This window comes from Zonotrichia leucophrys, chromosome 6 (assembly GCF_028769735.1).
Source record: "Zonotrichia leucophrys gambelii isolate GWCS_2022_RI chromosome 6, RI_Zleu_2.0, whole genome shotgun sequence".
NCBI classification, from domain to species: Eukaryota; Metazoa; Chordata; class Aves; order Passeriformes; family Passerellidae; genus Zonotrichia; species Zonotrichia leucophrys.
Window position 1 is genome coordinate 10,481,950 of NC_088176.1, and position 576,716 is coordinate 11,058,665.

Here is a 576,716-nt window from a genome sequence, read left to right on the forward strand (position 1 = left end):
ATGGGAAAGAAGCTGGCACAGGGATCAGAAAGGGACCAGAATTATCTTCTATCACCTCCCCATCCTGAATCATCAGGAAGCTACACTCCCAGTTTGTACCCAAGTTTACTTTTTATTCAGACACAGCTAGGATTTCTCAAAATTAATCCTTGAAAGTTTTGTTATAAACCATTAATTTTGAACAGAATCCAGTCATGATCACATGCACCAGTTTAATCATGCAATGGCTACATCTAAAATCCGCAAAGACCTCAGCCTTCAAGTCTAAGTCTTCTATAAAGACATCAAAGTTGAGCACTATTTACATTGTACAGCTTGCTCTTTCTCCACATTAGAGCTGGACTACTCCCTCCAGAAATGTGCTAAATGCTCTTTGCAATAAAAAGCAGCTTCTGGCCAGAACATGTTCCTTTTTAACACTCAGGTCATAAAGTGCCTATTAAAAGGACATTAAAGCCAAAGAAAATCTATCCAAAGCACTGGATAAGGCCCACGCTGGAGAATATGCTATATAAGCATGCTCATAAATCATTAAAATTAAGATTGGATCTATCATTAATAAGTAAAGTTCAAGGACAGCCTTTATCTTGTTAAATTATCCAAATTTTGCTGTCTATTAGCATACCATTTAGAATGTAAGAATGGCTGTAGGGTTTTTTTCACCCTTCTTGGTAATGACACATTATGCAGAATAAAAAGCCTTAGCAACTGTTCTAAGATGCAATAATAATGCTGGAATTATTCTTTGGGGGAGGTTGTTGTATTAAGCAGCAAGTAATTAATGGTAAATTGCACTGGAAATTCTTGGAAAAAAGACAAATTACACATGCTTTTGTACTCATACCCAGCAAGTCCCATGTAATTAACAATATTAAGATAAATACGAGAAGAATTATTAATGATGAGATTAACTTCACACTGTAGTGCAAACAGATGTATTTCATCCATGTATGTGGTAGGAATTGAGATTTAGTTGTAATTACTAAAAATATTTGGCATTATTTCTTGGTGGAAATTCACCACAGAGCTATCGATTATTATTCAGTCCCTGACATTTGTGCTGTGACTTCTGTCCCCACAGATCAGCTTTGCTGAGTGGATTGAGGGGTATTTTGTTGGAGTTGAAACTGCTTGAGAATATGAAACGCTCACTCCAGATGATGGGGGTCAGACCCTCAGTAAGCACCAAGCTGCAGGGACCAGGCAATATATCATAAATTACTGTCAGAGAAGGGGCTCACCCACTTAGCACTCTATTCATTTCAGGTTCATGAGTTAACTCACCATTAAAAAATGAGAACAAGGAGGGAATTGCCAGAAATGAAAAGGCAGCACACAACAACAGAAGGCAACTATTTCAGCCAGGAAGGGAAGGTTGGTGTACCCAGACAAAATTAAGGCAAGAGGTGTAATTAGCTGAATAATTTAATTAGTCTTCAATAGTGGAAGTAATTTTTCTATGCATCCTGGATCTTCTAGACATAGGAGGCAAACTAAAGACTACTTTGAGATTCAGAAACAAAGTCTTCCATTTCTTGCTTTAGTTCAGTGTCTTTGTACCTCAGTTTCCCTACCTATATCAACTTGCTATGGGTTCTCAGGCATTCCAAAGTATGTTGACAGTATGAACTAAGTGAGGGCAGTTTTGCTCTCATTTCCAGAGAGAATCATGTCAGCTAATATCAGCTGAAGGGTCATTGCCTTGAGGGAAGGTCCACAAGTCTCAAACCACTAAGACCATTTCTTCTATGACTTCCCCAACCACTGATTTTCCTTCCTCCCTAAGGAGCTCCTTGAATTCTGTTTAATTCTGGGATGTGACCAGCTATTACAATAGACTTTACCTATGTTCACCTTGATGCAGGTCCTTCACATAGCTGCTTTGAATTTGGGGATGAGCAGAACATCACTTTGATGCCAACTGTGAGCATTTTGCTCAATGAAACCACGACCAGGAAGAAAGAGCGTTGTGTTTACATGAGCACAGAGGCGTAGGGACAACTTACAAACCCTGCCTCATTCAACCTCACTGACAGAGGAGCAAACACTGGAGCTTTGAGTGCCTTTAATCAGGGCGCTCAGAAATGCACATCCTTGTGGCTTCAGGTGCTTTTCACCTTTCTTGTAGGTCCTGGTTGGAACCCACCTCAAGCTGGCAGGGTGGAGGGAAGTGAGTGACTTCTGCCTGCTGTGCTCAGCAGTGGCAGGACCTGGGACCTCAGCTGAGCCTCTGTTTCTTTAGACACCGACAGGAGTTCTGTCAGAGCAGCAATTGGCCATCCCAGTGGGCAGGCTCAGGCTGAGTGTGTGTGTGAACACAGATATGGGCTGGAGCCTGGTCAGGGCATGCTGCCCCATGCTCAGCTGGACACTGCAGTGTCACCATGTGCTTGGTACCTGCTCTCATCCTCACAAATTCCCTTTGAAAGGTGAATTAAAGGATTTCGTTTTCCCTGCCAATCAAGTACAGTGGTGGCTCTCATGAGTCTCACTCAAAGTCATTCAGCTTTTTGCTAGCCATAGGAATAAAAGAAAATTTTTCTGCTCTTGAATTGTTTCCCTTTATTTTTTTTTAGATATAAAGATACTTCTGTGGCTTTTTCAAGGTAAAATAATTATCCTCTGAATGTAGAGGTGGCAGACTGTGTGTCTCTTCAGGGACTTTTAAAGCTTTGCTATGGGGTCTGTATTTTCTGATATATCTGTGCAGTGTCTGGCACAAAAGGATTCTACTTTTGGTTAGGGTCTGCAAATTGGTCCTTGAAGGGAACATGAGGGTACTGTATCATTATTAATACAATTTTATGTATTTTCATATGAGTGCACTGCAGTTCTGACAAACTACATCCCTTTTTTAGGATTTAAAAAATCTTTGTGCAGCCTGAGCCAAGGCAGACATAGAGGTAGGCGACTGTTATAAGAAACAGTGAAGGCCACTGGAGACAGGAGGAAGCACAACTATTACAGAAGGGAGGACCTCTGGGATACATTTTCTGTTATTCTTCTTTTACAGCACTGAATTAAGTTTTTTAAACCTATAATTTGAAGGGTATGTTGAGGAAAGCATGCTTCCTGAGATTGGTTAATGCACTTTTTAACCTGTTTTTTGTGGTAACAAGACGATTTTTTAGCTGTCTCTGGTGGTTACATCTCACATTTCTTTTCTGCCAAGATGATGCTTCATTTTTTGTTAAACTGTGGGATTTCCACAGGTCTTTTTAGTTTCTAATGTGCCTGACAACACAAAAATGAAAGTACTTGGGAACCTACACATAAATAATCGACCCTTTGCATTTTTTGAGGAATACAAAAGGTTTACACTTAAAAGCCCTCAGGAAATGAAACATTACTCATGTATGACCTCCACAGTATGCTGCTCTCTTGACTGAGCACATCCCTCAAGCCTGGCCTCATGTCCTCAGCAGTAATAATGACTGAGAAGACACCAAGACTAATGATTTTTTACTCTGCCCACAAAAGTGCTGCTTTAGCAACTGTAACTTCTATTTTAAATGAGGATGTCATCAATGCAAAGGGCAGCTCTGTATTTTTCTGTGACTACAGCAGTACCATTACAGGTCAGAAAAATGACAGAGGAATGGATTTACTGTTTCAAGGGCTCCTCAATCAGTCACTGGATTCAGTGGAGAAGTGTTTGCCTAATTTATTGAGGAAGCCATCAGTCACCAGAAAATACATCCCATCCATTAAAGTAAGTCTTTGGGCCTCTGCCCAGTTCAACCAACTGACCTGACAGGTCTCTGTGAGGGTAGCCCAGACTGCCAGTCCCTGACATTTGGTGGTTTGGGGTTTTTTTTGGCTAGTGGCCTTGGAAGTAGTGTGGAAATGATAGCAGGGAGGACACAAATTTTGAGACATATCTGGGAGATGCACAGAGAAAGGGTGTAGGGGGATACAGAATGGGTAAATGAAGATGGCATAGAATGTAATCTTATCCCCCAACGAAAATGAAGATGGCATAGAATGTAATCTTATCCCCCAACGAGTTGCTGCTGGACCAATTACTAAAAATTAGGAGCAGGCCTAATGTTGACAGGCCACACCTGTAGCCAATAAGAACAAATGGGACAAAAGAGTGGATTGGTGGGATCAGGAGTCAGATGATGACTACTGCAAGGACCAAGAAGAGTCAGTGCTTAGAAGAGCAGCTTACAGAAAACATTGAGGAGGCACAAAACTCCAGCAGTATGGAATCCTTGCACTATAATGATAATAGAACTCTTGATATATATAAGACAACAAAAGGAGCTTGATCTTTGTTTGCTGTGGAGAGGACAAGGACTTGTGGGCTTACATTCCTGAGACAGACATCCAGGTGAGGCTTTAGAAAAGAAACGTCTAACAGGAAGGATCACTACAGGTTTTGAAGGTATTATCTAAGCATACTAAGTACAGTTGAGTCAGTCAGTTTTCAGACCAGGCAGGGTGTGGGATTCCTCTGGGCCATTATGGTAGCTCGAGATGGATTTCACTGTGCCAAGATTTTTATGCACCTTGAAAGAAATGTTCAGAAAGCAGGAGGATGTTGAGGTTTACAAGTCTCATAATCAGCTCATGCTGGAGCCATCCCAGCCTTTGTGGCTTCAGGCCACTTGCCCAGCTGGGGGATAGAAGGGAAGGCAGCCCACAGCCAGAACCCCACATCCCTGGTCTCTACCAGGTGTCATCCTTCACAGTTAAGGCCACACAGGGCATCCTGTGATCCCTGCAGGACTTGTTACTGAGGCTTAATTGCCTCTCACAACCACTTTGCAGATCCCTCTTCTCAGTGTCAGCATCTCTCCATCCTTCATTTGCCATTAAGGGTCAGTTCCAGGAACCAGAAGTGGTCTGTGCCATTTCCAATCTCTTCTGGAGGCCAGGATTTGGTTATAGGTAATAGACAGTGAATTTAACCACAGGAAATGAAGAAAGCCAATGCACACTGACCGGATCCTCCTCTGCTGCTCTTTCCCAGTGATACATCAGACCATCATAGAAATGTTGTCCTTGCCCATGGCTTGAGGGGAGTAAACCCAAGAGCTCTTAGCAGTGTCTGGTGAAAAGCACTGACCTCCAATCCCACAGCATCTCCAGGAATAAATATATTTTACTGCAAACTGATCTGCTCCACAGTGATCATTTTGTAGGTGACTGCTTTGCTTTGGAGAGTCATTTACTTCTCCTTCAAAAAAGGGCTAACAGCAGCAGAATAAATAATAGGTTAAATAGCCATATAAGCTATAATAACAGTTTAATGAAAACAATTTCCAAGGTTGAACACTACTCTTTCATATGTGCCTTTTTGATTGAATGTCCTGAATTTGTACTCTCATGGACAATAGTGAAAGAGGAAAGAATGGAGTAACAGATATTTGGTATTGCAAACCTAACGTATTTCACTTCACTGATTTTATTTTTCTTAACAGTCATCCCTGAAATAGTGTTATGACTAACATCAACTTTCATTAAAAGGAAAAGTTAGTTTTGACCCCTCCTAGTCACATAAAAAAGTGAACTTGTGAGATGTGAGCAAAAAGCTGCAAGGCACATTCTTCTCTAAAAAAAAAAAAAAGAAACAAAATAGAAACCACCAATACCCAAAATGCGCCTGAAATGCCAAAGCGCGAAACATATTTTTCTTCAACTTTTCTCCTTTTAAACTCATGTCATGATTTTGAGGCACATGACTCTTGGTAGCTGAAATCATTAGATTAAAAATACCGTGGATGTCAGCAGGCAAAGAGAGATCACTTCTAACAGGCAGGTCCGTTCTGCAGCGCTGTTGTCATACTATTGATTTCTTTTGAAGTCTGCATCTTCACTATTGACTTTCCCAGCAGTGGAGATATTTCCTGTATTTTTTTGTATCAGTCCTGCTGGGATCTAGAGCTCAAGCACAGTCCTTGCCCTTTTTATTTGTATTTCAAGTGTTCTATATAGCTGATAGCTGTTCCATATAGCTGATCAAAAGATTCCTGTAAAAACTTTAAAAAAAAACTGTAAAAAAAAAGAGGTCATTTCTAAACTAAATCCTCAGTTTTGAGTTAAATTCAACATTCATGTCATAAAATGTCTGTTGAGAAATATTTTTTTTCTTTTCAAAACATTTAAAGTTCAAAATCTTACATAGTTACACCAGGAAACTTTTGCCCTGAGTGAAGAACATCCAGCCTTTTTCCTCTGGGGTACATCTCCAACACTTACTGCATCTCCAGAGACTGTTTCTACTCTCATAAGCCCCATATATATAATTTTCTTTTCCCAAAAGCACTGGAGGTGCATCCTGTAATGTGTTATTCTCAAGATGCTTCTTTTACAAAGGTATTTGAGGCATTTCAGCTACAGGTCTCATGAGGTACAGTGAAAGAGCTCAATATCCTCCCCAGTACTTGCTGTCATGGTTCCACTGTGTACACTAATCCTTCCAAGTAGGTGACTTCAGTCCTGGGATTTTCTTTCTCATTCTATTGATCTGACAAAGTTATTTTTTAAGCTCCTTGACATATTGTAAACCTTCTCTACTCATTCAGGCTTTTGCTGGAGGCCAGGAGTTGGAGAAGGTTGAATTTGATTTTGCAGGTGTGAGGGAATTCATTTGAGCCGGTTCGTAGTCAATTATGTGTCTTTTTAATTGATGCTTTATCAGTCTTGTACATGCACCCAGAAGGAACCTGCACTGGGTCATTTTTTTATGGTGTGAGAAATAAATAAAATTGCACAGTTTCCCTTCATCCCATGCACACCTTTCACCTGTGGAGTCTTTTGTAAAAATAGCGTGGATTCTTCTGGGGTCACTAATTGTTCCAGAGGTCAATTGGGACACTAATCGTCCCAGAAGAGAGTTCACCTCCCTAGCTACGTCAGGTGTTAGTCTGCCCCATGGCACATCTCTTTGTATAGAGATCAGCTTGCCATATTTTACATTTTCTGATGCCATCTCAGGTGTGCAGATGCAGAACTGTGAGGGAGAGTCCAAAACCATTTTTCTTGAAAATGGAATGATGTCATTTCACATGATGGATTCTGTGGGACCTTTTTAGAGAAACTTATTGTTTTCCTTCAAAAAAAAAAATAGTGAAAGGGAGCATAAAGTTGGTTAAAGAGCATATGCTTAGCCATATTTGAAATTTCTGTTCGTGAATGGTGGCAGTAGTGCTGCAAAGCTATAGGTTTGCTATAGCCAGATAGTTTAATTAGCAGGACTTTATTGCGAGCTGAATCTAGCAATCATAAAAAGAGACAGGGCTCCATAAAAGTGTTTTAAAAAACTAACCAACTTCTTGATAGAAGCAAGTATCTGCCAGACACAATCTCCACCCTCCTTTCAGCTCATATCATGTATGTCACTCTTGAGATACCTCTCGAGGATTTTAAGGGCAAAGAGACCATTACAATCAATGATTTATTGTGTCAGCAAGTGTATGTATTTCAGGAGGCTCACCACATCCTTTCAGAAACATTTCAGATAATTGCTCCTTATTATGGGTTATTTTTACTGTTACTGAGCCATTTAAAATGTGGGGGTGAGTAGGAACTTAGTACAGACCTTTTCCTTGAAAGCTTTTCCTAAGGTATCACTCACAGTGTGTGCACACGGAATCATTTGGTAAAGGATCAGTTAAAGTTGATGTTAAACTCCAGGACTGTTTCTAACTAGCTGATTGAGGAAGAAGTTTTACATTAATTATGCAGGTGGCTGGGATTTTTATTTCTGCTGAATGTTTTCTCCATTTTCAACTTTTTTCTGGTTTATTTACCAAAATATATTGGTCTAGACAAATCCCAGTCTGGGAATGGAAGACTCTTGCTGAATTTCCAAAGAGCTGATTGGTGTGAAGATGATGTTTGAATAAGCACTATATGTAAAATCAAAACTTTCATTTGTACTTTTTCCTTTGTGATTCCAGTTTATATGACCAGCACGGCCTCATATCGTGCACGTTGTGAATATTTCTGAGAATTTTTGCAAAAATACCCTGAATGTATCCAGGGCTCATCATTTTTTGATCTATTTCTCATTTCCCTCTAACTTGTTTCTGTCTTCTTATTTCACTCTTCAAGTTCTGTGCTTTCTTTCCCATGTTGATAAAGGCTCTTTATGAATTTCTATTTCTTTTACATTCCTTCCTTTCCCCTGAGTTCCTTTTTTCTTCTTTAGTTCTTTGATTGCTGCTGGGGGCTAAGGTTATAATTTAGTCAGCCTGTTCTGCTCTGCTGCATAAAAAAATCCTCTCTTTTCCTGGACAGTAAACAATCCTTGAGCCTGCCTGTCTTTTCGCTTACTCTTTTTTAAAATTATTATTATTCTGGAGTCTTGTTCTGCTGCTCCAGTGTCCTCTCATCATTCAGTGGAAGTGCCATCCTTCCTCTGACCTCCCGCTTCATGCCTTACACTGGTGGGCTGCGTGTGACACAATAGAGTGGGAAGTCTATTGTTAGAGATTGTGAAGAGATGATCAACCCCAGGGCCATCTCTTCAACAGCCATACAGGCAGGGATAGCTGCTCCTCTTTCCCTTTGCCTCTAGCTGGAATTTGAAAGTCTGAATCCTCATTTGGAAACTCCAGCCCTTGCAGAAGGACAGCTGCAGTGGAGCAGATGTCAGTTTGTTTCAGTGAAATGTGAATGAGAAGCAGCAAACACAGGAGCCAGAGTGAGCATCAGCAGTGAAGGACCATCTGAGCAGGGGGCCTGGGCCACCCAAAACACTTCTGCAGTTACAGGCTCATTAAGCCTGCAGTCATGTACCTTAATGAATGTTTTTATGGTGAATCACCACTCATTAACTTGGTTTCCAGGATGGCTGTCAAAGAGAGATTTTGAACTTTTGCAACCAAGGGTAACAGATCAGTGATCAAATCCTGACTTGTTGATGCTCAGCAACTCATTTAAAATCTTTAGAACCTTAATTCTGTAAAGTGGCAATGGCAATAACCTTTTAGCTGACCTTGCTAATTTAATATTATGAAGTTTAGGAGCTGTCTGACTGAACAGACACTGGACCTCATGATGCAGAAACCACACAAAAACTTGAATTCACAGTCCAATGATTGTCCAGGTTTGTGACTTCATAGGGTAATGTACCAATGCTTCTAGTTCAACACCAGAGGTCTTCAAACTCTGTAGTTTAGCAGGCACTCAGATTAGGATTTTAATCTTGAAATTGAGACTCATCTGAAGTCCTCATGGCACAAGTAACTTCACTGATATACACAAGAAAACATTGTGGAACAAATACTTTAGAGCAAGTGGGAAAAATTGGGATATGAAAACCAGGAAGCACTTTGCACTCTTACAATTCAGACACACTTTCTATCCCCATTTTTTATAGAGAAAAAAAATCAATTTGTGCCTCTATACCTTTGCTTACTGTCCTAAGCAGAGACACTGCTCCTGCATTAATGAAAGTACCTTAGCCTGGAAGAAAGAAGGAAACTAAAATGGAAAGAAAAGATAATTGCACATCACAGCGAGCACATTAAGATTCAGCAACTCATAAGTCACACAATTTGCAGAAAGAGTAGATATTAATTAGGAGGGGGCAATGTTTCCCTCTTAAAAACAAGTTTGGGGGGTTCAGGAGCACTTTTGATATCAAGAGACCCCTGTTTGCAGAAGGGTGCCTGGCACTGGATGGATGGCTGGTTGCCAAAACTGCAAGAACAAACTCCAGAAGTGTGAAGTACAAATACAGGCATAGCCTGGGGAAACAGATTGACTTGAACAATGTAGACAGTCTGGTCCTCTCTCACATTTTACTTTATTTGACCTAATTACAGCTGCATTTCATTCAAGGATGTGCAGCAGAAGTGCAAAGGATTTTTTCAACCAAGCTTACAGCAAAAAATCTGTACCTTCTCTAACTTCAGGGAATAAAAAACATTGTATAATTCCCAATTTTTAGTGAGGGTAAGTACCACCTCTAGCTATCACTCTTTATTCTTTATGCAGCTAAAAATTACCAATTCACTGTAGTAATCCCAACCTTATTAGGACATCAGCCTCACTCCTTGTCTGCTGATATTTAGGAAAAACTATCTTACTCTTGCAAATCTCTGGGACAGAATTCTAGTATTTACTAACTAACTTTCAAGCCTTTGTATGAGGAAATCTGGACTCATACAGAAATAAAATATCTTTCCCACATTTATGTAACCCACTGACAATGTGTGTGAGATTTATCCTGATATTGCCTGTTCTTATAGTACTGAGTTCAGTGTCTGGCTTTGCTATTGAGTTCTGTGCTTCTGGATCTTGAGGGTGTTTGATTTTTTTTTTTTTTTTTCATCTGCACCAGGTGGTTCCATCACAGATTTGTGCATACACATTTCTATTTGCATGCATGTACATAACTTTTTATCTTGCATAAGGTACACCAGTGAATAAGGAATATATTAAGGAGTATGCCCTCCTTTTGCATACATACTCAGTCACAGCCTCACACATCTACACTCTCCTATTGTTAATGTGTGTGAGAAAGCATCTTTGTGCTATTCATTATTATTTAGTACCTCTTGACAGTTTTTAGTCTTTAGAAAAATCTCAGATCCTCAAATACAAAAAAGAGCTCCCATGAAAAAGTGTAGAGATAAAAGTTTTTCTTTTAAGATGATAATAAAAAGTAGAAGGGACTGGAAAAATGTACCATTACTATTTCTTATTTCTTCATCTCCTTTTATTTGCAAGATTCATTCAAAACTGAATAGTTGATGGGTAAGTTAACATGGGTAGAAATAGATTTTAAAATGGATTAAATACCAATTTGAAGTTAACAACCTAAGAATAGGCCAAATCCACAGAGAATACTGAAACAAACATCAAAAGACACATTTCAGGGCAGACAGTGCTAGGAATTAAAAAGGAAATTTGCTATTGATTCTGGGCTGCCTTCTGTGGCAGTCCTATTATTGCTCAAGTCCAAGCAGTTTGAAATTTTCCTCCTACCACTTTCCTTGTGTGTTGTTGTGTCTTCATGGTCCCCTTACTGCTCCTGCCTACCTTTTTAAAAAAAACTGTTGCTGTTTTCCAGTGCTAGACTTGAGTGGAGAATTTCTATGAGCCCTTCAGAGAAGCTCTAATCACCATAAACAGCCTAAATTTACCTGCAAAAAATATAAATCCAAGTCAATAGTGTTTAGGAATATTTCTTAGATAAGATAGGAAAGAATTCCACTTGATGGAATATGGAAACCAAGGTGTTCATGATCTTGTCTTCAATGCAAACAGAATAAGTTCAACATAATTTGTATTTATACCTCATGATTTAAAAAGGTCAGATTTTCAGAGACAGAAAAAATTATGAGCTAATTTTGCAAAGATAAAACATTATAAATTGGAAAATGTAAAATATAATTGGGACTTGTTTACGAACATTTCAATAACTGTGCCAAAATGTCACAATCACATACCTCAAGGAAAACACTACTCTGCTTAAAAAACCACCCAACTCTACCCTGAATGAAAAAGACAGTAGCCAAATTTGAATTTATATATATACAAATGCATATACAGGTTAAATGGAAACAAAGAGACACATGTAGAAATTTGTAGTCAGCAGACATAAATTTAACACTAAAATTATTTTTTAAAATTATGTCAAAATCATGAGAAACATAATAGCATATTAAATTGCTGGGAATTCTCAAAATGACTGAAATAAAATTTTCTCCATATTACTAAAGCAAAGTTTTCTGCCCCAGATTTCAGAGTCCATGAATATTAACATCAGATGTGTGCTGGTTTTGGTCAGGGCTGAATCAATTTTCTTCACAGTGGCTGGTATGGGGCTGGGTTTAGGCTGGGGTTACACCATGATCATGATGAAGAAATCATTGCAAGTACAGCCTGGGATAGTGTCAAAGAGAACCTTTAAAATCAGCAGATTTTAAGAGAGCTTACAGCTAAGAAAAAGAAAAGTAGTGATCAACAACAATCAATACTGATTGATTCTAGGAAGGCAGAGAATATCCCACAGAACTTGAACAGAATCACAACAGTACCAATACTTCAAAAAAGACAACAGGCTGATTTAGGTAATTACAAGTTTGTCAGCCCACCATCAGTTCTGGAAAAGTAACAGCACGTTTGACATATAACTATAGTAATAAGAGTTAATGAGGGGGGAATAACAAATGCCAATCAACACGTTTTTATGAAAAGGGTATTGTTTAACTGAATTTATGCTATTATTTAAAATGAGTTTTTATATCTGTTTTATCAGTGTCATATTGTTGCTGTAATAGACTTTCAGACATCTGGAATGATACATGGTGTATTTGTAAGCCAGAGTGATATAAAATCAATGGGGCACACATTGAATGCATTGAGACCTAGTTCTCAAAATCTAATTACAAAAAGAGATTTTTTTTCAAATGTCTGTGTTTCCCACAAGAATCTGCTCAGAGAAACACTATTCAACAAATACATCCACAACTTGGAAATAAAAACCAGAATGTAATTATGGATTAAGTCTATAAATAACATGAGCTTGGGGGAGCATGGAAGGGAACAGATTGCTGAGTGATCTGGCTGTTTGAAGATATCCAGCAAATAGCATGTGCTTCAGCTGAGCCAAATCGAAGTTTATATGTCTGAAAAATAATAATAGAGGTTATACACAGAGCATGGATGACTTTTGAAGGCAGTGTCAGGAAAGAAGTCATGGGGACCATAGTCTTCATGCTTACTGAGCATGGTTCAAAAAGCTCGTGTAACCTTTGAGCATTTGAATGTGAGAGAAGTCAGCAGGGATAGTGAGGTTAAATTAACTCCACATTTGGCACTGGTGAGATTGCTACTGGAATACTATTTGGTTCTGGTGTCTAAACTTCAGATGGATATTGATGAATTGGAAGGGATTCAGAGAAGAAGCACATGAATGCTTACAGGCTTGGGAAACGTGCCTTGTTGTGAAAAACTCAAGCAACTCTATTTAGTTATCAAAGAAGGCTTAGAGAATGGCCTGATTGCAGTCTAAATATATCCCCAGGGGGAAGGGAAGGGGCAGAAGGAATAAATTTGATGAGGCTCTGCAGTGTAACAAACTAAGGTGAAACAATGACTGGTAGTTCAAACAAAATAAATTCCAACTAAAAACAAAGTGTGAATTTGCATAGTGAGAAAACTAACCTCTGGAACAACTTGCTAAAGGCTGCAGTAGATTTCCCATCATTGGAAGTTTTAAATTCAAGATTTATCTCTTCTAAAAGGAAAAAAAAAAAAAGACAAGAAAAAACATTATGGTTCTTGGATACGGAATCAAAATGAGTAGTGTGAATGCCTTGTGTTAGACATGTCATGCTAGACAATCACTGAGGTCCTTTCTGCCCTTAAAAAATCCATGAATCTTTTTCTCCACACTGACTTCAGGGAATGAAATTGAGCCAAGAGAAATAGAGCCAGAATATAAAGTAAAACCCTCTAGCAGTGACTTCCATTTATTTCTGGGATGATGTCCCAAGATGAGAAGGGGGGAGGCCTTACTCGCTTATTTAAAAGAAAGGTAGTAAATATAAAGGGAGAAATATCTCAACATTGAGATGGCAACCAGGGAAAAAAAATCTCAGACACCTTTTGTTATCCTGGTTTTTCATACTGAGGATTTAATGGAGCCACAGCTGGAAATCAAACAACACATCTTCAAAATATTGTTTATTCCCCAAAGCTGTCAGTCCCAGATATTTGTCTGCTAGGAAAAAGGTAATCCACCTTGCCAGTGGTGACCGCTGTTCCCATCACTATTTTATAGATTAAACTGAGAACTGAAAGGTGGAGTTGGCCAAATACCTCCCCAGCAGATACATGGAAGAGACATGAGGGCACTGAGAGTGTTTCTCTACCTTGTGTTGACTGGAGGTTTGTTTGAAACTTGTCCCTCTCATTATTCTCCCAGTAATTATTCATCTCCCACCCTGCCCCAACCTGTTTCTTTAGCATCCTTTCACCATGAGCTGACATCTGCTTTCTGAGGACAGTCTATCTTTTTAGTGGGACATGAAAGCAATGTATCAAAAATCAAGGTTTACCCTTGATGAACGTCTGGAATGCATTGCTGTCAGTTTACATCTTAGTGGGTAAACATGGAGGAAGACAGGCTATTTCAGCTAAAAGTAAATATTCCCACAAAAAGAAATGGGTTTAAATTTTCTACAGCCAGCTTTCTGCAGTGTTCTAGGGAAAAGCCTAAATAGCTTAAAGATAGATTCTGATATTCTTACTGTGATTACCTGCAGCATCAAAGGACTGATGTGGCTGAGGTTCTTTCAGGTTGTGTTTCTGTGAGACAGACTTCCATTTCTAACTTTACATTACATATTCCTCTACTTTGGGAGGTCTCTGGTGGCTGTGTAGTTCTTATGCAGTATAAATCCATATGCCTAATGCAGTCTGTCGTATTCAGAAACTCGCTGCTCCTGTATTCATGACATGCAAGCATCTGTCACTCAAACCTGCTCATAAATCTAAATTCACTAATAGGGCTTCTACATGTCCCTATTTATCAAGGAGTAGAGTGGTGACCCTGGAATAAATGGCAGCAATGATGTAGTTGCAGCTTATAAAGTGGCAAAAATTCTGTTGCACCAGAAAGCTGAAAAATCAAATTAATATAAAACTCCCCAAACCCTGCATGTTAGCAGTCATTTTCAATGAGAGGAAAATTAATTGAAAAAGGAAAAAAAAAAAAGCAAATATATCACTTTTTCACTTTTTCCAAACCCAGATTGTGACCACCAAGCCTGAAAACATGTTCCGTTTTTATAATTCCCACAATATAAATTGTCAGACCTTTCTGTTTCTGTCTGCCTGATTTTCTCGTGGAGGAGAAAGAAAAAACAGAACAAAATTATGTGCTAGACTAAAATGTTATTTTTCTCTAAAAAGAAAATAAAGTAAAAATAGTGTTGTTATGATCCATACTAAGGCTGTGACAGTTGTTGTCTGAATTTTAGGGATTCTGAGTGTTGGTGGCTCTCTCCAAAAGCAATGGGCCACTGGTGAGCAGTGGGATTTTACCTGGGACTGAGATTTCTTAAAGGAGAGTATTTGAGGAAGTGCTGAGCAATATTCACACGTACTGGTATCCTTTAACCCGGCTCTCTTGAGCTCGCTGGGCTCTGCTGGCTTGTGCTCCAGGCAAAGTTACAGAGGTTTTGGTTGTGCAGCTAATTGACTGAGGCTACAGCATTAACTTGCTGTTGATGAGGTCTAATTGCAAGAGCAGAGTTTGCTGCATTAACATCATTTTCTGAGATGAGCTGAGTACTCACCACAGCTGACTGCACCGTGGGCTAACGCCAGCTCCTCTTCCATCCCAAGTAAAGTAACATGAAACTGCAAGAAAACTTTTGTCTTTGTGTGTGCGAATGATTTTTGTTCTTGCTTTCAGAACATGCTGAAGACACTTCAGTGTGGCAGTTTGGTGGGTCACCTTGTCCAGTAGATCCCAGCATTAGGACTGGATTTAACCCCAGCTGAGCATCAGTGTAACTCAATACCCATCCGACACTGGTGGCACTTAGGTGTGGCCTTGAATATTTTCTCGTCTTTTCTGGCCAAGAGTGAGGATTTAGATGCCAACACGTCTGTAACCATCAGCCAGGTGCATGGCTGGTGTCAGGCTCCCTGTGCAGGAGTTCTGTTCTGGGGGCATGGCCTGGGTTTGCTGCATGGTAGCTCAGGAGCTTTTTCCCATGCACTTAAATGGTATGTGTTTTACATCATCTCCCCGAGGGCTGGGGCTCCTCAGGGAGTAGGATGTTGCAATGTGAAGTGCAGCAATGCTAAAATATTTTAAATGTCTGAGCTTTAGCCAATTAATTTTCAAGGACAGGGTATTCTCAACTGGATCCCGGTGTCTCTGCAGCACGCACACCTCTGACTCATCAAAATCTTCCCAAACCCAAATTGATTTCTTCTTTCTTGCTTTTTTTTCTTTCACTTTGGCCACCAAAGTCAACAGAACAACCATGATTTCCCCTCTCAGGAGGGAGCTTATGATGGCTCTGTGGCAGCATTATTGTTTGGGAGGGGAGCTTTCCTCTAAGGTGGATTTCTCCAAATGCCAGGGAGCAGCTTTGTAGAGCTTCCCCAGGGCACCAGGACAGTGAGAGCAGAACCAGGGAGGATTCCCTTTAATCACTCACCTCAGGTGAGTATTGCTAGTGTTGCACCACAAGAGTATTGCTAAATCTTTTGTGCAATGCATAATCCTCCTGAGTCTTGGTCCTTGTGTCCTGGCATCTCTGGTGATGTTTTGGGTCTGGATTTAAATGTTGCCCTCTCAGCCTTAATCCTCATGTTTTGTGGAGTGATACAGTGAAAAACTGACAGCTGCTGGTAAGCTGTACTCTATTTTTCCACTCTACTGCAAAGAACAGGAAATTAAGCAGTTGTCACATCAGAATTCCCCAAAGCTTGGGGAATTCTCTTGGTCCTTTTTTTCCTCACAGGGTATCCCACCAGTTTCCTCAGAAACAGAGAACCATCCCTGAAGATAAGTGATGCTTGCAACAAGTGCAGAAAACTGTGTCCTTTTGGTATTAATGTTTTGGAAGTTATTCTATGGTTCTGACTGAACCTTGAGTGTGGTTAGAGCAGGAGCCTATCCAGCAAAGCTTAGAAGCAGTGCTGGAGTCTAAAGCTTGTACATAAAAAATATGTCTCTGTATGAGCCCAGTTCCAAGGATGCAGGACACTTTCAAAGCCTGGATTACATTTTGATTCATATTTAAAATACCCCAAAATGTTAGTTTACTAAATATTTTCCTTTACACTTAGTCTCTATGTGCTAAAAATAGTAAAAAGGCTGATTAATATTTTACAATTCTATTTTTAGCTCAGGAAACCTTATGCTTCTATTTTCCTGATTATGCCAGCACTGATCACAAATCTGCTTAAAGTGAAATGTGCTCCAGTTTCTGGACAGTAAGAAAATGCTTACAACTTCAATGCTTCAGAGAGCAAAACATGGGAAGGATTGTGGAGACAAAGATGGGAAAATAAATATAGGGATAGGTAGAGTATAAAGTAAACCTTTTTTATGGTAGTCCTAAAGAGCATGTCCTTCTAAACAAGAGGGAAGGAACCTGGTGGAACCTGTTCTCCCTTCTTCTGTTTCCCAGACAGAGGATTGATAGAGATTTGCATTCTCCAGATGCAAATCTGAAGTCATGTCCTAGTGCATGCTCAGACAAAAATCACTTAAAAAGAAAATAATAATCCTATTTGCTGGATAATTAACAGTGAGCAATATCATTCTGTGCTTTATATTTTCATTGAATTTTTTATCTCATAGAAATATGGACAAAATATATTTCAATTATACAGCTATGCATGTCTTTATATTAGGTGGAAATGTTTTAATAGATGTTTCAGTTATCCATTTATTGATCTTAATGTATTTTTAATATGCAGGCACCGGTCTCAGCTAACTGAGCTATATCTGCTTCTCCCTAGTTGAGTTTCACAAATTAAAAATAATTCTTTCTGTCTTTCAATAAATAGTGTATGGTGGGCTTCTGTCTTGTGCGCAATATGTGCTGTGAGCTGCCTTTCAATTTATGAGATTAATCTGTGCTCACAAGAGGAGATCTGAATGTGAGCAGCAAAAGTTGGCTATAGACTGCAAGAGAAACAAGATCAGAGAGATATGTTGACCTAGGACTTTTTTTTTTTCTATTTCACACACCATTTGAGCCCTTCTTTTGGCAGAAAGAAGTCCAAAGCTGAAAACCATCTGTTTAAATAACTGTTTAAATAACAGTGTTGTTCCTTACTTCTGCCTCAAAAAAGAGATTTCCCAGAAATTTTTAAGAAAGAACAAACTAAAAAACTACTGAATTTGGCTTTGAGAATCTGGGCTGGACATCCTCTCTTGTGACCTATATAGGAGGTCACCATTCTCTATAGGATCTCTAAGGCTCTACCTGAAGATTGTCACTTGAGAAATGTGGCATCCTATGGGCTATTGTGCATAAGATAACATTTTTCAGTGTTTGCAATTACTCATATTTAGTTTAGGCAGATGAATGTGGGAGGATTTGTTTTCATCCATTCCAGCTGTGTTTTTGCCAGCCTCGGGGCTCACTGGTTCCTGATTACAAGTGTTTTGCATCCCAGCAATTACACAGGGATGACCTCTGTACCAAATTGCACTTCCCACAAAGCTGAGCAGGCTACAAGCATTTCTTTTTCCTTGTTTGATTCAAAAGTTGAGTGAATTTCTAGTCCCTTGATTCAAAATCAGTGAGGAACTTTCTCTTAGCCTTTTGATGTGGGTGAAGGGTGGCAAGCACTACATTCTGAGTTATTTTTCAATGCACTTGTTCTGGTCATTTGAACACAGGGATAACTGTGAACCTTTATCCTGTGATGATATGGCTTACTCCAGCAGTTGCCTTTGCATGTTGTGTCTTGCTCTTTGTTGGTCAAAGGGGGCAATAATTCCTATTTTGTAGAAAGGGGTATGGATTGATTGTGGTTATTTCCAATGCTAGGGGTCTCAAAGGAAATATCCCTTGTCTTGGTGAAGCTAGGATCTGATTGTGTTGAAATATCTTTGAAAATATAATCTCTTATAGTAAGGGCAAGGACATATTGCCAAGAGTCCCAATATGGGATATCAGCAATGAAAACAAAAATGTTATGAGATTTGATGTACAAAGGCAAAATACAACCAAAAAAGCCCCCAAAAAAGGTATTAAATCATACATGAGGCAGGAATCCAAGAAGAAGTAGCAGTAAAGTGAAAGGAAAATGGCTGTGTGTCATTGGCAGACAGTGAACAATGAGGAGAAAAAAGGAAGAAATTAAACTTGTAAGTGTAAATGACAAAGTCAGTATCAGAAAAAATACTGAATATACTAGAAGTGCTGAGCATGAAGCTGGGGTGATAAAACCTGACCCTGAGATTAGCTCAGCTGGTTAAAACATGGTGTTAATAACACCAATACTATGGGTTCAATGCCTGGATGGGCCATTTACTGAAGAATTGGACTCAATGATCCTTGCAGGTGTCTTGCAACTCAGAATGATCTGTGGCTCTGTGAAAAGACATGAAAAGTTAGCAGCAACCAACCCAGTAGTAAATGTGACAGATTCTTTACTGCAGTGAATTTGATTAGGTAGATGAAGATGCCATTTCTTGTTATTATTTTTCGACCCCTTCTCTTCACTTTCCAGAATAATGAGGAGAAAAAAATTGGGAAGAAAAAAAAAAAACTTTTTGTCACGGAGAAAAGAATGTCCCTCGTGCAACATCTTTTACCTGCTCAGCTGTAGCCTGGAGGTTATGTCAAGTATTTTTGGTCTCTAGTCATGCATCTTTAAGCAGGTGATTCATCAGGGGAGCAGGGTGGCTGCACACCCTGTATCAGTCCAGTGGAAGCCACCCTGCCCTGGGAGCTGGGAGTGCATCCTCAGGGGCAGCTGCCTCCCCAGAGGGGCTCCAGGGAAGTGAGGAACATCTTCCACCTGCAACCCAAAGCAGAACTGCATGCTTTTCACTCCCACCAACTCACTTCTGTTGAGTTGATGCACCTGTCATCTATCCTAGCAGGAATATGCTGCAGCCAGCTTTTTCCTTAAGCCTGTCCTGGTTTGTTGCAGTTGTATGCTGAGAATTATGTAGGGCAGAGTTTATTCTTCCCCATGCTGAGGTAGCTCTCAGAGCATTGCTGCCCACAAGACAGAAGCCCACCCTCTGCTATTTATTGTAAGGAGAGTATTTCGTCATATATTACAGAACATTGATATGCCTTTCCACCTCAGTGGCTCATGAGGTAGGGAGCTAATATTTTCATTCATACTTGTATGAAGTTGAGGATACATTTCTCTTCATAGAAATATGCCAGCAGTCTGTAAAAAGAGGAGTTTTCCTACACAATATAAAAATGACCTTTCATTGTTCTCTGAACTTGGGGTTTTCCATGCAGAATGCATGAGTGTATTCCTGAAAATTGAAAAAAACCAAAAAAACAAACCCAGGCTTTCATCTCAAACTAGAGAGAATTAAGAGCCTGTGCCCTCTGTATAATTAGTTGACCTATGCATGGAAGACAAAAGGTGGGAGACCAGAACATGCATCTACAAAATATACTGTTTTATTAGTGAACTTTCATAGGAGTGGTCATAAAGATGCTTAAAGAAGGGAAACGAGATATTGCACTTGGTGCTACACTAAATGAAAAATTGAGAAACATGAAATCCATTCCAAGATTTTTCAATTTGTGTCTCTTTGGCAAATTTGCTTCCTTTTTTTTAACCTGTGTCCTTCTGCCTCGGCAAGTTCCTTTATAATCTCCAGGTTCACTAAACACATCACAAAAAATATGCAATTCCATGGATGAACTCTACATTATGCTATTCTATATGTAAAAATGCAATTGAAAGGATAATTGTGCCTTTGTGTTAATCCACTTGTAAGAAAACCCTGTAATCTGCCAGAACAGAATGTATAGGTTATTAACTTGTGTCTACACCAGACTTTTGACAGCAGGCCATGAAGCATTAATAAATAGATATATTTCTCATGGGTTTGTAATTCATTTTCCCAAACTTATTAAAAAACATGTATCTGCAGGAGCAGAGGTGAAAGTTTGAAAACAATAAAACTTTCAGATCTATAAAAATGACATAGTTATAATAGAATATTTCTAGGGCACTTCTCCTTTATTATGTAGGTATTATAAAGATGACATGACATAATGTCTGTAGATAGTGGGAGAAGCATTTGTGTGTGTGAGGGTGGCAACACTGTGCCATTAGCTCTCCAGCAATTAGCAAGAGAAGGGGCCCGTAAGTTTATGGCAGTGATTCACACAGAGATGCAAAATCAGGAGAATTTAGAATTTTTGTCATTTTTTTATGAGCTCTTCAGGGAGAAAAGAAATAAATACGAGTGAGAACACTTCACCTTCTGCAAAGTTATGGACTTGCTTTGTATTTTGACAATACTATTAATGTCATTCTCTTTGTTTTGACTATCAGTCATTCGCTGTGAGTTCATCTTAACATCATTTCCACTTCTGCCAGCATCTCCTCACCATTGGGAGAGTCCTGGGATCCAAATTGCTACTGTTAGCACTTCTTTCAGAAGACTAGACTCTTCCCCTTGAATAGGAAATAAGTGTCTGAATACCCCTTTCCAAGACAGATGTATGCCACACTGCAACCTAAGAAAGAAATCCATCAGATTCCTACCTAAATCCATGCATTTGCAGCTAATGATGTTTGGGAGAATGTCACCTTGCTAGAATCGGTGCTGTGTTGACTTTTTCCTTTCTTTCAGGAATGGGCTGCATTCTAATTTAACAATCTCTATAATTTCGTAAGCTGTCTTCTCAAATGGTCTCTTTTAAATGCTACAATCAATGTGACCCTCCTATTTTCAATAAGGGATGTTCTGAACTCAGGTATGCTGGCTAGAATGGATGAGGAGGAAATCACAAAGCACTGAAAAAAACCCCAAACAAGTACACAAAGCAAAAAGCAAAGGTAAAGCCCATGTTGTTATACAGCTGCAGTAATCCATGGCATGTGTGGTCTCTTCTAATTACTGAGAAGCTGGTTTATGGATGGACTGGAGACAGCAATTGCTTGCTGTCAATGCCTTAGCAATTGTAAAACTAATTATAGCCCGTCTTAAATGCAAATAATTAACAACAAGTGTCTTTTCAGCCTTTTATTCCTCTGTTTATCATTTTGGAAATGCTTTATCTGGGAATGGGCACATCTGAGCAGGAAAAACAGGCAATAATTACAGAAATCACAGATGTTCCAGACAGTCTGCACCAGTGGAATTTCTCTCCAGAAGTCTGCAGAGGTTTTGCCCCTATTTTTCACAGCATCTGTTAGAACAGTTGGATTAATGATGCCTATTTACAGGCATAATGCCCGTTGTAACATCTCTGGAAGTATTCTGCTCCTGGAACAGGATTCAGTTCCACAGTAAGAGAAATTCCTTTATGTGTCTGCATCCAGTCCCTGGGTGCCTCTGCAGCTGGCAGATGTGGTCACAGCAGAGAGTGGAGTCCAGAGAGCCTCTCAGTTCGGTGGGTACAGGGAGCTGAGCAGTTCCCATGCTCACAGGAATTCACAGCTGCACACTCCTAGGGCAGGGGGAGGTATGGGTGGTTGCAGATGAGCAATTTGCCATAGTGGGAAAGTCCTTCAGTGATCTCAGCAATGTTTGAGCCACTAACCATTAACACCTCAGTCAGAGTACCAATTCCAACACTAGTCTGGAACGGAGCATCTCATCCAGGGTTTTACCTCCCTGGCCTTGGTGATGGTCCTTATCTCAAAACACTTTAAATAGTCATCCTAAATATGTACACTGTAGGAATATAGGCAGCCTCCTAAAGTGGATATCCTCTGCTCCCTCTGGAATCCAGGGACACAACACTTTGTGTTTTATACATCCTATGGTGAAGAAATATTTTAGAATTAAATAAATCATAATCTGTAAGTACCTGCTTCACTCTAGACTTTATAAACAGTATCCGTTTGAAACTCAAGATGATTTTCATTGCACTAGCTTAACGAAGCATTAATAACTGCACCCAGAGTCCAGGCTGCCATTAAATCAGAGTCACTCCTCTAAGACCAGTCAGTCATGTGTGATTCATCAATTAATCCACAAATTAAGAGAGGTATCCACTCAGGATACAGCAAAAAATTTCCCAAACTCCAGGGGTGATAGGTTTCATTGGTTACAAAAGGAGGAGAAGGTTTCCCCTATTGTACAAATTGTGCTGAGTCTTACGAATTTTGTTATACACATCCTCTTGAGCAATTAATTTAGTTTCAGGTAATAGGAAGCTTTAATGCTCTGAAGCAGGTGTTAGGGGCCTAAAATACTCTGTACTGTGGAGAGTTGAAGGCTGCTTCTCTGGTCTCTGTCCTTAATCAACCCTTAAGCCTTAAAATGCTAAAGCTTAGAGAATGAAACCCATAACTTAAATAAGAAACTGGGGCTTATATTTGGTATGAGGAAAATGTTCAGGTCTCTGTCTATCCAGTAAAATGTATATAACGTTTTCTTTCCTTCCTTTGTGTTTAGATTTTTACTTTTGGGTTTTTTGTTTGTTTGTGGGTTTTGCTTGTTTTTTTCATTGTGGGGGTTTTTAGTGAGTTTGTTTATTTGGTCTTTGGAGCAGTTTTGAATTTTTCAGATCAAATACTCTTTGGAATCAGAGGCTTCAGGCAGGCACCAAATTGAAAAACCACAGTTCTTTAACCTTTTACTCAAGTCACCTAGATTGCAAGAGATTTCCACCGTGCATTTTCTTGTGGAGGAACAAACAAACAAACAAACATACATTTGTGGAAGCATTTTTTGTGCTTCATCAGGCTGAGCACTGTTGGATGATTAGGTTTGCATTTCAAGGAGTAATGCCTGCCTGAGTGGGTCATTACAAGCAGCTCATACAGGAGCATAGGGAGGATTTTTTAAAGAGGGAGGGCTGTCTGTGCTGCTTGTGAACAAAAAGGGAAGGGTTGGATGAGAAGGCTCTGCTGGATCTCTCCTGTAGCTTTTGGATTGCATGGAGGATTTTCCAGTTTGTTGAGAGGCAGTCCACACCTGACTGGGATCACCAAAGACAGAATCCTGCAGTGGGAAACCGCATGGGATGCCTCTGGAGAGGCTCCAAGGTGCTGGCAGCTGCAGGAGCTCTTGGAGAATCCCCTCAAGTCAGAGAGTTTCTCTCTCTTTCTGTCCCCACACTGCTTTTGCCTACTGAAACAAACAAGCCCAGGAGTATGGGCCAGGGAGCAGCAGGAATGTCACCATCCGCCATGTAGGACCTCTGGAAGGGAGCAAGAATGGCTTGGAAAGCTTTCCTAACAGGACACTGGGGACAGAGACAGCACTGTAAAAACCACTGGGTTTTAATGGCAGTTTTGGGAGGGGAATGGAAAAATAACTGCTTTTTTTTTTATTTTCAAGAGCTGACTACTTGTCCCATGAAAAAAATCTGATCTTTATTTTCTAAACACACGCTCCAACTGGGGACATGTGCTTGGACAATTTGTTCTGAAAAGCAGGAAGTATCATGTGCAATAGTAAATTGTAATCTTGATCCTTGCAAATTAAAGTGACTCAGAATTCATCAGGTGGCCCTCAGTGATAGGTACCAATTCCATCCAGTCCTGGAGACAGTGTTGTGTCATTTTTTTCTTGTGCTGTTAATTTAGATTAATGGTTTTTATTGTTGGTTGTCATATTTGACTGATTGAACAGTAAAGTTACATTTCATTTCCTCTCTTTCATTATGACACTTGATGAGGAAAAATACAAATGAATTCACATTTAATTGTAGCATAGAATTTTTTTCCCCCTCTAGTTTCAAGAACAAGCACAAAGAGCTGTGCAAAAGCAATGTCTAGGTTGGTGATTGCATTCGTGTAAATTCTCTAAATGTTTGTTCTTTCTGTCTGTGGTGAGTAGTTGAGACAGAAGTTGTTTTTCATTGCCAGTTAATCACTTTCTGTGATTCTGAAAATGTCTACAGAAAGAACTGTCATAGCACTGCAAAAAGATTTTTTTCACTGCTTCACTTCTCTCCCCAGATTAATTTCCCCCTTCTGTATAATCTTAATCTCACTCTCTCTGACCTACCCACAGAGAAGGGAAGAAAACTTAGAAAGAGGGCAGGTGTTAGAAGTCAGTGCATGTACAAATTTAATTGGATACACAGAAAAATGTCAGTACTGGAAGCTGATCAATCAATCAGTGCTAGCAACTACCCTCATGGACTCTTACAAAAGATGAAAAATGGAAAGAACAGAAATGTCCTTACTGGGCTTTTTCTGAGCAGGAAAATTGTTTCATTCTTCTCTCCTGTATCCCAAAATATGTTGTCCAATGTTCCAATGCTGAAGGACTCCAGTGGAGTGGCTTTGAGCTGGTCAGTCACAGGCTCCTGGATGTTATGGGGAGCTGAGTTCAGTGGAAAAGCCACTTAAACTGCTTGAAGCAGGGAAGGAGCTTCAAACCCTGAAACCACCACCCATGACATTGGGCTGTAGGTAAAGCAGAATGAATTAATTGAAGTGTATGTTCTGCAGAGAAAGTGGAGGAGATATTTCAGATCTGCAGGCTGTAGGGCTTGGGAAAACAGGAAAGCTAAGAGGAGGACTAGTGAGGGGATAGTAATAAGAAACTTGTGAAATAAAACCATGAAGTGACAGAATTTCTGATTCCTGTCAGTGATTTTTGTCCAAGGACATTACTTATTTTGGTTTATTGCTGCACTGCTCAGGAAAAACAGGGCCTGGGTATGTGAGTTTTAAACACAGAAGAGTATACACTGAAGGGATTATCAGTCTCATATCACTGGTGATTTTGTTTTTCTCACAGTGTAAATGAGCTTCCAGGACAATAGATAATGGATCACAGTCTAAAACACAAGGAAAATAGATCTTCTAAGTTAGGTAGATTCTTTAAAAGTAAAGCTATTTTTTCAATGTCAAACATTTTCAAAAGGAGCCAATTCCCTGATCTTCTTGTGCTACTTAAGGCCAGGTTTTATTACTTAAGGTCAGGTTTTATACCTCTTCTGAACTAACCTAAGCAATCCTAAATCACATTTTTAAAAGTCTTTTTTGTTTAAAGAAAAACATATTGTGTATATATATAATTTTCAAACAACTCACTGGACATTGTGTCCAACAGTAGCACCTGATCAGATCTGGAGACATTTCTGATCACTGACTACTCTACCCTCCTTGAAAGCCTCAGGTTAGCAGGCACTACCCCTGCCTGAAATGCTGAGTGATCACACTCTCTCATTTCATGGTAACCTGCTTTCTCTGAAGTCCTTATATTTGTTTCATTTTTCCCTGCAATAAATTCAGTGCTGGTAAACATGGCCGTAACAGACCAAATGACAAAATGCAGATGTCTTGTTGTGCCTATGAGAGGTTCTGCTGTGCAGAGATTGTATAAACAGGTGTAAGGGCAGGATTAAAGGTTGTTGGGTGTGCAAACAAGGGAAGTGATGAGCCAGTGAGTGCTGTCCAACAGGGCAGGTAACAGGACATGTAATGGTGTGGGATATGCTCCTTCCTCTTCCAAGGTCTGAAGAGCTAAGGGTGAATTCAAGGAGTTAAAATTTCTTCTTTCCTTGCTCTAAAAGTGCAGAAAAATCTATGGCAGCCCTTAAAGGAAAAGCAACATACTTGCATCTACTTCTAACAATGGATGAGGAGTATGCAAGACAGAGAGGGGTATGTCCAGGGGGAGTTAATAGTCCTAGCTACTTTCTCCACTGCATTTTTAAAATGTCTTTAGAAGAAAGTTTCTTAGTTGCTCTGGAATGTTTTTCTGTGCAATCAGGTCATTTTTGTCCCTGGTCAATGAGTTTTGTCACTGGAATGTAAGCCATCAGGCCTGTCTGGTCTCTTTTTTTCCATAAAAAGTGAGCCTGTGGTTTTCAAAGTGCAAACCATCAGCCTTAAATCAGTACTTTGCTAAAAAGCCACTGGCAAGAGCATTCTGGAAAGTTTAGGGGTGAAAATAGCACTTACCTGTAAAGTAATTTTGTGAACTCAAGTTGATAAAAGGCAAATAATTCAGGAAAGGATTAGGCACTTGCATGAATATGAATAACACCAGCAGTTGCACAGGGAAAGAGAAAATTTACAAGGGTTATCAATCCTTACACTTCAGAGCATGGGACCATTTCTGGGAAGAAATATTTTGCTGCCTATACAGCCCTTAATCCTCAGAGGCCTCAGTGTTTGACACCAGCCTTTAAAGCATCTCTGAGTGACTTGGAATGAGGGTCACAACAAAACTCAGGGCAAGGTGTGTGAGTTTCTTTAGGAGGTTAGAAAGGCAGAAGGGCTGGCAAATCCCACGGATCCCCGCTAGTCCTGACGTAGGGGCTGAACAATTCAGATGTTTTTCTAGGAAACTATTTCTGTTTCCAACTGGAGGACAATAATTCTTTAAGTATGTTGAGGGTCACTGACATGTTTCCCTCAGAGTTAAATAGAGTGAGACCTTCCCCACCTTTGGCCGGGCGAGAATTTTACTGAGTTACCACTAAATCATAAAGCATTGGGAGAAAAGATCTTCCTTGACCCCACAGTACACACTGCCACCTGAATTATGAGTTCCACATTCCAGATGTGGAAAGCTCATGCTGTCCTTACTTTCCCCCTCAAATTCACACTCCCTGGGGACACAGAGAGTCACTAACAGTTTGCACAGCTGCAGTGCTAAATTGCTACAGCAAAATTTATGGAAAGACCAAGAGAAGTAAGTTGGTGCTGTAATGACACTCTAAATAGTCATTTTCTGCTGCCTTTCACAGAAAGGAGAGAGAGGAGAGATTAATCATGAGTGTAACTCTGCCAAACTGTGTAGAACTGCACGGGGGGAGTTGTCCCTTGTGACATTGTCTTGACTGAGGGGAGAGGGTCTTACCTTGAATTGCTTCAAGTGCTTGTTCCCCAGCCCAGATGATAAAATGGAGCTTGAGGCTCTGGATGTCCTCCAGGGTTTCCAGTAGGAGTATTTCATTGCCAAAAAAACACCACGACCTCATGCTTGCCAGCCCTCATTTGCCTTGATGTCTCAAATGCAATATCCTGGATTTCATCAGGAGATACTGATCCGATATAGGGAGACAGTGAAGCCAAGGGAATTATTTTGAATTCAAACCCTCTTAAGCACAGCATCATGTCATGGTGAAACCACCAGCTGAAATGAAGACTGACAGTTTAATTTCTTGAAGTACTGGAAAAGAAAAGACATCTGCCATGATGGCTACTGGCTTCCACAAGCGGATGGTAATAGACTGTGAGGTCCTTTTCAGCTGAAGAAATTAATCCTTTTTTGCCCCCTAATATACCTGTCATTTTCTATGAGTAGGTATGTTTTTTAGAATCTACAGCATGGCTATTTTCTCTCCCTATTCCTTCTCTGTCTGCCTGTAACCTCTGCTCTGCATGGACTTTACAAATTTGCCAATGTAGACTACCTTGCAATGAGACAGAAGTGAGTTTGGTCAACAACAAAGATTGGAAAAGATTTGCTCAAAAATGTGGGGTTTTTTTTGTTTTGTTTTCTTTTAAATAACCATATCAGTTGAAAATGAACAGGAGACTTCTAAATAATAAAGTATTACTACTACTAGTAATACTAGTAAAACCCAAACAGTAAGAGTCCTTCTCCACACGGCATGGCATTTAGTAAATTGCTATCTTCTTCCCTGATTCAATAAAAATTTCCAGTATCTTGAATCTATGAAAAGAAAATTACTTCAAAGGAGAAAAAAAATAAGATAAAATTGGAGATCAGGAGAATTAACAGTGAATTTCCCAAGCAGCAGGGGCAGAGCAGTCAGGCTGTGCGTGCGCTCGCAGCTGTTGCAGCTCCCTTTACTCAGCCCAGCCCTCTGTGTGCCTGTGGCTGCCTTGGATCCCTGCCCGGGCTGGTGTGCAGCAGCTGAGGCTCTGTGCCCCTCGCTGGTGGATCCAGCCCTTCCTGGCTCACTCCTTTATCCTGGCAGTTCAGTGAGACTTGCTAGACGTCACCGTTCCTGGGACTTATCTCCCTTTCAAATGTGTTTGAAATTGGCAAGTGTGTTCAAAAGTAATTAAGGGAGGAATGACAGACAGTTTGACAAAGTATCCTATTTCCTTAGGAAATCAGGCTAAATAAAGGGGATTGTCATGCAAAATCATAAATTTTCCCCAAACAAAAACTTCTTTTGTTCCCTTGGGCATCAAAGATTAGCAAAACCTGGAAGAATTTTAAACTCCAATTTAAACTTCAGAGCTTGCACTAGCAGTTTACTATTGGATTGTCAATTATCTTGGTCTTTTTAATTAACTCTGCTTTTAGGCTCTGGTACAATATTTATTTATTCTCTTTTTAAAGCAAAAAAAATAAAAATGGAGCACCAAACTTAATGGAAACAAAACTAGCTTTCCATGGAGGGCAAAAACCCGTAAACATAATTTCAACCAACATTTGAAGATTTTCTTTAAGGTTTTCCATGAGTGTGGTCTAACAAATGGTGAGAAAGTGATTATTTTCTAACATATGCTCTGGTTCCTTCCTGATCAATGCTTTGTTTGTGGGCTTTTCTACTGGGCTCGTTTATAGGGTGTTTTTGGTGGAGAACTGAAGGTGCTGTGAGGCACCCATGGTGTGTGTGTGTAATTCCTCAGCGTGATGTAGCACTTGAAAGTAAAGTCACAACTGACCTCAAACAAAGGGAAGTAAAAGAGGCTTTTCTGCCCAAAGCTGTGACCACAGGCCAGAAGACGTGAGGATCACAGTGCATCAAGTGTAACAAACACAGGAATCCCCACATACCCTGCCTGAGTAAATGCAGAAGTTGGAGGCTGCAGTTTGGTCATGAAGATCAATTGAGAGCAAGAGAAACGGGATAAAGGAGCTCTCTCCTTTGGCTTGAGCCTCAGTTTTCAGGATCATCTTTCCTGCAGCACTTCTGTAACTCAGAGTGTTGGCACCTGCCTTCCATGCTGGGAATTGCCTGGAGAGCTCCACGTCCACAGGCTGAGCTGAGGCAGAGCAGCCGCATATTGAGGCTGTAACCTCTTGTGCTCTTTATGGCTTGAGAGATGAGAATTTTCATGGAGGCTCTTTACTGCAGAATGCTTAAGCAGAGGCAGAGTGAGACCAGTACTGCCTGGAATTTGCACAGATAAAATTGGACTTTATGTAGGAACCTGTGTGCCTGAGGTTTTCCTCCCCCATGCAAAACAGGTGAAGGTTTTCCTGGAGAAAAAGAATCTCCCTCAGGAATTCCTCATGATCTTTCTGACATACTAAGACAGAATTTCCTAAAAACTAGTGCTGATATGAGATCTTTTCAGAATCAGAGCCAACAAAACCAATCTTTTTTTTTTTTTTTGGTATAGCACAGGACCTTTGAGATGTTTTATTTAATAATTCAGTGAAACTGGATGTCCAAGATATATTTATTTACCCCTCTCTCTCTCTCTCTGTATGAGTTTCAAAACTTTTGACCACTTCTTAATTTTAGGACTATTTTTTGAATATTGTTCATTTTAAAGTTCCCAGGGATGACAAAATAGCAAACAGCTTGAACTATTTTAATAATGTCTGATTGATGACTAGACACATAGATAATTTTGTAGCTCTTTAATAGAATTTTTTTTCTTAATTAGACCATGTCTTCGAACAAGATCCCAAATTACAGTTTTAATCTTTACCAAGAGACAATTTCCTTTCCTTGCACTGTGTTGGTGCCTCACTGTTACTAGCAATAAATAAATAAATAGCAGCAACCTGATTTTTTATTATGTTGCAGTGGTACTCTGAAATCAGAACCTTCTAGGAGCATGAAGATAACTGAGTTAATCAATGGACATTTGCAGAGGGCAGACAGGTTCCAGCATTTTCCTCTGTGTTTCTTTCCTTCCATATGGAAATTTACTTATAATCAAGCTGATTCCAACATAGTTTTGTGAGGAAACAGGTAAATCAAACTCATGTCTGCAAGACAGAAAATATGATGTGTCTGCTGGGACTCCTGTTACAGAGAAGGAGGAAGGAGAAACTCTTATATTTTTTTTTCATAATGAATCCTTATTGGATCAGAAGCAAAATTGAATTAAAGATCTTCAACTACAGAATTAGAGGAATCATTACTAAAGTGCAAACAACTGTACATTCACACATATGTCTTTTATAGAGTAATATTTGGGAAGGTAAAATGCCTTATATTCAAAAATATCCATTTTCACTGCTCCTTATTGCTGTTATCAGAAAAAAGAGAGATAACATTGAAAAATCAGAGAAGCAGGGGAGCCAATAGCATATACTTATATATCAACATGCACCGTGTGTGTGTACTTCCATCTATACATATCATAAATGTGTGGGGTTTATATGCATATATATATCCATATATATATGCACACACAATGCTCAAAAAAGTAATGTAGATGTTCTGCTATGGAAATGTAGGATGCTGGGAGTGATTTATAACTTCACATGAACCTAAAGTATTTTCCTGTTTATTCTACATCTGTAGAACTGGGCTGATGCTGGATTGCATCAAAATGTGTTTTCTTATGGGGTGGTGAAAAATTGTGACCTCTGTGGAAATGCTAACAGCACATATGTGATGCACAGCACTGGAGATCAAATCAGGGCAGAGAGGACCTTAAAAGCCAGGGTGGAATAGGGTGAGGAAGAGGAAACACAATAGATTTCAGAGTTGAAATATCTTTGAAAGGTGAAACAGGGAGAGAGAACAGGGTCACCAGAGTGAATCATGAAAGGATCTGTGCTTTTCATTGCATCCACAGATGCTCCTTCAGTTTATATCTGAAATCTTCACCCACTCTGAGATGAGTGGTAAAACAAAGTTAATTGCTCAAGCCTCCTTGCAGAACAGTAAAAAGCCTGAGAGTGTTTCTGTCCTCAGTAAGTGAGGAGTAGAAATGTCTTAGAATTGCTTGCAGTCAGTGGAGTTTGATGTTGAGCTGCAATAATTGCAAAAGCTTTCATGGGAACAGCTGGGTGTTAAGTATTTGTGCTGCTTTCAGAGGCTCTTTTGACCATCTTTGGAACTAAATGCCTACATATTGGCTTCAAGTGCTTTGGTAGCCATTTGGGACTGGATCCAGCTACCCTGCTTCAGGATGACCAAACTCATCTTTTAGATAGAAAGAACATCTATTACAGTGATTTTCAACATGTTCCTTGAGAAAACTATTTTCTTGTCCATACTCAGAATTGCTGAGCTTCCAAGCCTCCCCATGTTCACCCCATCAAGCTGGGAGCAATATGACATTGCTGCAGCTGTTTCTGGCCACTGTCAATGAACCAAAGACCAAGCAAACTTCATCTTCCTTACAGCTGCTTTTACTGTCTCCATTTTCAGATAAATAGCAGTGATGGAAGGGACTGCAGTGGCAGGAGAAGGATGGTTTTGAGAAGCAGTTGACTAAGGGTTTAAATATTTGCCTGCTCCATGTCCCAGGATATGATCTGTACACTTTCTCCCTGTCCTTACTCAGATTTGCAATGTTCTTGTGGCAGGTGAAGTGCTGCTTTGTGGGCTGCCAGTCCCTGCAACGGCTAAATCAAAGTGCTCTGCTGCATTGAATTCTGGCATTATTATTCAGTAAATTGCGTCTCTTCCCCTCATCTGCTCCCTCTTGATACTTCTTGTTATTTACCAGCCACTGCCTCTGACTCCAGAGGAATGCAGCCCTGATATCCAAGCGGAGAGAAGCACGCTGGGGGACAAAGGTGACTCCTGAGGCATCCCTCACCCAGCACATCTCCAGACACATTAACAATGCTGCATCCAGAGCTGTTTATCAAGTGCCACAAGCAGCTCCTCAAGTGCTGTTGGATGTACTTGTAACTCTGCTAGACTGTAAAGTAGAGAAGGAGTCAAATCCCAGCAGCTGTAGTGGGCTGGGAGAGCAAAGGCAGCACAGGCTAGAGATTAAATCCAGTAGCTATAAACCCAGCCAAAATCCCCTTAGCTTTCCCGTGAATAATCCTCTGGTCTGCAATATTAATTCACCAGTTTGGAGATATTTCCCCAACCAACAAAGTTCATTCAATCTACTTGCATGTTTCTCCAAAGCTTGGATCTGATTTGGGGTTGGGGCATTGCTAGCTTCCCGTAACAAATCCATGGTATTTATACAACGATTTCATTTCAACTGGGTCAACCTCTGCTATACCCTGAGAGGTCCCCTTAGCTGGCAGAAAAAATACTTCATTCTTTAATATTTTTCAGAAAGGAAGGACCTAGTCTGAACCCAAAGGCAGGTCAGTCAGTTTGGGCACTTTTACTCTATTTCTTTTGATAGTTAACTCAGTTCTGCAATGTCTTTTTGCTCTGCAACCCAAAAGATGATTAGCTTAAGAGTTGTGGCTGTATTACCCTTTCAGGGCAAGCTATGATCCTTGTAAAAGCTTTTCAATCATGCTCCAAAGTCCTCTAGGACAGGTAATGTGTTTATTTAACACTTTTCTCAGAATTACTTGATTTTTACACATTTGTGACTAGGAACACACTTTGATGAGCCTGATATTGGAGTTACTGGGGAAAGGCCTGTACTCAGTGACTGCATTCAGTGATTATCTGACAACACAGCTCTTTGAGAGCTATTAATTCTCTGTCAATATTTTTGACATTGCAACCTTCTGGCTGCCTTCCCTTTTAGCCTGGTCAGTCACCTCAGCCTAGGTGAGGTGGATTTGGAAAACCCTTCCCCTGACAGAAAAAAAAAAAAAAAACTTTAAAAAGGGAGGAGGGGAGAAAAGGGAGGAAGGGAGAAGAATGCAGACAAAAATGGATGAATATTTAACCTGAAATCAGGATTTTAAAATAATCTCCTAACTTTCCATCTTGGGATGCTGAGCACCAAGTGGACACTTACTGGCATATCCCTGTGAAGGGCTGAGGGTTAAGTGTCTGTTCCAGAGCTCACAGAAAACCCTGTGCAGAAACTCCCTCTGACTTGACTAAGCTAAGAATTATGCCTCTGCTGGGATAACTGTATTACAGCAATTTGCCTGCTGGCACTTGGGGAATGTGGAGCCAGGACAATTTGGCCAATTTTAAAAATAAAAAGTCTGTTTGTTGTTTTGCGATTGCTTCTGGCAAACGTGGACTAGTTGATGGGATTAGTGGGATGGTTCTGGCAAGGTAGCTTGTTTCTTCAGGTTCTCCCACCCCTCATCTGTCCATTTTAGCAAGTTTTGCTAAATTGGCAGCATCTAAAAAATAATTAAAATTGGGGGGAATCACATATTTAGAGGCAATGAAGCCAAAAGCTCAAATGCAGTGGCTTTTACTTCTTTGTCAAATTTAACAGCTACTATCAAGAGTAAAAACTGCAGAAAATTACTGCAACAAAAAAGGGAAGAAAAATAAACAGAAGAAGTTTTCCTCATCTTAAGTGTATCTGTGTCAGTCTTCTAACCTGCAAAACCAAAGATTAAACTGTGGCTTGGGAACAGAAAAACAGGCCATTGAAAGAGAAATTATTTGAAAAACGTTTTGCATTGATTCAGAAGGATAAGGCATTGATTCAGAAAGATGCAGTGATATAGGAGATGCTGCTTTAAGGCATATGGGCAATTTCCTGGTCAGTGTCTCCAGGTGCTGTAAGGCTGAGTGGTCTGTGGCCTCCCTTTGCCTCTCCAGTGTCTCTTGGAATAAAAGCAGGGAGGTTTTGCTCAGAAGCCTCGTGCTATGTTTAACTGGTGTACAACCCTAAAAGGGATTTTGTGAGGCGTGCAGCCCACCCTCCCCTCCTGCAGCTGCAGCAGGCTGTGTTTGACACAGGTGCTGCTCTGGAGCAGTGAGATCTGATGGAATTGGGGCTGAAATAAGTGATGGATCCAATATCAAGTCCTGTAGTCAAAGCCAGCAATGCGCAGTGTGAGTATGACCCTAGCCCAAAAGTGGCTTTGGGGTCATATTCAGAAGAACCAACTTGCAGATAAACAGGTGAGGGACATAATTCAGCCTGATGGTGCAGGTTCACAGGGGAACTGGGTGCCACCAGTGTAAAACTTGGGCTTTAGTGTAAAACTCCAGCCTGATTTCACTGCGTCGTTTCTCGTTCCATCCTGATACCTGGCATATATTCAATTTCTTTACAATAATAGACAGTTTCTTCATCTGCTGCCCTTTCTGTGTGTGACGGCTATAAACCACTGGTTACAAAGCTTGAGTGTTTCAGAATCTACTGACATTTAAGGAAAAAGATTACCAAGCCCTTGAAAGGAGCACAGCACTGAAATACACAAAGAAGCAAGTGCAACTTCCTTGCTGTTAAAGCGATAAAGAAATTAATGGCACACCGAGTTCCAAAATCCCACTGCTGTTTGGAGATATCGCCTTTTTCCTCTCTTTTTTTTTTTTTTAAACTCTTTTCTCCCTCCACAATGTATGAAGGCAGCTGCAGTTAAAGGGATGGCAAGGCACAGAAAAGATATTGCTTCCCGTGAGTTTTATGAAGCTGATATCAATCTTTTTTTTTTTCATAAACTTCAGTTCTGTTATTACCCTAAAAGCGTGTTCCACAGCATTTAATGTGACACTGATGAGAATACAAATAAGGGGAGGTGAGGGAGATGGAGGACAGAGAGAGAAGAATCAAATGATGTTAAATGCAAGGACCTGAACAGCACTTCCACACCCGTTGCCAGTGAGGAGAGTTTAAAGGGGCCAGGAAAGCGTGGAGCATCTGAATTGTGTTTGGGGCAGTAAATCAATTTGAGCTTCAACAGTGAGGTAAGAAATATCATCTGAGGAAGGTGAGAGAAGAAATTTAGGTTATGGAGGCATGAAGGCTTGCATGTGAGCTAATGAGGCATGCTTTAGCTAAGTGTTGTGTAGAAAGACCGGGTATAGATGTCCTTGAAATTGGGATGATATGGGGTGGAAAACAAATGCTGTGGATTTTCTAAACTTTCACCTGGAAGTGTATGAAATGCTTATTAATTTGACATCACATTTAGCCAGTGCTTGGCTAGATTCTAGTAGATGTGAATAACTTTTCATAGAGAAATTATCTTGTTCCTGAATAGTAAGACAAGGTTGGGCCACTTGTTCTGTTCCTTATCTGATACATGAATTGTCAGAAACTGGCATGTCCAAAAGAAGAGGTAATTTTTCATACAGGGTGCAGCAATGAAATTCCTTGCTTCAGGACATTGGGGATATGTAGTTTGCAGATTCAAGCAGAGGCTGGACAAATTAATGGAGTAAAATGTACACAGAATTACTGTACATCCACAAATAATCCAATAATCTTTGGTTTGGGCACTCCTTGAGCTGCAAAGTGCTGGAGATTAGAGAGTGTTCTGAAGAATTACTGCATGACTGTCCAAAGCTTATCTTCCTTCCTTGGCATCTGCAATGCCACAGGGTAACCAACAAGGGGAGCATCCATCCAGCTCATCAAGTCCCTTCTTTGCCCAGACCACACCCTCAAACTTTATTGCTGTGAGGAAGTGGACAGGACAGTAGAGAACAGAAGAAAGTAACAAATACAGTCTTGGAAACGAATCTGGAGAAGTAGTGGAGTGTGAGCTGGACACGAACTTGAGTGCAGTCAGAGCAGTGACATCTTTCTGTTCATCACCTTTCTCCAGTGTGATGCACTCTCAGCCCCTGGGGCAGCAGCTGAGGAACCCAAGAAGGCAGACAGCAGAATTTTTGAGAATTCTGTGTTAGCACTTTCAAGGAGCATTGCTGTGAACAGGATGTAAATGAAGAGGTGACAAATTACCTGATATGGTCATAGCAACAGTGCAGGCGTTCTCTTGACAGCTTTTTCAGGCTCTCTAAATTCTCCATAAATATATTAATATTTTGAATGACTTCTACCATATGTGATATATATTGTCAGTTCATAATTTCAGTTCAGGTGCTCTGTGCCTAATTTGCATACATGAGTAAATGAGGGAAATTTATCTCATTTTCTGGTTATTATTCCAACTGAGGATTCAGAGTGTGCACATGAAGATTGTGTGTAATTTTCTACAAGCATGAAACTTTTCCTCAATATAACTCAATATGTATTTTGAGTAAAGAAAAAAACTATTTTAACGTCTCAATGTTTGTCAAAACCACTATAATACTGTTAAGAAATAATAAAATAGTGAGACAGATTGCAGCAGTCAGAGTATCTGTCCTCTGAGTTTTGATGAGATGTAAAATCGGTTGAAGTTATTTCAGATTTCTGCAAAAGAAGTCTGCTTTGAAATGTCACTATTTCATGAGAGTTTTCAATGGCTCTTCAAGTGACACAAAGTACTCTCATGTCACTGTTAGAAACCCTAACCTGTGCAGCTGTTCTTACATAAGAAATTTACTTTGCATTGGTAATTCATAGGACCAAATCAGTTCTTCAGGGCTTATAGAAAGAGAACAAGCTCCAGGAGAGAGTGCAAATCCAAAAAGCAGCACCTTTCTCAGGTGTTTTACTGTCTAAATGCTCAGTGGAGGAAGAGGGGATGGCTGCTGACACGTTTTGAAGGCAACCAACACTAACAATGTAATCTGTAGGCCTAATCCTGCAATTTTTTGGTGTGAAGATTTGTTCCAGCCATGTAATTTGCACTGATTTAGTGTTGAACAGCTTTCAACTCCTCTGTGTACAAGCTAAATTCTCTTAACACTTGGATAACTTGGACTGTAACTTTTTATAGGAAGGGACTGTGGTCTTTGCTCAATATTCTGTTTGGGATTCCTTAGGAATTTCAAGAAGTACAATAATAAATTGAAAAAAAAAAAGGTACTTCATGATGCTCAGGCACACAGTTAGTTTTATGGGGATCTATCCCTGAGAAGTGGAATAGTTGGTGCCAAAGTTCTGTGTGGGCAGCTAATGAGTTTCTTACAGATGCATGATTATTTGTGGCTTTGATATATCACACACAAAAGAAAAATCTTCCTATATGTCTATGTACTCATATTTAATTCTGTTCTTACAGTGTCAGGATTTTGACAGCAAAAGTCATAAATCCCTGAACAAAAAGAACCACCTCCCACCCTAACACCATCAAATTATTTCCCAAATACCTCAGGTTTTTGGGGTTTTTTTTTGTTTGTTTGGGTTTTTGTTTTGTTTTTGTTTGTTTGTTTGTTTTGGTTTTGGTTTTTTGTGTGGTTTTTTTTTTTTTTTTTTTTTTTTTTTTTTTTGTTTGGTTTGGTTTGTGGTTTTTTTCCTCCAGAAAAAGCACTCCAATAATGGAAAAGCACCAAAGAATTCCCTCTTTTTTTCCTCTTCAAAGTCAGGAAGAAATCATCCTGAAATCCTCTACAAAAGCAGGGGTTTTGTCCATTTCAGGCAAGGCAGGAGGATCACAGAAGCGTCCTGGCTGTATAAAGACAAGCTCTAATGCTGGTGTCACCAGGTCACTGCGTGTCTTTCTGTAATGGCCCCATGGGACCCTGGTGCCATCAAACCCCCCAGCCTTTGTCACAAGTCTTTTTTCCCGAGCTTCTTGTGACTATTTTCAGCACTTTATGAACAGAGGGAGTCTGTGCTCTGCTTCTCTCTCCTGTTGTGGATGATGTTTCTATTTGCCTGATGAATTTCCCCCTCTTCTTATCTAGACTTTGTCCCCTTGTGTAGTAATGAGGAGCAGACCTATTTTCCTTAGAGGTGATGATGAACTGCAAGCAGGACAGGAGGAAACAGACCAGGTCATGATGTGATTACACCTGTACTCATAAGAGCAGGGGCTGATTATGCCTTCAAAGCTAATAAAAAAACCCCTACTTACTTGTGGGACGATTCTGCTGGCACCCAACAAGTGGAAAAGCAATTTTCACCCAATTGAAATTTTATGTTTAAAAAAGATTCTTCAGGAAACAGAAACTAATTTTTTTTTTTATTTTATCTCTTAAAACTGGATTCTGCCAAATATTAAGAGACCTATCTAATAGCAACACATTTTTAAAGTAATGAAATATTTACAGCTGGAGCCTTCAACAGAGGAACAGTAGAGTGTGTTTATTTTGCAGCTCAGTAAATTATATATACACACCAAGAATCAAATGGATGCTTTTGGTTGATCATGCTAATCCAAACAAGCTTTCTTTATGGTTTTTAATCTGGAGAATTTGTTTTCCACTCCCATGCAAGTAATTATCAAAGCATCTATTAAACACTATAAATAAATCCAGGCCCTAAAATTTGTCTCCAGACTCTGAGCATACAGTATGGCTGCGGGGCAAATCATCCCTCAGCAAAAGCTGGTGGTTTTGTCGCTCTCCCTGGGCCCTTCCTAGACCCTTAAAGGAAAACTGCAGTGATAGCTAAATAAACATTTGCTAAATAAGAACATATATATATATTGAAATTTATGCAAAACTGTTCAGAAATATCTGGCAAAATTTCTGTCTCACTATAGTAGTAATGTGTGCTTGTAGTTTTTCCAAATGCTTTGCCAAATCCAAGATGAATTCTGTTTCAGCACTTATTTCCACAACTTGTTTACCAGGTAAAGTCCCAATATGAACTGTCTGCAGCCAGAGTCCCTGGAGCATTTGGGGGAAAAGGAACAAATTACATGGAAATACAGCATATGCTGTTGGCCAGATGACCTCTGCTGTTGCTTAAACTCAGTAGAATTCACCCCTGCAAAAGTTAATAATTTGAAAAGGGCAACCTGCAAGAGAGCAAGATAAAAATTCAGGAGGCATAGAAAACTTGAAAACTCAGATAGAACCTCAGAAACCTGTTTAAAAAGTAAGGATCTCAATTTATGCAGATGTATGTTGACCTGCGTGTGCACGTGTTTACTCAGAAAGTGGTAATTTCCCTGCTTCCAGTCTGCTTCCCTGTTATCACTGCTCATTGCTTTGGGTGCATAACTTGAGTTGCAGCATCCAGTGGAGAGCCAGTGGTGTGGCCCTGAGCTGCTGCTGGGTTGGTGGTGGAGGCTGCTCCTGGTCACAGCATTCAGCTGCACTCAATGGCATTAAAGGGGACTTAAGGGGCTGGATGTGATAATGTCATTTTTACTCATTGTTTACTATTGACTCTGGTGAGCCTTGAGTAGGCTAAGCCATAAGAAGGAAGAGCCATGCACACTATACGAGACAGAATAAAACAGAGAAGTGGAAATAAAAGGGTGACAGCCAAAATCAGACTAGAACTCATCACCAGTCTCACCCGAAACCCAGACCTGCTCTGAGTTTCACAGAAAAGCTTCCTTATCATGAATACTGCATTCAGATGGTTTGTCTCACACTTTTCTCCAGTACTGGAGCAGGGTCAGCCTTTATTAGATGAACATGCCTTCTGATTCAGCAGGAACAGTTGGATTTGTACCATAGTTATCCCATAGCCATGCCACTGGAGCCCACAAAAAGTTAATCCCCATTAGCCAAAGAAATGGCCTAAATTGTTATTAGGGTTTTTCTTTTTTAAGAAGTTAAATGAGAAAAATATCACTAGAAAAAGTGCAGAAAGCAAAAAGCTTGGAATTGCTTAGCTGGTTCTTTCCAGCTGGATTGTTCTCTAATGCTGAACGTTAATTGGAAAATAACAGCATTCCTGCCTGCTTTTAGAAAATCAATATGCGTGGCTTTTTGTCCCCCTCCCCCTGTTCAGGTTAATTCATTACCAGGATATTTTTAGATTACTGAATAAATAAAAAACAGCCCTTTTCCAGTCAAAAGCTAATAACTACAACCAGAGCCAGAAAGATCTCCTGAGTGCAGCCCTCTCCCTGCCTCCAGTGCTGCTCACTGATGTCCGTGCCAACCGCCTGCCCCAAATCACTTGTCAGCCCTTCCACAAGGCTGGATATGCATCCCGTGCTCCTTTGAACTGGCACAAGCTGGAGGATCAATGGCTCTGTTTGGCAGGGGCTGGACATTTTCTAGCAGCAGTAGCTTGGCAGGACTGGCTCAGTGTAAGGATGTTAATGCCAGTTCACCACTCCCTGTGAACCAAGGGAAAGAGCAAGGCAGGAGAAGAGAGTGGCAGAACTGGAAATGCAAAGAGGCAACATCGTATTTTACAGAGGATGACTCACAACATAAAAAACAATAATTCTAGCAACGTTGTTTTGCATTTTTTTTAATACATAGTCCTGCTCAAATCCCCCTGGATCTAATTAAAACTTTGTTGGCCACCCACCAATCATGATAATTATGTTGTCTGGCAAAAACAACAACAAAGACGCAATAAGATTGTGCAGAATGATGCACCTACCTGACAAAACAAAACAAAACAAAACAAAAAAAAAAACAATCCAGGGCCCATGTCTTGTTTTTTAACTTTTACCTCTTTTGGAAAATGAAAAAAGAACCAAACTATAAAAGATGCAGTTTGAACCTCTAAGAGTCAACAGATGCTGAAAACACCAAAATACCCAGTGTGTCAATGAGTATTTGAAATCATGAGAAGGAAATCTTGCAGAAGACAGAGGCTTCATAAAAAAATACTAAAATGAGCTGACTACCGGGAGAGCCTGAGTGAGAAAAGAAGCTTTTATTGCAGTTAAAGGGCAGACACTCAAGATGTGTTATTTAGGGCAGTCACCACTAATAAACCAGGACTTGCTTAGGTTCCTCCCAAGCAAGATCAGAGACTCTGAATTTATTCCTTGTTCTCTCAAGTTCCCTGGATGCTGCTTCCCTGAGATCTGGCTTATTTCATGACAGCAAACATATCTGTTATTCTGCAAACGAACTTGATCCCAATTCCATGGAAATGAATGACGAGGCTCCCACTGATTGCAATCAGGCATAAAGGAACAAAAATGCACACGGAGACTTGGTCAGACTGGAAAATTGAAGCCATTTTAAAGCAGAATATCCAGGAGTCTGGATAAAAATGTTCAAATCTAGTCTGGATTGAATGAAGACAAAAGAGAAGCACACTTCATATCTTTTGAACAAACATTGTTTCAAACAGAGGGGGAAATCAGAGTGATTCAGACTTGGACTAATATACACTGCAAACACTGGCAAGCACAGTTTTGGCATAAGAAAGGCACAAATCCTGAATTATTATTAATTACATGAAAGTAAATGCAAATGGAGTCTTTCCCCTAAGGTTTCTCGATGTGAGAATAGATATTAAACACACAGAGCTTTCCAAGCAACAATACTCACAAAAATAAATGTAATCTCAGGAAATGCTTGCAATGAAATCAGCAGAAGCATTGCTTATGAGTTCCTTCCATTACTTGGGCTATTTATTGACCTTTGTGTGTGTATACATGTATTAAACTGACAGAGTTATTGTTTTTTCGTCATCCTTATTTAATAAGTCTCATTTTTCTAGATGAAAGGGTTTTTACTGATGAAGAGGGGATTTCTTTTTCTTTTTTGTTCAAGGTTTTGATAAAAATCTGACATAATTTTTAACTATTTTGAAATTATTTTATAGAGTTCTTTTATACCTAATATTAAGTTTAACCCTAAAATTACATTATCAGTGTCCTGTTTACCAGAAACAAATATTTGTATATGAGCTTTAATATTTCAGGTGCTGCACCCACAGATGTCCCAGACAAATTGCTAAGCCCTGTGAGCAAAAAAGAATCTATCCAAACATATGGAAATAAATTATTTTTATATTGCAAGGTGTTCTGGAAAATATCTCAATTAAGTTAAATCACACAAATAACTGATTTTTTTAAATTCTATGCCAAATGGAGTTTAAAAAAGGGACCAAAGAGATTCAGAAAACTAATATTAATTTCAAGGTGATTGTAACAGATTGTCCAGATAGAAAAAAAAATTTGTTTCCCTTTTACATATCTATCTATATGTATGTAACATAAACTTATTTGTTTTAAATACACATATTAAAAAAAAACCAAAAAAACACCAGATTTGTGGCTGGCAAAAATAGCTCCAGAGACTATTTTTAAAGGGGAATAAAAAGAAAGAGAAACCCTTTTTGAAATGCTCAAGTGGAATATTTTAATTTTACTGCTTTGGCTTTGTTTTTGTGTTGGAACACTTCAGATTAGATTTAGAGCTTTGTCTTTGCAATGTTCTCCACAGTTAAGACGACTAGTTATTTTTTCTTATTTCTTTTAAAGAAATTAAAGAAAATGAAGGATGTTTCTAATATTACATAAACCCATGACATCAAGAGCCTGAAATTCACTTCACGATTCTTGATGAAAAGATTGACAACAAGGAAATACAGATTTTCTTTGCATTTTCTCCTGATTTTCCCCTACACATTCCAATTCCTTCCTTCTGGAAGTTTCTCACCAAGGTAGGAGGACAAGCTGTCTCTCATGACTGTTTCCTCTTCCCTCCTTAGAGGGTGCATCTCTCCCTGTCCCACCAAGCTACAGAATCACAGCTGGGTGCCACAGATCTGAGAAGCTGCTGAAGGAGCTGCCAGGCTGGAGGGGGAAAAGGTGAGAGGAAGATTCGCTTTCTTCCTCTGCCTTGGTTTCTGGTCAGATAGATCCTATGCAAACATTAACTCTCCAAACAAATGCCCCAGTTGGGAAGGTGTCTCTGACTGTGCACTGCTGCTCAGGTGTGGATATCTGCCCTGGTTATCACCTAGCAGCAAAATTCATGTGAATATCCCACACCTTGTTTTAGGCAGAAATGGCAGAGTAAATGAGGACAGGTTTAACTGATGAGCAGATCCTTCTCTCCTGATTGTGCACCATGGGAGTGTGTGTATGGAAAGCTCTGCTGGTTGACCTGTGAGTGATGCAACTGTCTCCAGAAAAGGATTTCTGACCATGACTTAAGAAACAATGCATCAGTGAAGCAGGACAGAGTTGCCTCACAGAAATTTTTTTCTGGTCATTTTTTTCAGTTCTGAAATAAAATACTGTCAATGAGCAAGCTCACATCTTCCATCAGCCTCAAGGGTTCTCATTTTTTTCTTCTATTTTTTACTTTTCTTGCAGTAAAAAGGTAGTTTAAAGTAAAAAGGTTTCTTTCTTCTATTAGGAATTTTATCTTTAGTTGTACTTTGAACTTCTACTTCATCAACACTTCTGGCTAAGCGAAATCAAGCAAGGTGCACAAGCAAGAAAACACCATCTGTAACGATGACAAACTATAAACACCATTCACAGGCCATTAAGTTTGTAATCTTTTTCTCTTCATCATTATTCTCTTACCTCCATTAAATTCTTCCACAACCAAGTGCAGAAGCCAAGGGTGATGGCATTAGAGTGATAGACAAGAACTTTTATTGTCCTGTCAATGCAGATAAACCCAGAGCTGAGAGAATGTCAGGTGAACTTCCCCAGTGACAACTGAAGTTCAGTATTCTCTGAAAAAGGAAGAAAACACAAATGATTTTTATGCCTTTTAGGCTTTTAAGATTTATGTTACAGAAGTATCCTGACTCTGTGGAAGGCTGGTCAGGCTCTGACTGATATTTATTGTTCACAGGAAACTATTATCTGCACTTGATCAGTCTGCTTCAAATTGCAGATTTGCAAGGCTGCAAAGACAATCAGAGGCATCCAGCAGCCATGATTCTCCTGAGGAACTGGAAAGGAATAGAAGATGATGGAATGAAAATGACTCAGTGGATGCAGGTAAGCCACTTGCAAATTATTGTGAATAGCTGCAAAGACCCTCTGTTGGTCAGGGAAAGGAAAGTTTGCAGTTTGTATCTCCACACAACAAAAAGAAGAGAAAGGAACTTGCTCAGAGTCAGATATAGAAAAGATACATTCCCACAGGAATAACAGAGTCAGGTAATGGCCAGTTTTTTCTAGTATGGCCAAATGTAGGATGTTAGAGCACAACAGTCTCCAATTTTTGTTTGGCAGTGTGTACCACCACTGGTAGTAACATTACATTAGAATATGCAGTTTGCCTTATTTGCAAAGAGAAACCCCAATGCAAACCCCACACATTTTCTAGTCAGTTGATTCTCAGTCGCTGACACTTGCAATGCAACCAACTTCCACAGCTCTGTCAATTGCCAAAACCTGCCATAATCCTCAGTTTACCATGAGACTTTGCTGGAGCCAGTGTTAAAATAGTCAGTGTTAAAATAGTCAGCTGCTTAGTAGCTGAAGACCTTCAGGTTGGTCAAGCATGACTTGCTAAATTAATTCTCATTTTTCCTTGTTGCATTCTTGCCTTTCATGTGGTTGAAAGTGTTCACAGCATACATTTTAGTTATTGATGGCAAAAACCTTCTGGGTATTATGGGGTTGCTTTAAAACAGTCAGGATGAAATGCGACAATTGCTGGGTCATCCCTGTGGTTATCATTCATATTGGCAGTGGTGAATGAGTTGACTACAAGATACACCTCAGGCTTCCTCCTTTTGCCAATGTTTACTAGTTTCAAAGTTGTTGTAATACAGCCCATTCTATCTGTGAGCTCCAGCTCAGCTTTCACCTCAGCTGCAAGCTCAGAGCACCAGCTGAGTGCGTGCAGTCCTGATATAAGTGCAGCTCTTGCAATTCTACTTTACACTCAACCAACTATGAAACCCAGCAGAATCTAAGACCAGCTCTTCAGGGCAGCTTTCCAGGTTTCTCAGGCTGCAAAAACTGATCACGAGAGAATGTCAGCTGGGAATTTCAAGCAGCAGATTTTCTCATCCACAGTCTTCTGTGGCCTGTGGGGTTTTTTTTGCTCCTAAATCCCATGGTAATTCCTGATAGACAAGCAAAACTCAGGAGCACAGGGTGGTAATGGATTGATGTGTCCAGATCACAAGGGGAGAAGATCATTGCAACACTGAAATTCAAGATCAGCACAGAGGAGCAGATATCAGAAGAGAGGAACCAGTATTCAGTCCCAGGATTGTGGCAGAGTGCTGGATTCCACACCAGCACAGATATGGTAGCTGTGCAGCCACATGAGTATTGCTTCAGCACCTGACTGGGAGTAGGAGCTTCTCTGGAGAGGGTAACTCCCTTCCAATGCTCCCTTCCTCCCATGGCAAATCCACCCTTGTTTTATCACCTGGCACAGCTGGTCCAGGGAGTATCTGCCTGCAGCTGTAAGAGCAGGAAGGAGGCCTGAACCCAGAAAGTAAAAACAGACCCTGTACCATGAGTGTGGGGTTTGCTGTCCCATTTGTGGTTAGTTGGATGGTGTGAAAACGCTCTGGATCCAGAAATGGAAGTGAAACAGAGGAATTACATAAGAGAATTTCCAGAGGAGAAAATCCAGACAAGTCTTACTGTCCTCAGAGAGAGCTGCTGGCTAATAAGCACGACTAGATATTTCAATATAAACAGGATTTGATGAAAACTGCAACCAGGTATTGGTGCTGAGCACCTTCCTGTACTTGGAGGCAATCCCACTGAATGAATCTGCTCAGCCCCCAGCCTCATTGCCAGATACATGGACGTCTGAATTCCCCATCTGAGGATTTAGCAAAGCAAAATGGCTCAAAGTTATAAAATATCAAATTCTTGCCCTTTTCTTGAGATAACTTTAAACCTCAGTCTTTGCAACAGGCTGCAGCAAGAGGGAGTACAAGAACAAAAAGCCCTCGCTGTTAATATTTATGACAACTAAAGCAAAATTGCAACGCATTTGCAGATGAATAGGAGCCCTTGTTAAAAGCTGCACCAGCCTAATTTTAGGACAGCACTGGTTTGGCATTTGATTGTGTGGAATAACAAAGGAGAGATTTCATGTTAATTAATTTAGAGGAATTATTAGTGTCAAAAATAAATAGTTCAATCACCTTTCCAAAAATAGTCTGAAGAAGGGAAATGAATCTCAGTGGAAAGAAGATAGAGGTTTTCTTTCAGTTACAGATTTTTGTCAAATATTTTGGTCACTTATTGTCAAACGCAATGCTCCAATAGAAGTAACAGGATTTATTTATAATAACACCTATTTAACAAATATTTACCTATTGCTACAAAACAAGCTATATGGCTAAATAATTTCCATTTGTTCAGTGAAATAAAGAAGCATTAGGAAGTAGTTGGTTTGATATATATATATATATATATATATATATAATTAGTCCCTATTTTATTTAAAGTATGGAGCATCCAAACCTTATTTAGAAAACAAAACAAAACAAAACAAGCACTCAAGTTTTTGTGATATTTACAGCTGAAAGTCATTTTTTCCCCCCCAAGGGAAACTGCAACAAGACCTGTTGTATCCTGATTTGTTTGTTTGTTTTAACAGAGATTCTGTTTGGGGGAATTATGTGCAATGTCAAACTACAGTATTCATCACTCACCATGGCTTGATAGGAATCAATGGAGCAGTGTTCTTCTTGGTCTCCCTTCATTACACAGTCTTCTCTGAGAAAAGTCATTATTTAAAATGAGTGTAGATTCAAAAAATCCTGATGATACAAATATTTACTAGGGAAAGATTATACTCATTTGTCTAAAAGCATTCAGATTCACAAAAGGCCAGGCTATATTATGCCCCTGCCTTATACTAAAAACTCAGCTGGTTAAGCCCATCCAGTTCTGTTTTGTTCTCCATATCCTCTCTCATTCCTTTTTCTCCCTTCCTTCCATCACAGGACAGGCAGGGTTGGCAGAGTCCCTGAGGTGCTCCCATCACACAGGGTGCATAGCCTAGCATGTTTCAGGAGACAGAAATGCTGTGGAGCCAGGAAGTCTCTCAGGAGCACATTTTTCACAAAGGTAGTCTCTGATTGCGAATATGAAACACTCCAGGGGAAAGAATTCCTGCAGATGGCAGATTATTGCAATCACTGTCATAAGGATTTATGTCCTTGACCAAGCCCATATTTCCACCTGTCTCAGAACCTGCCCAGTCCCAAGTGAAGATTTGTGTACTCATCCACGTTTCAAGCTGCTCCTGCTTCTCTTCTCAGGGCTGGGATATAAATCCTGAGGAAGATGCTTGCTCCACTGCAACATATACCTAGAAATGGCATCTGCTCCCCTCCCTAGATTCCAGCTTATTCTTCCTGAACCCAGAAGCAAGAAACTCCCCAACACTCTTGTGCATGTGCAGATCTATGGCTTTGAGATAGTTCCTCCTGGTGCAGTTGAAAACCCCCAGCCACTGCTCATCCTGGCAAAGGCAGAGGCTGAAGAGGCCAGCTAAAACCTGCAATTTTAACTTGCTCTCATGGTATCATGTTTTATACCTGCCTCTTCTTCCATGGTTCCTATGGCTTGTTCATATCCCCTCTCCCCAGGCAATACTGGACACGTGGAACAGAACAGTCTCCTGACCAGGTAGTGTAGCAGCTCTCATGGAAAACACCTTCTCACCAGATGCTGGAGCTGCACATGGGGTACTGAAATATCAGATCAGGTGGTGCCTCAGGTCTGGGTACCAATGAAAGCAGTCTTTCCCTTCTCTGGGCACAGCCATGGAGCTCAGTCACATCACAGCAGCTTCTTTTTGTCTGAGTACAGGAACTCGGTGCCTGCTCCCAACCGAGAAAGCTATCCCTTACATCAAAGGACAGCAGATTATTCTTTTGTGCCAAAGACTCCGCTTTCTTATCTCTGACGGCTCAATCATCACATCATCTGTGGCAAAAGATGGCTGGCAGCAAGATTAGATTACAGCGATTTAAAATGTCTCTCTCAGATAAGAGCAGACCACGAGTATTCAAAAGTACACATAATCAGATTGTAAGCTTGACTATCACAGCTTGCCTCAGACACCAAGAGTATAAATACAGATTAGACAAATTTTGGGAAGACAGGTCCATTAAAAGTCCTACTACATTATTACTTATTAAAAGTAAGGGATCAGGTGCAGTTTCTGCTGTTGTTAGAATCTCCTAAACTGGTAATTCCCGAAAACAGGGCTCAGGGGAAGGCTCATACTGTATGTGTCTCCTGTGTCCACCCACAACAAGGTCTAAGCTGGAAAATGTGTCTGTGGTCCTTGGATGGATCCAGTGTTTTCTCTCCATGACTGATTGTTGTGCATTTGCTGAAGAGCTCTGCAGGTGTAGTGTGTGCACACTGCATAAGATGTGCTCAGGGCACATCCCTATCACTCGATGGCCACTCATCACAATGCAGAGATAATCATCTGCCTAAATGAGACAACTATATTGTTTCTCTCCTTAGCCTTAGCCACTCATTGACATGCAAACCTCTATAACAATCCCAAGAGAAATTTCCTCTGACCTCTTACTAATTTCCTTCTTCCAAGTTCTTTTTCTGTCTCACCTACTCATCCCTGAAATTCATTCCTTCAGATTAAAGCCTCCTTAAGAGACTTGTGCTGAGAAGGTGACACTTCTTAGTTGATCCTCTGGGATAGATCCACCTGCTCAATCTGTTGAACAGAAAATAAAGGATTGGGCTGATAACAAGGTAGCTCCACCTCCAATCATTACTACTCTGCTGATCATACTTTGACTCAGTTTCCCCCAAAAGTGGCCTTTGTGAGGAGTTTGGGGCTTAGTAAAGGAAAGGAGCTGTTTAAGCGTGAGTGTTAATTATTGTTATTACCCGACAGGCTGTAACTAATAGTAACCATTTAGCTGGGAGATGTGGAAACAGGTATGCAGTTAATTGCTAGATTTAGCTGAGGTCAGGTGGTTACACTGCAGACAATCCATCATTGTTGTAAGCAGCATGAAGTTATGCCCAGCCTGAATTACTGTGAGTCTCCCTTCACCTCTGGTGCTGTGCTAATATCCCAAGACGTGTCACCAGTGAGCATTTGAGTGAAATCTCTAGAAGAATGTGGAACAAATCTGTAAATCGTTTTCTGAAATGCCCTGCCAAAAAAAAAGAAAAAAGAAAAAAAGAAAATCAATAAGGTCTTCCGTGTCAGGAAGGAAATGTTAAAAATATTAATTAAAAAATAAACTCTCCCGTAAATCAAATGGGAATGAGTGGGAGCAGGCAGACGGGGATGGAATAATTTCAGTGGAACAGCTTTCAATTCCCTCCAGTTTTCATGGGCATTGGGAAGTGCCTGTCACAGCTCAGGGCCCTGTCCTGCTGTGTAGGCAGTAACCAGCAGTGCTGTTTGTAGTCAGGACCAGCAGCTCCCGTGGCCAGCAGGCACCAGGGTCTGCAGCAGCCCCTGGTATCTCCTCCGGCCACCACTGTGACTGCTCCCCCTGCGGGGAGGACATCCACGGAGAGAGGAGCGCAGCTCCTGCGGGGGAAACTGCTGGTCCTGAAAGCCGGAGAGACAGCTAAACCAACAAGGGTTGTTTTTTGGAGGTTTTTTTTTTTTTTTTTTTTTTTTCCTGCTGATAAACCGCTGGAAGGGAATCTCCCTCTCCACCAAGTGCTGTCATTTCATTTCCAAAAACTTGTCCCTGTCTCCATCAGCATTTATGTGGGTACATCTCTGCCGTGCATGAGTGATTTATTTAAGCATCAGCAGCTACTGTACGCGACAGTACAGTGAAGCATAAGCGGGGGAGGGAACAGAGGGCAGAAATGCCACTTTCCCTCTGTAAAAGCAAGCACAGGTGCCTATTCTGAGCAACTCCCGTGCACTTACACCAATCACGGGAAGAGGGAGAAAGAAAGGGTTATTTCAGAGCCTGCTCAGACCTTTAAGAGCACTTAATTATTCGAATTAAAATATTTCCTCTGGGAAGACTATATACCCACACGCATGTACTGTTCCTTCACTTTGCACATCTGCTTCCAGTCGCTGCGCGGAGGTTTCAGTATGCTGCGGAGCTGAGGGGTTTGAGCTGACGGGAAGCACAGGGGAGGAAGGGATGGGATGACACGAGTTTGAAAGTTGGGGTAAGTCCGTCGTTGGAGTGTGAGCGAGAGAGGGGGAGTGAATAAACAGCCACTCCCGGCACACGGGGCGGCCTGGCTGCGGGAGGAGTGTGATGCACAAGCGGCGAAGGGAGAGGGGGCAGAGAGAGAGCGAGCGGGAGAGGAGCGAGCTGAGACTTCCACAGACGCAGCCGGGAGAAATCACCAGCCAGGATTCGCTCCTCTCTCTCTCCCTCTCTCTCTGATTTCAAATCAGCTCCTCCCCCGTGTGGTTGTGGCTTTGCCTTCCATCACAAGCCTCATCAGCAACACCAGTCTTGGGAAAAAAAAAAAAAAAAAAAAAAAAAAGAAAAGAAAAGAAAAGAAAGAGAAGGGAAAAAGACACGAAAGGAAAAAGTGCAAAAGAAGATAAAGGAAGCAAGAGGGGGAAAAAAGAGGTGGGAAGAAAGTAATCTCCTCTACCCCTCGGCTGCATCTAGCACAGAAGAGTCTGAAACTTTACGTGGAGTTCTCGCCGTGTTTACTCCGCGGCGGCGGAATCGGCAGCGCCCGGCTCTCTCGCTCTGCCCTCTCCTTCTTGCTCCTTCTCCTCGCACTCATCAGCAGTCGGCAGCGATGGAAAAAGTTGCTGGCTGGTACCCAGCCTGGCACGTTGCTCTCCTGTACTGGACATGGCTTTTCCTCTTCACTTATGGCTTTACCGGCGCAGAAATAACTTGCAGATCCTGCCGTTCCCAGGTGCAGCCGCAGCAGCAGCCGCAGCAGGGATTACTGATGCACTTGAGGACCGACAGAGGAGAAAAGGAGCAAAGGAGCTTCCTCGGGGAGAAGGGAGGTGAGAGAGGGCAAGAGGCCGGCACGGAGGATGCCGGGCTGCAGGCGACCCTCGCCCCTGCTCCCGCGGGGATGCAATTCAGCGGCTGGGAGACACGGCGAGTGCCGAGGGACCCAGAGAAAGTGGCCGGGGAGCGCCGTCCCCGAGCGGCAGCGGCGGCTTCGGCCGAGGACCGAGCGCTCCAGGGCCCCCCCAGGCCGGGCGGCCCCGGGCCGGGCTCGGTGCGGCGGCGCTGGGGCCGCAGCCCGCGGGGCTCGGTGGGGCCGGGGCCGGGCGGCGCCGCGGGGCGGGAGCCGGGGGACGGCGGCGCCGCCCGCTTCGGGCTGGAGGAGCTGCGGCTGGCCAGCACCACCTTCGCCCTGGCCGGAGACTCGGCGCACAACCAGGCCATGGTGCACTGGTCCGGCCACAACAGCAGCGTGAGTACCGCGGGCAGGGGCGGCTCCTCCGTGCTTCACTTATTTCCCCCTTCTCCCCTTCTTTTTCTTCCCTCCCCGCTCCCCCGTGTGTGTGTAATCGGGGGTGGGGGGTGCTGGGTTTTCTTTTTCGAAGGGGATTTTGCGCCTCCGGGCGCCGGGGATTGGCTTCGCTTAGCAGTGTGCAGTGGGGCAGAAGGGCTTCAAAAGGGCCATTCTTGTGGAGTAGGAAAAGTTTCCGCTGCCCGCCCGCCCGCTGAGCGCATCCGCCTCCCGGCCCCCGTGTCCCCCGCCCCGCAGCGGGGCGCGATCCAGCGCTGCCCCCGCCCGCGGCACGGGAAGGGTCTCCTCAGAGGGATGGATGCTCCTTCGCATCCAGCTTCTCCCCAGGATAACCCTCACGGGCAGGCTCAGCTGGAAGGATGCCCAGGGAAAGCCCCTCTGCTGCTGCTTCTCCTCCTGCCGGCTGTGGGGGCCCACGTCAGCCCAAGGGCTCATCCCCAGGCCCTGCTGATGTGGAGATGCTGGAGGGCTTCAGGACTTTGCCTCCGAGGTGCCTCTGTGTAGGGGATAAAGCTGCTTTTTGCCTCTTGCCACCAAGGTGTTAAGCAGGAGAGTTTTGTTTCTTCCTCATAACCTGCATGTGTCTCAGGAATAGCATCAGAACAGCTCTGACTTGAGCCAAGCAGAACAAAACTGGCCACAAAAGTAGGCAACTGATTGCCAGGCTGGAGCCATAGTCATGACATCAAAGTTCCCAACCCTCCAGCCTCTGCTGCCGTGGTACCTGGAGCTGGGGCTGAGGTCCAGGGAAGGCAAGGGTAAATTGCTTGGAGTGCTCTCTGCCTGCCCTTAACCCTGCTTGTGGAGCAGCAGAAGTGGAGGGATCTGTCTGTCCTGACTCTCCAACTTTGGCTCTTAGGGACACCAAGCAGAATGCTAATGAGAGAGAAGGGGATGCCACCACTCTGTGACTGCTGCCTGTGCAAGTTCCCAGGAGAAACAGGGACTCAGGCTCTCCTCTAAGGTGTCTGCAGCTGTAATGCCAGAAGGTTTCTGGCTGCTTGGCAGAAATCTTTGGCCTCCCTCTCAGCTTTCAGTACTAGGAGACTGATAACTTTTTGAAATAATAGTCTAGTCATTATGAATTGCTTTTGGTGTAGATTGTACTGAGCTACTCAATTTAAATTGCAGCGGATGTCGTAAGGACTTCACTGTGGGGTTCAGCCCTAGTTAATTGGGACATGGTTTTATGGTCTCATCAGGAAGTTTTTAATCAATTAATTGACAAGGGAATAGATGTAATTTCCATTTTGAAGGACTTTCTCCTTTCTTCACAACTCAGCTAGACTATTCTTAAATAGTTGTGTGAACAGAAGCTGCCTTGTAGGAAGTCAGGTCTGTTCATACAAATTGTATTGAGACTGACACTGGTTTCAAGTGACCCATTTGCTAAAGAAAAAAGATTCTGATATAAAAAGCCATCCAGCAGGCAGCAGTTTCTCTGCTCTATCACTGCCATTATGTTTCACCTGTACATTTTCCAAGACACATCTATTGTTATATATGTGTTTAGGTACACATATATTTGTGTATGTGTTTCTGCCCACTGTGGTAGTAGTGTAGGCTGCTGTTGTCAGGGACTGATTTACTTTCTGAGTGTGTTGGTGTACAGATGTTTTCAGGGGGAAATATTTTGTGACTGTCCTTCCCAAAGAGCTGCAGGTTGCATCGTGTACAGGGATATTTTGCTCCCCCCTTCACTGTGGGGGCCCTGGCAGTGCTGTTCTGTTTTGTGTTCTGCTTGCAGCCCCCTCACAACACAGACTGAAGCTGGGTGCCAGCAGCACTTGGATGCACAGCAGGCTTGTCAATGCTGTGCGTTTAGAGGTCAATGGTGTGTGTTTAGAGGGAGTCCAAAGTGGCACTGACCCATTGTCACTGTGTGGAGGTTCTGGGTTCCCATCAGTGCTGGAATTGGGAGTGGGATGGGCTTGGGGGGAAAGGCTTCCTTTAGGGCACAGAATATGTAGTTTTGCCTGCCTGGAAGTTGCAGAGGGTCCCAATGTGCTGTTTGTGAGGATGTTGTGTAAGCCCAGTGCCCTGCACTCCAACAGCAGCAGCTGCTGGCTTCCTGCTGGAGTTTCCATGCTGTGGCACAGGGATGCAACACACCTCTGCTCGTTTTCATTCTTGTGTGCTCTGGAAGTGCTGCTGTCAAACAATTTTTGCCTTTGCCAGGCAGAGGGGCAGTGTGAAGAAGATCATAGTTTGCAGTGTCTCTGTGAGGACAGGAAAAACAAAAATAAAGCTCAAAACATTTGAAATCCTGTTAGCTGGAAAAACTGGAAAATTAAAGCATTGTCCCCATCAAGTTTTTTGTATTGCAGTGTACCTTATCCTGTCAGCCTCACTGTGGTTTCTTGTATCCTTATTTTGGTAGCGATGTGGATATAATTGCAATGCTGCTGTGGAGGAGAATGAACTCCTGAATTCTGTATGGGATTCTTCTGGGCATTTGCAGCTTCTCTCAGGCTTGGCTGTGATTTTATATTGAGTGTGTGCACCACTGAACTGATGGCATTTTGCTCTGATTTCACTGTATGCTAAGCCACAAGTATAGTAAGAATAATAAATTATAGTACAAGTTGTCCAGGTCTCCATCAATATAAATTGTTTTAGATCAGTGCTTATTTTGGATCATCAATGATTTTAGGTACTCCTTGGACAGCTTGCTCTCCAGATCCACATTTACATCCAGACACTTGGAGCATGCTTTGCTCATCTCTAGTGACACAGTTCACATATTCTCTAATCTCTCCTCTGTACCTTGTTTCACTGATGGAGGCAGCAGAAGTTCCCCAGAGGAGAGCATAGGTGTAGCAAGACTGGCTTGTCAGATGATTGATGAGGATGAAATCAGGAGTGTATCCAGTGTTATGTTAAAATACAGTGAGGCCTTGGGCTTTTTCTGACTCCAGTGCAGGTGAGTGAGGGCACACAAAGCTGTCCTGCATCTCCACAATCCTGAGCTCTTTCAGTCTGCAAGACAGAGAAGAGCAGCTGCAGCAAAAGGTGGTGCTGAAAAGGTCTGTGGTTGCACTGTGTGCTGGACTGGCCAGGATGGTCCAAGGAGGTGTTAACTGGCCCAAGCCAGCACCTTGCCTGAAATCATTCTGACAATATAATAAGAGCCTAGACTGCTGAATCTGTAAAGGGGTCCTGGCAGTACTTACCTGCATTGATAGATCCTGAGCATCTTTCCACTGGCCCCTATAAAACTGGAGTAAAAGTTCATGTGACCTGAAACCTTTGTCAAATCTCTTCTGCAAGATACACAGGTGAGATCTCCTGCCTTATTGCACCACTGAGAAATGTCATCAGTGGTGTGGAAGTTGGCAGGTTTCCTAGCTCATGGAGATCCCAAGTGTGTTGCTAATGCATGATGTCCTGACACTGTAGGTTTGGAGTCCCTTAATGCCATGCTATAGACTAGGGGAAAAGAGCTAGCAGATATTTGTGTGTGGAGCTAAAAGAGAGACCTGGTTTTAATGGAGAGAAGCAAGTCTCTAGGTGATGTCCATAATGAGCTTTTGGGATAGAGATGCTTTGCAGGGCTTACAAAAAATGAAGATTGCTTCTGTCCTAAGCTGGCTTGGAGCAAGATCAGTGCCTTATCTGTTAATTTGAAAGTATTCTGGAGAAAGAAAAAAAAAAACTGGAGGAGGTTGAAAGGTGAAGGAGATTGAGTGAGTGCCTTGGTGCCACAGCTGGTGCTATAATGTGGTGCTGTGAAAGAAAGCAGCATGGGTTTCACAGTCAGTTATTATCATAGCAGTTTACTGTTGCCTTGCACTGCACAATGTGCTTTACTGGGCTGGATGTTTGTGTAGATCTCAAATTGTGTGGCAGAGAATTTGAGCATGCACTTGGCCTTGTACCTGGGGATTGGCTTTTACGTGTGCATGATACCTTTAAACAGCTGGTTCAAGCTTCTGTGATTAACATGGTGGCAAAGACAAAGCTGAGCTTTCATAGGTCCTCTGCAGCAGCAGATCCTCATCAGACTGATAGAGACACAGAGGTGTCTCAAAACAAAACAGGTTTTGTATTCCATCCACAGCAGAAGATTGATACAGCTGAAGGGTCCAGTGCAGGATGAAGCCTGCAAGGTCATCATTGCTCTTGTCAGGTGATTACAACAGACAGCGGGGGAAGAGTTAGGTCTCTTATAGGAGAGCTTTTAGGCAAGATGAAACTGCATTAGGTGTTGCTTGCAAGGTGGTACTTAATGTTACTGACAGGACAAAGTGGGCACAGGTAAGGCAGAATAATGACACACCTGTGTATTTCCAATGCATTGTATTTTGTCCTGGACAAAGTAATTGTGAATAAACTCTTGTTAGATTTTTAGCTTAAGTGTTCAAACCCACTTTGTAAAAATGAGGAGTTTCAAGAATGGCACATCCTACTGCATCCAACAGCCATGACTGATCAAACTAAAACATCTACATGTACATCCTTCTATTCTTCACCCTTCTATTTCCTTCTTCTTTTTTGGGTAGCTGTTCCAAGCCTTTTTTCTGACTGTTGGAAACTACTCTGATTTCTGTTCTAATGTTGCCATTGGGCAATTTAGATTATTTTTTTTTTTCATTTGTATGCATTCCTTTTAATTGAAGTTATTTTCCCTCCCTGGCACTTACATTCCCTGGAATTATTTTACAGGCAGTGATGATATTCCCTTTCAGCCTCTGGTTTAAACAGCTTCAGATCTAAATCTGCTAAATCAAGCAAGCATTCTTTTTGTATCTGCTTGTACAACAGGTTTTGGACAGTGAACTCTGAATTTCTAGGAGTCAGGTTCCCAAGAACTTGAATTTGAATCTGAATTTTGCTTTTGATGATTGAAGATGATAAAAAATATTGTTTTATGCAAGTGAGGCAGTAAAGGCATGGCTAGTACCTTAAATTGCCAGTGTTCTGTTCAGTCCAGAATGGGGGACCATAATACAAATTTTTGTTTTACATCTCACTTGGAGCCTTTGCCCAAATGTCATGTTCATGCAAGAGGACATAGTTGATAGCCTCTGCCTTTCTCTTGTTGGCAGAGCTGTGGCTCCAAAGTAAAACTCTCAGGGGTGCCAGCATCATCCCATGAGTGACCAGCATTTTATTGCCTGATGCTGTGATAGCCCATGACAATTGAATCATTATAAAGAAGGAATTTTAAGGTAATGAGTGTGGATGTGGAGCCCAGAGCCAGATGCTCAGTGAGACCCACAGTGAGGAATGACCCCAGTGTCAGTTTCTTTGTATTGAGATTGATTCCTAGGGTGCTGGAAACAGCTGCCAGAAAAGATTCATGCAAGGAGGATGTTGGCATTAGTATAATTCAGTGAGATGGAGTCTGTATTATGTACAAATTAGAAGAATATATAATAGTATTAAGAGTATAATGCACCGGATGCTGAGACTGTTTCAGGCTAATCTCTTGCTAGAGCTACTGAGAATATATTTTGGAAGGGCTGAATAAATTGTGAGGAAACAAAAATGGGAATTTAAACCAGAAAAAAAAATAAAATCAAATTAAAATATTGCTAAAAGTCCCTTGTTTCAAATTTTTGTCTTTATTATATTTAGTACTGTTGGATAATAAAATACTTCACATGCAGTCTAGATATGAAACCTCTAAATTTCCTGTAACTGAGTAGGACTTTATTCCTTTAACCAGAGGTCCTGAGGATTTTTTTTGTATTTATTTTGTTGTGTGTGTGTTTTGATTTTTCAAAAAAATGACTCAACAGGCATAGTATTTCTTTCTTCTGTGTTGCAATCCATCTCTAGATATAGTTCCTGACTGGATAAAACATAGGCTTTTCATATACAGAATATGAAATAGGATACATGGGAAATTGTTAATAAGAAGAGCTGTGCTCTGAGAGAAAGCAGTAAGTGAAAGAGAATCTGTGAGGATTGGAAGAAAGGCTTGTCATTGTGTGATGCTGGTCTCTGTGAAAGAGTTTGGGAGATGGTGAGGAGCTCCTGCCTCTGACAGGTGGGATATGCAAATCCCATCACAAGGGGAGATTAAGGAGAATAATGGAAGAGCTCTGACAGTTGCAACTGGCATTCATGCAATATCGAGAGGCTATAAACTGTGTAAAGCAATCAGGTTATAGCTTTCAATCTTCCTAATACACTACTTTATAATAGAAAATGGGTTTCTCCCTTTCCTCCTGGCTTCAGATATGACGTTTGTATTTCCCTAACCTGGCGACCATGGTGAAGCCAGTCCAGAGGGGGAAGCCAGGAGGTCAGAAGTCCTTAATTCATTCTGGAGGGGTTAGGGACCCATTCAGCTGTGACACAGCTTTACATGGGAAGGGCTGCAAGGTCAGCACTGGCCTTGGACAGTCTCACATCCTTTGGGCCTTTCATACCATGTCAGAGTGAATACAGCCCTCACGTTGTGCAGAGCTCCAGCCAGGGGAACGAAACTGCCCCATTAAAGACTTCTTTCTCTGGAAAATGCTCTTGTAGCTTGGCCAGAGCATTTTGTACGTTCACATTGATTTTCCTTTGATTCCAAGGCTCCTGAGAAATAGCCCTCAACAAGCCCAAGTCGTGAAAGTTTAAATGCAACATTTTTTTGTTTTGAATCAGGCAGCATTTTTGGAACGGATTTCCAGTTCTTATGTTCTGCATTTTATAATGATCCAGTGATACAAAAACCTTGATTCAGTGTGCTGGACACCTGAGATGGCATTACCTCTGACTGCTGCTTCACAGAGTAAGGGCATCCTGTGGGAACTGTGTCCTTCCTGATGTCCAGGTATGGGAATTGCACAGCATCTCAAACTGGTTTTACCTATATTTAGGTAACTGCTGTTATCTTAAAAGATCTGTGTACTAGATCCTGTTCATCCACATGCAAAGCTGCATTCAGGTTTACATTTCCAAGAAGGAAAAAAAATAAAGACTGACACAAGGTGCTTTTTTTCCTCAATTATTTTTTTATACCTGGCCAGCAAACCAAAAAATCAATGACTCCCAGAGCTCTAATTGACATTTCTGTGTTAAATGAAAATGGACCTTGATTCCAATTCAAATGGCAGCACTGGGTGATAAAGTAATTATTTTGGAATTTTAAATGCATATAAAAGTTGATGCAGTAAAATGATTTTTGTGCCACTTGGAATTTTTTTGGCTGTATCTTAAATCAAACAACAGTTAATGTAAGAGCCCTTAATCCCTAATTCTCAGCGCTAGTAACACAATAACACTTTTACTTAGTACTGTACTTTCTCTCCTTGGGGAGCATAAAAGTATTTTCAGAAGGAGCAGGATATTTTAGGATATGTCCTAAAATGTAATTCCTTCCTTTTAGAGGGTCTGTAAGAACTTAATTTAACCTCCCGTCGAGTCCCTCAGTGGAGGAGTGTTCTCTTGTGGCTGCACGCCGGCTGCTGGAGCTGCCATGGCGGGCACAAGCCCAGGGCAGCTGTGCCCAGCTGCCCCTGATGGGGGTGATGGGGAGCAGGAGATTGAGGAAACAGGTGGAGATTTAGATGGAAGAAGGAGGGAAGATGCAGCTCTTGCAGCATCTCAATGCCAAGCATCCCCAACGGGAGCAGCCCAAACCAGGACAGGGCCTCTCCCAGTGCTGTGTTTGTGGCAGAACTGCTTCTGCTGGGGCAGGAAGGTCAAGGACCTTGTGATTCCTCTTGTCCTGTTGGGAAAACTCCAGAGATAACCCCTCATCTCATCGGGGCTTTTGAGGTGGAAGCTGTTTACCTACAAATGGGAAGCTTTTGATGATTTACACCACCATGTCACAGCCCAGTGCCAGTGTTCACATCCCAGTTGTATGAGGTTGAGGTCACCTTTGCTGGTGATTGTGTAAGGACATCAGTGCCATGAGCTCTTGCAGATAATTTTCATGCACTTCATCAGGAGGAAGTGATAAACTCCTTAAAAAAAATATCTTAGGCTATATAGGTAACCCAACAGAGAAATCCCATGTCATTTCTCAACTGTTTCTCTTTTTCCCCCCATTCTCACCTCCCCCACTAAATTTAAGGTGGGGGAAAAAATAATTCAAGGGAAATATTTTATATAACAAATGTAGGCATGCTTTTATCTCCATAAATTTTCCCTGCTCAATATGTGATTTTCTCAGGTGCGCTTTTTTTATGGGAGGGGTAAAGTAATCATAAAGTTCCTAATTCAGAAAGCACTGAGAAATTCCTCACTAATGTGGAAATGGACACCGTTTAATCATTTGGACTTTGTCTGGAAAATCTTTCTTCTAACTACAAAGTATAATTTCAGTAGATGAAAGAGGTCATATGCTCCCTTTCTGTGCGTGTCACTGGGTCAGTTTAAATCTTTAGAAACACCTTAATGTGCCCTGTCTTGGTCAAAAATTGTGCCAGTATCTTTCACCTGATATTCTCTGAAAACAAATGTAGGAAAAGTGAATTCCATTGACTATTCAAGTGAATATTTGAGGACCTTACTAATTATTTACTTATAGGTAAGTGTAAATATATTTTTCTGATGTAAAAAGAATACTTATGCTGAAAATCAAGCTCTGTATGCCAAAGAACATGATATAGAAAATTAGTTTGCTTTCCATTGCTTTCAATTCAGTTTTCCAAGAAAAAAATACATTCCTGTAAGAGAAAGATAAAATCCTTAAATTAATCATTATTGGAATCATATCAAATCAAATTTTGGAAATGGTTATCTGCAAATAAAAGTGAGATCTTACTTTGATAGAAACTTTAGAATAGTTTATAATTTTTTTTATAGGACAGGTTAAACACCTTATTAAGAGACACAGCAGCAAAGCAGGAGATACATTAAACCTAATTTCAATATGCACAGGTCCTTGGTAAAATGCCACCATATTAGAGAAGTTTGGGAAGTGATTATTCCCTGAGGTGTTACTCTGGCTGAGGATTGCACCACGGGGAGAGACTGCACTACACCTTCTCCACTTCATTAGTGTTCATGTTTCCACACACCCCCTCAGTATACTGAGAGTGACAGAGCCTGGGCTAGAGATGAGATGAGAAGAGAATAGATCTGGCCTACATAGATCTGGACTTAGCCTGGATCCAGTGACCTCGTGTCACTGCAGAAGAGCTGATGAAGTTTAGTAGTAAATATTTAGGTTATTGTAACAGAAGGATGCTTTGATCCTGTGTGCTTGTTTCAATAACAAATGACTGTTTAATTGTGTATCCTTGAAAACAACAAAAATAAACAAAAATATTCTCCAGCTCATCTTTTGGACAAAAAGCTTCCAGTTTGGTGTTGCCTTCAATTTTATTTTCAACTTTTGTAAGATGACATGTGATCTTTCTTTTTTCTCCAGAAACTTGTCATCCACTCCAAAATTTTAAAGTTGTTAAAGGAGTGAGTGTGGTTGATTTTAGCTGTCTGATACCCCAGTCTGTGCCCGTGGCTGTGGCCAGAGCATGAAAGCAGGGCCCTGCTATCCTGCCTGTGATTGAGGGAGTTGGAACACAGGCCCCTATGAGAGCTGAGGAGACCCAGCTCTGCACTCCTGTGCCATGCACCAGGCTCTTGGCATCTTTTTTTCCCTCCCAAATACTGGGTTCAGCAATGGCTGAAATCCCTGTTACTTTGATGATGCTGCAGGCTGGGATCCCATCAGATAGAGGGAGGCTCAGCAGCTCCCACAGCTCCCTCTCCCATGGGAACGTGAGCTCTTCCTCCCTGCCAATGTGTGCTGCATCCTCCTCCTCCTCCTCATCAGCCACCCACAGCCCTGTCTGTTGATGCTGTTGCCTGGCGACCACCCTGTGATGGGCAGCTTGGAGGGGAGTGATGATTAAACAACCTGAACTGGCTTCTGAAAGCAGAGATCTCATTGTAATGTGACAGGCAGTGACAGTTCAGACAGCAACACGTTCTGAGCGTGATTCCTGAAAAAAAAAAAAAAGGATAAACAGTAAACACACAAGGAGAGAGCCACACACACCTGTGTGTAGGTGTGTGAGTGCTGATGCCTTCCCTTGATGCAGAAGGGCTGGGAAGGCAAATGTTTCTGTATTAATGGAGGGTGAACATAACCCTAATAAGTGTCATGATGAGCAGGTCAGCCTGTGGGCCAGGGCAGCCTGCACTGATGCTGTCAAACAGGAGCTCCTTGGGCAGCAATTAAACGGGATCCTGCAGGTGCTGGCAGCAGGGGGCTGCAGGGCCAGCAGGAATAGCAATCCTTCCAGAGGGGAGCACCTGGAGCCTTCAGCATGAGGGTGGTGCTGCTGCTATGGCCGCCTGCCACATCCCTTCCTGCCTGCCAGCTGCACAAGTACAGGCACAAGGATGCAGGCTGTCATTGCAGTGGAAAAGTTTGTCTGTACACAAGGTATAGATACACACAGAATGCAGTGAAGCAATTAACGCTCATACTGATGGTTTGTCTGATCTGTGCGTGGATTCAGAGAGAAAATGAATGTTTCTGGTGCTTTCCACTTGCTTCTCAAGCTCTCCTTTTAGTTTTGTCCCATGTAGAATTGCTTTGTGCTGCTGTTCTGTCCTGTTTGGGTGTTGCTCTTTACCAGCCCTCCTTGGGAAGCAGCTCTGTCTTGGCAGTTTTATTGTACCTGTGTTTTCACCACGGCAAACAGTGGAGGTGAAATACTGCTGTAGTGCAAATGAACATCACATTTCTCTTAAAGCAGAGTTAACCAAAGAGATTCTCATGTTTCCTAGAACTTCTAAGGTGATGTTAAGTGTAACAAGTATTTCCAGGAAATGTTTGTGCTCTGGATTATCTGCCTGTGTTTTGATGGCTGTGCATGTACTTTTTAAATTGCTGTCAGTGTCTGTCCTGGGTACAGCAGCACCAATTTTCTTCAGTGCTATTCAGTTCCTAAGGCAGGCTTATCAGTGAGGCATCTGAGGGATGGCTGTGAAGTGAAATAAGGAAACAAACCCCAAACTAGTTTCCAAAGGTCCTTCCAAAAAGAGTTAAGAGATCACCAGTGTTCCTGTCAGACTGAAAGAGAAATGCACACACAAAGAGAAGAAAATTTCATTGCCTGCCTTTCTCTATCCTTCCCATATCTCCTATCTCCATTGCATCTGGCACCCTCTCAGGATGAAGTAGTTGAGGAGAAATGTGGAGTCTGTGCCTTTTCCACTCACATAAATCAGAATTCATCTAAGCCAAGAACTGCTTTGAGGCAAGCAGAAGAAGAATCCATCTCTATTCCTTTCTGACACTGAGGTATTGAAAGGCCAGGCAGAAAGAGTAATTTCTGAGAAATCTTGCATTTGGCAAGGTGAATTTTGGTGTGAAACAAACCTCTATGAGCAAGTAGGGGAAAGAAATACTTTGAGAAATTTTATGAGGAGCAGAGAATATTGTACAAAAGAATCAGCATCTCATTAAAAAATGTTACTCAGGAAACCTGCACTTAATCCTTCATATAGAGATCATTTTGTTTAAATAAGGACATATGTGGAGATGGTTGCTGGAGAGAGTTCAAAGAAGAGAAAAGATGTCTGTAATTTTGGGCTTCTGCTTAAATATATGGCATTGTGTGGTTGATGTCTGAACTGGGATGACACAAGACAAATTAAATTTTAACTCATTAGTAAATTTTCCTCCTAACAAGCTACTCAGATGATCCAGAAATACATTATGCAGTAGCAGCTGCTAGGAGATGAAAATATTTCATTGTAGCAATACATGGTATAATGAAGGATGGGGAATGAATGCAGTATTGCAATAAGGACAGAAGAAGAAGGATGACACATAGTCTTAAATATTCACCCTCTGTGTTGAGTTTACATAGGACAGATGACGTCAGTAAATTGAAAACACCACTGAGACACATAACTCATTAAATATTAATATTAGAGCCACTTGGGGAAAGAAAGTTGTCAGGGGGAAGAAAGTTGTCAGAAGAATTTTCAGTTAGAAAATACAGTTAGTCAAAATCAGAAAATTTCTTGGAGGTATGTCATTTTCAGTGACATTTTCTACACTAAAATATCAACCAAAATTGTCTGCATTCTGAAAGTGTCAAAGGCTGTGATGGGAACCTTGCCAATTGACTTGCTTTGGCACCAAGACAATGACAGCATGGTGGACACATATTTCACACCAAATATAAAAAAGTGTTAAAGTGCCTTGTTCCTCTGTCCTCTTTGACCCTCACTTCTGGTAATGGGCTCTGTGTATTCTTGGGCCCTGTGTGTTAAAAACTGTATTTTTATGTCCTGGAGTGATTTGGGCTCCATCTTTCTCCTCTTTGCTGAGTCTCCTCAGATGCATGGAAGGCATCACCATAGGATTTTTGCTGAAGTTCTTTGGGTACTGAAGGTGCTGCAGGGAGGCAACTCAGAGGGTAGTCTCAAAGGCTCAAATGTTTTCCTTTCAGAACCAATTATGGGGATTTTATCACTGATAATCATTGAAGTGTCCAGAACCACATTTCTATATGTGTTTGAAATTAATCTTTGATGTTCTGATATTATAGAGAGGAAATGCTTTGGTGTTATTGACTATCAGGTGAAAAATATTTACTGATACTTATGGGAAATTTAATGATCTTGCCTTTCCCTCTTGGGACTGAAACCAAGCATTAGCCTGAATTCCTCAGAACAGAAATGCTGGCTCCTGACACATTCAGATGGAGAATGTAGCTAGGAAGGTGGTTTTAAAATTAATCTTGGCAATATTTTGCCATGAGATGATCTTTATTGGCTGCTATAAAGTTACGGTGAAGGGAACTTGAATATCAGATATTGCTTTTTGTTCCTGAAACTGTCTTAGCTTTTACTGAGGACAGCTCAGTGGAAAATCAGAAGTGTGGCAGCTTCACCACTTGTTAACTAGAACGGAAACTCAAGGGGAGAATGAATTGCAAGAGAAACATTTTTGAAAGCCCAAATACTGTTTTTTCAGCGTTCTGACCCCTTCCCCTGCTGAGCAGATTGACAGCGGAGATCCCAAGGTGCGCAATTTCCACTCAAGCAGGAGCCTCCTGAAGGTGTTAATCACTGACAGCGTTTCGTGTGGAACAAGGAGGTGTCTCCTCCCTGTTAATTGCCATTGATGTACGATGTTTCTCTTTCAAGCACTGAAATCCTTTAAAGACAAATGTTTGATTCCTGGTTTAGAGAGCTGTTCCAGCCCAGCCATGGTCTGGGAGGCAGATGCAGATGCCTCAGTGCAGAAGGTGTCCCAAAAAATGCCCTGGAGTGCTTTATGTAGGAGTCAGGAACTCCATTGCAGTGGTCCCACTCAGGGATGAGGTAGGGTGGATGTTTCTGCTGCTTTACACGTTTGAACAGGAGCGCAGAAGCAGGGGTTTTACAGATCCATTGATTTTGCCATCACTCCGTTCAGCCAAGTAAAATTTTTTGTGATTTAGACAATTAACTTCTGAAAGGGAAAAAAAAGAACGATGAAGAAGATACAGATGGGCACAGCACAGGAGATGAGCATTGATTTTAGGGTATGGGGAGAAGCAGAAGAAGGCAATTTGTAGGAAGATGAGGGAAGCTCTCAGGGTGTCAACAGGCCCTTGAAAAGGATCCATCTGTCTGCAATTTCCTGCCTTCTCAGGTGGAAGGAGTGATTAACTTCCAGGAAGGGATATGAGGGATAAATGTAGAGTTTAGGGTCTTTTGTAGAAGTTTGTGAAGCTATAAGTACCCTGTTGAGGAAGAGTTTCCTCTAGCAGAGAAACTGAGCTATGGTTGTTGGTAAGCTTTGAAAAGCTGATGTTGAGTTATTTCAATTGAAAGAAAACCCACTGTGGTCTGGAATGTTTTCTGCCACTGAAGAGCCAGTGCTGGGGGGGAAATGTGCTCTAACCAGGTAGGAAACCTTTCTGTTTTGGGGCAATGTGAAGTGGAGAATGACAGAAGACCTAGTAAAACTGGGGGAGGATAAGGCTGGAAAATTGTGTGCTGAGATGTTGCTTGGAAAATACAGGGATGGGGCAGCAAATGGAAGATGCTGTTGGAGCAGAATAATGTGATTGTGTTAGAAAGCTAAGTTTTTGGGATGTGGCCTAGAGAAATGAAAGAGCAGGCAGGGGAAAATTAGGGAGATGGCGAGGTTTGTGCATTGGGATAATGTAATTAGAATAATAGGTTTTAACAGTGGTTTAAGCTCCAGAACTGGCTAAAAAGACACTCTAGAAGGAAAAGAACATTTCACTGTTTTAGATGCAGATAGCTGAATTGATGCAAAGAGAAAAGCGTGAGCTTTTTGAGAAAGAATAAGGGGGTTTTTTTCTATTGGGAATTTTGGACTTAGGTGATGTAGAAGCACTGGCTGGTAACAAAAGACACAGACAGAGGATAAGAGGTAGGATAAAAGTAAAAAAGCCTGATTATGTCTTGGTAAAAGAGCTTGGTGGAGGTGATAAAGGAACACACTGGCAGATATTAACATTGTTAGACAAAATTTTGTACTCAATGGGCAGAGATGTTGCTGGAGGGTGAGGTACAGATGAAAGAATTTACCTTTAGTTTTCCATGCTGTGACTTTCCCTGCATACACTGTACTATTTTTTCTCAGCATGTCTGAATGAGAGTCACCTTTCTTAGCCACCACCTGTGGAGGTTTGACAGAAACCAGCCAGTCAGTTGTGTCTGATGCATCTGGCATAATTGTATTTCAAGGCTTAGAGTCAGAGCTGTATGCACACGAGGCCCTCTTCAGAGACGTGGGCAATTACACAAATTGGTGTGGAGACATTTTGCCAGAAGAGATGTATTTTGTTTACCTTCTTGAATTTGGCAGGAAATTACTTTGCTACTTGGAGAGGTACAAGCTCTTACAGCAGGAGAGATGCTGTCTCTGGGCTCAGAAAGAAGTGAAATACTTGGGGACAACAAAAGTGGTAGATGCAGCTCTTTTTTTCAGAAGGATGACGTTGGGAAAGCCAAAAGCCTTTAGGCCCTCCTGTATCTTTGTGATAAAAGTTAATATGGATAAGGGACCGCTCTGTGCAGAGTGCGGAAATCCACTAGTGCATTTTTTTCCTTTTGAGCCTTGGAAAGAGCTCTCCTGTGGCTGACACTGCAATCACAGCACAATGTTTCCAGCCTGGCTTGGGTTTGGGACTCAGAGGTGCATTGGGCTGTCACTGTTGAGCTAAGGAGGAGCAATGTCTTACCTGCTCTTGGTTTGCAGAAGGTTACCTGAAGTACTTGTGGTTGCCCTACCTCAGCTTATGCATTTTAAGTGGATTTTCTACTTCAGGATGAAGAGCACTCAAGTGTACAGTTACTATAGGTGGGCTGATGTTTGCTACCTCTTTAAATTAGGTTAGTGTGAGATGTTTCACTTAAAATCATCAGATTTTTTTTTCCAGCTGAAGCTTTTGCATCCCTGCCCTGCAGAATCTTGCACAATGGCATTGCTTCTTTGTTGGGTTTTCTTCTTTTTTTTTTTTTTTAAGCTGGTGTTGGCAGCTGGTGCAAAGGGATGATTTTTAAATAGGCTGATGTGTTATAAAAGGCATAAAGAAGCAGCTTCTAGCACCTCATATCCTGCACTTATCATCTGAAGGGAGCTGGGAGTCTCTGGGATGACCAAGAATTACAACAGCACTTATCAGTGGCTGACTCTTGGCTTCTTTCAGAGGTGATTTCTCCCATTCCAATTGATTTTTTTAATGTTCCTCCCCCTCCTTTCCCCCATTCATTCCAACTTCTTTAACTTGTGAAAGTGAAACACAGCTTGGCTTGCTTCTTGTGAAGATCTGCCAACACCCACATTAACCCACAAGTACCTTCTTTCTACCCAGTATTTTGGCAGGAGACCTTCTGTCTTCATGGTGCGTGGTTCCCTCTGTAGAGCAGAACTTGCTCTGCTGTTTAAAGTTGTACTTGAAAGATTTTCAAATGTGTGCCTTGAGGTCAGAAGGGCTTTTTGGATTTTCTGCACGATTTGCTGTGAGATGTGAAAGGAAATCTGCCCTCAGAGCCACTACTCTTTTTGGCAATTTCACCAAGGATGTGTTTGGCTCTCCCTGGTTATGAGTGAGATCCAGTCCTGGTTTGTGACCAGTGCAGCAGTGAGGGTGGCCCTGCTGTTGGGAATGATGGGAGAGCATCCCAGCTGCCCCTTGCCCTCCTGTAGGTGCCACAGGACAAAGGATAACACCAACCTGTGTGTAAGGAAAGGCCAGATAGAGCCTTCCCAGAAGGTGAAGGTGCTGGAGCTGTCACTAGCAAGGTTAAAGCATAGCAGCTTCATGGGATGGCATCTTCTGCTGCATTCCTGCTGAGATACCAGCTTTCCTTGTGATTCTCCTCAGGTTGGGTGCTGTCTTGCTCAAGACAGGGCTTGGAACTTGTCCTGCCTTTTAATCCACTTCAGCATCCCCCTAACTTTCTAAATTAATTGGAAGTGTTCACTTTGGAATAGAAAAACAATATTTTAAGGTATGTGGGAGAAGTGCTTATTCTCAGCTCAGCCTTATCAGAAACAAAATGTTCCATCATTCCCATCCATTATGTAAAGGGGAAGCATGAGGAGAACAATGTGGAAATCTTGACAGGAATTTTCCAGTTGATGGTATCCATTGCCCCTGAATGGTGTTTGCCTTGGTGTGTCGTTGAGCAGAATGTGGGTCTGTCCACACAGCCACAGCTACCTGCAACCTGCTTTTGACACCACTCCTCTTCCCTCACACAGAAGGTAAATTGTTGGCAGGATGAAATATTTTTGCTAATTATAAAACATTAAATGATCCTCATCTGCCTTTTCCCCAATGAACAATGCAATTGAATTATCATTAGAGCTTGTACAGAAACTTTGATAACAATGGAGCCATTTGTATTAAATTCAGGCTTAGTTTTCTTATTCCACAAAGTCCCATCACTGTGTTGATTGTACTTTGAAGTCATAGCAGGCTTCCCTCTCCTGCTATTCACCTAATTTATTTCAGCCCCAACACACAGCTCCTAAATTCTTGTTAAATTTGTTTCTGAACAAAAGGACTAAAACTCAGCGTGTCTTAAATGAAAGACATGAGGCAGTTACTCTTCCATTCATTTCCTCATATCTGTTTGCTGCATCTAGAGAGCTATTGTCATGTGTGCTCTACTGGGAAATAATAATACTAATAAAAAATAATAATTCTCCTAGGATTTGCTGTCAATAGAAACAATCTGTAGAGAATGTAAACCTAGAGAGTGAGTGATTAAAGTTTAGCAGCAGAACTGAGAAATACTTTTTGAATGCAGAAAGAAGCTAAAAGAGGACAGGAGCTGGAGGGATCTGCTTGGTGTCTGAAGGCAGTGTGAGTTAAAATGCTGCTGTGAAGGGGTGGGAGCTTATGTGAGAACTCTGCCTCCTCATGGCTCTCCTGTCTTTCTCCTCTTTCCCCAGGAAACCTTTTCTGGCTTGGGGGCATGCAACAGTTGAAATTTTGTCTCTTCCTTAAGCAGGGCTGGAGGAGCAATTTAAGAGCGTAGAGAGAAGTTTGGGTGAACTTATTGTGAAAGGATTTATAAAGCTGCTTGCCTGTGACTCTGGTGTGGATGATACTGAGTGTACAGCAGGTTGTTACTGCTGCCTTTATTCTTCACAGATTTAACTGGCTTCTGAGAACTGACCTTCCCCAAAGGAAAAAAATTAAAAGTCTTGTAGGCACCCAATTTGAGACAGATCAGAGTCAGCACTGTACTTGGCCTTGTAGGAATTGTGCTTGTCTGGGTGAAGTGGGAAAATTTTTTTCAACACAGATGAGTGAAAACCTACAGAATCCCAGGTTCACCAAAGAAGCCTGGTTATTTAAATAGTTCTGTCTCTGTTGGTCTCCTCTCAGAGTGCAAAAGAGCTGGTAAAGTGGGATTAGTTTCCTTTCTCTGATAAAAGCAGATTAATTTTAACACTGGCTAAAATTGCACCCATTTTCTCTTGGTAAATGAACCATAAGACACACTGTCAAAAGAGAGCCTTCCATAATGACTGTGGTTAATATTTCAGAGCTTAAATTCAAGCATGAGAGAATCAGCAATATATGCTGTACATTAGCTTGATTTCTATTCACTTGCTGCTCAAGAGTATTCTTCTCTTCCCTCATGCTAATTTCAGAGTTCTGTAGAGCAAGGGATTTGCATCTGATTTTGCACTCAGGTATGTATGTATTTCTTATTGGGAAAGCTGCACTGTAGGCAGAAGTGAGGCAGGATAGTTCATGTGCTTGTGGTTCTAAGCTGGGGCTCAGTTACCTGCTCTCCTGCAGAGTTCCTGTGCTTAGCAGAGAATCCCTGTGCCTTGTGGCAATTCAGTTCCTTGAATCATAGAGTGAACGTAAAAATCCTTTCCTTGCCTCTCATGGAATCCACAAGTTCTTGGGTTCTGCAGAGATTGTGATGCCCTCTTAAGATCCAAAGTTAGATGGGGAAGGTCTGGGGCTCACAGGTTGAGCTGTGCAAATCCAGATTCCTGTGTTCTGAGGAGTACCACTTATACCAAGGCACTTGCCCTGTCTGGGTCTGCTGGTCTTCCTTTTTTCCCTTTGCTATATTTGTGCTCAGCACATTCATGTGGGGCAGTGAAGATTTGCTGCCTGTCAATCTCCAGACTGCTCCTTCCTGAGGTTTCAGGCAGAGGGGTGACTTTGGTCTCCCCTTTTGCTCCCTTGCTGTCTGTTTTCTGCAGAGGCTCTGGCCAGGTTGTTGGGTGCTGTCTGGGAGTGCTGCTTCCCCTGCACAGAACGTGCTGGGCTGGATGCAGTTTTCATTTGCTTTGTGCTCCACAGGGATGTTTTCTGCCTGATTCCTGCTCTCACTTTTCCTGGAAGAAAACATTAAATTTCAGACCATGGCACTTCTGGTGTTAAAACCACATCCATGCCTGAGTCTCTCATTACTTTCTAGTCCTATTTGCATAAACCAGTGCAGCCAAGTAAACTACATAGTGCTTAAAAATTACTTGACCCTGTCTTTTTTCCTTATCATCTGCTTCAGCACTGCTTGGGATCTGGAACATCTGAGTAGCCCTTTTGGCTGACAACGCCAGAAGTGAGAAAATACAGCAGGACTGTTATGGTTTTAGGACAAACACTTGGGAATGTAGGTTGGGACGAATTATACAGGGAATGTAGGATAATGGTCTAGCCTAGGATGAGAAGTTGTAGGACAAATGCAACAGCTCTGGCGTGCTAATAACAAAAACAAGATGGTTGTATGCAGCCAAGGTGATAGTTTTCCTAAGAGCTCTTGAAACAACTGAAATTGTTAACATTGCAATTATTCTCAATAATTTTATATAATAATAATAATTTTAATTATTCTCAGTAATTTTATTCTACTTGCAAATTCTGTTTTCTCGCTTTTTATATTTTTTTGTGCTAATTACAGGAGTGAATTTCTTTCTTAATTACCCAATTCTCAAGCCCTGATGTAGATTTCTAACACTTTGAGGGATATTTAAGCAGATCTTTGTTTATGCATTTGGGGGAAAAACAAACAAGGGAATTTGGAAAGTGGTTTTAGCATCAACAGTCCTTTGTGAAAACATGCTGTTGATTGATAACTGTAATGCTGAGCAACTGTTGTTTCTAGAACTTTGGTGTTGCATTCATTCCAGAGGAGTGACAGAAGATGGAAGCTGCTATTCCCACTGTTTTGCCTTGATAAGCCAAGTTCACTTTTCCTCAAAAGTCTTTACCAGTTTCACACTTTTCCTTACTCACATGAGGAAAAGGTTGCTGCAAATACGCAGGAAAGGTTTCAGGAACTTAACACTTACAGAAAAGAGATTAGAAAGCAGGAGTAGCACTGCTGGGGTGAGCCAGGATTCTCATTTCACATCTTTATTATGGGAATCCCTAGGGGTTCTTCTGGGACTCTGTGCTTTGCTTTCTCTGCCCCATTTCACAGCTTTCACTGCAGCATTGCCACGGAAGAAACTCACCTTTTTTATTTATGAATATCTGAGAGAGAAATTATTAGCACCATCTATTGGAGAAATAGAGATACTGGTTTCTTCACAGGTTTGAATATGCACTGAGAATGTGCCTAGGCAACCTGCTTGTCTTCTAACTTACAGCAGCCTGGAGTCTCTGCTTGGGAGATTGTGCCTTGTTTCAAAATGTACCTTAAAGAAATGCAGTGAACCATTTAAAAGAGGGCAAGCAGACAAAGATTCAAATGTCAGAATGGTACCTTGGCTGTGGCAGGTTCTGTCACATCAATAGGACAAAGGCAATAGCTGAGAAACAATTTGCAGCTGAGGAGGTAGGGCTGTCTGGAGCCTAGAGTCAATCTGGGCTAGCATGTCTGAGAAATTTGGGTGAAGAATGGGATATTTGACCTTCTTGATCTTTATAGGACGAGGAAGACTCATGTCACTTGAAGAAAAAGCAGAGGAAGTACTGTTATTAGCAGAAGACTGGCTTCAAGGCACATCTCCAAGTTGGAGAGTATTCTCGATGGGGTGTAGTTTCAGGACAAGCATGGTGTGATGACTGACTCCTGACCAGAGTAGTGTCCTCTGTCACATGTTTCTGGTCATTTGCACATCTGGAGCCTATTGAACTCCTACCTTTCACTCTGCTGTATTATGGACCTCTCTCTGTTTCTCGAGTGCTCTTGCCTGTTGAATTTTTGTGCTGTTCCTGTAGCTTTGGTCTTCCCTGGCTCCTCCTTGAGTAGCCACTGATGTCTTGACGGGAGCACCATGCTGGCAGGCCGAGGCTCAAATCCCACTGTTGGTAAGAAATGACACCGCAAGAACAGAGCAGGTAATGGTCTCTTAAGTCAGAAATGTCTGATGTGTGCTGCTGTGAGAAACATGTACTCCTGCACTGATAGACCAAGATCTGGCACACAGCTGCTTCTAAATTGTTTGTCCTACCATATTTGTTGGAGAGTACTTAAAGTCTCTGACGTCTCTGTTGAGAAATGTTTCCTTAATACTCAGCGTAATTATATTAAGATCTTGTTTATCCATTTGCTGTTCTCACAGCACAATCTTTTAATTTTCACTCCGTGGTATTTGCACAGTAGAAACAAAAGCCCCATTGTTTTGTATCCTCTGTTCTGCTTGGTAAACAAGCAAAGGTATTTTATATCACGTTCACATGATTAAAGCTAATAATGTTGATGTTTTTAAGAAGCTGTGGTCTAGCAGGTAACTCAGTAAAAGTTTAGCTTTCAAAGACTTGGACAATTATTATTTCTGACTCTCTGGATAGCTGTTGGAGAGACCTCAGTACTTTCTATCAAAAATTCCTATTTCACTAGCTCCTTCTATCAGTGCTAGCTGATAAGATAGCTAGATTTCAGATAATTAAGACCCGAAAATTCAATGAGTTAGCTAAATGAATGCCATTCTGAGAGTATGGGAGGATTAAATACAAGAGAAGGGGAGAGAGAGCTCTGAAAGGGTTGTTACACTTCGGGAGGTGGTGTAAGCTGGGCAGTTTCAGCCTTGATCCCGTTGGCCACAGGGAATTGCAGTGCTCCTGAAACGCAAACTGCAGAATTGCTTATACAGTGACAACCTTAGAGCTCCTTCACTCCAGTTTTCAGTGATCCTAGTGACAGGTTTCCCTGCATGCTTCCCTTGAGAGCTGTGTGCTTGGTCTAATTGATTGACCCATTAGCAAAGCAAATTTCTCTTGCTATTCAGCCAGAATTTTCCTTCTGCTTAATTTCAGCCCATCACTCCTAGTTATGCCCCTGCAAAACCTGCCTGAACTGCCTTTGCCACACTATAGCTTTATTGATCCTGGTTCTATGTAAGTAATTCTTAACTGACTGAACTTATTATTGGCAGTACCAGGGCAGTGAAAGCACTGGTGAGAGCCTATTTTCTTATCTGTGAGGCTGGAAGAGAGGATGCAGGGAAGGAGTTTGGTGGTGTTCACTGAACTTTCTAATGGCTGCCTGGAGTGGTGAAAAATGGTTTCTGAGTTTTCCCCAAGTTTTCAAGTATTTGAGTTTGCACATCTGTGTGTGTGTGATATGTGTGGATATCCAGGCCACTGGATGTCACAGCAGGCAGTCCTGAAATCAGGAATTAACTCATGGTATTTGGCCTCTGAGAGGTTTTTCAAGGGTAATTTTTGTATTCCTGTCAAGCAATGTGTGAATGTGTGTTGTGGGGACAGGAGATGGATGATGTCTGAGGGAAATTCTTTACTGAAAGTGTTTGGCTGAAGAAACCTGTTGTGTGATAGGCATCATGAGAGCTGACTCCCAAACTCATATCCTATGAACCTTCCATTTCTATGTCTCTTCTAGGTTATACACTCCAGAAGCATTGAGCATGCTAAAATAGCCACAAATCGAAGGGGATAATCACCCTGTGTGACTTGCTCACACTCTGTTTAGAGCTACCTAGATAGATAGGTGTCTCAACATGAGCTTTGTGCTGTTGAGTTTATTCAGTCTCTAGGGTGTTTCTCATATGAGTGGTCAAGCAGGAAAATTCTCCTTGATTCTCAAATTTCCATGCCCTTACCCCTTCTGTGCCCCTGTTTACTCCTGGATGCAGCAAGATCTCTTTCCCTGGGGTACTAGAGTGGAAAGGTGGAGAATGGTATCTCTTTTGTTGGGATTTAATTTGAAGACCATTTGCAAGAGATTTTGGGCAGCCTGCTCATGCTGTTGTGGAAGCTGTTGGTATGTGCTTCTCTGAGCTTACAGATCAACAGGATAGTTAGAGGGGCACTATTAATAAGAATTTTAAAGCCACTGATCATTTCCTGTATAGGGGAAAGTAGAGGCATGTGTGGGGCAGCAGGTGGTGGGAACACAGCCAGACTGTGGATAAAACAGCAAGTGCTCAACTGTACTGGTCCTGCTCCCATAGAGTTGAACACAAGCACAAAACTGTAGTTACCAAGCCTTAGGCACTACACAATATTTACAAGCTGAGGTATCAAGCTCCTTGTTTTAGGCTACTGGGCCCCTGTTAGTGCAAGAAGAGCTAGGCACAGGAAATTGCTGCAGCCCGCTGCTGAGAGGCCAGCGGACACTGAGCCTCCCACGTTCTGCCGTGTGTTCCTGCTTCTGCAAAAGTGATTAATACATGGGAGCTGTGCACCTTTCTGCTGTGGCTGCAGAAGCAAACCCAAGCCAATTATTTGCCCATCAGAGCTGGGTTACGGTGTTCCTCCTCCCATCTTCTCTATCCACTCTCTTGTTTTTGTATTGTTTTGCTGAGAGTGTAAATGCAGAGATGATTAATTGCCTTGCTGACCTGATTCTGTCGCTACATGGGATCTGCTTATATCAAAATGCTCCAGCCCAAATGACTAGAGTATGCCAAAGTTAGGTGATTAAAGAATTATAAAATACTTTCTGAACGTCCCATTCTCAACTCATTGTAACTTTGGACAGAAGCCCAGACAAGAGGGGGAGAGAAGGGTGAAAAGTAAATAATAAAAAGATAGAAAATAAAAATAGTAAATTTAGTGAGAGAGACTTCTGCAATATTTTGCTCTCATTTTATTGAGAAGATTGATAACAAACATTAGTGAGGCAAAATTACAGTGATTTGTATAGATTCCCAGGTGAACAAGTTTAACATTAATAAAATATTATAGCCTTTTCTATCACGGAACTGTTGTACTGATCATAAAATGAAAGGGCTTTATATATATATATAGGCAGGGGAGTGTGTGTGCTCTTACAGCATGGATGGAAGCATCTCATTTTCAACTAATAGACTAAAATCTGTGCTGGGCTGGAATAGCGAAGTGTTTAACTCTGCTAATGCTATGGATGATTACAGCTCTGGGAGAGGATGCACCTGGCAAACTCTTACTTCAGATGGCAAAGCAAACCCAGTGGATCTTGCTGAAATGCCCCCTAAGCCACCAGTGCCTTAAACCCAGCTCAGGTGCCCTGTTAGTTTCTGTTGGGGTTGGCAGCAAGCTGAGCACCGTGGCTCTCGTAGGTGTGAGTGTGGCGCAGCACATTGGGGATGACAGTTTAAGTGCTTTCTCCCTGCTGCTCTAGAGTTTGTGGCAGGAGCTGAGCAATTCTGAAAGACATCTAAATAGAAATAAACACTTGAGGATGAGCATGTTTTATGTGGTGTTTTTGAGATAAGTGGTTTTGGAGTTTCTGTATTGCTTTGTTTTGTTTTATTACAGAGGATGCTGAGGGATAGGCTGGGTAGCACTGCCTGGTTCTCACCAGCAGTCACTGGTTTCAGCTGTGGTGGAGGAAGGAGCTGATGTTCCCTCCCAGTCCTGGGGCATTTTTCTGGTGATTGCTCTAGCTTACAACAAATACCTCCTGATTTTGTGGGCCTAAAATGGTAGGGAAACTGGAGATGAATTTCACCATGATGCAACACCATCACCTGCCATTCCGAGGTGAATCTACTTCCATGCCCTCCAGTATGCTCTTTAAATATACTAAGTTGAGGAGATTAACTTACTACCAAGGTGTAAGAGGACAATAATTTGTGGTGATAATACTTATACAATAAATTCCTATTTGCTTCATGTTTCACTTTTCAATGTGATAAACTAATGTGGCATAGTGGACATCTGCTTTCCTTTAAACCATGCAGAGCTGATGAATTGTTGTTTTAATTATTTCTAGGGTTTTAGAGAAGATGGAATTATTTTTTTCTTCAGTGTAAAACATTTCAAATGCTAATGTTCTTTGGCAGTGAAGATAACATCTATTGCAAAAATGTGTTTGCTTTTTCAGCATTGTTTGTTATAGCCAAATAAAATGAAGGAAATAGTTTTTAACTGTTTTTTTCATTTCACAAGACTAAAACTCCTGGTTACAATAAGCTCTCCACCTATGCTTTTAATGTTGTTTGAAATGAAGTGTAAATAAACCTTATTTTTACAAACAAGGTCAAAGCAAAACTCGGTATCAAAAGCAAATCAAAATTCAATCCAGAAATTCTGCTATTTTCAGAGAGGATTCTTTTTTCTCTGATGTGTTTTCTTGCAAAAGAAAGCCGTAGGTTTTCTGAACAACTCTTTTTACTAATACCAAAGGAGTTATCAGAAAGATAACTTGTCTCTTAAACTAGACTTTACAGTTCACTGTGTTCTCTTATGCTTTGAATTCACTTTAATGGGTGCATTTTGTCATGTAACAGAGAAGGTCAGCTGAGAAAGAACATTGGAGGATTGTGTGTATGTGTACACTTGCAGCTTTTCCTGAGCATGAGCTGTGGGTTGCAGTTTGCTGAGTGGGAAGGGATGTTCTGTCCTGCCCATGCCCAGGGTTGGACGGGATCTAAGAAACTACTGAAGAAAACCTCCGTAGCAGGAGAAAATCTACATGACATTCGGATTGAAAACAATCTGAATGACACCTTTCATGTTTTTTTATCTACCAGGTAATTTATGATGAAGTGATTGTGGTTTTCAGATGCCTGTATGCTGGGGAGCTGATCCATCTTGAATAGAATTGGGGCACCTGCTTGGGTTCATAGTTTACTAACCCTGATGAGCAGCCTTTAACCAATTGCTTCACTGGTGTCTATTTGCAGTGCCAGTTCTTTGAGGCAGCAGTGTCCATGGGATGAGTAGGTTTCTGTCAGAGCCTCTGAGTCAGTGTTGTGCATGCCCTGCTGATCAGTAGGTAAAGATGCAGAGCACATAATTCTCTGATTTGGTGAGTCTTTGCCTTCCTCCCAAGGAATGCATAACAGCTTCATGTACCCTTAGTCTGGCATACCGGTCTCCAGGAACTATAAGCTGGGTACCACTGCTTTAGATGCTGCTGTTAGACATCTGTCATTCCCAGTTTTAAGACCACTCTCTGTGTACTTTCTTTAAGAAGAGGGGCTGTGGGGGGAGATGAGCTCTGTAAAGTCATAATTTCCCACTGGAAGTAAAGATGATTGTTTCTGCATAGCCTGTGTTGTTATTTAGCCAGTTTTAGAACAGCTGTGCTGAAAGTGAAGCAGTGGGTTGTCACTTCTAAACTGCTGGTGCTGTAAAGACAAGGACAGAAAGGAATGGCAGATGTTTATCTCCATGTTTATACCAAGTTTTAGTGCATCAATCACTCAGTGCTATCTAAGACTTGTTGAGGAGAGATAATAAGATTTATTGGTGGCTGTTGGGATAAACCACATAGTGCATAAATATGTTAGTAAAACTCCAGGGAGTCTTGGTCTATCAAACTGAAATAGGCAGGGAGGAGCATGGGCCTCCCAGCTATGGAGCAGCTGAGCTCTTGGTGGGAGGTCAGTTCTTCACAATCAACATGAATTGCACAAAGCTTCTGATGGTTTTTTGTCCTTTGTTTTGGTTGTTTATTTATTTTGCCTCACAACATTCAGTGAAAGACTGAGAAATGGAAATCAGGAGAGCAGACACTTGCAGTGGAGAAGGAGTAAAGGCAAGGAATAAGATAGTTTTCCATCCTCCTGCATGAAGTCATCAGTGTGACCATGATGGTTGGACTTGCCACAGGCTGCTGTGCTTGTGACACAGAAAATACTCAAATGAAGAACTGTATTAATTAATGAGCAGTTAAATTAGAAGAAAAAAATGTGACTTTGATTATTTATTACTCTAATGCTTACTCCTGCCCTCCAGTACGCATGGGGTACCTGCCCTAGTGCCAGCTACACTGAAATGGGAAAAAGGCATCAATGGAATAGCTTCCCCTCCTGCTGTGTGGGTACAAATGCATGCATGCCACATGTTCAGGCAAATGAAACTGCATCCCAGAAATCCATGAGTTAAACCACCAGTCTGCATATAGAGTTCTGAGAGAAACCCCTGGGGTTTTGTATTTGTGCTCACACATTTGAATGTGGACACCCTGAATGGGAGAGAGCTCAGGGCATCTCCATTACGATCTCCTACTCAAAGCAGTGATAGTTTGAGGTCTAGTCAGGTGAATAAGAGCTATTTGAGTATTCCCTCTTGGATCACTTCCTCAGATGGAGGCTGTGTGCTCTCTCTGGCAGCCTGTCCCACTGCTGACTTTCTCAGGGGAAATGTTTTCACTTGCATCCATGCTGAGGCCCTTGTGGTTCAACTTGCACCTGTTCTCTCATTCCCCACTGTGACAAGCCTGCCTCTTCTTGATGGGCTCCTGTTGGCAGCTCTGGAGCCCCTCAAAGCCATCTCCTCTTGGGGCTGAGCAGAGACTGCTGGTGCTGGCTTTCTGCAGAGGTGTTCCCCACTGTCCCCACTGCTGCCCTGAGCCAGCTCCACTTTATTCAAGACTCTCTGCACTGAGAGTGCAGAAAACTGTAGATGATGTCTAACAAGTGCTGAGGAGAGGGAATAATCCCTTCCCTCAGTCACTGGTTGGGTTCGTGTTCCTGCTCCCTTTGTTGCCAGAGTGCAGGGCTGGCTTGTGCTCTGCTCACTGCCTGCCAGGACCCCTGTGCTCCTCAGAGAGCTGTTCCCTGCCAGGCAGACCCTGCCCCTGATGAGAATTTTGGTTTTTGTTTAAAGAAGCAGAACATAAGCAGGGAATAGCTCCTGCACTTGCCTGTGCTACACTTGTTGGAAGATGAGTTTGCCTTCAGGTATCCTGATGAAGATGATGATTTTTTCTGAGCACTTAGCAGCTTGCCACTGTTTGAAGTATAAACATGGTTCAATAAAAACCAAAAGACATCCCTTAAAGCATTTTACTCAGGGCGATTATGCTCTAAGTAAGTTCCCGTCTAGGGAGTTTTCTATTTACCCCTTTTCCTCCCCTTGAACAGGATGCCTTTTAGATCATGTTTGATAATCCAGGAGATGTCTCAGTTCTAAACAGCAGCTGCACAATGTGGTTGTGTGTTTCCTTCAGCATAATAAGAAATTCTCCTTTGCATCCACCAGTTACTGACATTGCTTGGAAGTAACACAGTGTGTGCTTCCTTCCTTTTATCAGTGAGACTTTTACAGTCTTGGAGAAGTTACAAAACAATCTTCCATTTAACTTCTGAATGACTGAGCTAGATAAGGATTAGCTGCAGAGAAATCAGCATTCCTTAAGTTTAATTGAACTGGTGTGTCAGACTGAACAAATTTCACTTCAGAAATGTTTAAGTGTCATGGGTGTGTTAACTAGTGCTTATCCAACTGGGGGTTTATTACTTTGCAATTAAATGTTAGTAATGCTTTAATTAAAATAAATAACCATACAAAGCTGAGAATGAGTTTAATGTGTTTTGGGTTTTTTTTAACACTGGCACACCGCAGTTGCCCTGCTGCATCATTAGTGATGGGTTTTTCCCATCAGAAGAGTCCTGCAGACTGTCACAGGACCAGATAATGAATCTGTTGTGCTTTATCTTTGGGTGAGTGGGAAAATCTCTAGCTCCAGGTCTGTGTGCAGGGTGGGAGCCCAGCAGTTAATTTCTCTGTGGGGTGTAGGGGCTGTATGGCCTCACAGAGCACAAGTATGTAAATAGCTCAACAAGAGCCTGTTTTCTGCTGTCAGTTATCCCATAGTTTGCCTGGTCCAACTGTGGATGATTCTGTTTTTAGTGACAAATTAATGCAGCCTAATAGAATCAAAATATATTTCTCCACTTGTGTTTTTTGTTCTGTTTAATCTTTATAATTTGTCATTCTCAAATATTTACTCCATACACACAGACTCTTTCTTTTCTTTGATTTAATCCCTTTGCTATTTGTATCCCATGCTGTTTTATTTGCTAAAATCATATTTAGCAATAATGATGTTACAATGGTAGTGTTTTAATGAATGATAGATTTCATAGCTGGAGTTTGTCATTCCACGGCTCTGATTTCTCATGGGAACTGAAATTATTCCATGCAAGATATTTCTGATTTCTTTAGTCACCAAAATCCAGCTCTCCAGCTGTTGTAAGAAGCAGATTGTGATGAACGTTTAACATGTTTTATAGAAATGGGAGATGTAAAGTCGGGAATGTAAGGATCTGTTTTATTTTTTCATACTCTTATATTTTAATTTTTGGTCCCAGAGGGGCTATCTGCCTACCTCTAGCCAGCTGGGAAGCAGTGCTCTGGCTTTGGGTAAATCTCAGCTTTGAGTGCTTTGGCCCTCAAGAAAATCCCAAGGTTAAAAGCTGGGGAAAAAAACCCCAACCCCCAATTTGGCAATAAACAGACCTGATATGATGGAATTACTTAAAGCAAAAATTAAATCTTAATTATTATTGACAGCTGATGGAAACATGGACAAGCTTTTCTTCCCACTGTCCTGGGCCTCTGCCGGAGGAGCTCTATCTGCTCTGAGTTTTGGGAGTGCATCCAAGGCCAGGCTGGCAGCCCATGGGCACAGGGAGTGGGGAAGTTTCCAGAGCCTGTGCCCAGGATGGCTGAAAGCCCCCTGTAAGGCTGTAGGGGGATAGAATATAAGAAAATAAAGATCGTGTAGAAAGTAATCTTTCCCCCAAGGAGTTGCAGCTGGGCCAATTATCAAAGATTAGGAGCAGGCCTGACTTTAACGGGCCACAGCTGTAACCAATGAGAAGAAGATGCTATAAAAGAGTGGGTTTGGCTGGTTGAGAGGGGAACTGGAGTTGTTTGGCTGCTTTGTGAAGAAGAGTGAGTTAATGCTCTGAGGAGATGCCCACAAGAAACACTAAGAAGGTATGAAACTTTTGAGATAAAGACAGTGTGGAACCCCTGCAATAAGATGACAACACCAGGCAGAGGTTTCACAGGCTCAGGTAGGAGTTGCTTCTTGCTGAGCATTCACAGCTGCTGTAAGGCATCTCCTAGACGTGGCTGTGGTTCGTTGTGCTAAATCAGAGCAGAGGTACAGCTGAGCAAATCTGCTAAGAGCCGTGGCAGTCTTTAGGCTGGGCTGAGTGGGAAGAGGCTCAGGAGAAGTCAGGATTTGCAGTTCATGGCAGTGTTCAGGCCTCCTGTGCAGGAGGGCCTGCCTGGGTCTTGTGCTGTGGGACTGCTGCAAAGACCTGCAAATGTGAATCATGTTGAGTGCCTTTATAAGTTGGAGAAAAAGACCAGAAAGGCAGGACTCATGGGTTCCTGTGTGGTCAGGGGGAACTCAATTAACTGCTCTGTGCTTCAGTGCAAGCTATTGGTAACATAAGCATCATGACACTTACCTGCCTCTGCAGGCCATTTACTTAATTAAATTGCTGAGATCTTCAAATAAGAGATGCTTTAAGTAAGTAGTTCTGTGTGGGGTAGAAGTAATGGAGCTTGGTTTCCAATGGCTTTGTCTTGTGGTTCATTGCCAGCTCTGATTGAAACTTTCCCCTGGGCCAAGACTTCATCAGGTTGGCTTTTTTTCTTTTTTTTTTCCCCTAATTCACTCTCCAGGCTTCACAGGTGTTCAGTGAGATGTAATCCTGGCCTTTCCTGTAGAATGGGCATTCCCAGGGAACGTTTCTTGGATATCTCTTTTCTGTCCAGCTGCCTGGCTTGTTTCTAGGTTTTTCTGTGTCACAGCAGATGTAAACCTTGGTCCAGGTCAGCCAGGAGTTTCAGGCAGTGCAGCAGGAGGTGAGGCCTGCAGACATCCTCCTGCAGCACACAGGGCAGCTTGCAAGAGCCTGGCTTGCTCTGGAAATTGTGTAGAAACCAGAGCACGACAGTGTGAACCTACTGCTGAGAAATGATGGAGGAACTGAAGGAGGAAGTGGGGTTCAAGTGTTTTACTTGGGCACTGTAGAAAGAGGAGTTATGGTCAGTGCTCCTAAATCACTTGGACACTTTGCTTACCTGCTCCAGTGTGATGCTATTCTATGGATGTCCATATCCCTTTTTTCTTTTTAATTGTTTCTTTTGTAAGGAAAGTGTGGTTTATGGATTTTCCTCAGTGCTTAAGGCCAAGGAGAGCCTGTCAAAATCAGTTAGCTGGTCCCCAATCTCCTGTGTTGATAGCTCTGTGGCAGCTCCCCTTGCTGTAATTCATTCCTGCTGACAGGCTGTCCAGCTGGGGAGAATTTTTTAGGGTTTTTCAGCTGTTGCAGTTTTTGTGCACCCTGCCTTCTTGGTCTCCCACAAACAGACCAGGGATAAGGCAGGTGCACCTTGGCACCCCACTTTGAATTAGACTGGTGAATACATTGCAAGTTTAGGAGAGGAGATGGGCAATTGCTCATGACAAAAAAGGGTACCTGAAGAAAGGGCTGATTTTGGGATTCAGGGAATGGGGCATGCAGCTGGTGACCTCTGTTTGAATGTGGATGTGTGTGAGTATATGTGATACATCTGCACCTCCTAGGCAGTGCTCCTGCTGGGGTTGTAACCAAGTCAGCTCAGGAGTTCACGCTTCCTCCCTGTTATTCTGGGTGAAGTACAGAGAGAAATTTCTCTGAGCTGCCTTTTGCTTCCTTGGGTTCTGCTTGGCTGGAGCTGGGAATGAAGTGGCTGAATGGAGGGTGTAAAGGCAGAGAAATGTCACTCACTGGTGGAGGAATCTGTGGGTGCAGGAATTGCACTGCAGACAAAGTCAGGCTCTTGGGCCTGCAGCTGCAGAGAAAATGAGCAGTGAATAGGCACTTAATTGGAAGCTAAAGTAGCTGTTTACTGACAGTGTAGTCTTGCCTTTTCTCCTCTGTTTAATTTGTGTGGGATCACTCAAAATTAGTGTCTTTGACCCAACTTGTTTTGAGTATTTATTTGTTTTCCCTTTTCCAGCTGAATTTATATGCCAAGCTTTTTATCCTTTCTTCCTCTTTTGTTTTTTTTTTTTTTTTTTGTGAAGCCAGCATGTTGCATTGTTGATCCTCACTGTTAAAGTGCTGCTATGCATCAGTTGAAAAACTGATTCTCTCACTGAGCCAGTTAAATTCTGCTGATCTTCACTCAGCAAGTAATTGGAACTTTGGAGAATAGGGATGCAAGAAGGACTCCTTGGATGAAGAAGGGTTTACGGGTCTAGGAAAAAGGAGTTTTAAGATTCTTTTGGGATGCATAGAGTAAACGTTGAGTCAGGGAAAGAGGTAAATATTTGTGGGTTCTCATTGATTGAATGAGGCTGTTTAAGTCTGGCTTAAATTCTTTGCAGGGCTGAGGGATTCATTCCTTGAAAGAATAATGTGGTTAATAATAATGCTCCTACTGGGCGAGTTGCTGACTGGTAGTTTGTACCTGCTCAGCTTTTTCCTGTTTAAATACACTGTCTCATGAATATGTACTGTCAATACTTTAATTTAGAAAATCACATTGGTCAAAAGTGTAGAACAGTAAAGCATTTTACTGAGAAGATTAGGTTTTCTCATGTGGGAGATTATAGAAAATAGCACAATAACACTTCAGTATCCTGATGTTATAGCTGCTGATGGTCTGTGACTCTAAGAGCTCCCTATAAGCTAATGTAAAATGTGGTTACCAAGCACAATCCCTGGCAGTTGGTTGGTTTGGGGATGCGGTAGTGACAATATTCTAAACAAAGCCAGATAGGAGCTGCTTGGGATTAGTTGTCATTAGAGCTGGCTGGCATTGTTTTTGTTAATATTAAAATAAATAGGAGTATATGAAAATGTTTGGGTTTTTGGTTTTTTTTTTTCCAAAGGGTTTAAAAAACTTGGGGAGAACTGCAGTGGAATACAGCTGTCTTGCTGCTTACTTAGATGCTTCATGCCCCATTCCCAATCTGTTTACAGACAGAAATGTGAGGCCAGGAACAGCTTTCCAGCCCAGTTGCCAGAAATGGAGGCAGTCAGGGCCATCTCCACAGAGATCCATGAGTACACTTAAAGGAGTTGTATAGCTGAGAAGGAGAAATTGGGGCATTCCACTTCCATCAGTCTGCTTGGATGTCACTTGTCAGATTCAGTAGGCAGGTATTGGTTTGATTTTTTTTTTTTTTTCCCCCCTCCCCTCTCCACTGGTACAAAATCCCTTTTAGATGCAGAAGGGAGAGAAGAAAGAGGATCTGAAAATAATCTATAGAAAATTCATTTTAAGAATCTTTCTACCTGCAAATTATTCTGACAAAAATTTCCCAGTTAGTCATTTTCTTCAAATATTTGAAGAGCAGTCAATCACAAAAAGTGTCTTATGAAAGGATTTGGCTTTATTATATTTAATGAACCTGAAAGTACACTACTTAATATCTGGGCACCGTGCTAATGAACACTTAGAAATGCCAAAAGCACAGACAGGCATTGGTATTTATATTGAAGAAGTGTCCAGGACTTAGCACAAGGGCCAGTGTCGGAGGTGCTGGACAAGGGATTTTACTTGGAAGGTGCACCTGAGTAAAGCCATGAAGGGAAGTGAACTGGGAGCTAATGTAGGCAGGATGATCAAGATGTGCTGGGAGCAGGGACCTGGCTGGTGAGCCTCAGGAATCCTGAGTGATGCAGGGTAAAATCCCAAGGTAAGGGGAGTGGTGAGGCAGTGTTAAAATGCTCACAAAATCAGTGGAAACCTGACAGCAAACCAAGACAGAGATGGGCTCTTTAGAGTAGTTCTAAAAGTGGATCCAGGGATGTTTATGGCAGCAATTTCATTGCTTGGAAACACTGGTTTTTAATACCTTAGCTTTGTGTAATATATGCAGTTATGTCTCCAGGGAATTAAAGCAGCAAGAATTATTTGAATTGTCTGCATATATTTGTTCAGAAGCTGAATCTCCTTTTGTTTGTGTTTCCATTAGTTTCCTGGATTGAAGCTGCACATGGAAAATGCTTCAAACCATTTATGGGGCAGGATTTTATTTGGTTGGGAGTATTTTGCAAGTGGTTATTAAATCCCTTTGCAGTCTTAGAACTGGGCCTCCCTTTGGCTCTGCAGGCTGAGCAGCTGGCTTGGAGAGTGCCAGGCTGCCCATTAGTGTTGCCCATCAGATATTCACCTACAGAGATGGTCCTTGCAAGGAGGGCAGAAGGAAAAGCAGTTTCAGGAAGCATTGTATTGGACCATCAGGGCAGGATGCAGAGACCTCACACTGTGGGGAGCTCTGCTGGGAGGAGGCTGTGGGAAACATCACTGGGTAGGAAATGCTGCTTCATTTGTGCCTCTCTGGGAAGCAAGGTTAATAGGAGTACTGACCAGCCCTAGCCTAAGAACTACAATTTGCTGGTTTGGCTTGAAAATCTGCCCATATCTTCTTCAGTTCCAATTTTTCCAAATCAAAACCTTACTTATTTAAACTAAACCTTCAAATTGTAGGTTCTAAGCTGCTACAAATTCTCCCTTTACTGATGGGGGGGATCTGGCTTGGCTCTGGTGGGTTTGACCTTAGTTTTGGATTCTGTTCACATATGTGCAGCATTAACAGATTCAATCAATGGAGTAGCTGAGAGCAAAGGTTACCATTTCAGCTGCCTTGCAAATCCCATATCCAAAGCATGAAATGTGGTGTTACAGCAGCTTTTGTGCATGGTTGAGTTTTTCACCTGGAAAGCACAGCTTACTTCACAAAATGTTACCGACAAAACAGCTGCTTGGAAAATTGGCCTTTAAGTACCACCTACTGAGTGTGACAAGGGACGTCTGGGTCCTGTCTGCCATATCTGCACTTCTGCAAAAAATGGGGCCTCAGCTGGCTGCAGGTGAGCTGCTGTAGTCCTTTTAGAGGGAACAATGGCTGTGTTCCCACTGTACAGACAATTCCTGCTCTGACGATCTCCACTGGTACAGCTGCTCACAAAGAACCACCGGAATAAAGTTTGGAGCTGAAGGGATATCTGCCCCAGCTCTATGCAGGAGACAAAGGGATTGCCACAGGGACATGTCCAGGGGGCATTCAGAAGGGGGAAGAGGATATTTGGGCAGAGGTCTGGAAGAATGAGGAAAATGGGTGAAATCTCAAATAAAATGAGGGATCGAAACAATGGAATTTCTATGGATTAATAAAAGATAGTTTGTGCTGTACTTCAAGGATTTGCTTTGAACTCCTTGGGGGGAGCCAGAGCAGACAACTGGAACATTTCCGTTAGGTGATAAAAATCCACAGACCAGACAATGTGTCTCAGAGGGGTTATATCCAGCTGAGATCAAGAGCAGTGCAGTGTGGGGCGAGTGATGCACCCAGCTCACCAGTGGAGATGGGAACAGTCCCTTCCTCCCTGGATCTCTCATTCTGCACACAGTCCAGACAATTGTTTGAATTCACCACTTCACTGAATGCTCTCCCTGAACTTTGGCAAAACAAAGGTAAAAATAAAAAAAAAGTCTATTTTGCCATTTAAAAAGAAAATAACAATCATGCTTCTGAGTGTCTTCACATTTATTTTCCGAAATACCAGTGGCCTGTCTGTTTGAAAACAGAATGATCCCCCTCCCCTCCCCTCCCCATTTTCTTTTTTAAAGGCAAACCAAATGCAGTGCAATACAATCCAGGAGCTGTTCGCAGTAAGGAAAGGCAGCTCAGCATGAGGTGCTGAATAACACAAAAACTGCAAATAAGTGAACTGACAACAGTAAACCCAGAGAATGCATTGCACGTTGGACTCTCATACTGGAGAAGGAGTGATTATGTGGGGAAATGTGCAAAAAAGATATTTGTGCCTGTTTCAGGAGTGCCACTCACATCTGCTCAATATTGGAACTGGAGGGAACTAAGTACAGTGATGAAGGGACCCTGAATGGATATTTGACAAAGCAATTTTAAACTCTGTTTTGTTCTTCTAGTATGTGTGAAAAGCACTAACTTTCCAGAGGAAAAATGTAGTGCTTAATAAAAGAATCCAAGAAAACAAAGGAGGGGGAAAGCCCCAAAACATAACTATGAATAAATGTCATCAACATTCTACTTTCTTAACCTTTTTTTTCAACTAAAGACCACCAATATGTCCTGTGATATTTGTTCTTATGCTTAATGTCCCTTTATTTTGCCATCCCCCAATGGGGTATGGCAAAATAAAGGGACATTAAGCACAAGATTGGCCCTTCATTAGTTTAAGAGGGTGAAGGAAACATTGCTGTCTGCTTTTCAATTGAAACTCTGTTTTGAAATACAACAGAAAGTTCCTTAAACTTCTATTAAAAAGATAAACCCAATGCAGGCAAGTTCCTGAAATTCATCACTGGAATTGCATGCTAAGTTCTTGGTGGAACAGCTAAATTACCTTTAGTTACAGTAAAGTTTTTTTCATATTTAATTAAATATAAATGGAAGGTGTTTCTTTTGTAATTATTCCTGGGGAAAATTATTTTTGAGCAGATACATTTAATAAAAAGTTTCTAAGGAGATCAGTCTTGGCAGAGACAGGAGGTATGAGAGCAAAGTGGCACAAAAAGTAATTTTATCACTTGATAATAAAAAATTGTGTCTAATTTTTAGAGTTAAGCTTACTTGTTACTATCTGCTGCTGAACTTAGTCATGCTGAATGAAATATTCAGATAAAGGTTTTGGGTTTTGGAAGTTTTGTAAATTCTACTACACAACTTTCTAGTTGGTATCGCTATGCAGTTATGTGCTGAAGTAAAAGTTTACCTTGTAAGAGAAGTTTTGTGCTAAAATCAGTGGGAATTGGGAATTCTTCTTTCACTTAGCTTCTGTATGTTGACATTTCATTGGCAGTACACTTGCTGCAGTGTTGATAGTGCTGACTTGGCTATGGCTTGACTTGTCCATGAGAAAGGCAAGGTGAGAATCAAATCTAGCAGAGTTTGTTTTTGTGTCTTGTGCTGGCATCTTGCTCTTTCATGGGCTAAAAAAGTTTTATTGATCTTCAGGTTCTGTACTAGGCCAAGTTGTATATTTAAGCTGCTGTCTTCCTCTGCTGTGCATCTGGTTTTGAGTTTCAGTCAGTGTGGGCAATGCTGGCTGAAGTTGTATTTCTACAATACAGAAACCTGTCAAGCGTTAACTATTAGGTTACATATCCAGCAATGGCTCTGCAATGCAAGAGGGCTGATGTTTTTTGTTCAGAAGTATTTCATTCCAGTCTGTATTTAACTGTGGATGTCAGTTTTGGCTAGCTGCAGGTTGGATGGGGAGTCTGTTCCCAACCCTATGCCAGCAGAAGCGCCTGATCCCCCTCTGGAGCTGCTTGTCTTCTTAAACCAGGAATAACGGGGGTCTGTGAGCTCAGCCTGGACAATGAGCATTAGAAAACTAGAATGATCTCAAATTCTGTCTTAAGTAACAAGTAGCATCTACTGTGGAAAATGAACAATGATTTCTGTGCTCCAAGTGACCCAGGATTCCTTGGAGACTGTATCCACAGAAATCTTCCCTGAACTGCCGAAACAGCCCTTGGCGACAGACCATCACTAGTGACTATGTTAACCCTGAGTTTTTATATCCTCCTTTTTTAAACTTGTTCCTGAATTTAAAGGGTCGGGAAGACTTCTTTCTTCAAATCTGCAGGTACAATTTCCCTCATGCAGATAGTATTTTTCTGTGCAGCAGTTTGATCTGGAATCCGATGATAACGTTTTCATGCTTGCACAAAGTGCTCATGAACACTTAAAAGCCAGTGCAGTCTGCAGACCTATTCTTGCCACATCTTTCTTGACAGGTGAGATGTACTTCCTTTTGGACCAGCTGTTTCAAAGGCTTTTATTCATGTGGTGGATAGCTGAGGAACATCAGCTGCTTAAAAGACAGAGTTTGACTTCCCTCTTTGATCAGGAAGAGAAAGGGCCATTCAATCACCATCTTATCCAGATCTTAGGAGATCTTTCTGTATTACAGTCAAACTTAAATCACTCACTTGTGAGCATAGTTGGAGGAAGAGGGGTCATCAGAGATCTACCACATTACTGAGGTTTTCTGCTCTGTCTCTCATTATTGAGGTTGAGAGCAGTCCAAAAGCAGGCTATACATCTTCAGAGTAAGGATGCTACTTTTCCATCATCTCACAATATTACTACATAAAGGTAAATATTAGGATGTTTAAAGTAGACCTGGTACTATTATGACTAATCAGTTCAGCTATTTTTTTAAAAGCAAATCCATGTTTGACCTGACCTCTGGTAGACTTATTTGATACGGAACAAAAACATTTCTTCCACCTGATAAGCTAAAACTGTCCTGAACCTTGCCACAAGTGTCAAAGACTTAGAAGTCACAAACTTGCTGCAGTAACCTTGCTGATTACGCTGATAATTGCTATGTGAAACATGTAAATGTATACTTGTAAAAATGAACTTATCAATGCCATCTTCTCTTTAAATATCTGTTTATTTAAATCAACCCTGCAGTTGCTGCCTGAAATAAAAATACTGTATCTGCTAATTAAGATTTACATGGTAAATTAAAACTGGCATTGAGTGAAAAACACCATCCTGGACTGGTAAATATTTCAAATTAAAGTTCTTTATTTCTAAATAGAATAATAAGGCGGCATCTGTTCTAGGGTAACATAGCGTAGAATGAGTTGTACAAGTAAAATATATCATTATGCTGAGTTGTAATGATATCCATGGGGAGTTTTTTGCTTTTAGTTTTATTGATTTGTAAGCAGAATTATAAAGAAATAAGGTGTGTAGAGGAGACTGTGGGGTAATGTTTCTGCAGCTCTGGACACATACCACAGGACACACCTGTCTAGTCAAAACAACTCGGGCTGATTATTTTATATAAATCACATGGCTGCAATTTTCAGATGAAGGACATGTGACCACTTGGTGAATGCATTGCAAACTCTCTGAAAAGCTAGTCAGCTGAAATTGTGGGTGGAGGTCACCTTGGGGAAGGCACATGGCAAGTGTTTTGCCTGGAAATACTTGATGTGCCGACTGGGTGCTCTTGTCTCTGGCATTGCTCTTTCTCCTGAGCTCCAAAGCAGAGAGATGAGTACCATGGAAGAGCTTTCAGCAGTGGCAGGGGAACTGTTTTAAGCAAAGCATTATCTTTTTCAATTCAGTTTGAGTACTTTGAAGAACGAATTAAATTCCCCCTTGCTAAATTCTCCTTTTGTAGTAAGGGTCAGTAAGAGTTTGGGGGCCTCGTGTGTTTGTGTGCATTGCCACAAGGTGTTCTGTGCAAATCTGGCTGTGGGAGGTAGGGAGAAAGTGAAGCAGGTGGTAATGTCCCTGTCAATTGAGGCCCACAGTGTCACTTGTATTGTCACAGCCAAAAGTTTTATGAAAAACTCATCATCACCTATGTGCTATTTCAACTTAAAGAATTTTCTGAATCTTCAGACTTTCTCTGATATATGGAAGACTACCTCCTTTTCTCTGCTGCTGTGAAAACATGATTGTGCAAAACTAGATGTCTTTGCATTGTGCTCCCAAATGTGTGTCTTTTCATCTGAGTGTTGAGAACTGGTAGTTTTCCTGCTCTTCTTGTACCAGGAATAGCACAGCTTTTCCTCCTCTATTGACCTCAGAGTAATTGCTTTGGTTAAGAAATTCTCTTTAATGTACAAAAAGAGGGCTTGGGGAAAGGGGCATTGTTTTGAGAAATTGTAGCTGTTCTTTTTCAAGGTATCACCAAAACAGGGAAGTTGATGTTTGTAATTCCTACTGAAAATGTTCTCTTAAGTTGCCAAGAGGGTTTGTTTTCGTACATGTTTTTAACAGACTTCTCTGAACCCTCTGCTGCTGGTTTAGCCCCTGCTCCAAAGCCTTGTTTGCTGAGGTGGCAGGGCAATAGGAAATCACATGGATTATGTGAGGAGTGTTTCAGGGCATTCTCAGTTGGAGATAAGGAGGAAATATATCTGGAGTATGCTTCACATTTTCATTGATTAGTTTTGTTGGTCTCAGAAGCAGGTAGGAACAGAAAAGAATTGCTGTATATTAAAATGCCTGTAGCAGTATTGCACTTTTTGTCAGTAGTGAGGCACAGCCTTTGTTTTGTAGGCTGGATTAGAATATCTTCTGCAAAATGCCTTGTGCCAACAGAATGTTTACCAGCCACAGAAATGCTGGGGGAAATAATTTTTCATTATGATTTAAATTTTTTTAGCTGCAATTTAATTTTTTAAAGGCCAAGACTGGATGCAGAGAAGCAAATATCTTGAAGCCATGTGACTTTGAGGGAGTAAGAGCACCTGCCCTATGCAAGCCTAGTTCTTTTCAGGACTTAATGAGGTGGGTAACCAGAATCACTAAGGACTTAAGAATCCTAAATCTGTGAGTCTTGAAGTGGGAAAATGTGGATCCTATGGTACTGAGGACTTTAGGTGACCACTCCAGCACCTGGGTTGTTGTTTTTTTTTTGTTTTGTTTTGTTTTTAGTAGAAGTTAAAAGGTTACATCAGTTCTGCTCATCTGAAATGAGGCAATGGTGCTAAAGACAGTTCAGAGGATGCTCTCTTCTTGGAGTACAGGGTCTGAATTCATGCCAGATAGCAGCAGTATCTTTTTGATTACATGAAGCTAGACCCTAGAGCTCTCGAGATTCCAAAGGTTTGACCAGAAGAGTTGAAGGGGGAAGGGATAATGTGTCTGATATACATGGAGTTGAATCAAAGTTCTTTATAATTAGAATTTCCAGCCTGAAACATAAAAAGGTTTTCATAAAGGTAATAGATTCCAATGTATTTGTTATAAGAGGCAAGCTACAATATATCACTCTTTTTGTGAGATCCTGTTAGTCAGATCTTAGTGTGTCTGTGTCTTTTTTTCCAATCATCTTTGTCTCTCCCTGGTTTTTTTCTCAGCTGACAGTTCTGTCCACCAATTCAGTAATTACTGTCTATCATTTTAAGTGATGTGCTAAGGGCCAGTATTTAAGGTCAGGGCCATGAGCATCTGACTTCCCTTGAGAGTAGAACTGGTTGAGTAGGAAGAATATTGATTCACTGAATAGATCAACCGAAAAGAAGGAAATTTTTCAAATGCTTTTGACCTAATAGCATTCAGCCTTCTCTACTTGAGGCAAGTTAATGAAGGGGTAAATCAAATATTGTATGAATCATGCATCAAAATACAAAATGAGAAACACTGAAAAAAAGCAGCCCAGAGGCTTGCTGCTGATAGCTGGGAATGTGTAATAGGCAGGGTTTAGAACAGGGTTCTAAATTTCTAGGTTTATAGAAAATGCATAAATGGGTGAATCTGACCCCTAACTGAGGGTGCAAACTAATTTACCTCTGTGGCTACTTCAGTGGATTTGCATCTTAAATAGGAACAGGGAAGCAATAGCAGGTTTCACTGTTTTACCTAAAAATGTATGAGGTAATTCACAGAAAGGGCAAACCCGTAACTTACTGTTCCCTCAAATGGTATTTTTTTAATTTAGTAAGAAAGTTGTCCTAGTTCAATTCCAATTATTTCTTCCTTTCCCCCATATGTGTAACCCTGAGCAATTATACTTCTTAATATTGGGTAATGGCATCAATTACAGAGCATTAAGAACTTCCCAGGCTACTCAATGAGCACTGCAGATGATGGAAGAACATCTCTAAAATGCAAACCCAGAGACAGTTCCATCATGGCTTGTATGACTGGCATTGAAAGAAGGTTCTGAGTTCAGGTGCCCATTTCCCATTAGGTGCAAGTCATGGTTTGGAATCTGTAGTGGTTGATAATCTGAAACCCCTGAATTCTGTATTTTGTGCCTCTGGTCTGAATTAATGATGTGGAAATATCAAAGAAGCTTTTTGTATGATGAACAGTAATAGGGAGAGAAGCAAAATAGTGATCCAAAAAGACCTTTAGATGTTTTGGCTGAGTTTAACTTTCTTGGCAGAATTGAGCTACAAATAACAGAAACAGCTTGTCCTGCAGAAGGAGAAAAGTGCCATGCAAGAAATGTCCTAATCTTCTGGGTTAACCACTCCAATACTTTTATCCTTGAACATGAATAATTTATGCTCAGGAAGTTGGTTTCACTGTGACAGACAAGCATTTGTTGAGAAATCTCAGTGTTGGTCTTTCAGAGCTATCCGTGTGCTTCCTGTTGCCCTTTTAGAGGAGGCATAGATGGAAAATGGAGAAAAGATCAGGCTTTTCTTGGAAGGGAGTCTAACAGAAGTGCTCGTACTTTCCTTGTTTTATTTTAAACTCTGTTAGGAAGCTCATGAAATGCTGCTGAGTAGCAGAACATCATTGCTGTCCATGATTAACCATTGCAAGACTGGTGATCAAAAAAGTGTTAATCGTGGAAGGGTTAGAAATAAACACTGGTCTTGTTAATTGCATAAACGGAGTGTTTTTATCACTTTCAGTTTTATCTCTTAGCAGCTCTTTATCTGTTTCTTACATTCACAGAACACCAACTCTTTAATGAGCTCACTTGGAGCAGGCAGAGGGGCCCAAGGCCTTCATCTTGGTTGGAAAAGGGAATAATTAAATCCTGAAAGGGTGAAGCAGTCAGGTACACTGTAAATAAGGGCAAACAGCTAAGGAACCAAAGTGAGGGCCCTTTTGACAAACCTCCTCAGAAGCTTCTGACAGCCAAAACCACTTTTCAATGTGGCATGGCCTGGCTGTGCTTTTACCCACCACAAACTGAGGGGAATGCTCAAGAAAATCTTGAGTGAGGCCATATCCAAATTTCTTTATCAGTTCAGGTTGGATGGTGCATGGAGAGAAAGGGACTCTTAAAGGCCATGTATAAAATACTGGTTTTCTGCCTCATGAAGGCAGAAGTGTTAATGAATTTTGTAGTTTATTTCACTCATGATCCTGGAGGATGTGAGTGACACATAATATTTGAACAGTCAATGGCTTCCTTTATATGGCCATACAGTACAGGAAACCATGATCAGGTGGAGTTTTCAGCAGCTGTGTGTAGGGGAAAACAGAAGTGAGATGTGACAAAAAACTGTTGGAGATAACACTTCCCAAATGATACCAGATTTGGAGTTCTAGTCAGTAAACAGCTCACGGGCAGGGCTGCCATTCAGAAGGACCTAAACAGGTGAAATAAACCCCGGGGAACAGCCTGAGTTGGGGAGCAGGTCTGCAGAGGGAGCACCTTGGTGGGCTGCAGGTAAAGCAAATGTGCTTGGCAGTGAGGATGGCTCACAGTATCCTGGGCTGTACTAACAGGAGCAGCTCCAGGGAGTTAGGTCCCCTCATCTATTCAGAAACCAGATACTGAAGTCAGATGGGCTTCTCGGAGGGAAGGACCCAGAGGAAGAGCTCACAAGTGATATATATTTTTAAACATTCAGCCTTGATCTGCATGAAGCGCTATCTCAAAGTAGTTTGGTAGTGGAAATGGAGATGAAGAATAGGTGTAAGATTGGATGCAGCTGGCAAAGAGCATCCTAGATCCTCAGGCTGAACGATAAACTGCTGGCTGTGATGTGAGCCATCAAGGGGAAGAGGAGCTGTAATAGGAGGATCAGGCACTTGAATTAAGAGAATCAATCAGTGGCTGGTAACTGGCCATGGTGGACACCTGGCAGTGTGGCTGTACAGCTGTGACCCTTGCATCTGGATATGCAGAGATGGACCCCTGCAGTATCCACACTGGAGACAGTTACATGGGTTTGTGTCCAAAGCAGAAGTTCCAGCAGAAATCTGAATTCAAGTGCAAAGTCATGGCTCACTGATTGATGTGTGCACAGGGAGTCCAGGGTGCACTAGAGCAGAGCCACCCCCTTGCTGTCTGTTCTGGCAGTTTTAGGACCACACTGGCCAAGGGAGTAAGCCTGAGGATGCCATCAAGCTGGGGATGCATCTGGCCTGGTGGAGGTGGATTCAGCTCTAGACCTGACACCTGTCCCCACTCCTTGGTGATGAGCAGTGACACAGCCATGGCTTTGCCTGTGGACATTAGATTTGTGGCTTTCCAACCTTTCTTTGCTTGCCCTTAGAGGAGAGACATGAGATGATTCTTGTTCTAAAGTTAAATAGCTTTGTTCCATTGCCAGTGAAGGAAAAAGCAAGAGTTCATTTTTTTCATCTCCCTTAAAGGATGTCAAATGTGGACTGAATTCCTCAGGGCTTCTGTAGCATTACCACTCTGTCTTCTTGTTACTCTGACCATCTTCATCATCACATTTGATGTGCAAATATGGGAGAGTAAGGCTTGGTTTGTAATGACTATTTGCTGACTCTTTTTAACTGCTCTGCTCTATTGGAAAGGGGAAAACATGTTGGTGAGTTGTTTTTCCTTCCTGAGCTGCTCACAAAGTGGAGTCAGACAGACACCTCCTGGTCATACAACTCACAGAAATGATTGAGCAAATGTAAAAAGATCTGTACATACTGACTAGGGCAAAGAAAATCAGCTGGAGCTGCTTCTTGGGCCTGTCCTTGTTAGTTTGAGGTTTGTCTGGGCTCCAGTGCTAATGGTGCACAATGTTTTGGGCAGAAGAGAGGCTGCTTAGAAGAAAGGACACAATCATACACATACTTGATGGAGCCTGTATCTTTAGGAGAGTTCAGGAGAGCTGTTGAATGGAGATGCCCAACTTCTGAAAGAATGGAAGAGTTTAGACCAGCTGGATTAAGGCATGTCAGTGCTCCCAACCAACCAAAGGACCCCAGTCTTGCTGGCACTTGCTAACCAGTTATTTCTGATTCAGTGGGATGAAAAAAATCAGGTTATAGGGAAACCTATGGGTTAGCTTTTGTCATAACTAGTATGAAGTAAAATTAACCTCCTTTGATCAAAAGAAAGATGATGTAACAACCCATTTTGCATCATAGTATACCCATTAACAACCATTTTGTGTCATCCATGTGAATGTAAGTAAGCCAAAGACCCAGTGGCATAGGTCTTAAAAAAATTAATCTTTAACAACAAAGTGGAGAAGTAGCAATAAACATGGGAATTTATTTTTTGAGGAGGATTTGCAGTTTGCCAGCTTCAATTTTTATAGACATGACTCTGGTAGAAGCACAACTGTCCAGCTTTCCAGGTCTGCAGCAGCAGGCAGAGGGACCTGCAGGTAATGTGCCCTTTGTAGCAAGGGACTCAAATTACACTAATTACTCCGGTTTCTTGAAAGGGCTAATTAGCTCAAGAGCAGAGTCATGCAGAAGGGCTACCTGCCTTCCAGGGGCCTCCTCAGTCACCTTGGCTTCACCTGAGGCCAGTTGGACATAATGGCTAATTCAAGCAGAGTGGGTTCAGATACTTGTGCTTTGCCCTTAGCAATTGTCAACTTTCAGAAAAAGAACAAACAACAAGTAATTGGCTTCACTTTTTTACAAATTGATTTTACTGGCACTGGCTGTTTTTTCTAAGGGACCTAAGCAGAGTGATTTCTTTAAATTCAGGATGGACAGCTGCATCTGCCAGTTACTTCTTACCTAGAAAAAGTATCCAGCAAGCACTTGTCTTTGCTCATATTGCATATTTCTTAGTGATCAATTATGCATTAATTTTTTTGGTGGTTGTATTCTGCATACTGGTATATGTTTTCTTGGGAAAAGCAAAAAACATTGCCCATTTAGGTGGTTAAATCAGAAAGTTTAACAGTATGGCTGAGGAAGAATTGTTGTGGTGGACTCCTCCTTGTGGCTAACTCTTCTTGAGCCTACTGCTGTTGCTGTCTACATCATTGTCATGATATTGCAGTTTGATAATGTGTGTGATTGTGAAAGTGGAAAAATGTGACCTTGAGAAGGATGCAGTAAGATAGGGAAAGAAATATGGAGTTGAGGGGAGGATAAAGAATTGTGAGTAACTCTGAATCTTCAAAATGATACATTTTCTGCCTTCAGATTCTGTATGTACTTGCACTGTACATCTAGCTGCTCTTTTTTGGTTTGTTTTTTTGCTTGTTTGGGATTTTTTTTTTTTTTTTGCTGTCTTATGGGCTTCAGATAGTGTTTCTCAAGATAAATAACTGGTTGGAGCCAAATTGCTGGTCTTTGAGCTTCTGGATATATGAGTAGTGAATGGTTATTTCATTCCATATTTTTGTTACATGGTTTTTAATCTCTTAAAACCTTACTTTGTGCTTTAAATGACAGGGGGAAAAAATCAGTTATTTGGGCTGATGTTTTCCTGTAGCTTCTGATTTGGTGTATTAACCAGAGGCAAAAATGTTATGTTGTGCAAAACACTAAAAAAACAAAAAAGATGAACCTATTTCTTATGTATAGTTGAACTAGGACAAGTACAAATATTTTCATGAATGGAAACAGTGAAGAGCTCAGTCCTTTGAAGAAGATATGCTAATTTGAAACTTTTAAATTTCTGATATTAAAATTATTATTAACATTTTTAAAAAATACAGTTGTAGAAAAGTAGAGCTGGAAGACATGGGAGCTTATGTAGCTCATTTCTTCCCTGTGGCAAGAGCAACTCAACCTGAACTATTTTGGACAGAAATGTATCCAGTCAGTGCTTCAGAAGGTCTGGGCTACTGAGAATAGAAAATTTCAGTAACCTATTCTCATACGTCATTGCTGTTGCTGTCAGGAAATTTTTTTTTAATACTCAGTTTGCATTTTCTTTGTAGGTATTGCAGGTTTTGATTCCTCTCCTGCCTATGACAAACCTGAAAAGAAATTTGTTCCCTTTTTGGACAGCCCTGCTCAAAAACCTGTCCTAGATTAGGATAATATATTAGGATGATTTTAGTCATTTGAAGCAATTTTAAATTCCTTTTTTTTTGTCATCTTTTTTTTGAGGGCTGAATTCTCTTTAAGAAGCTTTAAGAAGATACAGTGTGGGAAAGGAAAGAGAAACGCCAAGAACTGAGCAGGCTTATATAGCTCAACAAAGCCAAAAGCAGAGAAGAGCCTTCTTAACTCCAGATTTGATTCCTGGTTTGTTACAGAGACCATCTTCCTTACCTAAAAAGTACTGAGATTCACACAAGGGACATCTGTCATTTAAAGCAGCATATTTTAGGGACATTGGTCACTTTTGAATCCAGCTGCTTGTGGTTCTGTGTGAGACAATTTCCGTGAGATTGGATCAAGGCTCTTTGCAGTGTCTCTGGTAGATGGGATATGCAAAGGGGCACATGGTTTATATATGGTGAAGAGAAGCCCTGAAAAGAGATGCTGCTAAAACCCTAAAAGCTGTCTCTGAAATTCCGTCTTTTTTTTTTACTGCATAATTAAGCACTATTGCTGACACATCCTCCCTTATGATTCCCTTTAAGTTGGAGCATCTGGCCGGGTGTTGCACAAGAGCCCAGTTTTCTTCTCCCTATACAACGGAGTTTTGATTAATTAATCATTGCTTCTGTTTGAATAATACATTAAAGATGCACTTGAATGTTCTAGGAAAAAAGTAAAATAAAAAAAACTGCACACAAAGGGAAATACTGCTCTGGCTTGTGAAATGACACGTTGTCTTCAAATGGCAGGACTGTTCTAAATGTGTTACTGGTCCATCTGTATTTCTTTTCCTGCTTGTTTATTTTCATGTCCATTTCACATGGTGATAGTCACTTGGCTCTGCAGGCTTTTAAGTCACAAAAATGTTGGATTTAAACATGATATGGAAGAATGATACAGTTATGATGAATGTGCTTTTTGAGCCAGTGTTTTGCTATATTAAAAAACAAGAAATTATGAGGCTTTCATATTGTTGGCTGCTGTCCATTTTTATTTGTGACTTCACAATAGCAGCTTCGTGCTGATATGACCAGAGCAAGTTCAGTAGCTGTACTTCTACAAATTTTGCTATGGTTTCAGAAGTGCAGGGTTTGTGTTTGCTCAGCACTGAACCTGCCACTTCACAGGAGCTATTGCTGCTCCTGGGTTTGTGTAAGGACCTTAATTCTACTTTGTGCATGTCCTCCACAGTCTGGAAGCAGTGAGAAAAGATCCAAAACCCCAAGAAAAATCTGTTTTGTATCCAAAGGCCAGGCTGTCCTGGTGCTGTGCTTTTCCCAGTGTTGTCAGGATCTCCAAAGGAGGACATCACTCTGCAGTTGCTCTCGTTCTGAATGCAGTCTTGAACATTGTGAATACTTATTTCCTGAAAACTAGATGTCAGCTCTTGGTCTGAGATTTAAAAAAAAAATACTGCGGGTTGGACTAAGCTTGCCTTCATATAATTTGAGCTTTTTGGAGTTGCTCAGTGTTTTCTGTGCATGCTGATAAATTGGCATGCTGATGTTGGATCATGCATGTTCAGTGTGTCTGGTAAATAGAACTCTTTGCAATGCTGTTCTATTGAAACTTTTAAAAGAGGTCTTAGTAGCACTGACAGAAGATGTAACATGGTGCTGTGTGCTGAAATGAGAGTGAGTGCCTGGGTAATTCTTACTGCTGAAGAGCTGGGGTGTGAGAGGAGCTCGCTGCTTGAATCCTGGCTATGCAAAGCTAAGGCAGCTTTTGTCCCGGGCCTGAAGAGACAAAGTGCTGCCTTTTCCCTAAACAAACCATGGGGAAATCAAGATTTGATGCAAAATTAATGCAATTGTTTCTGTGTCTCTCAAGTGATGATAGCAGTAAGGTACAGGGTGCACCTGCATCCTCATTTGGGTCTGCCTTCCCAGGTGACTGAGCAGGAGAGCATTCCACTCTTTGTATGGTGTCAGATGTGGCACTTGGCCAAAAGCCCCTACTCTGAAAACTTAAAGTGAAGCACAAGTGGCTGCTGAGATCTCACTATATGGAGGCACTGCTGGATTTTACCCATGCAGCCTCTTGTAAGAGCTTTTCTCCCCCTCTGCCCCCTTTAATCCATTTTCAAGCCTAGCAATGCCTCATGTTTACCCAGCAGGCCCACATGAAAAGGTCAGTTCTATTTCTTTGACCTTTTTCAGCTCAGTAAACATTGGCAGCTGGAAATCCTTTCTGTAGACATGTCAGCTGCAGTGAAATGGTGTTGCAGGTAATGACATGCATACAGAGCATCTCTGACCTCTGATGTTGTTTTCCCATCAACACAGAAGTCACAGAAGTCTGAAATTCCCAAAATCTTAGTCCCTGTGACACCATTGCTCTCAGGGAACTTGTGGATGGATTTTCTTTCCCTTTTCCCTTGGCATTGTTTGGGCACTCCCCTTATTTTGAGATATTAAATATTTTTAGATGTGCTGATTATCACTAATGTGTGGTCTGGGGGTTTTATATCGCTCAGGTGTTAGTATCAGTTTGTTGGGATAGGAGGAAAATTTTTTCCTGACAATTTCTTTCGTAAATTTTTCTCTGAACTGTGAGACCATGTAGAAGACCTGGATGAACTAGTTTTGGTGAGGATGAAGGGAAAGGAGAGCATCAACCTATGGGCTGAATCTTGGATTGTGACCAACATCCACCACAACCAATAACTGAAATTAATGCCCCTGCTGTGGAAATACAGACACAGTGTGAGCAGCATCAGTAGTAGAGCTTTTTCCTGTTTTGGTTTAAGGAGTTAGTCCAGCTAACTTCTCTAGATATCTCTAGTCCAGCTTTAGACATTCTTTCTAAAATAGGAGTTAAACTATGAGACGTGTCTCCAATGCCAACCTTAAGCCATGGCCAGGTATTACCATCAGTCTCTGCTGCAGATGCTGTAGTCTCATCAGCCAGAAGGCTCATGGGAAGTGATGAAAAGCAAGTTGTCATGTTGTGTTCAAATTATAAGTGCTTTTAGGTGGAGTGATAGCTACGCAATTCCCATTAGACAGGTGATGTTTTTCTGCACATTCTGTGCAAAGCTGAACCTTGTTTAATACCTTTGATTTCTGATGAACATGACTGTCTTTACTGACTGAATTATACCCAGCATTCCATCTGCAGAGTGTTTTTCATCTTGTGGAATATAGTAAAGAATTTGTTTTCATAAATTTTGATAAATTTTGACGAATTGTATAGCTAGATTAGTGCCAGTCAAAAACTAGAACTGTTTTTGGGTGGAAGTTTCTGCTCTGTGTCAAATTAATGATCTGTTACAAAAGTTTCAAAAAGCACAATAACTATAAAAACAATTTCTGGGTAATGATAGGAACACCACTGGGTATTCTCTAAGTCCTTTTGTCCCTTGCTAATACCTCATTTTGATTGTTGCATTTTTAATACTTGGATTAAGACAGTGACATGTTCTGATCATTTCTGTTGAATGCATGAACATCTGTTTTTTGTTGTGTTTTAGTGTTGTTTGCTGTTGGCTAGGGATGAAAGGAGAGATCAGATGGTTTGAAGTTGACTTTTTTTGTTTTTCAAAGTTGCCTTTGTTCATAAGCAGCGATCCAGGAGCAGAGCAACGATTCTAATTGTGACTGACAAGCAATGATGGGAAGGAGCAAGATGGGAGTGATGATATATTGGCTGTGCTAGCTCAGCAGTGAGAGAAAAAATCTGAGAATTGCTCCTTAAAATTGTCCATGCTTTGCCTAAAGGAGAGATGAGGTTGCAAAATGAAGGTAGTGTATTATGCATTGAGGAGTCTTGAGTATGCCATGTGCAGATTCAAAACCTGCTGCTTGCCCAGAAAATAAAAAGTATTTGGCACCTGTAGCCTGGTGACCCAAGAAGGAGAGTGTGGACTCTCTGACCTGTGCCAGCTTAAAGGGGTAAGAAGTGAACCCCCTGTGCCCATGGATTATCGGAACCTGAACAGAAGCCAACGCCCCATTAGCAGGTCGCAGTTTATAGGTTTACCCCTTTGTCCCTTCCCTCTGTTTTGAATATTTTGGGATTTCATGCAGTAACTTGATGGCTATTACCTTGTGTCATTAAACAATAATGTCAAAGAAAGGATGTTCCATGATGTGTATTTAACGATATATAATTCATGAGAGGAGTGATGTATAATGATGGTAGCAATATTGTTTCATGCAGTGTGCTGTATGCAGCTGGTTAAGGGTTTCTTTAAATAGTTCCCACATCTCTCATGTTTGTTGGAGAGACTGTGCTGTCAGCTCTGAAGAATGGAGAGATTAATTTCTGCTACACTTGCTCTGGACAAATACATTTTAAATTAAAACACCTCTTCTGTGTTTAAAGTAAGGCAAGAAAAAATCTGCTCTACTGTAAAAACTAGTGCCTGAGCTCCTGCTAGGAGATGATGCAACTTGCAGAGGATGAGCCAGAAAATGTCTTTAATGTTTCTTTAAAGACTTTTCCCTCTAGGAGTGCCTCACCATTGTCCTGGTCATGTCAACATGACCAGTTTTAATCCCTGGAGTTTAGCTTAATTTCCAAGAGGTGAAATCGACCTTAGTGAATAACAACCTTCCTGAACATAAAATAATTTCAATTAAAAATGAGGCTGAAGGAGGTGAGATATAAAGGTACCATCTCCCTGAATCCTGAAGCTGGGGTTTGGTGCCAGAGTCCTGGATGGTGCAGTGTGGTGTCTGCACACTCCAGTGCCACTCACTCCTCAACAAGGATTTGTTGTCTGTGCTCTCTCTGCTAAAAGTCACATTGGTCTCAGGGTTGGGTTTTTTTCCTTCTTGTGCTTGGGGAGATTCTGACTTAACATTGAATAATGTGTGTTTGCTTCAGCTTACTTAGGAAATTCTTAGCACTTGGAGGATATTCAGTCTAGTGTTGACAAAACTCCTCTTTCCACTCTGCATGTGGCATTACACCGTCCCCTACTGAAATGACACCGTGTAATGCTGCTGCTGCTAAAAGAGACATGAGCACACCACGTTCCCAATACAGCAAGCACAGAACCTGGGGAAAAACAGGATAAACATGCTGCTGGTGTTACAGAGGGATGATTTTTGTCTGCTTAGACCCTGTTGAAACAAAGGGAGGAATTTGCAGAGGCAAACAGCAGTTATCTCGGTGGGAATATGGCCAGGGCATCAGGATTAACATTAATGAAAAAATGCTGTAGAAGTGATCTTTAATGGTTCTTGGGATTAGGACATTGGCTTGGCTTTGCATCTGATCTGAAAGGGAACAATTCCTGAAGCATAGCACAAGATGGCTTGGTTCAGTATTGGATGAAAAAAATGGTGTCCTGTTATTTTGTAAATAAAAATTTTAAAAATTCTGCTGGCTGTCCTTACACTGCAGAGTACTGGAAGGAAACACCAAGTGAAGTACTGCTGTGTCTTTTTTGACGCGTTCCATCCCAGCTGGCAGCTGGACATGCCCGCTGCCTTTGCTCTGTCTTGCTCTTGCAGTTGCGCTGTGTTCTTATGGACATGTTTCTAAATATCATGACAGATCTGGAGCTGGTCACACTTGTCCTTGCAGGTGTGCCCAGTGGCTGTAGTGGTGACTTTCCTGTCATCTTTGTAAATACAAATTTGCTCCTCCTATCCGTGGGTTAGGCATGTACCAGTTACGTGATACTGTAGTATACTGGAATCATGCTACTCAAAGTTTGCAGCCCTCTCTGTGAACTTTGCTTTGGTTTTTTGGGGAAAACCAAACCTGCTGAGCAGCTTATTTTCACACAGGGAAGTTCCCAGTTAACATCCTTAAGGTAATGTTTAGAAGAGCCTCAGCATCTCTCAGTATTGGGCTGCAAAATCTCAAACCTCATCCATTGAAAGCTTCCTTGGACTCGATCAATTCATTTGTAACCACTCTAAGCATGAATATAAATGTTGCTCACCTGATTAGCCTGTTTTATAGCACTTCAAAAGCCTTGATAAAACTGGTCAATGTAATAAATACCTAATGAGTGCTGAGCCTCCTTCCTTGCAAATAAATAAATAAAGTATAGCACAAACTCTAGGTAATGCTTTCAATCAATCAGCATAAATCCTTCGTTGGCTGCAAAGATGAAGCCTGGGATGATAAAACGTAGTTGCTTTGGATGTGCTACATTGATTATATTATTTTTTTTCTCCCTCACAGTAATAAGGACAAACACAAGTCCCTTTTCTCTTCCAGCTTAAATGCAGTTTGCTGGTAGTTTCACATCCTCTTTGAGTCTGTAGTACTTGCAGCATTGCTATTTTAATATCTTAAAGGAGTGTGGCTTGCTGGTACTGAGTTTACTGGTGTATATTGCTTTTACAAGATACAGTCAGTAGTGGATATGTTAAGACTCCAGAATGGAAAGCTTTTCTTTCCAGGTGATCCTGTTGTCATTCCTTAACTCTCACACCCCCACAACCACTCACTCACAGGAAGATCTTGTTGGTACTAGCGGGTTTGTTTTTGAAATGCATATTTAGAGCTGTGATAAAGCATGACAGCAGAGGATGCTGTCTTGATAATTGCTGTAGGAAAATACTTGGGAGAGTGCTGGAGCTCATAAAGGACACTTCAATATTCATCCCTCTGATCTCTTCTTATTATGGCTGAGAAAGACCAGCATGGTGCAGGTACTCTAGAAGTAAAAAAAATTGTTGTCAGCATGGTTCATGATGGCTGGTGGTCCACACTGCCTTTAGTTCCTCATTTTGACCTTTCCTGGGCACTCCACTGTGCATTGGCACATCTGGTTCTTTCTTGGCAGCTCAAGTTTAAGGGGGATCTACTGGAATCCTGTGCATGTTACAATTAAACCACACAAAAAGTGGCTGTGACCATTCCTGCTGGGGGTCTGAAAGATTTGCTGAATTGATCTAGGACTCTAACAGTGAGAATAAAATTAAAGTACTTGTTTTTAAGCAGAGTGATTTATAGCCCATGCTTAATTTGATTCTGTTTCTCTAAACTCTTATTTTAGTAGCACTGTAACACGCTGGCTCAATCCAGTTTTAACAATAACAAAATGGGGAAGATTTTGAACAAATCTCATGTCAGAGTGCAGCCTCAGCCTGTTCCTCTGTAGCCACCCAGAGTGGCACAGGCAGCAGTAAAAACACTGCATTTGTACTGAACGTGATTGAACCATATCTTTGTGAAATACCTGGATTTTTTGATGCCTGATAATGACTGTGAACTGCTTGTTTTTCATAAGCACAGAGTTTGGCCCTTTTCTCTCATCTTCAGATCTTACTGAAAATTTGCTTTCAACATCCTTCTTCCTTGGCTAGGTTTAGCATAAATTAACATTCTTTTTTCTCCTGTTTCAGGTATAGGAGCCTCTTAAAGTAGCAGGTATTGTCTTGAGTTTACTCAGCTTCATAATATATGAGATCTGAATGTCAGATTCTTCAAATCTTAGAACCTATGTGTAATTTCAGTAGTAAAATTGCAAGTCTTTTTATGACAGCTTTTAGGTGATTCCATGAGTAATCCAACATTCTGCAATATGACTAATTAAAAAATGAAGCAGCAGACTTCCAAGCTGGAAGAAAGCATTCATTTTTTCCTGGCTTTTTCTACCAAGAATAGTTTTTGTCTGGCAACTCCCATGGTTTCTCAAGTTAATTAAGGTTTCAACAAATTGTTATAAATCTCTCCACACCAGCAAAACAAAAAAGTTTTATCTTTAAAACTCCAAAAAAGAATTATCACTGCAATGCTGGCAGGGAAGTGAATTGTTTCAAATGGGCAAATTAATTTTTTTTTCCATGAACATTCTGCCTCAGTAAAATAGATTAAAAACATAGGAGGAATGTCAGTGGAGTTTGCATTGATTTAACAAGTCTTTTTTTCACACACAAGTACAGATTTATATAAAATGTTTTTGCATGCATGCACACATGTGCACAAGTGTGTAAAAAAGTTAGCAATTTTGCAGGTCAAGAGTCAAGCGTATCTGTCTCTAAGAAAGTGATTTTTGCATGGCTTGGCTTGGGTTATTCATTGCACTGAAACTAGTAGTAGGGAAACTGTTCTTAAAAAAAGAAAAAAGTGTTTGTTTGTTTGTGTGCTTTGCCCTTTTCCTGGGAAACCATCCTGGTTAATAGCCTGCCTTTAGGTGGGATGAAACTTAAGCACAGAAATGTTCTCTGGCTAAGGGAGAATGTAAAGGGAAAACAAACCCCTGTCACATTGGTTGTGATCTAACGCTGAGGTTGATTCTATTTACAGTGCAACAGCTGCTCTCTCTTCTGGCAGAAGCTGCACCTTTAGGCAACCTTTCCTGTAACTGGGACAATCTGCTTGTCTGGGTGCAAAGACTGTCACTGTTTGTCCTGACTGTTCTCATGCTATCCTTAAAATGCTTTGAAATTAGCATCCCAATCTTTAAGACAGCAGTAGAGATAGAAAACTTTGTTTTGAAGAATTTCTTTTTATGCATTGGTGTCTTTTTGTTTAGTTTTGTCCTGAAATGGTTTATCTGAATCCTCTGGCATAGGTTCAGGGATGTTTACAGATATTTATTTCTAGCAAACAAGCAGGTCACCAGAAGATGTTGTGGTCTGCCCTTGCCAGCTGATCCCCAGCAGCCCAGCGTGGGCAGCTGATCTGACAACAGCAAAGCAGGGCTGCTCCTACAGTAGTTAGGAACTGAAATGTTTGTAAACACATAGGGATAATTTGTATCAAAGGTCTGAAGAATTGAACATCTCGGGGGCAGGGTAAGTAAGGAAAAAGCCAACCTGATGGAAGCCTCCCTGCTGTGGCTCTGTCTGATGTCTAACAGAAGGCAGTGAGGGTGTCTGCACTGTGGCACTCACTGAAAGAGTTAATGAACTGCAGGATTTGCTGCTGGAGGATGAGCTGATAACTTAAGGACTGGTGTACCTGTGATGTCCACGCTAATAAATCAGGTTTGAGCTGCCATTGCAGTTTTCTATGCTGTCCTTGGAAGAGGCTGTCATACAGATGCTTAGGAGGGGGTGTAATGTTTTGTGACTTCAACACCTGCAGTCCTCTCATGGAAGGAGTCCCCAGGAGATCCTCATCACACAAAGCTAATATTGCTTAGCCACTGATAACAGCAAGCTGCCAAGCTGAGTTACATGGGCTGCTGTGGCAAGTGCCTGGCTGATTAATTTTAATTTAATGTAAATAGAAATGGTGTCAAGGATATGTTATGTAAACAAGAGATGTCTTTACACATAGAGGCATTAGTGGTGGCCTGATGAGCTGGGATGGCGTGACCATCACGTCCCTTGGTCACATCTGACACAACTGCTGAGGTAAGGAAATGGAAAGCAGTGATAACAGGGTGTGAGGTGGGGTTCCTGAGGCTGATGGAAAAAAACTTGGTGGCAGAGTCAGCACTGCAGGCTCTGACTTCTAGTGGTTCTGGAAAGTTCTGTGGGCTGTTTTTATTCCACCCAGCCCTATAAAAGAAAATTTAGTGCCCTCTGCTTTAACCCATGGGGGAGTTGAGACAGGCTGAAGGGAAGTTGAGACTGTGAAGGGACCAGGGTGGGAAGCATGGTATAGAACTTAGATGATCTTTAAGATCCCTTCTAACCAAACCATTCTTTGTGTTTATGGGAGTTAATTCTCCTACTGAATTAACCCATCAGCTAACTTACTTTCTTTAAGCCCAGGGTGCAGAGAGAAACAATTAGGTGTAGGTTTATATTGCTGATAAAATCAGCTAACAAAGTGCTTCTATTGCTGTGGCAAGGAAACTGGGCTTATTTATGATGTACCCTGTCCCTCCCTCTGCCCCCCTGAAAAGCAAAAAATCCAAATATATATGTAAATTAGGTGAATCTTAAGCTCCTGTCAGGTTGCCAGTTCAAACCTACTTACTGCAGGCAGATCTCTCTTTATCATCAGAACCTGCTCTTTGGACCCAGTCCACAAACTTTGCTTTTTGCCTTTTAGGCTACGCATACACAGTTAATCACCTTACAGCCAATAAATGACTCCAAGCTGCAGTAGGTCATTAGGCATATATTTTTTTAAGTAGGTCGTTACTCTTTTTTTCTTTCTCCAGAGCATTCTGAGGGGAAACTCTGGTGTGAATATTCATGAGAATACTAAAAGTAGGCAAGTGGGGAGATGGACATGTTATTTATGTTTGAGGAAGAAACTGTAGCCTTGCTTTCATCATATTGACTTCTAATAATTTGCATACTGGACTGCAAGAATTTAATTAGGTGGGTTATACGGAGCAAAGGATGGCTTGCTTGCTGGAGTTATGAGTGCTCTGTTCTGTGCCATACACCTTGTTTGACCTGGGCAAATCATTCTCCTTTAGTTTTCCCACTTGTGCTAAATGGGGGTGGTAATTACCCACTTCACTGAGGAGGGCATGTGGCTGAAATTAATTAATGTTTATAATGTACTTGGTTTTCCTGATGAGGTTTGTAGCTGTGTTGCTGAGTACAGTCATTTCTGGGTTTTGGCTTGTGTGTGTGCATGTGTGGCTCCAGCAGAAAGGGTAGTAAAATACAGTCTTAAGAATAAAATTTCTTGGCACTTATATAAATGCAATTAATTCCTAAAGATTTTAAAGCATGAATGCAGCTGGTACTGGCTTTTCTACTGAAATCTAACTGCTTTGTGGAAAGCAAGAAGGTAAATAACAAGGTAGAAAGCTTATGGTGGTTTTTAATGGGAGCCATAAAAATACTGGACCTCAAGGATAACCCTTGGAGAAAAGAGTTCTTCAGGACACTGAACATAGCTCACCTGAAATCTTGTGGGCTTGTGAAAAATCTAATCACTGTAACTTCTGGGAAGAAACTGAAATCTTGTTTGAGCCTGAAATGCTTTTTTTACAGTATGGTAGTAAGTGGAAGATGTTATAAATCAGATCAATAAATAGGGAACAAATACTTAACACGTATGTAATGGTCCAAGGAATTTATTTTTTTGTTTGATGGATTTCTGTATGATCTGGAATCTCTACCATGCTAGTTTCTATTGATTATATAAATCCAGTGGTACCAAATAAAATCTCCAGCCTTCCAAATGTTTGCTAGAAAGCAAATTTATGCAAATCTGTTCAAGTGAGAGATCTTGGTGAAGAACATATTGCAGTGAATGAGTTGCTCCATGATGTTAACAAAAATTCTCAGTATGAGGGGCCCACAAGCTGCAGATGCTGTTGGGCGTTGAAACCAGCAGTACTGAGATTTAGCAGCAGGTCAGGTTAAGCAGAGGCTTAATGCAAGGGAAATCATCCTTGGAATTAAGAATATTTTTATGCAGTTCTTTGGATTGGGATGATATCAAGGTGATGTTCATTGTAAAGGATGTGCTTAAGTGCTTTGCTGAATCCAGGCCATAATGGCCAAGCTCTTCACCTTTCTTTGATATGATGGGTAGCATCTAATGGGTGAATCACTCCTCTGCTTGAAACACAGCTTTTGAGCCAGCCTTAACTGTAGCAGAGATTTTCAGATGGGTTCTGCAGCCCTTCCAGAGTCCCTTTGATGCTGTCAGTGAATCTTGAGTAATTCATCAACCCAAGGAGGGCTCCACAGAACCCTTGTTTTGTCATCCTGGAGTGGGTCTTTATTTTGTAATAACTTCTCCCTGCATTTTGACTCTGATTAGCAGTGTGCCTGCATTTTAATAAATTATCTCCAAGAGCTCCCTTCCGTCTTCCCCCAGCACTTAATTAGGATGTGTAAATATGCACACAGCCCCATTACTGGTGTTAATCCCAGCGCTGATAAAGAGAGTAGGAGCGAATAGAAATGAATTGGAATAGGGATAAGCACAGGTCTTTCATTAGCCCAACTAAAGTAATCACAGATCTCTTGCTGGTAATATACATCTTCCAGATAGAGTACTAATTACTTCTGGCAGTGCTGTGCTCTATCTCAGAGATAGCTTTATTGTAATCCTGCAGTGATCTAATGCTTTCACATACCAGTTACTGCTTTTCCCCTCCTTCTCTCCTTGATAAAGTGACCTTACAGATTTTGAACATTCAAACTGCACCTTGTAGTGTCAGGGCTGAGTAAATCTGATGAGGTTTTTTATTTGGTTTTTTTTTGAGTGGGAGTGCTTGATTTGTCTCTTTTTTTTCTTTTTCCTTTCCAAGTTTTCCTCTAGTGCTTGCCATAAAGTACAGTTGTACAGAATTCAGGGAAATAAACTTGTACATTACATGTGCCCAGGGTAATGTTTTATGCAGCATCCAGTGTGGTTGCAAATGTGCCACTGATAGATAAATCAACTGCTTCTTTCTGCTCCAGCAACCTGAAGTGCTTCCACATACGTTTTGTGTTATCTGTATATTATGGGCAGTCTTTCCAAACCTAAAACTAAGTTGTTCATTGTTAGGGTCAGACTTGCATCCTCAGAGTTCTTTTTAAAGGATACTAAATTCCGTAAATAAAATGTATTATGTACTTTTAATTAGTGTATTAAATTTCTTGAAATGATTGAGAAGCTTGCTGGGGCATGGCCCATGGGAATATATGGAAGTTGTGTGGGTTTTTTGGTGCATTGGTGTTTTTTTTAGTGTTTCTTTCGTTGTTTGTTTGGTTTTGTAGGTGTGTTTGTTTTTGTTTATTGTTTGGTTTCTTTTAAATCAGTGGGAGCTCTACCTAAAAGTGCAGCTGCATGGAAAACTGATGTTTTTGTTTAGTCACTTTAAAGGCAAACAGCAGGGAAAAGAGGTTTGTATGGGTTGACTGAAAAGACCTTTAGGGACATTAAAAGTCTGCAATGTCCTTCCCTCAGTGTGATTGCTATCCAGTCTGAATTGGACCACCAGATTCAGCATGAAGTTAACATTATTAACATGTTAATTAGTCAAACTAAAAGAGCTTTCAGGCCAAAGAAGTAATTTTTATTGCAAAACCCCATTCAATTTATACCATTTACACTGAATCTCACCTGGTTTTTTTTGGTACTTTATTGAATCCAAAAAGAGGAAACAGTGCAACTGACAATGGATAAATTACATAACTTCTTGTCACTTCATGTTTAGTCAAAAAACATTGCCAATGACAGATTTACCAGCTTGTACTCATCCAGCTCAGAGTTCTTTAGAATAGATTTCTTGGGCAGCACTAGTTTAGAAATGCCAGAGGTGACCAGGTGAACAAGTGGAGCTGTGTGATGCTCTCATCCTGGCACTGTGTTGTGGTTGTCTCCATCCCCCTCCCCCAGCTGCTCACCTTCACACCACCCCAGTTTCTGACTAAGTAAGGAAGTTTTTTGGCCTTGGAGAATCCGAATGGTCCTTTTGGCTTTGAGCATGTTGTGCTGTGTGATGTGCCAAATCCCGTCAGCTCAGTTTTGCCGCCTTCCTCCTGGGGAATACTTGAGATCATATCACTTATCCCTCTCAAGATGTTCATTCCCACCTCTGCTGCTGCTGCTGTGCTGTTGCTGAGGAATGCTGTCATTTAGAGGAACATATTTTTGCCTGCAGACTCAAGTCCTTCCTGTGAATTTGTGTGAATGATTTCTGTAAGTACTTGTGTGTGTGAAGATGAAGAAGGTTGCCAGAACAGGAGGCTGAAGAATCTGTGCTGGGACATTGTGTATGAAAAATCTCCCAGAGATTGACAAGTCTGGAGATGTGGCCCCTCCATACTGACATACTTAGATGTTAGTGAAAGACATTGAAATAGATGCTGATTGTGATTTGATGCCGTAGCTTGATGCTGTATTGGGAGAAAAACAATTTTATTTACAAACCAATTAATTTGTTTATAAACTTTTTTTTTAAATGTCCACAACCTGTTTTGCATTTCTTCCCAAAAGTTTTCTTGTGTGTGCTTGCTTTAGGCCCCTACTGTTTTGTGGACCTGTCTTCCTTTCCTGGCTGCAACAAAAAAAAAATCTTTCTTGGGATTTCCTGAAAGCACAGCAGGGCTTGGTTGTATGGCTGCTCCTTCAGCACAGCATCACACTGAGACTTGGCTGCTTGCTTTAAAGAAAATAGTGCCAGATATTTCATTCTTGCTCCAAATAAATATTTTGAAGGAATTGGTGTTTAGTTTGTAAACAGTTTACTTCAATTACAGTTTATAACATGATTTACAAAACATGCACACTGGAATGCAGTTTGCTGAATTATTAAAGACATCAGTCTTACTCTATGATAAATGTGAACCTGTAAGTATCAAGAATTGTAAATAAAATAAGAGAGGATGATTTGTGTTTTAAATAATACCAGAAATTTTGTCCATGCAGTTGGGTTTGGTAGAGTGGTTGTAGACTCAGTCCAGAGGAAACATTTCTGAAATTATATGAGATTTTGAACTAGCTTATTTACATATTAAAATTTCTGGAAATTGTCCATTTCAATTCTTATGCAAAACTTCTGGAGTTTTTGGATAGACCACTTGAAAATTGTTGCTTCTTTTTGGCAAGGGCAGCAATAATAACATCAGTAGGAAAGGTGTGAGGTTGTGAAGAAACAGATGTGCAGAAAATAAAAACCTGGTTACTAAGATACACCTGTTCAACAGAGCTGTGTAATTACAGAAATGTTTCTGCTGTGAGACCTGTGGATGATTTGTCTGTGATGCAGTGGGGGCTGGAACATCTGGTCTGAGATTTGCAGTTCACAGTGAAGCTTCTGATCTCCTTGTTACGGGCGCGTCAGTTGTGCCCAGTGACTCAGGGCAGTTTGATGCTGTTCTGCCTTGCACTGTGGGGTCTGAAATAAACCCAGGAGCAGATGGCAGATGCACATCTGTCTTGCAAGCACTGGGCTGGTTATGCGGCTCTGTGACATCCCATCCTGCATTTTTTCATGGCAGGTAGCACCCCAAACCAGCACAGCTTCCACACCCCTTTTACGTGAAATAGCTCAAGGTTGTAGGAGATTTCCTGCTGCTCAGAGGAGGTAAAACCACAGCTCAGGAAGCAGAGCCCAAGGTAAAAGCATGTGAAAATGTCTGTATCAATGGTACTGACATGTCTGTCTGTCTTCAAGGCTGTTTAAGTACAAGGCCTCTTCTGAGAGCCGTAGGCTTGGTTCTTAACCACTGCTGCATTTCAAATTAAGGATTCAGCAGAATCTCCCCCATGAGACTTGTAATGCTTTCCTGGCTAATGGAAATAATTCATCTTATCCAACTTAATGTGCAAATGATGAGGCTCAGGTAATGACAACATCCTATTAAAGGAGGATGATAGAAACTGGGGATTTGAAATGCAAGCTTATGGTGCTGGCAATTGATTTTGTATTGCTGATTTTTATTTCCATTGCTTAGATTTTTAGACTATATGGCTGCCTAAATTTGGCATTCTTGTGTTAATCTAATGATGAATGATTCTGCAAGTCTGAGGATAACTTGCTTCCTACTGCATTCAGCTCTGTTCTCAAAACTCGCTTTTGGAAAAAGAGGAGCTCTAGCACTGCTACTTAGATTCTGAGGTGATTTCAGTCTAAACCGAGGAGAAAAATTACTTTTGATATCTGATTTTAGGGCAGTGATAAGTCTTGTGTCTGCTTTACAAGCCAAGAGCTAATAAATGTCAGTGTTCTAGCCAGTGAAAATACCATTGCATGAAACACAAAGAAACAGTCCACAAATACAGTTAAATTTTCTGTTTGATGTTGCTGCCCCCTGTTTTCCTTGAACACCAGCATTCAGAAGCTCCTCCTCTTGCCTTCTCTTTTGCATGTTGCTTGAAGAACTCAAAATCACCTAAAGAAATAAGGGCTGTGAGTTCTTTAAAGAACTCGCATACTGAGTTCTTTAAATTTTTACATGGGCATCTCCATCCTTTTCTTTACTGGTACCTAAACTATATTCCTTCAAAAAAAGGGAGAGAGGAAAGACTGCTTGGCTACATTATTTTTTTTTTCAAAACAGATTTCTGGGACATCATTCTTTCATTCCCTGAGAAAGACAGAGAGCAGCTGCCGATAGAAGGTGACTCATAAGTACAAATGGCAAGCTTGCAGAAGCTAGATTTGAACAGAAAAAAAATTACACGATCTAATAGTCAGAATGAAAGGTGAATCTATTTTTTTTTCATGTAGCTCCCTTTATTCCTTTAGCACCCTGCGTAAAATGAGATGATTTTTTCTCTAAGTGGAAAGCAAAGGAGAATTGTGTCATTTCTGATTTAAGGTGTTAGGGAGAGCTGGAAAGCCTCAGTTCTTCAGTCACGAATGTTTTTAGTTGCCTAATTCACTCGTGAGAATGAGGGACTGAAATCCTGCCGAGGGACTGAATCTGTGTTGCTCTGGTGTCTGGAATAACTGGCACCACCTTGGAACAGATGACTGTTTGAAATGCTAAGAATTAGACATCTCACAGTAGAACTGATTGTGAGCCCCTTGCTGCAGGGGATTTTGCTGTGTGTTTTCATGTTTTGTTGGTTTGGGGTTTTATCTGGAGGCAGGGGAGGGAAGGATATAATAGTTCTAAAGAAAACGGCTAAGTGGAGAAAACAGCTGTTTGGAGATTTTTTTTTTTTAATCTATTGAATAATTCAATTTGATTTTCTTTGGGAGTAGTGAACAAGACTCTGCTTTTTTAATATAAAAATAGACAAGTTCAGTTGAGAATGAACAGTGCAATTGTAGGGTGTTTAGATTGCTTTTTTCTATTCTAGCTAAATCACCAGCATTTAAAAGCAATTTAAGAACCTGAAGTCATAATAGTCTATTTACATAAGAAGAAGAAAAATAAAAAAAGAAATTAAATATGACGTTTTGTTTAGTAAGTGGAAAGTATTTTATTTAATTGCAGAGCAGTTGCCCTCAATCTAGAGACTACTGATAATGCACTCACATAACTGAGGCTGTAAGTATGTGCTAAAAGTGCTTTGCATATGTAGAGATGTTTATGTATTGTGCTGGTAAGGTGCTCTCTAAACACATTTGGCTGTGTTGGGGTAAGAGGGATTTGTACTGCTGTGCTGGAGGCAGCCTTGCTGTCCTTTGACCAGGTTTGACCACCACAGCCAGTGTAGCTGTTCAGTGCTTCCTTGGGGGCATCTGCCCATGCAGGGTCACATCCCAGGTTAGTATGGGCAGCCGAGCAGAAAGATAAACATACCTGACACCCTGGGTTGGATCTTAAAACAAATGGAGAAAAATAATGTGGGTTTTTTCATTACTATTTTTTTCTATCAAAATTCAAAAGATATAAGGCTTGATTTTTGAAAGCTTTTCTCCTGCCTTTTGTAGGCACTTGGCAGTATGTGGTTTTTTATTCCATTTTATTCTGTCTTCTTTTCTACCAAGTAAGACAGGAAAGGGTTTTAGAATTACAAAGCATAGTGCATAGCATTTTTCTGTTACCTGTAAGTGGTGAGACTCATTTGATACCAAATACAGATTTTTGTTTCATTTCATCTTGACCTTCCTGACCCATCCCTTCCAAGAGGAACAAAAAACCCAAGACCCAAACAATCTTTACTGCGAATAGTTGGTTGTACATTATGAAGGGAGGGACTGAATTAGTCAGCTTTGCTACTCATCTAGAATTGAAGCAGTAATTTGCTTCTGCACTAATGCTAACTGCTTGTCACCATAATGCTGTATCCCCTTCATCCCCTTGCTATATATACATACCTTTTTTTTTTTCTTTCAAAATACTTAAAGGCATAAAGCAGTTCCTCAGGAAGTGGAAAAGAAGAAAGGGAATTTTTTATTCAGCAAAACAGAAGTGTCTCTATGAAATGAATATACATCTGTAGAAAAAATATGTTGTCTACTACTCTTCCTGCTTGCTAGTGTCACAATATCAGCCACTAAAAGCTTTAGGGTCAATTTAGAAAAACAGTAATAATTGGAAATGCAGATTACTGCATAAACAATGTGCTCATGCAGTGCTGTGTCTAATTTGTGCAGGGAATTAGTGTAATTGCCAGTGCAAGCTGGGTAATTGGGTGTGGAAATGATGACCCTGATTTCCGCATCCGCACAAGCTGCAGTTGTGCTTTATTTACCGAGTGGCCTTTTCCAAATTAGCTCATCCTTTGGTGAGGATGAACTTGGTGGGATGGATCACTCTTCCCTCTGGTAGTATGCAATTTCATAAGGATAGTGAGCACAATGGGTGTGGAAAAGACAACTGGGTGTGAGAGTTTTGTCCTAAACAGTCAGTGCTGTTTGACCAGGAGCTGCATTATTCCCTCCTGAGTTTTTGCACACATCCTCACAACTGAGAGAAAGTAGCCCCAGCTTGTGTAACTTCTCACTTGTGAATGATGTTGGAATTTAAATCACAGAATCACAAAATATGCTGAGTTGGAAGGGACACATGAGGATCATTGAGTCCAGCTCTTGGTTCTTTACAGGACTGTCCCCAGGGCAGTGTGTACTCTCACACCCTGTGCTCGAGAGTATATCAAACACTTCCTGAACTCTGTCAGGCTTGATGATGTGACCGCTGCCCTAGGGAGCCTGTTCCAGTGCTCAGCCACCCTCTGGGGGACAAACCTTTTTCTAATGTCCAACCTGAACCTCCCCTGATGCAAATTCCTTCTTATTCCCTCGTGTCCTGTCACTGTCACCGCAGAGCAGAGATCAGTGTCTGCCCCTGCTCTTCCCCTCACAAGGAAGTTGTACCTGCAGTGAGGTCTCCCCTCTGTCTCATCTCCACTCTGAACAGACTCAGATGTTCCTCATAGGACTTCCCCTCAGGGCCCTTCACCATTTTTGTTGCCCCCCTTTGGACACTCAAATGCTTTGAGGACAGGCACTGGTGTGGTGCAGCTCTTGCCTGTCAGTTCTCACAGGAGCTGATCCTCTGGGCAGCACAGCAGTGGTCTGGATGGGCTCTGGGGGTGGTACTGGCGGGTTTCTGGGTGCAGCTCTACAGTTATACTTGAGACAACTTCAAAGTCAGCATCAGGCTTCTGCTCGTGCCATCCTGTGTTTCAGTGCTGCTGCATCCAGCTGGGCTGAGCTGTGCTTTGTGCAGCTGATGGCAAGGAATGCATTCACTTTGTGCTTTTCTCTCTTCCAGGCACAGTTTCTTGTCACTGTACTGGTGTGACACGAGCAATCACTTTGCTTTCTGCATACAGAGGGAGGAAGGAATAGGAAAGCTGGGAGGAAACAACAAAAAACACTTTAGCTCTGTCTCTGACTCCAAGTTGCCTGCCTTTCCCTAGCAAGATTGGTGTTGGTGAATCAGAATTACTGCCTCTTCATCTGTTTCTTTTCCAGCAAAATGTTCTGGTTCATTCTGTGCTGATATTTGCAGCACCTTTTCAAATTTAACATGGTGATAACACTAAATAACATATTTTTTCTGTGTAGGAAATTTAAACCAGAGGACCTGAGTTCTTTCTTTGGGAAACAATATGTGACATTGCCATTTCTCAACTTGGTTTTGCTTTAATCATCTTCTAAAATGCTTAACATTCTTTTTCCTATTGAAGAAGAAACTGGCTTAAAAAGGAAAAGACAGTTTTTATGGAAAGATTTTACTGGTTTAATGACATGTCAGTGAGTTTCAGCTGAGTAGTCTTTAATCTTTAGATGCATTTGTACAGTGATAAACCTTTTAAAGTGATGGGAAGCTCATTACTCAGAACTGAATTTTGGTTTTGGTTGTCACAACTAAATCTGTAGAGCTGATACCTTTTCACACTGGTTGTAACTTGCCCCATTAAAAAGAGAAGCCACTGTCTGATAATGCTGTGTCTTGGTATTACATCTTCACTGTTGAAGAAAATCATGACAGCTTATGATGAAACTTTTTCCAGATGGAAGGTGTACATGCTTTTCTTGTAATACTTTCCACTTTTTTTAAACAAAAAATGGGAAAGTAAGTTTTTGTTATTTCATAAAATTGTACATAACCCCTCCTGTAGCATCAGGTACATCTCTAGTACAGCAGATGTTGCAAGGCCAGTGATAAAACTGAGGGAGCTTTTTCACAGTGAAGGGTAACGTGCAGCATTGCTGACCCAGGCACCCTCTGCTCTCAGGTCTGTTTTTTTTTTTTTTTTGTGAGCATGGTGCAAATAGCATCAGGGTTGTCCTTTTCAAATTGGGAAGTGGCTTTCATTAGTTTTCTTGAAAGGTTTAATTGTACTAAGTTGAGTACTAACAATGTGTTTCAGTTTGGGGGATAGCCTTCAAATGTATGCATGAAAGTGTCTCTCTGCAGTGGAAAAAGTACAAGGCAAAGCCCTTGGAGAGCTGAGCTTCCTGCAGCTTATAAGTTCTTTTTCAGGGCTCCTGAGCTTAGTGCAGGCAGGGGTAAGAATTGCAGCCCTGGCTTGCTCACATCATTTTTGGTTTGGGTTTTCCCAGCTGTGTTTATTTCCTAGTGAAGCAAATCTTTCATTGAAGGAAGTTGGAGGCAGTAATTCCTCATGTGCTTCTGCTTTCCTCTGGCTGAAGAGCTGGTCCTTGGAGTGCACTATTCCCATTGTAAGAATTCCTGAGAATATCTTGTCTTCCCTGAATGGTATCCCCCAACTGACTGAAATTACTTGGTGCTCTACTGGCAACACATTGAGTGATACCAGGTTATTTCTTCCCTCTTTAATCTTTTTGGGGACTATAAACTGCTAGTGGTGCTCATGGTGCAACACTGAGCTGCTTGATTAATGGCAAGCCAAGGGTAAAGGCTAATAATCTACTTTCTTTACTGATGTGCATGGAACAAGCAGCTGAGGATAAAGGTGGTAGGTGAAATTATGAGAATATTTTTCTTATATAAGGCCTGTTCATTCAGTTGCTTGTGTGGCTTAAAGGCAGAAATACAGAAATATCATTCTCCTTGAGGACAGGTGTTGAACAAGCAGAAGAGATGGTGGGGAAAAAATGGTATGTGCTCCCCTGGAGGCACATGTGTCAAAAGTAAAATATAAGTCAAAGGGAATGGTATATAAAGCTTCATTTCCTTGATAAATGGCTGACTGTAAGTGTAAGACAAATTTGGATGGGTCAGTGAACTGGTGACAGGGCTGAAAGTTTCCTTTAGAAATAATTTAGGGGAAGTCTCTGCTATAACAAATGAATCCATGCTATTTCTCTAGTGTGTTTTGGGAGTAATAGCATGCAGGTGGGAGAGATATGGAAGCAATGTCCAGCTTTGGGGCAAAATTCAGGCCTTGAAAACCCTTCTTCATCAGGGGCAAGAGCAGATTGGCTTGCTGTTGGAGGAAGCCAAGTAGGACTGAGTGAAAAGATCAGTGAACTAAAATTTGGAAATGCAATGCTGAAAGAGCAGAAATGTGTAAGTGGGAGAGATGCTTATTTTGCTGCAGGTTTGCGCTCAGAAATGAAGTGGGATTTTTTTGAAGAAAAGGAGTACCTGAGAGTAGAAATATAACATTCAAGCTGTTGAGTGCTTCTGGAATTAAGTTTCTAAGCCACTGCTCTCTAGCACTTCCAGATTGTCTGGGACTTGCCAGAGCTTCCAGTGTTTGAATCCCTTGTTAGACTTTCAGGGATGACTCTTGCCTATGGAGTCTGGGAATCACTACTTCTGTATCTGTAGGATGTTATTTGTGTAATGTTAACAAGCTGTGGAAAAATACCCAGAAATCCTGAAACACTAACATTTTCAGTCTGAAAGGTTTTTATTAGAGTCTGAAATTCTGAGAAGAGCTCAAAATATGTTTCCTCCAGCTTTCACTTTTGTATTGATACAGCTGATAAAAGAATACCTTTCTCTGCAGTGTGTTGAGAGGAATGGACCATTTTTCTGTGCTACACACTTCAGGCAGGGTGGTTAGTTTTGTTGGCAGGCACTAATGGAAATTTTCCTCAAGTTATAGGAATTTTGAAAATGACAGTCAATACATTGCTTTCCATTCTTAACAAGCTTAAATAAGGGGTATATGGCAAAACCATCAGGGAGATTGGGGCATGTGTGGGTAAGTTAAGATGATACCTGATAAAGAAATCCGCTGCTCCCATGTGTTGGTATGCTTTTGTTTAATGTAAGAGAGTTTGGGGTTTTTTTAGACATCAAAGATACTCTCACTAGAGAGGATGACCCAGCCAGTGCTGTTTTCTTGCAATGGCTGAAGTCTAAAGGACATACGCTTCCACAGGATGATTTTAATCATCACTGTTGAATGTGGATGACAGCGCTGGTCAGATGTTATAAAACATGGTCAGTGGTTTGGGTGTTGCAGTTGTGATAATGGGCTTCTACTCAGTAGCTTTTTGACCTTTGTTTTTTTGCCCTGTGCTGAGAGAGGAAGTCAGAAAGTGACTTGGCTTTTTCATTCCCAAAATACCACATGAAAATCCTGAATTTCGGTAGTTTATATATAGAAAAATAAGAATATCTCCTCCTACATCTCACTTGACATTGAGTGAGGAGGAGGAGGAAAAATGAAGTTCACCAGTCACTTGGGATGTGCCTTTCCTGTGTGTTCTGCCAAAGCCTTGAGGATATAGTCAGAAGGCAGCTTAAGTTTTTTCATCCTTCAGATAATAGGATCTTAGTCACACACCTTAGTGGGTTAATAAGACTTTGTGTGTTGGCTTGTAATATCCTTTGACTTTCCCCTCCTTTTGAGGTAGCTTCTTGATAAAATATGTAGGGGAAAGAGGAGATGTGAGGTGCAAGTTACTGTCCTGCCCCCTAACTTTTAAGAGATGAACCCTCTGCAGCAGAAAGACATGTACCTTTCTTTTTATTTTATCAGTAAGAGGCAGTGAACATGCTTAAAAACTATAGCAAAGGAAAAGATTCAATTTTGAAGGGGAGGAGAAGATGTAGAGAGAAATAAAGGACTATGTATTATATATATATTAGTTATAAATAGTATGGCAGATTGCAAGATGGAATAATTAACTTCTGTTGGACAATGTCATGACAGCCACAATTTCAGTTTTTCTGTGGGAATGTGAACGTGCAGCTTGAAGGTTTGTGTGATCTCCTTCCTGAGGAACTTTTATCAGTGCTGCAGGTCAGTAGACATTCCCAGTTTCTCAAAGTCTTGTTTTGCCACAATAAATTCCATGGGATCCTAGGTGGGAATGCTGCAGCAGATGGGTGCAGCTTTCCAACGTGAAAACCTCTTGCACTGTTGTTATATTAATGCTTGTGCTTGTTGGTAGCCCTGCCCTGGCTTGCTGTCAGAGTTGATGACACCCGTGGGAGTCATAAATTAATAACCTGTAATTCATGTTTTGATGACAGGATTTTGTGTGTCTGGTTGTTTTGTTTGTTTTTATCCCCCAAAAGAACTGGGGAATCTTTCTTTGTATATATCTTCATTTAACAAGTTGTTTTGACTAAATCCTCTTCTCTTTGCTAAAATGCAACAGTTTTCATTCTGACAGCATCAACCTGTTTTACAGAATATAGAGCCCCAGTGAGAATAGACCTTTAACAGCAATTTATATCCCAAGTCTGAAATGTGCACTTTATGTCTGTTATGATCCCTGGGTGCCTGTTATGGGATTACTCACATCTTACCATTCTAAGTTTCTTTCCATAAACTAATGGAAACCCTTGAGTCTTAGGTTCAAGAAATACACTCTGATGAAGCATGGTTTAACAGCTCCTTGGAGAGAAAGAAATAAGGTGGGAAAGTGAAGAATTGATGATCTATTAACTGTTTAAATTTCCCACCTTGAATTATTGACAACATGCGACATTACAGCTTTACAAATTACTGTCTATAAACAGCTTGGAAAATATGACCTTTGCCTTATAATTGGTCTCAAGATGCCTTCCAGCTTCACATAAACAGCTGCTGATGGCATATTTTGTTGCAGCTGGAGTGGGTGGAAAAATGCAGGAAGAATTTTCTTGTCTAATCAGGCATATATTATAATTTGTCAAATGACAAAATGTACTCTGTGATGGTTGAAATGTCTCTGTTTGAGACTGGGCTCATTCCTCTGGAGTTTTGGAGTGATCTAATTTTCAGTAACAAAGACATCTAATTAGTTAAGGTTAGCTGTCTTATACCTTCTGCCCTGTCTCTCTAGAGCAAGGAGATGCTAGAAGGGCCTGTGCTACTCTGATTCCTCCTGTTTCCTGGCCTGTGGAGACCAGTGAGTCCAAACTGAATGGGTGGTTTGTCCTGTTTGTTCATGGCTAACCAAGTGCACTAAATTCCTGCTTTGTGGGGTTGTCCATGTGATTAACACACAAAGTAAGTATTGTGCTGAATTTGGCCCTGAGATTTCTGCTGATTTGGGAGAATCTGAGAACACAAGGACTTGATTTTTTGTCTTCTCTTATCACTATTTAGGAGTAACAAGTCACCAGGTTAGTATTGGCAGACAGCTCATAAGGCACTTTCTGAACCTCAGGCCTGAGCCAAATTAATTTCTAATTTTACTCCATTCATATGGGGTTGCTCTAAGATAAGACCTACCAAGTTTGTCAATGAACTGATGCATTTTGTTAGTGTAAGATACATAGGGAATCACAGAGAGTATTTTTGGATGAAAAGGTGTTTGGAAGAATAGATGCCCCCAACAACAGTGCAACAAAAGACTGTGCAAAATAAAAATCATCTCTACACCAGACCTGCTTGTTTTCTCAGTTTCTGGGAAACATACCTTGTGTCTTTTAGTGTGGTGTTGTTCATCACTGACTGAATATCAGTCCAAAAAGTCTATGTTCCCATCTGTGTGGATGCAAAATCCAGTAGGATTGCAAGAAGGAAAATAGAAAGCTTTGGCTCAGGTCCTTTTATAGCTAGACAAGGGTGGAAGTTGTGACTCAACAGAGTGGGTCAGGACCTTGTAAAGACGCCTGTTCCTCTGTTAGAGGACAGGGAAGATTAATTTCAAGAGTGAAGGTTCATCAGGATAAATGTTTCCATCTTGTCTCCTGCAACAAATTTTCCTGAACTCTGCATGCTTGATGTTTGTAATAAAACCAACTTACATAACAGAGCTCTTGTGAGGAGTGATCAATTAATGTTTTCAGGGCACTTTTGGGACCCAAAGGCAAAAGGCACCTTATGGTCTTAAATTTCACTACCCCTGCTGCCCCAGGATGAAAGTTTTATGCTAAAGATCCAATTTCTTCCCTGGAGTGGGAGGGAGGCAGTCTATTATTCAAGGATATCATCCTTATCTTTGTTGTAGTTGCCTTGTGGCCATGCAACATCACTCAATAATACTGTCAAGTATTATCTTTTGCTTGTGCCAGAGTGCTAAGCAGTGATTTATTGCTTGAATACACATTGCTTTCATGAAAGTGATTTGTTGAAACAATAGTAAAGTGCTAAATAAATTATTCATTGCATGCTAATTTTTCACTTTTATATTCTGTAGTGAGCTGCAGAATAAACAATCTGGGTGTTGTTTACAAAGCCCAGGTTTTTGATTGTGTGTATCCCCCACCCCCAGTCTTTCCCCCAGGACATGGAACTTTTCCCAAGGATATCTTCAGCCTTTCTCACCTTGGTTGCCCTTTGGGCTACTTTTCCTCTTCATGCTTTCTTCAGGTAGAGTTGGGTGAATTATGTTCAAGTAGAGGCTTGGATTACTGGTTTGGGAAAAGCTGTGTGACTGGAGTTCATGGGTATTTCTAAATCCTTTAGAAACTTCTGGATCTTAACCAGAAAGGCACCACCATAAATGGAGCTCACAAAGCAGGATCCTAGTGGCTGACTGGCATGTTTTCAGAAGTCTTTTCTGGCATATTCCCTCTTTCTCTGAGTGTTGTATGCTGATGTATTTAGCTGCCACTGGCTATGGTTAAGTCCTAGTTTGCACATGAGATCAGGTGTCTGAGAAACTCCTCAGAAGCAAATTTTTACTTGTAGATCTGCTGGCTTCTCTACTTTCCTTCAGAAATGGTTTCTCAGCACTTGAAATCTTTGTCCCTTGGCAAAGCCCAGAGCCTCTGGAATGTGTCTGAGTGTTTCAGTAGTGAGCCAGGAGCAGGTCAGGCAGAGAACAGCAAAGTGCTTTTCTCCACTTGACCCTTCCACCCTTTCTGGGTGTCCACACCAAATCACTGCCAGTGACTGCATGTTTAAGCACAAGCTGCTGACTGCCAGTGAATATAATGGGGTGTAAGAGAGGAATTTTCTTTCCAAGTAGTTTAGGGCTTTTCCCTCCTCTGGTCTTAATTCTGAAATAATCCCCTAAAGACCTATGTGGGTATTTGGTGAAATGAATAAACAGAAGGCTACATTTCCCTTTTGAAACATGCACAGAGCTCTCATGCTAATGGCTTTTAAGCATCAATGCAATTATAGTGTGTAATCGATTCTCTCTATACCAGCTTTTGTCTTCTGAAATGAAACCCTGTCTCTTTCCTAATTATTTGCCTTTGTATTAAAACTTTTCAAGATGACAGGATGTCTATTCCATTGTTTTCGTCCTCCTTCCCATCTTTCTTGCCTGATTCTGCCACTGGAAGAAATTTGGTTATTATATTTTCTTAGAAACCTGAGTATCTCTGGGTTTTTCCATACAATAATTTACTTGCTAGATTTTCCTTTTGCTCCTTTTAATTTATTGGGTTTGTGTTTGGTTCTTTGGTTTAGTTAATCATGTTTGGAGCTGCTAAGAAATATTTCCATGAAGCAGATTGTTATTGAATGAAAGAGGAATTAGTGAAAAGGGATTTCAGTGTGGGGAAAAAAGGACTCAGAGCAGGGAATTAATTCTACTTTAGAAGTTAATCAGCATGTCAATGGCCAAGGTGTTTTTCTGGAATGTGATAGGCCTAGGTTTGGATCCTTTTCAAAGCCAGGAAAAGCAGTAACTCAGTGTCTTGACCTTTGGGCTTTAGCTATTACAGTGTCCTTCTCTCAGCTTTCGTGGTAATATTTTTAATTCTTTCCAGACTATGACAAATTTCTTTTTTGTCCTGATGACAAGCATGAAGACTGGGGCTATCTTTAGAATGTTTGAGGGAGAAAGATGCTGCATTTAGCCTCTCTTTATAATAATTTGTGTTGCTGTCTATACTAAAAGTTGTCACCATGCCAGGGACCCCTGCAAGCTGAGTGTAATAGAAACTGCCAAACATCTTGCTCTACTGATCGAATTACACAAGATTAAGAAAGGAAATACTGGTATCTGTATTTGGCAAACATTGAATTTCTGGCCTACAGGTGGTTTTTGTAGATGCCAAAAGTAGGAATAACTATGACAAATTTATCTAAGTTCATGAGTCCTAAAGCTACCTATGATAGCTATAAGAGCAAAAGAATTTGCCATGTTCTCTCTTTAAATGTGGCTAAAATTGTATACCTGGGAAAACTTGCGCAAATATTGCTGCGTATAGTTCTGTTCAATTGACCTCAATTTTTTTCCCCCTAAAATTCTGTCTCCCCTTGAGCTTATAGTAAATTTTGGTGTCCACAAAATCTAATGGGAAGGAACTTCCCTACTTATATATACATAGTATTTTTAACCTTCCAAGTTTGCTTGGTCCTGTATGCTGAAAAGTTGTGAATAATAAATTCAGTACACTTGTGACTTTACAGATGTCTTTCATATCTCCTCTGTCTCTTTCTTGGATTGATAGTTGGAGTAATTTCTCACTAAAAAAAGGTCATTCCACATCTTTGATCATCCTTGATTGCTCTCTCTGATCCTTTTATTATTAGGCACAATAGTCACAATAGTTTTTGAATTAGGAAGAGTTTAATCTGCTGACTTATGGAAGTTATTAAAGGGAAGAGCCACCCTCTACATGGACAATTTTTAATGCTTTCCCTCTAAACTTCTATCTCTTGTGCCACAGGTGGGATAGTGGCCAATATCAGACCTTTTTTTCTGTTCATGGATGGCTGCAGAAAAATGAAGGAATTTTACCTTATGGGTTCTTTTTAATAGAGGTTGGTGAAATGGAGATTTGGTGGTTTAGCTGTATAACTCTGTGGTTGTCCTCCTCTGTCACTCCACCCATGTTGATCTGCAGTCCATGTGGAAAGCAAATCACAAAAGTCTTCATGACTCCATAGTTCTTGCTACTTGGGTGTTTGGTAGAGGCCCTGATACTGCTGGCTGGTGTAAAATTGCTAAAAATAATATGAAGAACAAGATTGGTATAAGTGATTTGCCCCAAATAATAAGTTCTCTCAAATTTGTCTTTTTAATTAATTCAGGAGCAGCCAGTAAAATTCTCAGTGAATTATTCAGGTTTATTTGTGACTTTATTTGGAAAAATTTCTTCACCAAACATGTCTCACCAAACAGCTCATTGAGAATATTCCTGTGTTCTTGTTGTGTTATTTACATTCCCAGGGTTCTGGGTGATATTGGGGAAGTAGAGATGAAGGGAACAGATAGGTGCCCAATTATTTCCAATTTTTGAATGTGCAAACTCTCAAACATGACAGCCTGAGAATGATGGTTTATTGACTCATAATGCATAGAAAAAGCTTCAAGTCCTTTAGTTTCCCACTCAATTACAGCAGACCAGCAAGCTCGTGAAAACTTAATTTAGTGCTTCTTTGTTATTGACTTACGTTCCTGTTAAGCAGGCGATGGAAGGGATCTCTGGAGTTTAATAAGGGATTCATGGATCACTGCACATTGAGGTGTACTTAAACTGTCTTGATTGTGCCTGGATATGTGTTTCTCTCTCCCCAATTAGAAGGCAGCGTGACTGTTCTATCAGGAGAGTCATGCAAATATAGTTACACCATTAAATCCAGCTGCCATTTTTTACACAGCTGTGTGTGAAATGTTACAATGCTTTATTAACCATTAGTCACACTGCAGGCTGCCTGTGTCTGTGTGAGGCAGAGCCTGTGACTGAACCTTTTCAGCTGGTACCAGCAGAGCAGCCCAAATGCAGGTGGGCTCTGTTGGGGTCCAGCAGCTCTGCATGTGCTGCATGCTCCTTGCATGGGTGGAAAGCACCGCAGGAGAAGAAAACTGTGGCAGCTGCTCTTTCCTCAGGCCGTGGCACATCCTGAAGATCAGTTCATAGTCCAGAGTGTGGAGCTGGCACATGGCTGAGAGTAGATGCTTTCTGTAGATGCTGTGTTACTAGTTGTGTTACAGAATCAAAAGTGGAGTTCATGAAGACCCAGCTCAATTCTCTTGTGCTGGAAATTAAAATGCTCTCAAGATTGATTAACAAAATATGGGGTTTTTTGAAAATGTTCTTATGGTTTGAGGAAAACCATGATGGTGTCCAAGGTGTGAATGCCTTGTCTTTCCCAGAATAGCCACTGGGAATTGATTTCCTTTGGGAGATGGTGAGCCAGGTTCAAGCACCTCTTCTGTCAGTCTGTCTTCCCGGGTGTCTGTTTCTTGCACTTTGTCTGAGTAACTGAACCCATCTTTAGTGCTCTATCTTTTGGTAGGTGCGCTCACTTTGGGATGTAGTAAACCCAGGATCAGGTATCTTTTGCTCTGAGCTGTCAGTGCAGAAGTGATAAAGTTTTGTTTCTCTTTCCCTTTCCCGCCTGCTGTGGCAGAATAATCCACTTCAAGTGCTGATCCTAATGAATAACAGACTTTCTGAAGCCTTGTATTTCTGTGCAAGAGGAAGGGTTATCTGTATTCACAGCAGAGCTGGAATAAGGCTGGATTTTTAGTTCCTTTTCATTCTATTTCTAGTTTGCTTGTTTTTGTTTGTTTTTTTTTTTTTTTTTTTCTTCTTGCTCTTGTTAGCTTGCATTGATTGGTAAGTGGTGAAAAAAGGAGAAAAACACACAGCCCCAGAAAGCAAAAACGAAGAAAAGGCAAGAGACTATTTTCATTTCATTACTGTGCTTCTTCACAGCTCCTATTCTGACATTTAGAACAACATAATATGCATGTCTCTGTTCATTAGGTTCCTCAGTACTACACAGTGACAGCCACAGAGGGTGGGGGAAAAAAAGAAGCAATCTTAAACATGAACTAACCTTTGCAGGCTAAATAACAAAGAAATAAGAACAGCAAAGAAGAAAAATGATTTCTGAAAAAGTAAATAAATCTGGAATCATGGCCTTGCATAGGTTACTCAACTATCATTACAAAGGGGGAAAAAGAATAGTGACCTCTAGGGCAGAAATAACTAATTTTCTGCCCAGTGATTTGTTTGCTTTGCACATATATGTTTGAACAGATCTATTACTGGTATTTGAACCACAGTAAATGACACAAGGAGACTGCTGAAACCGTGGATAATCTTAAAGACATTTGGAAGCTGATACAGATTCCCAAAAATTAAAAAGCTTTTAATAGAAAAAGCTCTTATGTATTTTTGAAATAGGGTACCTATTCAAAGGATAATAGTTCCTGCACGAAGTGGAGATATCAAAGCTGTTAATCCAGAACCTGGTGCTTGTGCCTGCCACAGCGTGGTGTCAAATACAAATCTTGGGAATGTTAAATGCTAGGATTTTCTCCTAAATATACTAGGAAGTCAGGATATAGCAATATTGCTTAGGGTTCTTGGTGTAGCTAGTCAGGAACTGACATGCATGTTTGGATGGGTAAGGGATGCCTCTGCAGAAGGATTGTTAGAGCTGTATCAAAAAGGATTGTGATGGAATGCAGCTGGCTTTCTTCCTCCATCAGTTCCAGGACAACTGCAGAACTTTAAGATTGTGTGGGTTTTACTGAAATTTATCGAGGGAGGAAAAAGAACAAAAGAGACATTCCAGGCCTCTGGAGGGGAAATATTTTGATTTCTTCTACTGGCACTTTTAATTTTTTTTTCATTTCATATTCATTTTGGGATGTCAATTACAATTTTTCTCCCCTCAAATGATGAAATTAAAATTCTCAATGGAGTTTTCTTTCATGGCTGTTTTAAGATTTGTAAATTTTCCTCACTTGGGAAAAAGGAAAAATCTGAGTATTTTATGAAAAATAATTCTCAGTCTGTTTAGCACTGGTAATTACACAGTCCTGATCTTAGTATTCCATAAAATTAGCCTGATTCTAATTCTGGGATTTTACAGTTTCTTGACTCTTGTATGATCTTCCCCAAGAGTAGATCAGCCAGTGGCAAGGAACAGGGATAAAATCTCTCTGTTTTTCTTGTTTATTCTTCCCAATTTCTATGCCTGCTCTCTTCTGGTCTGCTTCTAAAACTACCAGATGTCAAGATATTAATTGGGGGAAACATTCATTAGTCATTTATGTCCCTGGTACCTCTGGCAAGCAGAGCAGGAGAGGGCCAAGGGGAGAAAGCAGGACTTGGATGGAGATATGAGGAGCTGTGCAGCTGCTTTGCAGGTCCAGGGAGGCTCAAAGCTGAGGATGTGTGCAGCTCCCACATGATGTCCCCAAACAGGAGGGGAGTTCACAGCTGCCTTTCATTGCGTTGGGATTCAGAAAAGCTTTATGTGCACATCCCATCCCCTGCTGCGGTCTTCCCCCCTTGGTTTTTATTTACTTGATAAGGAGGGGATTTGCAGACCTGTCCCGAGGGTGCTGTGAGGGGTGGCAGTGGGACACTCTGGATCTCAGCTCCCTGCTGTCATTGATAAGCATTCCTGGAAGGGTGGGGATGTAAATACAGCATTTACAAAGCCCTGATTGGAGTCAGCCTTGGTGATGAATTTGTGCCCACCCCAGCTCTGGCTTCTGCCTTGGCTGGGGCTTCCCACCTTGGCTCCATCTGCAAAGAGGGACACGCCAGGAGAGAGGGCAGCTCCTCCCTTCCTGCGCTGGGGTTTGGGGAGCACAGGGGGATGATGTGCATGTCAGGGTGTCCTGGGGAGCACAGGGGGATTGTGGCTGAGTCTGAGTTTCCCCGTGAGCTGCACTGCAGCCATGATACTTTCTGAAAAATCCTTTCCTTAGGATTTTTTCTCCTGAGAAGCCAAGAGGCCTCAGGAACAAAATGTAAACAATGGTTATCTGCTGGTGTGGAATGCAACAGGTGGATCTGTGATTGGCTTCATGTGGTTGTTTCTAATTAATGGGCAATCACAGTCCAGCCGTGCAGACTGTCTCAGTCACAAGCCTTTGTTATCATTCTTTGCTATTATGTTCTTAGCTAGCCTTCTGATGAAATCCTTTTTTCTATTCTTTTAGTATAGTTTTAATATAACATATATATAATAAAATAATAAATCAAGCCTTCTGAAACATGGAGTCAGGTCCTCATCTCTTCCCTCATCCTCAGACCCCTGTGAACACAGTCACACTGCACATGACTTGTGTTCATGCAGACAGGAAATGCTTTGGGCAGCCTTTCTACATGCTGGGAGTGATTTAGGAGTTGTGCTGTAGAAAGAGATGTCAGGGGTGTGTTCTCTACCCCTGTACTGCTCTTTCTGCTGTCTCCTGTGCTCTGTGTGTATTGGAAGGGGATAATTACTATGGTGCAGTTTCAGGGTGTGTAAGAGGTAGATGGATGAGGTCTGTTCCTCCCCATGTGCAATTCTGTGCCAAGCTGGTGCCAGCTGGCTTTGGGCTGATGGGCGCTGAACTTCCTGCAGTCCTTTGCTGCTCTGCCAAATTGGTTGAAGTTAACAATTTTATCAAGGGACCAGGGGGATTGTGTGTCTGTGAGCCTCATTTCTTAGGAACCCAGGCTGAAAATAAGAGGTATATAGATCAGAGGTTTTGTCAGATAAGAGTTGGATCTCTAATTTACAGTGGTTTTAACGGGCTAGGGAGGAGGATAAGATATACGGTGAGCTGGCAGGGAGACATGCAAAATAAATTAGTAGCAATAATAATGGTCTGGTAGTTTGTCCCAAATGTAGATCTTGTTAAAGAAGCCCATCATCTTAAAAGTCAGAAATAAGTTCTTAAAGACACTAACAAAAGAGCAGGCTGAAATCTTTTGCTGCAAATTCTTTTTGCTAAAATTACTTTCTTCCCCCTGGTAAGATAATTTTATTCTAGAAGTGCCTGCTTTGGCAGGAGGGAAAAACTCTTTGTCAAAAGAGCTAATAAAAGTCATAAACTTGGAAACCCTTCCATTCTGGCTAAACCTAAAACTTTTCAGTGAAGTTATAGAAACATTGATTGTTAGAGATATTTGAAGGTCCTCAGTTCAAGCTCTGACTCAAAGCAGTGTTATCACCAGCTGTAGATGAGGTCAGCCATGACTTTGTCTAGCCAGGTGTTAAAAAACTCCAAGGAGGGAGGTTTACAGATGTTCTGGGTAGTCTGCCCAGGTGTTGAACTAATACCCTTATTGAGATTTTTCCTGTTGTCCAGCCAGTGCAGTGGTGATCATTTGCTTGTGTCAAATCATTTGCTGCAACCAGAAAGTGTTTGACTGGAGACAGGCCAGTGGGTTATCTGTGCACCACAGCTATGAAAAGGATCAGCAGCTTCAGTGTCTGTGAAACAGAGCAGAAAATAGTCACTATTTCCACTGCATGCAAGATCTCATCTCGTATCCTGAAACTCTGTCCAGAACTGAACTCATTCCCACTGCACTCTGCCTCCTGGGGTTAAGGGAAGAACCTCTTGGTGATGTCATGCAGAGGAACTGAACAAAAGAAAGGGCCAAAAAAGGGCCCAACATATATCTCTGCAAATTCTTTCCATGTCAGTTTAGGCAATTGCTTTTAACAATTCATTTAATTATGCTAAGCACCCATTAAAGGAATCCTAAGCCCTCCCTGGGGTCATTTCAGTTCTGTGAGATTGTAATTGTTTGAGACTAACCATGATTTCTTCTTTTGCCTTTAGGTGATACTAATTCTGACAAAGCTGTATGACTACAACCTGGGAAGCATCACAGAGAGCTCTCTTTGGAGGTATGGAGATAAATTGAGTTAATAATTACCACCTTACGTAAATAGGAAAAGCCTGATACAATTCTTTTATTGAATTTAATTAGATTTCTTTAAAAGTGCTGGAAGGTTTCTAGCTAAACTTTCTCTCACTCCTGTCCTTTCATCCTCAAGGACAAAAAGGCTGAAGTCTCATTGTCTTGTTTCAGCCAGATAAGGTACTTCTAAGATACTCTGTCTTTTGATTTCCCCTTTCCCATCTTACTCAGATTGAAATCAACCAATTGGTTTACTTTTGGGACAACTGGACAGCCCAAAGTCTTTGTTAATAATGAAGGATCTCGAGGCTGGTCTGCCCAAAATGATCCCTGTGAAAAGCCAGAATTGCTGAGGCTGGGGAAACACCTATGAGAGAGTGTTCAACGTCTGTTGATTAGAACTGATGGGATTAGTACTAGATAATTGATTTCTACTGTGTGAACTTGACTGCTGGACCAATCTATAGGGAGTGTTTTGAGACTTTCATGATTTAAAAGCATATTATGCACTGTGTGAACCAAAGGGAAGAGCTGGGCCATGAACAATTTCTTCAGGCAGATATTTGGGTTCAATGTAAGCACATGGTGCCTGGATTTCTTTCTCTGAAAAATTAACCCAGGAGCTGTTTCCTCTTTCCTGTGTCCCTGGTACTACTTCCATGAGCTGAAAGGGTGGTTTTCTCATAGTTTCATCTGTGAAACTCTGGTGGGAAGCTTAGGAGTCTTGTTGGCAGGTTACTGATGAAGGTGGATAGGCTGCTAGCAGCATAGAAGAAAACTTTGGGTATTTAAAACTAAAATCTCTTGTTAGAATGAACTTGTTTTAATAAACTTATGAAGGAAAGGGGTTTTCTTTTGTAAGGGAGAGTTTTGGGACAGAAGTAGAACAAATAAACTTTTTGCTTAGGAGTTAAGTGGATTTTAATAAAATGAGAGGAGGGAATTGGCATGAAGTACATTCTGAACTCGGGCTATTGCTTCACCCACTGGTCTGAAAAAATAAAACTAAAACCAAACAGACTAAAACCTGAAGAAACACAGCTTCTAGGATTTATTCTGAGCAGTAACAGGAATGCTCAAAAATATTAGTATTTTGTGGGGTTGAATAAATGGTTTTTCATACTGTTATGGGGGGTTAATCAGTCTTTTCTTTTCATACACCTTGCTGCCATGGCTTTCTATTCCTTTGTCTTTACTATGATGTGTGCACACCTAAAGGGTCTTTCAGGACTATGGCTCTGGCAGTGTTTTTCTGCAGGGAGTATGTGCTAGATTGTTTAATTTTTCAGTGGTTTTGAAAAAGAATATTCAAAAATATGAAAAACATTTTCATTTTCTCTGACTACCCTAAGTGATTTCACCATGAGAAGTACTCATCTCTCTTTGTCAGTCACTGAATTTCAGAATGCACAGGCACCTCCTTCCCCATTGCTGACAGTGCTGAAGATCTGCTTCTGTCATGCAGGATTGTGTTGAGGAACTATTTTCTGACTGAAACTAGGACAGCCACATCAGAGTGGAAGGCACAGCTCCTGATGAGATGTATGAATGCAGCAAAAACTGTGCTGATGGCCTTATGCTCTTTTCTGTTTCTGGTTTCTGTGGAGCATTCCACAATGGCACAAAATTTTGCCCTGATTAAGGAGGGAGGGGCTGTGTGGCTGTCCCTGGAGGATGTAACAGAGAGCTGGGACCCCAGCAGTGTTGTAGTCCCAGAGTGAGTGCAGGGCACTTTTCCTGACCTCAGTCGTAATCTCAGAATGTGATTAACAACATAAAAATAGCATGATGGTTTCCTCTGCTCTGGAATTCTGTTACTAAAAACTGTCTGATGCAAAGTAAAAATCAGAGTATTTTATGAAAAATAATTCTCAATGTGTTTAGCACCAGAAATTACACACTCCTGATCTTAGTATTCCATAAAATTAGCTTGATTCTAATTCTGGGATTTTACAGTTTCTTGACTCTTGTATGATCTTCCTCAAGAGTAGATCAGCCAGTGGCAAGGAACAGGGATAAAATCTCTCTGCTTTTCCTGTTTATTCTTCCCAATTTCTATGCCTGCTCTCTTCTGGTCTGCTTCTAAGACTACCAGATGTCAAAATATTAATTGGGGAAAACATTCATTAGTCATTTATGTCCCTGGTACCTCTGGCAAGCAGAGCAGGAGAGGGCCAAGGGGAGAAAGCAGGACTTGGAAGGAGATATGAGGAGCTGTGCAGCTGCTTTGCAGGTCCAGGGAGGCTCAAAGCTGAGGATGTGTGCAGCTCCCACATGATGTCCAAAGCTCACGCATGTGCCAAACAGGCTGGCACCAAGACTATAGAAGCTGATTATCATAACTGACCTTCCTTCTAGTATTATACTAGCATTCTTTCTTAAGGTTTAAGTCACCCACAGCCTGCAGGGTAAGGTGTATGAGGAGCTGAATAATTTTCTTTTTGTTTTAGTATATACCAGAGGATTAATATTCCATGAGCTGACCTTCTCAATATCTTTTGGAGTGTGTTAAAATTTTTAGTACCTGTGACATCTTAGAACAAGGAACTCCATAAATTATTTGAGGAATCACTTGTCTTACTTGGAACCCCTCAGCTTCACTTGGCACATGTCACTTAGCAGGATTAGACTGCATTTGTATGGCCAGCCATCCAGAATCCCTGGGAAATGCTTTGAACTGGGAAATGCTGGAGAACCACAAACAATCCACTTGTCTTTGCAGTGCTCCATTATTTGTGGTTGGCCCTTAAGTGCTCATAGCTGCTCTGGAAGCTGCCAGTTCACTTCCTTGGATTTTCCTCTCTCCTGTTATCTTAAGTAAGCCCCTGCTGGTTCATTATGCTCTGTCTTGAGTCTGGCTCTGCTGTTAAAACCCCCCTCACCGTGCAGCCATGCCTTCAGATCACTGGTAAATACACCTATGAAGATCCCAGGACAGCTTCTCTGTTCCTAATGTGATGGAAAGAAATGGCAAGGTGGGCATATCTTATTATTCTGTGTACCTCAAAGAGATTATTAGCTGTTGCTCCTCCTGGCTGCTTAAGTGACATGTTAATTTAAATCTCCCAGTTTCTTTGAAAAGGATAGAACAAAAATAGGTTTGAGAGAAGGGGTGAAACATATCTTGCAATTTATTTCATGCCTCTGGGTTTCATTCTGGGGAATGGAAGAGAACATCATCTCATGTCTGGTTTGCTATCTGATATCAAGAATTCTGATTCTGAAGGATAGAGGGAAAAGATATTTCTGCAGGTACCCTCAACTGAAGAGGAATCTGTCTTGAATACATGGCAAGGAAACCCCACTTCTGCCTCCTGTGCTGAGTGCACTCTCCAAAGGTTGATGAGTGATGAGGGGCAGTAGAAGCATGTTACTGACACGAGTAATCTGTGCAATAGCTGGTTATAAGCACATCTGTCATTCCAAAGTGTGTTTGGGTGATTTAAGCACTCTTACTGATGGGACTGTAACCACCTATAACCCAACTATGCCATTGCCTACAGGATATGAATCCATCCTCTTTATAAACACTTTCCTTCCTGCTAGGATTGCATTTTTTTATTTCTCAGCAAGTTTACTGTAGCTGGCTGCAGCACTAATGGGTGGAGATCATCCTTCTAAAACTACTGATGAGTTAAAAGGCTACTGGTGACAGACATGAAGGGATGAAATACAGTAAGAGAAAAGAGACAGGAAGAATCTGTACAATCTTCTAGATTGTTAAGGCTCTGTGCACTGAGCTTTGGATGGCAAGTGAGCGGCTGCTGCTGTACTTGATAAATGAAATTTTGCATCAGGCTGGGCCTGACTTTAATTATACCGTTATCCTCTCAGCAGACTTTCCCCACAATTTTAGTTGAGAACTTTTTATTTACTTTTGGTTCTTCTTTTTATAAAAGAGAAAGAAAATGGAGAAGGAAAGATTGTCTGTCACTGAGCAATTAACTGAGTGTATTGGATTTATTTCTCTTCCTCTCATAGATATCTCTCATATCAAAAAGAGGATTAAGCTGTGAGAGTTAGGAGAAGATGTTTTTACCAGTGGAGTAAGATAAGCTTGCATTTCAAATAAATAAAAATGTCAGAATTGTGTGCACGGTATCCATGAGCTGTAGACAGCTGTGGGAGGACTAATCTTTTCCTGTTTGTGTAAATATGATGCTCTGGAAAGATGTGCATGAGTGACACTTTCCCTCAGGATCTTGAGAGGCTCTCAAGGCATGAGTGCTGCCATTCACCTCTTTGCCTTCTTACTGCTCTGTATTTAGTCAGAAATGAGACATTTCCTGGAACGTTGTATAAAAATAACAATAATTAAACTTTCCTTTTCAGACAGAAATTAGGAATATGTAGAGTTTGCTTGGTGTGAGAATATTTTAAATCATAATCTGTTGCTGTGTTAGTTCTGAAAGCTACTGATGATAAACTTGGCACTCCAACATTTTGCCTGAGCTCTGAACTCCCCAGTTCAGGAGTGATTATCACTTCCAACCTGCCCTTCACTGCTTCTAGTTTCTGCATTAAGGAAGCTTCAGCACAAATGCCATAAAGAAATCTCAAGGATACTGAAAAATACTTATGTCTCATGTAGATCTAGATTTAATTTTCCATATGTAAAGCGGGGGTTGTTTATAGTTGCTATTTTTCTTTTTTATTCTTGGAAAGCTAAAAATGGATCTGTTTCTAGCTCTGTTTCTAGCTTTTACATGGCCTTTTTATTTCACCTCGAGCTGCTATTTTAACTCCTCCATCAATTTACTTATCCATTCCTTCCACCACCACCACTGCACACCATGCTGCAACTCTGTCCTTTTAAGAAGGGAACTTGGATTGTAATCCAGAGAAGAGTCAGAGTTGACCCCAGCCCTGTGGCTAGAAATACTACAGGTGTGTGGATGTTCCTGCATTCAGTTTCCTGGCTCCTTTCCCTCTCTGCAGATGAAAATTATAACAGCCACCCAGAACTGGCAGTGTGTTTGTGGATATTTTCTTCTCTGGACTAGAGAGTTTTTGGAACAGGAGACTTGAAAGCTTGTCTGTATTTGCTTTATAGGGAATTTCTAGGTTATGTCTGGTATTGTATCCTTCCTCCTGGTCCTTTCATTCAGGTTCTTTACTTCTGTTTTGCAGATTGACTGTTTTCAACTCGCATTTATTTTCTACCTGCTAAGCCACGCTAATAAGGTCACAATGTGTGGCTTAGTGACACCGTGTGCTCTGCAACAGCAGATTAGGGTCTTTTAGCTGAAGTAGGAGGTAGGAGAAGAAAATACATATGAGAGGAACTGAAAAAGCAAGGGGAAGGAAAGTCTCATTAAGCACATTTTAGCCAGCAGTTTTGTGGGAAAAAGGAACTTGAAAAGGACTATTTGAAAGGCTTTTATCTATAAATACGGTGTCCCAGCTGCCCAGTGTAAGTCACTTTTCTTAAATGAATATCAGAGCTTGATAAATGCTGCTACATTATCTCCCATGGGCCTTTAGTGACATTGTAACAATGACATTTCCTTGTGTCTTTGGTTTAATCCTTTTTTCATTTTCTCCCCTGCAAACGTAGGAGCCTCTGGCTGGTCTGTGTAGGGATGCTGGAGGGTTTTTGGGAGAGGGAAGAATGGGTTTGCACACTCAGCTGTTCATGTAGGAAGCAGTAGCTTTTTGTGGTTTGATCACAGTGGGAGATCTGCCTGCACTGCAAGGGAGCTGGGAACGTGGGTCTTTGTGCCCTGAGTGTGGAGCTCGGTGCAGCCTCTCTCCTGTGTGTGGGAACACTGTTCAGCCATCAGGACCCCATGGGACCCAACACTTTATAGAGCGACCAATTTTTGTACCTAAGAGGGCTCATTTTACCCTAATAAAAACTTCTAGCACAGTCAACTCTTCTGCTTGGCGGCCAAAGTTTCCTTGGGTGTTCTTTTTGTTATCAAAACCAGCTCCAATAAAGGTGAAGGGTGGAGAGGGGCAACTACCAACCAATAAAAAAAAAAAGCATGCACCCAAAACCCCCCCAAAAGACCTACCTAGGAAACAACCCACAGCAGATGTTTAGTTTAGCAGGAAACATAAGGGTTTTTTTTTTAATTTTACCAATTTTGCATTCCCTAAAGAATAAGGGCCAGTAAAACCATTGCATTTTGTGGTGGCGTATCATGTGTATCTAATCAATCTCATGTAAATTCTGCCTTGGTTTATCTTGAAGAGTCATATCCTGATATTATGAAGGATCAGATTCAGTTGAGGATTTAGTGATGTGCTTCTCACTCCCTGGTTTGTGAGGATAAAGTATTCAGCACTAATGATGATGTAAATTTATTAAGCCTATTAAAAATTTGTTCTCTGTTGCAGCCAGTCATGAAATGTAGGAGTGTTATCAAGTAAATCAGAAGGAATCCAAATCCATTTTCTGCATGAAAGAAACATGTAAATCAAGATAATGAATATTAATGCTGACATATATTAGCAATATACTGTAAATAACAAATGCACCACATTCATGCCACTTAAAAGGCATACAGTGTTTCCACGTACCTTGTCATTTTTACTCTGCAAATTAGATGATGAACTTCCATATCTGTTTCCTAGGCTGTACCTGTTTGCTCAAATGATGTTGGTAAAACATAACAGAAGTATCTCTGGTTCTGGTCCACAGACTTCATCAGTTTGCTGTGGCTGTGTAATAACTGCAGACAAGCTAGACTGGAGCTGATGTCTAGGGGGAAAGACAAACCACACAGTACTCACCAGTTCATAAACAGAAAGTAAAACACCCTTTGTGTTCTGGTATTTCCATGTGTCATAGCTCCATGCAGTCATTTTGCAGAGCTGGGTGGGTAAAATTGTACTCATCTCTTCAGAGGAGTATATCCACTTCTAATCACCAAAATAAAAGAATATATTTGGGGCTGAGCTTGAGTTAACAGGGAGATACTTCAGTTGAAAGCATTTTACAAGCTTGAGATCTGACTCTAAGGTTTTCAGATCCAGGTGCCAAATATTTTTGCATCTGAACCTCAGGAATTATCCAGGCAAACAGTCAAAGCTTATTGTTACTGCAGAAAGAGCCAGGCAGATGTCATTAGGTCTTTCTTGGAGGACTTAGTGAAGCGTCTGGGAAAGATGTGCTGTAAAATTGTATATTTAAATATGTATCAATTGTATGTTTGTTGTGCGGCATAAACTGACTGTCATTTACCCTGAAACATAGTGGCTTGCTTGGAACTATCTTTTTTTTTTCTGATTTCTCTAACTTACCAAAAAATAATCGGTCAAAACGGAAAAGGACAAATAAAGCTCACAATTAATCAATTAGTGCCTTCAATAATGGTAGCAAAGTAGATCACACTTTTGAGTGTGATCCTGCCAGTGGTTCCTGTGCCAGTGGCTGCTGTTCTTGTGGAGTGGGGTTTGTGTCAAAGTAGGACATCAAGGCATGAGCTGTTTGGTTCATGGAAGGAAGGCACTGAGTCCTTGAGGAAGGCTGAAGCTGCTGGTTGAGACTGAGATCTGTGCGTGCACAGAATTGTTGGTGGATGTTGTGCAGGTCACTGGGCCAGCTAGGGCAGGGAAGGGTCACTTTGCCCTTGTCATTAGGGAGGTACCATTTGAGGGCCTGTGTGTACTCAGCACTGGGAAAGTTTGTCCTTGTGTGACAGGAACAACCTGGGGGAGACTAAATTCCTGGTGAGCAAGGAATTAATTTGCAGCTCGAGTTCCCCTTATGTAGGAGGAGGCATGGGGGAATTCAGGAACTTCTCTCTCCTGGCTGGCAGCTCCCTGCTGCTATTATGCCAAGTCATTTCACTGGTGAGATGCATTAAGAGGCAGAGGAAGATGTATCCTCCTGATTATGAACATCACTTGTAATGTGCTCTGAACTGATACTGTGCTTTGCCAGTGGGAGGTAAAAAGCCATTTATTTTCACCCATTTTCCCCTATCCCCCAAATGAGTTTCTTATGCAAGGAAGTTGTGTGAATTTCCCTAGCATCCATTGTGGTATGTGCTGTGTAGTTGGGTGTGAAGATAAAATCTCTTTTCAATGATTCTGCAGTCTAGATAGGTGGGAGTATCTATAAGAGTTGCTGAGTTGAAAAGGAATCGAAATTCAGAAACACCACATATATTGTGCATTAAATGACTTCATGAGGAGATAGATCAGATATCAGTCTCTTTCTCCAAGGCAAATTTTTTTGTAGAAAGAGTGTTGTTCATTCTACTAATGTACTTCTACTGCTGTGTTTTATGGCTATGTACATATCTGTGTAGGTGTTCCCATTAATTTTCTTCTGGTTTTCCTTCAAGCCTGAGCTGCTGGAGTTGGGTGGTTGCTCAGAATCTCAGCTTTTCTGTGGTAGGAGAAAGCCCCACTCTCTGGTTTTCACACAGTGAAGAGAGAGTTGAATAGCTTCAGTTGCTGTACAGATGGGAAAGCCCAAACACAGACTCTTCACACTTAGTTCCTTAGAGCTTCTTTCTTAATTGCTTGAAGTATCTTAGCTGTAAAGCTAAATCAGGATAGGATGGAAGTGGTGTAAAAATGCAGTGGATTCCTCAATGAACTGAGCCTGTAGGTACCTCTGTCATACCAAAGGCTCTGGGTCAAGCCAAGCAGAACCTTGGACCCATTTTCCTGAAAACCAGCTGAATGCTGGCCATTGGCTTGTATGATTATTTGTCCAGCATTAGAAAGAAACCCCAAATAGTTCTTTTAGTGAACTTCTGTTAGTGCTTACTTTTGATAAAATTAGAGGGTTTTTCCTCTTCCACAGTTGTAATGCTACAAAGATGCTCTCTATTCTATGGCAGAACAGGAACAAATGAGACACCCCCTCAGAGTTAATGGGGAACTGTGTATTTCCTATATATTTAGGGAGAAAAAAATCTGGGTGGAAAGGACACAGAGACTGAAGAGATGGCAGATTCCTTGTCACTTATTAATAGTCAGGCCCAGCAGGCCCTGACTGCCTGTCTTGAGCTGCGGAGAGATTTTTGTTAAGCTGCTGGCTTTATAATCTGCACAGCACTCAGCTGCCAGTCTGATGGGCCCTGTAACCTCTGGGGTAAAAGGGATGCAGTCAAAATCACGCCAACATTGGCTTTTTGTATTTGAATAGAAAACCTTTTTCAAATAACCTGAAAGGGAAATAGGAGGCCAGAACAACTGTCTAATTACCCTTCTGTAATACGGCAAGATAAAAGGAATTTTTAGGCAGCTGTAAGCTCCCATTCTGCTTTACCAACAAGTCACTGTTTTCTTACTGATAGTTCAAGTGTTTACATTGTCAGCTCCAAAAGATCAATTTAGGAGGCTGAAAATCATACAGTTTTAGTGTCCTTTATTTCTCCAGTGTTTAGAGCTGTGGAATGAGAAGGACAGCTCTGGGTCCTGGCCTTCCTACATCCAGCTTTAGGCCAGCTCCTTCAACACTTCATGTGGGTAATGAGGTTATGTTACCTGCCCACATACATGAGCTGAAGGTTTGGATTAAACTGGTTAATAAAATCCAGTCTTGGAAGAGTGAGAGTGGAGAAATGTACATAAACCTACAGTCTCTATCCAAGGCTGAAGCCTGAGATTTGATCAATGCTTTACTAAGCCAGATGTCTCATATCTTCTCTTCCCCTGCCTAAGAGATCCATGAGAAACTCTTGTATGCCTTTGCAGGCAGGGTGGATTGTCATCTTTGGGTCAATGTGTGATATTGTTAATTTGGATTTTGCCTGAACAGAGGCAAATCCCTGAAAAAGAATAAGAAATGAGAACCAAACCCATTCCTTTTAAACTCCTTCCAAGGGGTTTAAACACCACAGATGTTTTATGATCTCAGACTGTATGCCAATGGTGGGAAAAGCACTAGAGGTAGCAGCAACATTAATTTTTTTTTTCTTTATGAAGGTATGAAAAGAGCTTTTTTTTCCTAATTGTGTTTGTAACTGTTCAGTTCCTCTGTTCTTCTGTTTTCTGTGAGGTGAGGGAGGCAGAACTAGAGCCTTTCTTTTCCTCCATGGCGGGGCTGCCTAAGTGAAAGCAATGCCATTCTGTGGAGTAGGTAAGAATGTGAAGGTTTTGCACAGTTCTTCCTCAAAATGAATTTTCCTTGCTAGAGTTTTCAAGAGGGACTCTGATTTTTTCCCTAGCCTGCCTCCAGCAATGCCCAATAAATGACAGCTATTAGCAGTGTTAAACTTCCAATAAGAAACCTAATACCTTTGAGATAACTTTTCCTTCTTGCACTACTGCAGCAATCAGCTTGTGCCCCAAAACATGAGCTTTGATGACTTGCCATGTGACATTATTATCTACTTAAAAATGTAAGTTATCTCAATTATAGACTGTTGGCCCTTTCCAGTGAGCACATCTGTGGCTTGCAGGGACTCTGGCCTCCTTTGGCTGTGAGCAGTGTGCACTGACTACAGGCATTGTGGAAATATAATTTCTCTTCACTTCCTTGCCAGTGCTCGATGTGCTCCCTTGTTATAAGGCAGCATAAAATTTAGAGGCTAGTCACGGGGAAGGTAGTAAGAAAGAAACCCAGAGACCTCAGTAAATTTTCCTTCTAAGTGTTCCCTTTTCAAAGGTAAATGGTCTTATTCTTTGTAATCTCTCCCTGTATGTTAACAGCTTTCACAATGCTAACTCTTTTGTAAGAAAAGCACATTACAATCCCAGTCGACTTTATCTCTGGTAAGGGAGCCAAAGAAGGAAGAAGCCAATACTCTTTTAAAAAATTTTTTCTTTACACTCCACCAGCTACTCAGCACACATGTATTGTAAATTTAAGATGTGGATGTTACTCAAAGAAGCAACTGTGATGTCACAAGTGTTTTAATAGCCTATGATTTATTTCCCTAAGTGCTTTATTAAGATGATGCACAACAGCATTTGGAAGCCAAATGCTGCCTTAAGAGAGACTTGAAGGAGTTATTTTCAATCTCCTGACTTTTCTTCCTCGACACAGTAATTTGTTTGATTGGAGCAAAAGGGCCCTGGATTCAGAACAGGGATTCTACTTCTTATTTAGTGTTTCTTTGTGCGTTAATCAGCCCAGTTTGTGATCTGAGAGAGCAGGAGTATGAATGAACTTACTGTGATATGAGAGAGCTGCATGATTCAGGGAACAGGATACTGGCTGGGCTTTGGAGATTGGAGTTCTGTCTCTGTATGGGTTTGTGGCTGTTTGATAGTGAAACATTTGGCTAGGCATAATCAAGAATCAGCAAATTCATGAGAACCAGAAGTCATGTGCAAGGAATCCTCTCCTGGCAAGGTATTTCTAAGGACATTCAGGAAGGTTAGCTGTAGGTGCAGTGATGTAGGGCCTCTTTGCCATTAGTCTGGTGATAAATCTGGTATAATTTCCAAGTTTTGAGACAGGTAAGGCAGTGAATCAAAATGAGACCCAAGGTAGTCACAGTGGGCAAATGGATGGCTTAGTGAGCTGAGATCACTTGAAAAAATGTATTTCAGCTTAACAAAGAATAATAGTAGGACAGGGGCTGAAGGCTGAACTTACAGGACTATGAAATATCTACTTAGAGCATGGAGAAGGACTGGACAGTGTGTAATAGGCTACAAACTGGGCTTCATGTCCCACTGTGAAAAGACTGAAATGCATTGATCTGATCAATGGCTCTATAAGGAGACAGGAGCTGAAATTTTGAAGAAATTAGAACTTTGAAATGTTTAAGATACTGACTTGGCATGTAAAGATTTTTAAGACAGCATACAAATTTCAATAAAACTCTTCCCAAAATGGGATTTCTGGGCAAAAATTAAAGTGACTGACTGAAATGTCGATTTGAATTAAAGAATAGGCATAAAATTAAACAGACCAAAAACATTCTTCTTAGGTCATGGATACAGCAAATGCATAAAATTGCAACTGAACCAAGTTTGGTGTCTGTTTATTAGAATAGTGAGTTGGGGAAGTCACTATTAGAATAGTAACAAAGGGAAGATGATGTGAATGGTGGATTAAGGTGGCCATATGATTACACAGGATAGGTAAAGGATGACAAATACCTGTAAGAGATGGGGTAGAAATCTGATTTTTGGAGCAAAGAGGATTAGACATGGTTAAGATGAGAAGGGTTGTGTGAGGACTCAGCCCGTCTGCTTGCAGAAGCTGGTGTTAATTGACTGAGCTGAGTCAAACAGCAGCACTTCCCACAAGCTCCAGAAATTATTTCTGTCCAGTGATATAAAAGCAGCATCACCCTCCTCGTTAGGCTTTTCCCCTTACTATTGACATTACTTTGATGGCTACTATTACCACTTAGCTTTTTAACATCATTAAAACACAAAATAAACAGAAAAGGTGGGTGGAAATGGAGTTAATGTAGCTGTAAAATCTATTCAATCTATGTCCCGTTAGAAAATAATGGTCAATATTGTAATAAGTATAAATTCATTCCTCAGGCCCTCTATTAGTGTAATTATGAAAACACTGGGCTTGGCAGTTGGCTTCTCCTACATTCAGTTGCTATTTTTTGTTTCAAAAGAAACATGCTGAGTGAATTGGTTTAGAAAGAAGATGTAATAAAGCTCTGAGTAAACAGAGCTTGTTAATTTGCAGAATTTCTATTGAAATTGCATGAACAGAACATGTATAGGGATATAATAGCCTCATTTATATTTGTGGATTATCTCTAATGCATAGTAACTTCTGAAATGCTGATCAGTGCTCTACAAAAAAGGGGAAAAAATGTGGTTTTCAGTTTGGTTTTGAAGAAAATGAAAGATCTAGGGTTTTTATGCAGAGAAGCTGCATGTTACAATTTGCCCCCAAACCAAATTCATAATCCAAGTGTGTTTCATTTAACTGAGGGAATGCGTGAGGCTATTTACTCCTGTTATAATGACTATTGCTCTGGCCTTTTTTATTATAAATAATTCCATCAAGTCATTAAGAATTGATCTCTGAACAAGGGAGATCCACTGCAGTTGTACTGAGAGGTGTTTTGGATTGAACCAAGGATCCACTTGATCCAGGATCTTCACTGTGAACCTGCAGCAGGTGAAGATGACAAGGGTGTAAGAACGAGGCCAAGCCATGTGTGTTACTGTTTTGATGCAGCCTTTCAGCTTATACTGACTTCTGCCTCCACCACTATTTAAAATACCAGAAGTGTTTAGGGGAGGTATTTAGTAGCCCTTGGTGGGTGTATCTGTGAGGTTAATTTGTATTTCTCAGAATGTATCCACCATTTGAAGTGATACAATCTTTTAGTGTCCCGGAGGATGGGCAAAGCACCTGGTGGTTGTTGGCCTCTCTCAGCTTCAGAGACCTGAATAAATGCTTGAGAAGGAAGAGGTTTTTCTGTGCCTTTAGCCATCCAGTTTCTTTCTCCTACACCTCTTTATATTTTGATATCTAACTGTTTGATGAAGTCAAACTCACCGAGCTCTTTTTTATCTTCTAAATGAACTGGCCATTCTGCATGTTGGAGAGTGAAAGTGGCAAAGTAGTAAATGACATAAAATTTCACTTGTGTGTAGCCTTTAGGGCAAGGAGCTTCATATAGCAGCTGGAGAACAGTGTTCTTGAGTTCTATTGATTGCTCTTTAAACATTGCTTTATCCTTTCAATGAATAAAGAAAGTAAAAGGGGAAACTTCAGAAAGCTCCGTTGTGTAGTCAAGAAAAAAATCTGGCCCCTGCATAAACTTGTCCTGTTGTGCGTTTGTATCGCGCTGTGTACTAGAGAATGGAAGAATGGAAAACTAAAGGAGTGATGGTTTTGGATGATCTTCACCTCTGCATTGCTTGCAGGCTGAACAGATTGTCTCTACCACCTCTGAAATACTTTTCAGAGAAGTGGCAACAACCTTGACTCTTAAGACCCAGGTGCTTAGAATGTGATGAAAAACATCAGTTACTCCTATTTAAGTTGTGGGCCTGAACCCACAGTGGGGCATTATTGGCTTCTTAGTTGAATTTTCTGAAAGAATTTCATGGCTTCTCTGCCTTCTTCTGGTTGAACATGATGTAGAGAATTGAATCTAGCTTCACGATAGAACGAGCCACTCCAAAAGTACCTGTCAAAATCTTGGTCAGAAAGGAAAAAAGCAGAGGAAAGGAAAGTTCTAGTAAGCTATGTCTTCTCTGTTGTGAGAGTGAAATCTGAAAGGCAGCATTAGCTTCTCTAAGGTCTGGAAGTTCACTGTCTGATGGGATGAGTAAGCCTCTACTGGCTGCAAAATAGTTTTTCACTGATGGAAAGTTGGGGAGAAGGGGAATCATGGTTATTGCCAGCATTGTTGTCAGTGGCTGCAGGTGATGCCTTGCATGGGATGGTACCAACCCTACCCTGTCCATCTGCCCTTATGCAGAAATTCCCCCTATTGACCACTGACACCTGTGTTAGCAACTCTGGGGCTCTGATTTTGGTGATGGGCTTTTTCTTAATTTGGAAAACTTTATAAAGAGGCCATACCTCAGTTTGGCAGGTACACACGTGGTCTAAATCTGCCTGCATAATTCCTTTCATTTTGGCACCCAATTTATTTCTCATAGGAGCTGATCTCTTCCAGCTGCACCTAATGAGCTCAAATTCATCCAGGAAGGGGTAGAGGATGCTGAGTGAATCAGCAACATCTCAGATTCCTCAGAGCCTTAATTTACGTGTGTATTTGGCCTGCACTTGACAGTGATCATGTGCATGCCTTGATATCCCACTGGGCATTTTCATCCTGTTCTCCCACATCCTGTCCCTTCCTAAAATGTTACTTCTCTGGCCTCCCTGCTTCTGATGTTTTCTTTGTTAGTTTTAAGAAGCTTTAAAGATGCTCTGAAAGCTAAGTAATATATTTATATTTTTTTCTGGGATGTCACACAGCAGTCCAGAACTTTCCTGAATGCAGATGTCATAAACATTTGTCCTCTCAATCACTAAAGTTCTAGCAGACTTTTATGTAATTGTATAGGGTAATTACACAGACTCTCCTGTAAACTATTATCAAGTCTCTGTAAAGGCTTCTGCAGATTTCAGTAAGCTTTAGGGCAGCTCATTACCTGTCCAAAAAGACAGAATTTTTCTTGTCTGGTTTGTTTTGTCTTTATTGTCCATAAGAACACAAAGTTCTTTTGAAACAGTATTTGTAAAATGGCTCCTGTCTGTTTCTCTGGGCACCAACCAGTAATGTCCCCCTCTTGAACACAGACCTTGCACTGTGGCTGCTCCATCTGAATATCCTGGGATTTGGGTGAACACAGCACATGGGTGAGCCCAATGCAGTGGGGAAGGAAGTGCTTCCAGCACATCAGGCCGTGGCTCTCAGGTTGCTGCCCTAATTCTTGGAGGAATTTACACCTTCTGGTGTGGCATCCTATTCCTAGGAGAGATTTGCAGTGTGAGTTGGTGCTAAAGTTAATAACAGAGATCAGTGAACTTAGAGGGTGCTATGAAGAGTCAAACTCAGTTGCCCCAGCAGTATGAACAGGGTTATCATCCATGGAATCAGAGATGTTAAGGCAGAGGTAAATTTTAAGGAAGAATTTGTCTGAGGATCAAATAGGTGGGGGTAGATAAGTTTGATCAATGACCAGCTAAGGCTGTTGTCCTTGTTACGTGTCACTGTGCTCTCTCTGGGATACAAAACAGGAAAGAAAAATTGTTAGGCATCCCACAGGAGCTGTTAGAGTTTCCTGGCCAAGCTCAGCCCGTTTCTCTGCAGCAGGGTGCCACAGCCTCTGTGGCTCTGTGGAGTGGGTGCAGGTGGTTGCCCTGTTTTGCAGGCACCAGCTGTGCCCAGTGTGTGCCTCTGACAGTGCTGTACAGCTGTGGCAGACAAATCTCATCTGCTCACATCATGAGCTGGCAGTAGCCCTGCCAGAAGGCCCAAGCTTGCCGCTCCTGATTTACAGAGCTCACAGGACAGTCTGTTCAGAACCTCAGCTATATCTGAAAATATCACTCTGTAATCTCTAAATGCCAAAGGGAAAACAAAAAAAAGGATAAATTGCCAGGAGGCCCAGATTCTTTGAAGGAGCAGGGCTGGCAGCATAACTCTTCTACAGACAGAGTCCTGCAAAAATGAGGTGGTTGCACTCAAGGAGCTGAACTTGCCAGCCTGTGAATCGGACAGGACTTGTCAGCACTGTCAGCTGAGTTAATGCCCAGTGGTACAGTAAGGAAGATCCACTGTTACTGTTGCCTTTCTGTCAAGAGTCATGGAGTAGATAAGTTATAATGTCTTCATTCAGTATAAAAAGACTGTTCCATTAATTGAAATAATAGACTAGGACTGGGTTTGTCTGGAGGTAGAGAACAGAGATCTAGACCCAGTCCTCAGGCAGGGGCAGATGTGATTTACTTACTGTTTGTGTTCCAGTGCTGTCATTTGCTGCACTCTAGGTTTGACTGGCTGGGATTAATTTATGATACTTTCTTACTAGTGCTTCCCCTAAAGTAGACTACTGCTCCCTTGCCCACCAGCACTGCAGATCAGATGATCTATCAATTGCCACAAGAATCACTTCTTGTGTGTTTTACCTGATTTCACTCCTGATTCTCCAAAGCAAACTTTACTTTTAGCTGCTGCTTCATCTCCTGCATATTTTTTGCTTTGTCAGCCAAAGACTTCTCTTCCTGCAGGTCCCAAAGGTGTGCTTCCTTAATTCCCTGGTAAATTTTGAAATGATTCCCAGCTGGTACCAATCACTGGGCTGAATGTAGGTGTGCTGATTAGCTGCTGTGACAACTCTGTCTAATTAGCTGAGTTGGTTTCTCCTTCTCAGAGTACCCAAAGGAGATGTTTGGTTCAAGGTTTTATTAAGGTGAGCTAGGAGTTAATAATTATGCACAAGGGGTTGAAGACTGATCAGCTTCTGATCTATCTCAATAGCCTTAATTAATGGAGGCAGTAGAGGCCTCATGTTTCAGGAATGGCAGTACAATCACTAGAGTTGTCCACTTGTCCCTCTCTGTTTCCCTGTAAAATAAGATTCCTTTACCTGCTCACCTTTGCACAGCCCTCAGAAAATACATTTGTGCTTGATCAGTTCATGCTCAGGCAAAAAAAGTGACAACAGGCATTTGATTTACCTTGGCTGTCCATTTTCTTGTGTAGTTGAGCAACATCATATTTGGGAATAGAGGCTTCAGTTAAATATCTCCTTCCTTGGGAAGAGAAACTCAATAAATAACTGAGATCTAATCCACAGAAAATTCCCAAAGAACTGTAAATACCTGGAATGTGAAAGTGGGGACTGCAAGTGTTTCACAGTGCCAAGATTAGCCTTATCTCCACTTCCTGGCCAACAAGAACTCCCAGCATTGGTGGTTCCATCTGTTCTGCAGGATTTGGTTATGCTCCTGAGCCAGGGCCTGAATGCAGTTGGTGTTCTTCCATGCTTTTCAACAGGGCTGAAGAAATTTGGTAACATATGCTCTTTTCTTTTGGTGTCTCTACACCACTGGGATGAAAAGTGTCTCTGGCATGTGCAAAGGCAGAAGAGTTCAGGGTGATTTTCTTCTTTTGGTAGCAAGGGGTTCAGTGTCTGGTATTGCCACAAGGAATTTTGGAGTGTGCAATTTCTCTCCCACCCTCAATCCCTCTTCTACTGTCCTGCATCAGTGACCAAGCATTCAAGCCAGTCTTGGAACACCAGCACCTTCTTTTCTGGTTACCTGTTTACAGGGTTTGGGATTGTTTGTCCCACTTGGATGCCTTACTGATGGATTTTCTGGGTGGTTTGAACTAGCCTGGGTTGTAACAATTTCTTCTGCAGACACGATTGCTTCCCCCCTGCAGGTTAAAGCCCTTCCTCTACCTCATTCTGTCAATGTCCCTTAATGGTCCTCAAGGGCCTTTTAAGAGGCAGCTTTTCCTGAGCCAAGTTTTCTTGTTTCCTCCATTCTCTTCAGGAGCAGCTTCTCCCATCTATCTCATCTTTTACACCATTTTGAAATGTCCTGTATAAAAACTGTCAGCAGCTCAGGAATCTAATAAGACGTAGTTTTTTAACTGTTAATAACTTCAGGATTTTTCCCATTAAGTTTTAACATGAAGTAAGATGCTAAATAAAATCAAAGGAGTTTTATTTCATTCTCTTCAACAGTTCTGCTCTACTCTCATAAATAAAACATTCTCAAAAAAGACACTTATTTTAATATATTCTCACACTGCCACCCAGGCTGAGTTCCTTGACTCTCAGCAACCTCACACAGTGTTGATAACTTCATGGACCACTGCTGTGCTGTGTGTGGATGAGTCAGCTTTCCATTTTCACAGTAGCTTTAGTTTTTCTTGCAAACACGCATTTCTCCTAAAAAACTCTGGCTTGCTTTCTGAGGTTTGTCATGGTCCTCCCTCACAGTTGTCTCCATTGCTGTGAGAATCCCTGTCACATTCAAACACTGTTTACAGTCACCTGACATAACTGGTTCTAGGTGCAAGGGCTTTCCTTGCACAACCTCCTCTTTGCACATTTTCTTTGCTCATTGTCTGTAATGAAGTTAAAGGAGCCAAGTTTCAGCTGCACCCTATACCTGATTTTTCTTGCTGATAGTTGAGATTATCCACGTTATTCCTTTTTCTTCCCTCTTTTGAACCAGTAAATTTTGCTACACTGGAAATGTGCAGAATTTCATTTTTGTTTTAATGAACTGCTGCTGGGAGAGTCTTTCCCTTTTTGAACCCAATCACTTTGTCAGCTTGATTAGTCAAATTGCTGGTGAATCTATTACTCTTCTCCATAATCATGAGTGTGGTTGCATTATTAAACATCTTTCTCTGTCCTACACAGAAGCAAGAGTTCAAAGGGGTGAAGGAGAGCACTACCCCACAATAATTAGTAGTACAGTGGCTGAGAGAGCTCTCTTCAGATGGAGGATGCTCCTAAATTGAAATTTTGAATTATTTGAGAAAGGCTGCATCTCAATGTTTGCCTTGCTGTAAAGGAGGATTTGCTTGGAAGTAATTTCAGGGTATTGGTGGTTGCTGCAGTAACAGCCCCAGCTGTTGTTCCAATGCTTAGACAGCTACAGATGCATCAGTGCTTTTGCTGACTGTTCTGCTGAGTGCTGTCCTCTCTTCCCAACAAAATCTGGACCTCTCACATCTGAGAACTAAAAAAAAAATCTACTCCTTCTGATGTTCTGCAAGGAAATTCCATTCAGGAAAAGGTTTGCTTTGGCAGGTTGGCATTTTCTAAAGTGAAAATGTATTTGAAGCATTTTCAAGTGACCCTACAAATGACTGATTTAAATTTCAGTTTTATCCCTGAATTTTCAAACACTGTGCTTGTGTGTATGTGGCTTTGTATTTTTGTTTTATTGTGGTTTTATTGGTTTTTGTTTGGTTTGTTTGTTTGTTTGTTTTTTTCCAACCACTCTTTCTAGGCAGAAGCACAAACCTGTGAAGTAATGAAAATTGTTCAGGAAATGTCACAGCACAAATGTCAAAAATACTCTTGAAGGCTTCTCCAGGACTCCTGAAGAACTTGGGATTTGTCAGGGGAAATTTACACCATGATGAACTTACTTAGCTGTCTGGACAAACTTACTTGGCTGTCTAGACAAACAGAATTTCTGTTTTATGAGGAATTTTGTGTTTTTTAGTAAAAAACTTTTTTTTGTGTTTTAGTAAAACCTGATAGTAAAATAGACAGTGAAACCTGTCAGTAAATGGATGATGTCATTCAGCCAGGTACTAGAAAGGTTGGACAGGTCCCTGGAGGATATTGTGATTTTATTCAGAAACTGTCACCTGATGGAGAACATCCTTAGGGAAAATTTATTTTAAATGAGAAAGCTATTCTAGGACATGTTACATTCTTGTATGGGTGCCACAGGAACAAGAGTTTACAAACTGTGCTTTACTGTTGACAGTGAAAGGCTCATCAGCAATGTGGGGGTACCACAGGATCTCATGTCACTGTGTTCTCTAGAAGTTCTGGTTCAGGGATTCACATGCTACAAGCACAGGCTTATTTCTTGGCTTTCATGTGTGCTGATTCCAGCTGTCACCAGCTGCAGTGTGCATGGAATTGGGCTACTGCTGAGAGTGCCACTGGGACAGCATGACAGGTATTGCCTCTCTGCTCATTGTGCTGCTCCTCTGGAAAGCCCAAATGTCTCTGGCAGGCACAGGAACAATAACAAATCCTCGTGGGATGCACACCCAGTAACCTCTCTCTCACACAGAAAGCTGCTCTCACTGCATTCCTGTTGCTGCAGCAATTAGAAATAAGAAATCTGACTTCTCAGGGGCTTGGCCAAACTGTCCCAGCTCTGCCTTCCCTACTTTCTGTGGGATTTTCTGCCCCAGATCTTGAGCACTGGGGCAGGAATGTTTCAGTTTTGCCCATGTGTCTGAGCAGTTCTTGGGCTGGATGAACCTTCTCTCTTGGGTGCCTGACACTTTTCTCTTTTGCTTGTCATGCCTCTCTTGAAGCCAGCCTGGAAAGTGTTTGCACTTGAAGCAAGTGGAGCAAATTCTAATTTGTCTGGAATGGGCCCTCCTGTTAAATGTTAAACTGACCTTTTCAAGAGAAATTTACTTGATAGTTCTAAGTGAAGGCCTGCTTTAAGCTAAACCTGTCACTACACCATGATTAAAATCACTTAAATGTACATCAGTTGCACATATTATTAATGGAAATTGAAATCAGCCTAAATGGTAACCATAAATTTTAAAACAGGGGGAAGAGGATGGAGACAGAAAAACCCACACATGATATGAAGGTTAAGGTTGCCTTATTCACCCAAAAATTAGATGAGCTGAACAGGGAACTTTATTCTGAAGCAGTGAAAAATCACAAGTGCTTTTTTGATGTATTTACAGTCCTCCAATTCTCATCTATTGAAAAGGGAAATTCAGTGCGTTTTTGGCAGGAATTTGACCTGTGAAGACATAGAAGGATTGGTCACAGTTGTCTGGTCCTGTTTCACCTGCCACAGGACCTTTACCCAACACATGATGAGATTTCTGGGGCTGTGACAGGTGGTGAAGGTGTGTGTGTGTGTGTGTGTGTAAATGGTGGTGGAAGGGGGCTCGTGATCCATGAATGTCTGCTCCCACTTGAAGTGCACATTTAAAATCCTGCACCTGTTCTTGCCTCCTTCCTTTCCCCTCCACCCCAGGGCACAGCTCCAGTCTTTGGCTACCACAGCAACTGCTCCTTAAAGTGTCTGCTCTAATTGGGCACTAATAAATCAAAACTGCATTGAAGACCTTCCACTTAAAGTCATTTTTCAGTGACTTTCTATCACACAGCAGGATAGGACTTGGCAACCATCTCCCAGAGAAATGTCCAGGGACTTATGAAGGTCCTTTTTGAGGGTATAATCTTTATGTAGCTGTGTGACCTTTGCCACTCCAAGTGCAAATTGAACCTTTTGTAATTGATATCTCTTTTCTAACAGCCTTGGCTTTCACACAGGTGAAATAAGCATGGCTTTTTCCAGCTGTTTTGGGACATTGGGGGTTTGTAGGGCTTTTGTGGTCAAGTGTGGAATAAGTGTGGAATTTGGTTAGCAAAGCTGTAATTTTTTGAGCATGTTAGAAGACACACCTTTATTAAGGGCGTTGGTGGTGGCTGAGGATGACAGCTCTGTTATAAGAAGGTGGAAAGAATTTTCAGGTACTTGGCTGAGCTCCTGTTGGTAACATTATTTTAATGACTAGATTGTATAATTAATGCCTTTATACACCCACATCTTTGGAAAAACCTTCCTTATCATTTTAATTCCAAATAAATTAAAACAGATGGCTTTTGGGGTAAATAAGTCTTCTGGTCCATTTTTTAGGATGTTTGGGAATGTGGGTTGTGAGTAGTGGATGAATATGGCCCATCAGTAAGGATTTTATTGTCAGGGACTCTTTAAAGATGTTTCAATCCTTATATTTTCACAAACAGAAAACTTATTTAAAATAAGATGTTGTTGCAATGCAGGGCAAAATAGTAACCTGATCTTGTGCTAAATGTTTCCTATATGGAATTTACAGCCAAGCTTTAACTTACTTTTATCTTTTACCACTAACATAAAAGCAAATCCCATTTTATCTGTAGCTGGTGCTGACTTAAAGATGACTTTCAAAATCAAAGAACCCGAAGAGCTGAGCTCATTTCTGGACTGTCAGCCTGCAGTTCCTCCCTGCCCAGATGCCAGTGTATCAGTTTGCTAATAGACTGTTTGAACACCTCACCTTGACCACAGCTTGCTCTATTCTTAACACACAGCACAAGCTCCTGACCATTTTTCCTGCAGAGTGATAGGGAGCATGCATTCTCTGCAGGCCTGGAAAACAGTATTAATCTTCTGCTGTGTACTTTCATTTCATTTCCTGTAAAAATCCATCTTCTGCTACTGGAGCTGACCTAAGGTTAGATGTCAGAGGAACAAATTGCTGTCACCTGCTCCATACCCCAAGAGTAGCTATAAATAGCATGCTTTATAACCCCACTGATCCTTGAGATACATGGTGGTAAATACTCTTCTACCAACCAAGAGGAAAAAAAGTAAAGCTGTGTGGCTCTGGATGTTGTCTATTATTTGCAGCTGACAAAAATGGTAGAGCTGCATCACTCAAATTGCTTTAAAATGAAAAACAGTAACACTCGTTGTATGTATCTGCTTAAAAGCATTAATTAGTGATTTTTGAGTAGAGTAGTCCAGTAGCACGGCTTTTACATCCAGCAACAACAAATTGTTTCTTAGGTCCAGTGGTGTGCTAAGAGTCGAGCTGGCAGCTCAGTGTGTTCACTGCTTGGACTCAGAGAATGAATTGAAAACCTTTCCAGTAGAACAATTTTCTTCTGGGAAATGCAGCATTATTCAGATAAATCTTCTGCAATATTTTAAAAATGAAATTTTGACAGGAAATGTAGGAATAATCTGAAACTGGAAGTGTTTTCCATTTGGATTTTTCTCCTTGTTTCACTGGAGCTTTTTTTCCTGTAGGGTGACAGCCAGACTGCTATAAAATATTCAGTTGAATGGATAATGATAACGCTGGTACATGTGAAATGAAACACTCTGAATTACTATTTTTTAAATTTAATCTCTTTCCCTTCTGTATTCTTACTCCATCCAGTTTTTGGGAATAATGATATTTTAAAGCAAGGCAAAAAAAAAAAATTAGTATTGGCTAAGGGATTGCATCTTCCCACTAACTTTAGTATGAATTAATGCATGAAGCACATTTTTAGCTGGCTTTAAAATGCTACTGGTCCTTGGGAGTTACTCCATTATAACAACTAAGGGGCTTGGACAGTGATTTTGACAATAATGTCTTTGGCTGTCTGGATCTTTTAAGCTTTCTAGCTGTTGATTTGCACTGGCAGGATAGAATGAAGATTGCATATTGTGTTGCAAATGCCTGGATGGTGCTAGCCAGAAAATCTTTTCTCTGGCTTTTAGTACATACCCTGCAGAAGACCTGCAATGCATTTATGGCACAGTAAAACTGCTCCTTACTCTTAATTGGAGGTGGGATAAAGTGGCTTTCTGGATGTATAATGTGGCTGTGGATGCTAAGGCAGCTCTGCTGATCGAGTGTATCAAACTTTCTAACTGAGCTCAGCCTGCTGAGAGGGTTTTTTTAGCGAAGCTGCAGTGACCTCAGTGTTATGATGCGGTGGGAAGTGTAGGACATGTATGGTTGTCTCATCTCCCTGATTAATGGAAAGGCTTCCTGTTGCTCTGCCCTCAAGCTACAAAATCCATTAACCACCCCTTGGGGTGCCTGAAATTTATTCTGGCCATTACCATCAATTAGAAAGTTAATAGCGTGATGATTGCTGGGCTCCAGTCCCTGCTATTTGTGTGATTTACACCAGATTGGGGTGAAAATGGGAAGAATCAACACTCAAGGAATTACTTTATGAGCAAGAATTTGGCATTAAGGGTGTGCTGATGTCAGTATGCCCCTGTAAACATATGGCAAGAAGAATCATAAGTCATTCTCAATCCTAATTTAAAAGGCAGCTTTTGATTTAAACATATGGAAAAATGGCTTTAATATCTGGCACAGCTAGGCTGAGATTTGTTTTGTTGATGACCATAAGCCTTGAGAGAGGCTGGGCCTGTGGGAATGGCTGCATTCTGAGTTGCAGTGTTGCAGAGTGTTCACCCCCCTGATGAAGGAAGGAAGGGCAGCAGTTTGCATCCTACCCTGCTTGTTTGTTTTGACAAATGAGTCAAGTGGACAAGATCTTGCAGACTGGTGCTCTTCCACGTATATTCCACTGATACCCCAGAATTCCCTTAAGGTGGCAAGGAAAAAGCCTGTTGTCAGTAAACTTTCATTCCTTTTTTTGGGGTCTCTCACTGAAAATAATGTTGTAATGGCAAATGGAAAAGTGTTGAAAACCACTACTATGGACTTAGGGACAGAGAAAACGCTTGCATCACACACACCATCAGATGAGTGAGCATCAATAACCTGTCAGCTTTTGGTCTGTTTGGTATTATATTTGTGGTATATATTGATTAGCTGCCAAAAATTAGTGGAGTTACTGGTCCTTCCCAATGCATCCAGATGCTGTGGCACAAAATGACTCCTAAGAAGAGCGGAGAGATGGCTCTAATGTTTCAGCCAGAGCACCACTTGAGCCAGCTCTTGAGCCTTTCACTGAGAGGGTCAAGTGGAGGTCTTGCTTTGATGGCTGCTCCTTTGTTTCTCACTGCTGGCTTTCACCCAGCCCTGGATTAGAGCAGCTAAAGGGGCTGTGACTGCCAGCCTCCCTACCCTGCTCTTGACTTGTGCTGCTTCACTCACTGAGGGACTGGAGATGAGTCTTTGAGGCCACACGGAGGTGAGAAGCTGAAAGAGAATTTGAGGGGAAAGTTCTGGAAAGTGACCCTCTCTGCTGCTCAGGCAATGGAGAGGGAACACCCAGTTCCTTCCCCTTACTGGCAAACACCAGCCTTGCTGGGAGTGTGGTGATGAGGCAAAATAGGTGGTAGCTCCACAGTTATTTTAACAAAGTCCTCTGCTCTTGACATCCCATCCCCTTTTCCAGAGCTAGTCATGCCAGTGGTCACTTAACACAGCAGAGAGGGGTTCCAGAATGTAGCTGACCCCCAAAATTCACTATTTGCCCATTGCAAATAGTGAATTTACAGTCCACTCCTGTGAAACAGTGCCTTGGAAACACTTCCAGAACAGAGTCCAGTCAAATCTCAGTGCATTATTTTTCAAACAAAAGCTCGGTAATTGTACACTTGAAATAAAAATCTTCATGTCTTGCATTCTGACAGCAGAGATCCTTCTGATTCCCTGGAAGCAACTGCTTCCAAGCAAGGGTAGATTGATCATTGAAGCTATCCAGTTCCATGTTTGTGATGGTGCACCCACACAGTAAATAGTTTGGATTTACATGAGAGTGTGATCAGGATCTGATCTCTGATCAGCAGGCAGAGGAGTGGGGAATGTGAATATGGGTTTTATCAACTGCCAGAATCTTCTGTTCTCGTCCTGCTGACATGAGAAACCATTGCACTGTGCAGTGAAAGGGGGTTTACTGATCTAACAAGATGAGACAGACATCTAAAATTAGAGAAGCTGTAAAAGGGAGGAGGGGAAAAGTGCATGATTCCCATCTAATCCAAATTTGATCTTTTTTCAGGCTAAAATATTTGATGTTACTCTTTTCTTTGGGTATCCAACCTTTATGCAGCAGTGTCTCTGAAGCCTGAAGATAAAAAGCCCATCTCCACAATACAGTGGAATGTTACTTCTGCTATAAAAGGCAGTGGCATCAGAAACTGATGTTTAAAAAGTCGTTTAATGACATCTTACAAGCATAGAAACCTCTGTATTATTTCATATGGAAGTTTGTTCTGACTTATGCTGTTCCATGGCTAGTTTGGTAAGATAGGAGGATCTGAAGAGGAATTTTGCAATGGAATACACATGTCACCAGAGTTAAAACAGATACATCTACATTGGTGTTTTAGCCTTACCTCATTATATTTTTTATTCTGTACTATTGATTTTGTGTACCACAGACTATTTCCTCTCTAGGCTTTATTTTCCAGGGAATTTACCAGGTGTCTCTGAGAAGAAGCTGAGTGAACAACATGGATTAGTTTGTTCTAAGGGTTGTTCACTATGGCTTGTACAGCTGTGATTGATCTCTGCAAAGAATGCTATGCTTTAGCAGAACAGATATCAGCCAGTCTTTAGCAGTTCAGAGACACAAGGTTTGCATCACAGCAAGAGCAGTGCAGATCAATTCAGGTGGATAATTCTGATCTCAGGACAAGAGTACTTAAGCCTATTCAGCACCATTGTCCAAGCTTTCAGGTGATAAAAAAGCACTTACAAGACTTAGAGCCTCATGCTTGGGCAATTGCAGAGACTTTATGTCAACTTTGAGTCCTGCCAGCCAGGTGGTGTGCCTTAACCCCAGCTGCTCTCTCACTCACCCCCACCCCAGTAGGATATGGAGGAGAATCAGAAATAAAACTCCCAAACTCATCCCTTGAGACAAGAAAAGTTATTGAAACAAAGTAAAATATAACAATTAAAGGGAGAGAGGGGAGGGGAGGGGGGAGAGAGGTAACCCCCAAGAAAAACAAGTGATGCTCAATACCATTGATCACCACCTGCCAACAAACACCAAATTGTTCCCAAACTGAGATCTGCCTTTCATCCAGGTAACTCCCTCAGTTTATGTAAACCTGGAATGATGGTTAAAATATCTCTTTGGACAGTTTGGGTCAGCTGTCCTGGCTGTGCTTCCTCCCAGATTTTTTGTGCACTTTCTTACTGACACTAACTAGTCCGTGACTTACTTAGCATAGACCCCACTCAACCACAGCCAAAATGTTTTTCTGTTACCAACATTATTCTCATGTTGGTAACAGAAAAATCCAAACCAGAACACTGGACCAGCTGCTGAGGAGAAAAAGACCTTTGTTCCAGCCAAACCAGGATAATGGTTCTGATTTGTGTGCTGCCCTGATTATTAGGAGAATTCCTCTTTTCCCTGTCCTTGCATTTAACAGTCATAAGTCTTGCTGCTGTCTAATGCTGTGTATTATGTTATGAGTGGATTTGCTCTTCTGCCTTGTCCAGCTGGGAATTCTTGCATGTTCCTCATAACTGACCATTTCCTTTACCTTTCATCTGACACAGATAAGAGTAAGAAATAACCTCACCCTGATTGCACAATTTCCTTTCATCCCATAGAACCTGTCTTGTCTCCTGTTGGAATATTCCCACTGTCATCATCCCAGGACTTCTTGACCAAATTCTTGTTGACCTTGACAGAGGAACAAATATTCTCTGCTTCCCTGAGTTGGTAACCGGAGTTACCGACTCTCCACCAGAACAGCATGGAAGGCAGATTTGGCAAATATATTTTTCTTGAACCATTACTTGAAGGAGAGACAAGCAGCTCATCTGTATCACCTACAAATGACAACTCATGGCCCTCTCACTCCTCTAGATTCTTTCTTTCTGAATTGTGGCACATTTTGAAAAATTATCCAATGCAATAGTTAGAATAGAGATTGTATGATAAAATATGAGCTGCTTCTCCTGCTTGTCACATCTTAAATTATTTATAGCAATAATCAGCTGAACTATATTAAGCCAAAAATTACAAGAAATTTGAATGTGTAGGTTTCTGTTCATTTACATTACTCCAAATAAAAGTTGATTGAAAATGAAAAGAAGAAAATTGAATTACTTTAACTGATTATGCAGAGGAATGTCAATTTAATAGTTTCCTATTGTTTCTTTGTAATTTTTTTACTCCCTCTCCAAGTCTTTTTGGTGGCTTCTGCAGGTGGGAAATTTTATGAGAAAATTCTTCCCATGAGTGGAGAAAAAATACACATTTCATTAAACTCATACAAATTTATGACTTAATTTCGAGTAAAACCTACACCACAGGTCAGACTGGAAGAAAATATTTTCAAAATGGAGTTTTGAGTCTGTTCTAAAATGCCTATTTAAACTGTTATTAATTTTGTACTTCTTCGGTTTGCCATTGATAGCAAGGCTTCTTCCAGTCCTTATTTGCACTCACAAAACCCCAGAAAATTTTAAACTGTCAGGATGGAATGGGAAGATGGTGGAGCCTGAGGGGACTTGAATTTGGCTCTGTCACAGCCTTCCTTCAAATGCAGGATTAGTTATCTAGTCTTTCCCTCTGTTTGCCCACCTAGGCAGGGGGAACAGTATTATTTGCCAGCCTGCTGAGAGCCTCATGAGAAAAAAGTAATCAGAAATGTGTTCACTTAGGGAGTGAGGCATGTGGGTCCCTTGGGTTTTGAAATACCTTATTTTTCTTTATGCTGGAGATGTCAAAAATTTTAATTTCAACCTGCCTGGATAAATTTGAAGTGTTTTAATGTTGTGACATGTGAAGTGCTGTTACAGATGTTTAAAGAAATGCTGACCAATTGTTTGGCTTGGCACTGCTGTCAGACCATTGCCCCCTTGAACCAAAGTCTTACAATACTCTTATGAAGCTCTTTTCTACATGGAAATTTTATCCAAGGACAGAGGACTTACTGTGTTTATATCTTGCAATTGCTTTTCCAGGTGGAATTGTATAACTCTATTCAAAATGTGTCAGTCTCCATGAGCTAAGCAAACAGATCCCATTAGAAATGTGAAAAGCCTTGGGGAGTTATTTATACAACGAATTAAAATGACAGACAGTGGTGAGAAGTGTCTGGGTGAAGCAAGGTAATTTGCAAAGCACAAGTAACTTTCTATGAAAATAAATAATTACTTTTGAAAAAAAAGTTTCACCCTGAGAAACTGAGATCAGGCATTATTACTTTCTGGAAAAAAAATAGCAGGGTTGCACAAGAAGGAGTTAGATCAAAAGATGCATTAAACCAGAAGTGATATCTATCAATGCCTTGTGAAGGGCTTAACAGGAGGAACATGTGAACATAAATGGCCAGCTGTTGAAGAAGACTTTGACATTACTAGCTTTTGTGAAACATGGTGGTGTGGCAAAAATCAATGGGAAGCTTTACTACCTGGCTATGAAACCAAAGTAAAGAGTTTCAATTTAAGGGATGAAGGAATAGCACCTCAACCTCAAAGTCTCCCCAGAAAACAAGAGTGCAAAAGTCAACAACTCTACAGCAGAGATTACAAACAGACCTGAAACACTGCATACAGGAATACAAATTTGCTCCAGAATTACCAGTTCCCGTATTTTTTGCTTTCAGACATGAAAGCTAATTTTTAATGTCTTAATTATTCCTTTATTAAAAAACTTGTTCATTTGAAAGCCTTTTATTAGTGTAGCCTGTGGCTCTGCAGTTCTGCCTTCTGCAATATGAAAGGCTCTTTTCCAAAAATCTGCTCTTGCAGAGATTAATACGATAGCAACTGGCAAATCTTGTGCTCACCTGGCCATTCCCTTTGGAGGCAAACCAGGTGGCAAACTCAGTTATGTGTCAGGTTGGAACACAAGATCTAATAGTCTTTGCTTAACTTAGAAATGCCTGGCTTGTGCCAGGGGTGGATTCATGTGCAGAAGGGGCAAAAGGCCAGAGCCCATCTCTGCCACTGCTCCTGGTCAGGACAGGCTGCCCTGCCCTGCCCTGCTGCTCACTGACTACACCACAGGTGATGCTGGTCCTGGCTGCCACTTGGACCACAGTTAGAGCAGCAAATTGAACTGTGGAGGAAGGAGAGGGATAAGGACATGAAATGCAGTGTTCTCTTGGTGGAGCTGGGGGAAGCAGTCAAGTTAATATGTGAAAACCAGGAGTAACTGGTGGGAAAAGAAAAAAAAAAACCTGCCAATTAAAGTGATTGCTTCTTAATGATGTGTGTTATAACAAGTAACTTAATCTGTTAACATGGGAAGAAAGCTGTACTCAATAAGCAGGAGACATGAGACAGCTTAAAGTCTGCAAGCAATGGCTTTCTTTTTTTCTCACTAGGTGTTCCAGAAAGATCTTGATGCAAAAAAAAAAAAAGGCCTCCTGACCAAATGATCAACTTTTCAGTTCTTCCAGTCTTCAGCATCTAATGTAAAATAACTATGGGCAACCTTAAATTTGTAACAAAGGAGAAAACAGCAACTTGCTAGGGAATTTATTGAATCTGTATATTCAAACTGACAGTACTCTGAATGTCAGTCTGTGCTCCTTGGCAAAGAAGAAAATTTCCATAGGGTTCATGTTGCTGGTTGATTCAGAATGCCTGTTATAATTGTGAAATATTGGTAGGAATGGATTGAGATATATTCATGACAGTAGGTGGACTAATGGAATTCAGTGACTTTATTTAAAATGTGCAGGAGTTTATTATAATACTGTAATAGAAATGTCATTTACCCTGACGGGAGGAGAGGGAAAAGCCCTGTCAATGAATAATAATGAAGTTATTTAAATGTCAGCTTTCTTGCAAATAGTTTGCAAAACAGAAATTATTCTGTATGTTTCTAGTTTTGTTTTAATTTATTACTGGGAAGGCCAGAGCTTCAATCCCACAATTCTGGTGCATTTTTATACTGTGGAATGAGCTAGTAATCATGAAAATGTTTATCTTCTTGAATTGTCTTCCGCTTTACTGGAAAAATAGGGACTTGGATTTTAAACAGCTACTGGTAAAATTTGGGATTTAATGATAGCAATTGCAACTAATATGGTGGGACAGGTGTGAAGTTCAGAATTGAATCTAAATACTTTTATTTTCTGAATGTTATTCTTCTACTGTCATCTGCCTTTCAGTGACATCCACAATGTACCACTCACATCCCCCTTCTCCCCACAAACGATTTGAGGCACCATTGCAACACACGTGTCTGCTCAAGACACAATAAAGTAAGGTTTACTGTTCACTCATTTACATATAGTTATTCCATTAGCTGTAGCTATTTAGAGGGCATAGTTTATTTTTGTGTTTTCAGCTCTGCAAGTCCTGGGTTTAGTGCTTTACAATGATTTCTCCAGGCATTTGCTTGCTCATGTTATACAAATGGACTAAAACTGATTTCTCTCTGCAGAACTTCAGAGGAGCAGCCTTCCACACAAAATGTGGAGATGTTGGTTGCTGCATATCCTTTCCCCTTCAGATAACTGGGATTGAATTTGTTGATCCTATTCTGTCATTAATGCCTGCACCCTGCTGAGGTGCATCTGTTTTTTGCAGCTCCTCCAGGTTAAGCGGGCTTCCTGGGCTATCCAATGGCTGATGTGTTTTTATGGGTTAGGAGTCTCATGCTGCTTTATACACCCATTTAATAAGATAAAGAAAGCTTGTTATCTAGGCTGCTAATCAGTGCCTGCTTGTATACACATATACATATATATTTATATAAGAAATAAGACAAATGCTGGTTGGTGTTATGCCTGGGTTAGATACCAACAGAGGCTTCCCATGTATGCAGGGATATTCCCATGTAATGGTTCCTTTGATATAACTCCTTTTTCCCATTGCTCTGCAAATGTTTATATTACCATTTCTTTGTGTTAAAACACTTATGGATGCCTATATATATATGTATATATATAACATTTTCTTCCTCCCCCACCTTGCCCCTGTTAAAATTAAGGGTAATTCTAAAGTGGGACAAAAGAAAAAACTGGTAAATGGGAAGGTAGAAGGACTAGCTAGCTATTGTCAGTTTAGAACACAATAATGAGAGTAAGATCTAATAGTAGCTCGTTTGATTGCTTGTGAATTTGTTCATCTGGAAAAAAAAAAAATATGTTTTTCTAAGCTTTTAAATCTTTTGGTTTCTTTTATGGATGTTGACAGAAGCACACACTTCCATCTGTATAGAGTGTTACCTGTAAATAAAGCTGTGAATGCAAAACAATTGCCTAGAGACTTGAGGTAAGAAGTGGCTGGCAATTCTGAGATTACTATTTGCAATAGGCTGTTGACATATTTTTGCTGTGTTGTGGCAGGGGTACTGGCTGCCTTTCTTGAACAATTTCAAAGCAAGCTTTATGTCTCAGATTTTCTTTGCTCCTATCCCCTTTTGAAGGATCCTATTTTGAATTCATTGTCACTGGTATACGAAAAAGCAGCATTATTTCATTAATATATTTTTCCTAACTCAGCGGGTCAGATTTAGTCCTTACTCTCTTTGCATGTCTTTGTCAGCTGAGACCTCACAAAGGGGGTAGCTTTTGGGGGGTTTAGGCAGAGAGCAGCAGAAATACTCATTTCTGATAAGACTGGGTGGTGAGGTGGGGTGAGGCAGCAAAGGGAAGCTGCAGTCCTTGGCCAGGCTGTGCTCAGCACCCTGCTGCAGATCCCCTCACCTGGATTCTGGAGCATCTCTGAAATATTCAGTAACAGAAACAGCCAGCACGGAATCCTACTCCTCAGTCCTCTGAGGAAATAGCTCAGTTAGTTTATATGTGCTCCTGAGAGAGATGACCTTATAAAGGGAAAGATCAGTCAGCAGCTGAGAATTTGACGTAAATGCTCTAAACACCAAAGGTCATACATGCACACAGGAGGGCCTGTGTTTATTGGAGGGAAGGAGAAATCTATAGACATAAATCATAGGGCAGTTGGTATATGAGCAGGCAGATATGTGCAAAGGCTTCTATAAAGTTCCTGAATAGAAAGACTCAGCTTTAATGCAGATTCACGTTTTAGTGCAATTCATCTTTCATGGATAAAACTCTAAGCTGCTGCTTTCTTGTTTTATTCATGCACTGATTGCAAAATCTGAAATCCCAGAAGCTATAATATGAATGTAGGAATGATACTTGATTCAGAAATGTTTCACCCTCCATATTCCACCAAAAAAAAAAAAAAAAAAGAGTAAGCATTAAAGGTCTTAAATACCTTTGTGAATTTAGTCACTGTTGCCCTGATAGGAGAGAACCTGCAAATAATGAGTGGCAAGATTTTACTTCAAAATGTCTGGTTTTGGAGTGCTTAGCAAAAGGGAAAATTCATGTTACTGCTTGCACGTGAAGCTCTACATAGGCTCATTTGTACATGTTACAGATGAGATACAGGAATATGTTGTGCTTTTGAATGTCTGTTACCCAGATACATGTCCCTTCTGCAATTTATGGATGCCAACTCTACTGGACTGGGCGGATTATCTAAATCCCTGGGATTCTGGGATGGAATTCAGGCAAGCATGAGCTTTACAATGAATAAAAGCTCTGCTGATGATTGATCTTGGTTCCAGTCACATGTTAAGAGTAATTCCTACAGGAATACTGGACAGTCTTATTTATTCACAGTTTTTGTTCTTCTCCATGTCATGTAGTCAATGTTTTTATGGGCAACCTTAATTTCATAAATATTTTATTTTCTCTACTGAATGGTGGCTTTTAAGGCAAGAATAAAGCCCATGTGTCCATCCTTTCTGCTAGTCACTGTTAGAGAAGCTGCTTTGGAATATGCTGAGATGAACCATCTTAACAAAATCAGTCCAAGCTTGGAGTTTATGATGAACTGATAACCTTAGTCTCTTGCTGTCTGCTATTTGGCATATCTGACAATCATTATCTTCTGTATGCAGAATGTAGCATTTCTTATTGTGCATGTTTAAAATGCTTTGGGAAGATGCTGGTTGAATTTTTCCTAATCTAATTTAAATGCAAATGATAAACATGCACATGATGCTATGTGTATATAATTAAGTATCATTATATACTACATGAATCATTGAAAAAGCTCTGGAGAGCCATTCTGCTATTTAAAGCATGACTTATATTGAAAAGCTGCCAAGTGACTTGTGGTTTTGTGATTAAGTGTTTGTACTTACAAGAATCTCTTTTGAATTGTAGGTCAACAGATTATGGGACAACATATGAGAAACTGAATGATAAAGTTGGTCTGAAGACTATTTTGAGCTACTTGTATGTTTGCCCAACAAACAAACGTAAGGTAGGTGACGATGTGTTGGCTCATTTTACCTTTATGATGCGATTTCTGCCCTGCAGGTCTCTCCTAATTTCCTCAATATCTGTTACTGTCTAAGTAGCAGGAATCTCTCTGTCACTCTTGCCTTGAAAAAAATGTCTTTACAAAAATGTCTTTATCAAAATATAAGCCAAATTGTACCACCTATCCCACTTACCAGTAGTACTTGAGGGAAGATGGCTATTAAATGGACAGTACCCTGAATGTGATTGTTTGCTTACCTTCTGGATGGTGTTGATTTTGTTCTCTGGAAGAGAGAGAGACTTGTTAAAATGGCAGAAATGCAGCTAACAGTGACCAGATTGTATGTAACATTATTTGTCTTCTAAGTGCTCCCAAAGGTGAACTGAACAGGATTTGACAAATTCCTGCAGAGAAAATGCCTTCGAAGCCCAGAAGGTTTTAATCATTCAGACACCCTAGTGACTAACACTTTACTATGAATTTATAATGATGACATATTCATGAAAGGAATCTGGATGCCTTCTTTGAGATAAGTTTTTGATAAAATTTTTTGTTTTCTACTCCTTGTTTCTTAGTCTACAGGCAAAGCTGAATTGCATTGGCAGAAAATATTAGTAGTCTCACCTCTAAAGGAGTCTGGGTGTATTTGAGCAGCTGAGGTCACTCTCATGCTGTTCTCACTATACTGAAACAATTATGTGTCTTTAAGGCAGACAGTGAAAGGAAGAGGGAGCTGTCCTAATGAGAAAGGACAATGCTTAGCAGTTTAAATTGCAATTAAATGGCCCCAAATTGGTGGAGAGATGTCATCTCATTGATGCTGACCCTGAAGGACATATGAAGCTCCTTTCTAGGAGCTGAAGAATGAATTGATCATATCACTTAAATGGCCTTCAGCAAGCCAACCAACGTGCAGGCTGGCATTGAAAAACTTTCATCACCTCTGGCTGCATCTTGCTCCCTCCCACTCCCTGCCCTTCTCTGCCACCCTTGTTTGTGTAGCCATCTGGTGAGCTGGATCCAGGACTGACCTGCCTGAAAACTAATCCCTTTCCAGCTCAAAAACTAAGTAGATGGAAGGAAAAAGCTTCCAGGCAGAAGTGTGGAACTATCTTTTCTGGCAGAAGTCTGCTGTAAAGTTGGCCTGTAGTCAATATGATCCAGTGCCAGAAGAAATCTGCAACACCTGGGATGAGAGGATCTAGGTAATGGTCTGGTGGAAAGATTGAATTTTTCAATGCTTATTTTAGCAGTAGCAGAGTTAGGCTTGCAAGGAGAACTTCTGGAGGCCCTTCTTGTGCTGTTTTTGTAGAACATCAGGCCATTCTGTCAATAAACATTTGATTTTAGACACCCAAATAGTCCCCTGAGGCTAAGAGGGCATGGCATGTGTCCACGCTCAGAATTCTTCTACAGGGAAAGCAAAAATACTGAAGGTTAAAGTCTTTATTATACCTGCTGTGGAATGAAAAGCTGAAGGAAACACATTAAAAAATTTTGCCACCAAGGAAGAATCTATGGCTTCTAAGACCTGATCCCCTCTCCTCCCCTGAAACTCTGATAACACTTTCAGAAACTCTGATCAATTTGAAAGTTGCATTTTGTCTCACTAATGAGGGCTGGGTGTATAACTGCAGAAATCCTTTCAAAATCTAGGACTCAACTCCTCTAAACTCCATGAGTTTTATAAAATTTGTGCCCTTCATGTGAAGGGTTTATGCACTGCTGCAGTTAGTGTTGGGCAAATGCTAGGAGTGTGTATTCCCTAAATGTGAGTTGTATGTGGTGATTTCTCAGACTACAGCTGCAGCCTTCAATGTCCTTTGTTCCACAAGGCCTTCCGTGGCAGAGAGAAAAGGCTTCTTCAGTAGTGGAAAAGAAAATGGTGCATTTTTCATCTTGAAGTTATTAGATGAGAGACCTTGCTACAGCAGTGATCCGTAAGGGGGGTCAGCATGTACTTAACTTACTGAAGTTGCCTTGTTTAGGAAAAAAAAAATAATTCTTTTAGCACATATTTGACTTTTAGGAGCTGTTCCATTGAAACAGAAGGTAAATTTTGAACTTAGCTGACTCAGGACTGATTGCTTGTGATGAAAGAAAGCAAGTGTACCATTTATGTAAGTCTTGTCTCTTTGCAAAGCAGAGCACTTAGCACAGTGAACGGTAGAATGCATGTAATTTGATTTATTAAAATAATTGATAGATTTGTTCATGAATTTCTGATTATTTTCACATTCTGGAAATGAACAAACAACATCATGTTGAATAAATTGTTTGTTGTAATTTATTTGCTCTTCTCCATCTAGAAAAAAAAAGGGTCTATAAATACCCAGTATTTGCAGAGCTTCCCACAGCCTATGCATGCCAATTTCTTTCTAAAAGCTTTTGACTTCCAATTCGTGTCTCTTTATTGAACAAAATTAAATCCTTTAACCAGACATCACAGGCAATGTCATATTCCAAAAGGATGCTTGGAAAAAAAGATTAGAACAAAGTCAATCATTATTTACAATTTAAACTGACGACCTATTGCTGTTGCTTGACATTTTTCTGAATTACAATATTTTCCAAAGGAAATGACAGAAAATTGTAACTAACATAGTGATGTATAAGTCCTGGCAAAGAGAAGTGGAAACATTTTTAAGTTTTCTTTCCTTTTACTGAATTACTGTGCTACCTGGTCGTATGACAGATGACACAGATTGGGGGTAAAAAATGTCCCACATGGATCTTGCCAAAGACACAGAGCCTGTTTGAGTATTTGTCAACAAGTCTGCAGAAGAGACATGTGCAATGTGCAATAAATCCCTAGGCTTAGGTATGTCAACATTGGTTTATTTGTTAGGTTCTTGGAGACTTCTATGATGAGAAAGAAAATTATTTGAATGCTTCTCCATGAAGAAATACTGTTTGGGAATAATGCTGATGGGTTACAAACTAAACTAAAATAAAAATCCTAGTAGATACCTTGAAATTCTGTTTTCACAGAAGTGTGTCGTTCATTTTCCTAGAAATTCACAAGCACTAAGCTTTGCAGTCTTTCTCTATAAAAGCTTTTCAGACAGGGTGTTTTTACTCATTGCATGGAAAATCATAGGCATACACATGCAAAAAGTGAATGGGTTGTGGTGGTGACTCCAGAATTTAACTGGAGGTTTCCTCTGACTCAGGCAGTGCTGCTGGCTGGTTTAGATGCTGTATCCTTGTAGGAAGCACAGTGCTCTCTGCAAAGAGCCAGTTTGTGCGGCCCATTTGTTCTTTGCACTTTCAAGCCCCCTGTATCTGTGTATCTTCAGTTAATTAACAAATGCTGGGTGATAGTATCTGCCAGTGACTTTAATGCTATTAATAGGACTAGTACATCTGATATTTCCTGTGGGTTTGTGTTTTTGTGGTAGTGTGTGTTTGTTTGCTTGTTTTATTTTACTCTCTCCTTTTCCACAGGCCTGCCTTGATTTTTTTTTTTTTTTGCTTTATTCCTCCAACTGTTCAGATTTTAATTGCTGTGTGGAACAGTGTTACCTTTTTTTTTTTCTCTTTAAAGATGAATGGATTACCGATGCCTTCCTCTTCATTGATATTCACTGCTTGTGTTTATCACCTTTATCACAGTGTGTTAAGCATTGTCCTGGTGAGTGTGTAGCACCAAGATAGCAGATATTTATTGTAAATAAAATTGCTTGGGCTTCAATGCTGGCTAGATCCCCAACTACTTCAAATTTATTTATATTAATGAGTTTTAAATGAAAGGAAATGAAAGGAATGGCAGCCTAGCCTTCTGTTCTTTCTAGCATTGGCTGGTGGTTCGCACAGAGTAAGTGGCAGAAGTTTCTATTTGTCAAGACAGTAGAAAATTTACTCTTATTAGCTGAAATGGGAATGATTGAGTGCTACTTTCTATCCTGTGGTATTGGGCAAGTTGATTTGCCTTAGGGAAGTTCTGTTTATGAAATGTAAACTGCCCCCTTGTATAAAGGGTAAGACCCGGAGCTGTGTGCTTTACACTTTTCTAAGGGCTGTGGAAAGTGTCCACAGAGGTGAACAGTTCCACCTGGCATTGCTGGTCCTCAGGAGTCTGCTTTTCTTCAGTTGCTAAAATCACTTTGGGAACTCTTCTAAAATTTCTATTTCTGACCTGCCTTGCTATGGAAACTTTCAGAGCTCTGATGTGAGGGCAGGTGTTGATTTTTTCAGTCAAGGAAAAACAGTTTTTTTCGGCCGTGTCCTCCTTGTAGCCTCTGTAAATCTTGATGTGAAGGCTTTCAGTTTGTGTTGGAGAGGTTAGAGCTCAGCAGAGCTCTGAGCACACCTCACTGTGGACTGAGTCAATCCTGTCGTGGTCAGGGGATGGCATCCTTAGCAAATTAGGCACAATGGGAAACCAGCCTCTGTCAGTCATGCACATTGTGTGATTGCAGTCCACTCTTGCTGAGGTAAAAGCAATTATTTTCTTGCTCTTCTCTTTTTGTTTGGAATGAAAGGTCCTTGTTAGCTGCAGGCTGTGAGTCAAGCTTTCAAAGAGACAGTCATAAGAGACCAAAAAGGCATTTGTGAATGGTTGGAATTGTTTGGGGTTTTTTGGTTGGTGGGGGTTTTTTTGCATTTGGGTTTTTTTTCATTGTGTGTTTGTTTGTTTTGTGGGTTTTTTTAATGTTTTTTTGTGGGATTTTTTGTTTGTGTTTGTTTGTTTGGGGTTTTTTTTTGAAATGTTGTAGTGAACAGAAGATTTCAAGATGTTCTCTGAGAATGTTTTCATACCTTTTTAAAGGGAGGAGCCACTTTGTCCTGCACCATTTTGGAGATCAAAACATAAATTTGTTCAAATGGAAACTTCTGTTTGGATTAAGTGCTCTATAACATAGGATGGTGAATGAAATGTCTCCTATGCTATGACCACAATTAATGATTCTTTATAGCCTCATCATTTGTTTCAGAGAGAGTATTTTTTCTCTAAATACAGTGGCCTAAATCTGTTTCATTCAGCAGTTTGAGCTAAAGATTCCACCTCATCTGAAGAGGGTTGAAAACCCACAAGAGATTATCTTGGGCTACAGGGGTGGTTCAATGGATAGACTGTACACATGCAAACAGTTCCCTACCCCTGGGAACAGGGATGTGTCACACTGAGAATTAAGAAGTCTTTAATTTTCTGCAATTCCGCAATAATGATGGATTAAGTCAACTGCTTTACAAGCCTCTGGTGGTGGTAACTGGAAAATCTGATAATCTTGGGATGTCCTTGGGTTAATGCAATTACAGTTTTCACTTTTGCTTGTAATACCTTTAGATTCAAGAGTAATTCTGACTGTGAACCAGATAAACAAGTATAGACTTTATTTCCATTTCAGAAGACTGTCTTTTCTGCCTCCCATCTCACACACAAACAAGGATAACTTTTTACTAGTTTAGGAAGGTGGATTGTTGCTCACATCTGCTGGATGTGATCTGGCAGTTGGGTAGTTTCTCCGGAGACACTGAAGATGTGTCACTGTAAAGCTGGTTCTGTCTTTAATACTGAGTTTGTGGGGAAACAAATAATTAACAATCATTTGGTCCATATTAACAAGCTGAAGGCAGAACCTCATCTTTCAAAGTGAATATTTTTACTTTTGAAGTGTCTGGCAGCATCTGCTACCAAACTTTCTGATTCATGGCTGCAGTACATGACAGCTCTCACAAATAGCCATTACACACAAAGCCCTTGCCATTACTCTACATCCATATCTCTTCTTGGATATGAAGTGAAATCAAAGCCCATTTATTCCACTTCTGCTCTTGTAAGCCTATCAAACATAGTGGCAGTTCTGACATTTCCTCACTCAAAGTAGCACTACAGTCTGCCTTTGTATCTCACAGAAGTCTCCAAGGGCACACTGGGCATTGAAACTAATGATAGGGAGCTACAAGCCATGGAATCCAACTTCATAGTTTCAAAAGTGTTCTTTCCCTTCTGAGTCTGTTCCCTGTTTTCTGCAAACTGGACAATTAAAATTTATGCAAGATAATCTCTTGTTGAATGTCCTTCAATTCTTTTATCCCTTTTTAATTCCTCTGTGATTTACCAAATACTCTGGAACAGATGATATCCCTTTTGGCAAGGAAGGATACATGCCAGCAGCTTAGAGAGCACTGGAGCAGTGTTAGTTGCAGGCCATAAGCAGGCAGCTGGGATTGATGGCAGAGCAAGAACAGACCTGTCATAGCTTCAAACTTGTAGCTCCATCCATTTCAATAAGTAAGACAGGCTGTTCAAACCAGGAAGAAATCCAGTTGCCATAATATTGATTTTTTTTTTCCTATGAAAAACTGGTCCCAAGCAGTTGAAAATCAGTTTGTTCAGTGTCCCATAAAGTTGGGCTAAAAATATGTACAGCAGGGTTTTTTTCAGTTAACTTCTGGATTTTGAGGGATTAAAGATACATAACTAAATCTCTTTTATCTCCTTTCCCTGTTGTGCTGTGGTAGGAACATTACTTTTTGGTCATGAAATTTGGAAGTTGTCTTCATACTATATATCTTTGGAAGTTCACCTTCAAGGGAAAAAGAACATGATACTGTGACACATAACCATACAATGACTGTTTTGTGGCACATTGGAAATGATAATGTAAAAAAACCCGAAATATTGTTTGAATATTGACCACTCAACCCTCCCTTGCTGGGCTTGCAGGAAAGTGCTGTCTGTTCATTAGCAGATTGTGTGATCTGTAGGGCATGTCTGCCAGCAGATTGCAACTGCTCAATCCTTCTGCAGTCTAGATATGTTGCTATGCAAAAATGAATGATGAAATTAAAGGATATTCGAGGGTTTTGCCTTCTGTCTAGCTGTACCTGGAGTACAGGGAGACTAAAGTGAAGAAAATAAACAAGAAAAATATTCTAGATTAGTAAACTTCTGATTGATAAGAGCTAGTAAATGCAGAGAGAGGGGAGTGATGGCAAAGATTAACAGATGCAATTAGAAAGCCATCTACTGCTAAGAAAATGTGGAATTTGACTTGTATGCTAATAGCATGAGAACTAGAGACCAACAAGTGATGACTCAGGTTTCAAATTGAGAGTAAGAGATCCTTGAGGAGGCAGCCAAGCTTGGTGGAGAAAATGGGAATAATTAAGTGTCTGGTATGAAAAAGATGTTGTGAAAACCATGAATGGTCTTTCCCTTTTAGTGCTACTAAGTGAAAGGCTTAGATTTCTTGTTGGAAGGACAGATAGAGGTTTTCCAGAGCCTGAATAATAATGATAAAAAAAAAGAGTCAAATTTAACACCAAACAGAGAATTCAAGGGTCAGAACTGACTGAAAATAAGCACTGTAATCTGTATCTTTTCTCTTGTATTTTTTGATTCCCTTCTCTCCACCTCTTTCTCAATAGCAGTCAAAAAAGGAATTAAAACATCTAGGAAAGGCATATAACTTGGGGAGCAAGGAAAATGCAATGCTTATCACACAGCTGTGAGAGCAATGGCATAGGGAGGTTGTGGGTGGGAATAAACAGGATTAATTCTATTTCCGTCTGCCACAACATGGCTTTCAGATGGGCATGGGTCTCCCACAAATTTGCACAAACTCAAGTTTTTCTGTGGAGGAATCTCTTCCACCATGTTCAGAAGGACTGAAATGTGGTCAGTGTTTCTGTAAAGGTAAATATTTTAGGGATAAGTGAGAGCAAAGGAGGGAAAGCTGTTGAGGAGCAGAGCAATGACAATGGCAATTGTTGGAGGCAGTGCTGAGGATGGTGTTGAGGTTGACATTAACCAAATACATTCACAAAGAACTATCGGAGGAGTGCTTGCTATGTATTCTGATTCAATGGATCAAACCCTAGACCACTGTTTCATAAACATTTTTTCATGGATAGGGGAGTGAAATCATACCATGGTGAATGCTTCAGGTCACACTTGTACCTTCACAGTGTTTCTGTGCACATTTGCTAAGAAGAACATGTGGGGATTTGAGAGAAATACTTGGTAGTAAATTTTGAGTGTGGCCAACTGTTACCATAAATCTGTCAGCCAACACACTTTTCTTGCTTTTTCTTAAACTGACACTGCAGTTAAAAAGCTGGTGAAATATTTTCAAAAGATAATGTTTCACAGAAACATTTAAATTAGCACAGTATTTGACAAGCAAAAATCAAATTTGCAGTTTTGTATTGCATATAGAATGTTACGAATAATGGATTTTGTTATTTAGAGAAAGAAAAAAGATCATATTAATTGAAAGCACTTATTCCTAGTCAAAACACTATTTTTTTCTGCTGAGGTCATCTAAGATTTTTCTGTCTTGAAGAGATTGATGTTAGAATAACAATGTTTTGGGTGCAAAAAGCTAAGGCCATTTTGTTTTGAAATGTTTCCTTTTAAAATTCTTTAGAGATTTACCAAGATAAATTCTACTGAAAACAGTAGAACATAATGGTTCTTAAATTACATTTTTAATCACTTTGCTGATTCTGTTGTTGTTAAAACTCTGCCCTGAACAGCTTCAATTCAAAACACTGAATTCTCCACTACACATAAGCATTTAGGTCTCTCTGCCTCTGTGTAAATATAAAATCTCTTCAGTCTGCAGTCCCATGTACCTAATTCCTTCATTAGAGATAATAAGGAGAATTAGAAGGGAACTGTGGTCTGGTCCTTGCATTACAAATTCTTTGTGTGCAGGCATTTCTCAGGGTTTTGTCTCTCTTGTGGAGTGATGAGATGTTTATGTGTTTGTTCAGTATCTTTTTCCACACAGACCAAAGACAGACAGAAAGCTGTGGAATAAGTTCTCCATGCAAATGCATAGTTACCAACAAAACCTTAACTTGTGATGCCTAATCACAGTGCAGAATTAGAAGATGTAACTTCATCAGATATGGTTAAAAAAAAAAAATCACCTTTCCCTGGTTTAGGGCTCCTTTGCACACCCCATTACATAGAGTTTGAATATTATTTTTCTGTGGTTTTTTTTTTTTCCAGACAGAAAATGTTTTAGAGGATTTAGCCTTGTGTTGCTGGTCTCTTTGTTTCCTCGTAGGCAATTTCTGTGGACTCTACTCTTGAGCACGTTGTGTGCTCTGGATGTAGCTTTCTGGTGAAGACAATCCATTAGAAGTAATTCCTTGATAATAAGCATGGCAATGGCCTCACAGCTGTTCCTGGACATTATGCAGCCCTAAAAACACAAAATCATATTATTGTGACTCACCCTTCTGCGTCAAGACCAAGATTCATCTGTCCTATTTATAAGTTAAGAATTTATAGGAAGAGATTTTTTTTTTCTCTGTGTTTGAACAGAATCTGTTCCTTTGGGTCCTGATGTACAACTTGTCTTCCATTTATTACTAATGGTAAACAATCAGTGTAATAGCTTAGCAAATCTGAATGACAGCAGTTTGTGCTTAGCTTTTGGCAGTGAGGGGAGAAACACAAACACATCCATATGTCCTCCCTAATGCCATGTTGCTCAGCTCCCAGAAAGTAAAGAACAATTGCAGATGAACCCAGGTATTATCTGCTGGGAAAGAAAGTGTGGCAGTTTCTCTATTTCTTTGCTTCTGCTTGAGTCCTTTGTTCATTTATGGGTCTGGTTTGTTGGGGTTTTTTTTGTTTTGTTTTGTTGTTGTTAATAGGTAGTTCAGGAGAAATATTGTCCATCCTAGTTTATGAATGAGATCAAATCTGTGTTTTTCTAAGGTCAAAAAACAATCAGCTGCTGAGAGAAACTGAACACAGGATTTTGGTTGAAATCCTAGCCACAAATTCATCTTTTCTCCTAATTCTTCTGATTCTGGAAGATCAAAAAAAAAAAGTGCAGAAAGGAAAACATCAATCATTTGAGCCTGTTTGGCAGAGTGGCACTAGGTTATAGAGGAATAGAGGAAGCTTAAGTCAGCATTCAGTGATCCAGTGTAGCAGTGGACAAATCATTGCTGCTCCAAACTCCTGGCATGGCAATATTTGCTTTTAAACGGAAATAAATTCCTCTAATGAAAATACGTCTTGACATTTCAAACCTTGGAGCTGAGAGCTGTCTCCCAAGTCACATTCCTTGTTAAAGTGCTTCACTGTTGTCTTTCTGTACTACCTCTACCAGCAAAACTTTTCCATGTGCTCCAGGATGCCAAACCGTTTCTGATGCTGCTGTTTCGAGTGTGTTGCTGCCATTTGCAAGCTCTCACAGGAGCATTCAGTCAATTACCACCAAAGGCTCCAATTGTTGCAGAGAGACTGACCTTCCCCCCTTGGGCACCAATTAAAATCTATTACTCTTTTCCCATCCTACTTGCTGTAATTGGAGCTCTGGCTCTTTGCCTGGTTGAACTTCTTGGGTTTTCCTCTCCTATTCATTATGACTGAAACTTTTCTAAAGATGGCAGGAGTGACAATTCCAAACCACATCTGTATGTACCTTGGGGACAACAACATTTTAATGAGACTTCTAGTTTAATCTCTCACTTGTCATCAGGAATATAAGAAAAATCCAAGTGAAAAATATATATGTTTTATATGATGATATGGCTTATCTTAACTCTCTTAAGCCTCAGAGCCTATCCTTTCTTGTAGGCCAATACACTGGATAGGGGTTCCTTTTTTCCTAGAGAGTATGTCTGCAGTTCCTCTCTAAATAAACAGTAAAATAATATTGATAAAAGCATTTTTCTCTCCTGGATAATGTTCAAGTGGTCTATCTTAACTGGCTAGCAGCAAGTGCTGTGCTTGTCACAGCATTCCTGTGATGTTGGAGCCACTAAAATCATGCCATGTACAGCTGCTCTTATGTAAGTGTGGCTGCCGCCTCAGTGTCTTTCAAGAGTGAATTGAAGCCTAGCCTGAAGGTGAGATTTGCAAACATGCCAAGCCTGTGCTAAAAGGAAATTCAGGGAGGGAATAAAAAACCCAAACCCACACTTCTTGGTGCTTTGGGATTCCCTTGCTTTCAGTGAGGATAATCTAAGCTAAATTATGTGATTGATACTCACCAAATGGTTAATGTGGATCAGAAAAGTCAGCCATGAAGTGGCTCTTTGAGGGTGTTTCTGGTTTTTGCAGCCAGGCAGGACCTGCAGGCAGTCTGAATTTAGTTGGTTTTTCCACCATTTGGACAACAGATGTACCGTAACAAGTTTGCATGTTTAGCAATGTAGCCTTGTGGGGCTAAGTCAGGATAAATTGAAGTTTAAATTCTTTCTTTAGCTAGGTCCCTGAAGGCACTGTAGATACAGCCAAATCTGTATATAGTTTTATTTTGTTTGGGCACCTCCATGACTAAACCACGCCTGGGTTGATGAGCAGGATCCCAGAGTGACTAAAGCTAGGCTGGCACAACCCAGGGTATCCTTCAGCTAATTCAGCCACCACCAAAAGGGGCACACACTCCAATGCAGGTCACAACAGCCTGTCAGGAACTTGGAGTGCTCCCTGTGTGACCACAGCCTGTGTCACTGTGTCTCCACAGATGTCAGTACTCAAGTTAACAGAGTTATTTTCATATCTGTAGGAGTGGAGAGGTGACTTTAACAAATGTAAAAAAATTATTAATCTATAACTTTTTATTTTTTTACCTGCTTTCTCATTTAACACATAACTTTGAAAAAGCTGCATTGAAGCTTTGCTCTTGGAGGTGGTAGCTTCTGACTTGAGCAAAACAGAAATGTATTTCACTGAGAAAATCTCACTGAGTTTTTTGGGGTGAGGTGCTGTATAAGTGCAAACAGTTTTCATTAATAGTCAATTCATGTGCATAATAAAAAGTATGTTCCCACTATAAAGAAGGTTAATATTGTTCAATATATCTACATTACAGCCATACTAAAGCTGTGTGCATATGTTCTGTTTGGAATTATATGAATAGGTGCTACATTATACTATACACATTTTTGTATTATTGCTGCGTGAGAGATATATGGTCTCTACCACTTGAGATAGAAAAAACATGTATTTCAGTAAAAAGATATTTCCTATGCTTGCTGCACCGGTATTTAATGAAATTGTAAATAAGTGAAGCAGATTCATCAAAAGAAAACATTATTTTTGTTGGGAAGGGAGAGAGTTTAAAAATCAAAACCCTCTCTCTCTCTCTTACTCTCAAAGTTTGTCTGCATTCAAAGTCCAGGCAGTGGAAAAGCTGTTCTCTCCTTAAAATGCAGAACCTCAGAAGAAATAAATGCCTCATCCTTCTGAAAAATCCATCCCTAAATGTCATAAAATATTACTCGGTAATCTGTCAAATCATTCACACTGCAGGCTGCTGTGGTCCAGCTTGAGTTTAATCTAAGGTGAAATTAGTCCATGTTTCTCCCTCCTGGGTCTGACTTTGGTACCAGATGGGTTCTTTGCTGGGGCTCTCCAGGGTGGCTGTGACCGCAGGCAGAGTTAATGGTGGTGGAAGGAGGGATTCTCACAGAGGGTCAGGCAGGTACCCAGCTCTCAGCTTGCACCTTCACTGAATATTCTTTACATGAAAGTCTCCTTCTTAATGTGTTCCAGTCCAGAAAAAAAATATTCCACCTCACTGATTTGTGGAGAGTAGGAAAAAAGTTTTTCCCTTCTTTGAATATGTGGAAGGGCTCTGCAAACAAAAACACACAAATGCAAAAACACCTGGTAGCCTGTCTCAGCTGGCGTAAGCTAACATTTCTAAGAAGCAGTGAAATAAAAAAAACTCCATTTCCTTTCTCTATTGTACCTGAAATCCCTCTTCTTCTAGGTCAGAATGTATTTGGACCTCTCTAACAGCAGGTGGTGAAGCTGCAGAAAGTATTTGTATGGAAAGGAAGAAGGAAAGCATCTCTTTCCTAAGCTGCAGGGGAAATTTAGGCAGAGAGAATGTAATTAGCCAACCTAAAAAATGCCTGAGAGAACAGAAATTGCCAGCATTGTTCCTGCACAGAGTTTTGAGAACTTTAATAAATGCAACTGATCAGCAAAGTAATTTTAAGTGTAGTCTGGAGGTCTGCAGTAAAAAAACCACAACAAGCAGACCCAATAACTACAGCAAAATTAGAGGTATTTTTTTCAAGAGGATACTTAACTTAGTTATGTTAATATTTGTCATAAATGTGTAATCCACAGCAAGGATATTTGGAAAGGGTATTATATTTTCTGGTCATTAAAAGGCAAATTTGCTTACACTTCAGTGTTCAGTTAGTAAAAGCATTTATTGACTCTTAAAAGCTGCACTTAGACAGGACTTTACAGTTGAGAGAGAAATTACTTTCATGTGCTCACCAATGTTCTAGATTCAAGAATATAAAGGAAGGAGGGATTTCATCTCTGCTACCCCACCACCCTGAGGTGACATTGCTTCTTGCAGTGTTGAGAATATGCCTATTTAAAACCTGCTGCATGTCTCTGAAATGTGCCTGTTCTGTGTAGTAGTATAAGTTAAAACAGCTACAATAAATGATAGTAAAGCAGAAACCCAAAAGTTTTCTATGCAATAAAATCTGATTATTAGACTGTAGCCGTATTAAACTGAGTCATAATCAGAATAATTAATATGTTTTGCTCTGATTTTAGTTGTGATTATAGCTGGAATAATTTGAAAAATAAATGTTTAATTATTATGTTAAACAAGATTTTTTTACCCTTTTTAAATCGCAGTTACTAATGTAGTACATTATTGTAGTCTTTGGTGAAAATAAGAACATGGTCCATTATAAATTAAAAATATGGATGCACAGAGAAGATTACTAAGTGAATTAGAGGGAAAACTTGGGAAAAAAGAACCCTAGCCTGTCTTGGGAATGGTTTACAAGCTTTTAAATGCAAATTTATCAAAGCTTTTTGTAAGTCATGGATCTCATTTTTAATCGGTATTCCACGGTTTGAAAATCAGCCACACAGGCTCTCACTTGGTTAACATTCATTTTACTAGTCTCAGATCTTGATCCAAAATCCACTGAAGTCAATAAAAAGACTCATTTTGAATGCAAAATTAAATTATTCTTCTTAGCATGTCAGAAGAGCTTCCTCTGGCAATCTCCCGCCATTGCAGCAGAGGAAACCAGAGTGAAATATTTGGCAAGAAGGAAGAAGTTTCTTTCTGAGCTTGTGGATTGAGCCTGGGCTCACAGGCAACATACTGGACTTCAGTAATGTATCTTTTGTATCTAATGACTTTTTCTAATGTATAATTTCAGTAAATGCTAGGACCTGTATACCTTTGAGATGTTACAGAGGTTACCCTGATAAATATAATTGTTTGTATTTCATACATATTTGTACTCAAGCCCCATATATAACCCCACATATTTAACATTTATTAGTTTCATATGCTACTCAGATGTCATTAGGGTTTCCCTACATACACTACTGGTATATGTTCTGCTATATTCAAGACAATCAAAGGAAATAGATACAAAATCTTATTGGAAGTTTTGTAGACAGCTTTGTACATACATTGGGAAACCAGTACTTCAAGACCAGACAACTGATGGGAAGACAAAAAAGGTCTAAAACCATTAAATAATTTGTCTACATCTCTACAACCTCTGGCGAAATGGGAATCTGAATCCCAGTGTAAATTCTACCATTTTGTCCTGTGCTTTTTCCTCAGAAGGTTCCAAATTTAGTTAAAATGCTGCTGAGAACATGTGCACTTGCTAAATCAGTGGAAGGTCAGCAGAATATACAAGATGTATGAGGGCCAGATAAAGCAGAGAATCACTTGTGATAACATTGAATTGCATGTGACTGTGATTCCAGGTGCTTGATTTTTCAATCATTAAAAATTATCAATTATCCTTTATCAAACTCAGCTGGAGGGAGTATTTGTGAATGATATCTTTGAACAGTTATTGGCATGACTTGCAACAATGGTAACATGAGTTTTTAACATAAATAATTTGGTCAGTGCATTCTAGAGATGTAGGTGCAGTGTCATACTGATGGAATACACACACAGGTGTGTAGTCATACATACTACAGATGGAGATAGACCAGAGAAGGAAGGGTGGACTTGTAGAGACCAACTATCCCTGGAGTGTTCATCCCACAGACATTGCACAACAGAGGACAGGGAAGCTCTGAGACGGTGTATCAGCTGGGAGTTTGGACATGGCTCCCCAGCATTGCAAGGTAGAGCTGACAGCCTCTATAACAGGACAGATTTGGTTTTAGAGAAGTCTCTTCTTGCTTATTTCCTCCTAGTCAGGGTTTAGGCTGCCCACTGGACCATGAAGCAGTATAACATCATTTTTGGCTGGGTGCTGCAGGATTTCTTGCAGTTGAATTTTATGTCAGAGTTTGGGTATCACAGGTTTACTGGGTGATGAAGAGATCCAGCTGTCTGATCCTGCCCAATGCTGCTTTACTTTATCATTGACTTCAGCTGGGCTTTTTCCGAAGTCCCTGGTGTCAGGATCTGTGAAGGTTTATACATGTCTAACTTCCCTAGCTTCTCAAGAGTTAAACAGGAGATGGATTCCTTCTTTACTAACTGAGCAAGGTCTTCTGGCCTAAATTTTTGACAAGTGGGGAGACACAGATGGTGGATGCACTGATGGTCTCCTCATTTCTTTTCGCTCGTCAGGGTTTGGGAACTGTAACTTTTCTCATCAGAGCTGTGTAACTAAGTATAGCTACACACTACAGCTACAGCAGTTACTCAGGTACTGCTGCAATGAATAGATCCATTTATAGATCCTCTATTCTTTACTATAAATTTAGTAGTGGTTTGCCTGAACTCACCCACACTTAGGTATGCACTGCATTCTGCTCCCTTCTAGCTTTTCCTTCATTGCTGTGGAGTGAAACACATCCCTGATGTTCTGAACCAGCAAAACTCAGTGTCTGCAGTGCTCACTTCCAAATAACTCACTGCATGAGCCTGTCTGTGGGGACATTGAGTCCTTTTCTGTGAATCAGGATTTATTTGCTTTTGAAATGTTAATGCTAGAGATGAGGAGCAGGAGATGTCTTCCTGAGCTGCCTTAAAGATGCTATTTTAGTGTGTTGCTGTGGATTAAGAGGACTACTGAAGGGCAGCATGGGAACTCCTCTTTGATCCAGATGACTGGCTCTGTAGGTGGTGGCCATTAGGAAGGAGGAACAGCTCCATCCATCCCATGGCTCCAGCTGTAGGGAGCCATAAAGCTGCTTTGCATCAGGCCAGGTTTTCTGTGCAAGTTGTGTCAAAGCCCAGTGATTTTTTTTTGCGCTCCTGTTTCCAACTTACCACCTTTCCCAGATGGCTGCGGGGCTAATGCTCCTGTTCAGGCCTTCAGCCCCTCCTGTCTCAGCTGTTACAATGTCCTGACCCCACAAATGTGGCCATCTCTGATTCACACAGAATGCAGCTGCAGAAATCAGATGCCTTGATTTGGAATGCTCCCCCGCTTTTACACTAAAAGTAGAGCTGCAGATCCTCACTTCCCAGACTTTGCTGTCTTTGCCATACCTCAGTGCTTGTTAGGAGGTCAGCTGCTGCCTCCTATTAACCTGTGGCTCTAGTCCCCACTTCTGCTTGCAGCCTTTTCAATTAAGTGCCTGTGTATCTTTCTCAGTGTTCCCATCGTGCATGTCCACTGCTCCACTGCCATATGCCAATACTTAAATAATTCAAGGATTTTTCTGTTTTTCTCCTTTTTTCTCTCATTCTGTATTTTTTCTTTTCTTTTTTTTTTTTTTCTTCTGTCATTTATGACAAAAAAACCTTGGGCATAGTTTGGTTTCAGCTTATTTTGTTTGCCTTTAGTTTATGCCTTTGCAGGTACTGTACTTTGTAGTTCTCTGCAGCAACTACTTTATTATATTTGTGTAAATGGGAGCACCAGACTCCTGGACTGTGATTGGACTGTTGTGATGCTGAGTTCCCACAAGTAATAATTAAGTAGTTGGAAAGAGGTGTGAAAAATAATGAACCAGAGGAGGAGCAAGCAGTCATCTGCCTCCTGGAATAGAAAGAAAGGAGAGAAAAAAACAAAAGAGGTGGAATCAGAGATAAAAGAAAGGTTGGAGTCAAGGTGGGGAGGAATTGAGAGGATTAAGAGGGACTTTACAGACTCATAGGTAGAGAATTCAGTAATCAAGTTGATTATTTTCTTTGTTTGATGGGTGCACAATGCATTAAAACATTTGCATAGCATTCCCAGGCCCTCCAGCTTAGATTTACAGTTCTGAATCATCTTTTGTTTGAGGGGGATTAAACTCGCTGAAGAATTCAGGGCCAAGTCTACAAGGAGGGTTAGTACCCATTCTTTTCCTCTTTTCACTATGCTCGGAGGTGCACACCTAATTAGGACTTAAGTATTTAGCGTTCTGTATAGTAGGACTTTGTTATTTTTTATTTTATTTATGAAAGATTGATATTTCATTTTTCTGAAATAAGAGAGGAATGTTTCCTCCTGTTAACTTAGGGTCAAAAATTTGTTTGATTTCCTCTGATGTGATAGTTCTGTTGAGACTTAAATGTGTGATCATCAATTTTTATTATATTTCCAAAATTTTAAAAACAAAGCAATGTTTTGTGACACATCTTTAAACATGTTATTTTGAAGTAGATAAAACATTCAGGCTTTCCTCATCTTTTTTTTTCTTTTTTTTTTTTTTCCCTGAAGATATTTCTGATTAAACTGGTTTTTATGAGATTTCAAAGATACATGATTTTACAGTGGTTCTCTTGAAACACCAGGTTTTTGAAAGACACAAAATAATTGTGACAAAAATACATATTTCTGCTTGTTAGAAACTGGAAGTGTTTATCAGCCAGCATAGTCATGAAATGTGGGCTTTTCCTTGGTTGTTCTGAACAAACTGTGCCCTGCATGTGACTTTTTAAGAATCTGTCGCTTCACTTGTTTTCTTCCTGTTTTTGATTTAGATATGTGGCATTATCCCCGTTCTCTGAGCAATTTTTACAGCAAGAAAACAGGGAATTTACTATAAAACTAGTAAGTCAGGAGGCCGGTCTGAATAAAATCTCTCTTACCACTGTAGTATTTAAATTTTTTGTTTGTTTTCCAGCTGTCCTTGTTTGTATACCTGTTGTTATCTGTAGGAGCAGTCAGGGCCTTGCTGTAGGTGAGGCCCATATCTGGCTCATCATGTCAAGTGACACAGGAATTTTCTTGTCTCAGGAGATCTGTGCACTCTCAGCTTCTCATCCCCTGTGTATCCATGTCGGTTTCATCCACATCCAGCTGGTTTTTGTGTGAAAAGATAAGAAAAGCAAACACAAACAAAACTTGCAACTCCCTCCAATGTTCTTAAAGGGAACTCCAGGGAAAATCCAATGAAACATTATCTCCTAAGCCAAAGCAGCTCTAAATTCTGTCTGAGAGCTGATTATTGCTGGGTCTTTCAAATCCTGTCTGTGTAATCCTTCCTCTACTCTGGATTCTCTGCTAATCCTGCACCTGCTCTTCCTAACTCCAGCCTATTTAGGGATATAGGCAATAAATTCTGTTTACTGGTTCATTAATATGTTTGGACATGGGCTTCCAAACCTGTACAGGGTGTGTAGGATTTCTCTGAGGATACAGATGAAATCTGCTGAAGTTGTATTGGAGGAAAAACAAATTAAAATCAACTTCTAAAATGCAGCTTCATCATTCAAAGGTCTGTATAGTGCTGGCCTTGCTCATTTTTAGGCAGTGTTGGAAGAATTTGTCAGAGGAATTTTATTTCTTGCCTTTGAATATTACTTGTAACGATTAACTGTTTCTTCAGTGGCTGAGTCCTCAGGGCAGTGGCTTGGTGCTGCAAATAGTGCCTGTTTTTGGAGGGTTTCTTTCCATTAACAAATACATGTATTTTCCATGAAAATCATGTATTTTTACCCTTAAAAAAAAAAAAGGAAAAAGAAAAAGTGCATGTGCCCTGAAGCCATTTATACTGATTGGAAATTTACTCAAGTGAATCAAGTAAGACCATCTGACATATTAAAATGTTGACCAATTTGTCAAACAAACCTTTCCTTCTTAAAATGTTGTGTTTGCACACAAATATTTATGTGTGTATTTGCACACACACTTAGTTCTAAATATGGGAATATCTCTTATGTGAAACTTCTCCCAGTGTAATCAAGATCAAAACTCGGTGATGATTCTTAAAAACACCATGAAAATGTGACTAGATTTTGTGAAGTATTGATTTTTAATGTAACTAGTTATCCTTGAGAATGAACCACTAAAATGAGATAGAGTATAAAATTTCCTGCCATTTCAGGATAGCAGAATTTGAGGATCTTGTATCTCATGATTTGTAGGGGATGGGGTGGAAACTGAAGCTGGATGAGAAATAGCAAGCAAGAGGCCTGAATATAATATTAAGAGTATGTAACAGAATATCTGAAAGTTTGTCACTTCTGCAGTCTTGACTCTTGCATAGCATCATCGGTCTTTTTGTTGTTGTCTCTTGTTGTAGAAATAATTTAAGATCTCTGGGACAAGCACTTCCCATTTTATTTGTAACTGCAGTGCCTCTGAGGCTGTATAAATAGTGCTCTGATTGGAAAGTAAGAGAATTCCATGCTTTCAAAGATATAAAATGTACTTGTAGACTGGATGCCCTTTGAGGTATCAAGTCCCATATCTGCCACTAGCCCTTTGATCAGCTCTTCTTTTTTGGCACTCTTCAAGAGCTTAATTTCTGGGGCTTTCTGATATTAAAGACTCTCATCTTTGGTGTCAAAGAAAGAGTTTGAGTGGAAAAGGAAAAGGTTAGATTGTAAAGCCTCAAATTCTGATCTGCAGAAGAGCTAATTCTTCTGGGTCTGAAAAAGAATTTGGGGAGATTAGGCAGTATTGACGCAACCTGGCATGATGGTTTGCTTCCAAATAAAACCTTATTCTGACACAAATCAAGCCAGCCATTAACCTTCCAAGTGAGGGACAAAACAGTTTTGCAGAGTGTTCACCTTGTCTTGTTATTAAGAATGCAAAGCCTGTTATTAAGAGTGCAAAGCCATGAGGTTATCATTCTTCACCCGTTCTTGCCATCATCAGGAGGAGAGTCCAGCAGTCAAACAAAAAACAAGTCAAACTGGTTCCACTGCAGCAGTCTGTGTCAGGATTCAGTCTCCCTTCACACCCTACGCAGTAGTTATGTTTCCCAGTTGATTTAGGGCTGTGTTTTCTGCAATGGTCAGGTCACTGAAGCAGTTGGCAGATTGAGCTCAGTGAGTGCCAATGATAACACAAGAAGAAGGGCAAGAAAATCTGCAGCTAGAAGGGAAGGAGACAGGAGGATCTCAACACCTGTGACCTGGGATCCTGATTTCTGCTGTGGAACTTGATTTTCTGAAGCAGTATCTTTAAAAACCTGTTTTTCTCTGCTGGCCCAGAGGGTCCAGAGCTGTGTGTATGACATGTCTGATGAGAGGCAATGTTCTCTTCTCTCCATCATCTCCCATCTGAGAAACAGGTGATGAAGCTATAATAAACTCAGAACTCAAGATTCTTTATTCTTTCTGTTTTGTCCTGTTGATGTCAGTGCTGTGAGGGAAGCAGTGTGTCAATATGGACAGGATACACTGAGCTGTAGTCTCCTTAATTAGCTTTCTGCCAGCTGCATGAAGGACCCTGAAGGGAAGAACATGTCTAGTGACTATGTTCACAGAGTCCAGTGCTGTTTTTCAGTGCCTCTTAGAAAATTCACAACTAATTGTGAAAACTGGCACCATGCTTGTGCTTGGATTTTGATCTAGCTCTTCTCAAATTATGGAAGTATGTACTACTCAGAGTACAGGAAGGTTGTTTGCAGAGTATAAGAAGGTTGAAATCAGTGAATTTTCTGGAGCTCTGCCATTTTACTTGCTATCTGAATTGTTTCAGTGACTTTATTAGGCAGGAGAACATGGACAAGGCAGATCTTAAGCATAATGAAAAGGGGAAAGCTGTGCCAAATCAGCACCTGAATCAATGAATTTAGTCATCTGACATCTGTTTCGCTTGTCAGGTAAAAAAAATGTATGCAATTAGCTGAGATACGTGCCTGTAAAAAATTGCAAATGTTTTTGTAGGATTGCAAAGCTGGAAAGTTATAAGCTTTGCATTTTTCTGTGCAAGTGCTCTGCAGCTAGGGGGGAATGTACATGCTCACAACTGCTGAACAAATGTTTATAACTTAAATATTTGTTTGAGAGAGGGTATGTAATCACATAGCAAACTTCCTAGAGAGCTGGTTAGCACACAAATTGGACTTTCTTTAGAAAGGTTTTTAAAATTCATTTTAATGGGCGAGAAAAGCTGGCTGACGTTTCAGAACTGAGTGCTGATATAAAAACTCTCTCATTCACGGCCCATGGGAATGTGAACATTCACTGGAGTTTAAATCTCTGGTGAATTTTCTGCTATAGCTATCTAGCAGCCTAATATTCCTGTCAGAACAGATTTGCAAATGACCCATAAACCAAAGAAGAAACTAAAGCTGAAAGGATGCTCTGGGCAATATAATTTTCTTTACTGACTTCTTGTCTCAGTCTGAGTCATTGATAACAGTTTCTGAATGTAACTTCTGTTCAAGGTTAATAAAGAAGTTGGGATATGTGGAGAAGAAAATGTTGGCTTATTAAAAAAAGCAGTTAATTGTTATCACATAGTAATGAGATTTCATTGGTTTCCATGATATCTGGTCTAGGCTGTGGAGGGAATCTCACTAAAGAAGAAGGATGTTCAGTTTACCATGAATAAGATATACTCTGTGTTGCTTCCTGGCTATGCAGAGTAAGCCAGCCAGCTCTAGAGGGACAAATGTCATTATTCATAAGAGTTTACATGCATTGGTCAGTGGTCTTAGCTTAAAATTATAGAATCATCTTGGTTGGAAAAGACCTTTAAGTTCCTTAAGTTCAACTGTTGACTAGTCCAAGTCAGCAGAAGCCTTGTCCCTAGGGGCCACATCTGTGTTCTTTAGATATCTCCAGGGGTGGTGGTTCAGCCACTTGCTCAGCCTCCTGTTCCAATGCTTGACAACCCTGCTGGTGGTGAAATTTGTCTGAGTATTAGTCCTCTCTCCTGGGGAGGTGGGGCAGTCATGGGGGAGATTCATGAGCTGTGTGGAGCAGGAACTTGTCCCAGTTGCCCCTGTCCCTTAACTGTCTCTCTGCACTCCCTTCAGGTCCCCCCAGTTTGGGAAATCTCCCTGTGCCTGATTGTGCCAGCACTGGAGCTGCTCACTTCAGTGTCCAGGGGTTACACTGGCTGAAAACTGCATGCATGGCTGAAATTCACTCTGTCTGTGTCCATACTTCAGGCACTTGAACTGAGGCAAGGGGATACCCATTTACTGCTTTGCGTTCTGTGAGTTAATAAAAAACTTCAGGCTGCCAGCAGCTTGAATCCTCAGGAGAGGCTTCTCTTGACTCCAGGGAGCTTTGGAACAAACATCAGAGAAGGTGCAGCATTGTTTGGCAGTTTTTCATAAACCAGTTGAGAAAGACTTTGTGCCAGTCAGTTTAGAAAGGCATTTCTCAGTGACAGTGCATGAAAAGTTGCAGTAAACATCCCTCTTATTCGGGAACTTTGGAAGTTAATGAAAAAAGTATACAAAATATATTAAATATTCTTAAAAAACTTAGCAGCGCAGCTGGTGACCTGGAAGGAACTCTTCCACCTCCAGCTTCCAGTAATGTAATCTCTGCCTCAGATATTTTCTCAGACTGAGTCATTCAGCTGGATGGATTTTAACTTTATTTCTAAAAGGAGAGAATCACTGTATTCAAAGCTATTCAGAGACTGGGACTGAAATGTCACAAAGTTCGTGTTTGACAACAACACTTTTCTTTGTTGACAGTGTGTCTATAGCCTGATTGTCTCCCAGAGAGGAAGCTTGGCCCAGAAATATGTGATAGGAAGAAGGAAACTCTTCTGTTAGAGATATTGCACTTGGGCGTTTGAGCCTTGGCACAGGCTTTCTTAAGTCTTCTAATGAATGTGCTGTTTAATTGCTTTGTGCCTTATCTTTCCATGATTAAAAGTGAAGGTGACAATTTCTGCTGTACTCTTGATATCAAAGGATAACTCAGTGAATACATGTGAGGTGATCAAATTTTCTGAGGATCATTTGCCCCACAGAAATCAATGTTAGATAAATGTAATTATCATTATGAGATTGATGTAAATTTGATGCCAATTATTTCTAAAGTAAAAACCCCTAAAATTCACAAATAATTTATACAAATGTTAAGAATTTCTCTGCTTTTGAATGTTAACAATTGAGTACATCATTATCCATTAGAATTTGGGAAAATGAGGAAAAAGACATCTCTGACATTTTTTTGATGGAACAGGTACAATAGAATAATATAATGAGAACTTATTAAGGAAATACTTTCCAAATAATTTTTCAATAAAAAGTCCTAGCAAAGTCTGCTATTTGTCATGTTCCTAGCTCTAATTCAATGAATTCTGTTTTATAAAGTGACAGTTCAGCTGATGAGAATGGCAAATACCTTGAAAGACTCAAGAAGATTAAGTAATTATGTGAAAAAGGATGTCTTCACCATATTCAGTAATTATTATAAAATCACACCACTTGTAATCCTGAGCACCATTTAATGACCCACTGTAGTCAGGAAGAACATATTTAAGTTTATTGACATGGCAATATCAATCTGTCCTCTCTTCCTTGGGCCTGGCTGTTAAGCGTACACTACTGGATCCTCAAGGATTTTATTCCCTTAGAACATATGAGGCCTCAAGAGGAGGTTTCTCCTGCTGCTAGACTGAGGGAAGCAGAAAATTCAGCATGAACTCTGTCTCTCTGTGTGATTTGGTCTTATTCACAGCCAAAGTATTCTTTTAGCAGGGTTAGTGCATCATCTAGAGAAGGATACATTTTTGTTTTGAATGCTCCATTTATCTGTAATGACTAGGCTTAGTAACATATTCATAAGCAGGGGTTATGGTTAGGATTCGTTGCCAAGACCATGAACACTCTTGATTTTTTGCCTCTGTTTTTTTCTGACTGCCAGTCCTTGATTGTTTTCTGCTTCTGGTTATGTCTCCATGACAAATGACTGTCCAGCACCTTGGGCTGTCAATTTCAAGCATGTTAACTACTGCCTGGTAACTGTCCACATGCTCCCTCCAACAGTGTGATAAATTTGGTGGTGCTTAAGCCTTAGTGAGAGTGAGGGGCACCTAATGTACAATAAATAAGACAGTGATATTGCCTGTGGGAATTGACTTGTATAGCCATAGGTTTTTTGTTTCTTTTCTAGCCTTCTCATTGCATACAGTTTTTTCATTCACCCACACACATGCAGTGAAATTAAACGGGTGTCTTTCACTGGTGTGATCCCTATGTTTTGGGGTTGTTAATACTTGCAGTACACAGACGAAATATAATTGACTTTTATGACTCCAGCTGACTATGACAGCAAAGATCCAGAATAGTAGGGACTTCACAGTGTTCTTTGGCTTCACCTCTGTTCTCTCTGTTTTTCATACCAATTATATTTGTTGTGAAAGTTTTTATAATTCTGCATATAATTCTGATGCATTTGTCTTAACTGAGAATGTTCTTAAATTTCACTTCAAAATGCAGTCCTCCTCTCCAGCTCCTGACTTAACCTAAATCCTTTCTGTAGTCAAGTTGTTAGAATCCCTTTCCTCAGCTTTCCACTTTTTGTCATGCTTGTGTGATTTCTCTGCAATGTGTCTAGAGCGTGTTCTTTCAATCACTAACTTACCAAATCTTGGTTTCTTTATGAAATTAACTGCCACCTGAAATTATACGTTGGGGGCACTGTTTAAACTTACGTACAAAAGAGCTTAGAGAAGTCAGTTGCACTGTATTATGCAGTTCCCCCTATAGCAGTGGGGACAGTTTTCCAGGGGCCAAAATGGTCTGTTATTTGGTTTTTGCTTGTGAGGTGAATGTGGCTGGAGAGAAAGCTTAAACCAGAGATGTTGAGTGCAGATGTAGAAATACTGCTGGGAGCATCCAATCAAACACCCTCATCTGTATCACTGAGCAGCAGACAGACCTGGACATTAATATCTGTATATGGAGTGCACCCTCCAGGAAGTTGTGTGAGAAAATGCTGGTAATGGATGATCCGTTTGACACTGCCTGAATGGTAAAAAATGGTAGCTTTGTTCTCACCTTGTATCCACTAGGCATTAATAGAAAAAACAAACCATTAGTAGGTAACTCAGGAGTTCTACCGCGTAGTAGCTATGAACACCTAGGCATTGTGATCCTTGGAGTCTTTAATTAGGGGTTGGATAATGCAGAAACAACTGGAATTGCAAATTAAGCAGCATGTGGAATAGCAAGAAACAAGCAGCACTGGAATTTGCCGTGGCTGACAATATGATCATTCCTAACTTATTTTCCTTTTCATCAGAAGGAGCCCCATTACCGTTGAAATTGCATCATTATAAATACTATTGATCAAGTTCTCATTAGCAGTCATTGGCACTCAACAGCCATTGTTGTATGTGTTATCAGTGCTGCTGAAGCTGATACTGATCACTGGCTCCTGATAAAGAAATACAACTCTGTCTTTGAAGCCAGCTAGTTGATTGAGTTAAATTGCTTCCATACTCTCTGTAATTAGGAGTGAGTTATCAAACGGTTTAACATCCAGCTCTGAGAAGCCATTAAAGCATTACAGGCTTAGTCCAAGTTTCCTTTGTCATCTCGTGAGTAATAGCACTGCTGGAAGTCGTTAGTGCCTCGGCCTCTCAAACATTCATTGAAGTTTGGTGAGCAGACACCCAAATACCTGACATGAAGTATGACCCAGAAGGACAGTTCATGCTCCCACAGAACATTGCTAAGGGGAGAAGCACATCTTTGACTCCATGGCATCAAGTCACTAAAAATACCATAAATTCTATAGTCTTAAAACTGCTGCTAAGTATGATTCCTCTCTTTCTTCACTAGAGGAATACTTCTGTGCAGTTTTGGCAATTAGTCTAATAATGACTAGGATTCTGATTTGGCAAGAGCAGCTACACAGCTAGGAAGGTCACTTTAAAGTACCCAACATCTTTCATTCCTTTAAAAAAAAAACCTAAAATGAGAGTAGGTTTTAATGCTCCTCCTTTTATGCTCCATTTTAAGCAGAAAGATAAGTTCTGTTGTAGCAATATTCATTAAAAAATCCAGCAATGCTTTGTCCTGGTTTGGTTTTAATAACTAAAATGTCTATTGTGCAAGAAAGCCTTCTTGCAAGTTCTACCGCTGTGTGACTGCTAAAAGCTTTAATCACCTTATTAAAAAGCCAAGGAAGGGTTATGGATTGAACTTCCCATCAGCATGTCACAGACAGGTGGCATTCAGCCATAAAGAAGGCTCTATTTGGAGATGAAAACATGAAAACATACACTTTGCTGTAGTATTTTTGAAAACCTGTGTTCTTGAAAAAAGTGGATTTCTCTTGGTGATTTAGTTGGTGAAATTATGCACTGGGTGATGAAGACAGAAAGGTGTAGTTTCAGTTGGTTCAACCTTTAATAATGCCATTAACTGCTAATCATGCTCTGTTAACTTCAATAGGCTTTTGCACCAACTGAGGTTCTGTTTTAAAAATTGGTTTTCTGTGTGTATTGAACTAACTGATCATGCCTGCTGTGATGGTATATGAAGACAAACCAAGAATGCTGATCTTTTACTTTAGACATTGTAAAGGTAGATTAGATCATGAACTGAAGGTGGAGTAGTAACAAAATCTGAGCAGATTAATGTATAGTTCTCTTTTTGCTACCCTTATTTTAAAATTTGGGGGAAATGACTGATTTTAGAAGAAGGAAAGTTGCGTGGAAAGAAAGGGAAGAATGAGAGGTCAAGGAGAAGCAGCATTGACAACTCTGAAATGGAGTAGTAAAAGGGTAAGAGCACTGAATTTTCTGCATTGCCATCCTCCTCAGATATACCATGGTATGTGCAAGGAGGGAAATGAGGCATGGGGCATCATTTCTTCATTAATATTTTAGCCCTCATGCTCTCGTAATATCTCAGTGTGGCCCAGAACAGCTTGCGTGTCCCTGTGTCTGAATAGGCTCAGGAGGTCACCTCTGTGAAAAAAGGCTGTGCTGGGTCTGAGCAGCTCTGCCCTTGCTTCATGTGAGCTCAGTGCTCTCTTTGAACTTGCTTGGATGCCAGGGGTGCTCTGTGACACTGTGGTTCCATCTGAGAGCCTGAATTGTGGCAACCACAGAATGATAATAGAATTGAAACATTCAGCACAGTAGCATCTAGGAGTATCTGTGAGACACTGTGACAGTGACTCTACGTGGGAATCAACTGTTACACCCAAACTGATAAGGAAAAACACTGTTTTATTCTGTTGCATATCTGCACTGAATTCCCTTAACAAGAACCAATGCAGAAAGTAAAGAGAATTATTTATTGTTAGAGGTGGAATTCTTTTCAGGCACGTTCAGTATGGATAATTTGAGTTCATCAACTGCAACAACAAAAATGAAAAGCCAAGCTAACAATTTGCAAGCAGATGCTAATTCCCCAATTGTTCATGCAACATGGAACATAATTTGAAGTGATTATGAAATTAATGCATTAATACAAAAAATGCTTTGGAGAGAAGCAAATCAGATAAATGTACATAAAAAGAATTAGCTGTAGACATAATTAGTGAAGCTGTGCTTTATTCACAGTCAGAAGGAAAAATTAAAACTAAACTAAGTGGAAATTTTAGAGAACATTTGAGAATTAGCATGTAAGAAGCCAAAATGAAATAAAACATGGAGCTTCAGCAAAGCTAACACATGGACACATGCTTTGGAATTAAAAGGTACAAAAAGTGTCATGTCATCTATTTGGGAAAGGCACAGTTACTTGTGTGAGGGAGAATTTCCAGCTGTATGAGCATGGATCCTGGTTACAGATGACTCAAAGCCTGGAAAAAGGGCGATGGTAGAACAGAACTGTGTGCCATGAATCTGAAGAGACTTTATACTGTATGGTGAGAAGTGCAAAATTAACAGACCAGGCCAGAAGATTCTGTGCTGTGTTTGCCGCTTTCTCCTCTAAGTCCATGCTTGTTTTCATGACCGTCATAGGGTAGGAAAATTGACCTCATTCTCACCTGCAAGAAAGAGACTTCCTTCATGTTCTGTTCTGGTCCCTGAACTAATTTTTTTTCCCATCTTCATGTCTAAAAATCAAGAAGTAGCAGAACTAGGTGCACCATGACAAAGTTGATATTGATCCAGTGATGTATGCTCAGCTGTTAACCATCATCTGTTGTGTAGATGTGTGGTGGTAGGTAATTACTTGAGAGTGATTCCATTTAAATCTAACAAAAAAAAATCACAAAGAACTATGAGATTGCATAGCGATCTCCCAAGAAAAAATAATTGTAACTCAGTGCAGAAATTGTGGTGCCAACTCTGACGATTATGTTGGGAGCCTTATAATATGTATCTTTCCTAAAGTTGTTAGCTGGTAGAATCAGTTTTAATTGGATAGAATTTAAATCTTTGTTGAAATATTAAAATAAAGCTTCTAGACTTGAGATGTCCACAGAAAAGCTTTTAAAGGAGTAAACAGTAACTAATCATCTCCTTTCCTCATCCTAAAACCAGCAAAAAGATAAACAAAAATCCTACATTAAATGCGGATCCTGCATTAATGACTCTTTGAAACCAGATCCTTATTCTTCAGGTAGTTAAATTTTAAAATAACAAGTCTTTAGAAAACATGTAAGCAAAGTAAATGGAAAAAATTCTTCCACTATGTGAAAAATAGGCTGTATTATTGCAGACAATTTAGTAAACTTCCTGCTCTTTTTTTTTTTTTTTTTTTTTTTTTTTTTTTTTTTTTGCTGTGTATAAGTGTTCATTTTCTTTCACATGGATTCTATATAGTTTCAAGAAAAAAGAAAAGTCTGGAATGTGAATTACTCTTTTTCCAAACTTTGATAATTATCCTTAAAAACTGTACTTTTACTTTTTCTCCTATTTCTACCTCCCAGAACATTTATTTAGGATAGCAACTGAATACTTTGATTTCTGTCTTGTTGCACTTTCAATTAAGATTCTCACTTTCAGAACACAAAAGCAGCAGATGCTAAAGAATCTGATATTTGCCTCAGACAGGTACAGGGCCACCAGCTGCAATGAAGTCAGTCCCAGGCATTTTGCCAGTAAAGGAAAAACAGATGAAGGAAAATTAGCAGTTTCTTACTAACCCTACCTGGTTTAAGCAGCTTCTATTCCAAGTTATTACTGGGTTCCGGGGGGTTGATAAGGACTCTTCTTGCTGGAAGCACCAGTCCCCACCTGAGAACTGATGGACTAGTTTAAGCACTTTGGATAAAATCAACCATGCTCATTGAATAGTTTCAGCTGGTGGGTTTTAGTGAAATAAGATGAGAACATCTGTACGACATGGAGGGATAAAAACATGGTGCAGAGAGATGGAAGTACGCAGGTATGGATATTAATGTCCTTGCTACCAGCAGGACACCTCTGCCCAGTCTCAGGTGCATTTGCTTTGTGATGTTCCCTTCCCTTTGTTTCTTCCCTTTGGGTGTGCTGTAGAACATAGGCAAGCGTAAGAACCCTGAAATATTAAGCAGCACAGTGGCACACAGGTGCCAGGGCTGGCCAGAGGCAAGTGGCATGGCTTGAAACAGTTGGCTGTGAAACCGAGTGTTCAGTGAATTGACCATCTGCCCAGGCATAGCTGTCGTACAGAATCACAGAACGGGTTGGATTGGAAGGGACCTTAATGATCTTCTCATTCCAGCTCCCCTGCCATGGCCTGGGACACCTTCCACCAGACCAGGTAGCTCAGCACCCATCCAGCCTGGACTGGAGCCCTGCCAGGGCTCAGCATGTGAATTGTGCATCTATCATTTACCCTCCAGGCAAAAATTGCTCCCTTGGTGCCCCTGTTTTCCCTGTCCCTTTTGTCACTCTGCTTGGGATACCACACTTTTAGGCCACAAGTTTCCTCTTGCTTTCATTAGGATTAACAAGCCTTAGGGCCCAGTATTTGGGGCTGGGAAATGCTATTGTTTATAATACGCTTACAGTGCAAGTGGCTTCTTTCTTTTTGTGCCATTGATTGATTAGTGGAGTTTGTCCAAGTAATTTTCCCTCTTGATACGTGCGCTTTACTTCTCTAGCACAAAGTTGGTGTGAAGATTAACTAATTAATCTCATGAGATTCTTTACTGAAAGGAATGCCTTACTGAGCAACAGAACAAAGTAGGGACAATATGTATGAACGCAGCTCATTCCAGATGTCTACAAAGCTGAGAATCTTTTTCTCCCCTAAGCAAGTAAGACTGTAAGAATGTCTCGGCTTAATTTTTTTTTTCTCTGTTCAGTACAATGCAGAACATCTGTTGCAAAAGAATGGATAATTAATAATTGAAACTAGATTGCACTGTCCAAAATAAAGTGCCTATAGTACTTGTAGATTTCCTGAGTTTTTTTGCCTTTGTCTCTTTATTTCTTCTCAGAGTATAATAATCAGTCATTGTTAATAATTAGATTTTATTTCAGAATGGAAGTTTCTACTGTATTTTACTTATGTTTTGAGTAATATATTTTCAAGTGGGTTGTGGTGATAAAGCTTTTTATGTCAAATGTAAAGGAAGAGAAGGCAGAGTATGGTAATAAAGAAACAGAAAAAAGAAATTTTCATTTCATGTCAGCTTACTAAATTAGACCCATTCTGTGGAATGAAGAGATAAAAATCTAGAATTTGATTTGAGGGAGATTTGGAAAACCAAGAAGCTTAATATTTCCATGTTCCTTCCCCAAGAACTGATTGCTCCAGAGCTCCTGTTTATGCCTGTGATTAGGAGCTGAGCCTGACGAGTTCTATTTTCAGCACTGCTATGGGATCCCAGCGGCGAAAATAACCTTGGTGCTTTGGGCTCAAACAGCACTTCCAGCTTCCACAGCTCTTGCTAAGTTAAGATAGACGTCTAAGATAAAAGGAATGTAAAATTGAAGGTGTTTTGTTTATTCTAGAACTGACATAATATAATCCTAGGTATTTAAAATTAACACTGAATGAAAACTAAACAGCACTAGATTAGATAGGCCCAAAGAGTTTGTGGAATCTCCATCCTTGAAAGTATTTAAATATTGACAGGACAAGGTCCTGAGAACTTAACTCTACCTTTGAAACTGGCTTAGTGTGAAGCAGGAGTTTGATATAAATGACCTCTAGATATCTTTACGTACCCGAATGAAATAATTTAAATTATAAATCACTGTATAGTTCTAGATAAGGCAAAAGTAACTCAGAAACATCCTGCAGTAATCTATTAAGTTACATTAATGAATGGATTTCTTTTTTAGCATTACATTTCAATTTTTTGGTAAGGATGATGCAAAGAAGAGCTTGTGTCCTTTTTTACAGTCCTCATTAAAACACTAGGTGCCGTAAGTCAGGTAAGGACAAAATGTAGAATCTTTGTTTTCATTTAATTCTGGCTTAATGGAAATAGAAGCTGGAATTTAAAAACCTGAGATTTAAAAAGTGACACTAATCTTCAGTGACTCTTTTCTCCCCCATCTCATCTTTTTTCATCCTTTGATTAATTATTACCTCAAAGCAGAAGTATATATTTTGGTAATTCACCCTGGCTGCTGGGATTGCAGGTTACTCTTGAGAAGGTGAAGGTCGGTGTTTGTGCACAGCCCAGCCCACAAGCAGTGACTCAGCAGCTCTCAAAAACCCTGAGATGCTGCAGCGTCTTCAGCTTTAATGGAGAAAAAGAAGTAGCTGAATCTATTCGTGTCTGGTCCAAGGTGAGGCACTTTTGAAAACGGGGCTCCTGCCAGAGCTCAGCTCCCAAGAGAAGAGGCTGTGGGTGGGAACCTGTCCCCTGGATGGACATCCCGATCTGAGTGAGGAGAAGGGCTGGTGGGGGTGCACTGCCCTCTCTTGGATTTCGGTGGGAACAGGAGCAGTCCCATCCCGAGGGTGCTCTCAGAGGTGTGCTGAGGTGACGTTCCGAGTAAGGAGGGATTGGTTTTGTACGCTGCTGTCTCTTAGGAAAACTCTTCTCCCTATTACTCTGGATTTTCTGTGTACCCCCATTCACATCAAGTAGGATTAATGGAGAAAACAACTGAATCACGTCTCCACAGGTGTCTGAGCCTCATGTTTGCTTTTCTTGAGTCTTTATTGCACTGACCCAACCTTATACCTGGGACTTTGGTGATATACCGTACACACCACCACATAAAATATTTGCAAGTTATTGTTCATACATACACTCACTCTTTCCATCTAGTAAAGCAACCACAGATGATACTCACAGATAATAAAAAATATAGCTTTTATGGCTGCTTTATTCTGCAGTCACTTTTGTCCTGTTATGAACATCTTGAATAATACAGAACAGATAAATGGATTTTTTTTTTTCATCCACTAGCCAGCTTTTTATGTCAAACAACATTCATCAAGATGCCAAATGCAATTCTCAACAATTCTTTTATTAGGAATACTGTGCAATCTCAGCTTTCAAAAATATTGGCAGATGATAATTTTTCTCTCTTAAAAGATAGTCCTTTGTCATCTAGTATTCTGGTGACAAGAGATTGTCTTATCACTCAATGAGCACTGAATCTTTCATGAGTGCAAACAGGATGAATTCACTGTCTGAACCTTTTGCCACATCATTTCTCTTACATTTAAACAGCCAAGACTTGAGGAAGATGATTGCATCCTACCAGTTATGGACCTCCTGTGGGTTCTTGGGAGAAGTGAGGATAGTTTCCCTTCTCTGGATCCGGATTCAGTCTGAATCCGAATTGCACTGTCTAGTCATCATGATTATGGTTTTCCTTTGGGGTAGTTTGAAGTGTGTTACCCTTAATGTCAGCAAAGTGCAAGCTGATTGAATCAGTTTGGGTTATGCATCTTTGCATGAATAAGAACTTCTTTCTTCTTAAGTCACTGAGTAACACTTGCAAAACAACTTGTTCCAGGCCTTTTCCTTGCATTAAAGAGGTCATTTCTACTTACTTCTGATCCAGGTCATCATTCAAAGGCAATATTCTTCTTTTTTTCTTCAATGTTAGAAGTGTAATTCTGTCACTGAAGTCTTTTCTTTCCTTACCAAATTGCTGCACTTTCTGAGTTAACAAGAACTTTTGGCAATGAAATACTCCACAGTGCCTCAATTGAATTATTGGTGTATTATTTTAATGGTGTCTTAATGAAATTGCTTAGCAACTAACCTTGTCTTTTAGCTGGCATTAGAGACAGCTTCAAAACTGTCAGCTCTAGCCCATTTCATGTTTTCGTCTAGGTGCTCATATTGGTACCCAATTTATTTGAAGCAGAAACTTGGGCCAAATTTTAGTAGCATTACTCATGTGCATAGTTCTACAGCAGCTGATGTTACCTGATGTTCCTATGATGAAAGATTTTTAAAATTTCACAGAGGCTTTAGTCTCCTCTTTTCCTATTAATATCCAACTAAATGCTTATTTTATTTCTTCTGTAGCTTTGTCTTTAATTTGTTTGCTCTTGTAAACATATACTGCTTCCAGCACCTCAGTCCTGTAAAAGAAATAGATGTAATTTGCTTTACAGTAGCGGTGCATTTATTTCAAAATTTCACTACCAAAGCAGTTCCTTCCTTTGGATTGTTTCACTTTATATCTTATTCTAGGTCTTAAGAAAGCTTACGCAATGAATGAGTTCAATTAATTAAAATCAGAGTACGTTTCTTTGAATGCATGTGTGGAGTACTGAATCTGGAGGAGCAGATTCTCTCTTTACTCACACTCACTCACAGTTATACAGACAAACTTTCACACTCACACACTCTTGCAAACGTTTACTCACTTGAAAAAGGCAATCCAAATTCAGAAGTGATCTGTAAAGTGGCAGAAATGACATTTCACTATGTTGGGATTCCACAGCACTGATTCTCTTGCTATCAGTCACCATGTGAAAAAAAACCAAACCCCACAACCCTCTAAAGTCATGCAAGTGACAAGCAGAGAAGAGGGGGAAAATTGAGCTCTTTAGAGAATTTAAGTAGGGAATGCCCTGCTTTTGTTAGGAGTAGGACATTTCTGGTTTCTGTTGCTGATTTCCTCCTTTGCTGTGTCTTGTGAGAAATATTACTTGTTCTGTGTGGGTCACCAGGCTTGAGGCTGTGCATGAAGCTTGTGATAGGTAAGGAAAGTGAACGATTTGACCCGATTTGCATTTTAGCTCCATTTCTGGTCAGTTGATGCATCAGAAGGGAATGTAAAACGTGTGACTCCATGAAATAGATTTGTTGGGGTTTTTTTCATGCTGTACTATTTCACTTGTACTATGTTCTTTCCTAAGATGTATTAGCAAAAAGCTGGTCCAAGGGGAGATATGAGTGGCCAAAATAAAAGCCTGAGAGCAATTCTGGACTTTTTTAACTAAGCCACTAAATCTAGAATTCACAGCAGATGTACAGGTCTCACAATTCCATCTCTAGATGCAAAACTAGAGTCCCCTTGCTAAGAATTCCTGGGTTTCTTTGTGATGGCAGCAATAACACATGTAATTATCAAAGGCAATGTCATCAGCAGAGTTACACTGAAAAAGGAGTGAAAAAAGTGTGGACTGTCTTAAGGTCTATAAATTATGTTTGGTTTCCATTTGTCAATTCTATGAAAAGCAAATCACGTTTCTCCCTTTTTAGAGGGGGATGATTAATGGATGCCTTGCATTTGGTTGCAAAAGCTTGTGTCAACTGTATTGGCTTTTTTTTTAACAGAGGAAAAAACCCCATCCATCTGCAGCAATAGGAAGTGCAGAGTGTGCTTGCTCTGCCTGGTGTGAATAAGCAGATTCTGATCATTGCTGACCACTGATCTGAGCAGAGAGTAATTACTCTTGCTGTGGAGAAGTAGTCTTTGCTCCTATTCACTCTTCACTTTTGTTTAAGACAACAATAAACCAGACCAGAGGCACTCCAAGGTTGGTCTCCCACCTCAAAGGGCTTTTGCTGGAAGTGAGAGGCAGATGAATACAGCTCTTCTTACTCCTGTGTTAATAACTTAATTTTGTGCTGGTGGAATCAGAGGTAGTTTAAAAACTGTTAACGTGAAAATCATGGGCCCAAGTCTTCACATACAGCCCAAGCAAATTGATAACGTTATTGTTGGGAATGTAGGTGGTGTTGGTAATTTCTGTCAGGTAACGAGCAATAGGATGAGGGAAAATGGCCTCAAGTTGCACCAGAGGAGGCTTTGATTATATGCTAGGAAAAATTTCTTCATTGAAAGGGTGGTCAAACACTGGAACAGGTTGCCCAGGGAAGTGGTGGAGTCACCATCTCTGGAAATGTTTGAAAAGTGTGTAGATGTGGTGATTAGGGATGTGGTTTAGGAGTGGACTTGGTGGTGTTAACCTAAAGGTTGGACTTTATGATTTTTTTATGATTTTTTTTATGATTTTAAAAGTACTTTTCAGCCTTTTATCCCATCGCAATTTCCCTTTGGTGAGGGAACACCTCAAAAATCTTCTTTGACTTCATGAGCTAGGTTGCCTTTTCCTACAGGCTCTAAGGACCTGGATAAATTTAATGTGTGATTTTCACATGCAAAAGTCATGTTGATTTTTCTGTGATGTTTGGAATAAACTCATCCAAAAAACAGTGTTAGCTGGGAAAGCAGCAATCTGCTGTATTAGGCACTGTAGAAGTAGAGCAAGATGTTTGATGTAGTTTGATTCTGGAAATCCAGCATGCTTTCTACAGTGAAGCCCAAAATGATAAAAACAGTTTTTTTCTAATCTCTTTATCTTAGGTATTCTTAGCTATTAAAGTTTGTGGCATCTAAACTTAGATTAATATTTGTTATTGTTTCTGGTTTTGGTTTTCATGCTTTTCTTGTTCAGCACATTTGTGTCCGGTTGTATTTTCTGTATAATCAGCTGCATAAAGCCAATGGGTAATAGACTACTTCAATGCAGAAATTGGGTTAATTTATTTAAAAGGAAATTCTAAAGAGTACTTACTCTGTATTTCATATGCTGCAACAAAAAAAAAAGCATTAAAATGAATTGTACTTTCCCTCCTTTTTCATTTGTATTCCAGGCAACTTAGGCAATAAAACAAAATTAATATGACTGAAACTACATTAACATGTAATGCAGCTCAGTGGAAGTATGTTTGTAGAATGAAATGGTTGATGTTGAGATGACATCTGCACTATGGGCATTTTGGAGGTTGAGGGTCTGACTTCAGAATAGTGCTAAGGTGGTAGTGTGATCTGAATGCCCAGAACAGTGGTTGGAAAACATTAGATGCACTCCTGAGGTGTATCACAGTCATCTAATGGTTTGTGTTGGAAGGAACCTTTAAAATCATTTATTTCCAGCTCCCTGCCATGGGCAGGGGCTGTTCTGGTTTAGTTTCCTGGAAAAGAAATGCATTTCCTGTGCTCTGAGATCACTGTGGCCTGAGTCAGAACACAAGGATTTGTTACAGAGGTTTCCCCAAAATTTTGGAGAGCTAATTTCAGAAGCACACTTCTGGTGTGCTCTGAAAGGTTTATATAAAATTCACACAGCCTTCTCCTCTTGTTTTGACTTACTTTTAATATAGGTATCAATTTATTCTGCTTATCCAATAAATGCTATCTTTTGGGCTTGTAACTCTGATTCTTTACACACAGATATGTTGTAATGAAGTTTGCTTTTCTTATCTTATGAAAAACCTGGTGCTGCAGCTGTGATGCGAGTAGTGACTGATGGTTGGCTCTAACTTGTTTTGCTTTATGACACCTGTGCAGAGTGATTAACAATACAGGGTACAACAGTGCAGCAGATAATGCTGAAAGCTGGTCTCATAGTTAGTAATCTGACTGGTGGATGGAGTCATCCATCAGCTCCCTGCTCTGTCTCCCACTCTCTGTGCCCTCGCATAAATTCACAGCAGTGGCACAGCTCTGCCACATCTGAGGTGCCGTTGGCATACAAACAAAACTGGTGTGTCACTTTTACCTACAGAATGGCTGGGTATCACAATGCAAAGCCAAGGCTTTTGGAGAGCAGAGAAAACAAAGTGCTCATAGCCCAGGGTGGTAGTTAGCAGATTAAAGCCAAAGTCAGCAGTGTCTGAAAATCTGTTTAGGCACTTAACTTTTATTGATTGGGTGAAGTATTAAGTGCTTCAGTGCCTCAACAGTCTCTCCCTCCATTCCCTTTTTAAGAAATGCAGATGAGAGCACTTTCACACTTCAGAGGAGTGGCCTAACACAAAATGTGTTAAGGCAGTGATGTGACAGTGATGAGGTCAGATGAGTTCCTTGCCCAGGTAGAAGGAAGTATGTGAGCCTAGAGTGGCTCTTGATTAACAGCTTGCCTTGGAGGCACAATCCAAAGGCAGTGACAAGACTCTTATTAACTTCAGGGAGCTCGGATCAAGCCCATTGATTTGTGCTTATTTCTGCTCTAGTTGCTCTAGTCCAAATTAATGCTGTGCTGTGATATTTCCAAATACCAACATAAACAAAATCCACTCAAGAAGGTAGTCATAAAAATAGGAAAATCATAATGCCTGAATCACAGTACTGAATCCATAAACATTAAACATAGGGACCTGGCCCCAGAAATTAGTGTGATAAGAAAAAGGAGCCAACTGATAAACATCATGATTTTTGGCTTCAGAAGCTGGATAGGCTCCTTAGTGACAATATCTTATCTTTTTAGATATTGATATTTTGATTATTAATCCTTTCTCTCATCTCTCAGTCTTTATTTTGGAAATCACATTTGGAATATTTGAAAGTGTTAAATGAAAATACAAATGTTTAAAAATGCTCATTTTCATTACTATTTTCTAAAGTAAATCAGATATAATAGGAGATTCTACCTTTATGCTACTATGGAAAAATTACTCCGATTTTATGTTAGAGATACAGTAGGGCTGGGTAACTGGTCTGAGATTATTCAGGATCTGAAAGTTCAGGGGTTTTGCAGAACCCCCAACTTTTAAGTCAAAGGCCAAATAGTTATGCTACCAAGGAGGTTTCTAGAGACAGAAAAAAAGTTTTGGCAGCTGCTCAATTACAAAAGACATATTCTGCGTAGATTATATGTGTATTTACACCTTCACATACAACAGCTCTTTAGCATCTGGTGTCTCACAGACACCAGATGCTATGCTTCCTTATAATTCCTAGGTAGCAAGTTAAGTTGTGTCTAACTCTGCCTACTTAAATGAAAGAAGATAAGGAAATGAAGTGTGCAGTACTCAAACCCAGACAGAAATTTTTTTCTGAGAAATGCCAGGTGTGGATATTTTCATTTCAGGCTTGTCTAAAAACAGATCAGTGTTTGCCATTTGCAAAGCAACTTAGAAAAAATAAAATAAAAATGCTAATGATTCAAGCCTTTAATACCTTTCAAAGGCAAATATTCTTTAAAACTTCTCACGTTTTTCAGTCGTGATGCCTTATTCCCATTCCTTAGGGGTATTACTCTGTTGCCTGCTGAAATACTGGAACAATCTCTATTTACTGCTCAGACCTGTATATTCCCTCATGCAGAGACACATGAGAGGAGTACCTCATTATTGCCACTGGTTCATCAGCAATGCAGATCAATTAATACCACAGCTAATGGGGTGAAGTAGCTGCTACAACTCTCAGTCGTGTATCTTTTGTCACTCCTAAACTAGCACGCCTGGACAAAGCTAGAAAGCAAATTTCCTATGCAGAGATTATTTTTGATACACTACCAAATCTATAATTCAAAGCACCGTAGAAGCTGGAGGTGGAAAGAACCCAGCACATTATCAAACGAGTTCTCATGCCAAAGCAAGGCTGCTTGTTGCAGACAGCCAGGTAATATTTTAGGTAGTCAAGCTGCCTTCTCTGAAATTTCTGCCAGAATCTAACAAAACCCACCATTAGAGATCAGCCTCTCTCCTCTCTCTGTGTTTTGGGTTTCTTTTCTCAACACCTGACTTTTTGTCTGCCACTCCAATAAATCATTCTTGAAAACCCTAGCAGACTACTGTGCCTGCCTAGTAACTTCTGTGCTTTAGTGTTAAAAATTTCAGGTTTAATTTTTCAAATTAGCTAAGCACATCTTCATTTAGGTCTGGTTGAACTAGTGGCAAAGTCATTCTGCCTATTTGATCATATGTTATGTGTTTATACACATAGCTGAAGCATACTGTTTTCGTTACTGAACATTGGCTATAGTCATTTTGACATTACATTGAAGCATTTTGTAATGGTCATATATAATAAGCTTCTCTGAAGTTCCTAGCTGCTTGCTTAGTTTTCCATTTGACTCCTCTTAACCACTGTATTTTCACTCTCCTTTCCATATAGATTATGCTGCTGACTGATCCAGAAGTTGAAAGCAGCTTATTAATCAGTTCTGATGAAGGAGCCACCTATCAAAAATACCGTCTGAACTTCTACATCCACAGTCTGCTCTTCCATCCCAAACAGGAGGATTGGATCTTAGCCTACAGCCAGGATCAGAAGGTAAGAGCTGTGGCTTGGTTTGCTTGGGGGGAACCCAGATCTTCCCCACCTCTCTGTGCAACTGCTGCAGAGCGTTCAGGGCAGGCTTCAGGGTGACCCCAGGACAGTCTCTGGAAATTCCAGTTTGGTATTTCCAAGCAGGAAACATTGACCAAGCCTCAGTGTAAAGGTCAAAGCAAAGGACGTGGGCATCTGCTGTGTTCCTGGGGCCTAGCCCTCTATTACTGATCTGGCAGTCTGTGTTTATTCATCCATCCTTTTGGCAACATTGTGTGACAGGCAATGGGCAGAGAAGACAGCTAGGATCCTTCACAAACCTCTAATGAGACTTTTGGCCTCTTATTCAACAATTCTTTTCCTCCAGTTTAGTATCAGCTCCAAGAACAGTATAAGACACTCCTTGTTCCTCTCTGGTTGGCGTATTTTCAAGTAGTTTTTGATTTTCTGAGAGGAAAAAGTAACACTGAATCAATTTCCTTTGGAGCCCAGTTCCCTCAATGTGGATAATCCATCAGCCAAATAAATATGCTGTGAGATTTGCCTTCATTTTTTGCTGCCTAACCTAACACAACAACACAGGACTTTTTTGTGGAGAACTCATTGTTGGAATTTTTTGAAAATCAGACACATCAATACAAGTCCGTTTTCTTACAGCAAAGGATTTGATAGACCTCAATCTGTTTAGTTCAACAAAAAAGCACATTGAAGGAAAACTATATTGTTGCACATAAATGTTTCTATGGGGAAAGACAAATCATAGAAGAAACCATTTCAATTTAGTGATAAAAACTTCTAACAAAAATTGATGGTTAGGAGTCAGTGGCAGATAAACTCAGCTGTAAAATAACTAGCCTTTGGAGCAAACTGCTCAGAGAAATTGCTGATTTCACATCCTGACGTTTTAAAGTTTTATGAATAAACTTGGAAAAAGACCAAAAGAGTTTGTTGAGCTCCCAGCAAGGGTAAAAAGAGTAAAATATCTTGACATTTAGCATGTAGGCTTTTACACAAAACTGGTCTCCTTTTTGTTTTGTGTATGATGTAAGAATAGAATCTGTGAATATAATTGATAAGTTAACTACTGGCTGAATTGTTCAGGTTATACATTAATGTAAGGATCAACATAAAACATAAAAGTTTGAAATCTGTGATGTTTTCTATCTGTGTAGTTAAATTAATTGTAAAATAATTAAACTACTAATTTTCATTTTGCATAAATTAGGCTTGGTATTACAGTAAGCCTGAGAAAACAAAGGCATAAGGAAACTGAGCAAGTAGGTAAGGTTGCAAAATGATTGTATTGAAATTTTTGGAATATTTTCATCCTTCACTTTACACTCAAGCCCAGAGTCCTTCCAGGACTGTAGCTTAATGCCCTTTGCAACTGAGAAATGCATCTTGCCTCCTAATTCTTTCTGTACAGTCAGTTGCATGCGTTACTTTTCACTCACCCCTCTCTCAGTGTTTTGTAGAGTGTACCATGGTTGTACTCTGTTCAGAGGAATGTGCAGATTAAATTATTTCTCTGTGTTCAGTGTGTAATTAGACAAGGCCAAAATGTTTCCTTTCCCTTGTAGCTCTTGAGTTCTCTGGACTGATATGAAACAGAACAGAAGCTGGTCTCTGATGTCTTTTTAGGACCATTGGAATGAAACTTACAGTGTTTAATAACAGGAAATTTATTACATGAAAATCAATGAAACTTTCAGAGGGAGCTTTGTCAAATAAAAGTAGCATATAGTAGAAAATTCATTTCAGTTGCTAGGGTATTCAGTCTGGTCAGGAAATAATTCTGAGTTAGAGACCATAGAGCTAAGGCTTATTTAATTTATGATTAATGGCTACCAAGCAGTATATCATCACTATTTCATAGGAAATGCCCACTCTTCCACAGAATCCTTGAAGACAATCTGGATATAAGAACACAGGGTCTGTTTGTGCTAACATGAATTTATGGGGGTGGTGTTGGAGTTGTGTGTATGGGGATGTGTGTGAGGTGTTTGGGGAGAAGGGATGTAGGCTGTATTATAAATTTTTTTTGTTATGGAATTGATTAGCAAATTGAATAACTGTTGGTAATTCAATACTGTAGTTACAAGACAAAAATCAGGTAGCACAAAGTCTGTAGATCTGTACCAATTAAGTCCAAAATAGAATTTAAAAGTACACTGAATGGGTATGAGTCACAGACCTGGTTTCTGCTTTAAAGCCTAATGAACACATTTTCTGGCTTCGACAGGCTTTGCCCAAGAACTGTAGAGGGTAACCAGCAGGCAAAGAGCATTAATCAGCCTGGACTAAATTAAATGTAACTTGAACTAAGGGTCAAGTTCGGCCTATGGCTAAGTGTAAATGACTCCCATTGGTTTTGTGTTTGTGTATCCAAAGGCAGAATTTTCTCAGAGTAATTAAGATGTCCTGTAGGTATTTAGATAATTGCAATGGGAGCTGAGGGGTGCTTTGCAACAAATGACACTGCTGGTAGCTATTTCCTGATCCTGTGCTAAGGCTGTATTTAAGGGAAGAGAGTCCATTACTGCTTGGATTCCAGGCACTGTGTACCTACTGACTTGAGAGTCACCCAAGGAGCAAGGGAAACGTATCTGCATGGTAAGGAATTTACATTTTGGTGCCACTAGCTTGGATGCTACTGACTGAAGAGGTTGTGACGGTTTTCTTGATGAGGACTTGGAAGAGTAAATTGTATTTTGACCAGTTAGGATTGGTGCAGTCATTTAATTTTGCTGTTGACAGGAGGGAGCTGATAATCAACTAGAAAACACTTTTACATACTTCTAGCAAGCCACTTGATTGTTGTCATCCATTTGCATTGTGTCCTTGCAGCAAATTGGATGGGGAAGATCAGGTGGTGAATAGAGCAAGAGCTGGAGAGGCAGGAATCACATTGGATCTGGACTGTTTTGGTTCTCAGGAGTTGTCCATCCAATTAAGGATTGATGAGGGCCAAGCCAACAGTAGTGGAGGCCTCTCATTGCTCAGTTGTAATAAACAGTTAGTGGGTCACACAGAATCATCTCTCAATCTCTTCACAGCCCACTGAGTCTATCACTGTGATCAGACCTTTTCTTGTTGGTTTGAATAGGAGTTTGCTCAATGGCAGGGAAATCTGTTTTAGCTGAAGTAATTTTATGTCCCAGTTTCTTGGGTGTTGATTGTGAGGGAATGTGGTTAATTACTGGGGTTCAGCTGATGAACAATAACTCATTAAGCTTCAGTGGCTCAGTTGCTTTTGTTCACATATCTTTTGCCTGTGTCTCTGCCTTGGGCAGTGGACTTGAATTACCACTGCTGACAGACCAGTCCCTAATTCAGTCCTGGCTTTTTCCTGCCAGTCTTGAGAAGAAAAAAGAGCAGCAAGCCATCTGCTGCCTGCACTAATTGCTTCATGATTGCATTAATTGTTCTGGCTGAAAGTACAGTTGTTACTTGGCTGATTCTTAGCACATAATTGCAGAACTGCTGCATGCTTCTCCATTTTCTGCATAAAGGAGTTACAAATCAGAAGGAAACTCCAGACACAGAAAAGCAGTGCTTGTGAGGCAAAGGCTTTTTGGAGGTCTTGTACATGTAAGCTCTCATGGGTTTAATCAGCTTGCTTGTAGAATGAGGGGCTGTATTTTATGGGAATATTACTTATGTATTACTGTGTAATCTTCAAAAGTGGTTTGCTGTGTAATCAGACCGTGGAATAGAAGAGCCTCTAGTTCATGTGGAGACATCTTCTGCTATTCAGATGGGTCAGGCACACAGAGGAGTGCTTAGTAATCACCCAGGAATAACAGAGCTATTTGAAGAGATGAAATAAAGGTGAAATTGGGAAACACAAGTCAGACAGGCAAAATGCAGAGTCGTAATTGCCCAACTCGGGAATAAATGCACAGAGGCAGTCATGTACTGAAAGGCAGCAACAGAGGCTGAAAACCAGATTTAAAACTGAGTTATTGTTGTTGCTTCTTCACTCCCATTTTAAAGTAACTCTTGAAAAGTTAGGCACCCCAAATTAAAGGAGCCCTGTCAGCATAGCACTAGTAAATGAAGAGGTTTATGTTTTGGGATTTTTTTCTTTATTCATTTTGGTCTTTTCCAAATGTCTGGTTCCGCCTGCCTACCTTTATTTATTCTGTGTATCATGCTGAAGATGAATATTAGGGACTGATACTTATCTGTGTTTCTAAAGTGCTGAAATTTGGCAAATCAGGATTCTGATACTTTTGGGAAAACATGTCTTCTGACATCAAACCCCATATCATCTTCATTTTCCTACATTAAGGGATGTCCACTCCTCATGCATGCAAGTGGGAGAAAGGTATTGTTGTATCTGGGATGACAGAGAAACCACTTAGAGAAGAGATACAGATTCATATGGCCACAGGATGTCTGTGAGAGAGCAGACCAGCACTTAAAAGTACCTTCAGCCCCATCTCTCCCTGTGTTTTGGTCTAATACTTGTGTCTGACAGTAGAGTATCTGCCATAGACATAGCCAGAATTCACTCTTCAAGATGTGATGGGCTACTCTGATTGCACTCCGTAATTTTAAGACCTTTCATTTCACTGCATTAGGATCTTTTTAGAGTGTATCTGCTTGGAAAAGGATCACACAGAGAACCTCTAGGAGTTCCTTTCAACATAAATTATTCTTTTTTTATTTGCACACTCTCCGTTTCAACAGTAACAGTAATTTCTTACTTAGACTAGAGAAGGGACAATAAAATCCAGATTTTTTTTCTCAGAAATTGCATCATAGGTAAAAAACAAAAGAAAAAAATCCCCAAACAAAACAACAAACAAAAACCCCAAAAACAAAACAAACAAACCAAATGAACCAACAAAGCAACAACAAACAATGAAAAACCCCCCCAAAACAAACACCAAAAAAACCAAACAAACCAACAAAACAAAACCAAACAAAAAAAAAAACCACCCCAAAAACCCAACAAAAAACCCCAAAAGCCTGTTACCATCAAGTGACCTCCTTTTGGTGTGGTGTTTTGGTTTTTTTGTTTGCTACACTGCTGACAGCAGTAGTGACAACAATTCAGAGGACTATTCACTTGGGCTAATGTTAGCTGAGGGAGGCTAATCCCATCTAAAATTAATGGAGAGGAAAGAAGCTTCTCTAGAGTGGTAAGCATTAGCCACTTCGAATCATCCTCTGGAAAAGCCTATCTCTTTTGACAGACTGTGGACACAACCAGGGAGCTAGTTTGCATAAAGCTAACATTAGCCTGTGTGAACAACTCCCCCTTTCCCTGTGGCATCACTCCTGCCACAGTCTGCACTTTCTGTGTTTATGTTTGGGGCACCACTAATAATCCAAGCCAGTTTTCCAGCAGACCTGGTACTCTTTAATGCACATTGTTGAAGATGGGAAAAGTAACAAGTAATTTCCATATTAAAAGTTGTTTGCCCCAGCTTTTGCAGAGTTGCACTTCCTGCGTGATCTTAGATATCCCTTCTGGGTTACTTGTGCCAGGGATGCATAGGGCTTTCCTCAGGAAAGAAAGCCTTGTGACTGCTGCTCCCTGGTTTTAAGGCATTCAATATGGTTATGTTTTTAAGCAAGTGATGCACACAAATCCCCTCATGTGTAGCTCAAGCTGTGTGTGAGGACTCGAGGCACAGATACCTGTTGGGCATCGTGGGTGGTAACACATCTTACACACAACCCTTTGCAAATATCCCTTGCTATCTCTAAGGAAATTGAAAAGTTTGGTGGCAGCCAGTATTCTGAAAATAAGCAAGGGAGGGACATCAAAATAAGAATAAAGATGCCAGGTTGTATCTTCTTTTTTTTTTTTCCCTTTCCTTTTTAAATTGGCCATAAGCCAGCGTAGAAAGTGTGTTGAAAAATATACGTAGAAAGTCTGAAAAAATACACGTAGAAAGTGTGTTTCTTAGAGTACCCATCAGTCTTTTACAGACCTCACTAAGCATAACGTGCTGGGGTAACAATTTAAAATAAAGAATGGAATTAAAAGTGATAGGAGTCTCTAATGTTGTTTCCTACACTAATAATAATAAAAAAATCAACTAGCAGAGCCCAGTGGAAGATAGATTTCTGGGCCAGGAGTGTGATCAGTGAATCAGAAGGAAAGACTTTCAAGCAGTAATCACTGTGCTCTTCACCACTGACTCACTCATCTTTAGGCAAATCAATATATCCTTGCTTATCCATCTGTATAAACATCAGCCCTCTGTACCCTTATAGAACTTGTTCTTTTTCTGGTTTTAGATCCTGGATACATACTTTTAGTTAAGGATAGATCTGTTATTTTTCTGCAAGATTTTCTGTGTTCTATATAACTGCACTTTTCCTACTTCCATAAAAAAAAAAAGACTTTTCACATTCCATCAGAGTTGGATGGTTCACTGGATTAGGAATAAAGACATGTACCCCATTTTGCTGGATGTGCTACTGAACTCTGTGGTGTTGAGCAACTTCCATCGCTTTTCTGTACATGACTCACCTCTGTTTTCTCTGTCTCTGTCATTTGGTTGAGTGCAATCTCCAAAATGTCTCCAGTTTCTTATTATACAAAGTGCCTGTCAACACTACATTCACTGGAAGCCGTAGGTTTTAATATAATGCAAATGATGAACAATAATTTATTTTTAAATTTAAAGCTGTGCATGTGTGCATGAAAATTCTGACACTTTGCCCTAAATTCTGCTGTAGTAAGCCTTTTCTCTTGTGTTCTCATTCAAATACGGTGCACTTTTAAAACAAAAATGTGCTTATTTATTGCAGTTATCTAAGCAATTATGAATCTACTTAGTAAATTTACAACACAGCAGAAAGCAACTGCTGGGTACCCTGTTGTCTGTCACAGAGATAGTATTTCTTAGCAGAGAAGGGATTTAACCTTGAGGACAACATACTAAGTGGAGTGGTAAATTCATCATCCCTTGGACTTGAGATTGAGTGTCTTTCCAAATGATAAAATCTAGTTCAGCCATCAGTTGTTGGCCTGAATAATTCTCTCTACTGCTTGAGTTACTGGTAAAGATGGTGCAGCATCTGTTAGGAGGAGAACACACTGATGATATTAGAGACTCCTTCTGTCTTTAAAATATATATGCCAGTTAGAGTCCTTTAAATACCTCCTGGTGAAAAATATGTTTCCTGTCGCTTTTTTAACATGTGAGCTGAATGAACTGGGGACATCATCCTAATGCAGTTGCTTGCTTGCAAACTGCCACAAAACCAGAATACTGGCTGATGTGGCTCATAGCTGACAGTGTGTGAGGAGTTATTGAGAAACAGGTGGGAAGAAAGCTGAGGGTCATCTTCAGGGTACTTTGATGTGCTGAACATTCACAAAAGCAATTGCTGTGTTAGGACCAAACCAGACATCTCTGCATGACAGCAGCCTGTGGTTCATCAACAAAAGCAGCTGCAGAGCTGCAGCTATCACTGGTGTTTGAAGGGGCTGTGAAGCAGGTATCTGACAGCTTTATCACTCTGATGTGTTTCCATCAGCATTCAATAAGCACCAATTATTGGGTAACCTTATTGATGGTTCTGCGTGTGTGATTAATGCATTGCCTGCAACTTAAAATGTTCAAAGTCTATGCAGCATCCTGTGAACTTTATTGCTTCAAGGGTATTTATGCTTCTTAACAGTGGAACTTACAAATAGATCAGAGATCTAGGGAAGTAAATGAGTATCAGCCCTGTAGCACATTTCTGTATGTTTTATTTTAGGAAAGAAATACCATGCACAATTTTAGGTTCTTTTTTATACAAAGCATACTGTTCTTTTAAATGCAGTTTAGAAAAGAAAAACCTGGTCCATAGTCTGGTTCAGGGAATAGCAGCATGCCTCCTAACCTTTGGCTGCTGCATTTCTGAAGAAGAAATGCCCTGTGCAGTAATTTCTTTAAATGCAATGTACTTTGTTTGATACCCAAGTAAGCTGCACTGGATGCATGTGGGGAGCATGTGTCCATCCAAATCCCTATTCATTCAATTTCATTCCTGTTTTGAGATATCGCTTTTGCCACTCTGGAAACTTCTCTCCCACTGTGATAATTTTTCATCCAACAGATAGAGTCAGGGGCAAAGGGGTGTGAAGGACCATAAAGGACTGTGCCTATATAAACATGTTCAATCTGAAATCCTTCTCTGATGCACTAACCCCATTTTTTTCTGCAGACTGTATAGAAAGCAAACGAAATGCAAGAGAGATTTAAATTGGAGAAGTGCATCACCAAATTGCAGCAATCCACATGATGCCTTCCCTACTGCTCTTTGCTTTCCTGAAATTTTCGATCAATTCAAAATATGGTCTTTCACAGTTTAATAATACTTGAAAAATGCTCTTATGAACAATGAGAATGATGACTGAAACCTTGTAGAATACTAGAATTTCTTCAAATGCACCTGCATTTGTAGTAGTAGTAAAAGTAGTAGTGGTAAAGTACAATTTAACAGCAATATAAAATTTATTCTGCATAAATGAATGAGAAGGATTGCTGGCATGGATATCAAATTGTGTTGTTGCATCTTCAGAAAAAAAAATTGTCTTTATCCAGCTGGATTCTTATGTTTATAGTTAAAGCTAAACTGCTTTTGGGATGTTGCATTCCCTGGTGAATTTGAAATTTGAGGAAAATAAAGATCTCTCGAAATATTTATATGGTTCACCAGTGCAAAATCTGTGGCTAAGGTGCACTGGTGTTTGGAGTATTTTTGTGTGTGAACAAATGGTGTATGAAGGGGTAAGGGGGAAACAGCATGAATAGCATTAGTTTTAATCATCTCATAGAAACACGAGGAAGTGTAAGAGTCAAGAAGTCAGTATAGGTGAAGAAAGTACCAGGAGCTGTGGCTAGTAGAAACCTTCTCATGGAATTAGAGGTGAATTTGAATCAAACCCAGTGCTTTCAAAGCTGTTCTGAGCTAGTTTTCCATTTGCATCTGGTTTTTTTTGGGTCAATAATGTAGTGTAGATTGATATTTTTTGGTCTGATCTGTGTCCAGGGAGAATGAGTTGAGAGTGCACAGAAACTAGAGGTGAGAGAAAGAGCCTTTTCTTTTTTGAATGTTAAACCAAAGTTGGTAAACCCAGTCAACTCAGACTCCATGTTATATTCCATTATAAAATGTTTAGGGGGAATCTCTGAAGTAAAAGAGAAATAATAGAAACTACTGACTTTCTCAAAGTATTTCCCTAATGTCACTTCCAACAGACAATTTAAATCACCCTTTATTTAACCAGGTTTTGAATTTCTATGTGCATATTTTTTCTTGCATGAGATTAAATCATTGTCTAAAATTTAATATCCTCATCAGCATAGGAAGCACATGGAACTGCCACATGATTCATGATCTGTATGTGGAGGAGCATCAGAATCAAATATTTAATCCAATTATTTTAAATGCTGAATGATGAAACATGATGGTTCCGTTGTATCTGCATCAGTCTGTAAAGACACTAAAGTGAAGATGTAGGCACAAGACATTCCTCACATAACAGCTTTGGCTAGGAAAAGTAATCTGTTGAAAACATTAAGGGTGATGACAGGTCTTGACTGGCATAATGACCCTTTAGATGGTGTTATATCAGAATAGGTGGGTCTAATAAAACCCAGTGATTCTTAATGGAAAATTTTGGAAACAAAACACATTTTCTTCTTTTATTTTATGGAATTTACTTGGGTTTTTTATACTGTGAAATGCAAAAGAAAAAATTAGTCAAGTCTGAAGTTGGTGCTGGAAAGATTGGGAAATTAGAAGGGGAAAAGAATAATTAATACATGGCAACTGTATGCTGCTGTTACCTGGATATCCCAGAGCATTTCAAGGTGAAGCTTACACTATCCCTCTGAAATACATGAGCAGCTCTTGGGCTTCTCATACAGGCTGGGAAACAAAAAAGAGGGAGGGGGAGTATCATATCATGCCTGGTGTAGATAAGGAAAGAAGTTCAGTTGTCAGATGTCAGCTTTCCCTGCTCCCAGAGACAGTGGTGTCATGTTGTGAGAGGGCTGGGGAATTCTCTCACCATTCAAAGGGTTTATTTGAATCCCTGCTCAGCCTCAGAAGGTATTTGTAATCTCAGAACAGCCTTTTCTTTTCTTTTCCTTTGCATTTCTTTTCTCTTATATAAATGAGGTAGGTGGTAGGTTTCTACTTCACAGAATATTAAGATTTAAAAAAGCAAAACAAAGCAAACCCAGACTATTTAATGGTTGTTACACAATCTGCAAATTACACAGAAAACTAAATGTAGAAGAGAAGAAGAAAGAACAGAATTATTCCCTGATGAACAAGGGTCAAATCTGAGAGATCAATACAAGATTTGTACTTCATAACGGCTTTGTCTCCATGAAAACAGAAATGTCAGCTTAGCCCTCAGATGAAAACATACAATAAAATTGTAATAGGTTTGTTTCTATCTGTGCTTGAAAAATAAGTGCAGCAAAGAACATTCTCTGACTTCATTCTAATAATGCAAATTGTCATCAGACAGCAGTGCTTGCCAAAGAAAACAAAATGTCATCTTTGAAGGGACTGCATGCACAAGGCTATCACAAGAAGTCCCAGGAGAGAGAGGGATTTTGTAACAAGAGCAAAATGCCATGCTGGGTTTAAAAAATATCCATTCAAGCACCACAGTTGCTAAAAGGGGAAAAATAATCCCAGCTGGATCATAACCGATACTTGACAGAAACATAGCCTTCAAAGACTTCTTTTTTTTCAGTCCAACTGAATTAACTAGGTTTAAAAATTAATGATACTTTGAATAAAATATCTGAAAAAATCCTTACTGCATTTTTTTTATGGAGGAGGTGGGGTGGTCATCCATAAGGTGGGGAATTCCCTCTTTGCTAAAGATATATTAGTACTGCATGTTCTGCTGTGAGTCAGGGAAGGCCAAAGCTGGTGCTGAGATAATGGCAGAGGATGAAAAACCTTCTAATGTCTGGTTATAAAAGTGTCTTATCAAAGACAATGAGAGCTTTGGATATGGGCTCCCAGGGAGCTGGTGTTTCCCTTTGAGAGCTGTTGCCTTTTCTCACATGCTGTCTCCAGCTCACTGGGCACTGGCTTCTAATTTAAACAGTCCAGCCCTGACAGTAGAATTGCTGGATCCATTTCCTACCTTTGAAACAGAAACTCTTGCATTTCTCCACTTTTTTTACCTGAATTACATCTTCCTCAGGGCACAATCAGGAGAAAGCAGGGCTGTGTGTGTGCTGTGCAGCATCACAGCCTCTGTTGTCATGGGGGAGTTGAAGGATGCTCCAGGTCAGGGCCCCTCTGCAGGAAGAGCTGTGCTGGAGAGCCAGAGGGAAGCTGTGGCACCCGGGCTGCCAAACACCTGGCACTGCAGTGGGACTGCAGGAGGGGAGGAGGGTGCTACACCAGCACAGAGAAAGCTTTTGCAGGCTGTGATTAATTCATTCTGAGCACCGTTACTGTCACCGGCAAATTCAGAGAGGGAATAACCAGCTTATTAGGGAATAGCGAGTTACTAGTTGTGTTCAGGGAAACCAGAGAGGGATAAGAGTGAGAGATAAAAAGTGGGAAAACAGGATTCAATATGATGACTTCAGCTGTGGGAACATCAGTGTCCCTGGAAAGCTTGCATGCTGTTTATCCCTGGTCTGGAAATACAGAGGTATTTGCTGAGTTTGGATTGCTCCCTGTTCTTTATTAAAGGATCACATGAGCTTTATTGAAACTTAAATTACTGTATGTCAAAGACAGTACTTAGCGCAAAAGAAACTACTTTACCATGAAAAGAAAAACTTTTACATCAGTGAGATAATAGATAATAGCAGTAGCTTATTGTTGTCATGCTTATATTTGCTGCAATTATAAAAAAAGGTCTAGAAATGGATTTTGAGTGTGAGGGAGGGAAAATACTTCCTGTAGTGGTAAAGTTCTTGAATAGGTGACCTTAAATCACTTCAAAAAGTGGTTGTTCAATGTTCTAAAAGATTTTATATGATTTCCAAAAAGAAAAGTGTTCCTTTGTTATAGTTAGTGTTTCCTAAAGTTTCAATTAAAAATGGATCTATAATCTTCTACTTAAGGAAAAATAAGACTCACTGAAATTTTAAAATTGGATGCTCTTCTAGCCACAGAACGAAACTGTTTTTCCCTCTCCTTACTCTTGTTATCTTCTGTCCCTTCCACCTCTTCCCTCTCTCTTCTTTGACAGTGTTCAAGAGGAGGGGAGATGAAAGAGGTGAATTTTTAGCTTTAATATTTCAAAGTAAATTTTAACACATGCCAGTCCACTCTTTACCAAAAAGCTATTTAAATTAGTTTCTCCATGTTCTTAAAAGTTTTTAACATAGGAAAGGTATGGATATTGGGTTTTGCATTTGGAATCAATATCCAAATAAGGAGACCTCAAAGCTTTTTTACATCCCAGTCTCATAATTCTTAAAATACATTCAAATCCTCTTTTTTGATGAGCACAAAGCTTTTAAATAATCATTTTTTTTTTCTTGTGGTAGTCTCAAAGATATCCATCTTTCCTACCAATGCAGAGCCACTTCATGTTCCAAAAAAATTTGCCATGGTTTGCGCATAAAAATTCAGGTCATCTGCATTTAATGCAAAATCCTTTAAGAGATGTCATGAAAAGAGAGATAATAGTTCAAAAAACAATGTCCAACATCTGCCTTGTCAGAAAAGGGGAGTGACCAAGTCTACCAGGCAAAGAAAGGAAGAGAAACGGGATGAATCTGCAATAAAAGGGTAGGGCAGACTGCCTCTCAGTCCTTCCACATGATGAATTTGAAGCTAAATTAAGCAAAAGGAGTAACAGAACCCAAGTGATCCTTCCCTCTACTGACCTTCTGGGAATTGTTTGATGGCAGCACTTAGGGAGAGCAGCTGTTGGTAAGTGCTCTGTAATAGTAACATTTGTATATCATTCCACAAAGGCATGACAGAGGATTTATAATACCTGAAACGTGCCTTTTTGCTGACCTTTCTCAGGCTGGTTTGGTATTTATCATTGGAAGATTTTCTGAAATGATTGATGTATTTGAATATTGTTTGCGTAACCAGATGAGGAGAGTGTCACGTTATTGGTAGGAGAAGGACAAGAGCAGAGGGAGAACCACACATTGTTTCTTTGGAACAAGTAACTTGTGCTCAACTTTCAACTCATCCAGTCCTGCGAGGGAGGTCCAGACATGTTAGAACATTTTTTGGTGCTAGATTGACAAAAGTTCCTAAGGATTGCACTGCTAATGGAACAACAATGTTCTTCTGAACACAATACTGAGGAAGGCAACTGGATGGTGAATTTTCATTCAGAGTGGGTTGCTGGGTTTATCCGTAAAGTGATCCCTCAGGTAATGCCAGTTGTGTTCCAAATCACACATCTCAGCATTCTCTATGCCAATAAAAGGTACCACAGACCTGTTTCAGCTGCCTCAGGTGTGTCTCTTCGAGACTGGGATAAATGACAGTCCAAGTCACTGTCTCAGAAGTGGTAGAGGGTTTTTCAGGTTAATTTCTCTGGTATCTTTGTGTTTCACTGTGATTCATGACTGTTTGTTTTGTCCACAGTTATTCAGTTCTGTGGAGTTTGGCAGAAGATGGCTGCTTCTTCATGAGGGAGTTACACCCAACAGGTTCTACTGGTAAGAGCAAAACCCTCTCCCTAATTTCCTTGACACAACTTCCCCACACTACAGAGGAGCTGGAATGAAGTCTTGAAGATAATGTGGCTGAATACAGTCTGCACTGCTGATTTGTTGAGATTAATTTAGAACTGGTATGAAAGGGGCATTATATGTTTATACAACATTGGAATAGTGGGCCTTTGATCTAAGGGTCGTGCAGAACTGAAATATGCTGAATAATAGTCTGAACAAAGCATTGATTTGGGATGGGAGAATGAGCTCAGTTCTCCCATCTAAAATCAGTTCAGTCTGGTCCTGCTATAGTTAAGGGACAAAGCCTGAAGTCTTGGAGGACACCAGCATTTCTGCCACAGACAGACATCCTCTAATGGTCGCTGTGCTTTTAATTACTGTTAGACCTGCTTAGCCCTTGAAAGTGAGCATGTTTCCACCAGACAGAAATCTGCGTAACTTTGACTTACATGGAAAAGAAGACTGAGAGATGAAAAGGACACTGGACTTTTTATTTCCCTGCAAACATGGTGGTATAGTCCAAATCAAATATAAGGTTCTCTTGTATGTTGGTGTAAATATGTGGGACTTCTCATCAATTCCTTATGGAGGCATTAGTCTGCCTGTGAGCAGAAGTGGGCTTGTGTCCTGTGAATGTGCCTTTAGAAGAGAAGCTTTTGGTAAAATAGTAATCTTGAAATTGGGAGGAGCTGAACCAATGATTAAAATGAGACAGGGATGGTAGTTTCTAAACCATAAATTTATGTCAAACACACAGGTTTTGAACATAGCAAGATTCATGAGTAGTTCAGTCAAATATTTTCTTTTAATTTATAAAAGAAGGAAGAGCTCTAGGTCAAATTTACTTCTAAAGTTGAATTTATATTTGGTCTGCAAAGAATAGACCAGAGATTTTGTTTGCTGCTTCTGCTTTTTAATCCTTTCTCAGAACCTGTGTTAGCTGAAGCTAATGCAATCTAAATTCCATTTCTAACTTAAATTCATTGCTGTGGGAGTGTCTGTATGGACAGTCACATGTGTGTTTATATCACTATTTATTTCCTGCAGGATTCCTAACAGGGTCTCAAAATATCAGATGCAAACACAGAGCTCAGTACATCTTCTGTTTTTTTCTGGGCTAATAAAAGCAGAAAGTCATAGAAATCTGGGTGCCCTGTCATTGAGACATCCAACAAAATTGTAATTGCTGAAGGGGCTCAGAGGGTTGAAAGGACTGTACCTGGACACCCATGTCCTGTATGGTACTCCAAGCCTTTTGAAGCTTCCTGTCATTGCTTACAGTTCTTGTTTATTGTGAAATGAGCTGATGGATGCCTGTAATAAGAAAAATGATGAAGTTGTAATTTTCCTTTTCTGTGGAGCTCAAATTTGAAGGCCTCTTAGAACCTAACAAATAAGAGAACTCAGGCTTGGAGCTTCAAAGACAAACAGCAAGTTAAAAGATGAAGAAATGTCCCAACCACCCATCCAATTTCCCTACAGCCATTCACAAAGCATGAAAATGCAAGCCTGTATTTTCACCTTGAACAGAATGCCCCTTGCATAACACACCTCAGTGTAAGCTAGACTGTACTTTTGCTGTCAAAAGTGAGAATAATACAACTTGTGGGGACACCATTGCATCTCGTACTGGCATATTTATAATGATTCTAGGACAAAAAATAATTTTAGCTGCAATTCTATGGACAATGTCAGTCTTCAAGCACATCCACAGCAGAAAGCAGCTGTGCCTGTGTGATTGAGAGCACCACAGAGAGCAGTACTTTAAAATGCATTTCCATTCTGTGCAGGCAGGTACTTGAGGATCCAGCAGCACTGAAATGCTGAATCAGAAGGGAAGCCCTTTGCACTCCAGGCGTGGTCACAGTTGGCAAAAGGGAAGTGGGGCCTAAGAGGGTGCAGAAGTACAGCTGAAATCCAGATTTCTGCAGCACCATCTCTGTATCCAGTGCTGGTGTACAAGTTGGGTAAAGCCTTGCTCAGAGCTCCATGATTTGTTGTTGATTGGGCTTTTAAAATTTATTCTTGTGTGTTTTGGCTTGTATCCAGAGTGTAATCAGCCTGAAAAGTGAGAAGACTGACTTCACTTATTCTTAAGAACAGAAATAAATAGTGAAGTAAAATGTCCTGAAGTCACAACTTAAAGCAGAATGTGGGGATACTCTCTCCTGTTCCTGGTGCTTTCTCTAAATCAAATGGCTTTGAATGGATTAACCAGGACACAGCTGTACTGGGCAAAGAATGAGGGAAATATTTGGTATCTAAGGGAGGCTGAGGAGTTTCGTTAGTACAAATTGCTTCCAGTAGTCTCTAAACTAGGACTTCTCCAAAACTGGAAGACACAAAGCAAGGCCTCTGGCATCAGGTCTTCCTGAGGCTGCGTTTAGTTACACTGCTTGTTTTGACAGGGAAGGTGCACCTGGAAGGCCTTTTTTCTTTCATCAACCATTCAAACCTTTTACATGGGTTTGAATGGTTGATGAAAGAAAAAATGCATTTTCCTGATTGCTCACTGATATTTTCATTGCCATTTTAGCTTGTCATGTTGTCTTGTAAATAGCTTTTGGGTCACTCAAAAGTGTTGTGAATAAACTCCACTGAGCTTGCTAGTTTTAGTCTTAAGAAGGCTCTATCAGCAAACACTGCCAGAGAAGCTGTAGTGTCTTTTACAGCTGCATTTCTTGTATCTGTTGCCAAGAGAATTTTCTTCTTTATTTGCTTATTTTTGGTTGGTTTGTGAAACACCTCTTCCTCCTACCACTCCAGAGAAATTTAATCCCCTGAAGAAAAACAGTCTGATGATGCTTACTACATAACTCTGAGCAAACACTCTGTGGACACAACTAAGTTACTTGTAGGCCACATGTACTTTTTATTCTTTCATCCTCTGTTACATAAAGAGGAGACATTAATATGGAAACAAAATATTTTTTATTCAAAGCTCTTCTGTTCCCCCTTTTCACTCTTGCACCTGGAGCTCCAAGTGATGCCCTGACATCCACATGTGTGATGAAAGAAGTGTAGTGTCACTCTGTGAAAGGAAATGTCAGGTGGGAGATGAGCAGATGAAGTCAAACCTTTAAAATGGGAGGTGACTGGAGACTTCTTGGCTTACAAACGCCCATCAAAAACCAAAACAAAACAAATGTTGGAAAAAGAGATCTGTAATTTTCTACCTCATTAAAACATTGTTAGGACACTTGTGGCTGGGCAGGTTTTAGTTATGGGCTGCTCTGACTGACACCTCATTAAATTTCTGTAAATTGAGTATCTCACATATCTGTTTGCATAATCTAGGGATGTGGAAGAGGTGTACTGAAGAAAATGTACTCCCCTCAGAAAGCCAACCACATATTTATTGTGTGTCTGGTGGAGGCTTGGAAGAATCCACGCTGCGTACAGGCAGCATATGCAGTGACACAGCAGTTCTGTACTCTATCAACAATTTTCATGTTTGTTATTATTTTTCCAGTAGCTTCTTGAGATTTTGCTGTTCAATGTACTGTGACAGAAAAATGCATAAAAGTTATCAAAGTACTTTGTAATTCTGAAACTGTGTACTCTGTGAAAATAACCTAATTACTAGGAAGGAGTATTCTAAGCAATATTAATTCAGCAGTGTAATACAGAAACAAGTTGATATACATGGATTATTGCTGATAGCACAGTGTTTACTAATGTATTTGGCATTAGGGAAAGAGAATGCAGTATATCCTGGTTAAAAGAGTTGGCTAAAAATGCTTTATTTAAATACTTCTGAGTTTATTTTTGTGATGCTTGGTGATTTTTGGTCAACACTCCTATTGCGGTATTTTGCTGGTGTAGGTGCTGGTTTGTAGTGAATACTAATGTGAACACTATTGGTGAACCAGTTGCACTGGGAATTATGTTGCTTTTTTCTTCCTTTTTTAGAGTGGTTCAGTCATCTAGTCAAAGTTCAATAGTGATACTTTGTGACTTGCAAATCCAAACATCCATGGCCTGTAGTTGCAGAAAAGCTGCTCAAAGAGCATATAGTCCTATATGGCCAAAATATAAATTTGTTGGTCATTAAAAACCAGGGTTTTTTTCTGGTCCTCAGATCAAGTCATGCCTTCCACCAGAAATTATTTCCTTAAAGTCAGTAAGTCATTAGAGCTGGCCCTAAAAAATAAAAGTTAAAAATATCATTAAAATTTGTCAAAACATAGTAGTTTTTAATCAAAATGAGATGTTTTACTGAAAAGATTCTCATCTAATTTTAACCAAAACTTAACCTTGAGAAACTTGGAGGGGGAGGAAAGGAAAGAAATAAAATTGAATAATAAAAGTGTCTTAAAAACTAACATAAAATGGACAATAGAAAAGCCCAACCAGTAAATTAGGTCATCAGATTACAATCATTATCTCTACCAGTGGTATTGATTTTATTTTCTACTTGAGTATTGCACCCAGACAAGCAAGTAGGAGAAATACAAAAATAATAGCACTCCATACTTCAAGAAGATTGGAAGGCTGTAATAACAGGAGGGCTAGAGCACCTCTCCTGTGAGGCTGAGAGACCTGGAGATGTGGAGATGTTCAGTCTGGAGAAGAGAAGGCTCTGGGGAGACCTTAGAGCACCTTCCAGTGCCTGAAAAAGGCTACAAGAGAGCTGGAGAGGGTCTTTTGCCAGGGGCATGGAGTGATAAGACCAGGGGTAGTGGCTTCAAGCTGAAAAAGAGCAGGTCTAGGTTAGATATTGGAGGAAATTCTTTACTTTTCGGGTGGTGGGGCATTGGCACAGGTTGCCCAGAGACGCTGTGGAAGTTGGAAGTGCTGAAGGCCAAGTGGGATGGGGCTTTGAGCAGCCTGAGGGTGTCCCTGCCCGTGGCAGGAGAACTGGAGCTAGAGATGATCTTTAGGATCCACTCCAACCCACATGATTTGTGATTTCCAGTAGCATCACGTGTCCACAATGTTAATGATTCCCTGAAGAAATGAAAGGAGATATGTCAGTTTGGTAAGAGGTGTTGCTAAGTCTCCTCTTATGTTTTTCTGAGTATGAGCAGAAGAAAATGGAGGCAAACACTGTAAAATAGTAAGCTATCCAAACTCTTCCATCAAATAATACAAAAATATGCACACACTGAAGGGGAGAAAAGCCTGTAAGCAGCTGGGAGGACAGATAAGTAGATAGGGCTAAATTTGTGTTTCTTTTATGAGTCGTAGCAAAGAAAGTTAATCTTCACAGTATAATTATAGAGTATATATATTTTCTGTTTCAGAGGAGGCTGGAGACTGTATTTTAAAGGCTCTGACAGTGTTCACTGGAGCAGCTGAAAGAGCTGAAAATCAAGGGGATGAGGTGTCAAAGCCCTGTTAAAAACTTCATTATATTCAAGCACTTGGAGCAAGCTGGGTGCACTGTCCCAGTGTTTCTGTCAGGTCTTGGCTTGGTGAGATTTGCACGCCCACCCAGGTGGGCTGAGGCAATTTAAATGCCTCAGTGCCTGGGCTGTTTACAAATGATGCTGTGTATGGCTGAACAAGACCTTTTAATCACTGCAGGGCAACTACTGGAAGCTGATGGGAAAGATGCCAATCAAAGTGCATTGTGACAGCCTGTCCAGGAAATCATCCACTTGATCTAACACACAAGCCTTTTTTAGTGAGTTGAAGGGAGGAAATTTAATTTAAAATGTTTTTTCATAGCTTAAATATGGTGGTTATGGGTACATGCCAGAGAAACCCACGACAGTTTTCAGCAGGTGTGAATGAAGTAAATGCTCATCTGGTTAAGCCTTTTGGGACCCAGTCTGGTTGATGCATAAGTTGGTGTGTTTTAGTTTTCCCAATTCAGCAGCTATTTCTTAAAAAATCATCCAGAGATACTTTAGAAAGGAGTACAGACTCCCATGAGCTTCAGCTTTTCTACATCACCCACTTTCCCTCATTAAAGTTCTGCAGAAGTAGGCAGGCATCCATTCACCATGTTCAGAATCTTGATTTGGGGGCTGATCAGTAACAGGAGCCTGCAGTGCTGTGCAGGACCCTGGAAGGTGTCAGTCTCCAGCAGGCATTGGAATTAGGAGCTGCCTTCTCTGTAAAGGACAGACCTTGAGAAGGTGAAGCAGTGCACAGGTAAATCACCTGTGGATTTGGCTGGGTCTGTGTCAGGGAGGTTGCACTGCTCTGTTCTCTTGTGTGTTTAATGAGCAGCACACTGTGCTACTTTCCTCTCCTGCTCTACATGACTTGCTGGCCTCCTCCAGAGCTGCCTGGCTGGGCCACAGCACTGCAAGGTGGGAGAGACATTCCTTAACACAGTGGGAAATTGTGATCCTATTAGCTGTACCAGCAGAGAAGCTGTAAATCAGGTAGGTTTGGTTCATGATACCAAGGAGGGGAGCTCAGAGGCTGTAACTAGAGGGTACTTTCCTCCTCCTTTCTCTTCAAGCCAGCTTGAAGTCTTAAGTTTCCTACAATATATGTAAAAGAGATATAAGGCTATCTTAAAATCAGGATCTAGTCCTGGTTAACTGAATTTTATCCACTTAGTTTAGATCCTCATTTTAAGACATTCCTCCCACCCTGTGTTACCAGCAATAGGCAGCTGCCTCCTGAGAATTTGCATCCATCTATTTCAGAGTTTTAGCTAAGTTTCCACTCTGAAGCATCCCACAGAGAGCTGTCACAGGGGAGAAGGCTTCCTTTGCTGCTGCCCTTAAATCTGTGGGGTATATAGACAACAGAGTGTGGAAGGGTATGGGTCATTATGCACTGGGGCTCTGAAAAGTGGTGGGATGGTGAGAGTGAAAATAACTCGCCACAGCCTGAAAGTCTCACCACTACCCCCAGTTACCGACTCACCTATTTCAGTGTCAGCAGCAACAACCACCTGCTTTTCTGGGTTAGTGCTGTGAGGTGGCACAATTAGGAGAAGTTGGGCTTTACTCACTGAACTTCTGTTTTCTATCAGTTCTAAAGAAAGGGTGATAAACTGACTCAAGCAAACCATAGCATGGATTTAGCCCAGTGGCTGCCTGTTGAATTGCACCAAATTGTATCATTTCATGTGATTGCACCATGTGGGAAAGAGTAGTGCCGAGTTGTAGCAGGGAAAAACTAATTAAATTATGGTCAGGGGAGATTTATTAGCCAGATGTAAAGAAATGAATTGCTGATTTATGGCTATCTGGAATCTGTCCGTGTTTCTAAAACATGTCAGGAGTATGTGGTTAGGAGATGTTAGAGCTGGAAAGCAGTCTTTAAAGTATGTTCCAGGAATAGTAAAATCGGTGAAACTTCACATAATAGGGAGTGAACTGAAGAAACCACAAGAATTGCCTCCCACACTCAGCTCCCTGGGGCAGATTCACTGACCTCTGCAAGCAAAAAAAGGAACAGAGAGTATCTGCAAAGTCCTCATGGAGTCAATATAGTAGTAAAAGAAAAAGGAGCCTGGAGGACTCTCAGCTCTATTTTTGTCTCTGCCACATAGCAACTGTGTGATCTTGGTCAAATCAATGAGGCCCCTGTGCTCTTGACTAATCAGTGAAGTTTATCTGTAAAGCTGAGAACAAAAATTTTCCTCAGCCCCTATTTCTAACTTGGTCTTCTTGTCTTGTACTTTTCCATAGGTCTTGAACAAATCAGTACCATGCAGGGAAGGTTACTTAAAGGTTGATTGTCAAGTGCTTTTGTATCTTTGGACAAAAAGCTCCCTGTTCGTTGCTACATGTTACTATTTTTGTGAATGGAAATTAGAATTTAGTGTTATAGAAACATCAGTGGGACCAAAAAATTGATGCTGCCGTGGACAACATGAGCATCATCCACTGTGTTTGTTGTTTTCATTCTGTCCTTTAAAACAAAACCAGTAATCTGCCATTCACTGAGCTGGAGGAAGGTGCCAATTTTTTAACATGAAGTGACAGGATATGTCCAGAGGCAGTGGAGGAGCTGGTTTTGCATTGGCAAGATTTACGATAAGGGATTCGCATGAGTGCTGAGGCTAAAGGAAGATAAATCCCTAAAGGCAAATTCTACCAATAATTGAATTACAAAGCCATTATCATGTGCTGAACAAAGCAACTTTATAGCTTTATTGTGACAGGATAAAGCTTGTTAGAATATTTATGCTCATAGGACAACTTTGGCATAAGGATCTCTAGGAGTACATTCCCTCTTCCACATGACTGTTGCAGCTAGTTAGTCTTTCTGTGTAATGCAGTGTATGTGGAGATGGGGATTTGCTCAAATTGGGACTAGGAAGAGGGATTGCTGAGGTCAGGAAGCATCTTAGATATACAGCTTGTTAAGAACAAAGCCATCTGTGGAATGCAGCTGAGGCACATAAGCATTTCTCATGCTGAGTAGTCAAACTGGATTTTCCAAGCAATGTCACTTTTCTGTTTGGCATTGCGCTGCAGCCACATCTGAGCTACTCCCACTCAGTGCTGATACTCTCAAAATGGCCAGAATGGTGTAGATCTCATTCCATCCACTTTAGTGGAAACAGTCTGTTATGTCATTTTTCTGCCAGCCTTTGCTGCATGAACAGGTCATACCTGTTTATCCCCAAAGCAGGTGAGGTGTGGGCACAGGAGTCCTAATTGTGCATTTGGTCACTTCCTCTGAGACATAGAAAAGCTGCATAAATCCTCTGTGTCCATATAATGAATGAGGGACATTCACACTGGTTTTGTCTGTGAAAAGGGCATGGTAGGATTTGGCATTCTGGGCCATTTGCATCAAAGATCCTGTAAAATAACAATGTCAGCTACTGCCTGTCTTAAAAGATGTTTGATCTTGGCTGCTGTGAGCATGTATGATACAAGAAATACATATGAAAGGATTGCCATTGAGTTTCTTGTGTATATAGTCCCAGATACAGTGTGTCTGTGTCTGAAGTCAAGCATCCAGAACCAAAGACACCCAAAGCTGCTTTCCAGAATGCACAAATCCTTGAGACGCAGCCCTTATTGTCTGGTGTTTTGAGTTCATTGTTTATGAAAAAATGGTAGTTTGAAATTAGGTGCAGCAAGTAGAAGCTTTTGCTTTCTTCACAATGATGCCTTTTTGCAGTTCTGAGTGGTCTGACTGCATTGCAAGCCTCATCAGTTCCCAGCATCCATAAACAATTGCTTTTGTCCCTAGAAGTGAAAAAAGATAGAAGAGGTGGAAACCCCAGGATAACAGGGTCTCTATTGAATTTTCTTGGCTCAGAGGAGCTGACGGGCCAAGGAAGCCAAGGTTTTAGAAATGTTTCAGACAGAGAAGATGGCAAGGGGTTGGTCACTACAGAAATATGCCAACTAGCATTTACTGTGCAACGGGCAGTGCCAGGCTGCTTTTGTTTAGTTCAGCCTAGTTCCAAACCAGGGGATGATTTGGGGTCTTTTCCCTGTGCTGCTTCTCACGGTGGATGTGGAATCTGCATTCAGAGCAATTACTGTGCTGCAGCCAGTGCTATCGATTTGTGAGGCTCTCAAGTGCAGATAACTACTTAGCAGGCTTCATAGTGATTAAAATTTTAGGAAGCAACTTTGTAATAGGACCGTGGGGGTCCTAAATTTTTCAAAATGTAAGCATCTTCAGTGTAAAGGCAGTGGGGTCACTGCCTTGCACTCTCTTTGGCTTTTCTAAATCCTCCTTTTCCCAAAAGATTTTTTTTTCTTTTTCTTTTCCTTTTTATGTTTTTAAAACATCCAGACAATTATACCAACAAAACACTTGAAGTTAATCACAAAAATACAATAAGCACCATTCAACAGTAAGCCTTGCAAGGATATCCCTGGTGTCCTTAAGTTTCTGGGAGTATTACAGAAAGCCTGAGATTAAAGGGACGGACAAAGGACATGCTGGCATTTTACCACAAAGTGAAAACATAGACTGAGGCAAGAAGAAAAGTTTGTGGGTATATGAGTGTTTGGTCTTTGAGAGCAGATGCTGAAAGGGAAGAATGGGTTTGAGAAATATGAGAAGAAAGCACTGCCAGCATAGAGAACAGAAGTTGCTCAGAACAGGGAATGGCTAATTTGGGACTATTGTTTGTTTTTAGAGAGATTTCTGAGAGAAGTCAGTAGAGGGGGTCCCAGAATGTTGTTGATGTGTTTCCCTGTTCTTTGTAGGGTGCTTGGTTTATCAGCTGTTGAGCACACAGCACTGTTCCTCATCTACCTTGGGAAGCAGTGCATTGCCCATGTTGCACTGACCATGTGCACACAAGATAATTAGGTACAGTGGGCACTTGCTTTAAGTTACAAACACTGAGTTGGAGGCTTTGGTGCTCTCCTGGGCCCATCCAGCATGCAGTTTCCTTCTTCCACATGTGAAGCTTGTTTTTTTTTTTTTTTTTTTGATCATTCTAGCTTCGGTTCAAGAACCTTCCAGTCTGGTCAGAAATGGAATTTCTTTGTAATCTGTTATTCATTCTTTTTCATATGGACACCATGGGTTTAAAACTGTTACTTAATATTCAGTCTTGTAGAAGTACATTGACTTTTTCAGCTTCTAAGGATAACGCCTTTGGTTTTTTCCCCAGCCATGAAGGAGACAAGAAGACCCTCTGATAGACTAGCTGGATGCTTGGTAGTGTTGTGATTGATTTGGTTGACATACTAAAAATTCAAGAATTCTGATATACATCCTACAGTTCCTAGCACCTTTTTTCCAGTAGATGCTTTAGGAACAGATTGTCCTATGCATGTGAAAGGATATGTCTGTCTTCCTAGAGAGAGCATATTCTCAGGGGCTGTACAACCAAAAGCACAATATTTATCTCCTGTATATGCTCACTGTGGTCAATATTAAATTTCTGAATGTCTCCTAGGCTTTTATATGTCCTAGAGCAAATAATAAGGCTGATGTAAGCTATATAAAACATTTCTCAGAAAAAGGACTGCTCGGGACATTCAATTACCCCTTTAATTGCAATCCATATTTCATCTGTAATTTGTGTTTTTAAAATTAGATATTAAACATATTTCAGGTCTGTTGTGTTTCCTACTTTGGGACCTTTATGTGATCACATGTGGGTGTCTGTAGTGTGGGTGTCCAGACATCTTAAATTCAATGGAGAGAAACAGGCCGTTCTAGGATAAATTGTCACAAAGTCATATCTAACACTGTTCAGCTGATCCAGAGTGCAAAACTGCCTGTTTCATCTCTCTGCCTGCAAAGAGAGCTGAGTGTGATTAGTTAAAGCTGTACATCTGTGATGTACAGCTGGGTAAGATGAATATTACTTTATGTGGCTTTTCAGGTGGTATGGAGAGATGTATAAAGAAATAGCCTAAGGCTACCATGGAGCAAGACAGCATGATCCAAAAAAATGTGACATTACAAAAATGCTGGTCAGTAAGCTCTCAGCAGAATCCAGATGGAACTGATATGTTTCTGGCTGTCAGCTCTGTTCAGTTAATAATGATTTGAGCAGATGTGTATTTGTATTTTTCTTGTTCTTTACAACTGATTTTTCATGTTGGCATTTAATATTATGGGCCTGACCATGACCTTGTGCTGTCACAAATCAAGCCAGTTGTATATCAAAGCAATGAAATGTGTACTTTCTAATGTAGGGAGAAAGATCTGGCAGATAGGAAGTCATGGATATGGCTCTTGACTATACCCCAGATGCTCTCTTTGACTTTAGGAATTTCCTCCGCTGGACCTTTTCATCTTTGTCATCACATTCCTAGGTTGCAGGGGTTAGGAGACATCAGAAGAAAGGAAGTCCTGGAGGTTTGTCACCAGCTTGTTTCAGCTGGCCTTGTTCTGTGCCCCCTTGGGACAACTGATGTTTTAATTCTACCTTGAACTGAAGCTCCTACAGTCCCTATACTGGCTGAGACTAAGTAATATGTATTTCAGGGCTTGAGGGATCCAGATTTTTATATGCTGCTCTTAAGGCACCTAAAAGTTTGATGTAAATTACGGCTCATAAAATTGACTCTTTGCCTGAGAAGATGCAAAAGGTGCTTCTCTTGGGGTTAGAATAACATTGTGAGGAGGAAATTCACAAAACACCCAAGTAGACTCTCATTCTTTGCTGGATGAGCACCATTGTTGCACTCTTAAGAGGCGAAATATTCAAATTTGTGGAATCTATTCCTTGTTTCTTTGGAGAGTTCACATCCCCTGGAGGTGTGTGAGGTCAGGAGGAGGAATGGACTGACAAAGCTGAACTATGTCTTCTGCAACAGCCCAGTTCCAGGTGGGCTACTCCAATATTCCAGTTCCAGCGTTTAAATCCCACTTAAATAAACAAGAATAAAGAGGAGATATGCTAGCTTTGTCCTTGTGCAGTTTTTTTAGAGCTGTTTGTCACTGGAATCTGTCTATCTTGAACTGAATTGTAATGAGCAGGCCCCACATTTTGGCCCTAAATCTGCTGATCATAGCAGGCCTAATAAAAATGCCCTAGGAAAGTGTTTCCTTCCCCCCTCACTTGGTGTCAATTATCAGGAAGCAGAGATTTTAAGTGGAAGTTGAATGTTTAAGGAAATAACACCTTGCCATAAACTTTATTAAAAATGGAGAAGAGGTAAAAGCAATGCTGGTTCTCAGAGTATTTTCTGAACTTCAGTCCCCAACAAAGGAGAACGGAACCTTTTCCAGCTAGTGAATTGCTATATATTTTGTCAAGCAAAGGTAAGGATTAATCAGGACACAGTCTTGTTAACATTTTTATAATAGTTATTAGTTAATGCACATGATGATTAAGTACTGGAGGTGCCTCTGATTGCAGTCAGTGGGAACTGAATTAAGGTCTAAATCACTGTTTGAATCTCTCTTCTGATTTCCTGAAAAATAATGAGGGTTTGAGGAGAACATCTAATTTTTCTATCACTGGAAATGAATGTGTGTCTTCCCTCATGCTTCTATTAACTCGGAGGTCAGGCAGCTGACAAGAAACTGGTTGTTTAACCCTCAGCTTTAATCCAGGATTGTGACTTGGGTGATAGGATCAAGACCAGAAACAAGGCAGGTTGTCAGAGATGCTGCTGAGGCAGCTCTACAGTGGGATTGGCACCGAGAGCATCATTCAGGCTCTCCATCAAACCACTGCCCATTTGGAATCTTCCAGGGAATTGATGAGGCCACCAGTGCCAGTCCAGGGGAACCTCAGCAATGGAAGTGAAGTTTAATTCCATAAACTCCTTATTTGCAGTGCTCAATGCCTTTACTTTGTTACTTGTTAATTCAGAGGGAACAAACAGTGATTTCCAATGTGACACTTTTATTAATGGAATACTGTTTTTATTAGATCAGAAGTGATAAAATGTCTCAGGATAAAATGAGGTTTTAAAACTTCTTAATTAATGAGGGAACATTGATCATTAAGAGTGTCAATTAAGCAAATGTGCATAAAATGTCCAATATAAAGGAACAGCTATAATTAGTATGCTGGCAAATACTATTATCCCATAAATTAAAGTCTTCTGCATGCCACCATGAACTGAAACGCATCCTTCCGACCAAACAAGGAGAAACATCAAAATTTCATGTGCCAACAAGAACAGGAATGGGTCTCCAGGTGGAAAGAAGCTATGTAAAGGGGTTAGAAATAAAGAACTCATAAGTACAATGGCATTTATTAGATTAAATAGTAGAATTTCTTTAAAATATTCAAGTTCATATTAGGAAAAAACTCCAAAATTATTTCAAAATTATCAGTTCTGATTTGTGAGTATGATTTTATGTCCAGCTAAACAGTATCTCCTTTGAAAGCAAAATCTCAGAAATTCATGGTATATGTTGTTTTTAATACTCTTGTCTCAATTTGCCTTTTACAGGTCTATGATGGGGAATGGAAGAGAGCCTGACCTCGTGCACCTGGAGGCCAGGACAGTGGATGGCTGTAAGTACATCAGCTTCCAAAACTGTGGCATTCTGGGCTCTCCTCATATGCTTGTAACCATACAACACAACAGTAGAAATCTCACTTCTTTTAGTGATTCACTCATGTAGTACAAGGAGTTTGGCTGTTCCAATTTAGGTCTGTCAGAAGAGAAGCCTTTCCAGCAAGACAAAAAGTTGGGTTAACCAGGCTGTGAACATGGTAAGGAGGAATAGGTGATGAGCAGTAACTCGGGTTACTACACACAACACTTTTATTTCTTCTTACATGGTTGGTTTTTATTGATGGGAACATGACACTGAAGAGAAGTTCCTGGGTCATGAAGTCTAGCTGCTGTTTGTTCACACAGTACATAGCATTACCTTGTTCATAGCTTCATAGTTTTAGCTGACCTGGGATACTCTGCCTTAGGTGCTACCTTTGAAAATACCCAATTAGAAACCTTTTAATGACCAGTCTGAGTGTGCTCTTTACTGATACTGCATGTCCTGCCATTGTCCTTCACTTTCATCAGCTCCTTTCCCTCCCTGCTTTGCCTCTTGAGGTGTTTTTTGGTTTTTTTCCCTATTCTAGGAGCCTCCTTTACCTGCAACTCCAAAATATTTTCCTAATTGGCAGTAAATTCTCTCAGGCACACTCAGCCCCCTGCTGGCCTTTTCTCCTCCCATCCAGGCTTTCTCACGGTTTATCTTTGAGCTCCACTGCCTTTGCAGATATTTCTCCATGGATTTCTTTTCCACAACATTGAATTGCCTCAGGCAGGCATCACAGTGAATGCCCAGCTGCCAGAGATCCAGTCATTTTAATTCCATATTGTTTCCTCAGTAAATAGCAGTTTTCCTGCAACATAACAGGAAGGTTTTTACCATTTGCAGTACAGAAGTATTAATAGTGCCTTAAATTAATTATTTTTTAAATTATAAAGTTCCCCCTTGAAATGTACCCTCAAATACAGTGGTGCTACTTAAAATGTGATTTTGTCATTGGAAAATTAAAAAATATCTGAAAATTTAATTGTAAGGTATTCTGATTTTTAACTTAGGAAATTTAACTTGAAAGAGAACTTTTTTGGAATATGAATTTTGATAGTAGCGATAGAAATCATAAAGTTTTAAAGGTCTTTTCATTTCAAGATATGTAGGATTAGTGACAGTGAAAAAATGTATTATCTCTACTTCTTATCATTTGTGATCTATGATTATTATTTCTCCTCTCAATTTCACTTACTTGATGTGGCAGCAAGGCTGGGAACATGAGGCTTTCCACTTCTTGGGGCATGCTAAAAGGAAATATTCTAACAGGGCAGCATCTATTTCAGCACAAAACACTGCTGTTAGAAGTCATTAAACTTGAGGTCATTGAGATGAAGCACTACACATGATGTTTAGAGAGTTGTATTCTGGTGATGCATTTGAGGGACATTCATCTCCCAGTGGGCAGAGAACAACCTTAGTGCTGGGCTCTCCTTGCTAGAACACCAGTAACTCTCTGTCTCTGCTCTCTGATTATGGTCTGTCTGTGCACTTAATTTATTGTGCTTATGTACATGATGTAAAATGTTTGCAAGGACCAAAACAAGAGTTCCACAGCAGGCATAAACCAGTACAGCTTCAGTGGCATTGATTTACACCTGCTGAGGATCTGGCTAGCAATCTTCTTCTTGCGCTCTCCCAACTTTTTTCTTTTGTTTCCCCCCTTGGGATCCAGAAAAAATGTGGACTGCTGAACACACTGTGTCTCATCAAAGTAGGGTGCAGGTAATGATGAGCAAGCTGAGTACAGCCTGCTCAATTTATTTCTGTTGGTGGAAACATATTTGCAGGGCTGATCGCTGCCTTTTATGGTTTTCATCCTGTTGTGTAAGTTTTGGAGAGCACCATGCAAAATTTCATCTTGTGGAATGTGATGCTTTTGTTTGTTTTTCAAAGGCTTCAGGCCTAATCCATATCAATCTGGGGCTGAGAGCATGGTGGTAAAACTGATTTTTCTGGTTGGAAGAAGTTCATGTGAATGTTATCTCACATTTCCATTGGGTGTCCCTGGTGTTCTGCTTTGATTTTGGAACAGGATCAAAGGCAAGCCAGCAAAGTCAGCAGGAACTGTGGGTTTTTGTTTTTTTTTTTTATTTGGTCTGGGTTCAGGGCAACACCCCAGTAAGACAATTAATCCCCTCTGGTTCTTAATCACACGATAAGCTTCTCTTTGTTACATTCACCACCACAAACATCAGGCAGGGTGATGGTGGAAGTTAAATCTGGATTTGCTCAAATGCATCCTAAAGTGCTTTCAGAAGGTATAAACTTAATGACACATAGGGGTTCAGGTTTGTGAAGAAAACACAAGATCCTAAAATTAACAGGCTTATCTGATTTGAGCTTGGTAGGGTTATTCCAGTAAGGCCTGATTCAAGTTAATTAAATGGGAGGTAATTTTTATTCAGGTGATGCCTACTGAGAAATCCAGACTGTTGGTGCAAATTAGAAAGATGGATTCCTACAAGGCACTTGGAAACTAACTGGGTACCCAGTGGCCCTCCAGAGAATGGCAAAACTGACTCAGGGGATGTCTGAATGACAGTTTCTATAGACAGTAAAACAGTAAAACAACTACTACATTTATGAGCCATGCCTTTGCTTTTGTAGATAAGAGACCAATTTATTTAGAGTAAAGTTTTTAATTTTTTTTTAAGTGTGGATGAAAGAAGCTAAGGGGTTTTCTAATGTGCTGGCAAAGATTTAGAGAGCTCCTGATATTTAAAAAGTAGTTTTGTTTCCTTTGCTTTTCTTCTGCTGTCCTGATTTACATAGCAGCTTTTCCTACTGAAAGATAATTTAGGAGCTGCTGTGATGCAGGTTAAGACCAAAGTCTCACCTGGGGCCAGCAGACATGTTCTGCTTGCTGATCCACAGGGATTGAGCATCTGGCCAAAAGTGCCTGAATCACAAAGTTGCACTAGTACCTTAATTTCTGTTTTCACAGGAAATTGCTGGGAAGAATAAAACAATCACTGTTGTGGAAAAAATGAGTAGGCAGCCTAGCCTGGCAGTCTTTTCCTAATGTAGCTACAGTGTTGAATTAATTCCTGTAGTGCCCTAAACCTGTGCAGTGATTTTTTTTTTCTTTTCCTGGTTGTGATTAGTTTTTTTCCTGATCATGATTAGTATTTGTCCTGGAGAAGGACATCTGTTAGTTTCTCTCATTATAGCTTTATGCCAGAAATGGTGGAGGATATACTTCCCTGTGTAAAGAAAGATTTTTGATGCTGACATGCAATGAAGAAAGAGTAGCAGCAGGATAAAACCAGATTTGTGGGTAGTTAGTAAATGGGATGGTTTCGTTTCACTGATCTTCATTACTGGTTAATTGCTTTGCAGTTGCTGAGTCCTGGAGAGTTGTGAGCATATTCCCATAACATGCATGTTTCAAAAATCAATGTTCAGACCAGATGGAAATGGATAAAGAACAGTCATTTCTTGTGTTTCTCAAAAAAAAAAAAAAATAGATTAAAGTATGGGAGAACATTTATTTATTATTTAAACTGTGGAATTCATTGCCATGGGAGGTTGTGAATGCTGAAGATGTACCTGCCCTGCTAATGCAACCTAGACATGTTTTATTAGTCACTGAGGGAGAGGGGTTGCAGGCCTGGGTCTTTCAGTGACATATGTCACTACCATGTTCTTATGGGTCATTAGTTACAAGATGCCAGTCATGCTTCAAAACAGAAACTGTCCCTGATGTGTGAGTTGCTCAGTAATGAGCTGGGATGCTCCACAGAAAATCTGTGAGAGAAACAGATCATTTACTACATTGTGTAAAACTCTTGATTTGTCCCCAGTGGATTAATTGATAGAGGAAAAAACACATTCCTCTGTGAACTAAAGACAAGAAAAATATAAATTATGCATTTGCAGAGTAGAGTGACCATTTTCTCTGACTCTCCCTGTGATCTTATAAGGTTTTGAGAAGACATAACTGCAAGCTTACACTAGGAAGCAGTGGATGTCAGGGTTTGATATTTAATCCAAAAAAAGCACTTGTCAACAAAATATCCTGAAGAAAGTGCCACTGCTTTAGGAAGGGATCTAAAACTCTCCTGTTTACTTTTTCAGAGGCCAACCAGCCTCCAGTAACCACCAATAACCTTCCTTCTCCACCAGCTGAGCCAAGAAATGTCTCTGGCACAGGTTGGATCCATTTGCATTGAAAACATACAAGCATGGTGCTCAAGATAAATGGAAAAAACTAAAATATTTCATGGCACAGGGTTCCCCTGGCTCTTAACATTTTCTGTGTTAGCTTTTGCAGTTCTCTTTCACCACTGAAACAGATTAATTTTGTCAGAGATTTCCCTTACAAGATGTCTCCATCGCTATGTTCTGTGACTTTTCTTGCTTCCTCTTTAGAAATAGCTGCTGTTCCCTGAGAAGATTCCTACTCTGGGTGTCTAAACTTGTCAAAAATGAATGCATCTGGGGGTGTAAGAGCTGGGAGTTGCTATGTTCTTCTCTCCAGGCACAGTGTGACTTTGTTGTTGTATATTAAAAACAGCAGCTGTTGTTGGAGGTGAGGGTTCTGGAAATGAAAAGCATAATGTCCTAATTACCTATGGCAGGGAAAACATCTGTGCGAGAAAACTAATGAAATTAATTCCAGAGCTTAGCAACTGAATACATTAATTGACATTAATTAATGCTAAATTACAAACCTCTGCCAATGAAGTCACATGAAATGTCCGCGAGAATGAAATGGAAAAAATCCTTGAGTTAATGTGAACACAGAAAATCTTCCCCTAGGAAAAAAGTGAGAACCAGGCACTGCAAGAAGTCTGCTTCTCCTTCTTTCTGTCTCCTGTAGCAAAAGGAGTTTTTCCTGTTGTGCACATCTCAGTGTTTGGCTCTTTGGGAGATTAGCTTAAGCAATTTCAGTGGTCTGCCCTTTAGTAGTTATTACTGGCATTTTAGAATTGAAGCCATGGAGAATTGCACTGTAAAAGTTCACAGGAATCGCCTTAGTAAATCTTCATCAATGATACAATCACTGCTGCACAGACTCCTGTGATCACAGCAGAAATAGGGATAGTCCCCATTCCTCCATTAAAGCACAATCCAAAAAAACCTCAGTCTCCTCTAATGGATGTCAACCTGGCCTGCTCTTTAAAATCTCTTGTGGAGGAGATTCCTTAATCCCCCAGACTTTTTACAGCTCAGGTGGCAGTAGGACCGTTTCAACTGAGGCTGCTTTGCTGAACTCAGGATTGGCACATACTTCACTCGGGAGCTGTGTTGTGGCAGAGTGGGCGACCCCTCCTGGAGTTCTGTGTGCAGCTCTGGAGCCCTCAGCACAGGAGAGCTGTGGACCTGTTAGAGAAAGTCCAGAGGAGGCCACAAAGATGATCAAGGGCTGAAACTCATCTGCATGTGAGGCTGACACAGCTGGGCTTGCTCAGCCTGGAGAAGAGAAAGTTCTGAGGAGACCTTATAGTGACCATTCAGCACTGTTAGGACAAGGAGGGGACATGCTGACATACAGCCCTGTTGGGTGGTGGAGAGACTGTGTCCCCCTGTCCCCCTTTTCCTGGCTGCAGAGGGCTGAAAGGCTCTGAAAGGGAACTTTCCTGAGCTCACAGGAACGAGCAGGCTGGGAATTATGTCGTTCCCTGCCCTCTTGTGGCTAATGTGGAAAAAATCATGTCCCTCTGAAGGGAAATGCATTTCGATCATGCTGCCCAGGCTGTGCTCATTAATGCTTTGCAGTGAGCTGCGAAAGCATAAAATGTTATAAACAGCAGCAACTAATAATACATAGCACTTTATATATTCCAAGAACCCTGCAAATGCTGGAGAAAAAAAATCATCCTTCATTGAACTTCCCTGAAGGTTCGTTACCCTGCATGTCTTTTTCCAGCAGAAGTCAACAGCCCTTAGAAGCAAGGAAAGAAATGTCAAATGATAGATTTTAATAAACCAAGATTAAATACAAGATGGTAAAATTCCAGCCATTTCTATTTCAGTGTAAAATGCTATTTCTCTGATCTCAAGGTGGTAATTATATCAAAGAAGGGGCTGTGTCTCTCCAAGGAAAATGATTAGAAGTACTTCTAACAATAAATGCAATGTAGTGTTTCTATCATGTAAGTACGAATGTTAAAAAGCCAAAATTGTTCCTTGTGTGGATCAGGTTTGTCATAAAACAAAGTACAAATTCTTAATGAATCTGGAAGAGTCCAAACAGAGTACTGAGAATCTAGTTCTGTATTCTAGGACAAATTGTCCCCATGAAGAAATTCAAATTGTTTTTCTTCAGGTGACAGATTATGAGATTGGCACCTTGCAGTGCTTCAGAATAGGAGGTGGGGACATCCCACGTAGTGACAGTGGATGAGATGTCTGTATTTAGCCATTTAATTTGAAACTGCTAAGACTTCTAGTTACAAGAGAGTGTGACATGATTGCCCAGGTCTGCCAGAGTGCATCTCCCTATGCTGTCAACAGCAGAGTAGGTAGAACCCCTGAACAGGAATTGGTCTGAGGTACTTTCCAAGTTGATCTGAATTACTGTATAGAGTGTAAGTGCTGTAGGAAATACAGAGGTGCATCACAGAAGGTTCTCCCTTGGTAAAAATGTATAGTTCTGATATCTGATCTAGGGCAGAATGAAAGAAATAATGAGAGGCTGAGGCAGGTAAAGAAGGAGGGATATTAAAGGAAGAAAGTAATCAAGAATTTATGAAGGATGTAGGGGAAAGAAATGTTGTGTGGTGTTGAATGGATGGTGTCAATTCACTTCACATGGATCTGGGAAGCAAAAATGCCACCTCAGCAAACAGGTTTATGACAGTAGGAAGAATCTGCACTCAGGATCTCAAGTGTATTGTTTTTGTTCTTTTCCTTTCAGATGCCCAATACATCACTTGCAAGATGCAGAACTGCAGTGAAGCCACTCGCAGCAAACCCTTTCCAGGCTACATTGACCATAACTCCCTGATCGTCCAGGGTGATTATGTCTTTGTTCAGGTGCAGAACACCCTCCTCTCTTATGTATTCTACTACTTTATATTACATTATTTTGTCTTCTATTATTTTTCCTTGCATTCCTTTGCTTGTGTGTGCATGTGTGTCAGTTTGCAACTGCTTAGACAACACTGGATCCATAAAGGCCCTGAGTGGGTTGTAGCAGTTTGTTACAATGCTAACTGTGTTCCTTTAAGCTCTAGTTTCCTGTTGCTGTAGGGCCATAGAGTTCCTGCCTGAAGTATGTTCTCTGTGTGCTGGAGTGCTCTGTGCCACTCCTTGCAATCTCATCAGCACTCTGGAATTACTGCTTTTACCCCCCAGCTGGAAGTGTGTGTTACTCATCTGCTATTACAAGGGAGTAGACCAAAGCTTTTTTCAGTATAAGAGGGAAATAAGAAAGAAGGGAGGGAGTCAGGGAAAGCACCAAAGGAGTAATCAGGCTTTATTGTTATGCCTCAGTTGTGATTATAGTGAAATGGCAGAAGATGGGATGTGCTCAGCCAGGCTGTGTTCCAGGTGAGAGCTGGTGAATAGATTTGAACCACTGTGGGTTTCATTAGGCTGCTGCCAGTGTCCATTTAATATCAGCTGAAGAGGAGAAAAATAACAACAGAATTGTAGGGAATGTGGAGGTGAGCTGGAGATCACTAGCACTAAACTGAGCTTCCAGACAGTTTATATTTTAGCATGCTTGTGAGTGGAATTTATATTTTACATTGAGTTAGTTGATTACTAATGGGCTTCAGTTAATGAACTCAGTCTTAAACACCAGTCTAAATAATCCACAAATAAATCTGGCACGTATGCTTCAAAACAGCTTTTGTGCCTAGTGTGTCTGAGGCAAAAGGGAAATGTTTATGAGGCAGGGAAAACAGGGGTGTGTGTCACTGTTCAGCCACACTCACTCCAGAGTGGCTCTGTGTTTGTGCCTCGACTGACACAGGAGATGGAGTGTTTCTCTTTAGCCATCCTGCCTGATGCTGGAGCTGGTGTTACCCCTCTGTTCTTCAAAGGAGGAATGACCCTGTGCCAGGCTGTGTGTGCTTGGAGGAATGGATGAACACCCTCCTTCTAGCCTTCCCTTCTTTCCTTGATCTCCATCTGGCTTTTCTGCAACTAAGCCATTTGGAATTAATTAGTAGGCTTAAAAGCAGTAGGATAAAGGAATGGGAGTTTATTTTGCCACTAAACTTGTTTTATTTACAAACCCACACTCTCTCATTAAAAAATATTTCTGGCCTTCCTTCCCCTAACTTTTGCCCAGTTCCCTTAAAAAAAAGTTGAAGAGCTTTAAAATGAGAAATAGTGCTTATTTTACTTAATCTGGTATGAACCTGGCCTCTGTGTATCTTGCATTTCCAACTACTGCAGTGCATTTTAAAACACTTACTACTAAAGGAAAGTCTTGATAAGCTCAGGTATCAAGCAATTAAAGCAAAGTTCTGCACTGAGAATCCGTTGGAATATTTGTTCTTCAGTATCTTTCATCCAAGGATTTCAAAGTACTTTACAAACATTGATTATACTTCAGCAGCACTGGAAGCCAGAAAAAATTGACAGCTTTTTTCTTTCTTTTTCCCCTCCTTTAATAGGTGGTAGAAAATGATATCTCCCATTGCTCTAACCCAGCATTTTCAAGATCTGCCATCAGTATTTATGCACTTATAAATATATGACCAGATTCACAATAATACCAAATCGACCGAGCTTCTCCTGCCCTCCCTATCTGTGAATATTTAGCTGATCCCATAGCAGATACCTATGATGGCTTGTCCAGGGCCACACAGGAACCAAAGCTGGAAGTAGAAATAAAAATCAAGCCTCATGTCTGCCAGTGTGCTGGTGCAATGAACAGCCTACAGACAGCAAAGAGCAGAGAGTGTTCTGTAAGGCACAGGAGAGCTGTACTCTCAGGAGGTGACATAATGGCCCAACTGAAGTCAAGACTTCACTATTCACAAGTTTTCACACGAGATTCTAGCCTTTGTCTCTCTTTGCTGAAAATGGGATTCCTCTTGTTTTCTTTTTCAGCCACTGTCAGTTGGATCAATGTTTATTCCTCAGCTGTAACAGCGCTGCAGTTTAAGCTATTGCCACCACACTGTGGTATTTCTCTTAATAGCTTTTGTTTGATATTCTTTCTGGTAATAAAAAAAAAAAAGAGAAAAATAAAGAAAAACCTAATGATAACTTTCCTGCTTCTCTCATAGCTGACATCAGGAGGAAGACCACATTATTACGTTTCTTATAGGAGGAGCCCATTTGCACAGATGAAGCTGCCAAAGTACTCCCTGCCCAAGGTAGGTTGCTGCTGCTAGAATCCCCATATGAACCTACAGATATTTGGGTTGCACAGAAGATCCTGAGTCCAACACAAGTAACTGCAAGATGGCATGCAGTGAGTGAAAACACTATTCTTCCTTAACAGAACTTTTGCAAACAAGAAAGGACCAAAACCAAAAGTCAGCGCTTTGGCTAGTCAAGGACATGAGCATGAAATGTTGACAGATACCACAGCCCACGTTAATTACCATTTCTTTATGCTTAATTAATTAAGTTTTGGAGGGAACTCTCTCTTTTTTTTTTTTTTTTTTTTGTCTTAAAACTCCCCTCTCCTCTCACTGTCTTGTATGGGTTGCTTTTTGTGCTTTGCCTTATTAGTAGATTTTAATGGGAACCAAGCAGAAAGATCCCTCTGTGTGCCTGCTCTGTCTCCAGCCTAATTAACAACGGTGAATTAGCATTGGAGATTGAAAGGATATGTCTGCCTTCTGAAGCTGAATTTTTTTGAAAGACCAGTATAAAATGTTAGCTTCATTTTGAAGAAACCACCAATTTGCAGCTGGTATCCTAATGGGTTCTTAACAAAGAAAGAAGACTTTTTTTTGGCCTTTTCATTCTTGATATAGTCTGTCTTAAATGAGATTTAAGCTGAAAGGTAGTAAATGATCTTATGGATTCTATATGAGGTCTAACATCAGAAGACAAATGCATTCCCAGAAACCAAGCAGGGATTCTCAAAAGAAAAAAGAAAAAAAAAGAAAGAGCAAGGTCAGATTTTGTGGTAGAAATGTTCAAAGGGATAACTTTGCTAATTTCACAACTGGCTGTCTTTGACTCCTCAGCCCAACAGACCTGTTTATAGTGGATTGACTGGGTGACCTTCATGTAAACAGACTGCAGTTCAAACCCAGCCCTCTGGTGCCTCAGCTTCCCTAGGCTGCTGTTGGAGCCTTTACTGCTGTCCACAGCACTGGAAACCAGCTTGCAGCACAGTGAGGACCTCACCAGAAGCCATGAGGTTTTAGCTCTTACACAGGAGACCTGTGGTCTGCCTCAAAATTTTCAGCCACATTTTAAGATACTTTGAAACTTCCTTCCGAAGCAAGTGAAAATACTCTGTAAATCCACATCAGATTTAAATAGGTGTTATTTGAAAGAGCCCTTAGCAACAGAGCTGCATTTTAGCATGATTATTGGAAAAGCCAAATAAGAATTATGATTTACAGCCAATTCAGACCATCTGTAGAGACGCTGTTTGCTTTAAACTTATTGTTTCCTTTAGCCCACACTTATTTTTTGTCCACCTTCTCAAAGAATTCACTGAAAAACCAGGGAAAATGTGCTAGAGTTATATTACAATGTGTTCTGGAGAACAGGAATTGGAGCAATATATTCATGTTATTTGACCCAAAGAAAGATGCTTTGTCACAACCTCAGAATATCTTCAAAGTCTGGAGAGCTGCATTTGGCTTGGAAGGAGCTGCAGTGGAGCTGTGGCTGTCTAGGAGGCTGCCATCAAAGCAAAATAGTCACTTTTATGAAAAATGCACAGAGAGTTATATTATTCAAGGAATTGGAACATACAGCTTCTTTTATGCCCAAATTCTCTTTCATCTCCTTCAGCCTAAGAAAGAGGGGCCAAATATGGTAAACAGTACTAAGTGACTTCTGGAATTGGAGATGGAAATACCAAGCTTTTTGTCTCTGTGTGTCACTCCTCCTGAGCTGGAGGCGTGTGATGGCAGGCAGCCTTGGCAGGTGATGCTACTGCTCAGGCAGGATGGCCTACAGCAAATCAAACTAAAATATTATTCTTGTTGACATTAGCAGCCTTGTAGCTACTTTGATTAAAAGCCTAAATAAATAAACTTGAAACTCTATTCCATTCAAGCAGATGCCTGCATATGTGCATACAGGTTGTGTTAACCCTGTAAATAGCCTTTATTGAGATCTCTTAATTGTTGCAGTGATGTTGATCTGGGGGTTGATGCTGCCTATTCCATACCATAGCACTACAATATGGGCTGTGCCACACACTATAGTGCACACAGGGTGCATTAATTCCAGTTTAGACTAATGCACTGGGCAGACATTTGAGAATATTGAAGCAAGTCAAACAATTTCTCTTTTAAAAGCACCTGTCTTAACTCGTATTGGGTTGAATAGGGATGGCATGGGTGCATCTGGTACCTCTGTTTTAAATTCACCACCTGCTTTCAACCTCAGGATGTACATCCTGATGGAAGAAGAAATAACAAAAATAAATAAATAAGAATACAGACCTTAAAAGAGCTGACAGCCCCAGTAATTTCACAGAAGGCAAAGGCAAGAGCCAGCATCTTCACAGACATTTCACAGAATATTCTGAGTTGGAAGGGACCCACAAGGATCATCAAGTCCAGCTCTTAAGTAAAGAGCCCACTGGGGAGTGATCCCACAACCTTGTTGTTATTAGCCCCATGCTCTGACCAGCCAAGCTGGCAGAATAAAACTGGCATTACACATCCCTACCACTTACCTTGCCAGGAAAAATGTTCCCTGACCAAATGCAAAAGGGGCAATTGTTCAGTAATTCAGAAAGCCTTGGCTTTCCTGATCAAACCCATGTACAGCATTGTGTTACTTTTGTCTTTGAAAAGGCAAAAGGGACAGATAGTAGAACTGCATATTAATGTACTTCCAGTATGTTCTGGAACAGAGAGAAAAAAGCTCAGGCTCTCAGTAGAAAAATGCAAGGGGAGCCCCTAAAGGTGATGATGACTGTTTGAGACAGGTGCTTTGCTTCACATTCCTGTCCTTTTCCATCTCTGTAAGGAGCTTGTGCTATATGAAGATGAAGGCTGTCTTTTTGTATTATTCCTCCCCCCAAGAAATTAATCCCCATCCTGAAAAAACATACGTAATATGATATGCTGATTAATTTTAATTTTCCCAGTGTGGAAATGAAGAAATTCCAGATGCTGGTCCAAGATGTGTTTGATGCCCATTTACTAATCCTTTTCTATCAAAGCTGTGCATCATTGCTGCATCTGTTGGACAAGGCCATATTAAGAGGAATAGTTAATTTATCCCCAAAGGCACACAGTTGGAATGCTATCTTTTTTGACTTTCTGCGTTACTTATATTATGCCAATTCCATCTCAGTCTCTGCTTCCCTAGGATTAAATTCCTTCAGCCTTACTGGAATCTTCTTTAGACTTCCATCTTACAGCATGCTCTGATCAAATGCAGGAAGCATCTAGTGAATAAATTTACTCATTTGCTTCTTCAGCATTTGTGAAATTGTCTTTAGTTTTCTCTGGTGTTGATCAAAATATCTTTTTGCCTCTCTCCTCCAGTTTTTACAAAACTGTTAAATGAAATGGTAAGGTAATGAAGAAGTACCTTCACCAGGCAAAGCAAGTTTTAGTTTCTGCCTATGTTTAAATGCAGAAGCCTGCCCATGTGTGCCCATATGCAGAAATTAACACTTGTGATTAGAGCTGTGCTAGCCAATGTTGCCTGGAGCACACTGGAACACCTGCGGGTGTAGATCTACCAGCAGGCTGAACCAGGGTGACAGTCTGAAGGAGGAGCCGCAGACAAACAGCTGTGGCTGTAACTCCTCCTGGCACAGCTGGAGCTAAGAGAGGATGTCTGTTCACTACCAAAATTAGTAGGACTCAGTGGGACTTACATTACTTTTCCTATTGCCTCGGGAATTAAGCCAATCTGTTCCTTCACAAATCGAGCCCATCTTCTGGGACATGATTTTCTCCAGTGCAAAGAAGAAAGTAAATCCAAGTGCATATTCATCCACTCTGTGTTCAGATCTGGATCTGGATGAACAAGCAACTGTTCTGAATCTTAACTCCATGGTGAATCCACTTTCAAATTTATAGATCAAATTTCTTCATTATATTACTTTTTTATTTTTACATTACAAGACTTCATCTGGAAGTATTAATCCTCCCTAAAAAGCCACCAGGCACTGAATTTTCAAAGACTATTATTAGCAGAAGGGAGAAGTAGCATCTGCTTCCAAAGAGTATATTTTCTGATAAAGTTCTCAGTTTTGCATATAGAAAGTCCTGGCTGAGATTCATGGAAGCATAATAACTTTGGGATATCTGCCCAAAACAGACTGAACAGCTGAGTCTTCTGGGAATCACCTGGTGCTAAGAAATCTTCATTTCTTTTCCTACCTCCACAGATTTTTATGGCACCAAAGAACTCAGGGTGCCTGTGCTGGGCAGATAGTGCCTGGGAATTTCATTATAACAATCTCTCTCTTGGTGGCTTTTTCCATTGTAATGGAAAATAAAATAAAATGGGTAATAATTTCTCCAGGCATTGAAAGATGAGATCAGGTTCAATAGTTCCTGTTTTTTCTACACTTATGCAACCTTATCATTGCTTCCTGCCTGCTGTAACACAGAGAAGCAGAGTAGAACAAAACCTCACTCATGTTGCTAGTGACCTAACTGCATATCTGTTCTTTATATCAAGTGAGGATCAAGGTTGTTTTTCTTGGGGTGAGCTGTTTAGTATAGTGGTCCAGGGCCTTGGCTCCAGCCCACATTGTCATTAGAAACAGTAGATAGCAGCAGATGTTCCCTCATTAATTCCTACTTGTATCAGGTCCTGAGCATATTTGGCTTCTGAATGCTGGGCAAGAAGCAGATGTTTCAGATGGTCTTTTTTTTTTTTCTTCTTTTTCTTTTTTTTTAAACTCCTACACTATTAATATCTGTGATTCCATAGTCATGAGTGGAATCACTCAAATGCTAAACAGAAAAAAACCCAACAAATAAACAACCCTTCCTATTCCCCAGACAAAATATTCATTAACATGAAGGTGTTGGTAAGGGGAGTGTAAGTGCTGCTGTTTAATGCTGTAGTGCCAATGTAAATGTTCAATTAACACTTCATCAGTTAATTACTACTTTGAAAATTGGCAAAAGAGAGCCGGTGTAAAATATTCATGGATTAAATACTTGCTTACAGTGGCTGTGGACAATAAAATAGTAAAATGCCACAGTATTGTCTACTGAGTTCCCCATTAAACTCCTGCCTAAATATATCCCTTGCTCCTCCCCCATTACTTTGGTGCCATTGGAAATGGCAGCACAGAGCTCCCCCAAGTAACCTGCCTCTTTTCTTTCCCCAGGACATGCATGTTATCAGCACAGATGAGAATCAGGTGTTTGCAGCTGTTCAAGAGTGGAACCAGAACGACACGTACAATCTGTACATCTCCGACACCCGAGGGGTCTACTTCACCCTGGCCTTGGAAAATGTCAAGAGTAGTCAAGGGCTGGAGGGGAATGTGATGATTGACCTCTATGAGGTATGTCATAACTCCAAATATCTCACTGCTGTTTCAGGAGCTCACATGATGCCAGTTCCCTCCTTGCACATCAGTCTCATAAAATGCATGTGAACAGCAAAGTCAACAAATGACTAAATACAGAGTTTTACCCTACCTAGATTGACTGCTATATTCACCAGTAAGTTCTCAGGTGAGAAACAGCTCATGGCTCTTTGATGCATAAGAAAAAATTGTGGAATTCAGTTCCACAGTAGCTAAGAGGAACTCGGTCAGCCAAAATGCTGCGTGGACCCATGTTGGCTCTATGGCTGTGAAAGCTCCCAGCAGTCTCAGTAGTATCATTCTCCAATATATGCTGCATTTCTGGCAACCTAATATCTTGTTTTAGAAGAGACTGCCATTTTCAGATGTCCTTGTCACCTTTCCCAGCTTGGACTATTCTGGGAACTGAAGTGGTTGTCGATATGCCCTCTTGGGGTATCCCATGTGCATGGAAACTCTCATACTTCATTTTGATGCCCTTTTTACCCTGAGCCTTTTTCTGAACAATTGTGCTCTGCTTAAGCTCATGGTACAAATGCCAGTTTGCATTGGCTTCTATCACAATTGATCCTAACAGTAGGACTTCTAATGTGCCCTTGTCCATCTCTTGCTCTCCTGCCTGTTTTCCCTCTGGAACAAACATTTAGCTGAGGAGAAATTCAATCCTCAGCTGCTGTTCTGAGGGTCAGGTTCTGTTTTCAGGTCTCCTCCAGGGTATTTTTCAGACCATTTAGAATAAAGGTCATAAAGTAGATCTGAGTGCCTTTGAGGATGAAGATGCTTCCCGTACTTCCCCATCACTGTCTCAATATTAGCTCTGTTCTGTAGTTTTCCTTCAGCTGCCCTCTACTTGGAAACCACCTTGAATTGTCCAGAGATCTCAAGAGTTATACATCAGTGCAGATGGACTGGAGGAGGATGGGCACTGCCATTTCAGTCATTTGGACATTTTTTACCATTAATCTCTCTGCAGTGCTGGCAGCCCATGGAAAAACTGTTGCCTCTTATTACTGTCAGCTGGGGAAGCAGCTTTACTGCATTATGTAAAGGTGTCCTACATCCCAGGGGGTAAAGAAAATCTTTTGTTTTGTTTTATTCATCTGACACCACACAGCAACCTGGATTGAAATTGATGGAATCAGACTTAGAGCATCATATCTGCTGAGTATCTAGATAGAAGGAATATTGGCTGACACAGAACCTGGCACAAACCTTCCTTTCAGTTTGATGTTCTTGCTGGAAGAGAACAGAGCCAGCCAGCATGGTTCTCTGAGTCAGATTGTTATAGTGATCTAGGGGAAAATGGAGAGGAAGGCAAGAGAAGGAGAAAAATCCATAGATAAATTAAAAGTAAGTGGAGAGATTGCCAAATGAGTCCTTCTCTGGCAGCAGCAGTATATTTAAAAAAGCATCATCATTACAGAAGATGTCAGAGAAAGGCCTGTTTAATGTGCAGGTGTCTGTTTGAATGTTTGTCAGGTGTTAGAAGTAAGTTCTTCTGGTTGCAGTGAACATGTTTGTGTGTTTAATTCCTAACTTGATTCTAAATCAAGAATAAATCTGCTCAATGCTGTGAAGCAGGGCATCGGACTGGGTACAAAGAAATAAAAATTCTTTCATGGTGTCTCCTTGAGTTCACAAAGAGGCTGTCCTAATGACCACCTCCTAAAGTGAGGGAAGAGCTAAATCACTGACCACTGTGTCTGAGTGCCCTTTCTAGTTCCTGTGTCTGCCCAGGCTGTGTTGGAATGGTCCACAGCAAGACAGTCCCACCTGTGACAATCCATGACTGAGCTGATAACAGACTGTGAGGAGGTGTGTCTATAGCTATGGTATATGTCCTGTCACTCTGGAAATTACTTTTTCCTAGAAGTATGTATGTTGGCTGAGGAGAATGTTCAATGTATGAAGGTGGTAATGGGGAGTGAAAAATGTCTTAAGAGTTGTGTGCTCAAGTGTCTTGTATGGATCTTTCTGAAGCTGTGGAGCAGTATTAGTATCTGCAGGAAATCATCCAGAAAATTCAGGGTGGTGATGATTCTACAATTCCTGTGGGGGAGCTGATGGAGTGCTTTCCTCTTTGACCACTGGTAGTCATGCACTCTCTTGCCTGGGCCTTTCTCTGCAATCACTGTGTGAGCAGCAAGGCTGAACAGCTCCCTGTGTGTGTCAGGGTTGTGTATGTGCAATTGGTCTCTTCCCTCTGAGAGTACACAAGCATGTCTGTGCAGTCTTTTTTTTAAGATAAAGCTGTCGAAGACTGACAGAATAACTTTGCTTTCTCAGGAAAGGATTCTGAATCCCAGCCCATGACTAGAATCATAAAAAGAAAAAAAAAATCAGGATTTCAGAGCACTTTTATTGCTCAATATATAAAGTGCTCTTTAATCATTTATGGCCAGCGTTTCACAGGGACTATACAATAGAACAATTTTGGGACAGCACAAAGCAAAGTACAACTGCAACTATAGGCTGTAGCCTCTGGTAGTAAAGGCAGAAATATGGGGTTTTTTTCCATCCCTGTCTATTCATGCACTGTCACTGTGAGACAGGAGTACCCTTGTCTTTTCAGGGTGCGTTTCTACTAAAACAAAGAAATCCTGAATACTTAGTTGGATAGGGTCTAACAATCTAGCTGGGAAATTGAAAAGGTTATCTTTTTTCTGCTTATATCAACAATGAATTAGTTAAATATTTAATTTAAATACTATTGCCCTTTATAGCAAGCTATGTCAAAGTCTTTATGAACTTCAAGTGAAATTCAGGATGGTGCTATTTGAATGACTAAGTACATCACTGTGCTATACCAAAGCACTGTACATAAGTAGTTTCACAGCATGTGATTTAAAGTGCAATAAGGTCCTGTTCACTGGTAGCTGTAGCATCCAAATCCAGCCACATAATTAAATGGGTTGAGCTGTAAAAAGCTCTAAATCTGCTGTGTAACTGTTTGCCATGCCATGTCATTTAATCTCTGTGAATAAAAACCCTTGATGAATGATTCTCTCTGCTAATTCTACATCATGAGCAGAGGTGAGGTGGATGACTGAACAGACTTGCTGGAAACCAAAAAGTTTCTCATTTACCCCCTCCTTTTCCTGATTTCACTTCCCTTTTTATTGCAGCACTCAGATTGCAGAATGACAGCCTAACAAATTCATTCTCAAGCTGCAGCAGCTATTGGGCTATTGATTTTCAGTGTGCTGAGAAGATGGGAACATTCTGCAGTGTGAGTTGTGGTTTGAGGTTGACTCTTTTTTTCTCCTCACTGAGATACTTTTAGGCTTGGTTCCAGTGTGCAACTGTTAGTGTCATCTCTTTGCAAAATCCTCCTGCAGGTCTGTGGATTTAAACTGTTGGGTAAAACACCAGGAAAAAATTAAAGAATGAAGACCTCATTGCCAGCTCTGTAACTGCATTCTGTGTGGCCTTGCTTGAGTCACCAGTGCTTTGGTTTCCTCAAAATACAAAACTAACAAAAATACCTCTGTGCCCCAAGTTATCCCATTGAAACACTGATAATTATTGTTTCAAAACACATTGAGATCCTTAGATGAAATGTCTGAAGAAGGCTGGATGAGAATAGAAACACTGAAATGCAAGTTTATGTGTGTGTGTTGCTGTTTTTTTCACAAGCCCAAAATTGCTGCTGTTTCCTGCTGCAGCTGTGCAAGAGAAAAATAATTGCTTGTGCATGTTTCATCTTTCAGGGGGAAGGATGCCTACACAGTTGAGAGGTTGTCACTTTACAGATAATGCTACTGACATCTTGCCATGTTCCCATGATGATTCTGAAATACAATATTTCTTTCCCATTTGTCATCTTTGCGCCTATGATGGCTCTGTCTCTTCCCCAGCACTCCAGCTTGCCTTTGATGTACATTGGCAATTCTGGCCCTGACACTGACCACACTGACAGAGCCATCAGAGCCCTGGTGGGTTTGACAGAGAAAAAAGGAAATGCACAGAACCTGCATGGACTTGATCTATTTTTCAGCCATGTCAATTTTTCCTAGGTAGCAGGGATAAAGGGAATGTTCTTGGCTAACAAGAAGATTGACAACCAAGTGAAAACTTTCATCACCTACAATAAAGGCAGAGACTGGAGTTTGTTGCAGGCTCCGCACACGGATCTGAGGGGAAATCCCATTCACTGTCTCCTAGTAAGTACCTGAGGGGGGAATTTGGGGGGTGATAATACCCCAGAACAATCTTTTTTCTACCAGGTAACATAACAAAAAGAGGGCAGCTCCCCTCTCCATGCAGTGTGTCTCATGGAGTGCAGTACTTCAGGCTTGGGCTGCCAGGCATTTGTACATTGTAATTTACGTTAATTTCATTTATTTCTGGAGCAAATAGTGGATCAGCTGCCTTCTGCAGAAGTGCTGTGTTCACTGGAAGAGCAGGGGAAGCTGGATGCTGTATCTGGCAGTCAGTTCTCTGGACACTAGATGGGAGGCGAGAGCTGCTGTAGCTCAGAACTCAGAGGCACAGTAACTGGAAACAGGCTGAAAGGAAAAGAGAGCTGGGATTGCTTTCAGGCTGCTCTCTTGGCATTAATATTTATTAACATTCATCATTTTCTCTTTGAGCTCATAAGTGAGAATCGACACATTCATCCAAATATATGTGCAGCTTTGTGTTGGTGTAAATTGTATCCATCTCTTTACTTACTGATATAGATCCACACATAGCTACGTCTTTAATCATCATTATATGCAAACAGCTTCCAAGAGGGAGAGTGAAATATAAGTAATGTGAATAGAATTGGAGACCTCTGTGAAGTTAAGAGAACCTAAACTGATCTTGACATATTTTTCAGCTGATGCAATCTATTCACAGTAGTGGAATAATACTCAGAACCCCTGTATTTGGGATTCTCAATAGCTTTCATATTATACTAATTCTAATATGGTTCTAGGCAGAATCAGGGACACTATTTAGATTGCTCTTACTGCTCCTGTCCTGTACTTGCATGTCATTTTGCATCTTAAAAAAAAATAAATTCTCATTTTGAGGCATTAGAATCTGAATCAGCATTATATTTTGTAGCTGAATGCTACACTAATCTCTTAACTGAATGTCATGCACTATTGAAAGAGCAAAGAATAAATATTTGAAGCTGCTCAAATAATTGATTTTTTGATTGAGCCAAAATGCAAGTCCTTCATTTCCTCTCCAGTTTGGACAAAATGAATAGGAAAGACTGGGGGTAAGACAGAAGAGTTCGTTATATCAAAGCATGACTAAATTCTTTTGGGTTTGTTTTCTTCTTTCAAATTTTTAAAATTTGTAACTAAGTAAATTTTTTATTAGATACTTCTATGTGGTGAAAACCAAAAAAGATGGCATGCAAAAAACTTTGCAGGCATAAAGCAGTTCAGTTCTTTGGAAGGGACTATGTAAAGAAGCCTTTGTGCTTCAAATAGATAGTATAATCTAGTTTTAACTGAAGTGAACATATTCAGTAAAAAAACGCCGACATTTTGACCTCAAATTATAACCAATTTAATCAGAAACTCAAGATTTTTATTATATGATATGATAGTATAATATCCTAGGGGACTGGCAAGGCAGAGGAACAAGAAAAACACATCGGCAAGTACAATAATAAAAGTAGACTTTTTTTTTTTCCCCATAAATTTGAAGTTAGTGTTCTGAAACTGCTTTCCTGGTATTTTTGTGCAGGGATCATGCAAATTCTGACTTGCCACTCTGGTTATAAGTGAGCCTAGAAGTGGAGGAATTGGTTATTTTATATACAGGCTATAGCTGCCACTGTAGTTGCCCATTATATAATGGAAAGGGTTAAATATCTGTGTGTGAAATAGAAATGGACAGTTTTTATGAAGGGAGAGAGAGTTATGGTCCCTTTAAGCCTTACTTTCCATACTGTATCTGCTACTATATCCATGGGCACCAGAAGATACAATAAACTTCATTTAAAATTAGACCAGATATGCCTGAACAAGCTGGGTTCCCTTGGGGATGATAAATTTGAACAAGCCAGACAAAGGGTCAGGAGGAGGAGCAGAAAGTGTGGGCACTTGTAGGGACACAGTGAGAACTGACCTGGAAAAGCACATGGTTCTCTGGGGATTGCATTTCCATCCTTGGAGCTCCACTGTACATAAGCCACTATTTAAACATTAGTTTGTTTTTATTTTGCACTCTATGCAACCATGTACTTGCTCTGAGAATTACTTCCACCTGGGCAAGCTCAGTAGATGTTTGTCATGCTGTTTACATTTCTTAAGTGCTCTGTGACTTGAGCTGGAGTGCAGGAATTGTTCTGTGATTTCAGGGTGCTGAGGGACAAATCCTCAATGGACTTAAACCTTATATCTCAGTCTTTGTCCTTCCAGGAGAATGGAAAATATTTTATCAGCCCTGCCCTGTGATAAGGCCAGAAGAATATTTAGCCATGTTGATTTTTCCTCTTCTCCAACATTGGGTAAAACAGACAAGAGGCCTTCTTTCATTCACTCCTCCATGGTTAGGTTTTCACCAGCTTTTGGAATGGCATAGGGGCAGGAAACCTCAGCTGAGCATGCAGAATCTCAGGTGGTCAACTTGCAGATTTGAAAGAAAGCAAGTAGCTGAAATCTGAACTAAACTTACTCTTTAGGTTTTACAGGAGCAAACAGTCTGGCTGCCAAGGAAAGGGACTGATAGAAGTACATAAAATATACCAAACCACAAAGTGAAATAGCAATTCTGAAAGAGAGACAAGCTATTTAAAAATCCCATCTGAGGTTCACGCCTAATGGTGGGGAAGATGAAGGCAGAATGTGGAATGAAAGAATTCTAGAAATTATAGAGAATAAACCGCAGAAGTTGGGAGTGGTAGGAAAGTTTTTGAAGCAGAAGCACTCTAAGTTTACATTCCTGGAAATGACTCAGGGATCCATAAGGGTTTTCTGCTGAGGAAAAATGCAGAGAAAAAGAATTTTCCCCTGCTCTGAGGCAATTCTGTTCCTTGTCAGTGTGACATAGCTTAGCATTTAAAACACTTCACAAACTCCACTCACCTCTTCAGCCACCCCTGCATCACTAGTTTTACCTCCTTATGTCAATTGCTCCTTTTCCTTCTAGACACAACTGTTCCTGACATGATCCTGCTTTTCCTTATGGCGCAGATAAGTGAATTCTTCATAGTCCATTGTACATGTGGTGTAGCTCCCATCCTTGCTGCTTTCCCACTGCTGCTTTTCAGCATAATTGTCTCCAGCAGTAGCTCAGGACTCACAATGACATATGTTCCAGCTCATTGGCAAAATGGGATCTGCCATTTCCCAGAGCGACAGCACAGTCCCCAGCCTGTGAGTGCAGTGCTGTGTGCTCTGTGCATTGGGTCTTTAAACCTAAACTAAGTGAGAATTAAAACAGAAGTAAGTACATAGCAGCTAAGTTGGCTAAGGAGGTTAGGAAGGAATCTGGTTGAAGCACAGGGTGAGCCAGACAAAACCATGCCTGTATTGACAGTACACTCCAGGTGTTTTTTCAGAAGGACTCAGAATTTCTTCACATTTTTTTGTGAGACAACTCTAAATAATGAGAAGGAGGAAAGCAATGAAATTCCATCTGATCCCAGGGTTTTGTTTTTCTTGTGTATACCACTTGTATTCTAAGATGAATATACTTAATCTTCATGAAATAGCTGCCAAGGTATTTCATTCCAAAGATGCTGGTTTAGTTCAGTACTTGCCATGTGTTGTGAAGTGGTTAACTGAGGAGTAGTTGTGTCCGGCAAGAGATGAGCCTGGGAGAGTTAATCAATTAGCTTTCAGGGATGGACTTGTGGTTCAAACACAGGGTTGAATCTCAGGAGAATCTTGATTCAATTTTTGGGTCTATCTCAAATTTCCTATGTGACCCTGGGCAAGTCATATATTTTCTCTGTGCCTTGCTTCCCCAGACATCTGTTTATTCCCTCCAACATTTTTTTGTCTTTTCCATAGGAATTTAAAAGGATTTCAGGATAAAGACTCTCTTCTCATAAAGGGGGACCTTTATGCCATCTGCTACAGGGTATTTTAAGCATCTAAGTGAGGTGTTTTGAATATCTCTCTTGGAAGTGTTTATCTCTTTTCATTGTTCCTTGCTATTGCAGGTGAGCAAATACTGTGACTACCCCTAGGTTTGTGAATGGTGACCAGCATCATCTTTGTGTTATATATAATATTTTCTCTCACTTCTGATGAGGGACAGCCACTAATATATTTGGTTTGTATTGTGTCCTGCCATTGGAGATAGTTCGGGTGGGCTGTGCAGAACAGCCAAAAGTGGATTTGTGGATGTTTATGAGAAATTTTACTAAGAACTCAAGAGTTTCCTGAGTGGGGGCCCATAAGAGTGTTGGCTTGAAAATATTAGGAAGCAAGTAATGAACTCCAGCATAATTGTAAAAACTGTGGCAGTGGGCAGAGAAAGGGGCTTTATCACCTGTGCTTTATCTTCTATCTAGAGTTTAAATGCTCCATGATGTGGTTGCCTTTCCCTTGGTGGCTGTGCAACAGTTAGCACAGATGGAAACAAGGCAAGACAAGGAAACCCAAACCTGTGATTCTGGTGATAATAATGTTTTTAGTAGCCTGTTGGTAATGACAAAAAGGACAGAGAAAATTGATGAAAATTCTGAAAACCAGTGAGATGTCTGTATGTGAATTAAGCTATGGGAGCTGGAGGAGGAACACAGAAGGACCAGAAGAACACAAAACAACTGGAAAAATACCTGTTGATGAACTGTATAAGGACAGAGATGGAGAAGGTGTACAGGGGAATGAGGAAGAGAATGCTAACACAGTCAGGATGTGGGATGGCCATGGGCAGTAACTTCAGGTGTTTGGCTAAGAGTGGAAAGGTTGGCTTTCACACCGTAGCCAGTTGACACTACAGACTCTAAGCATTACTGCACTCCAACCAGTAAGAAGTCATGCCACTAAAAAGACCATCTGTCTGCTTAGACAGATGGCCTGGCTTTTAATATTGGAGAGATATATTCCATTTCTATACACTATATCTGTGAAATGAGATAAATTTGAAAGGAAGCCTCCAGTAGCACAAAGATTGAATCTTAACAAGGTCTCATCTGAGTTGGGAATTGGCTGAGTTGCCATTAGGTTCTGTCTTCAAAATGCTGAAGTGAGCTTGCAGTATGTTAGTTTTAAAAATATGTTTTCTATTTAGTCTTCTCACAACCTACCCAAATGTAAAAGGAAAGAGTCCGTGCTCTTGCAGTGCTTTTCCACTTCCTGCATTCGTGTCAGCTCAATTTGTTTTCCAGTCCCTCCCGGCGCCCCGGGCTGCTCCTGTGGCTGCCCTCGCAAGGCTGTCACTTGGAGTTAGGCTGCTCAGTACTTCCACTTGGCAGCTTGTGCTCCCTGCTGCACACCCACGTCCCCCTTTCCTGTCTCACATAAGTGAGAGCTCCCATCTCTTCTCAGCACCCTCGTTTGCCTTTGCCAGAAGAGCCCTGCCTTTCTCCACAGGAATTGCCATTTCAGTCACATTCACCTGCTTTGAGATGGGATGGGTAAGTGGCCCTCCTCCAGTGACCTTTGGGACTAGGTCTCCTATAGAGGAGGTCTGCCAGGGTCTTGGGGTCACAGCTGTAGCCTTTAGGCAGCTGGTGTTATTCAGGAAAACCTGCCTCCTTTGAGCCTGAAGATTCCTCTGCACAGCCCCTGTTACACAGCTGGGCAAGGTGAAGAATGGGCTTTGCTCCACTTCTGCTCCTGTGTGATGTCCACTTGGAATGAGTCAGTTTGCTTCAGGTTTTCTTGCCAGTATTTTTCCCCTGCTCCTCCCTTAGCCTGTTTCATGAAGGGCTCTTCATGAGGTTTGAAAGAAAAAAAATTCTGGAAATAAAACCCAAGTGAAGAAGATAGCATTCAGAAATTTTCAGAAAATATCACATTACAGATTTGGAGGGAATTGTAATGGCAGCCTTGAAAACCTGCCCATCTGTCTTACTTTCTAGCTCAGCTGATTAATTCTGTACCACTTGAGTCTTACCTGAGTACCCAGCACACAAAATCAATAGCAAGTAGATAAGGTTTCCATGGATGTATTTGTATTGAAAACTTAAAGGTCACATCCAGATGGGCAATGAAGCTTTCCTTTAAACTTGAAACTAACACTTTCTAGTCGTGGTAGTTCTTTGTATTTATTGCAGTGCATTTCAGAGCAGTCATATGTCAAAAAGAGTTAAGAAATGGTATGAAATAAGGTTTTTTTTCTTGGCTAATCAGTGGTGATTCAACACCACATCAGTAGGGTTAAACTGCTTCTTTTTTCAGAGATAGCTTGGGCAGTGCTGCTCAGAGTCATTTCATGTCTGCACCAGTGTGCATGATTGCTTCTCACAGAGTAGGAGCCAGGAGCCTCAGGTAGTCCTTACATCATCTGCCTCTGCAAGCCTGGTCCTCTCCTTTCAGGTACAGCCTCAAAGATGTGGTCCTTGGAAGGGGGTTTCAGCCTGGTGCATCAGATTCCCACTGGGAATGGGTTGTGTCAGAAAACGATGGCAAAGTGGCTGTGCCCATCTAAGGGATTAGGAGGAAATACAGAAAAACACTGTATGTTTCTAGGCCTGTAGAAACAGGAGCATACATTGTTGTTTCTGCTTTTTACTTTTATTTCCCCTTTCTCCATAGCCCTATTGCTCCCTTCATCTTCACCTGAAGGTCTCAGACAACCCCTATACCTCAGGAAACATCGCCAGCCGAGACACTGCCCCCAGTATTATTGTAGCTTCAGGTATGAAACATCTAAAAATTGCCTTGTTTGATGTGCAAACCTGGATAAATTCTGGAGTTTGTGGAGGGTGTTGGGTGGCTCTGGGGTGTCACACCACCAGTATTGGGAAAGGAGGCAGGCTGTCAAATGAAAATCCTTATGGGCCTTCAGCTTGTCATATGCTTTTTATGGAAACTGGCCTTCAAGACACAGGAGATCATGTCTAGCCCTCTACTCCTGTGAGCATAAGATCAAATTAGGGCATTTCCTTTGCATGTAGAGGAGTTGTATATATTGGGTCTTTTATATATTTTTTTCAAACTGAAACACCTTCCCTCTTCCCCCTTCCCTCTCATTTTCCTCCCAAACCCAGAAGTTCCTACAGCTGCAAAATAAATAAATACAGTTACTCCCCTGATTTGCTTATTGTTTCTGAGAGGGTTCCTTCACTAACCAGTGCTCATCTTACAGGTAATATAGGCACTGAGCTATCAGACAATGACATCAGCATGTTTGTTACTTCTGATGCTGGGAACACTTGGAGGCAGGTAAATAGCACAGAATCACTGGTTTAAATACAAATCAGGAAATATCATAAAAGTAGATTCAATCTGTCACTTACTTTATGTTTCATTTGGTTTGGGGTAGCTTTTTCTCAAAGGTACCGAGATGTTCAAAGAGAAAAACTGAATATGCTGTTAGACTTCATATAACAGAAAATTATTTTTATTATTCTACTCAGTTTGACTTCAGTTTAACCCCACAGAAAAGACAACAGAATAAATTATGAACAATAAGGGGAGAGAAAGTGTTACTTTTTACTGTTGTAAATCCCTCATGCCAACCAAACTATTTTTCTTTTTGTCCATGACTGTACTTACCCAAAAATCAGCAGTTTCACTGTTCTATTTTTTCTCACTTCAGCTGAGACTCGCTTCACCTAAGCTGAGATGACCAAAGTTTGTTGTCCATATAAATGGATTATTTTGCAGAAAAAGTCAAAATTCAGAAAAAGGCAAAATTCAGTTTGCCTTGTTCAAAGCTGCCTACCTGTGGAAAGAGACTGGATGATGAAATTATATCCAGGTCCTAATATTTAGTGGAGTCTCACCTCCTCTAATGTGTTTATCTTCAGATCAGGAAATTCTGTTTACTCCTATTTTCTGAATGGGATATCAAGTCATGGAGAGAAAGAGTAACTTTCTCAGACTAACAAATGCAGCTGTAGAGACTGTAGAGCAGATGTTTGCAGAAAGTTAATATAAAAAAGACACAGGGAGAGAAAATATTTTCCAATATTTGATAATCCAAGAATCTAATTATTTTGCAGTGTTTGACCAGCCTCATTTTTCTGCCTAAATCAATTATTTGAGATGGGGCCAGACATGTGCAAACACATGAAATTCTTCTTTAAACAAAAATTTTTCATCGGAAGTATGGAAATTGTTGATCCTTGCAAAAAGATCATATTTCTAACTTTCTGTCAAGCAAGGGAAGAATGAATTTTCCATGGACATGGAAAAATTGTGGGAAACAAAACCCAAAAAAAAAAAAATATATCTATAGTTTCCTATACTTTATTATTTTCCTAGCATATAACTGTCCTGTGTCATGATCCTGCTTAAAGAACTGTGACAATTTCTTGATTCTTATGATAATAGGTTTGAATAAATACCTTTTTTTTTTTCTTTTTTCAGATCTTTGAGGAAGAGCACAGTGTTCTGTACCTGGATCAAGGTGGAGTACTTGTTGCCATGAAACATACATCTCTGCCTATCAGACACCTCTGGTAATGACTCCATTTGTGCTAAATGGCTGCTGTCCCTCTTTCCAGATGCCAGGAAGTAGGCACTTAGTATGCATCCAGTCTTCTGAAGGTCTAGAAAGTATTAGTTAAGATACTGGTAAACATTAGGTCAGCTATAGCTAAGAAATCCTGGAAATTACGGTTTTTATAATTTTGGCTTCGCCAGATCTGAGATATCATCTGTGTAATTCCACAACACTCCTGATTTAGTACATCTTGGCTTTTTGGATTTGTTTATTTATTACATATGTGTGCGTGTGTGTGTGTATTGTTTATGCTTTTGTCTCATTAAGTTACCAAAGTAGTCCTAATTTTCAAAATTATTGATGAACTTGCCTTCTGTGTAGCAGGCAGCACTCACGAACCAGAATTTTGTTGAATACATTCAGGGTTATGTAACTGATAATGCAAAAGTGCCGTTAGCACTCATGAGTGAGGAGGCAGAGTATACTTTGTGCTGTTCTGAATAATTTATTTCCACCACAGTCAATGTGATATCAAAATCTGAACCACCCAGACCCAAGTCTTAAAAAATGATGAGTGGTTCTAAGCTTTCACTTACACTCCCCACAGGGGGGACTGCTGATCTGAAGAAACTCATCCTCCTGAAAACTAACCTCAAAATGTTTTATACTGGGGACTCAAAAGCCAGATGTTCAAAATCTCTTGTTTATTTTTTTTAAAATCTTATGCTAGACTGCATTTTGCCCTTTGAGCATCAATCTTTAACATAAATTCTAGTTTCTACCACTTAAATATTGGCCATGGATTAGTGGTATGATGCCAGACAAGCTTGATCAATGCTCTGATTTATGATGCTTCCCCAAAAAATAGTTATTTAAAGGACAACAAAAATCAGAATCCAATAAGAGAAGCTGTTTTCTGCTTCTCCATGGCAGCTGCAGTTAACTAGAGAATCCCTTTGAGTAAAATAGGAGAGTAAGGAAAGAAGACACTAATTCTGCTTTCTCCTCCAGGTTAAGTTTTGATGAAGGGAGATCTTGGAGCAAGTACAGTTTCACATCCCTCCCACTGTTTGTAGATGGAGTTTTAGGGGAGCCTGGAGAGGAAACCCTCATCATGACGTAAGTGAGCATGCCACAATGATGCTGTGCAGGTGAACCCCACGAGGTATTTTGGAACAGTGGCATTTCAGGTTGGGGACCAAACCAAGTACAATCTGCAGCCAAGAGTTTGCAGTCTTCTGTTGCTAAATCATCAGTTTATTTGTGATATAACTGAAGGATTAGCAACATGGTTCCTTGCAAGCTGCAAACACATTATCACTTAGCTTATCAGCATGAAACCTGACTCCTCAAATTGAATGTGATATAAAGCAGAGTTCCTGTTAACAGATTAATATTTGAAAGAAAAATTGTGAAGTGTTTTTTATAACTGTGTTTTTGCTGCTGCAGTCTTTTTTTGAAATGAGACACAGAGAAGTGAAGACATTCTTTTATAAAAATGAATGACAAAATGTTGCCTTGAGGCTGACTCATGAAAAATTATGTTTAGTTTCAATGTGGTATGCTGAGTTATGCATGATGCATAAATCTGGACTCAGTATGCCAGAAACTGTGATATTTTATCTGAAATCAGATTGTAAAAACAAGAAGTATTTCTGACTGACCTGTAATAAGCAGAATATGTGGCTTGGAAACTAACCTGAGCTAATAAAGATGTATGAAAAATGTTCCTTCAGGTTCTGATTTTAATTTGCATGCAAGGGATTCCCAAAGCTTAAAACTCAGATAAAACTCTTGAAGGTATTACTGTCTCCAGCCCCACATCAAATCTTCTCTTGACTCTTCAAGTTGAGTCATTTTGGAGATTGTCATAAATGGGAGGGTCTTAGTGAACAGAATGAAAGCTCCATACAATTTTGCAGTTTCTAATAGGATTACAGAATTTAGCAGGCTAAGTTTCACCTTGTCAGTCCAGTGAAAACGAGTAGGACTCTCACTCTTAAGGCAATTTATCTCTGTTGGAAATTGTGGTGACTGTACCTCTTGTAACTACCAGACTCCTTTTACTGTGTGTTCCTCCTGCTGCATTCTGCAGGGTGTTTGGACACTTCAGCCACCGCTCTGAGTGGCAGCTGGTGAAAGTTGACTACAAATCCATCTTTGATCGGAGATGTGAGGAAGAGGACTACAGGCCTTGGCAACTCCATAGCCAGGTGAGAAGTGAGGATGCTGGGATGTGACCTGAAGTAGCTAATGATCCTACAGTTCAAGTTCAGCACAATCCAGTATTCTTATACTGTTTGGTTTCAGCTCATCCCTTACTGGGTGGGTCTGTTCTCTTGCACTGGTGTGTTGGCCTTAGGCTGAGACTCTGTGATCTCTGAAGGATGAACAGCTGCATTTTGGGTGTCATCCTGCACACAGACAATTACCTCAGGCTTATGCAGACTAGAACAATACAACAAGAGCAGAAAACCTGCCACTGAAGCCTGAGCTCCTTCACTCTTACATATCCCATCCAATTTCCCCATCCTTACCTCCTTTCTCTCCTTCATCATCATTCTGTGTCCTCAGAGCCAGTATCTTAAGACCAGTCTAGTTGTTTTGCATTTGTTTCTCCCATTTCTGGCCCTCTTAGCCTCATTTCTTGCTCACTTGATTTCATTCCTGTTCTGTGTCTCTCTGCTGTGAGTATTGGGCATTTTAATCCCCAATTCATTGGCCCCCATGCCCTGCCCTGTGCATCCTGCATCACTCTCTGAACCATGGAATTCATGCCCAGCAAGGTGAGCTGCTCTGCACTTGAGGCATCTTCCCAGCTCTGCCAAGACACAACAGCCTATGTTTCATCAGGTTAGAATAAAATATGGCCCAAATTCTGTGGTTACATAAACACCACAGGCTCCACTGAAGTATGGAGCAAAGCACACATTTATATCATCAAAGGTTGTCTTTCTGTATATATCTTGCTGGGCAAGAATTTATTAATGAATATGAAATGAAAGTAGCTTGACTCAGACTAGCTGCTCACACAAGGCACAACTCTACACTAAAAATACCAGTTATTACTTACATCTTTAGATGCTAAAAATCAGTGCAGCATTGAATTTCAAGGAAGCACAGCATTCTGGACCAGTTGCTATTCAGGCCCTTCTGTTTCATGCCATCAAATCATCAAATCAAAGCTATGAAAAAATTTTCCCCAACAATTTTAACAGCATAAAAGGTAATAAGTGAGACTCCACTGTATTTTGTTCTTTGCTTTCTTGTGCTTGCATAAGCAAAAATACCAAGGATTTTGCAGTATTTTTTTGAGAATATTGGCTTTGGAGCTTGCAGAACTATTTTCAGAAAGGCTTCTGTGTACTTTGCCTTTTGAATTCCTTTCCACTGAGATTGCAAGGCTGAGCCTTGTTCCCTAGATAAAAATATTAAGCAGGGTGCTGAAGATGGGAAGTTTTAGCATCTACATAACATGTCAAACCCCCTAAAACCAAACTCATCCATGGGGAGTATTTACATAAACACCCATTACAAGTTTCTGCTGAATGAAAATATTCCCAGAGAGGTCAGACCAAAGAAGTAAACCTTCTGTGTGCCTCAGATTGTAGAGGAATCAGACCATGTTTTCAGTTGCTGTGAAATGGGCCTGTATCAAATGTTTATGGGCTTTGGAACAAATTCAGAGCTGAGTAAGATATATAAGTAATCTCAGATAATTTCTTAGTGTGGGTTGGAAAAGTTGATTTAGTTTCAGTTAGAGCTCCAGTAGCTTTAATTAACTGCAGTGTACTGAGATGGCATTTGGCTCCCCATCCTCTTCCCTTGAGTAGCAAGCGCAGGCTTGGAAACACCAGGTGACACAAATAGCCTGGTGGGCATCCAAGAAATGTTTCTGGCTTTGTTTCCAGGGAGAAGCCTGCATCATGGGAGCAAAAAGGATCTACAGGAAGCGCAAGTCAGAGAAGAAATGCATGCAAGGGAAATATGCTGGGGCCATGACCTCGGAGCCCTGCGTGTGCACAGAGGCAGACTTTGACTGGTGAGCACTGGGCAGGACTGGGTGCTCTCACACAGCACCATGGGGATCCCTAGAGAGGCTATAGACTCACAGAGAGCAGAAATTAATAAATGTGTAGGTATTGAAATGGGCTGCTCCCTGATCATGCAGGTGTGGTAAAAGAAGGAAAGGTGGAATAGGGATCTGTAATTTCATAAAGCTCCCCCAAAATCAGTGCTGAGCATTTTCCAGGTCACAGCTCTGTGCAGTAAGGCAACAGGTCAATTTAGCCCATCTAACCTTAGCAATGAACAAGGGTGGCTGACAGTAGTCTGAAGACATATAACAGCATTGTGTAAAAAAGAAAATAAATTCTTAACACATACATCCATATGTATATATGAGTAAAAGTAAATATGTGCATATGCAAAGTATGCCTTCAGCTTCTAGAATCAGGTATCTAGGAGATAAATTCCTGGGCCGTTTGTTGCATCTGGACCATCATGTTTGACAGTATCCAGCAGATACTGCCTTCATGATTTGAGTTAATCTCCTTCTGAAGCCTTTTCTTCTCTGATGTTTGCTGTAGGAAATAGAGTCCATTGGTGAGTTATGCACGATGTGATAAAATCTTCAGCTGCTGGTTTCATTCCAGTATTACTGCTGACTCACAGCAATTTGCACAAAAAAGGCGGGGAACCACATTATTGAAATCTCTTTCTTACCTTTTTTCTCCAAGTCTGCAAGTTCCTTAGTATCTTGGGTGAGAGAAATGTTGGCTGCTTGGCAGTGCTGATAAACTCCCTTTGTGCCTCACCCACCCAGATCTATGTCGTGTTACTAATTAAACCCAGAATCTGCTGTGTGACTGCTGAAAAGATTCATCCCATCAATATTTTATATGGAAGTTTATAGTGTTTCCCTTCTCACTCGTACCTAAACATAGAATGTTTTTTCTGTATAAAATCAGAGAATCACAGGAGGCCTTTATATTTTGTCAAAAAAAAAGTCCATTCTCTTTCTACAAACAATACAATTATGAGCATATTTTGGCACAGATTCTGTCAATATGGTTCCTTTTTTCGTCATATTCCATTTAGTTCTTTTCTAGGGAGGTCTGTGTGTAGTTCATCATTTAGGTGTCCAAAGCTCCTGGTTTTTAATCATTTAATATTTCTCTAGTAATGTAAAAAAGGTAAGAACCAAACCAAAAGACCCCAAACCATCATTAAAATCAAGGAAATTCCCTAAAGATTTTGATCCTCTTACAGGGCATGCAGTACAATGCTGAGCCAACCTCATGGTCTTATAAAATAGTTGATGCAATTGATTCACAGTCAGTCCATTAGTGTTTAAATCCCTGGCACTTGTAAGGGACACACATACCTGAAACTTCTGATAAAAATATGCTTTCCTTCCAGCACTTCTCTCTGAGAATGAATATATTTATTTCATTAAAATTGATTTTGTGCCTTACCACTATAAAACTTTGCTGCTAGGTACAGAACAAAAGTACCACAGTGACATTTGCTGGTGGAAATTTTTATTTCTTTAATGTTCACCTCAAGGAAACTTTCTCCAAAGGCTCTGCTGGGCTGTGGGAGAATCTCTAAGCGAAAGCTTGGATGGTTGGGCATGTACAACAGGCACTCACAGTTCACATGCATGAGCAAGACTCCTCAAATATGTTGGAAGCGGCAGAATTGATCTTTCTGATTAAGAAAGACATTTCTTCTTCTCATGGAATCAATTTTGGTTTAGACCAGACTGTCATGATCTCCTCCAGTTCTCACTGAACTCAAGTTATTCCTACAGTCCTCAGACTTGGATTTCTACTTCATCCATTTCAGCTTCCTTCCCTACTGCCTCTGATGAAAAAAGATTGAAATACTACTTTAAGCATCCAGTTCAGAAACATTTACCAAAAACAGTCATCAGGGGCATAATTTTACATAGATATGACAGAGCAGGACAGAAAAGGAGACAAGAAAATGGTGAGGAAAAAAGCAATTCTGTCTGCTAAGAAAGGCAAAGCTGCTGCTGCACCACTGTAACTTCCAGTGCCTGCCTTGTTGAACTCTGCACGAGGCTTCACTGCCAATTCAACCTGCAAAAGCTGGAGGGATGTTTGGAAGAAGTCAGGGTATGAATTCTCACTGTGGAAGGGTGCCCTCTGTGGAGTTCTTTCCTTTTCAGGAAGAAAAAAAGCACTTTAATCATCCTCACTCATGACATTTCAGTACTTTTGAATTATATTTTTTCTTTCTTTTTTTTTTTTTTTTTTTTTTTTTTTTTTTTTTTTTTTTTTTTTTGCTGGGCAGGGCTCTTAATTGAAGGAGATTAAAAGGGACATGTATCCCCCAAAAAGGGAGAAGTTCCTCAGCTGCCCACACTTGATTTTTGAATCTTGAAATAATTTGGACAGCTTTTTTTATTGTCAGTGTTTGCAGAACCCATGTTTGTGTACAGAGTTGAAGAAAATAACAGTCCCTGTCATTGTGCTGTCATTGCTGTTTAAACACTAAATTTATATGGAGAAAATTTTATTATCTCAGCTTGTCAGAGATTGGAGTAAAAATTGTATCCCTCTGGTCAGGTGAAGTGAGAAAAAGTGTTATTGCTGTTAATCCTGCAAGTCCTTTTTATCAGTTCAGGGGAAAAAATACCAGGTATAAAAGACAACTTTTTTTATGTTTTTTTTTTTTCTTGTAACGTCACAGAACTCCAGATTAATTTCAAATCTGTATGCAGCCCATTGGTGCTCCTTTCTCGGGGAAAAGGGCATGTTTGTTTATTGTTTTGTGCAGCGGCAAAACCGAGTGACATTAGAAGCGAATGTGGTTCCTCAAACCTTGGAACCAGAGACTCCTCTACCAGCAGAGAGCTTTTATTTATCTTTTATTTGTTCTGGGCTGGGAGCCGGAGGGGCTGGGCCAGGCTGGGCCATCCCTGGCTCCCCGTGCAGGGAATGAGGCTCACCCAGGCCATTCCTGGTTCTCCATGCCGGGAATGAGGTTCAGCCAGGCCAGGCTCAGCCATCCCTGGCTCTCCATGCAGGGAATGGGGCTCAGCTGGGCCATTTCTGGCTCTCCGTGTGGGGAATGAGGCTCAGCCGGGCCAGGCTCAGCCATTCCTGGCTCTCCGTGCAGGGAATGAGGCTCGGCCAGGCTCAGCTATCCCTGGCTCCCTGTGCAGGGAATAGGGATCACCCGGGCCAGGCTCAGCCATTCCTGGCTCTCCATGCGGGGAATGGGGCTCGGCTGGGCCAGGCTGAGCCATTCCTGGCTCCCTGTGCAGGGAATGGGGCTCAGCCGGAGCCATTCCTGGCTCCCCGTGCAGGGAATGGGGATCACCCGGGCCAGGCTCAGCCATTCCTGGCTCCCTGTGCAGGGAATGGGGCTCGCAGCCAGAGGGCAACAGCGCCTCAGGAATGGGGACCTGGATGCTCTGGCGCCCTCGGCAAGTCTGTCCTAGCAACAGCCTAGAAACGAGAATCTCCCTCTTCCTTTGATTTGGGTAAATGGATGGCACCGTTACTTGGGTGTTATTAAAGCATTAATTTACCCGATTTCCTCACATTGTGTTCCTTCCTGCCTTCTGAGCATTATTGCAGCAGTATCTTTTCAGCAGAAACACCTCCTAGACACAGATGGAAACCTTTGGTGGAGTTCATCCTTCAGCCACCTGTCTCTCAGGTCCTTTAATAGGAACTTTGAGTGGAGTGTCCCACTGTCAGTCCTTCCACTGAACCTGCTGTCAGTAATACTGACTGCTTCTTCTGTCAGGATTCCCATCTCTCACACCTTCCTGGGAAGTATGAGCGTGTTGATAGAGGTGCTAGTGATTTTGGAAAGCCAGAGAGGCACAAAGATGCCTTGGTACAACTGGGAATCAGGTCTGCTTATTTATTTCACAGATTATGTCAGCAAGGATCTGGCTGGTTCTTTTTATTTTCTCTGGCATGTAAATTACAGCCCTGCCTGCTGGGGTGAGTTGCTATGCTAAAACATCAGGGTCCTGCATCAGGAGAAAATGTTCTGACAAACAGGGAGGCAGGGGACAGACACTGAGTGGGGTTAGATTCTGCTAGCTTTGTGTGTCACCAGCCATCACTTCAGTTCATGCAGGTGCCAGCTCTGAAATACACCTACATTTGCCCCCTTTTGGTATGGGCTTGGTTAGCTAACAAATAGTAATTTAGAATCAAAATTTAGTTCATTTTGAGTGCTTGTGGAAAATGCAGATTTACTATGCAAAATCTGTGGTGCATCTCTGCATCTTTAAGGGCCTGGATACCTACTGGGCATGGATTTACTGGAAAGGTTCTGGGGATTTTAGGCTCCATATTAACATAAGCTCGTATAGCTCGACTCCAAATACTGCAATGCAATTATAATTGTACACCTTTGTAGATCCACTGTTCAGGCTGTAGCTGAATTCATCCTTCTCTGAATTAAATCCCATGTCAGGTCCTGTAGAACTGGGGAACAAGCACAGCTCCACTTTAATACACATCTACATTTGAATCATGGTTAAATATCAGAAAATGGTATTAAGTGAATAAAAAGCTAGTGAGACTTTTCCAGTGCTATGGCCACAGTTATTTCTTCCCACCAGGGCTTTTGGAAATGGCAGGAAAAAAGGTGACTCTTTTCAGAGATAGCTCAGTTCCATCCCATATAATGTCCAGAATGTTTGGAAATCTCAGTATGCAAAAGCACAGGGAGCATCGTCAGCTTCTGGCATAGCTGACCTTAAGGTGAAGCTGTTAATCTTAAGGAATTTCTATGATTACATGCTAAGTCATATATTGATTTTTAGAAGCTGTAAACATGGAAATCACTCATCTGAATTAACTGGTTATTTCTATATCTTAGAGGAGTAGAATTTTAATAATTCCATGTGAATTAAGGGTTCTACCAAACAGTATGTTTGTCAGGTCTCTTTTCAAATTACAAACTTTCTTAGGGGATTTCTTTTCTTTGATTATTACCTGTGGTGAAAATAACATTAGATAAAGGAATTTATTGTGAGCATTGCATAGAGATACAAAATGTCTGGAATTAATTTGTATCTAATTACAGAAAAGAACTTGCAGTTCTACTTTACTAAGACAAATAGGATTCCAGTTTAAACCAGTAAAAGGGTAAAACCATAATCAATGAGAGCCACAAGACAGGCTGCTTCCTACTGATAAAGCAATCCCTGATGGCAAACGCTCCACTCCTTTTTAGGAGATACATTATCTGTGTCATCCGAGTTTCTTTCAGGCAGGCACAAAATATCATCAATATATGCAAATTCCAATTCCCAGCTCCCAGGCAATGACTCAGGGAGCTGATTGCAGCTGAGGCTGATGCCTTCCCCATCTCCAGACTTTGCTGTACTGGCTCATGCTATGGACATCCAATTGATGGTAATGCTTCTTGATTGCTACAAAGCCTGTTGTGCCAAATTGTAGGCAGCAATTTGTTGTCAGCATCAGTGTTGTGCGTGCACCAGCCTGTAGCCAAGGAATTCATTAGATTCCAAGACTGCGGAGGTGAACGGGTGGCTGCTGCATCTGTGGAGGGATGGATATGGAGCAGCAATTCATGTCATTTGCTGGGATGATATTTCTGTAGGGCCTTAATGAGCCAGATGATTTGCAAGCCTGAAAACAACACTGTGAAACTTCTGTGCGTATAGCTATTTCTGTTGTGGAAAATCCTGGGATTTCTTTCTCTTGACTTTGAGAAATATGATCCACATACAGTCTAAACTAGTTAAGTCCAGCTTGGCTTGCCCAGATTTACAGGTAGGAATAGGAAGCAAAATAGGGCCTTGAATCGAGACATGTGCATAGTAAGAAAGCCCAGACTGCTGCATCAAATTGGATTGTGAGTACTGATCCCCTCTGAGGCAGATTTCACTGTATTAGTTTGTTTTGTTTTCACCTGATTACAGAACACTGAGTGTACAGTGTTACAGCTTTTTAATTAGAGTCACACACGATAACTTAGGAATACAGTGCTGCAGAGTATTTACAAATGAATTACAAAAATACAGGAGTCCCATTTGTATGTAAATATTTGTTTTCTCCAAGCAAATCAGAATGGTGTTATTCTTCATTACAAAGTGTATTCCGCAGCTATAGTGTTCTTATTCCAACAAGGATGATTATAGAAGCACATGGCAGTGGAGAATTGGCTGGCTGATGCTTCCAAAGCAATTAAGCAGCACTGAGTTGGAACCATCTGAGTAAATAGATTGATGAAAATTCAGTCAAAAAAAAATGAGGAAAAGACCGTTTAGGTCATCTACTTTATTGCTGTTTCCTAAAGTATGTTCTCAATTACTTGTTGTAGATACCCCAAGCACCACAGCTGCCAAAATGTTCCTTTGGAATAGTCATGCAGTCCAGTGTATGTTTAGGAGTTTTCTTAAGTGATAAGCAGCATTAATTTCCTTTTGCTAATGTCATCTTTTTAATATTGCTGTTTTAAGATTGCCTCAAAACCTTTTTTTTCTTTATCCAAAAGAAACAAGTTGAAGCAGAATTAAAATGTGGTGACTGAATTATTTTTGATGTCTTTTCTTGATAACACTACAAAAAACTTAACAAAGATAAATAAAAACATTGTCTCCATTTTTCTTCTTTGCCTTATATCTTAGATCAGTAACAAGCTTCTTAACATTGTTTACTGGTCACTCACTACATTTTATTTTTAAGTCATCGTGCCTTTTCAAGACACTTGAACAAAGTCTTCATTAAGTTAAACACTCCTTGTTGTTAATATTTTTCTATAAATATCTCTTTTGTTGATGATCTCGTAGTCTCACCCTGGCCATGGGCTGATGGCTGTCTTGTGGCAGCTCTGGGAGAAGCTGGAGCAGGGGCTCCACTAACTCTGATCAGGTTGTTGGAGATTCTTCCATCTCCTGTTTTTTCTCTCTGCTTCTTTACATACATATACAAAGATGAGCCCTTAACCACATAATCTAACACTGCCCTACTCCTCTTCTCTTGGAAAATCAGGCTACTTGATACCAAGGCATTAAAGATAATAAGTAAAAAATACTTTGCAGAAAAGTGCCATTTTAAGATCAAGGATTGTGTTGCAACTGGAATATTGGAATGGATTTGCTGGACTCTGTATAGCAGTTCCCAGAAACAACATCCCATTACTGCTCCATTATGAACTATGGAGAAGGCTTAGTAAAAGAAATAAGAATGATTATCCAACCAAGCAGTCCTCATTACTCAACAGCTGGAAAGTAAATCCACATGTGAATGGAATACTGATTAAAGAGGTTTTCTGTTAGCTGGATTTTTTTTCCCTGCAATAACATTTTTTATAGAGTCTTTGTTTATTTGGAATCAGGAGCAAGTTGAAATGTTTTTAGTGAAACCAAAGCAAATTTAGTCATAGCTAAGCTCAAATTGTGACAAAAGATTAAAGTTTGTCTCGTTGTTTCTAACGTGATTTTTGGTAGCATTTCCTCGTCCAAACAAAAAGAGAGTTGAAGATCACAGAATTCTTTCCCATTACCAAAGATGCTGTTAATGTCTTCAGGCGAGAGCTCTCTCAGGGCTGTAAATTTTCTTCTGCATCCTGTGTGATATCGTTTCCAAATGCAATTAGCTTTTTAGCCCTTCACTTTTTTAAGACATGACTGAGACAGTGGTGATTTAACTTAGCTTGGATTTCTGGGTTTTTTTGGGGGTTTTTTGTGTGATTTTTTTTGGGGAGGGGGGGTTGTTTGTTTGTTTGTTGGGAGTTTGTTTGTCTGGTTTGGTTTTGTATTTGTGTATTTGAGCCTGGATTTGATCCTGAGAGGTAATGTTAGACTGTGGAGAGAGAACAATTGATGCAATACTCTAAAAGGTTCTTCTTTTTTATACTGGGATTTATGCAAGATAACCACCCCAATTAAAAAACTGAAGTGGAATGAAGAGTCTGCTCTGTCAGTGAAAATAAAATCAGAAATCCTAGTAAAAAGACAGAGGAAAATCAAAACTTGTATTAACAGTAGAGAGCATGAGCTAATACCATGTTTGTTCTTTTGGGGCTTTATGTGATGGTTTCTTTTAATGTCACAACAGTGATTATGGATATGAACGCCACAGCAATGGGCAGTGTTTACCTGCATTTTGGTATAACCCATCCTCCCTGTCTAAAGACTGCAGCCTTGGACAGAGTTACCTCAACAGCACTGGGTAAGTGGCTCACCAGCCTTCACTTAGCTAGAGCACCCATATGGATTTAACCCAATGACAACTACAGATTACACCTGCTGTAGATGTGTGAGAGCTGGCTGAAGCCCTTGGGACACTTTCATCACCACCTTTGTTGGGTTGCACATCTGTCACTCCAGATCTCCATCATGTATGGCCCAGGCTTTTCTCTGGAAGATGAAGCCTTAAAAAAAAAATTGGGGGGAAACTATAAGGTCAAATCATTGGTCTTTTGGCTGAAGCAGTTTCTTAGAGCATAGGTTTTTTGTGAGAACTGGGAGTCAGACCAAACAGCTATGTTTGCAAGCCCCAGACTTAATTCAAAGATGTACGTTTCACCTAAATCAAAATGGATTTCCACTCTGGAAAATTTCCACTCTGTTGTCAGGGTACCTGTTGCCAATTCCCCGACTTCTGGGACTCTGGCTGGGCCTTCCCAGGGGGCTCCCCTGTTGGGGGAGACCCTCTTGGAGTGGTCTTGTGTCAGGAAAGAGAGATGCACTGGGTGTTTTTGGTCTTTGGGTACTTGTTTATTATTATCTTATCTAGAGTTTTGCACACCGTCCACATAAGGCTCAGCACACTGGAAAAGCACCACAAAAATGGTTAAGAATCTTTTGCTACAAGGTTTTTTAAAGCTAAGATATCCAATTGAGAACTAACACCTTATTTCGCCTTTTAACCCAATAACTGATCCCCAAAAACCCACAATGCAGATTTTTCCACCCAATAACAAAATGCCACCCAAACCCATGAAGAAGGAGGAAGAAGAAGCATGAAGAAGAAGCTCAGGATGACACCCTGTGCCCTCCATCTTGCTTCCATCTACATACTAAAAATAACTAGCATACTAAAAATCCCAAAACCCAAATTTCCCACCTAAGTGATACACCTACACAATCTATTTCAGACTAGTGGATTCTAGTCTATCTTAAAGTGTAGGAAGCTTTCTCCATGAATGAGGGTCAAACTCAGTGCTCCCCTGGGGATCAGGGCACCACAGAGCAGACAGGGAAACATTCCCTGTGTTCCCACACTCTGTCTCCCTTGACAGGTACAGGAAGGTTGTTTCCAACAACTGCACGGACGGGGTGCGCGAGCGCTACACGGCCAAGCCCCAGCAGTGCCCGGGCAAACCTCCGCAGGGGCTGCGCATCCTCACGGCCGACGGGCGCCTCACAGCCCAGCAGGGCCACAATGTCACCTTCCTGGTGCAGCTGGAGGAGGTAGGACATTCACCGTGGGACATTCACCCCGCGTGTCTCTGAGTGGGAATCACACCAGGAGAAGTTTGCAAAGAGGGTGGTATAAAAATGTTTGCAAGACAGGGCGGTATGAAATCAGTCACATCCAGGATGTAGCTGGGTGTAGCTGTCTCCATACACTGCTCCAAAATGTATGGAGATGAAAGGGCTGTCATTGTGGTGCCCAGGGTAATGTCTGGGAGAAGTTGATAAAAACTGGGAATGGGTTTAATTTGGGAATTTCACAGGAGAGCTGAAGACCGCAGGTTTGAATTATGATCCCCCATCCTTAATTGTATTTTTTGCTTCCTGCTGGTTTTTGAAACTGAATTTACATATTTGTTTTCCACTGGCTTTAAACCAAAGATGACAAATAGTACATGTGCAGCTGGGTCCCCATCACACAAATCGATACATATGGTTTAGGCATTTATGGATGAAATCTCAAAATGTCCTCAGCAGGTTTAACTCTGAAATTCGTTGCTATTGTGAAGCTGATTCGGGCTCTGATCTGTGTTTTTATTATATCTGTAACTTAACTTGGTATTTCATTGTTCTGCTCCCTCCATTCCTGAATCCGTAGAAAAAAGTATTTAAATCTTTTCACCTCTTTCTTCTTTTCAGCACTTCTCTATCTGTGTTTAATTGCAGGTGCACAAGCAGGAACATTCACAAAGAAGTTTTTTCTTTTTCTCTAATCTAATTTGATTTCTTTAAACTTCTATCCATTTTCCTCTCTTACTGGCCAATAAATCCTAAAACAAGTATGCTTTAACACCAAGGGACAATGTACATCCCTTTATAGTTTAGAGTATTCAAGGGACGATGTACATCCCTTTTTAGTTTAGAGTATAATTTTGAGTATTCAAGGAAATTACTTCTCACCCTCTCCCTAGTAAATGTCATCTCTGAGGAAAGAATTTTTTTACATCTCTTATTGATGCTTTCCCCAGCAAACTGGTGTCCTGATTTGTAAGAGCAATACCATATGATACATCGTATCTAACCCAAAGCAGTTTTTGACCTGAATGTTTGTTTTCTCCAAAATATGGTCACTTTTTTTCAGTACTGACAGTCATACAGCATTGCTACTATGGTGCTGTAATAGCAGTGTGAACATATAATTTCATCTGGTTAAGTTATTGATTTCTGTGTTGAAAGATGAAAAGGTCCAAAACAAGAGTCAGTCTCCAGGCTTTAAAAAAAGAAGGGTAAAAAAAGTGCACTTTCCATCACCCTTCTCTTCTGAGCAAAGTTTTAAAACAGACTGGGAGAAGGAGATGAATAATCTGTATAGCCTGTCACAAAACTATCAAAGAATTATGCCAATAGTCAGAGGGAGAGACAATCACCCACAGTGTGGGAGACTCAGGACAAATGTCCTGCTCTTCCTTCTGTGAGTGCTTCAGCTCTCATACCATGTGAGAGAGCCCTGACCACTCTCTCATACAGGGAGCTGCTGTGCATTGTTCTCTCTCTTTTGTTCATTCTGATCTTTTCTGGCAGCTCTGCTTCAGTGTGCACCAGAGTCTGGAAGGAACACCTTCTCCAGTATGAGATGGTGCCTCTCTCATGCTGGGTGTCAAGGAGTACAGAACAGATGTTTTGATGAGTGGGTGAGTCAGTTCTGAGGAGATCTAAAGGGAGCTCTTCTTCCAGTGTATCTGATAAGGAATAGGTTAGGAATTGCTCTGAGGGCTGAAGCAGTATTGATCAGCCTCCAGCCCTTCCAATTACTCTCCCTGTTAGATGAATCTTGACCTCCTGCTCCAAGATTTTTCAACTTAAAGAGCAACCAACAAAACCTTTGGGCAAATTTTCCCCAGTCTGGCAATGACTATTGTGTGGGTGTTGCAATGAAAGAAATATTCAACAAACAGGAACATTTTCCCAGTTATATGCAAGCTATAGGGGAATAAAATGTAGTTGAAGCAGCAGAGCTGTGTGTAGACTAAACCATTTACCAATTTAACTGTTTCAGTGACAAAAAATCCACCACTTACTAGGAAAGTTAAACAACCCATCAAAAGAACAAGTATCCTTTTATAAAATGGATATTGATTTCACAGAATAATTGAGGTTGAAAGGGATTCTCTGGAGATTGTTTAATCCAACCCTGCTTCTCAAAGGGAAGTTCCTTTCCCTTGCATACAAGGCAGAAGTATCACAAGACAAGATTTGGCCAATTTCTATTCAGTTCTGCCCTGCACAGGTGTATAACACAGTACAATCCAGGATGATCAGTATCCAAAGAATCTGTGCCACTCCATTTTTACTGAGGGGAAGAGATCAGGAAAGTTAAAAAGGGCTGGGTATGTCACCCTGCACATCTTTTTCTGCAACAGCATTTGAAAAAAGTGTGTCCTATTCAATCCTTGCCCCCTGGAATGGTGGACAGTATTTTAGAGTGCTACACCCTGGTGAGGACTCCTCCTTCAGTGTGAGTGACAGCTGATATCTTTCAGGGTGTGAAAAAGCAATGGCCTTTCCTTTTGCATCTTAACATCTCTTGTATCCCTCTGAGACAGTTTGTTTGAAGCCTTCAAATCTGCAGAGCTGTTTCATACACTGCAGCCTCCTGGCTCTCTCTTTTCATGCCCATGTTCCACTTGATCTGCAGGAAAAGGGGAAAAAAAAGAGAGAAGCTGGTGAGCCAAGGTACAAGAGTCTGTTTGAGATTTGTACTCCTGTTATCTTTCTAGGGCTTTCTGCTCCATCTAGGAATCCACCTGGGTTTGAAAAGAGGAACAAACTACAGAAGCAGGTTCACTGGAGGCCCTGAAAATTCACTGTGTCTCTGTGGTGGAGCAGATTGCTAAGAGGGCAGGGAGAGACAAATGGCAGCAGTAAAAATCTGATGTTTTCACTCTGGTGTGGGATTCAGGGACAGGAACCACAGCACAGTGGTTCCTTGTAGAGCATGGTTGTGCCTGTAGTGATGCTGAGAGCCACGACTGTGCATTCTGACAAAAACACAATGTGAGCAAAGATGCCTCAAGAGAAGCAAGGACAAGGCGTTCAGAAGTGTTCTGCTATTGAAGAAGACACAAAAGAAAATCATCACTGAAGTCTGTGCAAGTGAAGGGAGGGCAGGAACCAAACCCAGGAGCACAGTGAGCATTGCTGATTTCTGAGAGCTGGGATTCTGGCCCAGTTTCTCTAATTCTGACTCACATGACATTTTCCTGTGAAGCATTTATATCTGGCAGCATATAAATAACATTAAAAGCAAACCCAACCAACAGGTCATATTTAAATCATCTAAAGATGATTTAAAGAATTCTTTCAAAAGTGATCTAAGTCACCTGTCACCTTTTAGAATGACTAAATTGCTTGCAAGGTCACCTTGCCCCTAATATTTATGGCCCAATTTTGGAAAGGTTTGGCCAAGTTATTTGTCCAATTAATCTGGGTACAATTATCATGGTTTTTTTATTGGTTGACAATAGAGAGGAATCATCAATATTGCCTTTATGAACTATCATGTGTTGCATTTTATGAAGCATTTTGGAAGTGTTTAATCAGCAAGGCATCATTCTTAAGCTGGGAATTTTGCTCTTAAATTTCCATGAGATAAGCAGAATACCAGCAGCATTTTTGTCATTGCGTGACAGCACATGAGACAATTAGCAGTGCTTAAATGCAAATTTTTCATTGCCTAAACAAGCTGCCAGTTTAAAGGTAAATCCTTTTCCCTGGCCTGGGCTACATGCAGAGGCTCAGGGCTGGTACCTCTCAGGCTGCAGCATTCAACAAGAGTTGTTTATCAGCCTAAAAACCTGAATCCTTGCTTTGTTTTTGGACAGCAACAAAAGAAATCTAAAATGCAAAGTTACAAAGGCACTTTTCCTACTTAAGTTGTTCAACCCAACGTCCTTGACATGTTCTGCTTCTCTGTTGTGGAAAACGGAGGGATTTTATTAAGTGTGTGTTGTTTCTGTGTGCCTTCCTGATCACATGGTGACGTAGGTCTCTTGCCTGTCACAACCGCAGTTGTTATTTGTGTGTTGGAGTTATTTGTATGAACATCAGACACTTGTGCTGCTGTACTGCTTCAGCAGAGACCCTGAAAGCAATGCTGCTCAGCACAATGCCTTTCAAACTTGTTTCATCCCATTGCTCACACATCTTTGCTGAGGAAATGGATGGTAAAGGCATTCAGGGCAGGAAGGTTCAGGGCTTTGACTGTTTCATTACAGATAATGCACAGAGAAACTGCCTCCTCTAATTTATTTTTTATCTTGATAAAATGACAGCCAAAAATCTTTGACATTCCAGGTCTGCCTCAGTTCTCACTTTGCAAAGTCACTCCACTGGGAGTAGATTTTGGCTTGCTTTTAACTGCTTGCTGCTGCTGTGTGATGTTTGGATTAGACTAATGTGTGGGGAAAGCTAATTTGTTCCTACACATCAGGCCACAGGCTACAATTCAGGCAATCTGAACTCATTCCTGAACCACACTCTGAGCTCCTTCTGCATGACCTTGAGCAAGAAACTTAAACTTTCTGATGTTTTATTCCCTTCTGCCTCATACCCCCCATGCCTTGCATTTGTATAGTGATTGCTCATGAATCCAGAGGACTCTCTCTTACCATGTGAACATACAAATGAAGTTTTGAATTTCCTAAAGGCTGCCATGGCTCTCTGTAATGACAATGTTGATACATGGCTGTACAAGGCACACTGTGTCTTGGGTACATTTAATGAGCTTGGGGACCCTGCTGGGGCCACAGTGCCATTAACATTTCCCACCTCAGCACTATTGTTAGGTGCAATTCAGTATTCAGCTCAGCTGAAGTTCCTGGAGATGAGCTTAGCATTAGGATTGTTTTGATTGTTGATGTACTGAAATTAAAGATGCAAAGCTAGTAGTAATTAAAAGCACAGTCTGTATTTTTTTTTATGATATCCCACTGTGTTCCCTCTTTTGATATCACAAGTTTGTTAGCAATGATTACAGAAATATGAAACTTTCATCCTAACTTTCCATGCACATGCTGAATCACGGCTGTTTATCTTACTAGCAGCACTACACTCCTGTAATAAAACACAAATAACACAGAATGTACCCTCCCCTGTACCACTGTCACCTGAATTATAATTGCATTTTCTGATGAGGACAGGCTGGTTGGGAGAAATCAGAGCCTTTCATGCATTTTTAAATTCATTGTTGAAATTCCATGAAAATGTATGAAAGTGGACCTTGCCTTCCGAATGACACACAGCATTACAGTCTTGTAATGCACTTCCAGTCACACAAGTTGAATTATTCTGCATAATCCTGAGAGGCTGTTATTGATTCCTGTGGGGCACAGAAGATCTAGTACTGTAAAAAGAGCTCATAGCTGAGTTGAGCTGCCACAACTGGCAGTCAGGATGAATGATGTGATCAGTACAATTCACTATTTGGTATTGAAAAAGTACATGTGAAAAGTATCAAGCTATTTGCCCTTCTAAAAGGCACCTTTCTATTCAGTTTCTGATTAAAAAAATTAAAGCCATCTCTCTGAAAGCAGGGATTTGCACAGGAAAGCATGTTTTTAAGTTCTTGATCAAATTGGTAAAAATTAGGAATATACTTTAAACAGATCTAGATTAAATGTATGCCATGTGTAGATATTCAGTTCCAGTAAAAATATCTTTGATGAATTATTTCTTTTGGTGACAGGAAAATGCCAAAGAGGGAAAGGGGTTAATCTAAAAAAAGCACAATGAATTAATCCATGAAACCCCTCCAACAGCAGCTGTATCTGTTTCTTGCAAAGGATAATTAAATTTGTCAACATCTCCAAGGAAGACACAGAAGTCAGTGCATAATTAAAGACTTAAAAATTAAATCTGAAACATGGGAACCAAAATTATAAATATTGAGCTGTGTTTATTCCATTTTTAAATATTTAGATACAAATACTCAAAGTCAATAAGGAAAATGCATTATTACAACTTTCAGGGCAAGATTACAGGGGTGTGTTTGAGAGAATCCTGCTAGGTGGGTCTCACATTTCACATCCACCAAAATATTGAGAGATGCATAAAAGTTATTAAAATATAAAAATATTACTGCAAACTTTATGGGATGTTTCTTGATATACCCTGAGGCAGGAAGCTTCCCAAAGCTTTTTGGTAATGTCCAGGTCTTGTGTGCACTCAAAATGCAGGAAGAAGGTGCACTTGGCTTAGGAGGCAGGACCTGGAAGGAGGGAGAGAGGAATATTTTGTATATGCTTGAAAAAAACCTGGACATTTAATGAGAAAATACCTTAGAAAGTAGTAAATTTCTGATTTACATTTTAGTAACTAATGTTGTCTAGGTAGGTAAAGGGTTTAATATGGGGCCTTGGCAAACTTGGTTTTAGTTTTGAGGGCTTCTTTTCAGGCTAAAAGTTCTTAAGGCTCAGCATATGTTCAAGCCTTTAGCTGCACAAAAGCCTTTATCAAGATTGCAGAGAAAGGGGTTAATCTAAAGAAGACACAATTAATTAATCCATGAAAACACTCCAGCAGCAGCAGTGTCTGGCTCCTGCAAGTAATGCAGGGAATTCTGCATCTGCCTAATTTGGGCTAAAAGCTTCAGAAAAATTCTGTTGTGGAGTATTGAACTTGACAAAATAAAAAGGAGAAGCTGGGAAAAGCAACAGGAGGGGGGTTTGCAAGATGTATGGATTGACATCAAATTGTTGCAGAACAAAACTTCTCTTGGTAAAATAACCTCTTGCCAATGGCTGTGGAGAGATGCTGGAGACAAGAGATAGTGACAGCTGTGTTGGTTTAAATCAGGTGTGGGCTGTGTGGGAAATGTTTGGATTTAGGCTCATCTGCTTTCTCTTCCTGTCTTACTCTGCCCATGTTCTTACCTGGCACAGATAAAATATTAGAGCAAGTCAAAACACAGTCTCTTTGTTTTCCTGACTTTACTCTCCCACTTCCTAAGCTAGAATTTTTAATGTCAGATTTCCAAAATGTTCCATTTTCAGGGGAATGTTGCAGCCTGGATCTTACTGAGTGGAAAATGTGTTTCCAGTTCAAAGGGTTTTAAAACAGTAAAGGCCAAAACAAATTAAAAAAGACTGGGGAAACAGCAGCTGAACCTCTTCTCTAATTAGATTTTCAGTTGTTTCTGTCAGCATCTTCTCTACCTAGGAATTGAAATCTAAATCTTGCATGCCTTAGAAATGGCTCCTTTCCCTGGCTACACCTGTAGACAGCATGAGTTTCATGGCTATGGACAAAATGAAAACAAGAGGAGAAAAAGGTTCATTAGAACACAAATTTTGACAGTTGCAGAAATGAGGTTTTCTGTCACTCTTCATCTTCTGCTGCTACCTCAGATATGTGGAGGAATATTCCCTGACCTGAACCAAACTTCAGCTGCATGGCCTTGAATGTCCTCAGAGCTGGTAAATCCAGCAGGGTCGCTATGGTGGCGCAGTTTTAACCATGTGAAAAGCTCTTCAAAGACTTGTTCAAAGACATCATCTCCTTTTGAGTAAGAAAAGACAACTAAAACCCTAATAATGAGGACCTGGAGGAACTGGGAGATCATCAAAGGGCACTTTAGAGACCTCTTTATTTGGTCTGAGTCGTGCACTGGACTTGAGATAAGAATAGTCTTCCTCTGAAAGATGTTCAGAGGTCATGTGTGTTCACTTCTGGCTGTGGAAGCAAATCCCATTTGGTGGCTTCTGTTGGCTCAGTCAAACAGACACGAGTGCCCAAAGCACTGCATCATGTTTGAATCTGCACATCTTTCTAATAACTGAGCTCAACAAAGGACAGAACTCTGTTCTTCAGACCATTTCCCCTGCCACAGCTTCAGTTTGGATTCTCCACAACAGAGCAACACAGTTATTTTTGTCTCATCTATTTGGAAGCAACAGAGCTTCCAGCAGGGTGCTATGGCAGTGTAAAAACAATTTTAGTCTATTAAAAGAAAGCATCTGGGAAAATTTGTTGCTGTTGCCACCATCAGGTATAGCTCTGCTCTTTTTGCTTTCCATTCAGGCAAGCCTCCACTATTTCTGCCTTCACAACAAGTTATAAAAAGACTGAGGGAACATGAGGAATATAAAAGTTCTGTTACAATTTCCTCTTATAGTCACATACATTCACATCTCTTTCTGGTGTGGATACCTGCCTGATGCCATCCATTCAGTCAGGTACCTTTCATCCCAGAATGGAAACTGGGCATCCAGAGGACTGTCTCTCTGTCAAAGGAAAAAAGGGAGAAAAAAGGGAGAAAGAAAAGGAAGAGGAAACAAACCCAAAGTAAATGAAATGTCCTTTCAGCCAATTTTTGAAAGGTTATTAATGATCAGCTATTAATTTTCCATCATTCCAGGTAGTCCCCATTGCTTCAAGTGCACCAGGCTGGGGAGTGCTCCACAGCAGTAGCCAGCAAATGTGAGCACAGGCAGCATGAGCACCATGCAGAGCCAGAGGGGGATTTCCTGGGGGGTGAGGATGTTCAAAGGTAAGGCAAGACGCTGCATCTCACATGAAAGGGAGGGATCTTCAGCAGCCATGGCTGTTTGACAGGTCAGTGCAGGCTGTTCCTCTGGGACATCAGACCTCGTTACTCTTTTCTGGTTGGTCTCGCTTACCCCACTGACCCCATCTGTCAAAAGCAACACAGAGTCTGTTTTGATCCTTTCTCTTCCACCACAGGGAGACCTCCAGAGATCCCTCATCCAGGTGGATTTTGGAGATGGCATCGCTGTGTCATATGCCAACCTCAGCTCTACAGAGGATGGGATCAAGCACATCTACCAGAACGTGGGCATATTCCGGGTGACGGTGCTGGTGGAAAACAGCCTGGGCTCTGACAGCGCTGTTCTCTACCTGCATGTAACATGTATGTATCTTCATACCCCCTGTTAGCTGCTGGTTTTCTTATAGAATTGTTACTTGGAGCTAGAGATGATGTTTGGAAATTGGCAGCTGGGTCCAGAGTGGTGGGAAATGATGAGTGCTCACCTGTCCTCCAGACAGACTGCTGATTCCAGACTGAGAGGAAACATTGATTCATTAAGGTTGGAAAAGACCTCTAAGATTATTGAGTCTAATCAATAACTTTTGCTTTTTTAATCATGTTTTACCTCTAGTTTTGGATAGTCTAATTTGGGACACCTCAAAGGACTGTCCAGCCCTTTCTGAAATGCACTTTCATTATCAAGCTTACACTTCCAAAACAACAAAGACACCCAGGGATCTTTAATGACTTTTAAAAGCTTTGAATTTTACCTTGTGCATGTTTTGTTCTCTAATGAAACACACCCACCTCTGGGATGGAAACCAGTGCTTTTCAGTGTTTCTGTTGTCATAGGAACCAAAATCTTTGTATTAAATAGTACTGCCAAAAAAAAAATTATCCTCATGTTGCTTTTCTGCTATTCTTTTTAACCTTTTCATACTTCATATGTGTCTGATTTACAACTGAAATGTATCCCAAGTTCTTGGATAAAAGGAACATTGTATCCTTTCGTATTTATTCCTGCACATGGTAATGAACTCAAAGGGTCAATCTATTTATCAAAATTTTGTAACATTCCTAACAGATTTTATTTGGGGCCATAATTTTCTTTATATAGTGGGGTTTTTTGTTTGTTATTTATGTTTTCACTGTGTGCGTCTGTGCCAGATTAACTGAGAAAAAAGGAAATTCCAAAACCTGAAGTTATGTTTACAGAAATATTATTTACCGTCTACCAAACTTACTCCACGTATTGTGTAGATGATTTGGCACATTCCCTACACCTCACCTCTAGTGTTGGGGTTAGTTCATGCAGCATGAAAGCAGCTACCTTTTCACAATAGGAGAGCAGCTCTTTAATGGAGAACCATTGTGTCAACAGATGGGGACAGTGGGAGGCAGGAGAGTGGGAGATGGGATTTTTATGAAGGAGGACTAGAGCAGGAGCAAATATCCACCTGAAGGTCCCCCTTCAAAAACACCTTTGGTTGGCAGGGTTGCCACCCTTCACTCACTCATAGTGTCTTTATGGTCTGCAGCTGCTCTAAATCATTCTCTTGAGATACTGAAGGCATAGGAACCATTTTGATTGTTTAAGCTGTACAAGAAATAAACAATATTTATATTTGTTTGTGTAACTTAGCAGCTGATAGTGTACATTTCTGTATTTTACATAGATAATGTCAGCGCAGGATTTAAACACTGAGTGATCATGCAGCCAGGCCCAGATTATGTGTGCCAGACTCCCTGGAGAAGTGGCAGCTTTAAGGGATATGTCTCACCTTTCTCTACATGACAGGAATTAGGGACTGAAAAACAGGTTACAAATGAGCATGGTGCCATTCAGACTAGCAAGAGACTTGCTGAGGACAGGGATGTACAGTAGATCCAGCCCCTCCAGAGTCTAACAGCCTGATCCACAAAAGCTTCTAAATCCTATTTGAAAGCTTGCATTGTCACTCAGCCCTCTGCTGAATATTCTTCTTGGGTGTTTGAACTTGGTCTTTGGGGAGTTTTGAAAAAATACCTGTCCTTAAAATAGACATACATGCTGTATTGTAAGATCCACGAACAAGCAATGTGCAGCCTGAACATCCAGAGTTTTAGGAAGGGCTACAAACTGGCTGATCCCTGGGTACAGGGTTAATACATGAGTGTCTGCAGCCAGGTCTGGGCCTTCCAGCACCTTCCCTACCTGTGGCCAGCACTCTTCCTGCTGGAAAAACCAGAAGGCACTGAACCTTGGTGCTTGTGGTCTCAAAGATAAAAGTAAAGCCTTCGTCCCATGCTCTCCTCATCCTGGTGCAGCCAGTGCACAGGAGCAGTGCCTTTCCTGCTTGCTCCAGGGATCCAGAAATGCAGGTTACTGTGAGGCAGGAGCATTTTGAGTTGGATGGACAGTAGAAACTGTTGTACTGTTGTAAACTGCTCAAGCCAACAGCCTGTCTCTTAGCTGTCATGTCAAAATTTTCTCTTGGAAAGTTAGTTATGGATTTGCCTTGATGCTTCAGAACAACATCACCTGTGCAAGTGAGCCTTTTGAGAAGTTTCTGTCTTTCAGTTTTCTGGAGCTTGTACAGTACTTTTTCCCTAGAACAGATGAAGGCCAATGCCTCCATAGCCCTGCATGAAGCTCAGAAATTGATGTTCTTGAATCCTCTTCAAGCTTACCTGGGAGAAAGAGTCTCCTACCAGGAGGGCCTATCCAGAGTGAGCTATCCCCACCTGCTGGCCAGATACTAGCTCAGCTTTTCAGCCTCCTTGCCCCAGCTGTGCTGGAAAATGCTCAGGCAGAATTGGGTTGCTTGAGCCATTCTTTCATATCCCTTCCTAGCCATTGTGTAGGGAAGGTCCAAGGAGGTGCTGGGCACTCTCTGCCATGCAGGATCATCTGAGATCTGTTCAGAGCAGTGATGCAGTAATGTTGGAGAGGATCAGACTCTTCATGGCTCCATCATTACAGTTGTCACTGCATTTAGCTGGGGAAATTGCTGTTTTTCAGGTCTTAGGGTCTTGCTGAAAACAGGAACAGCATGGTGATGGAAATGGATCTGAGAAGGAGGATGCCATTAAAATCACAAGGGTGAAATTGTGGCATCTCATGAATTTCCAAGAGTATTGACTTTTGCTTATAAAAGGCAAAACAAGCCATGGTCTCATGTATAGCAGCCTTTAGTTAATCTGATCATGGATAACTCTTAATTGGGCTGCTTCAGCTTAAGCAGTGTCTGTGTCTACAACCCAGGGAAAGATGCATTTCAGTCATAAATCAGGAACACTGGTCCTTATTCTGGCATTGTTTATTCAGTCTGACTTGGGAGATTTTTTTCCCTCACTCTGCCTATTGTGTTATACAGGATGCTTTCTTCAGAGTATGGTGTTCATTTAGGCTGAAAAGCAAGGTTTAAGTGGTGATTCATGCATGGGGTATATCCTGAAAGATCCTCCCTGGAAATACATCTAGCAATGCATCTCATCTCCATATGAACAATGCAAGGCTGTGCTTCTTATCACTGGGAGCTCACAGACAGAGAATGTGTAGATGTGGCCTTAATTTTTTTAAGGAACCCATGTCCTCATGTGACCTGAGGTGTCTTTATTTTTCCTTCCCTGTCACTCAGGACAATGGCTTTGTTCTCTTAGTGAACAGTCAGAACACATTTTAAAAATAATCTATAGAACAAGATGTAACAACAAAGGCCCATCTGTTTCCAGAAGATGGGAAATGTGTAACCCTGGGCATAATGTCACTTGTCGAATGAATTATGTTCTGTTTATACTGAAGAAAGAAAAGAGTTTATTGATGAAAAGGAGGGAGTATAAGGTAACAATAAAATGCAGGCACTCAGTGAATAGCTGCCTTCAGAAAGAGTTTCTGCTGAAGTTCACCAAATCATAGCAGCTTTCCAGCAAAGATGCTTCACATCTGCTGAAGCCCTTTGTCCTGCACCTTCTTATGTCTACCCAGTGAAGGCCACACTAACACAACAGGGCTCTGTCCCTAATGTAAAAGTCATATAAGCTCCCAGTTTTATGACATTCATGCTGTAGAGAGTACCAGGTTTTTCAGCTCCAGGTACAGGGGTGGATCCTGTTCTCTGAGGAACAGATTTAAGCCTTCCTCTCTAGAGGAAAACAAAGCCAAAACATTCTGCCATGTCCATTAGTGATTTGGGGACGACTTTTCTTCCCTAAACCAATGGATATCCCACCTAGGTTGACTTTTCAAATGGAGAGAGGACTCACCTGTTGATTCTGTTTCTGCAGGCCCCTTGGAACATGTTCACTTATCTCTGCCCTTTGTCACCACGAAGAACAAGGAGATCAATGCCACAGCAGTGCTGTGGCCAAGCCAAGTGGGAACACTCACTTATGTCTGGTGGTTTGGGAACAACACAGAGGTTTGTATTCCTGATGGACTGAGGCCAAAATAACCCTGGAGGAGCTCTCTGACAGCAGGGGGAGAGAGAGAGGGATCTAGCAATGCTTCTATGTAGTCACATATGCAAGAAAATTATAAATCAAATACCAAGATATTAATGGGCCTTGGAGGTAACGACATGGAAATGTAAGTAGTGCTTTGTGTTTGTGGCTGTGACTTAGCTGCAGGCTTAATTGCTGTTTCATGCAAGCTGTCAGTAGCTTTCTTCCTTAATTCCATCCAAGGTGAACATAGTTAACCAAAATCTGGAAGAGTTTCCACTGTTTCTCTTCACCCTCCTTTCTTCAGTAACAAGAAGAAAAAAGAAAGTAGGGCTTTGGAAGTTTTTTTTAAGGAAACAACCTTTCAAGCTGAAGCTGTTTTTATATCTGCAACTGACCTATGCTGAGCCCAAGCACCCTATGCTAAACCACATGTGCAAAAGGACCTTATTATCATGTGCTACAGGTGGATGAAATTGTTCCCAACACACCTCCCTGCCCCAGGGCTCTGCTCAGATATGAGAGTATCATCATCGCGTTCTGCTGCCTGTGTGCTTGCAGTCTTGGTAAATCTGCACAGACATTTGAACTGTTACTTCACATATAATTGTGGCTAAAGTATCCAGAAACCCTAATTAGTTTCTGAGGGGAGAGGTGGTAATGGATTTTGTAGAGCCAAGAGGGACCTTCATAATCACACATTGTTCTCTTCTGTGTAATGCAGATTGTAGAGTTTGATCAGTACCTTCTGCTTTATTTAACTTTGTGTGACCAGGGCAGGACCTGACTTGTTGTTGTTGTTGTTGTTGTTGTTTTGCATTAATAATTCTCCTCAGATGATGGAAGATGCACTGCTTGTCCTTCTGACCATCTCCTTCAACTATTTCCCCACAGCTAATTATTCTGAGCTTTGAATTCATGCACCGTGTTTGTAGTCTGAATTTATCTAGTCTGGGATTCAAGCTGTTGGATCTTGTTATGCCTTTTTGTGTAGATTAAAGAACTCTCTGTTCTATCAGCAATCATCTCCCCTTAGAGGTACTTGCAGGCTGTGATTGTCACCTTTTAACCTTCTCTCTGATCTCCTAAGCTCCTAAGTGATCAGGGTTGGTCTAATTCTGTTCTCATTGAAGTGTGAGTTTTACTATAGACTACAATGGCAACAGTTTGACTTAATACTGGGTGCTTTGAAGATCTCATCCAGAGTTCATTAACAAGTGCAAAGAGAAGTTAAGGCAGATCTGCTGGAGGACACAACTCATTGATGAACTTGTTCACAGCTGAAGGGATCTCTGTCCTCTCAAGCATCAGCAATTAACAAAAACAATGTGTCTCTATCTAAGAATAACATGGAACAGCAAATGTGAAATCTTAATTTGGCTGGTTTTGTGACAATCCCCTTGAGGCACCTTACATAAAGCACTTAGAGTAGATTTAGGAAAGGAGGGTGCTACCTGAGCAGTGAGTGTTGCAGGATCTGGGCCCCTCTGGGGAGTGAGCGAAGGTGGGCATTTTAACACAGGATCCAGAAAAACCAACATGCCAAGTGGAAAGGAAGCACTGGAATCTTATGTAGCTCCTGTGGAAATTATAGGTATCTAACTCTGAGCTTCATGAGGGCATCCCTGTCTGGGATTTGTGTGCCCTCTCTAGGAAATTAGCTGCCATGTCACAGGGCCCCTCCTGAGTCTGAAATTTCCAGTCTGGTACTAACTCCTCAAACCATTCCAATAGGCTAGTGAGCCAAACTCATTTTTGCTTTTCCTTTCCAGCCAAATTAACTGATTTTTTCCTTTTATGATGTATTTGCAGCCACTGATCACATTGGAAGGGAGCATCACATTCACATTTTCTGTGGAAGGGATGAATACCATCACTGTTCAGGTCTCAGCAGGAAACACCATTCTTCAGGACACAAAGACTATTGCAGTGTATGGTGAGTTCTTCCCCTTTTATTTCACACGGGATTCTCCATAGTCAACATTTAGAGAGCCAGGATAGCTGGCAGCAACAAGAGGTCTTTATTCCAGAATGCTTTGAGTGAGATTGTAAATTGAATTCCAGTGTTACCAGTCCAGTGTAGTATCTCTAAGGGCCACTGACTGACGTTAGTGCAGACTGACATGATTGCAGAACATTGATCTCCTTCCCAGAGCCCTCTGCATGTGCTCCATCACTCTTTGATCATCCTACATGATTGTCAAAATGTTAGTTTATTTTGTAAGCTGTTTTTCCCCCTTTTTGGCCAGCAGAGGCCTCTTAACTCACACAAAAGCTGCTCAGCTTGAAAGATAAATCAATGCTGTGTGCTGCAGTTCTGCACAGAAATCTGCACTGATTTGACATTGTTCTCATGTGTCAGAAGCACTTAGGGCACACAAATACCATAGAGTGTAGATGGAGCCTAAAACCCACTGGGAATCCCAGTTTTAGCTGATAGTGATTAATGTGAGCAGCTCTGTTAACAGCAACAGAGATAAGGTACATTTTCCAAGGCTTGTCCTCTCCCCATATTTATCCCTCTTCCCTTCCAATTGGGATCTCTAAGGTTTGGGCACATTTGTGAGAGTCCAGTCACAGCTTCCTGCACAGGGTGTGCCTGCTCCAGAAGTCAAATTGAAGGTAACATTTAATTTACATTCCCATCACAGCTCCCTTTGCAGTGCTATTCATCCACTCAGGTGAGGAATGATCACTTTTCCCCTTCCAAGGCACTCAAGTGATGAATCTCCCAGATTCTCCACATCTCTCACTGAGTCTCTCAGGTGAACTGCTGGATTTCCTCACAGTCTGTGCACCATCTGCAAATTGATTAAGCAAAACATGAGTTGCACCAGGTTTTACAAGGTTCTGCTCCTTCATTTGGCACTAAGGCATTTCAGACTGTACTCACCACTCTGCCATTGTATCTGCAGAGAAATTTCAGTCCCTGAGGTTATCATTCTCTCCAAACCTTGATGACTACAACCCAGATATCCCAGAGTGGAGAAGGGACATCAGCAGAGTAGTCAAGAGAGCTCTGGTGGAGGTAAGCTCTGTGCATAGCCTGTTTTACAAGGGTAAAACAGGCTATGGTTCCTGATTTGTCCCTTCATTAGGTCTGGATTAACTGTTATCTTAAGATGTCTCTTTGTTTCCATCACCCAGAAATGGAGAATTGATAGTGTTTGAGGCCAACATCCTAAATTCTAGACAGATGAAATAATTCCATCCTGTGACAATCTGGTGCCCGGAGTCAGCTTTCAGTGTAAAGCAACACTGTTCTAATGGAATTGCAAATATTCTGTAGAAAACTTGTGAAACCAAGAATTAAACAATTTTTGCTACACAGAAGAGCACCACAGCAAGTACTTTAAGTCCTTCATAAAGCATGAGTCTCACAGGGCAGGATTGGATGCTGGTTTTCTCTGAAGTTCCTTCTTTAACCATGGAACACAATGTCACAAAAATATTCCGGTCTAGCTGAAGATTTGCATTTGAAATTGGGGATGTAAGAAGAGTTAGAAGAGATAGCTGGGGTTTCTCAGCTCAGTAGAAAAATAGTGCAAGGAATTGTTTGAAATAGTGTTTCTGGTTTTTTTTTTTTTTAATAAAAATTCTCAGATTTTGAAAGGACAAAAGGCTTGTTGATGTTAGTAGCAAGCTTAAGTGTTATTTGTGGCATCATCTGTGCAAAAACTCTACAAAAACTGTACTAATCAGGTGCACAAAACTGTCTGGATTGTTTCTGAGATTTTTTTCTGAAATTTTGTTAAAAGACATGAGGAAAGGGAAAAAAAGAGCATTTTTCTGGAGCTTTATCTTCTGACGTATTTATGTCTATCAAGTATTCAAGGATTCATTTGTCTTCAGGATGAATTTTCAGAATATAAAACATCTCAATAAAGCAAAACCAAACCATAAAAAAAGAAGAATTGTAAAACCACAGTACCAAGGCTGCATTCCAAAAGCAGAGCAGTGAAAACACAGAGTCTTTTTGTTATTTGATTGAAAAAATAAAAATTGATAGCTAATTATCCATCTTTATATAGCTAAATGATTCATCTTAAACCAGCCTTTGTGAGAAGTTCCTGTAAAAATTAAAGATAAACCCAGTAGATTTCTACAGCAATTAAGTAAAAGGTATAAAAATGAGTCAAATAACTAAATAATTCAATAGGAAATTATTGCTGTGCTATAGATTTTTTATGAACTTTTATTAAAGTATTTTATTCTTATTACAGAATTCTATCCGACCAGGATAAAATTCTGCCTACAAAATTATAGTTCTGTACTAAAATCTGATCTTCACTCTGAGTAGGGATAATTTCATATTATCATAAAATATCCTATTTCTTGTTTTGATCGTAATTATTTGCTTGCGTCATTGATTTTCTGATTACTGTCTCCCACTTCTGAAAAAAAAAAAAATTGTTCCCAGCCTCTGAAAATAAAGGCAATACTATGTCTTTCTTGACACCTTAAAGCAACCTGTTAGGCAAGCACAAATAATGTAAGCCCTGGCTTCACAGAATACTTGTAAAGAACGTAAGAAACCTTTCTATATTTATAAGGGTTTTTCCTAAATCCACTTTACAAAACAAAGCAAAATAAAAAAAAGGGAGCAAAGACAGATGCTTTTCCTTGCTGTGTGGTGGAGGGGACTCCACAGGGTTTTCCCCACATTGTCAGCAGTCACACTCGGGTTATCCACAGGACACGCTCAGAAAATGGTGATTTATGATCAGTTTTGCTGATCCTTTGTCCTGCATCCACCATTTCCACCAATGAGCAACTCCTCCATGTCTCTGCTCCTGGAGTACCATGGAGAAGAATTCCTGAGATTTAGGTCCAGTTAATGTCTGAGAGGCTTCCAAGTCCTTACTGCAAGGGAATCTCTGTGGTGCCTCTGTGATCTGTCCTTGTATCTGAAGGCACCTTTTTTCCACCACTTTAAAAGTGACTGACTAAATTCAGCACTTGAAAACTTCAGGTTAAATCAAAACCTTGAGATTTAAGTGCCTTTGGTGGATAATTCACAACAGAAGGGCAATGGAGGAAGATTCACCAAATTATGTTTCTCCTTTCTTTGGCTAACAAAACTTCCCAAGGGCCAAAGTAGATCCTTTTCTGGATAATAACTCAGCAATCTGATTGTGTAGCATCAGCTGAAACATGAGATTGGAGATGACCCTGGTAGTAGTACCTTTAGGGTACTTTTTTCTGAATTTTGTCTAATGTGTCAAAATTAGGGATATTAAAGTCCTAACTTAAAAATTTCAGCCAACAAGATGTACAAGATACACCATACATGGTGAAAGTACTGTGATGCTTTAATGAAGAGGCTCTCAGCATTCAGTGCCATCCACACTGCTGCTGTCTCCATTATTTCTCTGTATCAGGCTACAGGTATTTCCAGCAAGCACGTTCTGGTTGCAGTGCTCCCTGGCCTGCCCACGTCTGCTGAACTCTTCATTTTACCATATCAGGATGCCACAGGAGAAAAAAAAAGAACAGCAGCAAACCTAGAGCAGGTATTGTGTCCATTACTTGGAAAAGTGTGTGTTTATGCACTTCTGTGTTTGTGTATGTATATGAGACATATATCTCTGTATCAATATGGGATTTGTGTATGGTCAAAACTGACAATTACAGTAGGAATGCAGCTGATTCATTGGGGTGCATGTTACATCCTCTTTAGGGGTTTTTTTATGTTTCTGTTTTTTGTGGGGGGTTGGTTGGTTGTTTTGGATGGGTTTTTTGTTTGGTTGTTTTTTTTTTTTCCTCCAGCATTGGAAACAGGCTTTGGAGCTGTCTTTAGGAGTTTAGATTCCCATTTATGCTCCCTTAGAAGTCCTGTTTGCTACATGGAAGCAGGAAGAAAGAAGGAAGGATTTAGGGGATGACTTCTGCCAGCAGGAACTGTGGAGCAAAGTTTATGACACTGTCAAGAGTTCAGAAAGCACTGGAGGACAGAGCTGGGTGGTAAACCTGGGCAGTTCATTAGTTTAGGGACTGGGATGGGATTGGACAATCTGCCTGCCTTCTTCATGGTGCTGGAAGTGTGGCTGAGCCACTGTGGATTGTTTTCTCTGTGAACAGCTGAAATAGGTTATGATGACTGAAGGACTCTGTCTCTCTGCAGACCCAAAAGGTCCTGCCAACCAGATGGGCCTAGCAGGATTGTAATTAAAAGATAAAACACACTACTGGGCAAAAATCCTGAAATGACACAGAATTGTAGAGTTGTTAAGGTTGGAAAACATCTCTAATGCCATCGAGTTCAATTGATAACCTAACACTGCCATGTGCACCACTGAACTGTGTTCTCTTGTTCCATAGCTCCTTTGCTGTCTCTCAGCTTATTAGTTCAGATTCCAGGGGCAAAGATAACTTTGGCCCTGAGAGAAGCTCCACTGTAGCTCTGCCTTCCATACTCCATGTCCATGGCTCAAGCCATGTTAACTTAGCTGTGAGCCTCACACCTCCAGGTCCCTCCTATTCTGAAGCTTTCCCTCGCTCAGCATTTATAGCTGTCATCCCTTCTTTTGACAAATGACATTCTTAAATTTTCACCACCCATGTAATAAACAAAAAATAATGGAGATTTACTGCTCTGCAAAATCTTTCCTTCCTTTCTCCTTCATTTCCCCTTCTCCTCACTTCCTTCATAACTTGGCAAGGAGGCCAGTCCATAAACTTTCAAATTTACATCTGACCCAGCTCCCTTCGGGCATTCAGCAGCTTCTCTTTCTCCCTCTTTTTATGCCTCTCTTCTTCTCTCTTGTAAAAACAGAGTCTTTGTGACTGTGGAGAAAGGAAGCCCTGGCAGTGCTCTCATGGCCCTTTTTATGGACAGGAAGAAATGTCATTTTCAGTGTAACTCCATCAAGATCTCTGGCATCCTGCAGGGTCCAAATGGTAATCTTTGGGGAAGAGAGAAGCTGTTTGCCATTTGCAGCCAGCTCTTTTCTTTGAAAAAACCCAGGATGGTCAGAATGTTTTTCTTTCTGGACTGTGGGTGCTGCATTCCTCTCCCTAGTAACTCTAGTAGAAAAAGGTGGGGTTTTCTGTGAGAAATGCCCAAGGGCCACAAAGGGAGTCTCTGCCCTCTGCTCTGAAGCATATTCTGATACTGCTCCTGTTTTGTTATCTGTTTTGCCTGTGATCCTTCTCTATGTCCTGCCCAAAGTGTCTCAGAGCTCATTCCACAGCCTCTCCCTGTGCTTGAAGTTGCTGGGATGAGTATTGGGAGCAGATGTTTTTGATGGCTACAGCTTAAGAAGCCTAAGTTGCTTCTGAGGTACTTCTAATGCATTTGCTCTTTTCTGATAGGAACAGAAGTCTGTTTTGTAGTCATGGGCAAGGAATAAGCTATTCAAAGGCACGTATGTGAGCTTGCCAGTTTGCAGGTGCAGACCCAAAGGAGTCACAGTTCTGAATTATGTTTTCTAATTTAGAAGAGAAACTTCCAAGTGTGCAGGGAATAAAATGGGAATAGTTTACACAAGTACTGCAATGGAAAAAGGTTCCTTAAATAAGCACTTCATTACAGAGGTTCCTTTCTTCATCACCTGAGCTAGACGACTGCTCTGCCATGGGTAACCATGAGGGGTGTATGTGGTTTCATGGACTTTGACATTTACCAGTAATTCTCATTCATATTTAATAACCATGGGAGGCTTACATTTTGCTGTTTCCCCTTGAGGTGGATTAAGCTGTTCTGTTTTTATCTAATACATACTTATTTGGCTTTGTAAACATACTTTTAGGTCCCTCTGTCCAGCCACTCATCTCTAGGTACATAATTCCCATTGATTTCAGAGGCACTTAGATGTCCACTATGCCATAACAGTCTAGGTCTTGGTTTCCCATTTATCAAAGTCAATAACACTCCTTTGTGCCACTCACGTTTTATGAGTCTGAACACAGTAGGCCAGTAGTAGTGGGACTGCAGTAGTGTCTCACTTGACAAATGTGCATTTCCATGCAGTTTTCCATGAGGGCAGTGCATTTATGTCTCATCTGTCTTTGAGACTGTGGTTAGATGGTAAATATAATTTTCTTCCTCACTTGATGCACCACTTTCATACAATTGTCCCGTATTATTTTTTTATGTATCCACAATTATTGTCATATCTGTTTGCTTTTAGAAATGTGAACTCTGCATTCCTAATATTTTCCATTGGAGACTAAAGTACCTTTAAAAAGTTTGACTGCTGTTGACAGCCAAAAAATTCTGCTGCATGTGAGTCTGGGGAAGTTTCTCTATGTGCACCATAGGACAATTCCACCTAATACATAAATACAAAAAAAGTGCTTGATCCACTCCGCTTTCTGTGCAAAGTCATTCTTCACAGTTTCCTAAAAATCAAAAAGCCTTTTCATCCTGCAGAATCCCAAAATACATTTGCAAAATCTTGTATTTATGACAGGAATGTTGTGTCCTTTTTTTTCCCCCTTCTTTTTCTTTTTTAATTGAGTAATTTGATTGCTCTGCTTCACTTAACAGTAGATGAAGGCAGACTACCACCCTGCTTAAAAATGTAGAAATAATTGGCAGTTGTCAAACACTGTTCTTTGATTTGCATGCTATGACTGCAACAACACTGAAATATCCCAAATCTTGCAAAAACAGCCACCCAGAATTGCCACTTGGGCTGGAATGCAGGTGTCACACCATCGTCATGGATGGGCTTGGTGAATTTGATGATTACAAAATTCAGATCTGCTAAATCTGAAATAAACACAAATTTCTTCAGTGAAGGGCAAATCTCTAATAGTAACATTTCAATGAATTATTTTTAGCACAAATACAGTTCAAAATGAATTTTCAGTAGGAAAATATTGTAATCAACTTCAGTGGAGGGCAGTTGTGATTACTCTTTATTTCAGTGTATGATTTTACTCACTAGAAGGATTCTGAGGAGTTACCTTTTATTTATGCATTTCACAAATTATCTTCTTTCCATGTTGTTTCCTAGTGGGGGCTTTTTCTCAAACATAAAAACTGCATTTTATTTTAGTAAAATGAAATGTAAGCAGAAGGTACATGATAATTCTGAAGTGATGTTTTCATATCAAGAAAAAGTTTCAGTGTTATCCTGAATTTCTCTTTACTTCTCCATTTGGATGCTTTTCACTGACCTATTCAAAATTACTGTAAAAGGATGCAAAACAGGGCTAGGAGCAAATAGTTAATGACATTTGAAACCATTAATCTTTTCTCTGAGAAGAGCTCTCAGCAATATAGCACGATGGAGACTTTGGCAAATGGTAACATCAGCTGGTTGGTAGCCAACTGTACTCAATATGTTGCAGCTGTGGCCAGTATCTGTAGCCAGCCAAAGAGATGGGAAGTGACATGGATGACTGATTATCAAATGGACAGTGATGAACTGCAGAGATTAAATACCTCTTGTGAATTTTAAACATTGAGAGTGGCATTCAGGAAGGCTGTAAGGATATACCTCTTGGGATTCTTTCCTTAAAGCAGATTTAGTTTTGCATCTGCTTCTTTGCAGATGATGGAGCTTCTATCTTATTTTAGAGTTTGGGGTTTTCTTTTCCCACCCTCCTAAGCTTTAGTGTTTCAGTGTACTTGCTTTCAGTGCTTTTCTTTCCTCTAATGTATTTCAGGTGTGCCAATCACCAAAATACTTTTAGCAACAAGATCATGACAGTGAGCACCTTCAAATCTTACAGAAAATTGTGCCAATCAGTCCTGAAAATTAAATTCCAGGTAGATATTGATATGTGTGGTAAATCATCTAATAGAAGAGATTTTTTTCAACATCTGTGCCTTTAATTGAAGATCAAGTCTTCCACTGGTACTTAGGGGAGATTGGACCAGTATTAAGAACTAAAGGCAGATGAGGAGAGGATGGAATAATGTGAACCAAAAGACCTTGTACCAGGGGCTTTTTTTCTTCAGCCAGCTTTTTTGTGTGCTGTAGGAGAGGCTGTGTAAATCTCTTGTCTTAATACCTTTGAGTTAACTCCTGCCACGTGACTACCAGCCCTCTCTCCCTCATCTTTTGCTCAGTGTACAGAGCAGCCCTTGATTTTCAAGGCTGTTTCTGGTTGCCTTTGTTCATCAAAAGTGGATCCTGGCTTTTATGTCCAGGTCTCTGGGTTCATATCTGCTGTTCCGTTCTTGTCCCAGAGTAACCACAGGAATATCCTCTGCCTCATGCTCTCACAGTGTCCCTGGATACTCCCAGCAGCTTGAATTTAGCATCTTCCATTAAAGATCTGCAGAAATTCCTGCTGGAGCCAGGAAGTCAGTGCCTGTGCTCTTTTCAGTGCTAAGGCAAACAAGCTTTAGAGGCCCCATGTGAAGTGTCCAAGGTTATCCAGGGCAAGTGGCACAGTTTAAAGTAATCCACATTGGCCCTGACTCCCACTTCACTTTCCCAATGTTGGTTCAAGTTTCTTCCTACTAAATCAATGTGCCTAATTCTTTCCTTAGTTGTTTATTGATTTGCTCAATGAATTGAATAGAAGTGTAACACTCATTAGTTGAGATCTTTACACAGTATCTATAAAATTATCAAGATTCTTAGCCAGTGCATACTGGCACAGTTGAATCACATTCAATTAGTCTAAAATAATTTACACCAGGGGTTTCAAAAGTCAATAAAGGTATGGGAAAATGCCCTTCTCAGTGATAATTCTGCTTCTTGGTTCACATAGTTCTTTTAGAGTCCTAAATCTGACAAAATGCTAAGAACAGCCAAATTAATTTTTGTTTTGTTCCATTTTTAAATTGGAATCTCTTTTTTTTTTTTTCATTCACAAATTGTCTGTTATTATTCATTATGTGTCCTTTGATGAAAAATGATACATGAAGAATAGTTCCTATTACTGAATTATTTTTGCACATCATGCTTAATTCTGCAAATGAAGCAGATAAAGTCAATGAGGCTCAGTTAAGGACCAAAACTAATTTTGAAAGCTAATTATTTTCACAAGAGAGACTCTTGAAGACTATAAATTAAGTGGTTGCTATTCTAAGAAGTTTTGTCTTCAGCTAAGTTAGTTGCATCTCCGGGAGGGAGAGATGAAGAGGGGGAGGCCTGAGGCCAACCTGTCCCCCTGATGAAGGTCTGGCTGTTCAACTGGAGTTGCATTGCTATTTTTGAAACAGGTCAAAGTACTTTGATCTTTCCTTTTCTGCTTTTTAAACCAAAACGCATCCATGGTATCTCTTTGAGTGCAGAAATAAAGGGAAGCACAAACCCCAAAATGTTCACCATTGAAACCTTTTTATTACCTCAACAACTGAGATCAGTCTTTGTGTGGAAATTTAATTCAGAGACACTGTATTAATACTGCAAACAAGTCAGAACCATTCCTAGATTAAAGTCTGATAACTGAGCTAGAAATAGGCTTGAAGGCAGAGTCTGTTCTGGAATCTCAAAGCAAATGTCCTGACTGACCTCTCAGTGCACCCTTGGGACCATATGAGGACCACAAACATTGCCAGGTCCAGCTTTGAAGGGCAGTGTCCAATTCCAGTGTAAACTTTGGCCCTTGAGGTTTATGCAAGCTGCTCACTGACCTCAAATACTGCCTTTTTTTTAGGCCATTATGTATGGTTTCTATTTCACATCATTTTTAGGAGTACAGAAATGCATTTTCACTCTGTATGTCTGTTTTGAAGAGAATCTTGTTTTCTACATAAAGAAAAATGAAAATATTGTACCAAACAAGCAAACATTTTAAAAACACATCTGAAAGCATCTGTTCTTCCCTCAGATGTGTGTGTCAGGAATCTCCAGAGCTGCCTGAGGAAGCTGATGTCTGATTCTCACTAGAATTCCTGGAACTTTTGAAGATCTTAGGCTGCTACTCACTTTTTTCACTTGTTCAGATTCCATAAAGACCAAGGCAAAAAAAAAAAAAAAAAGCTGTACACAAAAAGCCACTGGGAGAACATGTAATTAATCGTGCCGAGGAAATATGCTTTATACTCTGCACAGAATGAACAGTGTTGCTGCCAGTTTTGACACTTTGTGTGTAGTCCTGGAACAGTTACTGCTGTTTCAAGTCTCTGCTGAGACACTGATGGTCTCAGGCAAAAATTATTTTAGTCTGAGATGAATTTGTACAGGATGTTACACAATGAAGTCCTCATTCATAATCAAGTAAGAAAGCAATACAGTAATAATAAATTTCAGCTGTGACTCTTTCTTTCTGTCTTTCTTCCTTTTCCTTGCTGCTTTACCCTTCCTGTTTTTCCTTTCCCTTGGCCCTCCACAGAGGAATACCTGTTGAGTTTTCTCTCACATATCAGCCACAGCACCTCTCAGCTGCAGTTTTGCCTCTTCACTCAGTGCCCCGGAGCCCGCCGGGAGGCCAGGGGAGATCTCACAGTCCCTACAGTCACCAGTGCCCAACCAAATCTCTTGTACTTTCTCATGCTGACTATCTCCAGATTCTCTCATTCTTCCATTTTTTGCACAGATCCTTGAGGAAGCCATTCTCCAGTGCCACACACATTTGCTAGCTGTAGACTCAGTTACATTTCACAGTAAGCCTCTGCTGTATATAAGGCATCATGTATGGTTTTTACCTCTGCTCTTTCCCTGTCATTTTGTGCAGGTATCACAATGTGTTGAAGAGGAATGACACACAATGTGGTTGTCTCCTTTCTTTAGTTTACTGACTTGTATTTGCCTTTTTTTTTTCCTCCCAGAGGCTCAGCTGCCCCGGCAGCATCAGGATCTCAGAGCAGAAAGGAAAATTCCTGTTAGGTTTTATGTAGAACTGGATACAGCCAGGATGATACTTTCCCCATTAGTTCCATGAGCCATTAAGGTACCTGGCTTACACCATATCAATCTGCATCTGTTGCTCTAGTTTTAGAGATGAAAAACTTTCTATAGTTGCCAATCTTGGTTATTAATATGCTCAAATCCTTAAAGAGGGCTATAATTTGCTTCCCAGGCATTCTTCATGTACTGCACATCTTTGTGTCACCATCCCTGCTGCTCTGAGCTCAACAGATGGCTCTTTGAATGCAGGTGGTATTTTTTTCTTGCTATTGGAAGAAATATATTTATTGCTCATTCTGGCACCCATGAAATAAATTGTAACTTTAAAGAGATATATTTAAAAATATAAATAAATGCCTGTAAGAGTTATTGCCAAATTGATATTGGACCAAAGGCACATATTCAAGTGATCAGCAGCCAGAAATGAAGTGTATGAGCCAAGAGTATTGAAAGAACCATTAAGAATGTTAAAAAAATAAAAGAAGCATATAAATCTCATACTGTGATGAATGATAGCCAAGGAACATCTAATCATATCTGGGTAGAATTTACTGAAATAGCTCAACCAGGCAAAAATGAAGAACATGAAAAAGATGGTGTAAAAATTATTGGAATGTTCTTTTTTCTGACAATTTTTCATTAATCTTCAAGAAGGAATAAGGATTTATTTAAAACAAATTGAATTAAGTGGTGAGCACTAGAATATGATTCCACTTGATCCTGGTATGGTTATAAAAACACATTCTCATCAACTGCTTATTATGGGTTATGGGGGATGTTGTGTTTCCAGTTTTCCAACCACCTCTCCCTCAATAAGCCAACCTGGAGAACTGTAACTGTTCAATTGGAAAATTGATCTCTGCTGTAAGAAAATGTGAAATACATGAAATGTCAGACAAATGAACATACAAAAGACGCACAACAAACTGTCAACACCATGTCTGTAAGCTTCCATTCCTTGATTAATCTATCTGGATTTTATGTTTTTAATGGCAACATGCCTGAGACTTCTTGATGTAATGAAGCGTGGTGTGGAAAAAGTGGATCTGTGCATATTGGGACAAACTGATTTAAAAAAAGGCATGTTTGCCTACAGATTGGACCACAGTTTGGCTCCTTTACTGTACAAATACAGATTTCATGGGGTCTTATTTCAGCAAATGCTCATCTTTTCTGTTGTGTCCTTAAAGGAGGAATAATCTGCTTCATTTCTGCTAGGGCTCTGTTGATGTCACCAGTTATGGAAAGATAATCTGGTGATCTGAAAGCTCTGTGGAATATCTCCCCTGTGAAAGAGAGTGGGTTATGAATGCAACCCAGAAGAAGAGATGGAACATGCATTTTGTTTAAGCCACATTCTGTAGTCAGTAAACACTTGCAGATTCAAGCTGGTTCTGGTACATATTTTAGGATTAGGGAGCAGCTGTCTTAAATCTCAGAGCTGAATGAAATGAAATTTGCTTTTAGAACTTGAAAATTAACTGCCAGCTGTGGCAAGGATCTAAACCATTCATTTTTATTCAGGTATATCACATGTTATGAACATCCTCTAAGAGCATGGAACTGGCCACTCAACAAGCAAGCAGTTATTTATTAGGAGCAATAGTTCATTAACAACTGAAAAGTTCCTTTTCCCTTGAAACAGTGAATGAGTTCACTGATGTGATGCTGGTCCTGTGGCCACTTTCACATGAGGGTAGAATGTTCCTTTGGGGCCCAATTCCCTTTTGCTGCTGGGCTGCTCTCACAGAGGTGTGACTGGACACCTTGCTGCTCAGCCAGTGCTGACCATACACAAACCACTCTGTCCAAAATCCTTCCTTGTGCTCGGAAAGTCTGCAAAATCTGTGCTTTGCCAGCAGAAACAAATTAACAAATGCCTGTTTGTTTGTTGTCTTTTTTCCTTCCCAGATTTCAGAAACACTGATCCAGAAACTGAACCAAAACCTGGTCCATTTTGAGCTGAAGCCAGGAGTTCGAATCCTTGTCCATGCTGCCCATTTAACAGCAGGTGAGTATCCTCTCTCTGTGTGTGCCTTCTGTGTTCCTCTATAGCACAGCAAGAAATATATCAATGGTAGTAGTGTGCTATCAGCTGTATTTTAAACATTCCTTATTTTTATATCACTATAACAACACAGTATATGAGCAGACATTAAAATGTCTTCTCTACCTCACCTTTCTATATCATCCTAAAAAGATATAGTGGCTTCTGCATTTACAGCTAATCCTTTTGTTTTCCTAGGTGCAAGAATTTACTGGTTTTTTGGAAACGTGGTATAAGTATCAGCAGAAGTGTGTATTTCTTGGTATCTCTGAAATATTCAATAGCTAAGCAGCACCATGGCATTTTCAGCCTGGGTCCCACAGTGCAAAGGTTACCTGCTAGCCTTGGATATGTTAAGATATTCTAGAGTCAGTAAACTAAAAGCAACTAAACACTGCTCAAAAGTTGTTCAGCAGTATGAATGACTAGAATGAATATAGATATGCACAATAATAAAATCAGGTAGTTTGGGCCTTAACTAATCCTTTTTCAAAATAAGTCATCTCCAAAGTCCTGATATTTAATTACATATGTCACTGTCTATTCTGCATGCTAAAACCTCATTTCACAGCACAGGTCCTACTTAATAAGAGATGGACACCCCAATCCACACTCATAGGAGTTCATTTTCCTCAGGTACTGCTGATAGTTCTGATCAGTTGGTAGCAGCTTCTTTGGATAACTTGCAAACTTAAACCCTCAGTTCATTTGTACCAGCAAACTGCTCTCCAAAACATTTTTTGTGGTATAAATGGATTTTCCCAACCAGGTGTCAGTCCACGTGCTGCCTTGTAAGCAGTAAGAAAAGAGAGACTATTAAGAAAGGTTGTAATGTGACTGCATTTAAATTCTCCCAAAAGAAAGGCCTGGGGTTTCCAATATTTCATTTTTCCTAAGCAGAGCTTCCTAATATCTGTCCTGAGAATACTGGTGTATGTTTCTGCTTTCCAATAGCTGTGGAGCAGATGGCCAGATGCTTATTTTTAGACAAGTTAGAACCAAAAGCATATAATGTCAGCTTCAAAAATGGAGGTACATTCAATTGTTCATTATTTTTACAAAAAATGCATGTTTTTATTTGTATTTACACACAGACACTAGGAAGGAGTACTTTTTGTCCATAACAGATGCAAACACTATTTTCTTCTGTAAGGCAAGCTTTGTTGTACTCTCTCAAAGCCACTGGTGAGTGATTGCTGTAACTGGACTCACAATGTCCTATAGGAACCCTGTAGGATTTTGTCTCTTGCAGAAACAGGATTCAGTAAGAATGCAAAATGAGCTTGGATGGCCAAACTATGTATTAAAAACCCAGAGAACATCCACTATGAGGTCTTTGAGGGATTATGTCTCCTTAACAAGCTGCAGAGGTCATGTTCTCCATCTAAGCAAAAGGCCCAATTTCATGACACCAAAACTTGTGAATAGTTCAAAATTTGACACAGAGCCATGAGAGACTACTTCTCTGCTGAAAGCTATTGTTTGGTTGTTAGAAAATGAGAAGAATTGGCCTTTGTAAATCCAAGCTTTTATAAAAAATTAAATAAAATGAACCAGGGAAACCTGGAACAGCACAATGCCAGAAGCAGCCCTTGGAAAACTCAGTCCCAGGGGATGCATGTGCCCAAAGGTGCTGCTCTGGGCTATGTTATCCCTTCTTTCCCAGCCTTTTCACTGATTTTGTGTTGGACTCTGGTAGCTATGGGCTGAACCACAAAGCTCAATGTGTTTTTGGAAGGGTACACACAGATATCTGTGTACACCTACATTTATGATGCATGCCTAGGTGCACATTTATGTTCCCCTCTGTGTGTGCCTGCCCATGCACAGCAGCATTTTCTGCAGCAGAGGACCTGCAGGGAGCAAAAGTGCAGGTATCTAAAGTAGCTTGGAGTGGACATTCCAGCAGAGCCTGTAGAAATGAGTCTCTGTCTGTGTGTGTGTTGTGTGTGAGTGAGTGCATTCCCTGGAGCACAGAAGAATGACAAGCATTGGCCTCAGCACATTCCAGACTTCTTTCTTCTTTGTTCAGACCACACTGGAGGAAGGATTAATTTATGGCAATTATAGACAACAGATTGTGATTCATTCATCATGTTCATTCCTTCTTCTCATGAGATAAGAAAACAAACCAATGTCCCCAACCCAAAAGACAACAACTTCAACTCTAAGGCAGAGGAAAACATGCCAATATTCCTCACAAAGCAGTTAAATAGCTGTTTATTACTAGGCTCTCAGTGCAGCATTAGAGAGGAACATTGAGTGATGCTGAATCTGAATAGGCTGGAGAGCCACTTTGTCATCCCACAGAGCTGCAGAGACCCACAAAACACAGATGGAGAGGGGACAGAGTGGAGATGTATGAGGAATTCATAATAATGGATCCTTTCGTTCTGGATTCTGCTAGATGTGGGAAGAGGAAGATTTTTCACTTCTCTTTGTAAATTTTGGATTTATCAGTCTGGGTGTGAAGCTGAAAATCCATGTGCATGTGATGTGTGTGCCTTTGCTTGTGTGAGCCTGTTTCCTTGTGTCTTCTGGCTGTGGTTTAGGAGGGGTCTGTTCAGTGCATGTGAAGAGGTGCAAGAGGGGGAGGATGTGTTTGGCAGCAGTTCAAGTTGAGTTTGACTGCCTTGCAGAGGAGGGCACTACCTGGGCCATGTTCTGTGTGTGGATGTGTTTGCTCCTTGTTGGGGCACAGCTGGAGCTCTGTGTCTGCAGCAACAACTGACTCCTCTGCTCCTCCATGTGAAACTGCTTGGAAGCTCACTGCCTTCCTGTATATGTGTGTGAGAGTGATGGAAGCTCTGTTTAATACCATTCACTTTGTATTTCTGGGAAATCCATGTTTCTGGATGGGTTGGGTGTCCTTGTTTTGGGAGGGGTTGTGGCAAGATGGTAAGCAGAATTCTGAGGAGAAATACAGAGAGGCTCTTTAATTAAGATTGGTTTTGATGTGTTCTGGGTTTTTTTCTTGAATCTGAAAGAAAGTCCTCTAAACGGAAAGCTGTGGAACTTCACATCAAGGGGTATGTTGAGCACCACAGGTGATCTGAAGTTGGGTTTCCTCCCAGGTGGATTAAAAAGGGAGAGAAACCCAGGAGATGTGCAGACTTGCTACAAGTGCAGTAAGAGGGGAGAATGAACTGTATTTCTGGAGGGAGCAGCTTTCACTTCAGGCTGAGGTGGCTCTAACCTTCTCCTCTCTTGCAGCTCCCCTGGTGGACCTCACTCCCAGTCACAGTGGCTCAGCCATGCTGATGCTCCTCTCTGTTGTTTTTGTGGGACTAGCTGTGTTCATCATCTACAAGTTCAAAAGGTATGACCTTCCCTGAGCCACTTCCTTCTCTCCCTTGCTGCCTTTCACTGACGTGTTTGGGGTTTGTTTGCTGGGTTTTCTTTTTCTGAGAGAGTTGGTTTTGGGTTTGTAAAAGCTGATACTACATCATCTGCCAGAGTACCACACAATGATGGTTTCTGTTAATGTTTTAGGAAGATTCCTGGCCTTAATATATATGCACAGATGCAGAATGAAAAAGATCAAGAGATGGTCAGTCCAGTCAGTCAGAGGGAAAACATACCTAATGTCCCTCAAAGGGAGCTGATGAGCCCTGAGCAACTAGTAGATGAGAAGTTGGAAGTCCACCCCATAGGTAAATAACTTGCAGCATCCTGCAGCTGGTCAGACTCCGACTTATAATTAGCTAACCTTTTTCTCAGCCTCCCCTCTTCCCATATTCCTGCACAATCCTCCTCCCGTTCTCTTCTGCTGCAACATTAGTTTTGCTACAGGAAACGTTCTAACTCTTCCCTCTCCCTCACTGCCATGAGGGAGGGGAACAACTTTAGGCTTTTCCTCTCTCCTAGTTGCTCTACGTAGATCCCCTCCCCTTCTCAAAAAAATCCTGCTGGCAATGTAATTTATTTTGCTGGGGCTGATATAGTTGTGGGGCTAAGCCCCATAGCCAGAAGAACTGATGAAGCTCACCTGGACCATGGAGGTGAGCAGGTGATTCGGTAAGTAATATCTAAAAGCTAAATATCTGCTGATGTTTTGACTGCTGGGGTCTTTGTGCTGTGCCAGACCCTGTTGCCAGCAGCAATGTTAGTCTGGCTGATTCCCAAATAAACTGAGTAAAACCTGGAATCTCAGTATTGGACAGCTGGGTTTATCCTCAGGCTGACTTCTCCCACAGGCCTGTGTGTTTGATTATTTCCAAAAGCAGGGTTTTTTAGGACCTAAAGTGAATAGATTTGGGCAGGGCAGGCATTCGGGGATCAGTCTGTTTTCTGTTACCCTGGCTATAGTAGAAGAACTGGGACAGAGCAGGGAGGTTTCAGTCTGGAGAGATGTTCTGCTAAAGCCAGGACTGCTTAGGCAATGCTCAGCTTCATTCATGAGGTGACAGTTCTGCAGGTCCAGACTGGAGGTACCCCTGCAAATAAGGACATGCACTTATTTTAGAGGAATTAAAGAGAAAAGGCTGCCCAAGGATGTTGTCCTTCTCTGGAGATACTCAGAACTCTCCTGGACATGATCCTGTGGAACCTGCTCTGGGTGAAATTGTTTTAGCAGGGGGGTTGGACTAGATGTTCTCCAGAGGTCCCTTCCAACCCCAACTGTTTTGTGATTCTGCAGCTTAGGCAGGAGTGAAGCACAGGTGCAGCTGAGATTCCTTATTTGCACAGTGTCATCAGCCTAAACAAACCTTAGATCTCACCTGAGGATGTTCCTAAAATATACTGGAGTGTTTGCTAAAGCAGGCTTGCAGTCATGGCTGCTGCAGAGAGGGAACAAGGAAAAGGACAATTACAGGGAGAGTGTGATGTGCTAAAATTGCACCCTGTGAAATAACCTGGGAGGAAAAAGGAGAAAGGCTCTGATGAAACTGATGTCTAAGCTGGAAGCTCCACTGCAGTCAATGCTGATCTCTCCTAACCTGTTCATTAGGGAGATTGTTTTAGCTATTAAAAGCTTTTAAGCTATTCATCAGCAGAACCTGGACAGCCCTGCTTAGCAGAACACAGGATGGAGTGAGGAGACCAACCTTCCCATGTGGTATTCCCCATACAGAGCAACCTCAGGCCACAGTCCAGAGCCCAAGGAAAGGAAATGCAACCAAGGTAGTCTGGACAGAGGACTTCCAAAAAGCCTGTGGATCACCAAGAGATTTCAAGCCAAGACCCAGAGCGGTGGGTCCTAAACTTTAACAATTTTTTTTATGTTTGGTTTTCTTCTTCTTGTTGTTTTTTCACCCCTAGAAACCTCCAAGGCAAAATTGCTGTAAGATGCTAAGAGAGAAACACCCAGTTTCCAGTCAGGAACTCTCTTTCTGGAATTGGGTGAGCTTTGGGCTTTGAGCTTACCCTTTCTAAAAGAACACAGTGGTGGTGGTTCATGTTTTCACAGGTGCAAACTGCAGTTTCAGACTGCAATGGCAAGGGTCTGTCACTGCTAGCTTTGTGCAAGGTACCTTCAAAACTGCTCTTGCTGGTGATGGAAACTTAAACCCTAGAAGGCTCCAGGATAAGAGAAATGAAAAGTAAATTTTAGGGGGAGGTTGTCATTTGGTGCATCTATAGCATTTTTGTCTTTCTATAACAGACAGAATTTTATATATTTTTCAGCTGTGCTACTGAACACTGCATTACACCAGAAACTGGCCCTTTACAACTCCTTGGTTTGCACCTGTGACTGCACGATCAGTTAAATGTGTGAGATACACAGACTCAATTATGTATCAAAAGGAATCAGTCCAACAAACTTCCAAAGAGTGTTTTTCCATCCTGTCAGTGAGATGAATGAGAAAACTGAATCAGAGCTCATTGACAAAATGAGGAGGTCTGGACCTAGATGTGAACTGAATAGAAAGTGCAAAGGTACTCTCCTATACAACCACCTCATCTGTTTCTGGAAATCAGCAATTTCTTTTTTAATGAGTTTTCTTTCTTTTGGGAAAACAAAGCAAGACTGTAATTGGGTGTTTCTCTTTTGTATGCTTGTTCAGAAACCATTTTTTTTTCATCACCTTTGACTAACATTCAGGGATCCTGCCTTGGAGGAATCAGAATTAATGTCCCTGCATCATTTAATTTTCTCTCCAAACTCTGGCAACAAAACCTCACTTTCCTATTTTCTGGATGAGTGTGGTTTAGACACTTCTTTTGCAAATGCAAAGGTTAAGGTTATTTATGAAATCTCCAACACCTTTTCATTGCAAATGAGTTACACATTTCCTCTGAGGACCTCCACCCCTCCTTCCCTCCACCCCTGTGCTCCTGCTTTTCCCTCTACCGTGGGTGAATCATCTTCATTAGCAAAAGAACAGGACATCATCTTCAGTGTTTGAATGACAAGAAAATATTTCTGGAAAGAATGTGTCAGTCTGGAATAGCTGAATCCCAAAGGCAAACAAGGTGATACCTGCAAGCGCCTTCCTTGACTAAATATGCATGTTATTTACTGACTTTTATTTTGTTCTTTGCCACAGGAAGTATTTCCACAACTGCTGAGTCCCAGAGCACAAAAGAAATCCCTACCTATGTAAATGGTTGAATTGAGGACACCAACATCTGTATCTAAAAAAATGAGGAGATCTCACTGCATTTGGACTTTTTAATTCTTCAGATGACAAAGGGTTTTTAGCTTTAAGCCTGTGCATGTGGACATTATACTGAGACCATAGTGGAACTGCATTGTACAGGTGTTCAATTTTAGTGGGGGGTGGGGGGAGAGGAATTGGTACCACTATTCACCCCTGCGGCCCTTCCCCTCACCCTTTCACTCTAGTTTTTCTGATCTGTCTCTAATTTGTAGAAAATTCATAACGATATAGGCCAAGAATATGCATGGGGGGGTCTCTTCTTTAGGGAGAGGGGTGGGCTGGGATGTGTGGGGAGAAGGGCTGGGGCAGTGGGAGGTGGGAGGGAGTGTTTAGGGTTCTTGGCTTTAGGTTTAACTGCTCCTTTAGCACTTTGGGCTGCGGGAGGGGTAACTGCTCCAGCAGACTTCCGTAGGACACACAGACACACAAAAATCACACTGGAGTTTTAAGGCACTGAAAATATTCTTGGTCAGTCTGGTTCATCTTTCGGTTTGGACTCTGCCCTTCGTTCCTCTAGCTGCAGCTGCTGCCCGTGCCCCGCTCTGCGAGGAGGCTGAGTGTGAGTGTGGGTGATGCCAATGCGAGGCCAGGCTCCCTCTGGAAGAGCTTCCTTAGCCTGCTCACACCAGGGCAGTGCCATGGGAGGGCAATGTTCCCTCCTAACCCTGAACAGAACAGAACAAGCATGCATTACAGGCAGGAGGTTATTGCCAGCAAGAACTCACTGTACTTTGTGCCAGCCTTACACCTTCAGTTTTGGCTGAGAGAAAGCAACACCCTCAGCTCTGTGTAGTGCTGATGGCTGAATTTGTCTGGGGAAGCCCCAGAAGATCTCTGCCTTTTCAGAGTCACCCAAAGGCCTGTCTGTTTTTTGAAATGCACCTTCTCCATAGAATAGGAGGCAGGGAAAGGTCTGTGCAGAGTTTTCCAATGGCTCTCTTTGGCACCCTCATTGGTTGCAGATCTGCAAGCTCCTGCCACTGTGGGCAGAGAAGGGAGAATTTGGCTTGGGACTGTTGCCATGCAGTTTGAGCCTCAGTACCACAGGACCACTCTTACACAAGATTTGATTTCTTATCAGTAACTTTTAAGCTTGTATCTTACCCTGCATGTGGAAATGAGGCTGTAGGACATGTTCACACAGACTGTGCAAGGGGACAGCAGGAAAGTAGGATTAGCACATCTCAAACAAGTCCTCCAAAGACACTGGATAGCTGTGTGAAGCCTAGCCTGTGGTCAGTACAACTGTTGATTTCCAACCCAACTCAGGTAATTAAACCTAGCACCAGGATTTTGGTTTGGAGTGTAAAGACAGAAATACTGTAACCAGTGTAAACTTGCCTAACTGTGTTAGGTGGAGAAAAGTGCCTCATAATCACTGAGGCACCTGTAGGAGACACTCTGATTGCTGACATAGGTGGGTTTTGTTCAGTAGACATTGCCCATGGCAACCTGAGTCAAGACCAGGAGAAATCAGCATGGTAAGTGTGGCCCAGAGTCCCAGGGCAGGGATTTGGTGGTGGTGGCTTTGAATTTCTCAGTCACAAACTGGGCACAAACCTAAATCAACCCACTTGCTGGCAAAACAAAAATGATACCAAGGACACTAGGCCTGTAGTAATTAAAGGATAATCACAGTACAGAGTCCTCTGTCTCCTTCTGCAGTTTCTCTGAGGCCTGGTAGAAACACAGCAGTTTGTATGGCTTTGCTATTATGTTTGCAACTACAGCTTTAAGAAAGATGGGAAAGTTTTGGCTGCAACTGTATAATAGTCCCCACTGAAGTCCAACATTAGCCAACTTATTTTTATAGTAAGCCAATCAAAAAGTTTTCTTATAGTGTTGGAACTATTTCTAATTTTAAAATTACTTTTTTTGATGTACTTTTTCATCTTCTTTTTCCCTTTCGTTAAATACAATGTAGCGTAATGTATAATTGCTATTGTTTATTGCTTTTACAGTCATATTTATTAAACAGATTATGTCTCTAAATCAAGGCCTGTGGTTTTTTTGCTCATTTTAGCCTCCATCTCTGATGGGTATCAATAACAATATTAAAACAGGAGGTAGTTGATAACCTAAAGAAGATGTAGATATTCACAAATGGGGGAAAATAAAGTTCCTAAAAGGAAGATGCCAATATAAAGGTGACTTTCTCAGTCCCCAGGTTTTCTGCTTTACAAACAAGCAATGGCTCTGAGCAGTTCCCTGGAACTCCAGCTTTATTCCCTGTCCATGCTTATCTTTCCCCATACAATCTCTGTTAAATGTTCCTTTAAAATATATTTTTTTGGCTCTGCTTCTGCCAGCACTTATGAAGGAAAGTCTGAATTATTAGCATTACTGATTAATTTACATGTGAATAAAATGAAGCCTAGGAAGATTCTGTCAGCTTGCCATATGGCACTGCATGCTTGTTGCTGAGAAAAAAAAAGGAAGAAAACAGAACTCAGGATGCAGCCACCTCTTATAACAGGTTCAGTGCTCTTTTTTGTACCTCAGGATTTGAGTTTATATGTGCACGTAAGTGGGGTTTGGGTTTCCTCAACAATCAAGGCTGTGGTATGACACAATACCAGTCCAGGAGTCCTGGGATTTCTCATTGCAGGAGGGAGCAGTTTTCAGTCCTGGGCACACGCCAGTGTAATTAACAACTATTAGCCTAGAATGTTCAAGTGGACACTGCAGCCTCCTCCACTCAGGCTGGAATGGCCACAGTGCAGGTGACTCACTGAGGTGTGTGAAGCCATAATCTGCTTTAATAGTTTAAGTACCCACCTGAATTAGCAGGCATCTGTTCTGGCCATAAACAGTAAGTCTGGTTTGGCAAGCATCTCTCAACAGCATTTTCAGATCATTCTCTTCAGCTTGTTGTGTGTCCTGAGGCAGAGACTGATTGTTATTTGTAGTTGTTTTCTGGTTTGTGTAACAACACAGTAATTCACTGCTAATGGATGAACACTGTGAGAGTAAACAAAGAATACAAAATACTTACAAAATCCAATATGAATTTTCTCTGAGGATGTTGTCTTCCCTTGAGCAAACAAAAAAAGTTCATCATTCTTTGTCAGAAGGAGTAGAGAGTTAAAATATGATTAAAAAGTCAAATAAAGTATTTTCCTAATTTGATGTTGATTCTTCACTGTCATCTTAGCATACAGATGAGACAGACATAGTGACTTCAGAGAAATTTATACTTCTCCACCTAGAAGGACATTTGAGCAAAGATGCGGGATTGCTTTTCCTGAAAATCAGTAGTTATTGGTGTTCAAATACTTTTGGGGATTTGGGTCTCAAACAATTGCTTGCTCTTAATATGTGACTATTTGATTGCTTAAACTCTTTCTGAAGAGCAGGACTCTTGAAGTACTTGCTAAAGTGCTAATGCAAATGAAGCAGGAATTTCCAGTGACCCTGAATGAACCCTGTCTTGGTCCTGTCAACTTCTGCTAAGAATTTCTGACAATTGCATTTAGTGTGGTACCCAGAGCTGATAACAAGGGATTAGTATTTTATCTGTGTGCTGTCACCTCTCATTGAATGCATGACAAGTTTCCTTGTCACATTATATCTCTAGGTACATTCAGTGTTTTAAACATTACCCCTGATTGCAGAGCTACCATGTTCATGGCGTTGAAAAAGAAAACTTTATTTTCCTTCAGTTAATGAGATGCTGTCCCTGCATTTCTCCATGAAACAGAATCATAAAGCATGAGAATAAATAATACTTGAGCTAAAACAGATCCTTTTATTTTGAGTGTTGCTATGATCTTGGCCACAATACCCAGAAGAAAAGACTGAAGTCAGATTGTTTTCTAATTGATAAGATCAAAGTGCTATCATGTACCAACTCATTAGCCTAAGAGATATATTTCATCTGCAGTTTTAACTTTAGCTTTTTCCTTTCCCTTTTTTCCTACTGGAGAATATGGCTTTCTCTTGCTGTGCTGAAAGAGGGATGTAAAGGAAATCTGTGTTGTCTTTTTCTCAGTGTGAGGATTTCAAGATGTATTTCTTCTTGTTTGCATCCACCCTGTGCTAGGTGCTGTGTGCACCTTGGCAACAATTGCAGGTTGGGTCTCACATTGTCATTTTGGGCCATTTTGTTGAGTGGACCTCAACCAGACCTTCTCTGCACTAGAGAAAATAAACCAGAATCTCAACGTTTTGACTTTTTTATGGAGAAGCCCTGAGAGACAAAGGTGCAAGAGAAGGACTGTAGCAAAACCCTTGAGAAGAGAGGCAGGATTGCCTGTCTTTCATACAGCACAGATGCAAGAAAAAACCCTCCCTTCATGAAACAAATTCCTCCTCCAGCCTTTCCTAACCAAAGCTTGCTGTGGTGACATTTCTGGGGCTGCAGCTGCCCTTGCAAATAATTGCTCCCCAGCCCAGGAGCGTGGGCCACTGGTCCCATGGACCTCGTCATTCCTTCTTGTGCCCCCCATGAGGCAGCTGTAGGGCAGAGCTCTGAAACAAGAATTGGACTGACAGCTGCCCCTGCTCTGGCTGCTTGCTGCTAAGGGATGAATAATGCATGCAGCGCATTTAAATGTAATGTCACTGAGTGTTTTCAGGGAGAAAACCTTCACTGTTAACCCTGCCTGCATGAGAGGAACATCCTTGTTGGATTCCCTGCAGTGAGGGGCTGAACCTCAGAAGGATCTGGGCTGCAGCACATCCCCATGGTCTCTCCTGGTGGGCTGCACTCCAGGCTGAGGGGCCCTTCTGGGACTGAGGCAGTTTCAGTGCAGAGTCTTGCTCTTGACATTTTGGCTGGAGCTGGAAACTTCCTTAACCTCTGGAGCAGACTGCTCACTGGAAGTGATCCCTGCCTGATGTCACATGAGGTGAGTGGATGGGATCCAGCACTCTTGAGAATTGGATGGTGTAAGCCATGTTTCACAGCAAGTAACTTTTTCCCACATTCCACACTTGCCTAGTCCCACACAGAGTGTAAGATTCAAACCACTGTAATCCTCCTTCAAGCTATCTTGAAGCTACAGCATGTCTAGAGCAAAAACCTGAGGTTTCTTCCATTCCTTCTGTGGCCTTATGAGTGAGGTGAAGCTGTTTGGCCAGAGCTGCAATCCCTGAACAGCTGTACTTATGTCTGTCTCTGGAAAGTGCTTTCTCCAGAGGTCCAGAAGAAGTCATAATAAAAATAGAACCAGAATTTTACCTCAGCCCCTGCTGCAGAGCCACAGGACTGGACAGACTGGTCTCTGAGACACTGATTTCTTACATAAAATCTTGTAGTGGGCTATTCGTGTAGGTTCTCTCCTGTTGCTGCACTGGCTTGTACAGATAAAAGTTTTTTCCACTATAGATGAACTTGCAGGAATACCATCTGGTCAATTATTGATATTCCATTAGTGACTAGAGGCCCTGGCACTCCTGACTGTCACTGGATGAAAGACAGTTTGATCCCAAAATAATCTACAGCTCAGGAAGGAAATTTTCAAAGCCACAGAAAGCAGTTCGGATGTTTACCCTCTGAAAAACGTTTCTTTAATGGACAAGAGAGAGGCCCTGTGTGAGTCCAGAGACTTTTCTTCCTCACTTGCAGTCCCAAAATCAGCAGCTGGGTTATGATTCTCACTTGTCATCGCATTTAGCTGGGCCTGGAGCAGGGCCAGAGCCAGCAGGCGTGTCTGAGCCTGGATGTGCTGCAGAGAAAACTCCATGGTCAGAGTGCCAGCACTGCTCCATCAGAGGGGCTGACCTGCCCATCCACATGGACTCCTTTGTCACTTCTGGGTTATTTTTTACCCTGTGTTTTCACACCACATTGACCTGAAAGCTCAGCACACTGCCTGCTGCTTCCTCTCATTCCATGAGGATGCCCAAAGAGAGCCCACAGCTCTCACATAGCCTTGCTGTTTATCTGTAAAACACAAGCACTTCCTTCATTTACAGCAGATTTTAAGGTGCCTTGGCCCTTGGATGCAGTTGCAAGAAGAGTTGTTTCTTCTCAGGCACTGTCAGGGTTATTGGACTTAACTTCAGGGGAAAATAAACACTGGGTTATTTTCAGCAGCTCTTTGCTGCTTGAAGTCCCCAAGCACTCAGTGTATGCTATGATATAGGAGGATTACATTTAGCGGCTCTTATAAAAAAAGAAATTATGACCCATCCATAGGAATCTGTTTCGTCTCTAAACTTTTTAATTAATTAAAGCAATGATTCCTTTCCCGTTGATTATTGCACCATTTTTTTCCTAATTTCAAAGTTCTGGTTTCAGGGAGAGGAAATTTACCTTTCCATCCTTTGTTTTACTTCAATTTTTCCTTCATCTCTATAATATTTCTTCTAATTATCCTTTTTAATTATGATGATAGTGAAGAAGGTGGACAATATTACTTTTTGACTTGTTTGAACTAGATGCAAAAAATAGATTATACTGGCTCTCTTTTGATATTCTGATTTCTACATTGTGCATATCAGCATATTAACATGCAGTTTTCAAAAACTTGCAGAAAAAGACAACCTTTACTCCTGAGAAAAAAATAGATAGCAAGGACAAATTATGAGTATTTTTAGCTCTGAAGTTGGATGCTGTTTTCAGATCTTGGTCTTTTCACTCATATTAAGAAAAAACATACAAAAATTATGGGGAAGCTAGGGCTTGAACACCTGGGGAAATAATAATAATTATTAATACTATTAATAATAATAATAAACAACAAAATTGAATAATAATAATAATTTTTAAAGCTTCCCTTTTTATCCTTTTTTTTGTTTTCTTACTAGATGATGTCTGAGAACATCATGTCTGCAGAGAATCTCCCCCAGCTATCTATAGACACCTGCTGGTTGGATTAACTGGACACTAGGCTGCCTTTGATTTTGGCATCTTTGAATATGTGAGTGTTTTTTTTGAAGAGTACTGCAGAGTACACAGTTGAAACAGACTTTTATACACATACAAAGGACTCCTTGTGTGAATTCTGGTCATAATTTCCTAAAAGCTAAAAAGGCTTTATTTTCCTTGAAGAGCAGGAGTTTAAAAGATTTGTTACAGGCCCAGCTTTGAGAGTCCAACAGATTATCAAGGCCCATTCTCATACTGAATTTGGCATCAGATCTAAAAGATGAAATTATTTACTTCTTGGGCATTTCCCCTTGCACCAAGTGAAGTTGGTGGTTTATGTACCCACGAAGCAAACCCTGAAAATGCAGCCTGGACTCCAACACCCCTCTCACCTGCCAGCAGCTCCCATCAGCCAATAAATGGGGGCAGTGATTTCCACAAAGTCTTCTCCACAGGACTGTTCCCAAAGGCTCCTGCCTTTGGGAGATTCCTCCCCTGTATTTGACCCTCATTTAGTGACCCCTCTGCTGGTTAATTGCCAGGACAGCAATGCTGGGGAGTGTTATGAACACACTCTCCTCACACATTGGAACCTCCTCACTGCTGTGGTTGTAACACCAGAATTTTTTTTGCAATTATGGTGACATTGGCAAAATGTCACAAACCCCAAGCAAACCCCCAAAAATTCTGTTACATTGTTTTATTAAAAATAATGTCATTTTATTAAGAAAACAAAACTGTCATTCTTTTTCATCAAACAGTTCCAATTTTAATTTTTTTCTATGGCAGACTTTTAGAAGACATTTGCAACAAAGAGGAAAAATAAAAGCCCATTTCCCTTTATCAGAAGATTCTACTGATAAAGTTTGCCAGACTTCCTCCCCTTCTGAATCTTGCTCAATCCTAAAACACCAGCATATTAAGAGTTTGCAAATTTGAGACAAGTAATACTGTCACTATAAATAATATTTATAATTGTAGCCAGAAGGTTCCCTCAAGAAAAAAAAGCCTGTGAAGCATGTGGATGATTATTACCTTTTTGTTGTTGTTGTTTGATTACAGTTCTCAGTGGCTGCAAACATGGTCCTGATTATCATATTAACCAGAAGACATAGTAAAGAATCCTATTCTTAATTAACTTCACTAGAATATTTCCTTAGCCTGAAGATTCATAAGTAGATCTTGTTTGTAAAATCCCTTTCAGCCAAATAACCACTTAACTAATTTAAAATTAAGTATATCTTGGTGAGTATATTTCTCAGGGAATCATATTTGAATATTACTGTGATATCATCTAGGGAAATGTTTTCTTCCCAGCTATTAAAAAAATAAATAGAAATAAATAAAACATTTTTCTCAATTGGACTATTTTTTTAAGTGAATTCAGCTGTTGGCCACTTCATGAACCAGAATCCTTCATTTGCCCACTGGCTGTAAGGACTAAACCCTGTTCCCATCACGACATCAGCCAATCCTGGGCAGTCAGAACGTGAGGCAGGAGCTGTCCAAGCTGTGCCCTTCCCCAGCCTGCTCCTGATTTCAGCAGAGAGAGTCTGGAGTGATTGGGTTGAGCACTAAAAAACACAAACACAAAAACTTCAGTCCAGCTATCGCTTTGAGCTTGGTGGTGTTCACCTGAGCTGGGATATTTCCTTTGAAAATGCATCTATCCTAAATTAAGGCACTTACGCTTTTTTGGGGTAAAGATTCAGAAGAAAGCAAATCATGTCAGAAAATAAAAAGTATTGTTTGGGGTTCTGTGGAGGTTTCCCATGACAGGAACTCCACTTAGTAACCTGGTAAAGCAGCTGTGCAGGAATGATAAGTCCCTGGAGGAGGTTTGGAAACCACCAGGATGTGTCTGAGTTTGAGCAGAAATGCCCTGCCATTTTTCTCCAATTAATCTCATGATAGGGTAGAAAAAAAATCAGTGGAAGAGCTAATTGGAAGGTAAGTATTCACATCCTGAAGGAATCTGTCAGTCTGAATCCTTTTGTTTCTAGCTGTTTAAAGATCCTGTTTTTGTAAAAAAAAATAAATTTAAGATATAAGGCAGGAATAATAAATTGCTGCTTATGAAGGCTATTTCCCTGCTTTTTGAGCAATACCATGTAATCTCTCGTGAGCTGGGCACTGGGAAGGAAAAGGCTAAAATAATCACTACAAATTCTGCATCCTCAGGCAGACAACCTACTGATAAGTCGTTCCCCAAATTAGCTGTAGAAATCCTTCCTTCTGGGAGGAGGTCAGTGAGTGCTGTGAGAAAAGCCCTGCTCAGGTAACACGGTGTGAGCACTGAGGGTCCAGCTCATGCTTCCACAGTGGCTTTTCACCCCATTTCATGCCTCCATGTCATACCCACTCTGGCAATTACCTGCTCATCAGAACAGGCAGTTCAGATCCCAGCCCAAAGCACTTTATTTATCCATCTCTGAGTCACTCTGAGGGTGAAGCACTGCTTCACAGCACTTTTCCTGGTATTTATTCTGCTCTTCCAGATCAGAATTATCATGCTGCTATTTTTTTTTTTTTTTTGATCCTTTAATCAAGTCATCAGGAAGAAATTTTAGCAAGACAAAGGGAGAGCAGACAAAATGGCTCCATTATGAAATGAGAACAGACTTTGCCAAATTTCCAGCACGGTGGGGCTCTGCCCTTGCTTTGGAGGAAGCTGGGAGGGCTGCAGTGATATGTAGAGGCAAACAGGAACTCTCTGGGGTGATATTGCTTTAATCACGTTAGTGAGTAAGAAAATCAGCTTCAGTAAATTGTCATGGAAGGAACTCATGAATAAAAACCAGTGAAGTAAAACCTGCTATATGGGGCGACTTTGTTACTTTCTGTAAGTCCTTTCAAACTTAGTGCTGGGGGTGTTAGCTGAGCTTGGATATAATTACATAACTTAGTCATGACAAAAAAAAAAAAAAAAAAAAAAAGAAAAAAGAAAGATAAGAGAGTCACTTGTCCCAGAATTTCAGGGTTGTGTCCATCCCATGGGAGAGAGATTTTCAGCTGTGACCAGATGTCTCTTGCCAGCTGGGAAAAGATTAAGCAATTTCTGGTCTTTCAGATAAAGAAACTTTTTTTTTTTTTTTGTAAGTTCTCAGTTCCACGAGGTGTTTTTAGTGGGACACGACAAGCAAGTCCTTATCAGAGTGATGGGATTTCCTAATTGCTTCTGCTCCAGCAGACAGGTTGTGGATGAGCCTTCTCTCCAGCTAAGTGAGAGGAGCTGCTAATTATAGCCTGGGTGTTAGAGTCACCTTTGGCACAGCTCAGGAGAGCTTTAATTGGGTTGCTCTCAGCCTTTCTGTTTGTGCTCTCAGTGCACATTGCTGCTGGGTCTGTGCTGCTGTCTGCAGTGAGCGGCCGTGGTGCAGCCCCAGGGCCTGGCCAGGCACAGCTCCAGTGTCCATGAGCCAGGAGACACCAAGTGCAGTGGCAAAGAGTGAGGAACAGGTGAAAATCCTGCCTCTGTGCCTGCCACGGCGAGATTGTCTGGGTTTTGCTCCAATTCATCATCCGTATTGTCATTTAGAGAGCATCTAATGGCTGCTCAGACAGGATGTTTTAGCCGTCCACACACTGCAATTGACCTAGAAAAGGTCAATTGATGTCTTACTGAAATCAGCAGGAGCTGATTAAACATGCAGAAATTGTGGTGAATGGTATTGGGTGGGAGAAACCAATGTCATTCCACTGACAACTTCACTAGAAACCTGACAATTTCCAGCTGAAATCATCCAAATGCTCTTGAAATGCACTGGAATTATACCACTACCTTCTGTGGGTTCTAATCAGGGAACACAACTGTGTAAGGCATAAAAATTAGCATGTTAGTCTTCAAACATGGGAAAAAATTATATCAGAAATGTATTTTGTTTCCCTTAGGCAGATGTGATTCCTCGGTTCTACCACCCTTCCCTCCATTTGTCCTCATGCTTTTCATTATCAGAATGGTAATGTAATAAAGTTCAGCTGCTTTGTTGTGGTAGAAAAATTACACCTGAATGCTTCCAAAAATAATCCCTACTTTGGAAAAGGTAGAGATCAAAATAAAACAAAGACTAAACCCCAGAAAAATAAGAAAAATTACTTAGCTTAAGGGTACAAAAAATATTGAGAGCAGAATGTTATACATTTTCTTGATAGCTGCAACTGTCAATTTCAGCAACAGTGTCAGAAAAAACAAAATAATGTTTTGCTTTGTGTTTGCAAGGCTGGATGTGAAAAGAAAGGGGAAATAACACTATGAAATGCTTTAATTTTCTTGATTTAGATGAATAAGCCCAAAGTACTTGGAGTGATGAATATAACCAAGAGATGGCAGCAGTTCATGCACTATTCATTTACTTAACTTAGTTTGCAACATTATTTTCTTCCTATAAGGTACAAGGAAATTAAGTTGTATTTATTTTATCATGCAAATTGTTTCCATTGTAATTAAAGGGAAAGGAGGGGCAGAGACAAAGGAGAGAGTGAGGAATAGTCTGATGAAGGGATGTGGAAATTTGTTTTAGGCACACATTTAAGGTTTCCTTTTGGAAAGAAATTATATCAGTTTGCTGTGTAAAAGAGCTAAAATCCATCTCCAGTCAGAAATCTCTTAAAAGTGTACATCCTGTACAGCTACAACACTCGGGGGTGAAAAACATTTCCTGTGCTCAGCTGTGGCTCTAGGACCAAAAATCTCCATCCCGTGTTCACAGGCAAGGATAACTGCTGCCATCTGGAGAACTTACATTTGCTTTGAAGTTGGATGCTCCAAATGATGCTGCAGAGAGTATCTCCAACTCGGCTTCTCCAAGGAGGTGAACTGCTTCCAGCTCAGAAATGGTGTGCTAAAGAGAGGACCACAAATTTCATGTTTGCCTACAAAAATACACTAAAATAGAAACCTCCCTGTACACTGAAACGCTGATTTTGTCTCAATGAGCGTACTCAAAGGCACATCTTTCTTCAGCCCTACAAATTGTAGGGCCTAAATGTCTTCCAGTGGCTTCCACCTTTTTTTAATCTATGACAATGTGACACCTGTAAGGTCTTACAGCATTTTTGGACAGGCAATAGACTTTAAAAAACCAAAATGACCTCGTTTGGGAGGGTAGATTACATCAAAGAGAATGTGGAGTGGATGAGGCATTGCTGCAGCAGTCAAAGGAAAGATCTGCAATTAATCACATAAAGGACTGAACAGAGCAACAAAGACGCACTCCAACCCCCTGATTAATTCAAGGAGGAAAATTTTGCATTAAGATACTGATTTATAACATCTTGAGGGATTCAGTACGTGTTTGGTGACTTGGGAAAAGATTATTACATCAATAAATACTTAGATCATAGCTCAGTATTTCAAATAAATACAGATAATCATAGGCTAGTTTGTGTCAGGTACATACCTAGATAAATATTCAGAAAACCCTGAGTTATCATTGGACTAAATGCCTTGGCATTGAGATCAGGCAGTTCTACCATCAGTCTTTCACAATGTTAACAAGTTGTTTTGTTCCCTCCACCTGAGACAGAGATATAGACATGACAAAATTCAGAATGCAGATATTCCATCTAAAGTGGCTTTAGGTGTGGTTTAACCCCAATCTGTGGTCTGGATAGGTGAATGATAAGTATTGTCCAGGTACCACAGTTAAAATGACACTAATAATGGTTTCAGGGACTTCATTCACATGCTCTCATAGAGTGACATAGCATGACATGAGACACTTATCTCTTCATGTGCAACTAAAGAAAGAAGTAAGGCATGGGAATTGGAATTATGCTATATTTATATAAAATTCATTTCTCAAACAAATTCCAATGCCATTTAAACATTTAAAAAATCTGAGCACATAAAGATTTATATTGTGAATTAATGTGCATTAAAAAATGGTGCCAAATTAGCACTTCAAAATTAATTTAATGAGCAAGGCTCTGCAAGATTGTTTGAAAAACATTTGTGTCATGATAATGAATTTACTTCCTAAGTAATGTAGTACACTTAGATGCTGGCTTACAGGCAATAGCGATTGTCAAGTTACAATTATTTTCAAAATTATCATGGCCCATAAATCCTTAACTTATTATAAGAGATTCTATTCGCTTTTTTTCCAGTCTTCCAAATCTTTGGTTTTATGCTAATCTGATGCCATTGATTCTGTTAGGGGCAAAAGGGTTTGAAACTTCTTGTTGAAGAGAGTTTGAAAAGGAATTTCTTTAACAAGCAGTATTGCTCTAAATGGGAGCTTTGCTTTTTGCAGTCCAAAGCCCCTCTAGGGATCTGGGCTTGGAGCCACCAGTTTGTCCAGCCAAGGATGGATACTCACTGTGCCAGGAGCAGCATGGGCCACTGGTCCTGCTGTACCTTTTACTGATGTCTCTAATGCCATGAAGGACCTGAAGAGATTTGGGCCCCTAGAACTGAAACACTTTCCATCTGCATAGCTGGATTCAGCTCAGGGAGAGCCTGGCAGTAGCATTTTCATGGCTGCATTAAGTCCTTACACAGCTCTGAGTAGAAGAATTGTCCCATGGACCTTTATTGCAGCAATGAACCCTCTGATTAGAGCTCCTCACCTTTCTGAGATATCTCTGGTAGGACTGAGCATTATCACCTTAACATTGCTTCAGTTCATCCAGGCAGTGAAAAGATGCTTAGAAATACTGGACATGAGCAAAGCATTCCTGGGAAGATCTCAAATAAATTTATGTGAAGAAGGCAAAGCAGGACTGTAACAGTTGGTGGAAAATGCAGATAGAATGGAAAAAGAATAAAAGGTAGGCTGGGAGAGCTGCAATTTGTGAGGAGGTCTTTTCATGTAGTCAAATCTGTCTTAGTGCCAGCAATGTAGGAAGTCAGTGGGTGTCTGATTATCATCTCCTGAAGACAGAAAAATTGCCATTGTAACTTTTTTTTTTCAAATCAGATGAATTTTAAAATGATAATTGAGTGTATATATAGCAGCATTCTTTGTCTTTTTTTTTTATTATTTCCTTCCACCTTGCTTTCTCATTCAAAAGTTTCCCCTTCTCATATCATTGGCAGTTTGGAATAGGAATAATGTATTTTTTCTTCAGCTTAAGTTCAGTATGTGTTTCTGAACTACTTGGCAGGGAGTGAGGGGAATCCCTTTGTAATAGCTTCTAAATAAATTCAGTATCAATTTAAACTATTAGAGGAAGTTAAATAAAAATAATTAGGATATTAAAATACTTTGAGCATTTCCAATCACTGTTTTATTGCAAGCCTGGATCTTTTCCAAGAAACAATAATAGAGTGAATACATTGGAATGTTTCCTTCCACTTAATATGAGACCATTTGCTCATGGAAAGATGATTGATAACTTGCACTAAACACAAAACCAGACTGATTTGCAGACAAGTAAGAGGAGAGGCTGGAATAAATGTCACATTAACAAAACATTACACAGATGCACATTCACAGACGCTGAGTGTATTAACCAAATAAAAAAGAAAACAACATAAAAGCTTTCATGGCATCTCTTCTCATTAGAAAAATATTCTAACCCTGTGCAATGTAACTGCTAAATACACTCCGGCATGGGGAAAGAGAGAGAGATTTGGAGATTCTGATTGCTCTAAACAAGTTCAGAACAAAGCAAGGGTAGGGTACTGGGGGAGATAAATGTAAGCTGATTGCAGTGCCGAGTCACTGGCTCTTTTTTTCTAATTCCTCTACCATCCTTCTTCACAAAATCAAGAATTATGTCTTCAAAACTCTGTGGCCTGCTGGCACTAGGGAGCATAAATAAGCTGGCACTGTGCAAGTGTCAGTCTGTGGGAGTTTCCACACTCTTCTCCCTGTCTCTGGCACAGAAAGGCTCTGTCCTGTCTCTGGCAGCTGCCACGCTCCCTCCTGGGGCAGACTCAGGTGTGCAGCCTTACAGGGATTTGTTTTTAATTTGTTTACAGGGTTACACACAGGGCTGGGCCTGGCCAGGGCCCTGCCTGCTGCAATCACAGCCCAGCCTAGTCTTGAGCAAAATACCTTGCTTGGGAGTAATTTTTTTGCTCTTTCAGGGACAGAAGAATAATTTACTGTACCTTTCTATCAGATTTCCCCTTCTTTCTTTTCCTCCCCCTTAAATAAAATGAGAATTTCTGCTCTGGATCAGACTAAGTCTGTCTATCTCAGATGGTGTCCACTTACAGATTCTCAGGGAAGAATATAAGGAACAACACAAACATTCAGTTACCTGTGGTACAATTCTTCACCTTTCTGAAGCAAGAAAAAATAGAAAACCCCTCTTCTGTTCAATGGAGTCACTGCTTGGGTAATCAGGTGTTCACAAACTTGCAGTACCAGCCAATGTGCCCAATGTAGACGCTACAGAGGATTCCAGTTCCTGCTGTAAAGATCCCTGCACCTTAACCTCCTAAGGAAATAAATCTGGGTGCAAACAATGTATGCCAGCAGAGACAAAAGGGGAATGAGGAGTGCTAGACATAGCTACAGCCTACATGAATGGGGAGAAGAATTCTTCTGTAGTGAATTTGAAACGCATTTTTGAATCAAGTGAACATGATGCTGCCAACAAAAGATTCCAGGGAAAAATGTGTATTACAGAATAAACAGGAGAATTCTGAGTAGAGATCAAGATGCTGGATTTACTTGGTGCTTCATAGTGCTGTAATTGTAGCAGGAATATTATGTCCAGGTCTGGCATTTGCAATTCAGGAAGGATATTGCACATCACTCTAGAAAGAGGAATGACTGAATCACTGAAAAACATGTCCCAAAGACAAATATTTAAAGAATTAAGTCTAATAGTTTTAAAAAGAGATGGAGTAGCTTCATTCCATTTCATATGGATTTCAGTAGGGAGAATGAGTTTATTACTCAACCACAAGCTGATAAAGCTGCAGTAAACACAGGGATTAGAATCCAAAGTTGAACAAACAATGTGTGATAAGATATACATTTTTAATAGGGAAGATATTAATCATTACAATAGCAAAACAAGAACTTCCACTGTATCACTGAGCAATTTTAGATTAGCATCAAATGCTTATAGATTTTGCTTGTCTTTGTTTTCTTCCTAAAAATATTCTTTAAAAAGAAACTGTAACAGCATGTAGTTCAGACTAGTTGCAATATCCCCATTATACAAGTAATCCCTTAGAAGTGCACTTTGGATCCCTTTTGGGTTGTATAATGTATAAGCTGATGACTCCTGAAATACTTAAGGATGTTCAGCTGCAGCTGGTGGAGCACAGCTCTATCTCTGCAAACATATTTCACTGCCATGGCAAACAAAACCATACCTGATGCAGTGGGCCATTGATATTTGAAAGTAATTCCCTTGGTTTTTAATTTATATGCCCTAAGATCCCTGTTTAAAAATGTGTTTCCTTTCTGGTAAGTCACCGCATAACTCCCTACTAATCCCCCTCATTTACATTGAGTATTAGCTTTATAGAGAATGGTACTAATTAATCCTGTATAACTGCAATTTAGTGGCTGGGCTGCACAACAGCATGAGAATTAGCATGGCACTGGGTGCTGGGTTATCAGATCCATTTTCTGGGTAAGTCCTATTATGTTCTGTAGGACAGGCAGGCACACAACGAATTTAATTACACAGCCTTTCAATCAGCTTGCTTGTAAGCCTGGGAACTATCTTCTAGCTCCTGCACTTCACAGAGAGCAGTGCTTTTTCTGAAGCTGCTCTTGCACTGTACTTTAGCTACTCACTCTGCTTGGATACTAATTATTGGTAATGCTAATGACCAATGACCTTGCCTGCAAGGTCGTATTCCTAGATGACACCAGAGTTTATAAACATTCTCTCAAATTGGTAATGATCAGGAGTAAAGATTATAATTTACAGCAAGCAGCCTGCTTTCTGAATGAAATATAAATAAACATATTGCAATAAAAATAATTTATATTAATTAAGAGTATAGATACAAAAGTAAATAAGTAAAAATAAATAGAAAAATAAGGAAATATAGTCTCAATCTCACTTACTGATGAAGTGTGATGTTGTCACACATAATTTTCCCCAAAGGGACATTACCCATTAAGCATTGCCCATTAAAAGACCTGGTTTATGCTCCTGGGTCTGGCAGTTACCTACCTTAATGGACCCCTCATTTCTCTGCCTGATCCTTTACTGCTCTTCTTTCCTGGTGTTGTTCAGTTTCCTGACACCAACAGAAGCCCATCCCATGGAGCTGACTCAGATGAGCTCAGTGCTGTCAGTGGATATACAGAGCAATTTGAAGCAGTACCTCAAATCTACAGCAGAATGAAGCAGCCTCTGGAAGCTCTTCTCCAGGTTATCCAGTAATGAGACTCCTAGTTTTGATGGCTGGGTTAAGTACTTCAAGTTCATTAAAAGATCCATACTTAGGCCTGCTTATTTCTCTTCTCTGTCACATAAGAAAAAGGGATGACATAAGAAAGAGGCTTTTAGGCTAAAATTTTGGGTTTATAAAAATATATCACTGTATTTCACCAAGAAAGGAAAAGCCAGCCCAAGTGAATGAAAACAGTCAGCTGTGAGAAAAGCAGGACAGGACTACAAAGGGAATGTTGAAGATTCTCCTTGTTTCATTATTTATATTTCCCCACAGTGGCAAAAAACCACATTCCTATATTCCATATAAAATATAATGCACTTAATTGATCTAAGTAATTTCAAGGCTGCTGAATAGCAGAAGCCTTCAGAGTGGAATATTCTAACTTAATGATCACATAAAATTGCTCAAAGTGTTTTTAATGTCATTGTAATTTCTGAGTTTATTTAATAGTTGAGGGGGAGAGAGGGTAACATTAAGAGTCATCTGCATGGCTGGCATGGCTGTATATAACAAATGAGACATGCCCATGCCACAAGAACCATTATTTGAGAATGGCTGTAGTAAAAATGCAGTTATACTGAGCATTTGCTTTAGGCCATGACAGTGTTTAATGAGAATGATATTGCATTAGGATTCAGGACACCTCAGATTTGTTTCTAAGTGTTTGACCTTTTAACTGTCAGTTCTCTTTTTGATTCCACTGATTTCTTGCTGTTTCTTTCCCATCCTCAGCCATCCAGTTCATAAAAACTTCATCTAAGAGCTGTACAGTTGTGATCCACTTTACACCTGCAGAGTACATGGTAAAGAAACTTCTGTCTACATATATGTATATTTAATACAGAATCAAAGAATGGTCTGAGTCAGAAGTGACCCTAAAGATTACCTAGTTCAGCCCCTCTGCCATGGACAGACACCTTACACCAGACCGTGCTCAGAGCTCTATCCAGCCTGGTCTTGAACATTTCCAGGGCTGGGGCATCCCCAGCTTCTCTGGGTGACCTGTGCCAGTGCCTCACCACGCTCACAGTAACGAATTTCTTCCTAATATCTAACCTAATTTCAGCCTAGGCCACTTCCCTTTGTCCTATCACTACATGCTCTGGTCCCTCTCCAGCTCTCTTATAGCTCCTTTGGGTACTGTGAGGAGCTCTGAGGTCTCCCCAAAGCCTTTTCTTCTTCAGGCTAAAAACCCCCAGCTCTCTCAGCCTGTCTTTATGGGAGAGGTGTTCCAGAATCATCTCCCTCACATGTTGCAAAGAGCTGCCTTTCATCCAGGATCATCAAAACCATGGTAAGCTTCCAATAGTTTTTTTCTCACTGGCCTGAGGCCAGACTCCCTTGCACAAAAGGATCAAGACATTGACAAGCCACAAGTGCAAACCACTCTGGGTGTGTTTTGAAGGCCAGGTGGGTGTGAGGTGGGCAGTCTGCCTGGGCACTTCTTTCAAAACAATGATAATTGCAGCAGCAGCACATATTGCTGGGTACCTCTGTTCTCCCCAGAACTTCTGTTTGCCTGCAGTTGAAGTCTTCTCCCCAATTCCTGCCAACACTGTTCAGAATTATTTTTCAATATTAAAACAAGAATTAAGATTTTAAATCTAATTCCACATTTTTCTCAACTCCTACCCCCCTGGTCTGTTTGAAGTTATTTTAATCTCCTCTCAACCTTCCATTTTTTTCCTATTGGACTTGTCTAATTTGCTTCATTTCTAAGTCATGATGATATCCTCAAGACACCAATTCATAACTTCCTCATGTTGAAATTGTTCATTAAAATCTAATTTTTACCACCTAATTCTGACTTTTGAGCTAATGAAATCAGAGTAATTATAAACATCCATCTTGCAACATTGCACATTGACATTTGAATAGGAAGACTCAGAAAGGAAGAAAAACATCACTGGAGAGCTTCTTTCCTCTATCTGCAAAAGAAATCATCTCAATCATAAATATATAGATTAAAACTCTCTCTTCTAAGTTCATCTCAATATTAACTTTATACTGCCATTAAAGTTTGTCTGAACATCAACCATAAGGGACCATATCTAATTTCACATGAGATGTGTTTGGTTTGCTCAGATCCATTATTTAACAAAGAGAACTGAAATATGTAGAAAGAAAGGTACAGCTCTTGCAGTATTTGATCCAGAATTCACCAGGAGTTTTAACATCTTCCAAAAATATTAGAATATACTGAAGGAAGCAATCACTCAGGAGAACTCATAGTACTTTTTTTTCTAGTCTTATTATAGTTGATGATTGCAGATTAGATTAATGGGTGAATTTTACAGGCTCACATTATACTAAGACTCCCTGTGACACTAAATAGCTATTCACAATCTTATAAGGTTATAAGAAGAATTTATACATATTTTTAATTGTTTTCAACCTTCACTAAAAGTTAGAGAGACCGATGAATGTTAATATATAGCTGCAACAGTCTGAAAAGTGTAAGGATGGAGAAGGACAGTCAGACTTGTTATAGGCTAAGGAGTTATCACCACAAGGTGGGGTTCTGGCCCTGGTTGCAATTCTGCAGTTACAAGTAATTTCAAAAAAGTGTAGCTTGGAAAGAAGAATGGCAATTCTGCAGGTACACCATTTAAAATAAGCTTTGAAAAATGAGGTATATTACTATCAGAAAAAAAAAAAAGAAAATATTATTGAAAATTGTTCATGCAATGTGATCTGTTTGTACAAAATTTCTGTTGTTCCCTGCCTGGTTTCTTGCCAAACTGCTTTGTGAAGTGTGGGGATGCTCTCTTCTCATTTGGGCTCCAGTGAGGCAGCCAGAGCTCAGATTGCCTTGCAAATGGGCCCTGCTGGGCTTCCATGTCCTGCCCACAGAGCCAAGAGTCTGGATGAGCTGAAAGCCCCAGCCCAAAGCAAAGTTCATGTCCTGACTATAATGACTATAATCTGCAATTTGAGAAGCAAGGCTTGAACTCCACTGCAACTGGGAGTTGACCAAAGACGATAGTAAGAGGAGAAATTTAACTGTTTCTTTTATTTTTAATCTGTTTAGATTTAGATTAGACTATAGATTAGACTTTATTCTAATTTTTCAGTGTTATAAAAAGTAATACTTTGATGTTCTGTAGCTCTTTTTTTTTTAATTATTATTTATTTTATTTTTTCAAAAGAAGCCATAAATATAGTCAGTAAGGAGAGAATTCCTGGGAAGAGCAAAGATGCCAGACAGATATTCTTCACTCAAGAATGCCTCAGCCACAATAGGCATTGCTCTCTCACTCCATATTTTACACAACAGCTGAGAAGTTTGTGTAGTGAGGGCAGATAAACTCATTATTGCCAGTCCCCACAACATACAATTACTTTGATTCATGCAATTTGCCTCTGTGATGAGATGTCTCACAGTAAATACACCATAACCACCAAGACAACTGTTTACTTATTATGGCTAGATTATTCTAAATTCATTGAATCAAACGCTTCAGGATTGGCTGGTTTGATACCTATTGGCAAAAATACTCCTGGGCAATGAACCAGTGGATTCACAGAACAAACACACAGGGTGCTTCCTTCAGACCCAACATCAGTCAAAGGAAAATATTCTTCATGGACATTCAGTGCACAGGAAATGGATGGATCATGTAAGACTGCTGTTTGAGACCTTTCCTGTATATGTTAATGCTCAATTTTGGCAATTTCCAGAGCCTCCAGAGGGAATGGAGGATGGTGTGGTTCTGCAGCAGCAATGAGAGTCCTGCAGGTGAGAGCAGGTTCAGGAAAGTGTCCCCTGAGGATGGGCACAGGCTGATCCTCCAGAAATTTGCAGCTGTAATTTTTGAAGCCAGAATCGTGAGCGTGAGTCTGCAGCTATTGTGTAGTAGCTCTTGATGAGATAACAGGTGGGATGCTGACATTGGTTGGCACCCAGGGCTGCAATGACTCTGCATTTACCATTCATTAGCTCTTGTGAAAGCAGCACAAGAATTTCATCTTGTGGCAGTCGAAAGAGAATGAACCTGACGCTTCCTTCTACCCAAATGTTTGTCCTGTTTCAAAGCAGGGAATGTCAAGCCTCTGTGGCAGCCTGCTGGCTCTGATTTTACTTGGAATAATGCATAAACGTTACTGGGAAGCCAACTTTTTTTTATGAAATGAAAAGGCTCTGGAAATTGCCGAAATTGAGTGTTAACATGTAGAGAAAAAGTCTCAAACACAGCAGTCTTACAAGATCTGTCATTTACTTCTGTGCCAGTTTAATGCACAGTGCTTCAGAGGTGCTGGCACATAGCTTTCCAAAAGATGTAAACAACAGAATGAATATTTTCAAAGCACTGAACTGGGAGAATGGCACTTACAATGTTTTCAGCAAAGCTAATGGAGAGAGAATATGGAAAAATTATCCAGACCTTGGAATGTCTTTGCCTTCAATTCAGTGCTTAATCAAGAAGATTTTGTACCAGAAAGGGCCAAGTCAGGGATTGCCAGGGCAGTTAAGCCATATCAGGTCCCCACTGCAGCCTAGAGCTGAGCAAAGAGCTGGTATATTTGTCTAATGTCCTCCTCTGGACACTGAGATCCACAACAAAACTGCTCAGATGCCCATGGTGGCTTGTCTGTCCCACTGCAAAACCCTAAAGATGGGTTAATACCATTCTTACAGGATCAAACAGGCAGCAGAACTAAAGGGAATTGATCCTCAAGTGCACTCAGGCCTGTTTTCTAATTTTCTTTTGCATGATTATCTGAGCCACTGTCTTTTGGTCCCACATACCCATGCCAGCAGCCTGAGTGCCATTGCCAGCAATTTGTGTAATTCATCAAGAAACCATGACAGGGTTTATGGCATTTATCCTTCCATTCCATGACCTATGATGCAATTCTCCATCTAATACTATAAAAAAGCCATCCCTGCTCACCAGGCTTTTCCCCTGGCTCAGACCCCACAAGCAAGAAGAGGCCATGAAGCAAAAGGACACAGCTGCACTTTTTAAAAGGTCTTGGCTGGCATCATCTCACCTAAGCAGAAAGTCTGATTAGGGAGTCTGGTCACCTTTGTCACCTCCTGTCTTCAGAGAAGAAACAGGCATTGATCTGAGGAGATATTTTGATCTCAGGTGCAGCTTCTCATGTCAAGGCTCTTTTCTCCATCTCTTGCAGTGGAAGTGCAGGACATCTGGGCACCTGATTTGAAAACTTCTTTTTTCTTTTTTTTTTCCCCACTGGGTGTGAACTCATCGTCCATGGTTTTACATTATTCCCATTCTCAAGCATATTACCCTTATTTCTCTCCCTGTGAATCCTCAAATTCTTCCTCTACTTTTGGCTTATTTCCATCTCCCACTTTGTCTGTTTGCAGCATTCCTCCTCTTTGATTCTTCCCTTCTTGCTCATTGTACACTCAGCTGTTCAGTTTCTTTCTCTCTGATCAAGCATTATGCATTGAAGTGGATGACCATTTACCAGTTAGTTTTCCCAAAATTGGTTTTGGGAAGAAGAATGAAGAAAGTAAAAACTGGGCTGGAACTTAGCTACTAATATTAATTTGATTAATACTGTTAACTAAAAAGAAAACATTTTGAAAAAATATATATAAAATATAATTTAAAATTTATCTTTGAACTGGTTTTTTTTTTCCAAAGGATGTAAACAAACAGTTTAAAAGCTAAAAATATTTTCCCTTGAAAAGAGATTTTTTAAAATTATTTTATGACAGTAAAAGAACACAAGTCAAGAAAAAAGGAAAAATCTCAGAACTATTAATTTCAAGTTTAAAAAATACCTCAGTAAGGTTTAAAATGAGAATTTTACTGTTTTTTAGAATTTTTGTTTGTGGTTTTAAAAGTCTTTTTGCCATTAAACTGTGAGCAATTTTTTAAATCTTTGGACTCCCACAGAAATGAAAGATCTATTACTCACTAAATTTTGTCTTTAGTTCCTCCTTTGCCTTCTATTTTTGAATTGTCAATTCTCTCTTTGTCTGGCTGCCTTTGATATTATATTGTCTCTAGATGATCCAGTCCAGCCTCTCACACAGTAGCCCTCCCTGCTCTATAAACACTAACAAATTAATGCTGCATTCAATGGCATGAAGCACTGCTGCTGACAGAGATTGAGGGCTAGCAATACAGAAATCACAGATGAATTTGCAATGTGAGAGCAGGAAAAGGAAGGGGACGCAATCTTAGGCTGCAGTAGAAAGACATTACATTATGGAGAAAAAAAAAATCAATAATTTTCCTCTGCACAGCCTGGCTGTGGCTGCACCTGAACTATTCTATTCCTTTCAGGGCACTAGAAGATCTATTGACAAAGGGGTTTGCAGAGAGAAGTGCTGCAGCAATTGGAGAAAGTTTAAATGAGATAAATAAGACAGCTGTGCTTCTCTGGGCAGATGGGACACGCAGGAGCATGGCTGGGAGCTAGGTGCATGCTGCCAGGCTTCCAGGGAAGGTCAGAGCATCCCTGATCTGCATCTGGCTGCATCTACACCTATGGCTACAGCCACAACAACATCCTTCCTATTCCTGCAGGATAAAACCTTCTGGAACTGATTTCTCACAACCAAGCTGCTTTAGCAACTCCCTCCCTGTCTGAGGGCAGAATTTTGCCCCTCAGGAGAGTAAAGCTCCAGATCAGCTGCCAGGGGTTGGTGGGCTCTGCCCAGGGAGGGCTGGACCTTTGGGAATAGCTCAGCTCTTCCCCTGGGAGAGGCAAACACCATGAATGGGCGAGCTCAAACATCTGCCCTATTCTCACTCCCTCCTTTCACATCAGAACTTGGCACAAGATACTTAAAGAATGGGCTACAACAAACAGGATTAATAATGGAATAGTACAAGACCCAGCCAAGATGAAGGTCCTGATATTCTTTGGTTGTTTAAATATGTACTGTGGAAAGCTTTGAAATATCAAGCATTTAAGCAAACATCCTGTGACAGCATTTAATATGTTTGTATCAGATTATGCAGAACATTTGCTTTTCATGATACTTTGAGATCTGCACTGCTCATGACCAAGCTGTAAATTGTATTTCTGCAAGCAATCTGCCCCCACCAAAGACACACAGCAGGCTTCTGCCCTGGCCCCAGAGAGTTCCTCTGCTGGCTTCTGTGGCACATCTGAGGAAGAAAAGGTTTATGGAGCCATCTGCAAGGAGCTGTGAGTTGAGGGTAGGTATAGGAGCTAAATATCCATGTTGATCATAGGAAGAACTTGGTTTTCCAGAGCTGGGTACTTCTGGTGCAATAGAGAGAGAACTGCCATAAAGACAGGAAACCATGTCCCCCTAACTAGGTGGGTAAAGCACCTGATTAAGCACTTACCAGCACTTGGCTGCTTTCTGGAAGATTCCGCTCTCCAGTGTCCTCAACACTGCATTTCTTAGCTCTGTTAAAGCCTTATTCTCTGCCTTCATTTCCTTTGTTGTGCACTGTGTGTCTAAAGACACAGATTTGAGAAGCTGGAGAGGTGTGGGGCAGTGCAAGGCTGGCTCTGGAGGCCACATCTGCAGGGAGAGCCCATCTGGGAGGCCAGAGCATGGTCCTGTGATCTGCAGGAGCACAGAACAAACATGAAGGCATGGAGGATCTAATTGGAGGATTTAATTGGATGTAACTGACCTGAAAAAAGCCCCCACTCAGCTGAACATTCTCAGTGGAGCTATGTGGTGACAGCAGAAATACTGACTTAAATGCTACAGAAAGAAAATAAATCTGTTGTCCTTTTATAGGTAGGAGATGCATGTAGGAGATTTTATTAGGATGAACAGGAAAAATCAAAGTCTAGTGTATACACCCAGGAGGCATTTGAAGCTAAGAATTAGTTTTGCAGCAAGAAGTAGAACTTGCTAACTGGCTCAGCTATCATTTAGAATCCACAGTGAAATGGCTAATTTATTATACAAATTAGACCAAGGCAGAATAAGGCATTCTGTTTAATCATAAAGATTTGGGGGTGGAAGTCTTTTATTTTTGAGCAACACTGAATATTCTATAAAGTCAAATCTTCTCACTTAAATGAAGGTATTAAAATAGAGGGCAGAAAGTGAAAGAGGTCAGGCTGTTTCATCAGGATTACTTTCAAGTCTTTAACTCATTGGATTTTTCATGAGGAAAACTGTCTCAGGTTTCTCTTAAGCTAACTTAGATGCTGTATGGTGTGAGAAGTGGCTAGTTAAAGGACTTAAATAAACCAAGAAAGGTCAGGATTTCCTGCCAACATTTCTGCCTGGGGAATAAGTATGTTTTCTTTTTCTCTGCCCTCAGAATGTAATATGCCTCCTACTAACTTTAGCAATAAGTTGAATATATGCTTGATTTGCCAATTGGTTCAGAAGTGCAGATAATTCTTATCTTCACAGTCAGGAGCAGTGCCTGCCAGGAGGGGAACCTGCAGCACGTTTCAAGTGTTTATCACAAAAAGCTCAAGTGTGTGCAGTACCATTTCCTTCAAGGAGTTCTCTGTGTTAATCTGGTTAGTGGCCAAATTTGTGAGGATTATGTTAAAACTGTAGTCCTCTTTTCAGTAAGATACCTAAATCTCTCCACATCCTAACCCCTTCCATGTTTTACCTGGCCTGTGCTTGCTTTCTCAACCAGTTATGTGGGGGAAGGATGCAGGGATGATGTGCTTCCTTGAAGGTCTCAGGTCATCCTGACCTCCAGTGCTTCTAGAAATAGAAATAGAAATAGAAACAGATGGAGAGAAAGAAACATCAGTACCTGAGCCTGCTTCTCTCCTTATGCCAAGCAGTTTGAGAAGGGAAGTTACAGACCAGGTGAGACCAGACAGATGAATGCTGCTTTGTCACTGGGAAGGCAGCAGTGAGGTTGCTTCAGACCTGGTTTTTCCCTTTGTTGTCAGTGAAGTTCAGCATGTGACATAATGCATAAGACCTGGGCGTGCTTTGACTTTTAAATGCCTGGTCCATACATTTATGAAGTTAAGACAAACTATCCATTGAGCCCATAGGCTTGAGATTTGGCTTTAAAAAGATCCAGACTCTCTTCCAAAAGTTTCTGAATTTTTGAGACACTTCTGTAAAAAGTTCCTTGGGGAAGTGTAATTATTTTTAATCAATTTTTGGGATTCACAAAGTAAGCTGCTGATGATTACACGATTTATACATGCTCTCCACAGACTTGGTGGGGCTTCATGCATCATTTTACAGTGATTTTTGCTTATTATGGGAACTGCATGGTAATAGTTGTTTCAATTACAAGCCTATTAGGCAGGTAATTGACAACACAAGTATACTATAAAGTTACACTCTGCTTGCTCCAATACAAATGCTGCATTGTGGTTTTAGGCAGGCAGTGCTGATAATCAGTGAATAAATTATTACCTAATTAACTACTTCTGTCAGAATCCCAGCTTCACTCAATAAGAAAGTTGGCCAAGGGTTTGTTTGTCTCTTTGCCTTCCCCCTCCTCTTTATCATCTCCCATGATGAGAAACTGTTCATCTGGATAAGAGTCTTGCCCAGACCCTGGCAGCAAATGCACACTGTCAGCTGTAATGTCAACAATCAGACCTCTCAATCAGACCTAATCAGATCTCTCATAGCTGCAGAAGGTCCCTGAGAACAAAAGAGTGGCAATGCCTGAAAGTGGATTCCAATTAACTGGGTCCCTGAGAGAGGTTTCTAAAGGAGTCAAGGGTATTCACTTCAGCCTAAACACCCCCAGAGATTCCTTGGAAGAATTGCAAATGAGATCTCAAGTGCCTTATAACTCATTTTCCTAATGTATCAAAAAAGTCAATAGTGATCAAATCCTGTGTGAAAGGATACACACCAATCCAAATTTTTTTTTAAAGTGAGGAAAATATCAGAGTCAGAATCCAGGTGTTCCTTATGTTTTCCTTGTTTCAGTCAGGAGAATGTACAAGTTTAAAAAGCTTTCCCCTGTGAAAGACTGAACATGAAAGAAAAGCAAGAACTGTCCTCTTTGAAAACTTTTAACCAGCCGTTTGAGAAACTACTCTATTGAGAAACTGATCTATTTATGTTATCGCTGAAACTTTCATTATTTGTCAGCTGTGATAGAGTTATGGTGGAGACAATAAATAAGATTCTCATATCTCTTAATTACTCTTAAACATTTAGGCTTTCCTAGACAGCTGCATAAGATAGAAGCTGAACTTGTGTCTCTCAGAAAATTATTACATGTGCTTTTCATCAAATCTTGCCTTAGTACACTCATGACCAACTGAGAGTGCCCTTGTGAGCTCCTGCTTGGAGATGAATTTCCCATCTCCCATGGTGAGATATCCCAGATTCATTCATTCAAATGTCTGAACTGTGTGCTGTGGAGTTGGAAGTAGTGTCCTATCAGTTCAGAGAATTAGCAAATCATAATTTTTGTCTGGTTGCCGCTGCTCTTGTTGCTTTCATCAGCAAAGATCACTGTGAATCTCGAACCTGTAGTGTGTTCTATATCATTTCACTCAATTTTACTCCTTTAGTGTGCCCTCCAGCTTTTCCAGGACGGGAGGTACATGAAAAGTCTCCTCTTACAGTAACAATTTCTCTTTAATCTCTGAATCTCTGAGTGTAAACTGACTTTTAACTAGCAGCTTGATCCATTTTGTTCAGAGAGATTCTAGTAAGACAAATAAGGAAAAGAAATTTGTTTCATCTTTTCCTTCAAATTATTGCTTCTCTTGTAGCAGCTCAGAAGCAGAAGAAAAAAGGAACAAGCACTACTTTGATACTGCCAAGGTCCAGGGAATATGGGAATGTTGTTGGGTAACAGGCACAGCAAAGAAGACAAAAGACAGAAGACAAAGTCCTTGTTCCTGACTGTGTGCAAGTGAATTTCATTGCCTGTTTCCCTTCCCTCCAGCACCTCCCTGTTTGGGCTGCAGGGCTGGCAGGACCTTCTCACCCAGCCCCTGCTCCTCTCTGAGGGCCAAAGGAGAGCTAATTAACAGTTCTGCTTGTAGAAAACAGGTCCAACTCACAGGAGTCACCTGTGATGGACAGGTGATTATCTGCATTAGCCATATTTTACAGCTGTCTGTTTTCACTGCTCGAGCTTTCTGGGTGCAGTCATCATTCCTGACAAAGCAAGCACTGTGGCACTATAAAATGCAAGTTCAGCTGCAGTCCCAGTTATCCTGCTGATCCTAATCCCACCAATCTTGTACTGGCATGTGATTGACAACCAAAAATCAGCAGAATATTGGATTTCCTACAGTTCAGGAGGCTGCCAAGAAACTTCTTTCAACTTTTCATGATAAAAAACCAATTTCAGTTATGAAGCAGCTCTCCTCAAGATCTCAGTCTTTCAGGGGGTATGCATGCAACACTGTCTATAAGCATCTCTGACTGAAAAAGTCCTTGAATGAGAGGTTCCTTTTCTTAGGTATTTTGAACATTCCTAGCACACTGGAGACCTGATTGCAAATAATTTTATTATTTTTTATTATTTAAAATATTTATGCATTAGTATAAATTATATTATTGTATTATTAAAATTAATTATTTATTTGCTTTATGTGAGTTGTTTATTTAAGCTTAAATTTCAAGGTGCAAGTTCCAAGTTTATCTTTCAGTTTAATATTTAATTCTTAGATGCTGAAATAATGCAGGGGCTTTTTTGTTGGTTTTTTTTTTCCATTTTTTGGGGTTTTTTGTTTGTTTGTTTGTTTGATTTTTTAATTTGGTTTTGTTTTGTTTTTTTTTTTTCTTTTTTTTTGGTTGGTTTTTTGGTTTCATTACTTCAGTTCACAAGATTCGACCCACAGCCCATTTCAGATATTTCTGTCTGGGACAAAAAAACCCAATGAATGAGGGAAGATGACACTCAACATTAAAATGATAAATATTTATCAAAAAAATAAGAGGTTCATGCAAAAACATTTAGGAAAAAAAACCTGTTCATTTCATGTCATCTGCTTAGAATGACAATGTTACAGTTTATGCGAGAACTGAAATTAAGATTTCAATTGCTTCTAAATTAGCACACAGGCACACAAACGCACAGAAATTAATAAAACCCAGAAACAGAAAGGACAACAACAATGGGATGCAGAGGGGTTTTGATTATTTCAGCATGTGGCCTAAAACGTGGCAGATTCAGCAAGATGCAGATTTGCATAATGTAATGAGACTGGAACCAAAGTATCAGGAAGACAGACCGAGTGCTAATTAACTAGACACTGCAGTAAAAACACCAGCATGGCAGGATAGTGCAGTGCAGGAAAGCATTCCAGGGACAAATGGATAGCAGTGTTAATTGCATTAGGAAACAAAACCAAGCCCTGCTGGCTAAAATCCTCCGGAGCTACTGCTGCAAACTTCAGCACAGCGTTTGAGAAGTTTGGTGCGAGCTGGAAGTTGTTTGGAGCTGCAGATCCCTGACAATTGCTGGACTAGCAAAGACCCTGATCAGTCATTGTCTGAATGGAGCCAGCCCAAAATTACAGAGACAATAACAGCATTGAGATGGACAGCAAGAAGTAAATCCTCCATCCCCTCTGGAAATGCCTGCTGTTTGTAGCTTGCTTGGTGCAGAGCACTGGGGATACTCTGCAAAGGACTCCATGCCCTCTTTGTTTGGTTGTCTGGCAGCCTGCCATGGCTGCCAAGGAATAGTTTGTCCCTCTTCCCTTATTCTGAGGACTGAAATTTGAGACTGGGATTGCTCTCTTGTGCATAAGGCGTCCCTAATCACCCAGAAAATCCTAATGGTTTCATATGCCTTTTTCTTGCCTCCAGGACTCTATAACCAGAGCTAAATTGATAAAAAGCTTTTTTAATAAAAGAATCATTAATATTTAACTGCTGGCATTAAACTTAGAAATGTATGTGTGTCTATTTTACACAAATGCCTGCAATCACCTATCAATAATTTAGGCACGTGAGTTTCTATAGACACCTCCAGCAGCTGTATTAACCCAGTCCTCTCTTTCTTTCTGGGTGTGATTTTTGCACTTTCTTTCTGCAGGTTTGGATGTGTGGATAACTGTAAGAGGGAAGAGAATTCTGCAGGAGCACTATGCTCCCGTGTACCACACTCATGGAAAAGAAGAGGAGCAGAAGAAAATGCTTCCCAAGCCTGAGGCCAGCTGCAGAAGCATCTCATAAACTCAAGCACAGCAGTTTGTGATTTTAACTCTGACTTGCTCCTCTACAGCCTGGCAGGTAAAGCACGAACTTCATGGTGGTGCAATCTTCTTTTCTCCAGGGAAAGCCTGGCTCTCCGTCAGCCTGCTCAGAGGGAGCACAGCTCACTCAGAAGCCTCAAGGTGAGGCCATTTTCTGGGAAGAGGTCCAGTAAAACTTCAAGACACTTGCTTTTTGCTTTCATTAGATACATGTTTCTTCAAAGAGTGTGTTAGGTAAGCAGGAAAGATTTCCAAATCCTGCTTAGCAGCTGGAAACACTGAAGTGTTCATTAGATGTGTTAAATAATTGCTCCAGGTACTGCCACCTGACTGCAGAACTGTTCCAGCAGTGAAAAGCCTTATTTACAAATGAAATTCTGAAAACTGAAAATAAGAAGCAATAGGCAATACATGGGACAAGAACATTTTGAGAATCTTCTTTGATAAAAGGAAGAAAATTCGTCACAAACAATTTATGCAGTAGATGAGACATATTAGTTGAGAAGGCTAGCCAAAATCTTTTGTTGGCTTGTTGTGAATGACCACACTGCACACACCCAACTCCATGTGAGGATATTCCTCTTTCATCATTTTCAGTGGAATGCATTGACAACTTGCATCATGGAATTTAGACACCTCTGAAGATCAATTAGAGGAGGACTAGAACTGGTGTTCCTCAATCAGATAAGGAAAGAAATTAATCCCAGTCTGAATGTTTTAGTCAAAAGGGAGAGTGAAAAATGATTGTTCTGTTTGATTATTAAAAAACACCCAAAACTCAGCCTAGATTCTTACATTTCACGTTTCTGACATGTGAACCCTGAAGTAGCCTTTTGTGTTCATTAGCTGTGGACTGGTGAGGCAACCAGCACCATGGGAAATAAAAAATACTGTCATCAACTCCCTTCTGGAACATTGTTTAGTAGAGACCCAGGTTCATCTGCAGCCAGACAAATAAGGATGCTGAGATGAAAAGGCCATAAAAGGAAATCACGTTGAGATGGGAAGAGGTAGGGCAAGGGCACCTCTTTTTCTCTCCTCTTCTTTCCTTTCTTTTCAAGCTCATTAATGTTAATATACATTGAGCCATCCCAGCAGAATTAAAGCTGCTTGTTTTGTATAATGTGATCCACTGCATCCACAGTCACTTCCCCCCAGGAAAACAGGGAAGGTCAGAGGTTTCTGTAAACCACAAAAAATCTATCAGCTCCATTTGCATTTGATACCAGTGAGAGGTTGGACCTGACATTTCTTCTAATTTCACATCAGTATTTTCAGTCAGAAGTTACATGTCCTGCCCTGTTCCCATTTCTCCTTAGTGCTACCACATTCTAGGTACATCTTCCTTCTGGGGACTGCCAATGGCTTTGTCAGAGGTGAAAACTGGTGAGAAGGGAGTTTCTACTCATGAGCAGTGCCCACCACCTTGGAGATGGGTTCACCTGGTTAGCCAGAATGAACTGTGTCCCTGAACTATTACAGCAGGCACAGGGGGAAAATAAATGTTTTCTGACAACATGGATGAATGCACATAATGCTCTTAAATTATTTTGACAGTTTCCTCTGGGCTTCTACTTCAACTAACAAGGCCCTTCACTGGTAGAGATCCTTCAGACAGTAAAGTATTGCCCCTGGCCATACATTACCTGCCATATTTATCATATATACTTGAATCCACCCCCACAAATCTCAGGACTAACACAGCCCTCAATCATGCAGGCAACACATGTAGAAAATAGAAAACAGCATGGGGCTGCCTCCTTGGGAAAAATCTCAATATATCAGTGCATAGTTATTAACTTCATTTGTTAAGGTATATGTCATGATCACTGCCACACTGTAGGGCTTGCAGTGTTCACAGATCTCCCATGGAAACTCAGCAAATTATTGATTTTAAATATCAGATGCTGAAATCCTACAAAAACTATATATTTGGATTCCATCCCCAATTATTTTTATTTTAATGTTATGCAGTGAGAAAAAAAGAACATGAAAAAGATGTCAGTCAAATGACAGCTATAATTATATCTAGGGAAATAGATTTTTGTCCTTCTTTTTGTGGGGGTGAATCTTTAACCCACTTCTTTGAATTACATTCCTGGCAATTTTCAGTGGATATATTTTAAACATTTTTTGAAAATGTATTTATTTGTTTGATAAGGGTTGACTAAATTGTTTTGATTTTTCAGGTTTTGGATTTTTTTTTTTGTTTTTTTTACTTCTATTATCTGAAAGGTTTTGCTCATTATCCCTTGGTATCACCAATTCAACCAGCCTAGACCTGTAACTTAAAAAGAAAGATTTTCTGGAAAAACAATAACAAAAATTTCCACATCAGCACCATGTGTTCTCTTTCAGTCAAGTGTGATCTCATATTTGTACAAAAGATATTAAAAATCTTCCTTTCCCACTGTCCAAGTAAATTCTACATTCACATGGAAAAATAATCATTAGATTATACAGAAAATTAGATTAACACTCTAAAAAAGTCAAAATCCCAGCAGAGAATTAGCCTTTTCTGATATAAGATCATTCCAGTTTGCTCCCAGGCATTTCTCACCCAGCAGGAAATTCAAGGAAAATGCCAGTAACATTTGATATTTTGAGATGTAGCTGATAGGAGAATTCTGGCCTGCCAGGTTGTGGTGGGTTTTAAAATATTTTTTGTATTGCAATTCACTGTTAATAAAAATAAAATAAAAAATAAAAATGGCCAAGTTCCATCAGTCAAAGTTTTAATACAATAAGAATAATTATGTTCCCAGTCCATTAAACTTGTGACACATACTCTATAAATGCTCCAGGGATAAGATGCAATATTGTGATGGTAAAACCTGTGTCTGCTGAAGGGAAGAGTACCACTAAAATAAAGAGTAACATTGTAAAGGAATGGAGATTTTATGAGGTCAAGTATGGCAGGTAAGCATGATGAAATGCTAATTTATATCCTTCAGAGTGCAGACCTTGCTGCTGCACAGGAGCTGATCTGCTGCTGTCAGTGGAGAAGAGCCAGTGCTGGAGACAGGCAGAACAACAGAGGTGGACAGAGCCCAGTGCCTCTGCAAACTGAGATGGTCTTGTATCAGAAAGGGCCAATTCTCTTCTGGGATTTGGACTTTTTTAGGGTGTTAATCTAATTTGCTGTATAATCTAATGATTATTTTCCCATGTGAATGTAGAATTTACTTGGACAGTGGGAAAGGAAGATTTGTAATATCTTTTGTACAAAGTTCTTAGCTCCTCTCTCCCTGGGTTCTCATCCTGGCATGGTGCAGTGGTTTCCACAGACCTGAAAATTCTTCCTAGTTCCCTGCAAGTTCAGATTCACAGTGAGAGAAGGAAAGTGGGACAGCACAGAGCAGCAGATTCCTGGTGTGGAGCTGTTGGGAGTGGAGCTTTGGGAAGTCCCAGGACACGCTGAGGCAGGCCAGGCAAGCTGGGCAGGACAAGGACAGACTCCCTGATGGGTGATGGATGCTGCACAGCCCCTCCTGCAGCTCTCTTCTCCATCAGCACTGTGCCTGCACCCAGCCCTGGGCAGCTGGAGGATGGTTTGGCTTTTAATTTTCAGACATGATTTTCTGTTGAGAACCAGTCCATATACTTTATCTGTTTTCACACCCAGGTGTTTAGATTTGGTAAAGCCAGACCACCCCACACCAGTGCTCTCTAAATGAAGCATTCAGACTCTTTTTTTCAAAATGGCATGCTCAATTCCAGAAAATGTCTCTTTTTGAGAACAGAGTCTTTTCATTAATAGCAGCAGTTTTTCAATCTGGCAATGAACCAGCTCCCTTCATTCCTCACTTGACTTCAGCCTTTTGCAAACACACTGGAATAACACACAATAGGATCTAGGATATATCCCTTCTACCCACACAGGATATGGTTTCTGGACATTTTCTCTCACTTTGATTGCTTCTTCAGTCTAGAGAGAACTTTTCTGCTTTTATACCCTTCACACCAGAGCAAAGTGAGAGGGCAGCTGCTTCCAGTGTGCAGTTAACAAGAAAAAAATAATGGAAGCTTGACTGTATTATGGAATTACAAGATTCTATCTTTCCTCCCTTCCTTCTTTTTATTAATTCTGTTGTCAACTTAATATCCATGAGACAGAAAACTTGGGCAGTTTGGAACAAGATAAGAATGGCAAGATTAAAAATAGAGCCTTAAATGCTATTCTGTAGTTTGGGAGCATTCTTCATTATAACCTATGGAGGAATTCAAATAGAAAAGCACAGCTGCTTTGGATTCCTGTCCAGAGAAACTGCACAAACACAGCTTGCATAAAAATAAATGCTTTGCATACCAAGGAAATGGCCTGTTATTTGCTATAGAAACATTCTAATCTTATTCCTCCTTTTTTTAAAACCATCTATTAGAGAGCCTCAGAGTAGTTCATTCATATTTTTGTTGGGATAATTTTCATGCCTTTGACCAGTGAATGATTGTGTCCTAGCCAGGACACAGATATGAGAACATCAGCCCTACAGGTTAATGCTTCTGATCCTCTACTAATAACTAATCCCAGAAGTTAAAAGATCAAATCTCGTCTAAAAACCTCTTGAACAAACAATTCCCTTAATAACAAATATGTGTTCCTCTACCAATTCCACGTTCTGCTATATCAACTTCAAACTTTAATGGATTGTATGAAGAATATCTAATGTCAATCTGATATGTTGAATATTCATCTTACTACACAGTGCTTAACAGAACATGTTGTATTGTTAAGGAGGTTGCATGAACCATTACACTTTCAAAGTGAAATGAGGCATCTAGGACATTCAGTATTATCACTTTGATCAAAAACTGATTACTGGGGAAAATACTGTGATTCCTCAGCAATTCAGATCTTTATATCACAGTGAAACATTCTTAACATGTGTTCTTCTAGGCCAAGTGTAAATCTTTGTACAAGAATTATCAGGTGATGTTCTATGGGTTGTGTCACTTAGGACACCAGCAAGAGCAAACTCAAAATCTGTGCTTCTACAGATCACAGAGTTTACTAGCATTTATAGAGGGTGAACAATTCTTGTGCTTTGATGAAAGAAAATTGCTTGAAACTTGAGAAACACTTGACAAGGTTAAAAAAATGGGCAGTATATTATCAGTGCAAACAAACACTGATGACTGTGAAACCCAGTAGTGACATATTACAAATTCTGTCTCTCTAACACTGAACCCGAGAGGACCTTAGCTGTTCTTTACTGTGAACACCACGTTCCTCAGCACAAACCTTAGAATCTCTATTTCAATCCTCTGTGTCAGCCAAAAAGGCAAATGTCATAACAGAAGAGTGCAAGGAATTGCTTCTACACTTTGCTGAGTTTTAATTTCACTGCAAATAAAAGCAAAACAAAATAAGGATTTAGCGCCACAGAATACTAAATGTGTTCCTAAAATTCTGGGATCCAGATGTAGGCTGAATTAATTTATGTAGATGAAAGCATGGAAATGAGCAAGATGTCTCTGCAGACTGTGGGATATGACACAAACTCTCTTAAAAAAAAATTCCCAAGATTTTCTTCCCTCTGCCTTTTTCCTCCTTCCCAGGCATGTTCTTTGTATGCTACTCTTATCGCATCACATCTCACCACCTGGGGAAATGCTGCTGGAGATCTTTAGGAGTGGAGAACATGGGTGGATGCATTTGGGAAGGGGTGGCCAGCACAGGGTAGAAGCACAAGCTGAATCAAAACCCAATATTTTCAGGGTTTCTCTGTGCTCAGACACCACCTGCTCCACTCTCAGTGGCTCTGAATCCTTTAAGGCTGCACATGATACACCCTCAAGTTGAATAACTACCAATATCTCCGTTTTGGTGCTAATGAAGCAGGTGATGATCTCTGTGGTGACAGTGACAGGACCCAAGGGAAAGGCCTGAAGCTGTGTCAGGACAGGTTTAGGCTGGATATTAGAAAAAAAATTCCTCCACCAGAGGCTGGTTGGACTCTGGGACATGGTGTGACTCTTGGGAATGTCTGTGCAGAGTAAGGAGTTGGACTCAATGATCCTTATGGGTCCCTTCCAATTCAGCATATTCTGTCATTCTGTCATTCTGTGAATTAAAGGCTGATCTTGTGATGAAGGAAAGAGAGAGGCATTTAATTCTTATCCTCTTGGAAAACTATCTATTCACCTTTCAAATCTGGGTAATTTAGGCAGACACAGGATCTATGATACAATGCTCTGTAACAAGTAAATGGCAGAGGAGATTTAAAACATTTAATTCTAAGTCATTCATTCAGCTCTTCTGAAGGAAAAGACTGCAGATCAATCTTTAAAAAGTCATTGATTTAAGCAATATTTTCTTACCTTCACAACACTGAAATTGAGGGTAACTCAATGGAAGATGTAAATATTTTTCTGTGTATCTACCCACTCCACAAGATCTCCTAGTAACACACATTTTTCTGGCACAATAATTACTGTAGTACTGGGGCCTCAAAAAAACCCCATCTCTAGTAATGGGGCATGACCGAGTATGGCTGATGTAGCAGGACCGAAACTGCTCCAAAAATAAACTTGAGCTTTGCTGATCAGAGATAACCTGAGTCATACCTGTGTGCTGGGTACCCTTTCTAATCTCTCTGCTGAAATCATAATGTTAACTGAGACAAACAAAAATTATAATGATGACTATTTACTCAAAACAACTTTTACTATTTTCTGACATCTTTCAAACAGTTCTATTTCAGAAAGAGGACCAACTTTCTGTACTTTGTACTTTCTATACTTGCTTTTGGTAGCAGGGCCACTGAAGACCTCATGGACACGTGCAATGGTGTGTGTTGTGCAAATGTTAAAGCCAGAAATAACCCACACCATACCACTGCCTAACATTGCTCAGGGGTACAGACCTCATCCCAGAGAAGTACAGGGTCCCTTGCATGATGCTGTCTGAAATATTCTCTTCTGTTTCTGCAGAAGGCTAATTAGTCCCACTTTCCTAGCCAGCCTGTGTGATCTCCTGTGCCACTGTTACCCTTAGATCATCTCACTGCCTGGAGCATACATGGCCTAATTCAGGTAAGATAAAGTTATCTCAAGGGAGAAAGGGCTAATGCAAAGCCTTTTAACGTCTGTTCACTTCAATGAACCTTGTGCCCTAATAACAGGAACAGATATCCATCTGAGGGAGATCTGGAAAAGAAGTGGAGTGATCCAAACAGAAAAAGATACTCTTTTTATATGAGTCATTTGGAATATAGATGTGAATATAAATGTGAATATTACTGTAAGCCTTTAGGATAAAGATATGCATGTGAAAGCAGAATATCTCTGAAAACATCTCCAGGAGACTGGCAGAGGAGGGGATTCCTCTGGAATTAAATGGAATTTCATTGTAGGAAAATGATGAAAAACCTGAAAATGGTTCAACAGCAGCTCTGGTGGTGTACCTGTAACTTCTTCTCACTCAGCCTTAATCTGGGCATAGAGCATTTTAATTTACAGGAGAGATTTTTCAAAGTAGAAATTACTACCACTCAATTTGGGGCAGCAAGATCGAACAGTGTGCCAGACACTTATCATTGTGTAAATCTGATAGTGCAGTCTTGTCTCAGCTTAAATGCAGCCTTCATCAGCTTTTTAACAATACTGTAGCATTTTAAAATGTACTATATCTACTTAGCAAAATGTATGAAAACCCCACAATTGTTTATTTAAACACTGTTGTATTATTAAGGCCTGTGAACTACCATAACCACCCTGCATTGCAGATGAAGTCTGAGGGCAGCAATTGATCAAGAGCATTAAAAATATGTTGATGCCTGTAGTTATCAATTTATCATATCTACCCCCTGCTCTTTTTTGCAGTGAAATGAATGATGAATCTATTCCGAATCATCAATTCCCATAAAATGTATAACTCCAAACAGGAACATGCTAAAGAATTTATAAAGAGCACAGCAGGCTTGTATACATTATCTTGTTTGACATTGCTTATACAAGAAACCTGAAATACACAAATTGATTGATTTGTGTATTTCATCAAAGCTTGATTTAATTTATCAAGGGGACAATGCCAATTTGCATTCATCAACATATAAAGTCAGGTTAGACTCGAGCTGCTGGCTCAAACCCTCTTTTCATATTGCCTTTATTAAACTCCCTACTTTGTTTAGTTTTAAAGCCACAGTAGTGAGATCCCTCGTTTTTATTTTTTAATGTTTTCTGAAATGTTTAGGAGAAGGAGACAGTAATAACACTAACTCTGTGTTCAGAACTTGTTCAGTTGCTGGACGTGAAGGTTGGGAAGGGTTTTGACCTCACTGCTGTAGTACTGACCTTTTCACAACCCTGGAGGAGTCTGCCTAACATGTCTGCAAGCTGAATTAAGGTGGAATTTGTGGGTTTTTATAGCAGATAGGAGAGATAATTCCTGTGCCATCTCTCAGTTGTGCACACAGCCTGAGATATTCAGCCCACAACAAAAATGCTTCTGCATCTAAATTCTATACTAAGCTTTAAAAGTTTATGTTACTTTTATTCCTGTCCCTTCTTTCTACTGGTATTTGTCCCCTTCATTTGTCCTCCAAATCCCTCTGTTCTTTAGGGCAATAACTCTTTCTACCAGCATTCCATGAAATCCTTCCTAATTCCGAAGGATTCATGAAATCCTCCTCTGCGTTGAGCCTGAGCCTTTGTCAGCTCAGGAGCAGCTTAGGAAATCCTTGCTGCAGGAAGGGACCAGTCCTTACTCATCTCCCTGGCTATCAGATAAGGGTGGTGTTTTTTTCTGACATTTCTCAGATGAAAGCCTCATGCAGATCATGGGGGTTATTCTCTGATCTGGCTCCCTCTCACTGCACAAAGACAGGTCAATGTTCATGCTCACCTGCAGAATAAGATGTCCAAATTCAAGACAGGCCTCTAAGTGAGCTTAGTTTTACCACCTGAGTTTTCCACTGATTTTAATAAAATTTCAAAAGTTACTATGCTCTTATGAATTTCATTCCACTTTCCATTAAGTGTCTCCATAAGTGAGAAGTTGCATAATTCTGAGCCTAATTTCAGATTGATTTAAAAATGCAATTCTGCTCTTATTGGCTAAATACCTTTTTGAGCTGTGTTCTCTTTCATAAATAATTAATTACAACAGAGGCTTATTACTTAGAGGATAAGATACTCTAGTGTAAAGATGTCACATCTGTTAGATAAGGGGACAGTGAAATCAGAAGCATTACCTAGGGTTGAGCTGCATGCCAATATTCAGTGGCTCTGATGTAATTAAACAGTACATTGCTCAATCTAGTCAGGAACACAGGAACAGAGAAACACTATTTAGAAGAGACTGTAATGTTATTATGGAGCCTGATCCAACAAAGCACTTGAACATGAGCTTCAGATTAAGCACACATTTAATTCTTCTTCCACTGCAAAACAAGTTAAAATGAGCATATGCACAGCTGCCTTGCAGAATATATTAATTATACTCAGAGAAGAAACTTGCAGGGGCCACTTCACTGAGACCATCTCATAATCCCTAATGCATCTATCTATACTGAGACTCCTTCTGTGACTATAAAATCTGCTATTATCTTTAAAAAAATACAAGCAAGAAGCTGAAGGGCTGGAGAAAAAAGACTAAGCCCATGAAATTATGTAGCCCTTAAATACCAAAATTATTTTGGTAATATGAAGTCACCCTCGTACATTTGCACAATTTTGTAAGTACACTAAATTATTTTAGCAAATATGGGCCAATATGTCATAATCCTGAAAAGTGCCTTGTGATCTTTTGGGATCCCAGTCATCCCAATAGCAGATGCAAGGCAAAGCATCTGAGTTTCCCTCTTCAAACAGATATGAAGTGAAAATTAAATTCACATTTCCTGATGCAGAGGGGGACACTATAACCATGCATCTGACATAGCCATGTTCACCAAGGTTGTGGTAAACAAAACACTTAACATCTGAATTTTGGGGTCTGACTATCACCAAGGTTCACAGACTATCAGATGCTTAAATGTCAGTCCAAACTTGGTCCAGAAAAATACACCAAGTGCAATTATAACAGATTCACTCATCACATTGCCAAAGTATCTCAAAGTCCACTTAAACATGCACAGTTGGCTTGTTTCATTAAAAGGAAAAGAGAATTAAAAGATCTAGAAGCTTTGTTTAAAAATGCAAAACTATGACTGAAGAGCCAGTATTTTTTTTTCTCTAGAGCTGAAGAAATTTAACAAGATGAAAAATTAGTCAGGGAGAGTTTCAAAAGTACACTGATACCACAGTGGAAATGGATAGGAAAAAAAATGGAGGTAAAACATTGAGCTGATTAATATGCTAAACTCCTAAATGAGATGAGTCTTGTTAATGAATTAATCCCAAAATTCCACTTGCTTAAATCTTGTTAAAATTCCCTTATAAGAATCATTTTTCTGCAGTAGTTGAAATCAATCAAAGTTTCAGAGATGCAATGGCTGAAAATTCTTAGGGATTTACTTTAAATGCATCATTACAACAGGGCACTTTCCAATTTCATTCTTAGTTCCAAGAAACCTGCCAGAGGGCAGGAAAACTGGTGACTTCCATTAGCCTTTTCAGCAGGACTGTCATAAATTTCTTCCCTGTCCAAGGATACATCAACAGGAAGACAGACCACTGTATGCACAAAGTAAAACTATCTGTTACCCAGAAGAAAGGTGATTTGGTACCAGTTCATCATCTGTGTGCATAATTCATTATATTATATGATGTGTTTGGCATGAAGAAAAAGGGAAAGAGTTGAATAAAAAAAACATCAAACTTATTCCAAAAGCTAAAAGTTTTCATTTCCTAATGAGATCATCTATTCCAGGTAGATGACTCTGCTCTTTGATAAAACAATTGGAAAATAAATTGCATTTGCAAAGTCGGCTTGTGCAAATCCACATAGAAGGGGATTATATTCCAATGAAAATATGTGAAGCATATAACTGCAATGACAAGAACACAATAAAGCAAAACAATATTGGGAGTAAATACAGAAAGCTTTGTGATGGAACACTGAAGAATGACCTCAATGGCTATCTCCAGGGTTACTTTCACTACATGAAGCTGATTTTAGGACTGAGAAATACTTAGTTGCAGATGATGCCTTCTAGCATTGTTAAGAACTGAGACAGCAGCCAAAGGATTAAAACATAACACAAGAATTGTATGGCTAAACAAGCAAAGACACTTGATGCAGTCCTTTTAGTTATTATTATTATTATTACTACTATGACAATACTTGTAGAGCCTGTCATCTAAGTGTTGTGATTAGATTGGTTCTGCTCAAGAAGCCATGGACGAAATAAAGCAGGAATTGCAAAATGTAGTTTTGTAGAAATAGAATTTATATCTGCTCAGAATTACCTCATGCCCTGTTCAGCTGAGATTTCACTGGGGAAGGTTTGGTAATATGTAATGGAAATGTGTGACAAAGCTTCTTTGATTTTTCATTTCAAACTGAATTCTAGGCATATATTCTGCAAATTTTAAATGTAACATTGAATGCTGAAATAACTTGTGTTTTTTTTCTTTGCATTTTTAAATCCATCCAAGCATAACACAATTTTCCTCCTTTGTCCCCAGGGTTTTCTGGTTTTAGCCGTGATTAGAAGAAAAGTAAATGTTGTTCCCTCAAAACCTGCTTCCTGACACGTTTGTGACAGGGCTGCTCAGTCCTTCCCTCGAGAGGATTAAGCAGAGGTATGGTGTGGTGAGGATGGGTTACATGTGCACCCTGTGGGTCAGCAGCAGAAGCAGGAGCAGAACTCAAAAAGCCAGTGGTATTTACTCATTTTTGTGTTCAAACACACAGGGACAGACTCCTAATCTAAATACACATTGAAAACAATGCCTTGCACTCCACCTCACAAAATAACTGCATAAGCAAAAGAATGCATCCATCTTTTATGGAACTGCATTGATACATGTGATGAAAGTAGAGCAATACCTATTTTTTAGTGTTTATCCAAGTGTAAGTCTTGACTATTAAAAGCACCTGAAACCCCATTAAAAATACTAAAAATATTATATGCATTCCCTGTGTATTTAAAAAAAATAAATAAAAGCATCCTAAAATTCAGTATTCAGCAACAGCTTCATATTACTTATGGCAATTTTTTAACAGTCTTGCAATTAAAATACATTAACAAAAAATAATATCATCCCCACCCCCCAAAAAAACCCTAAAAAATAACACCAAATTTATTAGAATAGCTAAGAAAAAGAAAAACAAAAGTAAATTTCAATGAGCTAAGGGATGGTCAATGTGGTGGAATGGAGTACCATTTCAAGGATAAGCTCAAAATTGCTGCCAGTCCTCCTGGACACCTTAGCACAAGCATCACTGTGCTCCCACCTGAATCCGTGCCAAAAAGACCATCAGTAAGACTGTCAGTAAGGCAGAATGCAGCTGGGAATAGCTAATAGGGCAAGAAGCTCTTTGCCTGAGACAGAAGCTCTCCCTGTGTGCACTTGAGCTCGGCTGCTGAAGAGTTTCTATGTGCTCATGGTAATAAGGCTTCCTGAAATAAGGCTTCAGGGTGCCTTATTCAGGCTCACCTGTGTGCTACTTCCCTAAAGCTGCTGCTGATTTGCACTGCTTTTCTAGGTATTTAGAGCATAGGCAAAGAAGAAAGCTTCTGTCTGGGATAAAAACCCAAACAAAACAGGCAGGGGATCCTTAGAAGCAACCATAACCCCAGCTGCTTGAGTAGGAACTACTGGAATGGCAGAAAATCCTCTCCTTGCACGGTACCAAGGATCAGTAAACGACTGGGGTTTTGTGTTCCCTGCAGTTTAAAGAGAAAGAATCTCACTGGAAATTAAAACAGAGTCAGATGAAAACCTAACTGATATCAGCAGGGGAACCCAAACAAAGGCAAGGCAATAGTTCTGTTTGTTTAAAGGCTGTAGGGATGCAAAAGGAAATCCATTTGTCCCAAGGCAGGTCAAGAACTTTAAAAGAGTATTTATACTTTTCCTTTGTGTGCAACTTGGTATAAATACTGCAGTAAGAAGAAAGAAAAATTCAAAGAATTCTTTGCTGCCAAATTTTTGAACTGGTTCAAAGCACTAAAACTGGTATTTATTATATAGATGCACATCAGATACATGTCCCAAAGCTTAGTGGGCTGGGCAGCAGACACAGCTGCTGCCTTTCTGTGATGGTTTTGTAGAGTGGAGTTATCCAGGCTCATGCTGGGCTGCAAGCTCCATGTTCAGCACAGCAGCTTGGCTGTCACCCTGTGCATCCCAGGATGGGGCAGGAGGCTCAGGTTTTCAGGGGTGTTGCTGGGACCTGTGCACATGCAAGCTGTTTTGTGGCCTAAACAATTTCAAATAAATGTGACTGTACTGATGTTACCTGTCTATAGAGGGATGCCCCATCCCTGGAAATGTTCAAGGGCAGGTTGGATGGGGTTTTGAGCAACCTGATCCAGTGGAAGCTGTCCCTGACCACGGCTGTTGGAACCAGATGATTTTTGCAGTTGCTTGCAACCCAAACCATTCTATGATTCTATACTTAAGGCACTATACCCAGCGCTGTTGGCTCTAATAAATTATGAAGGTGTGAAAGGTATCTTCTTGCTTTCCATGCCTTTCATGGAAAAAAAAGTGGCATAGGGCTAATTAGCATAAGAGAATTTTGAGAGCTGCCTGTGTCTTGGGAAGGGCCACCACAAGTGAAGATGTAACAGTGAGACCAAGGGCTGAACTGCCTGTTAGCTCTCACTGACTGCAAATTTATGCTCTTAGCAAGAAGGAGAGCACATCCATGGCCGGATGGACCATTCACCACCATCTGAAACATAACATAATTGTTCTCTCAAACTACATGTATGCAGTGCAACCCAGACCTGATCACTGCCTTCTCTGTTTCAGGCTTTACTTTCTTCCCTAAGGTGTCCAAAGAGGAACTTGAAGAAGACAAGGCAAGTAAGGAATCCTCTTGATCAATCAGTAGGAGTTTTTCTATCAAATGATGCTGAACACTTATTATATTCTTCCAGGAGAAGAATAATAAAAGAAGAATAACAAAACACTTATATTCTTCCTAAAGAACTTTTATGAGACATGGCAGAACTGTTAGTTATGAGCTAACAAATACCAGTTATGTCAGGCAATTTGATAAGAGAAACAGCCCCTAATGGATTAAATGCAGAGAGTAGAGGCCATTCTCTCTGTCCAAGTCACAAGCAACTCCCCTTTCCCCATTCTGAGAATAAGCAGCTTTCAGTTTGCCACATGATCAGAAAAGAATTAAATTAACTATCAACTGGTTGACCTGGTCACCATAGTTACAAAGACAAAAAATTGCTGAATGTCTCCAAGATGAGACAATCAGATCATGAGAAAAATCTATCTCCTGATAGAAAAGGACTCTTCAACATTTCCAAAGCTGGAAACAACAAAAGTCTAGAAAGTTCTTAAATGCAGAAGTTGGTACAAAAATGAGCTTCTTATGTACACTTAATTCTGTTCTTTCAGAAAGATTTTGTTAAAATATTCACAGGCTTCCACTCCAGAGATGGCTGCATTTCACAGGTGAGTGAAACCATCACTGCAGGCAATATCTGTAGAGCACTTGCTGAATTTTTGTCAGCTTTATTATTACTGATTCAATCTGTGTAAGAGGAAAAAGGGCATCCAAATGGCACTTAAGATGGAATAAGCAGCCCTTCATAAAGCTATTAAGAAATTAATAATTACAGGAAGACAGATGTAATTACATCCAGAAGATCAATGCAGCTTTTAATGAAGAAGAATTTCAGGACCCTAAATACAAATTGAGATAAGAAACTTCTGAGACTCTCCCACACACCCCTGCTAGATAAATGGGACCAAGGAACAAAGGAATCACAATGCTGTTATGCAAAACAAAATCATTCTGGAATCCTACTGAAAGCCTTGAGGAAGCTGGTTTGAGCTGCAAAACCATGGCTTCTTTGCTACATGATTTTTGGTAGATGTTTACAAATGGTCGTAGTACAGAAACATTCCATGTGTCCACTGCAAATGGGGCAGATGACATGAAAAATTGCCTCCTATTAGAACTTCTCAATGGAGATGGGAAAGAGTTGAATTGCATTTCCTTTCTCCCTCTTCCTCCAATGTCCCTCTCTCACTCCCTGCTCCCTTTAACTTTGGGAGCATTTAAAAAACAGAATTAAAAATTTAAGACTCTCAAAGACTTAAGTAGCTTTAAATACCCTTCTCTCCCACCCTGCAGGAATCTTTAAGCACTGGCATGGCAGACAAGACAAGTTTTCATCCTCCCTTGCTTGTGGTTGAGGCCAGGAGGCCTGGCAGGACACCTGCCCATGGAGGGTCTGTACCTTGGCCAAGGAAGAACAGGGGGAATGCCATGGATCCTTTGCCTCCAAAACATGATGGAAAGAGCAATTCCATTGAACTCTACCTCCTGTTCTGCTGTGAGGAAAATGGACAAAGGGGAACAGTAATACCTGACTCCTGTAGTGACGAATTCTATGGGAAATAAGCACAGGAGAAAACAAACCAAATTAGCAAGTCCACGCATCATTTAAAATAAGCCTACAAACCCCAGCCTCTCCATGTACATTCAGCTATAAAGCAGATGCCTTTCACACAAGCAAATATACACTACAGCAAATTGAGTGATTTTTTCAAAACACCATAGAAATAAAAAAAGTCCCCAAACATATCCAAAGCATCCTAAAAACAGAGCAAGGGGGGATAAGCTACTACTAAAAATCAGAGGCTCTAAGAGCTGAAAATGGAGTTACATGGAAAGAACATAAGCATCAGCTTTCACAAAAAGGTAAGCACAGAAATAAAATGGTTTTGCCAATAAACTCTGGTAAGGAATTTCTGCCTTGATCTTTGTTTATTTCTGAGGCATGTCAATACATCTCTGTGCTGTACTTTCCTTATGACTGCCTCCAAATCCCACTCATTTGCACCTCATCAGGAGAAATAAACAACGCTCCTCTTGCTACATAACTCTAGTGGATATCAAACTTAATTACAAGCAACTTTGTCTGATCAATGGGCGAGTTGGAGGAAAACAATATCCAACAAACAAGTCTTAGCACAAAATGGAGGTTGAAGAATAAAACATTGCAGAACACACTGTGGAGAACAATTCTTCATTCACTGGGAGCTAGTTCTACTCCAGATTTGCAGCTATTACACCTCTGCAAGCTTTGCAGGAATCTTTTCCATTTGTACCAGCCAAAGATCCAGCTCAGAGTGAAGCACATTTGTAAGAATTTCCTGGTCAATACCTGTCTGGAGTTTGTTTCTAGCACTTATCAGAAAAGTTCATTATGATGGCAAAAATAAAATACTCTTCTGAAGAGAAAGAAAATCCTCAATTATCAAACTACTGGCTTCAGCAATATTTTTTGAGAAAGAAGGTAAAAAGGACAAAGTCACAAGAGATTTTGAGGATTAGTGGGGATTTAATAGGAAATGCACTGCAGACAGCAACTTTTGTCAGTAATTTTGAAGACATGGATGGTCTGATTCAACAGGATGGAAAAGCTGAAAATTTGACACTGAAAATTTTTCCAACAACTGAATAGTAACTCCTTTCATAGTCAGTACATAGTATCTTTCTCAATCAGCTTCAAATCACAGCTACAATATTAATTCTGAGTGTGCATTTGTCAATGGATAAATATTACAGATAACATGTTGAATTAGTTATGATAAGCTGAGTTACTGGCTAGGGGGTTCAGCTTTGAAAAATTTGCTGTTCTTAAAGTGGAACAGACTTGAAAATCAAAAACATTCACTGGAAATGAAGAGAAACATTGCTAAATTCCGTACCACATGTAGCCACAAGGAAAGGGGAAAGAGATGTACCAGTGCCTACCTGAATAGAAAGGATGTCTGGGACCTTTTCTAGTCCCACAAAAGGTCTTGAAAAGTTAAGATCTAGCCCTCAAAAGCTAGGTTACACAAGATGGTCATTGATAACAATTTGAAATGTAAAGTTGCAAAGACACAAGGGAGGTAGAAGACATAGCAATTTAGTGACATGATTTTCAATCCACCTAAACGAGTTTCCCCTTATCAATGAGCTCTTCCCCTTTTATTTTGCCTGGCCATGGGTGTTCAAATTGGGCACAGAAACAGCTTGTCTGATAAATAAAATGTTATCAGATTTGATAGCTCCTGTCTGTAATATTCCCAGATAGTGATGGGGAAGGATTAAGCCTGGGAATAGATCTTACAATGTGACTGTAGTAACCACTGGGTTATCAGGTCAGAGAATTCCAATGGATTATGAATACACAAAAAAAATTACTTTAGCTTTTTTTACAAGCATAGGATAAGAAAGCGATATGTCTTACAAAGTTTTTTCTTCAATCTGAAACTGAAATGCTTTTCTGTTTGTTTCAGTAATAAGCCTCCCCATTTCAATGTTATCAGAGCTGATTTTCCTTTTGATTTGTTGGTGTGTGTATAGGATGAAAAATCGATTAATCATTTCAGCATACAAGTGTCTTCAGCACTTTTTGTAGGATAATGAATGTACTTAGAAAGATATGAACTTCAGTGGCAAGATATTTGTGATTTTTTTTTTTTTTTTTTTAAGTTTGGGGTTTTTCCCGTAATTTATTTAAACACCTATGATGTATGAGGCTTAGGAGAAACAAGCATCTCAGCCTGCTGCACACCTTGCTATCAGAAATATGCCTGATGTGTTTCTGAGAAACAGTTGGAAAAATCCCCTCTGAATTGGTTTGATTTCCAGTCTAATTTTCCTCTTTTTGAGGAGAAGGGCCTAAACAAAGTAAAAAAATAAAGGTAAAAAAAAAAAAAGGGGGGCCAGTGCTGTTTGAGTAGCACTCATGCAAAACTCAGACCAAGGTTTTTCACCAACAGTGCAGTGTTCTGCAGTGAGCAGCCTCACCCACACAAACTTTGGAGAAAGGGGTAGCAAAAAGCTGGCCACGTATCTCCAGTGCTCTGAGTTATGGGGCAAACAGAACAAAGGAATCAGGCAAATCCAATTCAACTTTGGAACTGCCATATGTTGATCTGTGCTATGATGGAGGCCAAAGAAACCTATCTGTTCTGTGGGCAGAGCTGGACAGGTATTTCATGTGGGTCCACTTTCTATTTGTAGCTTAAAAAGCATTGCCCTGAAGTGGCTGAAACCATTTTGAGAAGCATTTGAGCGTGTTAGAGGCAGGGTCCTGGGAGCTCAGTTTATGCTACTGGAACAGGATTTAAACACATGAATCATGGCTGGCAGTGAAGAGGGAATTGTGCTCTTCACTTTTAGTGTTAAAAAGATTACTCTTCACCTCTCAGAAAACCTTCATAATATAGGAGAAGACATCTTATTGACAAGTAGTATTAGCCATGCACAGGACTAAAAAAATTAAACTGGTTAAGCAGCTGGAATGAACATTATTTTTTTACCACTCATATCAGAAGTGAGTATGATCATCTCTTTGCTTTTCCCCTCTACCAGACTCTTCAGGACCTCTTAAGGTTTCTCTTACCTCATTTCCAAAGCAACAATATATTAGTCCCCACAAGGTAGCTTACATGTGTACATCTCATGGAACATAAACCCATTTTGATTCCTCATTTTCTAGCATTTCATTTCTCCCTCTTCCTCCAATGTCCCTCTCTCACTCCCTGCTCCCTTCCACATTGGGAGCACTTTAAAAACAGAATTAATTAATCAAGCCAGCTACTCCAGCTTCATAACTCATTCCCCTTGTTATTCACTATTGAGTCATGAGGTGGGTGTCTTGATCTTGAAGGTAGGACAAAGATACAAAATATTTCCATCAGGTGCTGGAAGAAAGGTTACAACCTGCTTCACACAGAATTCAATTAGGAGTCACAGACAGGGGAAGCAAGTTTTTATTAATTCCTACAGACGCCAGAATGCGTTCAATCTGTTTCTGTTTCATTTCTTTCCTCTAAAAATTTTTTAACTAATCACAACATTAGATTAGTTCTTTTAAAACAGTAGGTGATCAATTGAATTTCAATGCCCTAGGAAAGAAATTTAAAGATTCCCAGATGTTTCATGGAAATCATCAAAAAAGATTAAATGGAGAAGCAATTCTGACACTAACTGAATTATCTACCCAAGTATTTCTATTGCACTGCCATCAGGGTATTTTAATGCCATGAGGCTTTTTTAGAATGTTTACTAGGAAATGTGGATAGGCTCAAGCAGGCAGGGTTTCACCTGTCTGTGTAAATGAAGGGCTAAAACAAATTAGTTTGGCATATTCCATGTGGCTTTTACTTCTAAATGTCTAAATGAAAGACCTTACAAAAAAAAAGTTTGACACCTTTGGTCTTTATGTCAGTGAATTCTAGGAGGAAAATGAGGCAATCGTCTATTGGAAATTATCACTTGCTTCCATAGAGGAGGGCCAGATGCTTATCTAATGCTATGTTAAAGCAGAAACTAATTTTTTTTCTTCCTGGAAACATTCTGAACTGTCACCATTTTATTTCCTCTAATCTTTGAAACATGTAGAAATAAGATTTTTCCTTCTTCTCTATGTGCAAGTATAAAAACTAAAGAATCTGTACAAAGCTGATAAATACATATTTAGAAAAGATATGTTTGGAAATGACAAACCAGTTCTACCAAAGAAATTCAAGCTTTCTGATATTCCCAAATCTAGATGTGTCATTTAAATTTGCCATTCTAACAAACTGACCTTTGAGGCAGTTTGATATTTAACTGACAGCCTATTTTGGAAAACTATATCATCTTGGAGTGGTAGCCTGATTTTCTGATACCACCATTTTTCCTGATGAGCCAGGATCCACCTGGGAGAAAATCCATGTTTTGATGCTTGGAAATAATTTCTTGAGATTGTATTTATACCATGCATTTATATTAATGTTACCAGATCCTTCAGTTGTTTTCCATAAGGTTCAGGTTCCAGAAGATCATGAGGGGCATGGCTGAATAATTGAACCCATGCCCTCCTTGTGTCAGTCAACAGTGGTTTTGCTCTAGCTTCATATTCATTGCTGCTGTAAGGAGAGCTAATGAGAAAATAAAGTTAAAGCCTCATCCTCTGTGCAGATGGCATGTATTTGATGGGACAGATTCTCTTGCATGAGATGTTATTGCTTTACTCATTTCATCTACTGTCTGAGTCACATCATTATTCTAAAGTGCAAGATCTTCACTTAAGGAGTTATTTGAACTGCTTGGAAAAGGATGGGCTCATGATAAATGCACTCAATAAAGCAGATATTTATTTCCCTCCTACTATTTCTCAGATTATTGAGATAACTGCAAAGAATTCAAATACCCTGTTTGGTGGGTGTGGGAATAGACACAGGCAGGTGACCAGAACAACCACAAAACTCTGGCTGAAATGCAAAGAGTAAATTTATTTACTCTTGCAAAGAGGATGATCCCGAAACAACACCCAGGCAGCAGAGACACACAAGTGGGAACATTTGCACTGTCAGAAATTCTATTTCTCAAAATGGACAGGGGATAAACAGCAATCAGCAGGCCTAATACAGGGTTTCCCACACTGATATTCTCCAGTATGAGAGAAAATGTGCAAGATCATGTGAGGGAATCTACCCCCTTCTCATCAATCTTCAGCTTTTAACCCTCTCCTCCCAACAGTGAGTGTCTTTGAGACCTGTGTTGTGTTCTGAGAGGAGCCTTCTCAGCCAGCAGCTTTCAGGCTGCCTGTCAAGGACCACTTCATAAACCGGAGGTCAAGCCCCAGAGAGGAGGAGATGTATTGTTTAAGAAAGCAGTGAGAGAAATTCCCTGCAATGACTTGACCAAAAATCTTTTGTAGAGTATCTGATGCAGATTTGAACTCAGACTTGCAGCTTCTGGCAGCTGGTGCAGAAACAATGCATGAGAGAAGTGCAGTGAACTGCTGCCCACCCAATTTCTGCCTTTCCACCCAATTTCCTCACCCTCTTTGCAGAGGCAGCAGAATGAATGATGTGTCCAGCTCTGAGCCTCTCCAATTCAAAGCTTGATGTTCTTTGGGAACACCTGGAGAGGTGCTCAAACCTGCTGTTCATCCCTCCAATGGACCATGCAGGGTTTACAAACCAGCTCGAGTTTTCTCAGCAGTGGAAGCAAAAGCAAAAGTCACCCGTCTAAGCTGAAAGCTGATGCCCTGATGAGAAGCCAGGCTCAGCACACACTGGGTCTGCATGCCCCAGTCCTGCCCAACTCCCAGGAGCACCTCATAATTGTATGCTCTTATGGAAAGATATTGAATGGTTGAAAAGATTCATAGAACACATTCCATCAAAGTCTTTACAGCCATGTCCATGCACTAACACGAGAAAATCAATTGCTGCTCTCTTTTGCATGTCTCACACGTTGAACATCAGTTAACAAATTGCTCAGTGCCAGAGAAATAGCATGAGACTGCTTACTTAGCCAACAACCTAGTTGATTCAATTGCTTCAAGGCTGCCCCTGAAGCAGCTTGAGGCAGAAGGAGGGCTGCTGTGAACCTCCTTCCAAAATCCCAATTCTTAAAAAGTTACCATCACAGTCAGGTCTATATTGTCCACGGGGTCTCTTTTCTCTACATTGCTGTTCTGCAGCACTGCATGCACAGCCTCGCCAAGAGCCCACCCTGCCTGCTGAGCACCACCTGGTCCCTCATGCTGTGTTTTTAGGGATTGCCACACTGGAGCCAGCCCTGAAGTGATGCTGCTAGAGTGATAACTGAGGCAGCAGGAGCCCCGCAGAAAGCAGCTACCAAAATCCTCATCTTTCTCCTCTAAGCTCTGTGGGGCTGCATTTGGCCAGGTGCATCAGTACTCCCTGCTGAGACTGCAGGCAGAGAAAGAGAGGGGAATTTAGCCCCTCTGGTTACGAGATGTAAATTAATATAATCCTTAGCTTGTTCAAGGTGGAGACATATATGTTCCTAGGCAACCATGTCTTTTGGGGGAATTTTGAAATTCTCTTGATTATCTCTCCTAAGGCATAGACTCACACCTGACCATTTCAGTTTTCTACTGAATATTTATTGCTATTTTCTATACTGTGAGGTCTATAGCTCAGTACAACCGGTTCTGAGTTCAACAAGGATCTTTATGTACAACCACTAATGCAATCTATGCCTTAGCAATACTAATGATGGATTCACCCTGATAGAAAATGCGTATTTCCAGCTAAATCATAAGAAATTCATTAAACCTAAACCTGGATAATCTACCATGCATTCAATTATAATGCTTGCCTGCCATGAAAAGCAGAAATATGAAAACCTGCTTATTAAAAACACCCACCCACCCCCCCAATAAAGAACCCAAGCTGTCCTGAGGAGGTTGCTCCTTCTTTCTGCCTCCCCCACTGTCAGTATTAGCCCAAGAGCAGAGAGCATGCAGAATTCCTTGGAGGGATGCAAAGGACAATCCAAATGAATAATGCCGTGGGAGTGATTTGTAGCTTTCCCCAAAGCGTGAGCTGATTTGTTATGAATAGAACACAGCCTGCTGCTCTGTTGAAAGCCAAATCTATGTGACTGATTTGCTTTTAATGCATTTATGGTAAAGAATGATCCTGCATTTGATTGCGTGACCGATCACCCCGACACACGCGGCTGATATTCTACCTGTGCAATCATAATTCTACACATACCCACAAAAGAAAAAGCAGAAAAAGAGATGTGTTTTAGCTGACTGCCTCACTTTCTCATTCCTCTAGTGCAAAGGCCACCTGATTTAAATTCTTCAAAGACACATCAGTTGGAAAGAAGCATTTCAGGTTATCACTTTATGATTGTATTTGCAGTGAGATTTAAAAGGACAACATATGTGGATTTTGACTGGGGAGACCATTCATTGGAAAAGTAAAACCTGACAAAAATCTGTGGGATTACATAATTGATTTTTGGATGTTCTTGCTAATTAATGAAGTTTATAAAAGCTTGTAGTTTACCTTGAGTAAGCAGATATAAACCAGATCTACCTTTGAGGGCAGAAAGTTATTGTCCCTGTAGAACTAGGGGGATTAAATCTTTATTCAGAGTGCTTAAACACAGCCATATATCAGGAACTGAATGGAAATTATTTGGTATAATATACTGAATATAAACCTTATATTATCCTTGCCTGTGCTGTCCTGCACAGTAGAAGTCTGTTTTATAATAGAAAGAGCCCACAAACAAGGAATGTTGGCAAGTCTCCATTTTGCAGGGGGATATCAAAGTTATTTCATAATAACTTTTCTGTATCCTCTGGAGAATGGGAGAAAACCCACTGGAAATTGCTTGTGCTTTGAGACACCTGAGAGGAATGATATTGGATAACTCCCCCAGAGGCTGACCCAGGGCTGGAAGGGTGAGATCTGTAAACAGATGAAAATGGCAATGGCTAGAGAGTACAGCATAATATCTTTGCCTCCTACTTTCTATTCATTAAACTGAGATATTGTTTTGCTTTTCTTTTTCTGAATAATATCATTACCCTGTACCATGCCATCACTTTCCCAAACCAGAGATAAAACTGGAAAAAAATGTAACCTCCAAAACTGGCCAGAAGGGATCAGTGACAAAGTCTGAGCAATGTTTGGTCTATATACTCATGCTCAGAGAAAAATCAAAATCTGCCACCACATGAAATACTTTGTACATTTTTGTTCTATTTTCTGCATCACTACTATCTGAGTACACTATCCATCACACTCAAAAGATACTACTCCCCACTCATCATCTTTTGTACAAACTACTTTGCTATCAGTCATTTCAGACACAGAGTCTCATCTGACAATGTTATTTTAATGATGTTGTTTCTGATTTTTAACAAGGGATGATAACATCATTATCATGAGCAAAATGTAAGCATTACATTAAAACAGGCAGTGATGGCTTCAGCTGTGATTCTGCAGCAAATCTAGAAAGAAGAGTAGCATGAAGTCATAGTGACCTGTGAACAAAGGCTCTGATTGTAATTTTCCAGGGATTTGTTTATAATGGCACAAAGGTGTGAGCAAAGCACTTAAGTAAAACCCAAGGTACCTGACAGCAAATTACCACTGCTACAACTACTGCCAACAATATTGTGGGGAGTGGATTTTACAAGACAACACATTGCTTCTGGCTGTGAACTCACTGTTCACCCACACCCAAATCTGCTATCAAATTCGTACTTTAGACAAATATTACCTATTAATTTCAAAGGCATAATAAGGCATTCAAAAAATTCTGTGGGTTCTGACCTATAAATGATTTTATAGGAGATGAAGCTAAATTGAATGCGACTTTCTGTCAAGCAGCCATTTCCCTGCTGAGCAGAGAAATGGTTAATTGGTGATAAATGGGTCAGGTGTAATAAGAAAGATGCAATCAACACTTGCAAATTTTTTTTTTTAGGGGAAAAATCCTTTGGCATTAATTCCCATGATTCCTAAGAAATGGGGACAGGCTGGCAAAGTTTAAATGACTTTAAATGATGCCCATGGCCTTCTGCAAAATCTGATTTCAACTCCAATGATTGATGGGTTGCCATTACTAGAAGAAAAAAAAGTTCAGAAATTGAGCCAAGTAAATCAAGAAAGACCTTTTGAGTTTACAATGAACACTTCAACATGATTCAAAAAGTGTTTTAACCAAGATTTCATTTTCTGCAAATATATGTTGCCTTCAGAATATGAACTATTCATTTCCATGAGTCTCTTTTGAGCCAGACTTTCATTTGGCCTGAAAAGATGCCCAGCTTTCCCTGCCAGGTTTTCAAGGCTTTATTTGATTTACTCCAATGACATTGGGGGACTTCAGCCTCTGCATGAGCTCTGGCAGAAACTCTCCTCTCTTCAGATATAGGTGGCTCACATACATGAAACTTTGAAGTTCTCACTACACATTTGTTGAATTCCTTTTCTTCATAGCTGAAATAATTTTATTTTTATTTTAAAAAGTTAACTACTTTCAGTTTAATGGAAATGCACTACAAATTCCTGTCAGGACTGGTGAACTCACTCCACAGAAAGATACAAATCAAACTGGAAAATAACTGAAAATGAAATTGTTCCAACTTTACAAATAATGAAGTAAAAAGTGCAACCGGTTCACTCTCTCATTGGAACAAAAAAACTGGTTTAATATTAGGACAAAATTTTGTTAAAATCAGAAATTTAAAAATAGAGCTTTTTATTTTATCCCAAGTAAATATTTCCTTTTGATTTTAACATTTCAAATATGGAACATCTTTAGAATGGAGCATGTTTAAAAAAATAGTCTTCTGATCTAAAAAGGTACTCATTTTATTTGACAAGAAAAATACTTTTGTTTACAGAGAGAAGAGGGACATTCTGGCAATTACACTACCCAAGAGAGAAATGGTCTCAGCAAAATTACAGCTCATCTGTGAATTTTTCTCCTAGCCTCAAACCAAGACACAGCTGTCCTATTTTGGATTTTCTTGTAACACCAGCCTCTCATGACTTTCTCTTGAGAGCTCCAAACTGAATCGTCTGCTCTGACACAGACTCCCTGTGCAAACCAGGGCAAATTCTGACGGTTTTGGGTTTTTTTTTTCCATTTCAGAAGAAATTCTCTGCAATTTGCAAACCTTATCTTCAGAGTTACACTGAATGTCACTTGCTTGGAGTTTTTCACCTGAGATCAGAAAACTTTCTACCATGAGTGCTTTGCTGATGACCAGAACTGCTGTCAGGTATCAGAGAGAAGATCAAAACAGATCTCAACTTGACTCTACTTGAATCTACTCAACTCTACTGCCAAAGCCTAGACAATGTTGTTGCCATTTGTATCACGGAATATGTGTCCATACATGAAAAAAGTCTTGAAAGTACACATATCATGACTAAGGTAGCATTTGAAAAAGGTTAAATGAAACCAAATCATGTAAAACAAACAGAAGAGCAACAGACAACCTCTTCATTTACTAGGCCTCCTAGAGAGCTCTGTGACATAAATAAATGAGTTGTGGTTAAGCTGATTTCAGTTTGGCTTTGCTCATACAGTGTAATGTAGTTTTTTGTTAATTAAGAAACAGAGCATAGCCTGACACTATTTGAGGAATAGGATTATAAAGATGTAATTTTATGTTAGACTGCTGTGTAAATAGGCTCATTCCCAAAATTGTTAGAGCAGTGAGCATTTTGATAAGATACCTGGAAAGCCTGACTATATTAACAGTACAACCTTCACAATTATGTTATTGTTGAGCGATAGCAACGTAAATGAATATACGATGGATCAAAAGAAATGGCAGATACAGCAACGCACATAAGCATAAAGGTTTAAGACTGATGCTGAAAGTAAGTGAATAAAATTGAGCATCTGAGTAGCACCCCTTGCAACTCCTATGCAAGGTATTGTGATATTCCTGCCCAGTAAAATGAACATGTGTTTATGGCCAAAAAGGAATGGTCCATTCCAGAGATATTTAAAGGCCCTTGTGACTCCCTTCACTCTGCATGTTCACAGCACATTGTAAATCCCTCTCTTGCCCAAAGTGTATCCTCTCCAGCTGATGCTTTTAAACAACTCCTCTTCATGAGGATGATGACCCAGGCCTGATATGGCACCAAAGCCAAATTCCCTATGGCACCCCTTCCCTGTCTCCCTCCCAGTGCTGCACACCTAGGCCATCCCTTGCTGCCTTCCTGGCAAGGACTCACAGTGCTGTTTGCAGGCTCAGAGCAATTTGTTCCCTGGGCATGGGGACTCCCTTCTCCATGAGCTGCCTCCACCTGCAAGGAAGCCACCAGAGAGTGCAACGCCACCAGAGCTGCCCTCCCAACAAAACTACTTAGGATTGCTGGAGCAGCTCCGTGTCAGCTCACTGGAAGATAAGTGCTGCTTGTGGAGCGCTATTTTTAATTAAGCAAAGATAGCACTCCAGCAATCATGGGACTGATGATGCAGCTCCATTATAACTGAAAACACATTCCTAGGTCTGTCCTGGATCGCTCTTCCAGCACCTGTGTAACAGCATCAGCCCCCCTCATTTCCAAGGAGGCTGGGATTCAATTCTATTCTGACCCACACAGGTGCTTGTGCAAGAAGCTGCAGCACAGTCAGCGCTGGTGTTTTCTGGACTCACCACAGACTTTTGCCACAATTTGTAGCATAATAGAGTGCCCCACAGTGGCACTCCTCAGCTGAGGGCAGCTTGTCCCTGCTGTGCTGCTCCAGTACAATTCTCCCTGCACCCCTGGCACTCAGCAATGTCACAGAGCAGAGTGTGCCACAGGCAGTGGAGCTGGCATTTCACAGCAGCAGGAGCCAAGCACTGGGGCTGGTGCTGCTGCTGATCTCCAGCACAAACCTGGCAGACCCCTGCACCTCCCCTTCTCCTGCAGCTACGTGGCTGCACCAACTGCACTTGCTTCCTTTATGGGTTGTTTTGAAAGATTCTGAAGGAATTGTACTACAGCCAAATATATTTTCCCACACTATTTCTGCTCAAAATTGCCTTCCCTACACTACATGTAAATACAACTCCAATTTGTATTTAATGCAAATGCTTTCTCCTCTCCTAGCATAAGGGATTTGAAGAAAAAATTAGGGCATTTGGGATTAGGGCTTTAAAGAAGCTCCACTATTTAGATAACCCATCCCCCATCTCTTTTAATTTAAAACCTGCTTAAAACCCATTTTCAACTTTCCAAAGCAGCTACAAGGTGCTTTAACACACATGAAGCAAATGAAATTATTTTGTAATGAAAGTCTTGTCATACATCATTAGGATCTTCCTCCTACCTATAGGGCCATTTAGGAAGCTGAATAAATCTATGCAGCTTTATAGCTGTAAGAGATGGTACATTAAGTTTGCTGGCCCCAGAGTGCCTGAAGAAATCCAAACACCAGTATTCTTAAAGTCCAGGAGATTTTATATTCCTGCTTCCAAATAGCTGTTTGGCAGAAGTCTCCAACAGCAAATCCTCACTTGGCAGCTGTGAGCAGAGGTCTACAAGCTTTAAAGAGACATATTTATCACAAAGCACACCAAGAGGTGTGGGCACCATATTTCTGGCAAACAATAACCTATTGCCTCCTCACATCTGTGTTGCTGGTCTTTTCCAGACACAGGACCCTGCTATTCTGGACCCTTATTCAGTGACAATCTCCTGCAAACTGCAGCAGCTCCAGTCAGCTCTCACGGCCTGGGATTGTGGAGCCCTGTCACTCTGGCCAGGGAGTGACACTCCAGCATTTGCTGTGCCACCACCCCTCCCAGGGCTGCAGCAGCAGCTGGGCCACTGAATTGCTCCTAATTAAGAGGCTGGCAATGGTATCCAGGCAAGCACATACAAATAAATATTAGAGGTTTTGGACACACATATTTCAAATGAAAAATCATAGAAAACAGACATTTAATAAAAATATGCATGATAAAAGTCCATTTTTTTTCTTAAAACACACCCATTGGAATTACCTTCTAGCATTCTCAGCTGTATCTTAATTTGAACCAGAACTAAATTATTTTCATTTCTGCTATGCTAGTATAATTTTCTATTATCCCAGTGGAAAATATGTAATCAAACTAATGCATTTATCCATTTTGATGTGGGTTCTGTTACATTGTGCTTTTTGCTCTGCTGGAAAACCAACAGTTGCTTGGTTTCCATTTGTGTTTCTACTACAGCTGGATGAATAATACAATTTTTTTTTCAAAACAATCTGACTCTTTGTAAGGGTAGTGGGGGGAAAGGAGGATTTCAGGTGAAGTAAGATTTAGGGTTTTTTTGTAGCTGATAAAAAACCCCAACAAATAAGTGACCCATTCTTTGCAGTCAATTGAAATGGTTCAGTTGTCTGCCCTGCTATGTGGTGTCTGTGTGGGGGCAAAAACCACAAGTTGGCTCAGTTTTAAAGTACAGAGAGACTTTGATCAAAGACCACCACTTTTAGGGTGATTGGAAGCAGAAATAATAATAATATTAATTTTTGATTTCCATCTAGCATTCATTGCACCTTTTTCCTCACACCTAACTTTAGTGTCTGGTGACTTGCACGAATGCAGGCGGTCTAATAAACACTAGAGCAAAATCAAGAAAAAGGCTCATTTCAACAGTGGATTCCACCATAAGCTTTAGAGGTTTTAAGCTTTTTTTCACTCCTGACCATGGCAATCAATCTAACTGTCTTTTTATCTCAGCTCTGGAGATGAAATCAGATTTAAACACCATGGATAAACAGCTACAAACACATGGTCATTAAACTCTGAGGGATCTCAGTTGCTAAGCCCTGCTGGATGAAGGTTTGGATGCTACAAAAAGAGGACACTCCCTTTTCCTAAAGTCAGCGACAGGGGAACCTCATCAGAAGCTACTTGACAAAAGAGGAAGTAGAAACTTGAAACTTCCCAAGGGAAATATCCTTCATTTGTCACTATGTCACCTCTCTCTGCTGCATTTTATGTTTGTTTTTCATTAACAAACACTGTGTAAAGCAAACCTCCCCAAAGATCACACTAGAGAAATAATTGCAAAGCTCTCACATGAGAAACCACTAATAAAAGCTAAATTTGCCTTTAAAATATGAAAGTAGTACTATTCTGCCATTCCCTGCCTGTTAAACATCTATTAAATTGGCCAGCAGCTACTTCAGAAGTGGCTGCTAGACATTTATTGCGTGTTACACACTGTTGCTCAATTTTATGTGCTCTGGTAGGGGGAACACACACACTTGAAATGCACTTAATGTGCAGAGGGGGCAGAGTGAAAGCCCCAGGGCTGCAGTTACCTAATGGAGTTTTGTGTGTTCTGCTGGAATGGAGAAATGCAAATGCTCTCTCTGACCAGCCTTGAGAATTTCTCTGGACCAGCCTGGCAGCTTGACTTCAGGTTTAAAAGCCTCCTTCAATTCTGAAAATATCAGGTAACACTCCCCGATAAACAAACTATAGAAACCCCTGCAAATTAAAGCAATCTGCAAAACAACCACTAATGGATGAAAACCCAGGGAAAGATAAGCTTTGAAAATACATAAAGTGGAACATAAAGTCCAAGCTCCTGCTATTACATCCCCTGCCTTTCCACAATTGACACCTCTGTGCTGAGCAGTCTCTGAGATGGAGCAGCAGCAGAAAGCACCTGCCCCAAAGGCAAGCCAGCAGAAACAACCAGTGCTGGGAACACAGGACAAGAATTTAGAAACACTTCATCATAATCAATGCCTGAATTCCCATAAAGCCTAAAGAATTGCTTGTGCACTCCAAAAGTTTGTCTCTTTTTTTCAAACATACCAGCTAGACTTCTAGCTACTCCTTTTAACCAACAGACTTTTATTGCCTGTGCCATCGCATGATCTTGGCTACAATAACACCACTATTTAGGCTTCTAGAATATTTATATTTACCTCAAATTATTCTAAGTTAAGCAAGTCTTGAGAAGAAAAAGATTGTCTCATCACAAAACAGAAAGTCTCAGCAGTACAGCATAGCTGAAAATATGGTCAAAGCAAGGACAAAGAGGTAAAGCTCAATTAAAGGTTACATTGAAAATTTGCATAGGTTTTTCTGAGTCTTGGTATTGTATTAGTAGAATAAAAGGCAACCATCATCACCTTGCTCTCCAGAGAGGTAATGGATTTACTTTGCCTGAGGGCTGCCTTTGAAATCTTATCATTTATTGTTTTAATAAAAATACAGTATTTAAAGAATTGAACCTCAGAAGAATCCAGTTCAAAGAGTTGTAACAGTGACACAAATAAAGAAGACTCTTTTCCAGAAGGGAAGCCTTAAAGAACTAGAAGAAACAGAAAAAGAGGACATACCTTTCTTGTCACACCCAAATGTCACACAGGGGCAAAGCAATTGAAGTCCTTATCTGAAATAAAATGACCCAACCAACCAACCAAGTCCACCAAACTCCCAAAGTTAAATGTAGCAGAGTACCTGGAGGAAGGCTCAGTCTCACAGGACCAGGAGTATGAGAGAGGCTCAGTCAGAGAGCCCCAAAACAAATCAGGAAAAACAGCACCCTATTCCTAGTTTTTATAGAAACCTTCCACAACAGGTGCTTGTAGCCAAGCTAATAAAATGAGAGACAGGTGCAGGTAGAGAGAGAGGAATAAAACTAAAACACTCAAGTGTTTTAGTGCAGCTCTGGTAAAAAAACACTACCTGTAAATCAAGAGCCACTGTGATATACTAAAACAGCCTTCTTATGAAAAACTGAGAACTAAATCTTTTTTATTCTTGTTGTTTAAAAACCAAGAAGAAAGGATTAGGAAAGAGCCTGGGGAAGGTTAACAACACAGTTTTGCAAATGTTTATTAGGAGCTCCTCATGAGCAAAATGAAAGAAGGACTTTATCTGTTTGATTATCAAACAAGTCTGCAGCTGCAGCACATTAGGCTTTTATCCAGGCTAGTCCATGGTAACAGAGGAGAAACCTTCATCCAGAATGAGGACTGCAGAACAGCTTATTGCTTACCTGGTAGTCAAAAATGTCCTTTTATCAAACAGTCACAATGTTTAATTTTTAGAGTCTATCCTTATCAAGTCCCTTGCCAGGGGCTGAAGCTCCCTGTTATCAGTCTGGCATACAAATCCATTGCCTCAGTGATGCTTTTTCCCAACACACACCTGTGGAACTGTTTAATGTAGCTGCAAAATGCTTAATGTCCGGGTAGGATTGTACCCACCCCTTACAATGTTGGTTTACCATGGTCAGCATTCCAAGTGAAGAGTTGGTGTGTTAAATTTACTGAAACAGACAATAATTAAAGTTTATTTCCCATGGTACCAGAGAAATCGCTCAGAAAAGCACGCCACAGGGTTGTGGGGAATTCTGAGCATTAAATATTGGCTGGCAGCTCCAGCAGCAATGAAAAGTTGGAAATGAATCAACATTTACTCAACGCCTTCCACTTTTATTGGGACCTGTGTGAAGTTTCCCTACTCTGAGCTGTGCAAAGGACACGAGATGGCATGAAAAGGTTCTGCTGCTGGGCAGGGCTCTCTTGTGTGGGGAGAAAAAAGAGGAATAAACCCAAAGCAACTGCTCCCATGTTCTCTTGGAAAAAGTTAGCAATGTCACGTTATGGTCTTGGTCAACACAGAAAGGGTGAAAGTCTGAGCCTTCACAAGGTCCCTGGTGCCCTCTGATTGTCCTTTCTGCAGGGTTCCCAAGCCCAGATGTAACCTTGCCAAGGAATTGCAGGAAGCCTAGAGCCACTGGCAGGTGCATGAAAGACAAATGAGCCTAGTAAAATACTAAGAGAATTAGTGCTAGGCTATTAAACCCAGGTCCCTGGTGGTATCCAGGTATTTAAAAATCAGAGGGAATTAGGAGTCTAAATATATGTGCAGTTTTGCTCCTACAGATTAGATTGTTATACTGGAAGTTTCAGAGCCATCAGATGGGCTCCGGATTTCCCATGGAAAATCAAATGAGAAAATAAAACCTGAAAATCTTTAGAGCTTTTCTTGCTGCAGAAACCTCCCTTTGCCTTGGCAATAAAACTTTCACAGCAATTGTCTTTCAGCTCTGAGATTCCAGTCATCCCAAATGCCAGAAATTCCAGGCTTCATCCTTTTCTAGAATGGTGCCAATTTTTCTGACCTGGTACTTTACTTTCTATCCAGATTTTGGCTACTCAGAAGAACAGTAAGAAAAACTATTAGCATCTCATGAAGAATTTAGAATTTCACCTATGCAGATCAAAAAAATTTCAGAAAAAGTGTCTAGACATTTCTGTGGTCCTATCAGAGGAATGTCTGGAGAAAATATTATGTAAATAACAAAAAATAATAATAAAGAAAACCAGCTAGGTGACCCAGGTCAAGTCTATTTCCTTATTTATTTCCCTGTATTGTGTGCTAGTGTTTATTCCAGGAGAGAGAAAAATCAAGGGAGAGGGGGAGAGATAGAATAAACAGGAGTAGTTTATAAAAATGTTGTAAGAATAATGCTGTTCCCATTATATCACAGAGCACATCTGTCAACTCTATCCATTTCTTCTAGATGAGGTGGAGAGACCTCTGACATTTCAAATGCATCACCCTAATCAAATCCCTATCCTCTGAAATGTTTTCTGAGACTGCATTATAGGTCTGTAGAAAGCAATGAATGAATAATACTTCGGAGAACAATAAGTTAAGTAGCAGAAACAGAGCTGAAATAACTGGGTTCACCAGCATTAAAAAGTCAGGGAGCCATTAATCCCTGAAGGAAAAGTATTTTCAGCTCTACACCACTGAGACCTGCAGGGCTCTGGGGAGAAGCTGCTCAGTGAGTCCCATTTACCAGGGGAACAGGGATTTTATCAGCACTTCTCACTCTGCTGCACTGCCTGGCTGCAGAGCCAGGCTCTGAGCCCCAGGAAGGGATGAGGGGCCTTTAAACGCAGTTGTCAGTCTCAGTTTTTTAGCCAGAGGATTTATTTCTTTTCTCAAAGCCCTCAGTGGCCACTTTTCAACCTCAATCATGAAGTGTCCCCTGTCCTTAGGCAGCATTGCTGAAAAAAAAGTGTGAGATGATGTAAGTCATGGTCTGGTAGCTAAAACCATTTAAAAGTTACATTTTTTGGTTCAGTTACAAGCCATGTAACTGGCTTGTTGTGTGATTTTGTATTTCTCTTCAGCATCAAAACTGGGAATACCTAGTCTGAACCAGAGACCTGGGCTTCTACAGGCAATGAGAAGAGGGAAGCAGAAGGCAGAAGACCTTCCTCTTCTAGGACCCAAAACAAAGGCATTTGACATTTATTCCCTTCCTTTGTCCCCACCATTAACTATAGAGAGAGAGAGAGATCAGTCTAGGATCAGTGGGGATTAGTTTCATCTAAACATTTGTGTCTAGAAGTTAAACACCAGTACTCCCCAGACAGTCAGAGTTGTAAATATCCCTACAGGGTATTTTTTTCTTTCCTAAACAAGGTCCTTATAGAGGAACAAGGTACATAAGGATGCCCTTGTATCTGTCTGTTAACCTTTGAGGGAGTTCAGAAATGGGTTTCGTAACAATAATTTTTGTGTGTTTATCACACAGAGACCTTACATTTCTGTTATAATCAGTATCAGTTATATATGGAATAATATCAAGAAATGAAAGAAGCAAGGTAGGAAAGAAAAAAAAAAGGAATTATGAAGCTAAAAGGAAACAAAATGTAGAGTAGAAATACAAAAAAAAAAAAAAAAGCTCACAGGGCTCTGAGAGGACATTCAGTCCATCCTCAAGATCAAACCTTGATGCACTAGAACCAGTCCTGTAGCCATGAGGAATGTGGTTTTGCTCAGCACCAGCATTGCAATGCTATTATCCAGCTGCTTAGATCCTTGGCACCTGGGACAAGAGCACTCCAGACTTCAAATACAAGCAGCAAGAGATAAGAGGGGGATCCCAGCAAATGCCTTCATGCTCTGTGGACACATTGCTTTCATCTGCAGCACTATCAGGGGACCAAGGATTTAAGAGAAATGCACTGAATTATTCTGGTCAATGTGCTTACTTGATGCTATTGTTTCTGCAAAAGAGAAACAAGTGAAAACAAATTTCTGCAAAGAATTTAAAGTGAGAAATATCATGTATGACAGCAGGACCAAGCTCATGTGGTACACTTGGATTCACTAGCAGAATCCCAGATGGAGTTACACTAATTTATTCAGGATTGGTTCAAAATAAGTTCCCTAAATAAGCAATGTCAGAGCAAAACTAGTAATGCAACCTTCCCCAAGAAGAACCTGCAGCTGATTTGCAACCTTACAGCTGCTGAGCAAGGCTTAGGTAAAAGTTTAAATCATGAGCTTGAGCAATGGAACCTGCTGGAAAATTGAGACACAATAAATTTTGATGGAAGAATTTGTATGAGTAAGCAATTTCCTACAGAAAATTGTTTACTTATTTTTTTAAACCTAATCTACTAAACAAAATTAATGTATTTTCAGACTTCTCAGAGGGTAATATTTTGATTAGCTGAAAGGTACTGACACATTAAGTACAGCTCCCAATCAAGAAAAGGCAATCTAGAAAACCCCAAGGCCCCATAAGAGTCATAATCCTGTATCAAATCAAATTCTTTTCAAGGGGGAGATTTTACCACCTGAACTAAATCTACCACAAAATGCAGCTTCTCTCCTGACTGGTTTGCAGTGTGGTATTTACATGGCTGCAACTCTCCCCACCACCAAAACCCTGTCATACAAACCCAATACAACACTGAATTCGTCATTATAGCTAGGGAATACCAAAGGGCTAAAACTCTCAATTTCTCAAATACTAATAAAACAGAAACTTATAGATCAAAAAATGTTTCACTAGAAAAAGGAAATCTGGATTTCTTACCTCTAGACACATAATCTGTTCTCAGACATTCTTTGTTCTTTATGGCAAATGTACTTTTCTGAGACCAGAGTGGTGAAAGGAGCCTAATGGAGCTCTCAATGTGACTCCTCAGCTGTGACATTTCTTTTGCTAATTCTCTGGGAGAACAACCCTGCAGCTCCTGACAATAATTAAACAGAACCCTGGAAAAATTCCTGCTGTGAAAACAGGATCAGACTCTACTCTTCACACTGCTAAGAAGAGCATTACAATCTCCTGTCTTTGTTTTTTAGATGCATTTATTTAAAGGTTGTCAGTAAGCTGTGATGTGAATATTGCCTCCCTTGAATTCTCACTGCATGCTGAGAAAAATGGTGGCTGTCCTAATTATAAAGTATTACTTTGCACATGGAGAACTGATAGTTTTAGAAGTGGCTCAATCCTCCTACTTTCTCCTTTTTCCTGGTAAAAATTGCTCTCATCTTTTCTGCTCTCTCTGGACCTTAGGTGAGGCAGAGGCAAGCTGGCAGACAGGTCATGGGGGCTTAGTCTGTGCCTGTGTACTCTGCAAAAACTCTTGGTCTTGGTTTCCCTGGGTTGAGCTCCAGTGGTCCAGGACACGGAAAGTTTGTGTTAGAAAGAAGTGTTGATTAGGGGGAGCCCTGAGCCATGAACACCATGAACTCCTGAGCTCCTCTGCTTGCCAAACTCAGACTCTCCCACCCTCAGTTCTGTGAGAAAGCACAAGAGGAGGGAGCTCCATCCCCTGGAAGACCTGTTTTGTTCCAGATCTGGCTGTTGAATATTTCTTCATGCACAGCCTGCTGGTTCTCCTGCCATGTAATATTCTCATTTGAAAACTCTTCACGAGCATGACTAGCTTTGCTTTCATTTCTGCTTATAGTCACTGCTACTAAAAGGGGAGGAAAATGCTGTCAGAATGTAAATTTCTTCATGTCTCAAATGTTTTTGACTCAAATAGAAAAAAGCAAACCAAAATTCCACCAATCATGAAATTTCAAAAGTAAAAGAAAGAGCAAGAAACATAGATAGAAATGTCCCAGGAACGTGGTTGAGCTGGAAGACTCCAGTGCTCTTGGGTTACCTCTGTCCCAGTACGTCAGATTTCCTCACAATCAAAATTCAGTTTTCTGAAGGTGGTGCTGCTTTGCTGCTATGAGAAAGAGCCTGCAAGCAAAGCACTGTGACCTGGTGAGGTGTAATGAGAGAGGAATATTTTCCTTGCCACCCCCTTCTGCATATCTGAGAGTTCAGCATTAACATCACCTCTTGTGGTGCTACTTTTGCTACAGGACCCTGGAGTTCATTTGACATCACATGCTGCACTGCTTCTGTCCTCTGTTGAGCAAGAGGAGGATAAAAGATTTTGCACAGAATTTCAAAGATTTCCAGTGAAACAGTGAAGTGATCCCTTGTCACAGGATAAGTCGGGTCACTCCCATAATAACCAGCCCAACTCCTCTAGTCCAGGGTCAGACCAAAGCTGAAACTCTTTTGGATATTGTGGAAAGTCAGTTTATTTTACCATGGACCAGAGAAGCAGCAGAGCTCCAGCTCTGCTCCAGCTTCCTGTGGCTTTAGCAGTTTGTGCTGTGTGTGAGGACAGAATTACTCATCATACCTCTCTTCACAACCCTCACTGCCCACTCACATACACCCATGCCATTGCTCCCAAGCTCAGAACTGGCTCTGGTTTGCATTCCTTGCTTTGAGAGTATACAATAAATCCTTTGATGATCTGTTCATCCTTTGTATGGCCTGTCCTGAATATATCAGTCACCTGTGCTCCAGGACAGAAGGATTCAGGGCAAAAACCATTGTACGAAACCCAGGTCACTAAGACAAAAGTGCTCTGGCATTGCTGAGGTGGAGAGAAAGCATCCCTGAAAGGAATGCATGGGGCTAAAAGCATCTAGCCCATGGTCTTGTGAAAGGTTTTGGCATTTCACAAGATCCCAAAAAAAACCCCAGCTGGACAAAGGGGAATTACTCCAATGGTCATCAGCATCACAGCTATTTCTTTAAGTATTGCTCCTTAGTTTCCTTCTTAAAGTGTATGTCAACTATTGCAAGGTTTTATTCAGGCCATAAACTGGCCAGAGAAACCTGAACAAAAAGGAGGTTTCAGGAATGTAGGCACCTCCAATTTTAGGCTGAAGTAATGATTTAATTTTCTGCCTTTTCTCTTCGATCTTTTTATTATAAATTTGAGGAGAGATTATACTGTATTAAAGAGGTTATTCAGTGGAATTAATGGATAGGAAATTTAGAAGAGACTAACAGGAGATCCTTGCTGTACCATGTGTCATTGGATCGTGTAATGATTCCCTGTTGTCTCGCAGGAGGTCAGCTAGTCAAACACAGCAGCTCAAAGCTGGGAGGGGACTAATAATCTATGAGCATAACCATGGTTTACAGCCATGAAGGCTTTGAGCATGAGCAATCAATTTTCATACTGTGGAGGAAAACCTACCATGGTGAAGAGGAAGCATTTGGAACTGCCTGCTCTGTGCTACTGGTGCTTGGAGCAGGGTGGAGTCACCCTTCCACTTGTTGAGCAGTGCCCCAGCCATGACCCAACCCTCCACAAAGCCACCAAAAGGGTCTGTTTCATTTTCCTCAAGCAGAAAGTCCTCTCACACATGCACATATTTCCTCCAGGTGCTCAAAGGGTGAGGGTGATGCCAAACAGGAGGACAGAGTGAGAGAAGAAAAGGCCAATCTTTACTGTTTTGCCACCTTAGGCAAAGGCACCTGCAAATGGCAAGAAATCAGACTTGATAAGCAGCTACTGCTGGTCCAATTTCCATAATTTCCATGGAAACCCGTCAGACTGTACATGCCAGAGTACATGGAAGCAGTGTATGAGAAAGGAATAATGCAGCAATCTCTTTCCCTAAGCTCTGCAGGGGTTTGCTAGGCCCCTCACCAGCCTCTCAAACCTGCATCCTAACTACACTGCCAGCCAGCCAGCAAACTCTAATGGCAATGAGAGGTGAAGCAAGGCAAAGACTTCACAAAAATCATGGGGGATTGAAGTATATATTAGACCAGTTCATTATCTGAGAGCTGCACACACAAAATGCATCTGGGGCTGAGCCAGCACTGTGTGCCATACACGTACATTTAGGTGAGCTGAGGCACCTCCTTTTCCTCAAGTGACAGAGCACTGGAAGAAAGGTCAGATTTATGAATTTCCAAGCTGGGAGGCTGCTTGCTGATGGTTTAGTTGTCATTTCTAGAATTAAAAACCTCTGTGTGAAAGTTTTGGACATTGAAACAGGTAGAGAAAGTACGAATCTAATCTGTATGGGCTATAATTATTACATTTTGACCCATATTTTGGGTCATTGCTGGAACAAAAACAAAAAAAGGGCAATGAGGTAAGGAACAGCAGTAGCTGGAACAGAACAGCTCAAACCTGGTAGGGGAAATCAGGCAGTTTGCAAGGCTGGCAGATACTCAGCCAGTGAATGGGCTCTTATGGCAATGAATCCCAAGCAGTGATTGAATTCAGCACAGGATTTCTTTCTCACTTTTGAGCCCTAGTTTATAGACCTCAGGACAAGGTTTGTTAAATTAGGCTATAATTCCTCCATTATAAAATGACATCTTAATGGTTCTGATCTTTTGGAAGACTTTTAGCAGATTAGGAGGTGATGGGATAGGGGAAAAGATTTATTGCAAGCTCAAAGCCATGTGGTAATCCAAAGGGATTTATAGACAGTACTCTTCACTGCTTGTGCTGAACAAGGATGTGAATTATTTGATTCTGATAACATGAGAATCCTCTTACAATACAGTATGAGCTTGACAAAATGTGAATAATGCTAAAAAACCATTCAGTAGTTGATTTTTCTCCTTCCCCCTTTAGTTATCTTTAAAGGAGTAAAACCCTGGGTTTGTATAATTTTGAAGTCCCCTTAGATAGAAGCCCTGAACAAAAAGTGAGTTGAGTGTCTACGGAAACAGCTAGTTGGAAAACTCCATCAGAAATATTTTTTTAGCTACTGGAGTGTGCAAAGTCACAGAAGTTAAAACTTTGTGCAAGGTTATTACCAGTTTGAACAAGCAGGTTTGTCAGATTTGGGAGAGAATTTTAGGTCAGAATAGGGGAAATCCAAATTCATGGCTTAGTTGAGGCTAGGTCAGTCAGGACACTGGGCTGAGGGGTGCCCTCAGACATCCTGTCCAACTGCATCTGAGCTGCTTTATTTGGAAGCTCTCCAGTTGCTTTCCACAGATAATCCATTGCAAAGAGAAAAGTATCCTTTCCAAGATTTGTCAGTATAACTGCCTGTGTAGCCAATGGTTACACCAATTTCATCAGAATTATCAAGACTGTGAGCAGACTGCAGTTTAAAGAGCTTGTACATAATGTTGTGCATACAATAATAGCTGCTTGTTCATTTGAATCTGAAATATTCATGCATCTCTGATTAGATTCCCTTATGAGCCTCATTAATATATAGCTCTGGATTAATTACAGAAATGTTTTCATTTCAACTTTAGGATGTAGTGGAAAATTATGGTCTCCACACAGCAGAGGAGACAAAGGATATTTACAGGCATGATCAATCCAAGGTTATTGATTATATCTGTGGGAGATCCAGTAAGAGAAGAGCTAAACCCCAATGCCTCACGCTTGCTTCAGTTTCCACACTTTGAAAATTTTTCTTTCAAGAATTTGAAAAGAATTAAGAAAAGAATTGATGTTCTTGGCTGGTACAATTGATATTCTTAGCTGTAACAACTGATATTCTCAGCTGGAACAGTAGAGAACTCCCATAGCAGAGACAGGAGCACAAGAACAAGTTCAATTGGGAAACAAACAGTTGTTAGTTCAAGAATAATGTAATAGGAATATTTTTTTCCCTTGATTTTTTCCCTTGATTAATTACCAAGGGGTCTGCTCTTCAGACTGATCTGAACTGCTAGACCTCCCTTAAACCTCCTTAAATGTTTGTCTGGTTTTGGTGCATCTGAGTGCTGGATCACACAGTGAGTACCCAAGAAACTGGGCCACACAGAGAGATTTTATTTCTCATACCTGAGAGAGTTCTAAGATACCCTGGAAGAAGCAGAACAAAAGTTGGAAACTGGCAGTGAAAACCTGACTAATTCGCTCTCATAACAGACCTTGATTTTTTTAACAGACATGATAACTAATCATTTGCACAATTTACCATGGAACAAAGCAGATACTCCATTACTTGAAAATTTTAAATTAAATTGAGTGTTTTTTCAACAAGATATATTTATTGAGTTGGCAGCACTATGCTTCAGCTGGGTGGGAGAGCGGAGAAAATGCCAGTTGAAATTTGTTACTTTGCATCATGAAGGGAGGTCACACAGGAGATTCTGCTCCCTATCAGACCAACCATCTTTCTTTAGTGATATGCAGTGACAGAATTTCATTGTTAAAATCTGAATTAACCCATTATGTGTCTTTGCAGAAAGGTAGGAAAGCACCCCAAAGAACTAAATATGGAAAATGCTATGAAATTACTCAGGTGACCATTTTGTGAACCACACACAGAAGGGTGCTTATGCATGCTGCTTTCTGTTTTTTTCTCAGAACTACATCTTTGAAAATAGTTATATGTGTCCATCACAACTGACAGCTGCTGCACCTTTTGTGATTTAACACAATTCTACACCAAAGGACTCCATTTGATGTCTTTATTCTTTTTTTCCCCCTCTGCGTTCTCCCTGTTGGAATCCAATTTGTGATGATAATTGAAAGCCAGTGCCATTTCAACAGGGCAAGATTCCTGCCCTTCTAAAATATGTGTGTTTATTTCCTTCAGATGTACAATTAGTTTTCTAACACAATAGTTGCCACAGAGCATAAAATTACTTCAATGCCAAGTTTAGCATTTAGAGTTACATCCTTGTTGTATTGCTTTAATTAGTCATTACTCATTGGAATGGAAACTTGTTTAATAGTTCTTTCACCTGATGAGGCTGATTTTCACTGGGAGAAAAAGCAGCTGTCTCTAACCATGCTAAAATTGAGACTATGATGAGCCATGGGGTTGTATCCAGGGCACACAGAATGCTTTACCTCACTGTGCTGGACAAGAGCCAGTGCTCCAGACTGAGCTGCATGGAGTGCTCTGTCGTCTGTCTGGGAAAACCTCACAATCTGCAGTGACTCATAATGAGAGCCTCCTTAGCATGGCAGTTTTAAGATCAAGTTTAGGAAATTCAACAGCCTCAAAAACTGTTTAATTTTCACAGAAATAATAGTGTCAGATCTCTTTAGACTTCCACCTTTTGCAGAGATGCAGAAGACACCTTAAACTTACTCAAGTCCATCGTAGGTCATGAAGGAAATAAGACACTGAAAGATTTGTTCATGTCAAGTTGAATGTCCACAGTCAAATATACAAGACTGAGCTGTAAAAGCAAAATGCTCTCCCATCACTTTTTTCTTCCCTCACACAAATATTCACACAGCACTGGGCTACTGTTGGTTCCCTGAAATATGATATTTGCGCCTGTGCACAATAAACACCTGCAACCCTATAAAACAAGAGAGATCCCTGTCTCACCCGATTCCAAGCACCTTAGGCCTGCAATGCCTTGGACAGAGGTGGCTCAACAACTGTCTAGTTAAACAAAATGCCCATCAGTCTCTCTGCAATTGGAGCTCATGCAGTTTCCAGCCTGTTTTGCTGAGGAAGGAGCCCTGTCTCAGACAAAGACATTTGTTTCAGCCTTATTTTGATTTACAGTGCTGCTCTTCACTTTGGTATTTCATGGTGAGTAATGTGTACATTCTGCAAGACTGTGGATAATCCTGTTTTGTTGGATTAGGAACTTTTCACCCAAAATCTGTTTCTATTTCACTTGCCCAAACCTGATAAGGGTTATGAAATCAATAAGATTATGTGACAGAGCACCTGTTTCTGCTGCTCCTACCTAAGTTTTGTTCAAGTGGCCAATTTTACCTTAATTTGATGAGACATAGGACTCCTACACTCAGCCCTGCTGCAGGGTGCAGGTCAGGAATGCCCTCAAGGGAAAATTGTGTGGGCTCTGAACTTCCCTAAAAATCTGCTTTCTGCAGGTAGGATTTTTCATATCAATAGGGAAAGCAAGGGCATTCAAGAAGCCTTAAAGGAGATAAAGCCACTGGCTTGGGGAGGATGTGGGGTTGTAGAGGAGGTAGGAGGAAATTCTGTGTAATACAACCAAATATAAAGCTCCTGGAAAAACAGACCTTGTTAGGCCTACAGTTGTAGGAACAACTAGTTCATTATGAATGCTGGATTCTGCAAAATTGCTGTTTAATTTCAGGTAATCTTACTATAGATTCAACTATTCCTTATTTTCCCCTTGGGCAGGAGAGCTAAATGGAAGCAAAACATTTTTTTGTTTGGGGTAAATATGCCCAAACTAATGGAACCTGTATTACACATAAAGGCTTCTCACATTCTCCTTCCTGCAGCTGGTTTTATGGCCATGTTACATGTCCCATGAACAATCACTGCTGCTGAGATATCCCCACACACTGCAGTTTTATAAATAAGAAAGTTTTATTTTGGACCCACTTCAACTAAAAATTACACATTTTTAAATGGAATTATGCTCCAAAAATTTTTTGTTCCAGGAAAGAAATTCTGTGCTTTGTCATTTCTACCCAGTTAGGATCAAGCGTGAATCAAAATATTAGAATTTTATATGGAAGAAGAAATCCAATTTATGAATTAGACTAACTTTAATTCTGTAGTTACTTAAAAATCCCATCTTTGTATCTGCCTATCAATAATTTCATAATCTACATCATCCTCTTCAAATAAATCTATTGATAACAATTAGTGAGTGATTCTATCTTACAAGTAAGGAAAGATCAAAAAATATGTTTCTCATGCAAACTCATTGAAATATTTGGAAATTCTCTTTGACTTCAATGGCCTTTGGATTAGATGCCTGGTGTGTTTATCTTTCTTGAAATGTTCCCAAGGTTGTGCTGCTGTGAATGAGAAATAAAGTAATTCAATTCTAGATATTAGCTTAGCAGAAGAGGAAAAAAAAATTGAGGTCATAGTGGGGTTATGAATTCTTTTGTTCTTTCTTTGCTGTTTTTTCTCAGTGTGGAAGTAGGTAAAGCTTTCATCTCTTCTGGGCAGCAGTTATGAGGATTAGGTAACAGGAAGAATTTAATTTAATCAGTTCAATGAATTTTGCCTTATTGGGAATTCAAGCAAATTCTCAAGTTCTAAGCCATCCCAAGATTGCCCTGGTTTATTTATTTATTTATTTATTTATTTATTTAGAGAAGTGCATAGAAAGGTTTTATCCATGGATTGTTGGGTTCAACTAATTACATTAAGCGCTAATACGATTTCCTTGTTTATGCTGTTTGTACAGTAAGATGATTGTCTAATCCTTTAAGCAGTACATTTAATTTTGGTTTCTATTTCAAGTCTTTAAATAGTGTTAACTACTTCTAGTTCTCAAGGTAAACATAGCCTAAATCTTAAATGTTTACTTCTGAGTAGCTTCAAGGATGAAGCTGCTCTGGTTTCATTTCAGACAGGAACATCATTTCATGCCCATTGGTTCTGAGCTGCAGGGCATTAGTGGAAGAGGGGAGAGGGAACAAGAAAACTCCTTCTCTAAAGCAAGTTCAGGACTTAATCTGCACCATTGTCACACAGTGGGTGGCTAAAGTGTTCATTGCTACACTGCAGCCATTATTACTAATTATTAGTCTAATGTATGTCTAATCTGATCATCCATTTCTATCTAAGTATTTAAATCTACATATGGATGCAGAATGAAGGTATACTTGGACTAGAAAATCTGTGTACATTAATTACATTTCCTCTCTTTGGAAGTTATATTTCTGTTGTGTTTCTGAAATAATATACAAAGGAAAAAGGGGTCAAAAAAGTCTGGAGAAAAAGACAAATAAATGTCACTGCCTAAAAATTGTGTGCAGACATTATGGTTAGTCTTCTCTCTGTATTTCCAGTGTTTATTAAAAAATCTAAATTAATTAAAATTTGTGATTCTGACAATTGTCAGTATTGAAGATCTGGAGCTTTGATGGGAGATTTACATCTCTTGCTGTATTTCACTATTGACTCTTATTCAGATTCTATGCACAGATTATAAAATTTTGTGCTGCCATATAGCCAATTTTGATGTCCCAAGATATCAGCACCCAAGGAGCAGTAGTGCTCCAGTCTCTTTGACATTTCCTATAGCTCTTCTCTAGAAAAATTTTCAGCCCATGATCCATTACTTCGAGGCAATTCTTGAAAACTGATCTTAAAAAACGTCCTTATAATTTCTCCAGAAGTCAGCCTAGAAGAAGGTGCTCAGAAATCTGAATCTCCCCTGGAAAATTAGCAGGAAGAGTTTGTAAAACTCCCCACCCTGAGGTGCAATAATTTTTACTGCTGCCTAAGCATGAGTCTCAAGTGCAGGTGTACCTACCACACACTAGATAATCCAGGTACTAAATCCAGGTATGGGTAATGGAAACCTCTACACCTGAACTAGCTGAGAATGTACTTTTAGGACATGCCGTAAGGATAGAGACATGTAAACAGAAAAATTAGCCTTGAGCTATTTGTTGTGTCTTAGATAAATTAGTTTAAATCCCTCCCTTTATTTCCATTTCTACAAAAGAGAAGTAGTGATGCCTCTTGCATTCATCTTGAACTCCTATTTATGTGATAGACTCTTAATAACAAAGACATTCTTGTTTGGACATGAATTTTTTTATCTGAGTTACAACTGGAATTATAGAATAACTCAAGTTAGAAAGGATCCATAAAGATTATCAAGTCCACGATGCATTGAGCCTATCTAGTACATATTCTTTCTTCATTATGACTACAGGAAACACCCTGAAGGTCATATCCCTGGTGGCTTAAATTAAGCTCTTCAGTCCTCTACAAATTATTAAATTCTCTTGTACTAATTAAGAGAAGATTTGAGTGAATAAATATTATGCTAATTTTTGAAGGAGAGTGCAGAAGTTACCATGGAATTCTCAGAACCTATACTGGGACTTTTATTGTGTAACAAGTGATCTGGAAAACTGAGTGACTAATGTAGGGGAAAAGTTTGCTGACAATGCAAAATTAAGACTGCCAAAATTAAGGCAGGTAAAACTGGAGCAGAGCACGAGGAAATATTGAGTATTTCCTGATACCAGGTAAGACTATGATAAAACATCCAGTGAAAGCCAACAGAAAGTAATGCAGCTGGGAACACTAATTCTAGCTGTATTATTTGGTGATTGGCCCAGCAGGAGGCTTCTAACAAATTGTCTTGGCTATTGCAAATCTGAGTGCCTTAAGCTTGTCTCCAGCTCCACACATCCACCTCATTTCTGTCAGTCTAAAAAAGCCCCTCTTTTCTTGTGTGATGGTAGATGGTTTATGACTTTTTTTACCTTCCCACTGTTGCATAGACCTGGGTCAGAGTACAGAAGGAATAATTAAGGTGGCAAAACCAGCAGGAGGTAATTTCTAATAGGGAGGAATCAAAGAGCTTACCCCATACAAGGGGGTCATGACAGGAGGAACAAGACAGATCTGCCAAAGTGAAAATTGTTCATAATTCAGCAAAAAAAAAAAAAAAATTGTGGAGTCTGTGTGGACATTTCCCCAAACTAAACAGAAACCCCTATTGCTATGGTGCATCATCCCCCTGACTCCTGAGAGGATCTCTTCTCATTCTGTGCCAAGAAGGGCCCATTGAGAAGGGCACAGAACAGTGACAGCTCAATCAGGAGAGCTGGAATGACAGCTGTGCAAGGAGGCAGCAAAGAGACTGAACATTCTTGGCTTCCAGATGACAGGCACTGTGAACACACAGACAGTTCTCAAAAATCACATATTATGTAGAGAGAGTGAAAAAGAGATGATGAGTTGCTGCTTTGCACAGTCTAGGAGCAGAGGACACAGAGTATTATTATTGGGTGTCAGAACATATAAAACTCAGAAGAGAAAAACAGTTCTCAGGAAGACATAACTAAATTGTAGACCTTGTTGACATAGTATTTTATAGATGCTTAAAAGTATTGATGGATTAAAATAGAAGTTAAATATGATATAGACTCCCTGGTACCTGTTAATGGGGATGTAACCTCTATTTCAGTGTTTTCAGAAAATAGAGGCATATAACACAAATATTTTCAAAAACATCCATCATCGTCTAGATCAATAAATATCCTCATTTCTGTCAGTCTAAAAACCACCCATAATTTTTTGGTTTTGATTTTTTTTTTTAACTTCCATGTAAACCTGATCATTTCCATTACAGTGATGGACAGAAGAAAACAGAGTCAATAGAAATATGCTCATCTCAACAGAGGATCAGCCTGCCTGAGGTCAGGCCCAGGATCTCCTGATAGACTGCAGAGCAGATAAAGGAGGCCTCTGGCTCCTTCTTGCCAGTGATAGCTCACCAGAAGGGGAGAGGTGACTTTCAACCTCCTGCCCCTTCCTCTGCTAATCAAGTTATAAAATCAGAATTTTGATGAGCCACAGTTTGTTGCAACAGGCAACATAGGCAATTTACATCTTTGTAAACTCCTAGGGACACAGCCAAATACAGCTGAAAGGCTCCAGCCAGCATTAAAAGGCAGAATAAGAGATGCAGGAGGCTACCTGGGAGTTTCACAGGTACAATCTCTTTTATCAAGGACACTACATTTAACCTAATATTCACCTTTATTTCCAAACTGGTTTGGACATGCAAATGAAAAATAATATCTTAATCTGGTCTTGAGGCTCAGACCAAAGAGTTCAGGTGGACTTTATCAACACATTTATATTTCATATTCTTTTTAAATGGGAAAAAATATCCCATAATTTACAGTGAAGTACTGTCTAGTGAACTATTGATAAGACTTTTCACTTTGGTATTTAAATGACCAAAAATTGCATTGCATTTGTATGCAAATCATAAATTTGTAGCTGAAAAGTATGGTGCCTAGTTTGCAAATTCAGGTCAATAACTGTTTAAATTGAATTAAATAAAGCTGTACTTTAAGCTGGGGCTTTCTCTTTACTACCTACATCACTTCTGTGGGTATTGATGCAGAAAGGAAATTTCTTAAAACTGCTTGTGTAATTGTTGTGATTTTTTCATTACTAAAATTATCTCCAAAGCAGTTTTTATTATCAACAATCTCTGAAGACATTTTGTTTCTCATAAAGATTGAGTTTGGGATGAAGGGAAGGACAGGACTTGCTGTGAGGGTTTTGATTGAAACTAGAAAAGTTCTAGCTAAGATTTGATTTATTAGAAAAGCAATAATCTGTTTTGTTTAAAAGACATTTTCTTCAAAATCATTATGCCTTTATTGATTTGCTTCCATGGTTACATACCATATTTCAATCCAGGGAAATGGACTCTATAACACATCATTACTTTAGGCATATGATATCTCTTTTGAACACAGGAATAGATTGATAAGGTTAGCCCCTCACATTTCAGTGATTAACAAAGCTTTTGGCAACATTCCCCTATATCTGCAGGACAAAATAAATAAATAAAATAAAAATTAAGGGGCAGACAGAATTCATGTCTGGATTGAAGATTGCTGATGAAAAAAGACTTGTGCTGCATTTGAACACATTTTCCTTGCAAACCTGTCCCTCAGTAGCAGTGCTGTCTTAGTGTCAATTTAGAAGGTTATAATTTTCAAGGTAAACTAGACTGCATATCTACTCTAAATATAAGGATTTTGCAGATGTGCTTAAATAAAATATATTATACTTGTCAACTTGGAAAAGCTGTAGAACTGCAGCAGTCAGGGAGTTATCTATCCAGCTGAATTCCTTAAAAAAAATAAATTATCTGACCATAAAGAAATTGTTGGTTTCTTAACTGGATGTGCCAAAATTATAAATAATTTTATCTTTATTTGCAGGAGCATTCCTGTGATTTCCAAAGGACTCATTCCCTCAGCTGTTAAGTACTACATATATGTTCTGATTGTGGCCTCCTGTTCTGGGTAAAATGTTTCCCAGAACTGGGCACACCAATGCCCTTAGGTTGAAAAGGGTTCTCTGATCCATGAAATCACAGCCCCCACAGCAGAACCAAGCCAGCTGTGATTTAGCTGCCCACAGACAGCAGCTTCTTTCAACACCAGGAAGAATTTCTCTTGTGCAGAAGTGAAAAGGATAAATTCTGTCTTGTCAGACTTGGTGTCTCTCTGAAAGCCCAATTACTTTCAAATGCCTGTGAATGCTGGACAGGCAGAGATGTCCGTGGGGATGTGCATTCCTCAGCTGTGGCAAGCATCACATCTCTGGCCTTGGTCCTCAGGAGCCGGAAAAGCTTTGTGGTCCCACTGAGTAAGGACAGAGAAACACACTTTTATCCTGGGAAGTGGCAAGGGCTAAAGTTTCCTCTCAAAGAAGTGAGCTAAAGCTCTCAAAGAAGTGAGTGACCTGATGAAAGTAGTGTTAAGATGAAAAGAAGTCTAGCCTGCCCTTTGAGGGCTCTGCTCTCTGTGAGCTGCTCATTGCGGGAAGCCCCAGGACTGAACTTGGCAGATCTGTGCTTCCCTCACATCAGAGATCATGGCAGGGCCACGACCCTTCCTGGGGAGGAGCAGCTGCAGAAAATGGGGATCAGGCAGCACAAATCCCAGCCCAGGCCTGTGGTGGGCAGGAAGGAGAGATGTACTTTTTCCATAGAGCTATTCAGGCAGCCTCCAGCCTTGGTCCCAGGGCGCAGTGGCTGCCTGGTTCATCCTCATAAAACTGTGGATGAAGGCAGACCTGGACAATGGTAAGTTTCAGACAATCAGGAGCTCAAAATTCTCTGGATCCTCTCACAATTGCAATTAAAATTACCAACTAAACAGTGCTAGAGCCTCAAATCCTCTTTCTACCCTCTGAGCCATGTCCAATACCACTGCTACTAGCTTCTACCTGACACAGCATATTCAAGAACCAGTTTAACTGAAACCTTCTCAAACATTCATTTGTTTTCTGGAAGAGGATTAAAAGCCACACAGGCTTTTAAAGAAACTTTTGGAAAACACTGAATTAAAAACACTATATTAAAAATACTACTGTTCATAGTAGGCAACAGTCTCTATCCTACCAGTGTAAATAAAGATGGGAATATATATGTATATCCATAAACACACACAAATGGATCTATATACACACAAATGGATACAGCCACCACGCACAGATGTACACCCAGGACATTTGCTTGATCATTGAGAAATTGGTGAGCTGGGGAACCATGACTAATCCAAATCTGCAGAGAAAGCCAAGGAACTACACCTTTCTCCCAGGCCCTGGGTTGTTGAGCCATGAAATGGTTCAGAGAGGTCACTCCCCAGGCAGTCTCTCTCCCCAGGGAGCTGATGTAAGATGGGCTGCAGTTTCCAGTGAGACCTCACCATACATTTGTCCATCCTGCCTCCCTGCTCCTTTGGGAACAGTCATCCCACACAGCAGCCGAACAATCTCCCCTGGCTGTCAGTTCTGTGCATCCTGGCATTTATTTTCTTTTTTTCTGATCACCACAGAGAATACAACATCAAATCAGCATCAGCTGTAGAGTTTCACATCCTGGCACACCTTGGTGTGCCAATAGTTGCAGTCTGAGCCCCATGCATCAGCATGTCTTTCAGAATAGCTAAATCATTCCTGACATATAGATGCCTGCAGTAGCTGATGAAAAATGGATGGGCTTGCTTGAGAGGGCTTTTGGAGAACGATCTTGCTGACTGGCTTGCAGAATTCTCTCTTGGTTGAGGAGTCTCTGGTTCAGTGTATTAGTGGTGAGTTCTCCACTCATCACCCTAATGGTTTCCTTACACAACCTTATTCATTTTTCCCACTCTCTCCTTTCTCCTTTGCCTTCCTGCCATCTCCACTTTCTGGGTTCAGAATGGCTGAGGGCTAAAATTCTGTTTTTCCTTCTGTCTATCAAGTCTTCAGGACACTGAGACCTGTTCATCGAGAATATTTTCAAAATATACCAGTGCCAACAAATCTTGACCAAATGCATTCCTCCCTGACTGTGCTGCAAGTAACTTCCTCTCTCCCCTGTTTTGTGTGATTTTCCTGAAAATCATCAGCAAGAGCAGTTTGAAAAGGTCATTTTTCCACTTGGAATGAAGCAAAAATTAGGTGACTGGAGAGAGGCAAAGTAGTGTTCATGAATGCAAACTTCCCCTTCGGTCTGAAAATAACACCACCAGCCACAAACATATGTACCAGAAACTCCAAGATTTCCCTCCTCTCGTGAAGGCATCACGTAATGTTTGTTGATTTGATCTGAATGACAGTCAAATAAAACATCCTCTATTTTGCTGAGCTCAAATGGAAAAAAAATCCCACCAACACAAAATAAATTCACCAGCAAAGTCTGACATGAAGTGAGCTTAAATTCTTTGTTCTGTAGCTGCTTTGACTTTAGATTTTCCACAGGAAATGTCATTATCACACACTGCCCTTTGACAAACATCATCAGAGCTGAATCCATGGGGAAAAATGTCCCTTTAAGGAAGGGTAGTGCCCAGTTTCATTATTTCCACACCTGCAGAGAACAGTTACAATTTTCTCTGTAGTGCCTTTTTTATGATATAGATGACAAGAAAGACCACTGATTTTGAGTGCTTGTAGGCAGTCAAAACTAGTGATGAAGCCTTTGAAAATCAGGTCCCCTGCTTGTACCACTGAGCTAGAGTCTTTAGGGAAATTAATGGCCTTTTTACACTCAAGGCTGAGAAAACAGGGGTCCACTTCTGCCCACTGCAAAGGAAAAAGAGAGAAAAATAAAACCCAGTCCACAAATCATGATTTTTATAAAAGCAGACTCACAAGAAGAAGGACTGTCCCATGATTTGAGCAGAAATATGGTTTCTTGAGACAAGCACTAGCTCTCCTAACTGATCCATGGTCTTAAGATATTGGGAATGTCCTGGCCATGATGTTTCAGGGATGTTCACTTTGCCAAATTATGGCATCCTTGATTTAGCCCCATGTGCTCTTCCCTGAAATGCTCACCATGCACAGGGGTTTGATCACCTCTTCCAAAGACAGCCCCCAAAACACCCTGTGGTTCTTGGTCTACCTGCTGCTGGGAAAGGAAAGGCAGCAAATGTGTTTTGGGCAGGCAGGAGAAATGAAATGCTCTCAGGACATAAGAGAGGGAAGAGCTGGTGGTGCCCATGGGAAGAGCGTGGTGCTCTGGGTTCCACTGAGGCAGTTTTCATCAGGAAATGCCAGCCTGGATGTGCAGAGTGATAAAGAAAGGGAGAAGGAAAGGCAGGAAGATGTCAGAATGTCAAAATGGTGCAGGTCTTGGAGCTCAGTAGCCCCATGACTTAGCAAGGTCTCAGAAGAAATGTCTTGGATGTGTTACTTCTGTCTGTCTGTCTGAAGAGGGTTCTATGAAAACAGATGCATTTTAGGGGTGCCAAGGTACACTAAAAAAAGACATATATATATACACACACATCTGTTTTCTTGTTTGAAAGGAGAGTGTAATTATTCTCCAGAGTGATGCATTTTTTTTCAAAAGCTCTTTCTAAGCAGTTAGGGAGAAGAGACTAATACTGCATGATAAGGAAGTTTCTGAGTCATAATTTAAAGATAATCTTTTAAGATTTGGAGCAACCTTATTATGTACATTTCTAAGTGACTTAGATACAAGTTTTAATTATTCCTATCTCTATCTTGCAGTTTCCTTGAGAAGCCTGTAAAAAAAAAAGCATGCAGCTCATAGCTGAACTGTGCCCCTGCAATTCATAAACTGTACTTTAACTTTAGTTGACTGGAAATGGGTCTAATCCAATTGCATTCCAACCTTCAATGGAATAATAATACTGAACAAATAACCCCACAGCCAGTAGGACATTGCTTTTCCTGCCAATCTCAATTTTAACTTGATTGTTTCTTAATGCCATAGGCGATGTCAGGGTGACTCAGGACAATGTGTTGTTGAAGAAGAATAGTCTGAAATATTACTCTTAATCCCATTTTATAGGTACCTGTAAATGTTAGTGGTAAACCATAGCCAGATACCTGTGGGGAGATTTAATAACAGGGCATTATAGCCAGAGGAAAAAAAATGGCAGCCAGGACCTTCTATTTTCTGTTCCTCTGAGGATTTCTCACTTGTAGGAGTGAATTATATCATGCAAGGTGATAAAGTTTAGTTTAACACCAAAAACTTTAAACAATCCTTTTCCCTCACAGGGCCATCAGTTGTGAATTCAGCTGTGAGGGAACCTCAGGGAGAAAGCCCATTTCACTTGTTGAGTCACAGAAAGAGAGAAGGAAAAAAAGCCCCACTTTATTTTTTAGTCCACCTTTATAGTACACAGGCAAAAAAAGGAAAACTTTATCAACTGCTCTTATTGCCTGGACTAGAGAGCAGCCCCTGGATAACAGCACTGAAACTTAGCTTGATACTTCCTAGGATTGTGTTTGGCTTTTTAACACGTGCCACCACTTTGGTGAACAGCCATACTCGATTTTTGAGTGCATCCATATTCTTCTTGTGCTGTTTCCAGCTGACAAACTCAATTATTTTTGTCATTCTTAGTCTCTAAACACACACATATATAAATATATATATATACACACATATTTAATGTATTTTGTAGTCTTGATTTCCATCCCAACATCAAGATCCTAGCCAATGAATCTTTCTGTAGGACAGCCTGACCCTCTGTGTTAACAATGATTTCCATCTTCATTTCATCAGCTTATTGGCCTGAGAAACAGGAGTGTGTTAATACAAGCTTATTATTGAAAATACTGGGTACAATCAATTCCAAAATGTGGCCTTTATGAACTGTATTAGTAATGTTTTTCAAGCTTCATATACCTCCTTTCAACACTGCTTGCTATCATCTTTTTTATTCCTTATTTTATAAGTTATTATTCTATTCCTTATTTTATAAGTTATTATTCTTCCATTGTACTAATTTTCTGATCTTCTAATTTTCTTTTTCTTCTTTATTTTTCCCCCTTTGTAACTTACAAAATGCTTTTTTAAAGGCAAGAAAACCAACCTTTGCTGCAAGGGAAATTCCCTTATCAAATGCAGTTATTGTGTGATCTATTTTCTAAAGGCCATATTTTATTTGATCCCATTTTTCAGCTACTTTTACATAAATTTCTCTTTCTATCAAGCTCTTCTAAACATTTGAAGGCTACAAAGAACAAAAAATGGGTCTGCATCATCATTTTCCACTTCTTAAATAACTATGTGCTATTTGTTCTTCTTCAGTCTTGCACTACCATTTCCTAACAAAATAATCTCAGGAAAATAATTTTCTATAAATTAATATATTTTTTTGGAAAAATTATTCTCATTCATGGCCTCTTCCATGAGAAATTATACAGTGATTTCCCCCCATTTTGAAGCCAATTATATGGCCCTTTCCCAAAAAAGAATGATCAAACCTACTAACACAAGAAATTTTGCATCAAAATGACCAAATTTTCATATTTTGTTGTTAACTGATGGATTAGACAGTCGAAATAAATCTTCTTAAAAGTACTAGAGAGCTTGAGAATTTATTAAATTAATCTGAGAAAAGTAACAAGTATGATGTGCACTATGCAATGTCTTTCACCCTCATTGCCTGCCTATTAGGCTGCAAGAAAAGAATATTTAAGTGTCTGTTTATTAACTGATTGTCAAAGAAACCTGATTATTTCCAGGATATAATTCTGCACAAGAAGGAGTAAGATGAACTGAAGAGGAACAAAATGATTGATTCATTTCCTTTGGGGGAGGGGAGGGTAAGAAGTAAAATAATGAAACATAAATGTGTCAGATCCATTTATACAGGATTGATATTTAATTTAGTTCCCTTTGAAGTTGAAATTAAATTTCTTAAGAGGTATTATTAAAAGGGAGATGGAATGTAACCTTCCATCAAGCTACCATTATTTTAATACATCTTTGAAAAATGAAAAAAAAAAAATTTTTCCTGAAGTGTGCTGGTAAATTGATTTATGCAGTTCTAAGCAGTAATTATGAAATGTGCTTATCTAGACACCTTCTGTTGCTATTGATCCTACACCTTATTCTGATGAAAAGCTCATAATTCATAGCATTCTCCATGTTTAGACTTGTTGGAATTATTTATAACTTGCAGTCCAAAGGTGCAGCTAGTGAAATGGGGTTTGAAGCTGATTTGTAATGCACCAAATTGTCTGTTTTCAGGCCCTGAGCACAGATAGTTACAGCACTCTGCTTTGCAACCCACAAATGGAGAGTGCAGCACCACTGGGGAAGGACAAAGATCACTGGAGGGTAGGGAAGTGAGTGGCTTTCCAAGAGTTTCAGAAATGGAAAATGGCTAAAGCAGGAAATCAAGAAACTTGCAGAACTGCTGCAATAGACAAAACAAGTGCTTTGGTGGGTGCTGGGAAAACAAATTATTAAATCTACCCTAATGTTCATTTGGTATGGCAGTTACCTCCTTCAGCAACCTGGGATGTTTGTTTTATTTTCTTCAGAGATTTCCAATGAGCCAAACCATCTGTTGAAGTTTTAACTGCTACTACTACTAGAAATTGCTGGGAGGAAAAATAATAGCCTTTCCTTCTCAAAGCAGCAAGGACTAAACCAAAGGCTTCCAGTCTTTACCACAAGATTTGCTTCAAAAATATGCCCTCGTGCAGTCAGTGTAGGGAAATGTCATGTGTCAGAGCTGAGAGTTTTTCCTTCTGCTGTCCCCTGAAACCTGCACAGGAGCTTTGGCAGGGGAAGCAGCTTCCCCTGTGTGGGTTTGCTGGGAGGGAGGAGTGTGGGGACAGGGGAAAGAAGACAAAATCTGAGAGGACAGGTAATTTAGTGAGCAGCTGATCCAGCTCCAGCCACAGCCTGCTCTGGGGCTGTGTGAAACAGGGCTGAGTGTCACAGCATTTTGCTGTTCCTCGTGGTGCTGCTGGGATTTGACTGCCCCTGCCTGTGCTTTTCATGGGGATAAACACCAATATTTGTGGCCCTGCCCTGCCAGCATTGACTTCAGGAGTTACCTGGCTTTTCTTCATCCTTTAACCCCATCAGGGACAAATCTTATCAGAGACTTTTTGGGCACTTTCTCTAACTGCAGGAAGTTCATGTGCCATGTCAGTGGGAAGTCAGGGTGGCATTTATGCTAAACCAGATAGCAGTGACAGCAGGTTTAGTCCATGGGAGGAATATTCTGAGACACAGCAACACAACCTGACAGCCATCAGATTCATTGGCAGTTATCATTATGGCACCAGCCAGTAGCTTCAAGGACATCTCAAAAACCCCTTTAATGGCAGATTTCTAGCACCATAGCAGAAAGAAAGTAGATATAAATTACCATGGAGACAATACTTGGATATTTCTGTTCCACATCTAAACATAGCGATGCACAAAACAAGATTTTTCTTTTCCTGTCATTATTATCCCTTTGAACACTACTTTGGATTAAGATGAGGACATTTTTCCTCATCCAGACAGGCCTCTCAAATGTCTTTGATAGGCCTTCTATTAACATGCAACATTATCCAGAATAAAATTACAGTCTGCCACAGGCTCTGTGAGACACTGCAGGCCACAGATGACCCAGAGGCTGTAAATTACTCATCTCTCAATTAACTAGAACAAAACAGGGCATATCCATGGAGCTGTCAGAAACACATGGTGTCACAATGAGCTACAGAGCTCTGAAACCAAACACAGCAAGAGGATATTCTACAACAATTCCATAATGAATGGAAATGCACAAACAAGAGCACAATTAATTATAAATACTAAACAGACACATAATTCTTTTAAAATCCAGTAGAACTTCTTAAACTGAAGCCAATTGACATCCCTGTTGGCACTGATCTTCACATTTGAAGATTACTCTAGATGTTAATAAAACTAGGTGGAAATTGCAACTGCTGAGCAAAAAGATAAAGAAGTTAAGCCCAAGAGGCAAAAATTCCATCCAAACAGCTATTGAGCATGGCATTTACTACATGAATTTAAATTTTAAGATAGTCAAAATAGCCTTTGTTTAAATTCAATTTGGTCTTTGTTGGGTTTTTTGTTTACTTGTATTTTAAAGAACTGACTACCAGCATCAGAATTTTCCTTGGATGCGACTATGCAGCTGAAATTCTATTTAGGAAAAAAGTTTGGAACCAAGGGATTGGTTTTTTTGTCTTGTAATGACTTATTTCAAACTCTATTGTCAGAAAACAGGCATTCAAATAAAGACAACAAAAGAAACTAAATATATTCAAACAATTCTAAAGACTTAAGCTGAGACTGCCTTTCACTATCAATCTCCTGTGGCTTTCAGATTAATTTTACAGAATTGTTTAAGAATACACTGAAAATTGTTTTGTGAAGCTCTTTTTTCTTACAGTGACCAGTTATTTCTAATCCTTCATTTGATCTGCCTGTTTTGCAAGTCTTAAACAAACCTACTCTTACCTGGTGCTAATCCCAAAATAATACACTCAACCACTCTCAGGGCATTGGATAGGCAAGAAACAGTGTCAATCTTTATGAAGTCAGTTGTGTTAGTAACTGACTGCATTAGGATTAACTTACTTTTCCAAAATCACTCTTTTTCTGCCCATCCTTCTTTCTTTTCCAACAACACCACAATAGGAATCTTTGGACATTGTTGATTAAATTAAAGGAAGCTTGGTTCCCTCAACAGCCTAACCAGAAACATTCAAGTAAAACTTTTTTTTCATTTTCTTTTGGAGCTTCTGACTCATCTGATCTCCAGAGACAAGCCTTCCCTACTGCTTCCATTCCTGGTCCAATGTTTACAAATTCTTGGGAAATGAACAGTGAGCTTTTCTCTGACATCAATCCAGCTGTGCTGCCAGCTGCCTTTGCTCTCTTGAGTGGCATTTTTTGGGGAGAATCAGAAGAGGGAGGGACAGTGTTAAGCAACAGAGGAGCTCACCCAGGAGCATGGCAATGGGAAGATTCACTCTGATACCAAGGAAGCAAATTAAAGGGTGAGCACTGTGGGTTGAGCCAAAGCCTGGGAAAGTTGATGAGAACTGCTCTTCCATTGCCTGCTGCCTCCTGCATTTTGTATAAGCTCATTAATGATCTTCAGTTGATGTTGGTTGAATGGTAAAAAAAAATATCCACTGAGCTTTAGATCCAGCTGCAAGGAACTAATTATTTTAATGTATTCTGTACTTGGTGTGCCATAGGAAATCAAAGCAAAGAAGGGAAGGAAACCCCTAACTTAGTGAAGTGAAGGAGAGCCATAAACAGGCTAGAAGTTGAGGATCTGTGGTCACTGTGGCCCTACAAGTTTTGTCATAACACTTCAAGAAGTGTTTTCGAAGACATCATCTGAGAGGGAAAGTTCTCATGTAGCTGAGAAAGTTTTCTTTAGAGCTCAGCCCTTAGGACAATTACATCTCAGAGCACCTCAGGGGGCTGCTGCCAATAGAGGCTTGATTTGCTGTCCATCATCAGCTTGCTGCATTTTCTTGGAAACTTTCCTTTAGGCTGGCTCATTATTTTACAATGTGCCCTGAGGTGACACATGTCTATTTGGGTAGCAACCAGGAAAGGATATTGTGTCTGAAGAGATTCGGTACAGAGTTTTGGTAAAGCATCAGAAATTGAGTTTTGGGATAAATTGTTGGCATTTCAGGTGCAGAATCAGATTGGGTTTAGAACATTCCTATTATTTAATTTTTTCAGCCAGAGGAGAATTGCCACCTTTGAGAGATGTATTTCAATTTGGCTGACCACTGGATAACCACCAACACAATTGTGTCTAAGGACTTGTCCATCTTCATCTTTCCTTGTTTCCAAGGACAGTCTGCCTGGTAAAAAAGAAATGGACTTAAACAAGAGTACAAGCAATATGATGAATTTGGAGGCTGCTTTCCAAAACCAGTTTTTTCTGCTCTTTTCAAATCTCTGTAATCTCTACAATTGGCAGAAATATAAAAAAATCCATCTTGTAGAATATATACATGACTTGCTAAACCCATTTGATTCACTCTTCATTAAAATATCTGTGTGCAATATCGAAGAAATCCTATGTTCTATAGGCCACATTTACATGATTTACATTGATTTTTCACTATATTTTATTGTTATTAAAACGTTGTGGGCTTTTTCTGTTGGCTGGCTGAGATTTGTTCTTGTTTTGTAAAGGGTTTACAGCAAAAGCAGTATTTGCTGAAGTTGCAGTAAGATCTCATGGAAAACAGATTAGTCTGAAAAACAGACTAATTATAAGTATTCATATAGACTTTGAAAATACCCTTAGTCTAGCCAGAGAGAAAAAATAGGGCCATTTTATCAGGAGAGGTGTTAGATTCAGAACAAAAGTTATTGGATGATGTTATTGGATTAGAATAGAAGATTAAATTATTAGTACCTGATTGAGATTTTTGTCAGACCATTGTTCAGAGATTGTTCAGTAAACCAAAAAGAAGGGGGTGAGGTGTAACAAATGATTCATTAAAATTTTCATTCATCTCTACAATAACCAGAGACTTGGTATTATTTTGACACACAGTGCCCTTTGTGACAAGGAAGTTTGGTACTAAATCCAGCCCCACAGTAAGTTTGTCCAGCACACAAAAAAATATTTTACTCTATTCCCTTATTTATTAAGAGAAGGGCCTTTGTCTTTCTCAGCATGCTGAGTGTACCATGGATACTTTATTCCTCCTGCATGTTAATGTTAAACAAAAGCATTTAGGCAGGAGAAGGACAATGCAAAGAGATCATTCCAGAAACTCTGAGACTCTCCTCCCCTGACCTGAAAGCATTGCACCTTCCTGCAGATGTCATCATGAAATGTCACCTGGTGCAAGCTAAGGCACCACACTGATTTCCTTATTAGCCACTTGCTGAAACACTTCATTATTAAGCCACTTAAAAAACTGCCCCTTATCACACTCCTGATGGTGTGAACGCACTGTGAATGAGCAGAATTGAGTAATTCAGGCATAGAGACTTTTCTTAAAGCCTATAGCTGTCTTTTAGCAAATTTGCCTGTGTGCACCCTGCTGCAGAACTTTTCCTACAAAATTCTTTTCCCTTTACTTGATTTACTGTAAAAGCTTGGCATTGATAACTGAAGTATAACTATTCTAAATGAGACAGATGACTTAAAATATATTCATTCCAAGACATGAATCCAAGTCTGGAGGGAAGCAAGGAAACACTGGAATTGGAAAAACCACCCTTGTAAATGTACACATGGGAAATTTCCAGGAAACTGGTCTATCTCCATAGATCCCAGTCTCTATAAACAGCAAGGCCAATTTTCATCATGTGTGCACCTCCCCTTTCTGTTCTCTTCAGGATTTTCCTTCCTCAAACAGTCTGTGCCAGCATATGCTCTATTGTAAATAAACCACAAGTTCCAGCGTATCCAGATTCACAGCATACCTTTCCCTGAAACTCAAGTACGATATTTTCTGCCTGTCTCTTCTCCCAGGAATGTTTCTTTTCCTGCTGCCCCCAGTTCTCTGCCTCTCTCTGAGGCACAGGGCTCCACAGACTCTTCTACCTCTCTCCCATTCTGGTTGCCTCCTTTACTAATTCAGCTTCTTCAGTAAAATCTGATATATTCCATGTGCAAGTTTTACATGAGCAGAAGGGAGGGACACCATCAGATCCCCACTGACTGTTCACCAGCCAGCTCAGTTTTATCTTGCTAGCTGCCATGAAGGAAAAAAATCAATTCTCTTTTCTAATGTTAAATAAGACTGTTTGAAAGCACATAATGAAAGAAAGGGAGAAATAAAGCAAAGAGTAATGAGAGAAGCAATAAACAGCTTTCCATAAAAAGAAAAGAAAAAAGGAAGAAAAATAGGAAGAAGAGCTGGAGCAGAGATGGAAGAAAAGCTGCTCCAGCATGCTACAAGAGAAGAGAGCTTCAGTAACATACAGACAGCTTGAAAGGACAAAAAGTTTTTTCTTAAGCTAAAGTACTCTTCAGCTAGAGGAAAAGAGAAGGAGGGTATTTATTAACTAACAGTAACTTAGGTTATCTCCATTTTCAAACCAGAATTTAGAAATTATTTCTAGTAAGGTGCACAAACACATGAAATGCTACCATATTTAAATCAAATTGAAGTGATCAGAGCGAAGTAGAACAATTTTTGAGTTTAAAACCCTAAGAGCTATTTTAATCCAGTATTATCGCTCTGTAATTTCAATGAAAAGACCACATACTAAATCTTTTCCCTATTGTTTAGTATGTCTATATTCAGCTTCAACTGAAAGAAAGTTTATATAAATACACCATGGGAATATGGTGGGCTAAATATCACAAATTGATAGCACAGTACACAAAGAGAAGAACATTTATTTTTTTAATCATCAAAATTATCCATGTGCCTGCCATGTTCCTTAGATTCCAATTAGATCTGCTGTTCTAACAAGAAACTTGTGCTAAGAACATTTCTCCTGTTTAGCATGCACAATGTGACTTCACATCAGAACAGCAGGATCTGGCAGGAATCAGCCCATTCCTATGGGGAAATATCCCACACAGTTGTTTTCTAAGGTGAAACGGGCTGGAGGGACTCAATTGTCACACCAGTTGTTACCACCTATAATTGCTCTCAAAGATTCATGTCCTGTAATGATCCAAGACAGTCCTGTTATCTCTTTGCATTGATTGATCTGAAACATCTGTCACCTACATCCTCCTGGCTAAGAGAGCTATTTTGCTCAGGAATGATGGGGAGAGCCAACATTGTCATTGAGTTACAGTATGTTATGCATGCAAAATCAAAAATGTCACACAGCAGTCTCCCACTGAAGATTTAATGGCATCTGAACAGAAGCCAGCAGCATTTTGTTTTGCATGGTGTCAGTGTAAACATGTTTGTTTACAAGCCTGCTGCTCAGCAGGTCTGACGTGGCAGAGCATCAGCAGAGGATGACAAAGTGGAGCCATTTTTTGATGACTCCAGCCTCTGCCAAATCATTCCTGCTCTGATAGAGAAGGACAGATTCAGAACCTGCCCCTTTTTGCCAGTTTAAATAATCTGTTAATTACTCTTCCTGTTTATTACCTCGAGGAGTCCAAGCTCAAGGAATTTGATTGCCTGGAGAAACTTCCCATTGACCTCAAAGCATTTGTCAGACAGGCTTCTGCACAGGCCCACAATCATTAACCCATATGTATCGAATTTCTCACTTTGCTATAATGAGCAAAGCATGGCAAGGTATTTGTAATGTGTAATTAGTAAAGACAAGCTGGCTCCTCCAGATTAAATAATAACTGAAGGCCAGATTGTAAGCAGAAGTCATTAAAGCTATTTGGATTTGCATTATCTCAAAAGCTAGCTCTGGTACAAATTTTGTCTTCAGTTTCAAATCAGGCTGACACAGCTTAAGGGAAATTGGCATTTGATTTGTTATTTCCCTGTTCACTTTTTCACATTATGGAGGGAACAGGAAAGGAAAATCTGGAGCTGGTTTTTTTTTTTGGCCTAACCAAAAGGCTGGAGCAGGAAAGCTTTGCCTCACAGGCAATTCCGTCCATTTTCCAATGGACCGACATGAAATCGATGAATTTTTAGTTATACAGAACTAGTCAGAAATTTCCAGCTATTTGCTGAAGGGAATCAAGATTATCTTTAAATACTGACTGATTAAAAAAATAAATTAAAGACTAAACCCCAGAAATATGCATTTTTGTACATGTGTTTGTTAGTATATGTGTATGCTCATGTGCATACATTTGAAATTTTCCTTCAGAAAAATAATGTATATTTTAACATATCAAGCAACTTTAGAATTCTACACATCTGAAGACATAGGGAAATATTAGCTTTGATCTTTGTGTCTCCTCATAGGAGCCACAGGGAAATCTGCACTTGCTGTATCCATCACTTCCCCATGACTATTGGAAGCAAAGAAACCCAGTTCATATAAAACTTCTGTAAATGAACACCATGACACATTTTCCATCATAGTTGAGAAAATGTTGTACTTTAGGGTAAGAAGCTCTCACACAATTGGTACACTGAGAAAAGTATGCATTTCATGGATAGGAACCACAATATTGTGCATCACAAAGACAGCAAATACCAACAAAACGTTCCTGAAACACACACACGCTTTTATGAAAATTCAAGGAGTGCTGCTGCAGGGTGCTTCCATTCCAGGTGAGCGTTGCCCAAAGGCCCAGCTGGAGTGCTGGGGTCCCTGGCAAACACTCGTGCTGGTGTTTGCATGGCAGAGGTCCCAGGACGAGGGAAGAGATGAGAATGTTGACTCCATGTTTCAGAAGGCTAATTTATGATTTTATTATGTATGTTATATTAAAAGAATATATATATATCCTTTTAATATAATATATAAAAGAATGTTATATATATTAAAACCATACTAAAAGAACAGAAGAAAGGATTTTATCTGAAGGCTAGAAAGGAATGGAATGATAATAAAATCTTGTGACTGACCAGAGTCCAAGATAACCAGACTGTGATTGGCCATTAATTAAAAACAACCACATAAGACCAATCAAAGATGCACCTGTTGCATTCCACAGCAGCAGACAATTATTGTTTACATTTCATTTCTGAAGCCTCTCAGCTTCTCAGGGAAAAAAATCCTAGCAAAATGATTTTTCATAAAACATGTCCGTGACAAACACTCAAGGTTTTGTTTTGCTGCTGGACCCCTGAGAGGCAAATCCACATCCACACAGGCACATTCCAATATTAACTCACGTTGGAGCAGCAATGGGCTGTGTTTTACTCTACAGGATGACAGTGGCTGCAGAAAGGCACCTGATGATGTCAGGGGAGAGTCTGTAAATGGGTCTGACAGTGCTTAATGGGGAGAGTGAGAATTCTTCTGCTGTTTTCTAGCTTTGATGTTTTAATGTTTGATATTATTATAAGGGAGCCTGAAATGCAAGGGGGGCCTTTTGTGAATATTTTTAGGCCAGAGAGTCAACTTAGTTCCCTATTGCTGGGTCAAATGGTGAGGAAGATCTGCAGTTGAACAAAGAACAAGTTGGCAGCACATTAAGCAAAAGCAATATAAGCACATCCTTCTTTCTCCCCCACTTGTTCTCTTTTTCCTTCTTTTTTAATTTCAGTTTCAACTAAGAACGAACCACTGATCAATAGCCAGTGGTTAAACACCTAATGTGTTGTCACGTCATTGCTAAGCTCCCATACCTTCTCAGTGATTTCTCATGCGTAGCTCCTCACAGCACTGACTCCTTCTTCACAGCACAACCAACAAACTCCATCTCTCTCCTCACCCAACTAACCCACACTTTCGTAGCACCCATCTTCTTATTGGACACAGCTGTGGCCTGTTGAGGGCAGGCCTGTTCCTAATCTGTGGTGATTGGTACAGCTGCAGCTCCTCAGGTGTGAGGAAGGCCTTCTGCACTATTTTCTTCCATTCTATCCCTCCACACTAATGAAGGAGCACAGAAAGAGCAAATGAAATATTAATGGACATATGCACAGAGGGCTGGCCTTTCTGAAACCCAAGGCTCAGTTTTCAGTTTTCATGTTATGAAATCCCACTGTTGAGGCCAGATATTCAAAACACATGTAGCTTCATTGCAGCAACTCATTACACAGCAAATTTTCAAGAGTGATCATCACCCAAAAGAGACAGAAAAAGAATATGTGCAAATTCACCTTACAGTGCATTGTACCCCACAGGCAAGAAAAATGGACTAGGATTGACATCAAAACACCCTACAGTTTTGCTTCACTTCACTTCACTGAATGATTGAGAATTTTGGGTACTTGGGGGAGACTCTAGTCCTGCCCGTGTACCTGAGACTTCCTTTCCTTAGCTTCACCCCTTTTTCCCCATTTCTAGCAAGAACCAGACCAGAAGTACCACCATCCCTTCCTTTCTGCTCCATTCGGGTAATTTCTGTCAGGCTGAAAGGATGTCAGGAGGGCTGAGGGCAGCTCTGCAATGCCAGGAGAGAGCTGCAGAACAGAGTCTGCATGGGACCTGACCAAACTAACACTCTGGACCCTCAGCACACGTGGGAATGTCTTCTAAATTACCTTCCTTTACCATCCTTCCCACATCTGCTGTAAAATGTGAGGGAGCAATCCCTCCTCCACAGCAGGAACAGTCTTGAACAATTTATTGCAGAAAGGGGAACCTCACTTTGTGTTCCCCACTGCCACGTTCTCCTGCAGCTGGGAAGGACCAATAATTCTGAGAATTTAAATGATCACAAATCTCTATTATTTAAAAACAAAACAAGCCCAGAGAAAATGGATGCATCCTTATGAAAATAGTGCAGGTAACTCTTTCCCCTTCACTGATGCTGAGATATGAGGCACACATGAGAAGACAGAACTTCAGAGGAATCAGATTGCTCGTGGGTAGTGTAGAGTGCTTTTATTATACAAGATTGGGGAGGTACTTATCAGCTGCTGAAAGCAACTCAGGAAACAAAGGTAGTTAAAGGAGTTTATTCTCCAAGGAGGCAGAAGCAAAATCAAAAGCAGTTTCCAGAGAAGATCAGCATGTAGATGTGTCCTATCCTTCCTGACTGAGCTAAACACAGGAAGAAAAAAAAACATTTTATTTGTATCAGACATACCTATTTTCTCAGATGTTGCTGAAATACACATCTGCCATCTTCAATAGGAACAATAGCAGTAATTTCTTGGGTTTTTGCAATTTTCCTGTTTCTCATGGCATAATCACCAGGGATCCTGATAGTTTTCCTGCAAAAGCAGAGAAAAACATGCTTTTAGTGGTAAACCTTGGACAGACACAAAGATAATGTTTTTTTCCTCTCTCCTTCAAACAGCACTGCCACACTGACTGTTTGACAGGCATAGCAGAGATCCCACAGTTCATGGCTGCGTCCACAGTGACCAAAACTAACAAACTAGAGAAACTGCTCTCCAGTGGAGAAATTATCATTTTAGCTTGGTGAGAAAGCTTTGTTTCTAAAGCATATGGTGCTAGCAGGGAGCAGTGCTGGTCTTTGCCAATAAATACTTTGCCTGGTAAACAAAATAGAGTGGGGAGCTTCTGGTGTGCTGCTAACAGTCATCTTACGGCTGGTTTACCTTTTTGTGCTCCTCAGGTTGCCTAATCTGCTGAAGGAAGCTGAAGCCAGTGGCTACTGTCCACATGAACATTCAAGTGTCTTTAAAAATCAGATATTCATGAGATTTCTCAATTGAAGATTCAAGACTGGGAAGCAAAAGGACAAGGGAAAAAGCCCTGGTAGGACAAAGACACTTTGCCATGTCTTTCTGCCTTTGGGGTCCAACTGTGTCGTCACTGTCCTTAAGGGTCAAAGTCTGCCCTTTATTTGTATTAGGGGCTTATTGAGAGTTTCGCTCAGCTCAGTTTCTGAACAGCCATCAGCCTGTCAGACATTTGGATGATTGCATGTTTAAATCATCATGTCACAGGAATCATGTACCCATGCACAGAGGGCATGAAGACATCAAGAGAAGAAAGAGAAGAAAGAATTAAAGGTTGAAAAATTAAACTAACACTCATTTAACAGTAAGGGAAAGTTTTTAGGGATGTGCTTCACAAAATGGTCCATATGTGATGATTATTGCATATGGCAAAAAAACCCCAAAGCAAACAAAAAATCTAACAAAAAAACAAACAACAAACAAACAAATAAACCCTTCAATTTTTTCCAAGAGGCAAATGAAGCTGTGCAAGGTTCCAGAAGAGCCATTATCTAATTTCATTGCCTACCAGTGGGTCTGAGGAGACTAGTTCAGATGGAGATATCTGTACTGTGATCACATATACAATTAACTGAGACAGCTCATCCAAGGTTTATTCCCAAATTATGCATTTTTTAAGAACAGGTCCTGGGGTCATATCTTGGACTTTTGATTTTTAGATTTTTCAACCACTTGAACTTAAAAAGCAAACTATAAATCAGCTCCTTCCACAAAACCAGATGTGAATGGTTCAGGAACGTGGTGCTTTGACTTATTCCTCTGGTACAGTCACAGAAAATGAGCCAAGAGAGACTTCTGTGCTTTTATATGTTGTGGCCCTCCAACAGCTGTGTGCTAGTGTGGAAATAAACAGCTATGGATTTTATTTTTAGAGCTTTCCCTCTCATAATCCACTAACATTTGGTCATACTTCTCACACACAATCATGTGCCATTTGTATCATTCACACACCAAAGACACACACACAAAATATTTTCTACAAAGGAAGAAAATTGAAATTCTATTCTATTTAGAATTAAACTGAGTGTGGCTTCGAGTTCTACAAATCAAAACTGGCAGCTTGCAACTATTGTCACATTTAATGGGTTAATGCCTGTACAGAGTTTTGAGCATCTCAAATATTGTATAAATTTTGTGTATTATAATGAATTCATTTGATTTCATGAAAAGCTGTACATTCCACAGTATCTAGTTTTGATGCATCTCTAAGTATTTATCTGAATTTAAAAGATTTCCAGAGAAAGTGATCCTAAAAAACTCTCTTAGCATGGATGACATTTCTCCTAGAAAAGAAAGCAAGAAGAGAAAGCCAACACAAGTCAGCAGTTCTGTTTCTTTACAGAAACAGCTCACAGTACCTTTCTGAGATGTACTGAAAAAATATTTTCTTGCCATTACTTGTGCAATATATATGCAATTTTCTTGCATATACAATTGCAAGAAATTTATTATAATTACCAGGGTGCATATAGCCAAATATTCCAAATCTATTCATTTCCAGTATGTGGGGGAGTGCCCCAAGCAAACTTCCATAACCTCCAGCAAGCCAGGAGCTGTAACATCAGGTTACAGGGGGATGGCTGGACTGACCATTTCTCTCTTGCGAATAAGGAAAAATATTTTGATAAAGAGTAAACCATCTTTGTGTTGGACATTTCCCATGTCCTGGGATTCCTGCATTAGCATTTCACAATGGGGTACCCAAACTCTAAATACCAACCAAAAAAAGTATACTCAAATTACTTTTACAGCCATTTTAAAAAAAACCTTTCAGTTTCTCCTGATCTCTGTTAATAAATAAATAAATAAATAAAAAGTTAATGGTCCTTGCTAATCTGATAGCATATTCCAGCCTTTGATCTCCATGAAGTAAGGATGATCAGAAAAGCATATAATGTATGTCAGAGTCTGACACTGATCGTGTTTGCATTGGTTCCTTCATTTACAAGATTATGTTCATGTGGCAACCTTGATGGAGCAGCATTAAATAAGATAAGCTACTAGAGTAGCTTAGAATGACATGACAGAACTTTTTTTTTTGGGGAGATGTGACTCAGAATGCAAAAAAGCAAAAAAGACATTGAAACTCATTCTAAAAATATGGTCTGGGGTTATTTATTTCCAAGTTAAGGCTAAGGGTGGAGGAAAAGATACAGAAAGATCTTTTAAATTTTCCAGTCTTTGAATATAGTTTGCTAAATATTTTTCAGGGACTGTGCATTCACTTTGCATCTCCTCAGTGAGCTATTGGAATCTATTTCTAAAGAAGAGCTCAAGAATGTTCTTAGCCCCACCTGTCTCTGATACTGGGGAGCCAAAACAGTCCCAAGCTTTCAGAATTCCATCTCAGTCCACTCTGTCCCCAGAGCAGGGCAGCACAAGCAAGAACAAATATCCCAGGTTTTCTTTTCCATTCTTTCTTACTCCATTGAAGAAATAACAAAGTTGAACAGAAGGGGCAGGACCTCCACTAACTCCAAGAGCTCCACAATTTTAAGATCTAGAAACAGAACAAGATGCATTTTCTCAGAGGTGAAATGAAGCTGTGGCTCTATTTCAGCAGAAAGGAAGGTGCCACAGAACCTTCTATCTCATCTATGTCCCTGTCTATGTCTGACAGGACCTGCAGCTCCAGTCTTATCCAGCCCAAAGAACACAAATATTCCTTCCTCCTTCTCCTTTCCCAGAGCAAGATCAATGGAATGAATACATCTTTATCATTAAGACCTTCTGTTTCCAGAGAAGAAATCTGCAAAGGCAAATCTCTTATTTACTGAAGCTTTGCTGCTATGTCCTAGTTTCTTCTGCGATGCTCCAAGTTTAACTCATACTAGGGACACAATAACCACAACTCCAAATAAAACTCTCTCCTACTTGGTTTTCTATCAGCATCTGGAAAATCACATGGGCATTCCTGTATTTTGACCCTTTGAAGTCACAATTCAGTCCATTGCTTTAACTCCAAGAGAGACACACAGCTAGCAGTTGTCTCACATTCACAGTTACAGTAACATTTCTCACTGCACCGATTCTTTTAAAAGCTCAAAAGTTGTTATTGCAAAGAACTTATTTATTTTAGATACTGCACCAAGACTGCATTAATGAACTATACTAGAGGACTGCTGGAAAAAATCCCATCTTCTCCAGCTTCACAGTCTCCGTCTCACATTATCATTCTCTACACAAATAAGAGACACAAAGATATTTTTCACTTAAAAAAAGAAGTATTCTTTTTCCTTCAAATCACTATCAAAATAAGACAATAACACATAAACCAAGTAGGAGGCTGAAAAAAAACCAACACAGAAGCAATGAGTCACATTGTTCACCAGGATACTGATAGGTACACAGCTATTACTGAGGAAAGCATAATGCGAAGCCCTAATCAAAGCAGAAATGCAGCTATTGCTGGGGTGGAACTGAGCAGCAAAGTACATGTGAAGAGCAGCAGGAATGAAGACATCACTGAAACTCAAGGTGAAAGAGAAATTAGGTTCTGCCATTACCCCAAATGGCAAAGTCTGGTTTGGGAAGGAGACGGTGGAGAGACATTATCATAGCTGGAGGTAGCAGGGGTGCAGTTACATCCTCTGTCACACAAACACCATCTCCTGCAGAGGCCTCCAGGTCTGCAGGCTAATAGCTTAGTTCAGCAGTCAGCTTGTGAGAAGAGAAACAACCTCTGAGTCACTGGATTTTCCTTCAGTTCCTCCATTACCAGGAACAGACTCTCTGTGACTCAAACATGTGAGAAGGGGTGAGAACACAGCATGAGCAATTAGAGCTGTAGAACCTCAACTTTTATGGCCTGCATCTTTGCTAAAGCAAAGATTTAAAGGCACTGAAGGTAACTTAGCCTTTTTGTTGAAGAAGAAAACTATTTTCTCACTTGACATAATTCTTCACACAAGGCCAATCTAAATATATAGTTTATTACCATACCAGTTAAGGTTCTGAAGGAAACAGAAAGCTTAGCTATCTGAATCATGATCAGAATCTCCCAGTTACAGGAAACAACACAGAAAACCAACAAAACACGGAATTCTGAGAAGAATCTCATGCACTTTCCACCAGGTGCTGTATTTATTTACCCCCCACTATACTCTCTACAGTGCACAGGCCCCTAATACAGGCACAGGAGACACAAATTGGAGATTACTCTTTGACCCCTTCAATTGATAGAATCACATGAAAATTAAATCCCTGAGGTTTTCGTGCATGGGAATGAGAGTGCAAATTGCAGGTCTATTGACAAGGCCATAATCCTCCTGCACAACTGCATCACTTCAGCTGAAACCATGTTAATATTGACAATTGACAATGGATGCATTGTTGGGAGGGGGAGTGGGACATGAGTTAAAATGAAGGAAATCTAATAATCAAACCACTAATTCTGTAGCACTAGTAGATTAACTCCAAAGAGGTAATTTCACATGGAAAGAACTGTTTGTGGCATCAGCCAGGGTAGGTTCACCTAAGGACAGACTCCACTGTTCCTGTGGCTCTCACTGGTCTATATGGGAGTCTCAGCTTCACTGGAGTGCGAAGACAACAAAAGTTTCTTGTTTGTTCTATAGGGATCATTTCTAAAGCCCAGAAAGAAGGAAAAGAGAAAAATAGCTGAAGTAACCAATCTTGGAAGTGGAGCTAGATGATGTTAAGAAAATGCAAAGAATCCTCTGCTGTTACTAAAATCATTATCAAAATCACAGAGAAAGCTCAGAGGGAAGAGATGCACACTGTGGGCTGAAGCATTCAAGCAAGGGGTAATGTTCGCATCAATCTTCATCTTTCTCTGGCTGTTACTGACACCTCTGACAAAATCTGGGTTGATTTTTTCACTTCTTCCTCATCAAACACAACTTGGTGGCACCTGGGTGAGAACAAACCCCAGGTGATAAGCTCATCAGCCTGCAATATTCAGGGCTGGAGTCAGGGAATAAAGACCTTGGCATGATGAGGGCAATGCACCTGCAACTTCTCTTAGACTAAGCCCTGTGAAAAGAGTCTGGGAACTTGAAAGGTGAAATGACACGATGACCAAGCAGATCCAGCCAACCCATTAGGCAATGCTCCATAGCCCCCTTTTTTTTTTTAATAAACCCCCCCCTCTTTAATTTTCCACATTAAAATTGAATTAACACATCACATGAGCACATTCTCTAAAGCTCTGACATTAGTATTCATTTTAATAGCTAATTAAAAAACCTTCACCTCTTATAATTGCCAATAAATTCCATACAGGACTTTCTTCTCCAAGTCAAGAGGTAGAAGAGAAAAGAAGGAAATAAAAATATGTAACTATTGCAACTCTCAACAAGAGACAGCAGCACAGATTTTCATGTTACCTTTTACTGAGGACCCAAAGTGGGAATCTGATATTAATTTCAACCTAGCAGTCTTTCAGAGAAAGTATTTATATTTCTATTTTTCATTTGTGAATTTCACAGTCATTCATATTAACTTTTTATTTGAATATTATTTTCAGAAGCGTAAGAACCAAAATTCAGATTTTCTCACTGTTCACAACTCCCATTGTGTTTAACTGCACTGCAACCATACAGGGCATTCAGAATAAGATTAGGGAGAAAAAATATTTAAAAGAGCTATTTCTGCTTTCTCTCACAGCATTCTGACAGGCTTTATGGCATCACTGCATGATGGTGACAGTAACTCATATTCCAAGACCTAAATATCTATACAGGTATTCATCTGCATCAGCTTTCTGAAATTTCCTCTGGAAACTCTGTATGCACACATTTCAAGTGCAAAGAGAGAGGAGAGAAGAATATGATGCTTACAGAATTTACAATGAGAGTTTATTTGGACTTTCCTCATCAAGGCTCTGTAATTATGGTAAAATCTATTTTCCTCATGCAAAGGAACAGAGAGCAAATAAAACATGAAAGGTTTTACAGATGAGTTCCTACGATTTGATAGAACTGTTGCAGTTGGATTGTTGGTGTACTCACATCTTGAGAGGAATTTTCTGTATCCTTTGTGGCTGCTTGTAGTATTTAACAGGTAAAAAAAACCCAATATATTTAAGATATTATCATCTTTTCTCATCATCTGATCAAAATTGGTCCAAACAGGAAGGTAAGCAGGGGCACAAACATGCTGGGCTAACAAGCCTAATTTCTTTAGCTGGGAAGGAGCTGATGCTATAAAGGCTGTAAAAAGGGTGCTGATAATGCTCTGGAGTTCCCACATGTGAACCTTGGCCCTGCATACATCAGGCTTGGAATTGCTGCACCGGACTGGTTTTTTTGGGTTTTTTTTGGTAAGGCAATGGACTCAACAACTTCAGTAAAGGCAGATATCATAAAATCAGGGTTCTACACACTCATGCAAAGAGGGCATAGGAAAAAACTGATAGTGAAGAAAAAGCACACAAAGAGCACTGGTCCATATCCGGTAACTTGTGTGTTTACATCAGGCTCAGACTCCATGATTCAGGTGGGAGAGGGCTTCCCTTAGATTCAGATAAAATTGCCTCTCCCTTAGATACAGATAAATATTCCTTTCAAGAGTGATTAAATAGAAAAAGAAGACAGAATCTGCTCAGACCTACACTACATAGAAAATTTAGCAGGAAAGGATATTATTGAGGGAGAACTTCAGATACGTTGGGCAAGAGTTTGGAAAGAGATCCTAAAGTCCTGCTTTGGATGCTTTATTACTCTATGGAGTCAGTGCTGAGCTTTCTGCAGTTCCTTCCTTGCAAACAGGTAAAAGATCGAAGAAGGAATCAAACCTTCCATGAGTTGCAGAACTCTGCTCTTTGTGTCCTACTTCCAAACCAGCAAGATTAAAGCTCCCATATTGAGGAAGATGCAGTGATGGGAAATGCTGGAAATGATGCCTGTATTATAGAATGCAGAACCACGTGCCTTGCCATGCTCCCCTTGGGGCTTCATTGTCACCAGAGACAAAACAAACAAACAAAAAAACCCAGAACAAAACAAAACAAAAAAAACCACCCAAAAAGTCCCCCAGACGAACAAAAAAAATTAATTGTGAGAGAGAGCAGAATCTAAATCCCCTTCATAATACATTTCTGCATGGGTGTTTTTTATGATGCGTCTAGAAAATTCAGCAATGCCTCACCTACAGGGTCCCACTGCATAATTTCTGGGGGACTGCTCTCTCCCTGGGGAGAAAGGTCGTGAAGGAAACATAAACACTTGAAATAACGGAACAAAAAAGGCAGTTCCCTCTCCTGGTATCTGCTGCATCTCCACGAGGGGTCTCTGCAGACGCAGCTACGGCAGCAGGTGCGGCACCAGGACAGGCAGGAGAGGAGAGGGATGGGTGGGTGTGAGGTGGGGGTGATGTGATGGGGGTGATGAGATGGGGGTGATGTGAAGGGGACGATGAGATGGGGGATGAGATGGGGGTGATGAGATGGGTGGCTTCAGTGCTACACCAGATTTGATGGAGAAAAACTGAGGAAGAGACTAGGAACATACAGATGTTCTCTGATACACCACCCCAGCCCCAGCCCCAGCCCCAGTTGCAGCCCTGGGCATTCACTCGAAAAGAAATCCATGCAGCTTTTGTGACAGATAAAGTTTTTTCTACCATTTCCTTCAGTGGGTTAATTTTCAATATAGACAGGGTGAAAGTAGGACTGACCATGTTTTTTTGGTTCCTTTGAATAGCCCCAGGGTTTCTGTTCCTTTATTAGTACTTCCTCCCAACAATAGTTTTTTAGTGCAGGACACTAAGCTGGTTTTTGGAAGAGACAGGCTAACTTGATCATTATCTTGAAGGATGCTTTACTTTTTCTTCCATTCTAAACTTCTAGAAATTAGCACTGCAGGCATTGTGTTCACACTCTTCATGTCTGTTTGCCTGTGAATGTGGACTCACATTTAGCTGTGAGAAAATTAGTAATTTTCAGTATAATAATTTTTAAAGATATAGAAAATAGAGTTAAAAGAGGCCTGAGGATTATTACCTCACCCAACCAGCTTCAGGAAGCAAGAATCAACTCTATGTAATGTGTTCTTTATAATTATCAACACAAGCATCACCATGTAATGATGGTGATTTCCAGCCCTCCCAGGGAACTGATTTCCATCTTTCCCAATAAAAGGTCTCCTGGTTTCTCACCCATGACTATTCAAATATATTTTAAACCCATGCGTCCTTGCAGACTTAAAAGAATAGAAAAAATCTTAATCCCTTCCTTCTTCCCCACTTGGCTAAGGCCATGCTTTGCTCTTCCCTGCCAAGCACTGAGCTGCTCTCACACCAAAAGGACTCCAGATGAACTAAAGCCCAGGCTACCCTATGCCTGTTGATAGGATGGGCAGCTTCTCAATTTAAAATGTGAGATATTCTATCTGTAATATTTATACTTTGAATTTACTCCCTTTAATAAAAGACTCGAGGCTCCAGGATGAAGCTGGCATATAAGCAGTATAGGCACTTTAGTCTTGCCTGATTGAATTTTCCAATTAATTTCAGTTTATCACATACCTTGAAAAACTACACTGAAACGTGTAAATCAGAGAAGCTTTCTCTACTGCTTTTCTTTAAACATTACTGTGTTTAAAGAAAAACTGGAGTCTTTCTCCTCAGCTGAATCAGAAAATCAGATCTCTATACACTGAGAGAAGCAAAAAATATCTGTCCTGGATTCAAATATTCCCAAATGATGTTTAATCCCGGGCCTCAAACACAGCTGCTTTCTGTGATACAGAATGTTCTTTAGTGTATATAAGCTTTCCTGAGCATGGAGGGAAAGGCTCAGAGTTTAATGCTCTTATTTTCATGTTCATATTTTGATACAGAAAGCTGATCAGATAGAGGTGAAAGGTTATTTGATGCTTTCTTAAACCAAATCAATATTACAGGGCTTCTTATCTCTTTAAGTAGACTCACTGGTCTGGAAAAAGATCTGAAGGTGCAATACTCATCCTACCTGCACAAATAAAGAAAAAAGGCATCCCAAATGCTGGCAGCACTGAATGTAAATGTTTAAGGTCTGAAACAGGTTCTGGTTCAGCAAACTCCAGTTTCCTTAGTCCCCAGCAAAAGTGGGCACCCAGAGCCTCACAGGCAGAGAGAAAGAGGAAAAAAACAGCAGAAAAGAAACCCAAACAAAAAACCTACAAAAAGTAATTGAACAAGCACTTTCCCGCTTCACTGACTTTCTATCCCATGAAGCATTAGCCATTTATAATGTATACAGCCTTCTCCCTGAAGGCTACTGCAGCCTTTTGCAAGCTTTTTATGCAAGACTCGGATGTAACAGTGCTGAATTCCATGTTTACAAAGCCTGACAACAATTTACTTCAGATTTTACAATAAAATCTGTGTGTGTGAGTATGAGGAGCTTGAGGTACATATTTCCCCATGCTGCGGGCTAATGGCTTTTTCTTACAGAGCAAGTGAGGCACTGTATTCTTATCTATTTTAGAAAAGGTCTCATCTCAAACCCTGGACTTTCACATCAGGCAAGGCATTGCTCTCCAGGCTCTTTATTTGAATATGTCATTCTAGGTGTTATCTCTTGGCTTTTGGAAGCAAAAAAAAAAAGACAAAAAGTGACTGGTGGAGCCAGGATATTGAGCTGTAAAAATATCCCAGAGAAGGAACAAAGCAGACATGCTTTGTTATCTTTTTCCATCAAATGTTGTGTGTTTCTTATGCACAGCATAACAGTGTGCATTCTGGTTTGGATTTGGCTGATGTGGTTCACACCAATACTGCTCCAGCAAAAGAGTAGGGACCACCCTTCTCAGGACCTTTCAGGCAGCTGCAGGGATGCATTAAACTGCAATTCCCTAATGCAAGGACTGGAAGCAGGGAAATCTGGCACCTAATGGCTATCTCAGCCCGTCTGGAGATCTGGAGTGAAGAATGGTCAAGCTGACCCAGAGTAGCAAACAACTACCCAAGGTAACTTGTATTATTCATGTTCTTTACTCCCAAGGATAACAGCATGCTTAACAACTCAATTTAAAAGCACATTTTTGGAAACTTATTCAGCCACTTCTGAGTAATGGATCTATATTAGAGCCCTTTGGGGCCTTATGGGAAGAGCTGTTTTCTGGTTAATTTCCTGCCTTTAAAGAAGGTCAAAGGAAGATTTGTAGAAAATAACATCAGAAAGAAAATACATGAACCCATTCAAACACACAGTTCTGGAGATTCAGTGAGACAGGCATTGAAATATTTTCCTGGCCCCAAGTATGCCTCACTAGACAACATGGAGCTTGTTCTCTTCCAGTTTGCAGGTGAATAAATTGCCTCTGAACTGGGCCACATGGATTTTAGTTCTATCTATAATCCAAGGGAATGAGAATTAGTAGCTAGAGGGGCTAATTATGGTACTTGAACACAAGAATCTTAATTCAAATAAATCAATGTCAGCAATGATGGTAGGAAGAAAGAACTGATTGAAGGGATTTAAAATGGAAAAGAGGAGACTGAATTACCCTTTTACAGATTCTAGAAAGTCTGTGATTGGTTCAAAACAGAATGTTTTTTCACAGGGGAAAAAAACAAAACAAAGCAAAGCAAAACAAAAGAAAAAAAGCAAAAACCTCCTCCCAAAGCTGCCACCACCACATGCAAATGATTTGCTTTATGTCACTCAAAATTATTGCCACAAGCATTTTGCAGATTTGAAACTGGGATGGGTTGCAAGTTTTATCACTATTTGGCTCAAAAGTTCAAGGCGATATCTAAAACCCGAGAGAACTCGAATATAGAAGACAAAGACTAATTAAAGAATTGGGCTGTGTTGCAGCTCTGTTCTCTCTAAACCATGTGATCTCTGGACAGATGGCCATTTGATGTTTCCTGGGTCTCTAATGTTCCAGCAATTAGAAATATCTCCAAAAAAAGCTCTCTTCAGTGGTTTGTTTTTGGTTTTTTAAAAAATCTGTAATGAAGCTAGTAGGTCTCATAAAAAAATGTGTATTACTCAGCTATCTCTCATCAAAAATGAAAAGTAGAAAAATAAAAAGAACTTCATAATCTTAATTTCTTCCCAACCTCTGCAAAATTTTGGTGAAAAGGTTCTGGTACAGATTATAGGATGATGGAATATTTTCTCAGGTTTCTCAAGTTTTTCTTGAGTTTGTTTCTGCTGCACCAAATGAGGTACAGTCTAGTTTCCAGTACTTTTGTTTGCCAGATTTGTCCCTCACCATGCAGGTACAGCTTCTTGGATGTGTAAATCCCTAGAGATTTGCAATGGATTCACGTGGACAGCAGTGTCACAAATTAAATAGTCACCATCATCTGTTATTGCCATGGAAGGGTCAGAGCTGGAGACCAGAGCACTCAGGTACCAGGAGGCAATCATCAGCTATTGGTCTCTCACCCAGGTAATTCATTTATCCTTCAGAAGTGGAAATGACCAAATCAAGTTAGAAAAGATCAGCTGGCAACTCAGAATCTGTCTTTCCTGCTTAGACTTCACTTAATCCCAGTCCACGGTTTGCCTTTTTTAATTTATTGTTCTACTTGTTTTCCCTCCCTTCCTGTCTGTCTCTGAAGCATCACTGCATGTTACTGGCTCTGACAGATGTTTTTATTGTCATGTTTCCTCCTTGCTTATTGACACATGTCTAGACAGCTATTAGAAATTAATTAGAGGATTAATTACACCAAAGTCTGTTCCTGCACACAGCATGAAAGGCTATTCCAGAGCTGGGTTTCAGGTTTCATCACATTTGTGGGATTAGCCATGTGAAGCCCAGCATTCCTCTGTTCAGCAGGGAGGGCTGATCTCTGCTGAGGGTCAGGCTTGAGGGCTGCCCTCAGGGCAGGCATGGATGAACCTCACCCCAGGCTCCTCAGGCTGGGTTTCACCTCCAGTTATCCTCAATGTGCAGCCTCTGACCAGGTCAGCTGCCCAGGGAGGCAGGGACCTCTCCCAGCCTTGCCTCCATGCTCATTTGTGCTTGCATCTTGCATTATTTTCACATTATCAATTGTTCAAACCCTAAAGTAGGAGCTAGAACCACCTGACATTCAGGAGGTCTGTTTAGGAAGCAAATTCAGAACTCATCACTACTGGTTTGGAAAGTTAAAAAACCCGCTCTGGGAAAACCTGAAACTGAGTTTATTCCACTTTTTCTCACCATCCTCTACAACACGGAATGCTCTTTTACTGCAAGAAGAATGTTTATCCCTAAACTCTCATCAGCTGGCATATATTTTTTTCAGAAAAACATGAGTTATCAATATGCCAGCAGATAGATTAAGGTTTTATTTTGCATGACCCAAATTTGGCCATGAATGCTTTTCCCATACATATCTGCATAATATTTCTGCACAAAAATATCTCAGTTATCTTTCAGTTTTAATACCACTTCTTGGAAATACAGAGGTCAACAATTAATAAGCTCATTAAAACTTACAAGCTGCTTTGATTAATATTCCTTGTCTAGTTCCTTGAGAAATGTTCTGTATCTCCCAGGCTAATGAAGACAAGGCAGAGTTATTTAGGTGTTTGTTAACAAAGCTGATTTGCATATAATTAACTGAAAAGAACTCTGTCTTTACAAGGGAAACTCTGCCAATCTCTTTTGCAAGGGTGTTTTATGTAAACAGACTAAGTCCATGCCAAATTTAACAAAGCAAGTTATGTTCTTAAAAAACTAAATTAACTCAAAGGGATACAATTTTGGGGGCTATGACTGATAAAAAGTAAAGCACATATTAGAAAACAAACTGCCTTCTTTCAAATGTTGTTTATTCCGTCATGCGGGATTTTTCTTGTATGCTCTCATTCTTTTAATGAGTTAGATTGGTTTTTAGACATTTAAATGAACAAAGACTCTCATATTGGATTTCTCTTTCCTATGACCTACTTATGCAAAAAAATTAGTACCATTTCAGCAAAGCCATGCTTTTGCACAGATGTCCTCTATAAGATTGCTTATTCTACACCTACCATATACCCTGAAGCTCTGAATATGAAATATTATACAAAACAACTTGCTGTCTTGCAGCCTGCAGGGTGACCAGGCCTCCATTTAAACTCAGACAAAAAGAAAAGCATAGGCTTTGGGTCATTCACTTCCCATTTTGTCATCATGATTTCTACACTAAAAGGATTGTCAGGGGTTGGGAGAGGCTGCCTGGGACAAGGTGGGGTCACCACACCCAGAAGTCCTCGGAGCTCATGCAGATGTGCACCTCAGGGTCGTGGTTTATAGGTAAATTCAGCACTGCTGGGTTGGTGCTTGGGCTTGATCATCTTGGAGATCTTTTAACAACCTAACAATACTGTGGTTCAGAGGAGCACTTGAGGGAGCAAAATCCCCTTAAATTAACAGCTAGCTATCCAGTGAGATCTTAACAATCAGGATCACAAGAGGCTGCACAAAAGCAAAACACAGTTGAAGGTTCATGAATCTGTAGACCCAAAAGCTCCTATTTCATGGCCTGACCATGCTAAAGTTTCCTGAATTACCTTTTTTTGTGTTAATTTTCTAAGGGTAATAGGAAACAAATTTTTAAAAAATTAAAGGCTATAACCCTATTGAAACTTTATTTACATCAGGTTATATAAAAATTGTCTGATCTTACTGATTACATTCAACTTCCAAACTGCCTCTTCTAAAATTTCTCCAATTAATACAATTACTCTACTATTTCTTCTCTGTCCTGCTTTATACCCATTTCTCCTATTTATTTATGTACAAAATATTTTATAAAAGAAAACAAAAGACATCACATCACAAGCCAGTTCCCGCAGAAGACAATATGATTCAGGAAACTTTCCTGAAGAATTTTGTCCACACCAAGGAAAACTCATGGAACAGAACAAGGCATTTAGGTCCTTAAATAAATAAAACTCTCTTAAAGCAGAGACAGAAACTGGTGAGCAACAGAGCTTCCAGATTCCCAAACCTTTCTCTGCTTTAGTTGATACCATAGCAGCAAGAAGAAAAACAATGTATTAAAGAAAAGCTTGTGAACACACTGGCACTTCCAGCTGTGGACTTGTTATGTGAGATGGACAGAATCTGACCTCTGTGGGGGAAAAATAAATAGCAAACAAACAAGCAAACAGCACCCCCCAAATAATCAGTAATAAAAAAAAACAACAACAGTCCATCCAAGATCAGATCTGAAGTGAAAAAAGAAATCCATAAAGAGACCTTAAAGGAGCTTGCATGGGACCAAAAGGGGGAATGGGAGCAAGGGGTGGGAACAGTTTGAGGAGTCTGAAGATCTTCCACTCTGTTGTTCTCATTCATTTCAGAGAGTTTTTCTCAGCTGTCTCCAGAGTTGAGAAGCTCAACAGAGCCCTTTGCTACTGCTGACAGCCTGCTGGTGCATGACTGAGAACTGACCTATTTGCAAAGCAAGAAGGAACCAGTAAACTGCAAAAAAGCAAAGTTGGGGAAGCTGTCATGGTCTCTCTGTCACTGGTCTAAATCACAGGCAATGACCCAATGCAGATAACAGAAAGAGGCAAACTCTCCAACAGAATATCCAGTTATACCCATGTGAAAAGGCTCCTCACCAAATTAAATCATTACAAGTTAAAAAAAAAATAAAAATAGTGGCATTAGTTTTGATTTTTGAATGAATGTCACATGGAAGTCAAAAGCTTCCTTTTGAAATAGGTCTGAACCATAGATCTGCTTTGAAACAGGGTATCCTATAGGACATTTATTATTGCTTTATTTTAAATGTATTACAGCTGAAATCCCATACTCAGGATCATTTTAAGCTGTTGTGTCACAAAGTACCCTGCTGATTTGTCCTACTGAGTTGAGTACAAAAGCTAGTGGTGTAAAATGGACAGATCTCTGTAAGAATCAATTTTTAATTGCAAGAATAATTGTCAAACAGACCATGGATCATTCAATGATGTTAAGCATAAAACCACTGGAAAGAACCTGAGAGACTAGACAATGATATTAGAAGGTAATTCACCATTTTCTCCTGACGTGGGTCACTCTTGTTTTCCCTCCTACAACATCTGTAAAACTTTATCACCTCATAAACATTGCTAAGAAAAGAGGGAAAAAAAAGGAAAAAAGAAAGGTGCCACTAAAGAAAGTATTTCTCCCACTGCTCCTGGATAATTCAAGTCACAGTCAGACAAATGGACGTACACGAGTTTTATACCAACCCTTATTTTGCTGCTTCATTATTAATAGTAGGATACTTACTCTAATCACAGTTGCTACTCTCTAGACAGAATCTCCAAAATACAATAAATATGAATCAAGCCATTTGCAAAAATTTACTGCTGGAGAATGATGAATATTCTGGGAGAAAAACTGTCTGGCACTGTAATGCATAGACCACGTGAGACTGATCCCAGCCTTAGCATCTCAAATCTGAGAGAGCAAGACTGCTGTCACCAAGCTTTTTCTAGGCAGAACTGTGATAAATCCCCATTCTCTAGGATTTTCCAGATGCATAGTTTATTTAGAAGTTAACTTTAATATGGCAAATTTTGTGCCACCTTAGAAAACTGCAGCAGTTAATTCAATGCTGTAAGGACAGAGCTGTGGAAAGGGGCTCAGATGGAAAAGGATGAGGTCCCAGGAACCTCTCTAACAACATGCTTTGCATGGACCTGAAACATGGATGCAGTGTTTACTGGTGTGGGTAGGCAGTCCACAGTAAATCTAATTAGATTGAGGAACAAAAGGACCCTGGAGTGTGCAGAACCATGAATGGAGCCTGCCTTTTAGGCCATTCACTCAAAATGATTGTGTGTTCCCAAGGCTTTCAGAGACTTTCTCTTTGGAAACAATGAAAGAGTGAAAAAGGGACTTTTCTTCCCACTGCAAGGTGAGGGAGTTAGATAATGCACCTCATTAATTACAGGCAAATCATCACCACCACACATGAAGCCAAAGAAGAGGCCAGACTGACTTTTTTATAAAAATTATTGTTCAGTCACAGTGACAGAAAAATAAGTAATAAATCAGAATCAGAGTGCACTTGATGGTTTTATTTTGCAACTCATCTTGCTATTGTGACAGCCTGACACTAATTAGCACTCAATGCACAGGGGATGGATTGCTGTGGCCAATGGATCTCATTAACTGCTGTGAAATTTTCATGCCAAGACCAAGCACACCAAGGAACAGAGACCCCAGCAAATGGGCTGTCAGCAGCTGTGAGCATCACCACAGAGCCTTGGGTGCACAGATCAAAGGGCACAGAGGAGCTCCACACAGCCAGCTGCCTAGGTTTTCATGGATTTATTAACTTATCTCATGAAGGCAGGGAACTTGCCAAAGAGAAAATCCCAGTGTCCACAGGCTCTCACCACAGTTTGAGTTGAGCCAGCCCACTGAGAGGGAAACTGAGGGCACCCAAAGCCTGTGGCGCTGCTCTTTCATGTGTACTAGCAGATGTGCCATCCAGGGGTGACCCAGTTTGTGATCACCTTGGGGACAGGGATGGAAAGACACATTGTGGGCTCCCTGCTTTGACCAGCTGCCTATTTGCATTAAGCCAATAAGAAATTGATTCTTTGAGACTTGTCAAGCATGTTTGTAAGTGCCCAGCAGCTCCATTAACAAAAGAGGAAGGGCAGGAGGGAAGAAGAGTCAAGAGAGAGATCAAAACAATCATGGCCACAGGCACTGAGTGACTGTCTGATCCTCCTGTAGGGAATGGGGCTCCAGCCTGTTCAGCTGTGCCCATCACCTGTCCCCAGGGTGATCACAAACTGGATGTTTGTGTCCCCATGTGCCTTCCTCCCACAGGCACTGTCAGACCCAGCCTGGGCACACAACTCCACTGCAAAACCCTAAAAGTCAAAAGAATCATTGCAACAGCAGAGACTCCTGTGACCTTTTTTGGTCAAGACACGGCATTCCCAAAGTTTCCCCCAGCAGCCTGTGTTTTACCTAAACCAAAGCAGCAGAAGAGCAAACAGTTCAGGCTCCCAGGTGGTCTCAGAGGTGGGGTGGGACAGGCTCCATGTCTGAGTTAGCTGGGAACCCACAGGGATGGGATTTTCTCAACTCAAATCCCACTCTCTTGGAGGCGGGCACAGTGAGAGCTGTCTCACAATCATTTAGGTGACAACTGCTGCAGAGCCAGAGGTTTCCCAGCCCAGGGACTACATCCTTGACACAACAGCATCTCCCTTATCCTACAGCTCTTCTAACAAGTGTGAGACCAGCTCTGCTTAAGAACCTGTTTTAGGGAGAAGCTCATGTAGAGGCTGGCAGGTCCTTTGGATTATGGCAGCTTGCAGGAGGCAAAACAATTAAACAATAAACCACCAGGAGTATGAGTAGATCCATTTTCTGAACACCCCTTCAAGGAATAAAGCACTTATTAGTCTAAATGTTTGTGCTGAGTGTTTAATTAGTCCTTGCTTTTTTTTAAAGGTGACTTCTGAACTGAAAATTGAAACAAACTTTCTTCTTAAAAGAGGATCATTTTGTGTAAAAAGTCTGCATGCAAAAAGGTTGCTTTTAACCAAGGTTTTTGGATTATTCTTTCTGTTTATAATTTCAAAAAGTAATAACAGATCAGAATTGTACATTCAAGTATCTGCAGTGATCTAATGGTTCTTTGATTTCCTTTTTGCCAAAGATGTGAATCAAAATACAGCATTTACACCTAAGGCAGTAAGAAAAGGTCACTAGTACTTTTTTTTTTCCTTCTTTTTTGGAATGAAACCCAGGTATGGTTATTCATATTCCCTTTCAGAGACTGCTTGTGTTATTTTAACCAAGAAACAGGAGAAATGTCATCTTATGTTTATGGTACAGCAGTAAAGAAGGTAGAGGTCTGCAATCTACCCACACCCTTCCAGGCTCAGCTGAATACATCATCAAACAGAAGACAGTTTCTGGTGCACACAACTGGAATATCTTGACCATGCTGTTTCTGGTCAGGCCTGTGTACGTAGCTTATTTATTTATGGCATTTTTAATAGATGGAACATCAATATTTGATGTCCCCCTATGAATTATTAAAAATCAAGAAAATCAAGAACATGAAATACAAACATCTACTTTTAAGTGACGATGGGGTTGTGATATCCATAAATAAATAATCTGATGGCCAGTTCCATCTTTCTGAGATTGAGTTAAATGAGCAGGCTCTTCAGTAGATTTACAGCATGTTTATAGCCATGTGTGTGGGAGCAGAATCTGACCAAGGGATTTCAAAGTTGAGTCTAATGAAGTTATCCCAGAGCAGTGTTTGAATTTTTAGCTCCTTAGAAAATGTATTATTTAAATAAATATATAAAAAAATCTTTGGTTAGAAAGGGACAAGCAAATAAAATTTAGATAGATGTAGCTCTACTTTTGCTTTTTGGTTTCTTTATGATAAACAACAAAGGCCTAGTTTTACCTCAAAGAAATTTGCTCTAAAAATAACCAAACAAAAAAGCTTTTAAAATGTGTGAAACAATATACCTGAAAATAATTTTCTGCAGCTGAAGGGTTTTTCACACCCTGTGCCCTCATAATTTAATTGAGAGGTAATATTCATTAGACTTGCTGTTGTTGCTTTGTTTGTTAAACAAAAAAGGTGTTAGTTAACTGTAGGAAACACTTTTTTCTTTCCAAGTAGTGAGCTGAAATAAAGGCCACAACAGTAAGTGTCTTTCTTGTATATAATAAGGCTTTATGTTCTAGAATAGCAAAAGAAAAAACAGGGGAGTAACTCTAATAGCAGAGTTTCACAGATGTGTCCTGATTCACAGAGAAATAAAGTAATTAAGTAAGTGTGATGGAGCAACAACCGAATATAATTCTCATGCATGATCTGGCAACAAGAAAATTCCTTTGTTCCATCACAGTTTGAAGAATATGAAACTCTGTAAAATCCCACCTTCTTTTTTTTGTGGATAATGGGACACCAAGGAGGTAAAAGTATGGGAACAGAGACAGGTGACAGAGAATGAGGTTTTAGGGCCATTGAAGTGAAAACTTCTAAGATATTTATATAAAAACCTACCAAACTACTAGTGCCAACTCAACATGGACTCCTGCCACCTCTAAAGGAAGATACCATGAGCCAAAATTGAGATTTTGCCTGATGTGTTTTGAATTGGGCAATCATATTAACAAATTGAGGATGTATTTTCTGAATCCCAAATTAACTTTTTCCAAATATGTTTGTGTGTGTTTGTGTATGTTTGTAGTTTAGGAAACAAAACCAATGTATTAGCACAAGTAGGTACCTGCACATGTGCAGACAGTGCCATTTCTCTGCTTCTCAGCACTAAGCAAAAGCCATCTCATTCTTGCCTTGATGTGCTTTATTACTGGTTTATGAATAAATTTCTAAACACCACCTTTGACATCTCTGATTTTTCCAGACACTGTAAATTCTTCATGAACTGGAGTGAATTTACCTGATTCCCTCACAATTTGTAAGCATATTTCCAGCAGGACATTGCAGCTGTGCTGGTTTTACCACAATACTTTTATGTGCAGATCTCAAACACCATTTTAAGGCTCTATGGATTGTTATTTCCCAGCACATGATAAAGGGATGTGGATAAGCAAAGAGAAATGACCAAGAACTGACAGTGAATTAATGGGTCAACCCATCACTGCCAGAACCTTTCCAACAGATCTATGAGCATCAGTATCACGACAAAGTGCAAAAGTGCAAACTGTCTTTTGCCTTCATAATTGAAATATCAGTCCTTAAATGAAAGGACATGGAACCTGCTTGTCTAGCAGCATCTCTTTCACCCAGTCCAGAACTTGTACATTCCCAAGAGATAGACAGCTACAGCACCATTATTCACGTGCAGCTTCACACTCAGAGAGGGATGGGGACCTCACATGACAGATCCAGCATGTAACCTGACATGAAGATGTCCTTTGACACTCAGATTTCTATTAAAGACATGAGGACACTGAAGAATCCTGCTGGCAATATTTCAGGAGTGACAGCAATTAACCAGGATGCATCTGACAAAGGGCTATCTTACATAACTGCAATTTTAATTAAAAGCTGCAGCCCATCACAGGTTTGCACAGTAGTCTCCTATCTGGTTCCTCTCTGTTGCAAATTACAGCTACCCCTTCCCTCCATTTTAATTAAATGTTGTTAACTTGACATAATTAACACCCCTTAATTTTTAGTTTTTGTTTTCTTTTTTAAACAGTCATTAAAGAAACAGAACTCAAGTGCTATTTAGTATTTGCCAGATTTGCTGATGGTTAAGTACAACAATGCTTGTCATTAGAAATCTCAGGGTTAACCTGATTAATTAATTTATCTCCTCTGGAAAATTTTCCTCCATGCTGACAAAAGATCAAATCACAGCAGAGAGGTTCTCTGCCCGGCACAATTGTGTTGTCAGTGTCCCAAATGCAGCTGGTGGTGGATCCATCTCAGCCATGGCAGAGCCTGGATCAGTGGCCTGTTCTAGGATATTGGCTCCCTGGCATTGCTGAGCTGCTGTGAATTCACAGCTTCACTGACAACGATGTTGGGGACCTAAAGGTCTTCAGAAGACCTTTCCTCTCTTTGTTCACCCTCTCTCTGTTCACCCTCTCTCTTTCCCAGGGCATGTCCAGATGGGTAGGTTTAGCTCACGCTTTTGCTGAACCTCTTATCTCTACTAAAAGACCTTTTACTTTGGAGGGGAACATTTCCTCATGCTGATGTTTAGAACAGATACAGCCTATTATTTACAAAACACAACAGATTTTGTCTGATAATTTCAGTGCAGTATTTTGGGACAGACCCTAAGGCTAGGAGGAGGAAAGGATCCATGCAGACTGCTCTCAAGACTCTGACCCTGGCCAGAAACCTCGAGAAGAACAAAACATCAAGTGTACAGAATGCTTTCCCAAAAATAATCTCCTGTCCCTGAACAATTTGAAGGCTGCAGCCTTTTTGAGGCAGACATAATCTCTATGTATTTAATAACAATCAGTTTATATATTTTTTCACTAGTTTGCCTAGCACAGCATGGAGCTGTGCAGTCCTTTGCTTTCTACAGTGTCCTTCACAGGAATGCAGGAACACTTTCCAAAGCCTCATTGCCCTTAAAGATGCTGGGCAGACAGAAAGGCTGTCAGCAATATTTTCACTCTACTTTGCTACACTGTGAAAGTAAGATTTTAATACCTCAAACTCATATATTGCCCCATTTTGGTACTGCTGAACTTCAAGCATCTGTCTTGGAAGGTGGATTAGGAAATGAGATTCAAGTGAAAGGGGAGAGAGGGGCCAGAACTGCTCCAGAATGTCATACAAGGAACTTAAACTTTAAACATTTAACCATCAGGGAGTGTGGCAAGTTTGACACTGGCTCAAGGAGGAGCCTCTCCTTCTAACAGGAGCTGCATGGATTGGTCCCTCTGTTTCAGGCTTTCACCAAACCTTGAGTGGTCTGCCCTAGTACCCTACCTGTAGCCATGGCCAGCAGCAGCTGTTGTGAGCTGGCTCATTTAATTCCATGAGGAGAGTCAGTCACAGCATCCAGCTAGACTCAGAAGCTGTTTATGAACTTCCCAGGGCTTGGCACCCTGAAACCATCCCAGGGTCCTCTCCAGGATGCTCATCAAATTGGGCCTGTGAATGAGGTACTTTTCTAATGCAAACTTCTCCTTTAATTTCAATCTGATTTTCCTAAAGCTTCTCTGATGCTGCCTGGCGTCCTGCCAAACCCTCATTCCTTTGCCTGTTTTTCACACATCAGTGGGATTGATGTTGGTTTTGTTTTGCTTCATTCATTTTTTTAAAGCGGTTAATGACAGGCTGATTCTAAGGTTAGGTGCATACAGTCACTTGTCCAGCAGGAAGCAAATTTATGTATCTATATCCTTAAAAATCTCTGTTGTTTTTTATTCTCCCTCCTTTATTTCCAGGTTTTTTTCCTCAGTGGATTTGTGTAAATCAGTCTCCAGGGCCAGGAATACCATCTTTGGCTGGCTTGATTTGATCGATCTATTTTGGAGCTCAGAACACCTTCACAGTAAAGCAATATTTTCTGCAGTAAGTTAATAGGAAAATGGAAATCACTAATAATAAGAGAGAGGAGGTCTTTATTTTTGAAACAACCCTTTACCAACATAAAATACCCTGGGCTGAATCATTCTTCCTGCCTAGTTAGTAAATCCAGCTTGATTGCATTTACTGAGGTTGTAACTGGAGATGGGATTTAACCAGGCAAACCTACCCTGCATTTTCATATCTCCTGCTGCCACTGATGCTCTGTACTTACAGCTCCTACATCCTTCTGAGAGTACAGAAGGCTATGTAAATGTTCATTATTGTTATTACCCACTTTACATCCCTGTACCACATGCCTTTTACAGCATCTGGTCCCCCATTCAGCAAGTTACATAAGCATACCCTTAACATTAGGTTTCTTAAGTGCTTTATCTAAGCACAGATAGCTGCTGGAGCAGGCTGATACTTTTACCTAAAATGTTTGCTTTAGTGTAGACAGGGGTAAAACCGTCTCTGTTCAGCTATTTTAATGTTTCAGGTTGACATTTGAGGCTGGTAATCTACCTCAAACTGATTTTTTGAGGGAATCTTTGATGAAAAAAAGATTATGAAAGAATGCCTTCACAGACTCACTCACACTCAATTGCTCACTCTTGCAATTTAAAAAATAAAATACAGTAATTCTGGTGACCATTTAAGTAGGAAATTGTGGTGACCCTAATTTCTCAAACAGCCACTTGGATTTTTTGCACATTTACCCTATTTCCTGCCAGAGGATCTGGGGATTGCCTTGCTATAGATGAAGTATGAGGGGTTTTTTTTATGGCTAAGCCAGTCATTCTCTTGGAATGCTTTCCTCCTGAATAGAAAGCCTCCAAGATCAGTCCAGGGCCTCAGATGCAAATTCCAGGTAGGCAGGCTGCACTCAAAAGCGGTAGCCTCATTTATTTTAAAAATGAAATTGTGAACCATGTCCCCATGCCTCAATTTCTTTCAATAAACTCGAGGTTACAATGTCTCTTACTCCAGAAACGTGACTCAGAAAGAAGCACTTTATAATTTTAACTGGCTCCAAGACTAGTAAGAAGAAAACCCTTACCTTCAGATTGGTCTGAAAGGAGAGTTACGATACATCTTTGTGCAACCTTCAACCAGTGATTCCTGATTTACAGCCAGGCATTCCAGCTTTTCATGTAGGGCTTATACACACAGACAGACATACACACTCTCAAGAAACACACAGAGTAAAATCTGCCTGAGGAAATAAACAACCTCCCTCATCAGGAAGAAAGAAAAAACACAATGTCCAATTAAGGGAAAGAGTCATTTTTCTCTTTATCTCCATCCGTGATCTGCTTAAATTTTAATCATTTCAGATGCTCGCTGTAACAAAGGTCTGCTTTCACCAAAGGTGTATGATTTTTGTTTTGACACATCTCACTGTCCCAGGGAGACAGTAGATGATGAATTTCTTGGCAGCAAGTTCATTAACTGGAGGCTGTGTATTATCAGCCTTCCACCAGCTCCTCTCTGCTCTGTTTCTCTGGGCTCCAGGTACCAAAATTGTTCCCTTTCACTGTGCTTTTTAAAAACCTCTCAAATTCAAATCCATTCAGTGATCACATGCAGTTTGCATGTGATTGAGTGGGTCAAACTAAAAATATCATGGGTCACATCATCTGGGAACTTCACAAATAAGAATAACAAGGAAAGTCTGTGGCAAACAATTTTAATAATTCACCTGTCCGTCACTGCTGCTTGCAACTGGAGGAAGATCCTCTCTCCTCTTGATAGATAGGCAGGAGGAAAAGCCCTGTCTCAAATGATTAAAGGAGGCAGTATATAACAAGCTTTCCCCATGCTGAGAGTGCCAAGAAAGAGGCTGGTCAATGATATTTAAACACACATTATCCTTCCATCTTCCTGTCATTTTGTTCTGCAAGCTGTTCAGATTTGTCTGTGCCAGTAAGGTGGCTGTGAAAAGCAGCTGAGCAAACAAAGAGAAAAATCAGTCTGAGAATAGGATCTGGATTTCAAAATCTGTCCCTGGATTTTTTTCCCCTTTTTCCCCTTCTTCTTCCCTCTCCTCCCTTTCCAACCCAATATCCCATTAACTTTTAAATACACCAACACCCAAGCAGAGTGGAAGCAATGCAGCCAAGTGGAGAAAATGCTGCTGTGTGAAAGGATGCAGAGAATTTTAACATGCGGGGGAAAACATAGCCTCAAACTTTTTTAATTTCCTCTCAAGACAGTGTCTAAAACAGTGGTGGGATTTTTTTATGTCTGTCTATATCCCCTCTGTTTTACCCCTTCCCCAGCAGGACCAGCCTGTTGAGTCCTTCTGGGCTTTGGCACAGAAAACTCTTGCCCAGTGCTCTGGTTTGCTCTCTAGTGATACAGCACCTCCCAGATGCAAAGCTGAGGTTCCTTTATGTTCTCATTAGATGTTGTTTTAGATGTTGTTTCCTTCTCTGCAGAAAGGACACTCAGGCTGGTGGCTGCTGCAGTGGTGCAGGATCCCTGTCCCCAACGGGACCTGTCCCAGCCCTGCTCCCTCCAGACCTGCAGAAGGATTATTAGAGGAGTTTCCTCTCTGAAGAGACATGGCAGGGATGGATCTGGGACAGAAGCCTTAGCCAAACAGGACACATTTCAGGATTTATACCAGCCTGGAACAATGCCTCGATTTTATTTGCAATGTGAGTAATCACAAAGGCACTTAAAAGCAACATGTAATGTATTAGAAATGGCTGAACTTACTCTCCTTCCACTTGGAAATAAACTGAGATCCACAAAAGGCAAAGGGGGTATTTATTGAGCCTTTCTCTAGAACAGATTTTCTTTTAAGCTTTAACATCAGGTTGGCTATGGAAGAGGGTGGAGCTGACCCACAGACAGACCTGGATGGAAAAGCAGTCCTGCTTGTTAATGTAAGAGATCTGCATGACTCAGCACAGTGCTAATGAAGATTGGCTAATCTCCTCATTTCTGACCTTTATTATTCTTGACCAGCCAAGGTCTTTAAAAGGCCAAGACTCTGCCTGTCCTCAGGATTAATTGATTCAGACAGGAGAAATCAAAGTTTGCAAAGAATTTAGTAATCCTGGTAGATTTCCTTTATTCTGACCCTTTGTAGATTTCAAAAGTGTTAACCCACAATATTTAGGGGCTCACAGTATCTTTTAATTTGCTTGAAATTTCAGGCATATGTGAATTAAGTCATATTTATTGCGTTACTAGGAGAGACAGAGATGTACTTTTCTTTGCAGACGAAAAGGCCTTTGTAAGAACAGAAATGACAATGTAATTTTTGAACCCCAAAAATGTTATGCTATTGGAAAGCAATTGCATGTATATAATCCATCCTTAATCAAAAAAGTGCTTATGACTCCCTTGATTTTCAGAGAAGTACATACTTAGAAACTGCTTTGAGGTGAAATGAAAGTGAATGAGGCAGAGTCAGAGCTTTCTTCCAAGATTTCTTTCAGGACCCTTCATTCTGTATGTTTGTATGGAGGCTCTTGACATTTGTAACAGCTGCTAACCATATCAGCTGCAGTTTAGAAAAGATTAGTGATAAGATACCTTCGTAATAGCAACCAGCAGCCCAAATTAGATCTGTGAGAATAAAATGATCTTTCGATTTCACAGTCACACTGAATGCATTGGTTTGGAAAAAATCAATTCTTTTGGAAGCAGATTCAAAATTCTGGACTTCAGGAAGTTGCTTTGTTTAATGTGACTGCTCTGATCAGAGGAAAAGAAAATTCATTTGGCTGCCCTCAAAAGAAATCAAAGAAAAGCTGAAAAAATTACCTGTATGTATTGGATAACCAGCAAAATGAGATTTTTACTACATCAAGTCAGGTTAAAGCCTATTTTGGTTTATTAATAGCCAGGTTTAATTCTCTTTAAAATCAGTGATTAGGGGGTGTCTTATTAGTTGAGCTTTGTGTTCAAAGTACATTGTAGCCATTAAGCTGTCTCTTTATTTTGCATTTCAAAGATTTAAATAAGATACACAAACACAATCTATGTTATTTACTTTAATGGAGTAGCTTAATTGCTCCCCAAGCTTTTCTGCACACATTATAAATAATTGCAAGACACAAAGAGAGAGCAAAAGGAGCAGGCACAGAGATGACACCCTAACCTTCCAGTGACTCACACTGCCACTCCCCCACACTGAGCACTTAGCAGCATACATTAAGTGCACAGTGCCTCAGACATTAAAATGTTTAAGTCCAGGGCAAGCTACAGATTTATTTTCAAGAGGAAGAAAAAGATAGTCACCCCAATTATGCAATTGGGACCAAAAAGCTGTAAAATTGAACACCTATTAGTCACAGTTTTATTGTTGTTACTCCCAGCGCATGGATCTGGCAAGAAAGCCGTGGCACAAAATCATTCTTGGATGCATCAGAAAAGATGATGCAGACCCCAGCTAAATCCATGTGTGTGGTGGTGGGAAATGCTGCTCATGGCTCCTGCTGGGTGGAAATAATTCTGTCCTGCTGGAGCTGAGGAGAGCCCAGAGATGGGAGGCTTTCAAGGAAGATTTGTAGGGAGTGAACCTTCGCTGCAGTGGTGCACAAAAAGTGGAGGAGTTCAAGTGTCACTGCTCATTTTGGAGCCCTTGTGCCCCAGAGGCCAAGCAGGAGTGTCACTGGGTTGCTGGCAAGGAGGTGCCTCTCTGAGGTCAGGCTTTTCCTGCATTTGATGTTAATGCCTTTGGCCCCTTCTCAGGAGTTCCCTCAGCCTCCCTCTGCTTTGTTTCTCTAAGGAAATGACACACAAAGATCCATGCAGAGTCTAAAACTGATGATAAATGTTAGCTTTTCATAAATGTTGGGCTGGATCTCATGGAACAAGCTCAATTACTCAAGGGGAAATGAAGACATTTTTATTTCCTTCACCGTCTGAGTAGAGCTACTTAAAAGAGGAGAAGAAATACCCACAATCCAAGCAACTTTCCTTAAAGGAAATATTTCCTGTTGCAAAATCAGCTAGATTTTTCTGGAACTGTATTTGGATAAGCATGTGTGTGTGTTTATGAGTGTGTCTATCACTGTGTGTTGGGGAGGAAAGCCTAATAATCTCAAGACATCCTGCTTCAGCAGTTTTGACATTAAATAATTTGATTGCTCTATCAAAAAAGCATTCTGCTGAATTTAATTTTCATCGTAACATTTTATTCTGTATGATTAAAAAGGAGAAGGGAGGGTAGAGGCAGGTCAGTGAAGCTTGTTTGGATGTACAGTGTGGCATTTCTGACAGAGTTTTTTTCAATTTTGTTTCAGAAAATATTTTTTTTAAATCCTTTTTTATCCAGTAAGAATGCGAAAGCAGCAAAGACAGAAACCTCAACATTGTCACACAAACAGTGAGCTCACCTGAGGGATGTAGAGCTTCATGATTTTTAACAATTTTTCCTGAGCTGGAATTTGACAGCCTGATTGTCATTGAGCTTTGGTGGGACTCTGTGTGGATCTAGCTCCCTGGCTCTGCTGTGTTTACAGGAATTGGGCCTTTTCAGCCCTTGCAGCTGCCTGAAGGGACTGTTCAGGAAGCCTCTGAGCTAAGAGAAAAATGTCTTTTAAATCAGGGAGTTTTAAGTCAGATCCTATTATCAAATATTATTGTGATGAGAGTCAGAAAATGTAGAGAGGCAGATGAAAAGACAGACCACTAGAACTACTTCAATATCTTTTTGAAATAACTGAAGCAAAGGAATACAGAACACATATATTACAAAGGGAAAGAATCAAATTTGCATCTGTTCTGAGAGATAATGTGCTCAATCATGTGGCTGCTCTTCAGCCATGTTATTTTCACATTGACCAGATAATGTGAAGTTCTTCTGTACCTAATCAAAGCTTTGTCACTTAAAATAGCAATGACTTGTTAATAAGAGCCATGGTAAAAGACTGAGTATCTGCAAGGCCTGGTGGAAAACTATGACCTACTAAACCTTCATTAATTTATTATCTCTTGTTATCATTTACTCATGAACAAATACACACACGCACACACTTTAAAAAAAGAAATAAAAGTCACAGTGACATTAAATTTGCCTGGTTCTAATATGCAGCACCCTAGAATCTCCTCCACTCCTCTGATTTGCCACCAGCTCCTCCTCCTCAGGACATGAAAATGCAGGGCAGGGATTTCTGAGCATCTGGGGCTGCCTTTGAGCAATGGAGTTTGTGTCACTTGACCATATAGAAAAAGCCAGCAATTCACAGATCTTCCCTTCCACAGCTGCAAATTGTAGTCCCTCTCTGCTGAATTGAGTAAAAGTGCCATCTGCCTGCCTAAACCTACAGCATGTTTTTATGTTTTTGTGTTGTACGCACACCTGATAAAAGCAGATTAGCATTCTCCCAAATGGAAAATAGAACTGGTTGATCTCAGAATCTCTCTCTACAGATTTAGGATAAAAACCACTGCTAAGTTCCAGTTGGCTTTCCAAAAAAGTCTCACAGGAAGTGTCAGAGAAAAAGTCTTCACAAAGGTTTCCATGAAATACATGCAGACTATTTATAACACACTGTGACAACACACCTTGTAGGATTAATTTTTCATGTTGCAAAGACTCTGTGGTCAATCTCAAAGCATAGGGAAGTGATACCCATACTTCAGAGGAGAAAGACATTTCTCACTCACACATGGGATAAGATGGAGAATCTTGTTGGGACAGAATTTAGATGATGATAAGTGCCACAATTAAATAAAATAAATTTTAAAAAAGTTAAAAATAAAATAGTCCTAACATTTGAGAACAACACCTCCCTGACCTCCATCTTTCAAAACCTCAAAGCCAGTAACTTTAAACAAATTCATGTGTGAATCACCCCATATCAACATCAAATGAAGGATTTGTAAAAAAGCAGGTACATGTAGGTGTTGCAATTCTCTTCTATCAATAGAGGTGGAAAAACTTCCCACCCAGCAAAACCATCGTACTTTACTAATGTCTATGCAAATACTCCAGATCAGCATTCCCAAGACAGATTTCTATTTCTTCTACAGCTGGGACCTTGATTGTTATTAAAATCTTAACTTCCTAATCATTCACTGCCATTGCATTGAATGTCATATAAATATATGACAGTAAAATAAAACTATCAGTTATCCCTCTCTCTCTCTCTTTTTACTGATTTTGTCCCTAAAATGTAAAAGGTGAATCTTTTCTGAACACTAAGATTGACACCTGGCACCCCTTCTCCAGTGCATAACCTGTATCATACTGAAAATATACAAAGCCATCACCTCACAGAGAGGAAAAGAATATGTTAAAATGGAAGAGAATATTTTTTCCTTTGGCTCACTCCTTGCACCTTTTCCCTTGAGTCATGAAAAGCTGCACTTTATGAGCTTACGAGGTCAGCAATAGGGAAGTTCTTGAACATTTCCCAGTAATAGAGATATAAAGAAGGAATAATCTTTAACTTACAGTAATGGGGTCCGTTTTTTAAAGCCAGGATGTTATAACCATTTAATTTAGATAATAATGGGGCACTTACATAAGAATAGAGCTTGCTTGGTATACATCATCTTGGAAAATTCCCTCTCTTACCCTCAAACTAACAGGTCATATTGGATGTCATTAATTCAGCAATTCAGCTAAGCAGCTCTAGGGCACTCTTGAACTTCAACCCAACAAGGGAGCAGAGGCAGGCTGCCAGATAGTAATTCACTGAAAGGAAGAAAGAAGAAAAAAAAGAAAATGGAAAAAAAAGCAAGGAGGACAAGAAAAAGTGGCCTCAGTTAGACAATGATTTTCATCTAACTGCAGATGAGCTGCCCACATATGTTAAGAGTTATGGACATTAGGGAGAGAGAAGTGCTTTTAAAAATAAATTGTGCTATGTGCTAGGAGAATTGCCTGTGGATTCCTCACCAACCAAATTTGTTTTGCCAGGCTGCAAACTTGGAAACAAATCTGAGGCAGAGGGTTGTGCTTTCTGGAGTGCAACCCCATCCTCTTGTGAACACGGGATTTAACATCAGCAAGCAAAATGTCAACACTCATCCTCAAGCTTGACATCTTCAAGCAAGAGTCTGCAGAGACCCAGTCTGTCCTCCATCACCCCAGCAGGAATCCCAGAAACCCTTGAAATGTTGGATTCAGTGGGCTCTAGAGACTGATGGTTGCCAAGTCATTCTCAAAGAGCCTACTCAGGAGGACAACTTGGCTTTCAAAAGTCCTAACAATCACATATTTTTGTGGCTTTGAAGAAGATGGGTGGAAAAGAGCTATCCATGTGATGATTTGAGGGAATCATTAGCACTCCTTTCCCAAGACAACTGTTTTTCACTCATGGTTGTGCTGAATTCAACAGAATGGTGAATGCAGGTGGACGTGCAAAGTAGGAAAGGGAGGAAACAGAGAATGCATGCCAGTCACTAAGCTTTCTTAATAAAGGATAATTGTGGTAAGGGAATCATAATTGGAAAAAAAAAAAGTGATAATAAGTGGTATCAAAATCCAACAAAGGAGGTAACAGATCATTTTCACACTTCTACAACTGCTCTGTAAGGAGAATTTTTAAAGGGGGCCAGAGGCTCATTTTTGACCTGGTGTTAAGCTTCACTGTAATTCTTCCACCTCATTATTCTGTGCACAGGTTTAATCTTTTCTGACAGCAGCTTTACAGGGGGAAAGATTTAAACTAGTAGAACAACAGATCACCTCAAACAAGGCTTGTCCAAGTCCCTAAAGCCATAGCAGTCTCAAACCTAATATATGCCAGCTATGCTAATAGTTTTCCCAGTGTTTTATTTAACCAGCATGGATTGTTCCAACAGGCCTGGATTTATAGTGAGGCCACTAAAATAGAATTTACTTGCAAAATAAACAAATAGAGGAATTAAACTCTACATGAAGAAGTAAAACTGTTTATTAGCATCCCCGTTAGCAAAGAGTAGCCGCCTATACACTTAACAGAAGGGGATATCTAGCTGTAGCAAGTCTGTCTGCTAAGAGCCTCCTGGGTTTACAGAATAATATTGACTGCAAAAAACAAAATCAAATACAGTCAGTTGAAGCACTAATAATGCCTAAAATCTGTCATTACTTGATTTATTCCCCTCTCCAATACAACAGTTTTACCCCATATTTATTTTAAATGCATTTTTTTTGTGTCCCAACTGCATGTTACCTGTAGCAAATACATCTTGTGGATTGCAGTATTTGAACCACAAAAAGGGAAATTCTACATCCATGATCATTCCCTAGGTATTTACAGAATCAGACTCCAAGACAAATGTGTGTTAAAGTGTACAGAAGAGGTAAAACAAAACACAAACACAATGTGAGCCTTTTGTAAATTAAATGGAAACGAGACTGATAAAAGCAGTAACACTCGCCCACCCACCTACATTATTTATTTTTACCATCACTAAATCTACTTTTTGCTCCTTTTGAAATTAAAGTTACTGTACTTCCTATGATGAAGAATACCAGATCAAGCATCTCTCCCTGGAATAATGTAGACCAAAAATTATGCCAGATTACATTGAGGGTCTTTAAAAATTCTCACAGCAGAGAAACATGAAGCATCTCTGAATTATCCTTGCCTTTTGAATCCATCACACTGACAAAATGCATCTACTGCTTTCTTAATATAACAATGCCATGCTCCCCCCACAGTCCTACTGATGACAAATGTCACTAACTAAATTTCCCCCACCTGTCAATTCCATTCATCCTATACTAACACAGTCTTTTCTGCTGCAGTCACCTCTGTGGTCCACACATGGGATTTGACTTGGGATGGGCATATCAAAATTATGTGTGTACATATTGCCATTTTAATGTAACCTCCAACATTTTTCCCACAAGTCAACCTCAGAGCTGGATATGCTCCTATGTGAAAGAAAAAAAGTGGAGGGGCTCTCAGAAAGATAGAAAAACTAAGAGAGGTGATCTTGTGGACCAACATGTCCATCTGCAGACTCTGGCAGTGCTTTCTTATTGCATAAATTCAGCATGGATTTCATAAACACCAAGGTTGCATTTCTCATTATGTAAAACCTCTTTCAAGGCCATCAAGCTGTTGCATTCACTCCTTTGTTCTTCAGCCTGATGTGTACTGTCATCATTTTGGTCAAAGCATGAATAAAGCTCCAGTACTAAATGCTACAGGATACCCTGTGGGCTCCCCAAAGGAACAGAGAGACCTGAAAGCAGCCCACAGCCTGCACTATGCATCCATTCTCTTCTGGGCAACGTTTTAATGTAGCTCAGGCTGTATTTTGATTTAAAAAAGCAAAACCAAAACCAGCCATGAGCCTCTCAAAGAATTCACAGAAGGTTAGAAAATAAAAGTTCTCACTGCTGCCCCAGAGCACAGGTGTGCTCTGCATGTAGGGCATCCATCTCATCCACCTGGAGGACTCAATTTACAGATAAACTGCCAGCAGATTCCACTCAAGATTGTGCATTCCATAATAGGAGCTTGTAGGACCAGTACAAAGGGTACAAATGAGATGTGGTTTCCTCTGTTCAGTGTTTTATCTCAAACCTCTCAAGGCAATCCATAAACATGAACACCTACACCCTGCCTTTGGGGCAAGGCTGACCACCCCCCCTCTCTGGGAGAGCTCTGGGGCCATGCAGGGGTCACAGCTATTTTCTGTCATCCTCATGCTCTCTTCCATTAAACATGGACAGACCAAAATAAGTAAAAGAGGCATAATCCAAAACCATCCAGAATCAGGAGTCCCAAACCCAGTTCTTCCTAAGCAGAACTAATGAATGACAGGCTGAGAGACAGTAATAAGAATAGCAAATTCATGGATAAAATAGGATTATGCTAATTCAAATCAATTTTGGTACAGGAGACTTCAGTGATATCCTGAAAAAATTGTAAGGTTAAACACAGACATACCACTGCAGTCTCTTCTCTTGATTTTTTTTTTCTTCTCTGTGTTAGTGAAATCTTTGCAATGTAGTTTCCTACTTTGTTATTTGCAAAAAAAGTTTTTGCATTATATGATTGAGACAAATTGTCCTGAATTGGCCACAATGTAATCAGCTCCTTTTACTACATGTGTGAAGCAGAGGGGTTTTTTTCTTTTCAATTGTGGGTTTTTTTCCCCAAAAGCAATAGTTCTGAGTTATGTGGTTAAATACATTAACCTTGTCCTCTTTTAAAAAAATAATCCACTGAATTGTTCTGAATTTGCTTGACCTGTAGGAGAACTTAAAAAAAACCAGTGTCAGCAGAAGGCTGATCCACTTTGTACCAGGCAGAGACAAATTAAAAGAGGCTTTGAATCCATTGTTACACTTCAAAAGTGGTGGTATTTAAGCCACTTTATGGCAGGAGCTCCTCCATCATCTGGAGGGTGTGTGATTTGCAATACCAGAGTGTAGCAGCTGCAGTCCCAGACCTAATCCACATCCCTGCCCCTGTTTGGAGGCTCCTGACCTGCAGGTTGCCAGTAAAAAATGCAATGAGCATTGGGGAGCAGGTAATGGATGAAACTGTGCCTGTGGAAGGGAACTCCTCGTTGTCCTGCTGCTCAGTCTCTGCACATCGAGCTGTCTTTTTGCAACCTGCTCGTGTGTGTAAGGTTAAATACACACTGTGAAAGCTGGAAAATTTCCTGGGATCTTCCTACATCAAATAGAGACCCAATCCAATCAATTAGGTGCAACTGCTGTCACAACTTTGCAAGCTGATTGTTTCCAAGCCATATTCTCTCTGTCTTTGGTCACAGCTGTTGTATACAAACCATTCTACCAGAACTGGTGGTTTCATTTCTTTCAAATTTTCAAATTACTTATTGATTCATATACAAGGAAGGGGATATGAGGGACAGATAATTTAAATCTAAAAATATCCTTTCCACACATAAAAAGATTATTTTTTACTGGATAACAGAGAAGAATAAGTGGTGTGCTGTGATGTTCCTTTGACTGAGATTTGAGGAAAGTATTGCAGTGAATCTGTACTTCAGAATGTCAGAACTCAAGGTATTTCAGCTAAATCGGGACTCAGTTGTTAGAAAAGGCCTCTTATCTTGCTTCCAAGGCTCTTAAGAACACTAAGAACATGCAGGTCAAAGAAAGCTCTTCTTAGGTTTGAAATTTTTGTGTTTGCTGTAAGAGATGCTGTGCTATCTTTTTTTCCCCACCAGAAAATGCATTGCTTTCTGTGAGAACTGTAAATTTGCAGCTTTGCTCCAAAACTATATATAAAATCAGCAAATTTAGGGATGCAGTAACTGCAATATACAAGAACAAAAACCAGCAGCACCCCCAACAAAAAGATTTTTAAGGAAAAATCAGTCAGACAATTTTAGCCACAGGAAACCGGCTCTACATCCATCATATCCCTTAATGTTTTCCATTAGTCTTTGATCAAAGAGGTTCAAATCCCAGACAAACATTACAAAAAGGACTGTTGTTTCATGTATTCATTCAGTTGTACTTGTCAGCACAAATATTTAAAAATCCCAAGACTGTCCCATAAACATTTGTCATACCCTGGAACCCTTCAAGACAACTTTATAATATTTTCAGATCTATAATCCTGCCTTACCTAACAGCTAGCATAGCCAATAAAAAAAAAAAAACCTTATTGTGGTGAAAATTGCTGAATTCAACAACTGTTTTTTAAACAGTAATAAGAGCCCTTTACCTCTATGCAAATAAATAGCATTTGGAGAGTAAAAGTTCCTATTACCTCCTTAAACAATTGATTAAACTTTGCTTTTAAGTCTCAAAGTCTATAGAAGAAGCTTCAGACATAGAAATCTTTGCTCAAGACGCAAATGGTTAATTATGTGGGGGGACAAAAGTATGCAGTTCAGGTAACTTCTTGGAGGTATCAACAGGTTGGATGATGAAGAAAGAGCTGTGAGGAAGAACCTTCCAGGAAGAAGGGAGGATGCTTCATCTGGCACAGAGCTCATGAGTCACATAGGTGGGAATCTCTCAAAGAAATTGCCTACCACTGTTTTTTTCCACATATACTGCACTCATGTCAATCATAAAAAGAAATATCTCAGGGCTGTTTGATTCAAACCACTTAAGAGAAATAGCCTTGCAAGCCCAAAAATATTGGACAACTTGTAACAAAGGGAAATAATCGAATTTTTTAGGAAAATAATTATATGGAAATAAAAAGAAAGATCATTCATCATTCCTGCTATAACCTTATAAAACGTCTGTGGGTCAGTTCATACAGAAAAAGAGAACATGGATTTTTTAATAGGTTTAAAATTTTTTACTATTCCCCAGCATGGAAAAAGCAATCTTGAGACCAGAACACTCAAAGGGAACACTGTGTCTTTCCATTTTTGCTCCCCACAGCCCTCAGTAAAGGCACTTGAAATTGATTTCTAGGTACATTTTACTAAATAAAATAGTTATTAAATAATTATCTGCAAAATAAATTTTTGGGCTGCTAGTAATTTTAAGCTAAATCTATATAATGAATTAATTGTTAACTAATTAGCAACTGAAGTGCCCTGTATTTTTCTAAGTAAAATGTGAATAAGGCAAGTCACGAACATTCATTATAAAATACTTCATTCCATAGGAGATGAACTGGAAGATTAAAGCTGGGACAGGCAATCCTCTGATTCCTTGCCACCCACTTTGAAAACCAGTCTGAGAGCTGAACTTTGAAAATGGTCCTGAAAACCAGTGAGGGACAGATCTGCCCTTGTGGAGCTGCTTTCCTAAGCTAAGTGACATGAAGCAGGTCTTTGAGCTCTGATGTCCCTCTGCAACAAAAGGAACTGAATGATAAAAAACAAAAACAAAACCCCAGCCAACCAAGCTAAAAAGAAGATAAAACCTCCAGAACCAGATCTGGAGGATCTTATATATTAAAGAAGAGGTTTCCAGCTGATTTCTCATATGACTACCAGAATTTCTGCTTGTTTCTATTTCCTTTCCTGGGGTCTATGGCTTCACTTTCCAGAGGACCAAGAACTGGACCAAACATCAAAGAGCTGGATCAGGACAGGGCAGGGCTGCAGTGTGGGCTTGTGCTGGAGGGGCTCACATGGAGCAGAGCCCTTGGGTCCCTTCCTGCTCACACAGCTCCAGCAACACACAGCCTGCCAGGGCAGACCATGCAGAGGGACTTGGTTTTATGTGTCCTGATGGCTTTGGTTTTCAGTGCTCTGATTCCACAGATTACTTTGCTTTCTTCCTGGAGAAGGAAGGATCATCCTTTCAGGCTGGTTTGGTTGTGGAAAAGTGTGGCTCCATAAGGTATAAATTTCATCTGGAGTTACTCCAGGGGCTCAGTGCTTTTTGTTTAAAACCAGCTTCTAGAGTTTCTAGAGTTCTCACCATACTGTGATCAGAGCACTAAGGAATGATCACCATTTTTCAGTGCTCTCCTAGTTTGCCTCATATGAAAGAGGAAAGAATGTGACTGTTATCCTCTTGTACTAGAAGGAGGTAAAAGCTCAGAGAGCAGCCTAAATTCTGCTAAACTACCTTGTCTCTGAAAAATAATCTGCTTCATACTCTAACATCACATGAAAGGGATTTTCCAATTCAGTTATTAGATATTCCTGGCTCTTTGAAACACTGGGAGTTGCTCAGCATAGCAAGAAATCTCAAGTAGCCTGGCAAAGGACACTACTGCCATGGCCCTTTGGACAAGCAAAACTCAAATCTTGAGAGCCTGTTTAAAGTTAATTTGAAGTTGATATTTATGATGAGAAAGATAAAATTAAATCTTATTATCCAAACAGATTTACAGCTTAAAATTTTGGACTGAGTGGACTATCAGCAAAGCCTACTCTTGAGGGAAACAAGTGGCAGCACTGAACTTCAATTTATACTCCCCTTTCTATAGGAAGTGTCACATTAACAAGCACAGGAAATGGCTGTACTGTTGAGAAGTCACTAATCTCTGTGTTTCATTTGGAGGATTTCCATTGTAATGCCTGTTAAGCTCAGATTATCATTGCTGTTAGACTGTCAGAGAGCAAACAACAGGGAAATGAACTTCTGATCAGCATATATTACTGTTTTATCTCTGATTAATATTAATGCACAAGTAATGCAGAGCTACTGCCATGCAAAATCCTGTGACAGCATTATTCTGAAGGCTAGGTGAACTCAGGAAACAGAGTTTCTCTATATAGAGTTTCTCTATAGTGTTGGACTGCCCTAATATTGGTGTGCAAGTGTTGACGGAGCTAAACACAGAAACATTTGGAAAAAAACCAAAAAAAACCCCAAAACAACGAAAGAGTTACTGAATATGAAATCTGGGTTGTCTATCTGCTGATCAACATCTGCCCGATATCACATGGGATTCAATTAATTTTATGCAATTAATTAAATTGCATGACTCCATCACTGACTTCCCCTGGTGCTCTGAGCCCCAGCACTGAGAGGTGTGGAAGGAACTGGGTTACCTCACAAAACAACCCTCAGTATAAGCATGCTTGGAAAAGAAGAGTCTATTGTTCTGAATAGCATATCCTGGCCTCTTTGGAAGATTCAGGCATGCAGCTTTCGAAAGCTCCATCTAAGTTCTGAATGTATAATTCCTGCAGAACAAGTACTCCTAAAAACATCTTTGATTAGCTGAAAATGCAATTATTTTTATAATAATGCTTTGCAGACAGCTTGTAAGACTATCAATGACCTTATTTTTTCCCTTTCCTTCCCTATTTTAAAATCAGTTTCTGTTAGAAAAGCAGAAGATTTACAAGGGAAATAAGTGCTTCACTTGCATTTAAATGGTGTAAAAGACAGATTGGCTGTGGTTTTAGACACTTGCATCAAAGTAATTACAGCACTATATAAAGTATTGTATTCATTAAGAGGCTCTAAAACAATTTTTATATACTATTAAGTAAAAGGGAAAAGAATAAAGAATGGAAAGCTATAAACATTATGATTTGCTTTCTCCATCAAGTAAAGTCATCCCAGATTTTGTCCAGGAACAAAGACCCCTGACAAAGGGCACCATGCACAATGGAAAAGTAAATAAATTGTTGGACAGGGACTCAGGAGGTTTACATGCAGTGTTCATCTAGACAGAGGTTCCCATGTGCAGTAGGGCACTTAGTCTATGTATCCATGTAATTTATCCTGTATTCAGCTCAACAAAGGCAGAATTTTCCTCCTGCCTGGTCCCTTCAAACTGCAGCCTGTTTAGGGAGGTCAGGGTCTCATTCTGAGCATCTATTCAGTGCTTACAGCAGTAGGATGCTGGTTTTGCTTAGCTACTAAGATGACATGATTCTGCTGTTTGAAGACACAAATAGCAACATGAGAAAAGACACTTCAGAAGGTTCAAAATAGCCACAGCACAAAGAGGACAAAGTTGGTGAAAAAGATGGTTATCAAAGAAAACATTCAGGTAATGAAATCTCTAACTAAGAAAACACCGTTTGTGCAGAGTGTCTCAGGTGTTCAGTGTACTCTAAACTAGATTGGGCAACACAGCTGGAAACATCACAGAAACAGCTTCAGCTGTGGGGCTGATGTTTGCTAATGCCTGGATGCATGCATCTGTCTGAGATGGTTACAAGAACTTACTCTGGAAATTCAGGCCCCAATTATTTTTGAAACTAAAGTTTCTGTGAACAAAGTTCATGCAAAAGAAGTGGGCTATCTCTTCCCTTACTTGTAACCTTCATCCTATGGCTTGAAAATTGGGAAAGGAAAAAAAAAACCCAAAACACCCAGGGACCAGCATGCCTTGAATGCTTTATTTTGTCTACTTTACACATTAATTTCCCAAGTGTTTCCTGATTCTTATTTGGTTAACACATTAGGGGATCTAATTCTTATTTGCTACGTAAATCGCTCATTTGCAATCAAATTTCCATCAGTATTTGCTATCTTATTATCTCAGTTAACATCACTTTTGTACTTTACTATTAACTAGAGAGACATTCTGGGGAGCAACCCAGTGTTATAAGTTGAGAATACCGTGGCTGTGTTTTTCTAACAAAGAAAATTGCTGTCATGTCACTGGGTCACTCCAGTTATCAAACCCCAGCACCCCAAAGGTTTATCAAGCAACCATCTCAGGCTTACAGTCTCACTGCTTGCATTTCTTTGGGCTAATTAAATCTCAGTAGGACAAAACTGGAACTGCAGCAATTGGACTAAAAGTGATCTTCCCCTCAAACTCAAAGCCACGTTGACCCCACAGGCGTGGTGTGCCTCTGTCAGCTGCTCCACAGCTCAGGTGTGTGTGTGTGTTCTGCAGCACCATGACAAAATCAGTGCAGACCTTTCCAGAGATACCTTTTTGTGAGTAGGACTTGGTGTAATTCTCTTCAGGGCGCTCTTTTCTGCAAGGCCTAAAGATTCAACATTACATGTAGGAATCTCAGCTGATGCCATTAAGACTTTTTGGTCTCATCTCCAGAACAATCCTGTGAGAAGTAGAAATTCTGCTGCTGACTTAAGAAAGAAGCCTACAAGTGTAGAGCTGTCTCCTTAATTAACAGTACAACATGAAATAATTCCTAAAGCAATATTACAGCTGCACTCTTCACTCATTACTGTCTTTTTCCCCACTGCAAGACAGCTTCACTTTTCTTCATATCCACAGAACTTCAGCCTGTCATTTTCAATGCATTTCCCTGAATGTTCCCAGGTAATTGTACTATCCTTTTGGTTAGACTTAATACTGCTTTGACATCTGAGCAACTTATTCCTTCTTATGCTACTTCTGTGATGCATGAAGCTTTCACCTTCCCTCCCATTCATTGCCAATGCCTGCCTGCAAACTAAGGAGAATATATTGTAATAGGAGGAATGCAATGGAGAATGATCTGGGTAAAAATAAAAAGCTGAGTTATAGGAGGAGACAGCAAAGCTATTGAACCACAGATGAGTTTGTGTAACCTACATTTTCAAAAGTCTCTGACAAAAATTAGTTTGAGATTTCTGTGAACACAAAGTCACTAATTTTGAATTTACTAGGAATATGGGCTGTCAGACATAAAGCCAGCTAAAGAATCAATGTCCCAGATAGCCAAATGACAAGGAAGTTAAGAACCAACCTCATCAAACTTGGCTTTTAATTTTATCCCCCAGGCTTATCTTGGATAATTCAAAATTATACAGATGGGATTTCTAACCAATGAAATGTGCTTTTGACTCCTGAAAGAATGGCAGTTATAAAGAAGAAGGGTGTGATGCTACATACATCGAACCAAATTTTTCCTGCAGCTATTAAATTTATAGCCTGAAAATATGGCAGTCAGTGGCAAGATTTACAGTAAATTATCCATATTTTGAATTAGGGACTTCTAGATACTTAATAGTAATTGTGAAAGTGTTATCTCTTGGTAAAACGCCTATTAATCTTGCTCTTTTCCACTTTAAGAAGGATCATTCCCTGGTTATTATTCAACTCAGTGTTCCAGCAATTTTCAATCCTATCTTCTCCCCTACAGTCAATTTCTGCTGACACCAGAAGAGAGGCTGCTTGTCAGCTGGTGTTGCTCTCTGCTGGTTTTCTCCGGCATTAGGGATGGTTCCCATACCCCGGGGCTGTGCGGTCTTTTTGCCACATTACCAGGCTTTCACAGGGTCTGCAGTGGTTCGAGGGGGCAAAGCAGAGGTTTGAGAGTGCAGAGGCTGACTCTGACCCTCTCCAGGGATACCCTGGCTTGCTCCCCAAGCCAGCCAGCCCTGCAAGGCTCCCTGGTGCTCCCAGCTGTGCCTGCAGGAGCTCACTGTAGCACTTGCCCTGGAAGCCTGTGGGAATGTGGAATGAGAGCTGCAGGGAGCTGGAGGCAGCTGGAGAAGGGCCCTCCTTCTCTTGACTATTAATTCATTTTCCTACTTGCTCAAAAAGTGGGTGTTACGTGCTGATATCCCTATATACTTACTAATTAGTGTCCCATTAACCTTGAACTGCAGAGCTCCCAGCTGCCAGCTGCAGCTTGTGATATCTTGAGTATGTGTTTGATGAACTCTGGAGACATTTTCATCTGTTAAATATAGAAAAGCTGAACAGCTTCCCAGGACAGGCAATGCAGCACGGAATCATATGCTTGTCAAGGCCATGTCTGCTCTCCTGACTTCAAACTAATAGAGCTGCAAAGTTAGTGAAACTGTGCAATTCCATCTGGCTCAGACCCAGGCTAATTTCCCAGACAAATATCCATGTGACAGAAATTAGCTGCTACATTGGGCATTAACCACTGCTTTCACTGGTTTGATGACCAAGAGCATACCATAAACACTATGCCAGAAGTCTGCCAGTAAAACTTTGATGCAGTTAATGTCTTTGTTTCCTTATTTATTATGTTGCCACTGTAAATAGCTCCAATGCCAGTAGATTTCTTCAGCACTAGGAGGAATTAAAGAACAAGCTCAATACTTCCATAGAAATTAAATGCAAAGGAAGTACCACTTGCCATTTACATCAGATTTTAGAAGATCAAGCTGAATATATCTTTTCCAGGCATTTACTTACTATTTAACATGTATTTAACCATTCTGTGTTAACATGCAAAGACACAGTTGGCACTGAGGCTCTGGTAGAGCCATCCTGTATTTTGAATTCCTAGAAGAAAAGAAATAGGAAGCCATGAGGAGATTCCGTGCTAATGTGCTACTGAAAATATTAGGAGATTAAACACATACTTTACAATTACAAATAGTGGTAAGTGGTCAGCATATTTAGTCAAAGCACTGTTTTGACTTCAATTGCTCTAAAGAAAACTATAATCATCTATTATTGGAAGGATTTGTATAAACATAATTAGGTGACCTGACTATTAACCTTCATGCCTCTGCATGTGTGCAAGGTAAACAGGCAAAGCAGCAAGACTTGATATTTTACTGCTTCTGTTTCCTCCTTTGTATCTAGCTATTACTTTGGCTTTTTTTCAAGCTTCTAGTTTCTCCATAATAGGCCAAGCTCTCTGAAATAAGAATGCTTTGTTCTTGCCCATGGAAAGGGATTTGGATTCTTTTTTTATACCGTCCATTCAGATATATTGCCCTGTGCTGATGTTATGAACAGTCATTTTAGAGTCTTAGGAGTGTGAGGGTAATGTTTCTTCAAGAAAATATTAACTGTTTAGCTTATATTAACATATAAGTTATAAAATAAAACCAGATGCTATGACATGATGTGTAATCAACTGAATTAGGAGAGATGGCACAGGGGAAAAAATAATTATATTTGCACAGTAATTTTGTTTCCCATCCTGCGGTAGTTAGATGAAAAAGTGTCCAGTAAAAAGATTTTGCTAAATTATTAAAAGTGAAAAAATTACAGAACCAAAGTAATATGGATTAATGGAGACACTGAAATCAATATTTTATTACAGTTGCTAATGAAATATTTACCAGACTAATTAAAAAGATACAGTCCTTACACTAACACCTAGGCTGACATGCTTTTTCTTATATTTGTGTTTATATGAAAGCCAACTAAGCAAATTCATCTGTGACAGCAAGATCCTCATCTATGGATTACACTCGAGCCTTTTGTTTCCATGGTACCTAACTTCCCCTTCTGGCTAATCTTCCAGAGCATTCTGAGGAGATTGATCCAACATCCATTGAAATTAATATGTAGCACAAACACTGGAGAGTATGAAAATCAATGCAAAGACTTTCATTAACGTCACGGTATTTTGGCCTGAACTCATCACTGTTTATGACAGCTACAAAGAATTGCCATCAGGAGCTGACTCCTAAATGCAATGTTGACCATCTCAGTACAAAAAACAAAAAACTGTTAAAGGCTGGTGAGAATAGAACGTTAGAAAATACAGCAAGCAACCTGTTGAGAATTGCAAGCAAACTTCTAGTCTCAACACTCATTGCACTGACAGTGACCAATAAGTTGAATGCAGACAGAATGATACCTGATGCAGTAAAAAGTGCCTTCTGTCCTCCTCAGTTGGTTTAAGATTGTGGCACAAAAGTGGCATAAAAATATCTTTTTCCATGCTGTATTCACACATGTATTTGGTGCAAGTCACATATTTCAAACAGTTGCAGAAATATTTTAGAGATACTAGCTAAACAAAAATAATTCATGAGCATGCATGCTCTTCTGCTTGCATAAAGGTTCCCATGAGTGAAATACAACTAGGCTCAGAGGGAGTAAAAATACCCACAACTAATCAGCTGGAGACATCCCCAAACATGAATTAGGATATTTTCTTTCCATAGGAAAAAAAATCAAATACTTTTAGTCAAACAGCAGAGGAACTTCAAGAGTTTGAGTTTATCCCTAAGCTAAAACTACAGATTTCTCTTTTTTCTTCAGGGGCACAAAGTTTTAGTTCCTAATTCTACAAGACCGCTGACTGTCAGCCTTCACAACTCCTTCAGGAACACACCAAGATCCAAGTAGGAGTGATTTGGCAATAAGGGTGAAAACTGGAAACATTTCTCTAACAAGATTTCAAAACTCAACCTAAAAGGATCTAATGCATCTGTTTGAAACTGCAGCAGAATGAATCAACCTCAGTGGGGAAAGCAGGAGTGAAATAGAAATGCAGGAAAAGCGCAACTTTGCTGCTATCGCTGCCTCCAGGAGCTGTTCCTGTGACATGGGAGTTATTTATGGTGCCCATCTGCAGTTGCTTGCTTGCAGGCACATCCATCACAGGAGAAGGATCCAACCTGGGGCTCCCAGGAGAGTGTGATTCTTATTGCCTCTTACTTGCCCTTTGCTGTATCTCATGGACACAGGTCTGCACCGTTCACGGCTGCCATTCCAACCCCTTTCTTTGGTTCCACATTTCAGTCACGCACACATCTCAAATCCCTCTACACAGCACCATAAAAATAGAGAGTAATTATACTAGAGCAGAAAAGAATGCCACCAGAGGTCTCCTACATGGCCCCTCCAAAGGGAGAAATACTGTGTTCTTCCAGAAGAATTTGAGAGTCCTTAGATGTAGGGAGATACCAACCTGTAAAGCTAATAAAGTACTCTACAGCAAACACTCAATCTATTTTTTGACCTCATTAGAAAACACACCTTCCCTACTGCCAAAGTACCTCCTCCCTTCCCTTCCCACCCCTGTTTCTTTCCCACTATTGCTGTCAGGAGCTTAGCAGCATATCTGGAAAGGGGACTCTCCACGCTGCCATGAAAGTTTGTCTCTGACAAATTCTTCTCCTTATGGCTTTTCAAACACACGGGCTGCAAGGGTGATCTCTACATAATTTTTCTTTTTTCCCTGAAGAAAGGCAAAAGCAGAGCTTAGGTTAAACTCAGCAGGAAGCAGCACTTTGCACACCACATCCTCCCCACTCCTTTTCCCTGCTAATTGCTTCACTGATACTGTTCTAAGTCTCCTCCTTTGCAGCTTATGCAATATTCAGAAGGAATAAAAAAAATCTTCCTTCCTCAATTCCACATTTCTTTTCTCATCAGTTTTCTTGTCCTTCCCCTCTTTTATCTCATCTTGAGATCAATAAACTTACCAGTGTTGTATACCAAATAGACATAACAATACACTGTATTCAGCCTCCATAATCCAAATATTTCTTTCACCATAGATAAAATCTCTGCCTTTCAAAGACCCACAGCCCAGACAGATGACATGCCTGCGGAAAGCATTTCTAAATCCCAAAGCCAGTCATTGTGAATATAAGCAAGGCTCTTCTCTGACATAAATAGTTCCCTGCAATAGGTCATATGTTGAAGATAAATTTAAAGAGCATTAATTAAGACACAGGTATAAAGAAAGTGAGACTTAATTTTCTTGTTCTTGATTGAAAAGACAGACACATCTACCAAAGAGATGCCTTCACACTTCTCAGAGCTGATATTGCTGTCTTCACCAAACTTATGAACCAAGGGTGACACTGCCAACACAGCACCAGCATTCTTGGACGGGTATTGCACATAAAGAAAACCATAGGAGCATTATTTTCTATTTTAAAATTGCCAAAGTCCCCTTCCAGGAGGCAGCTGTAAGAGAGCACCTGGCCAGTTTGGATCCCTCCTCAGAAAGGCAAAACGGGTTGCAAAATGCTACATTCAATCTATCCCCAGTGGACAGGTAGAAAAATGCAAAAGTACTCACCTGCACAGACTGGTCTGCCCTCTGGCTCTGCCACACTGCCCATAACAAGCCCTGCAAACAAGAAAAACTTGGTGAGTACCTGGTATTTTTCTCATTAAATCTTGGGGCCACACTTGCAAAATTGGCATCTGCAAAGACAGACACCCTGCAAATCACCTACGTAATTTGAAATAAATGGTTATAGAAACCTGCTGTAAAGGTAGCAATAAGTCTGCTTTAACCACAGGACCACAGGAAGTGTGCTTTTGCTAAGGAGGATCAAGCACCACCTCTGCTAAAACCACACCTGGAAGCAATGAGGCAATAACACTTTTTTGTAAAAAATAACTCTCCTGTTTTAAAGCTTGTTTCATAACAGTGATCTTCAATTTCTATATATCACCATTTCATATGCAAAGGTCTGTAACTTAATTAAAAGAGTGAAAATGAAATCAAGATTTAATGACAAAGCCTTTGAAGTATGAGAACATGAGGTGATTAAACCAAATCTTAAGTCTGGGCTTAGGCCAGACATTTGTTAAAAAAACTAAAAGCAGAGATTTTAATAATTTCTACCATATAATATGTTTATTGTATGTATAAATACACACATATGTATACTTAATAAAAACTGAACAAATAAAGTTTCCCAGTTATTATTAAATTACATAAAATCCATTAGTGGCTGCCTGTGTTTATCAGTAGAGGAAAGTAAAGAGCTGGTTCTGTGTATTAGGACATGCCTTCCAAAGCTGTGTTTTGAGTTCCATTTTCTTGTGGTTTTATTTCTTTTCACACTAGATGGCACTCTAGAAGTATTACTGAATTCTGGATTCCTTTCCATTGCCTTTTAGAAAGCCAACAAATTAGTGATTTCCCTCAAACCTTCTATTGTTTACAGCCTACTGAAAAAGGCAAGTGAATTATACAGAGCAGTAGAGAAAATTAGCATTGTTAAATGTGTCACATATATCACTAATAAAATTTCATTATTTATACTGTCAACTTGAAAAGCACTTATTTCCTAATCAATCAATTCACAACTAAATAAACAGTCATATAGGCATACAACAGGAATTCACACCACTCCTCAATCAGATCTCCCTGAGATTAAGCATATGCTGGTTGATATCAGGAGAGAGAATAGCAAAGAAGGATCCTCCTCAGTTTGCTCACTTCTCCCCACCTCCCCAGTTACTCACTTTTATTGGAGAAAAAGGTACGTGCATGTGTTTTAGGATAGCTGTTATTTTCTCATTCTGTGTTGTTTTTTAAATCAATAAATGCTACACTTTACCCCAAAGGTGATCCTGAAGCACAAGTTAGGACAGACACATTAAATAAAATAGAAAAAGCAGGAGATGAATTTAAAATTAGCCCATTTCTATTTGGAGATTGGGGATGCAGAAAAGAAAAAGAGATTTAAGCAGTCACTTGAAGGGCTTTGTACCATCCAAATCCAGCTGCAGTCGCACAGACGTCCCTTTTGATGTTCACTAATGCTGGAGATGTGAGTTCTAGTAAACAGATGTCCTTGTCAGGGAAAATAAACAAACTAAAAACCATCAAATTTGGTACTGTCTGGTAGCTGGAAGTAAACTGCAAACTGTTCTTCTTTGCTGGGTTGCTACAGAAGTGGGTTGATGTGGCACTGGGTACAGGAGTGGAGACATAGCCATAAATACAGGGACATTAACAGGGACTCAATGATCATCCCTTGGGGGTCCCTTCCAAGTCAGCAAATTCTGTGTTTCTGTGTGATTCTGTGAGGTCTCCTTGGCTGTGAAGGGCTTGAGAACCAAGGCATTTAGTACGTCCAAAGTGCCATGGTCTCTTCCCAGCTTTCTCTGCTGATCCCGTGACATTTGCAAGTATTTCTTAAACATTTATGCTACATGTTTGCCCCTGGAGGAGAAAATCTCCAGCCATGGTTGCCAGCTTGCAGCTGTTCTGCTCTTCTTGCTGCTCATTTGTGATAATTTTAGGTGGCTATCACAGTTTGTAAACCACAGGCTTAGCACAGAAATCTGTATATAAGAGCAGAGGTTGGCTGGGTGACACAGGCAGGGGTTTGGGATCACAAAAGGGAAGATGCCAGAATATCTGTTACTGAGATTTGGGCATCCCTTTTTGAATTTACCTGCTGAGACAGAATCACAGGAACACTCCATGGAGGTGGAGGAAGCCTGGATAACTGACCTGGCTTCTTACCTAGAAGGCAGGGTCAAAATTTCCCAATTGTTTAGGTCAAACTTAGCTCAAAACTCAACAGTTTCTTGCAGACAGAAAGTGTAGGTTAAGCTTTGTTGATCCAAGTACATCCAAAAGTGCACGAAAATACAGACCTCAGAATCTCCTGCAGACCAGGAGTTAAGGGTAATGAAACATGAGCCTTCAAGAAAGCAGATGAGCTGGCTGGCAGGTTCACTGGCAGCATAAGGGCTCCCACACATCCCTCCACATTCCTATAGGATAAATTGTTTATCTTCATGTAGACAGCATTAACTCCACACCATGCTGATGGATTGCAGGGAGAGGGGGATTTCTCTATTTATAAGAGAAACACAGGACCCAACCCAAATGGAAGCATTCCAGTTCCTGGGGTGGTTTTCATTACCCAAATTGCTGACCTTCAGCCAAGACACTTTTGTTCACTTCTTCAGCTGCTTGGAGAGACAAGAGTTGGGATAGATGTGCTGGTGAAAAGCCAGTGGGGATGTGCTGGCTCTGCTTGCCTCCTTGTTCTTAGTGATGAACTTCTTGGGTCTACAGATAAAGATTGTCGTTTCCTGTGTCAGAGCACAGTCTTTATTGTAAATGGGCAGGATGGTGGGCTAGTGACTCTCAACACAGGATCCATGCTTGGCCATGTGCAAACACAGTCCCCAACTTATCTTATGAGGTAGATTTCATCACGCAAGAGAAGTTTTGGTCACTTTAACTACAGAAAGAGAAGATGACTGCTTGTGATTACAGCAGCATGGCTAAATCAATAGTCTGTGGAATGAGAGGCTTAGGGTGGATAAAAAGTGCATTATCTTACATACATATGTTGGAAAGTGCTGGCAAAACACTGCAGTTTTGGAAAATGAACAAATTTACTGGGGGAAGAGAGAGATTGCTGATAAAACAGAAAAAATACTCAGGTGGTGATTTCAGTCCGAGTGCTAATATATTATACAACAAAATATTGAATTTGGTAAGAGGCTTTTGAATTCATTTGGCTTTTCAACTTTTCAAAGTGCTTTATTGACTGATTTTTGTTTGTGGCAGCTAATATTACTGTCACTGTAACAATATATTTTCTTATTTAGCTCTCCTAATGCAGTTTGCCATCTGAAGTCATTTACCTTTCATTTTTCAAAATAAAGCTACTTTTTAAAAACCCAGAGATGATTCACGTGGTTTGAGCCTCCATTTGCTCAGATAAAACTGAAGTGCCAAAACTTCAAGAACTGTTACATTTCCTAAGACCCAAGGTCCATCTGCTGTGAATTTAATTGCAGCAATATTAATTGACAAGACATCTGGACCATGAAAGTAAGAGATGTACCCACTTCCATGTCAAACTTGCCTCCAAACTTCATACTATTTGCTTGGAAACTTCATACTATTTGTCCTGGAAACAACATTCAGCTGCTGGAAGAAAATATATGCATGCACAGAATTTCTTCAATTTCAGATCTGTGTTTATATAACCTCAGCATGGCATGTCCAGATGCTCTTAATTACCAAATCATGGTGATGCCAATCTCATAGTGGGGGTACAATGGGAGATACTCCTCCAACACCACCTTTCTCCCATTTAAAACTCATTTCATTCAGCATTGTACTTTCTCTAAAGCTGCAGGCAACTTTCTGGGTTGGAGTACTGCCATTCCAGCAGACTACAGAGGAGCAAATACATTTTGAACTTGAACTGTATTTGCTGAAGGCAAAGCTGCAAGCTGCAGCTAAAGCACCATCAGCTCTGAGCTCCAGCCTTAGGATGGGAGGCAAGCAGGAATTGCTTCTGCAGAACTCAGCTGGATTCAATGTGAAGGTAAAACAAAAATTGCTTCCAGGCCTATGAAAAAATCATCTTTTCTATCTCTGGAGGAGCAGAGTTCATGCCTTTCATCCTTTCATGCAAAAGCCAAGCAAACCACTCACCACCAGGCCTGAAAAACCTCAGGTGATATTCAGCTCATGGATGTGAATTTTATTTGACTGAGTCTGCAGCGGTTTTCCACCTTGCATTGGGGTGAAGTGTTCAACTTTGGCTTCCAGTGAAAATAGAGGAGCGATCAACTTAATGCCTAACTTTGCCAGTTTGATCCCAAGGTCTCAGCAGGTTGCAGAAGTCCTCGTGGCAGCTGCAGCCCAGCTGTGCAGTGTGACAGTTCCTGGAGAGAGATTGCATCCCAGACGGTCAGACAGAAGACAAAGGGGGGCAAAACCCAACAAGATAGAAGGAAAACTGTGATGCTTTGTCACCCTCAGCTGTGAATCAGTTTGATGGTGCAGAAATATCAAAACAGAGGGTCCAAAGGCACAGCCTCCATGGGGTAAGCTCTGTGAGCACTGGTGTGGCAGTCAGAGTCCAAGCCTGATATAAATGTACTTTCATACCATGTCAACATGCACTGGCACCTTGATGTTGCACAAGGCAGTTGCTTTTAATTATTCTCTTCCTCCCATCAACTGGTGTTAGTCCATACAGGCTGAGGATGCAGGACTTGGCAAAGCCTCTCTCCTTGTTGATCAAATGGATATGCCAACCATGAAAACCCTCTCTTCTCTGTCTTGGTGGCTACCCACAGGTATTTGAGCATTTTCTATCATCCTTGAACTTTGTCAAGAGACTGATCAACTCTCACTATTTTTTAAGCTTAGAAAATGTATTCATTCTTTTTTGGTTTTTTGTTTAGTGAGAAAATATCTTATTCCTTCCATATTGCTCCCCTAACGTTATCAAAAACAGCCTTTCCCCTGCTAGAAGGTGTATCAGCTTTAGCTGTAGCATCAATAAGATGTATAGATATTTATGGGGAGGCCTTAGTGATATTCATCAGTCCCTATCACCCAATCCCATCTGTCATCTACATGGGAAATGTTTTAGCTTATTGCCTATTCCCTACATTGCCAGCTGTGATATGGCCACAATCTCATGAATGTTTTGAGAAAGGGAATGGTTAGGACAGTGTCAGATTCACTTGCACTCTGCCCGTGATGGCTCTAGCAGTGCTGATTTCCTGAGAGGAAGGCAGTCTCCCTCTTTTCCCAAGCCATTTTCCATTCACACTCAGGGAAAGGAGTGAGTGCTGACTGCCTGGACAATTGCAAAGCAGCCCTGGGGCTGGTGGTGTCCCCCTGTGCTCTGCACAGACTATTCCAGAGATTCTGGTGTGCTAAACATTTGGGCAGTAGCATGAAGATCAGGGAAGGGTTGGTGATATTTTTTGCAGGATTTAACAGTAGAGACTGGTTGCTGTAGGAAGGTACCATGGGAACCTGCTAACAGTGTGATTATCTGCCTGAGGGAGGGGAGGTTGCTAATTCTCTAATGTAGTAGAACTAATGATAGATGCTGATGCAGTCTGATTTTGTCCCAGTCAGGAAAGGGAGTGAAATCTTGCAATTTCTATGAGGATCAATTGGGCAAGATTCAGGCCATATTTCTGCACTTCAGGTCATCCCATTGGCTTCTCTTGTGTCCATATTCTATCAGGTTTTTGGTTATTTTTCTTTTGAAGTTTCAGTTCTTCTGTTTCTCCCCTGTCTCATTGTTTCCCTTTCTTTTCTGATTTTAGAGATTTCAAAGGCAATTATTCTAGCAAGTTTTGGTCATTTCCCTGCACCACATTTAACCTCAGTACAACCGGTTGTAGTCACTCCATTTCAAATTTCCTGGATTTTTCAATTTCATATTTGATTGACCATATCTCCTTTCTGGAGTGTTTGTTCAACTCAGTCCTCTGATTTCAAGATTTCATTCCCTTTCCTGAAAGGAAGAATTTGATTTCAGGAAAGACAAAGAAATCCTGCTATTTCAATGAAGATCAATTTGAGCAAGCTTCAGGCCATATTCCTGCACTTCAGGTGAAAGGAAATTCTTGGGTGAAAGTTTTCTTTCACAGGATAATTTTTTCCTAAAATCTCTATTCACTCAAGATCAAAATATTATTTTAAAAGTACAAGTCTTCTTTTGTGTTGCAAATTCCATTCCTCACCTTGCATTAGCAACTTGTATTTGATAGGGAAAACTTCTCTTTCTCCACTGAAATGCTCATTGCTGACAAATGTAAGAAAGTTGGAGTCTCCACACTTTCCCTTCTTCTTGTAAATAATGAGTGGCCCGGTCCACTTCTTCAGAATTCAGTATTTCTGGAGAGAAGGCTTACCTAGCTTCATAACTGACATCATCATCCCTGAAAAACAAGAACACCAAGCATTCAAATTAATTATTTCACTAGGGTTGTCAGCACAGCTTCAGGGCCTTCAACACACCTACATTTAAATTAATGTAGGAGGGGGAGCAATGCCTGTGCTAATAATGCCAAACATAATTTCTCTGTTTGTGCATCAGCAGTGGGTATTGCAAGGTGCACTGGCAGCAGACAGACATGCACCAGACTCTGTGAGGCAGGAAGAGTCCTGAGGACTTGCGGATTCCCAAACTGTCATTACCAAGGAAGAGAGCCATGGAGAGGACCAGACTAAACACAATCAGAATGCTGATACAGATGAGGGTTAGCAGACTGCAGCAGCACCTAACAGATACCTGGCAGACAAAATGGGCAGCCTAAATGAGGAAAAGAAATAGTGAGGAACTTGTATCTCCACAATGAATTTATATTGATGTAATAAAGACAGTTCATAGATTAATAAAAATCTAAGGAGATTGAAATTTGCTTTGGTGTTATTGCTACCCAGAAAATTTGAAGATGCAGCAATATCTGTGAGCCCTGCTCCCACTGACATCAATGTGTTTGTCTCTTTAAAACAGAATGTTAGTATAGAATTCTGTCTGCAGTTCTGAGCCTGGTGCTGTGGAAAAAGAAGATGGAATCCATACAACCTTAGGAACAAACTTAAATGAGCAGATTAATCAAAGCTGCCTTTGTGCATAGAGGCACCACAGCAGCCAGGGGATTCAGCAAACTCAGGCTCCTACTCGGAACATGGTTCTGGAGGTACCTCTCAATCTGCAGGAAAAATGCATTTTCATCACATGACGAAAGCTGGGGTTTCTGAATGCCTCCTCCTTCAAAGAGATGTTATTGTTGGTTTTGCCTTTCCTCTGAAGACACAGAGGGCATGCCCAGTCACTGGAGCTTTTTTTTTTTCTCCTCCATTGAATACCTGTCCATTGAGTGATGAGAACATCTGCAGTAGAATAGGCCTGGAATGGCCAAAAATGTGACAAATGTGGCATGGTGGCACAGCAGGAAGTAAAACCTGATGCTCCTACAAAGCTGTGAGAAAAATCACTGGCGTGTTTTTACTGAGCTACCCCATTTCAAAATACACTTCCCATCCTGGACCTGAAAGAAACATTTCCAGACAAAAGCTGTCAAAACATACCCAGATTTGCTGATAGATTTAATTAATAAACATTTTTCTTACTGCATTTTCATCTGAAATTTCCTGCCCAGCTCTAAGCCCCACCAAGGGAGTATATATACAGCACTTCATTTACTGAGGATAGTTATCCATTTATAGTCCACTTAACTACAGCATCAGTCCTCAGGCTTTCATTTGCATTCGGGAAAGGCTTTTCTTTACTATCTGTCAACACACTGGGGAAAGCAGGAGCATCAACAAACTGGTAACCATTATCCTGTTAGGGAAATCAGACAATTGGTATTTTTAATCCACAAAATCATCATCTCTATTATACATATCCCTGAGCAGAGAAGGGGAACTTTGATTTGAATGGAATCTCAGAAACAAATACGTATATATGGAAAACAGGTTTGTCTCCATATCAAGAGCGTGTTCTTTGGAGACATTGCAGAGGAAAACAGACAGTGCAAACAGGAAAACAGTGATATAAATATTCTGTTAACTTTTTGAATGGCTGAACCACATAGTGAACCTTTTAACCACATAGTGAACCTTTTGGAGCTAAATTACTATTTAGGTACTTTCAAAACATTTGTCTCTTATTTTGCACAACTAAATTTAGTAACTGTTTAAATAATCGTTACATTAGGATTAAATGAATTTCATTTTGTTTCCTTAAATTGCCTGGTGCTAAAAATTATTTACTGATGTCACATTGCTGTACCTTACTCCATCAAAGGAGGAATAAGTAAACATGAAGCTCTCCAAAGCAGGATCAAATACTCAGACAGACAGCCATACTCTCAGAGGACAGACCCTTTGTTTGGTCATCTGAAAGGCAGATCTCAGAAGAAAAATACCAATCAGGTTACCTTGGCATGCAATGAGCTAGAAGGATAATGCCTGAAATACAGGCTTAAATCTACAGTTGGGACAGTTTTAAAATAAAGAAGTTTTAAATGTTGGGCAAAACCCTGAAGGACTCCGGCTATGGCCACCTCAGTGTATTACACTGACTTTCAAAAAATACAGAGGCCTCTGCAAATGTTTCTTCTGTTCTGGCTGTAGAACCACATTGCCATATAGACTTCCACTTAGTGTGGTTTTACTGGAAATTGGGAATGTCCACTTTCATTCTCATTAGCCAGTAACTCAGCAAGAAGCAATCAAGTGGCCAGAGCTTTCCCCTGGTCCACATTGATTTTTAAGGATTCTTCTGGGGCTGTCTGCCTCCAGTTGTCTGAAAGTGTGCTTTCACATCCTGAGATGTTTTAAGGTGTATGTAAAAAAATTGAGATAATTAGTCATTCAAAGAAAGAATGCCAAGCATGGTGGGACATAATTGTATTTCTACATCTAAAGAATGTGATGAATTCACCACAGCTCCAGAGATAATCTCCAGAGAAAGACGCCATGGCACACTTTATTTGTGGTTGCCATTTTTTCCCAGCTGGATTGTGTTAATAAGTTCCCATACTTGCACATGTTATTTGTCCCATCAGCCACACCTGGACACATCCATTTCCATGTCATGCAGATCCCCAAACTACCAAGCTACAGAGAGTCTGATGTGATTCCCCCTCTCTTCAGGGCCAGAGGTGAGACAAAACTAATAAAAAATCCAACTAGTAATTAGTAAACCTTCTCCTGCATTCACTAGGAATCAGGTGATGAGTTAAAAAGGAAACAAGAACTGCTGACAGCTCAAAATGCCACATTCCTCTCATTGGTGCCATTGAGTCTAATCATAAAAAAAACAAAACACAAACCTAAGCAACCAACCAAACAGAAAAGTAAATCTGCAATTAAAAGCAATGGTTAAAACATAATGCAATTAATAATTTGAGTTTGCTTTGATTGCAGGGAACAGGTTCATTCAGCACTGCCTCAAGCTTGCATCTGCTAAAGGTCACTGACTGCCCATAATGACCAGGGTAGGGAAATGAGTCAATCTGTTGTAAAACACTAATAATAGCAGTGGTGCTTGGAAACAGATATCATGGCAGCACACAGGTGGGACAGGGAGGAGGGGAAGAGCAGCTGCCAAAGCTGAAATGTACCTGCTGACTGCCTATTCTTAAAACTGGCCATTCCTCAGATCCCCAAAGCTCGCAGCCCACATATCCTAGAAAAGGCAGCCTCAAGAGCACACAGAGATGTCTGCACTCCAAATTAATTTTGAAAGGATTCATGACTGGAAAAATGCTTGCACTGGAAACAAATTAACCCTGAACTTTTACCTCCAGGAAGATCAGTCACTGGTTTGATAGTTCAAGGCTCCAGGTTAGACAAGATCCTGCAGTGGGGGATGAGGGACAAATGTTTTTATTATGGCCGTTCCATTTTGCCTTGTGAATATTTTCCTTATGTACTGAGACAATGAATTTTACACAAGATAATTATGAATTGATACAAATTACTCCTCATAAATATGAATGATGCTCTGTTTTCTGAACTGGAGGCACTGAAAGATACAAAGGCATTCAAAAGACACAGTGTTTAAATTTATTTTTTAAATTGAAGAAGTCTCACATTTTGTGTTTACAAATGTACCTCAACTGAGTGTTGCTTGTTTTTGGTGAAATTTATATGGCATGTCAGATCTTTGGTTCTGACAGTGGTTCTCCCAGTGGAAGAGCCTTGTGGTGTTTTTATATCTCTTGTTTCAGCTGAGTAACAAGAACCACTCTTTCCCAGATGGTGAATTTGCCTAACCATAGCTATGCAACCTCTGAAACAAATACAATAATATAGACAAACCTTTAACTCCCTCACAGGCAAATCATCCATGAACAAGGGGTTGCTATGTTTTGCTCTCAGCAGAATGGCCTCTGGTCCTACCCACCATAGGGAAGCAGAAACTGATGGATCGTCTGGGAACTTGGCACTGATATGATGCAGCTCTCAAGAATTAACACAGTTTTGGGGGTTTGTTTCTTCTCCTATCTTTTTCCAAAAAAGGGAAGAAGATAATCTCCAGGCTAAGTGTGCTGAAAAAACTCATCAGAACTCTACAGAGATGGTCTTCAAAGACCTTCAGCTCCACTGAAGTACCATGAGAATTGCAGAGGACCAAACAAGTACAAAATTGATAAAGCTGTGCTATCTAACTTGAAAATACCCTGGGAGATTTGCTGAAAGCAAGAAAACAGCTCAGAACAGCAAAGAGAGAGATGGGGAAGAAGTGCAAAGAGAGAGAAACAGGATTATTTTTCCTTAGCTAGAAAAAATTACTTTGGGTTCAAACATACCTTAAACTCTAAGAGATCTGCTCACAGGGTTTCATAATTTTGCATTTTTTCCCCTTACCATGCCAGATAAAAAGTCTGCCTTTGATACTAATTGATTGTTTCATTTTCACTGGCACACTTTTCTAACAGATGGTTGCCCCAACCTTTTATTCCTGAGCACCCTCTTGAAGATTTGAAATAACCAGTGATAGAAATTAATTGAATAATTGAACACAACCTGGTTCTGCCTGTTCCCTCTCTCCTCTATCAAAGCTGACTTCTAACAGATGTCCAAAAAGTTCATGCCCACTCTGGCCTTCAGTACATAACTTTCTTCTACAGAAAAGTTTCATATCTCCCCATTTCTTTCTCCAGATTTTGAGCAGGTGATATTTTCCATGCATAGCTGTATACTGATAGGAAGTTGTGGTTTTTGAGGAAAGAATATTTAAAGAGGACTTCCCAGTTTTCATGGGCAACTTCATTATTTAAAAAGGACGCACACAAAATCACCTCCCTATACTTGAAAAGTGAGACCATTCCACCCTTCTCTGAAAATGGGAAACATACTTCCCCTTGGGTATAGTGCTGCCATGAATCATGGGGCTTATGGTTCAATTCTACAGATCCCTTCTCTGCTTTATAGGCCAACTTCTAAAGCCAGGCCATGCTCCAGAAATCTTTTTACTAAACCAGACATAAACATGTTAAAAAATATACATCTACAGAAAGAAAATAAAGGAAATTTAAGCTTTAAAGAGGCTTAATATTGAAAAAATAAATCATTCTAGCATGAGGCTTTATCTTAAATAAACAGGGACATAAAATGTATGTATCAATAGCTAATCCTTCTCAGCTGCTTCCATCCAGTGTCTTAATTATAGCATAAGGTTGCATTATACACAGGCATGCAAAATGACCTCAATTCCCCTCTGTGCAGCATCTGCCACATTACATTATTCTGCTTTCCTGCCACATTGCCTGCAATGGGCCTTTGTGGAGCCAGCCCTGTCCTGAGCATTGGCTGATGGAGCACCTGAGTGGATTTGTTTGTTTGTTCCTCTCCCGAGGGTGCTGCGGTTCAGAGCCCCTGGCGGTGCCACCACAGCTGGGCCAGCCCTGTCACACACCGAGCCACCCAAGCCACCACAGCTAGGCCAGCCCTGTCACACACTGAGCCACCCAAGCCACCACAGCTGGGACAGCCCTGTCACACACTGAGCCACCCAATCCACCACAGCTGGGACAGCTCTGTCACACACCGAGCCACCCAAGCCACCACAGCTTTCCCATGGCATGACCCACCAAGCTGCAATGGCACTGCTGCAGGGGCTGTCAGGGCATGCAGGATATGATCCATGGCAGGGGAGGAGGAGTTCTGGGAAGCAGGTCTGCAGAGCTCTGAGCATTGTGCTTCCCTCTAAAACTGCCTGCTTGGGAATTAGACATTCAGCAAAGACAGCTGGCAGCCAAATCCTTGTCATTTATTTATTCTGGGTGATGTCTTGTGAAGGCTGACCTAGAACAGAGACTAGATGGAGCTAAAGAATAAAGTAGGGATTTATTGAAAGGCCTCAATGGATGCACCATAGGCAGCACAAGAGCCCAGCCAAGGCTACACCCAAGATAAACCAAAATTGTCACAAAATGCATGACCAGTCACAGGATCTCACACTTTCATAAGTTATGGTCCATCAGCATATTGGAGTTAATTGTCCAATTATAGCTTTAGGTTATGAAGTCCCATCTTTCTTGTTTTTCTCTCTTCAGTCCACATTGTTTATGCTCTTGGGCCTGAAATTTGGATCATTTGTCCTTGGTCCCCAGCTAGAGAAGGAATTGTTTTGTCTCCCTACTCCATGAAGAGAGCTTATTATCTCCTAATATGTAGCTCAGAAGTACACACTAAAGCAGCACAGAATCTGAAAAATATAAAAGCTAAAACCTGAGGCATCATGGGGTGAGCTAATGCTGATCATGCCAATCAATTATTCCTAGGTCTGTTACTTGCTTTACCAGACTAAAGCTCCTCTGATTACATCTGTGTGTTTTCAGAGATATTGCATGATTCACCTTTAAACAGAACAAAAAATAAAGACTGAGTTCTGGAATGGCTGTGTGGTATTATGTCATGATACAGCATGATATAATAACCCTAAAAAAGGAAAAACAATAATGTGACTGGAAGATATGGTTCACTAAATTCCAATGCTCCACATATCTATTGGCCTTAGTAATAGTAGTAGTATTATTTTAAAATCTCTCAGAATACATTTAGGAATTATGTTTATGTAACAGATCTGCCTGATTACAACACACAGATAATGTAGGCATATCTGAAAATGTGCTAAAAGACAAAAAGGAGATTTGCAAGCTATACAAGAAGATTAAGAAAAAGAATTCAAAAATTAACACTAGCCATGAAAAATTATAAACTTGTAAGAATGAACATGCTTGTGCAGAGATCTGGAGTTTCAAGGCACAAACAAATCAAAGAAGCTTCATTTAAGATCATACTTTCCTCTTAAATTGTTTGATGTTACTTACACAAACACACACACTTTTGGATCATGCATGCAAAAATCCTTTGACTTCAACAGCTATAATTTAACTGTTGATTCTATGGGATTTACCTTTTAGAATTCTAAATTACACATCTGAAAACTTTGGTCAAGTGTAGTATTTCAGGACTTCATGATTATTGGGGGAAAAAAGAAAAACAAAATCTATCAAAACTCTGCATGCCAGTGAACTCTGGGGACTGATGAAATTGTTAAAGGAACCAGGGTGCAAAGGTGTTCCTGAGCCCTGTATGAAAGCAGAGGTAGTTATTGATAATCCATATACCTGATCTAAAGTCTTTGGATATGCCAAATCTCCTTCTTCCAAATCAGACAACATTCTCTTTTTACCACTGTTAACCAGCCTAACGTCCATTTCCCACAGTAATTATTTATTTACTTTTACTAATTGCATCTTCCCTTCTCATACATTCAAAATCTATTTAGGGCTGCAGTAATGAAGGCTTTGGAGAAGGAGAGAATCACAGAGTAAAGTTGGGAAATACCATAATTCTTTTCCACCCCTTGGCATTCAAACTTCAACACATCTCCAAAAGTTCATTATAATAGAAATTGGACTTGATTGGCTGAGTGGGCATTAAGACAGAATCAACATTTCTGAGGGAAAGAATAGAATTTTCAAATCTGATCATCAAGCAGCCCCAGCAATTGAATTTATAAACAAGACACTTACTTTATAAGACAGAGAAAAGATTGATGCTGTTGAAGAAGTGCTGCAATTACCTAAATTAATGAAATCAGGAAGCCACACCTACTCCACATGACTGACTCACTCCCCTGGCTCTGTCTCCAGCTTGGAAAGGTGGATTTAGCAACTGAAGCGTCTAACATGGAGCAAGCACTGTAAGTTATGTGCATCTAACAAGCTCCTTCAGAGTGTTGTGAGAAGCACAGCATGGTTGAGAGATCATGGCTGTTAATTATTTCCCTGCCTTGGAAGAAGAGAGCCACACATCCCTGGAGAGAGCCCTTGCATTTCAACAAAAGCCTTTTCTCCAGGGAGGGAAGTTTTACAAGCAGAAGTTGCTTTGTGTGCCAGGATGATCAGAGCTGCTGCTGCCTTTGAAGGTACAGTCAGTTCTTGCAAGGCCTTATGGTACAAATCCTCATCCTACCACCTGATAAAAGGTTTTTTTTTAGAAATATCCAACCCCAAAGCTATAATATATGTAAAATGCAGTCTTTGATAAAGGATAGTCACGTGTAGGGCCACCTCAAGCCATAGGAAGACCCTGAGGTCATATATGAGGCTTATAGAAGCAGCCTTTGCTTTGCTGCCTCCTGCTCACCTCTGGGAAGGCAGAAAAGCTGCCCCTCTAACAGGAAGATTTAGGGAATGTAGGAGACTGGGCTGTAGCAAACATGGGTCCTTCAGGATGTTTACTCTCTCAAATGTGCACATTCCTCCTCTGTTCCCTGGAGCAGTGCCTCTGTGCCTGCAGATACCATGCTTCTCTGAGCCCTGCTGCACTGCCCTGGTAGGAAGAAGTGCTTGGGGCATCTCCTCAGCTCAGGAGGCAGCAAGAGGCTGACAAGAAATACAAGCATGAAGCCATATAAGGTGGCAGGGAAGCAGCTTCTCCAGTGATGTTATCCAGTTCCATTGCCTGGAGATACTGCCCAGGGCCACAGATGGCAAATAATAATGATATTCTCATAATTTCTTAGAAGAATGCAGGTAACAGGAAGGCCAATCCACAAAGAAAGTAATTGAGACCAGAATACCCATCCTGACACAGTGAGCTGACTTCAGAACCAGCCTTTTGATTTCTCTGAGACATATACTCTGTTTACAAGTTTTGAGTCTGATTGCAGTTAGTGTGCAGTAACCTCAAAACCACTGAAACTCATGGAGGGATGTGATTCCATGTAAACTGAATATAATTTTCTTTTTTTAGCCCTCTGTTATAATTTTCTTTTTTTAGCCCTCCTCCAAACAGAGGAATTATCCTCTGTTTGGCAGGACCAAACAGGATAATTCTGCCAGCAACAAAGGCCAGAGCAGAATTACACTAAGAAAGACTGACTCAAAAGAAAAATATTTCTTTCTATCATAAGTGCTTCAGAAAGTTACCAATCTTGTGAAAATCAAGTTGACTTGAGAATAAGTTTTTTTTTTTAATAGAGATGGGGCCAAATACAAGTATACAGAAACATACTGAGAGATGCTTATTAACATAAGAAGGGTGTTTATTAACATTACAGTAACCCCCAACCAAGCATTGGCCCTGCACCAATACATAAAAATAGATTGTTTTCAGCCAGTAAAAGCTAAAAATAACTAGAAGAGAGAAAGAGAGAGAAAAAAAGAGCTCAAAGCAATGTGACATTCTAGAAGCAAAAAATGATTGATATCAAATTTTCAGAGTGAAATCTCTAATGCTTTCTTTCCTCCATTGGCTTGAGATGATGCAGACAGGTGAAATAGATCCTAAGTAGTCCACAATTTCTTGGTGAACTGATATTTCCTTTGCCAGAGAATTGAAAAAAAAAAAAAGAAAAAATAAAAAAGAGAAAAACATCTGTGTTTAGACTATAAAGAAAAGGTCTGTTTCTGTTTCCTGGTTGTTTTAGATGTTGAACATTACTATGCTACCTGTGTTTATCAGGTTAGTGCATATTTTCCATGTACCATCTCATTCACATAATCAGCATCTTGGAGGAGTGGGTGGAAATTATTCCTTTAAAGGTTAATCATCATTCAATTGCTGGACTAAGTTTGCTAATGTACAGTGCCTAACCCTTTCTTTTCCCTACCATCATTGTCCTTCAGTACATAAAGTTCTTCCTCCCTCATGCTTAATCCTCTCCAATGCATTTATTCAGAATAATCCTATCTTCTCTCAGCCTTCAATTTGCAGCCTTCAACTGCTAAGCCAGCTAAGCTTTTTTCATCTTCTCCCGCAAGCACATGCTCTGTTCTCTTTGGTAGTCTCTTTTTGCCCTTCTCCCCATTTCATTTTCATGAACTGAAGTGACAAAATCAGAGCCCATTCACGTGGCCTTGGGCAGCAGCTGATTACCCTGCAGGGGCTGCAAGCTCTCCCAGTGCACTGCTGGGGCTGCATCTCTTGTTTCACATCAGCTGCACAGCAGTGGGTTCAGGTGCATGCAGAGATCTCCTCCCCTCAAAACCAAGGTCCTTTCTCTGCTTCCAGAGGAGGCATCCTCCAGTTACACCAACAAATCCTGCATTAATCTGTAATGAATGACTTCACATTATTGTGATTAAACTGTGAGTGGGCCATGTTCTCATCTGAGATGCAGAGTGAATCTTGCCTCATTTCATTAGCTAAAAAGAAGTGACCTCAGATTTCCAGCCACGTAACAGATCCATCTTTAGGCAGCCTCCTGCTTGAGCTATCTACAGCTACTCTGGAGGCCATTAAAAAGTTGTGTTTATAACATATTGTTTTGTGCGTAATGTTCTACAAAGAGAGGGTGCTTTTGCTATGACATATGGTGTACAATGTAAATGAGCTCTGGTGTAACAAATTAAAAAGCTTTTACAGCAACCTCTAAATACTATTTATGGCTCCCAAGAGCTACCTAGGCTGGCCACCAGTCAAATAATTGCAGTCACTACACCAAGTGCCAGAGTGCATTTTGTTGACTAACTGCTTCTTCAGCGAGCTGTGCAATCTATTTCTATGAGATGTACCAGCCATAAAACACCATCCATTTTGACAGCAAAATTGCAAAAGCACAATGTGTTACCAGGTGTCATTCAAAGAATGGAGGCTGTAATGAGGGGGCCATTTGTAAAATCTCCCTGATCCTTAACACTTGCAGCTTTTGTTACAGCAAAGGAAACTCATTGTGATGCAAGGTCTCTCCAAAGCTGAAGCCTCTCAAGGGCACAAGAGCCCTCTCCTGTCTGTACATGCCGGGAAAACTGGTGCATAGGGCAGACTGAAATACAGGAACTAAAAAGGTTTCCAGTGAGTGAAGGGGTCCAGTTCTGTGGGGACAGAGAATCTGCCAGAAAACAGCCATTTCCCTGGAATCTGATTTTGTGTTTAAGAGAAAATTCTATTTATTTGCACTAAAAAATATTCTGGAAACAAAAGGAAACCGAGAAACCAGCCCAAATCATCAGTTTTTCACATGTGTTTTACAGAGTCATAGAATAGTTTGGGTTGGAAGGGACTTTAAGTTTATCTAGTTCCAAATGCCTGCCACAGGCAGGGACATTTCCCACTAAACCAGGAACTCAGAGACCCATCCAACCGGGCCTTGAACACTTCCAGGGATGAGGCATCCACAGCTTCTCTGGGCCACTTTTTTCAGTTCCTCACTATCCCCACAGTAAAGAATTTCTCCATTATATCCAATCTAAGCCTAGTCTCCTTGAGCCTAAAGCCATTACCCCTTGTGCTATCAATTACACATCCTTGCCTAAAGTCCCTCTCCAGCTGTATTATAAACTTCCTTCAGGTACTGAAAGGCCACAATAAGATTTCCCCTGAGCCTTCTCTTGTCCAGGCTGAACAATCCCAACTCTCTCAGCCTTTCCTCACAGAAGAGGTGTTTCGTTCCTCTAATCATCTTTGTGGCTTTCCCCTGAACTCACTCCACCAGGTCCATGTCCATTCTGTGGTGGGGACCCCAGAGATGTTTCTGGGAATCAAAAGCCAATCAACCAAACAAAAAAATCCTGAAGATCAAGCTCCTTTCACTATTTAAAGAAATGCATGTGTTGAATCATCTAAAGGTTGGGTTGTTTCTATGTATGCTGTCAGGATTTTTGGTTGGTTTCAAGCCAGAGGGTACCCGGTAAATCTTCTTTGTCCCACCTGAGTACAGCAAAGGTAAGGCAGGCAATGGATATTCCATAGCTCTGAAAATGTCCCATTTATCACATGAAAAATCACCCCTTGTTTTTCTCCTCTAGGTCTGTTTAAATACAGTCATGGCAGTGTTGCTACAAATCTCTACGTGGATCCCAAAGGGGACAGCAACAGGCACAGCCCCATTATTTGAGGCTGTGACATGTTTTGAGGCACACATCCCAGGATGATGGCTGCATTGCTTCACAACTGAGCCATCCCCCTTGAGCTGTCTGCAAGCCAGGCTTAAACCTACACTGCAGTTTTCCAGAGCCAAAGGTTTACTGTCAAATGAGCCGAAAGGTTCCTGACAAAATTGCTGTGACATTATGGCTTTAATAGGCACTGGCAATACAATCATCAATCATGGATACTATATTTAAGTTGGAAAACATTTCTGTGGCTTAGAAAAGAGGAACAACATTAAATACCTAAATAGCAAGTGAGAGTATATGTTTGTAGTCTTTTGGTGTAGAGAAGTTTTGAAAACAGAAATTTGCTGGTAAAGACTATCAAGAGGATGCCTGCAGAATTTAAAGAAAGTAAGGAGGTGAATGGCAAAGAACCAGGGACTTTGGCCTTTTCCTGCATTCTGAATTTATTAACCATTTTATGACATTGTAGAAAAGAAATAACTGTGCCCAGGACATAAAGAGTTACTCAGTAATTTAGGAAATGCTCTTCCTTCAGGTATTATGTCTCTTTCTTCCAGACACTGCAATCCCAGAAATCCTTTGTAAAAAAAAAGGAAAATAAATTTAAAGGCTCTAAAATGATACTATCAGAAAAGTAATGTGGCTTTTTTCCCCTGCAGATTTCTGAAACCCAACTCCAGATCCCCAGCTCAAACAGAATGAAAAAAAGGCAATGGTTTTACACCATTATTTGTGACTAGCAGGTTTCAATCAAAGACAATTGAAGCTCCAGGCCAATATTGCACTGAACTCGGGGCCATGTCTATCACTGAGAACAAAATACGGTTTACAAAGGGGAAAGGTTCCCACAAATCACAGTCCAGACACACTAGATTTTCTAACTGTCTAGACAAATAGGACCATCCCCGTGCCAACATTAATAAACCTTCACACATTCCAGTAAACACTTGGTAGCTCCATCTCTCTGTCAATCATTTTTAGCCCCTAATGGGAATGCTTTTAACTGTTGATATTTGACTGTTAACACCAATTCCCTTAACTCAATGTTCCTTTGCCAAGCAAGCAGCTTCAGTCTGGCCATTATGCATGGTAGAAATCTACATTTCTCATTATCAGTGACTGCATTTATATTTGAGGACTAAAGGATTAAAAAAGCTTAGGGAGAAAATATTCTTGGTAGCTGATTTGAATAAGGAAAAGTGTTAACCCTGGCAAGCAGATATTGAGTTGAAAATAAGGCAATTAGAGAGAAACTAATTTTTTTTATAACACAAATTTAACAGAATTAAGTCTATACCACTTCACACATTAACAACATTCTTGTATTTGCCAAGAAACAATAAAAAACCCACCAGACTTTAACTGCTTTAATATGTTTCTAATGGCAGTGAATGTGTCCCTAAATATCAGTGGTCTTGTACCAGAGAAATTACAATTGTGCAGTCAGATAGTTTCATAAACAAGTATTTGTACAATGAATCTATTATATACCTTCTTTCTCTAAAAAACAAGGAGGCTATGCTTCTTGATATAACTAGATAATAATATAACATTTAAATAACTTCTCAATTGCTTATTTGGGTTCAAACATGCTGACTTAAATCTGATTAAGCAATTATGAACAAATTTTCTGTTATTTTGACCAGTCTATTAGCCATCTAATTTGGTTCCTGAGGGTAGTAGATAAAAAATAACAGCTAAAGCTATTTTAACTCCATAGCTGGGATACAGCAGCAGATTACCAATTACACTCAGAAGATGAATTACCAGTAGGTTTCATCTTCTTTAAATAAATACCAATTTAAGTCAAGTAGGTCTGAAAATCACTTCATGCTGAGGAGTAGCTATATTGCTACCTTTAATGGAAAATTAGCAGTGGGCTACAAGATCTGTGAAAGAGCTGAGGACATTTTCTCTTTTCACTAGATGAGGGCTCAGCTGATTCAAGCATAGCACAGGTAAGCTGAAAGGAGCAGAGAAAATCTGGAGCAGGAGTCCAAAAGCTGCTGTACTGTCAATGAGAACAGGACTTTATTTAATATTCACATCCATTTTTGCCAGACTTGACTTTTCAAATTTCACAAAAATTAAGGGCATAGCAATAAAATGATAATGTATTTAAAATTACATTTTCTCAGTGCCCAAAAAAATCTGTTCATTCAGAGAATTAATTGTTGCCCATTTATTGCAGGACTATTTATATTGTTAATTGCATATTGTTATAGGTTAAATACAGTTGCTTATGATTTAAATGTAATCATGTAATAGACTTAGTTGTAAGAAACATATAATTACTATATAGGCTGGGAAGCTGGATTAGCATTGCAACATAAATAAAAGAGACTTTACTGCTCCTGATATTACCACTGAGCAAACACTTAAACTGCTGACAAATTTTTACTTGTTCCTTTGGTCATTATCTGAATGGTTTGTGGACATTTTCTTCAGTATGGAAAATGAAGATTTCATGTCACAAGAGCTGTAAATGGCCAGATAATGGGAAGCCATTAGCAGCATGCTCACCACATAAATCCAGCCTGTGGAGTAAAACCAGCCTGCACTGAGATCACAGCCCTCTCCACCTTGCAGATCACTGTTCTAACCTTTGTCTTCACGTATCCATGTATCCTTGGGTACCTGCCCTTCTCCCTAGGGATTCAAGTTTGGTAAAATTTAGTGGCTATTGGCCTAGAGGTGGACTAGAAGTTGCTGCTGGTCCCTGCTGGCTTCCTGGTTCAGTATTGCCTCCAAGGTGGAACAGTCACTTCCCCAAAACACCTTTCTGCTCTAAACCAAAATGCTCATAAAGACACTTGACACTGGGCTCTGTCCACACTCCTGTTCCTGCTCCGGAATACCAGTTCCTACCCCAGTGAGCCTTGCTCTTGAGGGCTACAGACCTTTTAACCTGAATTTCTGGATATTTAATACCACTGAGCTGTGAATAGCAGTAGCCAAAATAACACAGATAATCAATTACCTGTCCCCAGTAAGTTATTAATTAAATTAATATCTTCCACTCGTTTCAGTACTGCCCATTGACTTTGACAAAATAAAACTGGATGTATCAAGCTCACTTCAGCTCCCACGTCACGTAGCTAATTTAATCAAGGCAACCAGACAATCTTATTCATTTATCGCAAAAATAAAGATGTGATCCCTTGAATATAACATGACTGAAATTGCTGGAATCAGATAGAAGTAAAATCAGACATCTCTAGCCCACTGGCAAAAAGAAAAAATAAAATCCAGCAGCAGAACAGCAGCCTGTTGAGTTTTATTTGTAGATAAATGGAACAGGTATAATAAATGTGAATCGTGACAAAAGGGGATTATGTGAGAACAAATAAAGTATCGTTAGCTCTGCAAAATGTTTTCAGATGTCTTTTCTCCCTGGCTACCATGAGATAATTTCTAATTGTCTGAGTTTTGGCAACCACACCCCTTGGGGGTTCTAATCTCAATGGTTTAGGACAGTCAAATATACAGGTTTTGTAAAAAACCACATTATGCATGGTTTAGACTTAGTAGGGAGAGGGGGTAGGCTGATCTGTCATATGTGGAAATAAATAGGAACAGTCAAAATTTGAAACCACCTTAACACATATTTTGGGAAAACAGTGGTTGCTGCAAATATTTGCAATTCAAATCTCAGCAATTTTCATCTCTTTTTATGAAAAGTCCTTCCAGCTTTTTTTGAAGGATTAGTTATATATTAAAAGGGAGATTTTCTACTGGAGTAAACTGTCTTTCAGATATTTCTGATTCAAGCATAAATCCATTTACCTTTCACAGGCCGTTCTGCAGTTCTTTTTGTGGTGCTCATTAATTAATAAACAAAACCTACTGCATTTAAGACAGCCTGTTTTTCACTCAGCTTTATTGCCTTTGATTACTGCTTTGAGACTTCATCAACTTATCAAGGGTAGGTTTGTGAAAAATACTATGAAACTATAATCAGAAAAGCCAAAGTGTTTAGGAGAAGTTAATAAAAAGCTCCAGCCGAAATTATGGCAGTTTAGAGATGTCAGCTTGCTCTTGTCCCACACTGGAACATTTGTCTTTCAAACACTCCTTCAGATATTTTCATGAGAGGTTTTTATGTTGGAAGATCTAAAACATTACAGGAAAAGTAATGCATGCAGCTCTTCTTTTACCCAATAAGGAATTCCTGGAGATGCAGAGGGAAAAGCAGGACAGCAAAGCGCTGCATCACTTGAACAAGGTGCTTGGCTGCTCTCTTGCTCTCTGAGACAGGGACACTGGCCAGCCAACGGCAAATGCACCTTCCCAACATGCAAAAGTTATTTTGAATGGCAAAGTGGTTAAACAAGGACTGAAGGACATATCTAAGCCTTACCTCACCTGAGCAGCCAGAAGCAAAGCTGCAGTGTGATTTTAGTTTTACAGGCAGAATCCTGGGTGGAGGTGGACACTGATTTTTTAGAAAGCAATATTTTCACACAGCTGACTCTTTTTATATTAATTGATAAATTGGAATTTGCTAAGCTTGAATACTAACATCCTGGAAACACTTCATTCCAAAAGATTAGACTGAAAACAAAATGAGAAGTAACTTGAACAGGAACCAGGTATTGGAATAAGGAGAATCATTGACACACCTTGAGATAAGGTGATACAGGCATTTCCAGGGGAGCTGGAAAGTGTTTACTGGTGGTGTGCCCTGCTCATCACCTTCTGAGCACTTTCAGCTTGTGGGCGGCTGTTTTCACCTCTGAGCAAAACAGGAGTTGAAGGAGGATGCTGAGAGCCATGGTGCACTGACTCTCTGTATTTGCCTTAAAAAAGAGGGATGCAGAGCCAGACACTGGCACAGACACTGTAAAGAAGACACAGGATCTGTCCTATGCCTGCTATTCTCTTCTTCCTTGTCACAGGAGTAATGAGTGGGGTAGAGGAGGAATAGCCACCTCTTTTCCAGATACACTAGAAGATAGCTGCAGACAGTTCTACAAACTGTCCCAGAGCATGTTCCAGTATCATGCCTGTTGTCTCCTTCCACTACAAAAAACATACTTATCAACATTTTGCAAGTATGGGAAAAAAAGTCTTTTCTGTGCTAGACTAAAACAGGAGTGACATTCACAAGGACCTATCAAATGTGTCATGTAGATCATCTCATTTTATGAGTTCTTCCCTCAAAATACACAAAGAAGATATGCATAGTAATACAGCATGTTTTTGTTTCTTTGAATAGCATTTAAAAGAAAAAGTGACACAGCCAAATGATATCCAAAAGTCATATTTCAGACCCAAAAAGACTTTCCAAAATCCTATTTACTTAAGACATGCTCATTGATACCACAATATTAATATTTCCCAGCTGTAAGTGGCACGGACCTGTAAGTGAAGCAGAGAAAGGCTGATCCAGATTCTCACTAACTCTTTATTCTACATTTGATCAGTCAAGTCAGAAATAGGTATGGCTTTATAAACTATCCATGCACTCAGATCTTCATTACACCGGCATGGAAAGTTTTACTGGTAAAAGCAAAACAAAGCTCTTGAAAAAGATCAGATTGATCTGTACTTCTTCAGTGGGTTGTCTCTAAGTGATTTTTTTATTCAGGCACATAAAGAGTATAGGTACAGTCAGCGCCTAGGGCCATCCAGATACCCCAGGCAGTGGGGGAAAAGTGTACAGCACAAACAATAGTTCCACTTATGTGACTTTCACTATTTGCTGAATATGAAAAGGTTGCTTTTAATACCTGCTGCCCTTTTCTGAGCAGAGCTGTGGACCTCCTCTGGGCCAATAACGACTTCAGTACTCCCACAGCTTATTCCTTCTCAGATATTCAAGAAAGAAAGTCCTATTTTCAGCAATTTCAGAAACAGTGATCTGAGACTTCAGCAGTGAGAAATGACTCAATTACTCAGACCTCTTAGGGAACACATACTAAGCAAATGTATCCATCTTATTAAAACAACCACCTTGAAGTTCAATGAAAACAAGAGAAATTATATTACTTTCCTTGGGAATCTCCTCTTTTTTGAATAAAAGCATATATCAATTGATAATAATGTGAATATAAACAAGAGATGCCCGCTGCCTCTTCACATGCCTGAGCTCCTGCCCGCGCACAGGGCAGCAAAACCCAGCTGTTCCCAGCCAGGGAGCGCAGCCCTGTTCCCGCAGGAGGCTCTCCTGAGCCCCTACCCCACTGCGCAGAGAGCAGAGCCACCGGAACCACACCCAGCGTGAAGGCACGGCCTGACAGCGCTTGGGCCACTGGGACGGTCGCTCCTCTGAGTCTGAGCCACTCCCTGCTGCTGCTGCTCCATTTGCTCTTAGGCACACCAAAAGCTCACTGCCAGGCCACGATGGTCTCTGGTTCTGCCCCTTCCTGTCCCTGTCTAGGGAAGGAGCATTGCCGTGCTTTCAGGAAGTTCTTTGGGAAACCTTCCAACATTGCAAGCACCTTTGCCCTCGCTGGATGCTCAACATGGAATCCCTCATGCCTGGGTTCAGAGCAAACTCAAATTGGCTCTTCTATAACCCAGGGTCCTTGTCCCCTTCAGGGTGCTCAGCACAACCTTTAACACCATGGTGCTGTGCAGCTGGAGCAGCAGGACAGGGACCTTGCAGCCTGAGCTGCCCCTGTTCCTCTCCATCTGTGCCCAGAACGTGGCGCGGGGGAGAACGGCAGCACAGCCCTGCGTGTACCCAGGCTCAGGTTTTGCGTCGCTTCAGCTCCACGGAGACACAGGTCAAATGAAAAATTCACACTGTTTATTAAAGGAAAGTGAAGGGAAGGGGTGAGCAGGGAGGCAAAAAAGGTAATAGGCAGGGCCTGAGGGCTGCAGGGAGGGAGCTGCCAACAGGGAGAGAGATGGCAGGAGCTCCTGGAGCTTCCCACAGGCTCAGCTCTGAGCAGCTAGAGCTGTGCCTGGAGCTCCAGCTAGTGCATCCTGCTCTGCAGCTGCTCCCATCTTCCGTGGGAGCTGGAGATCGCCGATGGACGCCACTACATCTGATCCAGCAGACAAAAGAAGTCCTGCGGATCTTCTTTGGAAGACCAGCTGAACCAGTGTGCTGATGCAGGGTGGGCTGTCGTCTTCTCTCAGGGCTTGAAGAGCTGCAAGAGAGAGGAACAGAGCCACGGTTGGAGGCCAGATAGAGGGAATCCAAGGAAAGCCCCCTGCCAGGTCCATCCCAGCCGGCTCTTGCCATGGCTTTGGCCAGAAGGTGCTGGCCACGGATCCCCCACGTTTCCGTGGCAGCTCTTCGGGCTCTGTCCCCGCCGCCGCTCGTCCGCACAGGGAGCAGAGCCCTGCGCAGCCCGGGCACGGATTGTAGCTGCGGGGCCGGGATGTGCAGCTGCCCCCGGCGTGCTCGCTGCCACGCGGCTGGCCTGACTCACCCTCGCTGATGACCTGGAGCTCCTCCTCCTGTCCCCTGACGAGCGCTCCGGCCAGCCCTGGCAAGACAGAGCCCGTGGCGGTGTCAGGCGTCACAGCTGCCCGCCAAGGGTGCTGCCAGCCCTGCGGCCGCACGCCCTCCTGCCCGGGCAGGGCTCCTGCCGGCCCCTGCCGCACACCGCCGCCCGAGGGCACGGCTCGGGAGGGCGGCGGCAGCGCCGAGGGACACCGGGGCTGCAGCGGCCCGGGCGCGGCTCCCGCTGTAGCCGGGGCAGCAGCCGGGCCGAGGCAGCGAGGGGCGCGGGGCTCGTGGCTCACCGATGATCCCGACGGCCGCCTGTCGCACGGGCTTCTGTGGGCTCCGCAGGCGTGGCAGGGCCCAGCGCAGGTGCTCGGCCGCTCGGCTCTCGTCCTGCAGCAGCTGCAAGGAGCGCCGGCAGGGAAGGCTCGGTGAGGGCTCTGCCCCTGGGCCGGGCGCTCCCTGTGCCCAGCACCGGCCGAGCCGGCCCGCATGGCCCGGGGCAGGGAGCAGCGTGGGGGGCGCAGGCTGGCGGGCCCGGCTGCGGCGCTGGGCAGGGGCACAGCTGCCAGCCCCCCGCGCCGAGCACCGGGGGTAGGGGGGTTTCTCCAGCCTGCGGCTGGGGCTCCCGGGCTGTCCTTACCAGGTGCTCGGCGAACTGCATCCGCCGCCCCTTCATCAGCAGCTGCTCCAGGTACGTCCTTCTCAGGAAGCGTGCTGCACGAAGCAGGGCGTCGCGAGAGGCCTGGAGAACAGGAGAGAGCCGCAGGTGGCGTCAGAGCCCAGGGCACGGCAGCTGTGTCCCTGTGCCAAGGCCAGAGGAGGCTGGAGCCCACCAGGCGCCCGGGCAGGAGGCGGTTGAGTCCCCTGCCAGGGATGTGGCAGCATCGCACAAAACCTCACCTTGGCCACGTGCAGGTTCTCATCGTTCCAGTGCAAGTAGAGAGGGAGCAGGCTCTGGCTCACGATTGTCATGGGAGTATTTTCCCCCTCTTCCACTACCAGCTCCACCACCTCCCAGAAGAGCTGAATGGAGAGCAGCTGCACATGGCTGTTGTTCTGGAAGGATAGGAAAAGTCCTAAGCACCAACTGCTCCAGGCCCATTGGGGCAAAGGTCCAAATATCTACACACAGAGCACAAAGGTTCCAGGCAGCGTCCAGTGCCCTTGGCTGGAGGCACAGAGCCTTACGTTCTCAAAGTGTTGTAGGAGGGACTCAGCCAGCTTCAGGGTGGTGATGCTGGGTGGCTTGAGGTTCTTGTCCTGGAGCATATCCCTGAGGGCACAGAGGGTCATCCAGACCATCTCTGCATCTGGATCAGCCAGCTGCTCCACCAGGCGCTGATGCAGGCCGCGTATTCCTCCGGCCTGTGTGCAAGACAGGGCTGTGCTGTGAAGCCGTGAAGGGCCGCAGCACCAACAGCTGCTTGTGGCACCGGGGCAGCTGAAGCGGGAGGCAGGAGAGATAGGAGCAGCTGCCTCTGCTGCCAAAGGCCAGCCAAGGCCAGAGGTCTGCATTGCCCAGCCCCACGCCACCAGCACGGCTTTGGCCAGTGCCCCCTTCTCACCAGCAAGGGCTCCTTGCTGAGCACCACGAGGCTTCTGAGTGCCAGGCGCAGCCCGTCCCTGCACTTGCTGGGCAGGTGCCGGGACACGACCAGCAGGGCACTGGGACCGTGTTGGCTCAAGTCCAGGCACTCCAGGAGCTGAAAGGCACAGGAGGGCAGTGTCAGGGAAGCCTGCGGGCAGGAGCCCGGAGCCGCACAGGGCCGGGCCCAGGCAGCAGCAGCGGGCACGGGCACTGCCCCAGGCGGCTGCAGCTACAAGAGGCCCGAGAGCTGGGAGGCAGCTCAGCCAGGCAGCGCTGGCTGTCAGGCTCACCTCCACAAAGAAGGCCAGGGCAGGCAGATGCCAGTGGGGCTGCTTCCTGATGAGCCGGCTGAGCAGGTGCGACGCCATAAAGGGACACAATGGCGTCAAGCCGCGGCGCATCTCCCTGGCAGAGGAAAAAGGCACCAAGGCCCTGAGCCTCCAGTGATGGGGAAACCTCTCCCAGGAGTGACTCACAGAGGTCTGATCTTTCCCCAGCACTCTGCAAGGGCACATGGGCCCCTTGGTAGGCGGCCGCTCCTGGGCATCCTCCTCTCCCAATCTCTTCCAGTGTGCTCGGCCCTCCCTCGGTGACAAGGCCCTCTCGCTTACAAGCCCGGGGACTGTGTGGGGCGCTCCGGGCACAGGGCACAAATGCTGGCAGTGGTGGCAGGAGTAGGGGATCTCACCTGGCCAGCAGACCCGCTGCATAGTGCTGCGTGTCGGCGCAAAGCAGCTTCTCCCAGACCTGCTTGTGCTCCAGAGCCACCAGCTTGTTGTCAAAGCCCAGTCTGGAGAGCAGAGCCTTCATGGTCTGCGCTGCAAACCTGAATGCCGAGCAAAGGCCAGGTCACTCTGGGAGCGCTGGCCCTGGTCACAAGGGTGTTGGAAGGACAGGGCGACTGGTACCTGTTGGGCTCGCTGGGAAGGCCGTGTTCCTCCCGGCACGCTCCCCAGAACCGCCGCGCCTCATCGTCTTCTGGCATCTGCTCTGTGGTGGTGACGATTTGCAGGAGCAGAGCCACGAACAGTTTGGGCGAATGGAGGAGAATGCCATAGTGCCACTCAGACATGGAGGCAATCCTCCACAGTGCCAGAGTTGCCTGCAAGTGACAAAGCATACTGAGGCAGCGCTCAGTGCCAGGGTGTCCTTGAGGCAGGGCCCGAGGGGAGATGCATGGGGAGCACCCAGCCTGCTGCCCCTAGGCCAGCTTTCAGCCCAGGCAGGGAGCTGCAGGGTAAGGAGAGCATGGAGAACTGCTGAAGAGGCAAACTGGAGGGCGAGCAAAGGCCAGCTCCAGAAACTCACAGCCAGGGCAAAGATGGCCTCCTTGTCCCCACTGTAAGGGGGCTGCTCCTCCATGGCACAGAGCAGCGCTGGAAGCACCTCCTCGACGGCCACTTCCGAGGTGCCGATGGCTCTCCACATCAGCTCTGCGGCTCTGTGGGACCAAAGCTGTGCGTCAGCACTGTGCCCAGTGCGGCTGCGTGGGGCCGGGTGACAGAGCCCCGGTGCCCTGAGGGGCAGGCAGGGAGCACAGCAGAGGCTCAGGAGACAGAGGGGCCCGAGGGTCCTGCAGCTCTCGGCCTCTCTGGCAGAGCCTGCTGGACAGGCTGTACAGGCACAGGGGGCCCTACAGGCCGGTGAGCACTGGACTCTCGAGGCAGTTGTGCCCCATACCTGTCACACGTTGGGGCACAGCACAGCAGGCTCATCACCACGAGACCAGGGTGTTCTTCAGTCAGGGCCAGAATTTCCATTTGCAGCCCGGCGTCCACGGTGACACAGGACGCCAGGCTCTGAAGAATGCCCCTCACCATGGCTAGCACCTGGAGGAGGTGGCATGGGGAAGACTTGGAGTGCTGTTCAAGGTAGCAACTTCCCCAGCAACTTCCCCAAAGAAGTGCTTGCCTTCCCACCCCACTGTCATGGCCTCAAAGGCTGAGAGGGCCCAGCAGATGTAGCTTGAGGGGCCACGTGATCCTAGGAGGACTTCAGCCCTGACCCCAGGCTGCTTACCTGCTGTGGAGAAGAAGCACCCTGCTGGAAAACCTCCGCAGCGGGTGCAGGAGTCATGGTCCTTATGGGCATGGCCTCGGTCTCTGGGATGCCCTTGGCGTCAGTGGTGGCCATGCCCTCAGTCACAGCCACGTGAGCCTCTGCCCAGCCCTCGTTGTCTGTTTCCAGGTCTGAGCTTGCTGCGAGGTCAGCGGGCGCTGAGATGGGACCAGCGTCTGCCCGCAGCTTGCTCAGCCTGGAGTCGGGCTGGGCCACGCCCTCGGTGCTGGTGCCCCTGGTATTTCTGCGCCGAAGGCGCAGGATCCTCCGCAGTGTCTGCAGCAGAAGGAAGGGCAGGAAGAGAGTGATGTTCCATGGCCTGCTCCAAGCACGGGGCTCGGCCGAGCAGTGCCAGCAGGCCCGGCCCAGGTGGGGACGGCCGCACGTACCTGCGCTGCTCTGCGGAAGCAGCCACGGGTGGGTTCCTGCACTTGAGGCTGGTCCTTGGCTGCATCTGGCAAAGAGCAAGTGCAGCCAGAGCTGAAGGGCTGCGGGAGAGGCCAGAGAACACAGCCCAGCCCTGCGCTTCCTAGGCAGGGACAGCCACCCGGGTGCCCAGGGCATGGAGCACGGCCATCGGCGAGGGCAGCCCCGCCCCCTGTCCCATCCTGTCCTTCGGAACATCCACTGGGATGGGATGGGATGGGATGGGATGGGATGGGATGGGATGGGATGGGATGGGATGGGATGGGGTGGGGTGGGGTGGGATGGGGAGGGGTGGGGTGGGGCCAGGCTGGCTGCAGCCACCGGCCCTGCGGGCCAGCTCCACCACTCACCGTCCTGCAGCGGGTGCAATTGCTCCGGCTCTGCAGTCTGCTGCACTGGGGCAGCTGCAGGGCCTTTGCTTTTCCTCCCCCGAAGCCCCCTGAACAGGCTGCGCAGTCTGCCTGCCATTGCGCTGTCTGACCTCGAGGGCACCTTCGACACAGATGCCCTGTCAAAGGTCCGAGTCAGCGCGTGCCGCAGTCCTGCCTTGCAGGTACCTGCGACAGAGGGGCCTCAGGAAGATTACAGGACAGCAAGTCCTGCGCTCTGTTCTCGAGGGCTCCTGCCACAAGGACAGGAGACTCCTCGGGAACGATGGTGCTCCGGCCACGGGGATGGGAGATGCCTCGGATAAGCTCCGATGCACCGAGTCCCGAGGTCTGGCCGTGAGGCCAGCCACAGGAGGAGCGCCTCGGAAAAGCTCCGGGTCAGCAACGAACGAGCCGGCTGTGCGGAGGCTCCTCACAGCACTGCTCTGTCCCGTCCTGCCCCGTCGCGTGCACCGAGCACTCTGGCGTGGCTGCGGTGCCACTAGCTGCTATGTCAGCGCGTGTCACAAAGGGCTGCTTGCACACCCCGTTCCACTCGGTCCCTCGGTGACCCTGCCGCACCGTGTCACAAAGAGCCCTTGGACATGCTGCCACGTGCCCTGGTGCCACGCCCTCCCCACCCAAGGTGGCCCCAGTTGGATGGAATCCCTTGCCCCAAGTGTCTGACGCAGCCCCGGATACACCAAGGCTGGCCAAGTGCTCAGGGAAGGGCCCTCCACGGTGCCCAGCCCGCATAGCCCAGCTTGGTGCCGGCCCTGGAGCAGAGCAGCTTCCAGCAAGCAAGATGCAAACGCGTCTTGCCAAGAGTTAAAACACACCAGAGAGGGAAGATGCCATTAATGTATGCATAAAGGCCTTTGAATTCACAGCTGTCTGAGAGGTATTTGGGGCTCTCGGCTGGACTCCGATGATCCCTCTCTGTCCTGTGCTCAAAGGCAGGGAACACACCCTGCTGCTGGTGCTTGGTGGGGTCTCTGCAGGCGCAGGCAGGTGCCAAAGCTGCTCTTCACAGCCTTCTCCATTCCCACGCCCCTCCGCCAAGCGCGAGGGGCCTCAAGGACGGAAAGGAGTGCAGGGAGCCAAAGGGAGATGGATTACTACCTCACTGGGGGCTCCTGGGGAATCACTTTGCTTGAGAATCAAGCCCTTCTCTTCCAAAGGCATTTCCCCAAATGCCTACATTTCCCAAGGAACAGTGACAGACACTTAAGGTTTTGGAAAAGGTTTTGGAAAAACCCAATCTTTTTATTAAGGGAAAGCAAAGGGAAGGGGGGTGAGCAGGGAGGCAAAAAAGGTAATAGGCAGGGCCTGAGGGCTGCAGGGAGGGAGCTGCCAACAGGGAGAGAGATGGCAGGAGCTCCTGGAGCTTCCCACAGGCTCAGCTCTGAGCAGCTAGAGCTGTGCCTGGAGCTCCAGCTAGTGCATCCTGCTCTGCAGCTGCTCCCATCTTCCGTGGGAGCTGGAGATCGCCGATGGACGCCACTACATCTGATCCAGCAGACAAAAGAAGTCCTGCGGATCTTCTTTGGAAGACCAGCTGTCGTCTTCTCTCAGGGCTTGAAGAGCTGCAAGAGAGAGGAACAGAGCCACGGTCGGAGGCCAGACAGAGGGAATCCAAGGAAAGCCTCCTGCCAGGTCCATCCCAGCCGGCTCTTGCCATGGCTTTGGCCGGAAGGTGCTGGCCACGGATCCCCCACGTTTCCGTGGCAGCTCTTCGGGCTCTGTCCCCGCCGCCGCTCGTCCGCACAGGGAGCAGAGCCCTGCGCAGCCCGGGCACGGATTGTAGCTGCGGGGCCGGGATGTGCAGCTGCCCCCGGCGTGCTCGCTGCCACGCGGCTGGCCTGACTCACCCTCGCTGATGACCTGGAGCTCCTCCTCCTGTCCCCTGACGAGCACTCCGGCCAGCCCTGGCAAGACAGAGCCCGTGGCGGTGTCAGGCGTCACAGCTGCCCGCCAAGGGTGCTGCCAGCCCTGCGGCCGCACGCCCTCCTGCCCGGGCAGGGCTCCTGCCGGCCCCTGCCGCACACCGCCGCCCGAGGGCACGGCTGGCTGCGGGAGAGCGGCGGCAGCGCCGAGGGACACCGGGGCTGCAGCGGCCCGGGCGCGGCTCCCGCTGTAGCCGGGGCAGCAGCCGGGCCGAGGCAGCGAGGGGCGCGGGGCTCGTGGCTCACCGATGATCCCGACGGCCGCCTGTCGCACGGGCTTCTGTGGGCTCCGCAGGCGTGGCAGGGCCCAGCGCAGGTGCTCGGCCGCTCGGCTCTCGTCCTGCAGCAGCTGCGGGGAGCGCCGGCAGGGAAGGCTCGGTGAGGGCTCTGCCCCTGGGCCGGGCGCTCCCTGTGCCCAGCACCGGCCGAGCCGGCCCGCATGGCCCGGGGCAGGGAGCAGCGTGGGGGGCGCAGGCTGGCGGGCCCGGCTGCGGCGCTGGGCAGGGGCACAGCTGCCAGCCCCCCGCGCCGAGCACCGGGGGTAGGGGGGTTTCTCCAGCCTGCGGCTGGGGCTCCCGGGCTGTCCTTACCAGGTGCTCGGCGAACTGCATCCGCCGCCCCTTCATCAGCAGCTGCTCCAGGTACGTCCTTCTCAGGAAGCGTGCTGCACGAAGCAGGGCGTCGCGAGAGGCCTGGAGAACAGGAGAGAGCCGCAGGTGGCGTCAGAGCCCAGGGCACGGCAGCTGTGTCCCTGTGCCAAGGCCAGGAGAGGCCTGGAGAACAGGAGAGAGCCTTAGGTGGCGTCAGAGCCCAGGGCACGGCAGCTGTGTCCCTGTGCCAAGGCCAGAGGAGGCTGGAGCCCACCAGGCGCCCGGGCAGGAGGCGGCTGAGTCCCCTGCCAGGGATGTGGCAGCATCGCACAAAACCTCACCTTGGCCACGTGCAGGTTCTCATCGTTCCAGTGCAAGTAGAGAGGGAGCAGGCTCTGGCTCACGATTGTCATGGGAGTATTTTCCCCCTCTTCCACTACCAGCTCCACCACCTCCCAGAAGAGCTGAATGGAGAGCAGCTGCACATGGCTGTTGTTCTGGAAGGATAGGAAAAGTCCTAAGCACCAACTGCTCCAGGCCCATTGGGGCAAAGGTCCAAATATCTACACACAGAGCACAAAGGTTCCAGGCAGCGTCCAGTGCCCTTGGCTGGAGGCACAGAGCCTTACGTTCTCAAAGTGTTGTAGGAGGGACTCAGCCAGCTTCAGGGTGGTGATGCTGGGTGGCTTGAGGTTCTTGTCCTGGAGCATATCCCTGAGGGCACAGAGGGTCATCCAGACCATCTCTGCATCTGGATCAGCCAGCTGCTCCACCAGGCGCTGATGCAGGCCGCGTATTCCTCCGGCCTGTGTGCAAGACAGGGCTGTGCTGTGAAGCCGTGAAGGGCCGCAGCACCAACAGCTGCTTGTGGCACCGGGGCAGCTGAAGCGGGAGGCAGGAGAGATGGGAGCAGCTGCCTCTGCTGCCAAAGGCCAGCCAAGGCCAGAGGTCTGCATTGCCCAGCCCCACACCACCAGCACGGCTTTGGCCAGTGCCCCCTTCTCACCAGCAAGGGCTCCTTGCTGAGCACCACGAGGCTTCTGAGTGCCAGGCGCAGCCCGTCCCTGCACTTGCTGGGCAGGTGCCGGGACACGACCAGCAGGGCACTGGGACCGTGTTGGCTCAAGTCCAGGCACTCCAGGAGCTGAAAGGCACAGGAGGGCAGTGTCAGGGAAGCCTGCGGGCAGGAGCCCGGAGCCGCACAGGGCCTGGCCCAGGCAGCAGCAGCGGGCACGGGCACTGCCCCAGGCGGCTGCAGCTACAAGAGGCCCGAGAGATGGGAGACAGCTCAGCCAGGCAGCGCTGGCTGTCAGGCTCACCTCCACAAAGAAGGCCAGGGCAGGCAGATGCCAGTGGGGCTGCTTCCTGATGAGCCGGCTGAGCAGGTGCGACGCCATAAAGGGACACAATGGCGTCAAGCCGCGGCGCATCTCCCTGGCAGAGGAAAAAGGCACCAAGGCCCTGAGCCTCCAGTGATGGGGAAACCTCTCCCAGGAGTGACTCACAGAGGTCTGATCTTTCCCCAGCACTCTGCAAGGGCACATGGGCCCCTTGGTAGGCGGCCGCTCCTGGGCATCCTCCTCTCCCAATCTCTTCCAGTGTGCTCGGCCCTCCCTCGGTGACAAGGCCCTCTCGCTTACAAGCCCGGGGACTGTGTGGGGCACTCCGGGCACAGGGCACAAATGCTGGCAGTGGTGGCAGGAGTAGGGGATCTCACCTGGCCAGCAGACCCGCTGCATAGTGCTGCGTGTCGGCGCAAAGCAGCTTCTCCCAGACCTGCTTGTGCTCCAGAGCCACCAGCTTGTTGTCAAAGCCCAGTCTGGAGAGCAGAGCCTTCATGGTCTGCGCTGCAAACCTGAATGCCGAGCAAAGGCCAGGTCACTCTGGGAGCGCTGGCCCTGGTCACAAGGGTGTTGGAAGGACAGGGCGACTGGTACCTGTTGGGCTCGCTGGGAAGGCCGTGTTCCTCCCGGCACGCTCCCCAGAACCGCCGCGCCTCATCGTCTTCTGGCATCTGCTCTGTGGTGGTGACGATTTGCAGGAGCAGAGCCACGAACAGTTTGGGCGAATGGAGGAGAATGCCATAGTGCCACTCAGACATGGAGGCAATCCTCCACAGTGCCAGAGTTGCCTGCAAGTGACAAAGCATACTGAGGCAGCGCTCAGTGCCAGGGTGTCCTTGAGGCAGGGCCCGAGGGGAGATGCACGGGGAGCACCCAGCCTGCTGCCCCTAGGCCAGCTTTCAGCCCAGGCAGGGAGCTGCAGGGTAAGGAGAGCATGGAGAACTGCTGAAGAGGCAAACTGGAGGGCGAGCAAAGGCCAGCTCCAGAAACTCACAGCCAGGGCAAAGATGGCCTCCTTGTCCCCACTGTAAGGGGGCTGCTCCTCCATGGCACAGAGCAGCGCTGGAAGCACCTCCTCGACGGCCACTTCCGAGGTGCCGATGGCTCTCCACATCAGCTCTGCGGCTCTGTGGGACCAAAGCTGTGCGTCAGCACTGTGCCCAGTGCGGCTGCGTGGGGCCGGGTGACAGAGCCCCGGTGCCCTGAGGGGCAGGCAGGGAGCACAGCAGAGGCTCAGGAGACAGAGGGGCCCGAGGGTCCTGCAGCTCTCGGCCTCTCTGGCAGAGCCCGCTGGACAGGCTGTACAGGCACAGGGGGCCCTACAGGCCGGTGAGCACTGGACTCTCGAGGCAGTTGTGCCCCATACCTGTCACACGTTGGGGCACAGCACAGCAGGCTCATCACCACGAGACCAGGGTGTTCTTCAGTCAGGGCCAGAATTTCCATTTGCAGCCCGGCGTCCACGGTGACACAGGACGCCAGGCTCTGAAGAATGCCCCTCACCATGGCTAGCACCTGGAGGAGGTGGCATGGGGAAGACTTGGAGTGCTGTTCAAGGTAGCAACTTCCCCAGCAACTTCCCCAAAGAAGTGCTTGCCTTCCCACCCCACTGTCATGGCCTCAAAGGCTGAGGGGGCCCAGCAGACGTAGCTTGAGGGGCCACGTGATCCTAGGAGGACTTCAGCCCTGACCCCAGGCTGCTTACCTGCTGTGGAGAAGAAGCACCCTGCTGGAAAACCTCCGCAGCGGGTGCAGGAGTCATGGTCCTTATGGGCATGGCCTCGGTCTCTGGGATGCCCTTGGCGTCAGTGGTGGCCATGCCCTCAGTCACAGCCACGTGAGCCTCTGCCCAGCCCTCGTTGTCTGTTTCCAGGTCTGAGCTTGCTGCGAGGTCAGCGGGCGCTGAGATGGGACCAGCCTCTGCCCGCAGCTTGCTCAGCCTGGAGTCGGGCTGGGCCACGCCCTCGGTGCTGGTGCCCCTGGTATTTCTGCGCCGAAGGCGCAGGATCCTCCGCAGTGTCTGCAGCAGAAAGAAGGGCAGGAAGAGAGTGATGTTCCATGGCCTGCTCCAAGCACGGGGCTCGGCCGAGCAGTGCCAGCAGGCCCGGCCCAGGTGGGGACGGCCTGCACGTACCTGCGCTGCTCTGCGGAAGCAGCCACGGGTGGGTTCCTGCACTCGAGGCTGGTCCTTGGCTGCATCTGGCAAAGAGCAAGTGCAGCCAGAGCTGAAGGGCTGCGGGAGAGGCCAGAGAACACAGCCCAGCCCTGCGCTTCCTAGGCAGGGACAGCCACCCGGGTGCCCAGGGCGTGGAGCACGGCCATCGGCGAGGGCAGCCCCGCCCCCTGTCCCATCCTGTCCTTCGGCACATCCACTGGGATGGGATGGGATGGGATGGGGTGGGATGGGGTGGGGTGGGGTGGGGTGGGGTGGGATGGGGAGGGGTGGGGTGGGGCCAGGCTGGCTGCAGCCACCGGCCCTGCGGGCCAGCTCCACCACTCACCGTCCTGCAGCGGGTGCAATTGCTCCGGCTCTGCAGTCTGCTGCACTGGGGCAGCTGCAGGGCCTTTGCTTTTCCTCCCCCGAAGCCCCCTGAACAGGCTGCGCAGTCTGCCTGCCATTGCGCTGTCTGACCTCGAGGGCACCTTCGACACAGATGCCCTGTCAAAGGTCCGAGTCAGCGCGTGCCGCAGTCCTGCCTTGCAGGTACCTGCGACAGAGGGGCCTCAGGAAGATTACAGGACAGCAAGTCCTGCGCTCTGTTCTCGAGGGCTCCTGCCACAAGGACAGGAGACTCCTCGGGAACGATGGTGCTCCGGCCACGGGGATGGGAGATGCCTCGGATAAGCTCCGATGCACCGAGTCCCGAGGTCTGGCCGTGAGGCCAGCCACAGGAGGAGCGCCTCGGAAAAGCTCCGGGTCAGCAACGAACGAGCCGGCTGTGCGGAGGCTCCTCACAGCACTGCTCTGTCCCGTCCTGCCCGTCGCGTGCACCGAGCACTCTGGCGTGGCTGCGGTGCCACTAGCTGCTATGTCAGCGCGTGTCACAAAGGGCTGCTTGCACACCCCGTTCCACTCGGTCCCTCGGTGACCCTGCCGCACCGTGTCACAAAGAGCCCTTGGACATGCTGCCACGTGCCCTGGTGCCACGCCCTCCCCACCCAAGGTGGCCCCAGTTGGATGGAATCCCTTGCCCCAAGTGTCTGACGCAGCCCCGGATACACCAAGGCTGGCCAAGTGCTCAGGGAAGGGCCCTCCACGGTGCCCAGCCCGCATAGCCCAGCTTGGTGCCGGCCCTGGAGCAGAGCAGCTTCCAGCAAGCAAGATGCAAACGCGTCTTGCCAAGAGTTAAAACACACCAGAGAGGGAAGATGCCATTAATGTATGCATAAAGGCCTTTGAATTCACAGCTGTCTGAGAGGTATTTGGGGCTCTCGGCTGGACTCCGATGATCCCTCTCTGTCCTGTGCTCAAAGGCAGGGAACACACCCCGCTGCTGGTGCTTGGTGGGGTCTCTGCAGGCGCAGGCAGGTGCCAAAGCTGCTCTTCACAGCCTTCTCCATTCCCACGCCCCTCCGCCAAGCGCGAGGGGCCTCAAGGACGGAAAGGAGTGCAGGGAGCCAAAGGGAGATGGATTACTACCTCACTGGGGGCTCCTGGGGAATCACTTTGCTTGAGAATCAAGCCCTTCTCTTCCAAAGGCATTTCCCCAAATGCCTACATTTCCCAAGGAACAGTGACAGACACTTAAGGTTTTGGAAAAGGTTTTGGAAAAACCCAATCTTTTTATTAAGGGAAAGCAAAGGGAAGGGGGGTGAGCAGGGAGGCAAAAAAGGTAATAGGCAGGGCCTGAGGGCTGCAGGGAGGGAGCTGCCAACAGGGAGAGAGATGGCAGGAGCTCCTGGAGCTTCCCACAGGCTCAGCTCTGAGCAGCTAGAGCTGTGCCTGGAGCTCCAGCTAGTGCATCCTGCTCTGCAGCTGCTCCCATCTTCCGTGGGAGCTGGAGATCGCCGATGGACGCCACTACATCTGATCCAGCAGACAAAAGAAGTCCTGCGGATCTTCTTTGGAAGACCAGCTGAACCAGTGTGCTGATGCAGGGTGGGCTGTCGTCTTCTCTCAGGGCTTGAAGAGCTGCAAGAGAGAGGAACAGAGCCACGGTCGGAGGCCAGACTGAGGGAATCCAAGGAAAGCCTCCTGCCAGGTCCATCCCAGCCGGCTCTTGCCATGGCTTTGGCCGGAAGGTGCTGGCCACGGATCCCCCACGTTTCCGTGGCAGCTCTTCGGGCTCTGTCCCCGCCGCCGCTCGTCCGCACAGGGAGCAGAGCCCTGCGCAGCCCGGGCACGGATTGTAGCTGCGGGGCCGGGATGTGCAGCTGCCCCCGGCGTGCTCGCTGCCACGCGGCTGGCCTGACTCACCCTCGCTGATGACCTGGAGCTCCTCCTCCTGTCCCCTGACGAGCGCTCCGGCCAGCCCTGGCAAGACAGAGCCCGTGGCGGTGTCAGGCGTCACAGCTGCCCGCCAAGGGTGCTGCCAGCCCTGCGGCCGCACGCCCTCCTGCCCGGGCAGGGCTCCTGCCGGCCCCTGCCGCACACCGCCGCCCGAGGGCACGGCTGGCTGCGGGAGAGCGGCGGCAGCGCCGAGGGACACCGGGGCTGCAGCGGCCCGGGCGCGGCTCCCGCTGTAGCCGGGGCAGCAGCCGGGCCGAGGCAGCGAGGGGCGCGGGGCTCGTGGCTCACCGATGATCCCGACGGCCGCCTGTCGCACGGGCTTCTGTGGGCTCCGCAGGCGTGGCAGGGCCCAGCGCAGGTGCTCGGCCGCTCGGCTCTCGTCCTGCAGCAGCTGCGGGGAGCGCCGGCAGGGAAGGCTCGGTGAGGGCTCTGCCCCTGGGCCGGGCGCTCCCTGTGCCCAGCACCGGCCGAGCCGGCCCGCATGGCCCGGGGCAGGGAGCAGCGTGGGGGGCGCAGGCTGGCGGGCCCGGCTGCGGCGCTGGGCAGGGGCACAGCTGCCAGCCCCCCGCGCCGAGCACCGGGGGTAGGGGGGTTTCTCCAGCCTGCGGCTGGGGCTCCCGGGCTGTCCTTACCAGGTGCTCGGCGAACTGCATCCGCCGCCCCTTCATCAGCAGCTGCTCCAGGTACGTCCTTCTCAGGAAGCGTGCTGCACGAAGCAGGGCGTCGCGAGAGGCCTGGAGAACAGGAGAGAGCCGCAGGTGGCGTCAGAGCCCAGGGCACGGCAGCTGTGTCCCTGTGCCAAGGCCAGGAGAGGCCTGGAGAACAGGAGAGAGCCTTAGGTGGCGTCAGAGCCCAGGGCACGGCAGCTGTGTCCCTGTGCCAAGGCCAGAGGAGGCTGGAGCCCACCAGGCGCCCGGGCAGGAGGCGGCTGAGTCCCCTGCCAGGGATGTGGCAGCATCGCACAAAACCTCACCTTGGCCACGTGCAGGTTCTCATCGTTCCAGTGCAAGTAGAGAGGGAGCAGGCTCTGGCTCACGATTGTCATGGGAGTATTTTCCCCCTCTTCCACTACCAGCTCCACCACCTCCCAGAAGAGCTGAATGGAGAGCAGCTGCACATGGCTGTTGTTCTGGAAGGATAGGAAAAGTCCTAAGCACCAACTGCTCCAGGCCCATTGGGGCAAAGGTCCAAATATCTACACACAGAGCACAAAGGTTCCAGGCAGCGTCCAGTGCCCTTGGCTGGAGGCACAGAGCCTTACGTTCTCAAAGTGTTGTAGGAGGGACTCAGCCAGCTTCAGGGTGGTGATGCTGGGTGGCTTGAGGTTCTTGTCCTGGAGCATATCCCTGAGGGCACAGAGGGTCATCCAGACCATCTCTGCATCTGGATCAGCCAGCTGCTCCACCAGGCGCTGATGCAGGCCGCGTATTCCTCCGGCCTGTGTGCAAGACAGGGCTGTGCTGTGAAGCCGTGAAGGGCCGCAGCACCAACAGCTGCTTGTGGCACCGGGGCAGCTGAAGCGGGAGGCAGGAGAGATGGGAGCAGCTGCCTCTGCTGCCAAAGGCCAGCCAAGGCCAGAGGTCTGCATTGCCCAGCCCCACGCCACCAGCACGGCTTTGGCCAGTGCCCCCTTCTCACCAGCAAGGGCTCCTTGCTGAGCACCACGAGGCTTCTGAGTGCCAGGCGCAGCCCGTCCCTGCACTTGCTGGGCAGGTGCCGGGACACGACCAGCAGGGCACTGGGACCGTGTTGGCTCAAGTCCAGGCACTCCAGGAGCTGAAAGGCACAGGAGGGCAGTGTCAGGGAAGCCTGCGGGCAGGAGCCCGGAGCCGCACAGGGCCGGGCCCAGGCAGCAGCAGCGGGCACGGGCACTGCCCCAGGCGGCTGCAGCTACAAGAGGCCCGAGAGATGGGAGACAGCTCAGCCAGGCAGCGCTGGCTGTCAGGCTCACCTCCACAAAGAAGGCCAGGGCAGGCAGATGCCAGTGGGGCTGCTTCCTGATGAGCCGGCTGAGCAGGTGCGACGCCATAAAGGGACACAATGGCGTCAAGCCGCGGCGCATCTCCCTGGCAGAGGAAAAAGGCACCAAGGCCCTGAGCCTCCAGTGATGGGGAAACCTCTCCCAGGAGTGACTCACAGAGGTCTGATCTTTCCCCAGCACTCTGCAAGGGCACATGGGCCCCTTGGTAGGCGGCCGCTCCTGGGCATCCTCCTCTCCCAATCTCTTCCAGTGTGCTCGGCCCTCCCTCGGTGACAAGGCCCTCTCGCTTACAAGCCCGGGGACTGTGTGGGGCACTCCGGGCACAGGGCACAAATGCTGGCAGTGGTGGCAGGAGTAGGGGATCTCACCTGGCCAGCAGACCCGCTGCATAGTGCTGCGTGTCGGCGCAAAGCAGCTTCTCCCAGACCTGCTTGTGCTCCAGAGCCACCAGCTTGTTGTCAAAGCCCAGTCTGGAGAGCAGAGCCTTCATGGTCTGCGCTGCAAATCTGAATGCCGAGCAAAGGCCAGGTCACTCTGGGAGCGCTGGCCCTGGTCACAAGGGTGTTGGAAGGACAGGGTGACTGGTACCTGTTGGGCTCGCTGGGAAGGCCGTGTTCCTCCCGGCACGCTCCCCAGAACCGCCGCGCCTCATCGTCTTCTGGCATCTGCTCTGTGGTGGTGACGATTTGCAGGAGCAGAGCCACGAACAGTTTGGGCGAATGGAGGAGAATGCCATAGTGCCACTCAGACATGGAGGCAATCCTCCACAGTGCCAGAGTTGCCTGCAAGTGACAAAGCATACTGAGGCAGCGCTCAGTGCCAGGGTGTCCTTGAGGCAGGGCCCGAGGGGAGATGCATGGGGAGCACCCAGCCTGCTGCCCCTAGGCCAGCTTTCAGCCCAGGCAGGGAGCTGCAGGGTAAGGAGAGCATGGAGAACTGCTGAAGAGGCAAACTGGAGGGCGAGCAAAGGCCAGCTCCAGAAACTCACAGCCAGGGCAAAGATGGCCTCCTTGTCCCCACTGTAAGGGGGCTGCTCCTCCATGGCACAGAGCAGCGCTGGAAGCACCTCCTCGACGGCCACTTCCGAGGTGCCGATGGCTCTCCACATCAGCTCTGCGGCTCTGTGGGACCAAAGCTGTGCGTCAGCACTGTGCCCAGTGCGGCTGCGTGGGGCCGGGTGACAGAGCCCCGGTGCCCTGAGGGGCAGGCAGGGAGCACAGCAGAGGCTCAGGAGACAGAGGGGCCCGAGGGTCCTGCAGCTCTCGGCCTCTCTGGCAGAGCCTGCTGGACAGGCTGTACAGGCACAGGGGGCCCTACAGGCCGGTGAGCACTGGACTCTCGAGGCAGTTGTGCCCCATACCTGTCACACGTTGGGGCACAGCACAGCAGGCTCATCACCACGAGACCAGGGTGTTCTTCAGTCAGGGCCAGAATTTCCATTTGCAGCCCGGCGTCCACGGTGACACAGGACGCCAGGCTCTGAAGAATGCCCTCACCATGGCTAGCACCTGGAGGAGGTGGCATGGGGAAGACTTGGAGTGCTGTTCAAGGTAGCAACTTCCCCAGCAACTTCCCCAAAGAAGTGCTTGCCTTCCCACCCCACTGTCATGGCCTCAAAGGCTGAGGGGGCCCAGCAGACGTAGCTTGAGGGGCCACGTGATCCTAGGAGGACTTCAGCCCTGACCCCAGGCTGCTTACCTGCTGTGGAGAAGAAGCACCCTGCTGGAAAACCTCCGCAGCGGGTGCAGGAGTCATGGTCCTTATGGGCATGGCCTCGGTCTCTGGGATGCCCTTGGCGTCAGTGGTGGCCATGCCCTCAGTCACAGCCACGTGAGCCTCTGCCCAGCCCTCGTTGTCTGTTTCCAGGTCTGAGCTTGCTGCGAGGTCAGCGGGCGCTGAGATGGGACCAGCCTCTGCCCGCAGCTTGCTCAGCCTGGAGTCGGGCTGGGCCACGCCCTCGGTGCTGGTGCCCCTGGTATTTCTGCGCCGAAGGCGCAGGATCCTCCGCAGTGTCTGCAGCAGAAAGAAGGGCAGGAAGAGAGTGATGTTCCATGGCCTGCTCCAAGCACGGGGCTCGGCCGAGCAGTGCCAGCAGGCCCGGCCCAGGTGGGGACGGCTGCACGTACCTGCGCTGCTCTGCGGAAGCAGCCACGGGTGGGTTCCTGCACTCGAGGCTGGTCCTTGGCTGCATCTGGCAAAGAGCAAGTGCAGCCAGAGCTGAAGGGCTGCGGGAGAGGCCAGAGAACACAGCCCAGCCCTGCGCTTCCTAGGCAGGGACAGCCACCCGGGTGCCCAGGGCGTGGAGCACGGCCATCGGCGAGGGCAGCCCCGCCCCCTGTCCCATCCTGTCCTTCGGCACATCCACTGGGATGGGATGGGATGGGATGGGATGGGATGGGATGGGATGGGATGGGATGGGATGGGGTGGGGTGGGTGGGGTGGGATGGGGAGGGGTGGGGTGGGGCCAGGCTGGCTGCAGCCACCGGCCCTGCGGGCCAGCTCCACCACTCACCGTCCTGCAGCGGGTGCAATTGCTCCGGCTCTGCAGTCTGCTGCACTGGGGCAGCTGCAGGGCCTTTGCTTTTCCTCCCCCGAAGCCCCTGAACAGGCTGCGCAGTCTGCCTGCCATTGCGCTGTCTGACCTCGAGGGCACCTTCGACACAGATGCCCTGTCAAAGGTCCGAGTCAGCGCGTGCCGCAGTCCTGCCTTGCAGGTACCTGCGACAGAGGGGCCTCAGGAAGATTACAGGACAGCAAGTCCTGCGCTCTGTTCTCGAGGGCTCCTGCCACAAGGACAGGAGACTCCTCGGGAACGATGGTGCTCCGGCCACGGGGATGGGAGATGCCTCGGATAAGCTCCGATGCACCGAGTCCCGAGGTCTGGCCGTGAGGCCAGCCACAGGAGGAGCGCCTCGGAAAAGCTCCGGGTCAGCAACGAACGAGCCGGCTGTGCGGAGGCTCCTCACAGCACTGCTCTGTCCCGTCCTGCCCCGTCGCGTGCACCGAGCACTCTGGCGTGGCTGCGGTGCCACTAGCTGCTATGTCAGCGCGTGTCACAAAGGGCTGCTTGCACACCCCGTTCCACTCGGTCCCTCGGTGACCCTGCCGCACCGTGTCACAAAGAGCCCTTGGACATGCTGCCACGTGCCCTGGTGCCACGCCCTCCCCACCCAAGGTGGCCCCAGTTGGATGGAATCCCTTGCCCCAAGTGTCTGACGCAGCCCCGGATACACCAAGGCTGGCCAAGTGCTCAGGGAAGGGCCCTCCACGGTGCCCAGCCCGCATAGCCCAGCTTGGTGCCGGCCCTGGAGCAGAGCAGCTTCCAGCAAGCAAGATGCAAACGCGTCTTGCCAAGAGTTAAAACACACCAGAGAGGGAAGATGCCATTAATGTATGCATAAAGGCCTTTGAATTCACAGCTGTCTGAGAGGTATTTGGGGCTCTCGGCTGGACTCCGATGATCCCTCTCTGTCCTGTGCTCAAAGGCAGGGAACACACCCTGCTGCTGGTGCTTGGTGGGGTCTCTGCAGGCGCAGGCAGGTGCCAAAGCTGCTCTTCACAGCCTTCTCCATTCCCACGCCCCTCCGCCAAGCGCGAGGGGCCTCAAGGATGGAAAGGAGTGCAGGGAGCCAAAGGGAGATGGATTACTACCTCACTGGGGGCTCCTGGGGAATCACTTTGCTTGAGAATCAAGCCCTTCTCTTCCAAAGGCATTTCCCCAAATGCCTACATTTCCCAAGGAACAGTGACAGACACTTAAGGTTTTGGAAAAATCCAATCTTTTTATTAAGGGAAAGCAAAGGGAAGGGGGGTGAGCAGGGAGGCAAAAAAGGTAATAGGCAGGGCCTGAGGGCTGCAGGGAGGGAGCTGCCAACAGGGAGAGAGATGGCAGGAGCTCCTGGAGCTTCCCACAGGCTCAGCTCTGAGCAGCTAGAGCTGTGCCTGGAGCTCCAGCTAGTGCATCCTGCTCTGCAGCTGCTCCCATCTTCCGTGGGAGCTGGAGATCGCCGATGGACGCCACTACATCTGATCCAGCAGACAAAAGAAGTCCTGCGGATCTTCTTTGGAAGACCAGCTGAACCAGTGTGCTGATGCAGGGTGGGCTGTCGTCTTCTCTCAGGGCTTGAAGAGCTGCAAGAGAGAGGAACAGAGCCACGGTCGGAGGCCAGACAGAGGGAATCCAAGGAAAGCCTCCTGCCAGGTCCATCCCAGCCGGCTCTTGCCATGGCTTTGGCCGGAAGGTGCTGGCCACGGATCCCCCACGTTTCCGTGGCAGCTCTTCGGGCTCTGTCCCCGCCGCCGCTCGTCCGCACAGGGAGCAGAGCCCTGCGCAGCCCGGGCACGGATTGTAGCTGCGGGGCCGGGATGTGCAGCTGCCCCCGGCGTGCTCGCTGCCACGCGGCTGGCCTGACTCACCCTCGCTGATGACCTGGAGCTCCTCCTCCTGTCCCCTGACGAGCACTCCGGCCAGCCCTGGCAAGACAGAGCCCGTGGCGGTGTCAGGCGTCACAGCTGCCCGCCAAGGGTGCTGCCAGCCCTGCGGCCGCACGCCCTCCTGCCCGGGCAGGGCTCCTGCCGGCCCCTGCCGCACACCGCCGCCCGAGGGCACGGCTGGCTGCGGGAGAGCGGCGGCAGCGCCGAGGGACACCGGGGCTGCAGCGGCCCGGGCGCGGCTCCCGCTGTAGCCGGGGCAGCAGCCGGGCCGAGGCAGCGAGGGGCGCGGGGCTCGTGGCTCACCGATGATCCCGACGGCCGCCTGTCGCACGGGCTTCTGTGGGCTCCGCAGGCGTGGCAGGGCCCAGCGCAGGTGCTCGGCCGCTCGGCTCTCGTCCTGCAGCAGCTGCGGGGAGCGCCGGCAGGGAAGGCTCGGTGAGGGCTCTGCCCCTGGGCCGGGCGCTCCCTGTGCCCAGCACCGGCCGAGCCGGCCCGCATGGCCCGGGGCAGGGAGCAGCGTGGGGGGCGCAGGCTGGCGGGCCCGGCTGCGGCGCTGGGCAGGGGCACAGCTGCCAGCCCCCCGCGCCGAGCACCGGGGGTAGGGGGGTTTCTCCAGCCTGCGGCTGGGGCTCCCGGGCTGTCCTTACCAGGTGCTCGGCGAACTGCATCCGCCGTCCCTTCATCAGCAGCTGCTCCAGGTACGTCCTTCTCAGGAAGCATGCTGCACGAAGCAGGGCGTCGCGAGAGGCCTGGAGAACAGGAGAGAGCCTTAGGTGGCGTCAGAGCCCAGGGCACGGCAGCTGTGTCCCTGTGCCAAGGCCAGAGGAGGCTGGAGCCCACCAGGCGCCCGGGCAGGAGGCGGTTGAGTCCCCTGCCAGGGATGTGGCAGCATCGCACAAAACCTCACCTTGGCCACGTGCAGGTTCTCATCGTTCCAGTGCAAGTAGAGAGGGAGCAGGCTCTGGCTCACGATTGTCATGGGAGTATTTTCCCCCTCTTCCACTACCAGCTCCACCACCTCCCAGAAGAGCTGAATGGAGAGCAGCTGCACATGGCTGTTGTTCTGGAAGGAGAGGAAAAGTCCTAAGCACCAACTGCTCCAGGCCCATTGGGGCAAAGGTCCAAATATCTACACACAGAGCACAAAGGTTCCAGGCAGCGTCCAGTGCCCTTGGCTGGAGGCACAGAGCCTTACGTTCTCAAAGTGTTGTAGGAGGGACTCAGCCAGCTTCAGGGTGGTGATGCTGGGTGGCTTGAGGTTCTTGTCCTGGAGCATATCCCTGAGGGCACAGAGGGTCATCCAGACCATCTCTGCATCTGGATCAGCCAGCTGCTCCACCAGGCGCTGATGCAGGCCGCGTATTCCTCCGGCCTGCGTGCAAGACAGGGCTGTGCTGTGAAGCCGTGAAGGGCCGCAGCACCAACAGCTGCTTGTGGCACCGGGGCAGCTGAAGCGGGAGGCAGGAGAGATGGGAGCAGCTGCCTCTGCTGCCAAAGGCCAGCCAAGGCCAGAGGTCTGCATTGCCCAGCCCCACACCACCAGCACGGCTTTGGCCAGTGCCCCCTTCTCACCAGCAAGGGCTCCTTGCTGAGCACCACGAGGCTTCTGAGTGCCAGGCGCAGCCCGTCCCTGCACTTGCTGGGCAGGTGCCGGGATACGACCAGCAGGGCACTGGGACCGTGTTGGCTCAAGTCCAGGCACTCCAGGAGCTGAAAGGCACAGGAGGGCAGTGTCAGGGAAGCCTGCGGGCAGGAGCCCGGAGCCGCACAGGGCCGGGCCCAGGCAGCAGCAGCGGGCACGGGCACTGCCCCAGGCGGCTGCAGCTACAAGAGGCCCGAGAGCTGGGAGGCAGCTCAGCCAGGCAGCGCTGGCTGTCAGGCTCACCTCCACAAAGAAGGCCAGGGCAGGCAGATGCCAGTGGGGCTGCTTCCTGATGAGCCGGCTGAGCAGGTGCGACGCCATAAAGGGACACATGGCGTCAAGCCGCGGCGCATCTCCCTGGCAGAGGAAAAAGGCACCAAGGCCCTGAGCCTCCAGTGATGGGGAAACCTCTCCCAGGAGTGACTCACAGAGGTCTGATCTTTCCCCAGCATTCTGCAAGGGCACATGGGCCCCTTGGTAGGCGGCCGCTCCTGGGCATCCTCCTCTCCCAATCTCTTCCAGTGTGCTCGGCCCTCCCTCGGTGACAAGGCCCTCTCGCTTACAAGCCCGGGGACTGTGTGGGGCACTCCGGGCACAGGGCACAAATGCTGGCAGTGGTGGCAGGAGTAGGGGATCTCACCTGGCCAGCAGACCCGCTGCATAGTGCTGCGTGTCGGCGCAAAGCAGCTTCTCCCAGACCTGCTTGTGCTCCAGAGCCACCAGCTTGTTGTCAAAGCCCAGTCTGGAGAGCAGAGCCTTCATGGTCTGCGCTGCAAACCTGAATGCCGAGCAAAGGCCAGGTCACTCTGGGAGCGCTGGCCCTGGTCACAAGGGTGTTGGAAGGACAGGGCGACTGGTACCTGTTGGGCTCGCTGGGAAGGCCGTGTTCCTCCCGGCACGCTCCCCAGAACCGCCGTGCCTCATCGTCTTCTGGCATCTGCTCTGTGGTGGTGACGATTTGCAGGAGCAGAGCCACGAACAGTTTGGGCGAATGGAGGAGAATGCCATAGTGCCACTCAGACATGGAGGCAATCCTCCACAGTGCCAGAGTTGCCTGCAAGTGACAAAGCATACTGAGGCAGCGCTCAGTGCCAGGGTGTCCTTGAGGCAGGGCCGAGGGGAGATGCAGGGGAGCACCCAGCCTGCTGCCCCTAGGCCAGCTTTCAGCCCAGGCAGGGAGCTGCAGGGTAAGGAGAGCATGGAGAACTGCTGAAGAGGCAAACTGGAGGGCGAGCAAAGGCCAGCTCCAGAAACTCACAGCCAGGGCAAAGATGGCCTCCTTGTCCCCACTGTAAGGGGGCTGCTCCTCCATGGCACAGAGCAGCGCTGGAAGCACCTCCTCGACGGCCACTTCCGAGGTGCCGATGGCTCTCCACATCAGCTCTGCGGCTCTGTGGGACCAAAGCTGTGCGTCAGCACTGTGCCCAGTGCGGCTGCGTGGGGCCGGGTGACAGAGCCCCGGTGCCCTGAGGGGCAGGCAGGGAGCACAGCAGAGGCTCAGGAGACAGAGGGGCCCGAGGGTCCTGCAGCTCTCGGCCTCTCTGGCAGAGCCCGCTGGACAGGCTGTACAGGCACAGGGGGCCCTACAGGCCGGTGAGCACGGACTCTCGAGGCAGTTGTGCCCCATACCTGTCACACGTTGGGGCACAGCACAGCAGGCTCATCACCACGAGACCAGGGTGTTCTTCAGTCAGGGCCAGAATTTCCATTTGCAGCCCGGCGTCCACGGTGACACAGGACGCCAGGCTCTGAAGAATGCCCCTCACCATGGCTAGCACCTGGAGGAGGTGGCATGGGGAAGACTTGGAGTGCTGTTCAAGGTAGCAACTTCCCAGCAACTTCCCAAAGAAGTGCTTGCCTTCCCACCCCACTGTCATGGCCTCAAAGGCTGAGGGGGCCAGCAGATGTAGCTTGAGGGGCCACGTGATCCTAGGAGGACTTCAGCCCTGACCCAGGCTGCTTACCTGCTGTGGAGAAGAAGCACCCTGCTGGAAAACCTCCGCAGCGGGTGCAGGAGTCATGGTCCTTATGGGCATGGCCTCGGTCTCTGGGATGCCCTTGGCGTCAGTGGTGGCCATGCCCTCAGTCACAGCCACGTGAGCCTCTGCCCAGCCCTCGTTGTCTGTTTCCAGGTCTGAGCTTGCTGCGAGGTCAGCGGGCGCTGAGATGGGACCAGCCTCTGCCCGCAGCTTGCTCAGCCTGGAGTCGGGCTGGGCCACGCCCTCGGTGCTGGTGCCCCTGGTATTTCTGCGCCGAAGGCGCAGGATCCTCCGCAGTGTCTGCAGCAGAAGGAAGGGCAGGAAGAGAGTGATGTTCCATGGCCTGCTCCAAGCACGGGGCTCGGCCGAGCAGTGCCAGCAGGCCCGGCCCAGGTGGGGACGGCCGCACGTACCTGCGCTGCTCTGCGGAAGCAGCCACGGGTGGGTTCCTGCACTCGAGGCTGGTCCTTGGCTGCATCTGGCAAAGAGCAAGTGCAGCCAGAGCTGAAGGGCTGCGGGAGAGGCCAGAGAACACAGCCCAGCCCTGCGCTTCCTAGGCAGGGACAGCCACCCGGGTGCCCAGGGCGTGGAGCACGGCCATCGGCGAGGGCAGCCCCGCCCCCTGTCCCATCCTGTCCTTCGGCACATCCACTGGGATGGGATGGGATGGGATGGGGTGGGGTGGGGTGGGGTGGGGCCAGGCTGGCTGCAGCCACCGGCCCTGCGGGCCAGCTCCACCACTCACCGTCCTGCAGCGGGTGCAATTGCTCCGGCTCTGCAGTCTGCTGCACTGGGGCAGCTGCAGGGCCTTTGCTTTTCCTCCCCCGAAGCCCCCTGAACAGGCTGCGCAGTCTGCCTGCCATTGCGCTGGCCACGGTCTGACCTCGAGGGCACCTTCGACACAGATGCCCTGTCAAAGGTCCGAGTCAGCGCGTGCCGCAGTCCTGCCTTGCAGGTACCTGCGACAGAGGGGCCTCAGGAAGATTACAGGACAGCAAGTCCTGCGCTCTGTTCTCGAGGGCTCCTGCCACAAGGACAGGAGACTCCTCGGGAACGATGGTGGTCACCAAGTCCCACGGCCTGGCCACGAGGGCTCCGGCCACGGGGATGGGAGATGCCTCGGATAAGCTCCGATGCACCGAGTCCCGAGGTCTGGCCGTGAGGCCAGCCACAGGAGGAGCGCCTCGGAAAAGCTCCGGGTCAGCAACGAACGAGCCGGCTGTGCGGAGGCTCCTCACAGCACTGCTCTGTCCCGTCCTGCCCCGTCGCGTGCACCGAGCACTCTGGCGTGGCTGCGGTGCCACTAGCTGCTATGTCAGCGCGTGTCACAAAGGGCTGCTTGCACACCCCGTTCCACTCGGTCCCTCGGTGACCCTGCCGCACTGTGTCACAAAGAGCCCTTGGACATGCTGCCACGTGCCCTGGTGCCACGCCCTCCCCACCCAAGGTGGCCCCAGTTGGATGGAATCCCTTGCCCCAAGTGTCTGACGCAGCCCCGGATACACCAAGGCTGGCCAAGTGCTCAGGGAAGGGCCCTCCACGGTGCCCAGCCCGCATAGCCCAGCTTGGTGCCGGCCCTGGAGCAGAGCAGCTTCCAGCAAGCAAGATGCAAACGCGTCTTGCCAAGAGTTAAAACACACCAGAGAGGGAAGATGCCATTAATGTATGCATAAAGGCCTTTGAATTCACAGCTGTCTGAGAGGTATTTGGGGCTCTCGGCTGGACTCCGATGATCCCTCTCTGTCCTGTGCTCAAAGGCAGGGAACACACCCTGCTGCTGGTGCTTGGTGGGGTCTCTGCAGGCGCAGGCAGGTGCCAAAGCTGCTCTTCACAGCCTTCTCCATTCCCACGCCCCTCCGCCAAGCGCGAGGGGCCTCAAGGACGGAAAGGAGTGCAGGGAGCCAAAGGGAGATGGATTACTACCTCACTGGGGGCTCCTGGGGAATCACTTTGCTTGAGAATCAAGCCCTTCTCTTCCAAAGGCATTTCCCCAAATGCCTACATTTCCCAAGGAACAGTGACAGACACTTAAGGTTTTGGAAAAGGTTTTGCAAAAACCCAATCTTTTTATTAAGGGAAAGCAAAGGGAAGGGGGGTGAGCAGGGAGGCAAAAAAGGTAATAGGCAGGGCCTGAGGGCTGCAGGGAGGGAGCTGCCAACAGGGAGAGAGATGGCAGGAGCTCCTGGAGCTTCCCACAGGCTCAGCTCTGAGCAGCTAGAGCTGTGCCTGGAGCTCCAGCTAGTACATCCTGCTCTGCAGCTGCTCCCATCTTCCGTGGGAGCTGGAGATCGCCGATGGACGCCACTACATCTGATCCAGCAGACAAAAGAAGTCCTGCGGATCTTCTTTGGAAGACCAGCTGTCGTCTTCTCTCAGGGCTTGAAGAGCTGCAAGAGAGAGGAACAGAGCCACGGTCGGAGGCCAGACTGAGGGAATCCAAGGAAAGCCTCCTGCCAGGTCCATCCCAGCCGGCTCTTGCCATGGCTTTGGCCGGAAGGTGCTGGCCACGGATCCCCCACGTTTCTGTGGCAGCTCTTTGGGCTCTGTCCCCGCCGCCGCTCGTCCGCACAGGGAGCAGAGCCCTGCGCAGCCCGGGCACGGATTGTAGCTGCGGGGCCGGGATGTGCAGCTGCCCCCGAGGTGCTCGCTGCCACGCGGCTGGCCTGACTCACCCTCGCTGATGACCTGGAGCTCCTCCTCCTGTCCCCTGACGAGCACTCCGGCCAGCCCTGGCAAGACAGAGCCCGTGGCGGTGTCAGGCGTCACAGCTGCCCGCCAAGGGTGCTGCCAGCCCTTTGGCCGCACGCCCTCCTGCCCGGGCGGGGCTTCCGATTATAATTAATAATAATGTGAATTATGTGTATGTACACAAATTTGAAAAACAGAGTTATAAATATTTAGTATCAATCCATGTGCTTTCTGAACAAAAATAATACTATTTATACACATATGTACACTTAAAAATAGCTTTGACTTTTTAATGCCTGGATAACATCTTCCTGCTACATTTGAAGGCTAAATAAGAGTTTTGATCGCAACAGGACCTTTGGTAAGAATATGCGAGCTTGTCTAGCAGTATGAATCCAAGAAACATCGTAAAGAAAATACAAAATTCTTTCACCTTAAAATAAGTGGTATCTAAATCATCCAAAGTGTGTGTTTCCTGCTCACTGTGAAATGACAGCAACAGTTCGGAGGGAGGAAAAACAGTCCTTGGCATAAAAGATAAGTTTTCTAACAGCCCCAGTCTAACTCAGAAGTCTTTGGAGAATTGATTGGAAGATCAAACAATATTTTGCAAAAATTTCCCAGGACATTTTATTTGCTTCAAGTCTCTTTTTTCTTGAAGAGACATCAACAGGATTTATTCCCAAAAAGTGATTTGGATGCTAAAGACTTCTGCAAGCTGTCACATTTTTATTATTTGACTTGGAGATGAACTGAGCTGAAATCCACCATGACTAAGGAGTATACAAGTCTATGCATCACCCCAGGAAAAGAGCAAGGAATGAATTGTCAAAGTGATCCCCTAATGCATCCAGTCTTGTAATACTGAATTTATTACCTGGTCTTGAAACAGACCTTCTCACTCTTGCATATCTCACCAGCTCCTGGGGCTGCAGGAAGGCGTTACAGCTCTTGCTCTTCCTCTGCCTTGTCTCAAGGGGAAGCCAATTCAAAGTGAATCATCTCCTTTATATCCAAAACAGTCAAAGTAGAAAGAATAAACCCTCTTAATCCATCACTCAGCCATAGATAGAATGACACAGCCCCTTCCTGTTCTTCATCTCTGCAGCCCAAATAAATAAGAAGCAGAAGGTGAAGTCTGCTATGAACAGGTGAGGGAGGAACTGTCAAATAAAATGTATCTACATGGAAGGATGTATTTATTTGAAAGTGCCCTCTGTAGAGAAGGAAAACAAAGACCTTTGGCCCGAATAAAAAATGTATTCACCCTGTTCATACAGCATTTTTCCATAATCAACATTGAATCCTATACAGTGGTTTTGATTGATATGAATACCTTAAATATAAGGGAAATAGTGACAGGAGAGAGTCCCTACTCACAGTTCCATAGAAGATCAGTAAGGTCATACTCAGCAGGATGGAAATGCAGAGAAATAATCTAGAAACCTTTGCTAACAACAGAAGTAGGTCTAGCCCACTTCAACCCTCTGTTCAGCAGAAAAAGAAGAAAAAAGAAGAAAAAAACATCAAACGCCACCATATTTTGGAAAAGAGAAGCAAGTGGTTCCTGGCTTGGTTCCTCACACTACTCTTTGCATCAGAGCACTTTGAGGAAGACATTTTTAGTTCATCTGCCAAACAAGGCAACGAAAACATATTGTCAGTGTTGGTCAAAAATTCTGGGAAGTGTAATATGTTTCTAAAGCATGTAATCTCAGGCTCTGGAAGGAATATACTGTTTTGAAATAAGAAGACAGTATTTTCCTTGAAAATCATCCTTTTTTTCTCAGCTTCCTTAATGTTTTTCTTTTTAAGCAGGAAATAAGGAAAAGTGAGAGAAAAAATATTTTGAAAATTTCTTTTCACCCCAGCCAATATCGCCCCACTTTGAAAAACACTTCAGAGTATTTTACAAGGGGATAACATCATTAGTTTTCTTTAGTCAGTATTCTCCCACTTCATATGCCATTTTATGCCTACACTGGCCAACTGTTACAGAAGCTGGAATTGATTTTGATTTGTGCAGTGAGTTTTCCAAGCCAGAATTAAAATGTTTTTTCAATGGAGGAGATAAATCCCTGACATCTCTTTGAAATAAAAAATACACCATGGATTTTGATAAACATAGGAATGACCTTTGGTAAAGGTTTCCAGATGTACACAAATTTGAGAATATTACACACACACTCCCAAAATATACAAGTAACAACAGAAACTCAGCTGAGCCAGTGACCGAAAAAAAAGTTCTTTTCCCATTTAAATGTGACTGGAAAAAATTGATGTAGGAAAATCCAGCATAGCTGAATTTGACAATTAAATGCTAGGAAAAAAAAAAATTCATTGCAAATTCTCAGTTCAAGGAGACAATGTTCTCCTTTAGAGACACCCACTAGTAGAATAGATTCAGATACCTTCTCTTTAACCTGTAGAAAATATCCAATCTGTCTATAACAATTGACACTGCACCATTGCAGAAGACATAAACTTGTAGATGGTGGCAACTTCCATGATTATGCATCTGTTTGGGATCTAAACAGACAATTTTGTATTAAGTTTTTTTGTGGGCAGAGGGGAGCACAACTGAAATTTAAGAGACTATCATATAAGGAAAGAAAGAAAAGGCCATTTTTTATAAAGATAGTCCTCATAAAATGAGAACACTTAGTTGCTGTGAACTGGCAAAAAGAAACCCCAACCCAAAACACAACATTAATTTGCAAAAAGTTGTAATTGTAATCTTGAGTGTAAACTGCCACCTACTCAAATCTGAGAGCTTGAGGTGGCAAGAGAAGTCCCCAGTAATGCACAGGGGCAGGAATGCACCATTGCTCTAGAGTATGTTTAAGCATCAGAATATAATGAGAGTATCAGGGAAATTAGTTAAGTGCTGCAGCTTGCTCCATACAGGAAGACTTCAGTGACCTCCATGGCATGAAGTGTGAAGCCCTGGCAAAATCCAGGGAGCTCCTGACCTCTTTGGGCCAGCCCCTTCAGCAGGTAACACAAGCACTGGCTTTCCTTCCCACACCTCCTCAACCTGCAGAGCCCGTGAGTGCCCCGGGTGTCTGACACAGGGAACCGAATCACAGCCACAGCCTTACACTTCACATCACACACCAGACACACCACCAAAGGCAGCTGGGCTGACATTTCAAGCATGATCAGAAACATGCACTGTTAAGGAGGATAAAAATACTGCTGCAAAATAATAGACTCCTGCTGTTTACTTAAAAGAGTGGAAGCCTTTATGGTCAAAGCAAAAAGCACTGATCTCATAAAAGAGCTTTTGTTCGCAGAACTTGATGGGGGTTCATGCTTAACAAACAGTGTAGCAAGCTGCACATTTATGCAGACTTTTCCAAACCACAGAATCATAGAATATCCTGAGCTGCAAGGATTGTCCAGTCCAGCTCATGGCCCCGCTCAGCACCATCCCTAAGAACAGTAACATGAGAGTTTTGTCCAAATGCTTCTTGAGCTCTGTCAGGCTTGGTGCCGTACCCACTTCTCTGTTCCAGTGCCTGTTCCAGTGCCCAACCACCCTCTGGTGAAGAATCTTTTTCTAAGATCCAAGCCAAACCTCCCCTGACACAACTTCACAATTCCCTTGGTCCTACCACTGATCACCAAACCTGGCTGAGGAAGTTCTTCTTTCAGATTTTAAGTACATGCAACCTTAGTGATTGTTAAAGAACTTCTTCATGTCTAGACTCTAACATTTGTATGAAGAGTGACCTAATCACCTGGCAACCTTTCAGACTGAGGCAGAGCTTACTTTATTTTTTCTAAGAAGACTATCACTCATTTTCATTCCACATCCAATGGGAATATCCAAAACCTCTGTATTTTCCATGAAGTCAGTCTGTATTTTCAATCCACTTCTAATCCAATTCTGAATTTTATTCACATCCAACATAACATAATAATTTCTTTTTTTCACCCTTATCAAACCAGACAAGTAAAAGTTATTTACATCAGTAGACAACATACTCATCTCTGTTCAGCTAAAATATGGAGCACTATTGTCTTTCCAGTAAATAGACATGGTCCATTTTGTTTTCACATTAAAAGAATATTTTTTCCACTGGAAGGAAATTGCTGAAAATTGGCCCAGTGTATTTCCTTGAGGCATCTGTTAAGCTAATTACTGCTTAAGTTTACAGTCCTGTATTTTTCCCCTACTTTGAGGGATGCTGGGGAAAAAAGTGCTTAAGAAAAGTTCTTGTTTATTTGTTTTAACATAATGATGGTTGTGACAAACCCTTCATTGTTTGATTATTTTCTGGCTGAACTAGCCACAGAATTAGGATTGCTAAATTTTAATTTCTCAACAGCTTATAGCTGAATGTAAATTTTAATTGGCTGCTTGGTGTTTTGGAGCAATAGATTAATCTTTGTGAATCATCTTAACTGGCATGTTTTAGTGATCCAAGTAATTTACTTACATAATTTCTTTCTTTGCATTTGAAGGAAAAGTCCATTTAAATGTCTTTGTGTGAAAATTCCGTGTAGCACAATAATTGCTGGCAAACTTCTGCTTTCAGAAACTGATCTTCTAGAAGATTTGGGATCACAAGAGAATACTTGTAAAAAGTCTGTATTTCTTCCCTATTCAATAAAATTGACTTTTACTTAAAGCACAGTGTTTAAAAGATTACAAGCTAAATATCAAGCACAAGAAGAATCTAAAGAAGACACATAAAGGCTGAGGTTGGGTTCAGTCCTGCTCTCCCTTGTTTCTGTGCCCATCTTCCCAGGGATACTGTCTGTACAGGAGCCACCTCCGAGTGCACAGCACAGACCCCACAGCCCTGGGCTGAGCCTGGCCCAAACACTGAGCTCACACCAGCAAAGCTCTGCCAACCCCTTAACCCAGGCTCCCGGGTGCACAATCAGTGCTGCCACGAGGAGCAGCCCCAGGGAGAATCATCCTCTGCCTCTGATCCTCTCCCCACCCCTCCCCATCTCAGAGGCCAGGAAAAGCTCGTGGTCTCAAATGTCAGGAATACTTAGCTGGGTATTTTATTGGCAATCTACTGCAATTACCTGTGCTCTCTCTCCTTAGGTCTTTGGTGTAAGAGCTTTCAGAGCACATTGCTGAACCCTTGGATAAAGAGGAATCACCATGGATGGCTTTTCTCCTGATGCAGGCAACTGAGAAGGAAACTGCATATGACAAATGCTGATCTGGCTAAGCACAAATCCTTTGTTACATAAATCAACTTCATCTTGTTTATCCAGCCAGTATAAAAATTCACTTACAGATTTTATTTATTTAACTGCACATTTTATTCTGCGTAGTGAATAGCAATCTGCCTGACCTTATGTGTACTCTGCAAATGTGGGCAAGGAAATTGTCTTAGTAACAGGATAAGAGAGAACATATTTCTCCCTCCACTCCTGGAAAACATGGTCACTAAGAGCATCCCCACTGCTGGCAGATTTCATTATTGCCAAAGAGGATATAGTAACTTCCTTTACATTTCTGCATCCCACCTGAAGAACCAGTTTTCCAGATGTCCTAATCACAGAGTATTAAAAGGTGAGAGAATCCAAACAAAGATTTCCAAAGCTGCAGAATTTAGTTAGAATCCTCATTAATTTAAATGGCCAATCTATTTCAAATACTAAAATCTAAACCTTTTTAACTGGATCCCAGTCCTTGAATTGATTTGTACAGTAAGCACCAAGTTTCCCTTATTTTCTCAGTAATGTTTATTCCTAAGTTTTCTGCACTACTTTTAAGATTCAACTATAATAGAGGTAAGTGAAAAACAGAGCCTGTGAAAAGCAAAACAACCCACAATCCTTGGCAGATAGAGGTGAGTCAAGAAAACTTCTTAGATTGTATCAGAGCAGATTTTCAAAGTGCCCAGCAAACATTATCTTGCAGAATTTGCAGATGCCACATCTGGTCACCTATTTCCAGGCCTAATTGGGAGTCACTTGGGATACTGAGATGTGGATATTAAAATGTTTTTGAAGTTTTTTCTGTATTTCTGCTTTAAAACAGCTGCGTCTGCTTGCAAAGTCAGCATTTGCATATTGTTGAGTGTGTGGGAAGCCACTCTTTCCAGTTCATCTTGAAGGGTTCTAGAGACAAATCCTGTGTAAATGTTGTGACTGCACATTCCGCCAGTGTTTAGGAAGCAGGAGGCTGTCACTTCACTTTATATCACATCTAATCAATGCTCAGAAAGAAACTAAAATTATTATAATTTGCTATTAAAAAGACATGGGTGGATAGACGATTTTGATCTTAGAGTCTTAGTCCTGGCAAGGAATGCCATTAAAAGCATCCTGTTTTGGATTTCCAAACTCTATGTGTATGTTTTTGAAGTGACCACAATCTCCCTCTTTTACTCCCTGCCCAATCAGACAAGAACCAGGCCTGTCACACTCCAGAGATAAAGTCTGGTTTCTTAAAAAAACTTGCAGCTATGGAAGCAAAATTTGTGGGGTAATTTCATTTAAACAATGAAACTACTAAGTTTCAAACCACTTGTGAAATGCAAATGCACAGCACCACAGTGGGCAATGCTAAATACAGACTGATCCTTCTTCCCTAAAAATACCAGAAAGTAACTGCTGCATCCTTTCCTACAGGCAGATACAAGGGAACTGCTGGAGTGAAGACAGCCCATCAGAGTCCCTCTGACTTCCTTAGTGCAATGGCTTCAGTCCACAGGAGCAGGGTCACTGCACTCAGTCCAGCTGGGGGGTTTTGCAGCAGCCAAGCCAAGGTGAAGCACAGGTAGCCCAAAGTAAGGGTTTTCTGTTTCAGCTTCATAGCACCCTTGAATATTTTCAAGCCCACTCAGCAAGAACTCCCTCTGATCACCTCCCTATTCCTCAGCAAAATCTGCCTTTTGATGCAGCTGAGCTCAGTAGAGCATTGGAGATATGGGGTAGAGGGAGAGAAGGAAGGACCAGAGAGGAAGCAAGTGAACAAATCTATGAGATAATTCCTTGTGAAATGCTCTATATTTGACTCTTCTCATCCCTTCTATTTCCTTCAGTTTCTACAACCAGAATTCAGTTAAGCCTTGTGGAAAAATTATTAACTTTATAGATTAAGATTTTCCAGTGCCAAGCACAGGATATGGAAGTAATTGGTGCTTATAAAAGAACACCTAGACAAAAACTTGTATTGCTAGAATAAAGCACACTTTCAAATTCTATCAGTTCTTTTTATGGAAATGTTACACATGGAATTGTTGTACAAGACAATCTATTCTTTTTAATCTCCAACTTCTAAACTTGCAGTTTCATTTTCATATATATAGAGACTCAAGGGACATTCTGTTTTACATGTAGTCCATAAATTTTTATTTATGGACTACATGTAAAACATAAATGTTTGAGACATGGGCAATTTCCTTTGGTCTCCTTGTACTGCAGTCAGCTGTACAAGGTTCAGAACTACAAACACCATGACAAAATAACAGACCAGTGAACGTCTTGCTTGAGAGTTAACAAGTCCAGTCAGGAGTCAGACCAAGCAGGCAATTAGGAAAAGTTTCTAAGGGCACCCATGTCCCTGCCCTGCCAGTAACAGGGAACCCTGCATAAAAAGCAACTTGCGAATCTACAAAGTAATTGTGAATATTTCCTTTGACTAATCCTGTGATGTGATGGCATTTGCTCATTTGAGCATAACGTGGCACTTCAGATCTGCAGCCCTAAGCTGAGCAGGAGGTTGGCATGTCAGTCTCACCCAGAAAACATCTGAATAACTAAAGAGACGAAACAAAAATCAGACTTTTCTGCTCAGTCCATGCTATTTTCTAAACAGCACTGATGAGTGAATTAAACGTCAAAGTAATGAAATATCCACTGATAATGCTAAATAATGTCCAAATTCAGCAACATGCTATAGCCAATTGCATCACTATAGAGTGTGCAGTTCCTGAAAGAAGTATTAATAAATATTGTGGGCTTTCTCCAAAGAAGCTTTTTCTATCATAGTGGTATGACCATGTTTCCAGAGCAATTTATGACCACAGTCTTTAGGCTATCACTTCCACTCATCCTGTAATTGCACCTCAGCCTCCAGTGCAGAACTGTACCTGTAAGCCTTCACAGGCTGTTCAATCCCTGTGACACGGGCCGGGAGGCTGCCAAGAGCTGCCAAGGGCTTTACCCTTTCACACACATGGCAGCAAGGGACAGGTTTTTCCTGAAACTGAGGAAAGCCTGAGTGGGAGAACCAGCAGCAGCATGAAAGAAGCTGAGACAGCTCCAGAGGCTCAGTCAAAGCAGGCAGCATACTGCATGCAGCAACATTTAGAAGGCTTTTGAGAAATAGCTGCAGTTTCAGCTCTCACATCAACTGAATAGCCCCCTACACAGCCCTAAAACACATGAAATAAAATACTTTTCTTACAGTGTGCCAGGAAAAGAACTAAAACAGCTATCAGAAAGAGGGTTCACCTTCCTTAGCAATTTATTTTGTAGCACCAATACTTTTCTGACACAAATCTCCTCCCTGTCTACTTTTCAAGTGCTTCAGTTTGTGCTTTGCCTGACCCCAGCTGGATCTTCCTCAGAGAAACCCCCATGGAAGCTACACACCAGCAAACCCAACAGTCAGACAAAGCCCGTGACTTCAATATCCCATATCCCAGTTTGCAAAATCAGACTTTGAAATAAGATTAGCAGCCTAGCCCTAGGTGGCACAAATGATCACTAGGGATGACAGGTCCTTGAACTGTACAGCTTTGCTCTACAACAGCTCTTGTGCTAATGGATTGATATTGAAGATACACCCTGGGGATGCTACAGGAAAACATAACAATTATTTGATGCTGCAGGAATTACTCTCGAGGGCTACTCTCAGACCTGTGTCTGCAGCACATCCCTCCAGTGTTGTCCTGCTATTCTGATCTCCTGCACTGACATTTCTGTTAAGCCTTTTAATGTTGAACTTATGTTTCTGGGTAAGAGCTTTTGTCTCTTTCTGTCAAGCTAGAGAGTAAAGATTAGCATACTAAGATTTTGAAAATACATTTTAACTGTAGATGTGGAAATCTACATTACAAACCCATCTTGTTCTTCCACCAAGTGATCCCAGGAAGTTCTGCATTCTGGAACTGATGTCCAGAGAAACAGACCTTAGAGACAAATGTCTAAATGCAAGAGCTTGTGAAGGAAGTAATGATTTTGCTTCAGATTAGGGCAGATGGAGTCATAAAATGCATCTCTTCAGCCAGTCTCTTAGATAACCTTGTTTTTTATCCTCAGAATAAAGTCTGATTTTAATTTTTTTTAATTAAAAAATTTAATTTACTTCTTTATTTTTATTTTTAAATTCTTTATTATTATTTTTAGTTTGTTTTTGTTTTATTTTTATTATTGTTTTTATGTATTAATTTTACTTTTACTTTTTATTAATGTATAATTTATAATTATATTTTTAGTTTTATTTTTTATTTATTTTTATATAATTTAATTTTTTAAAATATTTTTTAAATTTTTTTTAGTTTTTTTTTTTTTAGGTATTTATGTACCTATGTTTCTGCAGCACCTGTGACTGATAATCAAAGACTAGACCCCTCCCTTGCACTGTCTGGTGCAAACACCCAAAATCAGAGTGTGTTCTTGTCCCCAGGGGTCTGCAAACTAAATGTCAGACAGCAGGGGGGGAATACAGTGGAAAATACATGTGCACCACAGAAAGGCTTCCTTAAGGCACAGCAAACATGTCTGCTGATCATTTTCTGAGCAGCATGCAGCTTCTTGGGACAAAATTAGATTACTCCTTCTCAAGACACAAGGAGGTGGCTCTTATCTGCTATACCATTGTTCACCTTTCCTGAGGATAACCTCCTGGGACAGTGATAATGGAAAGGTTGTGTACATCCAGGTAGTAATAAACTGCTGCAGAAAGGCAAAAATGCCTACATTTCAGGGCTGGAAATGCCCACCTCCACGAACAAATTGGCAGGTTCTTGCCATCATGTCAGGCTCCCCTTCCAATCTCACCCCCCACCATCCTGCTGTTCCCTCCAAGCCCAGTTCCAGTCACAAGGCAAAGCAGGGAGTGGAAAAGGGATGTTTAGGTTCAGGATGGCTCATTAAATCAGGGCAGAAATTACAGGAACTTGCATGTCAGCATAAAGGAGGATTTTATGGTATGTTGATTCTTGTATTGGAAAAAGTACTGTTCAAGGGCTGTGGAACAGGAAATTTTGCTTTATGTGCAATGGCTGTGATATCGAGTACAATTTTCTTGGAGAAAGTATGGAGGATTGTATATTAAAGCTATTTTCTTGAAGCCTTTCCTTTCTGCCTTTTACCTCACCTGCAGCATCCATTGCTATGCCAGGAATACAGTGAACTTTGTTTCTCTAAGCTCTCAAGTGGAGAATTTGCCTTTTTCCTTTTAACTCATTTTCCCAAATATTTTGTATGCTTACCTGACGTAAAGGTTGTCAAAGGTGAATTTACAGAGCCTGATCAAATCAGCTTTCCAGGTAAACCTCACATGAAAAACCTCTCATTACAATAGCAATGACTTTTTCCACAGAGGAAAGCAAGGCTCCTGTTTCAAACTGAGCTGTGGAAAGCACAGCCATGTCTCAAGCAGCTGTGCACAACCATGACAGAAAGCAAACAGTCCAGGCAACACACTCATCTTTCTTTTCTTCTCTTTCTGCTTAAAATACAGTACCCCAAAACTTGTGTTTGAGTGCAGCAGTCACCAGGCACCTGTGAGCTGATCCTCAGAGAGAAATGTATCATTTCCTACATTGTATATTCAGGGAGGTTAAGATAAAAGGCATTCAGATGCAAAAGTGAAGGACCAAACTCAACCTCTACCTATAGCAGAATAAGGCAAGTAGAAATAACACTCCTTAAGATTGCTTCCTCATCATTTGTTTTAATAAAATATCTTCTGAGGGGGAAATTATTGTAGCTTCTTTGAGCTATGACTGAGAATGCATAAGTGGCATGTCTGCATTTCTTTCACAACTCTAGCTCTCGAGATAACTTATTTTTTTTTTAAGATTTAGTGGTACTCAGTAGTATTGGTAAGACTGCTTATGAATCTCAGAAAAAATTGAAACACAAGCTTACAAATAACAATATGTGATGAGACAGTCCCTTGACACTGCTCAAAATCACAAATGATCCTTTTCAGGAATAATTCTTACATATCAAACCCACTTACTTACCGTTACCTATCTTCTTTAGAACCTCAGCTTTCTAACAGACATAAATCTTTTTCGCAATATAAATTTACAAGCAATTATCTTGGTACCTATCATGCTTACTTACTCACTTGCTCCTTTCTTCCTTTCCTCCCACAGCTGTAATCAAGCACAAAAACCTTAACTAACTGAAACTTATAGCCTCCCAGTTCCCATAATACACTGGAACTACACTTAAGTGCTTTTTCATTTTTAGTGACAAAATTGTTTTGTAAGGGAAGGATATATGGTGGCTTGGAGTTAGGATTACAGTGAATCTTGTGGGTTCATTTAAAATTTAACACTTCATGCTAGTGAGAAGGGAGTGAGCTCAGGGGTGGTGGAAAGCAAAAGGACAAATAGCTCTTTAGCTGTAATGTGTTAAGAGATTAAAAGCTCAATCTTGATTTTAGGGTAACAAGTGGTTTTATAAATAGATATCAATTTATTTTGAGAATCTTGTGGTTTAGGCTAGAATCTACCTATATACTGGTTACTACTGGGAAGTCTTTCCTAGCAGCAGAGAAATCTAGAATTTTGTCTTTAGAGGTTCCCTATGCCTACTCTCCTCTAAGTTCCTAATATATTGCTACAAGACAGAGGGTGGGCTGGGCTTCTCACAGTTTCCTATAAGAAGAGTGTCAATATTTTTAGTGAGGGTGCACCTGTGATTGTTTAAGAACTGATATTTATAGTTTAGGAAAGAGTCTCTATGTTTAGGGAATTGAAATGTTCATCACTGCTTATTTCTACTGGTACTCCTTGTTAGGCTTGTTCTCTTCTTGCAGTTTCTGTTTGCAAAAGGAGTCCCAGGGGTCTTTGTCAGGAATATTGCTCCCTGTGGAGGGGTTGAGGACTGGTAAGCAAGCCTAGCAGGTACATTTCTTGTACATGAGACAAAATGCTTTGCTTTTTACTCTTGCTAGTGTCTGGCTGCACCTGACAGAACCCTGGGAATCTTCATGGTATTTCCTCTGTTATTTATTAAGCTTCAAGGATGCGAGGGCATATGCTGGAAGAGAGAGACTGGATAATATCCTTTTTCTGTGGGTTTGAACCCAAGAATTTTTGCAGCTTGTCTGTTTAGGTTTGGTAGATGTCCACATTATTCTCCATTCTCATTTTCATCACTTCTTCACAGCAAAAAACTTAAAGTGGGAGAGAAACAATGAGCCAAGCAATCATTATTTTTGTCACATATGTGCCACTCAGTAGGGATGGATCATTAATGACCAGGTTATTTGGAGGAATAGGAGGCTAGACCAACAAACAGAAATCCACAGCCTAATGTAACTGTAGTGACTGCACAGACAGAAAGATAAACTACACTTATATCTTGCTAAGCAATAACTCTAAACATCCTTAGCAAACACTCTTTGGGGAACGGGAGTGTTCTGTGGTCTGTGGAGAATTGGCCTGAAGGAATATAAAATACTGTACCTGCCTCCCACATGTGGTGTAAGGCTTAATAAATAGTTGCAAGATGATTGAAGATTCTGGCAGGAAAGGGGCTATTACAAATGTGGAGTGCTATTATCAATCTAACATGCTAAAAGTATTAATTTCACTGCCTCTGATAAAGTGCCTTGTTAATGAGCTATTTCAAAAATGTCTCATGGAAAATGATTTATGGTCATGTTGCCAAAGAAACAAACTCTCCCTCAAGGAGCAAGGTTCTAAAGTTCTGCTGTTATTTCAAGAATTCTTTTTTCCTTCTCACAAAACAACTTAAAAAACCAGCACTTCCACTGATGATAATAGAAATATGATGAGTAAAACTTGCTAGGGACTAAGTTTCTTAATGCTGCATCCCAGTGCACTCCTGTGGTTTGCTGTGTCCTGTAGTTTGCCATGTTTAATGTCCTGCTCAAGCCTATTGCAATAACTGTAAATATTTTCCAGTTTCAAAATACTGCAAATGTATTATTTATGTAATCAAATGTCTTTAATAAAGCACAAGGCAAAGCCTACAGACAACCTCCATTATTTCCTTGTGTCCGCAAGGTGAATATCTCACTTTTAAAAAATGGACATTGTACTATATTTTAAAACTAGTTTATAGATTATTCCTTGTGTGGTTGTTGAATTCACTGTCTAAGAGAGACCAGAGAAACAGTTTGTTTTGGTAATTGCTGTTCATCTTTTTTGTTTCAGTCCCCCTGTTATGTTGTTTGGCTGCCTGTGTACCACAGTGGCAATGGTCCTGTAGCTGAACAGGAGGCTGAGACAAACAGTCCTTTCTCTCATGTGGTAAAACACCTCTTTTCAGAGTATCTGGAAATCCATAAACCCCCTGACCAAAACACTTTTATGTTTTTAAAGAGATTTCTGTGCCCTGGCTGAATGTTCATTATGTATTTTGGATGCTCTGCATGCTTTGACTCCTACAACAATGCTTCAAAAGAGACCTTCTCAAAGTTGTTGTCTGTCTAACATAACCAAAGGTATTATTGGAGTAGTGTGGATACCTTGATATTTGAACTGAAACACAACTTGGAAAATATGAAGAGTATGTTCTGAGATCTGGTATAAGAATGCAAGGAATAAAACTGTATATTTTCATGCTGGAATAACTTTGCCACAAATAGGCAATTGTTACTAATCCTTTGAATGGTTTGTTAGTACATGGTCCACTGAAATTAAAGAATAGCTTGTAAACATGCATAATTCTCCATACTTTGTTCAAAAGTTCAACCACTGTCAGTTGAAAAGAGAAGCCTTTTGTTAATTGTGTGGCAGATAAATACTTATTTTTCACACTAGGGAAGAATTAGGTGCTAATGAATTTTAGAGAAAATTGTGGAAGTAATGCAAGAGGAGTAATATGTAAGAAATATGACCATATATATTGAAAATCTACTGCTCTGTCTTATGGTATGGTCATGAAATAAGATGTGAGAAGTTTAACTCCTTTATGTGGGTTAATGCATTTGCTTGCACTTCTCAGCTGTGACATCTGCCAAAGACTCACCTTCAGAACTGGAAAAGAGTGGCACTAAAACTCATAGCTAACCACCCACAAACAGAAGATAACTGATTCCTTAATACAGCATATTTGTTTTCAGTGTTTCTCCTTTCCGTGGGAGAGTGTAATTTCTGTAAAGCTTCATTTTAGATATTTTGCAGCAGGAGGGCTGTGAGTCTGTGCTGTCTTGCCTGGACTTCAACATATTACCTCTGTTTGGCAAGTGAAAAAGTCAAGAAATCTGTTTAGAAAGTTTCTTTTGTTTTGGGAAGAGATGTTTCTTCTCTTTTGCCCACAGATATCTTCAAGACCTCTAAAAAGAATTTGGATAAAGTAGCCACTTGAGGGGGTTTCCATCTTGCAAGTGAAAGATGCCATGTTCCTGTAGCCATCTTTTGGTAAGAGAACAAGCTGTCAGGGCTGTTCTTTTCTTTTTCTGTGTTGGATTACTGAGGACCTTGCAGACAAATGGAATGTAGTCCAGAGGGCAATAGCAGTAAAATGATAAAGGACTTAGAAAATGGAAATTGCAAGGGTGATAAAGAGGATGGAACATGTAGCACTTAGGAGATATAACTGTCTATATATACATAAAGGGATATTACAGAGAAGAGAGACTAATTATTCTCTTGGGTTATCAAGGACAGAACAAGGCTAATAGATTTAGGATGTTGCTGGGAAAATGTCAGTTATACATTAGGAAATGCTTTGAATAGAAGAACAATCAGGACAATGTATGATGCTCTCAAGTGGAGTTGGGTTGGATTTCCATCACTGAACCTGTTCAAGTGTAAGACTAGACATCAGGCTGGTGTAATGGATCTTGCTGTGCCTTACAGTCTCCAGAAGCAAAAGGCCTTGGTCCTGCAAACTTCATGTAGGAGGGCAATCCTCATAAAACCTGACTTGCAATCGCTTGATTAAGGGTTGCCATATACCCTTATGAACTTTAATGGTTTGTGTGATGTACCAAACCCTTTTCAAAGAAGCAAGTTCACAGATAGTAATTGTTTAGACAAATTGCAAAGAATGAAAATTATGGATTTTCCCCTATCAAAATCCGAAACAATTTGTCCATGAAAAACCTGACTCAATATAATATCTTCCATTTTCTATATGAATGTTAAGCATTGCTTTACATGTTTAAATCCCACAGAAGTCTGACTTTCTTAAATTTATATTCACTTGGAACATCTTCTTGGGTTGTCTGAATTTGATTCTTTACTGTGAGCTTTTTCAATCTACATCTGTGGTTTTTAGCCAACATCCAACAATATGTAATATAGGAGACTATTTTCACAATGATCATTATGGGAAGAATTTCAATATGTGGGCAGAAAATATTATTGCCTTTGTTGAATCCATGCAGTTGATTTGTTGGCTGCACCAGTACTTCAGCAGAATTTTTGTCAAGGACAATCTTTCTGTTTTTATTAGTAATTGCTCAAGCTCAACAGAAACTCAAAAAAATGCTAATGAGTTTAATGAATCAAAACTTTCATTGCCTGCTTACTGCTACTTGTGTCATACTCCAGGGAAATTAAGGTGCTGGCAGTGTTTGATGAACAGGGTAAAATCATAATCCTTTCAAGAGCCAGACTTACAGCTGGAAATGGATTGAATGCCACAGCTTTCCTTGCTTAAGGGAGAGAGTAGTGGAGAGCCACCAAGATGAAAATGCACCATACAAATTGCCAAAAAGTATCATCCTCTGTGTATTACATAGTTCTATGAAATTCATGGGGGTGTTGGTCATAACTCTAACACAATTTCAGCAAATCTGGGAATTTTCCATTCTCCTAATTGTCATGGTGGGATCTACCCTCTGAACTGTTATGGCTTTTTTGCAGCAGATAGGAAAGCTCTGTGTGTTTTTGAGCATCCTTGAGCTTGAGGATAACCTTCTCATTTTGATTTGAGATGTTTCTTTCTGGAAATCATATAACTTCCTACAGTGAGACAATTAGTTGGCCTTCAGGCTTTATTTACATTGTTATTTTCATCTCATTCTTTTTTATACTTGGATCCAGGGTGGAGCACATGGATAATGTTTACTACAACAGCAATGAAAATATGTTTGTGTGTTCTCTACGTTGTAGCAGAGGGCAACTTTAAGCACCAGTTTTACTCAGTCTTTTTTCTTCCAGTTCTAAGTAGCTTATTTGGTCTTCTGATCTAAAGAGAGTGGCAGAGAATGTATGCTGGTATAATGATGAAAGAAGGGGTGAGATACCAGGGAAATCTTTTGGCAATGTTATAAATAGATGAAAATGTGCAAGTGTTAAGATCGAAAGTCAGATCTTTTTTCATATAAAGGCAGGCTGCCACTTCTAGGATTTTTGTATGGGTTTCTAACTGTGATATTAGAATTGGTATTGTGATTTTCTTAAGGAAGTGTGCTATGTGTGGAATTTCAATTTCTAAAGTTATTCTCTGGAGCTTCATATAACACTGTCTATATTTTGACAAGGTATGTAAACATGGGTTTGTCTTTTCTCAGCAAATGCTCTCTTTGTCACTTAAAGAAGTTAAAGAATTTACTTCTCTGTTTCACTGTTTCATTTGCCATTCCTTGACCTTTGTAACCCAGTTGGAGCACAGATTTTCTCTCTTGTCAACAGGAATGCAACAATGCTTAAAATAAGATGCTGAAACGTGCTCACCTTCCTACCATGTGACAGTATGTTAAACTCTGATTTTTTCAGTTAATTTAACATTCAGATGCAGTACTCTCTTGCATTCAGCTAAGATTTCTCAGCTTTATGCAGAGTACAGGAACAAAAATCTACCCACAAAATCTGCCACCCAAGTATTGCAGAGGACTGGGACTATATTTGCATTTAGGAGACAAATCAGGCACATTATTTTAGAATGGCCATAAAGCTGTCACAGCAATACCAAGAAAAAATGCAAAAAATTACTTCTCCTGTAAATCAGCTCACTGCTGCTCCTCAGGAATCCTCTAGCCAAACTTCCATCCCACATGTAGGAACACAGCACAGCCTGGGGACTGATGGATGTCACCACCTCTAGGTATATTTTTGGCATAAACATTTATGCTTCCTAGGACTAAACAGAAATGAAATTTTCTCACAGGTGTCTCAGAAGTGTCCTGCTTTCAGTATGGATAAAATATGGCCAGTTCCTATAAAAAGTTCTTATTTTATCCTTTCTTCTTCAAAATAATTGTAGAATAAAGGCAGAGTTTGTGATCATCCCTGTGTCATAGGGAGTGACTGAGATTTGGAATAATGTTATGAGGAGATGTTGGAAGAAGGAATTGGTACCACATTCAAGAGTTCCACTAAGATGTAGCACTCAAGAAAAATTTCTTCCTTCTGACATAGCATATACTGGCCTTATTAAGATTTTGAGAAAATATAAATAAAACTTAGATGTAAGAAATAGTGCTGAGGTAGAGGCAAAGCTGTTCCAAGAAGGAGAAAATAAATTTTAAAAATTGCCAACCCCAAAATAAACACAAAACCCCATGTAGATTTGTGGGTATAAGTCACCAGATAGCAAAGAATGCTTTCAATGCTACTCCCAATGGAAACTGAATAAAAAGCTTTTCCCAAAAGCTTTATATCCACTCACCTTGGCTGAAGGTTTAAGCTTTGGGGCACTGATGAAAACCAGAACATTACTCCAAAGACTTCTTACTGGTAAGGGAAACTCCAAAGGGGAGAAATAGTAGTTTGCTGATTTCATAACATGCTTCTAATTAACTTTCAAGGAGCAGACCTTTGCCTGTGGGTTAAGCATTTCTTTCTGATTTGTTTGCCCATTACATGTAAGATTTAAACACAAGAACTGGCTGACTTTTTCTTCCTGTCAGTTTAGGTCTTGGACAGGGAAATTACCAAGAGCAACTTTTGAGCCTCTGTTGGAAATGCATCCAAAAATATATACAGAGGTAAAACTTTTTCTGGATTTACCAAACCTTCCCCCCTGTGATTGGAATATCCCTTGAAAATCTAGCCAACTAAAATGTTTGAAATGTGAATGCTTTGGAGTCCCAGCTTCTTGCCCTGCTTTTTAAATGGAGGAGTGCATTTTTTATTCAGAAAACCAGTAGTATTTTGAGAGGAATTTGATTTTAGAGATAACACCTGTGATATGAAAAGAGGGCATAAAAAGAAAAAGAGGGGCAAAAAGCTTCTCCCTTCACCAGGCATTCTCACATAGAAAAAAAGCTATCAACATTTCTGAAAGTCCAATGTTCCTTCAGCCACTGAATTTGTTCTACATGGAGAGGAGCAGAAAATGCTTGACCAGTGCTTGAAACAAACCTGAAAAATTCCAGGAATATTCTCTCTGTACAAAAAGACACTGTAATCTAATTATTTTCTGGCAGTTATTAACGAGTATGTAGATATACATAGATAAAGTATTGATTAGATGCTAATCTCAAAAGAGATAAGAAAGAATTTGCGGGGTAGATTCATTTATAAGTCTATGAGAAGTACACATTTGTCATTGATACATATCTAATAAACTGTGTATGGATGACATATCAATAAGCCACTCCCTGTAAGGTTTTTGCAATGGTGGCATAGTGCTTTAACTCATTCCCAATGTACCTTTCAGAATTTACAGCTGAGTGAATCTAACATGGGAAGTTCTCAGTATTCAGCCTAAGTAATAAATAGAAGCTGGCTTTCTCTTTGGTATAAATACAACAGTGCAGACTTTGTAGCTATATTCTGCACAGACAACATGTTCACAAATCAGTGTGTGCCAAGTATATCCAATTCTTATTCTGCATCATCTCCTGCTGTACAGTGTAAATAAAGCACTTAGCAAACATGCCTTTCATAGAAGACAAAACACAAACACAGTTTAAGATCTGATCAAAGTCTGAGCTACTCATGTACAATCAGATGGCAGCTCTTCAAACTGCAGGATGCAGAGGAGACACTTCCCACCCCTTCAGAAATATCTCCCTGACTTCTACAGAGAACTGCAGCATGTGTTACATAAGGTGTTATATCATCCACTGACTCTATAGGTGCCTTTTCTGGTTAAAATCTCGTCATGGGATGCACTTGCTGAGAATTAATTCTGTCTGATTGTATACTTCTGCATAGTCTGAAGGCACCTGGTTCATGACTCACTTGTGGATTTACTTTTATCAAAAACTCTATTTTATAATGCTGAATTCTAGTTCAGAAAATTCAGATTGTGTTTAGAAGACACAGGGAAAACCAATTTTTTTTTCAGCCTAGATATTTCCTATTTTGTTTGTCCAATCTATGTTTTGTGGTTCATTGAAGACCCATTTCAGAACTGGCTACCTGTGACCAGAATAGAAGCACCAGTTTTCCTGCTCACACGGTTGGGGGTAAGGATTGTTCCAAGCATAAAAGGATCTGTCACCTCTGATTTAATGGAAAAAATCCCAAAACATTAACTCTAAATGAACCTATATATGCTGTCATTAACTTTAATAGGCAGCCTGTCATGCCTTGAAGATGGGCTTAGGACAACTTCTAAACTTCAGTGGAAGACAATAGGAAGATTCATCTTGGTACTATGGAGCTTTGATCAGGTTCCTGGTTTTCAGATATGACAAATATGAATTTGTTCTTGCAAAGAGCCTTCAAAATGATTCCTGGAGCACCACCAGTTGCTTTGAAAAGGTACATATAGTCTTTATTAGAAAATATCTTTGGGAAAAACAAGCAAAAAAAAGCATTTTCACAGCACACAGGAGTTCTGTTAATCTTACCAACTAACAGAAAGACAACAACTTCCTTTTCTCATACTACCTATCTTGTAAGAAGGAGAAAAGAGAGAAAGCTGAGTGGATGATCTTATTCTACTTCTCAAAGGGTTTTAGTGCATCACTTCCATCTCTGATCAAGGGGATTAATAGGATTTCTTATCAATGAATGCAGAGTTCTAAACCAACACTCACAAGCATGTGAACACAGAATAAAATTCACCTTTAAAACCCTAAAGGAGATGCAAGAGAAGTTGCATTTACATTTTAAATTTTCATTCCAAATCCAGTGCAGGGTCCCTGAAGGAGTGAGGGCTATTTAAAAATTCATGTGAAGTTTTGGATCTGGAATCCTAGCACATTTCCTGTTCAGGAACTGCATACATCACAAAATGCCATCACCACTTACCACTTTTATTATGCAGATCATTCTCTTGAAATATGGCATAGATGATTTCTGCCTCATGGGATGCACAGGACTTAGACCATGTTGAATGATAATGGTTTGTGCAGAACCTTGCACTGCTACTCTCTTTACAGCATTGATTTAGGAGATGAAGGCAGGGCCCTTTTTTTTTCTATTAAAGATGACAATCAACACTTTCAGAAAACTTAAATTAATACAGAAATAAAAAAAAATCATATGAGTTTGTAGCACAGTTATACATCAAAGTTCTACCAATGCATTATGCATTTCTCTAGTCTTTTGAATTTCCCTTACATGCCTTCCCTCATAAGCCTAAACAGAAATAGCTCTTTTCATCATGCTCTTGACATAAATAGGAGCAGGACTAATATTGGTGAAACTGTTATACTAATTTCTGTATAAAGGAAAAGCTCACCACACATGGACTGCTCTGAATCCTGGATTCTATACTGCAAGCCATTAATTTGTAGATCATATCCAAAATAAGCATAAATCTACAATAGCAGTAGCACTATATGTGTCAGCCAATGTATTTTTGGAGCAATTGATTTGATACTAAATTTGTGCTGAGATAACAAAACATTTTCAGCAATTAAGTTACAGACAGACTTAATTATTAAATGTTAGCCTGACTGTATGATTTTAAACTTAAAAAATTATTGGCCTAGTCAGATGGTGATTCTGCAAAGAAAGCTTTCAAGCTAGAGCCTTTAAACCCTGGATGGGTATCTAGAACATGAAGTCAGAATGAGCACTTTGAACTCTTCTCACAGATTGCTGTTCTTGTTACTTGAAAGAATCACCAGTTTATCCATTGCTGTACCCCTGTCCATATCTCCATTTCCAGAGCAGGAATAATTGGGTATATTTGCAGAGATATTTGTCCACCTGTGTGAGAAATCTTCCAGAGAGAGACTCTACAGTCCCTCTGTGTGGCCTGTCCCTGAACTGCAGCAGCACTTCAGCCAAGTTTTTTGTGATGTTTAAGCTGAACATCTCTGGCTGCATCAACTGATAGTAAAAATTCCTGTAACTCCTCATCTTCTGTTTCATACAGAAAACTGATGCAAATTACCTTGTCTCAACCCAGGTGCAGAGTATGTTTAAAGATATTTAAGAAGTTATGTGATTGTTGATTATGATATAAGAAGAACATTTGGAAGAAACATCCAGTACTAAAGCCCTGCATTTGAATTCCTCAGATGTTGATTTCCTGTGTAGCCTTGGGCAAGGCTCTTCACCTTTAAAGTGTCTGATTTTTTATCAAAAAGGCACAAAGCTTTTACTGTAGCAGCCTCTCTGTTTAGTGAGGGAAGATCACAAAATATTCAGGCAGAAAGTAGTTCATCCTTCTTTAAATCTCAGCACATCAGTCCCTGGCGCTCACCATTGCTCAAGACTCAGCAGCTGTCCTTGGATCTTTTCCCCCTTTCCCTTCCTACACCTTTTTTACTAATATTTACATTATATCACAACAAGGGTGCTAAAACTTACAGCCAGTTCAAGATGAAATCCCTGTCTGCTTGATCAGCAATTGCCTTGTTTTCAGTTCTACATTAGTTTGAAATGTTACCTGAGGTTCAGTGTCTTTCAGATTAAATTGACATTTAAAAAAAGGAGAAATACTCATTCCCTCCTAACCTTTGGAAATAACACTGGCTTCAGACAGTGCTATCTGCTGTCCTGCTACTTGTTTCTTATCATTCTCTGCAGTGCCCAGGCTATTATTTTCTTTAACCCCTGATATGTGTTGTTGAGCTGGTCTGGGTGCCAAGGACCAGAAACACTTTGGTAAAAGAATAGTACTGACCCTCAATACATTTGATCTCGTTTCTTGACATTTCTATCATCATTATTTGACTGCATGAAAATGGTAAAAAAACCCCACTAAACCCTCAGCCCCTGTGAACCTGAAGCCCTTCAAAGAGAAATAGCCTGTACACTACTGGCAGAGAGCCTGCAAAGGACATTTATCCCAGGATCCTGCATAAATGCCAACCAGTTAATTGAATGTTCCCTGCCTGGCTTCCCTGCAGTTTGATTTTTTTTTCCTCCCCAAGTTTTGGTGCGTGAAGTTTTACTTCTCTTTCAACTGTTCTTTCTTTTCAGTCTGACTTGATTCATTCACTTTATGACCAGAAAAAAAAATCTTTTGCCAGTTCAGACAATCCACTAATCAGATTTTAGGTTGCCCCACAATTTTTGTTCTTCAGTGGAGAGCAGCTTGACCCTCACTCCAGACAAAATGAATGTTTGAGAGGAAATATTTCTCTTTGTGCTGAGGGTGTATACTCTGTTTGAAAAGGGATAAAAGCCTTCAAAACTTGTCAGTTCCCCTAATTACAAGTCCCCTAAACACCATTTTTTTCCCCACTACCTGAAAATGTCTTCCCACTCTTATCATTAGACATAAAGATCTGAATTAGATTTCCTTCATAGTGTTTATCTTCCACTGGAGGGAATAATAAAGTGAACCACTCTATCTGAAAATGCCTGTGAAGCCAACAACAGTGAAGTTGGTTCCTGATGTCATTACAACCTGTTTTTACAGGACCAGAATCACAGCAAGTTACCAAGTGCCATCTGCAGTCTCTTCTTCCCATTTTTGATGTCTAATACTGAGGGATCAACCTTCAGTGGGTTTTTCCTTTTTTGTCTTATTGAACCACTCTAACCACTGCTGTTCTGAGGGACAGGACAGTTCCAAAGTCCAAGGATTAAGCTCACTAGGAATGTAGGTAAACCTTTCATGCAATTCAAAGACCTCTTACCTCCAGTCCTCTACTTACTAAATTTAATTTCTTTTGCTAAAAATAACCTGCCTCAGTTTAAGTATTTATTCTGTAAATGGAGAGGGGCTGAATTATCTTTAAAATCCATTAGGATTCTACAATTGTCCTATGATCTCATTATAGGTCTTCCACAATAATGTAAGGGACAGGTTTCATTTAAAATTCCTCATGTGGGCCTGTAAGTACCTTGGAACAGAGAGTCCAAAGGCATCCAAAGTAAGAACTGGGATGTGTCAGATGCCATTTTATGTTAGGGTACAGTGTCAGCAATGCTGTTGGCCAAATGCTTGAGCTCATGATACATTTTCCATCAAGCTGCTGCTGTAAATTGTGAATTTGATGCACTCTGGCAGCTTCTTTTGAAAGGATCTAATTTTTCTAACAACTGCATTTTGACCAGGTATTAATGAGTTTAATTAATGAGTTAAACCACCACAGTAGCTTAAAAAAATCCCTTACTTATATCTCTATAATCTTGTCCCCTGGAAGGCTTTTAAAAATGTACTGGCCAGTTGGCACATTCTCTTTGGCTCAGTTCGTTGAAATCAAGAAGTCCAGGTTACTCTGTGGCTGAAGATGAAAAAATCAGCTTTTCAGTCTCCTTGGGGTACAATTTTTATCTTGTAGCTGTGCAGCAAGCAACAACTAGATAAAGGAAGGTTAGTTGTTTGTGTTTTGTTTCAATCGTTTATCAATAAATTAATTTGCTTGATTTTTCACTCCCCTTGAAATAAAACATACAAATATGAAGGAGAATTCCCCACAAAGATAAGTATATGTCTTAGTGTGGTTGCTGTGTAGTCATAGCTGATGCTGGAAGTGTTGAACCTGAGTTCATGGTTCCCATGAGCAGTGTAAAATACAAGAAATATGTCAGTATAGAGAGTGGTTTTCATTGTTTTGCTGTTTCTGAAAATATTTGAAAGCTGGGATCTAAACCTGGTTTGTTCCTAATGTTTTACAAATTTACAATTATTAAATAAGTAAAACTTTCTAGCTGTATCTTTTCCTGTATGAGCTCATTTTGATAACACAGCTTTGTAGTAGCAAAAGCAACAACAACAAAAACAACACTGCAATTGGAGGTAAGTCTATCTTATGACTTTTTTGGTCTTTAAGATCTTGAGTTATCCAGGAAACTTTACCAGGCTAAGTGTTTACTTTCACACACTCTTTTCTAATGAGCTATATTCTTCCTGACATTTTCTATGGAAATGATTAAATTCATTAATCAGAGTTTGAACACTTTTTTTCAACACACTCATGTTACTAATAGAGGCATAGATACATTTAGTTAATGTCCTGTTATTTTTCTTAAATGATTGATTTTTTTAGGCAGAGAATAGCTTAATTCACCAAGAAGTTCCTCCTAAGGAAGGCTGGGTAGTTTCAGGGAAGAACAGATTCAAATTAAGACACCCCAGTATGGAATATAATGGGACCAAAAGACTAGCAGGGTATGAGCAAGAGAAAAACTGGTCAAGGGGAGAAAAGAAACTTGCACCATCTAATGTCAATCACTGCACTTCACACTGACTTTTACCCAATTATTTTTATCTTCAGCTTAGCTTGCATGGATACTCATAGAATGGCACATGGCCTGGGTCAGAGAGAATTTTAAGGGCCACTATTCATCACAGTGTGTTCTTTCCTGTCTTTGAAATGGCCCACAAGGTGGAGAAAATTAAGACATCTGCAATATTATAGGCTAACCTGTATCAGGACCTGCTAATTAACTCTGATATTAGCTCAGGAACATAAAGACCCCAAGACTCCCAAGTTTTATTTTGTAACAGGCAGTCAAATCATGGGGCCTTACAGCAACTGCATATTGCTGGATCCCAGGTCTCCTCAATATTATTTTACACATTTATTTTTGAAGCACAACCTGAGGGAAAAATTTTCCACATGTGTACATCAGCCACATGCTCAATAAATCCACCTCAGCTCCAGCTCCTGTTCATGGCCTGTGCCATTGCTGGGGTGGAAAGGTGAGGCTTCCTTCTCCAGCCTCCCATCACCACAGCCCTCTGCAAGACTGGCATCCCTATGCCTCAATAAAGTGCATCTGTAACTGTGCATCCTCTCCTTCCTATGCTGAGTTCATAGAAAAGCACACCTTTCTTTCCACCAGCGATCCAGTGCTCCCAGGGCTGGTATTAAAGTGCTGGCAATCAAACCCCAGCTACAGAGGACCAGTCTCACATCCCAGCTGCTTGGTGAGCCTGTTGACTGCCCCAGTGGGAGTCTCCAGTACGAACATGACAGAGAACTCAGCTCCCCACAGGTATCTCCAGTTTCTGGTCATTCTCTGTCCACAACATCACTATCACAATGTGATTTACATACCTAAATAATGGGACATCCTATAAAGACAATGCAGCCCTTTATGCCCATTTATCTTTTAAAATAAGAACTCTGAGATATCAGAACAGTGAGTCATTCTCTGTCTATTTCTTCAGGTGCTGCTGAATCTTTGAGTCCATCAAGGGTTTTTCCATAAAGCTTTTTGGGAGATGCCTCTCTCAGTAGAAGACTCTTGTGAAAAGCAGCAACCAGCCGACACATTAAGCTTCATTGTACTGAGGTTTGTCTGTTGATTTGGGGTTTTATTTTGTTCAGGGGTTGCTTCTTTGTTTTGGTTTTTGGTTTTTGTTTGTTTAGTTTGGGTTTTGGTATTTGTTTTTGCATATGTCTTTGTTTAAATCACACAAAATATTGGAGAGGAAATTTTTCTCAGAAAGTGAAGGTTCAGCCCACAGCACTAAAGATTTGTGACCTCGGACATGAGGCCTGGAAGAGGCTTTGTTGTGTTATGGATAACTGCTCTTTCTACTGTAAGGTGGAGCCAAGAAAAGAAGAGAGAATCTGAAACAACAGACAGCTGATGTTGATCAGGATAGCAAATTGCACAATTCTATTTCCCTAAGGGACCTTGTTTGACTTAAATGGAGCATCCTCAGCCTTGAAACTGAAGTACATTTCAGTAGGAGTCTGAAAATCAAACTTTCTAAACATTGTCAGTAAGTTGGTTAATATGTTAATTGGGCCCTGAATATAGTCCCAAGAGGAAAAGTAGTTTGTGATTATTTTAGTAGACTGTTATTCAGCTCCATCTCCAAACAGAGCAGACATTTACACAGAAATGGATGGTATAGGATATTCTTAGTCTCATATTGTTCCCATAGTAATAATGACATCCCATTTCATTAGGATGTGTCTAGCATTGCTTATGAGCTAATAATTTCCTAGCAATAATTCTAACCACATCCTTCATTATCCAGAGGTGTTTTCACAACAATACTCATTTTTTAAAGCAAACCAAGTCAGGATTGCTATCAGCATTTTAAGGAAGATATCCATCTACTGCTGCTAAGTGAAGCAGTCATGTGGAAGGAGACTAGCCAAGTGAATTAAGATGTCCATGCCTTTGGAATTTGCTAGGAGGATGGTAAGATACAGAAATTACTGTGGCAATATTATACTGTGCAAGAGATAGGAAAACGAGGGAAGTGTTAAAGGTGGTGTTTATTTTTTGATCCTGCCATAAAAGTAATTGACTTTAATTATCATAATAAATGTTCTAGCTGCTTCAGATAATTACATTCAGTGCCTTCCATGTAGTCTAAATTTATGAGGGTGTTTGGGTCATCACATCAGCAGAGCTTACAGCTATACATGAAAAGTGGATTCTGCTGGGAGTGCTCTCTTAGAGGTGTTGCCTTCTGAAAATATTCTCCCTTTTTAAGTAAAACATTCCTTGAGCTCACTGCAATTGCACCACAGGAAACAAAGATGTTTCTGCTCTCTGTATGTTCTGTATAGGACTCTGTGTGCTGCAGATGTAACTTAACTAGGCTGACTACTCAATGGATGAGAACATAGTGTATTTCTTTGTTGCTCAAAAAGTTGTGGTGAATCACAGCAAAGTTTTTCTTCAGCCTGCTTTATGTGCAGGTGGCCAGATGAAAAGATCCAAAGAGGACAGGCATGATCAGGACATGCCATTCTTAAGACTTGAAAGGCAAGATTGAATAAATGTTGCTTTAATATCTATTTTTCTTGTTGGCACACATGAAAGTTGAAGAGTTTTCACTGTTCCTTCAGAGGCACATAACAGTTTCTATTCAGGTGATATTGTTAAAACTATTCCAAAAGATCTCTGCACCCTCAGCTTCACTGATTACTACTCTTTTTGTACAGTGCAGAGAGAGATACCTCTGTGGACCCCACCTGGAAAATTCCACCTGCACCCAGCCCCTGGAACCTGAGGTATCAGAACTTCCCTCTGGGCTCTGCTGCCCTCCTGCCCTCCCTGTGCCCTGCCCAGCTTGGTAGCCATGGTCTTACCAGCCTGCTTTGATCTGAGCAGTGGAATCCTAAGGTGTTCTACAGGCTGAGGCCAGAAGCTTCTCTTCCTACAGCACTAGGGCCTTGATTCCTGGGAATTAGGGCAGCTCTGTTTGCCAAATGTCTCCTCTCCCTGCCTACACACTTCAATTAATAGAATCATAGAGCCATGGACTATGCTGAGTTGGAAGGGAACCACAAAGTTCATCCAAGTCCAACTGCTGCCCCTGCACTGCAGCATCCCCAGAGTCACACCCTGTGCCCAAGGGCATTGTGCAAACCCTTCCTGAGCTCTGTCAGGCTGGTGCTGTGCCCACTGCCCTGGGCAGCTGTTCCAGTGCCCAGCCACCCTCTGGGGAAAGGGAAAAACCTTTCCTAATGAACCTCCCCTGACACAGATTCAGGCCATTCCCTCGTGTCCTTTTTCTGGTCACCACAGAGAGAGATCAGTGCCTGCCCCTGCCCTTCCCCTCCTAAGGAAGCTTGGGGTGTAAGAGATCCCCTCTCAGTCTCCTCCAGGCTGAACAGTCCAGGTGACTTCAGCCACGCCTCACAGAGCTTCCCTCCAGACCTTCACCATTCTGAGGCCTCCTTCAGATGTTCTCTAACAGTTTAATATCTTTTCTATATTGTGTCACCCAAACCTCCCCCAGCACTGGAGGAGAGGCTGCCCAAGGCAGAGCAGAGCAGGAGAATCCCCTCCTTTTCCCAGCAGCTGATGCTGTGCCTGATAAAACACCAAATTTCATAAAATTGTTAAACCCAGAGCAGTATTACAGTGGGGTGTAAATGCCTTGTTTTCCAATAAAAACATTCTTCATTTATATATAATAAACTCCAGTAACTACATTGGTTTCTCCATCCAGTCTTCAGTATGTCAGTCAAAGAGGATATTTGAAAGTGGAGATTTAAATGCTCTGCCTCACAAATGTAGAATTTGGGTGCTTTCTATTTGCTACACTGTCTTGTGACATATGTAAGGTGTCACATATTGCAATAATAGTAATTGATCTACTACCAAAAAAACCAAACTAGCTAAGAATGAAAAGATTTATATACTACTTAAAACAGTAGTTCTCAGAATGTTTGATTACCATCTAATCTGAAAGGTATGTCTTGATTTACTGAAGTGCTGAACAATTTCATGAAATCATTGTGCTTTCTCAGTACCTTAGATCAAAAAGCCTGATATCAGCCTTCAGGATGTTACATCAGCATTAGCAGTGAGGCAAGTTTTTTCCTGTGATGGAGATTGTTGCCTATTGCCCTGACACATCCTACATAACAGGGTAGGATGATCTGATTGGACTGTGTCAAGTGGTTTAAATTCAGCAACTTGAAAAAAGTTAAAAAGTAGTATAAACCACTGAATGTAAAACCAAGTATTTATGTGTGTTTATGATTTACATCTTCTCCTAAGACCCATTCAACAGTGCACAATTTAAAATAAAATATTTATTTAATCTCTGGATTTAAGATGCAGAAAATGTGCTTTTCTGAAATACCATCCATCATCTTTTATTTCTTTAAAGAATTGTATATTCAATATGATCCATTTCAAGACAACCAAAACTATTCATTAATATATGAAGAATTTAGAACTGTTTCAGTCCATATTAGTATATTTCTCATTCATATTTTCAATGTTTTTAAAAAATTTAATTAAATCACTTTGAAACTTATCTTTGTTTAGAAGTTACCATGCATTTTTGAAAGCATCATTCCCTATTAAAATTAGAAGGTGCCCAGTGGAGTTTATTAGACATAAATAATGAGCACAGTTGTTAAAAATCCCAAGGTTTTTATCTTACTTTTAAATTAGCACAAAACTGATTCATCTAGGTGGAGCAAGACAGAAAACTGCTATGTGATCAGAAGACTTTGTATTACGTTTTAAATTTTTTTGTTTGTGAACAGTTCACATGATATTATCACCATTGTGGTAGGAAATGGAAATGCATTTTCTAAACACAGAGTCTTCCTATACATACTCCAGGTCTTTAGCTTAGATATCACCCGCCCAGGTGTGAGTGGAATTTTGGAGATGCTCAAGTTTCAAATTTAAGCTGTTGTATGATTTTGTTTTGGGAAAGATAGACAAAAACAGATCTGGGAGAATGATTTCTAGGGAGAAAACATCTAGGGAGCTTCTGGTCAGTGTCCAATCTGAAGCAAGCACAGAGAAGAATAAGTCTATTCTATCATTTATCCCTTCATCCACATAATCTCTGGTGACCTTCCATTTTAACTGACTTGTACTTCTTCGCCAAGGACTTGGACTTGTCCTTGTGGGTCCCTTCCAACTCAGCAGGTCTGTGATTCTGTAAAACAGACTATAAAGTTGTAAACACAACTTAATTTTTGCTAAATTTGTGCTGTAGTCTGTAACATTACCAAATCAGAGCTGACAAGAAGTGGTAGTGTTTTTTTCTGAAAGGTGAGAGAGGGAGGAAAAAATTAGGTGGTGCTGAATGCACCATCTGCATTCAGCAGGCAGCTGAAGAAAACTGAAATGGAAATGCACTTTTCAAACAGTGGAGGAGCTTCTTCCTTTGTTGTGTATATGGCAGATATTGTCCTACATAAGCATTTTTAGTAAACTTGGTTGATCCTTTTGGAGAATTAATTTATGTCAGCCACAGTATATCTCTGAGATAGCAGGAACAAGCTTGATCATGTATCAAATCAGATTCTCATTCCTCCTTCAGTACCAGGGAAGAATGGCATCCTTTAACCCCTCCATGCTCACAGGTATTTCCCTCATTTAGAACTGACAGAGAACTGAGATGTGTGTCTCTTCAGAAAAACTCACCTCCATTATTGATAACAGCTCTTGGTTTGAAATCTGAGTTAAAGCACCATTCCTCAAGAGGCTCAGGCTTCATATTCTTTCCATGGTCTGAATTATATTACTACCTGATAACACACAAAAGTGGGAAGAACTTAACAAGGGAGCCAGAAAGGGGCAGAATGTAAGAGAAGAGAGGTGTTTTTTAACAGCCTTTTTAAAGTTTAACAAAGGTTTGTCTATGGCTCTATTCTCCTCTGTGAGATTTTTGCATAACAAGCTTTAGGAGCTGCCTCATTATCTCCTGTGGCAGTCAGTGCCAGCCACGTCCACCTGGGCATTTGAATGGATCTGAAGCAAGGTGATGCCTTTATAATGATGCCATCTGATAAGTGGCCTTAATAAAGGCAAGAAAACTGGGAATTTTCTTGGTGCCTCACTGACTGTATTTTTAGGATTACACTCTCTCTTCCACTAAGATTGATAGGGTGATTAGCATAATAGAGTCAGCTGATCTTGGAGGTTTTCTTTGCAAATTCACTATTCCTGAGGTTGTTTTCATCCTTTCCTGTCTTCTCAGAGACATCTATTTTGTGTCAAAAGGAAGGGTGTTTTTTTACCCCAGAGCAATTTGGCTTTGCATCAAGCTCTTCACAGTTTTGTCTCAGGACTCTCTATAACATCACAGTAACCTGGGATGGGAAAGAAAAATACATAATCCAGACCCATTTACAGCTAGAGGTAATGCATAATTGTTTTAGACAACAGACTTGTCTACAGTTCCTACCCAGGCTGGTTTCAATTGACCTTTTATTTAAAGAATCATCACACAGTCCTCTGACATGCTGGAAACTGAGCACCTTTTCCCCTGTATATTTCTGTAATTTCTTAAAAAAAGGTTAAAGAAATATAATGTTGGTTTCAATATGTCATGCTGATTCTTATTGAAATAAGAAGAGCAACACACCTGGAACTAAGATTTTAGTTGTTTGGTTTATTTGTTTGTTTGTTTGTTTTGGTTTGGTTCATATTTTTCTCAGGAGTGCTTTCTTTGCTGTATCCAAGCAAGATCCTTGCTTTGGTCCCCAGTTCAAAACATTGGTGCAGATTCCCTTTGGAGAAATGGTATTTTAGGTGTTACAGAAAGAGCACAACCTTCTCAAGCTCTTACAAGTGTTCTGTAGTGGAGCAGGAAATTGGAGCTGTGTTTCCAATGACCAAGAGGGCACATTTGGCTGCTGGACCACGTCTTTTCTCTGAGATGATTGCTATTGGAAAAGCAATGTGCCTCAAGGTGCACATCAGCCAGAAACCTTTTATTCTTTACAGTACAGGACAGACAAAGGAATCTCTTCAACCTTTCTCTTACCTTGCTGTGTCTTCCTGATAGGATAAAACAGGAACATCAGTGAAGCTATTGGAAGAGTTAGGAGCCACATGCAGTTTAAGAGGTGTTATTTAATGCTGATTCTCTATAAGTCTAAGCCATTTATAATGCATATTGTTATGAGTGTATTAGAAATTCAATTAGTATTTGTTACTAATGTTTCCATGTCATAATTGCTTAACCTCATTACTGAAGTACAATCACTTATTAAAACCTTGCTCAGTCATTTGTCAGCTCTTTATGAACAATTTATAAATGGAACCTGACTGCAAACTGACCTCTCTCATGTCTGGTAACATTGCTCCTCTGACCTCTAGGTGGATTCCTCTGCCTTGCAGACTGACAGCCTGTGATTTAACCTCTAAAAATAGCCCTCCTCCCATATTTTCTTTCTGCAGGCATAGCCCAATATGACCACATATGGGCAACAAGGAACTCTCAGGAGCAGAACTTGGAAGAGAAACTCACTGATATTTTACAAGACAAACACAAGACACAGTTGGGCTCTTTGAGCTTTTCTTACCAAAGTGTGTTCTTGTGTGGGCACAACTTGACAGACAAAATCCAATCTTTCCCTCTTCATTTACATGCAACAGAAATAAGATTACATTCTTGTGAAACTCCTTTAAAAATTGTCCTCTTGCCATTTAAGCCAAAAGGATCAGGGCCCTCATGTGCACTGAATATGTGAGACCTCAGAGGCTGCCCATTTTCCCCTACTATGCAAACATTTTCAGCACAGTTCTGAACAGATCAGAACTTGGAGTCTCTTACCTAAGCATATTTTGTCCCTCAGCCTGGGCAGAACCATCAACAGCCATTGAAGGCCATTTTCAGAGGTTTTGAAGATTATAAGCAAATATTGCTCTTCCTTTACAATGTGGAAATTGGTCATGGTGAAGAAACAGATCCTTTGCATCTCAGTGTAACCATAAGGCCTTTACATAATGCTATTACCTGAAGATTTCATAAGGCTATTACCTGAAGATTTCAGCCCATACCATTCTTATATGGGTCTTGAATATAAGGTGCAAATGTTACATGGTGTAGCATGGAATGCAAGGGTGAAAGAATTATAGAAATAATAGTGTAAAGAGAGAAAAGATTAAAGTTGTCAACTAAAGATATTGCCAAAATAATGTAGGGTGACGGAAAAGTGAAAATGAACTAAAACTGGAAAGTGAGGAAGGCTGAGGATATGAGGCTGGGCTGTCACAGAAGCAGAGCGAAAAGTCTGTAGGGAGAGGCTGTTTAGGGACTCAGTCTTTAATGAAGCATATGTCCCAAAAGTGTGGGAAATCAACACTTTTGAAGGTGAATGTATGTTAGGTATTTGTGGTGTGACACCACAGTTTGGGGCATATGCTACTAGGTATGGAACATATTTGGGTCAGACTTTTTATTTAGCTCTTTTCTTGATGAAATTAGTTTGGATGCATGGAGCCAGTGTAGAGATGTGGATAAAGACCAAGTGGAGACTTGTGAATTCATACTCTTTACATATATATATATATATATATACACACACACACGTGTGTGTGTGTATGTGTGTGTCCACATATATACGGTACATAAGCAAGTAAAGATACAAATATAATGCAAAAATGCAAACAACATGCAAACAAACAAACATACAAACAATAATGCAAAACAAAAATGCAAACATGAATATTTATGTATAAAATATGTATAAGTATGTTGGATTTTTTTTCTAGACAAATTGCTAATAAAAACATAAAGGTCTAGAATAATCTCCTCAATTACTTTGGATGTCAAAAACATTTAATTAAGCTTATGCTTACAGCCAGAAATGCACATGAACCAGAAAAGAAGGAGGTAATGGGAGAAGTTGCAAAATTACTTGGCTTCTCCAAGAAGCCATTAGTTGGCTTAAGAGACCTGAGAGATTATAGGATTTAATCAAGTCCTAATTGTCTTGAATTTGTGGGTTAAAAGGATGGCGAAGGCCTCTGTATAGATTGGAAAAGTGAAGTCAAATGTTTTATCTATCTATCACTAAGAGAGAAGAGATTGGACTTGATTGCTAGGGATTATAGAAGTGCTGGCAGTCAATAGTACTTTCATTCCAAACTTACATTGATGTCTCGACTTCTGGGATGCTGGGGTCATTGCAATTGGGTTTTTTGGCGAAGCAAAAGCAAAATCATATAATGATCAGTGTGTGGATGAAAAATGGAATAAAAGATGTTGACAGTGAGGAGAGTATGGCAGATGGAACTCAGTAAGGAGAGGATGAAATGAAATAATAAAAAGATGAAATGCACCCCCAGAAAGCTAAATTTCCTCTGAAATTCCAGTATCTTTATGAGACTTCAGTGTACCAAAAAGGAAGCTGAGTTCAGCCAGAGAGATGTCAGCAAAGGTTTTAATAAAAACACAAGACTTTTTAAAGCTAGAGTAAGAATTAGATTGACATTCTGCTTGTCGCTAAGAAATACCAACAGTTTTTATGGCAGATAGGTACAGCAAAGGATTTTTGTACTGAAAAAAGCAGGTTTTCTGGGCTGTTTTCAGTCAATTTTGATAATTCTTTACTCTGATTATAAAATTTCTTTATATAAAATTTATATAAATTATTATATATTTCTATAAATTCATATATATTTATATAAATTTATATTTATATTATTATGTAAAATTTATATAAAAATTTTTATACTGATGAAAGCAGATTTTCTGGGCTGTCTTCAGCCAATTTTGATAATTGTTTACTCTGATTATAAAATTTCCACATACAACTTATAAGTCTTTATTTTCCTCTCTCATTTTTAAATACAAATAAGCATTAAAGGTAAACATGACGTTTCTTGCCAAAACTTCCCACTGGGCGCCCATTTACCTACCTGGTAAGGAGACATCATGGCAAATCCTGTCCCTGACATCACCTTGGAGATGTCTTCTGGACAACTCCCTGAGTAACCAGGACTCTCAGGCATCATCTACCTGCTTCTCCTCATTTTCTTCCCCTGCCTAAAACAAGCTTGTACCCCCAAAATAGATGCTAGTAATTTCCCCTAAAAGTGAATTCTTCTACCTGGTTTTAGAACACACGCCTACTTAGCTTGAGAATGCAAATGAGACAAAAAGCAATTTTCAAATTGAAATTGCCATAAATCCATGGATGCTGCCATTTCACTGACAGGAATGAAGAAGAGTGAATTTATTCCACCTCAATGTCCAGACTACAAAAATATCTGAAACTGTCTCCAGCTTTTTTTTTTGTGGTATACATTACTTGTACACTCTCCATGATGATAGTTTGCATGTACACAGCCCCTAGCACCAACAATTCCTCTTGGTTGTTTAAAACAGATCCTTTGAAAGCTGATCTAATAAGAAATAAAGAGGGAAACAATCTTTTCTGAATCCCCAAAGTGTGCTGTGATAGTGACAAATGCCCAGATAGTGTGGTCTTTTTAGCTGATAGAAAGGATTTTCTCTCCCTTAAGAGGATAGAGGGTGATTTTATTTTTCTCCTCTTTGGATGAAAGTTAGTGGATTTTTAGAATGATGAGGAATGAATTTAAATATAAAGGGATGGAGCCAGGTTGAGTATCTCAGCCAGACTTATCAACCTGTGAGTCCTAGAGCAGCTGAAAATGCAAAAATTGAAGCATCTCAAAACCCAGATTTGAAGCTTTGAACACCAAACATTGTTAACCATTAAAAAAATGGGGAACATTTTCTTGCTAACCTGGACCACTATTTTGTATAGCTGCATCATGCAGAGGATAAAGAGTCTGTATTTCCATAATGATTTGGCTGATCCTGTGTAGGATAAACCAAATATTTGTCTAATGAGTGCCTTGACCATTTAAGCTAAATATTTGAAATGGTGAGACCTCAGAAACATGAGAGGAGAGAGCTGGAGACAGGAGACTTGGCACCTTCCACAGCTGAGTTTCAGATCATAGACTGACCTTGTATGTAGGGCATTGGAGTTACCTTTGAAGCCAAAACACTTTGTTAGGATTTTTGTGCTAGGTTTAGCAGTTAGAATATAGAGAGAGGTGGAGGGGAGAGAATTTTTCTTAACAAGTGTTAAATTATTGCCTTCCCCATTTTCCTCTCTAGAACACAAGCCATTTGCCTTAATGCTTCTTTAACAGATGCTGTTAGAGAGCAGTCTCACTGAAGCTCAGCAAATCTGCAGCCCATCTGTTTGTGCAGAGCAAAGCCCTGCCCTGGCCAGCAGGACGAGGAGAGCAGTGCTGTCTATCTGCACAAGCACCACAAGTGTGAGCACCAAATAAAATCTCCAGCCCAGAGCTGCCCTGCAGCAGAGAGAGCTGCAAATGATAGGATGGATCAACAGATGCACAGTTAGCAACTTTACAGTATTTTATGTTTATTTTTCCCCCTTTCCCAAGTGGGAATATGATATTCCCTTTTACAAGTGGTCTTAGTTCCTTTCTTTGTTAGGGTATGTGCCTGGAATTCAGCCACTCCATATCCAAACTACTCAAACTCAAAAGGCTCCTCCAGCTCAGTATCCTGCTCCTGACAATGGTCAAAAGTGGAACCTGAAGGAAAGTTTATTGCGACTAAGTTTAGTTGTTGTGACACAATGTCTTACTTTCATGCTATCATCAGTTGATCAATATAAAATAAACATTTGCAATTATTATAGCATAGTACTCCTCATGCCAGTTAAATTCTTAAAAAGCATAAGCAAATTCTATGAAATAACAGTCTTTTATAAGGCCCTAGGGGTATGTTAAGGTATCTGCAGGCAGCTGAATGGTGGTAACTTGCTGTGGTGTCATAAAATGAACATCAGGGCTGCAGTAAGGTACCACTTTAAATACTGATGTTCAAGACTAGAGCTGCAATACAATGTTATGGAATAAAAATCTTCCCCCAATCTATTAACTTTTTATTACAGCAGCTGCAATAGCACAGCTGGGACCAGAATAAGTAGCCAGATGAAGATGAAAAATGTTTTACTGGAAGAGTCCTTTTACCTGCAGTGTCAGGAAGGGGAGACTGCTCTCATGGATCTTCCCCTACCACAGAAAGGTTTCTTAATCTACCACTCCAAGGAGTGCTAAACTATCTGAAATGTTGGGGAGATGTTGAGTTCAGGATCACTCAGATCCAAATTTTGCTTTGGTGCAGCAAGGCAGAGGCATGTAATTAAGGAGCAATTTTCATTTCAGGGCCTGATCATCAGGAAGCATTGACATAATTAGATAGCCTGGCTTGGTTTTCTATCCTCAGTTTTATTTATATTGCTAGTTAATGCATTGGTAGCTGCCTTTTAATTCACTTCTGTGCACAGTGAAATCCTCACAGGTGGACAGAAACCCCTTTGCTTATGCCAAATATTCTTCTGCATGATTGACTTTGGACAGATTTCAGTCTGAATGGAAACTTAGAGGGAGCTGATTGTAAATTTGTGTGCCAACAGATTTCCAAACTGGGGAGTTGAACACAGGCCTTCCACTGCCTTTGTCTGTGCCTGGTGCCTTCCAGAATATGCTGCAGTTTCTTTAAATATTTTTGACAATACACAATCATCTACAAGACTTGGGTTGCTGAAGCAACATGAAACAATTCATAGCAGTTAAATGGCCGTGGGGTGAGTGAAAAAGATCAAGCTGCCTTAAAACTACATTGATAGAGATGAGAAATAATATTAACAAGCAGGGATGTCCTTTCTTATTTTCAGGAATTGTCTACTCCAGGGTTTTTTTGTTGCTGCAGACCTATCAGGCCAGATTCTAATTTTTGTTTGAATGGCAAAGGGAAAAAGTGTGAGAGAGATCAGAATCTGGTTATGTGGACTGTTTATTTGGAAGTATTTATTCCATTATTTTTCTCCATTTTAGGCAGCAAGTTAATTTAGCCATCAAGTTTTTAATATGCTTTAGAAAACTGAACATCAGGGCAGCTGGTTTTCTAAATACCTTGCAGTTTGTCTGGGCCCGAGCCAGCAGAATGGCTGCTTTGGATTGAGCAAGAGCAGCACATTAGCTGAGGCAAGTTAGAGCTCTACACAGGCCATTCAAATGTTGAAATGTGAAATTCCAATATCTCCTCTGCTGAATAAGGGCCTGCAGTTGGATTCCTCTTAAATATTTGTGTGTTTTAAAACCATAAAGAGTTGCTATACCTACTGTATGTAAATCAGGCATTTTAATTTTATGTGGAAAATAATTTGCTGATTCCAGTTCTTATGATGGTATAATTTTCTCAGCACGTAGTTTTGATTTAGAGACTCTCAGCACTGGAAAAGCTGCTGTATCTCCTCTGACAATTGATCTTCCTATTAACCACCCTCACTGTAAAAATGAGTAATTTAATCCTAGTATAGATTTCTGCAAACCAGGTCTAAAAATGGATCTCATTGTGCATTTCTGCAGTAGGTGGGTCTGTTCTAGATTCATTGAATACTGGAACTTCTCATCCCTGCACTCATGAAAGACCATATCTCATGTCACAGGAGGTTTAGAGTCCCAGGAGCAGGACACTTTCATTGAACTGATGGTGAATTAAGTTTCCTAAGTGGCATTTTGCAAGTACCAGGTCCAGCAGATGAGTAGGATTTTTTTCATTTGTTGCATACAGTTAAAAGTGCAATGGATGTACTTGCTTTTAAATTTAAGCTCTTTCCTGAAGTATTGTTCGGATAAAAAGAAGGAAACCCCCCCCCCCCAAAAAAATAAAATAAGAGAAACAACGGCCAAGAAAGCCATTGTTCTAATGTATTAAATGCACTTTTCTGAGTCAACTGAAGTTGCTGAGATTCCCATGTCTCTATCAGAAAAAGACAGCTAAATTTGGCAAATCAAAACACTGAGAGAGCTCCCTTTTTTCAAGGAATCAAAGCTTTTGACAGATACATAATATGTAGTGTTCAGATCTAGCAGACATTTGGGGCATTCCCTTCATTGTTCAGTCTTGACAGATAAATGAGCTATTCTACTCCAACTTTCCAAAAAAACCAACAAAAACCAAAATAACCCAAGAAACCCCACACCTAAAAAGCCAGTATGGACTCTCCCCAGATCCTGAAATTACCATTTATTTAAGAAAATGTTTTCCAGGCTTGTCTCAAACATCTCCTAGCTTGCCAGACAAGTCTTCAGGCCTGGGAAGTTTTGAGGGACATTCTTAAACACAAGTTCAATTGATTTTAGTAAAAATATCCAGTCTTATACAAATTAGATTTGAACATGTAAAACTGTGGCAATGTGTTCATTAAAGCAAATTTCAGAGCTGTTTCAGAATTCATATTTTAATATCCCTACCTTTATTCTGAACTTGAAATAAAGCTGGTCCTCCTCTGGCAGATGGATCCATGCACCTACAGAGCTCTGTAAAAGTTCTGCTACTGACTTGAATTTCACAGCTTTACTTTACATATAAAAGAAGATGCCAAAATTCAGATTCAGCCTTTAAGCTGAATTCCTGCTTGAGCTGGTGAACTGAATGTGTAGGTCTGTAGATCTGCAATTCACAACCTCATTGTCTAAATCTATTCCCTAATTTAAAACACGAACTTTACCATGTCACAATCTACACTGACAGAAAATGATGAGTGGTTTTTTAGTTAATTACCTGTCAACTCTTTTGAAAGGGAAACAGAGGATCCATGTTTAAAGTATATTAAATTATTTGGTCACCTCTGTTAATTGGGTTCCTCAGCTGGAAAATCTTTCATCCTATAGTGCAAGCTCCCTTTTAAACAGAGCCATCTGCACCATTCATTTTGTTGACAAGAGGAAAGGGCTCATCTTTCATGATGACTTGCTGCTGTGGTAGCCATTTTCAGCAGGACACTCCCATTTTTCTTGAGACAGACATTTCTTTTCTATCTTTAGCAGTGCAGCCAAGGCCCAGGACCATTTACCTCTCTGAGCTGCTTTCCTTCTTGGTAGGAGGACATCAGTAATCGACCAAGCCTGGAATTTTTTATCTCCCACCTTGCTGAGTCCTTGGTTATTAAATGGAAGTGATGAAAAATGCCAACCTGCTGACACCACACAATTCACCACACTCCTCATGCCAGGCCCTTTCCAAGGAAAGGGAGGGTAGGAGCTATGAGACCACAGGAGTGGAAACACTGTGACAGTGTGAGATAAGTGGTGTTCAGGACTGCTGTAGCCACTCTTACTGGAATACATTCCCTGCTGTAGGCAATAAAACCAGTTCATTTTCCCGTACCACAATAATGGAATATTATCAGGGGATTGAACTTGTGTCTTTAAGAGACACATGCTTACACAAGTTGATGTAATGTACAAGTGTTCATAAGCTGTTCCTTTTTATGGCTGTTCACAGCTCATTTTTAAGTCACTAGAAAGAGGAAAGGGTGAAGGGGTCACACAGGACTTTGCACATTCCTTTCTACCTATCCTTTCTTTCAACTCCCACTCTCCACCCTGTGACTGGATTCATCCTCCCTTTGCTTTTGGACCCTCTCTGATACATCCTTTACCATTCCCTAAGCTGAATCAGTCTCTTTTCCTACCTGTAGCCCAGCCTCTGATGTATTTCTCTTGCTTTTCAGTTCTGCAGTAGATTTCTAGGTTGAAATCTGCTCAGGATGGTTCTGACTTAGTGGCTAAAATTCCAGCTGTTCCCTCAGGCCTTCCATGGTCCTGGAACTGGAAGCACTTTTTGGTGCACATCAAGCTTAAGTTAGTCTTCCAGAATAAATTCAGAATACTGAAATCAACCTGGTCTGTCTGAGAAACCATTAATATTGCTCTGACAATGAAACTGTCAAAACAGATACTTTAACAGATGGATAAATAAAAAATGGGAGAATGTGCATTGAAAAAGTAGTTGTCAAGGCTTTTAGAAAGACAAATCTGGTTGGGGGAAATTAGGAAAACAAGAGGTGACTGGTTTAAAGGGTCATGGCAGATCTCCACAAAGGATGGGGGGAAAGTGCTAGAGGCCTAGCCTTTTACCCAGCAGATCTTATTGTTTCACTTCTTCCCTAAGTTTCTTCCATCATAGAATCAAATAGAATCATAAAGGTTGGAAAAAAAGTCTGAAATTATCACATCCAACCTTTAAGGCAGCACCACCACATTCACCACTAAACCATGTATGTCTCCAAGTGCCACATGCAGATGTCTTTTAAACACTTCCAGGGACAGTGATTCTACCACTTCCCTGGCCAGCCTGCTCCACAGCCTGACCACCCTTTTAGTGAAGAATTTTTTCCTAATATCTATTCTAAATGTTCCCTGGTGCAACTTTAGGCTGTTTCATCTGGTCCTGTCACTGTTACTTGGAAGAAGAGTCTGACCTCCACCTGGCTACTCCCTCCTTTTAGAATTATAGACTGTGATAAGGTCACCCTTGTGCCTCCTTTATCCCTAAACAACCCTAGGGTAAACAACCCCAGCTCCTCCACCTGCTCCTCATCAGATTTGTGCTCCAGGCCCTTCACACACATGTTCAGTGCCTGCATGTACCTCTCTGACCTGGACAGGACAGTGCTGGGAGCAGAGGAATGGCTGCAGAGATGCTCCATTCCAGCCTGGCTTCTGCAGCTGAAGGCAATCAGCATTCAGGGGAGCCACGGCTGCTTCTGCCAAACCTGGCCTTGTTTAATTTACCCAGCTACGGAGATCTAATGAGACATTTCAGAAAGCCACTGATGCTATGGGGTATTGCTGTTGTCACAAGGCATTTTGATTTGCTAACATGAAATCAGAATGCACATTAGTGTCCTGTGCACCCCGTTAACATCTGAGTGGGATAAGAGAGACAGGTTCAGGTGGTCACCAGGGACTCCTGTCCTGGCCTCTGACTCTGCTGTCCAAGTTAATTGCTACAGACAGGCTGGAAACCCAAGAGCTTGTTTGCAGCTCTCTAATAAACTACTTTGAGTTTGAAACAATGGTTAAAAAGAAATCCAAGTTTCTAAAAACAAAACAAAAAATAAAAATGAAACAAAACAAAACAAAACAGCAGTGACACTGGATAAATGTTGAGTTTCAGTACTTAACTGTGATGATTTCACTCCATCATCATGGACTGTCAGTTTTTCTTCTGTTTTTTGCATTCACAGCTAATTTCCCATTCTGTCTCCCATTATGCCAGCTCCCCCGGATAACAAAGCATCCTCACCTTTATTTTCTCAAATAGAACTCAGATTTTTGTCCTCTGAGCAAACAACCTTGAAAGATATTACAAAAGCTAAGGAAGAAGAGTGAGAATTTGTGTTCCATAACTCAGGCATGTTGGGGGAGCAGTGGCAGTTGAGGATTAGATTCAGCCAAGAAGTTCAGTCTGATTCCAGTCTCTTTCCTCTACAAGCTGCCTTTTTGGAAGCAGTCTCATTTCATCAGATACCCAGAAATTTGGCACATGAAACTCAATTATTATGCCACATAATTCAAATTATGAAGAAATAGTCAGGAAAGTAAATATAACAAATACCTTTAATGTGCAATTGTGTGGTGACTGCTGCACTGTCATGGGGGATGTCATGACAGCCAGGCCAAGCACCCAGGTGCCAAAGATCTCATGGCAGAGGGCTCCAGAGACAGCTGTGTTTAGGAAGGGGCCCTCTAACAGTGTGCTCTGACTGCAAAAACAAAACATCAGTGTTTTTTTCCAGAAATTTCCCAAAATTGTTGGGTGGCTGGCAGCAGAACCGCTAGAACAGGGGAAGATTAGTGCCCCAGTGAAGGTGTGATCTGAGGGCCCACGGAGGCTCTGGTGCTCAGGACAGACCTGATGTGTGGAGCAAGAGCCGGATCTGGCAAAGCCCCACTCTGCAAAAGCCCCTCCTGCCAGTGCAGAGCGCTGCCTTGCCTGGAGCAGCTCTCATTCCTTCCCTTGGGGCCTGCTGGGGATGAGGCCGCCCTCGGATGGATGCCAAGACAGACAGGGATCTGTAAGGACCGGTTCATTCCAGCTCTGAGCACAGTGAGATGGAGCTCACACCCTCATCCCAATCACAGGAGCCATCATCACACAACAAACTTTCCAACTCATGTTATGTGCTGCGAACACACATAAGCGTGTGATGCGTGATATAAATGACAGAAAACTGTTGAATTTTGGGTTATATTTTTTATCCTAGTATAGAGGAGTGTTGGGAAAGAGGGAGTGATATCCATAAAATGAAAATTCTGAATAGAATGTTTATTTGTTTCAGTTGGAACAATTTGCCTTCTGTCCACACTCTTCACCAAATTTGAACAGACAAAATAAGACAGCATATAGAAGATCTGTTGTAGAAAGCTAATCTTTACATAAATATAGCATTTAAGGGTTTTTTACAAAACAAAATTATGTTTCTCTTTTTGGAATGATTTTTTTTCAGTTTCAGAACGTGCTCTTACATAGGACATTCATTCTTGTGTCTGGTAGAAGACAACAAAATAATAAATAAACCATCATTATTTTCAAAAAAGATTTCAGTAATTTTGTATAAAAAAATGGAGAAAAATCTGGGGAATTTTGCTGTCTTTGATTTCTAACTTTCAACATCATTCTGAAACAAAGACCTCGCATTTCTTTTTTTGAAAAGGGCCATTACTTCCCTAAAGAGCATGACCTCTGTATTTTACTGTATAAGCTAAGACATATGGGGCATCATAGAATTTAGCTAAAGTCCATTTTCCTACCACAGACACACATTGGGAATACAGAGTGGTATTTCTTTTATCCTAGTGGATGCAGACCATAGGGGCTGCTATGCCAAGACATTTCCCTGACCAATGCCTGATGAGATGATTTAAATGAGTTAGAAGTAATCATTTCACCAAATTTCTTGCCATCTTAGTTATGCTTACTGGCTCCTTCAAAGAGAGAACAATCTGGAAGCTGAGATTTAGGGAGATGCATTGTGCAGTTTCTGGTTTAATTAGGACATTAAGATTTTTTTTTAGAGGTTTAAGCACAAGGCATTTGAATGCATAATTCAGCATGCACACTGGCTAGCCTTGCACTTCCCTTGTTCTGAGGTGAAACAGATTGGGAAGGGGGAGACAGCTGTGAGAACATCCTGTGGAGTCCAGCAGAGCCAGTCCCTAATTTACACTGGGGCCTCAGAGATGAATTAATTAGACTTTTCTAGCATGATATTGGCAATAACCTCCTAGACCCATGCTGGGCATACACACTCTGTTTGGCGTGGAACTGGCACTGGGGAGCAGGAGTTACTGACTTGATGGCTCAGGGAGATTATCTGTATTCTCCTGAGAGTGAAGGGAGCTGGGGGAATATTGGCTGTTTTGAACTGCCCTGTTGGGAGTGCTGAAGTGCCCTCTGTGCCTCTGGGACCGTCCTGCATCAGCTGCTTTCAGGGCACTGCTAAAGCAGTGATGAAGATGTGGCTTCCTCCATCCTTGGAGTACAGGTCACAGTGGATCATTATTGAAGTGAAGGGAGACGACCCACCTTTGTTGGTCAGCATCAACTCCGTTTATTGATTCAATCAGTCACTTTTTATAACTGTGTTAACTAAGTTCATGCATATTGCAAAATCCGAGCTCACAATAGGTCAGAGATTACAGACCAACCCCTCCTTTTGTTTTCAATACCAAGGTTTGTGTTCTCAAAACTTACTTTTACTTTCCCAAAACAGCCAAAGATAGAATATTTACCTGTTATGAGAAAACTGCCTGAGAACCCTGTTATGAAAGGTTCTCAAGGCCTTCATGTTTGTCACTTTTGCTTTCCCATACCTTATCCAAGGACAAGATATTTACTTGTTATTAAAAACAACCTGAGAACTTTTGCTGTTTACAGAAACAGGCTGTGAGAATTTGCTCCTCACAGATGCCTTCTAAGCCATTTCTGAAAAAATCTCCAACAGATCATGTGTTAAACTGGGTGAGAGGCAGAAGCCATATCCCTTTATCTGACTAAGGAAAAAAAAAAAACAAACCAATGTATGTGTTTGCATGCATGTTTGTGTGGATGTACGAAAAAGAAAGTGATTTTTAGGTGGGTGTAAAAACCTACTATGTTTTCATTTTCTACTAAAATATAAAAGCACACAATTGTACTTCTTCTGGTATGAAAGTTTGTCATTTTCATGGTATGTCACATGTCATTTCTGACAATGTGAAGAACAGAAAGGAAGGTAAAAGTCTAGCTTTTCTTTTACAGTCTTCCTGAATTCCTTAGAAGCAAGAGGGAATTTGCTTAAATGAACCCTTTTATCTCCTAAGAATTGTTTGATCTGGAAGGATAACCTAAAAGATAATGCAAAAGGCACTTACTCCATCAATAGTAAGGAATGCAAAAGTAATATTTGCTCTTTAGAAGTTAGCATTTATTCATTATGAATTTTGAAATTTCCTCCACATTTTTTTTCTCCACAATTTTTTGAGCGAGTCCAAAAGCTAAACGATATTTGATGAAATACTGTATTGCTTCTATGTTTGGTAGAATACAAAGAAACTGGATCTGATTTTATTATGAAGGAAGACTACAATTGATATGCTGGTGGCATCTTAAATCATAATGACTTCTACTAAGAAAGGGTTTATGTTATCTTCTGATTTTACTTTTTCTTTTCCCTCCTAATTTTCCAGCCAAATTAGAAAACTGGTATTTCAGGTTTGAACTAGGGAAACAACTCCAACAATCAGCTAATGACAGTATTTATTTATTTTCAATTACTTGAGACTTCTGTGTTTCAAATAAGCAGGAGCACTTAGGTTTTCAGCCCCTTTCCCATTACTAGAATCAGACAAGTTTTCAGTGAAAATGCAGACTGGGCAGCAATTGATTTCTGCTAATGGTCACTCTACTAATGAACAATCTCTGATTTTATTCTACCTATTTATGTCAAATTGAATCACCACTTCTCCTAATGCCCTTGGAAGAAGCTGTTTCTTCATCTTCCTCTTCTGAGAATTAATGCAGTTAATGACAAAACTGCTGCTATGGCACATGCATGATGCACTCGTGCCATCTCTGCAGAAACTGGGTGGTTTCTGTTACAAATGCATCATTCTGTCCAAGTTTCTGCTTATTTCTAAACATGGCATAAAACTACTCAGCTTTCTTCCTAATGTTTATTCCCTGGCAACTGCTGAGTTTTCATCAGCAGTTTTAATGCAGAAGATTAGCTAAAGCCAATGAGCTCAGTGATGGATAACAGAAGCAACTGGTTGTTCTGGCAAGTCTCTCCAAGTAGCTTTATTAGCAACTGTTGGGATTGACAACTCCAGTTTTTCTGCAGTAAAAGACCTTGTGAGCAGGCCTGGGTGGGTGGGTGCTGTTGTGACAGGGAAGGGTTAAAGGAGAAGGGGCTCTGGCATCAGGAGCACTGAGTGCAGCCTGATGGACTCCCAAGACCTTTATGAATGTCAGCTACCGGTGTGGGAGGATCACGTGGAGGAGTTTCAAACAGCTCCTGGGATTACCTGGGTATTTGGGGGATCACTGAGCTTTCCAAGCATGATGTTATTGCTTGTCAGAGAGCAGCCAGCAGAGAAACATGAAATGAAAAGAATACTTCCTCCTGATATCCTTTTTCAGAAGTTGTGAATATTTATGCTTATCAGTAGTCAGAAGAGTGGACCTCTCTGGAAATAGTTTTGAGATATCTGAAACTTGAAATCAAGTGGGTGATTCTTTTGGTTAAAGTGCTTAATATTAAAGATCTAAGTACAGTTCTGTGAAGCTTTTGAGTTGAAATTGGCATAGTATACAATCATTTCCATCAAAATTCAGCACCTAATTGAGTTGGGAAGAGTATTTTGCTGTTTTAAGGCAAGATGAGCATTCAGTAGATCTGGCTTCAGTTCTGCAAATATTAATTTGACATACAAAGTGCACCAAGTATTTTTTATTATCCTTTTTCCTGTTAATGCAGACAGTAAACTTTCTGGGAAAGAGACTGACTCTTTTCCAATATGTTTGTCAACAAAACATTTCTGAGTTTTAGTTTGAATTTACAGATGGTGCTGTACTGCAAATGACTTTGAAATTTGTTCTGTTTTTTTCCTAATCCTATCCAGTTAAAAGACAGTGATCTTGGATGAAGGCTTGGCCATCTGCATCACAAGATTTGATGGCTGCTGAACATCTACCTGAAAATATAAGAAGCTGCTCACTCAGAAACTCTCCTTTATGCAGCCCATGCAGCCTTTTTCAGATACCATACAAGTAAATGTGCATTGCACTGATAGTGCCAGGATTTTCCCCATGCTGCTTAGCCTACTAAGGCAGTTAAGCATGGAAGCAGCAGTTATTTGTTAAGATAATATCTATTTTCTTTAACAAGAAAATTATCCCACTGATGAAGTCTGAGTATGAAATACCACCTGTTAAACAGAACAGATTATTCATGGAAGGCCATTCATTATTGTCTAAGGCTGCCAATGTTTGTTTATGCATAAAGGAGCTCTAGCCTTTTTAGGTTTTATGTTTCTATACCCATTAAATTTTATTTTTTTAATAATCAAGTTACAGCTGTTCCAAACAGCTTTCTCTCCTGGGTACTCTGAGGTTGTTTTTCTGTATTCCCACTTACTCTACATAAACACTTGCTCGAAATGATCTGTCATGAAAATGTAATTCTTATTTTGAGCTGCATGAATTGATGGGCTCCCTTATATGCAAATGTGGCAGGTTAATGAGGCAGAGTTTTAAGGGATAGGAGTGCTGGAATCTTGGATAGGATAAAGTGGCCAACAGACTAATTAGATTACTATGGTTAACTCACAGAATTTGGAAAAAAATCTTTACTAAGGAAAGGCATACATTCTGTAATATTATACAATCGCTGCATCATACTCTTACTTGGGCAAATACAAGGTGATTGTTTAAAAAAAAAAAAACCCAGACTAATATTAAAGACTAATAATAGAAGATAATAAATTATGCAAAGAATGTTTTATTTCTTCTGCTAACAGTTGCAGTCATGTTGAAAAGGATCTCATTCTTTAATTATGAATAAAATCCAAATCTATTAGTGTAAATCTCAAAGCCATTATTTTTCTGGCTGGTTTTCCTTTGGGTAAATCTCAGCATCTTGTTTTGAATACATTGTAATGGAATGTTTTATCAAAGGCCACATAATAGTGTTTAGATCTTCATTTGATTGATTAACATTTCTTTGTTTCGAGAAATAGACGTTTTCTTGAGAAAGAACCTTCTGCAGCAAGTAATCACAGACACATCCTAATGGGCTTCCTGGTGCCATTTTGTTGTTGTATTGTGCATGTATCCACCTTCAGTATTGTGCAGTGTCCAAAGAGAATTTTTTCTCAAACCTGATCCAAAGTCTGCAGGAAGTGCTGCTGGTACAGTTAGGTCAATATTATGGATCATCCATAACCACCTGGATTTTAATTTTCAGCTATCCTGAATGTCTCTAGAACCATTCAGGTTTTGATTTGTCTCTGAAAGTGAATATTTTGAAATGATCAAGCTAATTTCCTGCCCAGATGTTCAACAAGGCCTGCAGAAGCATAAAGCTGACCAGCAGAATCCAGGCTATGAGACCTGGTGCAGTCTCATGGCTGAGCAAAGCTTAAGGTCATGTAGAAGCCTGTAAAATTTCCAGTAAAGAAAATACAGCAAATACTCTTTTCTTTGACTCGGACAGGCTTCTGCAATACACTGAGGCCCGTTTGCAATAATCGGAATGGACAGAGCTTGCCAAAATCTTGTAGCCTAATTAGGCTGAAATTCAAATGAGAGAGGTCCAGCTGCTAAAAGGAAAACTGTGAAGCTGAAGAGCTGGAAACAATCACAGGTAAGTTAGAGATCCCTGTGCACATTGCTGAAAGCAAATGTGGCTGGCTGGCAAACCTGAAAGAGAATTGCTCAGTGACTGTTCATCCCACTGAAAGATTTTACTCTGGGCTGTAACACTTCCAAAATCTGCAGCAACAGGTCCAGAGGCCTGGGGCATGTCTGTCTTGTATGCTTGGTGGGACAGGATATTTGAATTTTACCCCAGACTTTTATTCTCTTTTTGGTCAACTTCATCTCTTTTTTTCATGTTTGCAAGTTTTCTTTCCACCCTCCAGTCTTTGTTATCACCCTGAAAATAGATTGGGTGTTTATGCTCTAACAAACTCCAACTGATTCAGAGCTGCAGGGAAAAGTCTTCCCATCAGCCATGAAATCTCTCTGCCTACTGTCTAGTGTTTCATCCAACTTCTCCAAAGTTAATGTCTGTTCATATCTACATATTTGTGTAAATCAATATGTATACAAGCATATAAAGTTCACATAATAAATATCATCAGCTACATTTTTTTAAAAAAATTCATACTTAAAATTCACTATAATTTAATAAACTTGAATAGTTTTCACTTTCATATCCTGAGAAAGGAGTGCAGAAATATCAAGTTTACCTTGCATTGGGACATTAGTTACATTACATGTCTGCACATTTTGGTTCTTTTTATTTTCCTGATCCTGGAATGCTCTCTTATGGAGATTATTTATAACAACATTTACTTTAATCATCCACCTGTGGAGGAGCTAGCATTGCCAACATCCACTTTCAACATTCATGCTGTTGGTCCCTTACATACAAATATTTCAAAAAATCAGCACATTTAGTTAGGTTTTCTTTTTCTTCTTCATCTGATTTTCACTGCTCTAAGGATGTTGTAATAGGACAGAAATAATGGCAGGAAATTCTAAGCTGGCAGTATTGTTGTTACGGCTAAGAAAAAGTTTGTTGGCGATTTTGAGCAGACTTTTTTATGTGATGCACAAGGCACAAATCTCTTAGAAATAAGAGTAACCTCTGTCAGGATCATATAGGAAGAAAGCATTGAGCTTAGGAATACTGTGAGAAAGTTTAGCAAGAGCATAAAGTAAATCCTTGCCAAAGTCTTGCATGTGACCATTAAATTGGCAGCTTTATTGAATGGGTGATGGAAACCTTTCACTCTATCAAATGGCAATAAATATTGAATGGATTATCTGATCTTTGGTGTGACATCAACAAATCTTGTAGCCAAGTTCTGCAGGGGTGCAGGACAGATTTAATGGGTTTTTGTTGGATTTTTTTTCAAAAAACACCTTTAAAATCTGTGAAGCTGTTATGAATGCAGTTTGATGATCATCTTAGGAATTATGCATTCAGGGCCTCTGTCCTCAGGCCAAATTGCAGCAGCTGATTCTTACTATTCTTACTCTACTCAACCAGCGAAAATCATAGGTCAGTTAATTAAAAAAAAAAAAAAAAGGTGTGTAAAAGAATAAAAGATGGGAATGGAAAGAAAATCTGATCCAATCTTATATCTGTGCACTGCAGCTGAAGAGAACTTATTGTCAGCTGGTAACAGAACCACTTTCCATGAACTGGTTCATGTTATTGCCAGAACTTGATTAAAACCAGTAGAGTTATCCCTTGGCTTTTGCTATGGGCATTAGAAACAAATTCTAGTTTTTCCGTGTGACCACAGGCACCCTGCACAATTCCTATTATCACATCTTATCTTTGACTTCTCAGTTCTAGACACAGATCAATAGCAGTCAGATTGGCTTTCAAGGAGCACCCTTGCATCCTTCTAGTGCATTGCTTGCCACCACCTTGCTTAAAACTCATTTCTGCCTTGCATTTTTACTGTCTGTTTGTTACTGGCTTCCCTTTCCACGTGGTCTCTGTTCCTAAAACATTGCCTGTGAAGTTGTTTTCTTTTTTTCACTTTTATAGTTTCTCTAGGAACCATGTATATGTAACACTAGTTCCAGTGATGTAGCAGAGCATGGATTTTTGTAAAAGCTGATCGTGGTAAAAAAGGGAGGTGGGTCACCATCCTATCTCACTTTCTGGTGTGAAGCTGATTGTGAGGGTAGAAAATCAATATACAATAAAGGTGGTGCATGTTGAAACAAAATTGAAATGATTGATTTTTTTCCTCCCAGGATCATTAGATTCTCCCCCAAAAATCTTTGTTTCTGGTTGGGGAGAAATATTTACTCTTCACTTTAAGTTCATGGTGTAGTTCATTTATTTTGTGGGGAGTAAGACGTGCAGGAAATCACTGCACTTCAGAAGCATTCCCAGAAGTCCCTGTAAACACAGAACACTTAAGGGGATGGATATCTTCTTAATCCACAAACATCTTTAGCTGTTGCAAATCCCCACTCCACCTCTTGGAAAGTAAATTATGCAGTGCATTAGTGCAGCCTCATTTGCTATCAGAAGACTTTGGGTGTCCTTCTGACATGAGGCAGAGTTGGCCTGGGGCTTATTGTCAGCTTAATTGCAGGGTGAGAAAATAACTTTATTCATATTGTGACACCTTGCCTTGCTCAGGTGCTTCTCAGATGCTACATGTGTGTGTGTGTGTGTGTGCCAGGCAAAAATCATAAATAAATAATGTTTTGTGTTCACACCCTGGCTGAGAGTGCAATAAAGCCACAGATTCTGCTATAGGGAATTCAAAAAAGAGTTTTGCTGGTCTTCAGGACATTGACATCTGAAGTGTCCCTGTGTTTCAGGAAACTTGTGACTGGCAATTGCAATCATGCTATATGTGTCAAGCAGTCAAGTCCTTCTCTGTTTTGGATTTAACTTATGTTTATGTACCAGCTGTGGTGAATAAAAGATTTAAACTTCCTGCATGTTACCTAAAGAAGTGGGTCCTTCAGGGATCCTGGTTAATGCTGGTAGAAATAGACTATTGATATAAACTCTGTGAAGATTTTCAACCCCCAAAGAAGAAAAGGTTCTTCATGGTAACAGAGGGAACCACGTCTGGCCATGGAAACCCCTCAGCAGATATCTGCCTTGCTTGGTTCAGTCCTGTGCTCAGTGACCTTTGCAGCGAGGCTCTTAGAAATTCCCCACGTGCACGCTTCTCTTTCTAATTAATTTCACCATCTGGAAGTGTTTCCTTCTATTCATTACATGTAGTCCTTTCTTAATGCTTTTGCATTGCTGATAATCACATTTCTGAGGCTAACCAGCTGCAAACTCAATTTGTTGAGAACATACAGAGAGAGTGTAGTCACCAAGCAAAGCAATGGTTGAACTCAGGAGCAGAAGTGCCCACATCCCTGTCTGTGCTCATAATTATTTCCTTCAGGTTTTCCCCACTGGATTCCATAAACTCTTTTTCATTTCTTTTTAATTTAGTTAGTTTCTCATTCTGCCACTTTTTATACAATTTCAGTCTGAATAGATCTTTCTGTCTCTTGACCTCACAGAGATTGTTTTCTTAACTTAATATCCTATGATCTGCCTTAACTCTGACCCCCACCTTCACTAAGGAAGTTAGAACATTTTTACAGTTAAAAACTGATAATAAATCTCTGAGCCTACTTTTTCATGTGTAGGTCACGGTACTATTAAAACCAAAAATTCAAATAATCACCAATTCAATAGTCTCTAATGCTTCTATTTAAATCTATATATGACCTTTTTATCTTACTAATCTAAGATTTATGCTTGACAAAAGCTTCCAATATATTATCTATTGAATGTTTACCCTAGAGCAATAGACATCAAAATCTGAAATGTCAAATTTTGAAGTACTCATATAACATTTTTAGAGCTTCTTGCCCCCTCCCCCCCCAAGTAGCCTTTTTCTGTAGACTGAAAACTTTCAAAGGACTTTTCCTTTCTTTTCCTGAGTGCGTTCTCTGCATATTCTCTACCCCTTTTCTTCTGCTTTCAATAGGAAGATGAAAGATGACAGAAGAATTGGAAGAATTTGGGGAGAAAAATACATACTGTATCTTTCTCCCTTCTCCTTACTACCATAAAAGAAGAAAAAATTATACTTTCATAGGGGAATAATCAGGAGAATATCTGAATGAATTAATGGGTAATCCATTTCCCAGTTTCCATACTGGAACACCATTTGAAATTACAAGCACTCTGTGTAAAAAAATAGTTTCTGTTTTTCAATTTCCCCTATTAGTAGTGTTTTGAGAAAACATAAATGCATATGAAAGAAGCTATGGAGGCAACTAGACTTACAAAGTTGCAACTTACCACAATTTTCTGACCACAGAAAAGAGTAATATTTAAACTTGAATTTTGTTTTTTAATTTGACGTGTTTCTCTAAAAACAAACAAGGTGTCTTCATCTGTTTGATCAGGGAATGAAGGGAAATGAGATCAGAGGGGAAGTACCACAACAGCAGTGCTCTATTTCAGGTCAGCTGCTGTTCAGCTCTAATGAATGTCAGTGTTTGCAGCATGGGGCAAATTCACCCCATGGTCTGCTCTAGGCCTGAAAATCTCACAGTTCAGGTACAGCTAACAAGACTGTCAGGACCAGGGTGAGAGCAGGTGCTTTTAAATCAAAAAGTCAACCATTTTCCATTTCTGACCAGGAAAATAATGTGTGTACCTACGAGTGCCCTGACACTCAACTGGAGACAAATCATTATGGGGAAAGCAGTGTTTGCTGTTACCTGTTTGACCTAATGACCACTTCAAACTCTGGAGTTATTGTTATAAATCTTTACTTTACTGTGTACTTGCAAGCAGCACATTCCTTTTCTTGGAGCATGGTGTAGGAAACAGCAGCTCCTGCTCCCAGCTGTGCTGCCTGCTGGCCCTGTCACTGCAGGCAAAGGTAATGCCTGCCCACTTGCCCCCATGGCACAAAAATCTCTGTATTTAAAACATATGTTTGCCCTCCTGCAGCTTTCTGAATTATCAGATATCCAGTGGAGAATGTTACCAGGTGGAGAATCTTCTTCCTTCCTGTCACAGATGGAAATGACAATGTGCTGCCTCAGCTCAGGGGTGTGACGCTCAGGCTGTGTAGCTGAGTCCCCTTCTTCTGCAAAGAGAGGTCAGTTCCTAACTGTTTTCAGGGTGTGTGTATTTCACTTTGAGAACATCAAACATCTTCAGATCCACCAGTTACAGATGAGCCTTCACCTTCCCAAGCTGGAATATCCTGCCATGGGGCCATTCTTGATCCTGCCTTCTATATGACCAGTTCCGAGTTTGCAGAGGAACTTGGTTCCTCTTACTCAGAACAGGGCTTAGAACAGGGATGTTAATACCTGGCTGCTCCTAGGGATATCTTTGATCTGCATCTAATTATAAATTTTAAAGTGCTTTCCAGTCCTCCAAAGAAAAGGCCTTGATGCTCCCCAGCAGAGAGCGATTGGCGCACGCTGGGACACAGCTGGCAGGATGCCCTGCTCCAAGGAGATATCTTCATGGTTATTTTAAGATAATTAGCTGATCTGGTACCTAGTGTGCTTCCTAATTCTTATCTAACACGACAAATTTCCTAGTGCACACACTTGTGTGCATGCACAGCTCTAATAAGAGCATGTCCAGAGGGCTGGAGCCGCAGTGAACGTCTGACCATGGCCAGAAATGGTACCAGGGGAGTGATAGAATCCTTCTAAAAAAATCTGTCCCTGTTCTGCCTAGGGGTGGGAAAGGCATAACCGTGACCCAGGCAAGGGATGGGGAAGATGTTACTCGATATTTTTCCTTTAATACCATCTTGGAGATACAAATGTCTGTGAAGGCAGGAGATGAAGTCCCCAGCTCTGGCTGGAGAAGGCTGTCACTCCTTCATGCCTGGCCACGCAGTGCTGAGGAGTGGGAACCACAGTTCAGCTGGAATTTAGAAGCAGCTGTTGCACCAGGGTTTGTTTAAAGCTGTTTTTCTCTGGGAAGTCATTATTTGAAATAAATCTTGTCCATTAAATAGACACATTTGAGTAGTTACATAATGCAACATTGGGTTTGTTAAACTAGAAAAGCATACAATAATCAAAAGCCTAATCTGGAGAGAAAAATAAATATATATTTTTTATTGGAGCCCTTTTGTATCTGAAAAATATTTTTTTTTCCTAATCCGAGCTTTAGTGCCTTAGAAGTTTATTTTTCACTGTTGAGTATTCTTAAAAAAGCAAAGAATCCATACAAAATCTTTGCCTCTTTCAGTATCTGAGACTGAGCTCCTCAAAATAGATACTACTCTGTTTAAAAACATGTTTTCTTTTAAAATATAGGGTCTTCTTTTTATATGTTTATTAATTTGCATTTTCAGAGCCAACTTCCCTCTGCATGAAGGCATGAATATAAAAGTAGGGCTATCTAAGCCCAGAGATAATGGATGAGAAAACCCAGTCTGAAAATAATGACCAGAAATCTATGGAATTTGAGTAAAGAAAAAACATTTTAATATTAGCATTACACTGAAGAATAAACTTGACACTCTCTAGTTTGGTGTGCTATTACATGTCCTTACTCAGAGCAAACTCTCAACAGCAACAGGAGATTGAAAGGAATTGTGGCTTATGTGTTTACCTTGGGGATTTGCTATAATCAGCTATAGCCACAAAAAATGATTGAAAGGCAAAAAAGTGGGTGAAACTATAAAACTTTATTTATTAATATTGCTTTGTGCTTTAAGCTGTTATGGTTCACATGTTCTTGATACAAGGATTGAAATGCTTATTTTTAATTAAAGGTGGAGTTCCATGTTTCTGCACTTTCAGAAACCCTGATTTGTGGTTCAAATGCTCTGAGTTGGTGGTGTTTGATGGAGCCAGGTAACATGAATTTGGATCATAAAGGTTATTTCATGTCACTTGCATTGAAGGCTGCCTTGTATTCCTGTTGGAGATGGGTGAATCAGTGTCTCACACCCTTCTCCCCACACCGTATTGCCAGGGCTGTGTTTTTAGGTGGAACATGGCAAATTTAAGTGATGTGCCTGAGATCAGAGCAAATGTCTGTTGCAGTGGAGGAGTTCAATGCAGAACTGCCAAACTTCTTTTTAAGTTTCCTCTTGGTTGGATTCCCCATCCCACTGGAGCTACTTTCCATTAGTGGCACAACATATTATGTCTCCAGCAATGCACTCATGATTGTGTACTCCAGCAAAGTGTGACTATTATCTGGCAGATAGCTTATGATGAGTGCATGTAAGCAGAGCCCAGAAGGATTGCTTCTATTTTCAGCTGTGCCACCACTGCCTTGATCCATGACAAGGTCGCTTGAGTCAATGAAATCCCTGGCTGCTTGTCTCCAATAATTAAGCAGTAAAACTTTTAAATGCACACCCCAAATCGGGAGGTCACTGTGCTGATTGTCTGTGTAAGTACTTTCGTGGGGAGAAAATACCAGATCCTAAAGGGCTCTTTAATCCAGCCAAAAAAGTCTAATCAGAACTGAGAGCTGGCAGTTTAAAGTTGGGCATGTCTAAATGAGAGGCAAGATAAAGATTTTGAACACTGAAACTGAGTGTTTCTACAAAAAAATGGAGAAATTATGGAGGGGATAGATTCTGCAGATCTGTAAATCCTTTGAAGACCAAAATATCTTTCCAAGCAGAATTATCTTACCTGGGAGCTGATTAGTGGGCTCAGTAGAGGAACAAATCCATTTTTATGTCTATGGCTGTGGTGCTCTAATACCCATGCTGAATATGGCACAGGGTTTTACTTTCTGATGTTTTTCTACTTAATGCACAGACTTCTGAAGAAAAAACATAATTGCCTTTGATAACTGACTTCTTGGAATAACAGTTGTGACTGGTAGTTTATTAGTTGTTACTATTGATCCCAACAATCTGCAATATTTCTATGAAGTGCAAAATGAGTAAAATCAATGACTTCAGATTTCTTCTGAACTGTAAAGTGACAGTGTTTTTCTCTCATCCCATCACTAATTGTCAGTCATTTATTTGTTTCCTGGTAGGTTTTTTTTTTTTCTTCAATAATCCCTGTATAGTATATTTCTAAGACACTCATTTTATGTCTTTCCTAATCATTTAATATAATAGTCTCTGTATGATTTTCACTTGTAGGCATCCTCAAAGAGAAGAAGAGTTTTTAAGAATTTTAAATCAGGAAAGGCAAAGATTTGTAAAGGTCTGGTTGGGGGTTTGCCTTTATTTGTATAGAGCAGCAGCACAAAATGACTCAGAAGAAGAGGACCTCATTTGTAGAGTGATGAACTCAGGAGAATCACTTGGGAAAAAAGTGGACATGGATAAATAGTGTGTGCAAAAGGACAAACTGAATTAGGAAAAATTGCACTCTGGTTCTGCTCACCTGGAATTTTGGTAAACAATAATTTCTGTGATTACTTTATCTTTTAATTTAATCATTTGAGGACATCATCTTTCACTGTTAATGCTTTTTGTCATTCTCAGCTATTTGCCACTCAGCAATATGACAGTTTTATAAATGTTCTGACACTCCATGAAATATTAGCTAACAGGAAAAGACATGTTTTTTGAGGATAATATGGGAACTCAACAGCACCTGGAGAAGAACTAACATAATTCATCACCTTTTAAGACAGCTGAAAATCTCAATCAGCCACCTGTTACTTTGGAAATGATCATTAGGCATAAACAGGGGCAATTTGCAGCCTTTAAAGTTCATTTTCAAGCTTTTACTCGCAGTTAATATTAATTCACTGTCAGTAAGTCATGAATATCAAGAAATTCTGAAAAGCCCTTCAGTCTCTTTGAGTTTCTTCTTCCATATCTGAGAGGACAATCCCCATTAGAGTATCTTAATTGAATTAAGGATGGGGAAAGTTGCCTTAACTGGGCTTTCATCCAGTCTGTAGAAATATTTGAGAATTCTGACTTCAGCTTCATTTGAAATTTGCAGATGAACCCATTCCTTCAGGGGAAAATAATGTAAAGTGCAGAAAAGAGTGGGCAAAATCTTCCCAGGATCCTCCAAATATTGCACCTTAGCTGGGAAATGCTTAGTTTTCATCAAACCTAAGAAAAGTTTAAGGGATTTTATTACCATATGGCAGAAGCGTATCAGGATTGTTCTGGGCCAAGTCTCTCAGTCAGGATAATTTCCTGAGTCTGGCCAAGTTTAGCAGGATTTGCACAAGTTTAGGAACTCAAGAAGTCACTAAGTTAATACATGAGAATAGGAAGAGGAAAGGAAAATAATCTTTTCAGGACACTAGAAAAGAATCTGTATTTGAGGATGTTTGGTATAACTTACAATGCATGTTTCTTTATTTTATTTTAAGGACCAATGTGGCTTTTTTTTGTTGGAGATAAAGAAGAGGTGGGACAGTCACGCAGTATTGGAATTGCATACAAAATTCAGACCATTTACAGAATCTGTTCTTATTACTAGGTTCTTTGGAACTGGTCAGAGATGTAAAAAACATTTTTGCCATAATTCCTTTATGATAGGTCTTTTGTGGGAAGAGAGTATAATAAGGCCAAAAAAATCCAGACACACACAAACACACACACATACTGGAAGACACCAGCTTCTTTTGAAGAAGAGCCCTGGCAAAAAAAATCTAACTAAACATTAAATTTTATGGTCCAAATGATTTCTTTAAAAATCTATAACAGGCAATGAAATTAAAATCCATCAATTAAGTAATTTTAAAATCAAAATGTTCCAATCCAGAAAGATCTGAATGGAATTGTGTGAAATTATCATGACTTTCTATTACAGTTTATATAGATCAGATTTTGTTAGGATTGCCAAGTCTTTTTATGACCATTTTGCTGCTTAATAATAGCTTTTTTTAAAGGGTAATTAGGGAACTGTAAAATGGGGATTTTTAAAGGGCAATAGTCATTGCAGGAAATTCTTGGCCTGTCATAAATAATAATCAGTCAGCATAGAAAACAAATGAGTGAGCAGCACTGGTGGGGCAAGAAGTAGTGTAATATAAAGTAGATGGATTGAATAGATATACTTTGTGATGAGTTATTCTACACAAGTCAACAGTTACAATTCTTAGAATTAAAGGCCTGGAGGAATCAGTATTTATTTAAAGAAGCAGGATGCCCTTTAACAAAAATTTAAAACAAAACAAACCTAAGTAATTGAGTACAACGGAGAATAACTTATAAACTCACGATGGTTTTGAAAAATTAAATAAATTCACAAAATTCTCTGAAATCATTACCTGACCCGACTTTCACTGCACATGTAAATAAAATAATTTTGAAAAGGAGGAGCTCCCAGGGGATGAGAAGGAGGGTCATAGTATGCCATTTAGGAGCCCTAATAGCCTTGTTAATATGCAAAGCCACAGGAGTTGTGACATTCTGCTTTATTGGTGTCACTGGAGGGACTGCTCCACAGACAGCTCCAGCCTCAAGCAAAGCAGGTAGTGGCCTGGTGGAGCAGAAAACTGAGGTTAAAAAATGGCTCTTCCCCCTTCTGCATACATTAAAACCCTACAGCCCAGGTAAGAGGTGCCAAGGGGAAAGTTAGGTTGTGCTGATAGTCTTCCCTTCTGAGAAAGAAGCACAGAGAAAGGCATTTTTCCTTCAAAATAGAAGTGGCCATCCTTATGAAAGCAGTGTCTTCAGTTCCTCACTCCTGCCTTGTGGCAGAAGCAGCCCAGCCCTGGCTTGCTCATTCCCTCAAGTGAGGTTTTGGCTGGGATTTTGAGAAACGCTGAGACAGGATCTCCTGTGTGTTTAATTTTAGTAGCTACTTCCCACACCCTCTCTGCTTCCAGTGTTGGATGTCACATTCCTCTCTCGGGGCCTCTCCACCTGTCCTCAGCCAAGGCTGCAGGGCTGGGGCTCTGCTCCCTCTGCTTTTCCCACCTGCCCTTCCCAAAATCAGTAGAGGCAGGGGCAGCTTCGTATTGTGCATCTCTGCTGTGGTGGAAATGTCACTAGGGAAGGATAAAATCCTGAATAATGGCTGATTCAGATAATCCATCAAAGCCTTGACTGGTTCTTCATCCTCCACAAGTCTTCAAATTAGATTATATGATTTGAACCTTTGTCCAGGTGTGGAAATCAAAACCAGCTGGTGCAAATGCCTACAATTAAGTGCCATAACCCCACAACCCATTCCCTATTATAGGTGTCTTCCTCATGATACAGTACTGGCAAAAAAGGAAGCTGGGAATGGAAGTGCTGGTAATTCTAATGAAGTGTCACTGAGGATGAAAGGGAGGCCAGAGAACCATTTTGTTGCAATTTCAGTAGAGACTTCTGAAGTGACAGGCAAAACCAATTTATGTTAGGCAATACAACAGTTTAGAGCAGATGGCAAATAGATTTTATCACTAGCACAGGGAAAGCCCTGCTTTGGTGGTTTTTCTTTGTTTTGGGTTTTTTTGCTACAGATTTCATTGGTTTCAGGTGGCCATGTGTGATGGGAAAGCTGAAAATAGGACAATGAAGGAATGATGACCTGCATAACACACTGGCTACTCCTCATACTCTTGGAGATAGAGTTTATTACCCACTATGCTTGACATTTATTGCTGCTGCCTGCTTCTAAGATACAGCACCATGTTCTTCTATTTGCAGCATAAAAAGCAGATGTTTTTCCTTTCATTTCTCATCACTTCCTTCTCAGAACACTTCCCTCTCCTTCCTGACCTTTTCTGAAAAGAATTTCAGGGAGTCCTGTACTCAACAGGTTTACAAGCCATATTGCTTTTAATGATTTACTGGGGAGGAGAGGAAGAAATGAGGAGGGTGTGCAAACACCAAGTGAAATTCTGTAGACGAGAATATAGCCATTAAATGTGGACATGCAGATTTTATCTTTCAGTATATTTTAGAAAATATTAAGTCATGAATGGATATTGCTTTTATAAAAGGGAAGTGTCAGTTTTCCCTTAATATTTATGTGGGCATATTACTATTTCCTTTTATATCACCTTTTATATTTGGAAGGCTCATAAGGTGCTTTATGTACTCACTCCAAGGCAATATGAATAATATTTCACTCATTATGAGACGCAGCTTCGGTGTGAGAGATGTGGCCAGTGTTTCATAGTCCACAGTGAAGATAAAGCTCAAAGTCACACAGTGAAGAGTTTGCAAAGTTTTCATTTCAGAGAGGACAGTGCCAGGAAAGGTTATGGGATTCACTTGCAGCATTCAGATGCTCACTGTTGCTATCCCCATGAAGCAGCAACTCTCTCCCCCACACAAAGTAACTCCATCCTGTAGCCAAATTTCAGACAATCACAGAGCTGGAGGGTTTTCCAAGGATCACCTTGCTGAAAGAAGGGTCAGGACCTAAATCAGTGCTGGATGGTGTCAAAATAATCCTTTCCTGAGGATTCACAACCACTGCGACTTGTTCCACTTTCTTTGGCATCCACTTAATCTTCTACCTCGTGCAGGGATTTTCAGGCAAACTGAGCTGTTGGAGTCAGCAAGCAAGAGGCTGTTTGGCACCAGACTCCTAGTGCAGGAAAAAATAAACTTGTAAACAGCAAAGTTCATGCACCCAGCTTTCCTCTGACTTAAACAATCCTGGCTTTCTCTGGCACTGACTTCCCCAGGGCACTGCTTCACTAAATCCTTCCCATCAACATTCCAGGCATTCTCAGGAGCATGTGGAAACTTTTTATAATTCATAATGTGGATTTATCTCCACTCTCCTGTTTAATTTAACCTTTAGAAATAAACATAAAGGAAAACAATGATGTGCCAGGAAGAGGACATTATTAAGAGGTAACTGTGTGTAATTGACTCAGTGGGATCTTTCAAGCACTTTGGAAAGAATAAAAAAGGAAGACATAGTAGAGCACTTAAAGCTCTCAGCGTTACAATCTTCATGAGGTAATAATCCAGCCAAAAATCAAAGATTAGCACTGATAGGAGGCATTTTTAAAATATGTGTGCATATTTTTGGATATATAAATTAATTTGAAACTTGTAACTATCATGTGGGCACTCCATTTCTGAAGATGCAGGGATTTCACCTATGGCAAGGTAAATCTGGAGTAATTCTGCTTGGATGGCTGTGTGAATAGTGGCAGAATAAGAGTCAAGAGTCACTGGACATTTTTTTTAAACTCAAGGGTCAAATCCCCAGATGGCATAAATAAAGGTATTTTCCTGTATTTTGAAGATTATGATGGACTGAAATATCAAAACCGGGTCAACCAAGGTAACTCCTGATTCACACAGATTCAAAAGAGCTCTGCCAATTTTATACCCTCTAAAGGGAAAAACCTCATATAAATTTTTCTCTTGTTTACATGGAGGAAATCCTGCAAATAAATGGTGCCTGTCAATGTAAATGAGTAATTATTTTGCTGAAGGGTTATAAGTTGCCCTTTGGTGTAAATCAGAGTAGGGCTTAACCCCTTTAGACAGCTTTAAAAATAAATGAACCAACCTTTCATCTAAAACTGCACAGCAAATCCCTTCTTTCATTTTTCAGTCTTCTCTTACAAAGAGAAAAAGCAGAAGCATTAATGAGCTAGTCAAATATTCAAACCTTGCCAAGGGAGAAGGGATCCTTCAGTCATCATGAGCTCAACCTGATAAATCCTTTTTAATTAGTCTATATGCTAACATTGTACAAAGCAGCCATGAATCAGAGACCCCACAAAGCAAAAGTGAAGAAGAAATACATCATGAGCAAGAGGAATTGGAGCCCAAAGTATTTCCATTCTGGCTTTCAGAGAGCACAGAGAGCATGCTTATTAATTGGTTAAGCCCATCACTAATAAGCTCTCAGCTATGCTCAGTCTGCTCCCCAGCACTTTGCACAATGTCTGTGCAGTAATATGCTGAGAGAAAGGGCATTTTCTGGTAGCTGATAAAGGAGCAGCAAAATGAGAAAGTTGAAAGGGAGGAGTATAATAAATGTTCTTTTCTTCTTATTCTGGGTGGCAATTCTCAGCTACTCACTTAAGGGATTGGCTCTTGTGGGGGGATTTCTCCATGGAGACCTTGTTCCTGCCCTCCAGGAATATGTTGGCCCCTTTGGGACTGTCAGACACTGAGGCAGTGAGCTACCATTGGAGTGTCTGCTTGCTGGATAATCCCAGATTTCTCATGTCAGCTCTGACTATGCTGACACCTCTGAAACATTTTGGCTAATTGCTCTTTGACTCAGTTTCCCAGTCAGCCCAAGAGACTTCATTGGAAATATCAAATGGTGACTGAAAATAAAAAGCATTCACAAAGAAGGCTTAAATTTGCTATTTTGTTATTTTATAGATTAATAGCTGTATGCCTTTGGATGAATTTGATCACTCATTTGGGGCCCCTTGCAGTCAAATTTTCCCTGCTGTTAAGGTGAATCATTTTTTGAAAGGATGATCTCATAAAGTAAAAAAATTAAAACAAATTCTATACAGAAGACAGTTATTAAAACAAGGTTTTCAGTGGCAGCACAGAAAATCCTGCTCTACTTCATTGTGAGAGACAACCTGGCAAAAGAGGCAGATTTTTGAATGTTGTAAATTGATGTAGCTCTTCTGCTTTTGCAGAAAATACACAAGGTAAAGCATGTCCTCATCTGGCATGTGAAACTCTGTAAGTGATGAGGACAGCCCACAGTGTCATTTCCTGTTTTAAAGGTCATTTCTTTAAAATAAAACCCTCTCTCAAGCAGTGGCACATCAGCTCAGTTGGTACAGCCAATCTCTCACCCAAGTTTAAAATCATCATTAAATCTTTTCCCTAATAATTAATGTGATTGACAACTCCTGCTTCTCTTTTAAGAAATCCAGCTGTAACATAAAGCTCTTAATATTTTACACATAGGTGGTAGCTTCTATCTGAGTTGGAAAAAGCAGTTTCCAACACTTAATTTTACTGAGCTCCACTAATACTCTTGCTGAGCTGTTAGAGTATTTTGCTGTTAGGCCTGGAAGAATATGTGAAAGGAGCTTTTGATGTGTTTGCCTTATTTTAAAATAGTTTCCTTAGGATATAATCACATTCTGTTGGTGTCTTGCTCCCTGCCATCTGTTACATCATCACAATGCTGTAACATGTTTAGCAACCCTGGGTTTTAGAAGTTTGACTGACAAGGTTTGTGATCTTAGAGGCTGAAATTGAGAAAAGGGTTCTTCATAATTCTTCAACACTGATGTGTTAGGAGAGATAGATAAGACTTATTATGCTTTCATATCTTTCTCTCACTTATTCCTCACTGGTTTTCACCAGGACTGTGATGAAGTCGGTGTTGACAGACGCTAAACACACTCGGATTTTTTCCATATAAGAAGGAATGATGTCTGATGAATGCAGATGAAAGCTAATATTTCCCAAACCTGAGAAAAAACCACACAGAAAATCAGTAATATGGATTCTTCTGGAGTTAAAACAATGCATTTGTAGTCAATTTTCAGTCATTCAGCAGAAAGCAGGACCCAAACCTCTCCAGGCAGACAGCTCACAACTCTTAGCAGAGATAGCCCTTGGACCTCCTTGTGCTTGTGAGGAATAGTTAGTTAAGCAGCTCATCAAAATCTGCATTCAAATCATACTCTAAAGTGGAAGTTTTTCCTTTAGAAGGAGTTGTGCATAGGATTTGCTTTATATGAGGCCCAGATCTATGCTGACCATCAGGACAGTGGTGGTGAGGTGCTTGTGAGTGCCAATTCCACGCCAGGATGGCAGAGCAAGGTGTGTGGGTGCATACCTGGCTTTCTATTTTCTTCCTTAGTAGGTTAAGCACATGGAGGAAGAAGGGAAAAAGCTGACTGAAGCTTGGAGACAGGCAAGAAAAGAAGATGGAGGCACATGAGTTGAGACAAGAGTGTGTTAGACGGTGAAGGAAAATGAATCAAGGATTTGAGTCATGGAAGGGCCATTCACGAAGTGCTGGAAAGGCTTTTCTGGTGCTGGGAAAGTAAGGAGCAAACAAGGAGTCCTCATGAGTAATTTACAGTGATACCATGGCAGCACACAAAGGATACTGCTTCTTTGGAGCCTCCAGCTCTGCATCTAGATTTCAGGAGGAGAATCCAGAGAAAAGGAATTGTGGGTCTGAAGCAGTGGCTGGCAAAGGGACCTCCAGGAGTGCAGCAATGGAATAAGAGGGAACTTTAGATGATGTCAATGAAAATGTTGGATAACAACAAAGTCTGAGAGAGAGAGGTATCAAGCAGAGTACTAACAAAAAGCACACATTATCATTCACATTAACAATGCTTTTGATCCATCTCTATCCTACTGGTTTTAAACCCTGGTTTAAAAAAAATAAAATAGAAGAGGTGAGGAGTGCTTTTCCTGGAATCTAAATTATCTGGGATAATCTGTATTAAGGAGGCATGGAATAGCTCATAAAAGGAAAGTGTAACAGATATTGCTCAGTTAGTGAATTATATAGTGCTCCCTTGCAATATAGAAAATTCATAAAGAGGATGATTATGGGCACTGGACAGAAACCATAGGAGAGATTAGCTTCACAGCTCTCATGCTATAGAAACCTGACATGCTGCTTCTCAGATGGAAATGTCATCCTTTATTTGGATACCCAGCTAGCTTCAAACTCCCTAAGAAAAAGTCAAGTTGGTCCATGTTTTGAAAACGGGATAAGAAATGTGGGTCTGCTCTCATTTATTCTAAAGCTTTTTCCATGATGGCACTAAAGTGGGCTATAAAGAAAACATAAATGCAATTTATGTCCATTACATGCAAAGAGGGATGAGTTCAAATGGTAATCCAGCCATGTATCATCACGTTGCAGAGGAGTAAATGGCATCCATTATGAGACCATGACTCCATCCAAGGCATTGACACCTCACTGTGCCTGAGAAATCAGTGAGCCAAGGTAATTTTTTTTCTTTTTTAGCTCATACCTTTTCATTGACTAAGAAATCTTTTCCCCTTACAGTTATGTTCTATTTTGTTCCTGTAGTGGCACTTTAGATTAACAGTCCAGGTAATTAATATGGAATCCAAGTGAAAATGCTCTAGAAGCACTTGTGACATTCACATTAATAATGGAGGGGTTCATCAAAATTAATGTTATTACAGTAAATACCAAGAAAATTAACTGTGATTGGCTCATTATTTTAAATCGTGCTCCCATCTGCAGCTGACTCGTCTAGATGGCTGCATGGAATAGGTGTGGTGATGATTCAGGACTTGGCACCAGGATGCAAACAGAGAGCACAAGGAGCTGTGATCAGCACTAGAGAAAGTCTTTTATCATATCTCAGGTGCACTTTGCTGTAAGACTTGGAAGCCTCCTTTCCTCACTTCCCTATTCAGTGTATCTGGGATGCTTTGGAAGAACCGTAACAGATCTTCTGTTTCATCAGTAAATAAGAGGCGGTTCCAAGGTAGGAGAAGTCTCTCTTTATGTGCAGTGCCATGGTTGCACTAGGAGACAATTTCTACATCAACCACCTTGGAGTCTAAATTCATGTGGTGATAGTGTTTAAGAAGGACAATTAAGATAGACAGTGATTATCACATGGACTGACCTGATAGAGCCACTTGGAAAAGGAGACCTTATATTCAAGTCTTTTGTGTTGTTATGCAGTATGTTGCTGATCTGAAAATACAGTCCATCACTATGACAAATACATAGAGAATATATTTCTGGAGAGAAGTATTATTCCATCTCATTCTCTTTGAATGTCTAACACAGAAAACTTGTGTCTGCTTGTTTTACAGAAAACTGAGCAAGGCACCTCAGTTTTATTCACTAGTAAAAAAAAAAAAAAAAAAAATGTATATATATAGGCAAATAGATAAAATCAAAAAGTTCAGGCGTCCCAAAAGTGCGACACATGGGAAAGAGAGAGAAGAAAAAGAATTTCAACTCAGACAGCATAATAAAATATGCAAGCATGCAGAAAGACATCCATGTTACAGCAGCATCACAATTGTGCAGTGTCAGGAATGCCCAGATTTGTATTGAGCAAAATTCTGTTTGTTGTTTTCCACCTCTCATTTCCATGCTGAGTAAAAGAATGTGTTAGATAAACAGTCCCCTGAGGGAAATATTTGTAACTTTACTTAACTGGCAAACTTATTTTTGGGATGTTACAGAAATTAAAATGGCAGGAGGGCTGAAACTAGATGATTTTCAAGGTCTCTTCCTACCCTAGCCATTCTGTGTTTCTATGTGGGAAATTAAAGACTTGCTGTAGATAAAAGTAATGGTAATTCAACAGGAAAAAACATGCAAAAAATGGAGGAAATAACTACCTGTGTACTTATTGAAGACATTACAGAAATGAACACTGCAGTGGTCATTCCTGTAATGTCTTCAATAAGTTGGAGGCTTTGTTGTTAAAAAGAAAAAGAAAAAGTCAAAGGCTAAGGTAGACTCCAATTTACTGACACCATCATGAACTTCAGTGGAGCTGTTCTGATTTATGCCATTTTGAGACCTCACTGGGAAGCTGGGGTATTGGAAATAGTTTGCATAAACTGAAAATCCAAAGCAGTTTGGTGCAGTGATGTCTGTGTTCTTTCTCAGGTGAGAATTTTTCCCTAATGCCCCTGAGGTGTCATTAGTCCTCTCCCCATTGACACTTGCTGAAAAGTGCCTCCAATCTGCATATAAATGATGCAGAAAAAATATAATAGAAAGAAATCATAGTCGCTCCTGAATTAACTTTGGGTTTCATTTTAACATTCAGATTTAACAAAATGCCTCTCTTTGTAAGGAAGTTTGCTCTTTTTCTTGTTTTAAATTACGTTTTTTCAAAGGGAGAAATGAGTTTTCTTCTTCTGTTAGAGTCGAAGCAGAGATGACAAAATGAACTGCCTAGCCCTTTAGGAGGATACCTCACATTTGAAAATACCATTCTGAATAGAAGCTGGGGATTTGTACACAGTCATTTATCATAGAGGCCATGAAAGCAGCACCCTCCATTCCTGTCTGGAGAGAAGGAATGAGCTGTCTCAGCAGTGATTTTGCTGCAAATTGCAACTAAACATGGGATGTTTTGGAAGTTTATTACCATGGTCCTTTTCAAAGACAAATTTTCCTCCTCTAAAGGCTGGTCTGGAGCAGGACGATGTGTGTCACTTAGGTGGCAGAGGGATCCTTCATTTTGTATGCTGCCACTAAGCTTGTTTTGCATCTTTAGTGGAAACAACAAAACTGACCAAGAAAATCATTAAGGTTAAATTTGTGCTTCTGCAATCACAGTTCTGCTGGAAAACATTTACAGGTCTAAGGATGGAAAGATGAAAATGTGGCAGATGGGGCTATTGGCTGGTTGTAGAAGTTTTGGTAACAAAGATCCCCAACGCTTCAAACCTCTTTTTAGCTTCATCTACTGATTAAATAATTTTTTTTAAGGATGCAGAAACCATGTAACAGGGAAAACAGGAAACTTCTCGTTCTCTAAGCTGATTAAAAGCTGCCTCTGCCTCTAATAATCCAGGGGGGAAAGGATTTTTGAGGGCAAAAATAAAAGTTTTTATGAAACAACTTGTCAATAAACATTATCCTCTACACCTGTGTATGTACATGTGTACACACATGTTTGTAAAAGAGAAAATGTGAAAAGAAATCTGCAAAAGATAGCTCAGATGGCCAGGAGGATTATTAATATCAGAAGTCTCGTTATATGTGGGTATCATGCTAGTTGTGATGCTTGCAGCATTGAAAATCATCTTGCTGCATCAAGCCAAATGAAAGAATTACAAGGAAACAGAAACAGGGGAGATGGGACTCGTTCCTTAAAAAATGACTTTCAAAGAAGCATAAGGACAATGTGCTAGATCACTAAGGTTATTCTGAATCTGCTGAACAGTTCTGATTTCCAAGAGGTATATTTGGTCCTTAAAATTAGGAAAGCAGGATTGTGGCAGTCTTTTCCTTTTACAAAGTCCAGGATTTTAGTGAGCCTAACGCTGCTTCTGAGAGTCTGCCCTCAGCATCTTCAGCAGTAGACTTGGGTTCTTATTGGGTTCAGCCCATAAGCAGCACAGCAAACGTGGCAGAGTTCCCTGCAAAGGCACAAGGATGATCCATTTGAAAAGATCAACATTTTTTTGCTGCTGACCATGGGCTTAAATGCTTATTTTGGGGAGGGGTCCAAGGCAGTCTCCTCCTGTGTTGCTGATCCAGTGATCAGTGTGATCCGTGCGTGATGGCGGCCAGGCCTGTGCAAGGAAAACAACCCAGGCAGGCAGAGGCACAATCCACAAACCATGGACAGCTGTGCCTCTGTAGGACTGCCAGGGTAGGCCAGCATAAGAACCTGCATCCTTTTCCCCCAAACATACCCTCCTGATTCACTGGAAGGAGAATTTACACATTGTGAGGTAAAGGCCCTGTCACCCCATGGGCCCAACCATCAGCAGCACAGCCCTTCATGGTTTGCCTTCACAGAATCACATACAGCAGAAGAAAATAATTACATATGCTTTCTCATTTTCAAAGCAAAATATTAGGATAAAATCTCATCTTTCTTTCTTCTATCCTCTTCAGGTCCAAAGATGATGGGGGTGAAGTATCAATTTATCAAAATCCCTCAACTACAGTGCAATTAATTTGAACTGAACAAGAGAGATTTTTCCTGTGATTTCGTATTACAGTCAACCTAAGTATGAAAGGAAACAGTGTAAGGAGAATCCACAATGTGATGAAAGTTAATATTCTAGAAGATAATGAGATGTAAATTGCTAGTTGGAACAATACCTACAGGCTCAACTCTTCGTACTATTTTTTTTAGCCAAAGATAGGGATATTTTTATGTATTAATAATTTTCAGTTCTTGAGCTCTTTATAAAGGAGATCAGTAACAAAATGCCTTTGCTTTTCAAAGGAAGAAACTGAACCCAAAAGAGATATGATATGCAGAACTCCTTAGCAGACCAGATACTCATCATAATACCAGATTTCCTGAGTTTCCTTTTAAGTTCTGAAGTGTGATGGTTTTTGCACAATGGGGGTGTTCAGCCTGGAGAACAAAAGGCTCTGGGGAGAACTTGGAACCCCTTTCATACCTGCAGGGGCCCCAGGAGAGCTGGAGAGGGGCTTTGGACAGGGGCCTGGAGTGACAAGGCAACGAGGAATGGCTTTACACTGAGGGTTAGATGGGATATGGGGGAAAAATTGTTCCCTGTAAGGGTGGTGAGGCCTTGGCACAGGTTGCCCAGAGAATCCATTTCAAGAATCCTTTTCAATCATTTAAAAAATGGATTCACAATAACAATTTTTTAAAAAGTGGTTGTTTTTTTTTTTTTTTTCTTCCAGGGGAAGATGAGAGAACAGAAAAGTACTAAAGTTAAGCACAGCTTTTTACAGGTGCCGGAAGAGGAGATCTGTACATTCATCATCCTTTCAGAATCCATATTTCAGGATATTTTAAGCAAGGAAAACACCTTGAGGATAACCAAGCAGGGAAGAGCTGGTGTCAGTCCAATATTCAAAAGCAAATAAAATGCAGGAAACAGTCTCTGATATTTGTAATTTGCTGACTCCAAAGTCCAGTCCTGATGGAATTTACTACATCCATTGGTCATTTACTCCTGTTGTGCACTTCATATTTATGCTAAAATAACATAGCATAAATATTTATTATATAAATAATAATAAATGAGGCAAGTGTGCCACAAAGTCTTTGTACACCCAGTGAAACCAGAATAATTCTATTTATGCCATTTATCTGGACGATTTACCAGGCATCCCATGCCACACACAACCTTCACAGAGAAAAAGGCAACCATCAGTTGAAGTGAGACACATTCTGTAAGTAAGAACAGTCAAACCAAACCCCTCCTCTGATGAGAGCATGGCCACAGAGGGAGGTTGGCCACATCTTTTCCAATCAGACTTCTCAGAATTATCAAAATTTCTTTGCTTGCAAAGGCCAGTTTGGCTTACCATAGAAAGCTGTTTTGAAGATGACTGATGTATTAATTCCCTTTCAAAAATTAAAATTCAAAGCATGATAGTGCAAGAGGTGAGTTTTGATTGAGAACATTATCTGTCCTCTCAGTCTGCACTACTCATCTTTTATACTTCTGATTTTAGTCTTACAAGATCATCAATACACTATCCTTGACCATCACATCAAATCCTGCTTAACACTACATTCTACTTTTGAGCATGAAAAAATTCCCTATTTTTAGCAGTACAAACTGTGAATCTCAGCAGAATCAGCATAACTCAGTTATCCCAGTGATCCCATTTCAACTCCAAAACCAAAATCAGTCAGAAAGCAAATAAACTAAGTGCAAGCATGCTGCACTTTCATATGCACACTCATCATGTAAAGGTAATTTCCTCCAGTTTAAGTCCCCAAAAAACCAGATACAGGATGTTTCCATAGCCTGTTGCTGTTTCCACCTCATCTTTTCTCTGTATTTTTCAAACATCAAAACACTATCTTGTTAGGGCTCAGCCTGCCTGCTCCTCTCCACCTGTTCTTATTCAGCATTGTGAGCTCACTCACTTTTCATCAATGATAACTGATTTTTGATATTGCATCTTAAAAATATCGTTTTTACTTTCTCTTCCAATGCCCCTTGTGCTAGGGCACAATCTCATAACACCTGCAAATAATTCACTGGGTCTTCTTCCCTCAAATTATTATTTGAAAAACTGCATTGGCATTAAAAACCTAAATGATGGAGTTGTAGCTGGGATGGAATTTTAGCACGGTATCAGAACACGAATAAAAAGTCATCTTAAATGAGCTGATTTGGAAAATAAATTGAGGAAGACGTGCACAGGAATAATGAACTGCAAAAGCTGCAAAATAAGGAACACTTGCATCCTTCTGCAGAAAAGCAACTTGATTTATGTAAACTATAAATATCAATATGCATGAAGGGTGCTCAGCTGTGGACATACAGGTATGTATCATTTTGCTGTGGCTGTTAAAAATACAACTGGAATATATCCAGGTGAACATATCAGTTTAAAAACCAGGGGAAACTGGAGAAACACTACAAATAAAAGGGGCTCATCAGAGATCTAAAATATAGGAAAGGCTGGAATAACTGGGATTACTAGGGAAGACTGAGGACAGCATTCATCCTTCAAATGTGCCTAAGAGGCTGCTGTAGAGGTAAATTAGAGTAGTGTTCACTAGGCATGAGGAAAAGCTGCCTGGCTGGAAGTTTTGTTCAGCACTGAAGCTTTTGAGTGGCCTTTTTTTTTTTTCAAATTCCTTTAGGATGATCTTTAAAGGTCCGCATATCCCTGTCTTCTCTAACTCTCTGCTAGCCTGGGTGTGTGGGTCAGTGCTGAGTTTGGACTCAATAAGCAGTGGTCTCTCCTCTCATCTCTGCTGACACCCTGCTTGGGATTTCCTTGACTTCCTGCCTGGAACAGGTTATTGGTGATATTTACTCCTGTCTGTTTTGGCACAGAGAGTCAGCAGCAGAGCTGGTACAGGGATTTACTGTGAATGTAAGAGCATGAGGTCAAGCTGAGCTGTGGCCCTGAGATGCAGCTGATCCTTTTCTGTCTCCCCTTGCCCTGTCCAGACAGACACTTGGGGTCCAGAGAGGAGGGTAGGTCAGAAGCTGGAGGCCACATCTAGGCAAAACTTCTTATCCTTCAACTTTTTTCCCCAGAAGGTATCTTTTGGATATGTCCTCTGATAATACTTGTTTTCCCATCCATGTGAACAGCTCTTTGAGCTCAGCTGAGCCTGCTGACACAACTCAGACAGGGAGGCAGAGCCCAGCCACTTGCTGCACACAGTGCTCTGCTGCTGCCATGGTGCCTCTCTGCCTGCATTGATTCATCATCTGCCCATCTCCAGCTCAGAACAGCCAGAGCTGCTGATATGCTCTGTTTCTGCCTGTGGCTGTGTTTCTGCAGGCTGTGATCATCTCAGATCACTCACACACAGAGGTCGGAGGCAGAGCAGCAAACTCTCCCAAAGCCCAGGGCTGCTGCAGGTGGCAGCAGTGACAAGCCAGTGGGCTACAGGATGGCCCCTGTGCCTCAGCAGGATGCAGAGGAGAGCTCTACTGTCAATGTGGCAAAAAGCCACCCCTTGTTGCTACTAAATATTGCAAACCTCACGTGCTTACTTTCCAAAGAGCTATGGAGTCGGTGGAGGATCTGGAGCACAAGTCTGATGAGGAGAGGCTGAGACAGCTGGGGATGCTTAGCCTGGAGAAAAGGAGGTTCAGGAGTGACATTATCACTCCCTACAACTCCCTGAAAGAAGGTTTCAGACAGGTGGGGTTCAGTCTCTTCTCCCAGGTAACAAGATGACCTCTCAGTCAAGGCAAAACAGCTTCAGTTGTTTCAGGGGAGGTTAAGATTGGATATTAGGGAACATGTCTTCACAGAAAGGGCTGTGGAACAGAATTCTCAAAGCAGTGGTTAAATCACCATCCCTGGAGGTATTCAAAGATGTGTAGGTGTGGCACTTAGGGAGATGGCTTAGTGATTGGACTCAATGATATCAGAGGTCTGTTCTTACCTAAAGGATTGCATGTCCCACCCATATTCACCAGCTTGCTTTACCCTAGATGATTTTATGAAAGAGGAAAGGCTTTGTGTAATGTGACTGTGGTTCCAAGAGGGAGGCTGGAGCCCTCTGTCCTACCTCATGCCTCAGCTCAGGAAAAAAATCACCTTTCCTGCAGATTTCTATAAGCCAGCTTTTTCCTGATTGCTTCCAAAGTTACAACTCCAAATCTCTGAATCTAAACATTTAGGCAGCTGGGCAGCTGACTCAGAGGCTAAAAAGAGCAGTCTGGTTTTCTTATGATGGAAAAGGAGCAGGGATGATTTCCCCCAGCTGTGAGCTGGGACATTAAATAATCTTTGTCTTTGGAGGGAGCAGTTTCTTGCACTTCACCACTGTTCTGCAGAGGCAGCAACTCAATACTACCAAAGGTTCAGATGTTATATGTATATATACATACACATATACATATATATATATATATATATATATATAAAATTTATTTATTATTAAATATAATTTAGAAATGGATAAAGCACCCTCTGGACAGTTTCTGCCACCAGAGGAAAGGGACAGCTTAGGGGCTGCTCCCCATTTCAGGGAACAGAGTAGAAGTACCAACTAAACAAATGTGTTGCCCATAGAAATGTGAGATAAGTTTGCTTCTACATGCACAGAGTTGGTTTTTGCTCTCCAAAGTACTTCAGAATCATAAAAGCCTCAAACTACAAACAGACACTGCAGCCTGGTTTCCCTACTTTACCACAGCTGCTAAAAGCTCCCAGGTCTTATTTTTCATTAACCTGCCATCCTGCCTCAGTATGTGTCATCTATCTGTTGCACAAGAAGAAGGAGGGTTTCCTATTAAATTCCCATTTCTTGTCACTTGTGTGTCTCTGGAAAGGGAAATCCACAACCTGCAAGCCAGCAGCTCCACCCTGCATCCCAAATGTTCTTCTGAGCCTCTTTAACCCTGAGTGCTATCCCAGGGACAAAGCATCCCTGAAAGGGGAGACTGGATTTACATAAGCACAGAGAAACTTAAAATTTTGGCTCACATCCTTCAAAACTGGCAAATGATAGATTTTCCTAGACTATTACCAGACAGAGGCCCTCAGAGTTTAGCCTGTGCTGCTCAGCTGAGCCTGCTCTCACCTGAAGTTTGCCATGGGCAGGAAATGTGCTTAAAGGCACAAATACATCTGAGGTGGTTCTGAATATCTTGGACCAAAGAGCATGCATTTAGCCCAAAATAGCAGTGCTGGAATTCAGCTCTGTCTGCACACATATACAGAGCTGTCTTTGAAAGACTAATATGTCATAATTTTCTAAAATTATTTTCCAAAGGATTCATTTTACTGATGATATGCAGTATAAGGCAAAGACCCGTGAAGGCTCATCATAATTCTTTCTATCAAATCTGTGAAACTGCCTGAGGAAGAAGTGTGAAGCAAGAGATAAGAAACAAAACTTGCCAAAGTTTGAGATCAGACATGCAAATATCATTTTGCCATTGCATTTTAGTGGTTTAATTCTCCACAGGAAAAAAAAAAAAAGCTATGAAGGGGAAGATATCAGAAATATCAGAAGCTGAGCTTATTGGAAATTAATATAGAAGGCAGCAAGGTATACATACATGTCATATCTATATATATATGTGTGTGTGTGTGTGTGTGTGTGTGTGTTTTAAATACCTATATATACATGACAAGGTTACTTGGGAAGTTGTCCCCCTTGTTCAGTCCCTGCCCTCCCTGTACTTTTTTCTGCATCAATATTTCTGCAGGAATATGAAGTGAGGCACAGCTCTCAAACTTGTTCCAGCTTGGAATTCATTTATCTACCCTCATTGCTGAGGGAGTAGCAAGCATTGCATTTCAAATTGTCCTCAGTGGCAAACTCCTGCATTAAAGTAATCACACAAAAACTTGAACTAAACAAGGAAAATTAAGAGGAAAAGCAGTAAATCTTCTTTATATGACGGGTTTACGCAATGCTGTACAATGTTGTACACAAGATTTTAATGAGAAAAATCATGTTCCTGTTGTAAAGCAGCCACACAAATATTCAAGCATGTAAGAAAATTACTTTCCCAACTCTAGGATTAGTTTCTGATAAATAAAGATTCCTGAAAATGTTGAAGTCCCCTTTTCTGTCTGTGGAATTTGGCAAAGAGTCTCAGGGCCAGACAACTCACAGATATCAGGACAGCTCTGCTGGCAATGAGAGTTTGATTTTCACCATCTGAAACTGTAACAGAAAAAGAAATACTTTATACAGTGAAGGCTACCTGGCAGCAGATGACTGGTGTTCATGTGTGAGAGGGTGGATGACCAAGACTAAATGATTTTGCTGTTCATCCACTGTAGTCTACTGTTCCGCATGCTGACTGCTTAGGTTAGGAAAACAGTGGGCAAAAAGGAGACTCCAAAAAAGGATTTCCCAAAAAGAAGGGATGTCCAAAAAGAAGTGATGTCCAAAGGAGGAAGTGAGACCAGAAAGAAGAAGGTGAAGATCTGGCTGGGGAAAAGATGTCAGATGTGGGGAACATGCTGGAGAACAGGAAGATAAACGCTGAGGGACAGTCAGTGGCCAGAGCTGGTAATGTCACCTCATAGTGGGGAGGAAAGTTGGGACCTGGTGAGTGCAGTGCAGGGGCACAGTGAGTGTAGGTGTGAGATAATCAAGTTCTAATTTTAAAAGGTCTGGTATGACTTGTTCTTAAGTAAATGCCAGTATCTAGATTTCCAGCTGGTGGTTTACTCTGTCTCATCCATGTCAAAGACTCCACCCCAACCAGTCTCCATAATTTTATTGTCCCTTGTATAGCTTAGATAACTTGCTTTGCCTCCAGAGCATCCCACTCCCTGTGAAAAGGATGAGCTTAACTGATAATGCAGCTCACAGCACAATATTGAACTACACAGTCAATCAGAAACACCCCAGTTAAGTCTTTTTCTTTCCTTGTGTGTCCTCTTTGGGTGGTTTCACGCTGATGCAATTCATTGAAAACTGGAATAAGTACAAACCCTACACAAGGAAAATTGCATTTGAAGGTTTCCCAGAGACTCAGTGGTGACCAGCACTGATAGATTACTTTATCAACCTTGAAAGAAATATTCAGCACTGTTTTGGCAGCTTTGTCACTCAAGTGGCAGGGAGAATTCAGTTTTCCATTCAGCAGGTGTTAATGCAGTTATATCAAATCCTAAGCATGGGAGAAAATGATCTGTACATATGTGCACGTTGCTCCCAACCTTCCCCCCACCTCTTCAAGGCTCAGCAGCAGAAGGGATCTGACCTGAGTTGTCACAGCCAAGTTGTTATTTCATGCCCTGTAAACATGTGCCAGATGATTGCATCTTTCCCTCAGGCAGAAGGATGGATAGAAAATATTGGGTCCTTGCTTGCTAACAAACCTTGGGACTTAGTGAGTTTCTCTCTCCAGGCACCAAATCTGCTGCTTTGTAGCCTTTGTGAGGCTTTTCACAGCTTTCCTTCAGTGCTGCTGAAGATGTGTCTTTAGGCTCAGAATGCTGGCACTACTGGGAAGACCTCAAATTTCTTTAGGACAAGAACCAAACCAAGCAGGGCTTACCAGAGAAAATGACACTTAAATGAGGAACATATCTTCTTTTCAGGCTTAGCCCTTTATTTGTCAAGAAAATGGGAACTTGTTGGAGAAGAAAAAGCTTTCCTTGCAGATAAAGGGATATCTTTTTGAATGAGATACAAGCACATCCTTGTTATATGAGCCCCAACCATTTGGGAGTTTGGGTCAGTGCTGAAATGTGTAAACACTTTTGAAAACCACTTTGAAATTCCCTCACCTTGGCTCCAATGCTGCTTATGTATGATTATTTTGAAGTGAGCTAAGAGAAGTTTTAACTTTCTTCATTCTGTAGGCCAGCAGCTGAACCATCCAAGCAGTGAGAAGCAGAGGATCCATCTGAGTGGCTGGGATGGCCAGATGAGAACAGGAGAAATTAGAGCCTTCCCAAGAGAAGTTCCTTGCTGTGAGCCAGGGAAAAAGTCTTTTAGCTACAGAGGAGGAAAAAAGAAGGACATTTCTAACAAACTGAGAAGAAATAACTTGAAAAACCTGATTTCTTACAGCAAACTGAAGAAATCTCTGCTTAACTACAGCAACAGTGGGGCTGGGTCCTGGACTCAGGGTTATCTGATGCCTCAAAGTTTCTGACAGCAATTCAGTATTGATCATAGAAATCACAGAGGACAAAGGAACCCTCCAGCTGGGAGACAGCAATGCTCAAGTGTAAATGTTGCTATTTCCCATGGAAATAGCCTGTACAAAACTCCCTTATCACCTTTTCTTGTTGTTCACTTGTGTCTGAAGGCCCCACTCCACACTCTGTGTATTCATGCAGCTTCTCCTGCTGAAGGAACAAACCCAAGGGAAATTGAGTCCACGAATCTTTGAAAGACCCTTCTGTCTTGGGTGAGAGAGACTCAAGCAAGGCTAGAGATCAAAATAAGAGTTGAAGAAATGAAGGCTGGAGATTTCTACACCTGATATCATGATTTTTCTACTCAAGTGTATCTCTTCCACAGATGACCCCAATCCACTTACCTTGCTACCCTCTTGAAAATGCTGCCCAAATGCAGGACAAGCTGGAGGTCACTTTTCCTACCCTCTTTATATTGTACACATAATTGATATTTTTGTAATTTGTGCCTGCTTCTAAAACTGTCCATGAAAGTATTTTGAAATGCTTGACTTTATTTCATCCAAATTTGAACTGTAAATCTCTTTTATCAAAAATAACTGTACTAGAACAGACTGCTCGTGCGTGTAACTAAAATATTCCAAATATTTTTTGAGCTGGTCAGCTACGAAGATCAGCGATTATAATTATTTTTATTGCTGTACATGCTCAAACATAGAAATCTAAGCTTTAGGTTAAGGAATAAATCTAAAAATACCCACAATTTCTATATTAGTGAAATTTTATTACTACTTTTTTTTTTTTTTAGTAAGAGTTCTAAATAATTTTTTGAAAATAAATTTCCCATTAAAATGTTGAGGGAAAAATGAAATAATTCAAGAAAATGTAGTTTATATCTGAAATATACAAATGTGTATCACTCATTTTAAAATCAAATTCCAGTAAAACATGCATTTTAGGAAAGATGGCATCTTCTAGATATTTTAGTATGTCTCTGATCTTCTGTATTGCTCTTTCACCTTCCTGAAACAGAGATGGTTTCTGCATTTCTGATTGTATTTTACAAAAACAGCTGGGAATAATATGATCTAGCATGTTGTTTCTGAGCTGATTTCAATACAGAGTAAATTATCTTTGCAGCAGAGCATATTCATCAATATAGATAACCTTAGCACGATATGAAGATATGGCCAGATTCTCCAAAAATATAAATTAGTATACCTCCACTGTGTCATTGTATATCAGCAAAGAAGCTGTGTGATACAGAGTCAAGTTGGTTAAATAACTATTTGCTTGAATTATTT

The 576,716-nt window shown here is 41.3% G+C and overlaps 1 protein-coding gene and 6 long non-coding RNA genes across 14 annotated transcripts in view; 3 read left to right on the forward strand and 4 right to left on the reverse strand.

The window, feature by feature from the left end:
* Positions 1 to 2,551, forward strand: part of LOC135449971 (uncharacterized) — an 18,137-nt gene extending 15,586 nt beyond the window's left edge. Inside the window, exons 2-3 of the long non-coding RNA XR_010440910.1 lie at positions 1,267 to 1,374; positions 1,865 to 2,551. This is a non-coding gene — a long non-coding RNA (uncharacterized LOC135449971). The remainder of the gene's footprint in view (positions 1 to 1,266; positions 1,375 to 1,864) is intronic.
* Positions 2,552 to 41,025: 38,474 nt separating this feature from the next.
* Positions 41,026 to 50,211, reverse strand: LOC135449972 (uncharacterized). The gene is made up of 4 exons (XR_010440911.1): positions 50,033 to 50,211; positions 46,687 to 49,179; positions 43,625 to 43,779; positions 41,026 to 41,245 (listed from the first exon to the last, which is right to left on the reverse strand). It is a non-coding gene; the product is annotated as an uncharacterized LOC135449972 (long non-coding RNA).
* Positions 50,212 to 50,336: 125 nt separating this feature from the next.
* Positions 50,337 to 306,902, forward strand: SORCS1 (sortilin related VPS10 domain containing receptor 1). Of its 5 annotated transcripts, none has more exons than XM_064717506.1 (29): positions 50,337 to 51,406; positions 131,157 to 131,224; positions 164,936 to 165,035; positions 196,566 to 196,715; positions 204,252 to 204,410; positions 217,974 to 218,047; positions 231,823 to 231,887; positions 238,785 to 238,903; positions 241,114 to 241,203; positions 246,336 to 246,515; positions 250,556 to 250,702; positions 257,198 to 257,300; positions 257,751 to 257,827; positions 258,977 to 259,068; positions 260,064 to 260,171; positions 261,148 to 261,265; positions 262,964 to 263,094; positions 271,139 to 271,252; positions 272,325 to 272,496; positions 281,179 to 281,365; positions 285,251 to 285,384; positions 287,219 to 287,342; positions 288,322 to 288,434; positions 290,788 to 290,919; positions 300,076 to 300,175; positions 303,425 to 303,530; positions 303,704 to 303,864; positions 305,286 to 305,404; positions 306,703 to 306,902. In XM_064717506.1, exons 1-29 carry the CDS (start codon positions 50,768 to 50,770, stop codon positions 306,757 to 306,759), a joined length of 3,939 nt encoding a protein of 1,312 aa, XP_064573576.1. In that variant the 5' UTR covers positions 50,337 to 50,767; the 3' UTR covers positions 306,760 to 306,902. The 5 variants fall into 5 exon arrangements, with proteins under 5 accessions (XP_064573576.1, XP_064573579.1, XP_064573577.1 ...); XM_064717510.1 differs by lacking the exon at positions 50,337 to 51,406 and adding an exon at positions 80,872 to 80,952; XM_064717509.1 differs by lacking the exon at positions 303,704 to 303,864 and having other exon boundaries at positions 50,454 to 51,406.
* On the forward strand, positions 91,176 to 98,374 carry LOC135449975 (uncharacterized). The gene is made up of 2 exons (XR_010440914.1): positions 91,176 to 91,279; positions 97,733 to 98,374. It is a non-coding gene; the product is annotated as an uncharacterized LOC135449975 (long non-coding RNA).
* Positions 306,903 to 323,746: 16,844 nt separating the features above from the next.
* On the reverse strand, positions 323,747 to 367,925 carry LOC135449973 (uncharacterized). Of its 2 annotated transcripts, XR_010440912.1 has the most exons (5): positions 367,877 to 367,925; positions 332,501 to 332,598; positions 331,253 to 331,479; positions 324,621 to 324,740; positions 323,964 to 324,020 (listed from the first exon to the last, which is right to left on the reverse strand). It is a non-coding gene; the product is annotated as an uncharacterized LOC135449973 (long non-coding RNA). The 2 variants fall into 2 exon arrangements; XR_010440913.1 differs by lacking the exon at positions 324,621 to 324,740 and having other exon boundaries at positions 323,747 to 324,020.
* A 73,111-nt stretch (positions 367,926 to 441,036) lies between these two features.
* LOC135449630 (uncharacterized) lies at positions 441,037 to 447,657 on the reverse strand. Of its 3 annotated transcripts, XR_010440789.1 has the most exons (5): positions 447,565 to 447,657; positions 447,377 to 447,427; positions 443,791 to 443,880; positions 443,201 to 443,302; positions 441,037 to 441,733 (listed from the first exon to the last, which is right to left on the reverse strand). It is a non-coding gene; the product is annotated as an uncharacterized LOC135449630 (long non-coding RNA). The 3 variants fall into 3 exon arrangements; XR_010440787.1 differs by having other exon boundaries at positions 441,037 to 443,664; XR_010440788.1 differs by having other exon boundaries at positions 441,060 to 441,733; positions 443,201 to 443,880.
* Positions 447,658 to 497,955: 50,298 nt separating this feature from the next.
* On the reverse strand, positions 497,956 to 499,601 carry LOC135449996 (uncharacterized). The gene is made up of 3 exons (XR_010440916.1): positions 499,475 to 499,601; positions 498,582 to 498,638; positions 497,956 to 498,296 (listed from the first exon to the last, which is right to left on the reverse strand). It is a non-coding gene; the product is annotated as an uncharacterized LOC135449996 (long non-coding RNA).
* Positions 499,602 to 576,716: the final 77,115 nt, after the last annotated feature.

Excerpts from the sequence above, each read along its gene's own strand:
- SORCS1 (XM_064717506.1), top strand. The coding sequence starts at position 50,768 with ATGGAAAAAGTTGCTGGCTGGTACCCAGCCTGGCACGTTGCTCTCCTG. Across the intron at positions 238,904-241,113 it reads GTGATTATGTCTTTGTTCAG|CTGACATCAGGAGGAAGACC; the intron begins GTGCAGAACACC and ends CTTCTCTCATAG. Across the intron at positions 261,266-262,963 it reads CTTGGCAACTCCATAGCCAG|GGAGAAGCCTGCATCATGGG; the intron begins GTGAGAAGTGAG and ends CTTTGTTTCCAG.